Consider the following 576,716-nt stretch of genomic DNA (forward strand, 5'->3'; position numbering starts at 1 on the left):
CACTCAAACCGTAACAGAACCACAGTATCTGCTGGTAACATCAATTTTGCGGAATCATTTCACCACTTTTTTAGCCCATCCTTTGCAAGGCCACAGGAGACAAGAAGTCTGACACATAGTCAACGCCTAGAGACGATTGTACAGGAGTATCTCCAAGTAAACATTGAAGCCACGACTGTGTCACTGGACCCTTGCTTTTTTTGGGCTTCCAATCTGGATAAATGGCCGGAGCTAGCCACTTACGCCTTGGAGATCTTGTCATGCCCCGCAGCCAGCGTTCTGTCTGAACGTGTGTTCAGCGCTGCTGGTGGTGTGCTGACAGATAAGCGCACGCGGCTCTCCACTGATAATGTAGACAGACTCACGTTCATAAAGATGAACAAATCATGGATCCGAAACGACTTTTCTACCCCTGTGTCATCCTGGGGAGAGTAAAAGCTTGATGATTGGTTAAAATCACCCTACCAAACGTTTTAAGCTTTCAAATTACTAATCATGTTTATCTGTATCTTGACTGGAAAATAATTTGGGCTTTGTAGCAGTGTGCAGCACTGATCCTATTAGGCCATCTATAATAAGCTCCACCAGATTTAAAATTAAAAATAATTTTTAGCTGCATCTAGCCCGGAAAATAATTTTGGGGCTCCGAGATTCCCAAGACACATAAGTGCCTTCTTGCTGCACTACCTGCAGCATGACCCTCATATTGTCAGAATTCGAAGTAATCATGACTACTGGGTTGCCACACTCTTAGATCCCCCAAACTTTTCGATCAACCTTTTCATTTTAATAAAGACCAAAAAAATGGTCATTTTTGAAATTATAAGCATTAGCAGGTTGTTAGAAACTGAAATCAAACAGTTTTCAACTCAAAACTTTATTCTAGGTGATGTTACATTTTCACATAGGACCCCTTGTTCGAAAGGAGCTTCTGAACTCTCTCGTCCATTGAATTTGTCAGGTTTTGGATGGTTTCTGCTTCAATTGTTTTGCATGAGGACAGAATACCCTCCCAGAGCTGTTGCTTAGATGTGAACTGCCTCCCGCCATCATAGACACTCCTTTTAATGATACTCCAAAGGTTCTGAATGGGGTAGAGGTCAGGGGAGCATGGGGGTCACACCATAAGTTTGTCCCCTTTTATGCCCATATCAGCCAGAGATGCAGATGTTTTATGTGCAGCATGAGATGGTGCATTATCATGCAGAAAAATGATCTTGCTGTGAAATACACGGTTCTTCTTCTTGAACCATGGCAGGAAGTGCTGTTTGAGAAAATCCACATACATTATGGAGTTCATCTTTAGCGCCTTCAGGGATCCTAAAGGGGCCGACAATCTCTCTCCCCATGATTCCAGCCCAAAACATTACTCCACCTCCTCCTTGTTGGCGCTGTAGCCGTGTTTGCGTGGGGTGTCCATCAACCAGCCATACTCCACTCCATCCATCTGGACCATCGAGCGCTGCACGGCACTCATCCGTGAACAAAACAGTTTTGAAATCAGTCTTCATGAAATGTTTGGCCCACTGGAGCCGTTTCTGCTTGTGTGAAGTGGATAGAGGAGGTCGACAGGATGGCGTACGCACAGCTGCAAACCTCTGAAGGACCCTGCATCTTGTTGTTCGGGGGACGTTGGAGGCACAAGCAGCTTCAAAAACTTGTCTGCTGCTATGACAAGGCTTTTTTGCCGCTGCTCTTTCAACCTGACGTAATTGCCTGTAGGAAAGAGTCCTCAATTTGCCCTTATCAGCACGCACACGTGTGTACTGTGAATCAGCTACATACTTCTTGATTGCCAAGACACTTCATCCTGATCATCGCACAATGTTGATTGTAGTCATGCCTTGACCTAAACACTCCACAATTTGTTGCTTCTCAGCAGCCGACACATCCTTTTTCTTTCCCATTTTGGCAGAAAATGTAGGCTGCTTAATAATGTGAGAGAGCCTTCTTAAGTAGTCTTGCCTTTCATTGGACACACCTGCCAAACTAATTAGCACAGGTGTCTGCAATTGCTTACAGTGATATAAAGAGCCCTGACACACATCACCATCAATGAGTTTAACAGACAAACAAACAAATTCTTCCCTTATCACTCCTAAACACTTTTTGCATAATAATTTGGAACGCGGTGTACATGTGCTTTTCCACAAAACACCAGCGGTTCACGTAGTGAATCTTACAGTTCTAACTTGCCAACCATGGTCTGTATGGAATTGTTCAATAAAGGGCCCAAAATTAAGATAACATAGATGGGAGAGGTCTCTATGAATAGGAATTCCTAAGTATTTGATACCCTGTGAGGGCCAGGCAAAGGGAAAGTTGGACTGGATGGAATCCTATATGGATTTGGGGAGGGAGACATCCAGGGCCTCAGACTTCGCTGCATTGATTTTAAAATTTGACCATGTAACAAAGTGATCTATTTCAGCCATAACAGCATGGATGGATATATGTGATTGAGTGATATATACTAGGACATCATCAGCAAATAGAGAGCACTTGTACTCGGTGCCTCCCACCTCAATCCACCTAATATTGGGGTTATGGCGAATTGATGAGAGCAGGTGCTCCGTCACTAGGATGTATAAGAGAGGGGACAGAGGACATCCCTGACTTGTCCCATTGGTGATTGTGAAAGGTGATGAAAATGTTCTGACGCACCCCCTGGGCCTTGGGACACCCGGAGCCGGACCCTTTTTGGTGGATGCTGGTGGTTGTAGTCTTCGTGGCGGCGACCCGGTTCCGTGGCTCAGGGCGGTCAAACCAGTGGCGGAACTATTTATGTGGTTTTGATGTTTAAATGTCCGACTACGCCACCCGTGGATTGCGGTCAGAGTGAACCGCCGCTACAGGGCAGACCGCTGAGGCTGGTGTTGTGGGTGCAGCAGAGCGTAGCATAACTCCCCACGGGAGGAGTATAGCCTCAGGGCAGTGTATGCGGACGATGGGGGTGATGGTGCAGGGCAGCAGCAGTAATGACACGGAGTCAGTGATGCAGTCCAGGGCCTTTACTCACAGTTCTTATTATCCAGACCACGTCTGCAGGTAACGGCTGCCCACGTCGTACTGTGCTCACCAGGTGAGGGGCTCAGACAACTCCCAGATAACTTTGAAGCACTTCACAGGACCCCCTTTGTGTGTCCTTTGTCTGGCCTTTCTTACCAACACTTCTGTCCGGCTGCCTCGGGCCTCCTCTTGGTAAACTTGGCGCCAGTTTCCCTGACCCTATGTGGTGCCTTCCTAGCGGGTGTAGCGAGGGGCTGCGCCACATAAAATGTCAGAGCCTCCGGTTTCTAGCTGAGGGTCGTTTCCTGCCTCCACTAGTTCGGGGACCGGTCTCCCCATTTGGCCTGACCCCTCCACGCAGGTGGATTCGGGCGTGCGGTGGCGACTCGCCCGTCCGCACCCCTGGGATCCCTTCATTCCTCGTTCCTGGAGCCTTCTCCGCTCCTCTTCCTTCCTTCTCCCTCTTTCAGGCCTGGGCCTCTGTTACTAGGCCCGCCTCCGGAGCAGAGCTCATGCAGAGCCCCTGCTCCCTGCCACTTCTGCTCAGACTTCTCTGCACTGAACTAAGATGGTGCCCACCTTTTATACTCCCTTCTCAATGCACCCAGGAACTGCTTCCTCCCTGCTCCTGCACTACAGGGTTCCCCTTCCTCAGTGTTCCCTCCCCCCACTCCAGCCAGGGACAGGGACTGTCGTGCCCATCTCAGGGGCATATTGGTCGCCCTGCCCCACGGCAATGTGGTGTAATGCATGCAGGTGTCGGGTCCTGATCCACACTCCATCCTTACCTGAGAGTGAGATATCACACCTCTGGGTGAGGTGCAATACGTCTGTAGCAACCGAGCCCTCAGGGTGCTACAGTTCCATTTATCTTCAGCCTAGGTGACGTATTGCGATACAGGGCCGTGATTTTGGCTATAAAAGGGTCCCCTAGACCCCTACCCCAAGCTTTTTAAGAGAATCATATATGGCGTGCCAGGAGACTCTATGGAATGCTTTCTCAGCATCCAACGAGAGTATCTAATTACAAATTTTTAACTGCATCTAGCCCAGGAAATACTTTGTGCCTAGTAGCAGTGTCTGCTAGTCAGCGGATTATCCCGGCTGTTAAGCAAGCTACACCACCTGTAGTTTAGACACTTAATTTTTTCAAAGGAAATGCTTCGGGACCATGGGATACTCAGTGAAGAGCATCAGGAGGCACCCCAAGGCATAGGGGCTGGGACTGGCAGTAGGATGCCTTGCGGTGGACAGCCGAGCTCGATCCTTATAAAAGCTTTTTAACTGCAGCAGCTTTAGTGGATGCTACTGGAGCTGGAATTACACGGCTGCTGGCATGAGACTTGCCCTCCAATAGATCCTTGTAAATGGATTTAAAGTGTATTCATTCAAATTAGAGAGACAATTTAAATTAAAAAGCTTAGAGCTGCCTCCACCACAGGGGGGCTCGCTCGACCCACCAGCGGACAGGCACCAGTATTGGGAGAGGGGGGCTGGCCATCAGGGTTCACCGCGGCTCTGGCACAAACCCGGCGACACGGAGGTGGCACGGGCAGGAGCGGACTGGCCGTGTCGGCTTCTCACTTTTTGGATTTTAGAAGGGCATGACATGCCTATATCTGTGTCTCCCCCTCCTTTTACTCCTCCACCTCTTTTATTTTCACATGACTATATGTACTTGTCACTTTTCCATGTGTTAGTTGTGTCTTCTGAGCAGTTTGTCAGCTTTTGGACACCTTTGAAGGTGTTTTCTATGTGTTTCTATGTGTTTTTGTTTGCCTGCCATTGGTTTTAACGGTGTTCGAAGGTGTTCGACGAACAGTTCGACGAACAGTTCGGCGAACACACGGGTGTTCGACGAACCGAACCGAACTCGAACACTACGGGGGTGGCTCAACACTAATTAGTAGATGTCGGTTTACGAAAGACATTTGTCTGTATGTACCCTCCTTAATCAATTTCCAAATTAATGTCCAAAAAGGACATTTTGGATTGATGATAGGTATATGTAAGTCTAATACCCCATTCATTGTGATTCAGCCTGCCCATGAATGTCTCAAGCTCCTGCACTGAGCCCCGCCACAAAAGAAAAATGTCATCTATATATCTTAGCCATGTCACGACCAGGTCGCTATCCTGGACACCCCCATCGCCAAAAATGTCCCTCTCCCATGCCCCCAGGAAGAGATTGGCGTATGAGGGTGCACAGGCCGCTCCCATGGCCGTGCCACGTCGCTGAAGATAGATAGTGTCCTTAAATAAAAAATAGTTATGATGCAGGACAAAGTGCAGGAGCTCGAGCAAAAATTCCCCAGAGGGGCCGTCCAGGCCGGAACCCCGGAGGAAGAGGCGCACGGCCTCCAGGCCCAATTCATGTTGGATACATGTGTAGAGGCTTTCAACATCCGCCGTGACTAGGAGGGTCTGTTTATCCACAAGGACCCCGTCGACCCGTCTAAGGACCTCCGATGTGTCTTGAATGTAGGAAGGTAAAGTCTCCACTAGTGGGCGAAGATGGGTATCCAGGTAGGTGCAGATAGGGCCCACTAGGCCACCTATACCAGACACAATCGGACGTCCCGGTGGGCAGAGGGGGTCCTTGTGGATTTTGGGAAGTAAATAAAACGTAGCTGTACGAGGGAAGCGTACTGTTAACGCCTCCACCGTATTTTTGTCAATAATATTCTTTTCACAGGCCCTGGCTAGGATGCCCTGGAGGGCGGCGGAGAAGGAGGCGGTAGGATTGAATGATAATTTAGAGTACGTATTACAGTCCCGTAACTGTTTCAGCGCTTCTTTTTCATACTGTGAGCAGGGCCAGATTACAATGTTACCCCCCTTGTCAGCTGGTTTTATGACGACATCTGTTAGAGACTGGAATTGGCTAATTGCTTGTCGCTGTAAATGTGTCAAGTTGTCAAATCTTCTGCGAGTAGATAGACATCTTAGGTCTTCTGTAACAAGTCGCACAAAAATGTCGACTGCTGGACTTATTGACAGGGGGGGGAACCTTGCAGATCTGGATCTCAATTTTTCTAATGACCCACCTCTTTGTGAGTTCTCCTGCTCCAGTAGAAGTGCTTCCAAGGTCTGTACCGCCTCGTCCTCCGCCACCGTCATAGGGCCCCCGTCACCACCGGGCCTGGAATGGAATTTTTGCAAGATTAATTTACGGGCAAAAAGGTGGAGGTCCTTGAGTGCAGTAAAAAAGTCAAATGAGTTGGTGGGTGCAAATGACAAACCCAACTCAAGGACCTCCACCTGTGCTCTGGTTAGCACATGTGTGGACAAGTTGATGATGCGGGGCCCCCCCCACGCGTTACCAACCTGAAATGGCACATGTCGTCTCCTTCTATGACTAGGTCTCGTCTGGATGCCTGACGAGGTCTGGGGAGCAGAGAGGGACCCAGATATGATGTTACCACTGAGTTTCCTCTCATCCACAGTAGTAGAAGAGGCGGCTGATGAGGACCTAGAGTGTGAGGGGGTGCGCTTCGTATCCTGTCTACCCCTATTAGGTGGAAGTCTCCATTTGTATAAGTATCCCAGTTGTTTATCCTTGACATCACGTGCAAATTTCTTGGATTTGTTAGCACAGATCTCTTTCACCCATTTCTGTAACTCTAGGTCTATGTCCTCATTAAGCCGCCTAAGTTCCTCTATTGTCAGGTCCTTTTGTACTAAAGTCTGCAAATTTTCTAATTCGATTTCTGTTTCTTTGAGGGAGGTTTCACTGTGTTCCTTCAAGAGTTTAAGAAAACCCAAGGAGCAATTGTTAGCCAAAGTTTCCGAATTATTCTTAAATGTTTCCTCCTCAATATCAAAGGATGGGAATATCTGAACCCTGAGACCTCTGGGGATAAGTTCCCCCTCTATGTATTTACATAAAAAGGCATGATTCCACCACATTCTCGTTCTCCGCCTCAGAGTTGCCCTAAGTTTAATAATGTTCTCCTGTAATCCAGGGTCCTTGGCCTGTATATTAGTACCAGTGCTGTTAGAAATTTCATGAAGTTGTGCGAGCCACGAATTATCCCGGGCTCTAAAGTCCATCATAGGCCAAAAATAAACTGTAATAAAACAGAAACAGGTAAATATACACAAAAAGGCCTTCATATTTTATATAATCGTGGCAAAATGCCAATTGGAAAGTACATGGCTAATAGTTACCACAAGCCTACTCAACATTAGATATAATAATAGGAGAAGCCGAGTACATATAGGCATAAAAACAATATAACTTTATTAGATACCAGATATAAAAGTAGCCACTGGAAGTGGCAGCATAGAATAGATAATAGATTACAAAATACAGCACATAGTAATATGTATACAAAGTATATATACTAGACAAAATTCCCTCAAAGTGGAGGAAGGGGAGAAGGTAAGCACAAAAAATAGTAGAAATAGCAGACACCATACATATGCACAAGTCTGTACAGGTGCACAGGTAAGTATACAGTGTCAATATAAATACAGAGTGTCGCTTACCAAGCACAAGTGTAGATAAAAGTAATAGACAGGCCAAGGGCCAGGAGAACTAGAAGTACCAAGTGGCCCAAATAGAGCCTCGACGCGCGTTTCGCCCCTTAACAGAGGGCTTTCTCAAGAGGCATAGATATAGAGGAGACCAGGACCTTTTTAAAGTCTAATATATGGTCACATGACCGCATATTAGGTCATGTGACCGGAAATGAGGAAATGATTAGTGCCGAGCGGCGGATGCGCCGGACGTCGAGTGCCATCGGCGTGGGCAGCGTCCGTCACCCGGCAACGCGCATAGCGGAAGCTCATGATATGTGCCCCGGAAGCGCCCGGCTAGGAAGAAGACGGCCGTGCCCGGGCCGAAAACAGCGTACTTCCGGCGCATGCGCGCCACAAATCAATCCCCAAGACACAAAGTTGCCTTTAACAAAAGGCAAACAGCCCACGGAAAATAGAAAAGGATCAAAATACAGGGAACATCATGCATCTCAGATATGGTATGGCAAAGTGTTACATGGAATAATCATTGGAATACAAGAATTTGAAAGAAAACAAACAATGTTGTCAAACATATAGCAAATGTCCAAATGTCCATATATAGCGCCAATCCCATAGGGTCCAATTTAGTCATCACGTGGGTCAAAGTATGTTTTCCTTTTTGTATGTTGTATCTTGACAACCAAGGAAGAAAGGACCAAGAAAAGGAGGGAAAAAGAAAATAATGAAATAAATAAGGTGAAAAGAACACACAAAATAATGTTACACAGGTGGTGCAGCTTGCAACACAGATAGGCTACTCCACTGACTAACACACTCTGCAATAGGCCAAAAAGGATTAGCTTTGCTAGATTTAGCCAAATGCTGTGAAAAAAACTTGCACAGCACTGGCACAGACCTGCCTGGCAAAAACTGATAGGAACTGATGTAACTTAGTCCTGAAAAGGACTGCAATTACAATTAGTCTTTACTCCCAACCTATCTATTTAAGAGCACAGACCTGCCTGATAAAAGTCGTAGGAAATGCTGTAACCTAGTCCTTAAAAGAACTGCAATTACAACTCTTCCCTACTCCCAAGCTATCTGTAGATTTGTGCGAAAATTGGCTTGAAATTAACAAGGTATAGCGCACACAGCAACAGCGGTGCCGTCTAACACGCAGCTGCAGCAGTGAGAAAATGGTGGCGATGGGGAAAATGGCTGGGTCTTATAGGGCAAGGACATGTGACATACACTGCCAATGACACATGCCCTTGCTTGTGTGAAAAAAAGCACTTCGCTCCGTGTGTGCGCTGCTGATAGGCTGACAGATTGCACCTCCCCACTGTAAATGCGGGAAAGAGAAAAAAAAATGGAGATCTTCATTATTCCTGCAGAGATCCATCCCCTGCCCCTCCCCCCGCCCAGCTGTACACTCAAACTGCGTATTAACATTAATTTTCAGCATTACTGAGAAAAAATCCAGTTATGATTTTGGGGCACGAAGAGTTATCGAACATAACCTCGAACAGTCGAATTTTTTTCAAATCGTTCGTGTTCGCCGAACGGCTCGAACACCGCCCAAAACAGCTCGAATTTGAGATTGGCGAACAGTTCAAGTCGAACAATGCTCATCTCTACTAGAGAATAAAATTACGGGGAACCCCACGCCAATGTTTTTTTTAATAAATCCTTTATTTTAACACTACATGACAAGTACAGTAACCAACACTGTCACTGTACTTATTATATATGTGACTGACATGTTTCTATCTAATCTATGTGTGAAGCTCTATTCTTTCTGTTCTAAATTGTCGCATACCGGTATATGCCGCTGATGAATTGCTGGCTTTTCATGTTTCACTGTGAGCACTGTTCCCATCGATTTGGGCAACCACCTCCCCCGATGCATTCTACATTATTGTTAGTTGTTTTCCTTCATGTAGAATTAACCTACAAGGAAAGAAAGGGTTTATTTTCATTCCGATATTTGTGTCCCATTGACTTGCATTGGTTTCCGGTAACGGAATCGGCGATATCCGATACTTTTTGGGTATCGGCCCGATCCAATCCGATCCGATATTTCCTGATATCGGAAGGTATCGCTCAACACTACTCCTGACACGCACAAATGGTTTACTAATTAACGCTGTGGTGCATGAAATGAAAAGATTATGTACTGACAGATTCTAGTGTCAGGATGTAGTGTGTGGACGATGTCAACACTCTCAGGGCTCCAGTCTACCTGTTAGGAGGGCGGTTGCAAACAACTTTAATATAATGGAACGCAACCGATCCAGAGGTCCGCGATGCAGCCTGGTGGACTGCTGCCGAACACTTTCCGGGTGAGAAGGAAAGCAACTAACTTAAATGATAAACCCTTCCGTGTTACTGCACACAGGAATGGGTATAGCGGTTCGCTCAATCTCCATTGACAGCACGGGAGATGTGCGACCGGAAAACTATCGGTAGCCCTGTTACTGCACAGGGACTACTCTGGTTGCGCTATGATGTGTGTGTGACTATGCCGACGGGTACACGTCCCTCCAGCCGGTGTTCTACTGGACTGAAGGGTACTCCTCCACGTGGCTGACAGGCGATAGCCGTCGATAGGACGTCTGCAGGCTGCACGGGGTGTTAAGTGACCCCTTTGGCAGAGCCAGACTGCTAGACGAAACTACCTGTCTCTATGGAACTAGCCTGCCAGACAGAAACTACTCGTGGAACACAGTCGTCCACACAATCGCATCACTGCTCAATGATCAGAGCGCGCCGCCATGTTTGTGGGCGGGCCTTTTATAGACTAAGCCCTGCCCACCGATGCGCCATTGGTGATGCCACCTGTGAACCAATCAGGCGGTGCCAGGTCACCGAGTCAGGTGGGTGCCAAACCACGAAACCACAATCCGCCAGGTCACAGGCATGCTCAGTGCGGCGAATCCTTGACTTAGACTCCAAACGCCCTGTCTCCCTCTGCAACCCATGCTTAACATTGCTAGGTACCAATACACAGGAGACAATCTGTACGTCTCGTGGACCAGCTAGGCGTTGGGGCTGATGATGATGCTGAGCAACATCAGCCCTGGCTGGACTGAAATGGAAGACCACAGAAAGCCCTGGACCTATTTCAAATCCAGCCACAGACAAATGCCTAACACTATCAAGACAACAACAGCAGCACTGGCCCCTCCTGTGAAGTAAATGTGCCACAACCCCTCATGTGATGTATATATTCCCCCAGCCCCTCCCACGATGCTTATATGCTCATCAACCCCTCCTGTGATGTATATGCCCTGCCATCTCCTGTAATGCATGTGCTCCCTGCATCTCCTGTGATGTACATATCTCAACATCTCCAGTGATGTATACATGCACCAGCTTCTCCTGTGATGTATATGCCCCAGCCTCATTGTCTCCTGTGATGTACATACCCCAGTGTATCCTATGTGATGTATATACAGCAGTCTCAGTGTTGATTTTGTGAAGTATATGCTGCAGCCCCAGTGTCTCATATGTGATGTATATAAAGCAGTATATATGTATTATGAGTGTTTAGAACAATGATATGCAACAGGTATAATGGTTTTCTTATTGTTGAATGCAAGATGGTAGTTGTGTCCCAGTCACTGCTGCCTTCCCTATTCTTCAGCTGAGAGAAGTCCTCCATGGTCTGTTCCTTAAATAGTAAGTTAACCCCCAAAGATTTTTCAATTCCCCACTATCCTTACAAGAGGTGCACAGCTAAGGACACAGCAGCATCCAGATCCTTAGGATATGTCAGTCTATCCCAGCTGGCTGGGGAAAAGCCAGTGGAAACATCTCTTAGTCTACTGCAGTCACCTCTTCTCAGGCCACACTTTCAGAGATGTTCTCAGAAATGGCCCAATGCTTCAGAGCAAAACATGAATGCTTAGCATGCAAAAACTAGTCAGTGATTCATGCTTCACTTAGTTTCCACTCTACAAATTAGGTGACGCTTCCCTTTAACATGAACCTGCATAAAAATCTGCAAGAAATCTCCTTGGGAGACTTTTTTTGTAGCCTGGGACCAATGCACTACTGAAGGCACTAGGGTTTGGATGTGACTATTTCCTCTTAACCCTCTGAAAATATACCTCAAAGATTTGCATCTAAGAACATCTCATAAGGTCAATGCCAAGAACGTTTTGTATATGGTGGAACAATGGTAATCTTAAGAAATTCAAGAAATCCGAGGCACCAGAGGATAATCCTTATAAAAACTAGATTTTTATTTCATGGTATTAAAAGGAAGTCACAACAATGAGAAGACAAGGCAACGTTTTACCCATATCTTGCCTTTTTCAAGCTTAAAAATACAGCTATGATCAGGCTTGGAAAAGGCCAGATATGGCCAAAACCTTGCCTTGTCTTCTCATTGTTTGTACTTATTTTTAATAATATGGAATTAATATCAAGTTTTTATAAGGATTATCCTCTGGTGCCTCGGATTTCTACTGTATTGGACCTAGCGGCACAAAACCTTTCAATGGTGCATGTGATTTGGACACTGGATTGGTAATCCTGTGCTCAGGTCTCCTATCCTGATAAATTTTGATTCCTCCTAAGAAAATGATTATACATAATACCCTTTATAGGCAATCTCTCCATAAAGTCAAATAAAGGAAGACTAACCAGCCGGTCTATATTGAATCCTCTACTGATTTACTGTGACGATGCAATGGTCCCATAGAGAGACAATAGTGGGCTTTACGATAGACATATCCTCCGTTACTTTTAAATTAAAACATAACAACAATTACTGCTCTCATTTATAATTCAGCGAGCATCGAGGATCCACTTCTGATCAGCAGTAAGAGAAATAGAAATGCAGAGCAAATAAAACCTTTTATTTGTCTCAAAAATAAAACAGCTTTACTGGGGGATAGAGAAACGTCTGTGCTGATGATTTAAGTATTTTGGGGTATGTTAATCTTCACAGGAGGCATTAAGAATGAGACCCATGAGTATTCCAAGGCATATGGAATCCAAATGCATTTTCTAACAACCACTGAGCAGAATGAAGATTTTTTTTTTTCAATAAATTTAAAAAAAACAGCACTAGAATGAGAATTATTTTGTATCCTGCCTTTATTTTCTACAGCTCACAATACCGGGCACCCTGTGTACAATAATGGAAAAATAAATACTATACACAAAGAAAGTAGTCAGCAAAAACAAACTCCCATAAAAAGAAATGGAAGTACTTTAAGGACCACTTAGCTTAAAATATGATGCTTTCTGGAAAAAAAATGTAACTAAATAACATCAATAAATGGGATAAGAAGATGTTGTCTTTTCTGCTTGCTCTGTTAGATTTGTGTGGTTTTCTTTTTTGTATCCCCATGTACACAGAGAGAAAAGGCCAATGTGCAAGAACAATATATGGGCCCTTTGCCGTTCAACTGATCATCGTAATGCACAATTCCACCTACTTTGGAGGTACAAGTGAGCCCCCCTGCATCTTGTTGGGCCGCTGGGCAACTGTATAGATTGCATGTACATGAGAGTGCATGAGTTTATAAAGGGAGTTCTGTTGCTTTGCCAGATCCAGTATCAATAGTTACCAAAAATGGAATACATGAAAGTGTGGCTTTCACAGGTGATTTAAAGAATAAATAAAGAGACACGAAGCCTGGTTACTGACAAATCTGGTTTTCTAAGTAAAGATTGGTTAGTGTGAACCAAACCTTGTGATAAACAACTACCCAGTTAATTCTTCTCTTTTCTCTGCTCTAGGTAGAAAAAATAAGTCTCTTTCCCCTGCATTTACCATTCCCCTCTCCAACTTCTGATACAGCTGCTCCCTCCTCCCCCTTGACAGGAACTTTTGCAGAGATTCATGACTCATACAGGGAAAATTGACTTCCTGTTTCTATATAGAGCCTAGAAGGATTCAACTAGTCAGTTTTTAATCACATGATGTCATAGATCTACTGGAAAACTGAAAAATGAACTGGGTAGAAAGGAAAAAATAGCAATTGTGAGTACACAGTGCTATATATTATGATGACAGCAATATATTAAGAGGATAAAAACTTTCATGGGAGTTCTTCTTTAAATCGTCAAAAGGCAGCAATAAGTGCAATGTACCCTCAGTAAGATAACAACTACTGATGAGCAAGCGTGCTCGTCACTACTCATCACTCACCCGAGCATCACTGTGCTCAAGATGCTCGCTACTTGGCGAGTATTTTTTTAAAGCTCGGGCGGATACTCCAGTAACCGCCCCGCATGTTTGTCGCTTTATAGACCGGGGATTGCCTGCCAGTAACTGTTGTTAGTGGCATTACTGTGATTGGTTGGCTGCATAGCGTCGTCTTCAGGTCTATATAAGACCCGGGACCCTATGCTCGTCACAATCTACTTTGGAAACATGCATAATAGGGAGAGCTGCTGCTGTGCGAGGGAGAGAATTGTAGCTGTGTTTTGGCAAGGATTCCACACCACTTTTATTTCTGAAATCTGCAACAACTACCCATATTGGGGCTCATTTTAATGAATATTAATACTGCTGTTAGCAGTAGTTATGGAGAAATTTTGGAGGAATAGTGTAGGACAGGATAGGGTCCATTGCATGTCCTTTCTGCTGCTAGAACTTTTATCTAATAATAACCTTTCTGAGGGCTACTAATAATCTTTTTGCTCTTTTTTTTAATGATCTTTTTTGCTCTTAATCCTGCAAATTGTTGTGAAAAGACATATACGCCATTTACATTGCTGAAGTTGTGCGTTAAAAGCATACAGCCAGACTTGGCTGATTGGAATATCATCACTATATAGTGCAAGCAGTGGAAAAAAGTCCATCAGAGGTGTGCTAAATTTTTTGTGATATAAATACTGAAAACTTTTCTCAGCATCAAAAAATGTGACTATTTAAACTGCGCCAGTTGAGCATTAAAATATACATCTATGCATCCAGACTTGGCCGGTAAAAAGTAGCATTGCTATATTACTATTGCACTGTAACAAGTCCATCCGAGGTGGGAAAATTTAATTTTGCTAAAATTACTGCCCAGTTTTCTCAGCATCAAAAAAATTCCACGCTATTTAAACTGCGCCAGTTGTGCATTCAAAACATAAATCCAGACTTGGCGGGTAACCAGGAGCATTACTATATTGCTATTGCACTGAAACAAGTCCATCTGAGGTGGGCAAGTTTTACTGCTATAAAAGTACTGCAGAGCTTTCTCAGCAGGGTAATATCATACATACTTTAAAATGTGCAAGGTGCGTGGTAAGGGACAGGAAAGTGGACATGATGCTGATGGTGTGCGTCTAGGCCGTGGGCAAGGTAAAACTGTGCCTGCTGCGGGAGCACAACAAACACACACATCATGTCGACCTAGCTTCCTGTCGCACTTTTTAGGAGGGCAGAGAACACCACTCTTGAAGCCAGAGCAGCGTGAAAAGGTGGTTGGTTGGATAGCAGATAATGCTACCAGTCAGTTTGCCAGCACCACCCTGTTTTCCACCCAGCCCAGTCTCAGGAGCCTGAGTCTGGACCACATAATCCTCACCCTGAACCTCTTTCCTCCCACCAAGCCGAGCACCCAAAGACAAGTGATCCCATACTTGGACACTCCGAAGAGCTGTTCACATTTACATTTTTAGATTTTGGCCTCTCGCCCTGCCCGCTTCGAGCATGACATGAGGAGATCACATGTAACAATGCCCAAATATTTGAGCTGCCATGGTCACAAGAAGGCAATGGTGGGAAAGTGTAATTACTGTTGCAAGAGGTGGATGATGATGAAACACAATTGCCAGAAAGTCAGGAGGAGGACCAGGATGCAGAAATGAAAGACAATGTGGTGGACGATGAAGTCACTGACCCAACCTGGGAAGGTGACATGCATAGTGAGGACAGCAGCACAGAGGGAGAGTGATCAAGAGCACCACAACAGGTAGGAAGAGGCAGAAGAGGGCAAGAGACACAAGGCGGACAAGTGTTCCCCAGAACACCAACATGAGGGAAGTTGCCAGTCCAGGGTTTAGGTGTTCCCGAGTCTGGCAGTTTTTTAAAGACAGCCCAGTTAACTCAAAAAAGGCCATTTGCAACATATGCCATTCCAGCATCAGCAGGGGCTGCAAAAATACCAGCCTGACCACCACCATAATGCTCAGGCACATAACAGCAAAGCACCTGACTAGTTGGGCCGAACGCCAGGTTTCAGAAAAGTGTCAGCGGGTGACACCACTGCCTGTTCCCCTGTTGTACCTGCACAACAATCCCCTCTCGATTACGCAGGCCAAGATGCCTTTCACCCTGCTCCTATCACTGCACACTTGCAACCATCGTCAGCAACCACGTCCACATCCTTGTCCCAATGCAGTGTTCATTTGTCCCTACCCCAGTCCTTTGAACGCAAACGTAAATATGCAGCCTCCAACCCACAGGTCACAATAATAACCAGCCACAATTCCAGACTGCTTGCACTTGAAATGTTGCCGTTTAGGCTTGTAGAGAGGGAAGCGTTCCGCAACTTCATGGCAGCAAATGTCCCTCTGTGCTCAGTCCCCACGTGCTACCGATGCCGAGGATTGCGTGCCCTGGTTCAATCAGCATTTCACCCTTCTTTTACAGCAGTTCCTTCCCCTCCTCCTCCTAACCCTCTATCTCCGGAACATCAACCTCAGTCGGAAGCTAGGAGCAATTCAGCACTGCCTCAGCCAAGTGGCAACAGGCTCTGCTGAAGCTAATCTATGACAAACTGCACACTGCCGCAGAGTTGTTGAAAGGTCTAACAGACTAGACTGATCAGTGGCTCTAGCCCCTGAACCTACAGCCAGATATGGTCGTGTGTGACAATGGATGTAACCTGGTGGCGGCTCTGAAGCGTGGCAATCTTGCACACATACCATGCCTGGCCCACGTGCTCAACTTAGTCTTTCGGCGTTTTTTCAAAGCCTACAGTATCTGTCTGTGCTGCTTGTGAAATTGCGCTGCTTATGTGCCCATTTCCACAAATCAGCTACAGCTTCTACCGCCCTGGCAGTGCTTCAGCAGTGTTTGCAACTTCTAGATCACCGACTGATGTGCGATATCACCACACATTGGAATTCTATGTTAAATATGTTGGTAAGGCTTTAAGAGCAGCAGAGGGCAGTACTTAAATGCCAGCTTCAACAAGCCCGTTGGTATTCCGGTCAGCCTCCGCACATAACAGTTAATGAGTGGGCATGGATGTCTGACATCTGTACCGTTCTCCAAAACTTGGAGGACTCGACTAAGATGGTGAGCGGCGATAACTCCATAATCAGCGTAACCATCCAGCTTCTCTTTCTACTGAAATGCTTGCTGCTAACAATTAAAGAGGAGGTTTTAACCGCCCGCTTCGCTATCTACTGAAATGCTTGCTGCTCACAATTAAAGAGGAGGCTTTAACTGAACTGAACTGTAACCGAAAAGACTAAAAATTCTATTCTACTTCCTATTAATATCGCTGTTAGCTTCATTTACTATAGGGACCGGTGCTAGGTGTTATCTACTGGAAATGTGTCTTCATTCTAGTCACATACATCTCTTACACTGTCTATAATTTGATTGCTTTTTTCCAGAAAATCATTGACAGATTCATAATTTTTATGGTGATCTGTAGTGTTGCGCGAGTATGTTCTATTAACCCTTTCGCCGAGTATGCTCGGGCCGAGCTCCGAGTATTTACAGCTGCTGGGTGATAAGGTTAAATCGCTCCCGTGTGCATGATTTGCAACTGCTTGACAGCTTTATTACATGGGAGGAATGTCTATTTCTTACACATTCCTCACATGTAAAAAAGCTGTCAAACAGTTGCAAATCATGCACACGGGAGCGATTTAACCTTATCACCGAGCAGCTGTAAATATTCGGAGCTCGGCCCGAGCATACTCGGACAGAATATACTCGCTCAACTCTAGTGATCTGTACCCAGAAATACTTATGACCATGTGATATTTCAGTTTTTCTTTTATAATAAGTTTGCAAAAATTTATACATTTCTGTTTTTTTTCAGTCAAGATGGGGTGCAGAGTGTAAAAAAATAAACTTTTTAGAATTTACCAAATGGCTGCAATAAAACAAAGAGTGAAAAATTTAAAGGGGGCTGAATACTTTCCGTACCCACTGTAGGCCTCACTCCATTTATAGTAAACAGTTGAATGATGTGCTTTAACAAAAAGCTCTATCTTGGTCTCATCTGTCCACAAGACACCTGCTGGCCATCTAAAAATAGTGGAGGTCACCTGCTGGCACTCTATAAATTGTGACGGCTACCTGCTGGCACTCCAAGTTTCAAACCTTCTAGAATATATATGAAAAATAAAATTTGACCACCTCATATGGATACATTATATTGCAGTAGCAAAGCATAGCCGGCTGCTGGCTTGAATTATTAGTGAGGGCTGCCTGCTGACCCTGTAAAAATGTTGAAAGAGGGCCGGCTGCTGGACCTCTAAGTTTCAAACTTTACAGAATATGTACGAAAAAGAAAATTTGATCACCTTAGATGGATACATTATATTTCAGTAGCAATATACGGCTATGCAAAATTTCTTAGTGAGGGCCGGCTGCTGTCACTCTAAAATTTGAGTGAGATCTGCCGAATGGCCCTCTGACAATAGTGAGGGCCACCTGATGGCCCTCTAACAATAGTGAGGGCTGACTGCTGGCCCTCCAACGATAGTAAGGGCTGCCTAATGGCCCTCTACAAATAGTGAGGGCTGCCTGATGGTCCAGAAAAAAAAATTGGACTTTCAGAGTCCCTCCTTCATAAATGAAACAGGATGTGTCTGATCATGTCTCACAGACCACATGGCCAGATAAGATATTAAAATGTTAAAATTACACTTACTGGTGAATGTTTTTTTCACATATGAAAGCAATGCACAAGTACAAAAAACGCAGCAGAAACACTACGCGTCAACATAGTCCAAGGTGTGTAGTAGCATTTTTTTTCTCTTATTTATTTTACTTTATATACAACTCATTATATAGGAAAGAATGTTTCTTAACATTTCTGACAACATTGTTCCCAACAGCGACCTGAGATTCAGAGATTCTACCAGGGGTCTTCCCCGTGCTGTTCCTATGTCATTTTAATGCAGTTTCCATCGATTTGAGTAATTTTTAGACCCCTCCAGACCTCGGGGGCGTGGGGCGCTGGAAAATTGCTCAATTTTCCCATTGACCTCCTTTATACTTGTTACTCGGGTCGAGCACCCAAGCATTACAATTTGCTCCACCCGATTAATGAGCACCTGAGCATATTAGTGCTCGCTCATCACCAGTAGCAGCCTACTCCGCTGCTAAAAATGTATCACATAAAAGAGTACCCTTTAAAATGAAATAAAGTATTGACTCACAGGACCTGTAAGTGCCAGTTACAAACAATGCATAGACTATCAAGCAATAAACAAAAATCTGGTCCTGTAAGAATACCTCAATATAACAAATAATATACTCGGTCTAATAATTAGAATACAATATCAGAGATGAGAACAAGTGCATGAAACATATGAAGTACGTGGAATAGACTGACTGCAAAAACAGTCAGGTCTGGCTCTTGCTCTACTCCCATGTATTTTGAGGCAGACTGGCACATAGGGTTGTGGACTACAAAAGATAGTGTCCACCCTGATCGGGTACACCTTGTTGTGGTGGGATGACTTTCATGCTCTTTTGATGAAAATAGTATCAACTAAGTACTATATAGTATGTCATCTACATGTACTATTACTATCTATTTACTTACTTCAGGGCATTTGGTCCCTTTGTTTTTCATATACAAATACGGTACAGACCAAAAGTTTGGACACACCTTCTCATTTAAAGATTTTTCTGTATTTTCATGACTATGAAAATTGTACATTCACACTGAAGGCATCAAAACTATGAATTAACACATGTGGAATTATATACTTAACAAAAAAGTGTGAAACAACTGAAAATATGTTTTAAATTCTAGGTTCTTCAAAGTAGCCACCTTTTTCTTTGATGACTGCTTTGCACACTCTTGGCATTCTCTTGATGAGCTTCAAGAGGTAGTCACCAGAAATGGTTTTCACTTCACAGGTGTGCCCTGTCAGGTTTAATAAGTGGAATTTCTTGCCTTATAAATGGGGTTGGGACCATCAGTTGTGTTGTCCAGAAGTCTGGTGGATACATAGCTGATAGTCCTACTGAATAGACTGTTAGAATTTGTATAATGGCAAGAAAAAAGCAGCTAAGTAAAGAAAAACGAGTGGCCATCATTACTTTAAGAAATGAAGGTCAGTCAGTGCGAAAAATTGGGAAAACTTTGAATGTGTCCACAACTGCTGTTGCAAAAACCATCAAGTGCTACAAAGAAACTGGCTCACATGAGCACCACCCCAGGAAAGGAAGACCAAGAGTCACCTCTGCTTCTGAGGATAAGTTTATCCGAGTCACCAGCCTCAGAAATCGCAGGTAAACAGCAGCTCACATTAGAGACCAGGTCAATGCCACACAGAGTTCGAGCATCAGACACATCTCTACAACAACTGTTAAGAGGAGACTTTGTGCAGCAGGCCTTCATGGTAAAATAGCTGTTAGGAAATCACTCCATGGACAGGCAACAAGCAGAAGAGACTTGTTTGGGCTAAAAAACACAAGGAATAGACATTAGACCAGTAGAAATCTGTGCTTTGGTCTGATGAGTTCAAATTTGAGATCTTTGGTTCCAACCACCGTGTCTTTGTGCGACGCAGAAAAGGTGAACGGATGGACTCTACATGCCTGGTTCCCACAGTGAAGCATGGAGGAGGAGGTGTGATGGTGTGGGGGTGCTTTGCTGGTGACACTGTTGGGGATTTATTCAAAATTGATGGCATACTGAACCAGCATGGCTACCACAGCATCTTGCAGATGCATGCTATTCCATCCGGTTGGCATTTAGTTGGACCATCATTTATTTTTCAACAGGACAATGACCCCAGACACAGCTCCAGGCTGTGTAAGGGCTATTTGACCAAGAAGGAGAGTTATGGGGTGCTACGCCAGATGACCTGGCCTCCAAGGTCACCGACCTGAACCCAATCGAGATGGTTTGGGGTGAACTGGACAGCAGAGTGAAGACAAAAGGGCCAACAAGTGCTAAGCATCTCTGGGAACTCCTTCAAGATTGTTGGAAGACCATTTCTGGTGACTACTTCTTGAAGCTCATCAAGAGAATGCCAAGAGTGCGCAAAGCAGTCATCAAAGCAAAAGGTGGCTACTTTGAAGAACCTAGAATATAAGACATATTTTCAGTTGTTTCACACTTTTTTGTTAAGTATATAATTTCACATGTGTTAATTCATAGTTTTGATGCCTTCAGTGTGAATGTACAATTTTCATAGTCATGAAAATACAGAGAAATCTTTAAATGAGAAGGTGTGTCCAAACTTTTGGTCTGTACTGTATATGTGAAAAACAAAGGGAGCAAATACCCTATGTATAAATATTTATGTCTGTATCAATTGAATAAGGAATTTCTTTAAACATTTATACATAGAAATCACATTCTATGCTTAGTAAAAGAAAGTGCTATATTCTGATAGTGTTCAGAATAAAGTTACACTTTAAATAAACTTTAGCCCATTCAAAAGTCAAAGCATGTCTGAAGTTTTGTCAGATTGTTCCTGGTATATGCTTACAGAATCCAGCCAGCATCGTTTAGTAGATTGATTCTGCCAGCCTGCACTATTTCAACAAATTGTGTTGGCGATCAAGAATTTTTTCTTGATAAATATATACTTGAACTTGCATTTGCTTGAAATAAATGGGCAGGAGTCTTACCAAGAGCAAAACTCCTTAATATGAGATTCCTCGTTCTAAAAAAAAATAAGCCTAAGATAGTGTTGAATAACAGTGTTCATAGATTTAAAGTATTTTTGGTTGACTTGCTGAACCATCATTACTGTGTAAGTTGAAATGTTATATTGATCCTTAATAAGGAAAACTATTATAAAGGTTAATTACAGACTAGTGTTTTTCAACCTTTCCTCTTGGCTTGACATATCCAGATGTTACACACACGCCGCTAGGTTAAGATAGGGGTGAGACAGGTTACATGAATTCCTTGGAATCCAGGGGGAACCATTACTCAGGGCGACCATAGATCATGTGCTGCAGCTACTCTCAGGCACACAGGGGTATTGACCCTCAGGCATAGACATGTAGGTTGTTTCACTTGCTTACCAGACACACTTGACAAGAGTCCTCATAAACGGTAGAACAGTAGTATTTAATAAGAAGTCGCACAGCCAGTGCAAGTTAAAGTCTTACGAGCAACAGGCTCCAGTGACTAACAGTACAGTTTCCTTAGCAGCACAGCAGTTCACGGTCTTCCCAGTAGTACAGGACAGCACAGTTCTAATGCAAAGGCACATTAATGAACACAACATTCTTTACATCGCAATAAGATGGAGGAGGGGGGAGGGTTTGCTGAGGGAGATGATCCCTGTGATACCATTTCTTCCTGTCCTCATCTTTCTGCCTGACAATACTGTGCACTGTTAGTTCAGGAACTCTAACTGACCTGTGCTTATCTTCACTCCTGACTTGAATTCTTTTCACTTGCAGGGACGCTTCTGTGAGATTCGGAACACACACACCACCTTTCTCTTTGACTCCAGCCAGACAGTAAACAACTTCCCCACAATCCCCCTGGGGCTCTGCTAAAACACTCCCCTTATCCTATGACTGTGTTAACCACTCTAGATGCTGGATGCTTCTGGAGCACAACATTTCCTGTCTCCTGTGCTTGTTATACTTCTAATAGTTGCTGAATGCTTTTAAAGCACCAGCACTACTTCTGCATGTCACACTCTGCAACAGCACTACTTCTGAATGTCACACTCTTCTCTCTTTTTTGAAAGTTGTCCTCGACATTCGTCTTAATTGGTCAATCTGACCAATTCTGAGACAGTGGTGAAAGTTGGATAACTTTATATACAAATTGGCATTGTTAATTTGGTATAACGTTCATAAGCATTGATAACAACCTAATCTTACGACCTTTTTCTTGTAGGATGCCTGTAAGAAATAAACAATTAACACAATTAAAACAATCAGCATCTCGTCAGCTGGAGCTTTTACGTCTTCAACTAGCTCTCTCTCGTTTACTTGGAAACCGATTTTGGTCCACATAAAGTAGTATTCTACCAATTATCTGATCTTCCCGTTGTGCTCTATGGATTTTCCCTTTTGGCAGTTGTTGAATAGACCAGGGGTGATCTTGCACTCTCGCTTTTATGGTGGTTTCCATTGTCAATGGACACCACAATGGTGTGTCTTCCTCCTGATAAGCTTGTACTGCTTGGGTAGTGCTCTCAATTGCTTCCAGACTGACTTCCTCCGAGTATTCTTGCATGAACTCCTCAGGCTCTAGTGGCATTCTTGACAATCCATCAGCATCCGCATTACATTTTCCTGGCCTGTACTTGATGCTGAAATTGAAGTCAGCTAGTTCAGTGACCCATCTCTGACCCATTGCATTCAGTTTGGCTGTAGTAAGGACATAAGTCAGAGAGTTGTTGTCATTGTATACCTCAAACTCTTTGCTGTGGTAGAGATAATTTCTAAATCATTCACAGATAGCCCATGTGATGGTAATTCTTCTCAGCATTTGTCAACGTTCTAGAACTGTAACCGATGACTCTCATTTTTCCATCTTGATGCTGATACAGGGCAGCTCCCAGTCCAACTTGAGAAGCGTCACAATGAAGAACAAATGGTAAATTGAAATCAGGATATCCCAAGATGGGTGGTTTTACCAGGTAGTCTACTAGTTCTTCCAATACCTCCTGGTGGTCTGCTGTCCAGATAGCGGGCTGTTTGGATGAAACAACGTTGTTTTTTTAAAACCCGGTCCTACCCGCTTTCTTCTTTTTCTCCGTGGGTGTTGTTGTCTCTGTCATCGCCCCCCAAGAGGAGGTATAGTGGGGCCGCAATCCTGGAGAAGTTCCGAATGTAAGTACGATAGTAGGAGAGGAATCCTAATATCTGCCTCAACTCCCCGACAGTAGAGGGCCGTTTGTCTTTTAAGGCCAGTATCGAAGCAATTTCTGCTGGGTCCATGGTATATCCTTCTCCGGACACAATTTTCCCCAGAAATCGGACTTGTCTTTTGAACAGTTCACACTTCTTTGGGGTCAACTTAACTCCGTGTTTTAATATGGTCCTCACGTGTTCATTCTCCCGGAAGGTTTAGCTGTTTACCACATTGTCATACAAGCACGGATGGCAGATATCATCCCGCAGTCCATCTAAACATGTCTCCATGATCCTCTGGAATTCTGCTGGAGCTGAACTGAGCCCAAACGGTATGCGGATGCACTCATATAATCCTCACGATGTGATGAGTGCTGTAAAGGGTCTACTGGACTCTTCGACAAACCCTTGGTGGTATGCCTTACCTTGATCGAGGACACAGAACCAGGTGCTTCCTGATAGGCTATCCAGCATAGCTTGGATATTTGATATCGGGTGTCGATCAGGTAATGTCTTTCGGTTTAGTTCCCGGTAATCACAACAGAGTCTCAGCGTACAGTCCTTCTTCCTAACACAGACAATAGGAGAGGAATAAAACGACTTCGACTTTTGGACCCAACCTCTGTTGATGAGATCTTGTAAATATTCTTTCACTTTACGATGTAATAGTTTTGGCACAGAGATGTAACTTCTGGTTACTGGGGTCGTGTCTTTCAAATTGATTTTCAAATTCAATGATGGGAGACAACCTATATCAGAGTCATCTTTGGAGAACGCATGACACTTTTCTCTCACCATCTGTTTTGTTACCGCTAGATCTTCAGCACACAAGTGTTCCAGGGGTACTGGGGGCTCCCAGGACCCCGAGGTGGTTTTCGCAATTTCCTCCCCTGGGCAACTCCTGTTCCTTGGTGAGGAGACTGAATTCACTGTAGACCCATGGGCTGGTCTCACACTGGCTGGACATACCGTTTTAACGGTTTCGATGTGACCTAACACAGTCTTTGGATCCAGTCTAATTTTGTGTTTCGTAGTATTTATCATAGAATCATAGAATCATAGAATCATAGAATGGTAGAGTTGGAAGGGACCTCCTGGGTCATCTGGTCCAACCCCCTGCTCAAAGCAGGATTCACTAAATCATCTCAGACAGATGTCTGTCCAGCCTCTGTTTGAAGACGTCCATTGAAGGGGAACTCACCACCTCTCGTGGCAGCCTGTTCCACTCATTAATCACCCTAACTGTCAAAAAGTTTTTTCTAATATCTAATCTGTGTCTCCTCCCATTTAGTTTCATCCCATTGCTTCTAGTCTTTCCTTGTGCAAATGAGAATAAAGATGATCCTTCTACAATGTGACAGCCCTTGACATATTTGTAGACAGCTATTAATTCTCCTCTCAGTCTTCTTTTTTGCAAGCTAAACATTCCCAAATCCTGCAACCGTTCCTCATAGGACATGGTTTGCAGACCAGTCACCATTCTGGTCGCTCTTCTCTGAACTTGCTCCAGTTTGTCTATGTCTTTTTTAAAATGTGGTGCCCAAAACTGTACACAGTATTCCAGATGAGGTCTGACCAAAGAGGAGTAAAGACCGATAATGACTTCACGTGATCTAGACTGTATGCTTCTGTTAATACATCCCAGAATTGTATTTGCCTTTTTTGCTGCTGCATCACACTGTTGACTCATGTTCAGTCTATGATCTATTAGTATACCTAAGTCTTTTTCACATGTACTGTTGCTTAGCTCTATTCCTCCCATTCTGTATATGCTTTTTTCATTTTTATTGCCCAGATGTAGTACTTTGCATTTTTCCCTGTTAAAAACCATTCTGTTGGTTGCTGCCCACTGCTCCAGTTTATTTAGGTCTTTTTGAATCCTCTTTCTCTCTTCTCTAGTATTAGCTATCCCTCCTAGCTTTGTGTCATCAGCAAATTTAATCAGTTTACCCTCAATTCCTTCATCTAAATCATTGATAAAGATGTTGAACAATACAGGTCCCAGGACGGAGCCCTGTGGTACCCCACTTGAGACATTCATCCAGCTGGATGTGAAGCCATATCATCGGTACTGTCACTTAAGCAAACCCACCAGTAGGAATCATAAGCACAGTCTCACCTTGAACTAGGCCTTCCTGAAGTTCTGAGGTCTCTTTTGGCTCAAACAGTCTTTTCTGGACTTTTCTTCCCGGTTCTACCCGGACTCCATACCTCACCCCCACCATTTGGTTTGCAGGGATGATGGTTGGGCGCAAGCCTAACTTGACTTCTTTTAGGTCCATTGTATTCTGTGCTTTCTTTAGTCTATGAATCACATTTTCCGCCAGGGCATTGGGTAGCGAGCGATGTGGCAATTGCATCCACCACCAGCGCTCCTGCCTTGTGTTTCGTGATGACCTCACTGATTACATAATAACCCAGGATAGGATCCTTTGCAACGTTGTGATCACTGGTCACGAGAAAAGGTACCAAAAGCTTGATCGTGTTGCTGTTCTTTTGTTGTTGGTTTTGCCGTGGAGTTCCACTGGTCCCAAGAGTTCTTTTAGTGACCAAAGGAAAGTGTGTGGCAGATAGGGCCTTCTCCATTCTTCATTTAAAAGGCTCGCTTGGGCTCCTGTGTCCCACAGTGCTTTTACTAGGAGTCCATCTAGCTGGTACTGTATAAAGCACCTTTCACTGATTAGGCAGATGAGGCTATCTTTGCTGACCGAGGAATCCTCCTCCCAGGAGTATATTGTTTGACCTACGCTCTGGGCATTAAGTAACTGATGCCTCTGTCTCATTTGCATTTTACCTCATGCACCGTTCTGGGGTTTGGTGAGATTTGGATTTGCTTCTGTGGCTTCCTCCATGTCGCGGTTATCAGTCGCCCCGCACTGGTAACCTTCTGTCTTTTAACCCAAACGAACGTGACCATTGGCATTTCTTGGCATAATGTCATTCCTCATGACATCTTAGACAATGGACACACACTGTACTCTTATTTGATGAACTGCACACTTCACAAGCCAGGTATCTTCTGTTTTGGAACCCACTACTGGGTCTGAGGGATACCGGTTCTGGCCTGGAACGAATCAACTTTTTCACCTGAATCAACTCGGCTTGCAGTTCTCCTATTACTTCCTCCCAGTCAGTGCTGGCAGGCCTCTCTTTTGTTTGTGATTCAAGGTGCCCTCTCGTAGGTGGTATTGGAGGGTCTCTATGATGATCTTCAGACTGGTCACCGGGGGTCTCCAATAGTGTTGAGCCACCTCCGTAGTGTTCGGGTTCGGTTCGTCGAACGCCGGGATGTTCGAGGAACTGTTCGTCGAACTGTTCGTGGAACACCTTAGAACACCGTCGAACACCGTTAAAACCAATGGCAGGCAAACAAAAACACATAGAAACACATAGAAAACACCTTCAAAGGTGTCCAAAAGCTGACAAACTGCTCAGAAGACACTCTCTTTAAAAAAGCCGGCCGGCAAATTCAGCAGCGGCATACACCGGTACCCGACAATTTAGACAAGAAGGAATAGAGAATCACACATAGATTAGATAGATAGAAACATGTCAGTCACACATATAATAAGTACAGTGACAGTGTTGCTTACTGTACTTGTCATTTAGTGTAAAGGATTTATTTAAAAAAATAATAGTGTTTTCATGCACTGTCTCTTTAAAAAAGCCGGCCGGCAATTCAGCATCTGTACCCGACAATTTAGAACAGAAAGATAGAGCATCACACATAGATTAGATAGATAGAAACATGTCAGTCAGATATATAATAAGTACAGTGATAGTGTTGATTACTGTACTTGTCATTTAGTGTAAAGGATTTATTTAAAAAAATAATAGTGTTTTCATGCACCGTCTCTTTAAAAAAGCCGGCCGGCAATTCAGCATCTGTACCCGACAATTTAGAACAGAAAGATAGAGCATCACACATAGATTAGATAGATAGAAACATGTCAGTCAGATATATAATAAGTACAGTGATAGTGTTGATTACTGTACTTGTCATTTAGTGTTAAAATAAAGGATTTATTAAAAAAAAAATTAGCGTGGGGTTCCCCGTAATTTTAGTCTCAAGCAGAGGTTAAGCAGACGGCTGGGGCAGATGTTTGAAGCCTGGGAAGGGGGTAATACCCACGGAGCTACCCATATCAGCCCCCAGCTGAATACCTAGCCTTTACTAGCTATTAAAATGGGGGACCCCCCAAAAAAATGACGTGCGGTCCCCTCTATTTTAATAGCTAGCAAAGGCTAGGCAGACAGCTGGGGGCTGATATTAATAGCTCAGGAAGGGTGCCATGAATATTGGCCCCCTCCAAGGCTAGAAACACCAGCCGTCAGCCGCCCCAGAAATGGCACATCCATAGGATGCGCCAATTCTGGCACTTAGCCTCGCTCTTCCCACTGCCCTGTAGCGGTGGCAGTGGGGTAATAGGGCTGGGGTTGATGTCAGCTTATAATGCCAGCTGACATCAAGCCCAGGTTAGTAATGGAGAGGCGTCTATAAGACACCCCCATTACTAACCCCATAGTGAAAGTTAAAAAAAAACACAAACACCCAGAATAAAGTCCTTTAATTGAAATAAACACACAATTCTTTATTGTTCTAAATTAAACCAAACTTACCGTCACGCCCATTCCAGCTGAAGCCAACGATCTTCTGCAATAAAAATAAAATAATAAACCAACCTCATCCTTACCTTTCCATGGTTCCGAGGACAGCTCCAGCTCTGCTACATCGAGATGACAGGCTGGACAGCAGCAGAACGCTGCCATCCAGCCTGTCATCCTGCAGACACTGAGAAGCGCAGGCATGCTTGCGCTCCTCAGTGTCTCGCTGGGACGGCATCCAGATGAGCCGAGGTCATGTCCAATGAACTCGGCTCACCTCATGCACGTCACTGACAGCGTGGGAAAATTCTCATGCACTCAGCGCTTCAGCGTGAGAATTTTCCCACGCTGTCAGTGACGTGCATGAGGTGAGCTGAGATCATTGAACATGAACTCACCTCATGCACGTCACTTACAGCGTGGGAAAATTCTCACGCTGAAGCGCTGAGTGCAGGAGAATTCTCCCACGCTGTCAGTGACGTGCATGAGGTGAGCTCATGTCCAATGAACTCAGCTCACCTCATGCACGTCACTGACAGCGTGGGAAAATTCTCCTGCACTCAGCGCTTCAGCGTGAGAATTTTCCCACGCTGTCAGTGACGTGCATGAGGTGAGTTCATGTCCAATGATCTCAGCTCACCTCATGCACGTCACTGACAGCGTGGGAGAATTCTCACGCTGAAGCGCTGAGTGCAGGAGAATTTTCCCACGCTGTCAGTGACGTGCATGAGGTGAGCTGAGTTCATTGGACATGAACTCACCTCATGCACGTCACTGACAGCGTGGGAGAATTCTCCTGCACTCAGCGCTTCAGCGTGAGAATTTTCCCACGCTGTCAGTGACGTGCATGAGGTGAGCCGAGTTCATTGGACATGACCTCGGCTCATCTGGATGCCATCACAGAGAGACACTGAGGAGCGCAAGCATACCTGCTCTTCTCAGTGTCTGCGGGATGACAGGCTGGATGGCAGAGTTCTGCTCCGGTCCAGCCAGTCATCTCGATGTAGCAGAGCTGAAGCTGTCATGGGAACCATGGAAAGGTAAGGATGATGTTGGTTTATTATTTTACTTTTATTGCAGGAGATCGTTGGCTTCAGCTGGAATGGGCGTGATGGTAAGTATGGTTTAATTTAGAACAATAAAGAATTGTGTTTTATTTCAATTAAAGGACTTTATTCTGGGTGTTGTGTTTTTTTTAAATACTTTACTAGAAATTCATGGTGGTCATGTCTAATACTGGCGTGACCCCATGAATTTTGGGCTTAGGGCCAGCTGATAATACCAAGCTGGCCCTAACCCCTTTATTACCCAGTGAGCCACCGCACCAGGGCCCTGGATGAGTTGGGTACAGCGCCAGAAGATGGCGCTTCTAAGGAAATTCATGAAATAATTAAAAAAGAATTGACGTGGGGCTTCACACTATATTTGTGTCGAGCCAGGTACAGCAGGCAGGAACGGGCTGCCCCCAACCGCCAGCTGCCTATTTGTACCTGACCGGACACAACAATATAGGGAAGCCCTTTTTTTTTAAATTATTTCATGAAATAATTAAAAAAAAATTGACGTGGGGCTTCGCCCTGTTTTGTGTCCAGCCAGGTACAACTAGGCAGCTGGGGGCTGGAATCCGCAGCGCAGGGAGGCCCAAGCTTTCTGCCCCCTCCCCCGCTGCAAATTGCAGTCCGCAGCCACCCTGGAAAATGGCGCGTTCATTGAAGCGCCATCTTATGGCGCTGTACCCAACTCATCCAGGGCCCTGGTGCGGTGGCTCACTGGGTAATAAAGGGGTTAGGGCCAGCTTGGCATTATCAGCTGGCCCTAAGCCCGAAATTCATGGGGTCACGCCAATATTAGACATGACCACCATGAATTTCTAGTAAAGTATTTAAAAAAAACACAACACCCAGAAAAAAGTCCTTTAATTGAAATAAACACACAATTCTTTATTGTTCTAAATTAAACCATACTTACAGTCACGCCCATTCCAGCTGAAGCCAACGATCTCCTGAAATAAAAGAAAAATAATAAAGCAACATCATCCTTACCTTTCCATGGTTCCCATGACAGCTTCAGCTCTGCTACATCGAGATGACAGGCTGGACCGCAGCAGAACGCTGCCATCCAGCCTGTCATCCCGCAGACACTGAGAAGCGCAGGCTTGCTTGCGCTCCACAGTGTCTCTCTGTGAGGGCATCCAGATGAGCCGAGTTAATGTCCAATGAACTCGGCTCACCTCATGCACGTCACTGACAGCGTGGGAAAATTCTCCTGCACTCAGCGCTTCAGCGTGGGAGAATTCTCACGCTGAAGCGCTGAGTGCAGGAGAATTTTCCCACGCTGTCAGTGACGTGCATGAGGTGAGCTGAGTTCATTGGACATGAGCTCACCTCATGCACGTCACTGACAGCGTGGGAGAATTCTCCTGCACTCAGCGCTTCAGCGTGAGAATTTTCCCACGCTGTCAGTGACGTGCATGAGGTGAGCCGAGTTCATTGGACATGAACTCGGCTCATCTGGATGCCGTCACAGAGAGACGCTGAGGAGCGCAAGCAAGCCTGCGCTTCTCAGTGTCTGCGGGATGACAGGCTGGATGGCAGCTTTCTGCTGCGGTCCAGCCTGTCATCTCGATGTAGCAGAGCTGAAGCTGTCGTGGGAACCATGGAAAGGTAAGGATTATGTTGCTTTATTATTTTTCTTTTATTGCAGGAGATCGTTGGCTTCAGCTGGAATGGGCGTGATTGTAATTATGGTTTAATTTAGAACAATAAAGAATTGTGTTTTTATTTCAATTAAAGGACTTTATTCTGGGTGTTTGTGGGTTTTTTTTAACTTTGACTATGGGGTTAGTAATGGGGGTGTCTTATAGACGCCTCTCCATTACTAACCTGGGCTTGATGTCAGCTGGCATTATAAGCTGACATCAACCCCAGCCCTATTACCCCATTGCCACCGCTACAGGGCAGTGGGAAGAGCGAGGCTAAGTGCCAGAATTGGCGCATCCTATGGATGTGCCATTTCTGGGGCGGCTGACGGCTGGTGTTTCTAGCCTGGGAGGGGGCCAATATTCATGGCACCCTTCCTGGGCTATTAATATCAGCCCCCAGCTGTCTGCCTGGCCTTTGCTAGCTATTAAAATAGGGGGGACCCCACGTCAATTTTTTGGGGGGTACCCCACTTTAATAGCTAGTAAAGGCTAGGCATTCAGCTGGGGGCTGATATTAGTAGCCTGGGAAGCTCCGTGGGTATTACCCCTTCCCAGGCTTCAAACATCTGCCCCAGCCATCTGCTTAACCTCCGCTAGAGCCTAAAATTACGGGGAACCCCACGCCAATTTTTTTTAAAATAAATCCTTTATTTTAACACTAAATGACAAGTACAGTAATCAACACTGTCACTGTACTTCTTATATATGTGACTAACATGTTTCTATCTATCTAATCTATGTGTGATTCTCTATTCCTTCCATTCTAAATTGTCGGGTACCGCTGCTGAATTGCCGGCCAGCTTTTTTAAAGAGACGGTGCATGAAAACACTAATATATTTTTTTGATAAATCCTTTACACTAAATGACAAGTACAGTAAGCCACACTGTCACTGTACTTCTTATATATGTGACTGACATGTTTCTCTCTATCTAATCTATGTGTGAAGCTCTATTCTTTCGGTTCTAATTTGTCGGGTACCGGTGTACGCCGCTGCTGAATTGCCGGCTTTTCATGTTTCACTGTGAGCACAGTTCCCATCGATTTGCGCAATCACTGTAATGCCACAACCACCATGGCTGTGGCATTACAGTGAGTGGCAGACAATCCCTGCATGATTGGTGCTCTAAATAGCGCCAGACATGCAGGACACGCTTTTGGTGCACGAACAGTTATCGAGCATAACCTCGAACAGCCGAATTTTTTGCAAATCGTTCGGGTTTGTCGAACAACTCGAACACCGCCCAAAACAGCTCGAATTTGAGATTGGCGAACAGTTCTAGTCGAACACCGCTCATCTCTAGTCTCCAACTTCAGCTGACTCATTTTGGTGATTTTAGGAGCAGAGCCTTTATTTAACTTCAGTTCGCTCTCTGACTCCAAACTAGCGGCCGCATTCATTTTTTCAATTAGAGCTTCGTCCAAAATGCCAGGATCTTCTAGGTACTGTTTCAGCTGCAACTTGATATCTTTGCTGATTAATCCTGTTTCCAATGATCTCAAGAACTTCTTCTGGACTAGTCCAGCATCAAACTTCTCTTCCGCTTCTACATCTCTGGATGCAAACCACAGTCTATCCTTCAGATCAATTGCTCTGAACAAGAAATTTTGGGGTGATTCATTATTTTTTTGTGAGAGGTTAATGAGTTGGTGGAAAATTTTTGAAGTACTCTCTTCATTATAGTGCCCTTTTAAAATCATCTTCAGCTGTTGCAAGGTCAATTGACTTTTCATTTATAGCATACTACGGAGGTTCAGTCCTGGGCTGATCGCTTTCATGACCCCCTCAATGATCTCATCTGGCTGGTAGCCTTTCTGTAAGCCTGCATTGATCTGGTGCAACAAATTCCTATAAGACAGTCTCTCTTTCTGTTCACGCTCTCCAATCTGTCCCAGGAACTTGAATTCTTTCCTTATGTTGATTTGTGGTGTTAGAGAAGACTGTCTCCCGGATTTATCTAACCCGTTAAAGGTCCTGTCTGAGTCTATCACCCGTTCAGAGGTTTTGGTCGATTCCTGCAGGGCTGTTGTTAGGTCTTTGAATTGTTATTTCAATTCCTGTAGTTCAGTCTGTGGACGGAGATTCCCACTTTTGGTAATTGGTGCCGCCTCTCCATCCTCCAAATTCAACCTGGTTAGAAACTGTGTTAATTCCTGGAGAAATGTACCCATGACGTCTTCGGCTTCTTTCTCCCCTAGCTCATCCATTTTTGAATTAATGGCAGCTACCAGTTGCCTGCGGTTGTGTGCTTTGGAAATCTGTTCTACTGATATCTTTATATGTTCTGCTACTGTTCTCAATTCTTCACAGGTAAACTGAAGAAGCAGCTCACTAATTCTGTCCATTTGTATTTCTACATTCATTGCTGCTAGTGAGATTTTCTTTAGGGCTGGTCCCCTTTAACTTGTGCAGCAGAGTTGAGTAGAGGTGCTGTGCTGCTGTGTTTTTCCAGACACTTTTCCTCTTCTCCCTCTACACGCTAATTCCCACCCAGGATTCCCAGTACGGGCCACCAATGTTACACGCATCTGCTAGGTTCAGATACGGGAGAGACAGGTTACATGAATTTTTTGGAATCCTGGGGGAACCGTTACTCAGGGTGACCATAGACCATGTGCTGCAGTTTCTCTCAGGCACACAGGGGTAATGACCCTCAGGCACAGACACTTAGGTTGTTTCACTTGCTGACCAGACACACTTGACAGTAGAACAGTAGCATTTAATAAGAGCACGCACAACCCCTGTGACACCATTTCTTCCAACCCTTATCTTTCTGCCTGACAATACCCTGCACTGTTAGTTCAGGAACTCTACCTGACCTGTGCTAAGCTTCACTCCTGACTTGCATCCTGTTCACTTGCAGGGACGCATCTGTGAGATACAGAACACACACCACCTTTATCTTCGGCTCCAGCCAGACAGTAAACAACTTCCCCACAATCCCCCTGGGGCTCTGCTAAAACACTCCCCTTATCCTGTGACTGTGTTAACCCCTCTAGTTGCTGGATGCTTCTGGAGCACAACACTTCCTGTCTCCTGTGCATATGTTACTTCTAATAGTTGCTGAATATTTTTAAATCAACAGCACTACTTCTGCATGTCACACTCTGCAACAGCACTACTTCTGCATGTCACACAGAGATGCGTGACACCTGATGATATTGTTTCTAAAAAATATATTTTTTTAGAGCCCCATTGATTCCATGGTGCTGTACATTAGAAGGGGTTAAATACAAAATACAAATATAAATTACAGTGAGCAAATCCACAATGACAGACTGGTATAGAGCAGAGAGGATCCTGCCCTCGTGGGATATCAGTCTACAGGATAATGAGAAAGGAGTCAGTAGGGTAAGGGGTTGCTTAAGGTGGCAGATGGGTCATTGCAGGCTGTAAGCTTTCTAGAAGAGGTGAGTTTTCGTCTCAAGTTTCCAAGTGTGGTGGATAATCAAATATGTTGGGGTACAGAGTTCCAGATGGTGAGGGATATGAGAGTGGGGGAGAGTAGGATGACCTGAGAGTATGGGTGGGAAGGTATCAGGAGAATCGTTTAGAGATATATGGAGGGGACAGATTATGGGTGGCTTTATAGGTCAGTGTAAGCAGTTCCATCTGGATTCGTTGGGGAATTGGAAGCCAATGAATGAATTTGTAGAAAGAAGAAGTGCAAAGAAGAAAGGAGAGAAGTGGATTAATAGGGATCAGTGATAAATCAAATGCTCACATTTTTTCCAGTTCCACCTTGATGTCACAGTGAATAGTGACCATGTCATCTCCAGTATTCAACAAAAAAGGGGGTTGCCTCTGACAGGCATATTGGCCCCACAATACACAATTGGTTACTTTGAGAATCCAGAGCCTTTCTAAGCCATTGGTATCTGCATAATAGGTTAACTATTATTGCAACACTGACAGACATCATTACTTTCGAATGATAACTGTTAGAGATGAGCAAATATATTGAAATTTGAATTTGTCAGCTTCACCAATTTTAATAAAAACTTTGATGTGACACAAATAAAAATAGTACATTGGAGGCTGGACATGACAGCACACCAATAGAAAACTGGGACAGTTCTTGCCATTGATCCAATCTGTTGAGTCAGAAATCCATAGGATCAGGGTTCAGGGTATCTGTCTGAGAAAGGACACAGTTCAAATATGACTGCTTTTGGTTTTTCAAATAGTGCATGTCACAACACAACTTCTTTTTATTTTGATAGTTTGATTTTCTTGGCAGTGTATGATGCATCTTTAAATCACTGTACTAATTATGCTATCATAACGTATGATTATAACAATGATGCCTCAAGAAATATTTTAAATGTTGTCAATGGTCCAAAGATATCCATCAGTGGTCCTCAAATGTCTATCACTAGTCATAGACTGTCCATCAGTGGTAATCAGATGTCTATCAGTGGTCCTCCTATGTTCTTTACAGGTCCACATATATCCATCAATGGTCTTCAGATGTGAAAAACTTCCACAGATGACTATCACCAGTCCTTATAGGTCCAACACTAGCCCTGACCTCATATCATCGTTTATATCTACTCTATAAATTCCATGCATGAAATGGAGAATCTAGACAAGAAAGAAGCAAACACCAGAAAAGAAATGCAAGGCTGAGATCAATACTAGTGATGAGCGAGCATGCTCGCTACTGCTCGGTGCTCGCCCGAGCATCTCACTGCTTGAGATGCTCAGCGCTCGCCGAGTATTTCCGGGTTGCTCAGATGGGAACTCAGGTCCCCTCCCTGCATGGTTGGTGCTCTTTAGAGAGCCAATGAACATGCAGGGATTGCCTGCCATCCACTGTAATGCCGTAGCCATGTTGGTTGTGGGCATTACAGTGAATGGCTGGCCGTACAGCATCATCAGGTCTATATCAGACCTGGTGCCGCCATGCTCGTCACAGTCACTCCGGATCAGACAGTGTAGGGAGAGCTGCTGCTGTGTCAGGGAGAGATTTGATCATGTATTAGGTAGTGTAGGGAGAAAAACTGTACATTACACATATCCATCTTAAAAAACAGTCCTTCTGAGGACTAAGAGATATCAGGCAGGAAGGGTGTATAGGCAGGCAGGGTATATAGCAGACTGCAGTGCATATAGCACAAGAGGCTCCATTCCAATTCTGCCTTCTGCTGCTGTTAGATATTTCTGTACAAGGGCCCAGGTCTCAGGGTCCAGGAATACTTCTCTTTGGATCTTAATCCTCATTATTTGCTTAAAAAGCAATCCAGAGAACACCATTTTTTCTGCGCCATTTGCTTGTTGGCACTGCAGAATACAGCCAGGTCCTTTCCATATTACAGCGCTAGAAATCCAGCAATTTTAAACTGTGTATTCTCAGTCAAACGGATCACATAAATGTTGTCAGAAAATACTGCCATTTCTGGCCTCCATTAAAAATTTCCTTTAGTATGTCACTGAAGTAATTCACCGCAGTTTGCTGTTCAAGCTAATTACCTACAGGCCAGGTATTTAAAACTCTGTTTTCTCCATCAAACAGATCACATATATGTTGTCAGAAAATACTGCCATTTCTGGCCTCTATTAAAAATTTCCTTTAGTGTGTCATTGAAGCAATTCACCGCAGTTTGCTGTTCAAACTACTTACCTACAGGCCAGGTATTTAAAACACTGTTTTCTCTATCACACGGATCACATATAAGTTCGCTCCAAACTCAATCATTTTTAGTGAGCGTGGAACATACTGTCCACCATTTAAAATGGGCAAGTCAAGTGGCAAGGGACGGGGAACTGGATGTGATGGCAATGGTGCATGCAGAGGCCAAGGACAAGGCAGTGGGCAAGCCGAAATTGTGCCACAACAAACACCCACATCTTATCGCCTGACCTTCCTGTCCAAATTTCTAGGGGACCGCAGCACACCACTATTGAAGCCAGAGCAGTGTCAAAAGGTTGTTGGTTGGATAGCGGATAATGCGTCCAGTCACTTAGCCACCACCACCACCACCCTGTCTTCCACACGGTCAAGTCTCAGTAGCCGTGAGTCTGGACAGCATATTCCTCACCCTGATCCTCCTTCCTCCCACCATGCCGAGTACCCAGAGACAACTGATCCCACACTTGGACACTCTGAAGAGCTGTTCACTTTTCCATTTATAGATTCGGGCCTCTCGCCCGGTCCCCTTGAAGCGGGGCAAGAGGAGATTGCATGTAACGATGCCCAAATATTTGAGCAGCCATGGTCACATGAAGGCGACGGCTGGAAAGAGTCCTAAGAGGTGAACGAAGATGAGACACAATTGCCAGAAAGTCAGGAGGAGGACCAGGGTGCCGAAGTGGAAGACGAGGTGGTGGATGATATAGTAACTGACCCAACATGGCAGGAGGACATGCAGAGCGAGGACAGCAGCACACAGGGGAAGGGGGGCAGAGCACCCCAACAGGCAGGAAGAAGCAGTGTTGTGGTGGCAGAGAGAAGGCAGGCAACCATTCCCCATAACACCAGCACGAAGGAAGTTGCCAGTACAACTGTTAGGTCTTCCCGAGTCTGGTTGTTTTTTAAAGACTCTGCCGATAACCCCAAAAAAGCCATTTGTACCACCTGCCAGGCCAGCATCAGCAGGGGTGGCAAAATGACAACCTGACCACCACCAGAATCATCAGGCACATGGCAGCAAAGCACCCGACTTTGTGGGCCAAACCCCAGGGTCCAGGGACAATGTCTGCGGGTGGCACCATTGCTTCTTCCGCTGTTGTGCTTGCAAGCCAATCCCCTGTCCTTGGTGCATGCGAAGACGCCTCCTGCCCTGCACCAGTCATTGCACACTCTCAAGTAGCATCATCAGGAAGCACGTCCATGTCCTTTTCTCAGCGCAGTGTTCAGTTGTTCATACCCCAGTCCTTGGAACGCAAGCGCAAATATGCAGCCAGCGCCCCACAGGCCACAATACTAAATTCTCACATTTCACGACTGCGTTCGAAATGTTGCCTTTTAGGCCCGTGAAGCATTCCGCAACCTGATGGCGGCAGCCGTCCCTTCGTACTCCGTCCCCAGCCGCCACCATTTCTCCTGGTGTGCCTTCCCCATATTACACCAGCACGTGTCTCAAAACATTAGCCGTGCTCTCATCAACACAGTTACCGGTAAAGTCCACCTAATCACGGACACGTGGACAAGTGCTTGAGGGCAGGGATGGTATATCTCTCTGATGGCACACTGGGTTAACATAGTAGAAGCCGGGATCCAGTCGGACCTTGGGACAGAACACGTCCTCCCGACGCCAAGGATTGCGGGCCCTAGGTCAATCAGGGTTGCCCCCATGGTCTACTGCTCCTGCACCTCATCCTCCTCAGCTTCCTCCTCCTCTTCAGCCTCCGCATCAGTTTCAAGATGGAAACACTGCAGCACTGCCTCGGCCAAGAGGCAACAGGCTGTGCTGAAGCTAATATGCTAAGGTGAAAAACTGCACAATGCTGAAGAGTTGTGGACAGCTCTGAAAACACAGGCAGATCTGTGGCTCACACCACTGAACCTACAGCCAGGCACGGTCGTGTGTGACAATGGCCGGAACCTGGTGGCGGCTCTGAGGTGAGGCGAGCTCACACACGTACCATGTGTGGCCCATGTGCTTAACCCGTGGTTCAGCGGTCACTCAAATCCTACCCGGGGCTGCCGGATCTGCTTGTTAAAGTATGCCGTATGTGTGCCCATTTTAGAAAGTCAGCTACAGCTTCCGCCACCCTTACAGTGTTTCAGCAGCGTTTGCAGCTTCAGGCTCACAGACTGGTGTGTGATGTCCCCAAGCATTGTAACTCTACACAGCAAATGTTGGGAAGGATTTGTGAGAAGAAGAGGGCAGTTGTTGAGTACCAGCATCAACAAGGCTGTTGGTATTCAGTTCAGACTCCACACATAAGACCTCAGGAGTGGACATGAATGTGAGACATATGCACCATCCTCCAAAACTTTGAGGACTCCACCAAGATGTTGAGCTGCGATGACGCCATAATTAGCGTCACCATCCCGATTCTCTGTCTTCTGAAACGCTCTCTTCTCACAATCAAAGAGGATGCATTGCAGGCGGAGCATGATGAGATGGAGCAAGGAACCATACAGGGTGATTACACACAGCCAAGCCTCATCTCATCCCAACGTGGATTGGGTGACAATGAGGAAGAGGAGGAGGAGGAGGAAGGACAGGAGCTAGTTTCAAGCACTATAGACGGTACTACTTGCACAGCTGTCATACCTTCTGTTCTACGTTGATGGCCAGAGGACAGACAGGAGGAGGAGGAGAGCATGGTCAGTCATCCTCTTGGTGAGGACACAGAAGTCCTGTTAGTAGTCTGGCATGCATGGCTGAATTTATGTTACGCTGCCTTTCCCATGACCCTCGCATTCTCAAAATTTTGGGTGACAGTCATTACTGGTTGGTGACACTTCTAGACCCACGCTACAAGGAGAACTTTATATCTCTTATTCCTGAGGCGGACAGGTCTACAAAAATGGGGCAGAACCCAAAGGACCTTGTTGCGGAACTATTAAAAAAATTCCCATCTGAAAACGCTGGTGGCACACTTCGTTGGACAACCAAGGAGTACAGGCGAGAGAAACACAACTTCAATACAGCAGAGGTAGGGGAACACTGTCAAAGTTCTAAGAGAGTTTTCTCAGACCCTCCCATCTCACAGGCCCTGAGGCACGGGGTACTCTCACAAGGAGTGCAATGTTTGGGAAGATGCTGAAGGAGTACCTTGCCGACCGTACCAATGTTCTCCATGATTCCTCTGTGCCTTATAATTATTGGGTATCCAAGCTGGATACGTGGAATGAACTGGCTCTCTATGCCTTGGAGGTCCTGGCCTGCCCTGCCGCCAGCGTTTTATCAGAGCTGGTTTTTAGTGCCGCTGGTGGAATTATAACTGATAAGGGCATCCGCTTGTCAACTGAAAACGCTGACAGGCTGACTGTTATAAAAATGAACAAGGGCTGGATTGGGCCAGAATTCTCAACACCACCGAATGATAGCAGCGTAACATAAACTCAAATCCAGTTTCTTTTCTTGGGTTGTGTATTCCCATGCACCTTTTCACACCCACACATGGATATACGCTTCCTGATTTTGGATTTGATTTGCTCTTGTCCTCCTCCATTTCCCCATCCTCCACCACCATATCACCAGGGTGACCGTGGTCCGTGATGCAACACCCACATAATTTTTTTAAAGGGTGTTTATGATGCCAGTAAAAAAAATTTTTTATACAGTATGTTCATATATACCCCCCAGGGGTAAATGTTTGTCAGCCCATACAGTAAGTGCATGGGCATTACAAGTATAGGAGGCCCGCTCCTTTCTACTGGGAACATTTTTTTATGAGGCACTCCTCCACGTCTCTTCCAAGGGGCATTGAAGTGCCTCCAAATTTTTTGAAGCCCTTGCATTCACTGAATAGGCCAACACTATGGGAGACTCTCTTCTTTCTAATGGGAATTTGTCGCTACTGTGGCCCTGCTCTGTGTCTCTTTAAATTCTTAGAGGGGTTTTTCCTAAAATTGGTCAGCCGTTGGACTCACTGCATACCCTATAACTGTATAGCAGACCCTCTCCTTTCTAATGGGAACATGTCGTACCTTGTTACTGCGGCCCTGCTCTATTTGTCTTTAAATTCTTAGTGGTGTTTTTCCTAAAATTGGTCAGCCGTTGGACTCACTGCATACCCTATAACTGTATAGCAGACCCTCTCCTTTCTAATGGGAACATGTCGTACCTTGTAGCTGTGGCCCTGCACCATGTGTCTTCAAATTCTTAGTGGGGTTTTTCCTAAAATTGGTCAGCCGTTGGACTCACTGCATACTCTATAACTGTATAGCAGACGCTCTCCTTTCTAATGGGAACATGTCGTACCTTGTTACTGTGGCCCTGCTCCATGTGTCTTTAAATTTTTAGTGGGGTTCTTCCTAAAATTGGTCAGTCGCTGGACTCACTGCATACGCTATAAATGTATAGCAGACCCTCTCTTTTCTAATGGGAACATGTCATTCCTTGTTACTGTGGCCCTGCTCTATGTGTCTTTAAATTCTTATTGGGGTTTTTCCCAAATTTTGTCAGCCCTTGCAGTCACAGCATGGGCATTACCACTATAGGAGACCCGCTCCTTTATAATAGGAACATTTTTATTTACTGAGACCCTCCTCTATGTCTCTTCAAAGGGGTATTGGGTTGCGTCCAAATTTTTTGCACCACTTGCAGTCATTGGATAAGCAATAACAGTATATGAGACCCACTTGTTAATAATGTGAACAACAAAGCATAGCCGGCTGATGGATCTCTAACAATAGCTAGGGCCGACTGCTGGCCTTTTAAGAATAGTAAGGGACGTCTGATGTCCCTGTAAAAATATGCTTTATGATTTTCAGAGTCCCTCCATCATGAATAAAAAAGGATGTGTCTGATGATGTGTCAGACACCACATTGCCAGATAAGGTTGTAAAATCTTATAATGACATTTCCCGGTGAATGCATTTGTCTTAAAAAAATAACGTAAAAAAATCAAAACAATAGGATCTTTCTTTAGTATCAAAAACAGTGTCACCAATTTAACCTCAATGTAATTACATTGTTCAGCTCATGCACCTCCTCCTCCATCTCCGAAATGACCACATTAGTCACAAGCTGACAGCAATGCAGCACTGCCTTGGTCAAGCGGCAACAGGCTGTCCTGAAGATAACATACTTAATGCTTAATTGACAAACCGCCCAGCGCTGCAGAGTTGTTGAAAGCTGTAACACAACAGCCTGATCTGTGGCTCTCACGGCTGAACATACAGCCAGGTATGGTTGTGTGTGACAATGGGCGGAACCTGGTGATGGAGAAATGACAGCCGGGGTAGATACGGCTTCACCCTATGCCAGTCCTTTCACCGAGCTAAAGAATATGGCTGTGGTGAAATACAACTTCCACTGAGAAGCTGTTTCAGATTGAAAAAATTGTGCCCACTAGAGGATTTGATTCTAAGGGCTAACCTTTCTCAAGTACTCAAGAGCCCCATAGCAGCTGCAAAGTTAATGCTATAATGAACTCTCCTGAGGCAGAAGCCAAGGTACACCAGAGAATCCTCTGGTGGGACCGTCCAACCCTGCCGAGAAGCAGTCCTGGCTAAGAAAAGTGGGTTGGAAAGATACCGGACACTCTATGGCTGCTTTTTTAATGAGGAGGAGAAACACGCAAACACGGGGAGAACATACAAAGTCCTTGCAGATGTTGTCCTTACTGGGATTTGAACCCAGGATCCCAGCGCTGCAAGGCTTCAGTGCAAACCACTGATCCAATGTGCTGCCGTTCACCCTCTAATATCTAACAGGCTGGAGAAACTTGCACCTACTGCCACTCTATCTTCAGCTCCTTTGTGAGAAAATGTATTTGGGCAGCCACTCAGTCTACCAAATAAAATTCCTGAGAATGAAATTGGGGATGGCTTTGCTACTGGTACTGGGGGCAGTGCTAATACCAAATATTGGAAATATTCCAGGCTGGTAGGAGGCAAGCAAATTCCCACAGAAAAGTACCAGAAGTAATGTTCCGGCCAAATTTCAAGTGCAAGCAGCTTTAGAGGACTTCCTGGGAGAAATGACACGCAGGGTAGATACGGTTTTCCTCTATGCCAGTCCTTTCACCCAGCTAAATACAACTCTCAGCAAAAAAAGTTGTGGACTGGCTCCGTACCGTCCCTTGCCACATTCACCTGTCCACGTGTTTGTGGTTAGGCGGTCCTTCCCAGTAAGTGCACTGGGGAGGGCATGGGTAATGCTGTGGGACCCATGCTTGTGGAAGGCGGAGGCAATACCGGGAAATAAAGAGGCAGCTGGGGACCGAGTATGGACACCCCCCACCGACGGCATGAGGTTGTGAAAAGCTTCCGCCTCCACGAGCTTAAAAGGCCATATTTCCAGTGCAAAGAGCTGCCAAGAAATCTGGCAGTTTAGCGTTGTGGCCTGTGGGTGGGTGGGTGGCTGGCTGCATACTTGCACTTGCATTCCAAGTAACAGAAAACTAAGCTGATGGTGACCTCTATCATCATCATGGCCTCACCTCGGCACTATGAACTCTCCTGAAGGATAAGCCAGGGCCCGCCGGAGGAGTCTCCGGTTCTGTGGTGAGCCCGTCCAACCCTGCCGAAAAGCAGTCCTGGCTAAGAAAAGTGTGGGGGAAGGTTCCCGGACACTCTATGGCTGCTTTTTTAATGTGAATCGGCCATGTTTTTGCATGTTATTTCTCAAAACGCATTACAGATCAGGCCATTGTCCAAATCTCTTTTCAAGAAATGAAATGCGCAAAGAAAGATGTGTGTGTGTTAAAGCACCACCGACAAGTGCGAGTTGATGTTGAACGGACTGCCATTGCTTCTGCAACAAGCTCAATTACAGGACTTCCTGGGAGAAATGACACGCAGGGTAGATACGGTTTCCCTCTATGCCAGTCCTTTTACCGAGCTAAATACAAATCTTAGCAAAAAAAGTTGTGGACTGGCTCCGTACCGTCCCTGGCCACATTCACCTGTCCACATGTTTGTGGTTAGGCGGTCCTTCCCAGTAAGTGCACTGGGGAGGGCACGGGTGATGTTGTGGGACCCATGCTTGTGGAAGGTGGAGGCGTTACCGCGAAATATAGTGGCGGCTGGGGACCGAGTATGGACACCCGGCCGCCTCTTGCATTAGGTTGTGAAAAGCTTCCGCCTCCACAAGCTTAAAAGGCCATATTTCAAGTGCAAAGAGCTGCCAAGAAATCTGGCAGTTTAGTGTTGCGGCCTGTGGGTAGGTGGGTGGGTGGCTGGCTGCATACTTGCACTTGCATTCCAAGTAACAGAAAACTAAGCAGATGGTGGCCTCTATCATCATCATCCTGGCCTTACCTCGGCATTATGAACTCTCCTGAAGGAGAAGCCAGGGCGCGCCGGAGGAGTCTCCGGTTCCCTGGTGAGCCTGTCCAACCCTGCCGAAAAGCAGCCCTGGCTAAGAAAAGTGTGGGGGAAGGTTCCCGGACACTCTATGGCTGCATTTTTAATGTGGATCGGCCATGCTTATGCATGTTATTTCTCAAATAGCATTACAGATCAGGCCATTGTCCACCTCTGTATTCAATAAATTAAATGCGCAAAGAATGATGTGTGTGTGTCAAAGCACCACTGACAAGTGCGAGTTGATGTTCGACGGGCTGCCATTGCTTCTGCAAGAAGCTCAATTACAGGACTTCCTGGGAGAAATGAGGGTAGATACGGTTTCCCTCTATGCCAGTCCTTTCACCGTGCTAAATACAACTCATAGCAAAGAAAGTTGTGGACTGGCTCCGTACCATCCCTGGCCACATTCACCGGTCCACGTGTTTGTGATTAGGCAGTCATTCCCGGTAAGTGCACTGGGGAGGTCACGGGTAATGTTGTGGGACCCGTGCTTTTGGAAGGCGGATGTGATACCGGGAAATATAGTGGTGACTGGGGACCGAGTGTAGACACCTGACCGCCGCCGGCATGAGGTCGTGAAAAGCTTCCGCCTAGACGAGCATAAAAGGCCACATTTCAAGTGCAAGCTGCTGTCAAAAATTTGGCAGTGTAGTATTGCAACCTGTGTGTGGGTGGGTGGCTGCCTGCATACCTGCGCTTGCATTCCATGGAATGGGGTAGAGACAACTGAACGCTGCAGTGGGACAAGGACGTGGACGGTGATTGTTGCAAGTCTGCAATGACAGGTGCATGGCGGGAGGCATCTTCGCATGCACCAAGGATCACTTATGATGGGCACACTTTTAGGCAGTGACCTGGGAGTCAGAGATGCTTTCAGAGGTCTTCCTTATGCTGTTCCCATGTCTTTTCAACACTGTATGCATGTGTCTGAAGTTGTGTCACACACCACATGGCCAGATAAGGTTGTAAAATGTTAAAATGACATTTCCTGGTGAATACATTTGTCACGGTTGAAAGCAATTCAAAAGTGCAAAAACGCATCAAAAACGCTACGTGTGAACATAGCCCAAATTGTGGAGGAGTATTTTTGGTTTTGGTTATTTATTTTGCCTTATATACAAGTCATTACCCTGGAAAGGATGTTCCTTAATGTATTTCCCAGGAAAATCCATTTGGTTTTGTTTTTGTATGTTATATTGTGAGTCCGTAAAAGTGGCGTAATACTCTGACCACGTTGCTGACAGTAGTGACCTGGGAGTCAGACATGCTTCTACGGGTCTTCCCCATGCTGTTCCCATGTCATTTGAGCACTGTTCCCATCGATTTTGGCAATTTTTAGGCCCTCTGCCGGCCGCCGGGGGTAGCCGCCTGAAAAATGCTTGAGTTTCCCATAGACTTACATTGGGCTCGTTGCTCGGGTCGAGCACACGAGTATTCCAATTTGCTCGACCCGAGCATTTTAGTGCTTGCTCATCACTAATCAATATTAAAGTGGAAAGTTTTACAAGTCAATGTTCAAGACCAGGATCATCCCTGTGGGTCACACAGGCTTAGTTGATAAATGTCTTAAGGCCCTGTTTCCAGAACTATTGTTTAGTGGGAATAAACTATTTGACTGACTTCCCTTTAAATGTTACTAGGGTCATTTTCTCACTATCCCATCAAAGTTGTTATTGTCAACTCCTTAGTCATACCATTCTGAAGCAGGGTCAGTGTTATAACATAACTATGAGAGACTTATAAGCAGATTCTAGAAAAACAGGCAAGTATATTACATCTTATAACACAACATTACTATTTAATGTATTACTTATTGCGTCCTTTAAGGGTCATGAATAAATACATTGCCGAGGCTGTTTGACTTGGCTTCTCTATTAGTTGGAAACATTAAAGAAAAAACATATCAATTATTTATCTACACTTCAGCGCAATAGATAGTTCCTATATTTTTCCTATTGTTTTTCCCCACAGTAAAAATCTTATTTTATCATCCTCCAGAAATTGTTCTCTTGAAGCTCGGATAATAAAACACGTTTTATTAGATGCTGCTGTTGGGGAGATTATCTTTCCAATTTCTTATGCATATTTCTGCATGAAGGCTACTTCATATATTATTGCTACCACGTCCTCTCGTAGCAAGGAGTACTATGATTATCTGGCTGGAATCTCAGCTCTGGAGCACGGCTAATAAATACTTGTTATGTGGTTCTTATTTTGCGCTATTCTTATGTGAAAATGTTAGACAGATTGTTCAGGTTTCCTCCTAACTGAAGATTTAGACTCTTATCTTCCATGATGAGTAAGAGAGAAATGCCAGTTTTTTCACGTTAACATCCATTGCAGTCAACACAAGTTAACAAGAGAAAACTTGTCCTCTCAGTTTCCATCACAAAAATGAAATAAATATAAAACTAGGATCCTGTACCTGTCAGACTCCTGCTATAACATATAAAAAATACAGCAAACCGGTGATATTTTATAATAATAAATATAACATTAAAGACAAATACGCTATTTATTATACAGTATGTAACGTTTTTCATTTGAGCCCTTTACTTAGATGCTCAAAGTTGTGTAATTCATTATTGCCTGTAGAGTAGAGATGAGCGAATTTATTGAATTCTCTTTGAATTTTTGAAAAATTAGCATTTTTCAAAACATGGACTTTTTGCAATTTGTTCTGCCAGCTGAGCTGAGACTGCTATTTTACTAAACTGCAGAGAACTGGCAAAATGTTTCATAGTTTCATAGTTTTAAAGGTTGAAGGTAGACTTAAGTCCATCGAGTTCAACCTATAGCCTAACATGTTGATCCAGAGGAAACTAAAATCTCGTTTTCTAGGGGAAAAATTTCTTCCCGACTCCACATATGGTAATCTGACTATTTCCTTAGGTCAACATCTCATCACAATGCTAAAAAAATATATATATATATATATTCACCACTAACCTCTCCCTCTCCACCAGCAGACCCTCCCTGTCCTGTCCTACATGTCTGTGTTTTCCACCTTCCAAGGTCATACTGACCTTCTGCGGCTTTTTTACGCTGGGCCAGGACTTCCAACTGACCAACCATCTGATGTCAACTTTGCAGCGCATATTGTGAGGTCATGATGTTATGCTGTGCATCACCCAAGGCCTACTCAACGTCTTTGGAGTCACATGTCATCTGGTAGATAGCACTATGTACAGTGACATCAGAGGCCTGGTCAAGCTGGAAGTCTCAGCTCAGAGTAAAGAAGGCTGAAGAAGATGTGTACAACTGAGGAAGGCCAAACGAAAAAGCACAGAACGATGGGGGCAGTGGTAAAGATGAGTATTACTTTTTTTTTTTATATTCTATGTTTAATAAAGAACATTACGTTTGTCATTCATTACCTTTGGAAAGGCATGGTTCTCTTGCTGGAAGAAAATTTGTTATAAAAGTCAGTCTTGCAAATAAAAACCAAGAGTAACAGCCAAGTAGGTTCCCTATAAAAGGTTTAGTAGAGGTTCAAGCTTACTTATTCATGAGAATATTTATAGAAGGATTGGAACATGACTCGTATGGTGTGCCAAACAGCTCTTTTGAGTTCCATGAAATGGGCACCTTTATTAAGGTAAGCACCGTCCTAAAATCAATGATTGTTGACTTGAACCTTCAGAAACTTCCACCTTTTCACAGGCAAATTAATTATTGCAGATGAGAATTCTGAGAATCAAACAGTTGTACCTACAGGGCGCACAGGGGTAGCAATAGTTCCTAATGTCTGATTCCAGCAATGTGTCACCTACTGGGGTTCTTGCTATAATTTTGAAAAAATTATTGCTTATCAGCAGGAGGTGACTACTTATCCTGCTGTCATTATGTCTAACCCCACCCCACCACTGATTGGCAGTTTGCTGCCTATGCCCAGTGTAAACAGAAATCTGCTAATCAGTGGTGGCGTCGATGTTATACAGAGCTCAGTATTTAGAGAACTGCTAGATTTAAAGCAGATAAAACCTCAGATACTAGGAAAGTAAGTGGAATGTCATTGGCAAAAGCCTGGTCTCAACATTCGATGTAATAGCTAGTGTTGAGCCACCCCCGTAGTGTTCGAGTTCGGTTCGGTTCGTCGAACACCCGTATGTTCGACGAACTGTTCGTCGAACACCTTCGAACACCGTTAAAACCAATGGCAGGCAAACAAAAACACATAGCAACACATAGAAAACAGATAGAAAACACTTCAAAGGTGTCCAAAAGCTGACAAACTGCTCAGAAGACACAACTAACACATGGAAAAGTGACAAGTACATATAGTCATGCGAAAAGAAAAGAGGTGGAGGAGTTAAAGGAGGGGGAGACACAGATAAAGGCATGTCATGCCCTTCTAAAGCCAAAAAAGTGCGAAGCTGACACAGCCATTCCGTTCCTGCCCGTGCGACCTGCGTGTCGCCGGGTTTGTGCCAGAGCCACGGTGGACCCTGACGGCCAGCTCCCCTCTCCCAATACTGGTGCCTGTCCGCTGGTGGGTCAAGCCCCCCCGCTGTGGGGGGGGGGAGTAACATCTGCAGAAGAAAGACCATCTTCCAGCCAAACTAAGATGTCTACTTCTTTTCGTGGACAATGTGATACGATCCCTTTCTTACGGACACGCCCATCGCTACAAATTCCAGATGAGGCACAAAAACAGCAGGTGCTTCAACGGATATCAAGTTCTCCTTCAAGTGGGCTCTCCTCCACCTCAACTTCAACATCACAAATACTTCAGTCCTCAGAGGTGTCACCCCAATCGCACTTGCTTCCTCACAGCTCCCAAGTCTCCAGCTGCCCGTCTGAGTATGGGGTAACACAGATGGTTGAGTCTGCACAGCTGTTTACTCATACTATAGCCTGGGAAATGGAGGTCTGCTCCAGAGCTTCTGTTAATCCAGACGAGGAAATGATCTGCACTGATGCCCAGAATCTTTATGAGTCGGATCCAGGACCAGATGAATAATTTAGACCCTCGTTCCCAAACTGTAACTCCTGTTGGTGGAGACAATGATGAAGATGATGAAGAGACTCAAATACCTGCTTGGAGCGACAACTTGACTTTTCGGTCAGGGCAGGAAGAGGTTGGCTCTGAGTACGATGGGTGTGAGAACACACAGGGTGATGATGACAAAGTTGGAGATCCCACTTACTGTCAACCCACAGTCAGCCAGTCGATGAGGTCAGCAGAGGAGGTGGAGGAGGATGTGACTAGCCCAGGGGATGGGGATGACTCGGTACCTGGGCCTTTGCCTGGCCTTGAGGATGTTTCAGTGGTCGGCTTCCGGGCCCGTACCCTGGGGTCACTCTTTAAAAGGGTGGATAATTGTTAATTTTATAAGAGTTCGTGACGCCACCTGTGGTATCTGGTGAGAAGCACCAGCGCTGCAGCAGTCCACTGAGGATGGTGTTAAGGCAGCTCGATGGTATAGTTCCCCACAGGTGGAGCTAGGCCTCAGGGCAGCGTATGCAGGGAGAATGCAGGACAGGCGAGACCCAGCTGGGTCAGAGCAAGAACGGGAACGGACACGGTAGTCACTTCAGGACCTTTTACTGGTGGAAATTCAGGCACATCCCGGAGCACTGTAGGGTGAAGTGTGCATATCAGGATCCTTCCCAATGAGCGGGTGTAGGGCCTCCTGTTTCTTGCCTCTGCGTAGTAAGTTTCTGACCTGCCTGGAGCTAGGCCTAACTTTGTCTCTGTCCTGCGCTGGCTGACCTTGTGGTAGGGCCTTGTCTTGGAGTTCACGCTCCCAGTATGCGGGCCCTAAGCGTCTCCTGGCTCTGTTACGTATCAGCACCTTAGCGTTCCTGGGACTTGTAGTTCTCCAGGGATTCCGGTTATGCCTTACTGGGTCATAGAGATCCCGGTAAGCTCAGATCCAGTGTCCGTAAATGCTTCGGGGTGAGCTGGTTAAGCTCCTCTGCCCCTTATGTACTAACTCGCCACTCGCCTTCGGACTACTCGGGCCCTCACTAGGCTATAGACACTAACGGCAGCTTGCTGCGCTTCACCGATCTTATGGCGCTGGCACACCTTAAGCTCTAACTGGGCTCCCTGAATCTAGCTAGCAGGAGCCTCGTGCTCCACTACTGAACTATTAACTGAGTTCTCTAGACTAGACTGAGCCCCACTGCAAACTGACCTCTCTTAGTCTTCTCTACTGCAGGAACTCTTCAGAGGAACTGAACTGCCTAGCTCCACCTTCCTTATTTATATCCCTAATGGGCTCCCTCTGCTGGTCTGAGGTGGAAGGTGGAGATGTGTGAATGTTTATGGGGGCCTGTTGTGGAGGATTCCATCAATGCACTCTTCTAGGATCTGTGATACCAAGCGCAGCTGGGCATCACAGATGCTATTGACGACGAGGTTAGGTTGCGCCTTCCTGGACAGAGTCGGAGTACTGGAAGCACGTCAACAACTGCATCCTAAACCACAACTCTGCCTCTGACCACAAGTCGTAGTGGCTCTTCAGGTCACATGGGCTCTAAGCCTTGCATAGCATGGGCATTTTTTCAGATCGATAAGGATGACCCAACACGTGTTATCTGTAATATTTGTCACAAAAAGCAAATTAGAGGCCAAAAAATACATAGTTTGAGTACTTCATGCTTGAACCGTCTCATGGATATGAAGCATAAGCTGCAGTGGGAAGCTCACTGTGCTACAATGCGGCCTAGCGGGCCGGGCCAACCACCATCTGCCCCATCTAGTACATCCGCGGCCTCTTCATCCTCTGTGACTGGGGGGACAGCAGTCACACATGTTTTTGGACGCAGACCTGCCACCTCTTTACCCGCAACAGCCAGTGTGATTGGCAGGTCATCAGTTCATTTGTAAGTGGAAACACCTGCTGGTGTTGAGCGCTCTCCGACATCGAGAGCACCACCTTTGGATCAAGGCAACCTAACATGTCCGCCTGCATCCTCCTCACAGACCGGCAGTTTGCCAGGGACACCCTACTCAACCCCGTCTAAGCACAACAGCCAGCCCTCGGTCCCTCAGATGTGGACAAGTAAAAGACCATTTCCTCCTAGCCATGACAAAGCTAAGAGGTTGAATTTCACCATCTGCAAGCTGTTGGCTACAGAAATGCTGCCTTTCCGTCTGGTGGACACAGAGGATTTTCGAGACCTTATGTCCGTCGCAGTGCCCCAGTACCAGATGCCTAGTCGGCACTGCTTCTCAAAGAAAGGTGTGCCTGTGCTCCACCAGCATGTTGCACACAACATCACCGCTTCTTTGAGAAACTCTGTGTGTGATAGGGTGCATTTCACCACAGACAATTGGATGAATAGGCATGGACACGGGCGTTACATGTCGCTGACTGGGCACTGGGTAACTATGGTGACAGCAGGTCAAGGGGCTGCTGTCCAAGTCTTGCCATCCCCACGAGTTGTACGTCAATCCTCTTTATCTCGAAGTTCCTCCACTGCTTCTGCCTCCTCAACATCCTCTCGGTCCTCCACCTGCACCCAAAGCCTGTCTGGTAATGCCACCCGCTTTCTAACTGCGCAGAAGGAATCCTGCACACCTCCTTACTATGCTGGCAGCAGGGCTCAACGGCATCAGGCGGTGTTTACTTTGAAATGTCTGGGAAATGTGAGTCACACAGCTGAGGAGTTGTGGTCAGCTCTGGAGAGCCAGTTTCATGAATGGTTGTCTCCACTGGACCTGCAACCAGGGAAGGCTGTGTGTGACAATGCTGCAAACCTGGGTGCGGCGCTTTGCCGGGGCAATGTCACACACGTGCCTTGTATGGCTCATGTGTTGAACCTGGTTGTCCAGCAATTTTTAGCCCACTATCACGGACTAGATGGCCTTCTGCAGAGGGCACGGTCGCTGTGTGCTCACTTCCGCCGTTCGCATCCCGCAGCTTAATGACTTACATCTCTACAGAAGTCGTTGGGCCTACCAGTTCACCGGCTGAAATGCGATGTGCCAACACGGTGGAATTCAACTCTGCACATGTTGCAGCGACTGTGGCAACACCGACAAGCCCTGGTGCAATACGTTCTGACGTATAGCCTGGGCCAACGAGATCCCGAGGTGGGGCAAATCACGCTGCAGGAGTGGTCTCAGATCAGGGACCTATGAAGTTGAGGTGCCCCCTGGGCCGTGGGGTACCTGGAGCCGGGCCGGTAGACGCTGGGGGTTGTAGTCACTGTAGCGGTGACCAGTTCCGTGACCCAGGGCGGTCAATCCAAGGGTAATTTGTATATATGAGTTTTATAATGTCCGACTACGCCACCTGTGGAGTGCGGCCAAAGGGGCCGCCGCTGCGGAGCTGTCCTCTGAAGCTGGTGGTTTTGCAGCAATGGTATTATTACTTCCCACAGGAAGAGTGTAGCTTCAGGGCAGTGTGGGTGGATGATGGTGGTTGTAGTGCAGGGAGTCAGCAATGAACACAGAATCCGTGTGATGCAGTCCCAAGATCTTTACTCACAGTTGTTGCAGTCAAGATTACAGGTACCAGAGCAATCTCCCCTGTCATGCTGTGCGTACTCAGTGAGGGGCTTAGTCCACCCCCAGATAGCTCCAGAGTACTTAGCAGGACCCCCTTCTGTGTGTCCTTTCTCTGGCCTTCTCCCTGCACCTCACACCCAGTGACACTTCTTTCCGGTACCCTCGGGCCTTGGCGGGTGACCTGTGTTCCGTCCCCTGGGTTCTATGTGGCTACCTTCATAGTGAGACTGGTGTGGACTTTGGCCCTTTAGTACATGAAATGCTGCAGCCTTCAGTTTCTAGTTGAGCCTTTCTGTTTCTCCGCTAGTTGAGGGACCGGTTCCCCTTATCTAGCCTGATCCCTCTACCTCCTGGTAGCAGCGGGCATACGGGTGGCCTTCTGCACGGCCCGTACCCCTAGGGTCCTTTCGGTTCCTGGAGCCTTCCTGCTCCCACTCCTCTCTTCTCTCCTTCAGTCCTGGGCCTCCCAGGCTAGGCCCACCTCCAGAGCAGAGCTCATGCAGAGCCTCTGCTCCTGTCACTTCTCCTCCTCTGACTGGCTTGCTCTTTCTAAGATGGCTTCCTATTTATACTCTTCCTTTCATGTACTCCCCTAAGCTGCTCCGGTAAGCACCCACTACATAGGACCCTCCCGCCAGCTAGGGACCTGGGACTGTGCTTTCCCTTAGGAGCAATCTCGCCCTACCGCCACTGCGTGTATGTGTTGGATGCAGGTGTTAGGGTCCCGAGCCATACTCCTTCCTTACCTGAGGGTGAAATACCACACCTCTGGGTGAGATGCAGTAACTCTGTGGCGACTGAACCCTCAGGGGTGCCACACACCCTTCTGCACAGTTTTGAAATGACGACGAAGAGTGCTGACGACGATGCCATTATCAGCATGACTATTCCGGTGATTTACATGCTGGAGCAAACATTAAACAGAATTCAGAGTCAGGTGGTGGGACAAGAGGAGGTGGAGGAAGTAGAGGGGGAATCGTATGCGGAAGGGATAACATCTCCAAGGTCCAGACGGTCGGCAGCACGAAGGCGGCAGGCATGGGAGGGTGGGGGAGAGGGATTAACCAGGGCGCATGGTAGCAGCCAAACTGTTGAGGAAGGTGCAGGAGCTGAGGAAGAAGTGGAGGACAAACTGGCAATGGGCATGGAAGACTCATCAGATGAGGGAGACCTTGATCACATTTCTGTTGTGCGATGTTGGGGGCAGAGGGCAGAGGAAGGAAGCATGATTCTTACCTCGCTACCAACACAACAAGGACTTGGTCCTCCTGGATGCGAAAGACACAGGAGTAGAGATGAGCGTTGTTCTACTCGAACTGTTCGCCAATCTCAAATTCGAGCTGTTTTGGGCGGTGTTCGAGCCGTTCGGCGAACACGAACAATTTGAGAAAAATTCGGCTGTTCGAGGTTATGTTCGATAACTGTTCGTGCACCAAAATCATAACTGGATTTTTTCTCAGTAATGATGAAAATTAATGTTAATACGCAGTTTGAGTGTACAGCGGGGTGGGGGGAGGGGCAGGGGATGGATCTCTGCAGTAACAATGAAGATCTCCATTTTTTTTTCTCTTTCCCGCATTTGCAGTGGGGAGGTGCAATCTGTCAGCCTATCAGCAGCGCACACATGGAGCGAAGTGCTTTTTTTCACACAAGCAAGGGCATGTGTCATTGGCAGTGTATGTCACATGTCCTTGCCCTATAAGACCAAGCCATTTTCCCCGTCGCCACCATTTTCTCACTGCTGCAGCTGCGTGTTAGACGGCACCGCTGTTGCTGTGTGCGCTATACCTTGTTAATTTCAAGCCAATTTTCGCACAAATATACAGATAGCTTGGGAGTAGGGAATAGTTGTGATTGCAGTCCTTTTAAGGACTAGGTTTCAGCATTTCCTACGACTTTTATCAGGGAGGTCTGTGCTCTTAAATAGATAGGTTGTGGGAGTAAAGACTAATTGTAATTGGAGTCCTTTTCAGGACTAGGTTACATGAGTTCCTATCAGTTTTTGCCAGGCAGGTCTGTGCCAGTGCTGTGCAAGTTTTTTTCACAGCATTTGGCTGAATCTAGCAAAGTTAATCCTTTTTGGCCTATTGCAGAGTGTGTTAGTCAGTGGAGTAGCCTATCTGTGTTGCAAGATATAACACCTGTGTATAGAATACCAATTTTTTTACTGCACCTAGTGAAGTAAAATCTTTTGGGCATAGCATCATTCTATTAGTCCATCTATACTGACCTCCATCAGGTTGCAAACTGAATATAATTTTTTTCTGCATCTAGCTCTGAAAAAATATTTGGGCTTCTAGCAGTGTGTGGGACTTGGTCTATTAGTCCATCTATACTGACCTCCATCAGGTTGCAAATTAAAAATAATTTTTTTTCTTCATTTAGCTCTGAAAAAATATTTGGGCTTCTAGCAGTGTGTGGGACTTGTTCTATTAGTCCTTCTATACTGACCTCCAGCAGGTTGCAAATTGAATATAATTTTTTTCTGCATCTAGCTCTGAAAAAATAGTTGGGCTTCTAGCGGTGTGTGGGACTTGGTCTATTAGTCCATCTATACTGACCTCCATCAGGTTGCAAATTAAAAATAATTTTTTTCTGCATCTAGCTCTGAAAAAATATTTGGGCTTCTAGCAGTGTGTGGGACTTGGTCTATTAGTCCATCTATACTGACCTCCATCAGGTTGCAAATTAAAAATAATTTTTTTCTGCATCTAGCTCTGAAAAAATATTTGGGCTTCTAGCAGTGTGTGGGACTTGGTCTATTAGTCCATCTATACTGACCTCCATCAGGTTGCAAATTAAAAATAATTTTTTTCTGCATCTAGCTCTGAAAAAATATTTGGGCTTCTAGCAGTGTGTGGGACTTGGTCTATTAGTCCATCTATACTGACCTCCATCAGGTTGCAAATTAAAAATAATTTTTTTCTTCATTTAGCTCTGAAAAAATATTTGGGCTTCTAGCAGTGTGTGGGACTTGTTCTATTAGTCCTTCTATACTGACCTCCAGCAGGTTGCAAATTGAATATAATTTTTTTCTGCATCTAGCTCTGAAAAAATATTTGGGCTTCTAGCGGTGTGTGGGACTTGGTCTATTAGTCCATCTATACTGACATCCATCAGGTTGCAAATTAAAAATATTTTTTTTCTGCATCTAGCTCTGAAAGAATATTTGGGCTTCTAGCAGTGTGTGGGACTTGGTCTATTAGTCCATCTATACTGACCTCCATCAGGTTGCAAATTAAAAATAATTTTTTTCTGCATCTAGCTCTGAAAAAATATTTGGGCTTCTAGCGGTGTGTGGGACTTGGTCTATTAGTCCATCTATACTGACCTCCATCAGGTTGCAAATTAAAAATAATTTTTTTCTGCATCTAGCTCTGAAAAAATATTTGGGCTTCTAGCAGTGTGTGGGACTTGGTCTATTAGTACATCTATACTGACCTCCATCAGGTTGCAAATTTAAAATAATTTTTTTCTGCATCTAGCTCTGAAAAAATATTTGGGCTTCTAGCGGTGTGTGGGACTTGGTCTATTAGTCCATCTATACTGACCTCCATCAGGTTGCAAATTAAAAATAATTTTTTTCTGCATCTAGCTCTGAAAAAATATTTGGGCTTCTAGCAGTGTGTGGGACTTGGTCTATTAGTCCATCTATACTGACCTCCATCAGGTTGCAAATTAAAAATAATTTTTTTCTTCATTTAGCTCTGAAAAAATATTTGGGCTTCTAGCAGTGTGTGGGACTTGTTCTATTAGTCCTTCTATACTGACCTCCAGCAGGTTGCAAATTGAATATAATTTTTTTCTGCATCTAGCTCTGAAAAAATAGTTGGGCTTCTAGCGGTGTGTGGGACTTGGTCTATTAGTCCATCTATACTGACCTCCATCAGGTTGCAAATTTAAAATAATTTTTTTCTGCATCTAGCTCTGAAAAAATATTTGGGCTTCTAGCGGTGTGTGGGACTTGGTCTATTAGTCCATCTATACTGACCTCCATCAGGTTGCAAATTAAAAATAATTTTTTTCTGCATCTAGCTCTGAAAAAATATTTGGGCTTCTAGCAGTGTGTGGGACTTGGTCTATTAGTCCATCTATACTGACCTCCATCAGGTTGCAAATTAAAAATAATTTTTTTCTTCATTTAGCTCTGAAAAAATATTTGGGCTTCTAGCAGTGTGTGGGACTTGTTCTATTAGTCCTTCTATACTGACCTCCAGCAGGTTGCAAATTGAATATAATTTTTTTCTGCATCTAGCTCTGAAAAAATAGTTGGGCTTCTAGCGGTGTGTGGGACTTGGTCTATTAGTCCATCTATACTGACCTCCATCAGGTTGCAAATTAAAAATAATTTTTTTCTGCATCTAGCTCTGAAAAAATATTTGGGCTTCTAGCAGTGTGTGGGACTTGGTCTATTAGTCCATCTATACTGACCTCCATCAGGTTGCAAATTAAAAATAATTTTTATCTGCATCTACAGTACCTCTGAAAAAATATTTGGGCTTCTAGCAGTGTGTGGGACTATTTGTATTAGTCCATCTATACTGACCTCCATCAGGTTGCAAATTCAAAATAATTTTTTTCTGCATCTAACCCAGCCAATAGTTTTGGCCTAATACCACAGTTTGGCCACTCAGCTCTGCTCGGTTACCATCCATTGTTTTTTTGTGCAAACAACTCCAGAGTTGTGAATTAGTTAACCACCACAATGAGTGGAAAAAGGCCTGCTGCTGGTGGAAAGGGGAATAGGCGTGTTGGGAAGGGGAAAAAAGGTTGTGTCCGTGGGGTAGGTGTTAAAGCAACAGTAACATCTGCAGAAGAAAGACCATCTTCCAGCCAAACTAAAATGTCTACTTCTTTTAGCGGACAATGTGATAAGATCCCTTTCTTACGGCCACGCCAATCGCTACAAATTCCAGATGAGGCACAAAAACAGCAGGTGCTTCAACGGATATCAAGTGCTCCTTTAAGTGGGCTCTCCTCCACATCAACTTCAACATCACAAATACTCCAGTCCTCAAAGGTGTCACCCAAATCGCACTTGCTTCCTCACAGCTCCCAAATCTCCAGCTGCCCGTCTGAGTATGAGGTAGAACAGATGGTTGAGTCTGCAGAGCTGTTTACTCATACTATAGCCTGGGAATCAGAGGTCGACTCCAGCGCTTCTGTGAATCCAGACGAGGAAATGATCTGCACTGATGCCCAGAATCTTTATGAGTCGGATCCAGGACCAGACGCAGAAGGTTCTGACCATAATGTAGACCCTCATTCCCAAACTGTAACTCCTGTTGGTGGAGACAATGAGGAAGACGATGATAAGACTCAAATACCTGATTGGAGCGACAACTTTAGTTTTTTGTCTGGGCAGGAACAGGTTGGCTCTGAGGACGACGGGTGTGATAACGCACAGGGTGATGATGATGAGGACGGAGATCCCACTTACTGTCAACCCACAGTCAGCCAAGAGATGAGGTCAGCAGAGGAGGTGGAGGAAGATGCTAGTGACGACGAGGTCAGGTTGCGCCTTCCTGGACAGAGACGTAGTACTGGAAGCACGTCAACAACTGCATCCTCAAACACAACTCTGCCTCTCACCACAAGTCGTGGTGGCTCTTCAGGTTGCATGGGTGCTAAGCCTTGCATAGCCTGGGCATTTTTTCAGATCGATAAAGATGACCCAACTCGTGTTATCTGTAACATTTGTCAGCAAAAGCTAAGTAGAGGCCAAAAAATACATAGTTTGAGTACTTCATGCATGAACCGGCACATGGACATGAAGCATAAGTTGCAGTGGGAAGCTCAGTGTGCTACAATGCGGCCTAGCCGGCTGGGCCAATCACCGTCTGCCATATCTTGTGCATCCGCGGCCTCTTCATCCTCTGTGACTGGGGGGACAGCAGTCACACCTGTTTTGGGGCGCAGACCTGCCACCTCTTTACCTGCAACAGCCAGCGTGATTGGCAGGTCATCATTTTCTTTGGAGGTGGTAACACCAGCTGGTGTTGAGCGCTGTCCGACATCGATAGCACCACCTTTGGATCAAGGCAACCTAACATGTCCGCCTGCATCTTCCTCACAGACCGGCAGTTTGCCGGGGACACCCTTATCAACCCCGTCTAAGCACAATAGCCAGCCCTCGGTCCCTCAGATGTGGACAAGTAAAAGACCATTTCCTCCTAGCCATGAGAAAGCTAAGAGGTTGAATTTCACCATCTGCAAGCTCTTGGCTACAGAAATGCTGCCTTTCCGCCTGGTGGACACAGAGGATTTTCGAGACCTTATGTCCGTCGCAGTGCCCCAGTACCAGATGCCCAGTCGGCACTACTTCTCAAAGAAAGGTGTGCCTGCGCTCCACCAGCATGTCGCACACAACATCACCGCTTCTTTGAGAAACTCTGTGTGTGACAGGGTGCATTTCACCACAGACACTTGGACGAGTAGGCATGGACAGGGGCGTTACATGTCGCTGACTGGGCACTGGGTAACTATGGTGACAGCAGGACAAGGGGCTGCTGTCCAAGTCTTGCCGTCCCCACGAGTTGTGCGTCAATCCTCTTTATGTCAAAGTTCCTCCACTGCTTCTGCCTCCTCAACCTCCTCTCGGTCTTCCACCTGCACCCAAAGCCTGTCTGGTCAAGCCACAAGCTTTCTAACTGCGCAGAAGGGATCCTGCATACCTCCTTACTATGCTTGCAGTAGGGCTCAACGTCATCAGGCGGTTTTTACATTGAAATGTCTGGGAAATTTGAGTCACACAGCTGAGGAGTTGTGGTCAGCTCTGGAGAACCAATTTCATGAATGGTTGTCTCCACTGGACCTGAAACCAGGGAAGGCCGTGTGCGACAATGCTGCAAACCTGGGTGCGGCCCTTCGCCGGGGCAATGTCACACACGTGCCTTGTATGGCTCACGTGTTGAACCTGGTTGTCCAGCAATTTTTAGCCCACTATCCCAGACTAGATGGCCTTCTGCAGAGGGCACGGTCGCTGTGTGCTCACTACCGCCGTTCGCATCCCGCAGCTCAGCGACTTACATCTCTACAGAAGTCGTTGGGCCTGCCACTTCACCGGCTAAAATGCGATGTGACTACCCGGTGGAATTCAACTCTGCACATGTTGCAGCGACTGTGGCAGCACCGACAAGCCCTGGTGCAATACGTTCTGACGTATAGCCTGGGCCAACGAGATTCAGAGGTGGGGCAAATCACGCTGGAGGAGTGGTCTCAGATCAGGGATCTATGCACCCTTCTGCACAGTTTTGAAATGGCGACGAAGATGTTTAGTGCTGACGATGCCATTATCAGCATGACTATTCCGGTGATTTACATGCTGGAGCACATGTTAAACAGAATTCGGAGTCAGGTGGTGGCACAAGAGGAGGTGGAGGAAGTAGAGGAGGAGGAGTTGTATGCGGAAGGGCTAACATCTGCAAGGTCCAGACGGTCGGCAGCACCAAGGCGGCAGGCATGTGAGGGTGGGGGAGATGGTTTTACCAGGGCGCATGGTAGCAGCCAAACTAGTGAGGAAGGTGCAGGAGCCCAGGAAGAAGTGGAGGACGAACTGATGGAAGACTCATCAGATGAGGGAGACCTTGATCACATTTCTGTTGTGCGAGGTTGGGGGGAGAGGACAGAGGAAGGAAGCATGATTGTTACCTCGCCACCAACACAACAGGGACTTGGTGCTCCTGGATGCGCAACACACATGAGTGCCTTCTTGCTGCACTACCTGCAACATGACCCTCGAATTGTGAGAATTAGAAATAATCCTGACTACTGGGTTGCCACACTGTTAGATCCCCGGTACAAAAGTAAATTTGCAGAAATTATTCCTGCCATAGAAAGGGATGCACGCATGCAGGAGTATCAGCAGAGACTGTTGCAGAATCTTACATGTGCTTTTCCACAAAATACCAGTGGTGCACGTAGTGAATCTCACAGTTCCAACTTGCCAACCGTGGGACCGTCAAGTGTTCAGCACTCAAACCGTAACAGAACCACAGTATCTGCTGGTAACATCAATTTTGCGGAATCATTTCACCACTTTTTTAGCCCATCCTTTGCAAGGCCACAGGAGACAAGAAGTCTGACACATAGTCAACGCCTAGAGACGATGGTACAGGAGTATCTCCAAGTAAACATTGAAGCCACGACTGTGTCACTGGACCCTTGCACTTTTTGGGCTTCCAATCTGGATAAATGGCCGGAGCTAGCCACTTACGCCTTGGAGATCTTGTCATGCCCCGCAGCCAGCGTTCTGTCTGAACGTGTGTTCAGCGCTGCTGGTGGTGTGCTGACAGATAAGCGCACGCGGCTCTCCACTGATAATGTAGACAGACTCACGTTCATAAAGATGAACAAATCATGGATCCGAAACGACTTTTCTACCCCTGTGTCATCCTGGGGAGAGTAAAAGCTTGCTGATTGGTTAAAATCACCCTACCAACCGTTTTAAGCTTTCAAATTACTAATCATGTTTATCTGTATCTTGACTGGAAAATAATTTGGACTTTGTAGCAGTGTGCAGCACTGATCCTATTAGGCCATCTATACTAAAGCTTCACCAGATTTAAAATTAAAAATAATTTTTAGCTGCATCTAGCCCGGAAAATAATTTTGGGGCTCCGAGATGCGCAAGGCACATAAGTGCCTTCTTGCTGCACTACCTGCAGCATGACCCTCATATTGTCAGAATTCGAAGTAATCATGACTACTGGGTTGCCACACTCTTAGATCCCCCAAACTTTTCGATCAACCTTTTCATTTTAATAAAGACCAAAAAAATGGTCATTTTTGAAATTATAAGCATTAGCAGGTTGTTAGAAACTGAAATCAAACAGTTTTCAACTCAAAACTTTATTCTAGGTGATGTTACATTTTCACATAGGACCCCTTGTTCGAAAGGAGCTTCTGAACTCTCTCGTCCATTGAATTTGTCAGGTTTTGGATGGTTTCTGCTTCAATTGTTTTGCATGAGGACAGAATACCCTCCCAGAGCTGTTGCTTAGATGTGAACTGCCTCCCACCATCATAGACACTCCTTTTAATGATGCTCCAAAGGTTCTGAATGGGGTAGAGGTCAGGGGAGCATGGGGGTCACACCATAAGTTTGTCCCCTTTTATGCCCATATCAGCCAGAGATGCAGATGTTTTATGTGCAGCATGAGATGGTGCATTATCATGCAGAAAAATGATCTTGCTGTGAAATACACGGTTCTTCTTCTTGAACCATGGCAGGAAGTGCTGTTTGAGAAAATCAACATACATTATGGAGTTCATCTTCAGCGCCTTCAGGGATCCTAAAGGGGCCGACAATCTCTCTCCCCATGATTCCAGCCCAAAACATTACTCCACCTCCTCCTTGTTGGTGCTGTAGCCGTGTTTGCGTGGGGTGTCCATCAACCAGCCATCCTCCACTCCATCCATCTGGACCATCGAGCGCTGCACGGCACTCATCCGTGAACAAAACAGTTTTGAAATCAGTCTTCATGTAATGTTTGGCCCACTGGAGCCGTTTCTGCTTGTGTGAAGTGGATAGAGGAGGTCGACAGGATGGCGCATGCACAGCTGCAAACCTCTGAAGGACCCTGCATCTTGTTGTTCGGGGGACGTTGGAGGCACAAGCAGCTTCAAAAACTGCTGCTATGACAAGGCTTTTTTGCCGCTGCTCTTTCAACCTGACGTAATTGCCTGTAGGAAAGAGTCCTCAATTTGCCCTTATCAGCACGCACACGTGTGTACTGTGAATCAGCTACATACTTCTTGATTGCCAAGACACTTCATCCTGATCATCGCACAATGTTGATTGTAGTCATGCCTTGACCTAAACACTCCACAATTTGTTGCTTCTCAGCAGCCGACACATCCTTTTTCTTTCCCATTTTGGCAGAAAATGTAGGCTGCTTAATAATGTGAGAGAGCCTTCTTAAGTAGTTTTGCCTTTCATTGGACACACCTGCCAAACTAATTAGCACAGGTGTCTGCAATTGCTTACAGTGATATAAAGAGCCCTGACACACATCACCATCAATGAGTTTAACTGACAAACAAACAAATTCTTCCCTTATCACTCCTAAACACTTTTTGTATAATAATTTGGAACGCAGTGTACATGTGCTTTTCCACAAAACACCAGTGGTTCACGTAGTGAATCTTACAGTTCTAACTTGCCAACCGTGGTCTGTATGGAGTTGTTCAATAAAGGGCCCAAAATTAAGATAACATAGATGGGAGAGGTCTCTATGAATAGGAATTCCTAAGTATTTGATACCCTGTGAGGGCCAGGCAAAGGGAAAGTTGGACTGGATGGAATCCTATATGGATTTGGGGAGGGAGACATCGAGGGCCTCAGACTTCGCTGCATTGATTTTAAAATTTTACCATGTAACAAAGTGATCTATTTCAGCCATAACAGCATGGATGGATATATGTGATTGAGTGATATATACTAGGACATCATCAGCAAATAGAGAGCACTTGTACTCGGTGCCTCCCACCTCAATCCACCTAATATTGGGGTTATGGCGAATTGATGAGAGCAGGTGCTCCGTCACTAGGATGTATAAGAGAGGGGACAGAGGACATCACTGCCTTGTCCCATTGGTGATTGTGAAAGGTGATGAAAATGTTCTGACGCACCCCCTGGGCCTTGGGACACCCGGAGCCGGACCCTTTTTGGTGGATGCTGGTGGTTGTAGTCTTCGTGGCGGCGACCCAGTTCCGTGGCTCAGGGCGGTCAAACCAGTGGCGTAACTATTTATGTGGTTTTCATGTTTAAATGTCCGACTACGCCACCCGTGGATTGTGGTCAGAGTGAACCGCCGCTACAGGGCAGACCACTGAGGCTGGTGTTGTGGGTGCAGCAGAGCGTAGCATAACTCCCCACGGGAGGAGTATAGCCTCAGGGCAGTGTATGCGGAGGATGGGGGTGATGGTGCAGGGCAGCAGCAGTAACGACACGGAGTCAGTGATGCAGTTCAGGGCCTTTACTCACAGTTCTTATTATCCAGACCACGTCTGCAGGTAACGGCTGCCCAAGTCGTACTGTGCTCACCAGGTGAGGGGCTCAGACAACTCCCAGATAACTTTGGAGCACTTCACAGGACCCCCTTTGTGTGTCCTTTGTCTGGCCTTTCTTACCAACACTTCTGTCCGGCTGCCTCGGGCCTCCTCTTGGTAAACTTGGCGCCAGTTTCCCTGACCCTATGTGGTGCCTTCCTAGCGGGTGTAGCGAGGGGCTGCGCCACATAAAATGTCAGAGCCTCCGGTTTCTAGCTGAGGGTCGTTTCCTGCCTCCACTAGTTCGGGGACCGGTCTCCCCCTTTGGCCTGACCCCTCCACGCAGGTGGATTCGGGCGTGCGGTGGCGACTCGCCCGTCCGCACCCCTGGGATCCCTTCATTCCTCGTTCCTGGAGCCTTCTCCGCTCCTCTTCCTTCCTTCTCCCTCTTCCAGGCCTGGGCCTCTGTTACTAGGCCCGCCTCCGGAGCAGAGCTCATGCAGAGCCCCTGCTCCCTGCCACTTCTGCTCAGACTTCTCTGCACTGAACTAAGATGGTGCCCACCTTTTATACTCCCTTCTCAATGCACCCAGGAACTGCTTCCTCCCTGCTCCTGCACTACAGGGTTCCCCTTCCTCAGTGTTCCCTCTCCCCACTCCAGCCAGGGACAGGGACTGTCGTGCCCATCTCAGGGGCATATTGGTCGCCCTGCCCCACGGCAATGTGGTGTAATGCATGCAGGTGTCGGGTCCTGATCCACACTCCATCCTTACCTGAGAGTGAGATATCCCACCTCTGGGTGAGGTGCAATACGTCTGTAGCAACCGAGCCCTCAGGGTGCTACAGTTCCATTTATCTTCACGTATTGTGATACAGGGCCGTGATTTTGGCTATAAAAGGGTCCCCTAGACCCCTACCCCAAGCTTTTTAAGAGAATCATATATGGCGTGCCAGGAGACTCTATGGAATGCTTTCTCAGCATCCAACGAGAGTATCTAATTACAAATTTTTAATTGCATCTAGCCCAGGAAATACTTTGTGCCTAGTAGCAGTGTCTGCTAGTGAGCGGATTATCCCGGCTGTTAATCAAGCTGCACCACCTGTAGTTTAGACACTTAATTTTTTCAAAGGAAATGCTTCGGGACCATGGGATACTTAGTGAAGAGCATCAGGAGGCACCCCAAGGGATAGGGGCTGGGACTGGCAGTAGGATGCCTTGCGGTGGACAGCCGAGCTCGATCCTTATAAAAGCTTTTTAACTGCAGCAGCTTTAGTGGACGCTACTGGAGCTGGAATTACCGCGGCTGCTGACATGAGACTTGCCCTCCAATAGATCCTTGTAAATGGATTTAAAGTGTATTCATTCAAATTAGAGAGACAATTTAAATTAAAAACCTTAGAGCTGCCTCCACCACAGGGGGGCTTGCTCGACCCACCAGCGGACAGGCACCAGTATTGGGAGAGGGGGGCTGGCCGTCAGGGTTCACCGCGGCTCTGGCACAAACCCGGCGACACGGAGGTGGCACGGGCAGGAGCGGACTGGCCGTGTCGGCTTCTCACTTTTTGGATTTTAGAAGGGCATGACATGCCTATATCTGTGTCTCCCCCTCCTTTTACTCCTCCACCTCTTTTATTTTCGCATGACTATATGTACTTGTCACTTTTCCATGTGTTAGTTATGTCTTCTGAGCAGTTTGTCAGCTTTTGGACACCTTTGAAGGTGTTTTCTATGTGTTTCTATGTGTTTTTGTTTGCCTGCCATTGGTTTTAACGGTGTTCGAAGGTGTTCGACGAACAGTTCGACGAACAGTTCGGCGAACACACGGGTGTTCGACGAACCGAACCGAACTCGAACACTACGGGGGTGGCTCAACACTACACAGGAGTGCCTTCTTGCTGCACTACCTGCAACATGACCCTCAGATTGTTAGAATTCGAAGTAATCCCGACTACTGGGTTGCCACACTCTTAGATCCCCGGTACAAAAGTAAATTTGCCAAAATAATTCCTGCCATAGAAAGGGATTCAGGCATGCAGGAGTATCAGCAGACGCTGTTGCAGAATCTTACATGTGCTTTTCCACAAAACACCAGTGCTGCACTTAGTGAATCTCACAATTCTAACTTGCCAACAGTCGGACTGTCGAGTCTTCATCACTCAAACCGTAACAGTAACACAGTATCTGCTGGTAACAGCAATTTTGTGGAATCGTTTCACCACTTTTTTAGACCATCCTTTGCAAGGCCACAGGAGACAAGAAGTCTGACACATAGTCAACGCCTAGAGAGAATGGTACAGGAGTATCTCCAAGTGAACATCGAAGCCATGACTGTGTCACTGGACTCTTGCTCATTTTGGGAATCCAATCTGGAAAAATGGCCGGAGCTCGCCACTCACGCCTTGGAGATCTTTTCATGCCCTGCAGCCAGCATTCTCTCTGAACGTGTGTTCAGCGCTGCTGGTGGTGTGCTGACAGATAAGCGCACGCGGCTATCCACTGACAATGTAGACAGACTCACGTTCATAAAGATGAACAAATCAAGGATTCGCAAGGACTTTTCTACCCCTGTGTCATCCTGGGGAGACTAAAAGCTTGAAGATTTGGTGAAATCACCTCACCAACCGTTTTAAGCAACTGTGGGGCAATTGATGCCACTTAACCCTAGAACGCTTGACCATAAAAATCTACACTTTCACATACCTGGGGCCTTTTAGGCCCTGTGCAAATAACATGGAATAACTCAAACGCAAATGACAAACAACTATATACATGAGGAATACCTAGAGTTTCAAAATTCTAACTAAAGTAATCTTTCAGAAAATAGAAAACAATTAACAGGGCGGGCCTGCGAGGCCCCAGGTATGCGTTCTATGGTTAAGTGGTGTCTGTGCCACAATTTTTGGAATAAATGGAGACTCTTTTTGGAGTCCTCTTGCTGTGTTTTACGTGACGTTGGCATCGTCAATTCCAGGTGGGTTGGGTCGCTCCCCCCTCCCTTTTAACTGTAAGAAACTACATACATTATGGCTTGGGGTAACACAGATGGTTGAGTCTGAAGAGCTGTTTACTCAGAGGTCTGCTCCAAAGCTTCAGTGTTTGCTAGTCAGCATAGAATTTTTAACTGCATCTAGCCTAGGCAATACTTTGGGCATAGTAGCCCAGCTGCAAAGCAAGCTGCACCGCCTGTGTATCTAATAAGAATTTTTAAATGCATCTTGCCTAGGCAGACTATGGGGACCCCCAACCAAGCCCAGACGCTCAGCCCCCCTACCACCCCCCTTTCCTTGACAATACAATAATGTAACTCTTACAACTGGATGGGTGAGGATCGGTCACAGCTTTATTAACTCTTTATACTCATTCCATTAGAAAGGCATTTTATTTCTAAAATAATTCAGCTTGTTGCAGCATGCCCTGGGTCTCCACTCCGGCAAGTTGGCCAAGAAGTGTAACTCTCCAACATGTCCTTTCTATTTCCAGGCCACGGAGGATCCTGCGTACTCGTATGCAGGACTCTGACCCCCACCCATCACTCTTAACGCTTGTTCCACTCCGTCCTGGAGTCCTGACAGGAATATGTCCAGTCCAATATCCATTAAGTGAACACCGTCGGGCCGTATGAGGCCGGCTTTATCTCCTTCCAGTTGTCGGTGTCGTATCACTACACCGCCTCTGACTCATCTAAATTTTGCCAACCGAATATTTATTACCCGCCTTGTCCGTTCGATGGCCGTGATGTCTCGCGCACCTTGCCATACCGCTATCGGCACAATCTCTGACCATACTATAGTTAGTTTTGTGAAAAATTCTCTGAAGCGCTCAGTGTCTAGTTTCAATATTGCCATTAGTTATGCGCTCTTGTGATGACCTAGGTTGTCTCCCCCGGCCTGTATAACTAAGATGACCCGAACTCTTGCCTCTCTCCCTACCTTGATTACCTCCATTAGTACCTGTGGCCATAGCAGGCCTCTAATACCTCTCCAGTTGAAATATGTGTTATGAAACTCTAATTTCCTCCTGCCTGGGCGGACTTTCACCCTTTTTTCTGCCCAATATATATACGAGTGGCTTATCACCCACACTTTTGGCTTAGCGTCACCTGTAAAAGAAACAAACCACGTTAGGATAACAAGTCCAGTCTTATGTATCTCGCCAAACGCGTGGATCGCCATCTCCCCATCCTCTGAACTTCCGTTTCTGACAGTCCTGCTATTGCTGCTTCCGTGGCCGCGCCTATGCGGAATGAGTGTGTCCGGTAATCTTTGGGGTGGTTCCCTACCGATGTTATGCATTTATTAAATATAGCTTGGAACTGGTATCTTGATAATGGCGTTCCATCAATGTGTGATAGGAAGAAAATACTTTGTGATCTGATGGTTATATATGTTTTTACTATTGTTACCCGACTCAGTGTACCGTTTGTGGGTTGTAGAAGTACACAAGTGCCCCTGCCACCTGGAACCGTTTTCGATTGGCGTATACGTAGACGTATTGCATTATTGGCTATGACTACGTCCTGGTGTAATAAGCCTCCACTGCTGGTAATTTTGGATTGAGGTACTAATTCGCTTATGCATAGCGCCCCGAAGAAGGCGATCGAAAATGCAGTAGACAGTAGAGCTGCTTCAAATTGTGAGTGTCATGTTAATGGTGTTAGGGATATGATGTGAGAAATCAGTTTTAGTGACAGGGGATGGGACGTCTACACTCCTGACTTGGCTGACCCCATTTCCACCCTTTTATTGATTGTCTGATGATGAATCTCTTTGTCACATCTCCCCAATTCAGTAGTTGGAAGTGAAATGCTACTCCGGTGAGACATCGCTGCGCTGACGCCCCTGATATGCCCCTCATCATTAGCTGGTGGAGAAATTCTATTGTGACTTGTGATCTAGCTTGTTCACATTGGTCAACCCGTCTGCCTGCTACTAGTTGTGTCCACTCTTCCCATGCCTTACCATATGCTTGCCACGTCGACGGGGCAACTGACGCTCTGATTAATGGCATCAACTACTCGCCACTAGATCCCAAAGGGAGGGTGGGCAACTGTTGCCCGATGGGTGGGCGTTGGGGAGGAGCTCTGTGAAAATCTGCCAATTGAATTGTGATAAAACGTTAGCAGCAGCTTTAGACCCCTCAGCATCGTGGCTAGCGCGTACCCATACATTGTGTTTTAGGCAAAGGAATGCTAGCCGGCGTAGTAGGCCTAGCAATGGGAGAGACGATGATGCCATCTTATTAATGCAGTACGCTAAGCTGGTGTTTTTTGTTATGAAGCGTATATTTTTGTTTTCCAGGCACGCTCCCCATATTTCTATTGCTATTTTCAGGGCTAGATGCAGCTAAAAATTATTATTAAGTTCAAAGCTGGTGGAGCTTGGTATAGATAGCCTAATACAATGAGTACCACACACTGCTACAAGCCCAAATCTTTTTTCAGAGCTAGATGCAGATAAAAATTATTTTTAATTTGGAACCTGGTGGAGGTTAGTATAGATGGACTAATAGAACAATTCCCACACACTGCTACAAGCCCAAATCTTTTTTCAGAGCTAGATGCAGCAAAAAATTATATTGCATTTGCAACCTGGTGGAGGTTAGTATAGATGGACTAATAGAACAAGTCCAGCACTCTGCTACAAGCCGAAGCCCAAATATTTTTTCAGAACTAGATGCAGATAAAAATTATATTGAATTTGCAACCTGGTGGAGGTTAGTATAGATGGACTAATAGAACAAGTCCCACACACTGCTACAAACCGAAGCCCAAATATTCTTTCAGAGCTAGATGCAGATAAAAATTATATTGAATTTGCAACCTGGTGGAGGATAGTATAGATGGACTAATAGAGCAAGTCCCACACACAGCTACAAGCCGAAGCCCAAATATTCTTTCAGAGCTAGATGCAGATAAAAATTATATTGAATTTGCAACCTGGTGGAGGTTAGTATAGATGGACTAATAGACCAAGTCCCAGACAGTGCTACAAGCCGAAATATTTTTTCAGAGCTACATGCAGATAAAAATTATATTGAATTTGCAAACTGGTAGAGGTTAGCATAGATGGACTAATAGACCAAGTCCCACACACTGCTACAAGCCGAAATATTTTTTCAGAGCTAGATGCAGAAACAAATTATATTGCATTTGCAACCTGGTGGAGGTTAATATAGATGGACTAATAGAACAAGTCCCACACACTGCTACAAGCCGAAGCCCAAATATTTTTTCAGAGCTAGATGCAGATAAAAATTTTATTGAATTTGCAACCTGGTGGAGGTTAGTATAGATGGACTAATAGAACAAGTCCCACACACTGCTACAAGCTGAAGCCCAAATATTCTTTCAGAGCTAGAAGCAGATAAAAATTATATTGAATTTGCAACCTGGTGGAGGTTAGTATAGATGAACTAATAGAACAAGTCCCACACACTGCTACAAGCCGAAGCCCAAATATTCTTTCAGAGCTAGATGCAGATAAAAATGATATTGAATGTGCAACCTGGTGGAGGTTAGTGTAGATGGACTAATAGAACAAGTCCCACACACTGCTAGAAGCCCAAATATTCTTTCAGAGCTAGATGCAGAAAAAAATTATATTGAATTTGCAACGTGGTGGAGGTTAGCATAGATGGACTAATAGACAAAGTCGCACACACTGCTACAAGCCCAAATCTTTTTTCAAATCTAGATGCAGATATAAATTATTTTAAATTTGCAACCTGGTGGAGGTTAGTATAGATGGACTAATAGAACAAGTCCCACACACTGCTACAAGCCCAAATAATTTTTCAGTGCTAGATGCAGAAAATTTTTTTATTGAATTTGCAACGTGGTGGAGGTTAGCATAGATGGACTAATAGACAAAGTCGCACACACTGCTACAAGCCCAAATCTTTTTTCAAATCTAGATGCAGATATAAATTATTTTAAATTTGCAACCTGGTGGAGGTTAGTATAGATGGACTAATAGAACAAGTCCCACACACTGCTACAAGCCCAAATATTTTTTCAGAGCTAGATGCAGATATAAATTATTTTAAATTTGCAACCTGGTGGAGGTTAGTATAGATGGACTAATAGAACAAGTCCCACATACTGCTACAAGCCCAAATCTTTTTTCAGAGCTAGATGCAGGTATAAATTATTCTTAATTTGCAACCTGGTGGAGGTTAGTATAAATGGACTAATAGAATGATGCTATGCCCAAAAGGTTTTACTTCACTAGGTGCAGTAAAAAAATTGGTATTCTATACACAGGTGGTGTAGCTTGCAACACAGATAGGCTACTCCACTGATTAACACACACTGCAAGAGGCAAAAAGGATTTGCTTTGCTAGATTTAGCCAAATGCTGTGAAAAAAACTTGCACAGCACTGGCACAGACCTGCCTGGCAAAAAGTGATAGGAACTGATGTAACCTAGCGCTCAAAAGGACTGCAATTACAATTAGTCTTTACTCCCAACTAGAGATGAGCGTTGTTCGACTCGAACTGTTCGCCAATCTCAAATTCGAGCTGTTTTGGGCGGTGTTCGAGCCGTTCGGCGAACACGAACGATTTGAGAAAAATTCAGCTGTTCAAGGTTATGTTCGATAACTGTTCGTGCACCAAAATCATAACTGGATTTTTTCTCAGTAATGATGAAAATTAATGTTAATACGCAGTTTGAGTGTACAGCGGGGTGGGGGGAGGGGCAGGGGATGGATCTCTGCAGGAATAATGAAGATTTCCATTTTTTTTCTCTTTCCCGCATTTACAGTGGGGAGGTGCAATCTGTCAGCCTATCAGCAGCGCACACACGGAGCGAAGTGCTTTTTTTCACACAAGCAAGGGCATGTGTCATTGGCAGTGTATGTCACATGTCCTTGCCCTATAAGACCAAGCCATTTTCCCCGTCGCCACCATTTTCTCACTGCTGCAGCTGCGTGTTAGACGGCACCGCTGTTGCTGTGTGCGCTATACCTTGTTAATTTCAAGCCAATTTTCGCACAAATCTACAGATAGCTTGGGAGTAGGGAATAGTTGTGATTGCAGTCCTTTTAAGGACTAGGTTACAGCATTTCCTACGACTTTTATCAGGCAGGTCTGTGCTCTTAAATAGATAGATTGTGGGAGTAAAGACTAATTGTAATTGCAGTCCTTTTCAGGACTAGGTTACATCAGTTCCTATCAGTTTTTGCCAGGCAGGTCTGTGCCAGTGCTGTGCAAGTTTTTTTCACAGCCTTTGGCTGAATCTAGCAAAGCTGATCCTTTTTGGCCTATTGCAGAGTGTGTTAGTCAGTGGAGTAGCCTATCTGTGTTGCAAGATATACCACCTGTGTATAGAATACCAATTTTTTTACTGCACCTAGTGAAGTAAAATCTTTTGGGCATAGCATCATTCTATTAGTCCATCTATACTGACCTCCATCAGGTTGCAAATTGAATATAATTTTTTTCTGCATCTAGCTCTGAAAAAATATTTGGGCTTCTAACAGTGTGTGGGACTTGTTCTATTAGTCCATCTATACTGACCTCCATCAGGTTGCAAACTGAATATAATTTTTTTCTGCATCTAGCTCTGAAAAAATATTTGGCCTTCTAGCAGTGTGTGGGACTTGTTCTATTAGTCCATCTATACTGACCTCCATCACGCTGCAAATTCAAAATAATTTTTTGTCTGCATCTAGCTCTGAAAAAATATTTGGCCTTCTAGCAGTGTGTGGGACTTTCTCTATTAGTCCATCTATACTGACCTCCATCAGGTTGCAAATTAAAAATAATTTTTATCTGCATCTAGCTCTGAAAAAATATTTGGCCTTCTAGCAGTGTGTGGGACTTTCTCTATTAGTCCATCTATACTGACCTCCATCAGGTTGCAAATAGAGATGAGCGTTGTTCTACTCGAACTGTTCGCCAATCTCAAATTCGATCTGTTTTGGGCGGTGTTCGAGCCGTTCGGCGAACACGAACAATTTGAGAAAAATTCGGCTGTTCGAGGTTATGTTCGATAACTGTTCGTGCACCAAAATCATAACTGGATTTTTTCTCAGTAATGATGAAAATTAATGTTAATACACAGTTTGAGTGTACAGCGGGGTGGGGGGAGGGGCAGGGGATGGATCTCTGCAGGAACAATGAAGATCTCCATTTTTTTTTCTCTTTCCCGCATTTGCAGTGGGGAGGTGCAATCTGTCAGCCTATCAGCAGCGCACACACGGAGCGAAGTGCTTTTTTTCACACAAGCAAGGGCATGTGTCATTGGCAGTGTATGTCACATGTCCTTGCCCTATAAGACCAAGCCAATTTCCCCGTCGCCACCATTTTCTCACTGCTGCAGCTGCGTGTTAGACGGCACCGCTCTTGCTGTGTGCGCTATACCTTGTTAATTTCAAGCCAATTTTCGCACAAATCTACAGATAGCTTGGGAGTAGGGAATAGTTGTGATTGCAGTCCTTTTAAGGACTAGGTTACAGCATTTCCTACGACTTTTATCAGGCAGGTCTGTGCTCTTAAATAGATAGATTGTGGGAGTAAAGACTAATTGCAATTGGAGTCCTTTTCAGGACTAGGTTACATCAGTTCCTATCAGTTTTTGCGAGGCAGGTCTGTGCCAGTGCTGTGCAAGTTTTTTTCACAGCATTTGGCTGAATCTAGCATAGCTAATCCTTTTTGGCCTATTGCAGAGTGTGTTAGTCAGTGGAGTAGCCTATCTGTGTTGCAAGATATACCACCTGCGTATAGAATACCAATTTTTTTACTGCACCTAGTGAAGTAAATTCTTTTGGGCATAGCATCATTCTATTAGTCCATCTATACTGACCTCCATCAGGTTGCAAATTGAATATAATTTTTTTCTGCATCTAGCTCTGAAAAAATATTGGGTTTCTAGCTTTGTGTGGGACTTGTTCTATTAATCCATCTATACAGACCTCCATCAGGTTGCAAACTGAATATATTTTTTTCTGCATCTACCTCTGAAAAAATATTGGGCTGCTAGCTGTGTGTGGGACTTGTTCTATTAATCCATCTATACAGACCTCCATCAGGTTGCAAACTGAATATATTTTTTTCTGCATCTACCTCTGAAAAAATATTGCGCTTCCAGCTGTGTGTGGGACTTGTTCTATTAATCCATCTATACAGACCTCCATCAGGTTGCAAACTGAATATATTTTTTTCTGCATCTACCTCTGAAAAAATATTGGGCTTCTAGCTGTGTGTGGGACTTGTTCTATTAATCCATCTATACAGACCTCCATCAGGTTGCAAACTGAATATATTTTTTTCTGCATCTACCTCTGAAAAAATATTGGGCTTCTAGCTGTGTGTGGGACTTGTTCTATTAATCCATCTATACAGACCTCCATCAGGTTGCAAACTGAATATATTTTTTTCTGCATCTACCTCTGAAAAAATATTTGACTTCTAGCTGTGTGTGGGACTTGTTGCATTAGTCCATCTATACTGACCTCCATCAGGTTGCAAACTGAATATATTTTTTTCTGCATCTACCTCTGAAAAAATATTGGGCTTCTAGCTGTGTGTGGGACTTGTTGTATTAGTCCATCTATACTGACCTCCATCAGGTTGCAAACTGAATATATTTTTTTCTGCATCTACCTCTGAAAAAATATTGGGCTTCTATCTGTGTGTGGGACTTGTTCTATTAATCCATCTATACAGACCTCCATCAGGTTGCAAACTGAATATATTTTTTTCTGCATCTACCTCTGAAAAAATATTGGGCTTCTAGCTGTGTGTGGGACTTGTTCTATTAATCCATCTATACAGACCTCCATCAGGTTGCAAACTGAATATATTTTTTTCTGCATCTACCTCTGAAAAAATATTGGGCTTCTAGCTTTGTGTGGGACTTGTTCTATTAATCCATCTATACAGACCTCCATCAGGTTGCAAACTGAATATATTTTTTTCTGCATCTACCTCTTAAAAAATATTGGGCTTCTAGCTGTGTGTGGGACTTGTTGTATTAGTCCATCTATACTGACCTCCATCAGGTTGCAAACTGAATATTTTTTTTCTGCATCTACCTCTGAAAAAATATTGGGCTTCTAGCTGTGTGTGGGACTTGTTGTATTAGTCCATCTATACTGACCTCCATCAGGTTGCAAACTGAATATATTTTTTTCTGCATCTACCTCTGAATAAATATTGGGCTTCTAGCTGTGTGTGGGACTTGTTCTATTAAACCATCTATACAGACCTCCATCAGGTTGCAAACTGAATATATTTTTTTCTGCATCTAGCTCTGAAAAAATATTGGGCTTCTAGCTGTGTGTGGGACTTGTTCTATTAATCCATCTATACAGACCTCCATCAGGTTACAAACTGAATATATTTTTTTCTGCATCTACCTCTGAAAAAATATTGCGCTTCTAGCTGTGTTTGGGACTTGTTGTATTAGTCCATCTATACAGACCTCCATCAGGTTGCAAACTGAATATATTTTTTTCTGCATCTACCTCTGAAAAAATATTGGGCTTCTAGCTGTGTGTGGGACTTGTTGTATTAGTCCATCTATACTGACCTCCATCAGGTTGCAAACTGAATATATTTTTTTCTGCATCTACCTCTGAAAAAATATTGGGCTTCTAGCTGTGTGTGGGACTTGTTGTATTAGTCCATCTATACTGACCTCCATCAGGTTGCAAACTGAATATATTTTTTCTGCATCTACCTCTGAAAAAATATTGGGCTTCTAGCTGTGTGTGGGACTTGTTCTATTAATCCATCTATACAGACCTCCATCAGGTTGCAAACTGAATATATTTTTTTCTGCATCTACCTCTGAAAAAATATTGGGCTTCTAGCTGTGTGTGGGACTTGTTCTATTAATCCATCTATACAGACCTCCATCAGGTTGCAAACTGAATATATTTTTTTCTGCATCTACCTCTGAAAAAATATTGGGCTTCTAGCTGTGTGTGGGACTTGTTCTATTAATCCATCTATACAGACCTCCATCAGGTTGCAAACTGAATATATTTTTTTCTGCATCTACCTCTGAAAAAATATTGGGCTTCTAGCTGTGTGTGGGTCTTGTTGTATTAGTCCATCTATACTGACCTCCATCAGGTTGCAAACTGAATATATTTTTTTCTGCATCTACCTCTGAAAAAATATTGGGCTTCTAGCTGTGTGTGGGACTGGTTGTATTAGTCCATCTATACTGACCTCCATCAGGTTGCAAACTGAATATATTTTTTTCTACATCTACCTCTGAAAAAATATTGGGCTTCTAGCTGTGTGTGGGACTTGTTCTATTAATCCATCTATACAGACCTCCATCAGGTTGCAAACTGAATATATTTTTTTCTGCATCTACCTCTGAAAAAATATTGGGCTTCTAGCTGTGTGTGGGACTTGTTGTATTAGTCCATCTATACTGACCTCCATCAGGTTGCAAACTGAATATATTTTTTTCTGCATCTACCTCTGAAAATATATTGGGCTTCTAGCTGTGTGTGGGACTTGTTGTATTAGTCCATCTATACTGACCTCCATCAGGTTGCAAACTGAATATATTTTTTTCTGCATCTACCTCTGAAAAAATATTGGGCTTCTAGCTGTGTGTGGGACTTGTTCTATTAATCCATCTATACAGACCTCCATCAGGTTGCAAATTGAATATAATTTTTTTCTGCATCTAACCCAGCCAATAGTTTTGGCCTAATACCACAGTTTGGCCACTCAGCTCTGCTCGGTTCCCATCCATTGTTTTTTTGTGCAAACAACTCCAGAGTTGTGAATTAGTTAACCACCAAAATGAGTGGAAAAAGGCCTGCTGCTGGTGGAAAGGGGAATAGGCGTGTTGGGAAGGGGAAAAAAGGTTGTGTCCGTGGGGTAGGTGTTAAAGCAACAGTAACATCTGCAGAAGAAAGACCATCTTCCAGCCAAACTAAAATGTCTACTTCTTTTAGCGGACAATGTGATAAGATCCCTTTCTTACGGCCACGCCAATCGCTAGAAATTCCAGATGAGGCACAAAAACATCAGGTGCTTCAACGGATATCAAGTGCTCCTTTAAGTGGGCTCTCCTCCACATCAACTTCAACATCACAAATACTCCAGTCCTCAAAGGTGTCACCCCAATTGCACTTGCTTCCTCACAGCTCCCAAATCTCCAGCTGCCCGTCTGAGTATGAGGTAGAACAGATGGTTGAGTCTGCAGAGCTGTTTACTCATACTATAGCCTGGGAATCAGAGGCCAACTCCAGCGCTTCTGTGAATCCAGACGAGGAAATGATGTGCACTGATGCCCAGAATCTTTATGAGTCGGATCCAGGACCAGACGCAGAAGGTTCTGACCATAATGTAGACCCTCATTCCCAAACTTTAACTCCTGTTGGTGGAGACAATGAGGAAGACGATGATAAGACTCAAATACCTGATTGGAGCGACAACTTTAGTTTTTTGTCAGGGCAGGAACAGGTTGGCTCTGAGGACGACGGGTGTGATAACGCACAGGGTGATGATGATGATGAGGTTGGAGATCCCACTTACTGTCAACCCACAGTCAGCCAAGAGATGAGGTCAGCAGAGGAGGTGGAGGAAGATGCTAGTGACGACGAGGTCAGGTTGCGCCTTCCTGGACAGAGACGTAGTACTGGAAGCACGTCAACAACTGCATCCTCAAACACAACTCTGCCTCTCACCACAAGTCGTGGTGGCTCTTCAGGTCCCATGGGTGCTAAGCCTTGCATAGCCTGGGCATTTTTTCAGATCGATAAAGATGACCCAACTCGTGTTATCTGTAACATTTGTCAGCAAAAGCTAAGTAGAGGCCAAAAAATACATAGTTTGAGTACTTCATGCATGAACCGGCACATGGACATGAAGCATAAGTTGCAGTGGGAAGCTCAGTGTGCTACAATGCGGCCTAGCCGGCCGGGCCAACCACCGTCTGCCATATCTTGTGCATCCGCGGCCTCTTCATCCTCTGTGACTGGGGGGACAGCAGTCACACCTGTTTTGGGGCGCAGATCTGCCACCTCTTTACCCGCAACAGCCAGCGTGATTGGCAGGTCATCATTTTCTTTGGAGGTGGTAACACCAGCTGGTGTTGAGCGCTGTCCGACATCGATAGCACCACCTTTGGATCAAGGCAACCTAACATGTCCGCCTGCATCTTCCTCACAGACCGGCAGTTTGCCGGGGACACCCTTATCAACCCCGTCTAAGCACAATAGCCAGCCCTCGGTCCCTCAGATGTGGACAAGTAAAAGACCATTTCCTCCTAGCCATGAGAAAGCTAAGAGGTTGAATTTCACCATCTGCAAGCTCTTGGCTACAGAAATGCTGCCTTTCCGCCTGGTGGACACAGAGGATTTTCGAGACCTTATGTCCGTCGCAGTGCCCCAGTACCAGATGCCCAGTCGGCGCTACTTCTCAAAGAAAGGTGAGCCTGCGCTCCACCAGCATGTCGCACACAACATCACCGCTTCTTTGAGAAACTCTGTGTGTGACAGGGTGCATTTCACCACAGACACTTGGACGAGTAGGCATGGACAGGGGCGTTACATGTCGCTGACTGGGCACTGGGTAACTATGGTGACAGCAGGACAAGGGGCTGCTGTCCAAGTCTTGCCGTCCCCACGAGTTGTGCGTCAATCCTCTTTATGTCAAAGTTCCTCCACTGCTTCTGCCTCCTCAACCTCCTCTCGGTCTTCCACCTGCACCCAAAGCCTGTCTGGTCATGCCACAAGCTTTCTAACTGCGCAGAAGGGATCATGCACACCTCCTTACTATGCTGACAGTAGGGCTCAACGTCATCAGGCGGTTTTTACATTGAAATGTCTGGGAAATGTGAGTCACACAGCTGAGGAGTTGTGGTCAGCTCTGGAGAACCAATTTCATGAATGGTTGTCTCCACTGGACCTGAAACCAGGGAAGGCCGTGTGCGACAATGCTGCAAACCTGGGTGCGGCCCTTCGCCGGGGCAATGTCACACACGTGCCTTGTATGGCTCACTTGTTGAACCTGGTTGTCCAGCAATTTTTAGCCCAGTATCCCAGACTAGATGGCCTTCTGCAGAGGGCACGGTCGCTGTGTGCTCACTTCCGCCGTTCGCATCCCGCAGCTCAGCGACTTACATCTCTACGGAAGTCGTTGGGCCTGCCACTTCACCGGCTAAAATGCGATGTGCCTACCCGGTGGAATTCAACTCTGCACATGTTGCAGCGACTGTGGCAGCACCGACAATCCCTGGTGCAATACGTTCTGATGTATAGCCTGGGCCAACGAGATCCAGAGGTGGGGCAAATCACGCTGGAGGAGTGGTCTCAAATCAGGGACCTATGCACCCTTCTGCACAGTTTTGAAATGGCGACGAAGATGTTTAGTGCTGACAATGCCATTATCAGCATGACTATTCCGGTGATTTACATGCTGGAGCACATGTTAAACAGAATTCGGAGTCAGGTGGTGGCACAAGAGGAGGTGGAGGAAGTAGAGGAGGAGGAGTTGTATGCGGAAGGGCTAACATCTGCAAGGTCCAGACGGTCGGCAGCACCAAGGCGGCAGGCATGTGAGGGTGGGGGAGATGGTTTTACCAGGGCGCATGGTAGCAGCCAAACTAGTGAGGAAGGTGCAGGAGCCCAGGAAGAAGTGGAGGACGAACTGATGGAAGACTCTTCAGATGAGGGAGACCTTGATCACATTTCTGTTGTGCGAGGTTGGGGGGAGAGGACAGAGGAAGGAAGCATGATTGTTACCTCGCCAGCAACACAACAGGGACATGGTGCTCCTGGATGCGCAACACACGAGTGCCTTCTTGCTGCACTACCTGCAACATGACCCTCGAATTGTGAGAATTAGAAATAATCCTGACTACTGCGTTGCCACACTGTTAGATCCCCTGTACAAAAGTAAATTTGCAGAAATTATTCCTGCCATAGAAAGGGATGCACGCATACAGGAGTATCAGCAGAGACTGTTACAGAATCTTACATGTGCTTTTCCACAAAACACCAGTGGTGCACGTAGTGAATCTCACAGTTCCAACTTGCCAACCGTGGGACCGTCAAGTGTTCAGCACTCAAACCGTAACAGAACCACAGTATCTGCTGGTAACATTAATTTTGCGGAATCATTTCACCACTTTTTTAGCCCATCCTTTGCAAGGCCACAGGAGACAAGAAGTCTGACACATAGTCAACGCCTAGAGACGATGGTACAGGAGTATCTCCAAGTAAACATTGAAGCCATGACTGTGTCACTGGACCTTTGCTCTTTTTGGGCTTCCAATCTGGATAAATGGCCGGAGCTAGCCACTTACGCCTTGGTGATCTTGTCATGCCCCGCAGCCAGCATTCTGTCTGAACGTGTGTTCAGCGCTGCTGGTGGTGTGCTGACAGATAAGCGCACGCGGCTCTCCACTGATAATGTAGACAGACTCACATTCATAAAGATGAACAAATCATGGATCCGAAACGACTTTTCTACCCCTGTGTCATCCTGGGGAGAGTAAAAGCTTGATGATTGGTTAAAATCACCCTACCAACCGTTTTAAGCTTTCAAATTACTAATCATGTTTATCTGTATCTTGGCTGGAAAATAATTTGGGCTTTGTAGCAGTGTGCAGCACTGATTCTATTAGGCCATCTATAATAAGCTCCACCAGATTTAAAATTACTAATCATGTTTATCTGTATCTTGACTGGAAAATAATTTGGGCTTTGTAGCAGTGTGCAGCACTGATCCTATTAGGCCATCTATACTAAGCTCCACCAGATTTAAAATTAATAATAATTTTTAGCTGCATCTAGCCCGGAAAATAATTTTGGGGCTCCGAGATGTGCAAGACACATAAGTGCATTCTTGCTGCACTACCTGCAACATGATCCTCATATTGTCAGAATTCGAAGTAATCATGACTACTGGGTTGCCACACTCTTAGATCCCCCAAACTTTTCGATCAACCTTTTCATTTTAATAAAGACCAAAAAAATGGTCATTTTTGAAATTATAAGCATTAGCAGGTTATTAGAAAATGAAATCAAACAGTTTTAGACTCAAAACTTTATTCTAGGTGATGTTACATTTTCACATAGGACCCCTTGTTCGAAAGGAGCTTCTGAACTCTCTCGTCCATTGAATTTGTCAGGTTTTGGATGGTTTCTGCTTCAATTGTTTTGCATGAGGACAGAATACCCTCCCAGAGCTGTTGCTTAGATGTGAACTGCCTCCCGCCATCATAGACACTCCTTTTGATGATGCTCCAGAGGTTCTGAATGGGGTAAAGGTCGGGGGAGCATGGTGGTCACACCATAAGTTTGTCCCCTTTTATGCCCATATCAGCCAGAGATGCAGATGTTTTATGTGCAGCATGAGATGGTGCGTTATCATGCAAAAAAATGATCTTGCTGTGAAATACACGGTTCTTCTTCTTGAACCATGGCAGGAAGTGCTGTTTGAGAAAATCCACATACATTATGGAGTTCATCTTTAGCGCCTTCAGGGATCCTAAAGGGGCCGACAATCTCTCTCCCCATGATTCCAGCCCAAAACATTACTCCACCTCCTCCTTGTTGGCGCTGTAGCAGTGTTTGCGTGGGGTGTCCATCAACCAGCCATCCTCCACTCCATCCATCTGGACCATTGAGCGCTGCACGGCACTCATCCGTGAGCAAAACAGTTTTGAAATCAGTCTTCATGTAATGTTTGGCCCACTGGAGCCGTTTCTGCTTGTGTGAAGTGGATAGAGGAGGTCGACAGGATGGCGTATGCACAGCTGCAAACCTCTGAAGGACCCTGCTTCTTGTTGTTCGGGGGACGTTGGGGGCACCAGCAGCTTCAAAAACTTGTCTGCTGCTATGACAAGGCTTTTTTGCCGCTGCTCTTTTAACCTGATGTAATTGCCTGTAGGAAAGAGTCCTCAATTTGCCCTTATCAGCACGCACACGTGTGTACTGTGAATCAGCTACATACTTCTTGATTGCCAAGACACTTCATCCTGATCATCGCACAATGTTGATTGTAGTCATGCCTTGACCTAAACACTTCACAATTTGTTGCTTCTCAGCAGCCGACACATCCTTTTTCTTTCCCATTTTGGCAGAAAATGTAGGCTGCTTAATAATGTGAGACAGCCTTCTTAAGTAGTCATGCCTTTCATTGGACACACCTGCCAAACTAATTAGCACAGGTGTCTGCAATTGCTTAGAGTGATATAAAGAGCCCTGACACACATCACCATCAATGAGTTTAACTGACAAACAAACAAATTCTTCCTTTATCACTCCAAAACACTTTTTGCATAATAATTTGGAACACAGTGTACATGTGCTTTTCCACAAAACACCAGTGGTTCACGTAGTGAATCTTACAGTTCTAACTTGCCAACCGTGGTCTGTATGGAGTTGTTCAATAAAGGGCCCAAAATTAAGATAACATAGATGGGAGAGGTCTCTATGAATAGGAATTCCTAAGTATTTGATACCCTGTGAGGGCCAGGCAAAGGGAAAGTAGGACTGGATGGAATCCTATATGGATTTGGGGAGGGAGACATCGAGGGCCTCAGACTTCGCTGCATTGATTTTAAAATTTGACCATGTAACAAAGTGATCTATTTCAGCCATAACAGCATGGATGGATATATGTGATTGAGTGATATATACTAGGACATCATCAGCAAATAGAGAGCACTTGTACTCGGTGCCTCCCACCTCAATCCACCTAATATTGGGGTTATGGCGAATTGATGAGAGCAGGTGCTCCATCACTAGGATGTATAAGAGAGGGGACAGAGGACATCCCTGCCTTGTCCCATTCGTGATTGTGAAAGGTGATGAAAATGTTCTGATGCACCCCCTGGGCCTTGGGACACCCGGAGCCTGACCCTTTTTGGTGGATGCTGGTGGTTGTAGTCTTCGTGGCGGCGACCCGGTTCCATGGCTCAGGGTGGTCAAACCAGTGGCGGAACTATTTATGTGGTTTTGATGTTTAAATGTCTGACTACGTCACCCGTGGATTGCGGTCAGAGTGAACCGCCGCTGCAGGGCAGACCGCTGAGGCTGGTGTTGTGGGTGCAGCAGAGCGTAGCATAACTCCCCACGGGAGGAGTATAGCCTCAGGGCAGTGTATGCGGAGGATAGAGGTAATGGTGCAGGGCAGCAGCAGTAACGACACGGAGTCAGTGATGCAGTCCAGGGCCTTTACTCACAGTTCTTATTATCCAGACCACGTCTGCAGGTAACGGCTGCCCACGTCGTACTGTGCTCACCAGGTGAGGGGCTCAGACAACTCCCAGATAACTTTGGAGCTCTTCACAGGACCCCCTTTGTGTGTCCTTTGTCTGGCCTTTCTTACCAACCCTTCTGTCCGGCTGCCTCGGGCCTCCTCTTGGTAAACTTGGCGCCAGTTTCCCTGACCCTATGTGGTGCCTTCCTAGCGGGTGTAGCGAGGGGCTGCGCCACATAAAATGTCACAGCCTCCGGTTTCTAGCTGAGGGTCGTTTCCTGCCTCTACTAGTTTCGGGGACCGGTCTCCCCCTTTGGCCTGACCCCTCCACGCAGGTGGATTCGGGCGTGCGGTGGCGACTCACCCGTCCGCACCCCTGGGATCCCTTCATTCCTCATTCCTGGAGCCTTCTCCGCTCCTCTTCCTTCCTTCTCCCTCTTACAGGCCTGGGCCTCTGTTACTAGGCCCTCCTCCGGAGCAGTGCTCATGCAGAGCCCCTGCTCCCTGCCACTTCTGCTCAGACTTCTCTGCACTGAACTAAGATGGTGCCCACCTTTTATACTCCCTTCTCAATGCACCCAGGAACTGCTTCCTCCCTGCTCCTGCACTACAGGGTTCCCCTTCGTCAGTGTTCCCTCCCCCCACTCCAGCCAGGGACAGGGACTGTCGTGCCCATCTCAGAGGCATATTGGTCGCCCTGCCCCACGGCAATGTGGTGTAATGCATGCAGGTGTCGGGTCCTGATCCACACTCCATCCTTACCTGAGAGTGAGATATCACACCTCTGGGTGAGGTGCAATACCTCTGTAGCAACCGAGCCCTCAGGATGCTACAGTTCCATTTATCTTCAGCCTAGGTGACGTATTGTGATACAGGGCCGTGATTTTGGCTATAAAAAGGTCCCCTAGAGCCCTACCCCAAGCTTTTTAAGAGAGTCATATTTGGCGTGCCAGGAGACTCTATGGAATGCTTTCTCAGCATTCAACGAGAGTATCTAATTACAAATTTTTAACTGCATCTAGCCCAGGAAATACTTTGTGCCTAGTAGCAGTGTCTGCTAGTCAGCGGATTATCCCGGCTGTTAAGCAAGCTACACAACCTGTAGTTTGGACACTTAATTTTTTCAAAGGAAATGCTTCGGGACCACGGGATACTCAGTGAAGAGCATCAGGAGGCACCCAAAGGCATAGGGGCTGGGACTGGCAGTAGGATGCCTTGCGGTGGACAGCCGAGCTCGATCCTTATAAAAGCTTTTTAACTGCAGCAGCTTTAGTGGACGCTACTGGAGCTGGAATTACGCGGCTGCTGGCATGAGACTTGCCCTCCAATAGATCCTTGTAAATGGATTTAAAGTGTATTCATTCAAATTAGAGAGACAATTTAAATTAAAAAGCTTAGAGATGCCTCCACCACAGGGGGGCTCGCTCGACCCACCAGCGGACAGGCACCAGTATTGGGAGAGGGGGGCTGGCCGTCAGGGTTCACCGCGGCTCTGGCACAAACCCGGCGACACGGAGGTGGCACGGGCAGGAGCGGACTGAACGTGTCGGCTTCTCACTTTTTGGATTTTAGAAGGGCATGACATGCCTATATCTGTGTCTCCACCTCCTTTTACTCCTCCACCTCTTTTCTTTTCACATGACTATATGTACTTGTCACTTTTCCATGTGTTAGTTGTGTCTTCTGAGCAGTTTGTCAGCTTTTGGACACCTTTGAAGGTGTTTTCTATTTGTTTCTATGTGTTTTTGTTTGCCTGCCATTGGTTTTAACGGTGTTCGAAGGTGTTCGACGAACAGTTCGACGAACAGTTCGGCGAACACACGGGTGTTCGACGAACCGAACCGAACTCGAACACTACGGGGGTGGCTCAACACTACTCCCAACCTATCTATTTAAGAGCACAGACCTGCCTGATAAAAGTCGTAGGAAATTATGTAACCTAGTCTTTAAAAGGACTGCAATCACAACTATTCCCTACTCCCAAGCTATCTGTAGATTTGTGCGAAAATTAGCTTGAAATTAACAAAGTATAGTGCACACAGCAACAGCGGTGCCGTCTAACACGCAGCTGCAGCAGTGAGAAAATGGTGGCGACGGGGAAAATGGCTAGGTCTTATAGGGCAAGGACATGTGACATACACTGCCAATGACACATGTCCTTCCTTGTGTGAAAAAAAGCAGTTCGCTCCGTGTGTGCGCTGCTGATAGGCTGACAGATTGCACCTCCCCACTGTAAATGCGGGAAAGAGAAAAAAAAATGAAGATATTCATTATTCCTGCAGAGATCCATCCCCTGCCCCTCCCCCCGCCCCGCTGTACACTCAAGCTGCATATTAACATTAATTTTCAGCATTACTGAGAAAAAATCCAGTTATGATTTTGGTGCACGAACAGTTATCGAACATAACCTCGAACAGCCGAATTTTTTTCAAATCGTTCATGTTTGCTGAACGGCTTGAACACCGCCCAAAACAGCTCGAATTTGAGATTGGCGAACAGTTCGATTCGAACACCGCTCATCTGTAGTAATAGCATGTCCTATATCACATCCAGACATATGGAGCGAGCTCAGGAACTTGTTTTTTTTTTCAATTCTTTATTTAAATTTTCCAAAAACAAACAGAGAAAATATTCTTAATATATAGACCCAACCAATCCTTGAAATGCTTCGTTGTCAGTTTCATATATACAATAATACTAGTAACAACAATTGGAAGATAGTAAATAGCATAGATATCGATACAGATCAAATAAGGAGGGACAACGTCAAATAAGATGAAGTAAAGTAAAATAAAGTAAAATAAAGTAAAATAAAATAAAATAAAACAGGTGTCTTTCAATGATAAAGTAATGCTTTTGATAATATTAAGTCTGGTTGTTGTAACTGAATCTGTCTAGCATTTTGGCTACCAGTTTGTTTTTGTTTTTTTTAATTCTTGGGGATTGTCGTGGCCAGGCTCCCGTAGTGAGCATGTAGTGGAGTATCTCTTCCCATCCACCCGCCCTATATCAGAAACACAGCGTCTGAAGGAGGAGAAGGGGAGAGAACTCCATCACCACGGCATCTGACAAGGTTTCATACATTCACTTTATCCCATATTTCTCAGTCCATCGCTGCCATGTTTTGAGAAAACATTCATGGGAATGGGTCTCCCAACTGGAGAGTTCCTCCAATCTGTGTATATCTGTAATTTTTGCCAGCCAGTCCTCCAAGGTCGGGGGGTGTTGTTGTTTCCATTTTAGAGTGATCATGTGTTTTGCTGCTCCTATCATTAATGGTGCAAGCCCATGTCTTTTAGGTCTGTAATTGTTGGTTGGGAGTGATAGGAGTACTTCGACAGCCGTTAAGTCGAGGTCTATAAGTCCTAGAGCTTTCAAGGTGTCATTAACCCCTTTCCAAAAGCATTTTAAGTCTTGGCATGTCCAGAAAATATGGGTCAAAGTTCCTCTTGATCTCTCGCGTCTCCAACATAGCGGGAACTCAGTTAGTCCCAAGTGGAAGTGTTTTTCAGGGGTAAAATACCACCTCGAGAAAAGTTTGAAAAACATCTCTTGTAATAAGATGCATCTGGAGAATCCATGTGATCCTAGACATCCTTTTTCTTTCTCACGTTGGGAAAGCGAGATACCCAATTCTACTTCCCACGAATGTAAGGAGAGTGGGAAGGCATTCTGCTTAGTGTTGAGGTTGTTGTATATTTTAGAGGTGACTTTGGAGATTGGGGATGTCACCTTTGTTAATATTTCCAACCACAGCCATTGGGTAAGCAGCGTAGTTAATTGTCTAACTTTCTTCATGTAGTAGGATATGTGTTGCTCTTGGAGAAATGAGTGCGGATGTCGTTTTGCTTCTAAGGGCCATAGGTTTTTACATGGAAATTGGTTTGTTCGGTAGTGATTACCATAAGTTGTAAGGGTTTGTGAAGTCTATGTCAAACAGATATGGTATGAGACCTATCGGTGTTTTGTCTAGGAATTGACCTGTGGGAGGCTGATTTGGAATCAATGACCGTCTTATCTCCAGGGTTGTGAAGAGGATATCATCATATTCTTCCTTTTTAGGGAGACAATTTGTCCATAATAGTCTGTTTGCTTTGGTGCTTAGTAATTGCATTTCGATGTGTTTATCATTACCTTGAGTAGTTAATTGGGTTAGTTTCAGCCACCTGGCCAAATGAATGGCTCGGTAGTAAGAAATTAAGTCAGGGAGTCCTAAGCCTCCTGTTCTCTTTGGGATTAACAGTGTCTTAAACGGGACCCGGGCTCTTTTATGGTTCCATACAAACTTTGAAATAATTTGGTTTAGGGAGCTAAAAAGGGATTTTGGTAGGGAAATTGGGACCATGCTCATAACAAAGAATATTTTAGGTAGAATGTAAGACTTTATTACATTGACTCTTCCTAGCCAAGATAGGAAAGGGAGATCAAAAGTTTTAAAAATATTTTTGAGGTTGCCTATGAGAGGCGTAAAGTTGTGTTGGTAGAGAGTATGTGGGTCGTTTGTAATAAATATTCCCAAATATTTAATTTTATCTTTAGGCCATTTGAAAAGGGTGGAGGATTGTAGATTCCGAATGTCCGCTTCAGCGGCTGAGATATTAAGCGCCTCAGACTTGTCAAGGTTTATTTTAAAATTAGAGAGTTCCCCAAATGAGGCTAGGAGGTCCAGCAATTCTGGGATAGCTGTTTTCGGGTTAGAAACCATCAGCAATAGATTGTCCGCAAAAACTGCGGCTTTCATTTCCAGTGTCCCAATTTTGATCCCTTTGATGTCTTTATTTTGACGGATTGCCTGGATTAGTGTCTCCATTACTATTACAAACAAGGCTGGAGAGAGAGGGCAGCCCTGTCTGGTGCCATTACAGATCATAAACGGTTTTGACAATATTCCATTCGCCTTAACTCTGGCCGTAGGTAGTGCATATAAAGCTAATATGGCTTCGATGAGGGAAGGGGGGAAGGCAAACTTTTGCAAAGCACGTCATATATTGCCAAATTACTCGATCGAAAGCCTTCTCTGCATCTGTAGACAATATGACAAGAGGCTTGTTTGTACATTTGGTATATGAGATGGCTTGTAAGACTTTAGCCGAGTTGTCCTTTCCCTCCCTTCCCCTCACAAATCCAGCTTGGTCAGGGTGTATCAGGTCAGCCAGAACTAAGTTGATCCTATTGGCCAGTATTTTTTCCCACAGTTTCATGTCTGTATTAAGCAGAGATATTGGTCTGTAATTGTTACATAGGGTGCCATCTCTCCCCTCCTTGGGTATGACAGTGATAAAAGCTTCTAAAGTTTGTGGTGGTGGAATGGAACCTAGTAGAAAAGTGTTAAACAAGTCCACTAATTGTGGCATAAAAACATCTGCACATTTTTTATAATAAATAATTGGGAAACCATCAGGTCCTGGGGCCTTTCCGTTTGGTATTGTTGCTAACGTCTCTTTTATTTCTTGTTTCGTAACTTTTTTCATAAGAATTGTTTGACCTATGGGGGTGATCTCAGGTAGTGAAAGTCTGTCGAGGAAGGTCTGTATTCGGTTGTTAGCGGTAGTAGGATCTGTCATTGAGTCTGGGGGTTTTAAGTTGTACAAAGAGTCATAATAGCTTCTGAAGGCTTCAGCTATGTCTTCCGTCTCTACTAAGGCCCTACCCTTCTCCGATCTAACTCGCCTTATGAAGCAACTCTCCTTTTGTTTTTTAAGCATTCTTGAGGTAAATTTACTTCCTTTATTGCCATGCATGTAAATTTTATGTCTGCAGCGTGTGAATATTTTGGCAGAGTTTATATTAAGCAGATCTTTCAGTTTGCAGCGCAGCGTGGTCAGGTCTGAGTGCACCGAATCGCCCCTTTTGCCCTTCTGAATCTTTTCCAAAGTGCTGATCTGGTGTAGAATTGAAGAGAGTTCTTTGTCTCTCTGTCGTTTAACATGAGATTCTAAAGCTATCAACTCTCCTCTCAGCACTGCCTTGTGAGCTTCCCACACCATTGGTGTGATGTGTCCATTAGTAATGTTTTCACTGAAGTATCTTTTATGGGAAAGGTTTAATTGAGACAAATGATCAGGGTTACTTAACAGAGATTCATTTAGCCGCCAGGACGGGAGTGTGCGAGGAAGGGATGTTATTTTTAGTTCTAAAAAGATCGGCGCATGGTCCGAGATAGTTATAGATCCAATTGAGGTGTTTGAAACTAATTTAATAGTAGCATGTTGTATTAAAAAGTAGTCTATTCTGTGGTACGTATTATGTGGTGTTGAGTAAAACGTATAGTCTTTCATTGTGAGATGAGCAATTCTCCATGGGTCTATAAGATGTAGAGAATCTAATTTACGTAGTAAGCACAGCCTCATTTTTTGTGAGATCGAGGATTTGCTGTTAGATGCGTCCAAGATCGGGTTCAACGTTAAGTTCAAATCACCTCCCACAACCAACAATCCCTCTGTGAATAGGGTTAAAGTGTCTATGGTTGAAAACAACCATTGTACCTGGCCCTGGTTTGGGGCATAAAGGTTTTCAAACGTTACTAATGTGTTGGCTAAAAAGCCTTATACCAAAATGTATCTACCGTCTGTGTCTGTAAGTTGGTCTTTAAATGTGAAGGGAAGTCCCTTTTTAAAGGCAATGCTAACTCCTTTCGATGCTGAATTTGAGCAGCTGTGGAACCAATTTGGATAAGGTGAAAAGGAAGCGTTGGGTGTTCTTCCCTTTTTAAAATGTGTTTCTTGAAAAAATATAACTTGTGCATGGTGTTTGCGTAGTGAATAGAGGATCTGGCTGCGTTTGGCTGGTGTGTTCATGCCGTTAACATTATATGATGCCACGGTGATCAAGCCCCCTGTATCTTGTTTAGCAATAACCATGGGAACCATCTGCGAGTACCATTTTCATTATACACCTGTGGTAAAGAAATGTTAGAATAAACGTAGAACTATATACATAAAGGTAAACTTTCTCATCTTCCACAGGGGGGTGGGGGTATTAAGAACCCAATTTTGAAGGATGAGATATAGTATAAGAACACCCAAGTGGTGATGCTTCTAATATCCATTTAACAACAACAAATAGAGCACACCTTTTACGGAACAATTTAACCCAATTCAGCAGGGGGAGACAGTTTTAAGTTCACATTCTCTTTCAGTATAAACCCTATTACTTAAGAGGGTTGACAAAGAAGAAAGAGGGAAAAGAACCAACAAGAGAGAGGGGAATAGGGAGAGGTGGGGGAAGGAGAATTTGGAGGATCAGGACGGGGGAACAGAGTGAAATTACAATCCAGCATATAACAGAGTATTAATCAAAATACATCCAACAGATTCTTTCAGCTTCATCTCTAGTGGGTGACAAGTCTAGACCCTCCATGTCTTTTATTTACTTCTCATGTTAAATCTCTTTTGGTAAAGGCCTTCTTGGATTTTGGAGAGGTGAACTTCTTTTTGGTGGACCATTCCCCAGGTTTGATTAGATTCGGAAAGTCCAATCCCATGTCTAGGGGAAGCCATGAAGAAATTTGTATAGGATCTATCTGTAGGAGTTCCCAGGATTTCTCTAGATCGTCAGGGGTGCGAATGGTAATTTATCATCCCTCTTTAGTGATTCCCAAACCGAAAGGGAAGAGCCACCTGAATCTTAATCCTTTGGCCACTAGGCGTCTGTCAGTGGCTTTAGTTGTCTCTTTTTTGCTAATGTGGTCGGCGAAATGTCTTGAAAGATTTGAAAACTTGTGTCGTTATAGATTAGAGGGGATTTCTCTCTGGCTCCTTTTAAGATAGCTGCAGTGTCTAGATAATTTACCAGTCCACAGATAACATCTCTAGGTGGTTCCCCATTTTTGGGCTTTGGTTTGAGTGTTCTATGCACTCTTTCAATGATGATTAGAGATGAGCGTTGTTCTACTCGAACTGTTCGCCAATCTCAAATTCGAGCTGTTTTGGGCGGTGTTCGAGCCGTTCGGCGAACACGAACAATTTGAGAAAAATTCGGCTGTTCGAGGTTATGTTCGATAACTGTTCGTGCACCAAAATCATAACTGGATTTTTTCTCAGTAATGATGAAAATTAATGTTAATACGCAGTTTGAGTGTACAGCGGGGTGGGGGGAGCGGCAGGGGATGGATCTCTGCAGGAACAATGAAGATCTCCATTTTTTTTTTCTCTTTCCCGCATTTACAGTGGGGAGGTGCAATCTGTCAGCCTATCAGCAGCGCATACACGGAGCGAAGTGCTTTTTTTCACACAAGCAAGGGCATGTGTCATTGGCAGTGTATGTCACATGTCCTTGCCCTATAAGACCAAGCCATTTTCCCCGTCGCCACCATTTTCTCACTGCTGCAGCTGCGTGTTAGACGGCACCGCTGTTGCTGTGTGCGCTATACCTTGTTAATTTCAAGCCAATTTTCGCACAAATCTACAGATAGCTTGGGAGTAGGGAATAGCTGTGATTGCAGTCCTTTTAAGGACTAGGTTACAGCATTTCCTACGACTTTTATCAGGCAGGTCTGTGCTCTTAAATAGATAGATTGTGGGAGTAAAGACTAATTGTAATTGGAGTCCTTTTCAGGACTAGGTTACATCAGTTCCTATCAGTTTTTGCCAGGCAGGTCTGTGCCAGTGCTGTGCAAGTTTTTTTCACAGCATTTGGCTGAATCTAGCAAAGCTAATCCTTTTTGGCCTATTGCAGAGTGTGTTAGTCAGTGGAGTAGCCTATCTGTGTTGCAAGATATACCACCTGTGTATAGAATACCAATTTTTATACTGCACCTAGTGAAGTAAAATCTTTTTCGCATAGCATCATTCTATTAGTCCATCTATACTGACCTCCATCAGGTTGCAAATTGAATATAATTTTTTTCTGCATCTAGCTCTGAAAAAATATTGGGCTTCTAGCTGTGTGTGGGACTTGTTGTATTAATCCATCTATACTGACCTCCATCAGGTTGCAAACTGAATATATTTTTTTCTGCATCTACCTCTGAAAAAATATTGGGCTTCTAGCTGTGTGTGGGACTTGTTCTATTAATCCATCTATACAGACCTCCATCAGGTTGCAAACTGAATATATTTTTTTCTGCATCTACCTCTGAAAAAATATTGGGCTTCTAGCTGTGTGTGGGACTTGTTGTATTAGTCCATCTATACTGACCTCCATCAGGTTGCAAACTGAATATATTTTTTTCTGCATCTACCTCTGAAAAAATATTGGGCTTCTAGCTGTGTGTGGGACTTGTTCTATTAATCCATCTATACAGACCTCCATCAGGTTGCAAACTGAATATATTTTTTTCTGCATCTACCTCTGAAAAAATATTGGGCTTCTAGCTGTGTGTGGGACTTGTTGTATTAGTCCATCTATACTGACCTCCATCAGGTTGCAAACTGAATATATTTTTTTCTGCATCTACCTCTGAAAAAATATTGGGCTTCTAGCTGTGTGTGGGACTTGTTCTATTAATCCATCTATACAGACCTCCATCAGGTTGCAAACTGAATATATTTTTTTTCTACATCTACCTCTGAAAAAATATTGGGCTTCTAGCTGTGTGTGGGACTTGTTCTATTAATCCATCTATACAGACCTCCATCAGGTTGCAAACTGAATATATTTTTTTCTGCATCTACCTCTGAAAAAATATTTGGCCTTCTAGCAGTGTGTGGGACTTTCTCTATTAGTCCATCTATACTGACCTCCATCAGGTTGCAAACTGAATATAATTTTTTTCTGCATCTACAGTACCTCTGAAAAAATATTTGGGCTTCTAGCTGTGTGTGGGACTTGTTCTATTAGTCCATCTATACTGACCTCCATCAGGTTGCAAATTGAATATAATTTTTATCTGCATCTAGCTCTGAAAAAATATTTGGCCTTCTAGCAGTGTGTGGGACTTTCTCTATTAGTCCATCTATACTGACCTCCATCAGGTTGCAAATTGAATATAATTTTTATCTGCATCTAGCTCTGAAAAAATATTTGGCCTTCTAGCAGTGTGTGGGACTTTCTCTATTAGTCCATCTATACTGACCTCCATCAGGTTGCAAATTAAAAATAATTTTTATTTGCGTCTACCTCTGAAAAAATATTTGGGCTTCTAGCTGTGTGTGGGACTTGTTCTATTAGTCCATCTATACTGACCTCCATCAGGTTGCAAATTGAATATAATTTTTATCTGCATCTAGCTCTGAAAAAATTTTTGGCCTTCTAGCAGTGTGTGGGACTTTCTCTATTAGTCCATCTATACTGACCTCCATCAGGTTGCAAATTAAAAATAATTTTTATCTGCATCTACCTCTGAAAAAATATTTGGTCTTCTAGCTGTGTGTGGGACTTGTTCTATTAATCCATCTATACAGACCTCCATCAGGTTGCAAACTGAATATAATTTTTTTCTGCATCTAGCTCTGAAAAAATATTTGGCCTTCTAGCAGTGTGTGGGACTTGTTCTATTAGTCCACCTATACTGACCTCCATCAGGTTGCAAATTCAAAATAATTTTTTGTCTGCATCTAGCTCTGAAAAAATATTTGGCCTTCTAGCAGTGTGTGGGACTTTCTCTATTAGTCCATCTATACTGACCTCAATCAGGTTGCAAACTGAATATATATTTTTTCTGCATCTACCTCTGAAAAAATATTGGGCTTGTAGCTGTGTGTGGGACTCGTTCTATTAATCCATCTATACAGACCTCCATCAGGTTGCAAACTGAATAAAAAAATTTTCTGCATCTACCTCGGAAAAAATATTTGGGCTTCTAGCTGTGTGTGTGGGACTTGTTCTATTAGTCCATCTATACTGACCTCCATCAGGTTGCAAATTGAATATAATTTTTTTCTGCATCTAACCCAGCCAATAGTTTTGGCCTAATACCACAGTTTGGCCACTCAGCTCTGCTCGTTTCCCATCCATTGTTTTTTGTGCAAACAACTCCAGAGTTGTGAATTAGTTAACCACCAAAATGAGTGGAAAAAGGCCTGCTGCTGGTGGAAAGGGGAATAGGCGTGTTGGGAAGGGGAAAAAAGGTTGTGTCCGTGGGGTAGGTGTTAAAGCAACAGTAACATCTGCAGAAGAAAGACCATCTTCCAGCCAAACTAAAATGTCTACTTCTTTTAGCGGACAATGTGATAAGATCCCTTTCTTACGGCCACGCCAATCGCTACAAATTCCAGATGAGGCACAAAAACAGCAGGTGCTTCAACGGATATCAAGTGCTCCTTTAAGTGGGCTCTCCTCCACATCAACTTCAACATCACAAATACTCCAGTCCTCAAAGGTGTCACCCCAATCGCACTTGCTTCCTCACAGCTCCCAAATCTCCAGCTGCCCGTCTGAGTATGAGGTAGAACAGATGGTTGAGTCTGCCGAGCTGTTTACTCATACTATAGCCTGGGAATCAGAGGTCGACTCCAGCGCTTCTGTTAATCCAGACGAGGAAATGATCTGCACTGATGCCCAGAATCTTTATGAGTCGGATCCAGGACCAGACGCAGAAGGTTCTGACCATAATGTAGACCCTCATTCCCAAACTGTAACTCCTGTTGGTGGAGACAATGAGGAAGACGATGATAAGACTCAAATACCTGATTGGAGCGACAACTTTAGTTTTTTGTCAGGGCAGGAACAGGTTGGCTCTGAGGACGACGGGTGTGATAACGCACAGGGTGATGATGATGAGGTTGGAGATCCCACTTACTGTCAACCCACAGTCAGCCAAGAGATGAGGTCAGCAGAGGAGGTGGAGGAAGATTCTAGTGACGACGAGGTCAGGTTGCGCCTTCCTGGACAGAGACGTAGTACTGGAAGCACGTCAACAACTGTATCCTCAAACACAACTCTGCCTCTCACCACAAGTCGTGGTGGCTCTTCAGGTCGCATGGGTGCTAAGCCTTGCATAGCCTGGGCATTTTTTCAGATCGATAAAGATGACCCAACTCATGTTATCTGTAACATTTGTCAGCAAAAGCTAAGTAGAGGCCAAAAAATACATAGTTTGAGTACTTCATGCATGAACCGGCACATGGACATGAAGCATAAGTTGCAGTGGGAAGCTCAGTGTGCTACAATGCGGCCTAGCCGGCCGGGCCAACCACCGTCTGCCATATCTTGTGCATCCGCGGCCTCTTCATCCTCTGTGACTGGGGGGACAGCAGTCACACCTGTTTTGGGGCGCAGACCTGCCACCTCTTTACCCGCAACAGCCAGCGTGATTGGCAGGTCATCATTTTCTTTGGAGGTGGTAACACCAGCTGGTGTTGAGCGCTGTCCGACATCGATAGCACCACCTTTGGATCAAGGCAACCTAACATGTCCGCCTGCATCTTCCTCACAGACCGGCAGTTTGCCGGGGACACCCTTATCAACCCCGTCTAAGCACAATAGCCAGCCCTCGGTCCCTCAGATGTGGACAAGTAAAAGACCATTTCCTCCTAGCAATGAGAAAGCTAAGAGTTTGAATTTCACCATCTGCAAGCTCTTGGCTACAGAAATGCTGCCTTTCTGCCTGGTGGACACAGAGGATTTTCGAGACCTTATGTCCGTCGCAGTGCCCCAGTACCAGATGCCCAGTCGGCACTACTTCTCAAAGAAAGGTGTGCCTGCGCTCCACCAGCATGTCGCACACAACATCACCGCTTCTTTGAGAAACTCTGTGTGTGACAGGGTGCAATTCACCACAGACACTTGGACGAGTAGGCATGGACAGGGGAGTTACATGTCGCTGACTGGGCACTGGGTAACTATGGTGACAGCAGGACAAGGGGCTGCTGTCCAAGTCTTGCCGTCCCCACGAGTTGTGCATCAATCCTCTTTATGTCAAAGTTCCTCCACTGCTTCTGCCTCCTCAACCTCCTCTCCGTCTTCAACCTGCACCCAAAGCCTGTCTGGTCATGCCACAAGCTTTCTAACTGCGCAAAAGGGATCCTGCACACCTCCTTACTATGCTGGCAGTAGGGCTCAACGTCATCAGGCGGTTTTTACATTGAAATGTCTGGGAAATGTGAGTCACACAGCTGAGGAGTTGTGGTCAGCTCTGGAGAACCAATTTCATGAATGGTTGTCTCCACTGGACCTGAAACCAGGGAAGGCCGTGTGCGACAATGCTGCAAACCTGGGTGCGGCCCTTCGCCGGGGCAATGTCACACACGTGCCTTGTATGGCTCACGTGTTGAACCTGGTTGTCCAGCAATTTTTAACCCACTATCCCAGACTAGATGGCCTTCTGCAGAGGGCACGGTCGCTGTGTGCTCACTTCCGCCGTTCGCATCCCGCAGCTCAGCGACTTACATCTCTACAGAAGTCGTTGGGCCTGCCACTTCACCGGCTAAAATGCGATGTGCCTACCCGGTGGAATTTACTCTGCACATGTTGCAGCGACAGTGGCAGCACCGACAAGCCCTGGTGCAATACGTTCTGACGTATAGCCTGGGCCAACGAGATCCAGAGGTGGGGCAAATCACGCTGGAGGAGTGGTCTCAGATCAGGGACCTATGCACCCTTCTGCACAGTTTTGAAATGGCGACGAAGATGTTTAGTGCTGACGATGCCATTATCAGCATGACTATTCCGGTGATTTACATGCTGGAGCACATGTTAAACAGAATTCGGAGTCAGGTGGTGGCACAAGAGAGGTGGAGGAAGTAGAGGAGGAGGAGTTATATGCGGAAGGGCTAACATCTGCAAGGTCCAGACGGTCGGCAGCACCAAGGCGGCAGGCATGTGAGGGTGGGGGAGATGGTTTTACCAGGGCGCATGGTAGCAGCCAAACTAGTGAGGAAGGTGCAGGAGCCCAGGAAGAAGTGGAGGACGAACTGATGGAAGACTCATCAGATGAGGGAGACCTTGATCACATTTCTGTTGTGCGAGGTTGGGGGGAGAGGACAGAGGAAGGAAGCATGATAGTTACCTCGCCACCAACACAACAGGGACTTGGTGCTCCTGGATGCGCAACACACATGAGTGCCTTCTTGCTGCACTACCTGCAACATGACCCTCGAATTGTGAGAATTAGAAATAATCCTGACTACTGGGTTGCCACACTGTTAGATCCCCGGTACAAAAGTAAATTTGCAGAAATTATTCCTGCCATAGAAAGGGATGCACGCATGCAGGAGTATCAGCAGAGACTGTTGCAGAATCTTACATGTGCTTTTCCACAAAATACCAGTGGTGCATGTAGTGAATCTCACAGTTCCAACTTGCCAACCGTGGGACCGTCAAGTGTTCAGCACTCAAACCATAACAGAACCACAGTATCTGCTGGTAACATCAATTTTGTGGAATCATTTCACCACTTTTTTAGCCCATCCTTTGCAAGGCCACAGGAGACAAGAAGTCTGACACATAGTCAACGCCTAGAGACGATGGTACAGGAGTATCTCCAAGTAAACATTGAAGCCATGACTGTGTCACTGGACCCTTGCTCTTTTTGGGCTTCCAATCTGGATAAATGGCCGGAGCTATCCACTTACGCCTTGGAGATCTTGTCATGTCCCGCAGCCAGCGTTCTGTCTGAACGTGTGTTCAGCGCTGCTGGTGGTGTGCTGACAGATAAGCGCACGCGGCTCTCCACTGATAATGTAGACAGACTCACGTTCATAAAGATGAACAAATCATGGATCCGAAACGAATTTTCTACCCCTGTGTCATCCTGGGGAGAGTAAAAGCTTGATGATTGGTTAATATCACCCTACCAACCGTTTTAAGCTTTCAAATTACTAATCATGTTTATCTGTATCTTGGCTGGAAAATAATTTGGGCTTTGTAGCAGTGTGCAGCACTGATTCTATTAGGCCATCTATAATAAGCTCCACCAGATTTAAAATTACTAATCATGTTTATCTGTATCTTGACTGGAAAATAATTTGGGCTTTGTAGCAGTGTGCAGCACTGATCCTATTAGGCCATCTATACTAAAGCTTCACCAGATTTAAAATTAATAATAATTTTTAGCTGCATCTAGCCCGGAAAATAATTTTGGGGCTCCGAGATGCGCAAGACACATAAGTGCCTTCTTGCTGCACTACCTGCAGCATGACCCTCATATTGTCAGAATTCGAAGTAATCATGACTACTGGGTTGCCACACTCTTAGATCCCCCAAACTTTTCGATCAACCTTTTCATTTTAATAAAGACCAAAAAAATGGTCATTTTTGAAATTATAAGCATTAGCAGGTTGTTAGAAACTGAAATCAAACAGTTTTCAACTCAAAACTTTATTCTAGGTGATGTTACATTTTCACATAGGACCCCTTGTTCGAAAGGAGCTTCTGAACTCTCTCGTCCATTGAATTTGTCAGGTTTTGGATGGTTTCTGCTTCAATTGTTTTGCATGAGGACAGAATACCCTCCCAGAGCTGTTGCTTAGATGTGAACTGCCTCCCGCCATCATAGACACTCCTTTTAATGATGCTCCAAAGGTTCTGAATGGGGTAGAGGTCAGGGGAGCATGGGGGTCACACCATAAGTTTGTCCCCTTTTATGCCCATATCAGCCAGAGATGCAGATGTTTTATGTGCAGCATGAGATGGTGCATTATCATGCAAAAAAATGATCTTGCTGTGAAATACACGGTTCTTCTTCTTGAACCATGACAGGAAGTGCTGTTTGAGAAAATCCACATACATTATGGAGTTCATCTTTAGCGCCTTCAGGGATCCTAAAGGGGCCGACAATCTCTCTCCCCATGATTCCAGCCCAAAACATTACTCCACCTCCTCCTTTGTTGGCGCTGTAGCCGTGTTTGCGTGGGGTGTCCATCAACCAGCCATCCTCCACTCCATCCATCTGGACCATCGAGCGCTGCACGGCACTCATCCGTGAACAAAACAGTTTTGAAATCAGTCTTCATGTAATATTTGGCCCACTGGAGCCATTTCTGCTTGTGTGAAGTGGATAGAGGAGGTCGACAGGATGGCGCATGCACAGCTGCAAACCTCTGAAGGACCCTGCTTCTTGTTGTTCGGGGGACGTTGGGGGCACCAGCAGCTTCAAAAACTTGTCTGCTGCTATGACAAGGCTTTTTTGCCGCTGCTCTTTCAACCTGACGTAATTGCCTGTAGGAAAGAGTCCTCAATTTGCCCTTATCAGCACGCACACATGTGTACTGTGAATCAGCTACATACTTCTTGATTGCCAAGACACTTCATCCTGATCATCGCACAAAGTTGATTGTAGTCATGCCTTGACCTAAACACTCCACAATTTGTTGCTTCTCAGCAGCCGACACATCCTTTTTCTTTCCCATTTTGGCAGAAAATGTAGGCTGCTTAATAATGTGAGACAGCCTTCTTAAGTAGTCTTGCCTTTCATTGGACACACCTGCCAAACTAATTAGCACAGGTGTCTGCAATTGCTTACAATGATATAAAGAGCCCTGACACACATCACCATCAATGAGTTTAACTGACAAACAAACAAATTCTTCCCTTATCACTCCGCTCACTCCGGGTCTCTCCTCTGTGCCTCAGCGGTTCTCACTGGTCTAAAAGCGAGGCCGGGGCTTCAACCCTTCAGGTAAGCCCGAGTTATCCAGGCGGCGGTATAGCTCTAGGATTATCCTGGGAGGCAGCTGTGTGGCTAAGGGATGTTTCTCTGGTGTTTAGGTGCAGGATGGGGTGGGAGAGCCCCCTATAAATCAGAGTTTTTTAAGCTTAGTGCAGAGAGCTCCAAGAGATGCATCTCTCTTCTCCAGAGCTAGGACACGCCCCCCCTGAGAGGAACTTGGTTTTTCAGCTGCCATCTTCCTGTAACAATAGCAAGCAAAGCAGGTTCCAATCTCTGCTATTTAATAAATTAAATGTCACAGTTCTTCTCAAACAGTGTAGTTTACAATATTGGCAATTCAGTTTTTTTTTCACTATTTCAGCTCATTTGGAATCTATTTTCTATTTTCCACTATATTATATGGTAAATTTATTGGGTGTCATACAATACTAAAAGTAGTCCCACAAAAAATAAGCCTTTGTAAGGCTTTGTAAAATTGATGGAAAAATAGAAAAGTTATGATTAGTGTTGTGTGAGCACTAAAATGCTCAGGTGCTCGAAGCTCGGGCTGAGCTCACCGTGATACTCGGGTGCTCGACCCGAGCAACGAGCCCAATGTTAGTCTATGGGAGACCAGAGCATTTTTGCGGCGGCACCCCCGGCAGTCTGTAGAAAGCTTAAAAAGTGCCCAAAACGATAGTGACAGTGCTCAAATGACATCAGTACAGCATGGGGATCACCCCAGGAAGCATTTCTGACCCCCAGGTCATTGCTGTCAATAACGTGGTCAGAGGTATTAAGCCACTTTTACGGGCTCACAATAAAACGTTCAAAAACGAAACTGAAACTGCTTTCCTGTGAAATATGTTGAGGCTATGTGCCCACGATGCAGAAATGAAGCAGAAAATTTCTGCAGCATTTCTGCATCTCCCTGGCAGAAAAAACGCATGCAGATTGTGCATGCGTTTTTCCTGCAGAATACATGCGGATTCACATGCGTTTCTGCATGCAGATTGACAAGCGCTTTCCAGGCGATAGCATCACTTGGAAAGTGCTTGACAACTAGGTCACACTGTATAAATCCATGCAAACAGCATGGATTTATACAGTGTGAACCGTAAAAATGAAAACAAATAAAGCTATACTCACCCAGGAGGCCCCGGCGTGGCTGCAGCGCTCGTTACTGTCTGGTTCCTGGCTGCCGGCATCTCGCGAGACAGAGCGGTGAAGGGCCTGCGGTTACATGACTGTAACGTCACCGCAGGTCCTCAAGCGATGCCGGCATTCAGAGAGAAGCCGCCGGACAGGTGAATATAAACTTTATTTGTTATTTTATTCTTTTTTTACAGGTACAATGGTACCCAGGTCTGGATGAGAGTCTCCTCTCCTCCAGAACTGGGTACCATCCGCACATAGAGATGCATAGAAGCCGCTTGTAAAAATGTACAGTCGCGGTTGCTATGCGTCTCAATGCAAGTCAATGGCGGGAGTTCCGCTGCGCTTCCGCAAAATTAAATGACATGCTGCGGATTTTTGTACGCAGCATAAATGCTGCGGAAAAATCCGCAGCATGTGCATAGAACATGCGGAATCCCCTTGGGGACCATGGGGTGCGGATTACCTAGCGTTTCACAAGCGTTTATGCTGCGGAAATTCCGCAGCATAAACGTTTGAAAAACGCTACGTGGGCACACAGCCTGAGGAACATCCTTTCCAGGGTAAAGACTTGTGTATAAGGTAAAATAAAAAACCCAAAACAAAAATACTCCTCCACCCCTTGGCCTATGTTCACAAGCAGCATTTTTTATGCGTTTTTGCACTTTTGTATTGCTTTCAACCGTGACAAATGCATTCACCGGGAAACGTCATTTTAACATTTTACAACCTTATCTGGCCATGTGCTTTGTGACACATGCATACAGTGCTGAAAAGACATGGGAACAGCATGGGGAAGACCCCTGGAAGCATCACTGACACCCAAGGTCACTGCATAAAAGTGTGCCCTTCAGAAGTGATCCTTGCCGCATCAGAAGATGCAGACTTGCAACTATCCCCGTGCAAGTCCTTGTCCCAGGGCAGTGTTCAATTGTACCTCCCCCATTCCTTGCAATGCAAGCGCAAGTATGCAGCCTGCCACCCACCAACCCCCAGGCTGCAATACCATACTGCTTGCTTGCTTGCACTTGAAATTGGGCCTTTTAGGCATGTGGAGGCGGAATCTGGCCACCATGTCATGGCTGCATAAGCTGCCATACTCTGTCCTGAGCCGCCACTATTTGTCCTGGTGCGCCTTATACACAAGCGCGCATACAAAACATTACCTGTGCCCTCCCCAGTGCATTTAGTGGGAAGGACAGCCTAACCACAAACACGTGAACAAGTGAATGTGGCCAGGGATGGTCCATCTGACTGACGCCTTCACACTGGGTTAATATTGTGGAAGTCGGGACACAGTTGGACACTGGGATGCAACATTTCCTCCAGACATAGCGAATTGCGGGTCCTGGGTCAATCAGGCTTCAACACAAAGTTCAGAAGGTAGACAGCAGCAGTGGTCGGCCTCCTACACAACGAGTAAATTATTCATGATCATGAGGCCATCCATCTCCTTATCTTTCTAGTCCTTGGAATGCAAGCGCATGTATGTAGTAGCGGCTAGGCCTGAGGTAGTCAGCGTTCTGGCGCATATCCTACCTCCTCAGAGGATTGCTGGATGTTTTCTTGCTACTATCCCAGTTCTATGACTCCCGTTAAAACAAAGCTTCAGGTGATGAATGATGGATGAGGTGGTGGCAGAGGAGAAAGAGCAGGAGGAACAGGGACCATTCACATCAATATCAGGCCAGTCAACCACACATGTCTTGTAGGATATGTTTCTGTACCAAAAGGAGCGGATCGGCTACACAGTTATAGGGCATACAGTGAGTGCAATGCCTACCAAAAATTTCTATGCATTGAAAAGCAAAAGCTGACTAAAATTAGGAGGAAATGCAATGCACGTTGGAAGAGTCGTGGAGGTTAGAGTTTATTAAAAACAACATTTCAATGCCCCTTGGAAGAGACATGGAGGTCAGAGTGGTTTAACAAGACGGTTTTAATGCCCCTATGAAGAGACATGGAGGTCACAGTAGCTTAACAAGACGGTTTTAATGCCCCTTGGAAGAGACGTGGAGGTCACAGTCGCTTAACAAGATGATTTTAATGCCCCTTGGAAGAGACGTGGAGTTCAGAGTGGTTTAACAAGATGGTTTTAATGACCCATGGAAAAGACGTGGAGGTCACAGTAGCTTAACAAGACGGTTTTAATGTCCCTTGGGAGACACGTGGAGGTCAGAGTGGTTTAACAAGACGGTTATAATGCCCCTTGGAAGAGACGTGGAGGTCACAGTAGCTTAACAAGACAGTTTTATTGCCCCTTGGAAGAGACGTCGATGTCTGAGTGGTTTAACAAGACGGTTTTAATGCCCCTTAGAAGAGACGTGGAGGTCAGAGTGGTTCAACAAGACGGTTTTAATGCCCCTTGGAAGGGACCTGGAGGTTAGAGTGGTTTAACAAGATGGTTTTAATGCCCCTTGGAAGAGACGTGGAGGTCAGAGTGGTTTAACAAGATGTTTTTAATGCCCCATGGAAGTGACGTGGTTGTCACAGTAGCTTAAAAAGACAGTTTTAATGCTCCTTGGAAGAGACATGGAGGACAGAGTGGTTTAACAAGACGGTTTTAATGCCCTTTGGAAAAGGCATGGAGGTCACAGTAGCTTAACAAGACAGTTTTTATGCCCCTTGGAAGAGACGTGGAGGTCAGAGTGGTTTAACAAGACGGTTTTAATTCACCTTGGAAGAGACATGGAGGTCAGAGTGGTTTAATAAGATTGTTTTAATAACCCCTTGGAAGAGTCGAAGAGGTCAGAGTGGTTTAACAAGACGGTTTTAATGCCCCTTGGAAGAGACATGGAGGTCAGAGTGGTTTAACAATATGGTTTTAATGCCCCTTGGAAGAGACATGGAGTTCAGAGTGGTTTAACAAGACGGATTTAATGCCCCTTGGAAGAGACGTGGAGGTCACAGTAGCTTAGTGAGATGGTTTTAATGCCCCTTGGAAGAGACGTGGAAGTCACAGTAGCTTAACAAGATGGTTTTAATGCCCCTTAGAAGAGACGTGGAGGTCACAGTAGCTTAAAAAGACGGTTTTATTGCCCATTGGAAGAGACGTGGAGGTCAGAGTGGTTTAACATGACTGTTTTAAGGCCCCTTGGAAGAGACGTGGAGGTCAGAGTAGTTTAACAAGACGGTTTTAATGCCCCTTGGAAGTGACATGGAGGTCAGAGTGGTTTAAAAAGACTGTTTTAATGACCCCTTGGAAGAGACGTGGAGGTCAGAGTGGTTTAACAAGACGGTTTTAATGCCCCTTGGAAGAGACATGGAGTTCAGAGTGGTTTAACAAGACGGTTTTAATGCCCCTTGGAAGACACATGGAGGTCACAGTAGCTTAGTAAGATGGTTTTAATGCCTCTTGGAAGAGACGTGGAAGTCATAGTAGCTTAACAAGATGGTTTTAATGCCCATTGGAAGAGATGTGGAGGTCAGAGTGGTTTAACATGACGGTTTTAATGCCCCTTGGAAGAGACGTGGAGGTCAGAGTGGTTTAACAAGACAGTTTTAATGCCGCTTGGTATAGACGTGGAGGTCAGAGTGGTTTAACAAGACGGTTTTAATGCCTCTTGGAAGAGATGTGGAGGACAGAGTGGTTTAGCAAGATGGTTTTAATGCCCCTTGGAAGAGAAGTGGAGGCCACATGAGCTTAACAAGACGGTTTTAATGCCCCTTGGAAGAGACGAGGAGTTCAGAGTTGTTTAACAAGATGGTTTTAATGCCCCTTGGAAGAGACGTGGAGGTCAGAGTGGTTTAACAAGACTGTTTTAATGCCGCTTGGAAGAGACATGGAGGTCAGAGTGGTTTAAAAAGACTGTTTTAATGACCCCTTGGAAGAGAGAAAGAGGTCAGAGTGGTTTAACAAGACAGTTTTAATGCCCCTTGTAAGAGACGTGGAGGTCAGAGTGGTTTAACAAGATGGTTTTAATGCCCCTTGGAAGAGACGTGGAGTTCAGAGTGGTTTAACAAGACGGATTTAATGCCCCTTGGAACAGACGTGGAGGTCACAGTAGCTTAGTAAGATGGTTTTAATGCCCCTTGGAAGAGACGTGGAAGTCACAGTAGCTTAACAAGACAGTTTTTATGCCCGTAGAAGAGACGTGGAGGTCACAGTAGCTTAAAAAGAAGGTTTTATTGCCCATTGGAAGAGACGTGGAGGTCACAGTAGCTTAGAAAGATGGTTTTAGTGCCCCTTGGAAGAGACGTGGAAGTCACAGTAGCTTAACAAGGTGGTTTTAATGCCCCTTTGAAGAGACGTGGAGGTTACAGTAGCTTAAAAAGACGGTTTTATTGCCCATTGGAAGAGACGTGGAGGTCAGAGTGGTTTAACATGATGGTTTGAATGCCCCTTGGAAGAGACGTTGAGGTCAGAGTGGTTTAACAAGACTGTTTTAATGCCCCTTGGAAGAGACGTGGAGGTCAGAGTGGTTTAACAAGACTGTTTTAATGCCTCTTTGAAGAGATGTGGAGGTCAGAGTGGTTTAGCAAGATGGTTTTAATGCCCCTTGGAAGAGACGTGGAGGTCACAGTAGCTTAACAAGACGGTTTTAATGCCCCTTGGAAGAGACGTGGAGTTCAGAGTTATTTAACAAGATGGTTTTAATGCCCATTGGAAGAGACTTGGAGGTAAGAGTGGTTTAACAAGATGGTTTTAATGCCCCTTTGAAGAGACGTGGAGTTCATAGTGGTTTAACAAGACGGTTTTAATGCCCCTTGGAAGAGACGTGGAGGTCACAGTAGATTAACCAGGAGGTTTTAATGTACCTTGGAAGAGACGTGGAGGTCACAGTGGTTTGACAAGTTGGTTTTAATGAACCTTGGAAGAGACGTGGAGGTCAGAGTGGTTTAACAATATGCTTTTAATACCCCCTGGAAGAGACGTCGAGGTCAGAGAAGTTTAACAAGACGATTTTAATGCCCCTTGGAAGAGACGTGGAGGTCACAGTAGCTTAACAAGACGGTTTTAATGCCCCCTGGAAGAGACGTGGAGTTCGTAGTGGTTTAACAAGATGGTTTTTATGCCTATTGGAAGAGACTTGGAGGTCAGAGTGGTTTAACAAGATGGTTTTAATGCCCTTTGGAATAGACGTGGAAGTCACAGTAGCTTAACAAGATGGTTTTAATGCTCCTTAGAAGAGACGTGGAGGTCACAGTAGCTTAAAAAGAAGGATTTATTGCCCATTGGAAGAGACATGGAGGTCACAGTAGCTTAGAAAGATGGTTTTATTGCCCCTTGGAAGAGACGTGGAAGTCACAGTAGCTTAACAAGATGGTTTTAATGCCCCTTAGAAGAGACGTGGAGGTCACAGTAGCTTAAAAAGACGGTTTTATTGCCAATTTGAATAGACGTGGAGGTCAGAGTGGTTTAACAAGACGGTTTGAATGCACCTTGGAAGAGACGTTGAGGTCAGAGTGGTTTAACAAGACTGTTTTAATGCCCCTTGGAAGAGACGTGGAGGTCAGAGTGGTTTAACAAGACTGTTTTAATGCCTCTTGGAAGAGATGTGGAGGTCAGAGTGGTTTAGCAAGATGGTTTTAATGCCCCTTGGAAGAGACGTGTAGGTCACAGTAGCTTAACAAGACGGTTTTAATGCCCATTGGAAGAGACGTGGAGTTCAGAGTTATTTAACAAGATGGTTTTAAAGCCCATTGGAAGAGACTTGGAGGTCAGAGTAGTTTAACAAGATGGTTTAATGCCCCTTTGAAGAGACGTGGAGGTCAGAGTGGTTTAACAAGACGGTTTTAATGCCCCTTGGAAGAGACGTGAAGGTCAAAGTAGATTAACCAGGCGGTTTTAATGTCCCTTAGAAGAGACGTGAAGGTCAGAGTGGTTTGACAAGTTAGTTTCAATGAACCTTGGAAGAGATGTGGAGGTCAGAGTGGTTTAACAAGATGCTTTTAATACCCCTTGGAAGAGACGTCGAGGTCAGAAAAGTTTAACAAGACGATTTTAATGCCCCTTGGAAGAGACGTGGAGGTCACAGTAGCTTAACAAGACGGTTTTAATGCCCCCTGGAAGAGACGTGGAGTTCATAGTGGTTTAACAAGATGGTTTTTATGCCTATTGGAAGAGACTTGGAGGTCAGAGTGGTTTAACAAGATGGTTTTAATGCCCTTTGGAATAGACGTGGAAGTCACAGTAGCTTAACAAGATGGTTTTAATGCCCCTTAGAAGAGACGTGGAGGTCACAGTAGCTTAAAAAGACGGCTTTATTGCCAATTTGAATAGACGTGGAGGTCAGAGTGGTTTAACAAGACGGTTTGAATGCCCCTTGGAAGAGACGTTGAGGTCAGAGTGGTTTAACAAGACTGTTTTAATGCCCCTTGCAAGAGACGTGGAGGTCAGAGTGGTTTAACAAGACTGTTTTAATGCCTCTTGGAAGAGATGTGGAGGTCAGAGTGGTTTAGCAAGATGGTTTTAATGCCCCTTGGAAGAGACGTGTAGGTCACAGTAGCTTAACAAGACGGTTTTAATGCCCATTGGAAGAGACGTGGAGTTCAGAGTTATTTAACAAGATGGTTTTAAAGCCCATTGGAAGAGACTTGGAGGTCAGAGTAGTTTAACAAGATGGTTTAATGCCCCTTTGAAGAGACGTGGAGGTCAGAGTGGTTTAACAAGACGGTTTTAATGCCCCTTGGAAGAGACGTGGAGGTCAAAGTAGATTAACCAGGCGGTTTTAATGTCCCTTAGAAGAGACGTGAAGGTCAGAGTGGTTTGACAAGATGCTTTTAATACCCCTTGGAAGAGACGTCGAGGTCAGAAAAGTTTAACAAGACGATTTTAATGCCCCTTAGAAGAGACGTGGAGGTCACAGTAGATTAACAAGACGGTTTTAATGTCCCTTGGAAGAGACGTGGAGGTCAGAGTGGTTTGACAAGATGGTTTTAATGCCCCTTGGAAGAAACGTGGAGGGCAGAGTGGTTTAAGAAGACAGTTTTAATACTCCTTGGAAGAGACGTGGAGGTCAGAGAGTTTTAACAAAACGGTTTTAATGCCCCTTGGAAGAGACGTGGAGGTCAGAGTGGTTTAACAAGATGGTTTTAATGCCCATTGGAAGAGACGTGGAGGTCAGAGTGGTTTAACAAGACAATTTTAATGCCCCTTGGAAGAGACGTGAAGGTCACAGTAACTTAACAAGACGGTTTTAATGCCCATTGGAAGAGAAGTGGAGGTCAGAGCGGTTTAACAAGATGGTTTTAATGCCCCTTGGAAGAGGCGTGGATGTCAGAGCGGTTTAACAAGACGGTTTTAATGCCCCTTGGAAGAGACGTGGAGATCACAGTAGCTTAACAAGATGGTTTTAATGCCCCTTGGAAGAGACTTGGATGTCACAGTAGCTTAACAAGATGCTATTAATGCCCCTCGGAAGAGACGTGGCGGTCACAGTAGCTTAACAAGACGGTTTTAATTCCCCTTGGAAGAGACGTTGAGTTCAGAGTGGTTTAACAATACGGTTTTTAATGCCCTTTGGAAGAGACGTGGAGGTCACAGTAGCTTAACAAGACAGTTTTATTGCCCCTTGGAAGAGACGTGGAGGTCAGAGTGGTTTAACAAGACGGTTTCAATGCCCCTTGGAAGGGACCTGGAGGTCACAGTGGTTTAACAAGATGGTTTCAATGCCCCTTGGAAGTGACATGGAGGTCAGAGTGGTTTAACAAGATTTTTTTAATGCCCCTTGGAAGAGATGTGGTTGTAACAGTAGCTTAAAAAGAGAGTTTTAATGCCCTTTGGAAGAGACGTGGATGTGAGAGTGGTTTAACAAGACTGTTTTAATGCCCCTTGGAAGAGACATGGAGGTCAGAGTGGTTTAAGAAGACGGTTTTATTGCCCCTTGGAAGAGACGTGGAGGTCACACTAGCTTAACAAGACGGTTTCAATGCCCCTTGGAAGAGACGTGTAGGTCACAGTAGCTTAGCAAGACGGTATTAATGCCCCTTGGAAGAGACGTGGAGTTCAGAGTGGTTTATCAAGATGGTTTTAATGCCCCTTGGAAGAGACTTGGAGGTCAGAGTGTTTTAACAAGATGGTTTTAATGCCCCTTGGAAGAGACGTGGAGGTCAGAGTGGTTTAACAAGACTGTTTTAATGACCCTTAGAAGAGACGTGGAGGTCACAGTAGATTAACAAGACGGTTTTAATGTCCCTTGGAAGAGACGTGGAGGTCAGAGTGGTTTGACAAGTTGGTTTTAATGAACCTTGGAAGAGACGTGGAGTTCAGAGTGGTTTAACAAGATGGTTTTAATGCCTATTGGAAGAGACATGGAGGTCAGAGTGGTTTAACAAGATGCTTTTAATACCCCTTGGAAGAGACGTCGAGGTCACAGTAGCTTAACAAGACGGTTTTAATGCCCCCTGGAAGAGACGTGGAGTTCAGAGTGGTTTAACAAGATGGTTTTAATGCCTATTGGAAGAGACATGGAGGTCAGAGTGGTTTAACAAGATGGTTTTAATGCCCCTTGGAAGAGACGTGGAGGTCAGAGTGGTTTAACAAGACGCTTTTAATGCCCCTTGGAAGAGACGTGGAGGTCACTGTAGATTAACAAGACGGTTTTAATGTCCCTTGGAAGAGACGTGGAGGTCAGAGTGGTTTGACAAGATGGTTTTAATGCCCCTTGGAAGACACGTGGAGGGCAGAGTGGTTTAAGAAGACAGTTTTAATACGCCTTGGAAGAGACGTGGAGGTCAGAGTGTTTTAACAAAACGGTTTAATGCCCCTTGGAAGAGAGGTGGAGGTCAGAGTGGTTTAGCAAGATGGTTTTAATGCCCATTGGAAAAGACTTGGAGGTCAGAGTGGTTTAACAAGGCGGTTTTAATGCCCCTTAGAAGAGACGTGAAGGTCACAGTAACTTAACAAGACGGTTTTAATGCCCCTTCGAAGAGAAGTGGAGGTCAGAGTGGTTTAACAAGATGGTTTTAATGCCCCTTGGAAGAGGCGTGGAGGTCAGAGTGGTTTAACAAGACGGTTTTAATGCCCCTTGGAAGAGACGTGGAGATCACAGTAGCTTAACAAGACGGTCTTAATGCCCCTTGGAAGAGACTTGGATGTCACAGTAGCTGAACAAGATGCTTTTAATGCCCCTCGGAAGAGACGTGGCGGTCACAGTAGCTTAACAAGACGGTTTTAATGCCCCTTGGAAGAGACGTTGAGTTCAGAGTGGTTTAACTATACGATTTTTATTGCCCTTTGGAAGAGACGTGGAAGTCACAGTAGCTTAACAAGACAGTTTTATTGCCCCTTGGAAGAGACGAGGATGTCTGAGCGATTTAACAAGACGGTTTTAATGCCCCTTGGAAGAGACGTGGAGGTCAGAGTGGTTTAAAAAGACGGTTTCAATGCCCCTTGGAAGGGACCTGGAGGTCAGAGTGGTTTAACAAGACGGTTTCAATGCCCCTTGGAAGAGACGTGGAGGTCAGAGTGGTTTAACAAGATGTTTTTAATGCCCCTTGGAAGAGACGTGGTTGTCACAGTAGCTTAAAAAGACAGTTTTAATGCCCCTTGGAAGAGACGTGGAGGTCAGAGTGGTTTAACAAGACTGTTTTAATGCCCCTTTGAAGAGACATGGAGTTCAGAGTGGTTTAACAAGATGGTTTTAATGCCCCTTGGAAGAGACGTGGAGGTCACACTAGCTTAACAAGACGGTTTCAATGCCCCTTGGAAGAGACGTGGAGGTCACAGTAGCTTAACAAGACGGTTTTAATGCCCCTTGGAAGAGACGTGGAGTTCAGAGTGGTTTAACAAGATGGTTTTAATGCCCCTTGGAAGAGACTTGGAGGGCAGAGTGGTTTAACAAGACAGCTTTAATATTCCTTGGAAGAGACGTGGAGGTCAGAGTGTTTTAAAAAAACAGTTTTAATGCCCCTTGGAAGAGACGTGGAGGATAGAGTGGTCTAACAAAATGGTTTTAATGCCCATTGGAAGAGATGTGGAGGTCAGAGTGGTTTAACAAGACGGTTTTAATGCCCCTTGGAAGAGACGTGAAGGTCACAGTAACTTAACAAGACAGTTTTAATGCCCCTTGGAAGAGAAGTGGAGGTCAGAGAAGTTTAACAAGATGGTTTTAATGCCACTTGGAAGAGGCATGGAGGTCAGAGTGGTTTAACAAGACGGTTTTAATGCCCCTTGGAAGAGACGTGGAGATTAGAGATGAGCGTTGTTCTACTCGAACTGTTCGCCAATCTCAAATTCGAGCTGTTTTGGGCGGTGTTCGAGCCGTTCGGCGAACACGAACAATTTGAGAAAAATTCGGCTGTTCGAGGTTATGTTCGATAACTGTTCGTGCACCAAAATCATAACTGGATTTTTTCTCAGTAATGATGAAAATTAATGTTAATACGCAGTTTGAGTGTACAGCGGGGTGGGGGGAGGGGCAGGGGATGGATCTCTGCAGGAACAATGAAGATCTCCATTTTTTTTTCTCTTTCCCGCTTTTGCAGTGGGGAGGTGCAATCTGTCAGCCTATCAGCAGCGCACACACGGAGCGAAGTGCTTTTTTTCACACAAGCAAGGGCATGTGTCATTGCAGTGTTTGTCACATGTCCTTGCCCTATAAGACCAAGCCATTTTCCCCGTCGCCACCATTTTCTCACTGCTGCAGCTGCGTGTTAGACGGCACCGCTGTTGCTGTGTGTGCTATACCTTGTTAATTTCAAGCCAATTTTCGCACAAATATACAGATAGCTTGGGAGTAGGGAATAGTTGTGATTGCAGTCCTTTTAAGGACTAGGTTACAGCATTTCCTATGACTTTTATCAGGGAGGTCTGTGCTCTTAAATAGATAGGTTGTGGGAGTAAAGACTAATTGTAATTGGAGTCCTTTTCAGGACTAGGTTACATGAGTTCCTATCAGTTTTTGCCAGGCAGGTCTGTGCCAGTGCTGTGCAAGTTTTTTTCACAGCATTTGGCTGAATCTAGCAAAGCTAATCCTTTTTGGCCTATTGCAGAGTGTGTTAGTCAGTGGAGTAGCCTATCTGTGTTGCAAGATATAACACCTGTGTATAGAATACCAATTTTTTTACTGAACCTAGTGAAGTAAAATCTTTTGGGCATAGCATCATTCTATTAGTCCATCTATACTGACCTCCATCAGGTTGCAAACTGAATATAATTTTTTTCTGCATCTAGCTCTGAAAAAATATTGGGCTTCTAGCTGTGTGTGGGACTTGTTGTATTAATCCATCTATACTGACCTCCATCAGGTTGCAAATTAAAAATAATTTTTTTCTGCATCTAGCTCTGAAAAAATATTTGGGCTTCTAGCAGTGTGTGGGACTTGGTCTATTAGTCCATCTATACTGACCTCCATCAGGTTGCAAATTAAAAATAATTTTTTTCTGCATCTAGCGCTGAAAAAATATTTGGGCTTCTAGCAGTGTGTGGGACTTGGTCTATTAGTCCATCTATACTGACCTCCATCAGGTTGCAAATTAAAAATAATTTTTTTCTTCATTTAGCTCTGAAAAAATATTTGGGCTTCTAGCAGTGTGTGGGACTTGTTCTATTAGTCCTTCTATACTGACCTCCAGCAGGTTGCAAATTGAATATAATTTTTTTCTGCATCTAGCTCTGAAAAAATAGTTGGGCTTCTAGCGGTGTGTGGGACTTGGTCTATTAGTCCATCTATACTGACCTCCATCAGGTTGCAAATTAAAAATAATTTTTATCTGCATCTAGCTCTGAAAAAATATTTGGGCTTCTAGCAGTGTGTGGGACTTGGTCTATTAGTCCATCTATACTGACCTCCATCAGGTTGCAAATTAAAAATAATTTTTTTCTGCATCTAGCTCTGAAAAAATATTTGGGCTTCTAGCGGTGTGTGGGACTTGGTCTATTAGTCCATCTATACTGACCTCCATCAGGTTGCAAATTAAAAATAATTTTTTTCTGCATCTAGCTCTGAAAAAATATTTGGGCTTCTAGCAGTGTGTGGGACTTGGTCTATTAGTCCATCTATACTGACCTCCATCAGGTTGCAAATTAAAAATAATTTTTTTCTTCATTTAGCTCTGAAAAAATATTTGGGCTTCTAGCAGTGTGTGGGACTTGTTCTATTAGTCCTTCTATACTGACCTCCAGCAGGTTGCAAATTGAATATAATTTTTTTCTGCATCTAGCTCTGAAAAAATAGTTGGGTTTCTAGCGGTGTGTGGGACTTGGTCTATTAGTCCATCTATACTGACCTCCATCAGGTTGCAAATTAAAAATAATTTTTTTCTGCATCTAGCTCTGAAAAAATATTTGGGCTTCTAGCAGTGTGTGGGACTTGGTCTATTAGTCCATCTATACTGACCTCCATCAGGTTGCAAATTAAAAATAATTTTTATCTGCATCTACAGTACCTCTGAAAAAATATTTGGGCTTCTAGCAGTGTGTGGGACTATTTGTATTAGTCCATCTATACTGACCTCCATCAGGTTGCAAATTCAAAATAATTTTTTTCTGCATCTAACTCAGCCAATAGTTTTGGCCTAATACCACAGTTTGGCCACTCAGCTCTGCTCGGTTACCATCCATTGTTTTTTTGTGCAAACAACTCCAGAGTTGTGAATTAGTTAACCACCAAAATGAGTGGAAAAAGGCCTGCTGCTGGTGGAAAGGGGAATAGGCGTGTTGGGAAGGGGAAAAAAGGTTGTGTCCGTGGGGTAGGTGTTAAAGCAACAGTAACATCTGCAGAAGAAAGACCATCTTCCAGCCAAACTAAAATGTCTACTTCTTTTAGCGGACAATGTGATAAGATCCCTTTCTTACGGCCACGCCAATCGCTACAAATTCCAGATGAGGCACAAAAACAGCAGGTGCTTCAACGGATATCAAGTGCTCCTTTAAGAGGGCTCTCCTCCACATCAACTTCAACATCACAAATACTCCAGTCCTCAAAGGTGTCACCCAAATCGCACTTGCTTCCTCACAGCTCCCAAATCTCCAGCTGCCCGTCTGAGTATGAGGTAGAACAGATGGTTGAGTCTGCAGAGCTGTTTACTCATACTATAGCCTGGGAATCAGAGGTCGACTCCAGCGCTTCTGTGAATCCAGACGAGGAAATGATCTGCACTGATGCCCAGAATCTTTATGAGTCGGATCCAGGACCAGACGCAGAAGGTTCTGACCATAATGTAGACCCTCATTCCCAAACTGTAACTCCTGTTGGTGGAGACAATGAGGAAGACGATGATAAGACTCAAATACCTGATTGGAGCGACAACTTTAGTTTTTTGTCAGGGCAGGAACAGGTTGGCTCTGAGGACGACGGGTGTGATAACGCACAGGGTGATGATGATGAGGTCGGAGATCCCACTTACTGTCAACCCACAGTCAGCCAAGAGATGAGGTCAGCAGAGGAGGTGGAGGAAGATGCTAGTGACGACGAGGTCAGGTTGCGCCTTCCTGGACAGAGACGTAGTACTGGAAGCACGTCAACAACTGCATCCTCAAACACAACTCTGCCTCTCACCACAAGTCGTGGTGGCTCTTCAGGTCGCATGGGTGCTAAGCCTTGCATAGCCTGGGCATTTTTTCAGATCGATAAAGATGACCCAACTCGTGTTATCTGTAACATTTGTCAGCAAAAGCTAAGTAGAGGCCAAAAAATACATAGTTTGAGTACTTCATGCATGAACCGGCACATGGACATGAAGCATAAGTTGCAGTGGGAAGCTCAGTGTGCTACAATGCGGCCTAGCCGGCCGGGCCAATCACCGTCTGCCATATCTTGTGCATCCGCGGCCTCTTCATCCTCTGTGACTGGGGGGACAGCAGTCACACCTGTTTTGGGGCGCAGACCTGCCACCTTTTTACCCGCAACAGCCAGCGTGATTGGCAGGTCATCATTTTCTTTGGAGGTGGTAACACCAGCTGGTGTTGAGCGCTGTCCGACATCGATAGCACCACCTTTGGATCAAGGCAACCTAACATGTCCGCCTGCATCTTCCTCACAGACCGGCAGTTTGCCGGGGACACCCTTATCAACCCCGTCTAAGCACAATAGCCAGCCCTCGGTCCCTCAGATGTGGACAAGTAAAAGACCATTTCCTCCTAGCCATGAGAAAGCTAAGAGCTTGAATTTCACCATCTGCAAGCTCTTGGCTACAGAAATGCTGCCTTTCCGCCTGGTGGACACAGAGGATTTTCGAGACCTTATGTCCGTCGCAGTGCCCCAGTACCAGATGCCCAGTCGGCACTACTTCTCAAAGAAAGGTGTGCCTGCGCTCCACCAGCATGTCGCACACAACATCACCGCTTCTTTGAGAAACTCTGTGTGTGACAGGGTGCATTTCACCTCAGACACTTGGACGAGTAGGCATGGACAGGGGCGTTACATGTCGCTGACTGGGCACTGGGTAACTATGGTGACAGCAGGACAAGGGGCTGCTGTCCAAGTCTTGCCGTCCCCACGAGTTGTGCGTCAATCCTCTTTATGTCAAAGTTCCTCCACTGCTTCTGCCTCCTCAACCTCCTCTCGGTCTTCCACCTGCACCCAAAGCCTGTCTGGTCATGCCACAAGCTTTCTAACTGCGCAGAAGGGATCCTGCACACCTCCTTACTATGCTGGCAGTAGGGCTCAACGTCATCAGGCGGTTTTTACATTGAAATGTCTGGGAAATGTGAGTCACACAGCTGAGGAGTTGTGGTCAGCTCTGGAGAACCAATTTCATGAATGGTTGTCTCCACTGGACCTGAAACCAGGGAAGGCCGTGTGCGACAATGCTGCAAACCTGGGTGCGGCCCTTCGCCGGGGCAATGTCACACACGTGCCTTGCATGGCTCACGTGTTGAACCTGGTTGTCCAGCAATTTTTAACCCACTATCCCAGACTAGATGGCCTTCTGCAGAGGGCACAGTCGCTGTGTGCTCACTTCCGCCGTTCGCATCCCGCAGCTCAGCGACTTACATCTCTACAGAAGTCGTTGGGCCTGCCACTTCACCGGCTAAAATGCGATGTGCCTACCCGGTGGAATTCAACTCTGCACATGTTGCAGCGACTGTGGCAGCACCGACAAGCCCTGGTGCAATACGTTCTGACGTATAGCCTGCTCCAACGAGATTCAGAGGTGGGGCAAATCACGCTGGAGGAGTGGTCTCAGATCAGGGACCTATGCACCCTTCTGCACAGTTTTGAAATGGCGACGAAGATGTTTAGTGCTGACGATGCCATTATCAGCATGACTATTCTGGTGATTTACATGCTGGAGCACATGTTAAACAGAATTCGGAGTCAGGTGGTGGCACAAGAGGAGGTGGAGGAAGTTGAGGAGGAGGAGTTGTATGCGGAAGGGCTAACATCTGCAAGGTCCAGACGGTCGGCAGCACCAAGGCGGCAGGCATGTGAGGGTGGGGGAGATGGTTTTACCAGGGCGCATGGTAGCAGCCAAACTAGTGAGGAAGGTGCAGGAGCCCAGGAAGAAGTGGAGGACAAACTGATGGAAGACTCATCAGATGAGGGAGACCTTGATCACATTTCTGTTGTGCGAGGTTGGGGGGAGAGGACAGAGGAAGGAAGCATGATTGTTACCTCGCCACCAACACAACAGGGACTTGGTGCTCCTGGATGCGCAACACACATGAGTGCCTTCTTGCTGCACTACCTGCAACATGACCCTCGAATTGTGAGAATTAGAAATAATCCTGACTACTGGGTTGCCACACTGTTAGATCCCCGGTACAAAAGTAAATTTGCAGAAATTATTCCTGCCATGGAAAGGGATGCACGCATGCAGGAGTATCAGCAGAGACTGTTGCAGAATCTTACATGTGCTTTTCCACAAAATACCAGTGGTGCACGTAGTGAATCTCACAGTTCCAACTTGTCAACCGTGGGACCGTCAAGTGTTCAGCACTCAAACCGTAACAGAACCACAGTATCTGCTGGTAACATCAATTTTGCGGAATCATTTCACCACTTTTTTAGCCCATCCTTTGCAAGGCCACAGGAGACAAGAAGTCTGACACATAGTCAACGCCTAGAGACGATGGTACAGGAGTATCTCCAAGTAAACATTGAAGCCACGACTGTGTCACTGGACCCTTGCTCTTTTTGGGCTTCCAATCTTGATAAATGGCCGGAGCTAGCCACTTACGCCTTGGAGATCTTGTCATGCCCCGCAGCCAGCGTTCTGTCTGAACGTGTGTTCAGCGCTGCTGGTGGTGTGCTGACAGATATGCGCACGCGGCTCTCCACTGATAATGTAGGCAGACTCACGTTCATAAAGATGAACAAATCATGGATCCGAAACGACTTTTCTACCCCTGTGTCATCCTGTGGAGAGTAAAAGCTTGATGATTGGTTAAAATCACCCTACCAACCGTTTTAAGCTTTCAAATTACTAATCATGTTTATCTGTATCTTGACTGGAAAATAATTTGGGCTTTGTAGCAGTGTGCAGCACTGATCCTATTAGGCCATCTATACTAAAGCTTCACCAGATTTAAAATTAAAAATAATTTTTAGCTGCATCTAGCCCGGAAAATAATTTTGGGGCTCCGAGATGCGCAAGGCACATAAGTGCCTTCTTGCTGCACTACCTGCAGCATGACCCTCATATTGTCAGAATTCGAAGTAATCATGACTACTGGGTTGCCACACTCTTAGATCCCCCAAACTTTTCGATCAACCTTTTCATTTTAATAAAGACCAAAAAAATGGTCATTTTTGAAATTATAAGCATTAGCAGGTTGTTAGAAACTGAAATCAAACAGTTTTCAACTCAAAACTTTATTCTAGGTGATGTTACATTTTCACATAGGACCCCTTGTTCGAAAGGAGCTTCTGAACTCTCTCGTCCATTGAATTTGTCAGGTTTTGGATGGTTTCTGCTTCAATTGTTTTGCATGAGGACAGAATACCCTCCCAGAGCTGTTGCTTAGATGTGAACTGCCTCCCGCCATCATAGACACTCCTTTTAATGATGCTCCAAAGGTTCTGAATGGGGTAGAGGTCAGGGGAGCATGGGGGTCACACCATAAGTTTGTCCCCTTTTATGCCCATATCAGCCAGAGATGCAGATGTTTTATGTGCAGCATGAGATGGTGCATTATCATGCAGAAAAATGATCTTGCTGTGAAATACACGGTTCTTCTTCTTGAACCATGGCAGGAAGTGCTGTTTGAGAAAATCCACATACATTATGGAGTTCATCTTTAGCGCCTTCAGGGATCCTAAAGGGGCCGACAATCTCTCTCCCCATGATTCCAGCCCAAAACATTACTCCACCTCCTCCTTGTTGGCGCTGTAGCCGTGTTTGCGTGGGGTGTCCATCAACCAGCCATCCTCCACTCCATCCATCTGGACCATCGAGCGCTGCACGGCACTCATCCGTGAACAAAACAGTTTTGAAATCAGTCTTCATGTAATGTTTGGCCCACTGGAGCCGTTTCTGCTTGTGTGAAGTGGATAGAGGAGGTCGACAGGATGGCGCATGCACAGCTGCAAACCTCTGAAGGACCCTGCATCTTGTTGTTCGGGGGACGTTGGAGGCACAAGCAGCTTCAAAAACTTGTCTGCTGCTATGACAAGGCTTTTTTGCCGCTGCTCTTTCAACCTGACGTAATTGCCTGTAGGAAAGAGTCCTCAATTTGCCCTTATCAGCACGCACACGTGTGTACTGTGAATCAGCTACATACTTCTTGATTGCCAAGACACTTCATCCTGATCATCGCACAATGTTGATTGTAGTCATGCCTTGACCTAAACACTCCACAATTTGTTGCTTCTCAGCAGCCGACACATCCTTTTTCTTTCCCATTTTGGCAGAAAATGTAGGCTGCTTAATAATGTGAGAGAGCCTTCTTAAGTAGTCTTGCCTTTCATTGGACACACCTGCCAAACTAATTAGCACAGGTGTCTGCAATTGCTTACAGTGATATAAAGAGCCCTGACACACATCACCATCAATGAGTTTAACTGACAAACAAACAAATTCTTCCCTTATCACTCCTAAACACTTTTTGTATAATAATTTGGAACGCAGTGTACATGTGCTTTTCCACAAAACACCAGTGGTTCACGTAGTGAATCTTACAGTTCTAACTTGCCAACCGTGGTCTGTATGGAGTTGTTCAATAAAGGGCCCAAAATTAAGATAACATAGATGGGAGAGGTCTCTATGAATAGGAATTCCTAAGTATTTGATAGCCTGTGAGGGCCAGGCAAAGGGAAAGTTGGACTGGATGGAATCCTATATGGATTTGGGGAGGGAGACATCGAGGGCCTCAGACTTCGCTGCATTGATTTTAAAGTTTTACCATGTAACAAAGTGATCTATTTCAGCCATAACAGCATGGATGGATATATGTGATTGAGTGATATATACTAGGACATCATCAGCAAATAGAGAGCACTTGTACTCGGTGCCTCCCACCTCAATCCACCTAATATTGGGGTTATGGCGAATTGATGAGAGCAGGTGCTCCGTCACTAGGATGTATAAGAGAGGGGACAGAGGACATCACTGCCTTGTCCCATTGGTGATTGTGAAAGGTGATGAAAATGTTCTGACGCACCCCCTGGGCCTTGGGACACCCGGAGCCGGACCCTTTTTGGTGGATGCTGGTGGTTGTAGTCTTCGTGGCGGCGACCCAGTTCCGTGGCTCAGGGCGGTCAAACCAGTGGCGGAACTATTTATGTGGTTTTCATGTTTAAATGTCCGACTACGCCACCCGTGGATTGCGGTCAGAGTGAACCGCCGCTACAGGGCAGACCACTGAGGCTGGTGTTGTGGGTGCAGCAGAGCGTAGCATAACTCCCCACGGGAGGAGTATAGCCTCAGGGCAGTGTATGCAGAGGATGGGGGTGATGGTGCAGGGCAGCAGCAGTAACGACACGGAGTCAGTGATGCAGTTCAGGGCCTTTACTCACAGTTCTTATTATCCAGACCACGTCTGCAGGTAACGGCTGCCCACGTCGTACTGTGCTCACCAGGTGAGGGGCTCAGACAACTCCCAGATAACTTTGGAGCACTTCACAGGACCCCCTTTGTGTGTCCTTTGTCTGGCCTTTCTTACCAACACTTCTGTCCGGCTGCCTCGGGCCTCCTCTTGGTAAACTTGGCGCCAGTTTCCCTGACCCTATGTGGTGCCTTCCTAGCGGGTGTTGCGAGGGGCTGCGCCACATAAAATGTCAGAGCCTCCGGTTTCTAGCTGAGGGTCGTTTCCTGCCTCCACTAGTTCGGGGACCGGTCTCCCCCTTTGGCCTGACCCCTCCACGCAGGTGGATTCGGGCGTGCGGTGGCGACTCGCCCGTCCGCACCCCTGGGATCCCTTCATTCCTCGTTCCTGGAGCCTTCTCCGCTCCTCTTCCTTCCTTCTCCCTCTTCCAGGCCTGGGCCTCTGTTACTAGGCCTGCCTCCGGAGCAGAGCTCATGCAGAGCCCCTGCTCCCTGCCACTTCTGCTCAGACTTCTCTGCACTGAACTAAGATGGTGCCCACCTTTTATAGTCCCTTCTCAATGCACCCAGGAACTGCTTCCTCCCTGCTCCTGCACTACAGGGTTCCCCTTCCTCAGTGTTCCCTCCCCCCACTCCAGCCAGGGACAGGGACTGTCGTGCCCATCTCAGGGGCATATTGGTCGCCCTGCCCTACGGCAATGTGGTGTAATGCATGCAGGTGTCGGGTCCTGATCCACACTCCATCCTTACCTGAGAGTGAGATATCACACCTCTGAGTGAGGTGCAATACGTCTGTAGCAACCGAGCCCTCAGGGTGCTACAGTTCCATTTATCTTCAGCCTAGGTGACGTATTGCGATACAGGGCCGTGATTTTGGCTATAAAAGGGTCCCCTAGACCCCTACTCCAAGCTTTTTAAGAGAATCATATATGGCGTGCCAGGAGACTCTATGGAATGCTTTCTCAGCATCCAACGAGAGTATCTAATTACAAATTTTTAACTGCATCTAGCCCAGGAAATACTTTGTGCCTAGTAGCAGTGTCTGCTAGTGAGCGGATTATCCGGCTGTTAAGCAAGCTGCACCACCTGTAGTTTAGACACTTAATTTTTTCAAAGGAAATGCTTCGGGACCATGGGATACTTAGTGAAGAGCATCAAGAGGCACCCCAAGGCATAGGGGCTGGGACTGGCAGTAGGATGCCTTGCGGTGGACAGCCGAGCTCGATCCTTATAAAAGCTTTTTAACTGCAGCAGCTTTAGTGGACGCTACTGGAGCTGGAATTACCGCGGCTGCTGGCATGAGACTTGCCCTCCAATAGATCCTTGTAAATGGATTTAAAGTGTATTCATTCAAATTAGAGAGACAATTTAAATTAAAAATCTTAGAGCTGCCTCCACCACAGGGGGGCTCGCTCGACCCACCAGCGGACAGGCACCAGTATTGGGAGAGGGGGGCTGGCCGTCAGGGTTCACCGCGGCTCTGGCACAAACCCGGCGACACGGAGGTGGCACGGGCAGGAGCGGACTGGCCGTGTCGGCTTCTCACTTTTTGGATTTTAGAAGGGCATGACATGCCTATATCTGTGTCTCCCCCTCCTTTTACTCCTCCACCTCTTTTATTTTCGCATGACTATATGTACTTGTCACTTTTCCATGTGTTAGTTATGTCTTCTGAGCAGTTTGTCAGCTTTTGGACACCTTTGAAGGTGTTTTCTATGTGTTTCTATGTGTTTTTGTTTGCCTGCCATTGGTTTTAACGGTGTTCGAAGGTGTTCGACGAACAGTTCGACGAACAGTTCGGCGAACTCACGGGTGTTCGACGAACCGAACCGAACTCGAACACTACGGGGGTGGCTCAACACTAGTGGAGATCACTGTAGCTTAACAAGACGGTTTTAATGCCCCTTGGAAGAGACTTGGATGTCACAGTAGTTAACAAGATGCTTTTAATGCCCCTCGGAAGAGTAGTGGCGGTCACAGTAGCTTAACAAGATGGTTTTAATGCCCCTTGGAAGAGACGTTGAGTTCAGAGTGGTTTAACAATAAGTTTTTTAATGCCCCTTGGAAGAGACGTGGAGGACAGAGTGGTTTAACAAGACGGTTTTAATGCCCCTTGCAAGAGACGTGGAGGTCACAGTAGCTTAACAAGATGGTTTTAATGCTACTTGGAAGAGACGTGGAGGTCAAAGTAGCTTAACAAGACGATTTTAATGCCCCTGACAAGAGCCATGCAGTACAGCATATTAAAAACATTATTCCCATTATTGAGGAGTGGGTCTCCCATAGTCTTTGCCTATGCCTTCCAAGCAAAAGCAGCCAAAAATTAGGACGTAGGAACTTGCAATGCTGGCAACACAGACCACGATCACCCTGGTGCTATAGTGGGGATGGAGGCTGAGGATAATGAGATGAGCAAAAAACATCCGAAATGAGGAAGCGTATACCCATGTGTTGGTGTGAAGCGGTGCATGGGAATACACCTCCTGAAATAACACAGTGGATTTGACTTTATGTTACTCTGCTGTCATTTGGTGGGCAGGCAGGGCACGCAAGGACTTCCAAGGCATACAGAGCGAGTTTATTCCAAGTGTCCATCTTGGATACCCAATAATTAAAAGGCACAGAGGAATCACGGAGGATGCTGGTACAGTCGGCAAGGTACTCCCTCACCATCTTTTGAAACTTTCCACTCCTTGTGAGAGTACCCCGCGCCTCAGGGCTTGTAAGCTGGCTGGGTCTCAGAAAACTGTCCCAGAACGTTGACAGTGTTCCCTTGCCTCTGCTGGATTGGAGTTGCGTCTCTCTCGCCTGTACGCCTTGGTTGGGCCAAGACCTCTGCCGCTAGCGTGTTCAGATGGGAATTTTTTTAACAGTTCTGCTGCAAGGGCCGTCTGGTACTGCCCCATTTTTGTAGACCTCTCCACCTCAGGAATAGGAGAGTAATAGTTCTCCTTGTAGCGGGGGTCTAAAAGTGTCACCAACCAGTAATGACTGTCACCCAACATTTTGACAACGCGAGGGTCACGGTTAAGGCAGCGTAACATAAAGTCAGCCATGCGTGCCAGACTGGTAACGGGCAAGACTTCCGTGTCCTCACCAAGATGATGACAGTCCATGCTCTCCTCCTCCTCCTCCTCCTCCTCCTCCCCCTGTCCTCAGGCCAACCACGCTGAACCGACGGTATGACAGTTGTACAGGTACTACCGTCTATAGAGCATGATACCTGCTCCTGTTCTTCCTCCTCCTCCTCCTCTCCCTCATTGTCCCCCAATGCAGGTTGGGATGAGATGAGGCTGGGCTGTGTGTAATTGGCCGCTATGGCTTCTTGATCCATCTCATCTTACTCTGGCTGCAATATCTCCTCTTTAATTCTCTGCAGAGAGCATTGCAAAAGACATACAAGTGGGATACTGACACTAATGATGGCGTCATCGCCACTCACCATCTTGGTGGACTCCTCTAAGTTTGTCAGGATGGTACATATGTCAGACATCCACGTCCACTCCAGAGGTCTTATGTGTGGAGTCTGACCTGAATATCGACGGCCTTGTTGCAGCTGGTACTCCACAACTGCTCTCTTCTGCTCACAAATCCCTTGCAACATGTGGAGGGTAGGGTTCCTACGTGTGGGGACATCACACACCAGTCGGTGTGCCGGAAGCTGCAAATGCTGCTGCAACACAGCAAGGGCGGCTGAAGATGTAGTCTACTTCCGAAAATGAGCTGACAGGCGGCGTACTTTGACGAGCAGGTCTGGCAACTCGGGGTACGATTTAAGAAACCGCTGAACCACGAAGTTAAGCACATGAGCCAGGCATGGTAAGTGTGTGATCTCGCCTCACCTCAGAGCCGCCACCAGGTTACGGCCATTGTCACACATGACCATGCCTGGATGTAGGTTCAGCGGTCTCAGCCACAGATCTGCCTGCTCTTTCACAGCTGTCCACAACTAACAAGTAGTGTGAGGTTTATCACCTAAGCTTATGAGTTTCAGCACAGCCTGTTGCCGCTTGCCTGAGGCAGTACTGCATTGCTTCCAGCTTGTAACTGATGTGGTGATATCTAGATGGAGGCTGAACATGAAGAGGAGGACGAGGATGATGCGCAGGAGCTGTACACTGTGAGAGCAACTCTGACTGACGTAGGACCCGCAATCCTCTGTGTGGGGAGGATGTGTTCCGTCCCAAGGTCCAACTGGGTCCCGGCTTCCACTATGTTTACTCAGTGTGCTGTCAGGGAGATGTAACGTCCCTGGCCACAAGCACTTGTCCACGTGTCCGTTGTCAGGTGGACTCTCCCAGTAACTGCATTGTTGAGGGCACGGCAGATGTTTAAGGACACGTGCTTGTGTAGTGCGGGGATGGCACACCGGGCAAAATAGTGTCGGCTGGGGACCGAGTACCGAGGGACGGCCACCGCCATAAGGTTGCGGAAGGATTCCGCCTCCACCAGCCTAAAAGGCAGCATTTCCAATGCAAGCAGTCGTGAAATGTGCGAATTTAGAACTGTGGACTGTGGGGCGTTGGCTGCGAATTTGCGCTTTCGTTCAAAGGTCTGGGATATGGACAACTGAACGCTGCGGTGGGACATGGACGTTGATGCTGTTTCTTGAGAAACTGTCATAACAAGTGAAGACTGAGAGGAGGGGGCATCTTTGCAAACAGTATGGACAGTGGATTGCCTTGCTCACACAACAGGGGGTTCTCCTACACGCACAACAGCGGAAGAAGCAGTGGTGACACCCGCTGACACTGGTCGTGGACCCTGGGGTTCACCCCACAAAGTCGGGTGCTTTGCTGACATGTGCCTGATCATGCTGGTTGTGGTCAGGCTTTTAGTTTTGTCACCCCTGCTGATGCTGGCCTGGCAGGTGTTACAAATGGCTTTTTTGGGGTTATCAGTAGAGTCTTTAAAAAATTTCCAGACTTTGGAAGACCTACCGCATGTACTGGCAACGTCCCTCGTGTTGGTGTTACGGGGAACGGTTGCCCGCCTTCTATCTGCGGCCACCACACTGCTTCTTCCTGCCTGTTGGGGTACTCTGCCTCCCTCCCCCTGTGTGCTGCTGGCCTCACTCTGCGTGTCCTCCTGCCATGTTTAGTCAGTTACTTGATCATCCACCACCTCCGTCTCTTCCACTGACGCACCACGGTCCTCCTCCTCACTTCGTGGCAATTGTGTCTCGTCATCGTCCACCTCTTGTGACAAATTGCCAGCGTCGCCTTCCTGTGACCGTGGCTGTTCAAATATTTTGGCATCGCTACATGGGATCTCCTCTTCCACCACTTCAAGCGGAGCAGGCGAGGGGCCCACATATAGAAATGGACCAGTGAACAGCTCTTCAGAGTGTCCAAGTGTGGGATCAGTTGCTGTCTGACAACACTCGGCTTGGTGGGAGGAAGGAGCATTAGTGTGAGGAAGAGTATGCAGTCGAGACTCACGGCTACTAACACTTGACCGTGTGGAAGACAGACCGGAGGTGGTGGTGCCCAGGTGACTGGAAGTATTATCTGCTATCCAATTAATAACCTGTTCACACTGATCAGTTCGCAATAGTGGTGCTGTTGTGTGCTTCCCTAGTAATTCCGTCAAGAACTGGGAGCGAGAAGATGTGGCTGTTGGTTGTGGCACATTTTCACCTTGGCCACGGCCCCGTCCTCTGCACGCACCATCACCCGAACGTCCAGTTCCACGTCCCTTGCCATGCGCCTTGCCCATTGTAAATTAAGTAAAATAGCTTACACTCGCACTATCAATGGCAAAAGGGTAATAAAAAGGAGATTTGAACAGTGAAAGAGGAAATCCACAGTTTTAGTTCTCTGGCCTACACCAGAATCTTTTAAACAGATATATTTGTGTCTAAACAGTCAGCGAGACACTCAAAATGTTTTTTTTTTATGAAAAAAAGGCAAAAAAGTGGATAATACAGAGATTTGAACCGTGGAACTGCAAAACCACAGTTCTAGTTATCTGGCCTACACCAGACTCTTTTAAACAGATATATTTGCGTCTGAACAGTCAGAAAGACACCCAAAATGTTTATTTTATGCAAAAAGGTGGATTACACCCAGATTTGAACCGTGGAACTGCAAAACCACAGTTCTAGTTATCTGGCCTACAGCAGACTCTTTTGAACAGATATATTTGTATCTGAACAGTCAGCGAGACACTCAAAATGTTTTTTTTTATGCAAAAAGGTGGAATACATCCAGATTCGAACCATGGGAGAGGAAAACCACAGTTCTAGTATCTGGCCTACACCAGACTCTTTTAAACAGATATATTTGAGTCTGAACAGTCAGCGAGACACTCAAAATGTTTTTTTTTGTGCAAAAAAGGCAAAAAAGTGGATACTACAGAGATTTGAACCGTGGAAGAGGAAAGCCACAGTTCTAGTTATCTGGCCTACCCCAGACTCTTTTAAACAGATATATTTGTGTCTGAACAATCAGCGAGACACTCAAAATGTTTTTTTTTTATGAAAAAAAGGCAAAAAAGTGGATAATACAGAGATTTGAACCGTGGAACTGCAAAACCACAGTTCTAGTTATCTGGCCTACACCAGACTCTTTTAAACAGATATATTTGCGTCTGAACAGTCAGAAAGACACCCAAAATGTTTATTTTATGCAAAAAGGTGGATTACACCCAGATTTGAACCGTGGAACTGCAAAACCACAGTTCTAGTTATCTGGCCTACAGCAGACTCTTTTGAACAGATATACAGTACAGACCAAAAGTTTGGACACACCTTCTCATTTAAAGATTTTTCTGTATTTTCATGTCTTTGAAAATTATACATTCACACTGAAGGCATCAAAACTATGAATTAACACATGTGGAATTATATACTTAACAAAAAAGTGTGAAACAACTGAAAATATGTCTTATATTCTAGGTTCTTCAAAGTAGCCACCTTTTGCTTTGATGACTGCTTTGCACACTCTTGGCATTCTCTTGATGAGCTTCAAGAGGTAGTCACCGGAAATGGTTTTCACTTCACAGGTGTGCCCTGTCAGGTTTAATAAGTGGGATTTCTTGCCTTATAAATGGGGTTGGGACCATCAGTTGGGTTGTGCAGAAGTCTTGTGGATACACAGCTGATAGTCCTACTGAATAGACTGTTAGAATTTGTATTATGGCAAGAAAAAAGCAGCTAAGTAAAGAAAAATGAGTGGCCATCATTACTTTAAGAAGTGAAGGTCAATCAGTCCAAAAAATTGGGAAAACTTTGAAAGTGTCCCCAAGTGCAGTTGCAAAATCCATCAAGCGCTACAAAGAAACTAGCTCACATGAGGACCGCCCCAGGAAAGGAAGACCAAGAGTCACTTCTGCTTCTGAGGATAAGTTTATCCGAGTCACCAGCCTCAGAAATCGCAGGTTAACAGCAGCTCAGATTAGAGACCAGGTCAATGCCACACAGAGTTCTAGCAGCAGACACATCTCTTCAACAACTGTTAAGAGGAGACTTTGTGCAGCAGGCCTTCATGGTAAAATAGCTGCCAAGAAACCACTGATAAGGACAGGCAACAAGCAGAAGAGACTTGTTTGAGCTAAAGAACACAAGGAATGGACATTAGACCAGTGGAAATCTGTGCTTTGGTCTGATGAGTCCAAATTTGAGATCTTTGGTTCCAACCACCGTGTCTTTGTGCGACGCAGAAAAGGTGAACGGATGGACTCAACATGCCTGGTTCCCACCGTGAAGCATGGAGGAGGAGGTGTGATGGTGTGGGGGTGCTTTGCTGGTGACCCTGTTGGGGATTTATTCAAAATTGAAGGCATACTGAACCAGCATGGCTACCACAGCATCTTGCAGCGGCATGCTATTCCATCCGGTTGGCGTTTAGTTGGACCATCATTTATTTTTCAACAGGACAATGACCCCAAACACACCTCCAGGCTGTGTAAGGGCTATTTGACCAAGAGGGAGAGTGATGGGGTGCTATGCCAGATGACCTCGCCTCCACAGTCACCAGACCTGAACCCAATTGAGATGGTTTGGGGTGAGCTGGACCGCAGAGTGAAGGCAAAAGGGCCAATAAGTGCTTAGAATCTCTGGGAACTCCTTCAAGATTGTTGGAAGACCATTTCCGGTGACTACCTCTTGAAGCTCATCAAGAGAATGCCAAGAGTGTGCAAAGCAGTCATCAAAGCAAAAGGTGGCTACTTTGAAGAACCTAGAATATAAGACATATTTTCAGTTGTTTCACACTTTTTTGTTAAGTATATAATTCCACATGTGTTAATTCATAGTTTTGATGCCTTCAGTGTGAATGTACAATTTTCATAGTCAAGAAAATACAGAAAAATCTTTAAATGAGAAGGTGTGTCCAAACTTTTGGTCTGTACTGTATTTGTATCTGAACACTCAGCGAGACACTCAACATGTTTTTTTTTATGCAAAAAGGTGGAATATATCCAGATTCGAACCATGGGAGAGGAAAACCACAGTTCTAGTATCTGGCCTACACCAGACTCTTTTAAACAGATATATTTGAGTCTGAACAGTCAGCGAGACACTCAAAATGTTTTTTTTTGTGCAAAAAAGTGGATACTACAGAGATTTGAACCCTGGAAGAGGAAAGCCACAGTTCTAGTTATCTGGCCTACCCCAGACTCTTTTAAACAGATATATTGTGTCTGAACATTCAGCGAGACACTCAAAATGTTTTTTTTTTATCAAAAAAAGGCAAAAAAGTGGATAATACAGAGATTTGAACCATGGAACTGCAAAACCACAGTTCTAGTTATCTGGCCTACACCAGACTCTTTTAAACAGATATATTTGTGTCTGAACAGTCAGCGAGACACTCAAAATGTTTTTTTTATGCAAAAAGGTGGATTACACCAAGATTTGAACCGTGGAACTGCAAAACCACAGTTCTAGTTATCTGGCCTACACCAGACTCTTTTAAGCAGATATATTTGTGTCTAAACACTCACAGACACACTCAATTTTTTTTTGGGGGGGCGGGGGAATACCAAAAGGTTAATAAGACTTGTATTTGTGCAGTCTGATTGAGGAAAAAAAAAAAAAAAGAGGATTTAAATGAAAAAAAAAGGATTTTTCCTGGCCCCTGAGACCTGGGGCTAAGTCTAGCAATTTGATCAGCGGTAGCACACAGGACTGTAATGCAGTGTTTGTTGGTATAACCACTGCGTCTCCTATACAGCCTGCCTGCCTGCCTGATATCTGGGTGGATATTAGTCCAGAGAAGGACTGTTTGTTTGATTTGGCAGGCTTTAGAGACCCTACACTACCTATTTCGCACTATATATCTCTCCCTAACTCAGCAGCACTGACCCTACACTGTCTGATACCGGGCAACTGTGTCCAAGATGGCGGCGCCCGGTTTTAAATACTTGAGGTGACGCTGTGCGGCCAGCCAATCACTGTGATGCACACAACCAACATGGCTGCGGCATTACAGTGACTGGCTGGCAATCCCTGCATGTTCATTGGCTCTGTAAAGAGCGCCAAACGTGCAGGGCGGAGACATGAGCTCCCGCCCAAGTAACCGGAAATGCTCAGTGCTCGCCGAACATCCCGAGTAGTGAGATGCTCGGGCGAGTACCGAGCAGTGTTGAGCATGCTCGCTTAACACTAGTTATGATCCTTGAAAGAAGGAGAGGGAAAAATGAAAAACATTAAAGTTACTGTAATTTCATTTGTTTTACCCGAAGGTTAATTTCCCATGAGTATTTGGCAATTATTTGTTGTTGCAAATTTTTATGCAAATAAAATGCAGTATCTTTATTACAGTTCCAGTAAAGTGAATGGGATTTATAGAAATCTCATGTCTACTTTTTTTATACTGCTGTAGCTGATCTATGGTGCGATTTTGAAATCCGCAACATGTCAACCTCTCTTGCGGTACATGTGCATAAATATCTTACCCATAGACTTGAATGAGATGAGGAAAATCTGCAGATTAAAAAAAGCCCAAGTGTTTTCATTGCGTTTCCACAGAGGAAACAGTAAAAATGCATATCATTTATACAAGACTTTATCAATAAAGTTTTATAAATGTTAGGTAATGGGAAATATCCAGAACGAAACCGTTTTATTTAAATCATGACATACCAAAAGGAGACAAAAAGACGTGATAAAAACACATGTAAATAAACACAATGAAAAAAAAACAATTACCCTATTTGTGTTAAAATGCTGCAGAAAATCTGCAGCATCAAAAACATACTAGATTATCATCATAGAAACTTAGTCCAAAGCAAAAGGACACATTCATTCTGCTTGGGACTACCGGAGATAGTTGAGTTACTGACTCTGGTATCTTTATGGAATGAATAGAGTCCCAGTATTCATGTGTCTCCATTCTGGAAAACTTTGTAGTTCTCAGCAGTTAACCCCTTTAAAGCCCAAGACGTATTAATACATATCTGCGCCCTGAGTTTTAAGAGCCTGATACGTATTACTACGTCTTTGCGATCGCTGTGCGGGCGCAATCGCCGCCGGGTGTCAGCTGATTGTCACAGCTGACACCCGGTAATATGTGCAGGGAGCAGTCCCACACCTCTCCCGGCACATTAACCCCCGCAATGCTGCGATCGAAGTCGACCGCAGCATTGCGGAGGCAAGGGGAGGTGATCGCAATACTCACCTCCTCTACCGGCCTCCAGCGCTGTTTACCGCGGCTTCCCGGATGTTGCCATGATGACCCACTGTGACGTGTGCTTTCCTTCCTCACCTCCTGGCGCATGCACAAGCGCGGCTTTTTTAGATCGCACTTTGTTTCTTCCCGGCCGGATTTGGATGAGCACAGTGCCGCAGGTGCTGGGGAGTCACTGTGACTTCCGCTCCAGTGACTCCCGGCGCACAACAAGAAGGTTTTCTGCGGCACTGTGCTCATACAAACCCAGCCGGGTGGAAAAAAAGCACACGTCACAGTAACCTGTGACATGCGGTGGAGGGAGGGAAAATGGTAACTAGGCTGATAGGCGGCGATTTAGGGGAATAATAAGCAGATAGGCGGGCATTGCTTGGCATCCCCTGGACGCCAAGCCTGTTGAAAACCAAAAAGATAAAATGACTTTTCTCTGCATTCAGACCTCTACCATGGGCCATACAGGTATGTATAGATTTGCTTTTCTATACCCTGTATGCCCATAGTAGCAGTCTGATATCTCCCAGGGGATGACAGACTCCCTTTAATGTTCCATACACATTAGAAAAAATGTTGGCCAACCTGACAGTATCAGTGAGATCAGTCAACTGTCTTATGTGTATGGAGGCCCACAACTTTACCTTGAGAGATGATGGAGCAGAGAAGGTTCCATCCAAGCCAATTTCAGACTGCATATGCTATTGTTCTGTGGTAGATAAGCATTTATCGGAGGAGCCTGGCAGTAGCTCTCCTCCAGAGTACAGGAATGTGTGGCCAAGCTGAGAATTCCGATGTGGGGGGCATTTGAGAGAGAGAGCTGTTAGCCCAAACAAGCGGCAGATCAATCGTTCATCAGATAGCGTTTGTGGTTTAGATGCTAAGCAATCTATCCTGTGAATATGTGATATTTTGTTCTTACTGGAATATCTCTTTAACTACACAATCATGTCATAAATATTACAAGAATGGATACCCAGACATTCTTTAACTACTTTCAGACATCAAGGTGGTTTGCATTTTAATCTGCAGTAATGTTTTAAAATGTCATAGCCGGACTCCCCATTGTGTAGGCAGAGATGGTTTATTACCATGTCTGCGTTCCTGATTTCTATATACACAGCACTAAACAAGCACTGTGTATACATTAATATGAAGCACTGAAAGCTCTTCCTCCTATAAACCCAATGGTCATGTGATTGCTTGATGTAGGGAGGAGGCATCAGCTAGGAGAAGTGGTTAGCTCTGCTATGCAGCAGAAGGCTAAATTTCTCATTTTACTGGGGATATTATACCATCCTCAGTTACAGGGAAAATCAGGTGAAAAAATATATATTTTAATATTGAAATCCCCTCAAAGGTCTTTTGTGATTTTATGGGGGTACAATTTGTGCAATAAATGAAAATAAATACATTTCTTAATTAATTAACAGTAGGAAACTAAAAATAAAAAAGCTGCTGCCAATCCAAATCGGTGTTGCTAGCCTCTTTTCTTTGCGTTCCCCTTTTCCTTATTATGGAAAAGGGGAACACATTTTAAAATGTATTTCAATGGTCCTTTGTGGTTATAAAATAAAGGATTGGATATAATTTCCTCTAATTTCTCACCGACACTGCTTGAAGTCGGCCAAAAAAAAATAAAGGAAGAGAGAACAAAATTAGCATAACAAATTGCTCAACACGTGTCATGATAAAAAAAAATGCTAAAACTATTTGAACAAAGAGAGAAAATTTTACAGCTCTTGAAACCACATGCATGAAAAAACCCTAAAGTGTGCATGGTCAGAAACGCTTTCAACAAATTAGAACTTGACTGCCTTGACCTTGGGTAGATACTGTAGGTCAATGGATAGATAATAGATATATAGATCGATAGATGATAAATAGATAGATAGATATTTTACATGAGTTAAATAGATGATTTAGTTATCTGAACAATACTTTTTGTATCTCATGTAATAAGCAGCCTGCCCATAACAACTAATTTAACGGCAACACTTTGGCGTTGTTTTTGCATTCGAGTTATGCCAAATTGTCAAACCCAACAAATCCCACCCGGTGAGACTGACTCTGGTGGATGGCACCATTGTGCCTATCAGCAACATGAACACTTCATCATAACTAGGATGAATAGCGGGCTGATTGGAACTTAATGAACCATGGCATTCTATCCCTTCACAAAGTGCAAGAACAGGACCTGTGAAATCATCCCCATGGTAAGGCAATAAAAAGTTATTAGTAGTAAATACTTCAATTCAGCCAACAGACTGGAACATAAACTGGCAGCAAGACAAAATTCTAGTAAATTAGCTGACATTTTAAAAGGCTCCAAAGTTTTATATCCAGGCACTTAATACACTTAGACAAAGGATATTGTTTACTGTAATTAATGTTTGCTCCTATTAGTCCTACTATGAATTCATAAACCAAGTTATAGTCATTTTTATTGTCACTTAATGGCTTTTTGTTATATTTTGAGGAAAACAACTTGGGTGAAAAAAAAGCTTAAAAGAAATATCCTGCACTATAATTGTTTTTGCTTTTGTTGTTTTAATGCATCTACCATTAAAAATGAAGCAACTTTACGAATTGTCTTGATTAAAAAATCTCTACCATTTTATGTCTACAGCTCCAATGCAGACTTATGCATCACGATAGTAATAACAAAGCCTTAAAGACTGATCCTACAGTCATCTTTCCATCCATTTGTGCCATATTTACCAATAAGTACTAATAAGTAGGGGATGAATAAATAGCAACGCGACTATAGGATCAAACTACATGGTTTGTTTGTAGTCTGTTCCTATGGAGACACATAGATTTCAATTGAAGCTGTAGACCTAAATCTGCAAGAGATTTGGCATAGTTGCTTCCGTTTTCATTTGAAATTCACATAAACTATTGTAAATGTAGTTTCGATAGTTTAGTAATTTCATTATCCTATTAGTACTTGATTTGTACATATTGGCTCCCAAATCAGGATCTTCATTTATTAATCAAAAGTAAGAGCAACAACAAAGATTATCCATTGCTCTGAAAGACCCAGCACTTAGTGTTAAAGGAATCTGTCAGTAGGATGAACCTTCCTAAGCCATCTATTTGGGAACGCAGGTCATAGAAAGCTGAATAATATGATACCTTGATAAATGCAATCCGATGTCTTATTCCAGAGATCTATGGGCCGAACATAGATCTTCCTGAGAATCTGTGTCTAGAGGTGTCTCACAGATGTTACCAGGGTGAGACGTGTAAAGATTGAATGTCTGCTCTCCAGATCGACATGCCTCACACTGGTAATGACCCCTTTCATTTAAAATAATCTCTGCAGGCAGATTCTCGTGGAGATCTATGTCCGGCCCATAGATCCAAACAGCTAATTTATATATTAAGAAAAACATGTATTTCTCTCTAATAAGACATTGTATCACAGATATCAAGGTATTATTTTATTCAGCGTTCTATAACCTACATGCCCATATAAATGGATTAGGAGGGTTACTTTCAATGGAGTTGATTATTTTATATTTTTATATTTTTTTAATATTTTTAAAAACATTTTTTTCACTTTCTACTGTACTTGTTAGTCCCCTTAGGGGGCTTTAACTTGTGATCATCCGATTGGTTGTACTATGCACAACAATACCATAATATTGCTATGTATTGTCAAATTCATGGTTTCCTGGGAATGTCAGTTACAGGCTGACATTCACAAAAGTACTGTAACGAAAGGCATGGGGGTCTTCAGAACACCCCCGGCAGTCATGGCAACCTATCAACGCCTCACCATCAAAGTTAGGGAGCTAGTATATGACAGAACTGTACGTCATATGTCGGGAAGGAATTAATGTGTGTTTAATATTTTTCATTCATTACCATGAAAATGTATTGTACAGAGTGCTCTATTTTTTATCCTTTTTTTTAAATGACAAGAAGCAAAAAATGATATAATGACCATAGACATAAGACTATTTATTTGACAGGAATTGAATTCTCCTTGAATTTTACAATAATTTGTACTCTCCCAAATACAATTTTTTGCAATTTTTTTTGTGCAAATTCAACAAAATGTCTACTGGCTGTTTGTTCTTTTGCTGGCAAAAGGTAAAACAAATACAGGTGCATCTCAATAAATTAGAATATCATGAAAAAGTTAATTTATTTTAGTTCTTAAATACAAAAAGTGAAACTCATATATTATATGGAGTCATTACAAACAGACCGATCTATTTCAAGTGTTTCTGTCGATGTTGATAATTATGGCTTTCTGCCAAAAAAGATGCATGAAATGGAGGAAGGCGAAAAGAAGAGGTGCGGAGGACTGGGAGGTAGGGTTTGAGGTCAGAGGGGCTGATGAGTGGTCAGGTATGTACAGTATTTATTCATTTTTTACTTCCTAAGTTTATTATGATCTAGGGTCTATAGAGCCCCCTGAGCATAATAATGAACATTCAATCTACATTGAATAACTTTCCTTGTTAAATTTTCTTTATTCTAAAAATGTAACTCTCGACAGAACCGCTCATCTCTAATTGACCTATTATAAATTTTTCTTCTGCAGAGGAACAAAATGTATGTTCTGTTTTGAAACAGGGAGTTAACTTAATTAAAAGTCATAATTAGATTTAATTCACAAAAGCTATGAGTGATCAAGAGGCTAAACATAGTAAACCAGGTATCAAGAGATAATAAGCATCCTGTAGACAACTTGAAAACGTAATATCATTTTTAATTATATATTACTACTATTCATATGGTAACTATAGAGGAGCCAGGAAGACTCAATTCTGATTGCTGTGCAATCGTAAATTAATATAACCTAGTATTGTACCTTAAAGGAAACCTATCAGTTACAGTACCCCTCCACAAGCAGAGATAGAGAGGAATAGGGCAGTGCAAAAAATTATGAAAAATATAACTCATGTTCCCATCCGCTGTTTTGTTGTACCAAAATTCAGTTTTTATTCACATATAAATGCATGTGCTCTTTTGGCTGTCTTTGGCTACCTCTGTTTCTTGAATAACTCATTCACAATGTACATATTTGGTGCAAGTCGGAAGCCGGTGTATGGAGCTGGCTCTAAATCTGATGTCATGAAAATGTCTCAGAGGTTAGCGGAGGGAGGTCCTCCTTAGGAAAATGGACAGAACTTACCTCAAGCTGTACCTTCTAGGACTGACAAATGACTAGAGATGAGCTGTGTTCGACTCGAACTGTTCGCCAATCTCAAATTCGAGCTGTTTTGGGCGGTGTTCGAGCTGTTCGGCGAACACGAACAATTTGAAAAAAATTTGGCTGTTCGAGGTTATGTTCGATAACTGTTCGTGCACCAAAATCATAACTGGATTTTTTCTCAGTAATGCTGAAAATTAATGTTAATACGCAGTTTGAGTGTACAGCGGGGCGGGGGGGAGGGGCAGGTGATGGATCTCTGCAGAAATAATGAAGATCTCCATTTTTTTTTATCTTTCCCGCATTTACAGTGGGGAGGTGCAATCTGACAGCCTATCAGCAGCGCACACACAGAGCGAACTGCTTTTTTTCACACAAGCAAGGGCATGTGTCATTGGCAGTGTATGTCACACGTCCTTGCCATATAAGACCCAGCCATTTTCCCCGTCGCCACCATTCTCTCACTGCTGCAGCTGCGTGTTAGACGGCACCGCTGTTGCTGTGTGCGCTATACTTTGTTAATTTCAAGCCAATTTTCGCACAAATCTACAGATAGCTTGGGAGTAGGGGATAGTTGTGATTGCAGTCCTTTTAAGGACTAGGTTACATCATTTCCTACAAATTTTAACAGGCAGGTCTGTGCTCTTAAATAGATAGGTTGGGAGTAAAAACTAAATGTAATTGCAGTCCTTTTCAGGGCTAGATTACATCAGTTCCTATCACTTTTTGCCAGGCAGGTCTGTGCCAGTGCTGTGCAAGTTTTTTTCACAGCATTTGGCTAAATCTAGCAAAGCAAATCTTTTTTTCCTCTTGCAGTGTGTGTTAGTCAGTGGAGTAGCCTATCTGTGTTGCAAGCTACACCACCTGTGTATAGAATGCAAATTTTTTTACTGCACCTAGTGAAGTAAAACCTTTTGGGCATAGCATCATTCTATTAGTCCATCTATACTAACCTCCACCAGGTTGCAAATTCAATATAAATTTTTTCTGTATCTAGCTCTGAAAAAATATTTCGGCTTGTAGCATTGTGTGGGACTTGTTCTATTAGTCCATCTATACTAACCTCCACCAGGTTGCAAATTCAATATAATTTTTTTCTGCATTTAGCTCTGAAAAATTATTTCGGCTTGTAGCATTGTGTGGGACTTGTTCTATTAGTCCATCTATACTAACCTCCACCAGGTTGCAAATTCAATATAATTTTTTGCTGCATCTAGCTCTGAAAAAATATTTTGGCTTCGGCTTGTAGCAGTGTGTGGGACTTGTTCTATTAGTCCATCTATACTAACGTCCACCAGGTTGCAAATTCAATATAATTTTTATCTACATCTAGCTCTGAAAAAATATTTTGGCTTGTAGCATTGTGTGGGACTTGTTCTATTAGTCCATCTATACTAACCTCCACCAGGTTGCAAATTCAATATAATTTTTTTCTGCATCTAGCTCTGAAAAAATATTTCGGCTTGTAGCAGTGTGTGGGACTTGTTCTATTAGTCCATCTATACTAACCTCCACCAGGTTGCAAATTAAAAACAATTTTTATCTGCCTCTAGCTCTGAAAAAATATTTTGGCTTCGGCTTGTAGCAGTGTGTGGGACTTCTTCTATTAGTCCATCTATACTAACCTCCACCTGGTTGCAAATTCAATATAATTTTTTTCTGCATCTAGCTCTGAAAAAATATTTCGGCTTGTAGCAGTGTGTGGGACTTGTTCTATTAGTCCATCTATACTAACCTCCACCAGGTTGCAAATTAAAAACAATTTTTATCTGCCTCTAGCTCTGAAAAAATATTTTGGCTTCGGCTTGTAGCAGTGTGTGGGACTTCTTCTATTAGTCCATCTATACTAACCTTCACCAGGTTGCAAATTCAATATAATTTTTATCTGCATCTAGCTCTGAAAAAATATTTCGGCTAGTAGCAGTGTGTGGGACTTGTTCTATTAGTCCATCTATACTAACCTCCACCTGGTTGCAAATTCAATATAATTTTTTTCTGCATCTAGCTCTGAAAAAATATTTCGGCTTGTAGCAGTGTGTGGGACTTTTTCTATTAGTCCATCTATACTAAGCTCCACCAGCTTTCAAATTAATAATAATTTTTAGCTGCATCTTGCCAGGAAAATGATTTTGGGCATAGTAGCAGTGTATGGTACTCATTGTATTAGGCCATCTATACCAAGCTCCACCATCTTTGAAATTAATAATAAATTTTAGCTGCATCTAGCCAGGAAAAATTTTTTTCTTCCCAATAGTGATAGCAATAGAAATATGGGGCGCGCTTCTGGCTAACAAAAATATACGCTTCATAACAAAAAACACCAGCCTAGCGTACTGCATTAATAAGATGTCATCATCGTTTCTCCCTTCTACGCCGGCTATCATTCCTGTGCCTAAAACACAATGCATGGGTCCGCGCTAGCCACGATGCTGAGGGGTCTAAAGCTGCTGCTGACGCTTTATCACAATTCAATTGCCAGATTTTCAAAGAGCTCCTCACAAACGCCCACCCATCGGGCAACAGTTGTCCACCCTCCCTATGGGATCTAGTGGCGAATAGTTGATGCCATTAATCAGAGCGTCAGTTGCCCCGTCGACGTGGCAAGCATACGGTAAGGCATGGGAAGAATTGACACGACTAGTTGCAGGCAGACGGGTTGACCAATGTGAACAAACCAGATTACAAGTCACCATAGAATTTCTCCACCAGCTAATGATGAGGGGCATATCAGGGGCATCAGCGCAGCGGTGGCTGACCGGAGTAGCATTTCACTTCCAACTACTGAATTGGGGAGATGTGACAAAGAGATTCATCATCAGACAATCCATAAAAGGGTGGAAAAGGGGTCAACCAAGTCAGGAGTGTATACGTCCCATCCCGTGTCACTAAAACTGATTTCTCACATCATATCCCTAACACCATTAACATGACAGTCACAATATGAAGCAACACTACTGTCTACTGCATTTGCGATCGCCTTTTACAATAGTAAAAACATATATAACCGTCAGATCACAAAGTAATTTCTTCCTATCACACACTGATGGAACGCCATTATCAAGATACCAGTTCCAAGATATATTTAATAAATGCATAACATCGGCAGGGAACCACCCCAAAGATTACGTGACACACTTATTCCGCATAGGCGTGGCCACAGAAGCAGCAAGAGCAGGACTGTCAGAAACAGAAGTTCAGAGGATAGGGAGATGGAGATCCACATGTTTGGCGAGATACATAAGACTGGACTTGTTATCCTAACGTGGTTTGTTTCTTTTACAGGAATAGACAAATGTAAGGACTAAATGCAAATATACTAAAGCGCGAATGTGTCTATATTAAAGCAGACCTATGTATGTGACACATCAGCTATGTTTATAAAAAGTAACATTTATTAAAGAAATATAATAAAATACATACCAAGATAAAAAAAGGGGAAGGGGTAACACAGAAAGGGGGTTACTGGGTAGGACAATACTTGATATATGAGAAATACATAGTATGTTCAGTTTCTATACATCAGATGAGGCGGTGTGTAAACAATCAATATATTAAATGAGGTCCACAATAAAGTGCATTGTGCTATAGGTGGACCAAAATAGTAGAAAGGTGCTACATTATAAAAGAATCATCAATAAGGAGTATAGAAATAGAGACAAAAGGTGCATAGGTAATGAAGCATGTACTAACCCAGATAACCAGATCCGACGCGCGTTTCGCCAAGGGGGAGGCTTTGACGAGGATGTGATGTCAAACGAAGGGTGGTGGATATTTATAGGGGGATCTGACCAATGGAGAAAGTGTGAGTATGATTAAAAACCATGGCGCCATGTGTGTGATGCCGTGCACAGCTTCACCGCTCTGAGCTGCGACTCCTAGGAGCGCAGAGCAGGCGGGGGAGTGAGGTGCCGGCGTGCGTGTCAGCGTGAAACGCAGACCGAAAGTGATGTAGTGAATGTCATGTGACGGAAACCGGAAATGCGTGCCACAGTGGAACGCAAGCCGGACAAAGAAGAGAAACAGAGAGACGATAAAAGTGGAGGTGAGAGGAATGCAAGGGGAGACAGGTGAAAGGTATAAAAGCAAGAAAGAAAAAAAGAAGGGGAGAAATAGAAATGTGTAAAAGGTGTGATGTGAGTGCTGATGTGATAATAATGGGATGAAGGTGCACAAAATAAAAAACAATGAAATATGGCTAGGAGTGAGAATGAAAGATGGAAGTGTGAAAATAAAAGCTCAAAGAAATATAATATTGACACATGAGAAAAGTACACCATATGTAAAAACCATACCCATCCATGGCAGTGAGCAACTAATGCAACTAGAATATTAGCAGATACAGATATGAACATTGATTTATATAAAGATAAAAATAAAAAATAATAAATAAAAAATAAATAATAAAAAATAAATATGAGAACAAATACACATATAGCATACAAGAATAAGAAGGCGGACTATCATATAAATAAATATTGGTGTGATATCACATTGATATGATTCTGATGACATATAAGTCAATGTTCAAAAGATTTTTGGATATGATGATTGATTGAAGAGCTCATTTGATAGCCCCGGGAACACCACCAAATAACGGGATATCGTCAGGCGAAAGAACTAAAATAAATGAACAGGGTAAGTAAAAAAATAAATAAAAACACTGGTAAGAATTCATGTAAACGAATGACTGTGAATGAATCCTAACAAAAAAACACACTCTCCATTCAAAGGAAGGAAATAAAGCTATTGGTTTCATTGAGGCCGGAGGGAGCCAAGGTGTCTAGAATAGTAATCCACCTTGCCTCCCTCTGTGCCAATGTTTTCTTCCAATTGCCACCCCTGACACCAGGATAGATCCTATCTATTCCACTCACCTGAAGATCAGAGGAGTCGCAGTCATGGAATTGTTTGAAGTGGCGAGGTAGCGTTTTGAGATGATCCAGATTTTCAACCTCCCTGGCTGCTTTGATATCAAGGACGTGCTCCCTTGTGCGTCTACGGAGTTCCCTTGAGGTTAAGCCAATGTACTTTTTTCCACAGGGACATTTTGCACAATATATGACTCCGGTGGTTGTACAGGTGATGCTGTGGGTGATTTTGTATTCTTTTGTGTGGTCTGAATTAGAGAAGGTTTTTGTGGTTTCAATATTAGCACAGGCCACACATGAGCCGCAGGGGCGACACCCCCACGGTGGGCCTCTTGATCCAAAAAGACCCCTGTTGTCAGAGGGTTCCAGGTGGCTGTGGACCAGGAGGTCTTTCAAATTTTTGGAACGTCGATATGTGATTGTGGGATTGGGTGGCAAAAACCTATTGAGGGTCTGATCAATCTGTAATACTTTCCAATGTTTTTTCAAAGCTTGCCACATTTCCTTATTTCTGGCGTTGTAGGTAGTGTTGAGCCACCCCCGTAGTGTTCGAGTTCGGTTCGGTTCGTCGAACACCCGTGTGTTCGCCGAACTGTTCGTCGAACTGTTCGTCGAACACCTTCGAACACCGTTAAAACCAATGGCAGGCAAACAAAAACACATAGAAACACATAGAAAACACCTTCAAAGGTGTCCAAAAGCTGACAAACTGCTCAGAAGACACAACTAACACATGGAAAAGTGACAAGTACATATAGTTATGCGAAAAGAAAAGAGGTGGAGGAGTAAAAGGAGGGGGAGACACAGATATAGGCATGTCATGCCCTTCTAAAATCCAAAAAGTGAGAAGCCGAGAAGGCCAGTCCGCTCCTGCCCGTGCCACCTCCGTGTCGCCGGGTTTGTGCCAGAGCCGCGGTGAACCCTGACGGCCAGCCCCCCTCTCCCAATACTGGTGCCTGTCCGCTGGTGGGTCGAGAGAGCCCCCCTGTGGTGGAGGCAGCTCTAAGCTTTTTAATTTAAATTGTCCCTCTAATTTGAATGAATACACTTTAAATCCATTTACAAGGATCTATTGGAGGGCAAGTCTCATGCCAGCAGCTGCATAATTCCAGCTCCAGTAGCGTCCACTAAAGCTGCTGCAGTTAAAAAGCTTTTATAAGGATCGAGCTCGGCTGTCCACCGCAAGGCATCCTAGTGCCAGTCCCAGCCCCTATGCCTTGGGGTGCCTCCTGATGCTCTTCACTAAGTATCCCGTGGTCCCGAAGCATTTCCTTTGAAAAAATTAAGTGTCCAAACTACAGGTGGTGTAGCTTGCTTAACAGCCGGGATAATCCGCTGACTAGCAGACACTGCTACTAGGCACAAAGTATTTCCTGGGCTAGATGCAGTTAAAAATTTGTAAGTAGATACTCTCGTTGGATGCTGAGAAAGCATTCCATAGAGTCTCCTGGCACGCCATATATGATTCTCTTAAAAAGCTTGGGGTAGGGGTCTAGGGGACCCTTTTATAGCCAAAATCACGGCCCTGTATCACAATACGTCACCTAGGCTGAAGATAAATGGAACTGTAGCACCGAGGGCTCGGTTGCTACAGACGTATTGCACCTCACCCAGAGGTGTGATATCTCACTCTCAGATAAGGATGGAGTGTGGATCAGGACCCGACACCTGCATGCATTACACCACATTGCCGTGGGGCAGGGCGACCAATATGCCCCTGAGATGGGCACGACAGTCCCTGTCCCTGGCTGGAGTGGGGGGAGGGAACACTGAGGAAGGGGAACCCTGCAGTGCAGGAGCAGGGAGGAAGCAGTTCCTGGGTGCATTGAGAAGGGAGTATAAAAGGTGGGCACCATCTTAGTTCAGTGCAGAGAAGTCTGAGCAGAAGTGGCAGGGAGCAGGGGCTCTGCATGAGCTCTGCTCCGGAGGCGGGCCTAGTAACAGAGGCCCAGGCCTGCAAGAGGGAGAAGGAAGGAAGAGGAGCGGAGAAGGCTCCAGGAACGAGGAATGAAGGGATCCCAGGGGTGCGGACGGGTGAGTCGCCACCGCACGCCCGAATCCACCTGCGTGGAGGGGTCAGGCCAAAGGGGGAGACCGGTCCCCGAACTAGTGGAGGCAGGAAACGACCCTCAGCTAGAAACCGGAGGCTCTGACATTTTATGTGGCGCAGCCCCTTGCTCCACCCGCTAGGAAGGCACCACATAGGGTCAGGGAAACTGGCGCCAAGTTTACCAAGAGGAGGCCTGAGGCAGCCGGACAGAAGTGTTGGTAAGAAAGGCCAGACAAAGGACACACAAAGGGGGTCCTGTGAAGCGCTCCAAAGTTATCTGGGAGTTGTCTGAGCCCCTCACCTGGTGAGCACAGTACGACGTGGGCAGCCGTTACCTGCAGACGTGGTCTGGATAATAAGAACTGTGAGTAAAGGCCCTGAACTGCATCACTGACTCCGTGTCGTTACTGCTGCTGCCCTGCACCATCACCCCCATCCTCCGCATACACTGCCCTGAGGCTATACTCCTCCCGTGGGGAGTTATGCTACGCTCTGCTGCACCCACAACACCAGCCTTAGCGGTCTGCCCTGTAGCGGCGGTTCACTCTGACCGCAATCCACGGGTGGCATAGTCGGACATTTAAACATCAAAACCACATAAATAGTTCCGCCACTGGTTTGACCGCCCTGAGCCACGGAACCGGATCGCCGCCACGAAGACTACAACCACCAGCATCCACCAAAAAGGGTCCGGCTCCGGGTGTCCCAAGGCCCAGGGGGTGCGTCAGAACATTTTCATCACCTTTCACAATCACCAATGGGACAAGGCAGGGATGTCCTCTGTCCCCTCTCTTATACATCCTAGTGACGGAGCACCTGCTCTCATCAATTCGCCATAACCCCAATATTAGGTGGATTGAGGTGGGAGGCACCGAGTACAAGTGCTCTCTATTTGCTGATGATGTCCTAGTATATATCACTCAATCACATATATCCATCCCTGCTGTTATGGCTGAAATAGATCACTTTGTTACATGGTAAAATTTTAAAATCAATGCAGCGAAGTCTGAGGCCCTCGATGTCTCCCTCCCTAAATCCATATAGGATTCCATCCAGTCCAACTTTCCCTTTGCCTGGCCCTCACAGGGTATCAAATACTTAGGAATTCCTATTCATAGAGACCTCTCCCATCTATGTTATCTTAATTTTGGGCCCTTTATTGAACAATTCCATACAGACCACGGTTGGCAAGTTAGAACTGTAAGATTCACTACGTGAACCACTGGTGTTTTGTGGAAAAGCACATGTACACCGCGTTCCAAATTATTATGCAAAAAGTGTTTAGGAGTGATAAGGGAAGAATTTGTTTGTTTGTCAGTTAAACTCATTGATGGTGATGTGTGTCAGGGCTCTTTATATCACTGTAAGCAATTGCAGACACCTGTGCTAATTAGTTTGGCAGGTGTGTCCAATGAAAGGCAAGACTACTTAAGAAGGCTCTCTCACATTATTAAGCAGCCTACATTTTCTGCCAAAATGGGAAAGAAAAAGGATGTGTCGGCTGCTGAGAAGCAACAAATTGTGGAGTGTTTAGGTCAAGGCATGACTACAATCAACATTGTGCGATGATCAGGATGAAGTGTCTTGGCAATCAAGAAGTATGTAGCTGATTCACAGTACACACGTGTGCGTGCTGATAAGGGCAAATTGAGGACTCTTTCCTACAGGCAATTACGTCAGGTTGAAACAGCAGTGGCAAAAAAGCCTTGTCATAGCAGCAGACAAGTTTTTGAAGCTGCTTGTGCCTCCAACGTCCCCCGAACAACAAGATGCAGGGTCCTTCAGAGGTTTGCAGCTGTGCATATGCCATCCTGTCGACCTCCTCTATCCACTTCACACAAGCAGAAACGGCTCCAGTGGGCCAAACATTACATGAAGACTGATTTCAAAACTGTTTTGTTCACGGATGAGTGCCGTGCAGCGCTCGATGGTCCAGATGAATGGAGTGGAGGATGGCTGGTTGATGGACACCCCACGCAAACACGGCTACAGCGCCAACAAGGAGGAGGTGGAGTAATGTTTTGGGCTGGAATCATGGGGAGAGAGATTGTCGGCCCCTTTAGGATCCCTGAAGGCGCTAAAGATGAACTCCATAATGTATGTGGATTTTCTCAAACAGCACTTCCTGCCATGGTTCAAGAAGAAGAACCGTGTATTTCACAGCAAGATCATTTTTCTGCATGATAATGCACCATCTCATGCTGCACATAAAACATCTGCATCTCTGGCTGATATGGGCATAAAAGGGGACAAACTTATGGTGTGACCCCCATGCTCCCCTGACCTCTACCCCATTCAGAACCTTTGGAGCATCATTAAAAGGAGTGTCTATGATGGCGGGAGGCAGTTCACATCTAAGCAACAGCTCTGGGAGGGTATTCTGTCCTCATGCAAAACAATTGAAGCAGAAACCATCCAAAACCTGACAAATTCAATGGACGAGAGAGTTCAGAAGCTCCTTTCGAACAAGGGGTCCTATGTGAAAATGTAACATCACCTAGAATAAAGTTTTGAGTTGAAAACTGTTTGATTTCAGTTTCTAACAACCTGCTAATGCTTACAATTTCAAAAATGACCATTTTTTTGGTCTTTATTAAAATGAAAAGGTTGATCGAAAAGTTTGGGGGATCTAAGAGTGTGGCAACCCAGTAGTCATGATTACTTCGAATTCTGACAATATGAGGGTCATGCTGCAGGTAGTGCAGCAAGAAGGCACTTATGTGTCTTGCGCATCTCGGAGCCCCAAAATTATTTTCCGGGCTAGATGCAGCTAAAAATTATTTTTAATTTTAAATCTGGTGAAGCTTATTATAGATGGCCTAATAGGATCAGTGCTGCACACTGCTACAAAGCCCAAATTATTTTCCAGTCAAGATACAGATAAACATGATTAGTAATTTGAAAGCTTAAAACGGTTGGTAGGGTGATTTCAACCAATCATCAAGCTTTTACTCTCCCCAGGATGACACAGGGGTAGAAAAGTCGTTTCGGATCCATGATTTGTTCATCTTTATGAACGTGAGTCTGTCTACATTATCAGTGGAGAGCCGCGTGCGCTTATCTGTCAGCACACCACCAGCAGCGCTGAACACACGTTCAGACAGAACGCTGGCTGCGGGGCATGACAAGATCTCCAAGGCGTAAGTGGCTAGCTCCGGCCATTTATCCAGATTGGAAGCCCAAAAAGAGCAAGGGTCCAGTGACACAGTCGTGGCTTCAATGTTTACTTGGAGATACTCCTGTACCATCGTCTCTAGGCGTTGACTATGTGTCAGACTTCTTGTCTCCTGTGGCCTTGCAAAGGATGGGCTAAAAAAGTGGTGAAATGATTCCGCAAAATTGATGTTACCAGCAGATACTGTGGTTCTGTTACGGTTTGAGTGCTGAACACTTGACGGTCCCACGGTTGGCAAGTTGGAACTGTGAGATTCACTACGTGCACCACTGGTATTTTGTGGAAAAGCACATGTAAGATTCTGCAACAGTCTCTGCTGATACTCCTGCATGCGTGCATCCCTTTCTATGGCAGGAATAATTTCTGCAAATTTACTTTTGTACCGGGGATCTAACAGTGTGGCAACCCAGTAGTCAGGATTATTTCTAATTCTCACAATTCGAGGGTCATGTTGCAGGTAGTGCAGCAAGAAGGCACTCATGTGTGTTGCGCATCCAGGAGCACCAAGTCCCTGTTGTGTTGGTGGCGAGGTAGCAATCATGCTTCCTTCCTCTGTCCTCTCCCCCCAACCTCGCACAACAGAAATGTGATCAAGGTCTCCCTCATCTGATGAGTCTTCCATCAGTTCGTCCTCCACTTCTTCCTGGGCTCCTGCACCTTCCTCACTAGTTTGGCTGCTACCATGCGCCCTGGTAAAATCATCTCCCCCACCCTCACATGCCTGCCGCCTTGTTGCTGCCGACCGTCTGGACCTTGCAGATGTTAGCCCTTCCGCATACAACTCCTCCTCCTCTACTTCCTCCACCTCCTCTTGTGCCACCACCTGACTCCGAATTCTGTTTAACATGTGCTCCAGCATGTAAATCACCGGAATAGTCATGCTGATAATGGCATCGTCAGCACTAAACATCTTCGTCGCCATTTCAAAACTGTGCAGAAGGGTGCATAGGTCCCTGATCTGAGACCACTCCTCCAGCGTGATTTGCCCCACCTCTGAATCTCGTTGGCCCAGGCTATACGTCAGAACGTATTGCACCAGGGCTTGTCGGTGCTGCCACAGTCGCTGCAACATGTGCAGAGTTGAATTCCACCGGGTAGGCACATCGCATTTTAGCCGGTGAAGTGGCAGGCCCAACGACTTCTGTAGAGATGTAAGTCGCTGAGCTGCGGAATGCGAACGGCGGAAGTGAGCACACAGCGACCGTGCCCTCTGCAGAAGGCCATCTAGTCTGGGATAGTGTGCTAAAAATTGCTGGACAACCAGGTTCAACACGTGAGCCATACAAGGCACGTGTGTGACATTGCCCCGGCGAAGGGCCGCACCCAGGTTTGCAGCATTGTCGCACACGGCCTTCCCTGGTTTCAGGTCCAGTGGAGACAACCATTCATGAAATTGGTTCTCCAGAGCTGACCACAACTCCTCAGCTGTGTGACTCACATTTCCCAGACATTTCAATGTAAAAACCGCCTGATGACGTTGAGCCCTACTGCCAGCATAGTAAGGAGGTGTGCAGGATCCCTTCTGCGCAGTTAGAAAGCTTGTGGCATGACCAGACAGCCTTTGGGTGCAGGTGGAAGACCAAGAGGAGGTTGAGGAGGCAGAAGCAGTGGAGGAAAAATGACATAAAGAGGATTGACGCACAACTCGTGGGGACGGCAAGACTTGGACAGCAGCCCCTTGTCCTGCTGTCACCATAGTTACCCAGTGCCCAGTCAGCGACATGTAACGCCCCTGTCCATGCCTACTCGTCCAAGTGTCTGTGGTGAAATGCACCCTGTCACACACAGAGTTTCTCAAAGAAGCGGTGATGTTGTGTGCGACATTCTGGTGGAGCGCAGGCACACCTTTCTTTGAGAAGTAGTGCCGACTGGGCATCTGGTACTGGGGCACTGCGACGGACATAAGGTCTCGAAAATCCTCTGTGTCCACCAGGCGGAAAGACAGCATTTCTGTAGCCAAGAGCTTGCAGATGGTGAAATTCAACCTCTTAGCTTTATCATGGCTAGGAGGAAATGGTCTTTTACTTGTCCACATCTGAGGGACCGAGGGCTGGCTATTGTGCTTAGACGGGGTTGATAAGGGTGTCCCCGGCAAACTGCCGGTCTGTGAGGAAGATGCAGGCGGACATGTTAGGTTGCCTTGATCCAAAGGTGGTGCTATCGATGTCGGACAGCGCTCAAGACCAGCTGGTGTTACCACCTGAAAAGAAAATGATGACCTGCCAATCACGCTGGCTGTTGCGGGTAAAGAGGTGGCAGGTCTGGGCCCCAAAACAGGTGTGACTGCTGTCCCCCCAGTCACAGAGGATGAAGAGGCCACGGATGCACAAGATATGGCAGACGGTGGTTGGCCCGGCCGGCTAGACCGCATTGTAGCACACTGAGCTTCCCACTGCAACTTATGCTTCATGTCCATGTGACGGTTCATGCATGAAGTACTCAAACTATGTATTTTTTGGCCTCTACTTAGCTTTTGCTGACAAATGTTACAGATAACACGAGTTGGGTCATCTTTATCGATCTGAAAAAATGCCCAGGCTATGCAAGGCTTAGCACCCATGCGACCTGAAGAGCCACCACGACTTGTGGTGAGAGGCAGAGTTGTGTTTGAGGATGCAGTTGTTGACGTGCTTCCAGTACTACGTCTCTGTCCAGGAAGGCGCAACCAGACCTCGTCGTCACTAGCATCTTCCTCCACCTCCTCTGCTGACCTCATCTCTTGGCTGACTGTGGGTTGACAGTAAGTGGGATCTCCGACCTCATCATCATCACCCTGTGCGTTATCACACCCGTCGTCCTCAGAGCCAACCTGTTCCTGCCCTGACAAAAAACTAAAGTTGTCGCTCCAGTCAGGTATTTGAGTCTTATCATCGTCTTCCTCATTGTCTCCACCAACAGGAGTTACAGTTTGGGAATGAGGGTCTACATTATGGTCAGAACCTTCTGCGTCTGGTCCTGGATCCGACTCATAAAGATTCTGGGCATCAGTGCAGATCATTTCCTCGTCTGGATTCACAGAAGCGCTGGAGTCGACCTCTGATTCCCAGGCTATAGTATGAGTAAACAGCTCTGCAGACTCAACCATCTGTTCTACCTCATACTCAGACGGGCAGCTGGAGATTTGGGAGCTGTGAGGAAGCAAGTGCGATTTGGGTGACACCTTTGAGGACTGGAGTATTTGTGATGTTGAAGTTGATGTGGAGGAGAGCCCACTTAAAGGAGCACTTGATATCCGTTGAAGCACCTGCTGTTTTTTTGCCTCATCTGGAATTTGTAGCGATTGGCGTGGCCGTAAGAAAGGGATCTTATCACATTGTCCGCTAAAAGAAGTAGACATTTTAGTTTGGCTGGAAGATGGTCTTTCTTCTGCACCTACCCCACGGACACAACCTTTTTTCCCCTTCCCAACATGCCTATTCCCCTTTCCACCAGCAGCAGGCCTTTTTCCACTCATTTTGGTGGTTAACTAATTCACAACTCTGGAGTTGTTTGCACAAAAAAACAATGGATGGTAACCGAGCAGAGCTGAGTGGCCAAACTGTGGTATTAGGCCAAAACTATTGGCTGGGTTAGATGCAGAAAAAAATTATTTTTAATTTGCAACCTGATGGAGGTCAGTATAGATGGACTGATAGACCAAGTCCCACACACCGCTAGAAGCCCAAATATTTTTTCAGAGCTAGATGCAGAAATTTTTTTTATTCAATTTGCAACCTGATGGAGGTCAGTATAGATGGACTAATAGACCAAGTCCCACACACTGCTAGAAGCCCAAATATTTTTTCAGAGCTAGATGCAGAAAAAAATTATTTTTAATTTGCAACCTGATGGAGGTCAGTATAGATGGACTAATAGACCAAGTCCCACACACTGCTAGAAGCCCAAATATTTTTTCAGAGCTAGATGCAGAAAAAAATTATTTTTAATTTGCAACCTGATGGAGGTCAGTATAGATGGACTAATAGACCAAGTCCCACACACTGCTAGAAGCCCAAATATTTTTTCAGAGCTAGATGCAGAAAAAAATTATTTTTAATTTGCAACCTGATGGAGGTCAGTATAGATGGACTAATAGACCAAGTCCCACACACAGCTAGAAGCCCAAATATTTTTTCAGAGCTAGATGCAGAAAAAAATTATATTCAGTTTGCAACCTGATGGAGGTCAGTATAGATGGACTAATAGAATGATGCTATGCCCAAAAGATTTTACTTCACTAGGTGCAGTAAAAAAATTGGTATTCTATACACAGGTGGTATATCTTGCAACACAGATAGGCTACTCCACTGACTAACACACTCTGCAATAGGCCAAAAAGGATTAGCTTTGCTAGATTCAGCCAAATGCTGTGAAAAAAATTTGCACAGCACTGGCACAGACCTGCCTGGCAAAAACTGATAGGAACTGATGTAACCTAGTCCTGAAAAGGACTCCAATTACAATTAGTCTTTACTCCCACAATCTATCTATTTAAGAGCACAGACCTGCCTGATAAAAGTCGTAGGAAATGCTGTAACCTAGTCCTTAAAAGGACTGCAATCACAACTATTCCCTACTCCCAAGCTATCTGTATATTTGTGCGAAAATTGGCTTGAAATTAACAAGGTATAGCGCACACAGCAACAGCGGTGCCGTCTAACACGCAGCTGCAGCAGTGAGAAAATGGTGGCGACGGGGAAAATAGCTTGGTCTTATAGGGCAAGGACATGTGACATACACTGCCAATCACACATGCCCTTGCTTGTGTGAAAAAAAGCACTTCGCTCCGTGTGTGCGCTGCTGATAGGCTGACAGATTGCACCTCCCCACTGCAAATGCGGGAAAGAGAAAAAAAAATGGAGATCTTCATTGTTCCTGCAGAGATCCATCCCCTGCCCCTCCCCCCGCCCCGCTGTACACTCAAACTGCGTATTAACATTAATTTTCATCATTACTGAGAAAAAAATCCAGTTATGATTTTGGTGCACGAACAGTTATCGAACATAACCTCGAACAGCCAAATTTTTCTCAAATTGTTCGTGTTCGCCGACCGGCTCGAACACCGCCCAAAACAGCTCGAATTTGAGATTGGCGAACAGTTCGAGTAGAACAACGCTCATCTCTAGTTGTAGGTGGAAATAAATCGCACCATGTCTTCCTTCATTTTAATTTTCGTGTGATAAAGAAGATCCTTTCTTTTTGAGCATTTTCCTCTTCGGTAGCCATTTTGGATAATTCTATCAGAATAACCCCTGTTCTGAAATCTAATTTTGAGGTCTAAAGCTTGATGTTCAAATTTAGAGTCATTTGAACAGATGCGACGCATTCTAAGGAATTGTCCAACTGGAATGCTTTTAATGAGATTCTTTGGGTGGGATGAATTTGCATGGAGCAGTGTATTGGCAGCAGTAGATTTGCGGAAGACATCTGTTTGAATGATGCCCTTCGAGTCAATGTCCAGGATGACATCTAGATATTCAATTTTTTCTCTTCCAGTTTTGAAAGTGAGTTTTATGTTACGGTCATTTTCATTCAATGAGTTGATCAAAGATGTGGCATCTTGAATGGATCCCTGCCTGAGGAAAAAGATGTCATCTATGTATCTACCCCAATATAGAATGTTGTTAATTAGGGGTAGAGGGTTGGACATAAAAATCTCCCTCTCCCATAGGCCCAAAAAGAGGTTTGCATATGAGGGGGCACAGGCCGCCCCCATTGCAGTCCCTCAAAGCTGCAGGAAGAAGGAGTTTTGGAAGAGAAAAAAATTGTGATTCAATACAAAGCGTAACAGTTGTATAATTAATGTTTTCATATTGTCATCGTAATTGGACATAGTGAGAAAAATATCTACTGCTTTAAGGCCATCCTCGTGCTCAATTGACGTGTAGAGGGCTTCTACGTCACATGTGACCATAAGCACCTCCTTGTCTACCTGTATGCCATCTACTTTTTTTAGAAAATCTGTTGTGTCTTGGATAAAAGAGGGAAGTGTTTGGACTAGCGGGCGTAGCAGATGGTCTATGAATTTACATACTGGTTCACAGAAATTATCCACACCTGACACTATCGGCCTACCTGGAGGATTAGTCACATCCTTGTGAATTTTAGGGATCAAGTATAGTGTGGCGATACGGGGGTCTTTGTTGAATAAACAGTCACATTCTTTCTTTGTAAGTATTCCTCGGGTCTCTGCTTCATTCAAAATGGTTTTCAGTTCCACCTGGTATTTAGATAAGGGATTAAATGTAAATTTCTTGTATGTCTTTCCATCTCCCAGTTGTTTTTTGGCTTCCCTAATGTACATAGAGGTTGGCCATAGGACTACATTGCCACCCTTGTCTGAAGGTTTTATAACTATATCTTGTAGTTGTTTGAGCTCCTTAATAGCTTGTCTCTCTTCTCGAGTACAATTATTGTAGGGTGGAGATGCCATAATGTTTTTGAATTCATCATCCACCAAACGAACGAAAAGGTCGATGTTGGGATATATGGACAAGGGTGGAAAGCGCTGGGATTTGGGAATGATTGATGTAGGTAACTTACTTGTTGGATTCTGTTCCTGTTCATCCAAAAGACTTTGAAGGATGTTCACTGCCTCCTGTTCCTCTAGAGTGGGGAATAAATCTGTGTCAGCAGATCTATGAAACATTTTTTTGAAAGTGAGTTTAGGAGCAAATAAGTGAAGATCTTTTAATGCAGTAAAGTAATCAAAACCTGTTGTTGGTGAGAATGAGAGACCCTTGCAGAGAACATCATTCTGTGGTTGAGTGAGTATATGCTGAGACAAATTAATTACCTTCATTGAGGAGGAGGCAGTGTGTAGATCATCTTGGATAGGATCCCTCGATTTATTATTCTTGGGACCATAGTTTTTTTGTCCTAGCCTTGTATTGTAATTGATTGTGGAAGTGGATGGTCCTGCCAATTCACTATCTGTGGATACTGAAGATGATGTTGATGTTTTTCGGTCACCCCGGGATGACTGAGGGAATTTCCATTTGTAAATTTTATTGTTTTCTTTATCTTGGCAATCTCGTTGGTATTTTGATGTTTTAGTAGTCTTAATTTGTTTCTCCCATAGGGCAAAAGACTCCTCCATGTCACTATAGAATTTATCCCATTCATCTTTTAAGATGAGGGATTTAAGTTTCTCCTGTAGTTGATTGATCTCCTGGTCAGTTTCAATTATTGTGGCGCTATTTTTCTTAATAATAAGATCAAGGAAATTGTTTGAGCAAGTATTGCATATGTCTTCCCACTGGGAAGAAAAATTTGGATCGTCTTTATCATAAGAGGGAAAAACTTGCACCCTGAGGCCACGTGGAATAAGTTTCTCCTCCAAATACTGCTCCAATGTGAATTTATTCCACCATACCTTAAGACGGCGGTGATATAAAAGTTTTAGAGAGTGTTTTAAATTGTGTGAGGTTTTAGAATCATTCGATACATTCTGTGTGCCTTTCCCTTTAAAAACTGATAGTGCTTGGCTGTGCCAAGCTGCTTCCTTAGCAAGAAAGTCCATGATAGGACAGAAAAAGACCTCTGTAAAGATACAGGAATAGACAAATGTAAGGACTAAATGCAAATATACTAAAGTGCGAATGTGTCTATATTAAAGCAGACCTATGTATGTGACACATCAGCTATGTTTATAAAAAGTAACATTTATTAAAGAAATATAATAAAATACATACCAAGATAAAAAAAGGGGAAGGGGTAACACAGAAAGGGGGTTACTGGGTAGGACAATACTTGATATATGAGAAATACATAGTATGTTCAGTTTCTATACATCAGATGAGGCGGTGTGTAAACAATCAATATATTACATGAGGTCCACAATAAAGTGCATTGTGCTATAGGTGGACCAAAATAGTAGAAAGGTGCTACATTATAAAAGAATCATCAATAAGGAGTATAGAAATAGAGACAAAATGTGCATGGGTAATTAAGCATGTACTAACCCAGATAACCAGATCCGACGCGCGTTTCGCCAAGGGGGGGGCTTTGACGAGGATGTGATGTCAAACGAAGGGTGGTGGATATTTATAGGGGGATCTGACCAATGGAGAAAGTGTGAGTATGATTAAAAACCATGGCGCCATGTGTGTGATGCCGTGCACAGCTTCACCGCTCTGAGCTGCGACTCCTAGGAGCGCAGAGCAGGCGGGGGAGTGAGGTGCCGGCGTGCGTGTCAGCGTGAAACGCAGACCGGAAGTGATGTAGTGAATGTCATGTCATTCTTTTACAGGTGACGCTAAGCCAACAGTGTAGGTGATAGGTGACTCGTATATATATTGGGCAGAAAAAAGGGCGAAAGTCCGCCCAGGCGGGAGGAAATTAGAGTTTCATAACACATATTTCAACTGGAGAGGTATTAGAGGCCTGCTATGGCCACAGGTACTAATGGAGGTAATCAAGGTAGGGAGAGAGGCAAGAGGTCCGGTCATCTTAGTTATACATGCCCGGGGAAACGACCTAGGTCATCACAAGATCGCATAACTAATGGCATTAATGAAACTAGACACTGAGTGCTTCAGAGAATTTTTCACAAAACTAACTATAGTATGGTCAGAGATTGTGCCGATAGCGGTATGGCAAGGTGCGCGAGACATCAGGGCCATCGAACGGACAAGGCGGGTAATAAATATTCGGATGGCAAAATTTAGAAGAGACAGAGGTGGTGTAGTGATACAACACCGACAACTGGAAATAGATAAAGCAGGCCTCATACGGCCCGACCGTGTTCACTTAATGGATATTGGACTGGACATATTCCTGTCATGACTCCAGGACGAAGTGGAACAAGCGTTAAGAGTGACGGATGGGGGTCAGAGTCCTGCATACGAGTACGCAGGATCCTCCGTGGCCTGGAAATAGAAAGGACATGTTGGAGAGTTACACTTGTTGGCCAACTTGCCGGTGTGGAGACCCAGGGCATGCTGCAACAAGCTGAATTATTTTAGAAATAAAATGCCTTTCTAATGGAATGAGTATAAAGAGTTAATAAAGCTGTGACCGATCCTCACCCATCCAGTTGTAAGAGTTACATTATTGTATTGTCAAGGAGAGGGGGGCGGTAGGGGGGCTGAGCGTCTGGGTTTGGTTGGGGGTCCCAACAGTCTGCCTAGGCTAGATGCATTTTAAAATTCTTATTTGATACACAGGCGGTGCAGCTTGCTTCGCAGCTGGGCAACTATGCCCAAAGTATTGCCTAGGCAAGATGCAGTTAAAAATTCTACGCTGACTAGCAGACACTGAAGCTTTGGAGCAGACCTCTGAAAAAACAGCTCTTCAGACTCAACCATCTGTGTTACCCCAAACCATAGTGTAAGTAGTTTCATACAGTTAAAAGGGGGGAGGGGGCGACCCAACCCACCTGGAATTGACTATGTCAACGTCACGTAAAACACAGCAAGGGGACTCCAAAAGGAGTCTCCATTTTTTACAAAAATTGTGGCACAGACACCACTTAAGTGGCATCAATTGCCCCAGAGTTGCTTAAAACTGTTGGTGAGGTGATTTTACCAAATCCTCAAGCTTTTAGTCTCCCCAGGATGACACTGGAGTAGAAAAGGCCTTGCGGATCCATGATTTGTTCATCTTTATGAATATGAGTATGTCTACATTCTCAGTGGACAGCCGCGTGCGCTTATCTGTCAGCACACCACCAGCAGCGATGAACACACTTTCAGAGAGAATGCTGGCTGCAGGGCATGACAAGAACTCCATGGCGTGAGTGGCGAGCTCCGGCCATTTTTCCAGATTGGAAGCCAAAAATGAGCATGGGTCCAGTGACACAGTCATAGCTTCGATGTTCACTTGGAGATACTCCTGTACCATCCTCTCTAGGCGTTGACTATGTGTCAGACTTCTTGTCTCCTGTGGCCTTGCAAAGGATGGTCTAAAAAAGTGGTGAAACGATTCCACAAATTTGCTGTTACCAGGAGATACTGTGTTACTGTTAAGGTTTGAGTGATGAAGACTCGACAGTCCCATTGTTGGCAAGTTAGAACTGTGAGATTCACTACGTGCACCACTGGTGTTTTGTGGAAAAGCATATGTAAGATTCTGCAACAGCCTCTGCTGATACTCCTGCATGCATGAATCCCTTTTTATGGCAGGAATTATTTCGGCAAATTTACTTTTGTACCGGGAATCTAAGAGTGTGGAAACCTAGTAGTCGGGATTACTTCGAATTCTGACAATCCGAGGGTCATGTTGCAGGTAGTGCAGCAAGAAGGCACTCATGTGTCTTGCGCATCCAGGAGGACCAAGTCCTTCTTGTGTTGGTTGCGAGGAAAGAATCATGCTTCCTTCCTCTGCCCTCTCCCACCAACCTCGCACAACAGAAATGTGATCAAGATCTCCCTCATCTGATGAGTCTTACATGCCCATCGCCAGTTCGTCCTCCACTTCTTCCTCGGCTCCTGCACCTTCCTCAACAGTTTGGCTGCTACCATGCGCCCTGGTTAATCCCTCTCTTCCCCCCTCCCATGCCTGCCGCCTTGATGCTGCCGACCGTCTGGACCTTGGAGATGTTATCCCTTCCGCATACGACTCCTCCTTTACTACCTCCACCTCCTCTTGTCCCACCACCTGACTCTGAATTCTGTTTAACGTGTGCTCCAGCATGTAAATCACCAGAATAGTCATGCTGATAATGGCATCGTCGTCAGCACTAAACATCTTCATCGCCATTTCAAAACTGTGCAGAAGGGTGTGTGGCGCCCCTGAGGGTTCAGTCGCCACAGAGGTATTGCATCTCACCCAGAAGTGTGGTATCTCACCCTCAGGTAAGGAAGGAGAATGGCTCAGGACCCTAATACCTGCATCCAACACATACCCGCAGTGGGGGTAGGGCGAGATTGCTCCTAAGGGAGAGCACAGTCCCAGGTCCCTAGCTGGTGGGAGGGTCCTATGTAGTGGGTGTGGGTGGAGAAAGCAGCTTACGGGAGCACATGACAGGGAGAGGATAAATAGGAAGCCATCTTAGAAAGAGCAAGCCAGTCAGAGGAGGAGAAGTGACAGGAGCAGAGGCTCTACATGAGCTCTGCTCTGGAGGCGGGCCTAGCCTGGGAGGCCCAGGACTGAAGGAGAGAAGAGAGGAGTGGGAGCAGGAAGGCTCCAGGAACCGATGGGACCCTAGGGGTACGGGCCATCCAGAAGGCCACCCGTACGCCCGCTGCTACCAGGAGGTAGAGGGGTCAGGCCAGATAAGGGGAACCGGTCCCTCAACTAGCGAAGAAACAGCAAGGCTCAACTAGAAACCGGAGGCTGCAGAATTTCATGTACTGCAGGCCAAAGTCCACACCAGTCTCACTAAGAAGGTAGCCACATAGGACCCAGGGGACGGAACACACGTCGCCCGCCAAGGCCCGAGGATACCGGATAGAAGTGTCACTGGGTGTGAGGTGCAGGGAGAAGGCCAGAGAAAGGACACACAGAAGGGGGTCCTGCTAAGTACTCTGGAACTATCTGGGGGTGTACTGAGCCCCTCAATGAGTATGCACAGCAAGACGGGGGAGATTGCTCTGGTACCTGTAATCTGGACTGCAACAACTGTGAGTAAAGATCTTGGGACTGCATCACATGGACTCTGTGTTCATTACTGACTCCCTGCACTATAACCACCATCATCCACCCACACTGCCCTGAAGCTACACTTTTCCTGTGGGGAGTTATAATACCATTGCTGCAAAACCACCAGCTTCAGAGAACGGTTCCGCAGTGGTGGCCTTTTTGGCCGCACTCCACAGGTGGCATAGTCGGACATTATAAAACACATATATACAAATTACGCTTGGATTGACAGCCCTGGGTCACGGATCGGGTCGCCGCCACAGTGACTACAACCCCCAGCGTCTACCGGCCCGGCTCCGGGTACCCCACAGCCAAGGGGGAGCATCAACTTCATAGGTCCCTGATCTGAGACCACACCTGCAGCGTGATTTGCCCCACCTCTGGATCTCGTTGGCACAGGCTATACGTCAGAACGTATTGCACTAGGGCTTGTCGATGCTGCCACAGTCGCTGCAACATGTGCAGAGTTGAATTCCACCGTGTCGGCACATCGCATTTCAGCCGGTGAACTGGCAGGCCCAACGACTTCTGTAAAGATGTAAGTCGTTGAGCTGCGGGATGCGAATGGCGGAAGTGAGCACACAGCGACCGTGCCCTCTGCAGAAGGCCATCTAGTCCGGGATAGTGGGCTAAAAATTGCTGGACAACCGGGTTCAACACGTGAGGTATACAAGGCACGTGTGTGACATTGCCCTGGTGAAGGGCCGCACCCAGGTTTGCAGCATTGTCGCACACAGCCTTCCCTGGTTGCAGGTCCAGTGGAGACAACCATTCATGAAACTGGGTCTCCAGAGCTGACCACAACTTCTCAGCTGTGTGACTCACATTTCCCAGACATTTCAAAGTAAACACCGCCTGATGCCGTTGAGCCCTGCAGCCAGCATAGTAAGGAGGTGTGCAGGATTCCTTCTGTGCAGTAAGAAAGCGGGTGGCATTACCAGACAGGCTTTGGGTGCAGGTGGAGGACCGAGAGGAGGTTGAGGAGGCAGAAGCAGTGGAGGAACTTCTAGATAAAGAGGATTGACGCACAACTCGTGGGGACGGCAAGACTTGGACAGCAGCCCCTTGTACTTCTGTCACCATAGTTACCCAGTGCCCAGTCAGCAACATGTAACACCCCTGTCCATGCCTACTTGCCCAAGTGTCTGTGGTGAAATGCACCCTGTCACACACAGAGTTTCTCAAAGAAACGGTGATGTTGTGTGCGACATGCTGGTGGAGCGCAGGCACACCTTTCTTTGAGAAGTAGTGCCGAATGGGCATCTGGTACTGGGGCACTGCGACGGACATAAGGTCTCGGAAATCCTCTGTGTCCACCAGGCGGAAAGGCAGCATTTCTGTAGCCAACAGCTTGCAGATGGTGAAATTCAACCTCTTAGCTTTGTCATGGCTAGGAGGAAATGGTCTTTTACTTGTCCACATCTGAGGGACCGAGGGCTGGCTGTTGTGCTTAGACGGGGTTGAGTAGGGTGTCCCCGGCAAACTTGCCGGTCTGTGAGGAAGATGCAGGCAGAAATGTTAGGTTGCCTTGATCCAAAGGTGGTGCTCTCGATGTCGGAGAGCGCTCAACACCAGCTGGTGTTTCCACTTCCAAGTGAAATGATGACCTGCCAATCACACTGGCTGTTGTGGGTAAAGAGGTGGCAGTTCTGTGTCCAAAAACATGTGTGACTGCTGCCCCCCCAGTCACAGAGGATGAAGAGGCCGCGGATGCACAAGATGGAGCAGACGGTGGTTGGCACGGCCCGCTAGGCCTCATTGTAGCACAGTGAGCTTCCCACTGCAACTTATGCTTCATATCCATGTGACGGTTCATGCATGAAGTACTCAAACTATGGATTTTTTGGCCTCTACTTAGCTTTTGGTGACAAATATTACAGATAACACGAGTTGGGTCATCCTTATCGATCTGAAAAAATACCCAGGCTATGCAAGGCTTAGAGCCCATGTGACCTGAAGAGCCACTACGACTTGTGGTCAGAGGCAGAGTTGTGGTTGACGATGCAGTTGTTGACGTGCTTCCAGTACTCCGTCTCTGTCCAGGAATGTGCAACCTAACCTTATCGTCAATAGCATCTGTGACACCCAGCTGCGCTTGGTATCACAGATCCTAGAAGAGTTCATTGATGGAATCATCCACAAGAGGCCCCCATAAACATTCACACATCTCCACCTTCCACCTCAGACCAGCAGAGGGAGCCCATTATGGATATAAATAGGGAAGGTGGAGCTAGGCAGTTCAGTTCCTCTGAAGAGTTCCTGCAGTAGAGAAGCCTAAGAGAGGTCAGTCTGCAGTGGAGCTCAGTCTAGTCTAGAGAACTCAGTTAATAGTTCAGCAGTGGAGCACGAGGCTCCTGTTAGCTAGATTCAGGGAGCCCAGTTAGAGCTTAAGGTGTGCCGGCGCGATAAGATCGGTGAAGCGCGGCAAGTTGCCGTTAGTGAGTATAGCCTAGTGAGGGCCCGAGTTGGCCGAAGGTGAGAGGAGAGTTAGTACATAGGGGGCAGAGGAGCTTAACCAGCTCACCCCGAAGCATTTACCGGACACCGGATCCGAGCTTACCGGGATCTCTATGACCCAGTAAGGCATAACCGGAATCCCTGGAGAACTACAAGTCCCAGGATCGCTAAGGTGCTGATACGTAACAGAGCCAGGAGACGCTTAGGCCCCGCATACTGGGAGCATGAACTCCAAGACAAGGCCCTACCACAAGGTCAGCCAGCGCAGGACAGAGACAAAGTTAGGCCTAGCTCCTATCAGGTCAGAAACTTACTATGCAGAGGCAAGAAACAGGAGGCCCTACACCCGCTCATTGGGGAGGATCCTGATATGCACCCTTCACCCTACAGTGCTCCGGGATGTGCCTGAATTTCCACCAGTAAAAGGTACTAAAGTGACTACCGTGTCCGTTCCCGTTCTTACTCTAACCCAGCTGGCTCTCGCCTGTCCTGCATTCCCCCTGCATCCGCTTTTCTGAGGCCTAGCTCCACCTGTGGGGAGCTATACCATCGAGCTGCCTTATCACCGGCCTCAGTGGACTACTGCAGCGCTGGTGCTTCTCACCAGATACCACAGGTGGCGTCACAAACTCTTATAAAATTAACAATTATCCACCCTTTTAAAGACTGACCCCAGGGTACGGGCCCGGGAGCCGACCACCGCGACATCCCAAAGGCCAGGCAAAGGCCCGGGTACCGAGTCATCCCCATCCCCTGGGCTAGTCACATCCTCCTCCACATCTTCTGCTGACCTCATCAACTGGCTGACTGTGGGTTGACAGTAAGTGGGATCTCCAACCTCGTCATCATCACCCTGTGTGTTCTCACACCCGTCGTCCTCAGAGCCAACCTCTTCCTTCCCTGATCGAAAAGTCAAGTTGTCGCTCCAATCAGGTATTTGAGTCTCATCAACGTCTTCATTATTGTCTCCACCAACAGGAGTTACAGTTTGGGAACGAGGGTCTACATTATGCTCAGAACCTTCTTCATCTGGTCCTGGATCCGACTCATAAAGATTCTGGGCATCAGTGCAGATCATTTCCTCGTCTGGATTAACAGAAGCTCTGGAGCAGACCTCCGTTTCCCAGGCTATAGTATGAGTAAATGACGCGCCCCTGGGCCTGTGCTGAGTAGCGTTGCGCACGCGGGAGCCTACCCGGAGCCGGATCTGATAGGGGTAGTAGTCTCGTGGCGGTGACCCGGTCCGTGCCCAGGGAGTCAAGCTGAGTGGCAGTATATTAGCAGTAGATGTAGGACGACTGCGCCACCCGTTGAATGCAGCTATGGAGCTGCCTCTGCAGGGCAGACCGCTGAGGCCGGTGGAAGGATGGTGCAGCGTGGATGGTATAACCCCCAACGGGAGGGGTATGGCCTCAGGGCAGCCGACGTGGATGATGGGGGTAGTAGGAACCACTCAGAGACGATGCGGTGTAGTTCAGGTTCTTACTGGTGACAAAGATAGACCCTCCCGGAGTACTGGCTAGCGGTCGGGGCCTGGTCAGTCCTTGAGCAGATGGGATCCCCCTTGGCCAGGCGGAGTTGTAGGCCTCCCCAACTAATTGTACTCTTCTGGCTCCCTTGCTAGAGGCGGGTAAAGGTAGCCCACGTCCCTGAGTGTACCGTGTGGTGCTCACCCGTATGGCCGGTGACTCGGGGCCTTCTAGTGGCTTCCGCTCCACGATGGCGGTGCTGGTCCCACGCGTGTGACCGTGCCTTCGGGTTTCTTGGCCAGAGGACCTGAAATCCCCTGCCGGGCGGTTTCTGCTGCTGGGTCTGAGTTAATCCCCACAGCCTCGGACTCCGGGTCCGGTGGTAACTCTTCAATCAGGGCGAGCTCTTCAGCTGCCAGCCCCTGATTCCTTGTAGCACTGCTCCCACTGAGCTCCTGATCTTTCTTTCCTAAGCTGCTCCTCTTCTTCTCTCTACTCTTCTTCTCACTAACCCTGCCTCAGCCCCAGCTTTATATAGGGGAAGTTCTTCCCCTCCCAGGACTGGGCAGGAGGTGTGGCATGCATAGGATTCCTGACCAAGAGACCTCCCACCTGCTCTCAGACATAACATTGCTATTACTGTGGAGACCAGAACCCTGGGGTGCCACATTCCCCCCTAGTGAAAGTTAGTACTCCGGGACTAAACATACTTTTGTAAACATAACAAGGTGCAAACAATAACATTCTAATAGAGACAACACATAAGGTGGTTACGGCGTGTCCGCAACCGGGTGTAACTTTTGAGGAAAACAAGGGTGTCCATTTCACCAACACAGAGAGACGTAACCAGGTAGGGGTCTGTCCTGCCCCGAGTCCTTAACAGTCTTTCAGTCCGTCCTGGGTTACGCTCCAACTATATGCACAAAGGATTCCCGGTAAATCCACCAAAGACTCCTATAAATAACTAGAATCACATAATTATACACAAGCAACAATAAACAGGTAAACATTAATAAAATAGCTTGAACATTTAGATCCTCCACCGTATGGGCAGCTGGCCTCTAGTGACCCTAGTGGACCTACGGAGCTGGTTGATTGGTCCTGAGCTACAGGGTATAGGAGCTGTCAAGGGTAAACTGGGCAGCCGTCTACGGACTCTTTGGCTCACTAGGGGTATGGCAGGCTCACTATAAGCAGAGGGTTGATTTTCCTGGTCTGCTTGTGTGGGGCCTTCTGCCTCCTGGACCGGCTGTTCTTCCAGTTCTACCTGTGTCTCCGTAGGCACTTGGGATGCTGGTTGGAGGAACGTGAGGACGGGTACCACAACAGCACCATTGACTTGAGTCCAAGACCGAGGGAAGTCTCCGAGCACAGTACTAACCATATCTTCCCTTTCCTCTACGGGTCGAGGGTCCTCTTGTTCCTCTTCAGGGTTCCGTAGCTGTTCGGGACACTTCTTTAGGTGATCCCGGGATACAATGGCTGTGGTTTCCCCTCCGTCTTTACTGATTGTACAGATCTTTGGGTTGTCGTGGCATGAGGGCAGTACGGTGTACGGGTCCTTCACCCATTGGTCGTCCAACTTGTGGAGCCGTCTTTTCCTCTTCAAGACCTGCTCTCCGGGCACCAGGGGAACAGCGGGAGCATACTGGTTGTAAGTTTTCTCTTGTCGTTCCCTAGCTTGACAGAGACTACGCTCCACGCTCTCCTGTACTTTTCGGTATTGCTGCTGCCTCTCGGTGTCCCAGTTGGCTTCTGGTGAAGTGTCCTCGGGTGTCAGGACTCCCATCTCCAGATCAACAGGAAGCTTACCAGGTCTTGGCCTCATTAGGTAAGCCGGGGTACAGTTGGTGGAACCTACAGGGATGTGGTTGTATAGGTCCACCAGGTCGGGCAGCTTCTCAGGCCACAGACTGCGTTCCTCCAGGGGCAATGTTTTCAGGAGATCTATCACCACCTGGTTCATTTTCTCACAAAGTCCATTAGTTAGCGGGTGATAGGGTGTTGTTCTTATCTTCCGGCATCCATACAGGGTACAGAACTCCTGGAAGACCTCCGCTTCAAAGGCAGGCCCCTGGTCCGTCAGCACCTGCTCCGGGTATCCATGCGGACGGCAGAAGTGCTGCTGGAAGGCTCTAGCTGCTGTGTGAGCCGTTAAGTCCTTGAAGGGGACGACAACCAAGAATCGGGAGTAGTGATCCACGATGGTTAACGCGTAGACGTAGCCACTTCTGCTTGGGGTCAGTTTTACATGATCCAAGGCTACCAGTTCCAACGGCTGTCTGGTGATGATGGACCGCAGGGGAGTCTTCTGGCTGGCACGGTCCCTCCTTCTTAAGTTGCATGGGCCACAGTCTCTGCACCACCTCTCGATGGTTCCTCTCATGCCTACCCAATGGAACCGCCCGCGCAGCAGGAACTCCAGCTTCTTCCATCCGAAATGCCCAGCTCCGTCGTGGTATGCCTCCATCACCATAGCTGCGTCTCTTCTTGGCACCACTACTTGCCAGATTAGTTCATGCGTCCGGGAGTTAACCATTCTGCGGCACAACTTTCCCTTGTAAAGGAACAGTCGACTCTTCTCAGCCCACAGTTGCTTGGCTTCCTCCGGAGCTTCTGGGTCAAGGCGTGCATCTGGCCGGGTCAGCATCTCCTTTACCAGACGGACGGCAGGGTCACTGTCTTGCGTCTCCACCCAGTTGTAGTGAGGTAAGGGGTTCAACGTAGCGGTTTGCTTACTTCTTACACGGTGGGAATACTGGATAGTCCCATGACGGTGGAACGCGGGGAGCTCAACTTCTTCCAATCCCTCTGAATCTTCCCCTACGTCCGGTAGGTTTGGCATCCTGGACAGGGCGTCTGCGTTGGTATTGGAGCGTCCTGCCCGGTATTTGATTGTAAACTCATAGTTGGACAAGCGGGCCATCCATCTCTGCTCTAGGGCACCGAGTCTTGCAGTGTCCAGGTGTGTCAACGGGTTGTTATCCGTGTACACGGTGAACCGGGAAGAAGCGAGGTAGTGCTTAAAGCGTTCGGTGACTGCCCACACCACTGCCAGGAACTCTAGCTTAAATGAGCTGTAATTCTCAGGGTTTCTTTTGGTGGGTCGCAGTTTTCGGCTGGCGTAAGCAATTACCCGTTCTTTCCCCTGCTGGATCTGGGACAGTACGGCTCCTAGCCCGATGTTACTGGTGTCGGTGTAGAGGATAAAGGGTTGGCTATAATCAGGGTAAGCCAGGATTTCATCCCCCGTGAGGGCCATCTTCAGCTGGCGGAAGGACTCTTCTTCCAACTTCTCCCATCTGAAGGGCGGCTTCTGGTTCTTGGCCTTCCTGGACTGGACTATCAGGAGGTCCTGCATAGGAGCTGCCTTTTTGGTGAAACCGGGAATGAACCTTCGGTAGTAGCCTACCAACCCGAGGAACTGCCTCACTTCCTTTACGCTGGAGGGGCTTGGCCATTCCTTAATTGCGGTGATCTTATCAGGGTCGGGAGCCACTCCGTCAGCACTCACCACGTGTCCCAGGTACTGCACCTTTGGTTTCAGGAGGTGACACTTGGAAGGTTTCACCTTTAAGCCGTAACTTGCCAGAGCTTCAAACACTTCCGCCAGGTGCTTCAGGTGGTCCTCGTAGGTCTTGGAGTAGATGATGACATCGTCCAGGTATAACAGGACCGTCTCAAAGTTCCGGTGTCCCAGACAGCACTCCATCAATCGCTGGAAGGTTCCTGGTGCGTTGCAGAGTCCAAACGGCATGCAGGTAAACTCGCTAAGTCCCATCGGGGTGGTGAATGCGGTCGTCTCCCGATCCGCCTCTGCTACAGGAACCTGCCAGTACCCGCTAGTGAGATCCAAGGTGGAGAAGAAGTTAGCAGATTTTAAAGCAGCCAAAGACTCCTCTATTCTTGGTAAGGGGTACGCATCCTTGTGTGTGATACGGTTAATTTTCCGGTAATCTACACACATTCTCATGGTGTTGTCTTTCTTTTTGACCAAGACTAGTGGAGCTGCCCAGGGGCTACAGCTATCCCTGATTACCCCAGCCTCCTTCATGTCTCTAAGAATCCCCTTGGCGTGTTGGTAGTGTGCAGGGGGTACGGGCCGATACCTCTCTTTTATGGGAGGATGGTCTCCCGTGGGGATGTGGTGTTCTACCCCCTTGACTCGCCCGAAGTCTAACGGGTGTTTACTAAACACTCTCTCGTACTCTTGAACCACCCGGTAGACTCCCTGTTTCTGGTGGGAGGGAGTGGAGTCAGTACCCAAATGTAGTTGCTGACACCAATCCTCCTTTATTTTCTCAGAGCCGTCACTTTCCTCCGGATGAGATGGAGGCAAGGGTTCCACAGACTGTATAGAATTTTGGTTGATAGTATATAATTTGGCTAGCGTAGCATACCGGGGCAGGTATACTTCCCTTTTCCCAATATTTATTATGCGAACGGGTACCCTCCCATGGCGTACATCAACTACCCCCCGGGCTGTCAAAATGGTGGGCCTACTGTCTGAGTAGACTGGCTCTACCATGGCCTGGTAATCTCTACCTCTCAGACCAATAGCTGCCCGGCAACAAATCATCATTTCACTTTTCGGGGGTATGGCAATAGGGAAAGGGTCACACATTCTTACGCTACCAATCTCACCGCCGGAGAGTTCCACTTGTTGCCGTCGCATCAGTGCCCGGATCTCTTTCTGGAGCACTCGCTGCTGGCCGGAGCTGGCGTTCTTGGCAACCTGCTGTAAAATGAAAATCACCTCTGCAAGACAATTTTCAATCACATTAGTTCCTAGAGTTATCTTTGGGTGACTCTCGCGCTTGTCAATGTCCACAATGATCAGTCCCTGTGCTGCCAGTTCGACTCTACCGATTTTAATGGTCACTTCTTTAAATCCGATCTGCGGCACGGGTTGACCATTGCTGGCAATGATACTCAAGTCGTCGTCAGGGTAGCGGGTTATATCCGAGTCATTCCAGTACTGCTTGAAGAGCACGTACGGGATGGTGGTGACCTGTGACCCGGTGTCCAGTAGGGCACTCATAGGAATGCCATCCAGTACCACAGGCAAGACTGGACGTCCTCCCACATATTTGTCGCGCCAGCTCGATGGGCCTGGTGATCTTTTTCCTGGGGGTTGGCCCTCTACCCCAGGTTGTACCAGTTTAAAGGACAGTACCTTGCCATATGTCCGGGTCATTGTTCAAAGCCTGTGCATCAGCTCCCACAGGCCCTGCCGACAAGGGCGCCGCCTCCTGGTGGTAAGCGGTAGTAGGGCGCCTGTGGGTCACAACGCCACCCGGTGCCGGTTCTCGGAGCACCCGGATGGCTCTGTCCTTGAACTGTGCAAAGTCCAGATGAGGATCCTGTAAGGCCATTGCCCGCAACTGGGTTCGGTGGGCATTGCAATATAGCCCCTCTATAAATTGTTCGGTCAACAGCCTGTCCTCGTTTCCCACGCCGTCAGGGTCGGTCTGCTTAATGGCTCTCAGGGCCTCTTGTAGGTTTAAAGCATAGTCTCTTATACTCTCATGTGCTCGCTGTTTGCACCCGTAGAATCTGAGCTTAATCTCGGCTGAGGTGCGGGTATCAAAGGTGTCCTTCAGCCGGGTTAATATCCCTGCGACAGTCCTCCTCCCAGGTGGCCAGGACTTTACCTCCCTTTGGGCTGCCCCAGTTAGTTGGGCCACCAGGATGCTCACTTTTTGCTCTTCTGTGAGGGGGTACACCTGGAAGAGGCTATCCAGCTTTTCTCTAAAGTCATTCAGGGTATGTGACTCCCCTGAGTACTGGGGTAGCCAGGCTGCCCCCGGGATATAGGGCATCGTGAAAGGCATGACCGCAGCAGCGGTGGCGCTGGCGGTGGCTGTGGCAGTGAAGCTCTCCTCTGTATCCGACATCTTCCTCCCCCCTAGTGGACCGTGGCCTACCTTGCGATGATCCTCTTCCGTAGGCCGCGGCTCCGCAGTGGATCGTCAAGGTCGAGGACCTTCCGTCGCGCTCCTGTGACGTCGGCGTCTGTTGGGCTCCTTCCAGGACCTTACGCAACGTCCGGACGTGAGGCGGGGCTTCAGTTCTCGCGGGCTTTTCGGAGTCCACGCCCCTCTTCTTCCTGCGCGGCGTCTTCAAGATGGCGTCCAACGGCGGGAAAACTCCACGGATGGCGGGAAGAAGGCAGAAGATGGCGTCCAACGGCGGGAAAACTCCACGGATGGCGGGAAGAAGGTAGAAGATGGCGTCGGATGGCGGGAATCTTCACCACAGGTAAGTTTAAAAGTCTCTTTTTCAGGCACGCAGTACCCGGTGGTTGCGGGCACGTAATCCTGCCGACTACGCCAAAAGCTGACGCGCCCCTGGGCCTGTGCTGAGTAGCGTTGCGCACGCGGGAGCCTACCCGGAGCCGGATCTGATAGGGGTAGTAGTCTCGTGGCGGTGACCCGGTCCGTGCCCAGGGAGTCAAGCTGAGTGGCAGTATATTAGCAGTAGATGTAGGACGACTACGCCACCCGTTGAATGCAGCTATGGAGCTGCCGCTGCAGGGCAGACCGCTGAGGCCGGTGGAAGGATGGTGCAGCGTGGATGGTATAACCCCCAACGGGAGGGGTATGGCCTCAGGGCAGCCGACGTGGATGATGGGGGTAGTAGGAACCACTCAGAGACGATGCGGTGTAGTTCAGGGTCTTTACTGGTGACAAAGATAGACCCTCCCGGAGTACTGGCTAGCGGTCGGGGCCTGGTCAGTCCTTGAGCAGATGGGATCCCCCTTGGCCAGGCGGAGTTGTAGGCCTCCCCAACTAATTGTACACTTCTGGCTCCCTTGCTAGAGGCGGGTAAAGGTAGCCCACGTCCCTGAGTGTACCGTGTGGTGCTCACCCGTATGGCCGGTGACTCGGGGCCTTCTAGTGGCTTCCGCTCCACAATGGCGGTGCTGGTCCCACGCGTGTGACCGTGCCTTCGGGTTTCTTGGCCAGAGGACCTGAAATCCCCTGCCGGGCGGTTTCTGCTGCTGGGTCTGAGTTAATCCCCACAGCCTCGGACTCCGGGTCCGGTGGTAACTCTTCAATCAGGGCGAGCTCTTCAGCTGCCAGCCCCTGATTCCTTGTAGCACTGCTCCCACTGAGCTCCTGATCTTTCTTTCCTAAGCTGCTCCTCTTCTTCTCTCTACTCTTCTTCTCACTAACCCTGCCTCAGCCCCAGCTTTATATAGGGGAAGTTCTTCCCCTCCCAGGACTGGGCAGGAGGTGTGGCATGCATAGGATTCCTGACCAAGAGACCTCCCACCTGCTCTCAGACATAACATTGCTATTACTGTGGATTCCAGACCCCTGGGGTGCCACATAAACAGCTGTGCAGAGTCAACCATCTGTGTTACCCATACTCAGACAGGCAGCTGGAGACTTGGGAGCTGTGAGGAAGCAAGTGCGATTGGGGTGACACCTCTGAGGACTGGAGTATTTGTGATGTTGAAGTTGAGGTGGAGGAGAGCCCACTTGAAGGAGCACTTGATATCCGTTGAAGCACCTGCTGTTTTTGTGCCTCTCTGTGCCGAGTGTGCAGGAAAACTCAAATGTTTTCACATCACTGAGCTTAAGACTCTCAGTGACACATACCTCCCTTCTGACACACTACCTTTGTCACATATTCCCCCCTCTGACTAAAGCCAGGGGTTTTGGCACCTTCACTCACTAGACAGGGAAGTCTGGACAGGTCATCGGCATTAGCATGCAGTTTCCCGGGCCTGTGCTCTACCAAAAAAACTTAAGTCCTGGAGGGGCAGGAGCCATCTGGTTTCTCAGGCATTTTTCTCCATCTGTTCCCTCATCCATCTCAGAGGTCATGGTTTGAGACCAGTCTGAATTTGCGGCCCAACAGGTAGTACAAAAGGGCATCAACAGCCCACTTGATGGCCAACAACTTCTTTTCTACGATTGCATAATTCTTTTTGCAGGCCGAGAGTTTTCTGCTCAAGTTCAGAATGGGGTGTTCCTCCCCATTTACCTCCTGCGATAAGATGGCTCCTATGCCGACGTCTGAGGCATCCGTCTGGAGCACAAACTCTTTCCGGAAGTCAGGTGCTATCAAGACCGGCTGGTTGCAAAGGGTGCGTTTCAGCTCCAGAAATGCTATCTCTGTTTCAGAAGACCACTTCGCCATCACTGTCTTCATACCTCTAAGTAAGTCGGTTAGGGGTGCCGCTATTGTGGCGAAATTCTGGATAAACCGCCGATAATATCCCACGATACGCAGAAAGGCCTATACCTGTTTCTTGGAGACCGGTTGTGGGCAATTTTGTCTGGCCTCCACCTAGTTCATTTGCGGTTTTATTTCGCCTCTTCCAACCACGTAACCCAAGTATTTTGCCTCTTCCTTTCCTATGGTGCATTTTCTTGGGTTTATGGTAAACCCGGCATTTTTCATTGCATCCAGTACTGCCTGGACCTTCTGCAGGTGTGTTCCCCAATCTGGGCTGAAATCACGATGTCGTCCAAGTAAGCGGCAGCATATTTTTTATGTGAGCCCAGAATCGGGTCCATGGCACTCTGGAAGGTAACTGGGGCTCCCTGTAGCCCGAATGACATTCTAGTATACTGAAAACACCTGTCAGGTGTGGAGAAGGCTGTCTTCTCCTTGGCCCCTGGGGCCAGACGAATCTGCCAGTATCCTTTTGTTAGGTCAGGGTAGTGATGTCCCTGGCAGGCCCCAGCCTCTCAATAAGCTCGACCCTGTTAGAACCTTGCTGTTAGGTTTTTTTTCCTTTGCTGGTCACATGACCTTGTTGGCCTATTTAATCCTGCTCCGCCCTTCTGGCTTTGCTGGACTTCATTGTATATCTACTTTCTAGCTAGCCTGTGCTCTGTATCTAACTCTGTTAGTTTGCTTGGTCTACGGACCTCTAGGTTCTATCTATTTTGTTTGTTCGTCTGTCTGCTGCTATTTCTGTTAGGAGGTGTCCCATATTCCTCCCAGTCCTTAGTACTTGTAGGGATTCCCTCCCCAAATCTATAGGTCTCCGTACAGACTAGATTAGGACTTTAGCAGGTCTGATCGCAGGATCAGGTTCCCTGTTACATCGTAGGGATTCAGCTGAGTCTTATAGTAGGGACAGATCTCCTCTCTTTCCTTAGCTTTGGTAGCAGAACATAACAGTAAGTCCAGCCTGTAAATTCTCTAAGGAAAGATTTTTTTTTTGTTCCATCATGGTGTCGGTTCAGGATTTGGCTAAACACCTGCAGGGACTCTCTCTGGAAGTGGCCGAGCTCCGTCAGCACGTGAGTAACTGTCCTGGAGCATATTTCTTGGAGCCTAAGGTATGTTTGCCGGATTTATTTTTTGGTGAACATCGAGAATTTTTTTCATTTAAAAATGCTTGCTTATTGTATTTTCGTTTGAGACCCAAGTCCTCTGGGGATGAATCCCAGCGCGTAGGGTTCATAATGTCACTTTTGCGCAAAGAGCCTCAGGAGTGGGCCTTTTCTTTGCAACCTAGTGATACATGCTTCAGATCAGTGGATAGTTTTTTTTCTGCTTTAGGACTATTATATGATGATCCTGACCGTGTGGCATCAGCTGAGACTGAGTTGAGACGTTTAAAACAAGGATCAGGTAATATGGAAAAATATTGTACACATTTTCGTCGTTGGTCCACTCAAACAGGGTGGAACGATTCTGCTCTGAAAAGTCTATTTCTTGCTGGGCTCAGTGAAAAGGTTAAAGACCTGCTAATTGCTTATCCTACACCTGAGGATTTGCAACAGGCTATGCAATTAGCTATACGGGTGGACAGAAGACTGCGTGCTAGGGTTAATGAGAGCAAATCCTCTGCTATGTCAGTTTCTGGTTATGATAATGTGTGTACTAACAGTGGTGAACCGATGGAGATTGGATCGGTGGCACCTCGCTCTCAAGAAAAACACCGTCGTTTTTCAGAAGGCTTGTGTTTCTATTGTGGAAAATCTGGTCATTTGATTAAAGGCTGTGAGCTTCGTATGAAGAAAGAAAAAAAAATGGTCAGTCACGCCCGTATTGCCTGTTTAAATTCCAAGGGTATATTTTTAGCTGCTTCCACGATTGCTCAGGAAAAATTAATGGAATTTCGGGTGTTTGTTGATTGCGGGTCTACACTGAATGTTATTGATGGGGGATTCGTGGAAAAACTTAATTTAAAACCTGAACCTTTATCATCCCCCATTGCTGTGGTTTCTGTGGATGGCTCCCCTTTGAAGAATATTACTCTCAAGGTCAGTGAATTTCCTCTCACTATTAATGGTGTTCACCATGAGAAATTGGATTTGGTAGTGTTGAATAACTTGCCTTCTCCAGTAATATTGGGTTTGCCCTGGTTAAAATTTCACAATCCTGTACTGGATTGGTCTACCAGTGAAATTAAATCCTGGAGCCATAAATGTTATGACAAGTGTTGTAACGGGCGTATTGCAGCTTTGGATAGGGGAGAATTGCCTGTTCCTATTCAGGATTTTTGGAGAGTTTTTTCTGAGAAAGAATCGCAGGTTTTGCCTCCCCATAGAGACTATGATTGTTCTATTGAATTTGTCCCTGGAGCGACTCTTCCTAAAAGTCGTTTATTTAACCTTACTATTCCTGAGAGGAAGGCTTTGGAGGAATACATACAGACAAGTTTGGCCGCCGGTCACATTAGGCCCTCTAAGTCTCCTGTGGCGGTTGGATTTTTTTTTGTAAAAAAAAAGGACGGCGGTTTACGTCCTTGTCTGGATTTTCGTGAGATTAACAAAATTACGGTACGCAATCCTTACCCACTGCCATTGATTCCTGATCTGTTTAACCAGTTATTGGGGGCCAAGTGGTTCTCTAAAATTGACCTTAAGGGGGCATACAATCTGTTGCGCATGAAGGAGGGTGATGAATGGAAGACTGCTTTTAACACTCCTGTGGGTCATTTTGAGAATCTGGTTATGCCTTTTGGTCTTACTAATGCTCCTGCATTTTTTCAGAATCTGATTAATGACATCCTTAGACCTTTGATCGGTAAAAATGTGGTTGTGTATTTGGATGACATTTTGATTTATTCGCCAGATCTGGAGTCTCATTGGCGGAGCGTGCGTGAGGTATTACAGTTATTAATGGACAATTCGCTTTTTGCTAAGCTGGAGAAATGTGAGTTCGCTGTACAGAGAATTAGTTTTTTGGGCTACATTATCTCCAGCAAAGGTTTTGAGATGGATCCGGTTAAGGTTCAGGCTGTGCAGGAATGGCCTAGGCCTATTGGTTTGAAATCAATACAGAGGTTTTTGGGTTTCGCCAATTACTATAGAAAATTCATAAAAAATTTTTCTAGTATTGTCAAACCTCTGACTGATCTCACCAGGAAAGGTGCTGATGCGGTTCAGTGGTCTTCTGAGGCCATTGAAGCTTTTGTGTATCTCAAGGAGAGGTTCACCTCTGCTCCCATCCTTATGCAGCCTGATGTTACTAGGCCGTTTTTGGTTGAGGTTGATGCTTCCTCTGTGGGGGTTGGCGCAGTATTGTCTCAGGATAACGGGGATGGATTACATCCCTGTGCATTTTTTTCAAAAAAATTTTCGGAGACTGAATTGAATTACGATATTGGTAATCGGGAATTATTGGCTATTAAACTCGCATTTGAACACTGGCGCCACTTCTTGGAAGGTGCGGAATTTCCCGTTCAGGTTCTTACGGATCATAAAAATCTGATATATCTTGACGCTGCCAAGCGCCTGAATGCCCGTCAGGCTAGGTGGGCACTGTTTTTCTCGCGGTTTAATTTCTCCGTTACTTACATCCCTGGTACTAAGAATGTTAAGGCGGATGCCTTGTCTCGCAGTTTTTCTCCCATAGTCGGTGCTGAGAAAGAGGAAAACATTTTACAAGAAGGTGTTGTGATAGCTGCTTTAGACTCCGTTTTGGAAGATGAGATTCTTAAAGCTCAGGAGAATGCCCCATCTAACACTCCTCATGGGAGGTTGTTTGTGCCTGGGACCTTTAGGAGAGATTTGTTTGTTGAGTGTCACGAATCTCGGTTGGCAGGTCATCCCGGAATCTCTGAGACCAAGAGACTGGTGGGTCGCAGTTTTTGGTGGCCTGGATGGCAGAAGGAAGTCATTAAGTGGGTGCGCCAATGTACTATATGTGCTAGATCTAAGTCCTCACATACTCCTGCTGCGGGGTTGCTTTGTCCTTTGGAGGTCCCCAGTGCTCCTTGGACACATTTGGCTATGGACTTTATAACTGACCTTCCCCCCTCTGAGGGTTTTACTGTCATCTGGGTGGTCGTGGACCGTTTTAGCAAGATGTGTCACTTGGTTCCCTTCGTCAAACTGCCCTGCGCTAAAACTCTCGCTAAGGCCTTTGTCAAGGAAATTGTCAGACTTCATGGCGTTCCTACTGACATTGTTTCTGATAGGGGTCCTCAGTTCGTGGCTCGTTTTTGGCGTGCCTTTTGTGACAGGTTGGGAATTCATTTGTCGTTTTCGTCCGGATATCATCCTGAATCTAATGGCCAGACAGAAAGGAAAAACCAGGATGTTGAGCAGTTCTTGCGTTGTTTTGTGGCAGACAATCAAGAGGGGTGGTCTGAGTTTCTGCCACTTGCCGAATTTGCTCTGAACAATCATACATCTTCTTCTGCTGGTTGTTCGCCTTTTTTTTGTTGTTCTGGGAGACATCCGTCGTTTGGGTCGTTCTCCAAGTTGGGATCTGCCGTGCCTGAGGAGGAGAATTTTTCCGGTGATTTGGAAAGAGTTTGGACGGATGTGCGTGGTAATCTTCAGGAGGCCAACAGAAAATCTAAAGACTACTTTGATAGGAAACGACAGGAGGTTTTGTTCGCTGTTGGTGACATGGTTTGGTTGTCCTCTAGGAATCTGCGGTTGAGGATTCCTTCTAAGAAATTGGGTCCCAAGTTTGTAGGGCCCTTTAAGGTGCTTCAGGTTGTCAACCAATCTGCTGTTAGGTTGGAGGTTCCTACCTCCTGGAGAATTAATCCGGTCTTTCATGTCTCTCTGTTAAAAAAAGCTGTTGTGTCGGATGGTGACGCCTCTGCCTCTGTTCCTCCGGTGGTGGAGGACGGGGAATATGAAATTTCTCGCATCCTTGACTCTAGACGGTATAGAGGTAGTTTGCAGTATCTTGTGGCCTGGAAAGGTTTCGGACCCGAGGATAACTCTTGGGTGAGGTCAGATGATGTTTCCGGGTCCAGACTTATCAGAGCGTTTCACAGGAGATTTCCTGATAAGCCTGGTCCTAGGGGATCCGGAGGATCCTCTTAGAAGGGGGGGTACTGTTAGAACCTTGCTGTTAGGTTTTTTTTCCTTTGCTGGTCACATGACCTTGTTGGCCTATTTAATCCTGCTCCGCCCTTCTGGCTTTGCTGGACTTCATTGTATATCTACTTTCTAGCTAGCCTGTGCTCTGTATCTAACTCTGTTAGTTTGCTTGGTCTACGGACCTCTAGGTTCTATCTATTTTGTTTGTTCGTCTGTCTGCTGCTATTTCTGTTAGGAGGTGTCCCATATTCCTCCCAGTCCTTAGTACTTGTAGGGATTCCCTCCCCAAATCTATAGGTCTCCGTACAGACTAGATTTGGACTTTAGCAGGTCTGATCGCAGGATCAGGTTCCCTGTTACATCGTAGGGATTCAGCTGAGTCTTATAGTAGGGACAGATCTCCTCTCTTTCCTTAGCTTTGGTAGCAGAACATAACAGACCCGAGGTATCGGGTAGGCGTCAAACTTGAACACGTTTAGCTTCCTGTAATCATTACAGAACCGCCATTCTCCATCCGGCTTAGGCAAAAGACCAATTGGGCTGGACCAGCCACTCTTAGATTCCTCGATAACGCCTTGCTCAACATTCTCCTCACCATTTTGGAGATCACCTCACGGCAGGCTTCGGGAATTCGATACGGCCTTTGGTTCACCCGTACATGTGATTCCATCAGGATGTCATGCTCCACAACTTGCGTTCCTCGGGGCAACTTTGAGAACAGGTCTCGGTTTCTCTGCAAGAGTTCTCGGCACTGTTGTTTCTGGACCAGTGACAGTGTCTCTGCCACTGTAACGTCCTCGACCCTGTCTTTGGGATTTGCCCCCAGGGATGGAGCTTCCACCCGTTCCCCTTCTCACCACGGCTTCAGCAAGTTGATGTGGTAGATCTGGTATGGCTTCGTTCTACCTGGCTGCTGCACCTTGTAGTTGACTTCACTCAGCTTCTCAACTACTTCGTACAGTCCTTGCCACTTACCCAGGAACTTACTCCTAACTGTGGGCACCAACACCAACACCGGATCTCTAGAGCTGAATTGTCTCAGCCTTGCGGCCCGATTTTAGAACCTCACCTGGGCTTCCTGTGCCTGTAGAAGTCTCTCCTCATGATTGGCATAACCCTTTCGATCCGGTCCTGCATTTGGGCCACATGCTTGATGACACTCCGGTGGGGTGTAACCTCTGCTTCCCATGTCTCCTTTGCTATGTCCAGAAGTCCTCGAGGGTGTTGTCCGTATAGCTGTTCAAATGGCGAGAACCCTGTAGAGCTGTGAGGACCTTCACTAAGAGAGAACAGCAGGTACGGCAGCAGGCAATCCCAGTCTCACACATCCTTCTCTACAACTTTCCTTAACATTGACTTTAAGGTCTTGTTGAACCGTTCTACCAGTCCGTCCATCTGCGGGTGGTATACCAACGTTCGGAGTTGTGTAATTTGGAGGGCCTTACACAATTCTCTCATCACCTTTGACATGAACGGAGTTCCCTGGTCCATCAGGATCTCCTTTGGCAGACCTGTCCGGGAGAAAATATGAACCAGCTCTCTGGCGATACTTCTGGCGTAGGAATTTCTTAATGGTACTGTCTCCGGATATTGCGTAGCATAGTCCAATATAACCAGAATGTATTGGTGTCCCCGGGCAGAGTTCACCAGGGGCCCAGCAAGGTCCATGGCGATCCGGTCAAATGGGACCTCTATGAGAGGTAATGGCAATAAGGGGGTCTGGAAATGGGACATGGGAGCCATTAGATGACAGGTGGGACATCACCGGCAGTAGTTCACAATCTTCCGGTGACATCCAGGCCAGTAGAACCTTTGTAGGACCCGCTCCCGAGTCTTATCTACCCCTAGATGCCCATCCAAGATGTGAGAATGGGCTAGGCCTAACACTCTATTCCTATAGGTTCCCGGCACTACCAACTGCTCTATTTCCTCCCCTTTTGGGTTAGTGACCCTATAAAGAAGCTTTCTATTGAGTGCAAAATATGGGAACCTGGTGTCAGCCCCTGGTTCCTGAGCAACCCCATTGATCACAGACACATTGTCAAAGGCAAATTTCAAGGTGAGATCCTGCATCTGCGCAGTCCCAAAGTTCCCCCCAGACACCCCCAAGTCTGGGACCTCCTCTTCCGGGGTCACCACCTTTTCTTCGTCCCCCGCAATGACACACAGGGGAAAGCCATCTGCCTCTGACTGCGACGGTGATGCAACATGGGGTGACCGGCTCTTGGTTAAGACAATTGGCACCCCCACTTTCTGCCACAAGTCCCAGAACAGACTGAAGTCCCGCCCTATTATCACCGGGTGGAGCATATTCCTAACCATGCCCACCTCATGGGACTCAGCTCCACAGTCAGTATGTATTGTTACTCTTGCAATAGGGTAATCCTTTGCGTCTCCGTGGATGCACCGCACTCCCACGTTTTTCCTGGGGATCAACTGGTGTGGGAGCGTGGCCTTTATTAGAGTCATCAAGCTCCCTGAGTCCAGGAGTCCTGCCACCAATACCCCATTAACAGTCACCGGACATGACTGTGGCCCCTTACCAGGCTGATCGTCCACACTGCAGGCGGGGTAGGCAAAGCTACAGTCCATAATTTCAGAGGTCAGAGGGTAGCTACATGGCCTGGACCGTGGCACCGCCAATAAATAATTTTTCCCGAGGGGACCTTGGGCACCACCTCCCCCCCATTTGGATCTTGGACACGCCACCCCCTTTTGGGCCTCCGCCGCTGACTGGGATTGCCAATATGAAGTGGGCTGCCTTCCTATGGAACCCTCGACCCCCTGGTACCTCTCAACCAGACTAATCAGTTCATCAGCGTTCTGGGGATCGCCCTGGGCAACCCAAGTCTGTACCGGCCTCGGTAAGGAGTGTATGAACCAATCCATCACTACTCGCTCTATGATCTGCGCCAGGGTAAAAGATTCTGGTTGCAGCCATTTTTGCACCAGATGCAACAGGTCAAACATTTGGGAGCATGGTGGTTTCTAGTGGTGATACTCCCAGCGCTGGACGTGCTGTGCCCTGACAGTCATTGATACCTCCATGTGTGCCAAAATTTCAGTTTTTAATTTTGCACATTCTCTGGCGCCCTGCAAGGCCAAGTCATAATATGCATTCTGGGGTTCCCCCGTCAGGTATGGTGCCAACACCTCTGCCCATTGCTCTGGCTGCAGATTCTCCCTCTCAGCGACCCTCTCGAACACCGTCAGAAACGCTTCTACTTCATCACCTGGAGTCATTTTCTGCAGTACTCTCCTTACTGCCTTTCGAACAGAAACGTCGTCCACTGACCTTATCAATGGAGCTGTTGCCGAGCCATGGATTGCCTCTGTAAGCAAATCGATCTGCTGCTGCTGTTGTCCTGATTGACCTGCTGCTGGAGCTGCTGCATAAGCAGTTTGGGGGTCTCCTGTTGCACCATCTGCTGTTGCTGTACCATCTGCTGGTGCTGCGCTTGCTGCGCCTAGAACAAATGTTTAAGGAGGTCCTCCATCTTGTCTGGCGTCACTTGCTGGCTCACAGCCGACTTCACACAGGACATGTAAGTCTTCCTGTGACAGTCATACATGTTCGCTGGGGATGTTGCCCGCAATTTTAACACCACTTGTGGTATAGCGAAAAGCTCGGCTGTATGTGGAGGTAAAACATGGGATACTGTCTCTTTAAATGTTCAGGTTAGTTTATTCAGCAGTCATAAACTACCCTCGAGTCCACGAAAACACAGCCAATTCGGCTAAAGAAACGAAACAAAATACAAAACTCGCTGCACAGTCCGTATTTTTGGCCAAGGTCGGGTCACTCTGGATTAGGCACACATAGGTTTAGCACGGAATGTGCTAGTTCCTTCCTGGAGCAAAGTTTCCCCAGGTACTGAACACACCTGAGTGTTAGGGATGGCTATTTAAAGCTCAGACAGTCCCCTGATTGGGAGGTAGGGTGGATAACGACCCACCCTGCACTTTCGTTATCCACTAAAAACATTTCCTTGTAACTGTGGTTCTATTAACTCTCTCTGCGCCGAGTGAGCAGGAGAACTTGCATGTTTTAACATCACTGAGCTTAAGAGTCTCAGGGACTCATACCTCCCTTCTGACACATTACCAGTGACTTTGTCACATATTTCCCCCCTCTGAACAAAACCAGGGTTTTGGCACCTTCACTCACTAGACAGGGAAGTCTGGAAAGGGCATCAGCATTAGCATGCAGTTTCCTGGGCCTGTGCTCTACCACTATCTGGTCAGACACAGACAATTTTTTAAATAAACTTTTGTTTGTGGGAAAACCTCTTTAACTCATTATTTACTCAGAAAAACAGCAAGAAGTTGTCATCTTCATGGCAAGAAGTCACGACAGCTCTGTGATATTCTGATTACAGTTGCCTTTTAAAATCTATGAAGAATTAGTGAGGAAGAAGAAGGAGAAGCAAAATTCAATAACAGAAAGAGACACAGAAAGATCATGTTGCTTTGCAGTAAGCATTTTTAGCCATTGCAGGGGCTATAGTCACAGCCATAATTCTCATTACTGCTATATACCTTCATTTCCTCTATTCTGCTGCTACCTTTGAACAGGTGCTAAATATAGTCAGGAAAGCAGAAATCCCGCAAATTTGTGGATGTTTATGAGAGATATCATATTTGCTAATCTCCACCCACTAGCTCAGAGATAAATGAAAATTAGGTAAAGAGCATGAAGTCCAAAAATGCTTTATACAAGCAATATAATAGTCAGAAAAGGTGTCATTCCTAATGTTCTTTGCACACACATGACATATTATTCTGAAAGCCATCTGAAATTACAGGTACACTTTATATTCTAAAAGCTTCTTTATAGACAAATATATTCTGTAGCCAAAGAAATTGGGATTCCTCCAATCAAATTCACTTCATTATATTCTCTATGTTAGTAAGAATTGATTTTATATGTACTCAAACTAACTAAATGGAGATTAAACAAGTGCTTGACTTAAAGGGGTTGTCCGGTCCAAATCGATAAGTCTTTGGTTACTCTGTGTGACTGAGACTTATGAATCCCCCCATTGCACGCATTGTATGATGCAGGGATTCACTGGTTTGTGAGCCGGGACCGAAGGGTATATATGCGTTATGCATACTCCTGGCCAGGGCCCATCTAGTGGGCATGGCCTTTCTCCATACTCTTATATGGAGCAAAGTCGTGCCTCAACTAGTAATGCAGCTGTCCAGTGGGCATGGCTGACTGTAGGGCACGGCCTCACGCCATACAAGTGTATGGAAGCAAAGCCCCGCCTACTGGCCAGGAGTATATATAACGCATACATACTAGGTATGAGAAAACAGCTCGCTCATCAGTAGACATCTGCGATACATAAATGGATTGCCTATTTGTTAGGAAATCTCTGCAGGTGTCATAGCTGTCTAACAGCCTCAAGACATGCAGTCGCGGCGACTCAAACACAGTTTTTGAGAACGCCGAAGATACTCGGTTAGGACCCGAGCGTGCTTGGTTAAAGGGTTAAGCAAACATGTTCACTAATACATACTCCTGGCTCAGAAACAGAGTGACTGCACATTTATCAATTTGGACCGGAAAACCCCCTTAAAAGCGACTATATGCATCAGAAAACTCTACTCAAAGTGTTCATTATGCTTGTTCAATATGAGGAAATGAGAGCAAGCAGCTGTTCATCACCTCTGGTGGCAGCTTATATCCAAGAAGAACATTTGGACTGAGTGTCTAAATGCTAAATCTTTTCTTTCACATTTGGTTTCTTAGGGTGCATTCACATTGCGTTGTGTGTCCCCGTCGGAGCATACGTCCTAAAATTCCCCGCAAAACGGGGTCCGGACGTATGCTGTGACGGGGGCCATAGATCGCAATGGTGACAGCAGAGTGAACGTGAGCTCTGCTGTGCACTTTTTTCAGGAGTGTACGCCCACAGGAGGCGGGCACTCAGACATAGTCTATGACCCCCGTCACAGCATTCGTCCGGACCCCGTTTTGTGGGGAATTTTAGGACGTATGCCCCGACGGGGACACAAATCACAATGTGATAGAATCCTTACAAGGCACAATTCCAGGACTGAAACATGTTGATGTAATGAAAACCTTAATTTTATACTATCGAGAATTCTTCATTCCCACAAATACAGCCCAGATCCCTTGATCTCTCAGCTAAAGTGAATTGCTATCTGGAATAAATTTTCCTCCAGCCATGGGGCTACAACTGCAGATTCTTAGGCTCTCATAGGTGTTATGTCCTCACGCAACCCCCAAGGTGTGCACCACCATGACTCTCACATTCTTATTTCTCTTGCAATATTGTCCAATTGTGCACTTTTGTCGCAACCAAACCTCAGGAAAATCTTTTCTTTTATCACATAATCAGTCGAGATGATCACGTGAATCTGATGGACTGCAAGTTCGACCATATTATAATGTTTTTTGGGGCTGGGTATTTTCTCAAATAGCTGCTTCAATAAAATAGGATGATATCATAAAATGGAATCCATGACAATTTGATATAATCCACTGGATAGTATTACAGTCATAGTGGATGGAATCTCTCAGATTGGTAAAAGAACGGGAGAGAAAATGGAGCTTCCTCAGCCTTGAGAAGAGTAAAGGAGCAGAATGCTGAATTAAAGCATATTAGCTTGATTTGTTCATTTGGACATTAACCAAAGAAAGTGTTATATCTCAAGATGGCATAATGACTCCAATGGACACCATGTAATACTTTGTTTCTCCTATGGTGGTGCTGCAGGGAAATCGAACAGAGAGATTACAGCTGATTGCTGGGATGCAATATGATCAACCGATCATAGAGGACTCTTTTAACAAAAATCCATTGTCTAAAGCTGGCAGACTCTATCAGGAGTTAACTTTTTATTCCCGTTTGGTCATTAGTATTCCTGCCTTTATCGTCTTTAGTATTTGCTTGTGCATAATTACTACAGTCAGAAGTAGCATTTTCTCTCTTTTCTTTATATTTTGCTGCTAATTCACATTAGAATAAAACCCCATAAAGAATGTGATTACAAGACTTCCTTCTAAGCAAATTGACTTGCTTCTCAACACATCCATAGATTTAATATAATTACTCACCAGCTCCCAGTCTGCCTCGTTTCTTCGTATTTTTGTGCTTTTATCCTCAAATGATCTGGTATATATTATTAATACAGCTTGTTCGCTTAGTGTTTTCTCTTTTGTCTTCTAAATTAACATTTCTATTTGGTAAAACCTACGGAGAACTGAAACATCCTATTAGTCAATGTTTTTGTATCGGTGCTTAAAAATGTGTCTTTTGTTCTTCCCATCATTTGCTCCAATTTTTCCTTCATATACATGATATTAAAATTCCATTAGTATGGAATCCATGGATGAAGTAGGACATTATCTTGACTATTTACAAATTGAAATATTCTTATATTCTAATGGATTTAAATGGCTCTTTGACTCCTAAAGTCTTATATTTTCTAAAATACAAATGTATTAGATTTTGCCAAGCAAAACCCGTAAGTGGTTGTCCACTGCTGGACAACCACAACTTAATGACTTCAGGGCCATTTAAATGTCATGTGGGTCACGTGACACTCTTGTGTTGTGCGCCTGCTGTAGTCAATCTGTGGTTGCTGATTCTTTGCATCCTTTAGAATCTTATCAGAGCGGATGTCTGCCCTGAAAATTGATGAAGTAAAAGCTGATTAGAGGCCGTTAATTGGCTGAAACAGACCTGCATGACAACAATGTCACCCTTCTGAAATATTGGCGATGAAATCGTTAAAATGGCATCTCTGCGAGAGGTATCTACTGCTTTTATTTTATATATGTCCCAAAAGTGATTAGGCTGAGTATGACCAGTGGTGCAGGAGAAAGGGGTGTTAATCCGGCTGCTGGATGAGCACCCTTTTCTCCTCCATATTTGACCCAGGAATCAACCTAAAGCTATCCATGCACCATGTCCTATCCAGCATTCCTCCTTTATTGGTGAGCTGACAATTTTTCCTTTTTCCCCTTCTTAATATTATTTTGGTTGTCCAGGAGTGGCAACTAGACATGAGCGAATATATTCAAAAAACGATCGCCAATTTCAAATTTGGCACAAATATGACACATTCATATTTGTGATTGGGTTCCTGAGCTTTTTGGGCAAAAAACGGCAAAAGTTGACCCCGAACATGAACACATCTGGTTTCCCGTGCTGTCCTCTGCCTGACAGTGCGAGAAAGAAGGGCTATAATAGGCGGTAACATCTCTATTGCCGGTCACAGTGCTGCGGGATTATGCTGTCAGGTGTCAGCATGATCCCGCAGCTGTGTCAGTGACCCGCGGTAAAAAGCTAACCATGGGTCATAGGCGCCGACTTATGGGACTACTACCCCCATCATCTGGCGCCTTCTGTCACAGTACACAAGCAGTGCAAGCGCCGCTGATGTGAGAAGTAATCTCTCATCAGAGGCGCTTGTGCAGTGAAAGTGAAAGTTAAAAAAAAGTTAAAACAAATAAATAATATTAAAATAAAAATAATAAACACATTATACTCACCTACACCTTGTCCCCGATGATCTCATTCCCTGTAAAAAATAAAAAATATAAAAACACCATATACTCACCTTACACCTAATCCCCGAAGACCATGTCACCTGTAATAAAGATAAAATAATAAACCACCATAATCCTCACCTGTCCGCTGCAGAACATAAAGTGTGTGTCTCACGGCAATGTCACTGATAGCACTTCAACATCCGGAGATGTAATCATGTTATCCGGCAACCGGCAATACTCTGACAGTATATCGCGATGAGCTGCCGGAACTGAGGTCACTGAAGTTCATCAGCTGAAGATCAGCTGAGAGCTCCGGTGCCCTCACTTACAGCACCAGTGCAGCAAGAGAATTTTCCCAAGCAACCCCGATGCCGTAAGTGAGGTCACCGGTGAGCTCAGCTGATCTTCAGCTGTTTTAACTCAAGTGACCTCTCTCCTGCACAACAGCACTATACACTGACAGGAGTGATAACACTACTGTCGGTGTATACAGTGCTGTTTTCTACAGCAGTCACACCAGTGATTGCTGATGTGGCTGCTGTATAAGTGACCCGGATCACAATAAAAAACACTGTATGCTCACCTAACGATCAATCCCCAAAGCCTTCATCTCCAACCAAACCTCAAACCAAAAATAAAAAAACAACAATATCCCTCACCTGTCAGCCATCATGACGTAATCCCAGTGTCCCACGGTGATCCGGGTCACTTCTACAGCAGCCACATCAGCAGTCACTGGTGTGACTGCTGTAGAAGACAGCACTGTATACACTGACAGTGTTATCACTCCTGACAGTGTATAGCACTGTGCTGCAAGAGTGAGGTCACTTGAGTTAAAACAGCTGAAGATCGGAGCGCTCCGGTGACCTCACTTATGACATCAGTGTTGCATGAGAAAATTCTCACGCTGCACTGGTGCTGTAAGTGAGAGCATCGGAGCTCTCAGCTGATCTTCAGCTGATGAACTGCAGTGCCGGCAGCTCATTGCGATACACTGCGGGAGGAATCACGCTCCTGTCAGTGTATCGCCGGCTGCCGGATAGCATGGTTATATCTCCAGATGTGGCTGTGCTATCAATGGCAACGACGTGGAACACACGCAATTTGTACTGTGGTGGACAGGTGAGGATTATTGTGATTTATTATTTTATCTTTATTACAGGTGAAATGGTCTTCAGGGATTAGGTGTAAGGTGAGTATATGGTGTTTTTATAGTTTTTATTTTTTACAGGGGATGAGGGCATAGGGGACAAGGTGTAGGTGAGTATAATGTGTTTATTATTTTTATTTAAATAATTATTTAATTTAACTTTTCATTTACTTTCACTTTCACTGCGCAAGCGCCGCAGATGAGAGATTACTCCTCACATCAGCGGCGCTTTTGCTACTTGTGTACTGTGACAGGAGGCACCGAATGATGGGGGTAGTAGTCCCATCAGCCAGCGCCTATGACCCATGGAAAGCTTTATACCACGAGTCACTGTCACAGCTGTGGGATAATGCTGACACTTGACAGCATGATCCTGCAATGCTGTGACTGGCGTTTTTACCGTCGATCACAGCCCTTGTTTCCCAAGTACTGCTAGGACATATGTCGATCTGGTTAGTTCTCTTTTGTCATTCAGTAAACTTATTAGTCAAATGTAATTCGTAGTGATGGGCGAGCACTAAAATGCTTGGATGCTCGATGCTTGGGTCGAGCACATTGGAATACTTGGGTGCTCGACCCGAGCAACGAGCCCATTGTAAGTCTAGGGGAAACTCGAGCATTTTTCAAACGGTTCTCCCCAGCGGTCTGCAGAGGGCCTAAAAATTGCCCACATCGATGGGAACAGTGCTCAAATGACATGGGGACAGCATGAGGATGACCCCTGGAAGCATTTCTGACTCCCAGGTCACTTCTGTCAACAACATTGTCAGAGATATTACACCACTTTTACGGACTAACAATAAAACATACAAAAACAAAAACAAAATGGATTTTCCTGGGAAATATGTTAAGGGACATCCTTCCCAGAGTAATGACTTGTATATAAAGCAAAATAAATAACCAAAAATGCTCCTCCATACCTTGGGCTATGGTCACACGTAGCGTTTTTGATGAGTTTTTTCAATTTTTGCATTGCTTTCAACTGTGACAAATGCATTCACCAGGAAATATAATTTTAACATTTTACAACCTTATCTGGCCATATGGTGTGTGAAATATCATCAGACACATCGTGTTTCATTTATGAAGGAGGGACTCTGAAAGTCACAAAGCCTATTTTTATAGGGCCATCAGGCGGCGTTTACTATTCTTAAAGGGCCAGCAGTCGGCCCTCACACTTTTTAGAGAGCCATCAGCAGGCTATGTTTTATTGTTCCCATTACTAAAGAGTGGGTCTCCTATACTGTTAATGCGTATGCAGTGAGGGGCAGGGCTGCCCAAAATTTGGACGCACCCCAATACAACTTTGAAAATTTGGAGGCACTCCAATGCCCCTTGGAAGAGACGTGGAGGTCAGAGGGCCCCCTTAAAACAATGTTCCTATTATTAGGAAGTGGGTCTCCCATTGTGTTTGCCTATGCAGTGAATGCAAGGGTTGCCAAAAACTTGGAGGCACTCTAATGCCCCTTGGAAGAGATGTGGAGGTCAGAGGGCCTCCATAAAACAATGTTCCCATTATTAGGAAGTGGGTCTCCCATTGTGTTTGCCTATGCAGTGAATGCAAGCGTTGCCAAAAATTTGGAGGTACTCCAATGACACTTGGAAGAGACGTGGAGGTCAGCGAGAGTCCAGAAAACAATGTTTACATTATTAAGAAGTATGTCTCCCATTGTGTTTGCCTATGCAGTGAATGCAAGGGTCCCCAAAAATTTGGAGGTACTCCAATGCCCTTTGGAAGAGACGTGGAGGTCCAAGGGCCTCCTGAAAACAATGTTCCCATTATTAGGAAGTGGGTCTCCCGTTGTGTTTGCCTATGCAGTGAATGCAAGGGCTGCCAGAAATTGGATTCACTCCAATGCCCCTTGGAAGAGACGTGGAGGAGGGCCTCATAAAAAAATGTTCCCATTAGAAAGGAGCAGGTCTCCTATACTTGTATTGCCCAAACACTAAGTGTATGGGCTGACAAACATTTACCCCTGGGGGGTATAAATGAACATACTGTATAAAAAAAATTTTTACGGGCATCACAAGCAACCTTTAAAAAAATTATGTGGGTGTTGCATCACGGACCACGGTAACCTAGTTGATATGGTGGTGGAGGATAAGGAACAAGAGAAGGAGGAGGACAAGAGCAAATAGCCAAAATAAGGAAGCTTATTCCCATGTGTGGGTGTGAAAAGGTGTATGGGAATACACCTCCCAAAAAAAGACACTGGATTTGAGTTTATGTTACGCTGCTATCATTTGTGGTGTTGAGAAGTCTGGTCCAATCCAGCCCTTGTTCATTTTTATAGCAGTCAGCCTGTCAGCATTTTCAATTGACAGGCAGATGCACCTAAAAACCTGCTCTGATAAAACACTGGTGGCAGGGCAGGCCAGGACCTCCAAGGCATAGAGAGCCAGTTCATTCCACATACCCAGCTTGGAAACCCAATAATTATAAAGAACAGAGGAATCATGGAGGACGTTGGTACGGTCAGCAAGGTACTCGCTCAGCATCTTCCCAAACTTTGCACTCCTTGTGAGAGTACCCCGCGCCTCAGGGCTTGTGCGATGGGAGGGGCTGAGAAAATTCTCCCAGAACTTTGACAGTGTTCCCCTGCCTCTGCTGGATTGAAGTTGTGTCTCTCTTGCCTGTATTCCGTGGTTGTCCAACGAACTGTGCCCTCTACCGCCAGAGTTTTCAGATGGGAATTTTTTTGCTAGTTCCACAACAAGGGCCTTCTGGTAAAGCCCCATTTTTCTAAACCTGTCTGCCTCAGAAATAAGAGATAGTAAGTTCTCCTTGTAGCGTGGGTCTAGAAGTGTCACCAACCAGTAATGACTGTCAACCAAAATTTTGAGAACGCGAGAGTCATGGGAAAGGCAGCGAAACATAAACTCAGCCATGCGTGCCAGACTGCTAACGGGCAAGACTTCTGTGTCCTCACCAAGAGGATGACTGACCATGCTCTCCTCCCCCTCCTCCTCCTCTCTGTCCTCTGGCCATCCACGCTGAACAGACGGTATGACAGCTGTTTAGGTTGTACCGTTTATACCGCTTGAAACTAGCTCCTGTTCTTACTTCTGCTCCTCTTGCTGATTGTCACCCAATCCACACTGGGATGAGAAGAGGCTGGGCTGTGTGTAATCATGGTTGGTTCCTTGCTCCATTTCATTGTGCTCCGCCTGCAATGCATCCTCTTTGAGTGTGAGCAGAGAGCATTTCAGAAGACAGAGAAGTGGGATGGTGATGCTAATTATGGCGTCTTCGCCGCTCACCATCTTGGTGGAGTCCTCAAAGTTTTGGAAGATTGTACAAATGTCTGACGTCCATTTCCACTCTTCAGGTCTTAAGTGTGGAGTCTGAACTGAATACCGATGGCCTTGTTGATGCTGGTACTCAACAACTGCCCTCTTCTGCTCACAAATCCTTCCCAACATCTGCAGTGCAGAGTTCCAATGCGTGGGGACATCACACAGCAGTCTGTGAGCTGGAAGCTGCAAACGCTGCTGAAACACTGCAAGGGCGGCAGAAGCTTTAGGTGACTTTCTAAAATGGACAGACAGGTGGCATACTTTAACAAGCAGATCCGGCACCCCCGGTTAGGATTTGAGAAACCGCTGAACCACGTTGTTAAGCACATGGGCCAGGCATGGTACGTGTGTGAGCTCGCCTCACCTAAGAGCCGCCACCAGGTTCCGGCCATTGTCACACATGACTATGCTTGGCTGTAGGTTTAGCGGTGTGAGCAACAGATCTGTGTGCTCTTTCAGAGCTGTCCACAACTCTTCAGCTTTGTGCGGTTTGTCATCTAAGCATATTAGCTCCAGCACAACCTGTTGCCGCTTGGTCGAGGCAGTGCTGCAGTGCTTCCAGCTTGTGACTGATGTGGTCATTTTGGAGATGGAGGCTGAAGAGGAGGAGATGGCTGAGGAGGATGAGGTGCAGGAGCTGTAGACTGTGGGGCAACCCTGATTGACATAGGGACCGCAATCCTTGGCGTCGGGAGGACGTGTTCCATCTCAAGGTCCTACTGGGTCCCGGATTCCACTATGTTAACCCTGATGTACCATCACTGCCCAAAAGTGCTTGTCCACGTGTCCGTGGTTAAATGGACTTTTCCGTTAACTGCGTTGTTGAGGGCACAGCTGATGTTTTGGTACACGTGCTTGTGTAATGCGGGGATGGCACACCGGAAGAAATAGTGGCGGCTGGGGACCGAGTACCGAGAGACGGCCGCCACCATCAGATTGTGGAATGCTTCTGTCTCCACGAGCCTAATAGGCAACATTTCGAGTGCAAGCAGTCGTGAAATGTGAGAGTTTAGTAGTGTGGCCTGTGGGGCATTGGCTGCATATTTGCGTTTGCCTTCCAAGGACTGGGGTATGGACAACTGAATGCTGCATTGGGACGTGGACGTGTTTCCTGATGCTGCTACTTGAGAGTGTGCAACGACAGGTGCAGGGCAGGAGGCATCTTCGCATGCACCATAGACAGGGGATTGGCTTGCACGCACAACAGCGGAAGAAGCAATGGTGCCAAACGCAGACAATGTTCCTGGACCCTGGGGTTTGGCCCACAAAGTTGGGTGCTTTGCTGCCATGTGCCTGATCATGCTGGTGGTGGTCAAGCTGGTAGTTTTGCCACCCATGCTGATGCTGGCCTGGCAGGTGGTGCAAATGGCCTTTTGGGGTTATCAGCAGAGTCTTTAAAAAACAACCAGACTTGTAAAGACCTAACAGTTGTACTGGCAACTTCCTTCGTGTTGGTGTTACGGGGAATGGTTGCCTGCCTTCTGTCTGCAGCCACCACACTGCTTCTTCCTGCCTCTATCCAACTGTGTGCTGCTATCCTCGCTCTACATGTCCTCCTGCCAGGTTGGGTCAGTTACTATATCATCCAACACCTCGTCTTCCACTTCCGCACCCTGGTCCTTCTCCTGACTTTCTGGCAATTGCGTCTTATCATCGTCCATCTCTTGTGACACTTTCCCACTGTCATCTTCGTGTGACCGTGGCTGCTCAAATATTTGGGCATCGCTACATGCGACCTCTTCTTGCACCGCTTCAAGTGGTGCGGGCGAGAGGCCTGAATCTATAAATGGAAAAGTGAACAGCTCTTCAGAGTGTACAAGTGTGGGATCAGTTGTCTCCTGGCACTCGGCATGGTGGGTGGAAGGAGGATCAGGGTGAGGAATATGCGGTCCACACTCACGGCTACTGAGACTCAACCATGTGGAAGACAGGGTGGTGGTGGTGGCTAAGTGACTGGAAGCATTATCTGCTATCCAACCAACAACCTTTTGACACTGCTCTGGGTTCAATAGTGGTGTGCTGCAGTCCCCTAGGAATTGGGACAGGAAGGTCGGACGAGAAGATGTGGGTGTTTGTTGTGGCACAATTTCACCTTGCCCACGGCCCTGGCCTCGGTCTCTACATGCACCATCACCATCACATCCAGTTCCCCGTCCCTTGCAACCCGCCTGCCCAATTTAAATGGAGGACAATATCTTCCATGATCACTACAAATGGCTGAATTTTGAGCAAAGTTATATGTAATCCTTGTGATGGAGGCCAAAAATGGCAGTATTTTCAGTGCAATTATATGTGAATGTGATCCATGTGACGGAGAAACCTCAGTTTTAAAAACGTGGCCTGTAGGCAACTATTTTGAACTGCAAACCGGTGTCAAAAACTTTGCTGACAAACTGAAAAAAAAATTTGAATGGAGGCCAAAAATGGCAGTGTTTTCAGCGCAATTATATGAGATCTCTGTGATGGACAAACCACAATTTTAAATAGCTGGATTTTTAGCTCTGTAATATGGAAAGGACCTGGCTGTATTCTGCAGTGCCAACAAGCAAATGGCGCAGAAAAACTGTGTTCACTGGATTGCTTTTTAAGCAAATAATGAGGATTAAGATCCAAAAAAATTATTCCTGGCCCCTGAGACCTGGGCCTTTGTCTAGAAATATCTAACAGCAGCAGAAGGCAGAACTGGAATGGAGCCTCTTGTGCTATATGCACTGCAGTCTGCTATTTACACTGCCTGCCTATTTACACTGCCTGCCTGATATCTCTGCCGATGGATTAGTCCTCAGAAGGACTGTTTGTTGAGATGGATATGTGTAATGTACTTGTTTTCTCACTACACTACCTAATACACAAGCAAATCTCTCCCTAGCTCAGCAGCATCTCTCCCTACACTGCCTGATTGCGGAGTAGACTGACGAGCACAGCGGTGCCAGGTCTGATATAGACCTGATGACGCTGTGCGGCGAGCCAATCACTGTAATGCCACAACCAACATGGCTGCAGCATTACAGTGAGTGGCAGGCAATTCCTGCATGTTGATTGGCGCTCTAAATAGCGCCAAACATGCAGGGAGGGGACCCGAGCATCCGCCTGAGCATCTCGCAAGTAGTCGGCGAGCTCCGAGCATCTCGAGTACTGAGATGCTCGGGCGAGTACCGAGTACTTGCGAGTATGCTCACTCATCACTAGTAATTAGTTCTCTGCAGGAGCTGGGAGTTGGGTTGCTCCCCACTTTATCCTCCAGCAGTCAGTCCCTGGCTGCCAATTCTAGTTTTCCTTCATGTTGATACTGTGATTAGTGGAGCTGTATTTTGACTTTGCTTCTGCTTGATGATGTTCCTCCAGTTCGGGACCTCCTGGTTTTGACTTGGCTTTCCAACTACCTTTCTGCCAAGCAGCCCCTCCAGCCAAGCCTCCACACTCACTATTTTAATGACAATTCATCAACAGATTGTTCCAGCTACAACTTACTACGTCTATGGCAAAGACAAAGTAAGGAGTGAAAAAGTTATTAACTTTACATCTGCTTTCATAGATGTAACAGTATTTTAACTGTATATCAGGTTTAAAAATCCCATATTTAAGTTCCATTTTGGAAAATTGTTAGTGTTACAAAGGGATTCTATGAACCAGAGGATATAGAAGCTACAAGAACCATCTCCTGTAATGTATGACCCCACACATCCTTTTATAATGTGGAGAGACAACTGATTTCAGTAAGAACTATGTAATGATTTATTTCACCCAAATTTAACACTTGCTGTTAGTTTAACCAGAAGATTACAGATTTTCACAGGGGGTCCCAGCAGTGCAATTTCCAGTAATCTACTCCTCCTGCGAAGTTCCTTATAGCAAGAAGAAACTATGTGAAACAGACAATTGATAATATTTGACTTTATTACCTGACAATCACAAGCTACAATGTGCAGACAGCGAGTAATTATTTTGTTTAGGTTGACTTTATTTATTGAATTATTCATTACCTTTTTTATAAGCTTACTGATACACAGAAGACGTGCACCAGAAAATAAATTAAATGTGACACTGAGTTTAACAAAATAATAGATCTGATACAACAATATGTGACAAATACAACAACAATGGTATGATAAAGTAAATAAAAATGCTGCTACTGGTCTCATCTTGATATTTCTGACACCTCAGGGGTTTTAGACTTTCAGGAATATTGAAGTTTAAGTTGTAGATTTCTAGCATTCTGGCTCTTTAATTGATGTTATTTTCTAACTTTTATTAACGAGGTTGCCAGGACTTGACCCCAGCAGTTCTTGTACACCAGTCGGCAGCTTTTCCCTCTGAGCTATTCTGCTCGCTGGACAGTTTCTGGGTAAACTAGATACTAGTACCTGTGTTGTTCCTGAGCAGCTCAACCCTGTGTTTCTCCTGATTGGCTTAATCCTGTGAGTTCCTGATTGCACACCCTATTTAAGCCTGGCCTGGCATCTCCTTCCTTGCAAGATTATTGAGCTCCCAGCCTTTAGTCAAGCGCTTCCTTCACCTGCTGTCTCCTACAAGATCATGCTGCTTCTTCTGTGTATTGACTCCTGGTTTTCCCTGACTACTCAACCTGCTAAATCCTAAAAGACCATACTGCTTCTCCTATGTATCGGCTCCTGGTTTTCCCTGACTATGCAACCTGCTAAATCCTACAATATCATACCGCTCCTCCTGTTTATTGACTCTTGGCTTTCCCTAACTATGCTAGCTGCTGATGCTGCCCCTATTGGTTGTAATACCACTACTCTAACCCATGTCAGTTCCTTACAGAAGTATTCCAACTTTACATATTTAAGTGCTATTTAAGTCATACATTTCTGGCTAATAAGGGCCCATGTTTGGAGGGATTATGAAAGTCAAGATAGTTGCTGTAACGACACAGCATTTATTCTTAATTATGCCAAACATATATTTAGTAGGCCCAGTGACTTGGGTTATTGTTCATATGAGTCTGAATGTTGATTCTTGTAGATTTAATTGATGTTTGTGAATTGTTGAATGGCTGCTTACCTATTATATCAGCTTCAACAGTTTATTGCTGATAGCCTTGGGAGACAGGGACGCAGGGTAATTGAACAATCGATGTTTAAAAAATGTTTATTACCCATAGTATCAATCCATACAGTTTGTTGACCTGAAAACAGTGAATGACAAACTATGCAGATTGATTGACTACTCGAACAATGAGAGTTGACCACATCCCACTTTCCATGTACTACAATGGACTGTCAGCTTCCTAAACTTATCGTTACCTCCTCTCTGTGGGTGCCCACCAAAAGCGGGGTGCCACGGGTGGCGGTAATCGGCTCTGGAAGCCCCGAAGTCACAGCTGCTCTAAACCTGGTGTAATACTCTGTAATTTGCACCATCTTGTGTATTTTCTGGGAATGTTATTGTGTGTTGGTTGTTCAATAAAGTATTGACATACTGTTTTACCCTCACCCTCTGCTGTTTGAGTAGTATTATGCCCATGGGGAAGGAGTGTGGTCGTTCAGTGGAATCAGCCCTGGTCCATGCCGTCTTTCTAAAGACAGCCGGCCAGCAAAAGAGAGCACCGACTGACTCTTGTGTCCTCACAGTTGCCCTATATCTTCAGACACATGCTAAATGTAGCTGTGGCAGCTTGAAAAGCAAACACCATAAGATCCTTGTGTTCTATAGAAAACATACTATGATAGATATTATTTAATTAAAATGTTTTCAGAAAAACAATTCACAATTAATCATAGAATCATAGAATCATAGAATGGTAGAGTTGGAAGGGACCTCCTGGGTCATCTGGTCCAACCCCCTGCTCAAAGCAGGATTCACTAAATCATCTCAGACAGATGTCTGTCCAGCCTCTGTTTGAAGACGTCCATTGAAGGGGAACTCACCACCTCTCGTGGCAGCCTGTTCCACTCATTAATCACCCTAACTGTCAAAAAGTTTTTTCTAATATCTAATCTGTGTCTCCTCCCATTTAGTTTCATCCCATTGCTTCTAGTCTTTCCTTGTGCAAATGAGAATAAAGATGATCCTTCTACAATGTGACAGCCCTTGACATATTTGTAGACAGCTATTACATTGATTATATTCAAAAGAAACATCATGCTCTGATGGTCGCCCTAGTGCACTTTGCATATTATATCTGTAATACTATATTGTCTCTTTGTAATACTTTCTTTATGTCATTCACCAATCATGGCTCCAGTGCTGGCTTTTCCATTTTCTTCCCCTGTGAGCTGGTTCTCTCTGTTCCTGTATGCATCAAGTTACTATAGTAACCTGCCACACACCTCTAAGGTAATGTTTCTAGGCCCTATAGGCCAGTTAAGATAGCAATTCACTGCCTGAGTAATCACTTAGTTGGCATCCATTTATCTACTAAGTATCACCACCTCTTCATTCTGTTTCTGTGGTGTCACCTGACTCATCCAGCTCTGTTACATTGCTGAGCTCTGTTGCAGTATTAAAGTGTGTCTCTTGTCAGAAGAGAAACAATAGGTGGGTCGTCTGCGCTGCTGATGGAGAACAGAAAGGATGGCGCAGAATACAAAGTAGACTTGACGTGGTTTTATTATCGAATTTCGAAGTCTTTAGACTTCTTAATAAGGCTATAACCACATTGGTATCGCCTCTTGTTCAACCCCCTCCTCCACCACCTTGAGCAAGGTCTAATACCCGAAAGCCAGTGTGTCTTCTATGCCGAACATGGGACATCAGATATGGTCTTCACGGCGCGTCAACACCAGGAAAAGTGGCAAAAGAAACGTAGCAACCTTTTCGTGACCTTTGTTGACTTAACCAAGGCTTTCGAGACAGTAGGCAGAGATGGCCTGTGGAATATCATGGCAAAGTTTGGCTGCATGAGTAAGTTCATGACAATCGTCCATGATGGTAGGATGTTGAAGGTCTTTAATGATTGAGATGAATTGGAGGCCTTCCCAGTTACAGAGTAAAACAAGGCTGTGTACGCGCCCTGACCCTGTTCAGTATGCTATTTTCTGCCATGCTGAGAGATGCCTTTAGAAACTGAGAGATGCCTTTAGACCACAAGCTATTTAATTCGAGATGCCTGAAGACTGTTACAAAAGTGCATGAGACTGTTATCCATGACTTTTTGTTTGCTGATGACTGCTCATTCAACGTCAGCACAGAGCAGCAGATGCAGCGTGAAATGAACTGTTATTCAAAAACTTGCGACAACTTCGGTCTCTTTATCAATACTAGAAAGACTAAAGTTATGTACCTACTTTCTCCAGAAAAACATTCCAGCAGCAATGCATAATAGTGAAGGAGCACAGCCTCAAAGCAGTTGACAACTTTACCTACGTGGCACAACACTATCCCGCATAGTGACCATAGATGCTGAGGTTAACAACAGAATTGCAAAAGCCAGCACCGCCTTTGAGAGACTGCGTAAGAACATAAGGGAACAAAGGGGTCTTACTACTAAGCTGAAGGTCAACTGATCGGTGGTCCTTACCACACTTCTCTATGCCAGCGAGACCTGGACTGTCTGCAGCCGCCATGCCAAACCGCTCAATTACTTTCACCTGAGCTGTCTCCGCAGAATTTTTCATATCAGGTGGCAAGACAATGTCCCTAATATGGCATCAGTCACCTGCAGACCCACAGCCACAGGATCTTCCTTTAAACGTTGAAGTCATGGTCATCTTCAGCTACAAAGAACGAACAGCATTGTGCTTTTTTGCTTCTAAATTTTATATTGCATAATGTGTCTCCTGACATACCCAACTCAGTTACATCACTGGGCTTTTCTATATTGCTACAGAGTGTGTCCTAAAATACCAAAGTCTGCTACAATTCTGAATAGTCTCCTTGTATACATTGCTATACCACATTGCTGAGCCATCTTGATTTTGATGTTTGCTTCATTGGTCTCCCCACTATGGGTCTAGCCTCTATAGCTCCTGTAGTTCTAACTGCCATTTGGCCTCTAAAGCCTCTGTTGCCCCTACTGGTACACCTCTCTGCATCAACGTCATCTGTCCATGTTTTGTTTCAACTGATCTTCGGGACTAAAAGCTTCAAAGATCCACCTTATCAGGTGAGATATAATAATTTCTCATTATTATTTCGCATTTGGGCTTGAAAGTAGAGAAAACTATCTAAAAGGGAGTATAGAGAGCTCAATATTTGTTTTTCAGGTGGGCGGAGCAGGAAGTCAGTGTGGCGAAACTGTAGCCAATAGCCACAGATCAGGAAGTGATATCGGAGAGGGTGGAGTCATTTTGTAAACTTCAGTAACATTCAGAGGTAGATGTTATCTGTGGTTACTAAGAATTTAGTGTACATAATTATTTGGTAACTTGCATGTGTTGGACCAAAGAAAATAATTAAAGTGTTTTTTCAGTTTCATACAACCCCTCAAAACCAGTTGCAGCTTGTTTAAAAAAAAAACACCTAAAAATCTGTACTTACTCACCATCCCCAGGTCCAGTGCTGAGTCACTGCTGCTTCCTGGGTTTGTTATTATCTGCAGTCATATGACTTGTGGACAGCACGGCAGCCAATAATTGAACTCAGTGGCTCTTCCTTATTTGACAGCACAAACTGCTGAGCTCACTGATTGGCTGCAGCAGTGTTGACATTGCATAAGAGCTGCAGCCAAAAGGGCTTCATAGACTCTGCCCCAGTACTGAAGATGGTGAGTAAAGCACAGTTTTGTTTTGTTTTTTGGTGTTTTTTTTTAACAAACTGCAGCCGGGCGACAGTGGTTTTCTGAAACTAGAAAACACCTTTAGGTTCTTGTACACATGACCCTAGCAGCAATATATTATTGAGAAAGAAAATTTGTCTATTATTCACTCTATTAGCAGTACAAACAAGATAATTGGTGCTACATTCTGCAAGTAATAATCATTCTAAAGAAATAAAACTCTTTCACAGAAAAACCTTTAATTACTAGTGATGAGCGAACATGCTCGCTATTGCTCGGTGCTCGCCCGAGCATCTCACTGCTAGAGATGTTCGGCGCTCGCCGAGTATTTCCGGGTTGCTCGGGCGGGAACTCGGGTCCCCTTCCTGCATGTTTGGCGCTCTTAAGAGAGCCAATGAACATGCAGGGATTGCCTGCCATGGACTGTACTGTAATGCCGTAGCCATGTTGGTTGTGGGCATTACAGTGATTGGCTGGCCGCACAGCGTCATCAGGCCGATATCAGACCAGGCGCCGCCATGCTCGTCACAGTCACTCCGGATCAGACAGTGTAGGGAGAGCTGCTGCTGTGTCAGGTAGAGATTTGATCATGTATTAGGTAGTGTAGGGAGAAAAACCGTACATTAGACATATCCATCTTAACAAACAGTCCTTCTGAGGGCTAATCCATCTGCAGAGATATCAGGCAGGCAGGGTGTATAGGCAGGTAGTGTATATAGCAGACTGCAGTGCATATAGCACAAGAGGCTCCATTCCAATTCTGCCTTCTGCTACCGTTAGATATTTCTATATAAATGCCCGGGTCTAAGGGGCCAGGAATACTTTTCATTACATCGTAATCCTCATTATTTACTTAAAAAGCAAAGCAGACAACACCGTTTTTCTGTGCCATTTGCTTCTTTTGGGAGAGGTGCTTCTGTGTCAGGGACAGATTTGTTGTGTATTAGGTAGTGTAGGGAGAAAAACCGTACATTACACATATCCATCTTAACAAACAGTCCTTCTGAGGACTAATCCATCTGCAGAGATATCAGGCAGGCAGGGTATATAGGCAGGCAGTGTATATAGCAGACTGCAGTGCATATAGCACAAGAGGTTCCATTCCAATTCTGCCTTCTGCTGCTGTTAGATATTTCTACACAAAGGCCCAGGTCTCAGGGGCCAGGAATACTTTTCTTTGGATCTTAATCCTCATTATTTGCTTAAAAAGCAATCCAGAGACCACAATTTTTTCTGTGCCATTTGCTTGTTGGCACTGCAGAATACAGTCAGGTCCTTTCCATATTAGAGTGCTAGAAATCCAGCAATTGAAAACTGTGTTTTCTCCGTCAAACGGATCACATATATGTTGTAAGAAAATACTGCCAATTCTGGCCTCTATTAAAAATTTCCTTTAGTGTGTCAATGAAGCAATTCACACCAGTTTGCTGTTCAAGCTACTCACCTACAGGCCAGGTATTTAAAACTGTGCTTTCTCCGTCAAACGGATCACATATACATTTTCAGAAAATACGATCAAAGAAATGTTCAGACCATTCCGACACAACCAGCGATCTAACAGCAGGGGCCTGGTTGTTGCTAAGAGTCAAACGTAACGAGATCGCTACTGAGGTCGCTGTTGCGTCACAAAACTTGCGACTCAGCAGTGATCTCGCTAGCGATCTCACTTAGTGTGACGGGGCCTTTAGTGCATGGGCATTACTAGTATAGGAGGCCCGCTCCTTTCTAATGGGAATATTTTTTTATGAGGCCCTCCTCCACGTCTCTTCCAAGGGGAATTGAAGTGCCTCCAAATTTTTGGCAGACCTTGCATTCACTGCATGGGCCAACACTATGGGAGACTCTCTAATTTCTAATGGGAATTTGTCGTTACTGTGGACCTGCTCTGTGTGTCTTTAAATTCTTAGTGAGGTTTTTCCTAAAATTGGTCAGCCATTGGACTCACTGCATACACTATAACTGCATAGCAGAGCCTCTCCTTTCTAATGGGAACATGTCGTACCTTGTTACTGTGGCCCTGCTCTGCGGTTCTTTCAATTCTTAGAGGGGTTTTTCCTAAAATTGGTCAGCCGTTGGACTCACTGCAAACCCAATAACTGTATAGCAGACCCTCTCTTTTCTAACGTGAACATGTCATACCTTGTTACTGTGGCCCTGCTCTATGTGTCTTTAAATTCTTAGTGGGGTTTTTCCTAAAATTGGTCAGCCGTTGGACTCACTGCATACCCTATAACTGTATAGCAGACCCTCTCCTTTCTAATGGAAGCATGTCGTACCTTGTTACTGTGGCCCTGCTCTATGTGTCTTTAAATTCTTAGTGGGGCTTTTCCCAAATTTTGGCAGCCCTTGCAGTCACAACATGGGCATTACCACTATAGGAGACCCGCTCCTTTATAATGGGAACATTTTTTTTACTGAGACCCTCATCTATTTCTCTTCAAAGGGGTATTGGGTTGCGTCCAAATTTTTGGCAGCTCTTGTAGTCACTGGATACGCAGTAACAGTATAGGAGACCCACTTGTTAATAATGGGAACAACAAAGCATAGCCGGCTGATGGCTCTCTAACAATAGCTAGGGCCGACTGCAGGCCTTTTAAGAATAGTAAGTGCCATCTGATGTCCCTGTAAAAATAGGCTTTATGACTTTCAGAGTCCTCCATCATGAATAAAAAGGATGCGTCTGATGATGTGTCACACACCACATTGCCAGATAAGGTTGTAAAATGTTAAAATGTTAAAATAACGTAAAAAAAACCCAAAACAATAGGATCTTTCTTTAGTATAAAAAACAGCGTCACCAATTTAACCTCAATGTAATCACATTGTTCAGCTCATGCACCTCCTCCTCCATCTCCGAAATGACTACATCATTCACAAGCCGACAGCACTGCTGCACTGCCTTGGCCAAGCAGCAACAGGCTGTGCTGAAGATAACATGCTTAATGCTTAATTGACAAACCGCCCAGTGCTGCAGAGTTGTTGAAAGCTGTAACACAGCAGCCTGATCTGTGGCTATCATCGCTGAACATACAGCCAGGCATGGTCGTGTGTGACAATGGGCGGAACCTGGTGACGGAGAAATGACAGCCGGGGTAGATACGGTTTCCCTCTATGCCTCTCCTTTCACCGAGCTAAAGAATATGGCTGTAGTGAAATACAACTCCCACGGGGAAGCTGTGTCAGATTGAAAAATATTGTGCCCACTAGAGGATATGATTCTGAGGGCTAACCTTTTTCACCCACTCAAGAGCCCCAATGCAGCTGCAAAGTTAGCGCTATCATGAACTCTTCTGAGGTAGAAGCCAAAACATACAAACACGGGGAGAACATAAAAAGTCCTTGAAGATGTTGTCCTTGCTGGGATTTGAACCCAGGATCCCAGCGCTGCAAAGCTTCAGTGATAACCACTGATCCAATGTGCTGCCGTTCACCCTCTAATATTTAACAGGCTGGAGAAACTTGCACCTGCTGCCACTCTATCTTCAGCTCCTTTGTGAGAAAATGTATTTGGGCAGCCACTCAGTCTACCAAATAAAATTCCTAAGAAGGAAATTGGAGATGTCTTCGCTACTGGTACTGGGGGCAGTGCTAATACCATGGCATCGTACCATAGTTTGCTGGAAATATTCCAGGCTGGTAGGAGGCAAGCAAATTCCAACAGAAAAGTACCAGCAGTAATGTTCTGGTCACATTTCAAGTGCAAGCAGCTTTAGAGGACTTCCTGGGAGAAATGACACGCAGGGTATATACTGTTTTGCTCTATGCCAGTCTTCACCGAGCTAAATACGACTCTTAGCAAAAAAAGTTGTGGACTGGCTCCGTACCGTCCCTGGCAACATTCACCTGTCCACGTGTTTGTGGTTAGGCGGTCTATCCCAGTAAGTGCACTGGGGTGGCACAGGTAATGTTGTGGGACCCGTGCTTGTGGAAGGCGGAGGTGATACCGGGAAATATACTGGCAGCTGGGGACCGAGTATGGACAACTGGCCGCCGGCATGAGGTTGTGAAAAGCTTCCGACTTCACAAGCTTAAAAGGCCATATTTCAAGTGCAAAAGAGATGCCCAGAAATCTTGCAGTTAAGTTGTGCAGCCTGTGGGTGAGTGGGTGGCTGGCTGCATACTTGCACTTGCATTCCAAGTAACAGAAAACTAAGCAGATGGTGGCCTCTATTATCATCATGGCTTCACCTCAACACTCTGAACTCTACTGAAGGAGAAGCCAGGGCCTGCTGGAGGAGTCTCCGTTTCTCTGGTGGGCCCGTCCAACCCTGCCGAAAAGCAGCCCTGGCTAAGAAAAGTGTGGGGGAAGGTTCCCGGACACTCTATAGCTGCTTTTTTAATGTGGATCGGCCATGCTTATGCGTGTTATTTCTCAAAACGCATTACAGATCAGGCCATTGTCCAACTCTGTATTCAAGAAATTAAATGCGCAAAGAAAGATGTGTGTGTGTGTGTGTAAAAGCACCACCGAGAAGGGCGAGTTGATGTTGGATGGACTGCCATTGCTTCTGCAACAAGCTCAATTACAGGACTTCCTGGTAGAAATGACATGCAGGTTACATACGGTTTCCCTCTATGGCAGTCCTTTCACCAAGCTAAATACAACTCTTAGTAAAAAAAGTTGTTGACTGGCTCCGTACCGTCCCTGGCCACATTCAGCTGTCCACGTGTTTGTGGTTAGGTGGTCCTTCCCAGTAAGTGCACTGGGGAGGGCACGGGTAATGTTGTGGGACCCGTGTTTGTGGAAGGTGGAGGCGATCCCGGAAATATAGTGGTGGCTGAGGACCGTGTATGGACACCCGGCCGCCGCCGGCATGAGGTTGTGAAAAGCTTCCGTCTCCGTGAGCCTAAAAGGCCCCATTTCAAGTGCAAGCAGCTGTCAAAAATTTGCCAGTATAGTATTGCAGCCTGTGGGTGGGTGGCTGCCTGCATACTTGTGCTTGCATTTCAAGGAAAGGGGTAGGGACAACTGAACGCTGCAGTGGGACAAGGACGTGGACGGTGATTGTTGCATGTCTGCAATGACAGGTGCATGGTGGGAGGTATCTTCGCATGCGCCAAGGATCACTTATGATGGGCACACTTTTAGGCAGCGAACTGGAAGTCAGAAATGCTTCCAGAGGTCTTACCCATGCTGTTCCCTTGTCTTTTCAGCACTGTATGCATGAGTCTGATGATGTGTCACACACCACATGGCCAGATAAGGTTGTAAAATGTTAAAATGACATTTCCTGGTGAATGCATTTGTCTTGCTTGAAAGCAATTCAAAAGTGCAAAAACGCATCAAAAACGCTACATGTGAACATAGCCCAAGTTGTGGAGGAGTATTTTTGTTTTTGGTTATTTATTTTGCCTTATATACAAGTCATTACCCTGGAAAGGATGTTCCTTAACATATTTCCCAGGAAAATCCATTTTGGTTTTGTTTTTGTATGTTTTATTGTGAGTCAGTAAAAGTGGTGTAATACTCTGACCATGTTGCTGACAGCAGTGATGTGGGAGTCAGAGATGCTTCCAGGGGTCTTCCCCATGCTGTTCCCATGTCATTTGAGCACTGTTCCTATCGATTTGGGCAATTTTTAGGCCCTCTGCAGACCGCCGGGGGGAGCCGCCTGAAAAATGCTCGAGTTTCCCATAGACTTACATTGGGCTCGTTGCTCGGGTCGAGCACCCGAGTATTCCAATGTGCTCGACCCGAGCAACGAGTACCCGAGAATTTTAGTGCTCGCTCATCACTATTAATTATTTAAAGAAAGAATCTAAAAAAATGAAAGCACAAATTCCTCCAAGACCGAGGTAAATATTTTGTAATGTGTAACGAGATGAATCATTTATCTCTAAACCAGCATAAAATCTGGAATAACTAAGATGAAAATGTTCAGCTAAAAGCCAAAAGTAATGATATTTTATCCCAAGCAACATTTATAGCTAAACTTCTTAATGATCCAGTCTTCTGCCTTTTAAGCTTGTTTACAGAATTCTTAAGGAGATTATATTATTTGATATCCCTGAATATTCCAAAAAACTCCTACATGTACTACAGAATAAAAAGCTTATTGCAAACATAGTACTGATTTCAACATACAGTGGCTAGAAAACAACACAATGTAATAAATACCATTAAAAGGTATTAATATCTGTTATAGGGTAATCTGGGGTCAACCAATGCGGCGGCCATTCCAAATTTGTTGGTGTACACAACTGAGATGCCAAGAACCATCTCTTTCCTCCTTAAGTCCATTTCCAATTATTGAACACTGGTTTTCAATGTTTACTACTTTTCTAATTTTTAGCTAAATTTGTTCTTATACCTTGAATCTCTATTGGTCTTGGGTTTGCTATTGAGCATTTTCTTAAATTTGGTTGATGTACAATACAAAATTATATTGTGGTACCGTGTTAGCCAGAAAAATCTATGTAAATACTATTATGCCCCAAAATTACAAAAGAATTCTCGGAGTGATTCATTTATAATCCTGCCTGAAGAAAGAGCCCCTGTGCTCTGAAAGCTTGCAAATATATTTTTAGCTTGCAAATATATTTTTTTGGTTAGCCAATAAAGGTATCACTCCGTGAATACGTTTTTAATTTTTGGGCATAAAAGCATTTACTTAAATTTGGTTAAATCTTCAGGAGAACACTGCTTCCCTATCTTCCAAATTCCTGCTTTCCAAGGTATGGTGTGCTCTTGAAGTTTGTTGGTTGGGGCTGGCGTTATGGTTGTATTTGTTGTCCTGAAATGCATGCAATTTGCCTCTGCCACATCAGAGGAGCTCAGGGGCACTGAATCTAGCCGGATACCACCATCTTCAGAGCAGCGCCTGCAAGCCATGTCTTTAAAAACTTGCAAGCGCGGCGCCCCTGACCTAAGAGACTGCCACCTCTAGTAGACTTCCGAGGAGGCCAGTAAGCTTGATAACAAACAGTACACAACTGAATGAAAAAAGTCCTCCTTTTTGAGAACAGAGAAGATTTTTAACCAAAGGTAAAATGCAAAATTGCTTGCCCCAATATCATAGTGAAAGCCAAATCATCTTTTTTTTTCGAGAAAGGTAAGGAAGGACACATCTGTTTCTAGTATAGATACGAGGTTAAGGGTTTAACCTACATAGATTCCAATTTCCTATTTTTTTTTTAGAGGTCAACACTTTGATCTTTTTTATATACAAAACTATGTATTCACAGCGTCTTTTCTTGCTGCTATCCAGTTAAATGAAAAAATTATATCCACCCAGAGCAGCCATTTACAGTCACTTACAGCAAACAGATGGAGATGTGTGAATCTCGCAAATTTTGTTTTGGTCATACTGTATATACCCCATTTGGCACACAGATTCAAATCAGTCCAAATAAATTTAGCCCAATACGAAAGTGCCCCACAAAAGATGTTTGTACATGGTAATAATTGATTTGATGGACAATTCATTTGCTGGGACACTCAGTGAAATAGAGGGGCCTCAGAGCTAGATTTCAGTCCTTTCTCAACACATGCTCCACTCCTATGATTGTCTCCCTAGCCTCTGCCCACTCCTCGAAACTCAATCTGATATTTAGACTGAATTATCCTCTCTGTTGGACAATGGTGGCTTGAAGCTTTCTCTAGTGTAAAGCTGAGTTGTACCGGCCTGGTGAGAACCTTACTGTCTGTGTATTCTGTTCACTTGCACTTTTTGTATACAAATGGGCCATGCCTCTCTGCTGCTGTTCTACTTTGCTTCTGGATGTGTATCGAATTGTTCCAAAATGACGTTTGTTAAGTGCAAAGGGCTCTCCAGACCGCAAAGCATAACAAACAAATGAGAAGGAAGGGGTTAAAAATAATAAGCGGTTGTTCGAAGCCCTAAAAATCACCGCATCATGTCATGCTGAGCAAAACCACTGCAGCTACTCACTTAGCTCAGTGGTCTCTTGCCAACTTTTATTGTGCACCAGGTGTGACATAACCACTGCACCTCTATCAACAAATAAACAGGAGGGGCAGCAATTAGAGAAAAAACTCATTTTGGATTTTAAATAGGCAAGCCTATCCACTATTTAAATTTAGAAGTAGCTAACTTCTTTATACAGTGGATACGGAAAATATTCAGACCCCTTTAAATTTTTCACTCTTTGTTTCATTGCAGCTATTTGGTAAATTCTAAAAAGTTCATTTTTTTTCTCATTAAAGTATACTCTGCACCCCATCTTGACTGAAAAAAAACAGAAATGTAGAAATTTTTGCAAATTTATTAAAAAAAAAAACTGAAATATCACATGGTCATAAGTATTCAGACCCTTTGCTCAGTATTGAGTAGAAGCCCCCTTTTGAGCTAGTACGGCCATGAGTCTTCTTGGGAATGATACAAGTTTTTCACACTGGGATTTGGGGATCCTCGGACATTCTTCCTTGCAGATCCTCTCCAGTTCCGTCAGGTTGGATGGTGAACGTTGGTGGACAGACATTTTCAGGTCTCTCCAAAGATGCTCAATTGGGTTTAGGTGAGGGTTCTGGCTGGGCCAGTCAAGAATGGTCACAGAGCCACTCCTTTGTTATTTTAGCTGTGCTTAGTATCATTGTCTTGTAGGAAGGTGAACCTTGGGCCAAGTCTGAGGTCCAGAGCACTCTGGAAGAGGTTTTCATCCAGGATATCTCTGTACTTGGCCACATTCATGTTTCCTTTAATTGCAAACAGTCGTCCTGTCCCTGCAGCTGAAAAACACCCCCATAGCATGATGCTGCCACCACCATGTTGATTGTATTGGGCAGGTGATGAGCAGTTCCTAGTTTTCTCCACACATACTGCTTAGAATTATCACCAGAAGTTCTATCTTCGTCTCATCAGACCAGAGAAAGTTATTTCTCTTAGTCTGGGAGTCCTTCATGTGCTTTTCAGCAAACTCTATGCGGCCTTTATATGTCTTGCACTGAGGAGAGGTTTCCGTCGGGCCACTCTGCCATAAAGGCCCAACTGGTGGAGGGCTGCAGTGCACGTTGACTTTGTGGAGCTTTCTCCCATATCCCTACTGCATCTCTGGAGCTCAGCCACAGTGATATTGGGGTTTTTCTTTACCTCTCTCACCAAGGCTCTTCTTCCACGATTGCTAAGTTTGGCTGGAAGGCCAGGTCTAGGAAGAATTCTTGTGGTCCCAAACTACTTCCATTTAAGGATTATGGAGGCCACTGTGCTCTTAGGAACCTTGAGTAATGCAGAAATTCTTTTGTAACCTTGGCCAGATCTCTGCCTTGCCACAATTCTGTCTCTGAGCTCCTTGGGCAGTTCCTTTGAGCTCATGATTCTCATTTCGTCTGACATGCACTGTGAGCTGTCAGGTCTTATATAGACAGGTGTGCGCCTTTCCAAATCAAGTCCTATCAGTTTAATTAAATGCAGCTAGACTTCAATGAAGGAGTAGAACCATCTCAAGGAGGATCACAAGGAAATGTACAGCATGTGACTTAAATATGAGTGTCTGCGCAAAGGGTCTGAATACTTATGACCATGTGATATTTCCGTTTTTCTTTTTTAATAAATTTGCAAAAATTTCGACATTTCTGGGTTTTTTTCAGTCAAAATGGGGTGCAGAGTGTACTTTAATGAGGAAAAAAAATGAACTTTTTAGAATTTACCAAATGGCTGCAATGAAACAAAGAGTGAAAAATTTAAAGGGGTCTGAATACTTTCCGTACCCACTGTAAATAATTTCATTCCCTCATTTAATGTGAAATGAGAATGTTAAAAAAAATTACTAAAATAACTTTTTTTTCCACAAATAGTGTCAAAATAACTTTTTTTCCCACAAATAGTGTCAAAATTCAAAGGTGGAGAAGATGGCTAAACTCCCTCTCTGAAGACCCGTGTAACATACCTGGCGGCGTCCTTGCATAGTGGTCCATCTCCCACTGTGCAAGAGCGCGCACTTGATCTCCAGTCCAGTCTGCTAGCCTGGCTTCCCTCCATGCTGTCTGCTTACCTCTGTTTCTGCTGCTTAAGGGCGGCGCCCGATCACTTCCTGTTTTTTGCACCTGCTGCGGGCACACCCCTTGTGCGTCCTCAGCCTATTGCTGTCTGTCACCTGGTATTTAACCCAGCTGCTCCAATGAATCCCTGCCTGAGCATTGTGTTTCATTCAGTGTGCTCTTTCACTCTGAATGTGCCAGGTCCCTTTCTGTGTTTGCTTGCATGCCCTTCCTGGAGGCTGTATTTCCAGGCCTGTCTGAGCACGCTCCTAGCCTGTTCCTCCCGCCTTCTACCTAAACCCGCTCCTGTATCTTGCTACTGTGTCTGTTCTTGTCTGTATACTCTTCTAGCCTGTTTCCTGTATTTCTCTATGTCCGTACCTTTCCTTTTTCTGCAGAGTCTGAACTTGTACCTAACTCCTGCTCGTTGTCACTGTACTTCCGTTTTTGAGTTTGTGGTCCACTCGCTACTTCACTGCAAGTACCCTGTGGGTATCTGGTTCTGCCTTTCCCTTCCTGCCTGTTCCGTGTGTAAAGAGCCCTGTCCCCCCTGCTCTGCCTTGCTCACCGCTCTGGCGGCTCTAGCCCACTCTGCCTTGCTCACCGCTCCGGCGGTTCTAGCCTGCTCTGCCTTGCTCACCGCTCTGGCGGTTCTAGCCTGCTCTGCCTTTGCTCACCACTCCGGCGGTTCTGGTCCGCTCTGACCCTTTGCTCACTGCTCCGGCAGTCTCGCTCCACTCTGACCCTTTGCTCACTGCATCGGCAGTCTCGCTCCGCTCTGACCCGTTGCTCACTGCTCCGGCAGTCTTGCTCCGCTCTGACCCTTTGCTCACTGCTCCGGCAGTCTTGCTCCGCTCTGACCCTTTGCTCACTGCTCCGGCAGTCTTGCTCCGCTCTGACCCTTTACTCACTGCTCTGGCAGTCTTGCTCCGCTCTGACCCTTTGCTCACTGCTCTGGCACTCTTGCTCCACTCTGACCCTTTACTCACTGCTCCGGCAGTCTTGCTCCGCTCTGACGCTTTGCTCACTGCTCCGGCAGTCTTGCTCTGCTCTGGCCGTTTGCTCACTGCTCCGGCAGTCTCGCTCAGCTCTGACCTTTTGCTCACCGCTCAAGGCGGCCTCGTCCTGCTCTACTCTTGCTCACCGCTCCAGGCGGCCTCGTCCTGCTCTACTCTCGCTCACCGCTCCAGGCGGCCTCGTCCTGCTCTACTCTCGCTCACCGCTCTGGGCGGTCTCGTCTTGCCCTGCTCTCGCTCACCACTCTGGGCGGCCTTACTCTGCTGTGTTTGTCCGCCACATCTGTGGTTCTGTTCCTGAGTCCCAGTGTGTACTGGGCCCTATCCCACCTGTGTTCCTACCTGCTAGTGCCTCCCTGTCTGCACTCTAGCCGTGCTTGCCTGTACCCCCCTGCCTGCATACCCGCCTGCCTCCATACCAGTCGTGCCTGCCTATACCCACCAGTGTGTGTGCCAGCCTAACCTGTCTGTTCCTGTATTCCCCTGTGTGGGTCAACAGCCGTGTCCGGGGTCTGTCCTGGAGTAGCACCTGGTCCCTCTGCTCGGTTCCTCCTTGGTGCACTGGCGTCGTATGCCGTCGTGCGACCCTGGTCGGATCGGGTGAATACCTAGTTATGCCCCTCCAGGCATTCACTCTCCGGCACGGTCCAGTGGAATCACACGCACACGCCGCTCAGCCCGGGCGTGTGCATTACAGCATGCTCAGGCCATGGTTCCCGTTGAGCCCCATGGCCTTCGCTCTCTGAGACGTTTTCCAGCGAATACGTGCATTAAAAATAAATAAAAAAAATATATATATTTTTTTTTCTTTAGCTGAGTTCCAGGCGAATTTCGCACCCGTCCAGATGGATCTTTCTGCACTCGTTCCTGCGGATCCGCCACAGTACTATGGGGATCCAAGACAGAGTCGTGCATTTGTGGAGCAATGCATACTACACTTCAAGTTCTACCCTCTTTGTTATCCCACCGATCGGGCTAAGGTGGGATTCATGATGTCTTACCTAGCGGGTGATGCCTTGAAATGGATCACCCCCCTGTGGGACGCACAGGATCCTCTCGTCCTGGACATAATGGCCTTCCTGGTGGCCTTTCTAATCGTCTTCGATGATCCTAACCCGGAGGCTCCTGCTGAAGCTTCACTTCCCAATATCCCGGAGCAGCCCCGATGGGTAATGTGTGTGGGTAGCGCACTAGTCCTCTTGCCAGAAGAGACTACTGCCCATCCAGAATCCACACAGGATGACTACGCTCTCCGGAATACTTCTCCTAACCTCAAGAGGCAGTCCAGACGTGCTAGGCGTAGAGGCAAGCCGTCACGCCTGGGTCTGTCCTCCCAAAGACCTCCTGATCCCAACCTTGAAGGCCCTGCTGAAGCTTCATTTCCCTGTATCCCGGAGCAGCCCCTATGGGTAATATGCGTGGGTAGCGCATCGGTTCTCCTGCCCGAAGACACTTCTGCCCACCTAGAATCCTCCGGGATACCACCTGATGACAAATGGGGAGAGACTTCCCTACACCCGGTACCCGATATTTAGTCCGCTCTGTCCTGTGAGCCTGACAATGGGTACCTCAAAGTGGTAGTTAACCCCAAGTCTCTACACCCCTCCGACCAGGCGGAGGACCTCCAGTTGTCTCCAGAACACTTCGGGGTGCTACCTGGTAGCAAATGGACAGAGTCTTCCCTATACTCTGTACCTGATACCTCGCCCGCTTCGTCCAGTGAGTCTGACCTAGTGTACTCCGAAGCAGAGGTTATCCCCGAGTCTCTACACCCCTCCAACCAGGCGGAGGACCTCCAGTTGACTCCTGAACCCTTCGGGGTGCTACCTAATAGCGAATGGACAGAGACTCTCCTATACTCGGTACTTGATACCTCGCCCGCTTCTTCCAGTGAGTCTGACCTAGTGTACTCCAAAGCAGAGGTTACCCCCGAGTCTCTGCACTCTTCCGACCCAGCGGAGGACCCCCAGTTGTTTCCTGAATCCTCCGGGGTACCACCTGATGACAAAGAGACAGTGGCTTTTCTACACCTTGTACCTGATACCTCGCCCATTTCATCGTGTGAGCTTGACAAGATGTACCCCGAAGCAGAGGTTACCCGCGAGTCTCTGCACCCCTTCAACCCGGAGGAGGGCTTCCAGTTGACTCCTGAACCCTCTGGGGTGCTACCTGATAATAAGTGGAGAGAGACTTCCTTGTGTGCTGTTCCTGGTACTCCACCCGTTTCGTCTGTTGCTGAGGATGGCTGGATAGGAGGTAGCATCCTAGCTACCCAGAGGAGACCAGTTGTTCCGGTGGACAGTGGAAGTGATCTCCTTGAAGTGAAGGATTGGCCCTCGAATTCCCTGCCGAACATTCTGGCAGGCATGAAGAAGAGGGGGCGTAAGGGGGGGTACTGTAACATACCTGGCGGCGTCCTTGCATAGTGGTCCATCTCCCACTGTGCAAGAGCGCGCACTTGATCTCCAGTCCAGTCTACTAGCCTGGCTTCCCTCCATGCTGTCTGCTTACCTCTGATTCTGCTGCTTAAGGGTGGCGCCCGATCACTTCCTGTTTATTGTACCTGCTGCGGGCACACCCCTTGTGCGTCCTCAGCCTATTGCTGTCTGTCACCTGGTATTTAACCCAGCTGCTCCAATGAATCCCTGCCTGAGCATTGTGTTTCATTCAGTGTGCTCTTCCACTCTGAATGTGCCAGGTCCCTATCTGTGTTTGCTTGCCTGCCCTTCCTGGAGGCTGTATTTCCAGGCCTGTCTGAACACGCTCCTTGCCTGTTAGTACCGCCTTCTAAGGGTCGCATACCTAGACCTGCTCCTGTATCTTGTCTGTCCTGTCTGAACACTCTCCTAGCCTGTTGCTCCCGCCTTCTAGGGGCTGCATACCTAGACCCGCTCCTGTATCTTGCTACTGTGTCTGTTCTTGTCTGTATACTCTTCTAGCCTGTTTCCTGTGTTTCTCTATGTCCGTACCTTTCCTTTTTCTGCAGAGTCTGAACTCGTACCTAACTCCTGCACGTTGTCACTGTACTTCCGTTTGTGAGTTTGTGGTCCACTCGCTACTTCACTGCAAGCACCCTGTGGGTATCTGGTTCTGCCTTTCCCTTCCTGCCTGTTCCGTGTGTACAGAGCCCTGTCCCCCCTGCTCTGCCTTGCTCACTGCTCCGGCGGCTCTTGCCTGCTCTGCCTTGCTCACCGCTCCGGCGGTTCTAGCCTGCTCTGCCTTGCTCACCGCTCCGGCGGTTCTAGCCTGCTCTGCCTTGCTCACCGCTCTGGCAGTTCTAGCCTGCTCTGCCTTGCTCACCGCTCCGGCGGTTTTAGTCTGCTCTGCCTATGCTCACCGCTCCGGCGGTTCTGGTCCGCTCTGACCCTTTGCTCACTGCTCCGGCAGTCTTGCTCCGCTCTGACCGTTTGCTCACTGCTCCGGCAGTCTCGCTCTGCTCTGACCCTTTGCTCACTGCTCCGGCAGTCTTGCTCCGCTCTGAACCATTGCTCACTGCTCCGGCAGTCTTGCTCCGCTCTGACCCTTTGCTCACTGCACCCGCAGTCTTGCACTGCTCTGACCCTTTGCTCACTGCTCCGGCAGTCTTGCTCCGCTCTGACCCTTTGCTCACTGCTCTGGCAGTCTTGCTCCGCTCTGACCCTTTGCTCACTGCTCCAGCAGTCTTGCTCCGCTCTGACCCTTTGCTCACTGCTCCGGCGGTCTTGCTCCGCTCTGACCCTTTGCTCACTGCTCCAGCAGTCTTGCTCAGCTCTGACCCTTTGCTCACTGCTCCGGCAGTCTTGCTCCGCTCTGACCCTTTGCTCACTGCTCCGGCAGTCTTGCTCCGCTCTGACCCTTTGCTCACTGCTCTGGCAGTCTTGCTCCGCTCTGAACCTTTGCTCACTGCTCCAGCAGTCTTGCTCCGCTCTGACCCTTTGCTCACTGCTCCGGCGGTCTTGCTCCGCTCTGACCCTTTGCTCACTGCTCCAGCAGTCTTGCTCCGCTCTGACCCTTTGCTCACTGCTCCGGCGGTCTTGCTCCGCTCTGACCCTTTGCTCACTGCTCCAGCAGTCTTGCTCAGCTCTGACCCTTTGCTCACTGCTCCGGCAGTCTTGCTCCTCTCTGACCCTTTGCTCACTGCTCCGGCAGTCTTGCTCCGCTCTGACACCTTTGCTCGCTGCTCCAGCAGTCTTGCTCCGCTCTGACCCTTTGTTCACTGCTCCGGCAGTCTTGCTCCGCTCTGACCCTTTGCTCACCGCTCCAGGCGGCCTCGTCCTGCTCTACTCTTGCTCACCACTCCAGGCGGCCTCGTCCTGCTCTACTCTTGCTCACTGCTCCAGGCGGCCTCGTCCTGCTCTACTCTCGCTCACCGCTCCAGGCGGCCTCGTGCTGCTCTACTCTCGCTCACCGCTCTAGGCGGTCTCGTCTTGCCCTGCTCTCGCTCACCACGCTGGGCGGCATTACTTTGCTGTGTTTGTCCGCCACATCTGTGGTTCTTTTCCTGAGTCCAAGTGTGTACTGGGTCCTATCCCGCCTGTGTTCCTACCTGCTAGTGCCTCCCTGTCTGCACTCTAGCCATGCTTGCCTGTACCCCCCTGCCTGCATACCCGCCTGCCTGCATACCAGTCGTGCCTGCCTATACCCACCAGTCTGTGTGCCAGCCTAACCTGTCTGTTCCTGTATTCCCCTGTGTGGGTCAACAGCCGTGTCCGGGGTCTGTCCTGGATTAGCACCTGGTCCCTCTGCTCGGTTCCTCCTTGCTGCACTGGCGTCACATGCCGTCGTGCGACCCTGGTCGGATCGGGTGAATACCTAGTTACGCCCCTCCAGGCATTCACTCTCCGGCACGGTCCAGTGGAATCACACGCACACGCCGCTCAGCCCGGGCGTGTGCATTACAACCCGTATCATTATATCTAATGTTATCTGTTTATTATTGTGTTTTATACCATGAAGGCTATAGTTTCCTGTTAGTCAGGGGTGACAGGGTTAATTGTAGGACTAGCCCATAGTTGGGGAGGAGTAATGGGTAGTGGTAGCTACTTCCTGTTTTTACTGTTGCATAGAAATTCATGCTGTCACACTCGGGTTAAGAAAGCCACCAGCCAGACCAAGCATAGTACAGTGGTGCCATGACTAACAAGTGAATCTACTTACAAATTTTCTGAGATAGGAGCAGTCGCTTAGTTGATTTTTTGTTTTATTATGCGAGATCTGCATTACGAGCGACGTTGTTATCCCACTGTGCAAGCATCTCTTTCTCTGCTATTGCACTTTTGACCATTTTTAGCACTGCATGCATTTGACATGGGGCTGTACATAGTATAATCATTATTTTTTGCTTTATGCTTCTACTATTTTTTCTGTGGCAGTACTGTATGTTATTTCACATGTGCAGCAAGGTACAGTATACTGAACAATTATGTGCACTCTCTGACTGTTTGGAGTGTTGGATTTAGGGTTCAATATTTACCATATATATATATAAATATGTGTGAACTGAAGATGATTAAGTGAAGTTATTAAAAAATAAATAAATAAAAAAAGTACAGTACAATAGTTTATAACATGTTTAATAGTTCTTCATACTGTACATTACTGTTTTTGTTAACAAAGTAATTTTTGCTTATTTAATAACACATAAAAAATATTGGTGTGGTTTTGGGGGGCTGGAACGGATTAACAGCATTTCAACTCATTTTAATGGGGAAATTTAATTTGATATAAGAGCAAATTGAGTTAAGAGCTTGGTCACAGAACAAATTAAACTTGTAAGTCAAGGTATTACTGTATTGGGAACCCTGTCTGAGTTATATGGGAGTCTGACTCTTCCCTTAGAGTGCTGATTGATGGAGGTAGGAGTCATGTAAGCAGAATTTGTACCTATCAGACATTCATGATATATACTGCCGATATGCCTTAAATAACACAGAAGGTAATAACCCTTTAATCTTTAATGTGGTCCCCAGATTGGCTCATTATGACAGGGTAGACCAAAAAATGTTGTGCACCCCTGTTTGAAACAGTGAAGAAATATTGTTAGCATATAGACGAGATTTTACCAGATGCTTGTTCCTACTGTTTACTAAGAGGCAATCCAATTGCCAAATATTAGAATGAACTGGTCTGGTTGGTGAAGTTTTATATCCAAACAGCTGGATACTTTATTTTTCTTTGTCAGCATGAATGAGAGCCTGGATGCACAAATGATTGGCCGGCCTCTACCATGTGTGTTTCTCTATTCCACCTGTAGGTGCGTCTGGAAGTAGTGAGTGACAGTTCAGCCATCCAATCTAGGATACGGGCATGCTGAGCTGTCAGTATGTTGAGTGACAGTTCATCTGTCCAATCAAGGCTGGGACGTGTTGGGTCTTCCTCCATGTGTCTGCTATTTGAGTGATTACCTGGCTATTTAACTGGCTCTCTGCCTTCAATTAGTGGCAGTTGCACCTTTATCCAAATGGTGTGCACTTGCTCTGTTCTTTATGTTATTGTATTTGATCTTTGCTGCCCAACCTTGGACCTTACCTTGACCATCTGTTTGCCTTGCCCTATTGTCTTGAACAGCTACATTCCTGTAATTCTGATCTTAGACTGTTACCTGACTATGCCTTTGCCTTATCCATCTATTTATGATGAGCCCTCTTGGTATCTGACCCTGGACCTCTTGACTACCCATCCTCACGGCTTGTCCTTGAGTAGTGACTAGCGTCACAGTGTGCACAACGGGAGGAGCAGTGCTCTTCAAACTATGCCCTGGTTTGGGCAGCACGAATCAAGGTTCCCTTTAAGACACCTTTAGGGCTAAACGGGAAGATTTCACATAGTTTTGGCCATATATAGTATATAGTATTATTCCCCTTTGAGAACTGACAGTATAAATCGTCATTATAAGGGATCTAAAAACATGAAGCAATGAGCCGAATTCAGCTTCCACAGATCGTCGTGTATTACTTTGCTCAGATGGATGCAATAAAAATGTCACCATTGGGAGTCAGTAATATTTCCACTTGTGACATACTGTGTGTACCATATGTTAAAATGATAGTATTACACTTTAACTAAGTACCGTATAAAGATTGGTCCCAGAAGGGAGTGTTTTATACTATCAGCGCTGATGGTGTAAACAGATTGATGGGGAAAAATGATTGGTCAAAATGTGTCTATTTATACCGAAATGTCACAAAGATAATTGTGCTGCAGAGACACACGGGAAAGCAGAACATTCCGTACGCCGCAAATTGCATCTCTTACTAAAGAAATGCCTGGGCTGAAAAAGCAGGGGGAATTTCAAAATGTAGAAATATTTCTATAAATCTCCAATCTTTGGAGGAAAACATATTTACAGCATTTGTTTACTTGGAGATCTTTCTAACAAGGAATAAAACATTTCTTCTATGACTTCATATTGGCATAGCAAACTATGCTTGAAGCAGAGATGTCACCTTGAATTATATATTTTCAAAGTTAAATTATACTCAGAGAAAAAAAAGTTGTGTATCATGACTGGCTTTTAGATAGAAATGGCATTAAAGAATAACTCCTCTCCAAGTAGAAAAATCTAATCTAAAAAAATATATTTTAAAAAAAATCATGTTTTCCTGAAATATTGATATTATGATTTATGATTGATTTATTAATTGATTTTTGGACTTTCATTTTTTTCCTCCCCTATGTTCTAAGAGTCTTAACTTTTTTAGTCTTTCCATCGACGTGTGAGGTCTTGTTTATTGCAGAAAGAGTTGTAGTTTTGGATTACGCCATTCATTTTATTATATAATGAAAAAAATATTCCTAGTGGGTTGACGTGGCTAAAAACTCGTAGGTTTTTTTTGCATTTTATTTTTACAATGTTCATGATATCCTCAAAATCACCAGGTAATATGGTTCTCCAAGTCAGCACGATTACAATTATTAGAAGTACATAAAAGTTTATCTTTTACATTTCAGTAGTTACATTTTTTTTTCAGAATCTCATAAGAGTCCGATAACTTTTTGTCCATTGAGCTGTGTAAGGCTGTGTGCCCACGATACGTTTTTAATGCGTTTCTGCAGCGATTTTGCAGCTGTGGAAACACATTAAAAACGCATGGTAGAAGGGCAGCAATGTTCCCCAATGATAATCCGCATGTGCTGTGCACATGCTGCGGAAATTTCCGCTGCAGATTATCATTGCGGAAAAAAACGCAGCACTACCAATTATTTTGCGGAAGTGACTTGCATTAGAAGGCGCCAATTCCACAAGACTGCATCTGTACTTGCGTAATTGACGCGTTCTAATTTGCGGATGGTACCTGGGTGTAGAGGAGAGGAGACTCTCCTCCGGACCCAGGTACCATTAAAAAATCTGTAAAAAAAGAATAAAATATAAAATAAATGTATATTTACCATCCGGCTGCCCGCGCTGCGCTCCTCCTTTCTTCCCGGCACTTTGCGGTAGATTGAAGGACCTGCGCTGAAGTCAGAGTCATGTGACGGGTCACGCGATGCTGACGTCGGCAGGTCTTTCAATCCACCACTGCCGGCAAGGGAGAACGGAGTGAGCAGGACACCGGGGGCCATCGGAGGGTAAGTATACATTTATTTTTTTATTTTTAACCACTCTCTCGGGTCACACTACACTGTGTTCCAAATTATTATGCAAATAATATTTTCTCAGATTTTCCCAAATTACCTATATGAATTGCAGTCATTGTAATTTTCCAGTCAAATAACTATCAGAGTACAATTGAAATTTTTTTGTACAAACTGCCTATGATAACAGTATATTTTTAAAAAATAAAAAACTCAAACTGCACTCAAAATGCATGTTCCAAATTATTATGCACAGCAGAGATTTCAACCTTTTCATTTTAATAAAGAACAAAAAAATGGTCATTTTTGAAATTATAAGCACTAGCAGGTTATTACAAACTGAAATCAAACAGTTTTCAACTCAAAACTTTATTCTAGGTGATGTTACATTTGCACATAGGACCCCTTGTTTGAAAGGAGCTTCTGAACTCTCTCGTACATTGAATTTTTCAGGTTTTGGATGGTTTCTGCTTTAATTGTTTTGCATGAGGACAGAATACCCTCCCAGAGCTGTTGCTTAGATGTGAACTGTCTCCCGCCATCATAAACACTCCTTTTGATGATGCTCCAGAGGTACTCAATGGGGTTGAGGTCAGGGGAGCATGGGTGCCACACCATAAGTTTGTCCCCTTTTATGCCCATAGCAGCCAGAGATGCAGATGTGTTATGTGCAGCATGAGACGGGGCATTATCATGCATGAAATGATCTCGATGGTCCAGATGGATGGAGTGGAGGATGGCTGGTTGATGGACTCCCCATGCAAACACGGCTACGGAGCTAACAAGGAGGAGGTGGAGTAATGTTTTGGGCTGGAATCATGGGGAGAGAGATTGTCGGCCCTTTTAGGATCCCTGAAGGGGAAAAGATGAACTCCATAATGTATGTTGAGTTTCTCAAACAGCACTTCCTTCCATGGTTCAAGAAGAAGAACCGTGCATTCCGCAGCAAGATCATTTTCATGCATGATAATGCCCCGTGTCATGCTGCACATAACACATCTGCATCTCTGGCTGCTATGGGTATAAAAGGGGACAAACTTATGGTGTCGCACCCATGCTCCCCTGACCTCAACCCCATTGAGAACCTCTGGAGCATCATCAAAAGAAGTGTCTATGATGGCGAGAGGCAGTTCACATCTAAGCAACAGCTCTGGGAGGGTATTCTGTCCTCATGCAAAACAATTGGAAGCAGAAACCATCCAAAACCTGACAAATTCAATGGACGAGAGAGTTCAGAAGCTCCTTTCGAACAAGCGGTCCTATGTGCAAATGTAGCATCACCTAGAATAAAGTTTTGAGTTGAAAACTGTTTGATTTCAGTTTGTAATAACCTGCTAATGCTTATAATTTCAAAAATGACAATTTTTTTGTTCTTTATTAGAATGAAAAGGTTGAAATCTCTGCTGTGCATAATAATTTGGAACATGCATTTTGAGTGCAGTTTGAGTTTTTATTTTTTAAAAATATACTGTTATCATAGGCAGTTTGAACAAAAACCTTTCATTTGTACTCTAATAGTTATTTGACTGGAAAATTACAATGACTGCAATTCATATAGGTAATTTGGGAAAATCTGAGAAAATATTATTTGCATAATAATTTGGAACACAGTGTATATAAATCCATGCCGTTTGCATGGATTTATATAGTGTGACCTAGTTGTCACAAGCACTTTCCAAGTGATGCTAATCGCTTAGAAAGCGCTTGTCAATCCGCAAGCGGAAATGTCAGTGAATAAACGTTCCATTACCCCATGTCCCTGGCAGGAAAACGCATGTACAATCCGCATGTACAATCCGCATGTGTTTTTTTCTGCCAGGGAGATGCAGAAACGCTCAGGAAAAAATCCTGAGCATTTCTGCATCGTGGGCACAAAGCCTAAGTGCTTATTTTTTTGCTTGCTGAACTGACATTTTAAAATATATTATTTTCGTGTACATGTGATTATTTTATTTATCTTTGGAAAGTGTTTTTGACATTTTGCACTTGTGTTTTGTTTTGTTGTTTAACATACATTTTAAAGAATACCTTTCACAAAAATGTTTCATGTTAAGCAGGACACACAATTCAATGGTGGCTGCAGAATATAATAAAACTTTCTTGTATTATTTTATTTCACCTCTCTGTTGCAGAGATATTAGCAGACAAATTATTTGGCACCCAATGAGTCAATGTTTTGTTATAAGGAGTGTCTCAGTAGGATTAACCTTGCTAAACTGTGTGTATGTGCATGCAGATCATAGAAATCTGAATAAAATGATACATTGATAGTTTCAATCTTATTCCAGAGAAATCCACGTTTTTCTTCATATGTAAATGAGTTGTTAAGATCTGTGGGTTGGACATAGATCTCCTTGAGAATCTGTCTCCATAGCTTTTTTTTAATTAAATATATAAATTATATAATGTTGCAGTATTTTTTTTATATTTTGTGATATCCTGCTTAGGTTTTACGCTACATTTCCTGATGTACACCTGCAAACCCCTGAGGAAGCCTATGCGAAACGTGCGTCAGAGGTGCAGGTGCACATCTGTACATTTAGAGTAATAGGTAAGTGGTGTTTTACTTTTTTGGTCTATGATCAGTATTGATTCACATTGTCTATAACTATTTGATCCATCCTAGGCTACTAGTTTATGAAACATGGCATTTATATAGAAATTGTGACACAGTTTATTACTAATGTGGAACTAACAAATAAAGTTGCTTTCGGTAATGCTACTGTATAGAATGTAAACATGAAATATATGAAATTTGAATTGCATTACTGCTTTAAATAATAGGAAAAAAATATTTTTACCACCTTTGGTGGATTTTTCAGATTTATTTGGATGCATAATGAGTTTTGGAGTTTATTTAACCTCATTGTATAGGTACACTTTGATGTAAGTTTTGATATAACATAGCTGGATTTGGATGTTTTTCACTGGAAGAAAATACTTCCATCTTGCCACTCTACCCCTCAGGCCAGAAAAATGTAAAATACAGAAAATTGTTGAAACATGCAGTACACAGCCAGTAGTTGTCAGAAATTCCTGTAGCTTCTTGCTGTAGGTCTCTTGGCATCATCTTGAACCAATTTTAGTTTTGTATTTTCATAAATGTTTGAAGGATGTCTAGTTCTAGCTAATGTTACTGTTGCAAAAAAGTTTAAACCACTTTTTGATGACTGTCCTCACAGTGTTTCATGGCATATCTAATTCATTGCAATTGTTTTTTCACCCTTCTTTTGACTGATAACTTTGAGATCCCTTTGCTGTGTTATACGCTGTTTACAGACCATGGCTTTTGCTGTAATATGTAGTAGTGTACTAACTGCTATTAAACATGACTTTAAACGTGATTGACTAATTCTGAACACAACCACATCCCTAATGATAAGAGGGTGCTCACATTTACGCAACCACATTATTTCAGTTTTGGTATTTATTTTAATTTTTATTTTTATTTTCAGTTTGTTTCTAAATGGAATTGTACAGATTATGAGCAACATTAAAGGTGGAAAAAGTTCTGAAATGATTGCTACTGGTATGATTTTTTTTTACTTGACAAAAACTTGACATTTTAACTGAGTTGTGTAGACTTTTTATATCCACTGTACATAGCCAAGCAAACAGCACACAATGGCAGTAAATGATAAAATGACCAGGATTTATTGTACACATCCAAAAGAAAACAGCAACTGAAACATGCTCACTCCAGCAGCAAAACAAGATAAATGTTCTTAATGTCAAACTTTGTCACCTGTACATAAATCAATGTTTCTCACCAAAACTTTGCAGATTCAGTTCAAAAATGGTACTTCACTTTGTACAGTGCTATCTTCAGACTTTTTGAAGTTATACTTTCAGTACAGCGGACAAAGAGCACACTTCTCTCTGGTAGCTTGCTTTTAATCAATACCTACCTAATACATACCTGTCATATACCACTTTACCTCCTGATTTTTTATAAATCCTTCCCCCTTTCCAAAATCATGAAGTTTAGCACCTTCAGTCACCACACAATGGACTCTTGACAATGCATTTACACTAACATGTAATTTACATGGCTTGTTTATTACTACAAGATCAAAGTCCTGTAATTTCCAGCAACCAGCTTGTTACACTTGAATTGTTCTCTGTCTTTATGATCTATTGTACAACTGGAGATACCAAGGGTGCTATGTTAAGAAGAGGCTGCTCACACTGCTGTCCACTCTGTCTTTCTGATATAAAACAGAAAAAATCAGGAGTACAGAGGTAAGTAGAGGCTGCTTATACTGCTGTTCGCCATATCTATCTGATCTATTACTGGAGATATCAAGGGTTATAAAGCAAAAATAGGCCACTCCCACTGCTGTTCACCATGAGTATCCTTTCTAATACTGGAGATATCAGAGTTCTGAGTTAAGAAGAGGATGCTAACACTACTGTCAAGCCTGTCTTTATTCTAATGCTAGAGATTCAAGGAGTGCTGAGGTCAGAAGAGGTCACTAATGTCTAGCTGATTTAATACTGGAGATACCAGGATGCAGAGGTAAGAAGAGGCTGCTCACACTGCAGTTGCTCACGCTGCTGTTCACCCTGTTCATCTGATATAATACTGGAGATACCAGGGGTATTGATGAAAGATGAGGCTTCTCACACAACTGCTCACCATGTGTACCTGATATAATCTAATGAGATACCAGGGGTGCTTAAATAAGCATAGGCTGCTTACACTGCTGTTCATCCTGTCCTTCTAATATAATACTGGAGAATTATAAGGAGTTCTTGGTTAAGAAGAGGACAGGACATTAACACTACTGTCCACTCTAACTGATGCAATAAAGGAGATACTATGGTAAGAAGAAGCTGCTCACAGAACTGTCAACCCTGTTTTTCTGATCTAAGGCCATGTTTACACGTTCAATATTTGGTCAGTATTTTACATTTGTAATTGTAAGCCAAAACCAGGAGTGGGTGAACAATACAGAAGTGGTGCACGTGTTTCTATTATACTTTTCCTCTGATTGTTCCACTCCTGATTTTACAAATACTGATCAAATATTGCACTTGTGACCAATGCCTAATACTAAAGATACAAGGGGAGCTGAGGTAAGAAGATGGTGTTAAATGTCTATCTAATCAAATATTGTAGATACCAGAGTGCTGAGGTAAAAAAAAGGCTGCTCACATTGCTGTCCATCCTGCCTTTCTAATCTTATTCTGGAGATATTATGAGTGCCGAGTTAAGACGAGGCTCCCCATACTGCTGTCCAAACAATCTTTCTGATCTAAGGCTGAAGAAATCTGTAATGAAGAGGAAATTAGAGGTTGTTCCCACTGGAGTCCACCATGTTTATCTGATCTAAAACTGGAGATATCAGGATTGCTGAGGTAAGAAGAGGCTGCTTGCACTGCTGTTCACCATGTCTATGTATTCTAATACTTGAGATACCAGGGGTGCTGAGCTAAGAAAAGGAAACTAACACTACTGTCCACCCTATTTTTCTGATCTAATACTAGAGATACAAGGGATGCTGAGGTAGGAGGCTGCTCACACTGCTGTCCACCATATCACTCGTAATGACAATAGATGGTATAGGTCTCTCCAGGTCACATCAGTGAAAATATTCTTCTTAAATGTATTGGGATAGCTTTGATCAAATTTACATATTTTTAGTAATTTCATCTAATACATATATTGCATATGTTTCTATTGATTTTTATTCAAGCTACCAGGTGCTGAAACTGCATGGATTCTCATAGCATGAAAAGTGTAATTTTCATGCACAGACAAGAACAGCAGTTGATGGAAAGGTTATTGTAGCTTCTGACAAATCTGTTAATTTATATCGAACTATGTTTTTCCTCAGTAATCTCTTAGAAAAGTTGAACGGGGGGAAGGCAATTTCCAAAATCATAATCAAAGTCTTCTCAGTAAGACATTTCATCAATCCTGCCCAAAATATTTATTTTCTTCCATCTAGTGGTTTAGGAGACAGTGTTCTTGAATTTTAACAAGTGGTCATTTATTTCCACAGTGATAGGTATGCAGCTGAAGGTTTCCAGTAGTTTCTTTCTTTGTGTCCATCAAATTGTCCTCCGATATTTATTTGTGGAAGACGTAAGGACACATTGTATCCATGTAATAGCTAAGAAATATATTGCATGTATACTATTTACAGTATATATAGAAAATGTACTTTACTCATAATTCAAATTTATAGATTTATTGGAAAAATAGTACTATATTTGGATTAGTAAAAATAACTATTTTATTTCCAAAGATACCATTTTTTTTATGTTTTTGAATAAAAAGAAGGTGGCACATTTATGGATAGTAGTATTCTAAATTTACATTCTGTGTAATAAATTTTCTGCAACTTGAGAGACGTAATAAACATGTTTCCTTATGCCACATCTTAGTTTACTTAATTTAGATCAATAATTTGTAAATTTTTTTAAAAGGTTCCTTAGAAAGACACATTAGAGGCACTAAACACATTCAGTACATTCTGAGGGTGTTTGTGTCTGCGAAAACTGTAATGAATAAGAGTTAAATGGGAGATGCAGAGGCAAAAAAAACAAAAAACAAACTGAACTGGTACCCTCATAAGGTATAGCATTGTAAGGACATTGTCAGTGGTCACCTGGCAGCTCTAAAATGGCTACCATGGACAGGTTTAGCACAAGCCACTTTGCCTACAAGATCCAAGGGTTTAACTCCAGTAAAGGCATCTGGACCTAAAAGGGGGCAATTGGGCTGAGGCCATGGAATAAGCTGCTGGTTGTTGGTGCTGGCTGGCAGGGGTAGCAGGTAGCCGGGGCAGAACCATGCGGGCAGGGAAGGTACAAATTCAGAATCCATAAGAATAGTCAGAAATGCAACCCGAGGTCAAAACAAGGAAAACTGATAACAACAAGTAGCTAAATAGTCAGGACTGAGCCAGAGAAGCAGAAGACTATATTTGGCAGTTTCCAGCAGTAAGCTGGAAGCTTAAGTAGGGTGTGGTGCTCTCCAATTGGATGAAGTAAATAGAAGATAACATCAGCTGGAGAGCACAGACCAATACTATCAGACTTGACAGCACTGCAGGTCCCAACCACTCTAACCTGAGTGGCTGGACAGAGCATGCGCCATGCAGAGCTTTTGGAATAGACATCTCTTCTATCACCAGCGCCACTCACACAGTAATTACGGGGACTCCAGACGTCAGAGGCTGACGTAGCAGGAGCAGGTTATGGTGGAGATGGGATAAGCATTGCCTCCTACCCCTACTCTGGAAACCGATATTGGTTGCAGGGGTGACATCATGTTGACAGCTCTGCAGCCAATCACTGAGTTTAGTGGCCATGCTGTCTATATTAGCAGAGCCACTGAATTCAGTGATTAGCAGCAGCGCTGTGGACATTATGTCATCACTGTGGTCTATATACAGTCACCGAAACAGTGCTAAGTGGGAGTTTTGGACACTGGGGAAGGGGGGTAATTAGTAGCTTTTTTTGTCTCTGGAGTATAATAATCTTTGAAGTGGGAGAATCCCTTACATGGTCAGAAAATTAGGAATTGGCAAAATCAGTCTCTTACAATAGATGAAGTAGAGTCCCTACTAGAGATGAGCGTTGTTCTACTCGAACTGTTCGCCAATCTCAAATTCGAGCTGTTTTGGGCGGTGTTCGAGCCGTTCGGCGAACACGAACAATTTGAGAAAAATTCGGCTGTTCGAGGTTATGTTCGATAGCTGTTCGTGCACCAAAATCATAACTGGATTTTTTCTCAGTAATGATGAAAATTAATGTTAATACGCAGTTTGAGTGTACAGCGGGGTGGGGGGAGGGGCAGGGGATGGATCTCTGCAGGAACAATGAAGATCTCCATTTTTTTTTTCTCTTTCCCGTATTTACAGTGGGGAGGTGCAATCTGTCAGCCTATCAGCAGCGCACACATGGAGCGAAGTGCTTTTTTTCACACAAGCAAGGGCATGTGTCATTGGCAGTGTATGTCACATGTCCTTGCCTATAAGACCAAGCCATTTTCCCCGTCGCCACCATTTTCTCACTGCTGCAGCTGCGTGTTAGACGGCACCGCTGTTGCTGTGTGCGCTATACCTTGTTAATTTCAAGCCAATTTTCGCACAAATCTACAGATAGCTTGGGAGTAGGGAATAGTTGTGATTGCAGTCCTTTTAAGGACTAGGTTACAGCATTTCCTACGACTTTTATCAGGCAGGTCTGTGCTCTTAAATAGATAGATTGTGGGAGTAAAGACTAATTGTAATTGGAGTCCTTTTCAGGACTAGGTTACATCAGTTCCTATCAGTTTTTGCCAGGCAGGTCTGTGCCAGTGCTGTGCAAGTTTTTTTCACAGCATTTGGCTGAATCTAGCAAAGCTAATCCTTTTTGGCCTATTGCAGAGTGTGTTAGTCAGTGGAGTAGCCTATCTGTGTTGCAAGATATACCACCTGTGTATAGAATACGAATTTTTTTACTGCACCTAGTGAAGTAAAATCTTTTGGGCATAGCATCATTCTATTAGTCCATCTATACTGACCTCCATCAGGTTGCAAATTGAATATAATTTTTTTCTGCAACTAGCTCTGAAAAAATATTGGGCTTCTAGCTGTGTGTGGGACATGTTGTATTAGTCCATCTATACTGACCTCCATCAGGTTGCAAACTGAATATAATTTTTTTCTGCATCTACCTCTGAAAAAATATTGGGCTTCTAGCTGTGTGTGGGACTTGTTCTATTAATCCATCTATACAGACCTCCATCAGGCTGCAAACTGAATATATTTTTTTCTGCATCTACCTCTGAAAAAATATTGGACTTCTAGCTGTGTGTGGGACTTGTTGTATTAGTCCATCTATACTGACCTCCATCAGGTTGCAAACTGAATATATTTTTTTCTGCATCTACCTCTGAAAAAATATTGGGCTTCTAGCTGTGTGTGGGACTTGTTCTATTAATCCATCTATACAGACCTCCATCAGGTTGCAAACTGAATATATTTTTTTCTGCATCTACCTCTGAAAAAATATGTGGCCTTCTAGCAGTGTGTGGGACTTTCTCTATTAGTCCATCTATACTGACCTCCATCAGGTTGCAAACTGAATATATTTTTTTTCTGCATCTACCTCTGAAAAAATATTTGGCCTTCTAGCAGTGTGTGGGACATGTTCTATTAGACCACCTATACTGACCTCCATCAGGTTGCAAATTCAAAATAATTTTTTGTCTGCATCTAGCTCTGAAAAAATATTTGGCCTTCTAGCAGTGTGTGGGACTTTCTCTATTAGTCCATCTATACTGACCTCCATCAGGTTGCAAACTGAATATATTTTTTTTCTGCATCTACCTCTGAAAAAATATTGGGCTTCTAGCTGTGTGTGGGACTTGTTCTATTAATCCATCTATACAGACCTCCATCAGGTTGCAAACTGAATATAATTTTTTTCTGCATCTACCTCTGAAAAAATATTGGGCTTCTAGCTGTGTGTGGGACTTGTATTAGTCCATCTATACTGACCTCCATCAGGTTGCAAACTGAATATATTTTTTTCTGCATCTACCTCTGAAAAAATATTGGGCTTCTAGCTGTGTGTGGGACTTGTTCTATTAATCCATCTATACAGACCTCCATCAGGTTGCAAACTGAATATATTTTTTTTCTGCATCTACCTCTGAAAAAATATTTGGCATTCTAGCAGTGTGTGGGACTTGTTCTATTAGTCCACCTATACTGACCTCCATCAGGTTGCAAATTGAATATAATTTTTATCTGCATCTAGCTCTGAAAAAATATTTGGCCTTCTAGCAGTGTGTGGGACTCTCTCTATTAGTCCATCTATACTGACCTCCATCAGGTTGCAAATTGAATATAATTTTTATCTGCATCTAGCTCTGAAAAAATATTTGGCCTTCTAGCTGTGTGTGGGACTTTCTGTATTAGTCCATCTATACTGACCTCCATCAGGTTGCAAATTAAAAATAATTTTTATCTGCATCTACATCTGAAAAAATATTTGGGCTTCTAGCTGTGTGTGGGACTTGTTCTATTACTCCATCTATACTGACCTCCATCAGGTTGCAAACTGAATATATTTTTTTCTGCATCTACCTCTGAAAAATTATTGGGCTTCTAGCTGTGTGTGGGACTTGTTGTATTAGTCCATCTATACTGACCTCCATCAGGTTGCAAATTAAAAATAATTTTTATCTGCATCTACAGTACCTCTGAAAAAATATTTGGGCTTCTTGCTGTGTGTGGGACTTGTTCTATTAGTCCATCTATACTGACCTCCATCAGGTTGCAAATTGAATATAATTTTTATCTGCATCTAGCTCTGAAAAAATATTTGGCCTTCTAGCAGTGTGTGGGACTTTCTCTATTAGTCCATCTATACTGACCTCCATCAGGTTGCAAATTAAAAATAATTTTTATCTGCATCTAGCTCTGAAAAAATATTTGGCCTTCTAGCAGTGTGTGGGACTTTCTCTATTAGTCCATCTATACTGACCTCCATCAGGTTGCAAATTAAAAATAATTTTTATCTGCATCTAGCTCTGAAAAAATATTTGGCCTTCTAGCAGTGTGTGGGACTTGTTCTATTAGTCCATCTATACTGACCTCCATCAGGTTGCAAATTAAAAATAATTTTTATCTGCATCTACCTCTGAAAAAATATTTGGGCTTCTAGCTGTGTGTGGGACTTGTTCTATTAATCCATCTATACAGACCTCCATCAGGTTGCAAACTGAATATAATTTTTTTCTGCATCTAGCTCTGAAAAAATATTTGGCCTTCTAGCAGTGTGTGGGACTTTCTCTATTAGTCCATCTATACTGACCTCCATCAGGTTGCAAACTGAATATATTTTTTTTCTGCATCTACCTCTGAAAAAATATTGGGCTTGTAGCTGTGTGTGGGACTTGTTCTATTAATCCATCTATACAGACCTCCATCAGGTTGCAAACTGAATAAAACATTTTTCTGCATCTACCTCTGAAAAAATATTTGGGCTTCTAGCTGTGTGTGGGTCTTGTTCTATTAGTCCATCTATACTGACCTCCATCAGGTTGCAAATTGAATATAATTTTTTTCTGCATCTAACCCAGCCAATAGTTTTGGCCTAATACCACAGTTTGGCCACTCAGCTCTGCTCAGTTCCCATCCACTGTTTTTTTGTGCAAACAACTCCAGAGTTGTGAATTAGTTAACCACCAAAATGAGTGGAAAAAGGCCTGCTGCTGGTGGAAAGGGGAATAGGCGTGTTGGGAAGGGGAAAAAAGGTTGTGTCCGTGGGGTAGGTGTTAAAGCAACAGTAACATCTGCAGAAGAAAGACCATCTTCCAGCCAAACTAAAATGTCTACTTCTTTTAGCGGACAATGTGATAAGATCCCTTTCTTACGGCCACGCCAATCGCTACAAATTCCAGATGAGGCACAAAAACAGCAGGTGCTTCAACGGATATCAAGTGCTCCTTTAAGTGGGCTCTCCTCCACATCAACTTCAACATCACAAATACTCCAGTCCTCAAAGGTGTCACCCCAATCGCACTTGCTTCCTCACAGCTCCCAAATCTCCAGCTGCCTGTCTGAGTATGAGGTAGAACAGATGGTTGAGTCTGCAGAGCTGTTTACTCATACTATAGCCTGGGAATCAGAGGTCGACTCCAGCGCTTCTGTGAATCCAGACGAGGAAATGATCTGCACTGATGCCCAGAATCTTTATGAGTCGGATCCAGGACCAGACGCAGAAGGTTCTGACAATAATGTAGACCCTCATTCCCAAACTGTAACTCCTGTTGGTGGAGACAATGAGGAAGACGATGATAAGACTCAAATACCTGATTGGAGCGACAACTTTAGTTTTTTGTCAGGGCAGGAACAGGTTGGCTCTGAGGACGACGGGTGTGATAACGCACAGGGTGATGATGATGTGGTTGGAGATCCCACTTACTGTCAACCCACAGTCAGCCAAGAGATGAGGTCAGCAGAGGAGGTGGAGGAAGATGCTAGTGACGACAAGGTCAGGTTGCGCCTTCCTGTACAGAGACGTAGTACTGGAAGCACGTCAACAACTGCATCCTCAAACACAACTCTGCCTCTCACCACAAGTCGTGGTGGCTCTTCAGGTCGCATGGGTGCTAAGCCTTGCATAGCCTGGGCATTTTTTCAGATCGATAAAGATGACCCAACTCGTGTTATCTGTAACATTTGTCAGCAAAAGCTAAGTAGAGGCCAAAAAATACATAGTTTGAGTACTTCATGCATGAACCGGCACATGTACATGAAGCATAAGTTGCAGTGGGAAGCTCAGTGTGCTACAATGCGGCCAAGCTGGCCGGGCCAACCACCGTCTGCCATATCTTGTGCATCTGCGGCCTCTTCATCCTCTGTGACTGGGGGGACAGCAGTCACACCTGTTTTGGGGCGCAGACCTGCCACCTCTTTACCCGCAACAGCCAGCGTGATTGGCAGGTCATCATTTTCTTTGGAGGTGGTAACACCAGCTGGTGTTGAGCGCTGTCCGATATCGATAGCACCACCTTTGGATCAAGTCAACCTAACATGTCCGCCTGCATCTTCCTCACAGACCGGCAGTTTGCCGGGGACACCCTTATCAACCCCGTCTAAGCACAATAGCCAGCCCTCGGTCCCTCAGATGTGGACAAGTAAAAGACCCTTTCCTCCTAGCCATGAGAAAGCTAAGAGGTTGAATTTCACCATCTGCAAGCTCTTGGCTACAGAAATGCTGCCTTTCCGCCAGGTGGACACAGAGGATTTTCGAGACCTTATGTCTGTCGCAGTGCCCCAGTACCAGATGCCCAGTCGGCACTACTTCTCAAAGAAAGGTGTGCCTGCGCTCCACCAGCATGTCGCACACAACATCACCGCTTCTTTGAGAAACTCTGTGTGTGACAGGGTGCATTTCACCACAGACACTTGGACGAGTAGGCATGGACAGGGGCATTACATGTCGCTGACTGGGCACTGGGTAACTATGGTGACAGCAGGACAAGGGGCTGCTGTCCAAGTCTTGCCGTCCCCACGAGTTGTGCGTCAATCCTCTTTATGTCAAAGTTCCTCCACTGCTTCTGCCTCCTCAACCTCCTCTCGGTCTTCCACCTGCACCCAAAGCCTGTCTGGTCATGCCACAAGCTTTCTAACTGCGCAGAAGGGATCCTGCACACCTCCTTACTATGCTGGCAGTAGGGCTCAACGTCATCAGGTGGTTTTTACATTGAAATGTCTGGGAAATGTGAGTCACACAGCTGAGGAGTTGTGGTCAGCTCTGGAGAACCAATTTCATGAATGGTTGTCTCCACTGGACCTGAAATCAGGGAAGGCCGTGTGCGACAATGCTGTAAACCTGGGTGCGGCCCTTCGCCGGGGCAATGTCACACACGTGCCTTGTATGGCTCACGTGTTGAACCTGGTTGTCCAGCAATTTTTAGTCCACTATCCCAGACTAGATGGCCTTCTGCAGAGGGCACGGTCGCTGTGTGCTCACTTCCGCCGTTCGCATCCCGCAGCTCAGCGACTTACATCTCTACAGAAGTCGTTGGGCCTGCCACTTCACCGGCTAAAATGCGATGTCTCTACCCGGTGGAATTCAACTCTGCACATGTTGCAGCGACTGTGGCAGCACCGACAAGCCCTGGTGCTATACGTTCTGACGTATAGCCTGGGCCAACGAGATCCAGAGGTGGGGCAAATCACGCTGGAGGAGTGGTCTCAGATCAGGGACCTATGCACCCTTCTGCACAGTTTTGAAATGGCGACGAAGATGTTTAGTGCTGACGATGCCATTATCAGCATGACTATTCCGGTGATTTACATGCTGGAGCACATGTTAAACAGAATTCGGAGTCAGGTGGTGGCACAAGAGGAGGTGGAGGAAGTAGAGGAGGAGGAGTTGTATGCGGAAGGGCTAACATCTGCAAGGTCCAGACGGTCGGCAGCACCAAGGCGGCAGCCATGTGAGGGTGGGGGAGATGGTTTTACCAGGGCGCATGGTAGCAGCCGAACTAGTGAGGAAGGTGCAGGAGCCCAGGAAGAAATGGAGGACGAACTGATGGAAGACTCATCAGATGAGGGAGACCTTGAACACATTTCTGTTGTGCGAGGTTGGGGGGAGAGGACAGAGGAAGGAAGCATGATTGTTACCTCGCCACCAACACAACAGGGACTTGGTGCTCCTGGATGCGCAACACACATGAGTGCCTTCTTGCTGCACTACCTGCAACATGACCCTCGAATTGTGAGAATTAGAAATAATCCTGACTACTGGGTTGCCACACTGTTAGATCCCCAGTACAAAAGTAAATTTTCAGAAATTATTCCTGCCATAGAAAGGGATGCACGCATGCAGGAGTATCAGCAGAGACTGTTGCAGAATCTTACATGTGCTTTTCCACAAAATACCAGTGGTGCACATAGTGAATCTCACAGTTACAACTTGCCAACCGTGGGACCGTCAAGTGTTCAGCACTCAAACCGTAACAGAACCACAGTATCTGCTGGTAACATCAATTTTGCGGAATCATTTCACCACTTTTTTAGCCCATCCTTTGCAAGGCCACAGGAGACAAGAAGTCTGACACATAGTCAACGCCTAGAGACGATGGTACAGGAGTATCTCCAAGTAAACATTGAAGCCATGACTGTGTCACTGGACCCTTGCTCTTTTTGGGCTTCCAATCTGGATAAATGGCCGGAGCTAGCCACTTACGCCTTGGAGATCTTGTCATGCCCCGCAGCCAGCGTTCTGTCTGAACGTGTGTTCAGCGCTGCTGGTGGTGTGCTGACAGATAAGCGCACGCGGCTCTCCACTGATAATGTAGACAGACTCACGTTCATAAAGATGAACAAATCATGGATCCGAAACAACTTTTCTACCCCTGTGTCATCCTGGGGAGAGTAAAAGCTTGATGATTGGTTAAAATCACCCTACCAACCGTTTTAAGCTTTCAAATTACTAATCATGTTTATCTGTATCTTGGGAGGAAAATAATTTGGGCTTTGTAGCAGTGTGCAGCACTGATTCTATTAGGCCATCTATAATAAGCTCCACCAGATTTAAAATTACTAATCATGTTTATCTGTATCTTGACTGGAAAATAATTTGGGCTTTGTAGCAGTGTGCAGCACTGATCCTATTAGGCCATCTATACTAAAGCTTCACCAGATTTAAAATTAATAATAATTTTTAGCTGCATCTAGCCCGGAAAAAAATTTTGGGGCTCCGAGATGCGCAAGACACATAATTGCCTTCTTGCTGCACTACCTGCAGCATGACCCTCATATTGTCAGTATTCGAAGTAATCATGACTACTGGGTTGCCACACTCTTAGATCCCCCAAACTTTTCGATCAACCTTTTCATTTTAATAAAGACCAAAAAAATGGTCATTTTTGAAATTATAAGCATTAGCAGGTTGTTAGAAACTGAAATCAAACAGTTTTCAACTCAAAACTTTATTCTAGGTGATGTTACATTTTCACATAGGACCCCTTGTTCGAAAGGAGCTTCTGAACTCTCTCGTCCATTGAATTTGTCAGGTTTTGGATGGTTTCTGCTTCAATTGTTTTGCATGAGGACAGAATACCCTCCCAGAGCTGTTGCTTAGATGTGAACTGCCTCCCGCCATCATAGACACTCCTTTTAATGATGCTCCAAAGGTTCTGAATGGGGTAGAGGTCAGGGGAGCATGGGGGTCACACCATAAGTTTGTCCCCTTTTATGCCCATATCAGCCAGAGATGCAGATGTTTTATGTGCAGCATGAGATGGTGCATTATCATGCAAAAAAATGATCTTGCTGTGAAATACACGGTTCTTCTTCTTGAACCATGGCAGGAAGTGCTGTTTGAGAAAATCCACATACATTATGGAGTTCATCTTTAGCGCCTTCAGGGATCCTAAAGGGGCCGACAATCTCTCTCCCCATGATTCCAGCCCAAAACATTACTCCACCTCCTCCTTGTTGGCGCTGTAGCCGTGTTTGCGTGGGGTGTCCATCAACCAGCCATCCTCCACTCCATCCATCTGGACCATCGAGCGCTGCACGGCACTCATCCGTGAACAAAACAGTTTTGAAATCAGTCTTCATGTAATGTTTGGCCCACTGGTGCCGTTTCTGCTTGTGTGAAGTGGATAGAGGAGGTCGACAGGATGGCGTATGCACAGCTGCATACCTCTGAAGGACCCTGCATCTTGTTGTTCGGGGGACGTTGGAGGCACCAGCAGCTTCAAAAACTTGTCTGCTGCTATGACAAGGCTTTTTTGCCGCTGCTCTTTCAACCTGACGTAATTGCCTGTAGGAAAGAGTCCTCAATTTTCCCTTATCAGCACGCACACGTGTGTACTGTGAATCAGCTACATACTTCTTGATTGCCAAGACACTTCATCATGATCATCGCACAATGTTGATTGTAGTCATGCCTTGACCTAAACACTCCACAATATGTTGCTTCTCAGCAGCCGACACATCCTTTTTCTTTCCCATTTTGGCAGAAAATGTAGGCTGCTTAATAATGTGAGACAGCCTTCTTAAGTAGTCTTGCCTTTCATTGGACACACCTGCCAAACTAATTAGCACAGGTGTCTGCAATTGCTTACAGTGATATAAAGAGCCCTGACACACATCACCATCAATGAGTTTAACTGACAAACAAACAAATTCTTCCCTTATCACTCCTAAACACTTTTTGCATAATAATTTGGAACACAGTGTACATGTGCTTTTCCACAAAACACCAGTGGTTCACGTAGTGAATCTTACAGTTCTAACTTGCCAACCGTGGTCTGTATGGAGTTGTTCAATAAAGGGCCCAAAATTAAGATAACATAGATGGGAGAGGTCGCTATGAATAGGAATTCCTAAGTATTTGATACCCTGTGAGGGCCAGGCAAAGGGAAAGTTGGACTGGATGGAATCCTATATGGATTTGGGGAGGGAGACATCGAGGGCCTCAGACTTCGCTGCATTGATTTTAAAATTTGACCATGTAACAAAGTGATATATTTCAGCCATAACAGCATGGATGAATATATGTGATTGAGTGATATATACTAGGACATCATCAGCAAATAGAGAGCACTTGTACTCGGTGCCTCCCACCTCAATCCACCTAATATTGGGGTTATGTCAAATTGATGAGAGCAGGTGCTCCGTCACTAGGATGTATAAGAGAGGGGACAGAGAACATCCCTGCCTTGTCCCATTGGTGATTGTGAAAGGTGATGAAAATGTTCTGACGCGCCCCCTGGGCCTTGGGACACCCGGAGCCGGACCCTTTTTGGTGGATGCTGGTGGTTGTAGTCTCCGTGGCGGCGACCCGGTTCCGTGGCTCAGGGCGGTCAAACCAGTGGCGGAACTATTTATGTGGTTTTGATGTTTAAATGTCCGACTACGCCACCCGTGGATTGCGGTCAGAGTGAACCGCCGCTCCAGGGCAGACCGCTGAGGCTGGTGTTGTGGGTGCAGCAGAGCGTAGCATAACTCCCCACGGGAGGAGTATAGCCTCAGGGCAGTGTATGCGGAGGATGGGGGTGATGGTGCAGGGCAGCAGCAGTAACGACACGGAGTCAGTGATGCAGTCCAGGGCCTTTACTCACAGTTCTTATTATCCAGACCACGTCTGCAGGTAACGGCTGCCCACGTCGTACTGTGCTCACCAGGTGAGGGGCTCAGACAACTCCCAGATAACTTTGGAGCGCTTCACAGGACCCCCTTTGTGTTTCCTTTGTCTGGCCTTTCTTACCAACCCTTCTGTCCGGCTGCCTCGGGCCTCCTCTTGGTAAACTTGGCGCCAGTTTCCCTGACCCTATGTGGTGCCTTCCTAGCGGGTGTAGCGAGGGGCTGCGCCACATTAAATGTCACAGCCTCCTGCTTCTAGCTGAGGGTCGTTTCCTGCCTCCACTAGTTTCGGGGACCGGTCTCCCCCTTTGGCCTGACCCCTCCACGCAGGTGGATTCGGGCGTGCGGTGGCGACTCGCCCGTCCGCACCCATGGGATCCCTTCGTTCCTCTTCCAGGCCTGGGCCTCTGTTACTAGGCCCGCCTCCGGAGCAGAGCTCATGCAGAGCCCCTGCTCCCTGCCACTTCTGCTCAGACTTCTCTGCACTGAACTAAGATGGTGCCCACCTTTTATACTCCCTTCTCAATGCACCCAGGAACTGCTTCCTCCCTGCTCCTGCACTACAGGGTTCCCCTTCCTCAGTGTTCCCTCCCCCCACTCCAGCCAGGGACAGGGACTGTCGTGCCCATCTCAGGGGCATATTGGTCGCCCTGCCCCACGGCAATGTGGTGTAATGCATGCAGGTGTCGGGTCCTGATCCACACTACATCCTTACCTGAGAGTGAGATATCACACCTTTGGGTGAGGTGCAATACCTCTGTAGCAACCGAGCCCTCAGGGTGCTACAGTTCCATTTATCTTCAGCCTAGGTGACGTATTGCGATACAGGGCCGTGATTTTGGCTATAAAAGGGTCCCCTAGACCACTACCCCAAGCTTTTTAAGAGAATCATATATGGCGTGCCAGGAGACTCTATGGAATGCTTTCTCAGCATCCAACGAGAGTATCTAATTACAAATTTTTAACTGCATCTAGCCCAGGAAATTCTTTGTGCCTAGTAGCAGTGTCTGCTAGTCAGCGGATTATCCCGGCTGTTAAGCAAGCTACACCACCTGTAGTTTGGACACTTAATTTTTTCAAAGGAAATGCTTCGGGACCACGTTATACTCAGTGAAGAGCATCAGGAGGCACCCCAAGGCATAGGGGCTGGGACTGGCAGTAGGATGCCTTGCGGTGCACAGCCGAACTCGATCCTTATAAAAGCTTTTTAACTGCAGCAGCTTTAGTGGACGCTACTGGAGCTGGAATTACGCGGCTGCTGGCATGAGACTTGCCCTCCAATAGATCCTTGTAAATGAATTTAAAGTGTATTCATTCAAATTAGAGAGACAATTTAAATTAAAAAGCTTAGAGCTGCCTCCACCACAGGGGGGCTCGCTCGACCCACCAGCGGACAGGCACCAGTATTGGGAGAGGGGGGCTGGCCGTCAGGGTTCACCGCGGCTCTGGCACAAACCCGGCGACGCGGAGGTGGCACGGGCAGGAGCGGACTGAACGTGTCGGCTTCTCACTTTTTGGATTTTAGAAGGGCATGACATGCCTATATCTGTATCTCCCCCTCCTTTTACTCCTCCACCTCTTTCCTTTTCGCATGACTATATGTACTTGTCACTTTTCCATGTGTTAGTTGTGTCTTCTGAGCAGTTTGTCAGCTTTTGGACACCTTTGAAGGTGTTTTCTATGTGTTTCTATGTGTTTTTGTTTGCCTGCCATTGGTTTTAACGGTGTTCGAAGGTGTTCGACGAACAGTTCGACGAACAGTTCGGCGAACACACGGGTGTTCGACGAACCGAACTCGAACACTACGGGGGTGGCTCAACACTAGTCCCTACAGAACCTAATTTGTATGTAGAATGTTAAATGTTACTATCATGTACATGTTATGCTGACATGACCCTGCTGACTCAGTCCCAATCTAAACAGCGATACTAAAAATTAAGCTGCAGAAAACAGGAAATGTAAGCCCATAGGCTGTAGAATATTTTGAGATTTTTCTATGGATAATCACATAAAAAAACCTTACTTAAGTAACATGCCATTTTCTAAATAATATTCTCTTTTATTGGATGTCCCTATTATGAACATCTTTAGGATATATCCTGTACATTTTATTCAAAATTCCTTTTATATAGTGACTTTTCATAAAAATAAAAAGACAAACCAATGCATAAACTAACAAAAAGAAGTAATACTTTAACTTGGCTTGTTCCATTCTCACCACTCGATAAGCAGTACTTTGTTGTGAGGGAACAAAAATATCAAATGGATCTTGTGTAGTGATGAGCGAACGTGCTCGCCACTACTCGGTTCTCGCCCGAGCATCATGGTGCTCGACAAGCTCGGCAAGTATTTCCAGGTTGCTCGGGCGGGAAATCGGGTCCCCTCCCTGCATGTTTGGCGCTCTTTAGAGGGATTGTCTGCCATGCGCTGTAATGCCGTAGCCATGCTGGTTGTGGGCATTACAGTGATTGGCTGGCTGCACAGCGTCATCAGGTCTATTTCAGACCTGGCGCCGCCATGCTCGTCACAGTCACTCCGGATCAGACAGTGTAGGGAGAGCTGCTGCTGTGTCAGAGAGAGATTTGCTTGTGTATTAGGTAGCGTAGGGAGAAAAACCGTACATTACACATATCCATCTTAACAAACAGTCCTTCTGAGGACTAATCCATCTGCAGAGATATCAGGCAGGCAGGGTGTATAGGCAGGCGGTGTATATAGCAGACTGCAGTGCATATAGCACAAGAGGCTCCATTCCAGTACTTTCGGCTACAGCTGTTAGATATTTCTGGAAATAGGCCCAGGTCTCAGGGGCCAGGAATATTTTTTTTTGCATCTTAATCCTCATTATTTGCTTAAAAAGGAATCCAGAGAACACGGTTTTTCCGCGCCATTTGCTTGTTGGTACTGCGAATACAGCCAGGTCCTTTCCATATTACAGCGCTAAAAATCCAGCTACTTAAAACTGTGTTTTCTCCGTCACATAAATCACATATACATTTTCAGAAAATACTGCCATTTCTGGCCTCCATTAAAAACATATTTCAGTGTGTCAGTGAAGCAATTGACACCAGATTGCTGTTCAAAACAGTTACCTACAGGCCAGGTATTTAAAACCGTGTTTTCTCCTTCACACGGCTCACATATACGTTTTCAGAAAATACTGCCATTTCTGGCCTCCATTAAAAATTTTTTTCAATGTGTCAGCAAAGTTTCTGACACTGGTTTGCTGTTCAAAACAGTTACCTAAAGGCCAGGTATTTAAAACTGTGTTTTCTCCATCACATGGATAAAATATACGTTTTCAGAAAATACTGCCATTTCTGGCCTCCATTAAAAAAAATTTTCAGCGTGTCAGCAAAGTTTTTGACACTGGTTTGTTGTTCAAAACAGTTACCCACAGGCCAGGTATTTAAAACTGTGTTTTCTCCGCCACACAGATTACATATACGTTTTCAGAAAATACTGCCATTTCTGGCCTCCATTAAAAATTTGTTTCAGTGTGTCAGCAAAGTTTTTGACACTGGTTTGCTGTTCAAAACAGTTACCTACAGGCTAGGTAATTAAAACTGTGTTTTCTCCGTCACACGGCTCACATATACATTTTCAGAAAATACTGCCATTTCTGGCCTCCGTTAAAAAATTTCTTCAGTGTGTCAGCAAATTTTTTGACACTGGTTTGCTGTTTAAAAAAAAATGTCAGTGTGTCAGTGAAGCAATTGACACCAGATTGCTGTTCAAAATAGTTACCTACAGGCCAGGTATCCAAAACTGTGTTTTCTCCGTCACACGGCTCACATATACGTTGTCAGAAAATACTGCCATTTCTGGCCTCCATTAAAAATTTCTTTCAGTGTGTCAGTGAAGCAATTCACAGCAGTTTGCTGGTACTACTTACCTACAGGCCAGGTATTTAAAACTCTGTTTTCTCCGTCACACGGATCACATATAAATTGGCTCCAAACTCAGTCATTTGTAGTGAGTGTGGAAGATACTGTCCTGCATTTAAAATGGGCAAGACACGTGGCAAAGTACAGGGAACTGGACGTGATGGTAATGGTGCATGCAGAGGCCGAGGACAATGCAGTGGGCAAACTGAAATTGTGCCACAACAAACACCTACATCTTCTCGCCAGACCTTCCTGTCCTAATTTCTAGGGGACCGCAGCTCACCACTATTGAACCCAGAGCAGTGTCAAAAGGTTGTTGGTTGGATAGCGGATAATGTTTCCAGTCACTTAGCCACCACCACCACCCTGTCTTCCACACGGTCAAGTCTCAGTAGCCGTGAGTATGAACCGCATATTCCTCACCATGATCCTCCTTCCTCCCACCATGCCAAGTACCCAGAGAGAACTGATCCCACACATGGACTCTCTGAAGAGCTGTTCCCTTTTTCATTTATAGATTCGGGCCTCTCGCTCGGTCCACTTGAAGCGGGGCAAGAGAAGATCACGTGTAGCGATGCCGAAATATTTGAGCAGCCACGGTCACACGAAGGCGATGGTGGGAAAGCGACAAAAGAGGTGGATGATAATGAGACACAATTGCCAGAAAGTCAGGAGGAGGACCAGGGTGCGGAAGTGGAAGATGAGGTGGTGGATGATATAGTAACTGACCCAACCTGGCAGTAGGACATGCAGAGCGAGGACAGCAGCACACAGGGGGAGGGAGGCAGAGCACCCCAACCGGCAGGAAGAATCAGTGTGGTGGCCGCAAACAGAAGCCAGGCAACCGTTCCCCTTAACACCAACATGAAGGAAGTTGCCAGTACAACTGTTAGGTATTCCCGAGTCTGGTTGTTTTTTAAAGACTCTGCCGATAACCCCAAAAACGCCATTTGCACCACCTGCCAGGCCAGCATCAACAGGGGTGGCAAAACGACCAGCCTGACCACCACCAGCATGATCAGGCACATGGCAGCAAAGCACCCGACTTTGTGGGCCGAACCTCAGGGTCCAGGAACAGTGTCTGCGGGTGGCACCATTGCTTCTTCTGCTGTTGTGCATGCAAGCCAATCCCCTGTCCATGGTGCATGCCAAGATGCCTTCTGCCCTGCACCTGTCATTGCACACTCTCCAGTAGCAGCATCAGGAAGCACGTCCATGTCCTTGTCACAGTGCAGCAATCAGTTGTCCATACCCCAGTCCTTTGAACGCATGAGCAAATATGCAGCCAACGCCCCACAGGCCACACTACTAAATTCCAACATTTCACAACTGTTTGAGCTCGAAATGTTGCCTTTTTGGCTCGTGGAAACAGAAGCATTCCGCAACCTGACGGCGGCAGCCGTCCCTCGGTACTCGGTCCCCAGCCGCCACTATTTCTCCTGGTCTGTCGTTCCCGCATTACACAAGCACATGTCCCAAAACATTAGCCGTGCTCTCAACAAGTCAGTTACCGGTAAAGTCCACCTAACCAAGGACACGTGAACAAGTGCTTGTGGGCAGGGACGGTACATTTCGCTGACGGCACACTGGGTTAACATAGTGGAAGCTGAAACCCAGTCGGACCTTGGGACGGAACACGTCCTCCCGATGCCAAGGATTGCGGGCCCTAGGTCAATCAGGGTTGCCCCCACGGTCTACAGCTCCTGCACCTCATCCTCCTCAGCCTCCTCCTCCTTTTCAACCTCCATCTCCGAAAAGACCACATCAGTCATAAGCTGGAAGCACTGCAGCATTGTCTCGTCCAAGCGGCAACAGGCTGTGCTGAAGCTAGTATACTTAGCTGAAAAACCCCACAATGCTGAAAAGTTTTGGACAGCTCTGAAAGAGCAGGCAGATCTGTGGCTCACACCGCTGAATCTACAGCCAGGCATGGTCGTGTGTGACAACGGCCGGAACCTGGTGGCGGCTCTGAGGCGAGGCGAGCTCACACACGTACCATGCCAGGCCCATGTGTTTAACCTCGTAGTTCAGCAGTTTCTCAAATCCTACCCTGAGCTGCCGGATCTGCTTGTTAAAGTACGCCACCTGTGTGCCCATTTAAGAAAGTCAGCTACAGCTTCCGCCGCCCTTGCAGTGTTTCAGCAGCATTTGCAGCTTCCGGCTCACAGACTGGTGTGTGATGTCCCCACGCGTTGGAACTCTACACTGCAGATGTTGGGAAGCATTTGTGAGCAGAAGAGGGCAGTTGTTAAGTACCAGCATCAACAAGGCCGTCGGTATTCAGTTAAGAATCCACACATAAGATCTCAGGAGTGGACATGGATGTCAGACATATGTACCATCCTCCAAAACTTTGAGGAATCCACCAAGATGGTGAGCGGCGATGACACCATAATTAGCATCACCATCCTGCTTCTCTGTCTTCTGAAATGCTCTCTGCTCACAATCAAAAGAGGATACATTGCAGGCGGAGCACGATGAGATGGAGCAAGGAACCACACAGGGTGATTACACACAGCCAAGCCTCATCTCATCCCAGGATGGATTGGGTGACAATGAGGAAGAGGAGAAGGAGGAGGAAGGACAGGAGCTAGCTTCATGCACTATAGACGGTACTACCTGCACAGCTGTCATACCGTCTGTTCAGCGTGGATGGCCAGAGGACAGAGATGAGGAGTAGGAGGAGAGCATGGTCAGTCATCCTCTTGGTGAGGATATGGAATTCTTGCCTGTTAGTAGTCTGGCATGCATGGCCGAGTTTATGTTGCACTGCCTTTACCATGACCCTCGCGTTCTCAAAATTTTGGGTGACAGTAATTACTGGTTGGTGACACTTCTAGACCCACGCTACAAGGAGAACTTTACATCTCTTATTCCTGAGGCAGACAGGTCTACTAAAATGGGGCTGTACCAGAAGGCACTTGCAGCGGAACTATTAAAAAAATTCCCATCTGAAAACACTGGCGGCAGAGGGCACACTTCGTTGGACAACCAAGGAGTACAGGCAAGAGAGACACAACTTCAATCCAGCAGAGGCAGGGGAATACTGTCAAAGTTCTGGGAGAGTTTTCTTAGACCCTCCCATCGGACAGGTCCTGCGGCGCGGGGTACTCTCACAAGGAGTGCAAAGTTTGGGAAGATGCTGAGGGAGTACCTTGCCGACCGTACCAACGTCCTCCGTGATTCCGCTGTGCCTTATAATTATTGGGTATCCAAGCTGGATACGTGGAGTGAACTGGATCTCTATGCCTTTGACGTCCTGGCCTGCCCTGCTGCCAGCGTTTTATCAGAGCGGGTTTTTAGTGCCGCTGGTGGAATTATAACTGATAAGCGCATATGCCTGTCAACTGAAAATGCTGACTGGCTGACTCTTATAAAAATGAACTAGGGCTGGATTGGGCCAGACTTCTCAACTCCACCGAATGATAGCAGCATAACATAAACTCCAATCCAGTGTCTTTTCTTGGGATGTGTATTCCCATGCACCTTTTCACACCCACACATGGGTATACGCTTCCTGATTTTGGCTATTCGCTCTTGTCCTTATCCTTCTCCTCATCCTTCACCACCATATCACCAGAGTGACTGTGTTACGTGATGCAACACCCACCTAATTTTTTAAAGGGTGTTTATGATGCCCTTAAAAAATTTTTTATCTACAGTATGTTCATGTATACCCCCAGTGGTAAATGTTAGTTAGCCCATACACTTAGTGCATGGGCATTACAGGTATAGGAGGCCCACTCCTTTCTAATGGGAATATTTTTTTATGAGGCCCTCCTCCACGTCTCTTCCAAGGGGCATTGAAGTACCTCCAAATTTTGGGCAGCCCTTGAATTCACTGCATAGGCCAACAGTATGGCAGGACTCTCTCCTTTCTAATGGGAATTTGTCGTTACTGTGGCCCTGCTCCATGTGTCTTTAAATTCTTAGTGGGGTTTTTCCTAAAATTGGTCAGAGGTTGGTGGACTCTCTGCATACCCTATAACAGTATAGCAGACCCTCTTCTTTCTAATGGGAACATGTCGTACCTTGTTACTGTGGCCCTGCTCCATGTGTCTTTTAATTCTTAGTGGGGTTTTTCCTAAAATTGTCAGCCGTTGGAATCACTGCATACCCTATAACTGTATATCAGGCCCTCTCCTTTCTAATGGGAACATGTCGCACCTTGTTACTATGGCCCTGCTCCTTGTGTCTTTAATTTCTTAATGGGGTTTTTCTGAAAATTGTCAGACGTTGGACTAACTGCATACCCTATAACTGTAAAGCAGACCCTCTCCTTTCTAATGGGAGCATGTCGTACCTTGTTAGTGTGGCGCTGCTCCGTGTGTCTTTAAATTCTTAGTGGGGTTTTAACTAAAACTGGCCAGCCATTGGACTCACTGCATACCCTATAACTGTATAGCAGACCCTCTCCTTTCTAATGGGAACATGTCGTACCTTGTTACTGTGGCCCTTGTTACTGTGGCCCTGTTCCGTGTGTCTTTAAATTCTTAGTGGTGTTTTTACTAAAATTGGTCAGCCGTTGGACTCGCTGCATACCCTATAACCATATAGCAGACCCTCTCCATTCTAATGGGAACATATCGTACCTTGTTACTGTGGCCCTGCTCTGTGTGTCTTTAAATTCTTAGTGGAGTTTTTCCTAAAACTATCAGCCATTGGATTCACTGCATATCCTATAACTGTAAAGCAGACCCTCTCCTTTCTAATGGGAACATGTGATACCTTGCTGCTGTGGTCCTGCTCCGTGTGTCTTTAAATTCTTAGTGGGGTTTTTACTAAAATTGGTCAGCCGTTGGACTCACTTCATACCCTATAACCGTATATCAGACCCTCTCCTTTCTAATGGCAACATGTCGTATCTTGTTACTGTGGCCCTGCTCCGTGTGTCTTTAAAATCTTAGTGGGGTTTTTTCTAATATTGTCAGCCGTTGGACTCACTGCATACCCTATAACTGTATAGCAGACCCTCTCCTTTCTAATGGGAGTATGTCGTATCTTGTTACTGCGGCCCTGCTCCGTGTGTCTTTAAATTCTTAGTGGCATTTTTACTAAAATTGGTCAGCCGTTGGACTCACTGCATACCCTATAACTGTATAGCAGACCCTCTCCTTTCTAATGGGAATATGTTGTATCTTGTTACTGTGGCCCTGCTCCGTGTGTCTTTAAATTCTTAGTGGCATTTTTACTAAAATTGGTCAGCCGTTGGACTCACTGCATACACTATAACTGCATAGCAGACCCTCTCCTTTCTAACGGGAACATGTCGTACCTTGTTACTGTGGCCTTGCTCCGTGTGTCTTTCAATTCTTAGAGGCATTTTTACTAAAATTGGTAAGCCGTTGGACTCACTGCATACCCTATAACTGTATAGCAGACCCTCTCCTTTCTAATGGGAATATGTCGTATCTTGTTACTGTGGCCCTGCTCCGTGTGTCTTTAAATTCTTAGTGGCATTTTTACTAAAATTGGTCAGCCGTTGGACTCACTGCATACACTATAACTGCATAGCAGACCCTCTCCTTTCTAACAGGAACATGTCGTACCTTGTTTCTGTGGCCTTCCTCCGTGTGTCTTTAAATCCTTAGTGGCATTTTTACTAAAATTGGTAAGCCGTTGGACTCACTGCATACCCTATAACTATATAGCAGACCATCTCCTTTGTAGTGGGAACATGTCGTACCTTGTTACTGTGGCCCTGCTCCGTGTGTCTTTAAATTCTTAGTGGGGTTTTTCCTAAAATTGTCAGCCGTTGGACTCAATGCATACCCTATAACTGTATAGCAGACCCTCTCCTTTCTAATGGGAACATGTTGTACTTTGTTACTGTGGCCCTGCTCCGTGTGTCTTTAAATTCTTAGTGGTGTTTTTACTAAAATTGGTCAGCTGTTGGACTCACTGCATACTCAATAACTGTATAGCATACTCTCTCCTTTCTATTGCGAACATGTCGTACTTATTACTGTGGCCCTATTCCATGTGTCTTTAAATTCTTAGTGGAGTTTTTCCCAAATTTTGGCAGCCCTTGCAGTCACATCATGGGCATTACCACTATAGGAGACCCGCTCCTTTATAATGGGAACATTGTTTTTACTGAGACCCTCCTCTCCTTCTCTTCAAAGGGGTCTTGGGTTGCATCCAAATTTTTGGCAGCCCTTGCAGTCATTGGATACGCAATAACAGTATAGGAGATCCACTTGTTAATAGTGGTAACAACAAAGCATTGCCGGCTGATGGCTCTCTAACAATAGCTAGGGCCGACTGCTGGCCTTTTAAGAATAGTAAGGGCTGTCTGATGTCCCTATAAAAATAGGCTTTATGACTTTCAGAGTCCCTCCATCATAATAAAACAGGATGTGTCTGATGATGTGTCACACACCACATTCCCAGATAAGGTTGTAAAATGTTAAAATGACATTTCCCGCTGAATGCATTTATCTTAAAAAAAGCACTTAAAAAAAACAAAACAATAGGATCTTTCTTTAGTATAAAAAACAGCGTCACCAATTTAACAACAATGTAATCACATTGTTCAGCTCATGCACCTCCTCCTCCATCTCCGAAATTACCACATCAGTCACAAGCTGACAGCACTGCCTTGGCCAAGCGGCAACAGGCTGTGCTGAAGATTACATTCATAATGTTTAATTGACAAACCGCCCAGCGCTGCAGAGTTGTTGAAAGCTGTAACACAGCAGCCTGATCTGTGGCTCTTATGGCTGAACATACAGATTGGCATGGTCGTGTGTGACAATGGGCGGAACCTGGTGACGGAGAAATGACAGCCGGGGTAGATACGGCCACTCCTTTCACCAAGCTAAAGAATATGGCTGTGGTGAAATACAACTCCCACTGAGAAGCTGTTTCAGATTGAAAAACATTGTGCCCCCCTGAGGATTTGATTCAAAGGGCTAACCTTTCTCCCCCGCTCAAGAGCCCCATAGCAGCTGTAAAGTTAGCGCTATCATGGACTCTCCTGAGGTAGAAGCCAAAGCACACCAGAGGATTCTCTGGTGGGACTGTCCAACTCTGCCAAGAAGCAGTCCTGGCTAAGAAAAGTGTGTGGAAAGGTTCCCGGACACTCTATGGCTGCTTTTTTACTGAGGAGGAAACACACACAAACATGGGGAGAACATACAAAGTATTTGCAGATGTTGTCCTTGCTGGGATTTGAACCCAGGAACCCAGCGCTGCCAGTCTTCAGTGCTAACCACTGATCCAATGTGCTGCCGTTCACCATGTAATATCTAACAGGCTGTAGAAACTTGCACTTACTGCCACTCTATCTTCAGCTCCTTTGTGACAAAATATATTTGGGCAGCCACTCAGTCTACCAAATAAAATTCCTGAGAAGGAAATTGGGGATGGCTTTGCTACTGGTACTGGGGGCAATGCTAATTCCTTGGCGTCGTACCATAATTTGCTGGAAATATTGCAGGCTGGTAGAAGGCAAGCAAATTCCCACAGAATAGTACCAGCAGTAATGTTCAGCAGCTTGTAGAAAACGGAGACAACACCTGGAGAAATAGTGAAGGCTGGGGACCGAGTATTGACGCGAGGCATGAGGCATGTTGTTGTGAAAAGCTTCCACCTCCACGAGCCTAAAAGGCCACATTTCAAGTGAAAGCACCTTTACAGGACTTCCTGTGAGAAATGAAATGCAGGGTAGATAGGGTTTCCCTCTTTGCCAGTCCTTTCACCGAGCTAAATACAACTGTCAGCAAAAAATGTTGTGGACTGGCTCCATACTGTCCCTGGCCATGTACCTGTCCACGTGTTTGTGGTTAGGCGGTCCTTCCCAGTAAGTGCACTGGGGAGGACACGAGTAATGTTGTGGGACCCGTGTTTGTGGAAGGTGGAGGCGATACCGGGAAATATAGTGGCGGCTGGGGACCGAGTATGGACAACAGGCTGCCACCGGCATCAGGTTATGAAACATTTCTGCCTCCATGAGCCTAAAAGGCCACATTTCAAGTGCATGCAGCTGTCAAAAATTTGGCAGTTAGTATTGCAGCCTGTGGGTGGGTGGCTGGCTGGCTGCGTACTTGCGCTTGCATTCCAAGGAATGGGGTAGGGATAACTGAATGCTGCAGTGGGAGAAGGACGTGGACTGTGATTGTTGCAAGTCTGCAATGACAGGTTCATGGCGGGAAGCATCTTCGCATGCACCAAGGATCACTTATGATGGGTACACTTTTAGGCAGTGACCTGGAAGTCAGAGATGCTTCCAGAGGTCTTCCCCATGCTGTTCCAATGACTTTTCAGCACTGTATGCATGTGTCTGATAATGTGTCACACACCACATGGCCATATATGGTTGTAAAATTTTAAAATGAAATTTCCTGGTTAATGCATTTGTCTTGATTGAAAGTATTGCAAAAATGCAAAAACGCATCAAAAACGCTACGTGTGAACATAGCCCAAGGTGTCAAGGAGTATTTTTGTTTTTTATTATTTATTTTGCTTTATGTACATTGTACATGTCATGGAAAGGATGTTCCTTAACATATTTCCCAGGAAAATCCATTTTGGTTTCGTTTTTGCATGTTTTATTGTGAGTCCGTAAAAGTGGCGTAATACCTCTGACAACGTTGTTGACAGCAGTGACCTGGGAGTCAGAAATGCTTCCAGGGGTCTTCCCCATGCTGTCCCCATGTCATTTGAGCACTGTTCCCATCGATTTGGGCAATTTTAGGCCCTCTGCAGACCGCCGTGGGGAGCCGCCTGAAAAATGCTAGAGTTTCCCATAGACTTACCTTGGGCTCGTTGCTCGGGTTGAGCACCCGAATATTCCAATTTGCTCGACGCGAGCAACAAGTACCAGAGCATTTTAGTGCTCGCTCATCACTAATCTTGTGCTTCACATAATGTTCCCGCGATGGTAATCCATACTCATTTCATATCAATACTTTCATAAACTCTTTAATGACTCAGATATTAACACAATTTATAACCAGACACATTTTTCAGTTTGTGCTAAGTGATGACAGGTTTCTCTAATTTCTAGATTTCTATATTTTTTAAACATATTATTTTAATTAATTTTCTACTTTTATTATGTTTTTATTTATTTAATTTACACGCATTTTTGGTTATTTCAATTTTTTAGCAAAAATATATTTAAATGTATTTGTTTGTCACAATGTGTATGTATTTTGGTGTTAAGCAAAGAAAATGCATATCTACAAAAATAAATATACTTTCCATTGAGTTAATGGTTCTCCTAAACTATATGATTTAAAGCCATTTGCCAACTGTTAAGTAATGAACATTTTGTTCAGTTTTTCTCCTAAAAGACTAAGTAATCTGTAACAAAATATGAATTTTTATATATTTTTTTATGTCATGGAATATCAGATAAGAAATAAAACACAGACCACACACATGCAAATAGGCAGACATTTAACACATTTGCAATAGAATATATATGCATATTTGGGTGCCTATGTTTCCATAAAACAATAAACTGAGCAGTTTGGTAAATGAATGATGAGATGCCGCCCTTGTCTGTACATATTGCATTAAGTGTATTAAATGAACTGTGCGAACACTGCTTATGTATGAATTAGGTGCTGTCTCCTACATAGGGCCCACCGAGGAAGTCACCGGTTACCCTGATGGCCAGTCTGGTCTTGTGCATGCCTTAGACATAACTAAATGTAGATTCATATACATATACACACATGTACACACTCATACATATATACTAGAGTCCAGGGAAAGGATTCATTTCATGATGTCCTGCTCCAGCATCAAGTCTGGTGCTCCATGGCAGCTGGTTTAGAGCAGTCTTCACTTCTGTACCCATCTTGGGCACCTTTAGCTTTTATCAAACACCTTGATATCATAATATCATGACACATCTCACATAATTACATCACTTGAGATTTAGTGCCTCATGTGGCGTCAAGACATTGGGGGGGATATACTAAGCGCAGAAGGCTAACATGATACCAGGCAAGAAAGTGAAGATTGTCCTGTTCAGGAGTCCTGTCCTGTTCTACATGGCAGCACAAATCTTTTTTCTCATCACTAATATTTACTTATACATTCATATATAGACATTCTCATATACGAACAAACAAATTTGGATAGATACGTTTATATAGATTGTGACAGTGTCATTGGTTTTATATGTGAGTGGAGGTATGTGTCACTCAGGATGCTCTCCTATGTGAACTAAGACCTACTTTATTTTTCTGCCAGCGTGTTATATGCTGGTAGATTTACTCTGTTAAAGGGTGTTCGGTTTTATGGGAATGGCAAAGAGGGGGGACGCCATTCCCCCTACCTCTCCTCAGGGTGTGGCTGAGCAATGTGTAAAAGCTCAGTCCTTTTTTTTTTTCTCTGGAGTGTGGTCTGGAGAGGGAAGTCTCCAGACAGTATTGTGGAAGCTGCAGAGCTTGTTACCTATGCAGTTTATGCTACCGAGAGCGGGCGGAACCCACTCACCTATGGACTGAGCTATACTTTGTTTTGTTTTTCCGTGTAACCCAGGGGGTTCTTGTTTATTTTTCCTGCAGAACCCTGCATGAGTTTATGCCAGATGATAAACCAGCAGAAAGGTAACCTGAGAACGTGTGTCCTGAGTCTGCCTCCGGGAGAGTCGAGCGAGTCGTCTTGCCACAGTTGGTGTGAGAGTGCGTGCAGGATTCCAGGAACATGTGTACCTGCCACAAAGACCGGTGGATGTCCTGGGTGAAGGCTGCAAGACAGCCAGAGAAGTCCAGCAGCATGGAGGAGCTCATTAAGCACCTGGTCCAGAGCCAACAGAGCATGCAGCAGCAACACCTACATAGCCAGCAGAGTATGCAGCAGGCCCAGCAGAGCATGCAGCAGCAGCACCAGGAGACGACCAAACTCTTGCTTCAGCAAATACAGTTGCAGCAAAAGTCGCAGCAGCAGCACCAGTTGGAGGCGCAACAGCAGATACAGCTTTTGGCGGACGCCATCCAGAGCAGGGCGGCCGCCCCACCCCCAGGGACGACTGATGATTGTCACGTCAGGAAGGCGGTAAGGTGGGCCATGCAGAAGATGACCCCTGGGGATGATGTAGAAGCATTTCTGACTGTTTTTGAGAGTGTGGCTGATCGGGAGAGAATTCCACCAGCACAGTGGGCAGTGGTTCTGGCGCCATATTTATTGGGTGAACCCCAGAAGGCGTATTATGACTTGGCACTGCAAGATGCTAAGGAGTATCCCAAACTAAAGACAGAGATCTTAGCACATCTGGAAGTAAATATGGCGGTGAGACCCCAACGAGTTCATCACTGGGCGTATGCTAGCGACAAACCCCCTCGCTCGCAGATGTTTGACCTCCTGCATCTTGTTCAGAAGTGGCTACAACCGGAATCCTCCACTCTGGCCCAGATGGATGAGCGGGTGGTGATTGACAGATTCATGCATTCCCTTCCCAAGCCAGTGCAGACCTGGGTTGCCCAGGGAGATCCCCAGAACGCAGATGACTTTATCGGACTGGTAGAGAGGTACCAGGTAGTTGAGAGATCTCTTGTGAAACCGGACGCAGTCTCTTCTCCCTACTGGGATACCCAAAAGGAGGCAGGTTCAGCATGGAAGGGGTCTAGAGCCACCACTGGGGGACGTCCCACTCCCACTGAAGGTGCCATTAGAACGGTTGGTAAAGATATAGTTTGTTGGCGGTGTCACAACCCTGGACATGTAGCCGCTCTGTGTCAAATATCCCCTGAGCCCATGGACTGAAGCCTAGGCAGACAGGTTTCCTATTATGCCTATCCAGCCTGTAGCGTGGACTGTTGACCTGGCGAGGGGCCGCAGGCATGTGCAGTGTCTATTAATGGAGTAAAAGTGCTTGGGCTGTTGGACTCCGGGAGTCTGGTGAACTTGATCAGAGCAACCCTTCCCCACCAGTTGATCCCTTCCAAAACCCTGGGCGTTCGGTGCATCCATGGTGATGCCAAGGACTATCCCGTGGCCACAGTGACAGTGGGGACAGACTGTGTTGCCCAGTCACATGAAGTCGGGGTAGTAAAGGACCTGATACACCCGGTTATATTGGGCTGTGATTTTTCCTTATTCTGGGACTTGTGGGGGAAGGGAACCGGACTAAGCAGCATGGGGAAAAGCCAGGTCCTTGAAGAAGAACCCCCGATGAAGTCTCAGATGGAGGAGTTCCCACTGTGCATCCTTGTCGGTGACGAGGGCGAGACGGTGACCGAGGAGGCTGACCTCCCTGCGTTAGATATGTTCAGAGAGAACTTTGGGACTGCTCAAGTTCGAGACCTGACCTTAAAAGGGGCGTTCGACCAGGTTACTGTATGTAATGGGGTTGCCCAAGAGCCGGGGGCCGACACCAGATTCCCCCACTTTGCAGTGCATGTAGAGTTGCTATATCGGGTGGCCAAACTGAGGGGCGGTGAGATAGTGGAACAGCTGTTAGTGCCGGGGCCATACAGATGGCGGTTGCTAGGTATGGCCCATTCACATGTTCTGGGGGGACACCTAGGGGTCGAGAAAACTCAGGAGAGGATACTGAGAAGGTTTTATTGGCCAGGGTGTTATCGAGAAGTTCAAAACTATTGTAGGTCCTGCCCCACCTGCCAAATAACCACTCCCTCCTCCCACTTCCGTAGCCCCTTAGTCCCACTACCTGTTATAGAGGTTCCCTTTGAGAGGATTGCCATGGACCTCGTGGGCACCTTAGTTAAATCAGCGCGGGGCCACCAATATATCCTGGTCGTCATGGACTTTGCGACCCGGTACCCTGAAGCGGTTCCCCTAAGGAACTTGTCCAGTAAAAGTATAGCCCAAGAGCTGGTCTATATTTTTGCTCGGACAGGTTTGCCAAAAGAGATTCTGACAGACCAAGGAACCCCCTTCATGAGCAAGGTAATGAAGGAGCTTTGCAGAGTCCTTCAGATAACTCAGCTTCGGACCTTGGTTTATCATCCACGGACGGACGGCCTAGTGGAACGCTTCAACAAGACCTTAAAGGCGATGCTCAAGAAGGTCGTTGAAAAGGATGGGCGAGACTGGGTCTACCTGCTCCCATTTCTGCTTTTCTCGGTCAGAGAAGTTCCTCAAGCCTCCACTGGCTTCTCTCCACTTAAGCTCCTATATGAGCGGCATCCAAGAGGTCTCTTAGACATCGCCAAGGAAACTTGGGAGGCTGAAGTCACGCCACACCGGAGTATCATCGAACAAGTCGCCCAGTTACAGGAGAAAATGTCAAAGGTGATGCCCATCATGAAGGAACATCTCCTCCAGGTGCAGGAAGCCCAGGCGAGGGTCTACAACCGGTCGGCGAGACTAAGACAGTTCCAGCCTGGGGACCGTGTTTTGGTGCTGATCCCTACCATCGAGAGCAAGTTCCTCGCCAATTAGCAAGGTCCATACGAGGTGGTGGAGAAAGTCAGCGAGGTTAATTATATAGTCCACCAGCCTGGCCGAAGAAAGCCGCATCAAAAATAGCATGTAAATTTGCTCAAGCCGTGGCGGGACTGTGAACCTATGGAAACTCCTTGCCTGGGAGCCGCACCAGATGGCACAGTGGAGGAGGTCACTATTGCAGAGACTCTATCACCGGCCCAGAAGCTACAGTGTCAAGAATTACTACAGCGGAATCAGGAGCTGTTCTCAGAGTTGCCGGGGCATACTCAAGTGGTAGAGCATGACGTGCTGACAGATCCGCACGTACGAGTGAATCTGAAGCCGTACCGGATTCTGGAAGCACGCCGGGAGGTGATCTCGGCTGAGGTGAAGAGGATGTTAGACCTCGTGGTAATAGAGGAGTCAAAGACTGGGTGGTCGAGCCCAATTTTCCTCGTGCCAAAACCCAATGGAGAGTGGAGGTTTTGTAATGACTACCGCCGGCTGAATGAGGTATCCAAGTGTGACGCGTACCTGATGCCCTGCGTCGACGAACTCATCGAGAGGCTTGGACCGGCGAGGTGCATCACCACTCTTGACCTGACGAAGGGCTGCTGGCAGATCCCCATGTCCCAGATGGCTAAGGAGAAGACGGCTTTCTCAACACCTGATGGGTGTTTTCAATACACGCGGATGCCGTTCGGACTACAGGGGGCCCCAGCCACGTTCCCGAGGGCTATGGATCGGATCCTAGCCCCACATAAGAAGTATGCCGCAGCCTACCTCGACAACATTGTGGTCTTTAGCCCAGACTGGGCTAGTCACCTACCTAAACTACAGGCCGTTTTGGAGGCGCTAAGGAAGGCAGGATTTACCATAAATCCGAGAAAGTGTGCCATCGGAAAAGAGGAGGCCAAGTACCTGGGCTATGCTGTTGGGAGAGGCGAAATAAAGCCGCAAATCAAGAAAGTGCAGACAATTCAAACCTGGCCACAACCGCTCTCAAAGAAGCAGGTGATAGCATTCCTGGGAATGGTGGGATACTACTAGCGGTTTATCCCGAATTTCGCTATGATTGCCGCGCCACTAACGGATCTTCTAAAAGGCACCAAATCAACCATGGTGAAATGGACGGAAGAGACAGAGACCACGTTTCAACCGTTGAAGCTAATACTGTGCAAGCAGCAGGTCTTGGTCGCGCCAGACTTCAGGAAAGAATTTGTGGTCCAGACAGAAGCTTCAGAGGTTGGTCTAGGAGTCGTACTCTCCCAAGAGATAAATGGGGAAGAACATCCCATTCTCTATCTAAGCCGAAAGCTGTCCTCCTGCGAGAAGAACTACGCCATAGTAGAGAACGAGTGTTTAGCCATAAAATGGGCCGTAGATACACTGAAATATTACCTACTAGGCCGGAAGTTTAAATTAGTATCAGACCATGCCCTGTTGAGATGGTTGAGGGAGAAGAGGGGTAAAAATGCAGGGTAACTAGATGGTTCCTAGAGCTTCAAGATTTTAACTTTCACGTGGAGCATAGGCCTGGGAAGTTACTTGGGAATGCAGATGCCCTCTCTAGGATTCCCTGCCTGGTGTCAGAAGGTGCCCAAACACCTGGCTTTGGGCAGAGGGGGGGAATATGTGACAGTGTCACTGGTTTTATATGTGAGGGGAGGTATGTGTCACTCAGGATGCTCTCCTGTGTGAACTAAGACCTACTTTATTTTTCTGCCAGCGTGTTATATGCTGGTAGATTTACTCTGTTAAAGGGAGTGTGGTTTTATGGGAATGGCAAAGAGGGCGGGACGCCATTCCCCCTACCTCCCCTCAGGGTGTGGCTGAGCAATGTGTAAAAGCTCAGTCCTTTTTTTTTTTCTCTGGAGAGTGATCTGGAGAGGGAAGTCTCCAGACTGTATTGTGGAAGCTGCAAAGCTTGTTACCTGTGCTGTTTATGCTACCGAGAGTGGGCGGAACCCGCTCACCTATGGACTGAGCTATACTTTGTTTTTCCATTTAACCCAGGGGGGTCTTGTTTATTTTTCCTGCAGAACCCTGCATGAGTTTATGGCAGATAATAAACCAGCAGAAAGGTAACCTGAGAACGTGTGTCCTGAGTCTGCCTCCGGAAGAGCGGATCGAGTCGTCTTGCCACAAGATATACACAAATACACAAACAAATATGCATATACACGTTTGCATAAATTGCATACATACTGTACATATTAATTCGTCCATAGACATTAATAAATTTGCCACACATATTCATACAGTTGTAAGGTGGCTGCCGAACACATATTGGATGGGAGATTTGTACAGTAGTTTTCAAAATAATAGCAGTGCTATATGTCTAACCAGATTAACATGTCAAACAATTCACCAGTTGGTGCAGTAGATTCTAAGAATACCACCATACTGGACATTCCTGATATGCATGTTTTTGAGTCTGTGTATTTGAATAATTAATTTAAAGGGAGTGTGTTCAAAATAATAGTGTGGAGTTCAGTTAGTGAGGTCAATTATTCTGTGAAGAAACAGGTGTGAATCAGGTGGCCCTTATTTAAGGGTGAAGCCAGCACATGTTGTACATGCATTTCTCCTTGAAAGCTTGAGAAATATGAGTCGTTCAAGACATTGTTCAGAAGAACAATGTACTTTGATTAAAAAGTTGATTGGAGAGAGTAAAAGTTATAAAAAAAGGACAGAGAATGATAGGCTGCTCAGCTAAAATGATCTCCAATGCTTTAAAATGGAGAGCAAAAGAGCAAAACCAGAGAAACGTGGAAGAAAATGGAAGACTACCATTCAAATTGATTGAAGAATAGCCAGAATGGCAATGGCTCAGCCAATGATCAGCTCCAGGATGATCAAAGGCAGTCTTAAGTTACCTGTGAGTACTGTGACAGTTAGACGCCTGTGTGAAGCTAATCTCTTAGCACGAAGTCCCCACAAAATCCCACTGTTAAAAAAAAGACATGTACTGAAGTGGATGCAATCTGCCAAAGAACTCATCAACTGGCCTAAACAGAAATGGAGAAACATTTTGTCGACTGATGAAAGTAAAATTGTTCTTTTTGGGTCCATGGGCCACAGACAGTTCATCAGACGACCCCCAAACTCTGCATTCTAGCCACAGTTCACTCAGAAGACTTTGAAGTATGTTGGTGGAAGCATCATGATATGGGCAATTGGGCATGTTTCTCTCACTATGGTGCCGGACCTATATACAGCATACCAGGGATCATGGACCAGTTTCCATATATTAAAATACTTGAAGAGGCCATGTTGCCTTATGCTGAAGAGGATATGTCCTTGAAAGGGGTGTTTCAACAAGACAACGACTCTAAACACACCAGTAAATGAGCAAAATTTTGGTTCCAGTTCAACAAAATTGAGGTTATGGAGTGGCCAGCTAAATCCCCCAGACCTTATTCCAATACTACACTTGTGGGGTAACATCAAAAATGCAGCTTCTGAGGCAAAGCCAGCAAATGCCCCAAAAATGTGGGATGTAGTCAAAGCATTCTGGGCTGGAATAACAGTTGCCAGAAGTTGGTTGACTCTATGCAACATAGATGTGAAGCAGTTCTAAAAAACTGTGGGTATACAACTAAATACTTGGTTAGTGATTCACAGGATTGCTAAATCCTAAAAAAGAGTATTATTGTGAATTTGTAAAGACAAATGCAGACACTGCTATTTTTTGAACAGCCCAATGTTATTTTTTTGTTATTTTCTGTAAAGTAGTTAAAAATGATACACATTTCTCTATTTTGAACAAACTGCTATTATTTTGAACACTACTGTATCACAGAGGTGCATGTTCTTTGTTAAATAAACCTGGAGTAATACTCTAGTCCACATAGTACTAAGAGAGGTTAATCAGCCATGTTTGGTCCAGCTCTAATTGTGAGAAGCTGAAGAGTTGGGGAGGGTAGGCTGCTCACCATATCTCCACCCCTGGGTGTGGTTCACATGATAAAATGGAGTCTGTTTGTTTCACACATGGCCTGTCTCTGGAGGTAAGAAGACCTCCTGCGTGATCAAAACAAATAAAGTCCAGTGGAGGAACCCTTATTTTGGCATTTTTCTAAAAATTCTTTTATTCTTCAACAATCCTTAAAAGAACATCATTCATTTTTGGACCAGGTATGTACGCACGTGGTCAAATTTGTTGCTTCCCCTTGTTTAATGAAAGAAAAACCCACAATGGTCACAGAAATAACTGGAATCTGACAAAAGTAATAATAAATTTAAAAAAAATGAAAGTCAGACATTGCTTTTCAACCCTGTTTCCCCAGTATTTAAAAAAAATTTAAAATCATGAAATAGGCCTAGACAGAGATGATGGTACTCCTGAAAATAATGTGACAAAAGGGACATGTTATATCAAGTTGTGTCCACTAATTAGCATCACAGGTGTCTACAATCTTGTAATCAGTCAGTGGGCCTGTATATAGGGCTACAGATACTCACTCTGCTGTTTGGTGACATGGTGTGTACCACACTCAACATGGACAGAGGAAGCAAAGGAAAGAGTTGTCTCAGGAGATTAGAAAGAAAATTATAGACAAGCATGTTAAAAGTGAAGGTTATAAGATGATCTCCAAGCAGCTTGATGTTCCTGTGACTACAGTTCCACATATTATTCAGAAATTTAAGATCTATGAGACTGTAGCCAACCTCCCTGGACGTGGCCACAGGAGGAAAATTGATGACAAATCAAAGAGAGGGATAATACAAATGGTAACAAAAGAGCCCAGGAAAACTTCTAAAGAGATTAAAGGTGAACTTCAAGCTCAAGGAACATCAGTGTCAGATTGCACCATCCGTCGTTGTTTGATCCAAAGTGGACTTCATGGGCGACGACGAAGGAGAACACTATTGTTGAAAAAAATTATTAAAAAAGCAAGACTGGAATTTGCCAAACTACATGTTGACAAGCCACAAAGCTTCTGGGAGAATGTCCTATGGACAGATGAGACAAAAATGGAAGTTTTTGGCAAGTCACATCAGCTGTATGTTCACAGATGGAAAAATGAAGAACATCAAGAAAAGAACACTGTCTCTACTGTGTAACATGGAGGAGGCTCTGTTATGTTCTGGGGCTGCTTTGCTGCATCTGGTACAGGGTGTCTTGAATCTGTGCAGGGTACAATGAAATCTCAAGACTATCAAGGGATTCTAGAGAGAAATGTGCTGCCCAGTGTCAGAAAGCTTGGTCTCAGTCGCAGGTCATGGGTCTTGCAACAGGATAATGACCCAAAAAACACAGCTAAAAACACCCAAGAATGGCTAAGAGGAAAACATTGAACTATTCAGAAGTGGCCTTCTATGAGCCTTGACCTAAATCCTATTGTGCATCTTTGGAAAGAGCTGAAACATGCTGTCTGGAAAAGGCAACCTTCAAACACGAGACAACTGTAGCAGTTTGCTCATGAGGAGTGGGCCAAAATACCTGTCGAGAGGTGCAGAAGTCTCATTGACAGTTACAGGAATCGTTTGATTGCAGTGATTGCCTCAAAAGTAGAGATGAGCGTTGTTCTACTCGAACTGTTCGCCAATCTCAAATTCGAGCTGTTTTGGGCGGTGTTCGAGCCGTTCGGCGAACACGAACGATTTGAAAAAAATTCGGCTGTTCGAGGTTATGTTCGATAACTGTTCGTGCACCAAAATCATAACTGGATTTTTTCTCAGTAATGATGAAAATTAATGTTAATACGCAGTTTGAGTGTACAGCGGGGTGGGGGGAGGGGCAGGGGATGGATCTCTGCAGGAATAATGAAGATCTCCATTTTTTTTTCTCTTTCCCGCATTTGCAGTGGGGAGGTGCAGTCTGTCAGCCTATCAGCAGCGCACACACGGAGCGAACTGCTGTTTTTCACACAAGCAAGGGCATGTGTCATTGGCAGTGTATGTCACATGTCCTTGCCCTATAAGACCAAGGAATTTTTCCCGTCGCCACCATTTTCTCACTGCTGCAGCTGCGTGTTAGACGGCACCGCTGTTGCTGTGTGCACTATACCTTGTTAATTTCAAGCCAATTTTCGCACAAATCTACAGATAGCTTGGGAGTAGGGAATAGTTGTGATTGCAGTCCTTTTAAGGACTAGGTTACAGCATTTCCTACGACTTTTATCAGGCAGGTCTGTGCTCTTAAATAGATAGATTGTAGGAGTAAAGACTAATTGTAATTGCAGTCCTTTTCAGGACTAGGTTACATCAGTTCCTATCAGTTTTTGCCAGGCAGGTCTGTGCCAGTGCTGTGCAAGTTTTTTTCACAGCATTTGGCTGAATCTAGCAAAGCTAATCCTTTTTGGCCTATTGCAGAGTGTGTTAGTCAGTGGAGTAGCCTATCTGTGTTGCAAGATATACCACCTGTGTATAGAATACCAATTTTTTTACTGCACCTAGTGAAGTAAAATCTTTTGGGCATAGCATCATTCTATTAGTCCATCTATACAGACCTCCATCAGGTTGCAAATTGAATATAATTTTTTTCTGCATCTAGCTCTGAAAAAATATTTGGGCTTCTAGCAGTGTGTGGGACTTGTTCTATTAGTCCATCTATACTGACCTCCATCAGGTTGCAAACTGAATATAATTTTTTTCTGCATCTAGCTCTGAAAAAATATTTGGCCTTCTAGCAGTGTGTGGGACTTTCTCTATTAGTCCATCTATACTGACCTCCATCATGTTGCAAATTAAAAATAATTTTTATCTGCATCTAGCTCTGAAAAAATATTTGGCCTTCTAGCAGTGTGTGGGACTTTCTCTATTAGTCCATCTATACTGACCTCCATCAGGTTGCAAATTGAAAATTATTTTTATCTGCATCTACCTCTGAAAAAATATTTGGGCTTCTAGCTGTGTGTGGGACTTGTTCTATTAGTCCATCTATACTGACCTCTATCAGGTTGCAAACTGAATATAATTTTTTTCTGCATCTAGGTCTGAAAAAATATTTGGCCTTCTAGTAGTGTGTGGGACTTTCTCTATTAGTCCATCTATACTGACCTCCATCAGGTTGCAAATTAAAAATAATTTTTATCTGCATCTAGCTCTGAAAAATATAAAAACAAAAAACAAATTACAAAAAATGTGTTGACAAGTGAGTAATGAATAAATTAAATAGTGGAAGATGCAAATAATCAATACAAAGAATATAAAGAATTATATCATACAAATGTATAGGTGTATAATTGATAAAATTAAAAAAGTGGACTACATGATGCCAACAAATAGTATTACATTAGTACATTATTCAAAACCCATTACAAAAATATGATAATAATATGCAATGATAGTGAAAGAAGGAGGCAATGAAAACAGCCGTGAGTAGAGAACAAAGTAATAAAGAATCCTCCAGTATAGGTAGACTATGTAATAAAGTATAAAATAATAGGGAGAGAGTAACTTACAATGCAGTGAATACCTCCCGCATGCCAGACATACGTCCACCCCGACGCGAGTTTCGGCAGAGGGCCTTCGTCAGGGGGTGGAGATATCAAGGAAGCAGGAAGTTTAAAAAGGAGACCGGGACCAATGAAAATGAAGAAATGTGTCGAGGGTGTGTGTGGATGAGCCAATCGGCATGGAGGGGGCGTGGTGTGACGTGACATGAGCTCGAGCGTCCTCGCGTCTCCATGACAGCCGCGTCACATGACCCGGAGTCACGGTACACATGATGCTCGTGATCCAGAAACCTCAGGACATATAATAGACGCGGCCGGCATGGAGACTACGCAGGACGCCGGAGCAAAGCCGCGTGCATATGTCGCCTGTCTAATCCTTATCAAGGCATGTTGACACTTTTTCTATAAGATATCTCTGTATACATCAACTTTATATATGTATGTATTTATATATGTTTTAATATTCCTTGGATATGCATTTATATATATTTTTGTGGTGGTATATGAGACTTTATTAAGTATATGATTAATATATCTTACATCATGTGATATTCTATTTATTGTTACATTTATTTATTCACTCTTCAATTATGCACTGTCACTTTCACATGTTTATATGGTTATATATTTTGTCAATTTTATAATTTTTGTATATATTGTGTAATTTTCATGTAAGTTTCACTTACTTTATTTAAACAATTAAGTTGTTATTATTTATATATATATATATATATATATATATATATATATGCTTCTCATTCAGAGTTATTCTTATCAGTCTATTTTCACTTTTTTTTTGTCCTTAGCCAACATTTTTTCTTCCTTATATATTCTTTACCCTCTTTGTATCTACACACATGCACTGTCACTTTATTTTCCTATACATACATTTTTTTGTTATTAATTTCCTTTTTATATCACATTAGCATTTTACATTGGGGAGGTTAATATGCGATCGGACAGAGTACCTAATATTTTTGGAGTCCAGCCCAGAGTGACATCTCTGACACACCATTCATGTTTGTGCGATGAGTTGTACGCATGCCTTTGATGCATCCCGCGGTGTCCCTGTCGGCCTTGTCTCTATGTGTTTGGCGGCGCTCGGTCACGTGATTCCCTCGTGACTGGGGCATCATCGGTCACATGACGAGGTTGCTGTGGATGCGTCTGGTGGGTGTCGACTGACATGCGTCATCAGGAGCTCATCCCACACCCATTGGTATAGTGTCTTCACGCCCCCTCTTGCCATTGGATAGACGGACCTTTTTAAACCCTGCCTATTTTCATTAACGCCACCCCCTGACGAAGGCAGCTGTGCCGAAACGCGTGTCGGGGTGTGCGCCATTGAGGAGGGTGGTATCCACAGTGGATGTAAGTAATTGTTGGCTACTATAAACATGGAAATTTTTACTCCTTTATCCGGTCCCCTGTAGAGTCCGCAGGCAGAGGGAATTCCATATTAGTTTCTAAATCTAACCATGGTTTCTGTGCATTAGATATATTACATGCCTTTTATTGGTCTATATCTCAAAAGATTAATCTACTTAAAATTATGATTTGCCTTATAGGCATCAGCCACTTGGCATTATATATTATCATATAAAATCCACACTTTGTTATATTGTTAGGCACTTGCACTTTAATAAAGTTTGCACTTTACCCATATAAATTTTATTCAGCAGCTTATACTGATGGAGGTCTAATGTATTTATATATACTATATCTCATGTTATTTATTACACCCTCTCCACTCGTGCCCCTCCATCACATTGTATTTAATATTTCCTGTGTTCTGTGATTCATCACCTGTGCTTGTTAAAACTCAATAAATATATTTCTATGATATACTTGACCATATTTCGAAGTGTGTTTCTCTTGTTCCTCAGCAGTATGTTTGCTTCGATGGTCACATTTTTTCTAATAGGTCCATGATTGGGTTAAAATAGATTATTCTCTGATATATTACCTACCCATTGGTTTCTCTCCCTTATCCCCTTTTGGGATAAGCCATCTGCATTGCAATGTTCGCTGCCCTTTTTGTGGTGAATGATGAAGTAGTACTGCTGGAGCGCGAGGTTCCAATGCAGCAACCTCCCATTCGTTCTGGACACGGTGTGTAACCAGCTGAGAGGATTTTGGTCTGTTTCCACAGTGAATTGATGTCCGTACAAGTATGGCTGCAGACGTTGCAGGGTCCACACAATGGCCAGACATTCCATCGCCATGGAATAGGCTACCTCCCTCAGCAAGAGCTTAAGGCTCAGGTACAAAATGGGATGTTCATGTCCCGTAGTGTCGACCTGGCTGAGCACAGCACCGAGGCCAACGTCACTGGCGTCGGTCTGCACTACAAACGTCCACGTGAAGTCAGCTGCTTGTAGTACTGGGGAGCTAGAAAGGGCGGTCTTCAGTGCCTGGAAGGCAATCTCACAGTTGTTTGTCCAATCGAATTCAGTGGGCAGCTTATTCTTGGTGAGGTCCGTCAGGGGCTTCGCCAGGCTACTATAGGGAGGGATGAACCTCCTATAGTCCCCGGCGGTGCCCACGAAGCTCATCACCTGTTTCTTGGTCCTGGGGGTGGGCCAGGATGTGATGGCATCCATCTTCCCGGGCTCTGGCTTCAGAAATCCCCCACCTAACCGGTGCCCCAGGTAGTGGACCTCGCTCACACCCAGCTGGTACTTTTCTGGCTTAGTGGTCAAGCCTACCCGTTGGATCCGCCTGAGCACCTGCGCCAGATGCTCCAGGAGATCCTCCCAGGTGGGACTGAAGATGGCAATGTCATTCAGGTACGCGGCCGCGTACCCTTCAAGTCCCTTGAGCAGCGTGTTGACCATTCGCTGAAATAATTTTTTTCTGCATCTAGCTCTGAAAAAATATTTGGCCTTCTAGCAGTGTGTGGGACGTGTTCTATTAGTCCACCTATACTGACCTCCATCAGGTTGCAAATTCAAAATAATTTTTTGTCTGCATCTAGCTCTGAAAAAATATTTGGCCTTCTAGCAGTGTGTGGGACTTTCTCTATTAGTCCATCTATACTGACCTCCATCAGTTTGCAAACTGAATATATTTTTTTTCTGCATCTACCTCTGAAAAAATATTTGGGCTTCTAGCTGTGTGTGGGACTTGTTCTATTAGTCCATCTATACTGACCTCCATCAGGTTGCAAATCGAATATAATTTTTTTCTCCATCTAACCCAGCCAATAGTTTTGGCCTAATACCACAGTTTGGCCACTCAGCTCTGCTCGGTTCCCATCCATTGTTTTTTTGTGCAAACAACTCCAGAGTTGTGAATTAGTTAACCACCAAAATGAGTGGAAAAAGGCCTGCTGCTGGTGGAAAGGGGAATAGGCGTGTTGGGAAGGGGAAAAAAGGTTGTGTCCGTGGGGTAGGTGTTAAAGCAACAGTAACATCTGCAGAAGAAAGACCATCTTCCAGCCAAACTAAAATGTCTACTTCTTTTAGCGGACAATGTGATAAGATCCCTTTCTTATGGCCACGCCAATCGCTAAAAATTCCAGATGAGGCACAAAAACAGCAGGTGCTTCAACGGATATCAAGTGCTCCTTTAAGTGGGCTCTCCTCCACATCAACTTCAACATCACAAATACTCCAGTCCTCAAAGGTGTCACCCCAATCGCACTTGCTTCCTCACAGCTCCCAAATCTCCAGCTGCCCGTCTGAGTATGAGGTAGAACAGATGGTTGAGTCTGCAGAGCTGTTTACTCATACTATAGCCTGGGAATCAGAGGTCGACTCCAGCGCTTCTGTGAATCCAGACGAGGAAATGATCTGCACTGATGCCCAGAATCTTTATGAGTCGGATCCAGGACCAGACGCAGAAGGTTCTGACCATAATGTAGACCCTCATTCCCAAACTGTAACTCCTGTTGGTGGAGACAATGAGGAAGACGATGATGAGACTCAAATACCTGATTGGAGCAACAACTTTAGTTTTTTGTCAGGGCAGGAACAGGTTGGCTCTGAGGACGACGGGTGTGATAATGCACAGGGTGATGATGATGAGGTTGGAGATCCCACTTACTGTCAACCCACAGTCAACCAAGAGATGAGGTCAGCAGAGGAGGTGGAGGAAGATGCTAGTGACGACGAGGTCAGGTTGTGCCTTCCTGGACAGAGACGTAGTACTGGAAGCACGTCAACAACTGCATCCTCAAACACAACTCTGCCTCTCACCACAAGTCGTGGTGGCTCTTCAGGTCGCATGGGTGCTAAGCCTTGCATAGCATGGGCATTTTTTCAGATCGATAAAGATGACCCAACTCCTGTTATCTGTAACATTTGTCAGCAAAAGCTAAGTAGAGGCCAAAAAATACATAGTTTGAGTACTTCATGCATGAACCGGCACATGGACATGAAGCATAAGTTGCAGTGGGAAGCTCAGTGTGCTACAATGCGGCCTAGCCGGCCGGGCCAACCACCGTCTGCCATATCTTGTGCATCCGCGGCCTCTTCATCCTCTGTGACTGGGGGGACAGCAGTCACACCTGTTTTGGGGCGCAGACCTGCCACCTCTTTACCCGCAACAGCCAGCGTGATTGGCAGGTCATCATTTTCTTTGGAGGTGGTAACACCAGCTGGTGTTGAGCGCTGTCCGACATCGATAGCACCACCTTTGGATCAAGGCAACCTAACATGTCCGCCTACATCTTCCTCACAGACCGGCAGTTTGCCGGGGACGCCCTTATCAACCCCGTCTAAGCACAATAGCCAGCCCTCGGTCCCTCAGATGTGGACAAGTAAAAGACCATTTCCTCCTAGCCATGAGAAAGCTAAGAGGTTGAATTTCACCATCTGCAAGCTCTTGGCTACAGAAATGCTGCCTTTCCGCCTGGTGGACACAGAGGATTTTCGAGACCTTATGTCCGTCGCAGTGCCCCAGTACCAGATGCCCAGTCGGCACTACTTCTCAAAGAAAGGTGTGCCTGCGCTCCACCAGCATGTCGCACACAACATCACCGCTTCTTTGAGAAACTCTGTGTGTGACAGGGTGCATTTCACCACAGACACTTGGACGAGTAGGCATGGACAGGGGCGTTACATGTCGCTGACTGGGCACTGGGTAACTATGGTGACAGCAGGACAAGGGGCTGCTGTCCAAGTCTTGCCGTCCCCACGAGTTGTGCGTCAATCCTCTTTATGTCAAAGTTCCTCCACTGCTTCTGCCTCCTCAACCTCCTCTCGGTCTTCCACCTGCACCCAAAGCCTGTCTGGTCATGCCACAAGCTTTCTAACTGCGCAGAAGGGATCCTGCACACCTCCTTACTATGCTGGCAGTAGGGCTCAACGTCATCAGGCGGTTTTTACTTTGAAATGTCTGGGAAATGTGAGTCACACAGCTGAGGAGTTGTGGTCAGCTCTGGAGAACCAATTTCATTAATGGTTGTCTCCACTGGACCTGAAACCAGGGAAGGCCGTGTGCGACAATGCTGCAAACCTGGGTGCGGCCCTTCGCCGGGGCAATGTCACACACGTGCCTTGTATGGCTCACGTGTTGAACCTGGTTGTCCAGCAATTTTTAGCCCACTATCCCAGACTAGATGGCCTTCTGCAGAGGGCACGGTCGCTGTGTGCTCACTTCCGCCGTTCGCATCCCGCAGCTCAGCGACTTACATCTCTACAGAAGTCGTTGGGCCTGCCACTTCACCGGCTAAAATGCGATGTGCCTACCCGGTGGAATTCAACTCTGCACATGTTGCAGCGACTGTGGCAGCACCGACAAGCCCTGGTGCAATACGTTCTGACGTATAGCTTGGGCCAACGAGATCCAGAGGTGGGGCAAATCACGCTGGAAGAGTGGTCTCAGATCAGGGACCTATGCACCCTTCTGCACAGTTTTGAAATGGCGACGAAGATGTTTAGTGCTGACGATGCCATTATCAGCATGACTATTCCGGTGATTTACATGCTGGAGCACATGTTAAACAGAATTCGGAGTCAGGTGGTGGCACAAGAGGAGGTGGAGGAAGTAGAGGAGGAGGAGTTGTATGCGGAAGGGCTAACATCTGCAAGGTCCAGACGGTCGGCAGCACCAAGGCGGCAGGCATGTGAGGGTGGGGGAGATGGTTTTACCAGGGCGCATGGTAGCAGCCAAACTAGTGAGGAAGGTGCAGGAGCCCAGGAAGAAGTGGAGGACGAACAGATGGAAGACTCATCAGATGAGGGAGACCTTGATCACATTTCTGTTGTGCGAGGTTGGGGGGAGAGGACAGAGGAAGGAAGCATGATTGTTACCTTGCTACCAACACAACAGGGACTTGGTGCTCCTGGATGCGCAACACACATGAGTGCCTTCTTGCTGCACTACCTGCAACATGACCATCGAATTGTGAGAATTAGAAACAATCCTGACTACTGGGTTGCCACACTGTTAGATCCCCGGTACAAAAGTAAATTTGCCGAAATTATTCCTGCCATAGAAAGGGATGCACGCATGCAGGAGTATCAGCAGAGACTGTTGCAGAATCTTACATGTGCTTTTCCACAAAACACCAGTGGTGCACGTAGTGAATCTCACAGTTCCAACTTGCCAACCGTGGGACCGTCAAGTGTTCAGCACTCAAACCGTAACAGAACCACAGTATCTGCTGGTAACATCAATTTTGCGGAATCATTTCACCACTTTTTTAGCCCATCCTTTGCAAGGCCACAGGAGACAAGAAGTCTGACACATAGTCAACGCCTAGAGACGATGGTACAGGAGTATCTCCAAGTAAACATTGAAGCCATGACTGTGTCACTGGACCCTTGCTCTTTTTGGGCTTCCAATCTGGATAAATGGCCGGAGCTAGCCACTTACGCCTTGGAGATCTTGTCATGCCCCGCAGCCAGCGTTCTGTCTGAACGTGTGTTCAGCGCTGCTGGTGGTGTGCTGACAGATAAGCGCACGCGGCTCTCCACTGATAATGTAGACAGACTCGCGTTCATAAAGATGAACAAATCATGGATCCGAAACGACTTTTCTACCCCTGTGTCATCCTGGGGAGAGTAAAAGCTTGATGATTGGTTAAAATCACCCTACCAACCATTTTAAGCTTTCAAATTACTAATCATGTTTATCTGTATCTTGGCTGGAAAATAATTTGGGCTTTGTAGCAGTGTGCAGCACTGATTCTGCTAGGCCATCTATAATAAGCTCCACCAGATTTAAAATTACTAATCATGTTTATCTGTATCTTGGCTGGAAAATAATTTGGGCTTTGTAGCAGTGTGCAGCACTGATCCTATTAGGCCATCTATACTAAGCTCCACCAGATTTAAAATTAATAATAATTTTTAGCTGCATCTAGCCCGGAAAATAATTTTGGGGCTCCGAGATGCGCAAGACACATAAGTGCCTTCTTGCTGCACTACCTGCAACATGACCCTCATATTGTCAGAATTCGAAGTAATCATGACTACTGGGTTGCCACACTCTTAGATTCCCCAAACTTTTCGATCAACCTTTTCATTTTAATAAAGACCAAAAAAATGGTCATTTTTGAAATTATAAGCATTAGCAGGTTATTAGAAACTGAAATCAAACAGTTTTCAACTCAAAACTTTATTCTAGGTGATGTTACATTTTCACATAGGACCCCTTGTTCGAAAGGAGCTTCTGAACTCTCTCGTCCATTGAATTTGTCAGGTTTTGGATGGTTTCTGCTTCAATTGTTTTGCATGAGGACAGAATACCCTCCCAGAGGTGTTGCTTAGATGTGAACTGCCTCCCGCCATCATAGACACTCCTTTTGATGATGCTCCAGAGGTTCTGAATGGGGTAGAGGTCAGGGGAGCATGGGGGACACACCATAAGTTTGTCCCCTTTTATGCCCATATCAGCCAGAGATGCAGATGTTTTATGTGCAGCATGAGATGGTGCATTATCATGCAAAAAAATGATCTTGCTGTGAAATACACGGTTCTTCTTCTTGAACCATGGCAGGAAGTGCTGTTTGAGAAAATCCACATACATTATGGAGTTCATCTTTAGCGCCTTCAGGGATCCTAAAGGGGCCGACAATCTCTCTCCCCATGATTCCAGCCCAAAACATTATTCCACCTCCTCCTTGTTGGCGCTGTAGCCGTGTTTGCGTGGGGTGTCCATCAACCAGCCATCCTCCACTCCATCCATCTGGACCATCGAGCGCTGCACGGCACTCATCCGTGAACAAAACAATTTTGAAATCAGTCTTCATGTAATGTTTAGCGAACTGGAGCCGTTTCTGCTTGTGTGAAGTGGATAGAGGAGGTCGACAGGATGGCGTATGCACAGCTGCAAACCTCTGAAGGACCCTGCATCTTGTTGTTTGGGGGACGTTGGAGGCACCAGCAGCTTCAAAAACTTGTCTGCTGCTATGACAAGGCTTTTTTGCCGCTGCTCTTTTAACCTGACGTAATTGCCTGTAGGAAAGAGTCCTCAATTTGCCCTTATCAGCACGCACACGTGTGTACTGTGAATCAGCTACATACTTCTTGATTGCCAAGACACTTCATCCTGATCATCGCACAATGTTGATTGTAGTCATGCCTTGACCTAAACACTCCACAATTTGTTGCTTCTCAGCAGCCGACACATCCTTTTTCTTTCCCATTTTGGCAGAAAATGTAGGCTGCTTAATAATGTGAGACAGCCTTCTTAAGTAGTCTTGCCTTTCATTGGACACACCTGCCAAACTAATTAGCACAGGTGTCTGCAATTGCTTACAGTGATATAAAGAGCCCTGACACACATCACCATCAATGAGTTTAACTGACAAACAAACAAATTCTTCCCTTATCACTCCTAAACACTTTTTGCATAATAATTTGGAACACAGTGTACATGTGCTTTTCCACAAAACACCAGTGGTTCACGTAGTGAATCTTACAGTTCTAACTTGCCAACCGTGGTCTGTATGGAGTTGTTCAATAAAGGGCCCAAAATTAAGATAACATAGATGGGTGAGGTCTCTATGAATAGGAATTCCTAAGTATTTGATACCCTGTGAGGGCCAGGCAAAGGGAAAGTTGGACTGGATGGAATCCTATATGGATTTGGGGAGGGAGACATCGAGGGCCTCAGACTTCGCTGCATTGATTTTAAAATTTGACCATGTAACAAAGTGATCTATTTCAGCCATAACAGCATGGATGGATATATGTGATTGAGTGATATATACTAGGACATCATCAGCAAATAGAGAGCACTTGTACTCGGTGCCTCCCACCTCAATCCACCTAATATTGGGGTTATGGCGAATTGATGAGAGCAGGTGCTCCGTCACTAGGATGTATAAGAGAGGGGACAGAGGACATCCCTGCCTTGTCCCATTGGTGATTGTGAAATGTGATGAAAATGTTCTGATGCACCCCCTGGGCCTTGGGACACCCGGAGCCGGACCCTTTTTGGTGGATGCTGGTGGTTGTAGTCTTCGTGGCGGCGACCCTGTTCCGTGGCTCAGGGTGGTCAAACCAGTGGCGGAACTATTTATGTGGTTTTGATGTTTAAATGTCCGACTACGCCACCCGTGGATTGCGGTCAGAGTGAACCGCCGCTGCAGGGCAGACCGCTGAGGCTGGTGTTGTGGGTGCAGCAGAGCGTAGCATAACTTCCCACGGGAGGAGTATAGCCTCAGGGCAGTGTATGCGAAGGATGGGGGTGATGGTGCAGGGCAGCAGCAGTAACGACACGGAGTCAGTGATGAAGTCCAGGGCCTTTACTCACAGTTCTTATTATCCAGACCACGTCTGCAGGTAACAGCTGCCCACGTCGTACTGTGCTCACCAGGTGAGGGGCTCAGACAACTCCCAGATAACTTTGGAGCGCTTCACAGGACCCCCTTTGTGTGTCCTTTGTCTGGCCTTTCTTACCAACCCTTCTGTCCGGCTGCCTCGGGCCTCCTCTTGGTAAACTTGGCGCCAGTTTCCCTGACCCTATGTGGTGACTTCCTAGCGGGTGTAGCGAGGGGCTGCGCCACATAAAATGTCAGAGCCTCCGGTTTCTAGCTGAGGGTCATTTCCTGCCTCCACTAGTTTCGGGGACCGGTCTCCCCCTTTGGCCTGACCCCTCCACGCAGGTGGATTCGGGCGTGCGGTGGCGACTCGCCCGTCCGCACCCCTGGGATCCCTTCATTCCTCGTTCCTGGAGCCTTCTTCGCTCCTCTTCCTTCCTTCTCCCTCTTCCAGGCCTGGGCCTCTGTTACTAGGCCCGCCTCCGGAGCAGAGCTCTTGCAGAGCCCCTGCTCCCTGCCACTTCTGCTCAGACTTCTCTGCACTGAACTAAGATGGTGCCCACCTTTCATACTCCCTTCTCAATGCACCCAGGAACTGCTTCCTCCCTGCTCCTGCACTACAGGGTTCCCCTTCCTCAGTGTTCCCTCCCCCCACTCCAGCCTGGGACAGGGACTGTCGTGCCCATCTCAGAGGCATATTGGTCGCCCTGCCCCACGGCAATGTGGTGTAATGCATGCAGGTGTCGGGTCCTGATCCACACTCCATCCTTACCTGAGAGTGAGATATCACACCTCTGGGTGAGGTGCAATACCTCTGTAGCAACCGAGCCCTCAGGGTGCTACAGTTCCATTTATCTTCAGCCTAGGTGACGTATTGTGATACAGGGCCGTGATTTTGGCTATAAAAGGGTCCCCTAGAACCCTACCCCAAGCTTTTTAAGAGAATCATATATGGCGTGCCAGGAGACTCTATGGAATGCTTTCTCAGCATCCAACGAGAGTATCTAATTACAAATTTTTAACTGCATCTAGCCCAGGAAATACTTTGTGCCTATTAGCAGTGTCTGCTAGTCAGCGGATTATCCCGGCTGTTAAACAAGCTACACCACCTGTAGTTTGGACACTTAATTTTTTCAAAGGAAATGCTTCGGGACCACGGGATACTCAGTGAAGAGCATCAGGAGGCACCCCAAGGCATAGGGGCTGGGACTGGCAGTAGGATGCCTTGCGGTGGACAGCCGAGCTCGATCCTTATAAAAGCTTTTTAACTGTAGCAGCTTTAGTGGACGCTACTGTAGCTGGAATTACGCGGCTGCTGGCATGAGACTTGCCCTCCAATAGATCCTTGTAAATGGATTTAAAGTGTATTCATTCAAATTAGAGAGACAATTTAAATTAAAAAGCTTAGAGCTGCCTCCACCACAGGGGGGCTCGCTCGACCCACCAGTGGACAGGCACCAGTATTGGGAGAGGGGGGCTGGCCGTCAGGGTTCACCGCGGCTCTGGCACAAACCCGGCGACACGGAGGTGGCACGGGCAGGAGCGGACTGAATGTGTCGGCTTCTCACTTTTTGGATTTTAGAAGGGCATGACATGCATATATTTGTGTCTCCCCCTCCTTTTACTCCTCCACCTCTTTTCTTTTCGCATGATTATATGTACTTGTCACTTTTTCATGTGTTAGTTGTGTCTTCTGAGCAGTTTGTCTGCTTTTGGACACCTTTGAAGGTGTTTTCTATGTGTTTCTATGTGTTTTTGTTTGCCTGCCATTGGTTTTAACGGTGTTCGAAGGTGTTCGACGAACAGTTCGACGAACAGTTCGGCGAACACACGGGTGTTCGACGAACCGAACCGAACTCGAACACTACGGGGGTGGCTCAACACTACTCAAAAGGTTGTTCAACAAAATAATAAGTTAAGAGTACCATCATTTTTGTCCAGGCCTATTTCATGAGTTTAATTTTTTTTCAAATTCTGTGGAAGCAGGGTTGAAAAGCAATGTCTGACTTTCATTTGTTCTTTTTCATAGATTTTTAATTTATTATTACTTTTGTCAGATTCCAGTTATTTCTGTGACCATTGTGGGTTTTTCTTTCATTAAACGAGGGGTACCAACAATTTTGACCACGTGTGTACATAGAATGGGCACTTTATGGCAGTGTAGAGGACACCGCTGTCTAGGAACAGACTACGCGTTTCAACCATATACGGTAGGTCTTCTTCTAGGTCTTTATTTGTTTTAGCTCCAAGCGATGGCAGGAGGGGTGCCTCCCTCATCTCCATGCGGATCCCTGGCAGATGATCGTACCAAGGAGAAACTATGATCTGGGAAAGCTGGCAACTCTTGACTTTTTGCATGTAACTCCTGTGTGATCTCTCAAGACTGAGCTGGATGCTATCCAGCCTGTGTGCCCTGGACTGTTTCCCAAGTGACTTTGGTAGAAATGTTTACTTTGTTTTGCTTGCACTGAAAGGCCATTTATTTTCCTTAGCTTGTGGCATGGTTTATGAAGCACCTACAAACCATCTAAATGGAAACTGTTCCTGTGTTACCTCACCACGCACCCAAGTGAGTAGCAATTCCACACAGTATACACTATTGCATATATACATACCTACACATTCTTGCATAGACATATGGATACACACTTGCATATAGTATATAAATGCCTACACATACATACACAGACAAATAGATATGAACACAGATTCACATAGACACTCTTGCATATACAGTGGCTTGGCAAAGTATTCACCCCCTTGGCATTTTTCATGTTTGCTACCTCACAACCTGGAATTCCACTGATTTTTTTTAGGTTTAGCATCAGTTCATTTAAAGATCATTCCTACAACTGTGAACTTTTGGTTTTCTTTTTATTGTGAAACAAACACCAAATAGGACAAAATGACTGAAAACTTCAGTTTGCATAACTATTAGCCCCCTTAAAGTCAGTTCTTTGTAGAGCCTCCTTTTGCAGCAATTACAAGTCACATTGGATAAGTCTGTATGAGCTTTCCACATCTTGCCACTGGGATTTTTGCCCATCCCTCAATGCAAAACTGCCCCAGATACTTCAAGTTATATGGTTTCCTCCAGTGAAAGCAATCTTTAAGTCTGACAACATATTTTCAATTGGATTAAGGTCTGGGATTTGACTAGGCCACTCCAAAACATTTACACATTTCCTCTTAAACCCCTCGAGTGTTGCTTTAGCAGTATGCTTTGGATCATTGTCTTGTTGGAAGGAGAACCTCCTTCCCCTTCCTAGTCTCAAATCACTGACAGACTGAAAAAGGTTTTGCTCAAGAATATCCCCGTATTTCACAGCATCAATCTTCCCCTCGACTCGGAACATTTTCCCTGTCCCTGTTGCCGAAAAAGATCCCTACAGCATGTTACTGCCACCACAATGTTTCACTGTGGGGATTGTGTTCCTGGGGTGATGAGCTGTGTTGGTTTGGCACCAGACATAAGGTTTACCTTGGTAGACAAAAAGTTAAATTTTGGTCTCATCTGCCCACAGCACCGTCCTACATACACTTGAGGAGTCTCCCACATGTCTTTTGGCAAACTGAAAATGAGCCATACAATTTTTGTGTGTAAGTAAAGGCTTTTTTCCTGCCCACTCTTCCATAAAGGCCACCTCTAAGGAGTGTATGGCTTACTGTGGTCATATAGACAGGTACTCTAGTCTCTGCTTGGGAACTTGCAGCTCCTTCAAGGTTACCTTTTAGTCTCTGTGCTGCCTCTCTGATTAATGCCCTCCTTGACAGGGCTGAGAGTTTTAGTGGGCGGCCGTCTCTTGGCAGGTTTGTTGTGGTACCATGTTCTTTCCATTTGATGATAATGGATTTGATGGTGCTCCGGGGATCCTCAAAGATTGGAATATTTGTTTAAAACCCAACCCTGACTTGTACTTCCCAACAACTTGTCCCTGACTTGTTTGGAGATCTTTTTGGTCTTCATGGCGTTGTTTGGTTAGTGGTGCCTCTTGCTTAATAGTGTTGCAACCTCTGTGGCCTTTCAGAAAAGGTGTGTATATACTAACAGACATGAGACACCTAGATTGCACACAGGTGGATGTCCTTTCACTAAGTATGTAACTTATGAAGGTAATTGCACTAGAAATTGTTAGGGGCTTAACAGCAAAAGAGGTGAATACATATGAACATGCCATTTTTTTAATTATTTGATCCCATAATTTTAATTTATGCTCATATTTTTCTCACTTCACCAACTTTGACTATTTAGTGCTGATGCATCACACAGAAATCGAATTACAAAAATATTTAAACGCAGGTTGTAATTAGTGTTGAGCGAACATGCTAGACACTGCTCGGTACTCGCCCGAGCATCACACTACTCGGGATATTCGGCGAGCACCGAGCATTTCCGGGTTACTCAGGTGGGAGATCGGGTCTCCGCCCTGCATGTTTGGCGCTCTTTACAGAGCCAATGAACATGCAGGGATTGCCAGCCAGTCACTGTATTGCCGCAGCCATGTTGGTTGTGGACATTACATTGATTGGCTGGCCGCACTGCGTCACCTCGAGTATTTAAAACCGGGCGCCGCCATCTTGGACACAGATGGCTGGGATCAGACAGTGTAGGGACAGCGATGCTGATTTCGGGAGAGATATATTCTGCAAAATAGTTAGTGTAGGTTCTGCAAAGGCTGCCAGATCAAACAAAACAGTCCTTCTCAGGACTAATATCCATCCCAGATATCAGGCAGGCAGGCTGTATAGGAGACGCAGTGGTTTTACCAGCAAACGCTGCATTACAGTCCTGTGTGCTCCTGTTGCTGAAATTGCTGGACTAGCTCCAGATCTCAGGGGCCAGGAAAAATCCTTTTTTTTTCATATAAATCCTGTTTTTTTTCCTCCTTCACACTGTACAAATACCCGTCTTATTAACCTTTTGGTGTCCCCCACTCCCAAAAAAAAAAAAAAAGTGTGTCTGTGACAGTTCAGACACAAATATATCTGTTTAAAATAGTCTGGTGTAAGCCAGATAAACAGAAGTGTGGTTTTGAGTTTCCACGGTTCAAACCTCTGTATTATCCACTTTTGGGCCATTTGCATCTAAAAAAAAAACTGTTTGAGTGTGTCGCTCACTGTTCAGCCGCAAATATATATATTTACAAAAGTCTGGAATACACCAGTAAATTATAACTGTGGTTTTGCTGTTCCACGGTAAAAAATCTCTATTATCCTGCTTTTGGCATTTTTTGCCGTAAAAAAAAACCTGTAATAGTGTCTCCCTGATTGTTCAGACACAAATATATCTGTTTAAAATAGTCTGGTGTAGGCCAGAGAAACAGAAGTGTGGTTTTGCAGATCCACGGTTCAAACCTCTGTATTATCCACTTTTGGGCCATTTGTATCTAAAAAAAAACATTTTGAGGGTATCGCTCACTGTTCAGCCGCAAATATATATATTTCAAAAGTCTGGTATACACCAGTAAATTATAACTGTGGTTTTGCTGTTCCACGGTAAAAAATCTCTATTATCCTGCTTTTGGCATTTTTTGTCATAAAAAAAAACTGTAATAGTGTCTCCCTGATTGTTCAGACACAAATATATCTGTTTAAAATAGTCTGGTGTAGGCCAGAGGAATAGAACTGTGGTTTTGCAGTTCCACGGGTCAAATATCTGTATTATCCTGCTTTTGGCATTTTTTGCCCTAAAGAAAAACAGTAAGAGTGTCTCCTTATTGTTCAGACACAAATATATCTGTTGAAAATAGTCTGGTGAAGGCCCGAGAAATAGAACTGTGGTTTTGCAGTTCCATGTGTCAAATCTCTGTATTATCCTGCTTTTGGCATTTTTTGCCGTAAAGAAGAACAGTAATAGTGTCTCCTGATTGTTCCGACACCAATATATCTGTTTAAAAGAGTCTGGTAGACACCAGTAAATTATAACTGTGGTTTTGCCGTCCCACAGTAAAAAATCTCTATTATCTAGCTGTTGGTATTTTTTCTGTAAAGAAAAACAGAAATAGTTTCTCCCTGATTGTTCAGATTGTTTAAAAGAGTCGGGTGTAGGCCAGAGAAATAGAACTGTGGTTTTCCTCTTCCAGGGTTCTAATCTACTTTTCATTACCCTTTTTCCATTGACAGTGCGAGTGTAAGCTATTTTACTTTCTTTACAATGGGCAAGACGCGTGGCAAGGGACGTGGAACTGGACGTTCTGGTGATGGTGCTTGCAGACTACGGGGCAGTGGCCAAGGTTAAAATGTGCCACAACCAACAGCCACAACTTCTCGTTTCCACTTCTAGACCGAATTACTAGGAAAGCATAGAACAACACCAGTATTGCGAACTGATCAGTGTGAACAGGTTATTAATTGGATAGAAGATAATACTTCCAGTTACCTGGGCACCACCACCTCCAATCTGTCTTCCACACGGTCAAATCTTAGTAGCCGTGAGTCTCGACCGCATACTCCTCCTCACCCTGCTGCTCCTTCCTCCCACAATGCCGAGTGTCGTCAGACAGCAACTGATCCCACACTTGGACACTCTGAAGAGCTGTTCACTTGTCCATTTCCAGATTTGTGCCCCTCGCCTGCTCCGCTTGAAGTGGTGAAAGAGGAGATCCCATGTAGCAATGCCCAAATATTTGAACAGCCACGGCCACAGGAAGTTGACGCTGGCAATTTGTCACAAGAGGTGGACGATGATGAGACACAATTGCCAGGAAGTGAGGAGGAGGATCGTGGTGCGCAAGTGGAAGAGGAGAAGGTGGTGGATAATCTAGTAACTGATCCAACGTGGCAGGAGGACATGCAGAGCGAGGCCAGCAGCACACAGGGTGAGGGAGGCAGAGTACCCCAACAGGCAGGAAGAAGCATTGTGGTGGCCGCACACAGAAGGCAGGCAACAGTTCCCCGTAACACCAACACGAGGGACGTTGCCAGTACAAGCGGTAGGTCTTCCAGAGTCTGGAATTTTTTTAAAGACTCTGCTGATAACCCCAAAAAGTCCTTTTGCACCACCTGCCATGCCAGCATCAGCAGGGGTGACAAAACTACAAGCCTGACCACCACCAGCATGATCAGGCACATGGCAGCACAGCACCCAACTTTTTGGGGTGAACCCAAGGGTCCACGACCAGTGTCAGCGGGTGTCACCACTGCTTCTTCCACTGTTGTGCGTGCAATAGAACCCCCTGTTGTGTGTGCAAGGCAATCCCCTGTCCATACTACATGCAAAGATGCCCCCTCCTCTCAGTCTTCACTTGTTATGGCAGTTTCTCAAGAAACAGCATCAACGTCCAAGTCCACGTCCAACCGCTGCGTTCAATTGTCCATATCCCAGACCTTTGAACGAAAGCGCAAATTCGCAGCTAACGCCCCACAGGCCACAGTCCTAAATTCGCACATTTCACAACTGCTTGCATTGGAAATGCTGCCTTTTAGGCTGATGGAGACAAAATCCTTCCGCAACCTTATGGCGGTGGCCATCTCTCGGTACACGGTCCCCAGCCGACACTATTTTGCCCGGTGTGCCATCCCCTCACTACACAAGCACATGTCCCAAAAAATCTGCCGTGCCCTCAACAACGCAGTTACTGGGAGAGTCCACCTGACAACGGACACGTGGACAAGTGCTTGTTGCCAGGGACAGTACATCTCCCTGACAACACACTTGGTAAACATAGTGGAAGCAGGGACCCAGTCAGACTTTGGGACAGAACACATCCTCCCCACACCGAGGATTGCAGGCCCTGTGTCAGTCAGAGTTGCCCCCACAGTGTACAGCTCCTGCGCATCATCCTCCTCCTCCTCCTCATGTTCAGCCTCCATCTCAGATATCACCACATCAGTTACAAGCTGGAAGCACTGCAGTACTGCCTCAGCCAAGCGGCAACAGGCTGTGCTGAAAATCATAAGCTTAGGTGAGAAACCTCACACTGCTTGTGAGTTGTGGTCAGCTATGAAAGAGCAGGCAGATCTGTGGCTGAGACCGCTGAACCTTCATCCAGGCATGGTCGTGTGTGACAATGGCCGTAACCTGGTGGCGGCTCTGAGGCGATGCGAGATCACACACGTACCATGCCTGGCTCATGTGCTTAACCTCGTGGTTCAGCAGTTTCTTAAATCATACCCCGAGTTGCCAGATCTGCTCGTCAAAGTACGCTGCCTGTCAGCTCATTTTCGCAAGTCGGCTACAGCTTCCGCTGCCCTTGCTGTGTTGCAGCAGCGTTTTCAGTTTCCGTCACACCGACAGGTGTGTGATGTCCCCACATGTTGGAACTCTACCCTCCACATGTTGCAAAGGATTTGTGAGCAGAAGAGAGCAGTTGTGGAGTACTAGCTGCAACAAGGCCGTCGATATTCAGGTCAGACTCCACACATAAGACCTCAGGAGTAGAGATGAGCGGTGTTCGACTAGAACTGTTCGCCAATCTCAAATTCGAGCTGTTTTGGGTGGTGTTCGAGTTGTTCGACGAACCCGAACGATTTGCAAAAAATTCGGCTGTTCGAGGTTATGTTCGATAACTGTTCGTGCACCAAAAGCGTGTCCTGCATGTCTGGCGCTATTTAGAGCACCAATCATGCAGGGATTGTCTGCCACTCACTGTAATGCCACAGCCATGGTGGTTGTGGCATTACAGTGATTGCCCAAATCGATGGGAACAGTGCTCACAGTGAAACATGAAAAGCCGGCAATTCAGCAGCGGCATACACCGGTACCCGACAATTTAGAACAGAAAGAATAGAGCATCACACATAGATTAGATAGATATAAACATGTCAGTCACACATATAAGAAGCACAGTGACAGTGTTGCTTACTGTACTTGTCATTTAGTGTAAAGGATTTATCAAAAAAAATAATAGTGTTTTCATGCACCGTCTCTTTAAAAAAGCCGGCTGGCAATTCAGCATATGTACCCGACAATTTATAACAGACAGAATAGAGCTTCACACATAGATTAGATAGATAGAAACATGTCAGTCACATATATACGAAGTACAGTGACAGTGTTGCTTACTGTACTTGTCATTTAGTGTAAAGGATTTATCAAAAAAAATAATAGTGTTTTCATGCACCGTCTCTTTAAAAAAGCCGGCTGGCAATTCAGCATCTGTACCCGACAATTTAGAATAGAAGGAATAGAGAATCACACATAGATTAGATAGATAGAAACATGTCAGCCACATATATACGAAGTACAGTGACAGTGTTGCTTACTGTACTTGTCATTTAGTGTAAAGGATTTATTAAAAAATATAATAGTGTTTTCGTGCACCGTCTCTTTAAAAAAGCCGGCCGGCAATTCAGCAGCGGTACCCGACAATTTATAACAGACAGAATAGAGCTTCACACATAGATTAGATAGATAGAAACATGTCAGTCACATATATATGAAGTACTGTGACAGTGTTGCTTACTGTACTTGTCATTTACTGCAAAGGATTTATTAAAAAAAATAATAGTGTTTTCATGCACCGTCTCTTTAAAAAAGCCGGCCGGCAATTCAGCATCTGTACCCGACAATTTATAACAGAAAGAATAGAGAATCACACATAGATTAGGTAGATAGAAACATGTCAGTCACATATATATGAAGTACTGTGACAGTGTTGCTTACTGTACTTGTCATTTACTGCAAAGGATTTATTAAAAAAAATAATAGTGTTTTCATGCACTGTCTCTTTAAAAAAGCCGGCCGGCAATTCAGCATCTGTACCCGACAATTTATAACAGACAGAATAGAGCATCACACATAGATTAGATAGATAGAAACATGTCAGTCACATATATAATAAGTACAGTGACAGTGTTGGTTACTGTACTTGTCATTTAGTATTAAAATAAAGGATTTATTATTAAAAAAAATTGGCGTGGGGTTCCCCGTAATTTTAGTCTCTAGCGGAGGTTAAGCAGACAGCTGGGGCAGATGTTTGAAGACTGGGAAGGGGGTAATACCCACGGAGCTTCCCAGGCTACTAATATCAGCCCCCAGCTGAATACCTAGCCTTTACTAGCTATTAAAATGGAGGACCCCCCCCCAAAAAAATGACGTGGGGTCCCCCCTAATTTAATAGCTAGCAAAGGCTAGGCAGACAGCTGGGGGCTGATATTAATAGCCCAGGAAGGGAGCCATGAATATTGGCCCCCTCCCAGGCTAGAAACACCAGCCGTCAGCCGCCCCAGAAATGGCACATCCATAGGATGCGCCAATTCTGGCACTTAGCCTCGCTCTTCCACCCTGCCCTGGTGCGGTGGCAGGGGGTAATAGGGTTGGGGTTGATGTCAGCTTATAATGCCAGCTGACATCAAGTCCAGGTTAGTAATGGAGAGGCGTCTATAAGACACCCCCATTACTAACCCCATAGTCAAAGTTAAAAGAAAATACAAACACCCAGAATAAAGTCCTTTAATTGAAATAAAGACACATTCCTTTATTGTTCTAAATTAAACCATACTTACCGTCACGCCCATTCCAGCTGAATCCAACGATCTCCTGCAATAAAAGAAAAATAATAAAGCAACCTCATCCTTACCTTTCCATGGTTCCCACGACAGCTTCAGCTCTGCTACATCGAGATAACAGGCTGGACCGCAGCAGAACGCTGCCATCCAGCCTGTCATCCCGCAGACACTGAGAAGCGCAGGCATGCTTGCGCTCTGCAGTGTCTGGCTGTGACGGCATAAAGATGAGACGAGTTCATGTCCAATGAACTCGGCGCACCTCATGCACGTCACTGACAGCGTGGGAGAATTCTCCTACACTCAGCACTTCAGCGTGAGAATTCTCCCACGCTGTCAGTGACGTGCATGAGGTCAGCTGAGTTCATTGGACATGAATGAGCTCACCTCATGCACGTCACTGACAGCGTGGGAGAATTCTCACGCTGTAGCGCTGAGTGCAGGAGAATTTTCCCACGCTGTCAGTGACGTGCATGAGGTGAGCTGAGATCATTGGACATGAATGAGTTCACCTCATGCACGTCACTGACAGCGTGGGAAAATTCTCCTGCACTCAGCGCTTCAGCGTGAGAATTTTCCCACGCTGTCAGTGACGTGCATGAGGTGAGCTCATTCATGTCCAATGAACTCAGCTGACCTCATGTACGTCACTGACAGCGTGGGAGAATTTTCACGCTGAAGTGCTGAGTGCAGGAGAATTCTCCCACGCTGTCAGTGACGTGCATGAGGTGCGCCGAGTTCATTGGACATGAGCTTGTCTCATCTTTATGCCGCCACAGCGAGACACTGAGGAGCGCAAGCATGCCTGCGCTTCTGAGTGTCCGCGGGATGACAGGCTGAAAGGCAGCGTTCTGCTGCGGTCCAGCCTGTCATCTCGATGTAGCAGAGCTGAAGCTGTCGTGGGAACCATGGAAAGGTAAGGATGAGGTTGCTTAATTATTTTACTTTTATTGCAGGAGATCGTTGGCTTCAGCTGGAATGGGCGTGACGGTAAGTATGGTTTAATTTAGAACAATAAAGAATTGTGTGTTTATTTCAATTAAAGGACTTTATTCTGGGTGTTGTGTTTTTTTAAATACTTTACTAGAAATTCATGGTGGTCATGTCTAATATTGGCGTGACCCCATGAATTTCGGGCTTAGGGCCAGCTGATAATGCCAAGCTGGCCTTAACCCCTTTATTACCCAGTGAGCCACCGCACCAGGGCCCTGGATGAGTTGGGTACAGCACCAGAAGATGGCGCTTCTATGAACGCGCCACTTTCTGGGGCGGCTGCGGACTGCAATTTGCAGCGGGTGGGGCCCAGAAAGCTTGGGCCTCCCTGCGCTGCGGATTCCAGCTCCCAGCTGCCTAGTTGTACCTGGCTGGACACAAAAATAGGGCGAAGCCCCACGCATTTTTTTTTTAAATTATTTCATGAAATTCATGGAATAATTAAGAAAAAAAGGGCTTCCCTATATTGTTGTGTCCAACCAGGTACAAATAGGCAGCTGGTGGTTGGGGGCAGCCCGTCCCTGCCTGCTGTACCTGGCTGGACACAAATATAGTGCGAAGCCCCACGTCAATTTTTTTTTAATTATTTCATGAAATAATTTTTTTAAAAAAGGGCTTCCCTATATTGTTGTGTCTGGCCAGGTACAAATAGGCAGCTGGTGGTTGGGGGCAGCCCGTTCCTGCCTGCTGTACCTGACTGGACAAAAATATAGGGCGAAGCCCCACGTCAATTTTTTTTAAATTCTTTCAGGAAATTCAGGAAATAATGAAAAAAAAATTGATGTGGGGCTTCGCCCTATATTTGTGTCCAGTCAGGTACAGCAGGCAGGAACGGGCTGCTCCCAACCACCAGCTGCCTATTTGTACCTAGCCGGACACAACAATATAGGGAAGCCCTTTTTTTCTTAATTATTCCATGAATTTCATGAATTTAAAAAAAAAGTACGTGGAGCTTCGCCCTATTTTTGTGTCCAGCCAGGTACAACTAGGCAGCTGGGGGCTGGAATCTGCAGCGCAGGGAGGCCCAAGCTTTCTGGGCCCCACCCGCTGCAAATTGCAGTCCGCAGCCGCCCCGGAAAATGGCGCGTTCATAGAAGCGCCATCTTCTGGCGCTGTACCCAACTCATCCAGGGCCCTGGTGCGGTGGCTCACTGGGTAATAAAGGGGTTAAGGCCAGCTTTGCATTATCAGCTGGCCCTAAGCCCGAAATTCATGGGGTCACGCCAATATTAGACATGACCACCATGAATTTCTAGTAAAGTATTTAAAAAAAACACAAACACCCAGAAAAAAGTCCTTTAATTGAAATAAACACACAATTCTTTATTGTTCTAAATTAAACCATACTTACCATCACGCCCATTCCAGCTGAAGCCAACGATCTCCTGCAATAAAAGAAAAATAATAAAGCAACCTCATCCTTACCTTTCCATGGCTCCCACGACAGCTTCAGCTCTGCTACATCGAGATGACAGGCTGGACCGCAGCAGAACGCTGCCATCCAGCCTGTCATCCCGCAGACACTGAGAAGCGCAGGCATGCTTGCGCTACTCAGTGTCTGGCTGTGACGGCATCCAGATGAGCCGAGGTCATGTCCAATGAACTCGGCTCACCTCATGCATGTCACTGACAGCGTGGGAAAATTCTCACGCTGAAGCGCTGAGTGCAGGAGAATTTTCCCACGCTGTCAGTGACGTACATGAGGTGAGCCGAGTTCATTGTCGGCTCATCTGGATGCCGTCACAGTCAGACACTGAGGAGCGCAAGCATGCCTGCGCTTCTCAGTGTCTGCGGGATGACAGGCTGGATGGCAGCGTTCTGCTGCGGTCCAGCCTGTCATCTCAATGTAGCAGAGCTGAAGCTGTCCTGGGAACCATGGAAAGGTAAGGATGAGGTTGCTTTATTATTTTTCTTTTATTGCAGGAGATCGTTGGCTTCAGCTGGAATGGGCGTGATGGTAAGTATGGTTTAATTTAGAACAATAAAGAATTGTGTCTTTATTTCAATTAAAGGTATTTTCTCTGTGTTTTTGTGTTTTTTTTTTAACTTTGACTATGGGGTTAGTAATGGGGGTGTCTTATAGACGCCTCTCCATTACTAACCTGGGCTTGATGTCAGCTGGCATTATAAGCTGACATCAACCCCAACCCTATTACCCCCTGCCACCGCACCAGGGCAGCGTGGAAGAGCGAGGCTAAGTGCCAGAATTGGCGCATCCTATGGATGCGCCATTTCTGTGGCGGCTGACGGCTGGTGTTTCTAGCCTGGGAGGGGGCCAATATTCATGGCTCCCTTCCTGGGCTATTAATATCAGCCCCCAGCTGTCTGCCTAGCCTTTGCTAGCTATTAAATTAGGGGGGACCCCACGTCATTTTTTTGGGGGGGGGTCCTCCATTTAAATAGCTAGTAAAGGCTAGGTATTCAGCTGGGGGCTGATATTAGTAGCCTGGGAAGCTCCGTGGGTATTAACCCCTTCCCAGGCTTCAAACATCTGCCCCAGCTGTCTGCTTAACCTCCGCTAGAGACTAAAATTACGGGGAACCCCACGCCAATTTTTTTTAATAATAAATCCTTTATTTTAATACTAAATGACAAGTACAGTAACCAACACTGTCACTGTACTTATTATATATGTGACTGACATGTTTCTATCTATATAATCTATGTGTGAAGCTCTATTCTGTCTGTTATAAATTGTCGGGTACAGATGCTGAATTGCCGGCCGGCTTTTTTAAAGAGACGGTGCATGAAAACACTATTATTTTTTTTAATAAATCCTTTGCAGTAAATGACAAGTACAGTAAGCAACACTGTCACAGTACTTCATATATATGTGACTGACATGTTTCTATCTATCTAATCTATGTGTGAAGCTCTATTCTGTCTGTTATAAATTGTCAGGTACCGCTGCTGAATTGCCGGCCGGCTTTTTTAAAGAGACGGTGCACGAAAACACTATTATACTTTTTAATAAATCCTTTACACTAAATGACAAGTACAGTAAGCAACACTGTCACTGTACTTCGTATATATGTGGCTGACATGTTTCTATCTATCTAATCTATGTGTGATTCTCTATTCCTTCTATTCTAAATTGTCGGGTACAGATGCTGAATTGCCAGCTGGCTTTTTTAAAGAGACGGTGCATGAAAACACTATTATTTTTTTTAATAAATCCTTTGCAGTAAATGACAAGTACAGTAAGCAACACTGTCACAGTACTTCATATATATGTGACTGACATGTTTCTATCTATCTAATCTATGTGTGAAGCTCTATTCTGTCTGTTCTAAATTGTCGGGTACCGCTGCTGAATTGCCGGCCGGCTTTTTTAAAGAGACGGTGCACGAAAACACTATTATATTTTTTAATAAATCCTTTACACTAAATGACAAGTACAGTAAGCAACACTGTCACTGTACTTCATATATATGTGACTGACATGTTTATATCTATCTAATCTATGTGTGATGCTCTTTTCCTTCATGTCTAAATTGTCGGGTACCGGTGTATGCCGCTGCTGAATTGCCGGCCGGCTTTTTTAAAGAAAGCGTCTTCTGAGCAGTTTGTCAGCTTTTGGACACCTTGGAAGGTGTTTTCTATGTGTTCCTATGTGTTTTTGTTTGCCTGCCATTGGTTTTAACGGTGTTCTAAGGTGTTCCACGAACAGTTCGACGAACAGTTCCTCGAACATCCCGGTGTTCGACGAACCGAACCGAACCCGAACACTACGGGGGTGGCTCAACACTACTCAGGAGTGAACCTGGATGTCTGACATATGTACCATCTTGACAAACTTTGAGGAGTCCACCAAGATGGTGAGTGGCGATGGCGCCTTAATTAGCATCAGCATCCCACTTGTCTGTCTTTTGCAATGCTCTCTGCAGAGAATTAAAAAGGAGGCATTACATCCAGACTATGATGAGATGGATCAAGAACCCGTAGCGGTTCATTACACACAGCCCAGCCTCATCTCATCCCAACGTGCATTTGGGGACAATGAGGGAGAGGGAGAGGAGGAGGAGGAGGAAGAACAGGAGCTTGTATCATGCGCTGTAGACGGTAGTACCTGTACAACTGTCATACCGTCGGTTCAGTGTGGGTTGCCTGAGGACAGGGAGGAGGAGAGCATGGTCAGTCGTCATCTTGGTGAGGACACGGAAGTCTTGCCCATTACCAGTCTGGCACGCATGGCTGACTTTATGTTACGCTGCCTTAACCGTAACCCTCGCGTTGTCAAAATGTTGGGTGACAGTCATTACTGGTTGGTGACACTTTTAGACCCCCGCTACAAGGAGAACTTTCACTCTCTTATTCCTGAGTAGAGATGAGCGGTGTTCAACTCGAACTGTTCGTCAATCTCAAATTCGAGCTGTTTTGGGCGGTGTTCGAGCCGTTCGACGAACACGAACAATTTGAAAAAAAATCGGCTGTTTGAGGTTATGTTCGATAACTGTTCGTGCACCAAAATCATAACTGGATTTTTTCTCAGTAATGCTGAAAATTTATGTTAATACGCAGTTTGAGTGTACAGCGGGGCGGGGGGAGGGGCATGGGATGGATCTCTGCAGAAATAATGAAGATCTCCATTTTTTTTTCTCTTTTCCGCATTTACAGTGGGGAGGTGCAATCTGTCAGCCTATCAGCAGCGCACACACGGAGAGAACTGCATTTTTTCACACCAGCAAGGGCATGTGTCATTGGCAGTGTATGTTACATGTCCTTGCCCTATAAGACCCAGCCATTTTCCCCGTCGCCACCATTTTCTCACTGCTGCAGCTGCGTGCTAGACGGCACCGCTGTTGCTGAGTGCGCTATACTTTGTTAATTTCAAGCCAATTTTCGCAAAAATCTACAGATAGCTTGGGAGTAGGGAATAGTTGTGATTGCAGTCCTTTTAAGGATTAGGTTACTTCATTTCCTACGACTTTTATCAGGCAGGCCTGTGCTCTTAAATAGATAGGTTGGGAGTAAAGACTAATTATAATTGCAGTCCTTTTCAGGGCTAGGTTACATCAGTTCCTATTACTTTTATCAGGCAGGTCTGTGCTCTTAAATAGATTGGTTGGGAGTAAAGACTAATTGTAATTGCAGTCCTTTTGAGGGCTAGGTTACATCAGTTCCTATTACTTTTTGCCAGGCAGGTCTGTGCCAGTGCTGTGCAAGTTTTTTTCACAGCATTTGGCTAAATCTAGCAAAGCAAATCCTTTTTGGCCTCTTGCAGAGTGTGTTAGTCAGTGGAGTAGCCTATCTGTGTTGCAAGCTACACCACCTGTGTATAGAATACCAATATTTTAACTGCACCTAGTGAAGTAAAACCTTTTGGGCATAGCATCATTCTATTAGTCCATCTATACTAACCTCCACCAGGTTGCAAATTCAAAATAATTTTTTTCTGCATCTAGCTCTGAAAAAATATTTCGGCTTGTAGCAGTGTGTGGGACTTGTTCTATTAGTACATCTATACTAACTAGTGTTGAGCCACCCCCGTAGTGTTTGGGTTCGGTTCGGTTCGTCGAACACCAGGATGTTCGTGGAACTGTTCGTCGAACACCTTAGAACACCATCGAACACCGTTAAAACCAATGGCAGGCAAACAAAAACACATAGAAACACATAGAAAACACCTTCAAAGGTGTCCAAAAGCAGACAAACTGCTCAGAAGACACTCTCTTTCAAAAAGCCGGCCGGCAATTCAGCAGCAGCATACACCGGTACCCGACAATTTCAACAAGAAGGAATAGAGCATCACACATAGATTAGATAAATAGAAACATGTCAGTCACATATATAAGAAGTACAGTGACAGTGTTGGTTACTGTACTTGTCAATTAGTGTTAAAGGATTTATTAAAAAAAATATTAGTGATTTCATGCACCGTCTCTTTAAAAAAGCCGGCCGGCAATTCAGCATCGGTACCCGACAATTTATAACAGAAAGAATAGAGCATCACACATAGATTAGATAGAAAGAAACATGTCAGTCACATATATAAGAAGTACAGTGATAGTGTTGATTACTGTACTTGTCATTTAGTGTTAAAATAAAGGATTTCTTAAAAAAAATTTGGCGTGCGGTTCCCCGTAATTTTAGTTTCTAGCGGAGGTTAAGCAGACGGCTGGGGCAGATGTTTGAAGCCTGGGAAGGGGTTAATAACCACGGAGCTTCCCAGGCTACCAATATCAGCCCCTAGCTGAATACCTAGCCTTTACTAGCTATTAAAATGGGGGGCCCCAAAAAAAATGATGTGGGGTCCCCCCTATTTTAATAGCTAGCAAAGGCTAGGCAGACAGCTGGGGGCTGATATTAATAGCCCAGGAAGGGTGCCATGAATATTGGCCCCCTCCCAGGCTAGAAATACCAGCCGTCAGCCGCCCCAGAAATGGCGCATCCATACGATGCGCCAATTCTAGCACTTAGCCTCGCTCTTCCCACTGCCCTGTAGCGGTGGCAGTGGGGTAATAGGGTTGGGGTTGATGTCAGCTTATAATGCCAGCTGACATCAAGCCCAGGTTAGTAATGGAGAGGCGTCTATAAGACACCCCCATTACTAACCCCATAGTCAAAGTTACAAAAAAACACACACACCCAGAATAAAGTCTTTTAATTGAAATAAACACACATTTCTTTATTATTCTAAATTAAACCATACTTACAATCATGCCCATTCCAGCTGAAGCCAACGATCTCCTGCAATAAAAGTAAAATAATAAAGCAACATCATCCTTACCTTTCCATGGTTCCCACGACAGCTTCAGCTCTGCTACATTCACATGACAGGCTGGACCGCAGCAGAACGCTGCCATCCAGCTTGCCATGCCCCAGACACTGAGAAGCGCAGGCATGCTTGCGCTCCTCAGTGTCTGGCTGTGACGGCATCCAGATGAGCCGAGTTCATGTCCAATGAACTCAGCTCACCTCATGCACGTCACTGACAGCGTGGGAAACTTCTCCTGCGCATGCGGTGAGTGCAGGAGAATTTTCCCACGCTTTCAGTGACGTGCATGAGGTGAGCTCATGTCCAATGAATTCGGCTCACCTCATGCACGTCACTGACAGTGGGGGAAAATTCTCAGCGCTCAGCGCTTGAGCAGGAGAATTCTCCCGCTCTGGGATGGCATTGAGATGACAGGCTGGATCGCTGCTGAGCGCTGCCATCCAGCTTGTCATCCTTCAGAGACACTGCAGAGCGCAAGCATGCCTGCGCTTCTCAGTGTCTGCCGCTTGGCAAGCTGGATGGCAGCGTTATGCTGCGGTCCAGCCTGTCATGTGAATGTAGCAGAGCTGAACCTGTCGTGGGAACCATGGAAAGGTAAGGATGATGTTGGTTTATTACTTTACTTTTAATGCAGGAGATCGTTGGCTTCAGCTGGAATGGGCGTGACGGTAAGTATGGTTTAATTTAGAAAAATAAAGAATTGTGTGTTTATTTCAATTAAAGGACTTTATTCTGGGAGTTTGTGTTTTTTTTGTAACTTTTACTATGGGGTTAGTAATGGGGGTGTCTTATTGTCTTATAGACGCCTCTCCATTACTAACCTGGGCTTGATGTCAGCTGGCATTATAAGCTGACATCAACCCCAACCCTATTATCCCACTGCCACCGCTACAGGGCAGTGGGAAGAGCGAGGCTAAGTGCTAGAATTGGCGCATCCTATGGATGCGCCATTTCTGGGGTGCCTGACGGCTGGTGTTTCAAGCCTTGGAGGGGGCCAATATTCATGGCACCCTTCTTGGGCTATTAATATCAGCCCCCAGCTGTCTGCCTAGCCTTTGCTAGATATTAAAATAGGGGGATCCCAAGTTATTTTTTTGGGGGTCCCCCATTTTAATAGCTAGTAAAGGCTAGGTATTCAGCTGGGGGCTGATATTAGTAGCCTGGGAAGCTCCGTGGGTATTACCCCCCTCCCAGGTTTCAAACATCTGCCCCAGCCGTCGGCTTAACCTCCGCTAGAGAATAAAATTATGGGGAACCCCACGCCAATTTTTTTTCATAAATCCTTTATTTTAACACTAAATGACAAGTACAGTAATCAACACTATCACTGTACTTCTTATATATGTGACTAACATGTTTCTATTTATCTAATCTATGTGTGATGCTCTATTCTTTCTGTTATAAATTGTCGGGTACCGATGCTGAATTGCCGGCCGGCTTTTTTAAAGAGACGGTGCATGAAAACACTAATGTTTTTTTTAATAAATCCTTTAACACTAAATGACAAGTACAGTAACCAACACTGTCACTGTACTTCTTATATATGTGACTGACATGTTTCTAGCTATCTAATCTATGTGTGATACTCTAATCTTTCGGTTCTAAATTGTCGGGTATCGGTGTATGCCGCTGCTGAATTGCCGGCTTTTCATGTTTCACTGTGAGCACTGTTCCCATCGATTTGGGCAAATACTGTAATGCCACAATCACCATGGCTGTGGCATTACAGTGAGTGGCAGACAATCCCTGCATAATTGGTGCTCTAAATAGCGCCGGACATGCAGGACACGTTTGTGGTGCATGAACAGTTATCGAACATAACCTCGAACAGCCGAATTTTTTGCAAATCATTCGCGTTCGTCGAATGACTTGACCACCATCCAAAACAGCTCGAATTTGAGATTGGCGAACAGTTCTAGTCGAACACCGCTCATCCCTAATACTAACCTCCACCAGGTTGCAAATTCAATAGAATTTTTTTTGCATCTAGCTCTGAAAAAATATTTTGGCTTATAGCAGTGTGTGGGAATTGTTCTATTAGTCCATCTATACTAACCTCCACCAGGTTGAAAATTCAATATAATTTTTTTCTGCATCTAGCTCTGAAAAAATATTTTGGCTTGAAGCAGTGTGTGGGACTTGTTCTAATAGTCCATCTATACTAACCTCCACCAGGTTGCAAATTCAATATAATTTTTTTCTGCATCTAGCTCTGAAAAAATATTTTGGCTTGTAGCAGTGTGTGGGACTTGTTCTATTAGTCCATCTATACTAACCTCCACCAGGTTGCAAATTCAATATAATTTTTTTCTGCATCTAGCTCTGAAAAAATATTTTGGCTTGTAGCAGTGTGTGGGATTTGTTCTATTAGTCCATCTATACTAAACTCCACCAGGTTGCAAATTCAATATAATTTTTTCTGCATCTAGCTCTGAAAAAATATTTCAGCTTGTAGCAGTGTGTGGGACTTGTTCTATTAGTCCATCTATACTAACCTCCACCAGGTTGCAAATTCAATATAATTTTTATCTGCATCTAGCTCTGAAAAAATATTTGGGCTTCAGCTTGTAGCACTGTGGGGGCTTGTTCTATTAGTCCATCAATACTAACCTCCACCAGGCTGCAAATTCAATATGATTTTATTTTGCATCTAGCTTTGAAAAAAAAAATTCGGCTTGTTTCAGTTTGTGGGACTTGTTCTATTAGTCAATCTATACTAACCTCCACCAGGTTGCAAATTCAATATGTATTTTTTCGGCATCTAGCTCTGAAAAAATATTTCGGCTTGTAGCAGTGTGTGGGACTTTTTCTATTAGTCCATCTATACTAACCCCCACCAGGTTGCAAATTCAATATAATTTTTATCTGCTTATAGCTCTGAAAAAATATTTGGGCTTCGGCTTGAAGCAGTGTGTGGGACTTGCTCTATTAGTCCATCTATACTAACCTCCACCAGGTTGCAAATTCAGTATGATTTTTTTCTGCATCAAGCTCTGAAAAAATATTTTGGCTTGTAGCAGTGTGTGGGACTTGTTCTATTAGTCCAGCTATACTAACCTCCACCAAGTTGCAAATTCAATATAATTTTTTTCTGCATCTAGCTCTGAAAAAATATTTTGGCTAGTAGCAGTTTGTGGGACTTGTTCTATTAGTCCATCTATACTGACCTCCACCAGGTTGCAAATTCACTATAATTTTTATCTGCATCTAGCTCTGAAAAAATATTTGGGCTTCGGCTTGTAGCAGTGTGTGGGACTTGTTCTATTTGTCCATCTATACTAACCTCCACCAGGTTGCAAATTCAATATAATTTTTTTCTGCATCTAGCTCTAAAAAAATATTTCGGCTTGAAGCAGTGTGTGGGACTTGTTATATTAGTCCATCTACACTAAACTCCACCAGGTTGCAAATTCAATATATTTTTTTCTGCATCTAGCTCTGAAAAAATGTTTCGGCTTGAAGCAGTGTGTGGGACTTGTTCTATTAGTCCATCTATACTAACCTCCACCAGGTTGCAAATTCAATATAATTTTTATCTGCATCTAGCTCTGAAAAAATATTTGGGCTTCGGCTTGTAGCAGTGTGTGGGACTTGTTCTATTAGTCCATCTATACTAACCTCCACCAGGTTGCAAATTCAATATAATTTATATCTGCATCTAGCTCTGAAAAAATATTTGGGCTTCAGCTTGTAGCAGTGTGGGGGCTTGTTCTATTAGTCCATCTATACTAACCTCCACCAGGCTGCAAATTCAATATGATTTTATTTTGCATCTAGCTTTGAAAAAAAAAATTCGGCTTGTTTCAGTTTGTGGTACTTGTTCTATTAGTCAATCTATACTAACCTCCACCAGGTTGCAAATTAAATATGTATTTTTTCGGCATCGAGCTCTGAAAAAATATTTTGGCTTGTAGCAGTGTGTGGGACGTGTTCTATTAGTCCATCTATACTAACCTCCACCAGGTTGCAAATTCTATATAATTTTTATCTGCATCTAGCTCTGAAAAAATATTTCGGCTTGTAGCAGTGTGTGGGACTTTTTCTATTAGTCCATCTATACTAACCCCCACCAGGTTGCAAATTCAATATAATTTTTATCTGCATATAGCTCTGAAAAAATATTTGGGCTTCGGCTTGAAGCAGTGTGTGGGACTTGCTCTATTAGTCCATCTATACTAACCTCCACCAGGTTGCAAATTCAGTATGATTTTTTTCTGCATCAAGCTCTGAAAAAATATTTTGGCTTGTAGCAGTCTGTTGGACTTGTTCTATTAGTCCATCTACACTAACCTCCAACCAGGGAGCAAATTCAATATAATTTTTTTCTGCATCTAGCTCTGAAAAAATATTTCGGCTTGTAGCAGTGTGTGGGACATGTTCTATTAGTCCATCTATACTAACCTCCACCAGGTTGCAAATTCAATATAATTTTTTTCTGCAACTGGCTCTGAAAAAATATTTTGGCTTGTAGCAGTGTGTGGGACTTGTTCTATTAATCCATCTATACTAACCTCCACCAGGTTGCAAATTCAATATAATATTTATCTGCATCTAGGTATGAAAAAATATTTGGGCTTCGGCTCGTAGCAGTGTGGAGACTTGTTCTATTAGTCCATCTACACTAAACTCCACCAGGTTGCAAATTCAATATATTTTTTTCTGCATCTAGCTCTGAAAAAATGTTTCGGCTTGTAGCAGTGTGTGGGACTTGTTCTATTAGTCCATCTATACTAACCTCCACCAGGTTGCAAATTCAATTTAATTTTTATCTGCATCTAGCTCTGAAAAAATATTTCGGCTTCGGCTTGTAGCAGTGTGTGGGACTTGTTCTATTAGTCCATCTATACTAACCTCCACCAGGTTGCAAATTCAATATAATTTTTTTCTGCATCTAGCTCTGAAAAAATATTTCGGCTTGAAGCAGTGTGTGGGACTTGTTCTATTAGTCCATCTACACTAAACTCCAACAGGTTGCAAATTCAATATAATTTTTTTTGCATCTAGCTCTGAAAAAATGTTTCGGCTTGTAGCAGTGTGTGGGACTTGTTCTATTAGTCCATCTATACTAACCTCCACCAGGTTGCAAATTCAATATAATTTATATTTGCATCTAGCTCTGAAAAAATATTTGGGCTTCAGCTTGTAGCAGTGTGGGGGCTTGTTCTATTCGTCCATCTATACTAACCTCCACCAGGCTGCAAATTCAATATGATTTTATTTTGCATCTAGCTTTGAAAAAAAAAATTCGGCTTGTTTCAGTTTGTGGGACTTGTTCTATTAGTCAATCTATACTAACCTCCACCAGGTTGCAAATTCAATATGTATTTTTTCGGCATCTAGCTCTGAAAAAATATTTTGGCTTGTAGCAGTGTGTGGGACTTGTTCTATTAGTCCATCTATACTAACCTCCACCAGGTTGCAAATTCAATATAATTTTTATCTGCATCTAGCTCTGAAAAAATATTTCGGCTTGTAGCAGTGTGTGGGACTTTTTCTATTAGTCCATCTATACTAACCCCCACCAGGTTGCAAATTCAATATAATTTTTATCTGCATATAGCTCTGAAAAAATATTTGGGCTTCGGCTTGAAGCAGTGTGTGGGACTTGCTCTATTAGTCCATCTATACTAACCTCCACCAGGTTGCAAATTCAGTATGATTTTTTTCTGCATCAAGCTCTGAAAAAATATTTTGGCTTGTAGCAGTGTGTTGGATTTGTTCTATTAGTCCAGCTATACTAACCTCCACCAAGTTGCAAATTCAATATAATTTTTTTCTGCATCTAGCTCTGAAAAAATATTTTGGCTAGTAGCAGTTTGTGGGACTTGTTCTATTAGTCCATCTATACTGACCTCCACCAGGTTGCAAATTCACTATAATTTTTATCTGCATCTAGCTCTGAAAAAATATTTGGGCTTCGGCTTGTAGCAGTCTGTGGGACTTGTTCTATTTGTCCATCTATACTAACCTCCACCAGGTTGCAAATTCAATATAATTTTTTTCTGCATCAAGCTCTGAAAAAATATTTCGGCTTGAAGCAGTGTGTGGGACTTGTTCTATTAGTCCATCTACACTAAACTCCACCAGGTTGCAAATTCAATATATTTTTTTCTGCATCTAGCTCTGAAAAAATGTTTCGGCTTGTAGCAGTGTGTGGGACTTGTTCTATTAGTCCATCTATACTAACCTCCACCAGGTTGCAAATTCAAAATAATTTTTATCTGCATCTAGCTCTGAAAAAATATTTGGGCTTCGACTTCTAGCAGTGTGTGGGACTTGTTCTATTAGTCCATCTATACTAACCTCCACCAGGTTGCAAATTCAATATAATTTTTTCTCCATCTAGCTCTGAAAAAATATTTCGGCTTGAAGCAGTGTGTGGGAATTGTTCTATTAGTCCTTCTACACTAAACTCCACCAGGTTGCAAATTCAATATAATTTTTTCTGCATCTAGCTCTGAAAAAATGTTTCGGCTTGTAGCAGTGTGTGGGACTTGTTCTATTAGTCCATCTATACTAACCTCCACCAGGTTGCAAATTCAATATAATTTTTATCTGTATCTAGCTCTGAAAAAATATTTGGGCTTCGGCTTGTAGCAGTGTGGGGACTTGTTCTATTATTCCATTTTTACTAACCTCCACCAGGGAGCAAATTCAATATGATTTTTTTCTGCATCTAGCTCTGAAAAAATATTTCGGCTTGTAGCAGTGTGTGGGACTTGTTCTATTAGTCCATCTACACTAACCTCCACCAGGATGTAAATTCAATATAATTTTTTTCTGCATCTAGCTCTGAAAAAATATTTCGGCTTGTTGCAGTGTGTGGGACTTGTTCTATTAGTCCATCTATACTAACCTCCACCAGGTGGCAAATTCAATATAATTTTTATCTGCATCTAGCTCTGAAAAAATATTTTGGCTTGTAGCAGTGTGTGGGACTTGCTCTATTAGTCCATCTACACTAAACTCCACCAGGGAGCAAATTCAATATGATTTTTTTCTGCATCTAGCTCTGAAAAGATATTTCGGCTTTGGCTTGTAGCAGTGTGTGGAACGGGTTCTATTAGTCCATCTATACTAACCTCCACCAGTTTGCAAATTCAATATAATTTTTTTCTGCATCTAGCTCTGAAAAGATATTTCGGCTTCGGCTTGTAGCAGTGTGTGGGACTTGTTTAATTAGTCCATCTATACTAACCTCCACCATGTTGCAAATTCAATATAATTTTTTTCTGCATCTAGCTCTGAAAAAATATTTCGGCTTGTAGCAGTGTGTGGGACTTTTTCTATTAGTCCATCTATACTAACCCCCACCAGGTTGCAAATTCAATATAATTTTTATCTGCATATAGCTCTGAAAAAATATTTGGGCTTCGGCTTGAAGCAGTGTGTGGGACTTGCTCTATTAGTCCATCTATACTAACCTCCACCAGGTTGCAAATTCAGTATGATTTTTTTCTGCATCAAGCTCTGAAAAAATATTTTGGCTTGTAGCAGTGTGTTGGATTTGTTCTATTAGTCCAGCTATACTAACCTCCACCAAGTTGCAAATTCAATATAATTTTTATCTGCATCTAGCTCTGAAAAAATATTTGGGCTTCGTCTTGTAGCAGTGTGGGGACTTGTTCTATTAGTCCATCTATACTAACCTCCACCAGGGAGCAAATTCAATATGATTTTTTTCTGCATCTAGCTCTGAAAAAATATTTCGGCCTATAGCAGTGTGTGGGACTTGTTCTATTAGTCCATCTATACTAACCTCCACCAGGTTGCAAATTCAATATAATTTTTTTCTGCATCTAGTTCTGAAAAAATATTTTGGCTTGAAGCAGTGTGTGGGACTTTTTCTATTAATCCATCTATACTAACCTCCACCAGGTTGCAAATTCAATATAATTTTTATCTGCATCTAGCTCTGAAAATATATTTTGGCTTGTAGCAGTGTGTGGGACTTACTCTATTAGTCCATCTATACTAACCTCCACCATGATGTAAACTCAATATAATTTTTTTCTGCATCTAGCTCTAAAAAAATATTTCGGCTTGTAGCAATGTGTGGGACTTGTTCAATTAGTCCATCTATACTAACATCCTCAAGGTTGCAAATTCAATATAATTTTTATCTGCATCTAGCTCTGAAAAAATATTTCGGATTTAGCTTGTAGCAGTGTGTGGGACTTGTTTAATTAGTCCATCTATACTAACCTCCACCATGTTGCAAATTCAATATAATTTTTTTCTGCATCTAGCTGAAAAAATATTTTGGCTTGTAGCAGAGTGTGGGACTTGTTCTATTAGTCGATGTATAATAACCTCCACCAGGTTGCAAATTCAATAAAAAAAAATTCTGCATCTAGCTCTGAAAAAATATTTCGACTTGTAGCAGTGTGTGGGACTTGTTCTATTAGTCCATCTACACTAATCTCCACCAGGTTGCAAATTCAATATAATTTTTTCTGCATCTAGCTCTGAAAAAATGTTTCGGCTTGTAGCAGTGTGTGGGACTTGTTCTATTAGTCCATCTATACTAACCTCCACCAGGTTGCAAATTCAAAATAATTTTTATCTGCATCTAGCTCTGAAAAAATATTTGGGCTTCGACTTCTAGCAGTGTGTGGGACTTGTTCTATTAGTCCATCTATACTAACCTCCACCAGGTTGCAAATTCAATATAATTTTTTCTCCATCTAGCTCTGAAAAAATATTTCGGCTTGAAGCAGTGTGTGGGAATTGTTCTATTAGTCCTTCTACACTAAACTCCACCAGGTTGCAAATTCAATATAATTTTTTCTGCATCTAGCTCTGAAAAAATGTTTCGGCTTGTAGCAGTGTGTGGGACTTGTTCTATTAGTCCATCTATACTAACCTCCACCAGGTTGCAAATTCAATATAATTTTTATCTGTATCTAGCTCTGAAAAAATATTTGGGCTTCGGCTTGTAGCAGTGTGGGGACTTGTTCTATTATTCCATTTTTACTAACCTCCACCAGGGAGCAAATTCAATATGATTTTTTTCTGCATCTAGCTCTGAAAAAATATTTCGGCTTGTAGCAGTGTGTGGGACTTGTTCTATTAGTCCATCTACACTAACCTCCACCAGGATGTAAATTCAATATAATTTTTTTCTGCATCTAGCTCTGAAAAAATATTTCGGCTTGTTGCAGTGTGTGGGACTTGTTCTATTAGTCCATCTATACTAACCTCCACCAGGTGGCAAATTCAATATAATTTTTATCTGCATCTAGCTCTGAAAAAATATTTTGGCTTGTAGCAGTGTGTGGGACTTGCTCTATTAGTCCATCTACACTAAACTCCACCAGGGAGCAAATTCAATATGATTTTTTTCTGCATCTAGCTCTGAAAAGATATTTCGGCTTTGGCTTGTAGCAGTGTGTGGAACGGGTTCTATTAGTCCATCTATACTAACCTCCACCAGTTTGCAAATTCAATATAATTTTTTTCTGCATCTAGCTCTGAAAAGATATTTCGGCTTCGGCTTGTAGCAGTGTGTGGGACTTGTTTAATTAGTCCATCTATACTAACCTCCACCATGTTGCAAATTCAATATAATTTTTTTCTGCATCTAGCTCTGAAAAAATATTTCGGCTTGTAGCAGTGTGTGGGACTTTTTCTATTAGTCCATCTATACTAACCCCCACCAGGTTGCAAATTCAATATAATTTTTATCTGCATATAGCTCTGAAAAAATATTTGGGCTTCGGCTTGAAGCAGTGTGTGGGACTTGCTCTATTAGTCCATCTATACTAACCTCCACCAGGTTGCAAATTCAGTATGATTTTTTTCTGCATCAAGCTCTGAAAAAATATTTTGGCTTGTAGCAGTGTGTTGGATTTGTTCTATTAGTCCAGCTATACTAACCTCCACCAAGTTGCAAATTCAATATAATTTTTATCTGCATCTAGCTCTGAAAAAATATTTGGGCTTCGTCTTGTAGCAGTGTGGGGACTTGTTCTATTAGTCCATCTATACTAACCTCCACCAGGGAGCAAATTCAATATGATTTTTTTCTGCATCTAGCTCTGAAAAAATATTTCGGCCTATAGCAGTGTGTGGGACTTGTTCTATTAGTCCATCTATACTAACCTCCACCAGGTTGCAAATTCAATATAATTTTTTTCTGCATCTAGTTCTGAAAAAATATTTTGGCTTGAAGCAGTGTGTGGGACTTTTTCTATTAATCCATCTATACTAACCTCCACCAGGTTGCAAATTCAATATAATTTTTATCTGCATCTAGCTCTGAAAATATATTTTGGCTTGTAGCAGTGTGTGGGACTTACTCTATTAGTCCATCTATACTAACCTCCACCATGATGTAAACTCAATATAATTTTTTTCTGCATCTAGCTCTAAAAAAATATTTCGGCTTGTAGCAATGTGTGGGACTTGTTCAATTAGTCCATCTATACTAACATCCTCAAGGTTGCAAATTCAATATAATTTTTATCTGCATCTAGCTCTGAAAAAATATTTCGGATTTAGCTTGTAGCAGTGTGTGGGACTTGTTTAATTAGTCCATCTATACTAACCTCCACCATGTTGCAAATTCAATATAATTTTTTTCTGCATCTAGCTGAAAAAATATTTTGGCTTGTAGCAGAGTGTGGGACTTGTTCTATTAGTCGATGTATAATAACCTCCACCAGGTTGCAAATTCAATAAAAAAAAATTCTGCATCTAGCTCTGAAAAAATATTTCGACTTGTAGCAGTGTGTGGGACTTGTTCTATTAGTCCATCTACACTAATCTCCACCAGGTTGCAAATTCAATATAATTTTTTCTGCATCTAGCTCTGAAAAAATATTTAGGCTTGTAGCAGTGTGTGGGACTTGTTCTATTAGTCCATCTATACTAACCTCCACCAGGTTGCAAATTCAATATAATTTTTATCTGCATCTAGCTCTGAAAAAATATTTGGGCTTCGGCTCGTAGCAGTGTGGAGACTTGTTCTATTAGTCCATCTACACTAACCTCCACCAGGGAGCAAATTCAATATAATTTTTTTCTGCATCTAGCTCTGAAAAAATATTTCGGCTTGTAGCAGTGTGTGGGACTTGTTCTATTAGTCAATCTATACTAAACTCCACCAGGTTGCAAATTCAATATAATTTTTTTCTGCAACTGGCTCTGAAAAAATATTTTGGCTTGTAGCAGTGTGTGGGACTTGTTCTATTAATCCATCTATACTAACCTCCACCAGGTTGCAAATTCAATATAATATTTATCTGCATCTAGGTCTGAAAAAATATTTTGGCTTGTAGCAGTGTGTGGGACTTGTTTAATTAGTCCATCTATGCTAACCTCCACCAGGTTGCAAATTCAATATAATTTTTTTCTGCATCTAGCTCTGAAAAAATATTTCGGCTTGTAGCAGTGTGTGGGACGTGTTCTATTAGTACATGTATAATAACCTCCACCAGGTTGCAAATTCAATAAAAAAAAATTCTGCATCTAGCTCTGAAAAAATATTTCGACTTGTAGCAGTGTGTGGGACTTGTTCTATTAGTCCATCTATTCTAACCTCCACCAGGTTGCAATTTCAATATAATTTTTTTCTGCATCTAGCTCTGAAAAAATATTTTGGCTTGTAGCAGTGTGTGGGAATTGTTCTATTAGTCCATCTATACTAACCTCCACCAGGTTGCAAATTCAATATAATTTTTATCTGCATCTAGCTCTGAAAAAATATTTGGGTTTCAGCTTGTAGCAGTGTGTGGGACTTGTCCTATTAGTCCATCTATACTAACCTCCACCAGGTTGCAAATTCAATATAATTTTTTTCTGCATCTAGCTCTGAAAAAATATTTCGGCTTGTAGCAGTTTGTGGGACTTGTTCTATTAGTCTATCTATACTAACCTCCACCAGGTTGCAATTCAATATAATTTTTATATGCATCTAGCTCTGAAAAAATAATTGGGCTCCGGCTTGTAGCAGTGTGTGGGACTTTTTCTATTAGTCCATCTATACTACCCTCCACCAGGTTGCAAATTCAATAAAAAAAATTTCTGCATCTAGCTCTGAAAAAATATTTTGGCTTGTAGCAGTGTGTGGGACTTGTTCTATTAGTCCATCTATACTAACCTCCACCAGGTTGCAAACTCAATATAATTTTTTTCTGCATCTAGCTCTGAAAAAATATTTTGGCTTGTAGCAGTGTGTGGGACTTGTTCTATTAGTCCATCTATACTAACCTCCACCAGGTTGCAAATTCAATACACTTTTTAACTGCATCTAGCTCTGAAAAAATATTTTTGCTTCGGCTTGTAGCAGTGTGTGGGACTTGTTCTGTTAGTCCATCTATACTAACCTCCACCAGTTTGCAAATTCAATATAATTTTTTTCTGCATCTATCTCTGAAAAATATTTCGGCATTGGCTTGTAGCAGTGTGTGGGACTTGTTTAATTAGTCCATCTATACTAACTTCCACCAGGTTGCAAATTCAATATAATTTTTTTCTGCATCTAGCTCTGAAAAAATATTTTGGCTTGTAGCCGTGTTTGGGACTTGTTCTATTAGTCCATCTATACTAACCTCCACCAGGTTGCAAATTCAATATAATTCTTTTCTGCATCTAGCTCTGAAAAAATATTTCGGCTTGTAGCAGTGTGTGGGACTTGTTCTATTAGTCAATCTATACTAACCTCCACCAGGTTGCAAATTCAATATAATTTTTTTCTGCATCTAGCTCTGAAAAAATATTTCGGCTTGTAGCAGTGTGTGTGTTAGAACTATCCTGTTAGGTTTTTTCTATCTAGCTGGTCACATGACCTTTTTTGCCTATTTAATCCTGTACCGCCCTCCTGGCCTTGCTGGACTTCATTGTAATTTCTTCTCTTAAGCTAGCCTGGTGCTTAGTTACCTTTCTCAGTCAGTTTAGCTATGTCTTTGGACCTTTATGTTCTATGTTGTGTGTTTGTCTTTTACTGCTACAATCTCTGCTAGGAGGTGTCCAACTTTATCCCAGTCCCTAGTTCTTGTAGGGATTCCTCCCTTGCATCTATAGGTCTAGCCGACTAGCCGAGGTCTTTAGCGGGTCTGATCGCTCGATCAACTTCCCCGTTACATCGTAGAGATATAGCTTAGTTTTATTGTAGGGACAGATCTCCTTTCTTTCCTTAGTGCTTGTAGCAGATCATAACAGTAAGTCCAGCCCAAAAATATCTCTAAGGAAAGACTTCCAGTTTCCATCATGGTGTCGGTTCAGGATTTGGCTCAACGCCTGCAGGGACTCTCTCTGGAGGTGTCCGAGCTCCAACAACACTTGAGTAGCTGTTTTGGAGCACATTTTGTGGAGCCAAAGGTACGTTTGCCTGATTTATTTTTTGGTGATCAGCAAGAGTTTTTTTCCTTTAAAAATGCTTGTTTGTTGTATTCTCGTTTGAGACCCAGATCCTCTGGTGATGAATCACAGCGCATAGGGTTCATAACGTCACTTTTGCGCAAAGAACCTCAGGGATGGGCCTTTTCTCTCCAACCTAGTGATCCATGCTTTAGATCAGTGGATAGTTTTTTTTCTGCTTTGGGTTTGTTGTATGATGATCCTGATCATGTCTCATCAGCTGAGACTGAATTGAGACGTTTGAGGCAGGGATCAGGTAATGTGGAAAAATATTGTTCTCACTTCCGTCGGTGGTCTGCCCAGGTGGGGTGGAACGATTCAGCTTTGAAAAGTTTGTTTCTTGCGGGGCTAGTTGAAAGGGTTAAGGATTTGCTGATTGCTTATCCCACACCTGGAAACTTGCAAGAGGCAATGCAATTAGCTATACGGGTGGACAGGAGACTGCGTGCAAAGGTTAATGAGAGTAAATCCTCTGCCATGTCAGCTCCTAGTCTTGAGAGGGTCTGTAATGACATTGGAGACCCGATGGAGATTGGGGCGATGGCACCCCGCTCTCAGGAAAAAAAACGCAGATCTTCTGAAGGTTTGTGCTTTTATTGCGGGAAATCTGACCATTTTATTAAGAACTGTGTGCTTCTTATGAACAAAGAAAAAAAAAGGTCAGTTACGCCCGTATTGCCTGTTTAAATACTAAGGGGGTATTTCTTTATGCTTCTACTGCTGCTCAGGAAGAATTAATTGAATTTCGTATATTTGTGGATTGTGGTTCTACTCTGAATGTGATTGATGGGGGATTCTTGGAAAAACTTAAATTAAAACCCAAACCTTTGTCATCCCCTATTGCTGTGGTTTCTGTCGATGGCTCCCCCTTGAAGAGTGTTACTCACAAGGTCTGTGAATTTCCCCTCACTATTAATGGTATTCACAAGAAAATTTGGATTTGGTAGTATTAAATAATTTGCCATCTCCAGTAATTTTGGGGTTACCCTGGTTAAAATTGCACAATCCTGTACTGGATTGGTCTACCAATGAAATTAAGTCCTGGAGCCCTAAGTGTTATGACAAGTGTTGTAACGGACTTATTGCTGCGGTGGAAAAAGGGGAATTACCTGTACCTATTCATGTTTTTTGGAGAGTTTTTTCTGAGGAGGAGTCACAAATTTTGCCTCCCCATAGAGACTACGATTCTACCATTGAATTTGTCCCTGGAGCGACTCTTCCTAAAAGTCGTTTATTTAATCTTACTATTCCTGAGAGAAAGGCTTTGGAGGAATACATACAGACAAGCTTGGCCGCCGGTCACATTAGGCCTTCCAAATCTCCTGTGGCTGTTGTTTTTTTTTTTGTTAAAAAAAAGGACGGCGGTTTACGTCCTTGTCTGGATTTTCGTGAGATTAATAAAATTACTGTACGCAATCCTTACCCACTGCCATTGATTCCTGATTTGTTTAACCAGTTAGTGGGGGCCAAGTGGTTCTCTAAAATTGATCTCCGGGGAGCATACAATTTGTTGCGCATGAAGGAGGGTGATGAATGGAAAACTGCTTTTAACACTCCTGTGGGTCATTTTGAGAATCTGGTTATGCCTTTTGGTCTTACCAATGCTCCAGCATTTTTTCAGAATCTTATTAATGACATCCTTAGAACTTTGATCGGCAAAAATGTGGTTGTGTATTTGGATGACATTTTGATTTATTCACCGGATCTGGAGTCTCATTGGCGGAGCATACGTGAGGTATTACAGTTATTAATTGACAATTCGCTTTTTGCTAAGCTGGAGAAATGTGAGTTCGCTGTACAGAGAATTAGTTTTTTGGGCTACATTATCTCCAGCGAGGGCTTTGAGATGGACCCTGTGAAGGTTCAGGCGGTTCAGGAATGGCCTAGGCCTATTGGTTTGAAATCGATACAGAGGTTTTTGGGTTTCGCCAATTATTACAGAAAATTCATTAAAAATTATTCTATTATTGTCAAACCACTGACCGATCTCACCAGGAAAGGTGCTAATGCGGTTCAGTGGACTACTGAGGCCATTGAAGCTTTTGTGTTTCTAAAGGAGAGGTTCACCTCTGCTCCCATCCTTATGCAGCCTGATATGACTAAGCCGTTTTTGGTTGAGGTTGATGCTTCTTCGGTGGGGGTCGGTGAGGTGTTGTCTCAGAAAAACAAGGATGGAGTACATCCCTGTGCTTTTTTTTCAAAAAAATTTTCTGAGACTGAACTTAATTACGATATTGGTAATCGGGAATTGCTGGCTATTAAACTCGCATTTGAACACTGGCGTCATCTCTTGGAAGGTGCTGAATTTCCCATTCAGGTTTTCACTGATCATAAAAATCTGATTTATCTTGATGCTGCCAAGCGCTTGAATGCCCGTCAGGCTAGGTGGGCACTTTTTTTCTCGCAGTTTAATTTTTCCGTTACTTACATCTCGGGTACCAAGAATGTTAAAGCTGATGCTTTGTCTCGCAGCTTTTCTCCCATGGTCGGTGCTGAGGAGGAGGCCAGCATTTTACAAGAAGGTGTTGTGATTGCTGCATTGGACTCCGTTTTGGAAGATGAGATTCTTAAAGCACAGGAGAATGCCCCATCTAACACTCCCAATGGGAGGTTGTTTGTGCCTAGGACCTTTAGGAGAGATTTGTTTGTTGAGTGTCATGAGTCTCGGTTGGCAGGTCATCCAGGAATTTCTGAGACCAAGAGACTTGTGGGTCGCAGTTTTTGGTGGCCTGGATGGCAGAAGGAAGTCATTAAGTGGGTGCGTCAATGTACGGTGTGTGCTAGATCTAAGTCTTCACATACTCCTGCAGCGGGGTTGCTTTGCCCTCTTGAGGTTACTAGTGCACCTTGGACACATCTGGCTATGGACTTTATTACTGACCTTCCCCCCTCTGAGGGTTTCACAGTCATCTGGGTGGTCGTGGACCGTTTTAGCAAGATGTGTCACTTGGTTCCTTACATCAAACTGCCATGCGCTAAGACACTCGCTAAGGCCTTTGTCAAGGAAATTGTCAGACTACATGGCGTTCCTACTGACATTGTTTCGGATAGGGGACCTCAGTTCATGGCTTGTTTTTGGCGTGCGTTTTGTGACAGGTTGGGAGTTCATTTGTCGTTTTCATCCGGATATCATCCTGAGTCTAATGGACAGACAGAAAGGAAGAATCAGAATGTTGAGCAGTTCTTGCGTTGTTTTGTGGCAGACAATCAGGAGGGGTGGTCTGAGTTTCTGCCACTTGCTGAGTTTGCTCTTAACAACCATACATCCTCTTCTGCTGGTTGTTCGCCTTTTTCTTGTTGTTCTGGGAGACATCCGTCTTTTGGGTCATTCTCCAAATTGGTATCGGCTGTGCCTAAGGAGGAGAGTTTTTCCGGTGATTTGGAGAGAGTTTGGACGGATGTGCGTGGTAATCTTCAGGAGGCTAACAAAAAATCTAAGAGGTACTTTGATAGGAAACGGCAAGAGGTTTTGTTTGCTATTGGTGACATGGTTTGGTTGTCCTCTAAGAATCTGCGGTTGTGGATTCCTTCTAAAAAATTGGGTCCCAAGTTTGTAGGGCCCTTTAAGGTGCTTCAGGTAGTTAACCAATCTGCTGTTAGGTTGGAGGTTCCTACCTCTTGGAAGATTAATCCGGTGTTTCATGTTTCTCTGTTGAAAAGAGCTTATGTGTCGGATGGAGACGCCGCTGCCACTGTTCCTCCAGTGGTGGAGGACGGGGAATACGAAATTTCTCGCATCCTAAATTCTAGACGGTATAGAGGGAGTTTGCAGTATCTCGTCGCTTGGAAGGGTTTCGGACCCGAAGATAACTCATGGGTGAGGCCAGATGATGTTTCTGCTTCCAGACTTGTCAGAGCGTTTCACAAGAGGTTTCCTGATAAGCCTGGGCCTAGGGGATCCGGAGGATCCTCATAGAAGAGGGTGTACTGTTAGAACTCTCCTGTTAGGTTTTTTCTATCTTGCTGGTCACATGACCTTTTTTGCCTATTTAATCCTGCTCCGCCCTCCTGGCCTTGCTGGACTTCATTGTAATTTCTACTCTTAAGATAGCCTGGTGCTTAGTTACCATTCTCAGTCAGTTTAGCTAGGTCTTCGGACCTTTATGTTCTATGTTGTGTGTTTGTCTTTTACTGCTACAATCTCTGCTAGGAGGTGTCCAACTTTATCCCAGTCCCTAGTTCTTGTAGCGATCACCTCCCTTGCATCTATAGATCTTCGTACAGACTAGCCGAGGACTTTAGCGTGTCTGATCGCAGGATCAGGTTCCCCGTTACATCGCAGGGATCTAGCTTAGTTCTATTGTAGGGACAGATCTCCTTTCTTTCCTTAGTGCTTGTAGCAGATCATAACAGTGTGGGACTTGTTTTATTAGTCCATCTATACTAACCTCCACCAGGTTGCAAAATCAATATAATTTTTATCTGCATCTAGCTCTGAAAAATATTTGGGCTTCGGCTTGTAGCAGTGTGTGGGACTTGTTCTATTAGTCCATCTATACTAACCTCCACCAGGTTGCAAATTCAATATAATTTTTTTCTGCATCTAGCTCTGAAAAAATATTTCGGATTGTAGCAGTGTGTGGGACTTGTTCTATTAGTCCATCTATACTAACCTCCACCAGGTTGCAAATTCAAAATAATTTTTATCTGCATCTAACCCAGCCAATACTTTTGGGCTAATACCACAGTTTGGCCACTCAGCTCTGTTCGGTTCCCATCCATTGTTTTCTGTGTAAACAACTCCAGAGTTGTGAATTAGCTAACCACCAAAATGAGTGGAAAAAGGCCTGCTGCTGGTGGAAAGGGGAATAGGCATTTTGGGAAGGGAAAAAAAGGTTGTGTCCGTGGGGTAGGTGTTAAAGCAACAGTAACATCTGCAGAAGAGAGACCATCTTCCAGCCAAACTAAGATGTCTACTTCTTTTAGCGGACAATGTGAAAAGATCCCTTTCTTATGGCCATGCCAATCGCTAAAAATTCCAGATGAGGCACAAAAACAGCAGGTGCTTCAACGAATATCAAGTGCTCCTTTAAGTGGGCTCTCCTCCCCCTCAACTTCAACATCACAAATACTCTTGTCCTGAGAGGTGTCACCCCAATCGCACTTGCTTCCTCACAACTCCCAAGTCTCCAGCTGCCCGTCTGAGTATGGGGTAGAACAGATGGTTGAGTCTGCAGAGCTGTTTACTCATACTATAGCCTGGGAATCAGAGGTTTGCTCCAGAGCTTCTATGAATCCAGATGAGGAAATGATCTGCACTGATACCCAGAATCTTTATGAGTCGGATCCAGGACCAGACGCAAAAGGTTCTGACCATAATGTCGACCCTCGTTCCCAAACTGTAACTCCTGTTGGTGCAGACAATGAGGAAGACGATGATGAGACTCAAATACCGGATTGGAGCGACAACTTTAGTTTTTTGTCAGGGTAGGAAGAGGTTGGCTCTGAGAACGACGGGCGTGATAACACACAGGGTGATGATGACGAGGTTGGAGATCCCACTTACTGTCAACCAACAGTCAGCCAGTCGATGAGGTCAGCAGAGGAGGTGGAGGAGGATGCTAGAAACGATGAGGTCAGGTTGCGACTTCCTGGACAGAGACGTAGTACTGGAAGAACGTCAACAACTGCATCCTCAAACACAACTCTGCCTCTGACCACAAGTCGTGGTGGCTCTTCAGGTCGCAATGGGTGCTAAGCCTTGCATAGCCTGGGCATTTTTTCAGATCGATAAAGATGCATGAACCGACACATGGACATGAAGCATAAGTTGCAGTGGGAAGCTCACTGTGCTACAATGCGGCTTAGCCGGCCGGTCCAACCACCGACTGCCACATCTTGTGCATCCGCGGCCTCTTCATCCTCTGTGACTGGTGGGACAGCAGGCACACCTGTTTTGGGACGCAGACCTGCCACCTCTTTACCCGCAACAGCCAGCGTGATAGGCAGGTCATCATTTTCTTTGGAGGTGGCAATACCAGCTGGTGTTCAGCGCTGTCCGACATCCATAGCACCACCTTTGGATCAAGGCAACCTAACATGTCCACCTGCATTTTCCTCACAGACCGGCAGTTTGCCGGGGACACCCTTCTCAACCCCGTCTATGCACAACAGCCAGCCCTCGGTCCCTCAGATGTGAACAAGTAATAGACCATTTCCTCCTAGCCATGAGAAAGCTAAGAGGTTGAGTTTCACCATCTGCAAGCTTTTGGCTACAGAAATGATTCCTTTCCGCCTGGTGGACACAGAGGATTTTCGAGACCTTATGTCCGTCGCAGTGCCCCAGTACCAGATGCCCAGTCGGCACTACTTCTCAAAGAAAGGTGTGCCTTCGCTCCACCAGCATGTCGCACACAACATCACCGCTTCTTTGAGAAACTCTGTGTGTGACAGTCTGCATTTCACTATAGACTCTTGGACGAGTAGGCATGGACAGGGGCGTTACATGTCACTGACTGGGCACTGGGTAACTATGGTGACAGCAGGACAAGGGGCTGCTGTCCAAGTTTTGCCATCCCCACAAGTTGTGCGTCAATCCTCCTTATCTCGAAGTTCTTCCACTGCTTCTGCCTCCTCCACCTCCTCTCGGTCCTCCACCTGCACCCAAAAGCCTGTCTGGTCATGCCACAAGCTTTCTAATAGCGCAGAAGGGATCCTGCACACCTCCTTACTATGCTGGCAGCAGGGCTCAATGTCATCAGGCAGTTTTTACTTTGAAATGTCTGGGAAATGTGAGTCACACAGCTGAGGAGTTGTGGTCAGCTCTGGAGAACCAGTTTCATGAATGGTTGTCTCCACTGGACCTGAAACCAGGGAAGGCCGTGTGCGACAATGCTGCAAACCTGGGTGCGGCCCTTCGCCGGGGCAATGTCACACACGTGCCTTGTATGGCTCACGTGTTGAACCTGGTTGTCCAGCAATTTTTAGCCCACTATCCCGGACTAGATGGCCTTCTGCAGAGGGCACGGTCACTGTGTGCTCACTTCCACCGTTCGCATCCCGCAGCTCAGCGACTTACATCTCTGCAGAAGTCGTTGGGCCTGCCACTTCACCGTCTAAAATGCGCTGTGCCTACCCAGTGGAATTCAACTCTGCACATATTGCAGCGACTGTGGCAGCACCGACAAGCCCTGGTGCAATACGTTCTGACGTATAGCCTGGGCCAACGAGATCCAGAGGTGGGGCAAATCACGCTGGAGGAGTGGTCTCAGATCAGGGACCTATGCACCCTTCTGCACAGTTTTGAAATGGCGACGAAGATGTTTAGTGCTGACGATGCCATTATCAGCATGACTATTCCGGTGATTTACATGCTGGAGCACATGTTAAACAGAATTCAAAGTCAGGTGGTGGCACAAGAGGAGGTGGAGGAAGTAGAGGAGGAGGAGTTGTATGTGGAAGGGCTAACATCTGCAAGGTCCAGACGGTCGGCAGCACCAAGGCGGCAGGCATGTGAGGGTGGGGGAGAACGTTTTTCCAGGGCACATGGTAGCAGCCAAACTAGTGAGGAAGGTGCAGGAGCCCAGGAAGAAGTGGAGGATGAACTGATGGATGACTCATGAAATGAGGGAGACCTTGATCACATTTCTGTTGTGCGAGGTTGGGGGGAGAGGGCAGAGGAAGGAAGCATGATTGTTACCTCGCCACCAACACAACAGGGACTTGGTGCTCCTGGATGCGCAAGACACATGAGTGCCTTCTTGCTGCACTACCTGAAACATGACCCTCGAATTGGGAGAGTTAGAAATAATCCTGACTACTGGGTTGCCACACTGTTAGATCCCCGGTACAAAAGTAAATTTGCAGAAATTATTCCTGCCATAGAAAGAGATGCACGCATGCAGGAGTATCAGCAGTGACTGTTGCAGAATCTTACATGTGCTTTTCCACAAAACACTAGTGGTGCACGTAGTGAATCTCACAGTTCCAACTTGCCATCCGTGGGACCGTCAAGAGTTCAGCACTCAAAACGTAACAGAAACACAGTATATGCTAGTAACATCAATTTTGCGGAATTATTTCACCACTTTTTTAGCCCATCGTTTGCAAGGCCACAGGAGACAAGTAGTCTGACACATAGTCAATGCCTAGAGACGATGGTACAGGAGTATCTCCAAGTAAACATTGAAGCCATGACTGTGTCACTGGACCCTTGCTCTTTTTGGGCTTCCAATCTGGATAAATGGCCGGAGCTCGCCACTTACGCCTTGGAGATCTTGTCATGCCCCGCAGCCAGCGTTCTGTCTGAACGTGTGTTCAGCGCTGCTGGTGGTGTGCTGACAGATAAGTGCACGCAGCTCTCCACTGATAATGTAGACAGACTCACGTTCATAAAGATGAACAATTCATGGATCCAAAAGGACTTTTCTACCCCTGAGTAATCCTGGGGAGAGTAAAAGCTTGATGATTTGTTAAAATCACCTCACCAACCGTTTTAAGCTTTCAAATTACTAATCATGTTTATCTGTATCTAGGCTGTAAAATAATTTTGGGCCTTGTAGCAGTTTGCAGTACTGATTCTATTAGGCCATCTATACTAAACTCCACCAGATTTAAAATTACTAATCATGTTTATCTTTATCTTGGCTGTAAAATAATTTGGGCCTTGTAGCATTTTGCAGTACTGATTCTATTAGGCCATCTATACTAAGTACCACCAGCTTTCAAATTAATAATAATTTTTTGCTGCATCTAGCCCGGAAAATAATTTTGGGGCTCCTAGATGCGCAAGACACATGAGTGCCTTCTTGCTGCACTACCTGCATCATGACCCTCAGATTGTCAGAATTTGAAATAATCCTGACTACTGGGTTGCCACAATCTTAGATCCCCCACACTCTTCGATCAACCTTTTCATTTTAATAAAGAACAAAAAAATGGTCATTTTTGAAATTATAAGCATTAGCAGGTTGTTAGAAACTGAAATCAAACAGTTTTCAACTCAAAACTTTATTCTAGGTGATGTTACATTTGCACATAGGACCCCTTGTTCGAAAGGAGCTTCTGAACTCTCTCGTCCATTGAATTTATCAGGTTTTGGATGGCTTCTGCTTCAATTGTTTTGCATGAGGACAGAATAACCTCCCAGAGCTGTTGCTTAGATGTGAACTGCCTCCCGCCATCATAGACACTCCTTTTGATGATGCTCCAGAGGTTCTCAATGGGGTTGAGGTCAGAGGAGCATGGGGGTCACACCATAAGTTTGTCCCCTTTTATGCCCATATCAGCCAAAGATGCAGATGTGTTACGTGCAGCATGAGACGGTGCATTATCATGCATGACAATGATCTTGCTGCGGAATGCACGGTTCTTCTTCTTGAACCATGGCAGGAAGTGCTGTTTGAGAAACTCCACATACATTATAGAGTTCATCTTTACCCCTTCAGGGATCCTAAAGGGGCCACCAATCTCTCTTACCATGATTCCACCCCAAAACATTACTCCACCTCCTCCTTGTTGGCGCCGTAGCCGTGTTTGCATCAGGTGTCCATCAACCAGCCATCCTCCACTCCATCCATCTGGACCATCGAGCATTGCACGGCACTCTTCGGTGAACAAAACAGTTTTGAAGTCAGTCTTCATGTATTGTTTGGCCCACTGGAGCCGTTTCTGCTTGTGTACAGTGGATAGAGGAGGTCGACAGGATGGCTTACGCACAGCTGCAAACCTCTGAAGGACTCTGCATCTTGTTGTTCGGGTGACGTTGGAGGCAGCAGCAGCTTCAAAAACTTGTCTGATGCGATGACATGGCTTTTTGCCGCTGCTCTTTTAACCTGACGTAATTGCCTGTAGGAAAGAGTCCTCAATTTTCCCTTATCAGCACGCACACGTGTGTACTGTGAATCAGCTACATACTTCTTGATTGTGAGATGATCAGGATGAAGTGTCTTGGCAATGTTGATTGTAGTCATGCCTTGACCTAAACACTCCACAATTTGTTGCTTCTCAGCAGCTGACACATCCTTTTTCTTTCCCATTTTGGCAGAAAATGTAGGCTGCTTAATAATGAGGGACAGCCTTCTTAAGTAGTCTTGCCTTTCATTGTACACACCTGCCAAACTAATTAGCACAGGTGTCTGTAATTGCTTACAGTGATATAAAGAGCCCTGACACACATCACCATCAATGAGTTTAACTGACAAACAAAAAAATTCTTACCTTATCAGTCCTAAACACTTTTTGCATAATAATTAGGAACACAGTGTACATGTGCTTTTCCACAAAACACCTGTGGTTCACATAGTGAATCTTACAGTTCTAACTTGCCAACCGTGGTCTGTATGGAGTTGTTCAATAAAGGGCCCAAAATTAAGATAACATAGACGGGAGAGGTCTCTATGATTACGAATTCCTAAGTATTTGATACCCTGAGAGGGCCAGGCAAAGAGAAAATTGGACTGGATGGAATGCTGTATGGATTTGGGGAGGGAAACATCGAGGGCCTCAGACTTCGCTGCATTGATTTTAAAATTTGACCATGTAACAAAGTGATCTATTTCAGCCATAACAGCAGGGATGGAAATATGTGATTGAGTGATATATACTAGGACATCATAAGCAAATGCAGAGCACTTGAACTCGGTGCCTCCCACCTCAATCCACCTAAAATTGGGGTTATGGCGAATTGATGAGAGCAGGTGCTCCGTCACTAGGATGTATAAGAGAGGGGACAGAGGACATCCCTGCCTTGTCCCATTGGTGATTATGAAAGGTGATGAAAATGTTCTGACGCGCCCCCTGGGCCTTGGGACTCCCGGAGCCGGACCCTTTTTGGTGGATGCTGGGGGTTGTAGTCTCCGTGTCGGCTACCCGGTTCCGTGGCTCAGGGAGGTCAAACCAGTGGCGGAACTATTTATGTGGTTTTGATGTTTAAATGTCTGACTACGCCACCCGTGGATTGCGGTCAGAGTGAACCGCCGCTGCAGGGCAGACCGCTGACGCTGGTATTGTGGGTGCAGCAGAGCATAGTATAACTTCCCACGGGAGGAGTATAGCCTCAGGGCAGTGTATGCGTAGGATGGGGGTGATGGTTCAGGGCAGCAGCAGTAACGACACGGAGTCAGTGCTGCAGTCCAGGGACCTTACTCACAGTTCTTATTATCCAGACCACTTCTGCAGGTAACGGCTGCCCAGTTCGTACTGTGCTCACCAGGTGAGGGGCTCGGCCAACTCCCAGATAACTTTGGAGCGCTTCACAGGACCCCCTTTTTGTGTTCTTTCTCTGGCCTTTCATACCCCACCAGTGACCACGCTTCTGTCCGGCTGCCTCTGGCCTCCTCTTGGTAAACTTGGCGCCAGTTTCCCTGACCCTATGTGGTGCCATCCTAGCGGGTGTTGCGAGGGGCTGAGCCACATAAAATGTCACAGCCTCCGGTTTCTAGCTGAGGGTCGTTTCCCGCCTCCATTAGTTTCGGGGACCGGTCTCCCCCTTTGGCCTGACCCCTCCACGCAGGTGGATTCGGGCGTGTGGTGGTGACTCACCCGTCCGCACCCCTGGGATCCCTTCGTTCCTCGTTCCTGGAGCCTTCTCCGCTCCTCTTCCTTCTCCCTCTTCCAGGCCTGGGCCTCTGTTACTAGGCCTGGCTCCAGAGCAGAGCTCATGCAGAGCCCCTGCTCCCTGTCACATCTGCTCAGACTTCTCTGCACTGAACTAAGATGGTGCCCACATTTTATACTCCCTTCTCAATGCACCCAGGAACTGCTTCCTCCCTGCTCCTGCACTACATGGTACCCCTTCCTCGGTGTTCCCTCCCCCCACTCCAGCCATGGACAGGGACTGTCGTGTCCATCTCAGGGGCATATTGGTCGCCCTGCCACACGGCAATGTGATGTAATGCATGCAGGTGTCGGGGTCCTGATCCACACTCCATCCGACCTGAGAGTGAGATATCACACTTCTGGGTGAGGTGCAATACCTCTGAAGCAACCGAGCCCTCGGGGTGCTACAGTTCCATTTATCTTCAGCCTAAGTGACGTATTGCGATACAGGGCCGTGATTTTGGCTATAAAAGGGTCCCCTAGACCCCTACCCCAAGCTTTTTAAGAGAATAATATATGGCATGCCAGGAGAATCTATGGAATGCTTTCTCAGCATTCAACGAGAGTATCTAATTACAAATTTTTAACTGCATCTAGCCCAGTAAATACTTTGTGCCTTGTAGCAGTGTCTGCTAGTCAGCGGATTATCCCAGCTGTTAAGCAAGCTATACCACCTGTAGTTTGGACACTTAATTTTTTCAAAGGAAATGCTTCGGGCCCCCGGGATACTCAGTGAAGAGCATCGGGAGGCACCCCAAGGCACAGTGGCTGGGACTGGCGGTAGGACGCTGTTATGTTCTGCTACCAGAGCTAAGGAAAGAGAGGAGATCTGTCCCTATGATAGAACTCAGCTTGATCCCTACGATGTAACAGGGAACCTGATCCTGCGATCAGACCTGCTAAAGTCCTCAGCTAGTCTGTACGGAGACCTATAGATGTGGGGGAGGAATCCCTACAAGTACTAGGGACTGGGAGCAAAATGGACACCTCCTAACAGAAATAGTAGCAGACAGACGAACAAACAATATATATAGAACACAGAGGTCCGAAGACCAAGCAAACTAACAGAGTTAGATACTGAGCACAGGCTAGCTAAAGAGTAGTAATACAATGAAGTCCAGCAAAGCCAGAAGGGCGGAGCAAGACTAAATAGGCCAACAAGGTCATGTGACCAGCAATAGAAAAAACCTAAGAGCAAGGTTCTAACAGTACCCCCCCTTCTAAGAGGATCCTCCGGATCTCCTAGGACCAGGCTTATCAGGAAATCTCCTGTGAAACGCTCTGATAAGTCTGGACGCGGAAACATCCTCCGACCTCACCCATGAGTTATCCTCGGGTCCGAAACCTTTCCAGGCCACGAGATACTGCAAACTACCTCTATACCGTCTAGAATTAAGGATGCGAGAAATTTCATATTCCCCGTCCTCCACCACCGGAGGAACAGAGGCAGTGGCGTCACAATCCGACACAACAGCTTTTTTCAACAGAGAGACATGAAACACCGGATTAATTCTCCAGGAGGTAGGAACCTCCAACTTAACAGCAGATTGGTTGACAACCTGAAGCACCTTAAAGGGCCCTACAAACTTGGGACCCAATTTCTTAGAAGGAATCCTCAACCGCAGATTCCTAGAGGACAACCAAACCATGTCACCAACAGCGAACAAAACCTCCTGTCGTTTCCTATCAAAGTAGTCTTTAGATTTTCTGTTAGCCTCCTGAAGATTACCACGTACATCCGTCCAAACTCTCTCCAAATCGCCGGAAAAATTCTCCTCCTCAGGCACGGCAGATACCAACTTGGAGAACGACCCAAACGACGGATGTCTCCCAGAACAACAAAAAAAAGGCGAACAACCAGCAGAAGAAGATGTATGATTGTTCAGAGCAAATTCAGCAAGTGGCAGAAACTCAGACCACCCCTCTTGATTGTCTGCCACAAAACAATGCAAGAACTGCTCAACATCCTGGTTTTTCCTTTCTGTCTGGCCATTAGATTCAGGATGATATCCGGATGAGAACGACAAATGAACTCCCAACCTGTCACAAAAGGCGCGCCAAAAACGAGCCACGAACTGAGGTCCCCTATCAGAAACAATGTCAGTAGGAACGCCATGAAGTCTGACAATTTCCTTGACAAAGGCCTTAGCGAGAGTCTTAGCGCAGGGCAGTTTGACGAAGGGAACCAAGTGACACATCTTGCTAAAACGGTCCACGACCACCCAGATGACAGTAAAACCCTCAGAGGGGGGAAGGTCAGTTATAAAGTCCATAGCCAAATGTGTCCAAGGAGCACTGGGAACCTCCAGAGGGCAAAGTAACCCCGCAGCAGGAGTATGTGAGGACTTAGATCTAGCACATATAGTACATTGACGCACCCACTTAATGACTTCCTTCTGCCATCCAGGCCACCAAAAACTGCGACCCACCAGTCTCTTGGTCTCAGAGATTCCGGGATGACCTGCCAACCGAGATTCGTGACACTCAACAAACAAATCTCTCCTAAAGGTCCCAGGCACAAACAACCTCCCATGGGGAGTGTTAGATGGGGCATTCTCCTGTGCTTTAAGAATCTCATCTTCCAAAACGAAGTCCAGAGCAGCTATCACAACACCTTCTTGTAAAGTGTTCAAATGCGTGTTTAATAGCCAATAATTCCCGATTACCAATATCGTAATTCAGTTCAGTTTCCAAAAATTTTTTTGAAAAAAAGGCACAGGGATGTACTCCATCCCCGTTATCCTGAGACAATACTGCGCCAACCCCCACAGAGGAAGCATCAACCTCAACCAAAAACGGCTTAGTCACATCAGGCTGCATAAGGATGGGAGCAGAGGTGAACCTCTCCTTGAGATACACAAAAGCTTCAATGGCCTCAGAAGTCCACTGAACCGCATCAGCACCTTTCCTGGTGAGATCGGTCAGAGGTTTGACAATAATAGAAACATTTTTAATGAATTTTCTATAATAATTGGCGAAACCCAAAAACCTCTGTATCGATTTCAAACCAATAGGCCTAGGCCATTCCTGCACAGCTTGAACTTTCACCGGGTCCATCTCAAAACCTTCACTGGAGATAATGTAGCCCAAAAAACTAATTCTCTGTACAGCGAACTCACATTTCTCCAGCTTAGCAAAAAGCGAATTGTCAATTAATAACTGTAATACTTCACGTACGCTCCGCCAATGAGACTCCAGATCCGGCGAATAAATCAAAATGTCATCCAAATACACAACCACATTTTTGCCGATCAAAGGTCTAAGGATGTCATTAATAAGATTCTGAAAAAATGCAGGAGCATTAGTAAGACCAAAAGGCATTACCAAATTCTCAAAATGACCCACAGGAGTGTTAAAAGCAGTCTTCCATTCGTCACCCTCCTTCATGCGCAACAGATAGTATGCCCCCCGGAGATCAATTTTAGAGAACCACTTGGCCCCCACTAACTGGTTAAACAGATCAGGAATCAATGGCAGTGGGTAAGGATTGCGTACAGTAATTTTGTTAATCTCACGAAAATCCAGACAAGGACGTAAACCGCCGTCCTTTTTTTTACAAAAAAAAATCCAACCGCCACAGGAGACTTAGAGGGCCTAATGTGACGGGCGGCCAAACTTGTCTGTATGTATTCCTCCAAAGCCTTTCTCTCAGGAATAGTAAGGTTAAATAAACGACTTTTAGGAAGAGTCGCTCCAGGGACAAATTCAATAGTACAATCATAGTCTCTATGGGGAGGCAAAACCTGCGATTCCTTCTCAGAAAAAACTTTCCAAAAATCCTGAATAGGAACAGGTAATTCCCCCCTATCCACAGCTGCAATACGCCCGTTACAACACTTGTCATAACATTTATGGCTCCAGGATTTAATTTCATTGGTAGACCAATCCAGTACAGGATTGTGCAATTTTAACCAGGGCAATCCCAACACCACCGGAGAAGGCAAGTTATTCAAAACTACCAAATCCAATTTCTCATGGTGAACACCATTAATAGTGAAGGGAAACTCACAGACCCTGAGAGTAACATTCTTCAAAAGGGAGCCATCCACAGAAACCACAGCAATGGGGGATGACAAATGTTCGGGTTTTAAATTGAGTTTTTCCAAGAATCCCCCATCAATTACATTCAGAGTAGACCCACAATCGACAAACACCTGAAATTCCATTAATTTTTCCTGAGCAATAGTGGAAGCAGCTAAAAATACACCCTTGGAATTTAAACAGGCAATACGGGCATGACTGACCATTTTTTTTTCTTTCTTCATACGAAGCACACCGCTTTTAATGAAATGACCAGAATTTCCGCAATAGAAACACAAACCTTCAGAAAATCTGCGGTCCTTTTCTTGAGAGCGAGGTGCCATCGCTCCAATCTCCATCGGCTCTCCACTGTCAGTACACACATTCTCATGACCAGAAACTGACATAGCAGAGGATTTGCTCTCATTAACCCTTGCACGCAGTCTCCTATCCACCCGTATAGCTAATTGCATAGCCTGTTGCAAATCTTCAGGTGTGGGATAAGCAATTAGCAGGTCTTTAACTCTTTCACTAAGCCCAGCAAGAAACAGACTCTTCAGAGCAGAATCGTTCCACCCTATTTGAGTAGACCACCGACGGAAATGAGTACAATATTTTTCCACATTACCTGATCCCTGTCTCAAACGTCTCAACTCAGTCTCAGCAGATGAGACACGATCAGGATCATCATATAATAGCCCCAAAGCAGAAAAAAAACTATCCACTGATCTAAAGCATGTATCACTAGGTTGCAAAGAAAAGGCCCACTCCTGAGGTTCTTTGCGCAAAAGTGACATTATGAACCCTACGCACTGGGATTCATCCCCAGAGGACCTGGGTCTCAAACGAAAATACAATAAGCAAGCATTTTTAAATGAAAAAAATTCTTGGTGTTCACCAAAAAATAAATCAGGCAAACGTACCTTAGGCTCCAAGAAATGTGCTCCAGGACAGTTACTCACGTGCTGACGGAGCTCGGCCACCTCCAGAGAGAGTCCCTGCAGGCGTTGAGCCAAATCCTGAACCGACACCATGATGGAACAGAAAAATCTTTCCTTAGAGAATTTGCAGGCTGGACTTACTGTTATGTTCTGCTACCAGAGCTAAGGAAAGAGAGGAGATCTGTCCCTACGATAGAACTCAGCTTGATCCCTACGATGTAACAGGGAACCTGATCCTGCGATCAGACCTGCTAAAGTCCTCAGCTAGTCTGTACGGAGACCTATAGATGTGGGGGAGGAATCCCTACAAGTACTAGGGACTGGGAGCAAAATGGACACCTCCTAACAGAAATAGTAGCAGACAGACGAACAAACAATATATATAGAACACAGAGGTCCGAAGACCAAGCAAACTAACAGAGTTAGATACTGAGCACAGGCTAGCTAAAGAGTAGTAATACAATGAAGTCCAGCAAAGCCAGAAGGGCGGAACAAGACTAAATAGGCCAACAAGGTCATGTGACCAGCAATAGAAAAAACCTAAGAGCAAGGTTCTAACAGACGCCTTGCGGTCGACCGCCAAGCTCGATCCTTATAAAAGCTTTTTAACTGCAGCAGCTTTAGTGGACGCTATTGGAGCTGGAATTCCCGCAGCTGCTGGCATCAGACATGCCCTCCAATAGATCCTTGTAAAAGGATTTAAAGTGTACTCATTCAAATTAGAGAGGCAATTTAAATGAAAAAGCTTAGACCTGCCTCCACCGCAGGGGGGCTCGCTTGACCCACCAGCGGACAGGCATCAGTATTGGGAGAGGGGGGATGGCCGTCAGGGTCCACCGCAGCTCTGGTACAAACCCGGCGACATGGAGGTCGCACGGGCAGGAACGGACTGGCCATGTCGGCTTCGCACTTTTTGGGTTTTAGAAGGGCATAACATGCCTATATCTGTGTCTCCCCCTCCTTTTACTCCTCCACCTCTTTTCTTTTCGCATGACTATATGTACTTGTCACTTTTCCATGTGTTAGTTGTGTCTTCTGAGCAGTTTGTCAGCTTTTGGACACCTTTGAAGTGTTTTCTATGTGCTTTCTATGTGTTGCTATGTGTTTTTGTTTGCCTGCCATTGGTTTTAACAGTGTTCGAAGGTGTTCGATGAACAGTTAGACGAACAGTTCATCGAACATACGGTTGTTCGACGAAAAGAACCGAACTCGAACACTAAGGGGGTGGCTCAACACTATTCCTGAGGTGGAGAGGTCTACAAAAATGGGGCAGTACCAGAAGGCCCTTGCAGCAGAGCTGTTAAAAAAATTCCCATCTGAACACGCTAGCGGCAGAGGTCACAGTTCGTTGCCCAACCAAGGCGTACATGCGAGTAAGATGCAACTCCAGTCCAGCAGAGGCAGGGGAACACTGTCAACGATCTGGGACAGTTTTCTCAGACCCTGAGGCACGGGGTACTCTCACAAGGAGTGGAAAGTTTAAAAAAATGGTGAGGGAGTACCTTGCCGACCGTACCAGAGTCCTCCGTGATTTCTCTGTGCCTTTTAATTATTGGATATCCAAGCTGGACACTTGAAATGAACTCGCTCTGTACGCCTTGGAGGTCCTGGCCTGCCCTGCAATTAGCGTGTTATCGGAGCGTGTTTTTAGTGCCGCTGGGGGAATTATAACTGATAAGCGCACTCGTCTGTCAACTGACAATGCTGACAAGCTGACCCTTATCAAAATGAACAAGGGCTGGATTGGGCCAGACTTCTCATCATCACCAAATGACAGCAGAGTAACATAAAGTCAAATCCACTGTGTTATTTCGGGAGGTGTATTCACATGCACCGCTTCACACCCACACATGGGTATACGCTTCCTCATTTCGGCTGTTTTACGTTCTTCTCCTTATCCTCAGCCTCTACCACCACTATACCACCAGGGTGACCGTGGTCCGTGTTGCCATTATTGAAAGTTCCACTGTCCTTATTTTTGTCATCTTTTGCTTGGAAGGCATAGGCAAAAACTATGGGAGACCCACTCCCCAATAATGGGAATAACGTTTGTAATATGCTGTACTGCATGGCTCTTGTAAGAGGCATTGCAAGTTCCTCTGTCCTAATTTTTGGCAGCTTTTTCTTGGAAGGCATAGGCAAAGACTAAGGGTGACCCACTCCCCAATAATGGGAATAATGTTTGTAATATGTTGTTCTGTATGGCTCTTGTAAGGGGCATTAAAACCATCTTGTTAAGCTACTGGGACCTCCACTTCTCTTCCAAGGGGCATTAAAACCAACTTGTTAAGCTACTGGGACCTCCACGTCTCTTCCAAGGGGCATTAAAACCGTCTTGTTAAGCTACTGCGACCTCCACGCCCCTTCCAAGGGGCATTAAAACAGTCTTGTTAAGCTACTGCAACCTCCACGTCTCTTCCAAGGGGCATTAAAACCGTCTTGTTAAGCTACAGCGACCTCCACGTCTCTTCCAAGGGGCATTAAAACCGTCTTGTTAAGCTACTGTGACCTCCACCACTCTTCCAAGGGGCATTAAAACCGTCTTGATAAACCATTCTGAATTCCACAGCTCTTCCAAGGGGCATTGAAATGTTGTTTTTAATTAACTCTAACCTCCATGACTCTTCCAACGGGCATTGCATTTCCTCCTAATTTTAGTCAGCTTTTGCTTTTCAATGCATAGGCGAACACTAGGGGAGACCCACTCCCCAATAATGGGTAGAAGGTTTTTAGTATGCTGTAATCCACGTCTGTTTCAAGGGCCATTGCAGTTCCTCATAATTTTTGGAAAGCCTTCCATTCACTGCTTAGGCCAACAGTGCACAGGAGACACAGTTGCTATAGATGGAAAAAATGGTTTAGTTATGGCCCTCTGACCTCCATGTCACTTCCAAGGGGCATTGGAGTGCCTCGAAATTTTTGGTAGGCATTGCACTCACTGTATGCCCTATAACTGTGTAGAGCCGAACCGCTCCTTTTGGTACAGAAACATATCCTACAAGACATGTGTGGTTGACTGGCCTGATATTGATGTGAATGGTCCCTGTTCATCCTGCTCTTTCTCCTTTGCCACCACCTCATCCATCATTCATCACCTGAAGCTTTGTTTTAACAGGAGTCATAGAACTGGGATAGTAGCAGGAAAACATCTAGCAATCCTCGGAGGAGGTAGGATATGCACCAAAATGCTGACCACCTCAGGCCTAGACGCTACTACATGCATGCGCTTGCATTCCATGGAACAGAAAGCAAAGGAGATAGATGGCCTCATGATCATGAATAATTTACTCGTTGTGTAGGAGGCTGACCACTGCTGCTGTCTACCTTTTGAACTTTATGTTGAAGCCTGATTGACCCAGGACCCGAAATCCTCTATGTCTGGAGGACGTGTTGTATCCCAGTGTCCAACTGTGTCCCGGCTTCCACAATATTAACCCAGTGTGAAGGCGTGAGATGGACCATCCCTGGCCACATTCACTTGTCCTTGTGTTTGTGGTTAGGCTGTCCTTCAAATAGGGGCGGCTGGGGACTGTTTATGGACACCCGGCCGCCTCCAGGTGGCTGGGGACAGTGTGTGGACACCCGGCCGCTGGACGGCTGGGGACCGAGTATGGACATAGGGCCGCCCCCAGGCGGCTGGGGACCGAGCGTGGACACCCGGCCGCCGGGCTGCTGGGGACTGAGTATGGATACCAGGCTGCCGACGCAGCCATGACGTGCTGGCCAGATTCCGCCTCCACATGCCTAAAAGGCCCAATTGAAGTGCAAGGAAGCTAGCAGTATGGTATTGCAGCCTGGGGGTGGGTGGGTGGCTGGCTGCACACTTACGCTTGCATTCCAAGAAAACAAAGCAGATGCTATCTTCCATGATCATCATGCTCCTCACCTTGGCACTCTCAACTCCCCTAATGGAGAAGCCAGGGCCCACCAAAGGAGTCTGGTTCTCTGGTGGGCTCATCCAATTCTGCCCTAAAGCAGGCCGGGCTAAGAAAAGTGTGTGGGGGGAAGTTGACAGGAGAAAGAGGGGTGGCTGGGGACCGTTTATGGACACCCAGATGCACCCAGGTGGCTGGGGACCGTCTGTGGACACCCGGCCACGGGGCACCTGGGGACTGAGTATGGACACCCGGCCACCCCCTGGCGGCTGGGGACCGAGCGTGGACACCCGGCCGCCGGGCGGCTGGGGACTGAGTATGGATACAGGTCGCTGAGTCTGGTTCTCTGGTGGGCTTGTCCAATGCTGCCCTAAAGCAGGCCAGGCTAAGAAAAGTGTGGGGGAAGTTCAGCGGAGAAATAGGGGTGGCTGGGGACCATCTATGGACACCCGGCCGCCCCCAGGCGGCTGGGTACCGTGTGTGGACACCCTGCCACCGGGCGGCTGGGGACTGAGTATTGATGCCATGCCGCTGATGCAACAATGACTGGGGACTGAGTATGGATACAGGTCGCTGAGTCTGGTTCTCTGGTGGGCTTGTCCAATGCTGCCCTAAAGCAGGCCAAGCTAAGAAAAGTGTGGGGGAAGTTCAGCGGAGAAATAGGGGTGGCTGGGGACCATCTATGGACACCCGGCCGCCCCCAGGCGGCTGGGTACCGTGTGTGGACACCCTGCCACCGGGCGGCTGGGGACTGAGTATTGATGCCATGCTGCTGACGCAACAATGACATGGTGGCCGACGTCTGCCTCCACATGCCTAAGCAATCTAGCAGTATGGTATTGCAGCCTGGGGGTGGGTGGGTGGCAGTCTGCATACTTGCGCTTGCATTGCAAGGAATGGGGGAGGTACAATTGAACACTGCTCTGGGAGAAGGACTTGCACGGGGATAGTTGCAAGTCTGCATCTTCTGATGCGGCAAGGATCACTTCTGATGGGCACACTTTTAGGCAGTGACCTGGGTGTCAGAGATGCTTCTAGGGGTCTTGCCCATGCTGTTCCCATGTCTTTTCAGCACTGTATGCATGTGTCACACAGCACATGGCCAGATAAGGTTGTTAAATGTTAAAATTATATTTCCCGGTGAATGAATTTGTCACGGTTGAAAGCAATACAGAAGTGCAAAAACGCATAAAAAATGCTTCTTGTGAACATAAACAAACAAAATAACTCAAGCTGTATAGGCCAAGTTTAAAGGAAGATAAATAGACACATATAAAATCAATATAGTTTATTTCAATAGTTTTAAAATAGATTTATTATATAAAAAACAGGTGCCTTCAAATATTACAACAACCAAACCTCCAACATAGCTATATTAGTACATGAAAATTAGCCCATCCATTTACAATTTTGATTCATAGATCCAATATTGCACTAACCCTATTATAAAGTGCTGTTGCCAATTAATCCGTGAATGAAAAATGCATATAGAACTCCCCTGAAACAAGGTAAAGTGCAAGTGCAAAAAAAAAGGGGGGGTTGTTTTAAGTATGTGGAAAGATTAGCATCAAAGTAGCAGCACAACACAAGAATATTTGGTTCACTTCACCATCCCTCCTCTGATCAACTTATTGAATTACTATATGTGAGTACTCTCCTCTGGCTTTAATGTTTTGTCATAACACACCCTATATGTAGCTACACTATATGCACAGCCTTAGTAATTAATACATTTGATATGCATTGGCCTGATGCCTTTATACCTTGTACTTATCTGCTGACTTACTTATAGCATATAGGGGCCATATGCTCCAATATTTGAACTTCTGTTTGTAAAATATTCTTGTGTTGTGCTGCTACTTTGATGCTAATCTTTCCACATACTTAAAACACCCCCCCCCCCTTTTTTTTTGCACTTGCACTTTACCTTGTTTCAGGGGAGTTCTATATGCATTTTTCATTCACAGATTAATTGGCAACAGCACTTTATAATAGGGTTAGTGCAATATTTGATCTATGAATCAAAATTGCCATGGATGGGCTAATTTTCATGTACTAATATAGCTATGTTGGAGGTTTGGTTGTTGTAATATTTGAAGGCACCTGTTTTTTATATAAAAAATATATTTTAAAAATATTGAAATAAACTATATTGATTTTATATGTGTCTATTTATCTTCCTTTAAACTTGGCCTATACAGCTTGAGCTTTTTTGTTTGTTTAAAATTACTCTGGGAGTGATAACCTTGACCTTGTTGAGCTATACTTCTTGTGAACATAGCCCAAGGTGTGGAGGAGTATTTTTGTTTTTAGTTATTTATTTTACTTTATACACAAGTCTTTACCCTGGAAAGGAAGTGCCTTAACATATTTCACAGGAAAGCACTTTCAGTTTCGTTTTTGAATGTTTTCTTGTGACCTCGTAAAAGTGGCTTAATACCTCTGACCACATTGTTGACAGTAGTGACCTAGGGGTCAGAAATGCTTCCTGGGGCGATGCCCATGCTGTCCCCATGTCTTTTGAGCACTGTCACTATTGGTTTGGGCACTTGTTAGTCTTTCTACAGACTGCCGGGGGTGCCGCCGCAAAAATGCTCGAGTCTCCCATAGACTAACATTGGGCTCGTTGCTCGGGTCGAGCACCCGAGTATCACGGCGAGCTCGGCCCCAGCTTCAAGCACCCGAGCATTTTATTGCTCGCTCAACACTAGTTGTAATGTAACAAAACAAGTAAAAAGCCAAGGGGGTGAATACTTTCTGGTCCGGCGTGTGCGCACTGAGGCTGTGTGATCACCAGCTTCAGTGCACATGTGCTGTGATCTGTGGCTCTCGGCACATGCGCTGTGTATCGTGCGGTCACCGCATGCGCAGTGACACTGCAGTGGTGACTGCATGATACATTGACCACGCGCGCACCAGAAACCACTGGTCACAGCGCATTCGCACTGAAGGTGGTAATAACACAGCCTCAGTGCACATGCGCCGGACCAGCGGCCCGACGTGCAAATGTCATGGGCGGCGCCAGCACTAACTGAACGCGGCGACCGCCCATGACTGAATCTGAGAATCACACCCCTATGACTGAATACGAGCAGGTAAGACAAAGTATATAAAACGTTGTAACATCATTATACTACCCCTGATTTTCATGAAAACAGCTTGTTAGTGATGCACATTGCATCACTAACAAACCAATGGTGGCAGTTTACATAGCAACTAGGACGTGACAGGTTCCCTTTAACAGTTTTTTTTTATAACGTCTCCTTATCATGGAACCATCATCAGGAGTCTCTCTGTTCCCTCAGACACACACAAGGTCTCTCTGCTTCCTGGTTCTTCATCTTTTCAAGCACAGACCAAGAAACCTGAAGGGAGAGGCAAGTAGTCCAAAACCAGAAAACCTAGAGGGGAGCATGGTTTCTTAAAGTCACAGTGCATTCAATGTCCGGTAAGGGCTGATCCCCTATATGTGGATAAGGAGACATAATGCAGCACCACAAACCTCAGCCGCGAAACAATGATTATCCATAGTGAGGTTGGGTCAGCAATATGAAGCTCCTTTAAGACCCTCCATGCTACATCGAAACATGTAGAAGGTTAGAACATGATGTTAATGACGGACAGACAGATAGAAAGACAGACTGATGTATACTAAATGGCTTAGTTTGCACATTGTGCTATACAGATGCAAATCACTATTTCTGGACATAGAAATAAATAGTTGCGGTGAAATCCATGGAGGGCGGTTTGGTGAAACATGTGTCAGGCCTTTAGGCAACCAGGAAGCAGCAACTCAATCTGGAAAAGCTGCCAGGAAAAATTGCCCCGCTGCTTGGAAACAATTTGTTCCACAGTACAAGTTGTACGACATGGGATTCAGATTGCCAGAGGACAAGATGTTGGAAAGTAGTCAACACTCATCTGTTTCCATCAGGAGGGAAGACGCACTGTTCATGTTCTACAAACTTGTTTACTTATTAACGAGCCGGGAAAGTCTGCAGGAAATTATAAACATCCATAGCCGATAGTCCAACATAACAGTCTCTACATCTGTGTGTTATGAAGTTCTGCAGCAGCTAAGGTGTGAATTGATGTTCTGCAGCAGCTGAGATGTATTATGATGTTCTTCAGCAGCTTAGGTTTGTATTATGATGTTCAGCAGCTGAGGTTATGAGATTCTGCAGCATCTGAGGTATATTATTAGGTTCTGTTCTGCAGCAGCTGAGTTGTGTACTATGAGGTTCTGCAGCAGTTGATGTGTATTATAAGGTTCAGCAAAAGATGAGGTGTTTTATGGGGTTCTGCAGCAGCTGAGGTGTATTATGGGGTTCTGCAGCATCTGAGGTGTATTATGAGGTTCTGCAGCAGCTGAGGTGTATTATGAGGTTCTGCAGCAGCTGAGGTGTTTTATGGAGTTCTGCAGCAGCTAAGGTGTGTTATGGGGTTCTGCAAAAGCTGAGGTGTTTTATGGTGTTCTGCAGCAGCTGAGCTGTATTATGGGGTTCTGCAGCAGCTAAGGTGTATTATGAGGTTCTGCAGAAGCTGAGGTGTATTATGAGGTTCTGCAGCAGCTGAGGTTTATTATGGGGTTCTGGAGCAGCTGAGGTGTATTATGAGGTTCTGCAGCAGTTGATGTGTCTTATGAGGTTCTGCAGCAGCTGAGGTGTATTATGAGGTTCTGCAGCAGCTGAGGTGTATTATGAGGTTCTGCAGCAGCTGAGGTGTATTATGGGGTTCTGGAGCAGCTGAGGTGTATTATGAGGTTCTGCAGCAACTAAGGTGTATTATGAGGTTCTGCAAAAGCTGAGGTATTTTATGGGGTTCTGCAGCAGCTGAGGTGTATTATGGGGTTCTGCTGCAGCTGAGGTGTATTATGGGGTTCTGCAGCAGCTGAGGTGTATTATGGGGTTCTGCAGCAGCTAAGGTGTATTATGAGGTTCTGCAGCAGCTGAGGTGTATTATGCGGTTCTGCAGCACCTAAGGTGTAGTATGAGGTTCTGCAGCAGCTGGTTGTGTATTATGATGTTTTGCAGCAGCTGAGATGTATTATGAGGTTCTTCAGCAGCTGAGGTGTATGATGAGGTTCTGCAGCACCTGAGGTATATTATGAGTTTCTGCAGCAGCTGAGGTGTATTATTCAGCTTTGCAGCAGCCGAGGAGTATTATGAGGTTCCGCAGCAGCTGAGGTGTGTTTGGATGATGTACAGCAGCTGAGCTGTGTTTTCTGAGGTTATGCAGCAGATGAGCTTTGCACTATGAGGTTCTGCAGCAACTAACATGTTTTTGAATGTTCTGAAGTAGTTGAGGTTCTGCAGAAGCAGGAGTCAAAACTATTTAATACCCCATGCAGCAGCTTCAGAAAGTAGAGAATAACTTCAGACTAAAAAGAAAAAATAAAACTTTTTTTCCATACTGTACACCCCCCCCCCCAAAAAAAAAGCATTGTCGTAGCCCTCTGGGGAACTATATTTTAACCCCTTCACTACCGTAAACCTGGCTGCATCTTATATTTTGTAAACTGATGGGAAATAATTCAATTATAATACTATTATATTTCAGCTTTAATTCATTTTCCCGCATTCTCACACACGCTAAACGGATTTAATTATTACCCTCATTTATTGTGATCTAATTTAAGGAAGAAGCAGGGAGAGCTAAACACACCATAACATTTTTATCCTTCTGGCAAAGTTTGTCTTTTACTAAAACCGAATAGAAGTTTATCTCAATTTCATACTTATTTTAGCTTTACAAGCTTGAAAATTCAATTAGTGCCTCCGCTCATGGTACATTGCACTCCACTGTCATTGGTAGAACCTCAGAAAGATATTTTTAATTAAGCAGCAAATTAAGCCTACAATAACCTTTGTCTGTAAGGTTGGGATGGAAACGTTGCTTGTTTCTGTAATGTGTAATCAGTCCTGATGTCTGAAGCTCCAGGTTAACAATTAGGCCGTGGACGACGGTCGTGATTGAATTGCGGCATTATCAAATTAGGTGGGAAATGAAAATTAGTCTGGAGTTGGGAAAGTTACTCGCTTATGGATTTATAGGGCCGTTTTATTAGAGGCGCTGGCCATCCGTGATTGGATCTTCCCTGTATGGAAAATTTGTGTAGTGAATTTACATAGTTTATAAGGCCGAAAAAAGACAAGCGTTCATCCAGTTCAGCCTATATCTTGTGCACTGCAGCTATTCCGCAGCGTTGATCTAGGGGAAGGCAAAAAAAAACCATGCGGTGTAGGCCAATTTACATCATTGAGGAAAAATTCACTTCCCGACACCAATCTGGCAGTCAGATTAAATCCCTGGATTAATTAACTAAGCATAAGATGTAATTTTATTGTTCTCAAGAAAGGCGTCCAGGCCTCTCTTGAACTCATTAAGTGAGTTGGACATCACCACTTCCTCTCCCAGAGAGTTCCAGAGTCTCACGGCTCTGACCGTAAAGAATCCCCTTCTATGCTGGTGCAGGAACCTCCTTTCCTCCAGACGCATAGTGTGCCCCCTCGTCTTTGTCACCATCCTTGGTATAAACAGGTCATGGGAGAGATCTCTGTACTGCCCCTGATGTATTTATACATGTTTATGAGGTCTCCCCTAAGCCTTCTCTCTTCCAATGTAAATAGGCCTAATTTTGACAACCTCTCTGGGTATTCTAGTCCCTCCATTCCCTTTATTACCTTAGTCGCCCTCCTTTGTACCCTCTCTAGCTCCAATATGTCTTTCCTGAGCACCGGAGCCCAGAACTGTGCACAATATTCTAAGTGCGGCCTTACCAGCGCTTTATACAGAGGAAGAACAATGTTCTCATCATATGCCCCTATTCCTCTTCTGATGCATGCCATGACTCTATTTGCCTTCGCAGCTGCTGCCTGACACTGGGCACTCCAATTTAATTTGCTATTAACCAAGACGCCCAGGTCCTTCTCCATGTCAGATTTCCCCAACGGTTTCCCATTTAATATGTATGGGTGACTGCTGTTTTTCTTTCCCATGTGCATGACCTTACATTTATCGGCATTGAACCCCATTTGCCATTTTTTGGCCCAACTCCCCAATTTATCTAAATCCTCCTGTAGCTGTGCCCTATCCTCATCTGTATTAACTACTTTACAAAGTTTAGTATCATCTGCAAATATTGCTATTTTACTATGCAACCCTTCCACTAGAACATTAATAAATATATTAAATAATATAGGGCCCAAGACAGACCCTTGAGGCACCCCGCTAGTAACCCTGACACACCCTGAGCTTACTCCATTGATAACCACCCTCTGCTTTCTATCACTCAGCCAGCTATTTACCCACTTGCACACATTATCCCCCAGACCATGCATTCTAATTTTATATACCAACCTTTTGTGTGGCACGGTATCAAACGCTTTGGAGAAGTCAAGGTACACAACATCCACTGACTCTCCCCGGTCCAGCTGTGAGCTCACCTCCTCGTAGAAGGCGATCAGGTTTGTTTGGCAGGAGCGATCCCTCATGAATCCATGTTGATATGGAGCTAGACAGTTATTATCATTAAGATATTCTACATTAGCATCTCTAAGAAATCCTTCAAACAATTTACCCACAACAGACGTTAAGCTGACTGGTCTATAGTTCCCAGGGTCACTTTTAGACCCCTTTTTGAATATTGGTACCACATTTGCTTGGCGCCAGTCTAGTGGGACAGTCCCTGTCCATAAAGAGTGCTTTAATATAAGATACAGCGGTCTGTCTATCACATTACTTAATTCTTTTAGTACCCGGGGGTGTATGCCATCTGGGCCTGGTGACTTGTCTATTTTGATATTATTTAGGTGTTTCTGAACTTCCTCCTGAGTTAGGTGGGTGATATTTAGCGGAGGATTTACTTTATCACTCTGCATTTCCTCCGATAAATTGTTTTCTTTTGTGAAAACAGTGGAGAAGAAGCTATTGAGTAGCTTTGCTTTGCCCTCATCGCCCTCTATGATTTTACCCAGGTTATTTTTCAATGGGCCAACTCCATCAGTTTTAATCCTTTTACTGTTTACATAGTTAAAGAACAGTTTGGGATTCGTTTTACTTTCCTTGGCAATTAGTCTCTCTGTCTCCTCTTTTGCTATTCTTATTTGTTTCTTACAGATTTTGTTTTTTTCCCTATAAGATATTAGCGCTTCCTCACTGCCTTCTTGCTTAAGTTTACCGAAAGCCCTTTTTTTGTTTTTCATTGCCCTCTTGACTTCCTTATTTAGCCACATTGGCTTCCTCCTATTCCTAGCCCTTTTATTCCCATAAGGTATGTACCTTCTACAGTGACTATGTAGGACTGTTTTGAAAATTTCCCATTTTCTATCCGTGCTCCTATTACTAAAGATACTATCCCAGTCTATAAGGTGAAGGGCATCTCTTAGCTGATCAAACTTTGCCCTCCTGAAGTTCAGTGTTTTTGTGACTCCCTTGCTGGGCACCCTACTGAAGCACATGTGGAATTGTATAATGTTGTGGTCACTATTTCCCAGGTGCCCCCCGACCAGCCAGAAGAACAGAAAGTAAGCATACTGATAGGGCAGTTAACTGGTGCGGCCCAGCGGGAGGTAAAGTCTTGGACAGCTGAGGAGAAAAGGACTGTAAGGGGGGTTCTGACCCATCTACGGGACACCTTTGATACCCGTACCTCAGCAGAAATCAAAATGCGGTTCTATGGATGTAAGCAGCGAGCTCAAGATAGCATCAGAGATTATGCCCTAAATTTACAGGAAGCCCTGGGAGCAATCAAACAAGCTGACCCTGGCAGCGTGCAGGATACAGATAAACTGTTGACTGACCAGTTCATAGAAGGTCTGCTGTCCAGCACCGACAGAACCCAGCTGCGCCTCATGGCCCTACAGAACCCCGGTTTGACTAGGGCCATCCGGGTGCTCCGAGAACCCGCACCAGGTGGCGCTGTAGCTTCCCGGCGCCCTGCCATCACTTACCCCCAGGGGGCGGTGCCCTACCCCGCAGACCATGTGGGGGCTGATGCACAGGCCCAAAACCCATCCCCGCCTGCAAACCTGCACCATCAGGTCCAAGAGCTAACAAGGAGTGTTGCTGCATTGACCAGGACCGTACAGTCGTTACAGATGGACCCGTCAGGACCAATCAAGCTGGCTTCCAGTCCGGAGGATATCCTATGGCGTTGACAGAGGAGGATCCCGTCGTTCAGAGGGAGGCCCACCGACCGTTACACTGAGGATGGACAGCCGATTTGCCGCCGTTGCAGCCAGCCGGGACACGTAGCCAGGTACTGTACTTTAAATGGGTCCGACCAGGGGCAGAGGGCCAACCCTCAGGCATAAGGTCATCAGGCCCGTCTAATTGGCGTGATAAGTACGTGGGGGGACGCCCAGTTTTACCCGTAGTGCTGGACGGTATCCCCATGAGTGCACTGCAGGATACCGGGTCACAAGTAACTACCATCCCCTATGTACTTTTTAAGCAGTATTGGAGTGACACTGACATAACCCGCTATCCAGAAAATGACTTGCGCATCATCGCCAGCAATGGCCAGCCCGTGCCGCAGGTGGGGTTCAGAGAGATTACCATTAAGATTGGTAAAGTTGAACTGCTGGCACACGGAGTGATCATTGTGGACATTGACCGTCGAGAAAGTCACCCTAAAATAACGTTAGGTACTAACGTGATTGAAAATTGTCTTTCAGAAGTATTTGTAATTTTGCAGCAGGTGGCGATGAACGCGAGCTCGAGCCAACAGAGGGTCCTCCAGAAAGAGATAAGAGCCCTGATGAGACGGCAACAGGTAGAACTGTCTGGTGGTGAGATCGGTAGCGTGAGGATGAGCGACCCGTTCCCCATTGCCATGCCCCCCAAAAGTGAAATGATGATCTGGTGTCGGACTGCAATCGGGTTAAGAGGGAGAGACTACCAAGCCATGGTAGAACCCGTGTACTTCAGGCAGCAGGCCCACCATTTTGACAGCCCGGGGGGTGGTTGATGTCCGCCATGGAATGGTGCCCGTCCGGATCTTAAACATTGGGGAAAGGGAAGTACACTTGCCCCGGTATGCTACACTAGCCAAATTGTATACTGCTGAACACAATGCTGTCAGGGCCGTGGAACCCTTGCCTCCATCTCCCCAGGCAGAGGGTAATGGCTCCCAGAAACCCAAGGAGGACTGGTGCCAGAAACTCCACGTGGGTGCTGACTCCACTCCCTTGCACCAAAAACAAGGAGTCTACCTGGTGGTTCAGGAGTACGAGAGAATCTTTAGTAAGCACCCGCTAGACTTCGGCAGAGTGAAAGGGGTAGAACACCACATCCCCACGGGGAGCCACCCACAATAAAGGAGAGATACAGACCTGTACCCCCCGCACACTATCAGAACGCAAAGGGCATGCTGAGAGAAATGAAAGAAGCCGGGGTCATTAGAGACAGCTGTAGCCCCTGGGCAGCCCCCTTGGTTCTGGTAAAAAAGAAAGACGGTACCATGAGGATGTGCGTGGACTATAGACAAGTTAATCGTATCACCCATAAAGACGCATACCCGTTGCCTAGAATAGAGGAGTCTTTGGCCGCACTAAAATCAGCTAATTTCTTCTCTACTTTGGACCTTACTAGCGGGTATTGGCAGGTTCCTGTGGCAGAGGCTGACAAGGAGAAGACCGCCTTCACCTCCCCGATGGGATTAAGTGAATTTCAACTGTATGCCCTTCGGGCTCTGCAATGCACCCGGGACCTTCCATAGGCTGATGGAATGCTATCTAGGGCACCGAAACTTTGAGACGGTCCTACTTTACCTGGATGACGTGATTGTATATTCGAAGACTTACGAGGACCATCTAAAGCACCTGGCCGAGGTGTTCGAAGCCCTGGCAGGCTTTGGCCTGAAGGTGAAGCCCTCAAAGTGTCACCTGTTGAAACCGAAGGTACAGTACCTGGGGCACATGGTGAGTGCTGAGGGAGTAGCCCCCGACCCCGACAAGGTTACAGCCATCAAGAGCTGGCCAAGCCCCTCTAACATCAAAGAAGTGAGGCAATTCCTCGGGTTGGTAGGCTACTACTGATGGTTCACCCCAGGTTCACAAAGATGGCAGCTCCAATGCAGGACCTCCAGATAGGTCAGTCTAAATGCAGAAGTCACAAGCCACTCTTCAAGTGGGACAAGCCGGAAGAGGAGTCCTTCCGCCAGCTGAAGATGGCCCTCAAAGGGGATGAGATCCTGGCCTACCCCGATTAAGGCTAGCCTTTTATCCTCCACACAGACGCCAGTAGTGTGGGGCTGGGAGCAGTACTGTCACAGAACCAACAGGGCAGAGAAAGGGTGATCGCGTACGCCAGCCGGAAGCTGAGGCCCACCGAGAGAAACCCGGAGAATTACAGCTCCTTTAAGCTAGTATTCTTGGCAGTGGTGTGGGCCATCACAGAACGGTTTAAACATTACCTGGCCTCCGCAAAGTTCACCGTGTACACGGACAACAACTCGTTGACACACCTGGGCAATGCAAGACTATGTGCCCCAGAACAGCGGTGGATGGCCCGGCTATAAAATTATGACTTCACAATCAAATACCGGGCAGGCAGAACCAACGCCAATGCAGACGCCCTATCAAGAATGCCCCACCTACCCGAAGGAGAAGAAGACTCGGAAGAGCTGAAGGAAGTAGAGCTCCCTCTGTTCCACCGGTATGGGGCACTCAGTATTCTCACCGGGTAAGAGACAAAGACCTAACCACCGTCATGTTCAACCCCTTAACCCACCATGGCTGGGCTGAAATGCAACATAGTGACCCAGCAATTTGCCTGGTGAAAGACCTATTGACCCAGGCAGACGCTAGCCCTGGCCCGGACGCTCGAGAGGAAGCCGAGCAGTTATGGAAGGAGAAAAGCAGGCTATTCCTCTACGAAGGTACACTGTGCAGAAGGCTTGTCAACCACCGGACGCACAAGCTGACCTGGCAGGTAGTGGTCCCGAGACGAGATACAGCAATGGTCCTGGAAGCCTACCATGACAGAGCGGGACACTTCGGGTGGAAGAAACTGGAGTTCCTACTGAGAGAGCGGTTCTACTGGGTTGGTATGAGAGGGGCCATAGAGAAGTGGTGCAGAGACTGCGGCCCATGTAACCTCAGAAGGAAGGACGGTACCAGCCAGAACACACCCTTGAGGCCCATCGTCACCAGACAGCCTCTTGAGCTAGTAGCTCTGGACCATGTGAAATTGGCTCCAAGCCGGTTGGGCTACGTCTATGCCCTGACAATAGTGGACCACTATTCCCGATTCCTGATGGAGGTTCCCGTTAAAGACTTGACAGCCCAAACAGCAGCCAGAGCCTTCCAACAACACTTCTGCCGTCCACACGGGTATCCGGAACAGGTCTTGACAGATCAAGATCCAGCGTTTGAGGCTGAAATCTTCCAGGAGTTCTGCAACCTCTACGGCTCTAAGAAGATTCAGACAACGCCTTACCACCCGCAAACCAACGGGCTGTGTGAGAAAATGAATAATATCGTCATTGATTTCCTCAAAACGTTGCCCCTGGAGGAACGCAGCCTGTGGTCGGAAAAACTGCCGGACCTGATAGACTTATAAAACCATATCCCGGTGAATGCTACAAATTGCACCCCGGTTTACCTGATGCGAGCAAGACCAGGTAAGCTGCCGATAGACCTGGAGATGGGAGTCCTGACACCCGAGGACACCTCGCCAGACGTAGACTGGGATACGGAACGGCGGCTACAGTACAAGAAGGTACAGGAGAGTGTGGAGAGGAGTCTGGCTCAAGTGAGAGAAAAGCAAGAGAGGCTCTTCAACCAACACGCCCCTGCTGGTCCCCTGGAACCTGGTGAGCAGGTCCTGAAGCGGAAGAGAAAGCTTCACAAGCTGGATGACCAGTGGGAGAGAGACCCGTACACAGTACTGCCGTTCAACCACGACAACTCGAAGGTATGTGTAATTACGAAGGATGGGGGAGAAACCACTAGCACTGTCTCCAGAGACCACCTAAAACGGTGCCCCGAGCAAATACAGAGTGCAGGAGAAGATCAAGATGACCTTGAACCTGCAGAGGACAAGGAAGAAATGATCAGCACAGTTCTTGGAGAGTTCCCCCGGTCCTGGACTCAGATAAACGATACAATAGTGGTAGCCATCCTACACTTCCTTCAACGTACCCAGCAAGAGCCTACAGGATAGCGGGAAAAACAAGAGGAACAAGCAGCCCCGGAGGCAGAAGAACACATGCCTGCAGCCCAGGAGAGTCAACCCTCTGCTGACAGTGAGCCTGCATGCCTGCGGTAAATCAAAGGACCCGCAGACAGCTGCCTGCACTGCCTGTAGACCCAGCTAGTAGCTGTACCCTTAATGCCAGTGGGGAAAGCCAGGTTAGACCACCACCAGACAATGGGTTACGCAGCTCAACCCGGAGCACTAGGGGGCAGATACCCGCTCGCTGGAAAATATAGGGTGTATGAAGAACTGTGAATAACCCTTGTAAATAATTGTCTAATGTTTAAACAGTTAATTGCATGACCAGTAATTATGCTTTTTCAGTTTCTTTCAGGTGACTATATGGACTAACAGGTTATGAACTTTGAATAACCGGGACTTTCTTGTAAATAATTGCACAAAATGCCTCCTTTTGAAGCTTAACCAAAGGAATGAATAAAGACTGTCAAGGACTCGGGGCAAGGACTGACCCCCACCTGGTTAAGGCTCCCCTTGTGTTGGTGATATGGACACTCGGTCACAGACCACACTGTGACCTAAAGAACTCAATTGTGTTTTGTTTGTTGCCATGTATTAATGTTGTGTTTATGGTCATGTATAAATACCCTGTTTGTTTTTGGCCAAAAAGGCTTAGTCCCGGAGTACTAAACTTTACTAGGGGGAATGTGTCACCCCAGGCCTGGATGCCACAAATATTAATGGCTGTGTCTGAGAGGAGGAGGGAGGTTCCCTGGTTAGGGACAATTAGCATACAGCACCTCCTGTCCCAGGCCAGTAGGGGGAGCAGGTTGCCCCTATAAAAGCTGGAACTGGGGGCAGGGTTAGGGAGAACTGGACGACCTAGCTCAGGAGTGAGACTAGTCCCAGAGAAGGAGGGACAGTTCAGCTGTAGCTGAGGAGGTCGTGAGGCAGTGGAGGAACTGCAGGCCAGGGACAGAGGCGACGAGAGCCGGTCCAGGCAAAGAATTAATCTAACCGGACATTGGGGTCCGAGGCTGTAAAGACTCTAAGTCCCACAGCAGAGAACCAATCCGCGAGGGATTTCATGTCCTTTGGCCTAAGAAGCCCGGAGGCTCCGCCACAACAGAAGGGACCAGCAAGGCCAAGAGAGGCCAAAGGGAAAAGGAACCCAAGTTGCAAGCCATACGGGCGAGAAACACATGGCCAGCTCTGGGACGTGGGCTATTACACCACAAGGAGGGGGATAGTCAGAAAGAGCATAGAGAGAACAGTAGGCCAACACACTCACCCTGAGCAGTGGGGCTCGCCCGAATGCTCTCAGACACCCAGGTTCATTCCTTACCAGTACCACTGTTGGGTTATTAATAATACCTACAATAAAGACCCTGGACTGTTTGAAGTGTACTCTGAACTCTTACTATTGCGGCCTGCACTATCACCCCTAGCATCCACCTACACTGCCCTGAGGCTACACTCTTCCCGTGGGGAGTTATCCTACCCCTGTGCTGCACACAAACACCAGCCTCAGCGGTCTGCCCTGCAGCGGCGGTTATCCCTGACCGCAATCCACGGGTGGCGTAGTCAGACATTCAAAACACTGATAAATAGACTTCCACAATTTGCTCTGACCACCCTGAGCCACGGGATCGGGTTGCCACTACTACCCCCAGCATCGTACAGAAGCCCGGTTCCGGGTACCCCACGGCCCAGGGGGCGAGCTAGCTTTGGCGTAGTCGGCAGGATTGTGACCAACCCGCCACAAATGGGTATTGCGTGCCTGAAAAAGACTTTATACTTACCTGAGTGAAGTTTCCCTCCATTCGGGGCCATTTCCCGCCAATCGGAGCTGTTTCCCGCCATCGGGCGCCATCTTCGGGACACCGCGCAGGAAGAAGAAGGGACGTGGATGTCAAAAACGCGTGAGACCTGAAGCCCGGCCCTACCCTGAGATGCTGCGCAAGGTCCTGGAAAGAGATCCAGTGAACGCCGACGTCATCACCGAGCGACGCAAGGTCCTCACCAGAGCATCGCGAGCAGAGCTGCGGCCTACAGAAGAGGATCGCCGGAAAGTAGGCCACGGTTAACTAGGGGGGAGGAAGATGTCGGACGCGGAGGCACCCTCTACCACCAGCGTAGCCGCTGCAGCTGTGATACCATTTTCTATGCCCTATATCCCCGGTGCGGCCTGGCTGCCACAGTATGCCGGCGAGTCGCATACCGTGGGCGACTTTAAAGAAAGGCTGTATAGCCTGTTCAAAGTTTATCCCCTGACAGAAGAACAGAAAGTAAGCATACTGATAGGGCAGTTAACTGGTGCGGCCCAGTGGGAGGTAAAGTCTTGGACAGCTGAGGAGAAAAGGACTGCAAGGGGGGTTCTGACCCATCTATGGGACACCTTTGATACCCGTACCTCAGCAGAAATCAAAATGCGGTTCTATGGATGTAAGCAGCGAGCTCAAGATAGTATCAGATATTATGCCCTAAATTTACAGGAAGCCCTGGGAGCAATCAAACAAGCTGACCCTGGCAGCATGCAGGATACAGATAAACTGTTGACTGACCAGTTCATAGAAGGTCTGCTGTCCAGCACCCACAGAACCCAGCTGCGCCTCATGGCCCTACAGAACCCCGATTTGACTGTTCAAAGATAGGGCCATCCGGGTGCTCCGAGAACCCGCACCAGGTGGCGCTGCAGCTTCCCAGCGCCCTGCCATCACTTACCACCAGGGGGCGGTGCCCTACCCCGCAGGCCTTGTGGGGGCTGATGCACAGGCCCAAAACCCATCCCCACCTGCAAACCTGCTCCATCAGGTCCAAGAGCTAACAAAGAGTGTTGCTGCATTGACCAGGACCGTACAGTCGTTACAGATGGACCCGTCAGGACCAATCATGCTGGCTTCCAGTCCGGAGGATGTCCCATGGCGTTGACAGAGGAGGATCCCGTCGTTCAGAGGGAGGCCCACCGACTGTTACACTGAGGATGGACAGCCGATTTGCCGCCGTTGCAGCCAGCCGGGACACGTAGCCAGGTACTGTACTTTAAATGGGTCCGACCTGGGGCAGAGGGCCAACCCCCAGGCATAAGTTCATCAGGCCCGTCTAATTGGCGTGATAAGTACGTGGGGGGATGCCCAGTTTTACCCGTAGTGCTGGACGGTATCCCCATGAGTGCACTGCTGGATACCGGGTCACAAGTAACTACCATCCCTTATGTACTTTTTAAGCAGTATTGGAGTGACACTGACATAACCCGCTATCCAGACAATGACTCGAGCATCATCGCCAGCAAAGGGCCAGCCCATGCCGCAGGTGGGGTTCAGAGAGATGACCATTAAGATTGGTAAAGTTGGACTGCCGGCACAGGGAGTGATCTTTGTGGACATTGACCGTCGAGAAAGTCACCCTAAAATAACCTTGGGTACTAACGTGATTGAAAATTGTCTTTCAGAAGTATTTGTAATTTTGCAGCAGGTGGCGATGAATGCGAGCTCGAGCCAACAGAGGGTCCTCCAGAAAGAGATAAGAGCCCTGATGAGACGGCAACAGGTAGAACTGTCTGGTGGTGAGATCGGTAGCGTGAGGATGAGCGACCCATTCCCCATTGCCATGCCTCCCAAAAGTGAAATGATGATCTGGTGTCGGACTGCAATCGGGTTAAGAGGGAGAGACTACCAAGCCCTGGTGGAACCCGTGTACTTCAGACAGCAGGCCCACCATTTTGACAGCCCGGGGGGTGGTTGATGTCCGCCATGGAATGGTGCCCGTCCGGATCTTAAACATTGGGGAAAGGGAAGTACACTTGCCCCGGTACGCTACACTAGCCAAATTGTATACTGTTGAACACAATGCTGTCAGGGCCGTGGAACCCTTGCCTCCATCTCCCCAGGCGGTGGGTAATGGCTCCCAGAAACCCAAGGAGGACTGGTGCCAGAAACTCAACGTGGGTGCTGACTCCACTCCCTTGCACCAAAAACAAGGAGTCTACCTGGTGGTTCAGGAGTACGAGAGAATCTTTAGTAAGCACCCGCTAGACTTCGGCAGAGTGAAAGGGTTAGAACACCACATCCCCACGGGGAGCTACCCACCAATAAAGGAGAGATACAGACCTGTACCCCCCGCACACTATCAGAACGCAAACGGCATGCTGAGAGAAATGAAAGAAGCTGGGGTCATTAGAGACAGCTGCAGCCCCTGGGCTGCCCCCTTGGTTCTGGTTAAAAAGAAAGACGGTACCATGAGGACGTGCGTGGACTATAGACAAGTCAATCGTATCACCCATAAAGACGCATACCCGTTGCCTAGAATAGAGGAGTCTTTGGCCGCACTAAAATCAGCTAATTTCTTCTCTACTTTGGACCTTACTAGCGGGTACTGGCACGTTCCTGTGGCAGAGGCTGACAAGGAGAAGACCGCCTTCACCACCCCGATGGGATTAAGTGAATTTCAACTGTATGCCCTTCGGGCTCTGCAATGCACCCGGGACCTTCCATAGACTGATGGAATGCTGTCTAGGGCACCGAAACTTTGAGACGGTTCTACTTTACCTGAATGACGTGATAGTATATTCTAAGACTTACGAGGACCATCTAAAGCACCTGGCCGAGGTGTTCGAAGCCCTGGCAGGCTTTGGCCTGAAGGTGAAGCCCTCAAAGTGTCACCTGTTGAAACCGAAGGTACAGTACCTGGGGCACGTGGTGAGTGATGAGGGAGTAGCCCCCGACCCCGACAAGGTTACAGCCATCAAGAGCTGGCCAAGCCCCTCTGACATCAAAGAAGTGAGGCAATTCCTCGGGTTGGTAGGCTACTACTGATGGTTCACCCCGGGTTCACAAAGATGGCAGCTCCAATGCAGGACCTCCAGATAGGTCAGTCTAAATGCAGAAGTCACAAGCCACCCTTCAAGTGGGACAAGCCGGAAGAGGAGTCCTTCCGCCAGCTGAAGATGGCCCTCAATGGGGATGAGATCCTGGCCTACCCCGATTATGGCCAGCCTTTTATCCTCCACACAGACGCCAGTAGTGTGGGGCTGGGAGCCGTACTGTCACAGAACCAACAGGGCAGAGAAAGGGTGATCGCGTACGCCAGCCGGAAGCTGAGGCCCACCGAGAGAAACCCGGAGAATTACAGCTCCTTTAAGCTAGTATTCTTGGCAGTGGTGTGGGCCATCACAGAACGGTTTAAACATTACCTGGCCTCCGCAAAGTTCACCGTGTACACGGACAACAACTCGTTGTCACACCTGGACAATGCAAGACTAGGTGCCCTAGAACAGCGGTGGATGGCCCGGCTATAAAATTATGACTTCACAATCAAATACCGGGCAGGCAGAACCAAAGCCAATGCAGACGCCCTATCAAGAATGCTCCACCTACCCGAAGGAGAAGAAGACTCGGAAGAGCTGGAGGAAGTAGTGCTCCCTCCGTTCCACCGGTATGGGGCACTCAGTATTCTCACCGGGTAAGAGACAAAGACCTAACCACCGTCATGTTCAACCCCTTACCCCACCATGACTGGGCTGAAACACAAGATAGTGACCCTGCAATTTGCCTGGTGAAAGACCTATTGACCCAGGCAGACGCTAGCCCTGGCCCGGACGCTCTAGAGGAAGCCAAGCAGTTATGGAAGGAGAAAAGCAGGCTATTCCTCTATGAAGGTACGCTGTGCAGAAGGCTTGTCAACCACCGGATGCACAAGCTGACCTGGCAGGTAGTGGTCCCGAGACGAGATGCAGCAATGGTCCTGGAAGCCTACCATGACAGAGCGGGACACTTCGGGTGGAAGAAACTGGAGTTCCTACTGAGAGAGCGGTTCTACTGGGTCGGTATGAGAGGGGCCATAGAGAAGTGGTGCAGAGACTGCGGCCCATGTAACCTCAGAAGGAAGGACTGCACCAGCCAGAAGACACCCTTGAGGCCCATCATCACCAGTCAGCCTCTTGAGCTGGTAGCTCTGGACCATGTGAAATTGGCTCCAAGCCGGTTGGGCTACGTCTATGCCCTGACAATAGTGGATCACTATTCCCGGTTCCTGGTGGTGGTTCCCGTTAAAGACTTGACAGCCCAAACAGCAGGACACCTCCCCGGATGCAGACTGGGATACGGAACGGAGGCTACAGTACAAGAAGGTACAGGAGAGTGTGGAGAGGAGTCTGGCTCAAGTGAGAGAAAAGCAAGAGAGGCTCTTCAACCAACACGCCCCTGCTGGTCCCCTGGAACCTGGTGAGCAGGTCCTGAAGCAGAAGAGAAAGCTTCACAAGCTGGATGACCAGTGGGAGAGAGACCCGTACACAGTACTGCCGTTCAACCACGACAACTCGAAGGTATGTGTAATTACGAAGGATGGGGGAGAAACCACTAGCACTCTCTCCAGAGACCAACTAAAACGGTGCCCCGAGCAAATACAGAGTGCAAGAGAAGATCAAGATGACCTTGAACCTGCAGAGGACAAGGAAGAAATGATCAGCACAGTTCTTGGAGAGTTCCCCCGGTCCTGGACTCAGATAAACGATGCAATAGTGGTAGCCATCCTACACTTCCTTCAACCTACCCAGCAAGAATCTACAGGATAGCGGGAAGAACAAGATGAACAAGCAGCCCCGGAGGCAGAAGAACACATGCCAGCAGCCCAGGAGAGTCAACCCTCTGCTGACAGTGAGCCTGCATGCCTGCGGTAAACCAAAGGACCCGCAGACAGCTGCCTGCACTGCCTGTAGACCCAGCTAGTAGCTGTACCCTTAATGCCAGTGGGGAAAGCCAGGTTAGACCACCACCAGACAATGGGTTATGCAGCTCAACCCGGAGCACTAGGGGGCAGATACCCGCTCGCTGGAAAATATAGGGTGTATGAAGAACTGTGAATAACCCTTGTAAATAATTGTCTAATGTTTAAACAGTTAATTGCATGACCAGTAATTATGCTTTTTCAGTTTCTTTCAGTTGACTATATGGACTAACAGGTTATGAACTTTGAGTAACCAGGACTTTCTTGTAAATAATTGCACAAAATGCCTCCTTTTGAAGCTTAACCAAAGGAATGAATAAAAACTGTCAAGGACTCGGGGCAAGGACAGACCCCCACCTGGTTAAGGCTCCCCTTGTGTTGGTGATATGGACACCCGGTCACAGACCACACTGTGACCTAAGGAACTCAATTGTGTTTTGTTTGTTGCCATGTATTAATGTTGTGTTTATGGTCATGTATAAATGCCCTGTTTGTTTTTGGCCAAAAAGGCTTAGTCCCGGAGTACTAAACTTTACTAGGGGGGAATGTGTCACCCCAGGCCTGGATGCCACAAATATTAAAGGCTGTGTCTGAGAGGAGGAGGGAGGTTCCCTGGTTAGGGACAATTAGCATACAGCACCTCCTGTCCCAGGCCAGTAGGGGGAGCAGGTTGCCCCTATAAAAGCTGGAACTGGGGGAAGGGTTAGGGAGAACTGGACGACCTAGCTCAGGAGTGAGACTAGTCCCAGAGAAGGAGGGACAGTTCAGCTGTAGCTGAGGAGGTCGTGAGGCAGTGGAGGAACTGCAGGCCAGGGACAGAGGCGACGAGAGCCGGTCCAGGCAAAGAATTAATCTAACCGGACATTGGGGTCCGAGGCTGTAAAGACTCTAAGTCCCACAGCAGAGAACCAATCCGCGAGGTATTTCCTTTGGCCTAAGAAGCCCGGAGGCTCCGCCACAACAGAAGGGACCAGCAAGGCCAAGAGAGGCCAAAAGTTAAAGGAACCCAAGTTGCAAGCCATACGGGTGAGAAGTACACGGCCAGCTCTGGCACGTGAGCTATTACACCACAAAGAGGGGGATAGTCAGAAAGAGCATAGAGAGAACAGTAAGCCTACACACTCACCCTGAGCAGTGGGGCTCGCCCGAATGCTCTCAGACACCCAGGCTCATTCCTAACCGGTACCACTGTTGGGTCATTAATAATACCTACAATAAAGACCCTGGACTGTTTGAAGTGTACTCTGAACTCTTACTATTGCGGCCTGCACTATCACCCCCAGCATCCATCTACACTGCCTTGAGGCTACACTCTTCCCGTGGGGAGTTATCCTACCCCTGTGCTGCACACCATCACCAGCCTCAGCGGTCCGCCCTGCAGAGGCGGTTATCCCTGACCGCAATCCACGGGTGGCGCAGTCAGACAATCAAAACACTGATAAATAGACTTCCACAATTTGGTCTGACCACCCTGAGCCACGGGATCGTGTTGTCACTACTACCCCCAGCATCGTACTGAAGGGGGTGAGTCATAAGCTCTTATGGTCAGTGGGGTCCTCTCTCTCTCTCTTTCTCCTGTAACATTTAAGCTTTTATGGTCATCAGGGTCCTCTCTCTCTCTCTCTCCTGTACAGTGTAAACTCTTATGGTCAGTGGGATAGTACAGAGTGTACAGTGGCATATAAAAGTTTGGGCATCCTGGGTCCAAATTACTGTTAGGCTATGTGACCACGATGTAGAAATGCTCCTGATTTTTCCTGAGCGTTTCTGCATCTCCCTGGCAGAAAAAATGCATGCGGATTTTACATGCGTTTTTCCTGTCAGGGACAAGCATAAGTGAACTGTTTTTCACATGTGATTTCGCATGCGGGTTGTCAAGCGCTTTTCCAAGTGATTTTAGCATCACTTGGAAAAGTGCTTGACAACTTGGTCACACTATAGAAATCCATGCAACCGGCATGGATTTATATAGTGTGACCAATTTATAGTAAAAGAATGGTAAAAAATAAAAAATAAACATTATACTCACCTTCCGTTGGCCCCCGGTCTCCACCGGTGTGTCTGGTGTGTTGGGCCACTTGCGGTGGTCTAAAAGGACCTTCCATGACATCATTCAGTCATGTGACCGCTGACATCGGCGGCCGCTTAACTTTCTCACATGACTAAATGACATCATGGAAGGTCCTTTCAGACCATCGCGAGCTGCCGGGGAGCCAGAACGCATCGCTATGGAGACCGGGGGCCATCAGTAGGTGAGTATAATGTATTTTTTTATTTTAAATTCTTTTTTTTTACAGGTACTATGGTACCCGGGTCTGGAGGAGAGTCTCCTCTTCTCCAGACCCGGGTAACATCCGCACATTGTATCACAGAATATCCGCATGTGCACATGTAGTCATGCGGATATTAAGTGATTCAATGCAAGTCAATGGTGGCGAAAGTGCCGCAATTACGCAAATTAGTTGGTAGTGCTGTGGAATTTTCCGCAATGATAATCCACAGCGGAAATTTCTGCAGCATGTGCACAGCACATGCGGATTATCATTAGGGAACATAGCAGGCCTTCTACCAAGCATTTTTTAAGCGTTTCAGCGGCGGAATGGCTGCTGCGTAAACGCTTAAAAAACTCATAGTGGGCACATAGCCTTATTTTGAACAGTTAAGCAAGTTGAAGATGAAATGATCTCTAAAAGGGCTAAAGTAAGATGACACATTTCCTTTGTATTTTAGACAAAAAAAGTATTTTCAACTTTTACATTTTAAAAATTACAAAAAGGAAAATGGTATGCGTGGAGAAAATAGGACACAGAATTTCAGGAAAGGAACATCTTGCCAACCATTAAGCATGGGGGTGGATCAATCATGGCTTGGGGTTGTGTTACAGCCAAAAGTACGAGGAACATTTCACGGGTAGAGGCAGGAATGGATTTGATGGCATTTCAACAAATTCTTGATGCAAACTGTGAAAACACGGGATCTTCCGTGGGCATAATACTACTCAGAAAACAGAGGGTGATGGTAAAACAGTGTGGCAATACTTTATTAAACCTCCAAATAGACAATAAACATAAAGACCAGTCCCAGAAAATACCCAAGATGGTGCAAAATTACACAGTCTAACCCTTCCGCTGGCCAACTGGGAATAAAGCAGCTGCAACTTTGGGACTTCCAGGGCCAACTACCTCAACCAGTGAAACCCCACTTTGAGTGGACCCCCACAGAGAGTAGGTAGGGACAAGCTTAGGAAGTTGACAATTCATTGAGGTATATGGCCAGGAGACACGAGGGTCCCACCCTGGCTTCTCCGAATATATCCATGGAGCCAGGTGACAGGATGGTCCGAACCTGGCTTTCTCTGAACATATCCATGGGTTCCATGTGACCTGAGGGTCCCAACCTGGCTAACCCAAACATCTCCATGGGACCAAGTGACCGGAGGTGTGAAGACACGGGGCTTCTGTGCGTGTAACGCTATTCTAACAACACAAGGTGAGGGTAAAACAGCATGGCAATACTTTATTGAACGACAAAGTGGACAATAAACACATAGAACAGTCCCAGCAAATACCTAAGATGGTATAACATTACACAGTCTCACCCTTCATCTCCACCCGCCTGGGATAGAACAGCTGCAACTTTGGTTCTTCCAGGGCCAACTACCCCAAGCAGTGGCCCCCTGCTTCTGGTGGGCCCCCACAGAAAGAAGGTAGCGGCAAGCTTAGGAAGCTAGCAGTCCATCAAGGTACAAGGCCAGGAGACCCAAGGGTCCCACCCTGGCCCCTCCGAGAGTTTCCATGGGGCCAGATGACCGGTTGGTCCCAATCTGGCTTCTCCTAATGTCTCCATGGGTTCCAGGTGACCAGTGGGTCCCTCCTGGCATCCCAAACAACATATCCATGGGTCAGGTGACTTCATCGTTCTAACCTGGTCTCCTCAAAAGTATCCATGGTCTCTCTGATGGTCAATGGAGCAGATTCGTATCTTTCCAGTCAGGGCCGTACCCTTTGACCAGAATCATGTAGAATCCAAATCTGTACCTCTTTGGATGCCCCGCTATCCATCTACTTTCCTGAAAGATGCCCCTTATTCTTGTTGTAAAGTCTTCTGATTCTCCTTGATTCTGCTTGGAGCACTACAGACATCCCTGTTTATATTACATCTAGGTAAGATCATCAGTCACAGGTTGGGGAAAGGGCAGCGCTCAGATCTCGTTGTTTGAGCTAATCATTTTACATAGTTAGTATACAGTGGGTTCTTTAAATAAATATCTAGCTGGCTTTTAGTACAAATTGTCACTAATAATAATAATAATAATAATAATAATCTTTTTATTTATATATCACCAATATATTCCGCAGCGCCTTACAATTCAGACAATTTTACAGACATTATCAGCACTCTCCCCATTGGGGCTCACAATCTACATTCCCTATCAGCATGTCTTTGGAGTGTGGGAGGAAACCGGAGATCACGGAGGAAACCGACTCAAACACTGGGAGAACATACAAACTCCTTGCAGATGTTGTCCTTGGTGGGATGCATAGTTAACATGATTGTTTCCAAATGAATAGAATTCAACATTCAGGGTTATACAAATACTGGTCTGTGTTAATCAACTAAAGAAGAACACAGGTTAAAAGTCAACACAAAAAGAAAAGTGTATTTCTCTTTGATTAACAAATCTAATCGTCTGACTAATTAAGATTATAGGCTGTATCGTCACAGGAGGGTCCCAACCTTGTTTCCCCAAAATGTATCCATGGGTTCTGTGACTGTTAATGGATAAAATCTGAATCCCTTCAGCTGGGGCTGGGGTTCCCTAAGCTGACACACTGTAGAATCACATCTGTATCCCTCTTACTGGAGCCATGTGTCCTGGTTGCTGTCCTGAAGAGTTTCTCTGATTCTCTTGCAGCACAATAGAAATTCCTTTTTATATTTACATCTGTGACTCAGGTTATCATTCACAGGTCAGGGGGAAAGGTGGCAAGGGCTCCTGTCTCATTGTTTGAGCATCTAATCAATTTGCATAGTTGGTATTTCACTGCTCTACAGATCAACACACTGGCTGGACTAGTACAATATGTAATATATGTAATTAGCATATTAGCAAACATCATTGTTCCAAGACTCCAAGTTACCACTTTGCAAAACCAGCAGACAATACGTTGTAGGAGCTAATATAAGATGTAAATAACAGTCATTCATCAATTACCAAATATCAACTCAAGTGATTAACTTCCAGTCTGATTCAAAAAATAGTCTGCGTTGATCAACACAAATTCAAAAGTCAACATAAAGATAAAGGTGTACAGTCATATGAAAAAGTTTGGGTACCCCTATTAATCTTAAGCTTAATGTTCTATAAAAATTGGTGTTATTGCAACAGCTATTTCAGTTTGATATATGTAATAACTGTTGGATACAGTAATGTTTCTGCCTTGAAATGAGGTTCATTGTACTAACAGAAAATGTGCAATCTGCATTCAAACAAAATTTGACAGGTGCATAAGTATGGGCACCTCACCAGAAAAGTGACATTAATAGTTAGTAGATCCTCCTTTTGCAAAAATAACAGCCTCTAGTTGCTTCCTGTAGCTTTTAATGAGTTCCTGGATCCTGGATGAAGGTATTTTTGACCATTCCTCTTTACAAAACAATTCCAGTTCAGTTAAGTTTGATGGTCGCCGAGCATGGACAGCCCTCTTCAAATGATCCCACAGATGTTCAATGATATTCAGGTCTGGGGACTGGGATGGCCATTCCAGAACATTGTAGTTGTTCCTCTGCATGAATGCCTGAGTAGATTTGGAGCGGTGTTTTGGATCATTGTCTTGCTGAAAGATCCATCCACTTTGTAACTTCATATTTATCACTGATTCTTGAACACTATTGTCAAGAATATGCTGATACTGAGTGGAATCCATGCGTCCCTCAAATTTAACAAGATTCCCAGTGCCAGCATTGACCACACAGCCCCAAAGCATGATGGAACCTCCACCAAATTTTACTGTGGGTAGCAAGTGTTTTTCTTGGAATGCTGTGTTTTTTTGCCACCATGCATAACGCCTTTTTGTATGACCAAATAACTCAATCTTGATTTCATCAGTCCACAGGACCTTCTTCCAAAAAGAAATTGGCTTCTCCAAATGTGCTTTTGCATACCTCAGCCAACTCTGTTTGTGGCGTGCTTGCAGAAACGGCTTCTTTCGCATCACTCTCCCATACAGCTTCTCCTTGTGCAAAGTGCCTTGTATAGTTGACCGATGCACAGTGACACCATCTGCAGCAAGTTGATGCTGCAGCTCTCTGGAGGTGGTCTGAGGATTGTCTTTGACTGATCTCACCATTCTTCTTCTCTGCCTTTCTGATGTTTTACTTGGCCTGCCACTTCTGGCCTTAACAAGAACTGTCCCTGTGTTCTTCCATTTCCTTACTATGTTCCTCACAGTGGAAACTGACAGGTTAAATCTCTGAGACAGCTTTTTGTATGCTTCCCCTGAACAACTATGTTGAATAATCTTTGTTTTCAGATCATTTGACAGTTGTGTTGAGGAGCACATGATGCCACTCTTCAGAGGAGATTCAAACAGGAGAACAACTTGCAAGTGACCACTTTAAGTAGCTTTTCTCATGATTGCATACACCTGGCTATAAAGTTCAAAGCTCCATGAGGTTACAAAACCAAAAAAAGTGCTTTAGTAAGTCAGTAAAAAGTAGGTAGGAGTATTTAAAACAAGAAAATGATAAGGGTGCCCATACTTATGCACCTTTCAAATTTTGTTTGAATGCAGATTGCACATTTTCTGTTAGTACAATAAACCTCATTTCAAGGCAGAAACATTACTGTGTCCAACAGTTATTACATATATCAAACTGAAATAGCTGTTGCAAAAACACCATTTTTTATAAAACATTAAGCTTAAGATTAATAGGGGTGCCCAAACTTTTTCATATGACTGTATGACTCCTGGCCTACTGAATTTACATGTCTGGATAATTAAGATTAAAAGCTGTGTTGTCACACAAATATAACACCATCTGTAAAAAAGCTGTAGTTGAAAAGAAGATGGCTTCTACAAATGGATAATTATCCAAAACACACATCAAAATCCACAATAGTCAACCTCAAAGTGCAAGCTGAAGGTTTCACTATGGCCCTCACAGTCCCCAGATCTGAACATCATTGAAAATCTGTGGCTAGATCTCAAAATAGCAGTGAATGCAAAACGACCCAGGAATCTCACAGAAGTGGAAGAATTTTCCAAGGAAGAGAGATGAAAATCCCTCCACAAGAATTGAAAGACTCTGTCTAGGTACAAAAAGTGTTTACAAGCTGTGAGGCTCCGGCTTTCACAAAATGTCGGCTTTGCAGCCACACCACATATAGAGCGGAATGTGGCAGAAAGCAGGAGTCCTGCAGCCGACTTCTGTCTCTGAACACCTCGTCCCACCTCCGCAGCAGCTCCTGCCATGCCAGCATCTCCTGTCTCAGCCAGCAGCAACCCTGGGACCCCACTCTACCAATGCCCCCCCCAGATAAGCTGATTATAGCACACACTGGTTTGTTAACAAACATTTTTATCCTATTTTCCACCCCAAAATTTGGGGTTGTCTTATAAACCAGTGCGTCTTATAATCCGCAAAATACAATATATATTTTTTACCTGAAATACAAAGGAAATGTGTCATCTTTAACTTTAGGTCTTTTAGAGTTTTAGAGATCATTTAATTTTCAACTTGACTGTTCACAATAACAGTAATTCTGACCAGGGATGCCCAAACTTTCACATGGCACTGTAAGCTGTTATATTCAGTTTACAGTGTTATATTCAGCTTACTCTTCTCTCTCTCACATGTATTTTTCAAACAATTAAATGCTCACCAATAATGAGATTTGCCCAAATTTATGCACAGCAAATCTAATTTTGGGGGAAAATTCAGCAAATTCAAATTTCAAAAGATCCTCTCATCACTAATGACAAATGTTTAAAAATCTGTGAGCTTTTTGTGGGGTTTTCTCGCCCACTGGTGTTGAGAATGGTAATCGAGTTAAAACATTCAGCAAAAGCAGATCTTGTGGCCAATGGCTATCGTTCTGATGAACAGTTACACATACTAAGTGAAGGTTAGCCAAATCTAAATACAATGCTGGTGTCCAAGTAACAACATGGATGAGCTTCAATAGCAGAACAATAAAAGTGAATTCCTGAAATTTCCTGAAATTGATTTCGGCTGTGATTAGTCATTTCAGGTTTGATTGGTAAAGAAATTTGATTCAAACCAAATCAATTTGGCACAAATCAAAAGTGCTCCATCGCTTTCAATGGCCTTGAAAAAACGTGTATGACACTCTAAGGTCTTCTAGGACTGTATTCAACTCCTTTGAAGCTCTATAATGCTAAGAGAGTCTTAGTTATGTCAAAGTGACCTCAACATATATGATTATGTGTGTAAACGGATGGTAAATGATTTTTTTTCAATTAATTTTAAGATGCTGCAAGAAACATTAATATAATAATACAAAACATACAAATCAGACAGGTATTCTATGTATTGTATTGTTACAGCTTAAAAAACATGAATGTGGACCAAATAATGGATGGGACTCTGGCTGAATAAGACTTCTAAATTAAATAGCAGAATCTCAAAGCACAAGCAAAATGCCAGAGGGAGTATTGATGCTGCATTTCTTTATCAACAGGCTGTGATACAAGAAAGGAGAAAATGTACAGGAAAAGAAGAAAAAACACAGAACAAAAACATATCAGCAACCAAACTAAACTACTGTGATACTTCAACGTTAATAGTTAGTGGGCCCTCAACACAAGGATCCCAGACGTTGGGAAATGTAACTTTTCATCTTATATTATATATGACTTTCTTACATGATGCAATGGTATTAACCAATATTTTCTTCCTATCAGTTGAAGAAGTGCGCCAACAACACCAGCGTAGGTTCACACGGCATAGAAGTCCACAATAGGGAGGTCAGTAACCCAAAAAGATAAAGCCAAATGGAGGTTAGAGGAAGGCAAATCCTTATCAAATACAAAAAGTCAGAATTCGAATAGTGAAAACGATGGCTCTCTTCAAAGGGGGTCCTGCACATCTTCTGCAGGCAATTAAAGGGCATGTAGACTTGATATACCCCGCGTGCAGAATTATTAGGCAAATGCGTATTTTGATCACTTTGATACTTTTTATACATATTGTCCTACTCCAAGCTGCATAGGCTTGAGAGCCAACTACCAATTAAGTAAATCTGGTGATGTGCATCTCTGTAATGAGGAGGGGTGTTGACTAATGACATCAACACCCTTTATAAGGTGTGCTTAATTATTAGGCAACTTCCTTTCCTTTGGCAAAATGGGTCAGAAGTGAGACTTGACGGGCTCTGAAAAGTCCAAAATTGTGAGATGTCTTGCAGAGGGATGCAGCAGTCTTGAAATTTCTAAACTTTTGAAGCGTGATCACCAAACAATCAAGAATTTCATGGAAAATAGCCAACAGGGTTGCAAGAAGCGTGTTGGCTAAAAAAGGCGCAAAATAACTGCCCATGAATTGAGGAAAATCAAGCGTGAAGCTGCCAAGATGCCATTCGCCACCAGTTTTGCCATATTTCAGAGCTGCAACGTTACTGGAGTATCAAAAAGCACAAGGTGTGTGATACTCAGGGACATGGCCAAGGTAAGGAAGGCTGAAAAATGACCACTAGTGTTGAGCGATACCTTCCGATATCGGGAAATATCGGATCGGATTGGATCGGACCGATACCGAAAAAGTATCGGATATCGCCGATTCCGATACCGGAAACCAATGCAAGTCAATGGGACATAAATATCGGAATTAAAATAAACCCTTTCTTTCCTTGTAGGTTATTTCTACATGAAGGAAAACAACTAAGAATAATGTAGAATGTATTGGGGGAGGTGGGGGAGACAATAAAGGCATAGAGGTTTAGCCCAGTCAAATGGAATAGCAGGAATTAATATTTTTTTATTATGTTCTGAGTTACGGAAATATTAACTATGTTAAGTATTTTTATATTTTGTCAGATATTTATGTTTCACTACTTCCATGCTCTTCACCTTCTTTTTTACTTCTCCCACACTTTCTCCTTCATCATCCTCAGCATCTTTTTCATCCACTTCTTCTTCACCTTCTTCTTCTTCACCTTCTTCGTATTATTCTTTTTTTTACATTCTTCATATTCTACTTCTTCATCTTCTTCATATTCTTCTTCTTCATCATATTCTTATTTGTGACAGGCATTCCTGTAGTTGTTATCTATAAAAGGTTGGACATTACACCTTTCGTTCTGCCCGTCACAAAAGATTTACAACAGGATTTGTCCGCGTTCAGTTTGGCCTGCAGCAGCAGGTCTTTTCCAGGGGCACCACGAGGAGGAACGGACTCACCCCCATACACTGCTTAGTCATCTTCTGCTTATAATTTAGATATTATCTTTTGCTCTGATTTTTAGTCTTATGCTTAATGTTCTTCCGCTTTTTGTTCTGCAGCTTCTTGTATTTCTGCTTCTTGGTTTTCTGTCTCTTGTTTTTCTGTATCTTGGTGCTTGTCTTCTCTTCTTTGTCTTCTTGGTCAACTTCTTCAGGGTCATCTTCTTGGTCTTCTTCGGGGTGGTCTTCAGGGTCGTCGTCTTCGGGGGTCCTCGTCTTCGGGGTCCTCGTCTTCTTCGGGTTGGTCTTCTGGGTCCTCGTCTTCGGGGTCCTCGTCTTCTTCGGGGTGGTCTTCAGGGTCCTCGTCTTCTTCGGGGTGGTCTTCAGGGTCCTCGTCTTCTTCGGGGTGGTCTTCAGGGTCCTCGTCTTCAGGGTCATTGTCTTCGGGGTCCTCGTCTTCTTAGGGTTGGTCTTCAGGGTCCTCGTCTTCAGGGTCCTCGTCAGGGAGATCCAGAGTGATTACCAAGAACCATTTCAAAAAGCTTGAACTTGGAAATGTAGCAGAAGGTACAAGAAAGCTGAAGAACTACCGAGGACCAGCTGACGGTACTGGAACCCGGATGGATAGCAGAAGGTACAAGAGCCAATGGAACTACCGAGGACCAGCTGATGTTACTGGAACTCGGTTACTAAGCAGGAGGTACCTGTGCCAGAAAGCACTACCAAGGACCAGCAGACGTTGGTGGAACTTGGATACCGAGAAGGAGGCACCTAATCCAAAGGCACTGCCGAGAACCAGCTGACGGTACTGGAACCCGGATGGGTAGCAGAAGGTACAAGAGCCAATGGAACTACCGAGGACCAGCTGACGGTACTGGAACCCAGATGGGTAGCAGAAGGTACAAGAGCCAATGGAACTACCGAGGACCAGCTGATGTTACTGGAACTCGGTTACTAAGCAGGAGGTACCTGTGCCAGAAAGCACTACCAAGGACCAGCAGACGTTGGTGGAACTTGGATACCGAGAAGGAGGCACCTAATCCAAAGGCACTGCCGAGAACCAGCTGACGGTACTGGAACCCGGATGGGTAGCAGAAGGTACCCATGTAAAAAAAAAGTTCAAGGCCGCGAGCCGGTCGCAGTTACCAAAACCCACAGTCCTACAGAGGGTGCTTGTCCTATTGGCACTATGGAACCAGCCTTCATTGCCAGATCCCGCAGCCCACATAGGAGTCACCTAAACTGCAGGCACCATAGAGTCGGCTAACCCGACCGCAACACGACAGGACAACGCATTGGAGGCAAAGTGACGTTGACACTACCCGGAAACAGCTGGCGTGCTGGAACCAGGCTGGGCAGGAGGGAGTACCCGTGCCAAAGACACTGCCGAGAACCAGCTGACGGTACTGGAACCCGGATGGGTAGCAGAAGATACAAGAGCAAATGGAACTACCGAGGACCAGCTGACGGTACTGGAACCCGGATGGGTAGCAGAAGGTACAAGAGCCAATGGAACTACCGAGGACCAGCTGATGTTACTGGAACTCGGTTACTAAGCAGGAGGTACCTGTGCCAGAAAGCACTACCAAGGACCAGCAGACGTTGGTGGAACTTGGATACCGAGAAGGAGGCACCTAATCCAAAGGCACTGCCGAGAACCAGCTGACGGTACTGGAACCCGGATGGGTAGCAGAAGATACAAGAGCAAATGGAACTACCGAGGACCAGCTGACGGTACTGGAACCCGGATGGGTAGCAGAAGGTTCAAGAGCCAATGGAACTACCGAGGACCAGCTGATGTTACTGGAACTCGGTTACTAAGCAGGAGGTACCTGTGCCAGAAAGCACTACCAAGGACCAGCAGACGTTGGTGGAACTTGGATACCGAGAAGGAGGCACCTAATCCAAAGGCACTGCCGAGAACCAGCTGACGGTACTGGAACCCGGATGGGTAGCAGAAGATACAAGAGCAAATGGAACTACCGAGGACCAGCTGACGGTACTGGAACCCGGATGGGTAGCAGAAGATACAAGAGCAAATGGAACTACCGAGGACCAGCTGACGGTACTGGAACCCGGATGGGTAGCAGAAGGTACAAGAGCCAATGGAACTACCGAGGACCAGCTGATGTTACTGGAACTCGGTTACTAAGCAGGAGGTACCTGTGCCAGAAAGCACTACCAAGGACCAGCAGACGTTGGTGGAACTTGGATACCGAGAAGGAGGCACCTAATCCAAAGGCACTGCCGAGAACCAGCTGACGGTACTGGAACCCGGATGGGTAGCAGAAGGTACCCATGTAAAAAAAAAGTTCAAGGCCGCGAGCCGGCCGCAGTTACCAAAACCCACAGTCCTACAGAGGGTGCTTGTCCTATTGGCACTATGGAACCAGCCTTCATTGCCAGATCCCGCAGCCCACATAGGAGTCACCTAAACTGCAGGCACCATAGAGTCGGCTAACCCGACCGCAACACGACAGGACAACGCATTGGAGGCAAAGTGACGTTGACACTACCCGGAAACAGCTGGCGTGCTGGAACCAGGCTGGGCAGGAGGGAGTACCCGTGCCAAAGACACTGCCGAGAACCAGCTGACGGTACTGGAACCCGGATGGGTAGCAGAAGATACAAGAGCAAATGGAACTACCGAGGACCAGCTGACGGTACTGGAACCCGGATGGGTAGCAGAAGGTACAAGAGCCAATGGAACTACCGAGGACCAGCTGATGTTACTGGAACTCGGTTACTAAGCAGGAGGTACCTGTGCCAGAAAGCACTACCAAGGACCAGCAGACGTTGGTGGAACTTGGATACCGAGAAGGAGGCACCTAATCCAAAGGCACTGCCGAGAACCAGCTGACGGTACTGGAACCCGGATGGGTAGCAGAAGGTACCCATGTAAAAAAAAAGTTCAAGGCCGCGAGCCGGCCGCAGTTACCAAACCCACAGTCCTACAGAGGGTGCTTGTCCTATTGGCACTATGGAACCAGCCTTCATTGCCAGATCCCGCAGCCCACATAGGAGTCACCTAAACTGCAGGCACCATAGAGTCGGCTAACCCGACCGCAACACGACAGGACAACGCATTGGAGGCAAAGTGACGTTGACACTACCCGGAAACAGCTGGCGTGCTGGAACCAGGCTGGGCAGGAGGGAGTACCCGTGCCAAAGACACTGCCGAGAACCAGCTGACGGTACTGGAACCCGGATGGGTAGCAGAAGGTACAAGAGCCAATGGAACTGCCGAGAACCAGCTGGCGGTGCTGGAGCCCAGGGTAAATACTAAAAACAGAAGAGCCAGAGGTGTATTTGGAGGAGGTTTTAAATCCGTACTACAGTGGATGTGGACAAAGCAGGAGAATTTGCCGGACACACAGCTGGGGATCAGCTGACGTTACTGAATCCCAATAACACTGGAGCAAGCGTTGACTGTGCAGACGGCACTTCTGAGCAGCAACTAGCGGTATTGGAGCCCAGGGTAAATACTAAAAACGGAGGAGCCAGAGGTGTAATTGGAGCAAGTTTTAAATAAGTAGCACAGTGAATATGGACAGAGCAGGAGAAATTGCCGTGAACACAGCAGGGGAACAGCTGACGTTACCGAACCCCAATAACACCGCAGCAAGTGTTGACTGTGCAGACGGCACTTCCGAGCGCCAACTGGCGGTGCTGGAGCCCAGGGATAAGAATGAAAACAGAGGAGCCAGAGGTGTAATTCGAGCAACTTTAAAATGTGTAGTACAGTGGATGTGGACAAAGCAGGAGAAATTGCCGTCCGCACAGCAGGAGAACAGCTGACGTTACTGAACCCCAATAACACGGCAGCAAGTGTTGACTGTGCAGACAGCACTTCCGAGCGCCAACTGGCGGTGTTGGAGCCCAGGGTAAATACTAAAAACGGAGGAGCCAGAGGTGTAATTGGAGCAAGTTTTAAATAAGTAGCACAGTGAATATGGACAGAGCAGGAGAAATTGCCGTGAACACAGCAGGGGAACAGCTGACGTTACCGAACCCCAATAACACCGCAGCAAGTGTTGACTGTGCAGACGGCACTTCCGAGCGCCAACTGGCGGTGCTGGAGCCCAGGGATAATACTGAAAACAGAGGAGCCAGAGGTGTAATTGGAGCAACTTTAAAATCTGTAGTAGTGAGAATGTGGACAGAGCAGGAGAAATTGCCGTCCGCACAGCAGGGGAACAGCTGACGTTACTGAACCCCAATAACATGGTAGCAAGTGTTGACTGTGCAGACAGCACTTCCGAGCGCCAACTGGCGGTGCTGGAGCCCAGGGATAAGAATGAAAACAGAGGAGCCAGAGGAGTAATTGGAGCAACTTTAAAATGTGTAGTACAGTGGATGTGGACAAATCAGGAGAAATTGCCGTCCGCACAGCAGGAGAACAGCTGACGTTACTGAACCCCAATAACACGGCAGCAAGTGTTGACTGTGCAGACGGCACTTCCGAGCGCCAACTGGCGGTGCTGGAGCCCAGGGATAAGAATGAAAACAGAGGAGCCAGAGGTGTAATTGGAGCAACTTTAAAATCTGTAGTAGTGAGAATGTGGACAGAGCAGGAGAAATTGCCGTCCGCACAGCAGGGGAACAGCTGACGTTACTGAACCCCAATAACATGGTAGCAAGTGTTGACTGTGCAGACAGCACTTCCGAGCGCCAACTGGCGGTGCTGGAGCCCAGGGATAAGAATGAAAACAGAGGAGCCAGAGGTGTAATTCGAGCAACTTTAAAATCTGTAGTAGTGAGAATGTGGACAGAGCAGGAGAAATTGCCGTCCGCACAGCAGGGGAACAGCTGACGTTACTGAACCCCAATAACACGGCAGCAAGTGTTGACTGTGCAGACAGCACTTCCGAGCGCCAACTGGCGGTGTTGGAGCCCAGGGTAAATACTAAAAACGGAGGAGCCAGAGGTGTAATTGGAGCAAGTTTTAAATAAGTAGCACAGTGAATATGGACAGAGCAGGAGAAATTGCCGTGAACACAGCAGGGGAACAGCTGACGTTACTGAACCCCAATAACATGGTAGCAAGTGTTGACTGTGCAGACGGCACTTCCGAGCGCCAACTGGCGGTGCTGGAGCCCAGGGATAAGAATGAAAACAGAGGAGCCAGAGGTGTAATTCGAGCAACTTTAAAATGTGTAGTACAGTGGATGTGGACAAAGCAGGAGAAATTGCCGTCCGCACAGCAGGAGAACAGCTGACGTTACTGAACCCCAATAACACGGCAGCAAGTGTTGACTGTGCAGACGGCACTTCCGTGCGCCAACTGGCGGTGTTGGAGCTCAGGGATAATACTGAAAACAGAGGAGCCAGAGGTGTAATTGGAGCAACTTTAAAATCTGTAGTAGTGAGAATGTGGACAGAGCAGGAGAAATTGCCGTCCGCACAGCAGGGGAACAGCTGACGTTACTGAACCCCAATAACATGGTAGCAAGTGTTGACTGTGCAGACAGCACTTCCGAGCGCCAACTGGCGGTGTTGGAGCCCAGGGTAAATACTAAAAACGGAGGAGCCAGAGGTGTAATTGGAGCAAGTTTTAAATAAGTAGCACAGTGAATATGGACAGAGCAGGAGAAATTGCCGTGAACACAGCAGGGGAACAGCTGACGTTACTGAACCCCAATAACATGGTAGCAAGTGTTGACTGTGCAGACGGCACTTCCGAGCGCCAACTGGCGGTGCTGGAGCCCAGGGATAAGAATGAAAACAGAGGAGCCAGAGGTGTAATTCGAGCAACTTTAAAATGTGTAGTACAGTGGATGTGGACAAAGCAGGAGAAATTGCCGTCCGCACAGCAGGAAAACAGCTGACGTTACTGAACCCCAATAACACGGCAGCAAGTGTTGACTGTGCAGACGGCACTTCCGAGCGCCAACTGGCGGTGCTGGAGCCCAGGGATAAGAATGAAAACAGAGGAGCCAGAGGTGTAATTCGAGCAACTTTAAAATGTGTAGTACAGTGGATTTGGACAAAGCAGGAGAAATTGCCGTCCGCACAGCAGGAGAACAGCTGACGTTACTGAACCCCAATAACATGGTAGCAAGTGTTGACTGTGCAGACAGCACTTCCGAGCGCCAACTGGCGGTGCTGGAGCCCAGGGATAAGAATGAAAACAGAGGAGCCAGAGGAGTAATTGGAGCAACTTTAAAATGTGTAGTACAGTGGATGTGGACAAATCAGGAGAAATTGCCGTCCGCACAGCAGGAGAACAGCTGACGTTACTGAACCCCAATAACACGGCAGCAAGTGTTGACTGTGCAGACGGCACTTCCGAGTGCCAACTGGCGGTGTTGGAGCTCAGGGATTACAGTTCAGGTGGTAGAAACATGAACAGAACAGGAGACCTGGATACTGTTGCCAACCAATTATTTATTCTGGAAGAGGACTGGCAAATTCATGAGAGATCCAGGCCTTGTTCATTTTGAGAAAAGTAAGCCGGTCAACGTTATCGGAGGATAGTCGCATGCGACGGTCTGTTAGTACACCACCTGCGGCACTAAAGACGCGTTCCGATAATACACTAGCAGCAGGGCAAGCTAGCACCTCCAGTGCATACTGACTAAGCTCTGGCCATGTATCCAGCTTACAGACCCAAAACTTGAAGGGAGAAGAGCCGTCTGGGAGTACACTACGAGGGCAAGACATGTAGTCTGTCACCATCTGACGGAAACGTTGCCTTCTGCTGACTGGAGCTGTCTGTGATGGTGTAGACATTTGTGGCGGCGGGGACACAAAACTTTGCCACATTTCGGCCATACTGGTCTTGCCTTGTGCTGAGGCGCTGCTTCTGCTCCCTCTTTGTGCAGAGCTTCCTCCACTGCCTCGACGCACTGAGCTGCTTTGTAAAGCACTAGCAGCACTGCTCTCGGTTGGAATGGAGAACATGATGGAATGCACCAGTGCGTCTTGGTACTCCCGCATTTTACGCTCCCGGTTCAATGGTGTTATGAGGCTTTGTAAGTTGTCCCGGTAGCGAGGATCTAGGAGGGTGGACACCCAATAATCAGCCGTGTTGAGAATGTGGGCGATGCGGCGGTCGTTTCTGAGGCACTGCAGCATGAAATCAACCATGTGCTGCAGACTGCCAACTGGCCAAGAAACGCTGTCCCCTGCTTGAGGCGTGATCTCTGCCTGCTCTGCATCACCCCACCCTCGCTCTAGATACTGACTACTAGAGCATTGTGTACCTCCCTCCTCTGGACAGATGTCTTCCTCATCCATTGACTCCTCCTCATCCTCCTCACAAAGTGTCCCCTGCCTAGGCCTTTGTGAGGAACCACGTTGCGCAGACTGTAGAGAAGCAGATGGCATTTGTGACTCCTCATCCTCCACCTCTTCCAAAACCTCGTCCCTTAGTGCTTGCAGTGTTTTTTCAAGCAGGCAGATAAGGGGGATAGTCATGCTGACTAGTGCATCATCTGCACTCGCCATCCGCGTGGAATAATCGAAGGCACGCAAAACGTGGCAAATGTCCTTCATAGAGGCCCACTCAGTGGTGGTGAAGTGTGAACGGCGCGCACTGCGACTTGTTTGCGCCTGCTGCAGCTGGTACTCCATTACTGCTGCCTGCTGCTCACACAACCTCTCCAACATATGTAACGTTGAATTCCACCTGGTGGGTAGGTCACATATGATGCGATGTTCCGGAAGACATAATCGGCGCTGCAGAGCTGCAATGCGTGATCTTGCATTGCTGGAACGCCGCAAGTGAGCGCACTCTATGCGGACCTTGTGAAGCAGTGCATCAAGATCCGGATAGTCCCTCAAAAAACTCTGCATGACCAAGTTGAGCACATGTGCCAGACATGGGATGTGAGTGAGGTTGCCTAGGCCCAGAGCTGCCACCAGATTTCGGCCATTGTCACACACTACCATGCCTGGCTGGAGATTCGCTGGCACAAACCACACGTCACTCTGCTGCTTGATGGCATTCCAGAGCTCCTGCGCTGTGTGGCTTCGATTCCCCAAAGAAATTAATTTTAATACGGCCTGTTGACGTTTGGCCACGGCTGTGCTCATATCGGTCATCATAACAGGTAACCGTTCACGGGTCGATGTGGAGGTAGACCGTGACGGCTCCTGCAGCGCTGATTCAGAGGAACTGGAGTATGAGGAGGAGTCAATGTGTACAGACTGGATTCCTGCAATCCTTGGAGTTGGCAGAACACGTACAGCGCCACTCTCAAGATCTGTACCCGGCTCCACAACATTTACCCAATGGGCAGTGAGGGAAAGGTATCGTCCCTGTCCATGCTTACTGGTCCACGCATCAGTGGTCAGGTGGACCTTGCTACTGACGGCGTTTTGTAGCGCATGTTTAATTTTTCCCTCCACATGATGTTGCAGGGCAGGGACGGCTTGCCTGCTGAAATAAAAGCGGCTGGGCACGTTGTATTGTGGGACTGCCAATGCCATAAAGTTACGGAATGTGTCAGTCTCCACCAGCCTGAATGATAGCATTTCAAGGGCCAGTAGTTTAGCAATGCCAGCATTCAGAGCCTGTGCTCGGGGGTGGTTTGCCGAGTATGGGCGCCTTTTCTCCCATGCCTGTGCTAACGATGGCTGTAGACTGGCCTGGGAGTGTGAGGATGACTGGGAAAGTGGTGCTGTGGGTGGAATTACACTGTGTCTCTGTACAACAGTGCCAGAGATTCTTCCATGGCGATCCTGTGAGGAAGCCGAACCAGCTGTGTGTGAGCTGGAGGAAGAGGCTACAACACGAGCTGAAGAGGTGGTAGGTGGCGCTGTAGGTTGGCCTAGGTCTTCAGTGTGTTTGTGTAACTCCACCACGTGCTTGGTCCGCACATGTTTCCACATATTTGTGGTATTGAGGTTGCTGACACTTTTCCCTCTTTTCACCTTCTGATTACACAGCTTGCATTTGACAAAGCAAATGTCATCTGCAACTGTGTCAAAAAAGGACCAGGCACTGCAAGTCTTGGGAGCGCCCGCTTTGGATTTTGGAAGAGCCATGCTCCTAATGGGTGCCGAAGTGGAGGCTACAGGCAACCAAGTCTGCCCCCTCCCTCTCCCTCCTTTTTGGGCCGTTCGGGGAATCTCTTCCTCAGAGCTGCTCCCACCACCTTCCTGTCCCTCACGCCATGATGGGTCAAGGACCTCATCATCTACACCACCCTCTTCAAACAACTGCTTCTCCTGGGTAGTCTCGACAGCACAGTACGCACCAGAAAGTGGCACCTGAGTCTCATCATCAGATGCGTACTGAGGTGTGCTGCTGACCATAGGCACTGGCCCACCCGCCTCTTCAGATTCAGAGAGACAAAACGGTTGCGCATCACTGCATACTACCTCTTCTTCAAATTCTCGAATTCTGCTTGGCTGGCCCCCTCTTTCCAAGCCAAGAGATTCAGAGAACAGAAGTAGAGATGGCTCCTGTCCAGGGCTCTCTGACTGCCTGGGCAATTTGGCAGGTGGTGAAGAGACAGATGGGTGCTCTTCAGTGCTCAGGACCTGAGAGGATCTGGAACTAATTGAAGTCGATGCGTTAGCTGCCATCCATCCGACAACGGCTTCAATTTGGTCCTCGCGCAGCAGTGGGGTACGGCTAGCTCCTACAAAGCTGCGCATAAAGGACTGTTCCCTGGTAAAACTGGGGGATGCTGAGTCACTGGTGCCCGCAGCAGGCACAGAATCCCCACGTCCTCTCCCTGCAGGCACAGAATCCTCACGTCCTCTCCCTGCAGAAACTCCACGCCCACGCCCACGACCACGACCACATGCCTTACTCCCTGCCTTCTTCATCTTGGTAGACTGATAAAGATAGGCAGAAAAGTACTAAGGGCTTAGTGTGCTTATTCCTGAACAGCTGCTAACAGGTATAAGAAACACTAATTTTATAAAGTGTGGACTAGACTTTAATATGAGCTAATGTGGCCTACACAACTGTAAAGTGGAGTGTTTGGTGAACTTTATTTAGGTTTTTTTTGTCACAAAAAGACACTGGATGTGCCTAAAGATGTAATAACGATAGTATCACAAACTTTTTGTAGCTATTACAATGTAGGAAGGTAACCTACAATGCAATAGATGAGGCTGCAAAAAATAGGCTAATACTAATCTGGCTGGGGCTGCAGGGCCCAATGCTGCAGAAAGGCTCCTCTATCTACTCCTATATAGTGTGTTTGGAATCAATTTAGCTGAATATGGATGGAACCACCACACTAATAGGAGATATCAGGAAAAATTATGAATTGGCAATAAAGGACAATGTATGAGGCAGTGACACACACTGAGTGCACTACAACCAGACGGGGTTGAAGCACACACTACAGGGTGAGCTGCACTCACACACCAGACCTTGCAGACAGCGGTGAACAGTACAGATGCAGAGCACTGTGCACTAGTGCTGCAAGACGGAAAAAAAATTCTCTATCTACTCCTATATAGTGTGTTTGGAACCAATTTAGCTGAATACAGATGGAACCACCACACTAATAGGAGATATCAGGAAAAATTATGAATTGGCAATAAAGGACAATGTATGAGGCAGTGACACACACTGAGTGCACTACAACCAGACGGGGTTGAAGCACACACTACAGGGTGAGCTGCACTCACACACCAGACCTTGCAGACAGCGGTGAACAGTACAGATGCAGAGCACTGTGCACTAGTGCTGCAAGACGGAAAAAAATTTCTCTATCTACTCCTATATAGTGTGTTTGGAACCAATTTAGCTGAATACAGATGGAACCACCACACTAATAGGAGATATCAGGAAAAATTATGAATTGGCAATAAAGGACAATGTATGAGGCAGTGACACACACTGAGTGCACTACAACCAGACGGGGTTGAAGCACACACTACAGGGTGAGCTGCACTCACACACCAGACCTTGCAGACAGCGGTGAACAGTACAGATGCAGAGCACTGTGCACTAGTGCTGCAAGACGGAAAAAAATTTCTCTATCTACTCCTATATAGTGTGTTTGGAACCAATCTAGCTGAATACAGATGGAACCACCACACTAATAGGAGATATCAGGAAAAATTATGAATTGGCAAAAAAGGACAATGTATGAGGCAGTGACACACACTGAGTGCACTACAACCAGACTTGGCTGAAGCACACACTACAGGGTGAGCTGCACTCACACACACAGACCTTGCAGATAGCGGTGAACAGCACAGGGAACTGTGCACTAGCACTGCAAGGCACAGTGATTTAGAAAGTAGCTTGGGTAAAGCAGTATAGAGCAAATAGGTAGCTAAAACTGTCCCTCAGAACAACAGCGTCCTATCCCTAACTGAATTCACAGCAGAGTGAGCTCAAAATGGCGGCGGTGGCTTTTATAGTGCATCATGACATCATTTCAGCAGCCAATCACAGCCATGCCATTAGTTAAGATGCCTACATGCCTAACAGGATGTGCCCACACTTCTTAGGATCCTCATTGGCTGAATAAAATGAAAATGTCTCATTGCATTATGGGAACTTCCGATTCCGGTATACGATATTGCAAAAGTATCGGAATTAAGTATCGGAATTCCGATACCGCGAATATCGGCCGATACCCGATATTTCAGTATCGGAATGCTCAACACTAATGACCACCTTTGAACAAGAAACATAAGATAAAACGTCAAGAATGGGACAAGAAATATCTTAAGACTGATTTTTCAAAGGTTTTATGGACTAATGAAATGAGAGTGACTCTTGATGGGCCAGATGGATGGGCCAGAGGCTGGATCAGGAAAGGGCAGAGGGCTCCACTCTGACTCAGACGTCAGCAAGGTGTAGGTGGTGTACTGGTATGGGCTGGTATCATCAAAGATAAACTTGTGGGACCTTTTCGGGTTGAGGATGGAGTGAAGCTCAACTCCCAGACCTACTGCCAGTTTCTGGGAGACAACTTCTTCAAGCAGTGGTACAGGAAGAAGTTGGTATCGTTCAAGAAAAACATGATTTTCATGCAGGACAATGCTCCATCACATGCATCCAACTACTCCACAGCACGGCTGGCCAGTAAAGGTCTAAAAGAAAAAAAAATAATGACATGGCCCCCTTGTTCACCTGATCTGAACCCCAGAGAGAACCTCTGGTCCATCATAAAATGTGAGATCTACAGGGAGGGAAAACAGTACACCTCTTGGAACAGTGTCTGGGAGGCTGTGGTGGCTGCTGCACGCAATGTTGATTGAAAACACATCAAGAAACTGACAGAATCTATGGATGGAAGGCTGTTGAGTGTCATCATAAAGAAAGGTGGCTATATTCATGACTAATTTTTTTTGTTTTTGTTTTTGCATGTCAGAAATGTTTATTTCTAAATTTTGCGCACTGATATTGGTTTACCTGGTGAAAATAAACAAGTGAGATGGGATTATATTTGGTTTTTATTAAGTTGCCTAATAATTCTGCACAGTAATAGTTACCTGCACAAACAGATAGCCTCCTAAGATAGCCAAATAAAAAAAAAGCCCACTCCAACTTCCAAAAATATTAAGCTTGGATATTTATGAGTCTTTTGGGTTGATTGAGAACATAGTTGTTGATCAATAATAAAAATAATCCACTAAAATACAACTTGCCTAATAATTCTGCACACAGTGTATAATGTTAAACTAAGTCAGCATCTTATTAATTGCTAGGAAAATTGTAAGATGTAAACACATCACACCCTGCCGACATGTAGGAAATTACACCTTTCCACTTTATCTCAACTGGCATCGGGGAGGTTCTAACCCTGACCACAAAAGATATGTATATAGAACAGTAATTAGCCCTTTGGGGCACTGAGATGTAAGAATACCAATGAGAGGGTATGAGGAGACAGGGGCGGTAAGTGCAGTGAACTGTGCATTTTACGCATTTTTTAATTCAAATTACCTGAATATGAATGAAAAACATTTATATAAAACACATTGCCTAGGCATCTAATTCCTTGGGCAATCCATAAGTGTTCATCTGGAAAAGTTAACAGATAGGGTAGGGTTGGACTGTGGAAAATTGGAAGGTAAGGAATATGAAAAGTAAAATGAAGTGACGTTTTAGAATCCCGCCAAATATTAACACACTGTTTAATAACACACTGAATTGTTGCAGTTTTTATGCTTTCTTAAACCAAAAACCTGTCTAAAAAGTATCTGTTATGTGCTTCAAAGAGGGACCCAAAAAGACCAGCACCAAACCAGCAATGGAGCAGCCACAGACGCTCTTGGCACAAGCTGCCCAGCTAGATGAGCCCTTGAGGGCCGGGAATATGCTTCACCCAGCTCCCATTAAATGGAAGGGGGGCTTTGGCAGAGCCCTTCCCAGACCCACTGTTGCCAGACAGCTGGGGTCTGGTGACATGGCTGGCGCCCAGTCTAGGACCAGGTGAATGCCTCTGCAGGAACCCCAGAAAGAATAACCCAAGGAGAAAATGAGAAAACCCTGCTGTATTAGTAAAACTTAAAGTTAACACCACAAACCACCAAGCACATGGGAAACTGCAATAAACAGAAAAAGACTGAGCAGGGAGCAGGATTATATAGCCTGCCTAAAGATCAAGTAATGAATACCTCCCAATCATCCCCAGACAGCCACTCCCAGCTATCTTCAACAGCAGGCTGGACAAAATCCCACCATTGCTTATTGCAAAACAAAACAGCGTCCTTCGTGGCTTGGCAACCTGGGAAGACAGCGTCCCATCTTCCCTGGGCAAAGAAATCAGTGAGAGACACGGCGTCGTGGTTCCTCACACATCCCACAACACTAGAACTCGACGCTCCACAAGATTGGGACGATTTCCCTGCACGCATGGTAACTCTGACTCTCGGATCAGGACATTGGCGGCTCTTGTGACTGGAGTAGCGCAATGTCAGACCAGCTCTAACACCTGGTTGGAGCACAGAACCACGATTCATAACAGTATTCTATTTTTTGGATATAGAGGTAGACATTCCGTTATTTATGCAATGTATAGGGAAAAAGCCTTTTTATCGAGTAGTGGCCCAAATATTATCCCCTTTTGGGGCAGATACAAGCCGTGCAGGTGTTTATTTTTATATAGAGTCAGTGTACACGGAAGAAGCCATGACATTTTAACAATTGATTGTTTAAAATTATCTTTTTTTCACAAGAATCTACTGGTTTGACACTTGGAAAGTGAAAATGCAATGTCTTTTTTGCCTATTAAGAAATTATCCCTTTTTAGGATCAGTAACAGATTTGGTGTTTGGAAAGTAAAGAAACAGTGGTTGCTTTTAGTCATCGAAAAAAATATATTTTTTGGGGGCAGAAGTATAAGTTTTGTTATATTTATCCTGTGTAGGCTAGGGTTCCCAGCAGCACAGTATGGAACATTATTGGTAGGTAGGCAGTAAAGGTGGCATCATTGGGCCAGTAATAAATAGCTTGTCAGTATTGTGAGCAATAGACAATCTATTTATTAGCTTCAAGAAGAGTGTGTGAAAATACTCACTAATCTATGTCGGATTCATTTTCAGAATGTAATGTTTTCCACTAGAGGCTAGACAAGACAAAGTCAATTAATGTCAGGGTTGGCAAGTTCTTGTCACTGGTTGAATATGCTGATACAGAAATCCAAGGGATCAGAACCTGAGTCTGTCTGGCTAATAAAGGGCACAGCCCAGGTATGTCTGCAACTGATTTTTTTGAGGTGTATCTCTTTTTGCAGATGTCCATCAGATAGGTGCAGCAGATAAAAAAAAGCAACTGTTCCATCATGTTCAGAAAACTGTACTGGCTGCTGCTGTTTTGACTACTTGTTCCAGCAGAGGCAGAAATGTGGAAAGTAGCAGAGGCAGAAAAGAGGGGGCTAGCAGATACCTGCTGTTTGAAAGATGCAACAAGTTGGACACAGAGATTATCCTCTTCATATGTTAGTTTGGTCTTCCTTTCAAAAGCAGGTAAAATTCCCCATTTTGCTTTTATAGGGTCTAAAAGCAAAGCATTCCATTAGTAAATCATTTCCTTCATGCTGAGCTATGCCTTTCAGTGCATAAGCAATCATAGATGCAGTTTGCCATTGTGACTAAGGATCCAGTTGTTTCAGTCTCCTTTCCACACTGTGATGGCCAGTCATAACCAGAATCCACATATAACTCCTCCTCAAGTACTCCTAGTTATTCATCCTCTTTCACTTCCTTCTGCACATGAAACTGCTCATGTGTGTCTAAAAGACTCAGAGTGACCAGAAAGAAGGGGAACTTATCCTTTCTTCATCCCTTGTTGAATGATTGTGAGTGTTTGCTGAAATATAAATATCAAGGTGATGGCATCTCTGTTGCTAGAGTTGCCCCTACTGACAAATCTGGTGTCCTCTTCGAAGAACCTGAGTAGGTGACTTGCATTCATCTTGACATGCATGCCACTCTCGCACCCATCCAATTTATCCTAAACACTGCTGCCCTACTGATCCACCTATCGCCCCGCTATTCCCCAGCCTCTCCACTCTGTCAATCCCTTCACTGGCTCCATATTGTCTAGATACTCAAGTTCAAAACCCTAACTATGGCATAAAAAGCCATCCACAAACTGTTGCCTTCTTACATCTGTGACCTAGTCTCCCGGGACTTACCTGCACGCAACCGCCGATCCTCACAAGATCTCCTTCCCTACTCCCCTCTTATCTCCTCTTTCCACATTTGCATGCTAGATTTTTCCCGTACATCCACCCTACTCAGCAACTTTCTTCCCCAACATATCAGGCTCTCACCTACCATGGAAACCTTCAAAATAAACTTGAAAATATACCTCTTCCGACAAGCCTACCACCTACAGTAACCATCGCTTCACTATACCGCTGCACAAACAGCTCTACCCAGACCTACTGTATCCTCACTCATGCCTTGTAGAACCTTCTCAGGCAGGGTCCTCTTTCCCCTGCACCAGTCCATGACTTGTTTTGTTTGAGATTATTGTACTTGTTTTTATTATGCATTCCCCTTTTCACATGTAAAGCGCCATGGAAAAAATGGTGCTATAATAATACTAAATAATATTAATAATGAGCTTCAAATTCCTGATTTTAAAAAAAAAAACACATCCTACCTGTGGTCAAGTGCATGATGTAATCATTGACTGCCTTCGGCTGCTCTTACAGATGGTTAGTAGTGATGAGCGTACATGATCATTACTCGAGATTTACAAGCATTCTCGGGTGTTTTCCGAGTATCTTCAGGGTGCTCGAGTGTTATGTTGGAGTCACTCAGTGCGCATGATTTGCAACTGTTTGACAGCTTTAATACATGTGTACATGTGAGGAATGCCTGTTTCTTAGGCATTCCTCACATGTATTAAAACTGTCAAACAGTCGCAAATCATGCGCAAAAACATAACACCCAAGCACGCTGAAGATACTCGGCAAGCACCCGAGCATGCTCGCTGAAAGAGTTAACAGAACATACTCGCTCATTACTAATGGTTAGGCATATAGAAAGTGAAATTCCAGAAACTTGACACTTGATTAATCAAGTGGTGCAAAGGCAGACCGTTCTGCCCCTGCAAAGCTAGAAGGGTGATCAGAGCTACATAATTATGGCTGAGGTGTTCAGACACTCTCCTGGACATGGGAACTACTTTCAGCAATATGCTAGATATTTAGAAAAAATGGTGCACCAACAAACTTAGGATGGTCCCCATCCAGGGAGAATGTGTTTGATTGCCCAAGTGTATTGTAGCCACATTGTTCCTGCCATAATTATTGACTAAGTTGCAATGTAGAAATGAGTGACTCTACCAAGATTCGAAATCAGCAGATATTCACTAGCGATCACAGCATTTAGCCAGCAGGCAGAGGGAGAGAGCCCCTTCTGCTCTTGGATCAAAGCCCCCGCGTGAAGTCAATGTCATCATGATGACATCCAGGTCACCAGGCACTAGTAAGTTAATTAAGTCATGCGCAGTGCATGAGCTAACTAACTTGTGTCAGTGCAGAATTGACATTTACAATGCATAGCAATGATCATGCATTACATTGCTATATAACTGCAATCAAACTGCTAAAAGTGAAAGTTCCATATTGGGACAAAGTGAAAACATACAAAAAAGTACAAAAAAAAGTGTAAAAATATAAAAAAAAAAACTGAAAATAATAATAAAAAATGAATTTATTGTACTGCAAAAATGGTAATTTTATGTAAAAAAAGTACACATATTTGGTATTGTCGTGTCCAGAATGACCTTCCCCTTAAAACTGTCACACTAGTGAACATCATAAAAAAATAAAGTAAAAAATGGAGCAAGAAACAATGCTTTATCATCACACTGCCAAACAAAAAGTGGAATAAAACAAGGTGTAAAATACAAATATAAATAAAAATGGTATCTCTGAAAACTTCATCTTGTCCTGCAAAAAACAAACTGACACTCAGTGGAAAAATAAAAAAAGTTATAGCCTTCAGAATAAAGTGATGCAAAAATATTTATTTTTTCTATAAAATAGTTTTTATTGTGTAAAAGCGCCAAAACATAAAAAAGATATAAATGTGGTATCGCTGTAATCATACTGACACAAACAATAAAACTGCCTTATCAATATTACCACATGCAGAATGGCATAAACACCAAAAAACAGTTCCTGAATTGCTAGGTTTTCTTCACTTTGCCTCCTAAAAATCGGAATAGAAAGCAATCAAAGAATGTCATTTGCCCAAATATGACACCAATAAAAACGTCAAGTCATCCTTCAAAAGACAACCCCTCACATGACTCTGTCAGCTGGAATATGGAAAAATTATAGCTCTCAAAATATGATGATGCAAATACTCATTTTTGCAGAAAAAAGCATCTTTTAGTGTGTGACAGCAGTCAAACATAAAAACCTAATATAAATCTATAATCAAACTAACCCGAAGAATAAAGTTGTCTAATCACTTATACCGCATGAGGAATGGATTAAAAAATAAATAAAAACAATTCTTCACCTACTGTTGATTTGTTCATTCTGCCTCCCAAAGATCGCAGTATGGCTAGACTCTCATTTATCCTGCTCTCTACGTTGAGTGCAGGGATTTCCATGTAAATCTCTGAAATACGTGATTCAGATAGAACCCACGGCTGAAGATTCCCTATAATGAGGAAGATGGAGGCACTGTGGACGCTGTCTGGCCTTTGATCCAGCAGTGTCCGTTATTTTAGGCGTACATAAAAATGCAGTCGGCCACAGTTTTGCGCACTTCTGAAAAGGACACCACTGAATAGAGACCAGACAGAGTGCAGAGTAACTCTGCTGCCTCATTATAGTGAATGGATCCCTCAGGGATTTCATCTGAATCACATCATTTGGAGATTTAGATGGAGACCCTGATGTAAGTGCTCAGCAAAGAGCGCAGGATAAATGTGATCCAAAATGTTATGTAAAATGTTCCCAACAAAAGTTTCAACTCAATCTACAAAAAAGCCCCACCCAAGTCCATCTTCTGTTAATGGAAATATAGGGATCTTGCACATTACTGGTAGTACAAAGACTCTGGAAAAGTCCTATGGCTCCTCGCCCCCCAAAAGAAACTCAGAGAATTCTGTGCTCCCAAACCCAAATACCCCCTCCCTTCTGAGTCCCAGTGTGCCTAAACCACATTTAATGTCCAAATGTTTGGCATTTCTGTAGCGATGAGAGCTCACCTAATTTACGGGTGCTTGTCTCCAGAAGCATGAGCTGAGCACAACATACTGGTCACTACAACATACTGGTCACTACAACATACTGGTCACTGCAACAGACTGGTCAATGCAACGTACTGGTCAATACAACATACTGGTCACTACAACATACTGGTTAGTTTGCAATTTTCACTCAGCTACATCCTTTGTTGCTTGTGCCTGGAAAACACCGATGGAGTCAAAATCAGCACTATTATTACTACTAGATAAATTCCCAAAGGGGTATAATGTTCAAAATGGGGTCACTTGAGGTGGGATTCTGCTCTTCTAGCATTTAGGAGCTTTGCATATGGAGTCTGCAAACTTTTCAAGGAAAATCTGCGCTCCAGCAGACAAATAGCGCTCCATCATTCCTGAGTCTCGCCGTATGGCTAAGCAGTAATGTACAGCCACATATGGGGCATGTTCACCAGAAATTGTGGGACAAATTTTGGTGCCATTTTTACCCCCTTCCCTATGTGAAAATGTAAAATCTGGGGCTAAAAAAAATTTTAGTGGTAAAAATGTAATTATTTTTTCTTCACTGCCCAATGGTATAAAATTCTGTGACACACTTGTGGTGTCAAAATGATCACTGCATCATCAGATGAATTCATTGAGAGGTGTAGTTTGTAAAATGGGAACTCTGCTGTTCTGGCACCTCAGGGGCTCTCCCAATGGGTCATTGCACCCGCAAACTATAACAGTATCTGCACTATAATATGGCGCTCCTTCCCTTCTGAGATTTGCACTGTGCCTGAAAAGTATTTCTTGATTACATGTAAGGTATTGGCATACTCAGGAAAAAATGGACCTCAGTTTGTGGTAAAAATGCCTTATATTAGCCCTTAGAAAAATTAAAAGCTTTTGGGCTAAAACATTTTAGTGTTAAAAATTTAATGTATTCTTTCTTCACCGCCCAATGTATAAAATTATATCAGGTACATATGATGTCAATACGATCACTGCACCGCTAGAGGAATTCATTTGGGGTTGTAGTTTGTAAAATTAGGTCACATATGGGGTTTCTGTTGTTCTGGCACCTCAGGGGCTATGTCAATTTGACATGACACCCTCAAACCATTCCAGCAAAATTCTGAACTCCAATAAGGCACCTTCTGAAATTCGCATTGTGCCTCAAAAGTAGTTTCTGACCACATATGGTGTGTCTGTGTTCTCAGGAGAAATTGCACAACAAATTTTGGGGGCCATTTTCTCCTGCTATCTTTGTGAAAATGAAAAAAATTGGGTCTAAAACTAAATTTTTGTGAGAAAAATATATTTTTTTCTTTTTAACAGATCAAAGTTGTGAAATTCTGTAAATCACCTGGGGGTTCAGAGTGCTCACCACATGTCTAGATAAATTCCTTGAGGGATCTAGTTTCCAAAATGGGGTCACTTGTTAGGGAATTCCACTGTTTAGGCACATCAGGGGCTCTCCAAATGTGACATGACACCCACAGACCATTCCATCAAAGTCTGCGATCCAAAATGTCACTCCTTCCTTTCTGAGCCCTGCTGTGCGCCCAAACAGTAGGTTTCACCCATATACAGGATATCGCCGTACTCAGGAGAAATTGCACAAAAAATAGTATGGTGCAATTTCTCTTGTTAACCTTGTAAAAATAAGAAAATTTGAGCCAAAAAAAATTTTTGTGGGAAAAATTCACAGCTCAACGTTATAAATTTATATGAAGCACCTGGGCTTCAAGGTACTTACCACACATCTAGATGCATTCCTTGAGGGGTCTAGTTTCTAAAATGGCGGCACTTGTGGTGAGCTTCCACTGTTTAGGTATATCAGGGGCTTTCCCAATGGAACATGGCGTTCGCTAATGATTACAGCCAATTTTGAGTTCAAAAAGTCAATTGGCGCTCCTTTTCTTCTGAACCCTGCCATGTGTCCAAGCAGTAGTTTTCCTCCACATATTGGGTATCAGCGAACTCAGGAGAAATTGCATGGCAAATTGTATGGTGAAATTTTTCCTGTTACCATTATGAAATGCAAAATTTGGGGCTAAAACTACATTTTTGTAGGAAAAAAGTGATTTGTTTATTTTCACGTCTCAATGTTGTAAATTTCTGTGGTATACCTGAGGTTCAAGATGCTCTCCACACATCTAGATTAGTTCCCTGAGGGGTATAGTTTCTAAAATGGTGTCACTTGTGGGCGGTCAAATGGCGTATCTTCCCTTCTGAGTACTGCCTTGCGCCCAAACAGTAGTTTCCACCCTCATATTGGGTATCAGGAGAAATTGTACAACAAATTGTATGGTGCAGTTTTTGATCTTAACTTTCTGAAAATGAAAAATTTGAGGCTAAAAAACATTTTTATGGGGAAATGTGATTTTTTTATTTTCACGTCCCAATGTTATGAACTTCTGTGAAGCACCTCGGGGTTTAAAGTGCTCACCACAAATGTAGATGAGATCCCCGAGGGGTCTAGTTTTTAAATGGTATCACTTGTAGATGTTTAGGCACATCAGGGGTTTTCCAAATGCGACATGGTGTCAGCTAATTATTCCAGTAAAGTTTACATTCAAAAAGTCAATTGGAGCTCCTTTACTTCCGAGCTCTGCCATGCGCCCAAACAGTGTTTTCCCCCACATATGTGGTATCGGCATGTTCGGGACAAATTATATACAGTTATATGAAAAAGTTTGGGCACCCCTATTAATCTTAAGCTTAATGTTTTATAAAAATTGGTGTTTTTGCAACAGCTATTTCAGTTTGATCTATGTAATAACTGTTGGACACAGTAATGTTTCTGCCTTGAAATGAGGTTTATTGTACTAACAGAAAATGTGCAATCTGCATTCAAACAAAATTTGACAGGTGCATAAGTATGGGCACCCTTATCATTTTCTTGTTTTAAATACTCCTACCTACTTTTTACTGACTTACTAAAGCACTTTTTTTGGTTTTGTAACCTCATTGAGCTTTGAACTTCATAGCCAGGTGTATGCAATCATGAGAAAAGCTACTTAAAGTGGCCACTTGCAAGTTGTTCTCCTGTTTGAATCTCCTCTGAAGAGTGGCATCATGGGCTCCTCAAAACAACTGTCAAATGATCTGAAAGCAAAGATTATTCAACATAGTTGTTCAGGGGAAGGATACAAAAAGCTGTCTCAGAGATTTAACCTGTCAGTTTCCACTGTGAGGAACATAGTAAGGAAATGGAAGAATACAGGGACAGTTCTTGTTAAGGCCAGAAGTGGCAGGTGAAGAAAAACATCAGAAAGGCAAGGAAGAAGAATGGTGAGATCAGTCAAGGACAATCCTCAGACCACCTCCAGAGAGCTGCAGCATCAACTTGCTGCAGATGGTGTCACTGTGCATCGGTCAACTATACAACGCACTTTGCACAAGGAGAAGCTGTATGGGAGAGTGATGCGAAAGAAGTCGTTTCTGCAAGCACACCACAAACAGAGTCGGCTGAGGTATGCAAAAGCACATTTGGAGAAGCCAATTTCTTTTTGGAAGAAGGTCCTGTGGACTGATGAAACCAAGATTGAGTTGTTTGGTCATACAAAAAGGCGTTATGCATGGCGGCAAAAATACACAGCATTCCAAGAAAAACACTTGCTACCCACAGTAAAATTTGGTGGAAGTTCCATCATGCTTTAGGGCTGTGTGGCCAATGCCGGCACCAGGAATCTTGTTAAAGTTGAGGGACGCATGGATTCCACTCAGTATCACCAGATTCTTGACAATAATGTTCAAGAATCAGTGATAAAGTTGAAGCTACGCAGGTGATGGATCTTTCAGCAAGACAATGATCCAAAACACCACTCCAAATCTACTCAGGCATTCATGCAGAGGAACAATTACAATGTTCTGGAATGGCCATCCCAGTCCCTAGACCTGAATATCACTGAACATCTGTGGGATCATTTGAAGAGGGCTGTCCATGCTCGGCGACCATCAAACTTAACTGAACTGGAATTGTTTTGTAAAGAGGAATGGTCAAAAATACCTTCATCCAGGATCCAGGAACTCATTAAAAGCTACAGGAAGCGACTAGAGGCTGTTATTTTGGCAAAAGGAGGATCTACTAAATATTAATGTCACTTTTCTGGTGAGGTGCCCATACTTATGCACCTGTCAAATTTTGTTTGAATGCAGATTGCACATTTTCTGTTAGTACAATAAACCTCATTTCAAGGCAGAAACATTACTGTGTCCAACAGTTATTACATATATCAAACTGAAATAGCTGCTGCAAAAACACCAATTTTTATAAAACATTAAGCTTAAGATTAATAGGGGTGCCCAAACTTTTTCATATAACTGTATATATAGAATAGTGATGTGCGAGTTTGTTTTGTTAACCCTTTCGCCGAGTATGCTCGGGCGAGCACTGAATAGTTACAGCTGCTCGGTGTTATGTTTGAATCACTCCCGTATGCATGATTTGCGACTGTTTGACAGCTTTAATACATGTGAGGAATGTATATTTCTTACACATTCCTCACATGTATTAAAGCTGTCAAACAGTTGCAAATCATGCACATGGGAGTGATTCAAACATAACACTGAGTAGCTGTAAATACTCGATGCTCGCCCAAGCATACTCAGCAAAAGGGTTAACAAAACATACTCGCTCATCATAATATAGAATCAACCTTCTGCCCTACTGCTTTTGGGGACAGCAAGATGCCCATTAATTAGGACATGAAGGAGGTAGATTAGCACTGCCCGATGTTGAAATCAGACTTGCCCAACCATGGAGGTACTAGCCATGTGGTGGTGTTGCACTACCGCCACTGCCTTGCAAAATATTAACCAGGTGGTCCATGAAAGGCATGTACTTTGCAAGGCTTTAATTTCTGCTCCAGGAGATGATGGTTGATTGCACCATGCTGCACAATGATTCCAAGTAGTTGTCCAAATTCTCTGCGGTGCGAGAGTGTAAACCAGGGGCTGCTTTCTTAGAGATGTAATGGTGGTTCCGTGTCCTCCAGGCCAAAAACACATCATCAGTTTATTTCTATCACTAAATGGTATGACAGTGACTGCACTGGCACCAACTTGGCCAGGTGAGAATTTCTTTAGCACACAAGTGGATGACTGTGTGCATATTGTTGTTTCTCTGGGCACCCAATCTGGTATAGATATCTGATGATGCAATGGGGAAAGAAGAAAATGAGTAAGTATACTACGAAAAATTGGAGATGATCATGATATTGACATGTATTGCTTATGGCCTGACTGCTAGAATGACTGGGAGATGAACAGTTTTGTTCATACTGCTGGCCAGTTTGATTTTCCAAAATTAACATCTGGATAATCATGACTTTATCTCTTCTTGGAGAGCCTTCATACTGCAATAGTATTGTTTGTCATGGCCACCAATTTAAAGAAAAATTCCCACATAGAAAATGCCCACACAGTTACCAGCAATGATTGCAGCATTTCTGCCACCACCACCACAACACCTTTCCCCAGGTCTGCCATATTTTGATTCGACAGCTGCGGTGTTGCCTGCTCCTGAACTGACCACAGTAGAAGCAGATTTGCACTTTCAAGATTTGATCTTTTGGCCATATATCATCTCTGCTCTTTATCCTCAGTGCTGCCACCCTCCTTCTCTGATAACGTCTTCACTTTCTTGTCCCCAGAACTTATTCCAGGTTCGTATCCAGCACACAATCATTATTGTTGTTATCTTTATCAACATTATCATCATCAACCCTGTTAATTGCTACTTGGCATCCTCATTGATTCCCACCTCTAGATTTGCCCTGAGTGCCCCAACCACCATCATGGATACAAGTGCCACTACTACCACCATCAACACAACTTTTAAATTAAGTCATGTCCTTAACTTCCACCAGATCCTTCACATTATCCCAAGTCAAACACCGCTGTTATTCAACAGGAGCATAATCTTGAAAGTGTTGTCTCTTAGCAAAAAAGATGGCACCTCACTAAAGGTCAGTGAAGACAAAGAAATGAAAAAGTTGCTACTAAAACTTTTAGTAATGGCAGTAAGAAATGGACCAAACTTTGGCATCACTTTCAGAACACCATCATGTATTCCATTCCTTTTACAATAATATTGCTGCTAGAGGCAAAGCTCAATTGTGGCCTGGACCCCTGAGTAATGGCAGATTGCTAAAAGGCAGACAGTGCTGCAGTTGCTTCTACTTGCACTACAGCTCCCACATTCTTACTGATAAATTTTGTGTCAATGGTGTTTCCTTTTACATTACCTCATCCTTCACCAGACATTTATAAATGGGGCACCAATGAGCCTGTGTGTTATTAAATGCCATGCTTCACTAAATTGACACAGACTAAACTAAAATGAGCAGTGGTGTGAGGTTTAAATGTTGGGTGCGGGAAACATTTGGTGCGGCAAAAAATGCCAAGCTTCAAAAAATGAATTCTGTGCATCAGCAAACTGATTGAGTGAATTGCAGCACTGATAGGAGCAGCTTCTAACCTAACACAGTATCACAGTAACATCTATCTCTCTCCTACTATCAATTCCTTCTAAATTAATGGAATGTGTAATAAGAAAATTAGCTACTGTTAAAATCAGGCTTTTGTGATACGTGTGTTTTTTGGGGAACAATATTTTTTCATATCACAATTTTTATGAAAAATCTAAAAAAAATAGAAATATTGCCACTGGAGCTTTTTTATACACATACTCCTGTTCTTTTAAGAGTTTTCAGCAGGTTTCTTACCATCAGAGACAGGATTACAATGACCGCCAACACCTCTATTCACAGCTGATAGCATAGGATTGACCAATTGCAAAAGGCAATATCTCCACTCTGACCCTGCTCCTCCTTTCTTCAGAATGACATTTGCACATAATCTCATTATTAAGTAAAACTATGATAAAAATAAAGTGAGTAACTCTCTGTCTAAGGTAGAATGTAAACTCTTATTGTTAGCAGGGTCCTCTCTCCCTTCCTGTAGAGTGTAAGCTCTTATGGTCAGCAGGGGCATCTCTCTCTCCTGTAGAGTGTAAGCTCTTATGGTCAGCAGGGTTCTCTCTCTCTGCTGTAGAGTGTAAGCTCGTATGGTCAGTGGGGTCCTCTCTCTCTCCTGTAGAGTGTAAGCTCTTATGGTCAGTGGGGTCCTCTCTTTCCTGTACCGTATAAGCTCTTAAGATCAATGCATTCCCCTCTCTCTCTTTTAAAGAGTGTAAGCTCTTATGGTCAGCGGGGTCCTCTTTCTCTCCTTTAGAGTGTAAGCTCTTATGGTCAGCGAGGTCCTCTCTCTCCTGTATAGTGTTAGCTCTTGTGGTCAGCGGAGTTCTCTCTCTTTTCTTTAGAGTGCAATATCTTATTATCTTATAGTCAGTGAAGATCTCTCTCGCTCCTATAGAGTCTAAGTTCTTATGGTCAGCTGGGTTCTCTCACTCTCCTATAGAGTCTAAGTTTTTATGGTCAGCTGGGTTCTTTCTCTCTCCCCCATGTGTATTTTCTGACCTAGAGATTAGTGTAGTGGATTGAGCACCGACCAACGACTCTCATTATCCTAACACTATCATCCTCACTCATTTAATTTAATGTAGTTATGTACAGTGACGAAAGTAGAGTCCGATGGGCTCCAGTGCAATATTTGGTCCCTCTCGTGTAACAATGACCACAAGCCTGTAATAATGTCTCTGATCCTGGCCCCTTATTGTAATAATGTCCCCCATCCTGGGCCCCTTCCAGGTATAATGTCCTCCATCCGGGGCCTTTTCCTGGTATACTGTCTCTATCCTGTTCTCCTTCCTAGTATAATGTCTCACTTTCCTGGTATAATGTGCCCCATCCTGGGCTTCTTCCAGTAATGTCCCTGCTCTGCGGCTCTTCTTCAGCAAATGTAAAAAAAACAAAACTTGATGCCTCCACTCCACAATGGGGTTTTTCTTCTGTAGCCATGTGCCCGCAATGACTTGCACACCGATGTCAGCCGCCAACTTCTGATAGGCCAGCAAGCATGTTTTGCAGTGCAGGGAGCTGGAGAGTCTCTGCAACACAATACATTTCAGATGAATGTGCTTCCTGGAATGGACATCCAGCTGAAACAGATGCTGGCATTGGCGAGTCCCCCTCCCGCACAGTCCCTGTCACTGCGATCGTTACATCCTTGGTTATATATTAATACTAATGCCAAACAGGTTATGACTCGAGACCACGATGAGTTAAAAAGTTATTCAAACTGTGTAACTTAACAGAGGATAGGTAATAACTTGCAGATCGCTGGGGGTCTGAACCCATCTGAGCACAAGAATTCAGCTCTGAAATGTCCTATTATAGTGGAGAAGTGGAGTACAGTGTTATGCAATCTATGGAGGTCTATGGGGGTAGTTCCTCAGCAATTAACAGGTTATTTCCTATCATGTGATAATAGTTTAAGTGCAAATAGAAAACTCAGTACTGTTGTATCCAAAAAGAATAGTTCTACAACTATCTTTGACAATTCAATGATGTTATATTTAATTTCTCATATATTTTTCTCACTTTTACCAAATCCCTACAAGGCAGGAGGATGTGATTAGTGATAATTTTCCAATTATTTGTCTCACAAATATGTAGTAACCACAGGCATTCCGCAATAATCTCCCTTTCATTACCACTTAGCATCAATTATCATTTGTTTTCAAAAATTTCTGGATTTTCTAATAGATGTTTTCGCACCAATGCTGTCTTTTCTCGCCCCCCCGGGATATGCAGATGCCGAAGAGCACAAAACATAACAGTAAACAACCTTTACGAGAGAATAAAATGTGCATTAAGCAAATTTGACGGGGAACGTAGATGAATATTTTTGTGCCGTCTTGGAATCACTATCTAACTCTGAAGTATATTTAAGAGCAACTTCCTAACAGCAAGAACTTTACGAAGACCGTAACAGCCCCCGATGCTCGCAATTTATTACATCACACGTCTTGATTTTGATAGTCTGGCCAACCGGTTTGTAAATTAAATTCATGGGCTAACACTTGGGATGACTTGCAACCAATGAAATGACTTGAAGCTCGTAAATCTTACACATATTTATTGATTCACAACTTTTCAGGAATATAAACGACGAACAGAAAAGTTTAACAATATTGGGTGACAAGATCTATGGGAACCTGTGCACAAATATAGAGATAAAAAGAGATAAAAAGTGTCAGGAGGACCGAGCTGGGACAATATATGTTTCTGGGCTACGTCTTGCTTTGCTGCTTATTCGTTCTCTCATGAAAATATTTGTATCTTGGTTAAAACTTGATGAAATGTAGATGAAACCCATCAGTAAATATAATTAAAGTGAATAATTTTTTTATTATATACAGTAAAATTCTAACAGGTTTGATAGATACCAGATTTTCAAATATTTGGTATTACATTGCTTCCTTATGCATATATAACATGTATAACATATATAGTAGTATGAAGCCACCACTTACAGATGCTTCTATCAATTGTAGCTGCATACATATATACTCAGAATCCCCTACTTTTGGCAGGCAGCCAGAGTTTTATCAATATCTGTGTAAAGACATCATGAGCATAAAGTAGCTCTGACCCCTATTAAAGGGAACCTGTCAGTGATGAGCAAACGTGATCCCAACTGCTCAGTACTCGCCCGAGCATCACTGTGCTCGACAAGCTTGGTGCGTATTCCTGGGTTTACTCTGGTGGGAACTCGGGTACCCTCCCTGCATGTTTGGCACTCTTTAGAGAGCCAATGATCAAGCAGGGTTTGCTTGCCATGCATTGTAATGAAGTAGCCATGTTGGTTGTGGCATTACAGTGATTGGCTGGCCGCACAGCGTCATCAGGTCTATTTAAGACCTGGCGCCGCCATGCTCGTCACAGTCTACCCCGGAAACAGGCAGTGTAGGGAGAGCTGCTGCTGCGTCAAGGAGAGATTTCAATCTTTATAGTTAGTATAGGTATTCCACAACATACAGTATAGACCAAAAGTTTGGACACACCTTCTCATTTAAAGATTTTTCTGTATTTTCATGACTTTTAAAATTGTACATTCACACTGAAGGCATCAAAACTATGAATTAACACATGTGGAATTATATACTTAACAAAAAAGTGTGAAACAACTGAAAATATGTCTTATATTCTAGGTTCTTCCAAGTAGCCACCTTTTGCTTTGATGACTGCTTTGCACACTCTTGGCATTCTCTTGATGAGCTTCTAGAGGTAGTCACCAGAAATGGTTTTCACTTCACAGGTGTGCACTGTCAGGTTTAATAAGTGGGATTTCTTGTCTTATAAATGGGGTTGGGACCATCAGTTCTGTTGTGCAGAAGTCAGGTGGATGCACAGCTGATAGTCTTACTGAATAGACTGTTCGAATTTGAATTATGGCAAGAAAAAAGCAGCTAAGTAAAGAAAAACGAGTGGCCATCATTACTTTAAGAAATGAAGGTCAGTCAGTCCGAAAAATTGGGCAAACTTTGAAAGTGTCCCCAAGTGCAGTTGCAAAAACCATCAAACGCTACAAACAAATTGGCTTACATGAGGACCGCCCCAGGAAAGGAAGACCAAGAGTCACCTCTGCTTCTGAGGATAAGTTTATCTAAGTCACCAGCCTCAGAAATCGCAGGTTAACAGCAGCTCAGATTAGAAACCAGGTTAATGCCACACAGAGTTCTAGCAGCAGACACATCTCTACGACAACTGTTAAGAACAGACTTTGTGCAGCAGGCTTTCATGGTAAAATAGCTGCTAGGAAACCACTGCGAAGGACAGGCAACAAGCAGAAGAGACTTGTTTGGGCTAAAGAACACAAGGAATGGACATTATACCAGTGGAAATCTGTGCTTTTGTCTGAATGAGTACAAATTTGAGCTCTTTGGTTGCAACCACCGTGTCTTTGTGCGACGCAGAAAAGGTGAACGGATGGACTCTACATTCCTGGTTCCCACCGTGAAGCATGGAGGAGGAGGTGTGATGGTGTGGGGATGCTTGGCTGGTGACGCTGTTGGGGATTTATTCAAAATTGAAGGCATACTGAACCAGCATGGCTACCACAGCATCTTGCAGCGGCATGCTATTCAATCCGGTTTGCGTTTAGTTGGACCATCATTTATTTTTCAACAGGACAATGACCCCAAACACACCTCCAGGCTGTGTAAGGGCTATTTGACCAAGAAGGAGAGTGATGGGGTGCTACGCCAGATGACCTGGCCCCCACAGTCACCAGACCTGAACCCAATCGAGATGGTTTGGGGTGAGCTGGACCGCAGAGTGAAGGCAAAAGGGCCAACAAGTGCTAAGCATCTCTGGGAACTCCTTCGAGATTGTGGGAAGACCATTTCCGGTGACTACCTGTTGAAGCTCATCAAGAGAATGCCAAGAGTGTGCAAAGCAGTCATCAAAGCAAAAGGCTACTTTGAAGAACCTAGAATATAAGACATATTTTCAGTTGTTTCACACTTTTTTGTTAAGTATATAATTCCACATGTGTTAATTCATAGTTTTGATGCCTTCAGTGTGAATGTACAATTTTCATAGTCATGAAAATACAGAAAAATCTTTAAATGAGAAGGTGTGTCCAAACTTTTGGTCTGTACTGTATATCTGAACTAACAGTACTTCTGAGGACTAATCCAGCTGCATATAATCAGTGCTAGGCAGGCAGGCAGTGTATGTGGCCAATTGCAGTGTATGATAGAGCACAAGAGGTCCATTGAACGTTCCTGCTGCTGCTGTAATAATTGCAGATATTTGTAGACATAGCCCCAGATATCAGGAAAATATTGACCTCATTTACCATTCTGGAAAATATTGGCCTCATTTACCGTTCTGTTGCAGTGTGTCGGTCAAGCTATTCACACTAGGTGTCTGTGAATAATAGTATTAGTAAATTACAGGCCTGCTATTTAAAACCGTGGTTCTCTGTCAGACATATCACCTATAAAACTGTTCCAAAATCAGATATTTCTTTCATTTTTATTTCGTTGCAGTGTGTCGGTCAAGCTATTCACAATAGGTCTCTGTGTAGAATATATTAGTAAATTACAGGCCTGCTATTTAAAACCGTAGTTCTCTATCAGACATATCACCTATAAGACTTTTCCAAATTCAGACATTTCTTCCATTTTCATTTCATTGCAGTGTGTCAGTCAAGCTAATACACTTGGTCTCTGTGTAGAATAGTATTAGTAAATTACAGGTCTGCTATTTAAAATCGTGGTTCACTGTCAGAAATAGCACCTATAAGATTATTCCAAAATCAGACATTTTTTCCATTTCCATTCGGTTGCAGTGTGTCGGTCAAGCTATTCACACTAGGTCTCTGTGGGGAATACTATAAGTAAATTACAGGCATGCTATTTAAAATTGTGGTTCTCTGTCAGACATGTCACATATAGCTGCGTTCCAAAATCAGCCATTTCCCGTGAACGTTGAAAATATTGCCCTCCATTAAAATGGGCAAGTTGAATGGCAAGGGACAGGGAATTGGACGTGATGGTGCATGCAGAGGCCGAGGCCAAGGATGTGGCCGCGGGCAAGCTAAAATTGTGCCACATCAAACATCCACATCTTACGGGCGACCTTCCTGTCGCAATTACTAGGGGATCGTAGTACACCATTATTGAATCCAGAGCAGTGTCAAAAGGTTGTTGGTTGGATAGCAGATAATGCTTTCAGTCACTTTGCCACCAGCACCACCACCCTGTCTTCCACACGGTCAAGTCTCAGTAGCCGAGAGTCTGGACCGCAAATTCCTCATGCTGATCCTTCTTCCTCTGACCATACCGAGTGCCCGGAGACAACTGATCCCACACTTGGACACTCAGAAGAGCTGTTCACTTTTCCATTTGTAGATTCGGGCCTCTCGCCCGGCTAGCTTTAAGCGAGTCAAGAGGAGAACGCATGTAGCGATGCCCAAATATTTGAGCAGCCACACCACATGAAGGCGACAGTGGGAAAGTGTCAGAAGAGGTGGACGATGATGAGACACAATTGTCAGAAAGTCAGGAGGAGGACCAGGGTATGGAAGTGGAAGATGAGGTGGTGGATGATAAAGTAACTGACCCAACCTGGCAGGAGGACATGCACAGCGAGGACAACAGCACACAGGGGGAGGGAAGCAGAGCACCCCAACAGGCAGGAAGAAGCAGTGTGGTGACCACAGACAGAAGGCAGTCAACCGTTCCCCGTGACACCAGCACGAAGGAAGTTGCCAGTACAACTGTTAGGTCTTCCCAAGTCTGGTTGTTTTTAAAAGACTCTGACGATAACCCCAAAAATGCCATTTGCACCACCTGCAAGGCCAGCATTAACAGGGGTGGTAAAACTAGCAACCTGACCACCACCAGCATGATCAGGCACATGGCAGCAAAGCACCCTACTTTGTCGGCCGAACCCCAGGGTCCAGGAACAGTGTCTGAGGGTGGCACCATTGCTTCTTCCACTGTTGTGCATGCAAGCCAATCCCCTGTCCATGGTGCATGCGAAGATGCCTCCTGCCCTGCACCTGTCATTGCACATTCTCAAGTAGCCACATCAGGAAGCATGTCCACATCCTAGTCCCAGTGCAGCTTTCAGTTGTCCATACCCCAGTCATTTTAACGTAAGCGCAAATGCGCAGCAAACGCCCCACAGGCCACAATACTAAATTCTCACATTTCTCGACTGCTTGCGCTTCAAATTTTGCCTTTTAGGCTCATGGAGATGGAAGCATTCCGCAACCTGATGGCGGCGGTCATCCCTCGGTACTTGGTCCCCAGCCGCCACTATTTCTCCCGGTGTGACATCCCTGCATTACACAAGCACGTGTTCCAAAACATTAGCCGTGCCCTCAACAACTCAGTTACCGGGAAAGTCCACCTAACCACGGAAACGTGGACAAGTGCTTGTGGGCAGGGATGGTACATCTTGCTGATGGCACACTGGGTTAACATAGTGGAAGCCGAGACCCAGTCAGACCTTGGGACGGAACACGTCCTCCCGATGCCAAGGATTGCCGGCCCTAAGTCAATCAGGGTTGCCACCATGGTCTACAGCTCCTGCACCTCATCCTCCTCAGCATTCTCCTCCTCTTCAGCCTCCATCTCCGAAATGACCACATCAGTCACAAGTAGTGTTGAGCCACCCCCGTAGTGTTCGAGTTCGGTTTGGTTCATCGAATACCCTTGTGTTCGCCGAACTGTTCGTCGAACTGTTCATCGAACACCTTCGAACACCATTAAACCCAATGGCAGGCAAACAAAAACACATAGAAACACATAGAAAACACCTTCAAATGTGTCCAAAAGCTGACAAACTGCTCAGAAGACATAACTAACACATGAACAAGTGACAAGTACATATAGTCATGCGAAAAGAAAAGAGGTGGAGGAGTAAAAGGAGGGGGAGACACAGATATAGGCATGTCATGCCCTTCTAAAATCCAAAAAGTGAGAAGCCTACACGGCCAGTCCGTTCCTGCCCGTGCCACCTCCGTTTGTGCCAGAGCCGCGGTGGACCTTGACGGCCAGCCCCCCTCTCCCAATACTGGTGCCTGTCCGCTGGTGGGTCGAGCGAGCCCCCCTGTGGAGGAGGCAGCTCTAAGCTTTTTAATTTAAATTGTCTCTCTAATTTGAATGAATACACTTTAAATCCTTTTACAAGGATCTATCGAAGGGCAAGTCTCATGCCAGCAGCCATGTAATTCCAGCTTCAGTAGCGTCCACTAAAGCTGCTGCAGTTAAAAAGCTTTTATAAGGATCGAGCTCGGCGGTCCACCGCAAGGCGTCCTACCGCCAGTCCCAGCCCCTATGCCTTGGGGTGCCTCCTGAAGCTCTTCACTGAGTATCCCGTGGTCCTGAAGCATTACCTTTGAAAAAATTAAGTGTCCAAACTACAGGTGGTGTAGCTTGCTTAACAGCCGGGATAATCCACTGACTAGCAGACACTGCTACTAGGCACAAAGTATTTCCTGGGCTAGAAATTTGTAATTAGATACTCTCGTTGGATGCTGATTATGCCAAGCTGGCCCTAACCCCTTTATTACCCAGTGAGCCACCGCACCAGGGCCCTGGATGAGTTGGGTACTGCGCCAGAAGATGGCGCTTCATAGAATCATAGAATCATAGAATCATAGAATGGTAGAGTTGGAAGGGACCTCCTGGGTCATCTGGTCCAACCCCCTGCTCAAAGCAGGATTCACTAGATCATCTCAGACAGATGTCTGTCCAGCCTCTGTTTGAAGACGTCCATTGAAGGGGAACTCACCACCTCTCGTGGCAGCCTGTTCCACTCATTAATCACCCTAACTGTCAAAAAGTTTTTTCTAATATCTAATCTGTGTCTCCTCCCATTTAGTTTCATCCCATTGCTTCTAGTCTTTCCTTGTGCAAATGAGAATAAAGATGATCCTTCTACAATGTGACAGCCCTTGACATATTTGTAGACAGCTATTAAGTCTCCTCTCAGTCTTCTTTTTTGCAAGCTAAACATTCCCAAATCCTGCAACCGTTCCTCATAGGACATGGTTTGCAGACCAGTCACCATTCTGGTCGCTCTTCTCTGAACTTGCTCCAGTTTGTCTATGTCTTTTTTAAAATGTGGTGCCCAAAACTGTACACAGTATTCCAGATGAGGTCTGACCAAAGAGGAGTAAAGACCGATAATGACTTCACGTGATCTAGACTGTATGCTTCTGTTAATACATCCCAGAATTGTATTTGCCTTTTTTGCTGCTGCATCACACTGTTGACTCATGTTCAGTCTATGATCTATTAGTATACCTAAGTCTTTTTCACATGTACTGTTGCTTAGCTCTATTCCTCCCATTCTGTTTATGCTTTTTTCATTTTTATTGCCCAGATGTAGTACTTTGCATTTTTCCCTGTTAAAAACCATTCTGTTGGTTGCTGCCCACTGCTCCAGTTTATTTAGGTCTTTTTGAATCCTCTCTCTCTCTTCTCTAGTATTAGCTATCCCTCCTAGCTTTGTGTCATCAGCAAATTTAATCAGTTTACCCTCAATTCCTTCATCTAAATCATTGATAAAGATGTTGAACAATACAGGTCCCAGGACGGAGCCCTGTGGTACCCCACTTGAGACATTCATCCAGCTGGATGTGAAGCCATTTACAACCACCCTTTGAGTCCGATCACTAAGCCAGTTATGAATCCACCTAACAGTTGCCTGGTCCATTGCATACTTCGTCATTTTTTCAATAAGGATGGTGTGAGATACTTTGTCAAATGCTTTGCTGAAGTCAAGATATACTATATCTACAGCATTTCCCTGATCCACCCAGTCAGTGATTCTGTCATAGAAGGAAATTAAGTTAGTCTGACATGACTTGTTAGTTACAAACCCATGCTGACTCTGGTTAATAACTTCATTCTTATCCATGTACTTACATACATGTTGTTTAATAATTTGTTCAAAGATCTTTCCTGGTATAGAAGTCAGACTCACCAGCCTATAGTTCCCTGGGTCCACCTTCTTCCCCTTTTGAAGATAGGAACAACATTTGCTCTTCTCCAGTCTTCTGGGACTTCTCCTGTTCTCCAAGAATTTTCAAAGATTATGGAGAGTGGTTCTAAAATTTCTTCTACGATCTCCTTCAGTACTCTGGGGTGTAACTCATCTGAACCTGGAGACTTGAACTCATTTATGTTAGCTAAATATTCCCTCACAATCTTTCTGTTTACAGATAACTTGGATTCCTCTATTCCTTTAAAAGGACAGTGAAGATCAGTTGATGTTACATTTTCTTTCTGAGAGAAAACAGATGCAAAATAGGAATTAAAAAGTTCGGCCTTCTCAACATCCTCTCTTACCATTTCTCCATTTTCATCCTGTAAAAATCCTATAGCATCTTTGACTTTTCTTTTACTTTTGACATACCCCCAAAATCCTTTTTTATTGCTTTTGACATCTCTTGCAAGCCTTAATTCATTGTCAGCTTTAGCTAACCTGATACGTGCCCTGCATGATCTGCAGATTGCATTATAATCTTCTTTAGATATGCCTCCCTCTTTCCATTTAATAAACATTTCTTTCTTTCTTTTTAGCATGTGTTTAAGTTCTGTGTTCATCCATCCTGGATTCCTTAAATGCTTCCCATTCTTCCTACTTTTCGGGATTGTTAACGATTGTGCTTTGAGAATCTCATTTTTAAAAATTTCCCATCCTTCCTGAACATTTTTGTCCTTAAGGACATCCAGCCATTGGATCCCTCCTATTCTCTTTCTGAGTCTCTTAAAATCTGCCTTTCTAAAATCTAACCTTGAAGTTTGAGTCTTCACATGTCTTCCTCCTCTAGTTATCCAAAATTCTATAATAACATGATCGCTGCCTCCTAGGGTCCCAGCCACCTTTACCTCCTCAACCATTTCCTCCCTGTTTATAAGGATTAGATCCAAAGTAGCAGATCCCCTTGTTTTCTCCCCTACCTTTTGGAAGATAAAGTTGTCAGCAAGAGAGGATAAGAATTTGCTTGACCTGTTAGTTTTACTTGAGAGAGATTCCCAACAAATGTCTGGATAGTTGAAATCTCCCATGACCACTACGTCATATTTTTTGGAGAACTTGGTCATTTGATACATAAAGAGTTCATCCATATCTTCAGCTTGCCCAGGTGGCCTGTAGTAAACGCCTACAATGGTGTCCTTTCCGTTGTTCTCTCCTTGTATTCTTACCCAAACAGTTTCCACAGAACTCCCAGTCTCTGAAGCTTCAATCTCTGTGCAGATATACGCTTTTCTAACATACAATGCAACACCTCCTCCTCGTTTATCAAGTCTGTTTCTTGCAAATAAGTTGTATCCTTTTAGCCTTTTATTCCAATCATGTGTATCGTCCCACCAAGTTTCAGTGATTCCAATAACATCATATTCCTTTTCCTGCATTAGTAGTTCCAATTCTCCTTGTTTGTTGCCCATGCTTTGTGCATTTGTATAAAAACATTTTAGTTTGTGATTGGTTTCTCTTCCTCCCATATTTTTATTATTTAAATTGTTTTGACTTTGTTCTTCCTTTCCACTTCCAGTAACAGAGATCTCAATAGTATTTGTCAGCTGCATGGCTTTTTCTGGCCTTTTGCTTCCCTTCCCACATTGTTCTAGTTTAAAGCTCTTCTGATGAGTGTAGCAAGGCGACTTCCAAATACATGTTTTCCAGTCTTCGTTAGGTGCACCCCATCTCTAGCAAGTAGTCCATCGTATAGGTAATTCATTCCGTGATCCAGAAATCCAAATCCTTGTTGACGGCACCATCGACGTAGCCAGTTGTTCACCTGTAGAATCTTATTCCACCTCATTGTTCCATGGCCATCAACTGGGAGGATGGATGAGAAGACCACCTGCGCTCCCAATTCTTTCACTTTCTTGCCTAAGTCTTCAAAGTCACTGCAGATGGTTTCCAGGTCCTTTCTTGCGGTGTCATTTGTCCCCACATGTATTAGCAGGAATGGGTAGTGATATGTAGGTCTGAAGAGTCTTGATATCCTGTCAGACACATCTTTAATTTTTGCTCCTGGAAGACAGCACATTTCTCTTGAGGTTATGTCTGGTCTGCAGATAGCGGCCTCTGTTCCTCTTAACAGGGAATCCCCCATGACCACCACTCTCCGTTTTTTCTTCACAACATTCTTCTTTCTCCATCCAGGAGGATTCTGAGGGCTTACAAAGTTATTCATTGCTGGCAAAGTCTTATTTTGCTGTATTTCTTCATGGTTCTCCTGCGTGAGAGCCTGGTACTGGTTCCTGAGCAGTATGGGTGCTGACTAGAGATGAGCGTTGTTCTACTCGAACTGTTCGCCAATCTCAAATTCGAGCTGTTTTGGGCGGTGTTCGAGCCGTTCGGCGAACACGAACAATTTGAGAAAAATTCGGCTGTTCGAGGTTATGTTCGATAACTGTTCGTGCACCAAAATCATAACTGGATTTTTTCTCAGTAATGATGAAAATTAATGTTAATACGCAGTTTGAATGTACAGCGGGGTGGGGGGAGGGGCAGGGGATGGATCTCTGCAGGAACAATGAAGATCTCCATTTTTTTTTCTCTTTCCCGCATTTGCTGTGGGGAGGTGCAATCTGTCAGCCTATCAGCAGCGCACACACGGAGCGAAGTTCTTTTTTTCACACAAGCAAGGGCATGTGTCATTGGCAGTGTATGTCACATGTCCTTGCCCTATAAGACCAAGCCATTTTCCCCGTCGCCACCATTTTCTCACTGCTGCAGCTGCGTGTTAGACGGCACCGCTGTTGCTGTGTGCGCTATACCTTGTTAATTTCAAGCCAATTTTCGCACAAATATACAGATAGCTTGGGAGTAGGGAATAGTTGTGATTGCAGTCCTTTTAAGGACTAGGTTACAGCATTTCCTACGACTTTTATCAGGCAGGTCTGTGCTCTTAAATAGATAGATTGTGGGAGTAAAGACTAATTGTAATTGGAGTCCTTTTCAGGACTAGGTTACATCAGTTCCTATCAGTTTTTGCCAGGCAGGTCTGTGCCAGTGCTGTGCACGTTTTTTTCACAGCATTTGGCTGAATCTAGCAAAGCTAATCCTTTTTGGCCTATTGCAGAGTGTGTTAGTCAGTGGAGTAGCCTATCTGTGTTGCAAGATATACCACCTGTGTATAGAATACCAATTTTTTTACTGCACCTAGTGAAGTAAAATCTTTTGGGCATAGCATCATTCTATTAGTCCATCTATACTGACCTCCATCAGGTTGCAAACTGAATATAATTTTTTTCTGCATCTAGCTCCAGAAAAAATATTTGGCCTTCTAGCAGTGTGTCGGACTATCTCTATTAGTCCATCTATACTGACCTCCATCAGGTTGCAAATTAAAAATAATTTTTATCTGCATCTACAGTACCTCAGAAAAAATATTTGGGCTTCTAGCTGTGTGTGGGACTTGTTGTATTAGTCCATCTATACTGACCTACATCAGGTTGCAAACTGAATATATTTTTTTCTACATCTACCTCTGAAAAAATATTGGGCTTCTAGCTGTGTGTGGGACTTGTTGTATTAGTCCATCTATACTGACCTCCATCAGGTTGCAAACTGAATATATTTTTTTCTGCATCTACCTCTGAAAAAATATTGGGCTTCTAGCTGTGTGTGGGTCTTGTTCTATTAATCCATCTATGCAGACCTCCATCAGGTTGCAAACTGAATATAATTTTTTTCTGCATCTAGCTCTGAAAAAATATTTGGCCTTCTAGCAGTGTGTCAGACTTTCTCTATTAGTCCATCTATACTGACCTCCATCAGGTTGCAAATTAAAAATAATTTTTATCTGCATCTACAGTACCTCTGAAAAAATATTTGGGCTTCTAGCTGTGTGTGGGACTTGTTGTATTAGTCCATCTATACTGACCTCCATCAGGTTGCAAACTGAATATATTTTTTTCTGCATCTACCTCTGCAAAAATATTGGGCTTCTAGCTGTGTGTGCGACTTGTTGTATTAGTCCATCTATACTGACCTCCATCAGGTTGCAAACTGAATATATTTTTTTCTGCATCTACCTCTGAAAAAATATTGGGCTTCTAGCTGTGTGTGGGACTTGTTGTATTAGTCCATCTATACTGACCTCCATCAGGTTGCAAACTGAATATATTTTTTTCTGCATCTATCTCTGAAAAAATATTGGGCTTCTAGCTGTGTGTGGGACTTGTTGTATTAGTCCATCTATACTGACCTCCATCAGGTTGCAAACTGAATATATTTTTTTCTGCATCTACCTCTGAAAAAATATTGGGATTCTAGCTGTGTGTGGGACTTATTGTATTAGTCCATCTATACTGACCTCCATCAGGTTGCAAACTGAATATATTTTTTTCTGCATCTACCTCTGAAAAAATATTGGGCTTCTAGCTGTGTGTGGGACTTGTTGTATTAGTCTATCTATACTGACCTCCATTAGGTTGCAAACTGAATATATTTTTTTCTGCATCTACCTCTGAAAAAATATTGGGCTTCTAGCTGTGTGTGGGTCTTGTTCTATTAATCCATCTATGCAGACCTCCATCAGGTTGCAAACTGAATATAATTTTTTTCTGCATCTAGCTCTGAAAAAATATTTGGCCTTCTAGCAGTGTGTCAGACTTTCTCTATTAGTCCATCTATACTGACCTCCATCAGGTTGCAAATTAAAAATAATTTTTATCTGCATCTACAGTACCTCTGAAAAAATATTTGGGCTTCTAGCTGTGTGTGGGACTTGTTGTATTAGTCCATCTATACTGACCTCCATCAGGTTGCAAACTGAATATATTTTTTTCTGCATCTACCTCTGCAAAAATATTGGGCTTCTAGCTGTGTGTGCGACTCTTTGTATTAGTCCATCTATACTGACCTCCATCAGGTTGCAAACTGAATATATTTTTTTCTGCATCTACCTCTGAAAAAATATTGGGCTTCTAGCTGTGTGTGGGACTTGTTGTATTAGTCCATCTATACTGACCTCCATCAGGTTGCAAACTGAATATATTTTTTTCTGCATCTATCTCTGAAAAAATATTGGGCTTCTAGCTGTGTGTGGGACTTGTTGTATTAGTCCATCTATACTGACCTCCATCAGGTTGCAAACTGAATATATTTTTTTCTGCATCTACCTCTGAAAAAATATTGGGCTTCTAGCTGTGTGTGGGACTTATTGTATTAGTCCATCTATACTGACCTCCATCAGGTTGCAAACTGAATATATTTTTTTCTGCATCTACCTCTGAAAAAATATTGGGCTTCTAGCTGTGTGTGGGACTTGTTGTATTAGTCCATCTATACTGACCTCCATCAGGTTGCAAACTGAATATATTTTTTTCTGCATCTACCTCTGAAAAAATATTGGGCTTCTAGCTGTGTGTGGGACTTTCTCTGTTAGTCCATCTATACTGACCTCCATCAGGTTGCAAACTGAATATAATTTTTTTCTGCATCTAGCTCTGAAAAAATATTTGGCCTTCTAGCAGTGTGTGGGACTTTCCCTGTTAGTCCATCTATACTGACCTCCATCAGGTTGCAAACTGAATATAATTTTTTTCTGCATCTAGCTCTGAAAAAATATTTGGACTTCTAGCAGTGTGTCGGACTTTCTCTGTTAGTCCATCTATACTGACCTCCATCAGGTTGCAAATTAAAAATAATTTTTATCTGCATCTACAGTACCTCTGAAAAAATATTTGGGCTTCTAGCTGTGTGTGGGACTTGTTGTCTTAGTCCATCTATACTGACCTCCATCAGGTTGCAAACTGAATATATTTTTTTCTGCATCTACCTCTGAAAAAATATTGGGCTTCTAGCTGTGTGTGGGACTTGTTGGATTAGTCCATCTATACTGACCTCCATCAGGTTGCAAACTGAATATATTTTTTTCTGCATCTACCTCTGAAAAAATATTGGGCTTCTAGCTGTGTGTGGGTCTTGTTCTATTAATCCATCTATACAGACCTCCATCAGGTTGCAAACTGAATATAATTTTTTTCTGCATCTAGCTCTGAAAAAATATTTGGCCTTCTAGCAGTGTTTGGGACTTTCTCTGTTAGTCCATCTATACTGACATCCATCAGGTTGCAAACTGAATATAATTTTTTTCTGCATCTAGCTCTGAAAAAATATTTGGCCTTCTAGCAGTGTGTCGGACTTTCTCTATTAGTCCATCTATACTGACCTCCATCAGGTTGCAAATTAAAAATAATTTTTATCTGCATCTACAGTACCTCTGAAAAAATATTTGGGCTTCTAGCTGTGTGTGGGACTTTTTGTATTAGTCCATCTATGCTAACCTCCATCAGGTTGCAAACTGAATATATTTTTTTCTGCATCTACCTCTGAAAAAATATTGGGCTTCTAGCTGTGTGTGGGTCTTGTTCTATTAATCCATCTATACAGACCTCCATCAGGTTGCAAACTGAATATAATTTTTTTCTGCATCTACCTCTGGAAAAATATTGGGCTTCTAGCTGTGTGTGGGACTTGTTGTATTAGTCCATCTATACTGACCTCCATCAGGTTGCAAATTGAATATAATTTTTTTCTGCATCTAACCCAGCCAATAGTTTTGGCCTAATACCACAGTTTGGCCACTCAGCTCTGCTCGGTTACCATCCATTGTTTTTTTGTGCAAACAACTCCAGAGTTGTGAATTAGTTAACCACCAAAATGAGTGGAAAAAGGCCTGCTGCTGGTGGAAAGGGGAATAGGCGTGTTGGGAAGGGGAAAAAAGGTTGTGTCCGTGGGGTAGGTGTTAAAGCAACAGTAACATCTGCAGAAGAAAGACCATCTTCCAGCCAAACTAAAATGTCTACTTCTTTTAGCGGACAATGTGATAAGATCCCTTTCTTACGGCCACGCCAATCGCTACAAATTCCAGATGAGGCACAAAAACAGCAGGTGCTTCAACGGATATCAAGTGCTCCTTTAAGTGGGCTCTCCTCCACATCAACTTCAACATCACAAATACTCCAGTCCTCAAAGGTGTCACCCCAATCGCACTTGCTTCCTCACAGCTCCCAAATCTCCAGCTGCCCGTCTGAGTATGAGGTAGAACAGATGGTTGAGTCTGCAGAGCTGTTTACTCATACTATAGCCTGGGAATCAGAGGTCGACTCCAGCGCTTCTGTGAATCCAGACGAGGAAATGATCTGCACTGATGCCCAGAATCTTTATGAGTCGGATCTAGGTCCAGATGCAGAAGGTTCTGACCATAATGTAGACCCTCATTCCCAAACTGTAACTCCTGTTGGTGGAGACAATGAGGAAGACGATGATAAGACTCAAATACCTGATTGGAGCGACAACTTTAGTTTTTTGTCAGGGCAGGAACAGGTTGGCTCTGAGGACGACGGGTGTGATAACGCACAGGGTGATGATGATGAGGTTGGAGATCCCACTTACTGTCAACCCACAGTCAGCCAAGAGATGAGGTCAGCAGAGGAGGTGGAGGAAGATGCTAGTGAGGACGAGGTCAGGTTGCGCCTTCCTGGAGAGAGACGTAGTACTGGAAGCACGTCAACAACTGCATCCTCAAACACAACTCTGCCTCTCACCACAAGTCGTGGTGGCTCTTCAGGTCGCATGGGTGCTAAGACTTGCATAGCCTGGGCATTTTTTCAGATCGATAAAGATGACCCAACTCGTGTTATCTGTAACATTTGTCAGCAAAAGCTAAGTAGAGGCCAAAAAATACATAGTTTGAGTACGTCATGCATGAACCGGCACATGGACATGAAGCATAAGTTGCAGTGGGAAGCTCAGTGTGCTACAATGCGGCATAGCCGGCCGGGCCAACCACCGTCTGCCATATCTTGTGCATCCGCGGCCTCTTCATCCTCTGTGACTGGGGGGACAGCAGTCACACCTGTTTTGGGGCGCAGACCTGCCACCTCTTTACCCGCAACAGCCAGCGTGATTGGCAGGTCATCATTTTCTTTGGAGGTAGGAACACCAGCTGGTGTTGAGCGCTGTCCGACATCGATAGCACCACCTTTGGATCAAGGCAACCTAACATGTCCGCCTGCATCTTCCTCACAGACCGGCAGTTTGCCGGGGACACCCTTATCAACCCCGTCTAAGCACAATAGCCAGCCCTCGGTCCCTCAGATGTGGACAAGTAAAAGACCATTTCCTCCTAGCCATGAGAAAGCTAAGAGGTTGAATTTCACCTTCTGCAAGCTCTTGGCTACAGAAATGCTGCCTTTCCGCCTGGTGGACACAGAGGATTTTCGAGACCTTATGTCCGTCGCAGTGCCCCAGTACCAGATGCCCAGTCGGCACTACTTCTCAAAGAAAGGTGTGCCTGCGCTCCACCAGCATGTCGCACACAACATCACCGCTTCTTTGAGAAACTCTGTGTGTGACAGGGTGCATTTCACCACAGACACTTGGACGAGTAGGCATGGACAGGGGCGTTACATGTCGCTGACTGGGCACTGGGTAACTATGGTGACAGCAGGACAAGGGGCTGCTGTCCAAGTCTTGCCGTCCCCACGAGTTGTGCGTCAATCCTCTTTATGTCAAAGTTCCTCCACTGCTTCTGCCTCCTCAACCTCCTCTCGGTCTTCCACCTGCACCCAAAGCCTGTCTGGTCATGCCACAAGCTTTCTAACTGCGCAGAAGGGATCCTGCACACCTCCTTACTATGCTGGCAGTAGGGCTCAACGTCATCAGGCGGTTTTTACATTGAAATGTCTGGGAAATGTGAGTCACACAGCTGAGGAGTTGTGGTCAGCTCTGGAGAACCAATTTCATGAATGGTTGTCTCCACTGGACCTGAAACCAGGGAAGGCCGTGTGCAACAATGCTGCAAACCTGGGTGCGGTCCTTCGCCGGGGCAATGTCACACACGTGCCTTGTATGGCTCACGTGTTGAACCTGGTTGTCCAGCAATTTTTAGCCCACTATCCCAGACTAAATGGCCTTCTGCAGAGGACACGGTCGCTGTGTGCTCACTTCCGCCATTCGCATCCCGCAGTTCAGCGACTTACATCTCTACAGAAGTCGTTGGGCCTGCCACTTCACCGGCTAAAATGCGATGTGCCTACCCGGTGGAATTCAACTCTGCACATGTTGCAGCGACTGTGGCAGCACCGACAAGCCCTGGTGCAATACGTTCTGACGTATAGCCTGGGCCAACGAGATTCAGAGGTGGGGCAAATCACGCTGGAGGAGTGGTCTCAGATCAGCGACGTATGCACCCTTCTGCACAGTTTTGAAATGGCGACGAAGATGTTTAGTGCTGACGATGCCATTATCAGCATGACTATTCCGGTGATTTACATGCTGGAGCACATGTTAAACAGAATTCGGAGTCAGGTGGTGGCACAAGAGGAGGTGGAGGAAGTAGAGTAGGAGGAGTTGTATGCGGAAGGGCTAACATCTGCAAGGTCCAGACGGTCGGCAGCACCAAGGCGGCAGGCATGTGAGGGTGGGGGAGATGGTTTTACCAGGGTGCATGGTAGCAGCCAAACTAGTGAGGAAGGTGCAGGAGCCCAGGAAGAAGTGGAGGACGAACTGATGGAAGACTCATCAGATGAGGGAGACCTTGATCACATTTCTGTTGTGCGAGGTTGGGGGGAGAGGACAGAGGAAGGAAGCATGATTGTTACCTCGCCACCAACACAACAGGGACTTGGTGCTCCTGGATGCGCAACACACATGAGTGCCTTCTTGCTGCACTACCTGCAACATGACCCTCGAATTGTGAGAATTAGAAATAATCCTGACTACTGGGTTGCCACACTGTTAGATCCCCGGTACAAAAGTAAATTTGCAGAAATTATTCCTGCCATAGAAAGGGATGCACGCATGCAGGAGTATCAGCAGAGACTGTTGCAGAATCTTACATGTGCTTTTCCACAAAATACCAGTGGTGCACGTAGTGAATCTCACAGTTCCAACTTGCCAACCGTGGGACCGTCAAGTGTTCAGCACTCAAACCGTAACAGAACCACAGTATCTGCTGGTAACATCAATTTTGCGGAATCATTTCACCACTTTTTTAGCTCATCCTTTGCAAGGCCACAGGAGACAAGAAGTCTGACACATAGTCAACGCCTAGAGACGATGGTACAGGAGTATCTCCAAGTAAACATTGAAGCCACGACTGTGTCACTGGACCCTTGCTCTTTTTGGGCTTCCAATCTGGATAAATGGCCGGAGCTAGCCACTTACGCCTTGGAGATCTTGTCATGCCCCGCAGCCAGCGTTCTGTCTGAACGTGTGTTCAGCGCTGCTGGTGGTGTGCTGACAGATAAGCGCACGCGGCTCTCCACTGATAATGTAGACAGACTCACGTTCATAAAGATGAACAAATCATGGATCCGAAACGACTTTTCTACCCCTGTGTCATCCTGGGGAGAGTAAAAGCTTGATGATTGGTTAAAATCACCCTACCAACCGTTTTAAGCTTTCAAATTACTAATCATGTTTATCTGTATCTTGGCTGGAAAATAATTTGGGCTTTGTAGCAGTGTGCAGCACTGATCCTATTAGGCCATCTATACTAAAGCTTCACCAGATTTAAAATTAAAAATAATTTTTAGCTGCATCTAGCCCGGAAAATAATTTTGGGGCTCCGAGATGCGCAAGACACATAAGTGCCTTCTTGCTGCACTACCTGCAGCATGACCCTCATATTGTCAGAATTCGAAGTAATCATGACTACTGGGTTGCCACACTCTTAGATCCCCCAAACTTTTCGATCAACCTTTTCATTTTAATAAAGACCAAAAAAATGGTCATTTTTGAAATTATAAGCATTAGCAGGTTGTTAGAAACTGAAATCAAACAGTTTTCAACTCAAAACTTTATTCTAGGTGATGTTACATTTTCACATAGGACCCCTTGTTCGAAAAGAGCTTCTGAACTCTCTCGTCCATTGAATTTGTCAGGTTTTGGATGGTTTCTGCTTCAATTGTTTTGCATGAGGACAGAATACCCTCCCAGAGCTGTTGCTTAGATGTGAACTGCCTCCCGCCATCATAGACACTCCTTTTAATGATGCTCCAAAGGTTCTGAATGGGGTAGAGGTCAGGGGAGCATGGGGGTCACACCATAAGTTTGTCCCCTTTTATGCCCATATCAGCCAGAGATGCAGATGTTTTATGTGCAGCATGAGATGGTGCATTATCATGCAGAAAAATGATCTTGCTGGGAAATACACGGTTCTTCTTCTTGAACCATGGCAGGAAGTGCTGTTTGAGAAAATCCACATACATTATGGAGTTCATCTTTAGCGCATTCAGGGATCCTAAAGGGGCCGACAATCTCTCTCCCCATGATTCCAGCCCAAAACATTACTCCACCTCCTCCTTGTTGGCGCTGTAGCCGTGTTTGCGTGGGGTGTCCATCAACCAGCGATCCTCCACTCCATCCATCTGGACCATCGAGCGCTGCACGGCACTCATCCGTGAACAAAACAGTTTTGAAATCAGTCTTCATGTAATGTTTGGCCCACTGGAGCCGTTTCTGCTTGTGTGAAGTGGATAGAGGAGGTCGACAGGATGGCATATGCACAGCTGCAAACCTCTGAAGGACCCTGCATCTTGTTGTTCGGGGGACGTTGGAGGCACAAGCAGCTTCAAAAACTTGTCTGCTGCTATGACAAGGCTTTTTTGCCGCTGCTGTTTCAACCTGACGTAATTGCCTGTAGGAAAGAGTCCTCAATTTGCCCTTATCAGCACACACACGTGTGTACTGTGAATCAGCTACATACTTCTTGATTGCCAAGACACTTCATCCTGATCATCGCACAATGTTGATTGTAGTCATGCCTTGACCTAAACACTCCACAATTTGTTGCTTCTCAGCAGCCGACACATCCTTTTTCTTTCCCATTTTGGCAGAAAATGTAGGCTGCTTAATAATGTGAGAGAGCCTTCTTAAGTAGTCTTGCCTTTCATTGGACACACCTGCCAAACTAATTAGCACAGGTGTCTGCAATTGCTTACAGTGATATAAAGAGCCCTGACACACATCACCATCAATGAGTTTAACTGACAAACAAACAAATTCTTCCCTTATCACTCCTAAACACTTTTTGCATAATAATTTGGAACGCAGTGTACATGTGCTTTTCCACAAAACACCAGCGGTTCACGTAGTGAATCTTACAGTTCTAACTTGCCAACCGTGGTCTGTATGGAGTTGTTCAATAAAGGGCCCAAAATTAAGATAACATAGATGGGAGAGGTCTCTATGAATAGGAATTCCTAAGTATTTGATACCCTGTGAGGGCCAGGCAAAGGGAAAGTTGGACTGGATGGAATCCTATATGGATTTGGGGAGGGAGACATCGAGGGCCTCAGACTTCGCTGCATTGATTTTAAAATTTGACCATGTAACAAAGTGATCTATTTCAGCCATAACAGCATGGATGGATATATGTGATTGAGTGATATATACTAGGACATCATCAGCAAATAGAGAGCACTTGTACTCGGTGCCTCCCACCTCAATCCACCTAATATTGGGGTTATGGCGAATTGATGAGAGCAGGTGCTCCGTCACTAGGATGTATAAGAGAGGGGACAAAGGACATCCCTGCCTTGTCCCATTGGTGATTGTGAAAGGTGATGAAAATGTTCTGACGCACCCCCTGGGCCTTGGGACATCCGGAGCCGGACCCTTTTTGGTGGATGCTGGTGGTTGTAGTCTTCGTGGCGGCGACCCGGTTCCGTGGCTCAGGGCGGTCAAACCAGTGGCGGAACTATTTATGTGGTTTTGATGTTTAAATGTCCGACTACGCCACCCGTGGATTGCGGTCAGAGTGAACCGCCGCTACAGGGCAGACCGCTAAGGCTGGTGTTGTGGGTGCAGCAGAGCGTAGCATAACTCCCCACGGGAGGAGTATAGCCTCAGGGCAGTGTATGCGGAGGATGGGGGTGATGGTGCAGGGCAGCAGCAGTAACGACACGGAGTCAGTGATGCAGTTCAGGGCCTTTACTCACAGTTCTTATTATCCAGACCACGTCTGCAGGTAACGGCTGCCCACGTCGTACTGTGCTCACCAGGTGAGGGGCTCAGACAACTCCCAGATAACTTTGGAGCGCTTCACAGGACCCCCTTTGTGTGTCCTTTGTCTGGCCTTTCTTACCAACACTTCTGTCCGGCTGCCTCGGGACTCCTCTTGGTAAACTTGGCGCCAGTTTCCCTGACCCTATGTGGTGCCTTCCTAGCGGGTGGAGCAAGGGGCTGCGCCACATAAAATGTCAGAGCCTCCGGTTTCTAGCTGAGGGTCGTTTCCTGCCTCCACTAGTTCGGGGACCGGTCTCCCCCTTTGGCCTGACCCCTCCACGCAGGTGGATTCGGGCGTGCGGTGGCGACTCGCCCGTCCGCACCCCTGGGATCCCTTCATTCCTCGTTCCTGGAGCCTTCTCCGCTCCTCTTCCTTCCTTCTCCCTCTTGCAGGCCTGGGCCTCTGTTACTAGGCCCGCCTCCGGAGCAGAGCTCATGCAGAGCCCCTGCTCCCTGCCACTTCTGCTCAGACTTCTCTGCACTGAACTAAGATGGTGCCCACCTTTTATACTCCCTTCTCAATGCACCCAGGAACTGCTTCCTCCCTGCTCCTGCACTGCAGGGTTCCCCTTCCTCAGTGTTCCCTCCCCCCACTCCAGCCAGGGACAGGGACTGTCGTGCCCATCTCAGGGGCATATTGGTCGCCCTGCCCCACGGCAATGTGGTGTAATGCATGCAGGTGTCGGGTCCTGATCCACACTCCATCCTTATCTGAGAGTGAGATATCACACCTCTGGGTGAGGTGCAATACGTCTGTAGCAACCGAACCCTCGGTGCTACAGTTCCATTTATCTTCAGCCTAGGTGACGTATTGTGATACAGGGCCGTGATTTTGGCTATAAAAGGGTCCCCTAGACCCCTACCCCAAGCTTTTTAAGAGAATCATATATGGCGTGCCAGGAGACTCTATGGAATGCTTTCTCAGCATCCAACTAGAGTATCTAATTACAAATTTTTAACTGCATCTAGCCCAGGAAATACTTTGTGCCTAGTAGCAGTGTCTGCTAGTCAGCAGATTATCCCAGCTGTTAAGCAAGCTACACCACCTGAAGTTTGGACACTTAATTTTTTCAAAGGAAATGCTTTGGGACCCCGGGATACTCACTGAAGAGCATCAGGAGGCACCCCAAGTCATAGGGGCTGGGACTGGCGGTAGGACGCCTTGCGGTGGACCGCCGAGCTCGATCCTTATAAAAGCTTTTTAACTGCAGCAGCTTTAGTGGACGCTACTGGAGCTGGAATTACGCGGCTGCTGGCATGAGACTTGCCCTCCAATAGATCCATGTAAAAGGATTTAAAGTGTATTCATTCAAATTAGAGAGACAATTTAAATTAAAAAGCTTAGACCTGCCTCCACCACAGGGGGGGCTCGCTCGACCCACCAGCGGACAGGCACCAGTATTGGGAGAGGGGGGCTGGCCGTCAGGGTCCACCGCGGCTCTGGCACAAACCCGGCGACACGGAGGTCGCACGGCAGGAACGGACTGGCCGTGTCGGCTTCTCACTTTTTGGGTTTTAGAAGGGCATGACATGCCTATATCTGTGTCTCCCCCTCCTTTTACTCATCCACCTCTTTTCTTTTCGCATGACTATATGTACTTGTCACTTTTCCATGTGTTAGTTATGCCTTCTGAGCAGTTTGTCAGCTTTTGGACACCTTTGAAGGTGTTTTCTATTTGTTTCTATGTGTTTTTGTTTGCCTGCCATTGGTTTTAACGGTGTTCGAAGGTGTTTGACGAACAGTTCGGCGAACACACGGGTGTTCGACGAACCGAACAGAACTCAAACACTACGGGGGTGGCTCAACACTAGATATGATAGTGGGAAGGCATTATCTTAGGCCCATGCAATTGTGCCTGAAGTCATGCCAGCCTCCTGTGACTGTTGCACTGTGTAAAAAGACAATTAGTATTTTTTGGAAGCGATGCAAAATGCAAAATTGCTTAAACTTGCCTGGGCTTGCAAATTTCATAAAATAATAATTTAATTCAGCTTTCATCTATTTTGTTTTGTCATCTCTACTGTTCGATAATAGAAGCAAGAAATATTATGCACAGTAGATTGCTGTGAACCCTGGGAATATCCTGGATAATTATGACAGGTACATGATACTTGCCACTCTTGCATTTGAGCGTGAAGATATTTAAAGACTTGATATCACCAGCCCCAACCTTCCTCTACATCTGGAAATGAACCTAATAAAATTTCCCCTTTAAAAATGTGTTAATGATAGACTTTCAAAAGGATGACATTTATGCCATATAGCAGTATTTACCATCATATGAGTGGTAAGATGTGTAAATTGTGCAGCTGTACAGGTAATATTAAAGTTTTCCCAAATGTTTTAATACTGTATCATGTGTGACAGATAAAATAAAACAGAATCTTATGAAATATTTAATACTTAATGTACATTTTCCTTAACATAAAACATATGCATTACGTCTTAACTCTTTGCACATCCGAGAAAAAACAAGTCTCCTTCTAAGTGAGTATTAGCGTCGACATGACATTAATTAGAATCATCTAAATCAAAGATTCTGTGTTGTTAGTGCTCTGTAATTAATTCCATCACAGTCTTGGGCTTTGTAAAGTTACAATATGGGAGAAGACTCCAGTTGACTGGAACCTCCCAATTCACTAAATAAGCCATGTTCTACAATTCATCCCAGGGCTTTGGTTCACTGCTGATTAATTTTTTAACATCTGTGTAAGTATTTGATTAAAACGCACAGCAAGACCATCTGTTTCTGGATGATAATTTTGTGAAAGGGGAATTTTTAAAACATTCCACAGCTCATTTAGCAGTGTAGATGGAAAATTAGACCCGAGTCAACCACAAGGTCCACAAAGGTCAGCTACAATCCACACTACTCCAAACACCTGTATAGTTTATAAACATCCAATAGCATTGCAAAAAGTCTTTGGGTCAATTCATGTTTTTATTTTTTTCTATCAGTTTTCTTTTTCTTGTTATCTTTGTTAACTTTTTTACACCAAATTTTTTAAAATTTCATATGGTTCATGAATTTTGAACAAAATCAAAGATGGTCTTTATTTTTATCTGTAACCTTTTTTATGCAACTTGTGAATGCCAATAGTTGCATGTCCTGCTAAAATGTTACAAAATATAAGCTAAAATTTAAAAAAAATCACTCCAGGATGGGTTCAAAGAAGCATTACCTTTCAGATACCCCTATAGAAGCATAGAAGATAGAAGCATGAGGGCACCGTGAGGAAACTTATAGAATACCTAAAGTCAAAGACAGAGTACTCAGAGATTGAAGGAGCCATGTGTTAAAACTTACAATGCCCCACAATTAGCTCTCCAACAGCAGTACTATTTTTTTTATTTCTTTAGGGTAAAATTTCTCCTTGTGGAGATTGACAAGCCAGGCCTGGCATGTCAGAGTGAGGAGACTTATATACACCATGTAGGTCGTAAGTCTCCTCACTCTGCTATGCTAGACTTGTCTTGTCACTCTCCACAAGGAGAAATGTTACCCATTAGATTCCAATCTTAAGCCTCTCACCTAGTCAAATCAGATCTCATACTTTGCACTGATGAGGGCAATACCCCAAAACACCGTGTCTGAAAACTGAGATTCCGGTTTGGCTTTTATCCTATGTCATATGAGATGGCTCATTAAAGGGTTGATATTGACTTTTAGGATTTGCTTTCAATAGAGGTCTAGTCCTCTCCCTCTCTGAAGAGGCAATTTGCATATTTTATTTCTTAAAAAAAAAGGCAGATTCTTAAAATCTCTTTTTGTTTTTATTGAGTCATAATAAAACTTAGGCTGTGTTCAGCCACCTCTAGAAGGAGCTAGCTGTATATAGAGGTAGCTGTAGCTGAAGCAGTTCATTGCTCTTACTACTACAGTCACATGGTAAAGCACTATTGACATTGCCTATAGGTCTGTCTGTGCTATTGCACTCTCCACTCATATATGCTGCGTATTCTTATGACACGCTTAGGGCCTGATTCATTAAGATTGCAATTCTGCACGCCGGTATTAATGAAGGGAACCCTTGAGTAGGATATGTGAAATTTATTAAGAGGCTTGAACCTTTTTAATTAATTTGGCACATCTTTTAACTGCTTTGCACCACTGTCAAAAATGAACTCCAGCCAAAAGAGTAATTTACGCCACTTCATGGCATGAATAATAATGAATTTGTCGGTCATACTGCCCACAGCTCACCCCGCCCAAGCTCCACCTATTTTTCTAAAAGTTGACAGAGCTGGGACTGGTGAAAAATATCAAAAATATTAAAAAAAATGTAGCAAAAAATTGCAAAATTTCAAGGAATTTTTTCTCTAGAACTCTGGTGAAAACCTCTTTATGAATCAATCCTGGAGACTTTTGTTTTTTTAATGTCACTTCTATCAGAGTAATAAAAACTATTTAGTAACGAAAAAAACCTTTATTTTGTAATTGTCAGTTCAAAAATATGTCATGAATACAGATTTTTTTTAATAGCATTAATCAATTCAACTATTGTATCATCTCACCAAAAAGGATTTTCATCTATATACTTTATACCATACTGAGAGTCATCAAGCAGAAAATTAAATTGTAATGTGATTGAAGATATCCTTGAAGAATTCCTTGAAGACTTACATCTGTTTTACTTGTTTTAGCTTTGATAGTTTTTCAAAAAATTCTTTAAAATGAAAATCATTGTATCCAAGGACAATTAGTTCTTGGCTCTTCCCCCTTTCTACCGTTTCAGTAACTAATTGATAAATTGTCAAGGTCAATCACTGACCAATAACTGATTAAACATTACGATGAACCCTTAATTCCCACTAAGGAATTTTTTGAAATGTCTAATTCATAATGCAGAGTTTTGAGGCATTTCTTATTAACAGTAAATTCAATTATCTGGTCCCAGAGATAAGGTAAATTACATTCAAAATAAACATGAGCGTATCATTTTCCCCCGGTTCTCCTATTTATTTGTAACTAAACACTTCCTCAGCTATCATCAATGATCTCCCAATCGTGAAATTACTTTTTCTATATTTCTTTACTACCTGCAAGATAGTTTTACCTGTTCTATCATACAGGAACATGCTGTTGAGCATGCTAATTGTTCAATTTTGTTTTTGCGTATGAGATTTAGGATGACTAATAACATTTCAATGATAGTTAAACCAAAAGACCATAGACCAATCTTATATCTTATTTAGTTTTAAGATTTATTTCTTCATTTAATTTCTAGAACTGGGCCTTCCTTCCCTTTTCTCTTGTCTTCATGTGTCCAAAGTTGAGTGGTAGGAAAGGACTTGTCTAAATTACCCTAAATTTTATTATACTCTGTTAGGTGATGTTTATGTTATATGTGTTTCTATATGACCATCCAAATGTTGTGATATTTTCTTGACTTGTTGTGTTGCAAGAAATTGTGCAGAAAATTAGGAATGGATACATTTGTACTTACTGTGGCATGTTCCAGCACTGTATCGTCATTTTGCCTGGCATTGCCCAATTGAGTTGTATGGCTGGGATATTAAAGAACTCAAACTTAAGCTGCCAAAAAGAGTCTAAGGTGATGAATTTAAAGAGGCAACATACTGATATCCTTAGTTAGACTTTACACCTTTTAGCTTATGATATTGAAGTAAATTTTTACCTCTACTCTGATTTACTTCATATTGTACTACAAGCCCAATTCTGCTAATCCAAAGCTAATGAATCTTGACTCGTCTGATAGCCTTTTTGTACTACTCCAAAACTTAGTCAACCCTCAAAGGATCTTTGTCAGAAGTTAAGGAAGATTCACACAATCTTCACTTGTCAATCCGAGGTGATACTGCTTTGAAAGTAAATAATATCAGACCCCTAATGGGACTACACCCCTTATAGTCTCACCTTTGACTATATCCAACCAAGACGTCCGGAGATACTGCAAACAACCACACACCACGTGGAAACCACGCCAAACAGTCAGTAACACTAGTAAAGAACTTGTGCACTTACTGTGGCTTTTTGTGGGGGATGATCAGTCCCAATTCCAGTGGGGAAGGCTGAAGGCAAGTCTCTCTTTGTGGACGTCCAGAGGTGGTGGGGCGTCCCTGGTTAGGGATCCGAGTCACGGCACCAGCTGTTGAGGGAGGGCAATGGCCCTTCACGGTTGACCAAGTGAGTGTCAAATTATTATGCTGATTGCGCAATTCACAGAAAACCAAATGGAGGCAATGCTCTGTATGGGGGTATTCAAAGAATCTCTGATTCCATTTATTTTGCTTAGCATTTTATATTGTTTTGAGTTTATTAATGTCCAATCATCTACAGCCGTACTACAGTAATACAGGCTTGAGCCAATGATAGTGCAATTATTATAGAAACACATATATGGTCATATTATCGTTAGTTCGAAGCACACTGGAAATTTACAAGGTCGCACATCCCGGCTCAGACTAGTCAGATAACGGGAGCAGGGTGTCTCGCACAATGTTTTTGTGATAAAAGGTCAGTGAGGGAAAGTTGCATGAGAAAAGAAGGAAAGAATGTATGTTATGCAAGGAGTGATAATAACATGATTTTAAAGCAAGCAGACAAAATGGAGTTGCTCTAGCATGAGTATCAATATGTCCTTTACACTTGGATAGCATGAATATTAATATGTCCTTTACAAGTTGGTATAGAAAGACATAAACCCATGCGACACATTCATTCCTGCAATGAATATGTCAACGGTTGTCATAAGTTTATACTCCCAAATTTTTTCTCTGAGATTTGATGGTAACTTCATATCTCAGAGAGACAGAAAAAATTGAAAGGTATCAAATAGTGATAAGTGAGCATGCTCGATACTGCTCGGTGCTCACCCGAGTATCTCACTGCTCGATATGCTCGGCCATTGCCGAGTATTTCCGGGGTTGCTCGGCGGGAACTCGGGTCCCCTCCCTGCATGTTTGGTGATCTTTAGCATGCCAATCAACATGCAGGGATTGTCTGCCATACATTGTAATGCCGCAGACATGTTGGTTGTGGCATTACAGTGATTGGCTGGCTGCACAGCGTCATCAGGTCTATATCAGACTTGGCGCCGCCATGCTCATCACAGTCACTCTGGAATCAGGCAGTACAGGGAGAGGTGTACAGTGATTGGCTGGCTGCACAGCGTCATCAGGTCTATATCAGACTTGGCGCCGCCATGCTCATCACAGTCACTCTGGAATCAGGCAGTGCAGAGAGAGGTGCTGCGGAGCTAGGGACAAATTTGATTGTTTCTAGTTAGTGTAGGTATACCAGACTATATAAGAGACACATATCCATCTCAACAAACAGTCCTTCTGAGGACTGATCCAGCTGCAGAGATATCAGTGCTAGGAAGGCAGTGTACATAGCAGACTGCAGTGCACATAGCAAGAGGGTCCATTCCAGTTCTGTCTGCTGGTGCTTTTACAGATATTTGTAGAAATAGCCCCAGGTATCAGGGGCCAGGAATATTTTTTTTTATCTTAATCCTAATTATTTGCTTTAAAAGCAATCCAGAGTACCCTGTTTTTCTGTACCATTTTCTTGTTGGCTTTGCAGAATACAGCCAGGTACTTTCCATATTACAGCGCTAAAAATCCAGCTATTTAAAACTGTGGTTTGTAGGTCAGACGGATCACATATAATTGCGCTGAAAATATTGCCATTTCTGGCCTCCATTGAAATTTTGTTGCAGTGTGTCAGCGAACTTATTGACACGAGGTCGGCGCTGTTAAAAATAGTTTCATACAGGCCAGCTATTTAAAACTGTGGTTTGTCCATCACACGGATCACATATAAGTTCGCTCCAAATTCAGCCATTTGTAGTGAGCATGGAAGATATTGTCCTCCATTTAAAATGGGCAAGGTGAGTGGCAAGGGATGGGGAACTGGACGTAATGGTGATTGTGATGGTGCATGCAGAGGCTGAGACTGTGGGCAAGCTGAAATTGTGCCACAACAAACACCCACATCTTCTCTCTCGACCATCCTGTCCCAATTAATAGGGGACCGCAGAACGCCACTATTGAACACAGAGCAGTGTGAAAAGGTTATTGGTTGGATAGCAGATAATGCTTCCAGTCACTTAGCCACCACCAACACCACCAACCTTTATTCTACACAGTCAAGTCTCAGTAGCTGTGAGTCTGGACTGCATATTCCTCACCCTGATCCTCCTTCCTCCAACCATGCTGAGTGCCCGGAGACAACTGATCCCACACTTGGACACTCTGAAGAGCTGTTCACTTTTGCAATTATAGATTCGGGCCTCTGGCCCGGTTCACTTGAAGCGAGGCAAGAGGAGATCGCATGTAGTAATGCCCAAATATTTTATCAGCCACAGTCACACGAAGGCGATGGTGGGAAAGTGTCACAAGAGGTGGACGATGATGAGACACAACTGCCAGAAAGTCAGGGGGTAGACCAGGGTGCGGAAGTGGAAGATGAGGTGGTGGATGATAAAGTAACTGACCCAACCTGGCAGGAGAGCATGCAGAGAGAGGACATCAGCACACAGGGGGAGGGAGGCAGAGCACCCCAACAGGCAGGAAGAAGCAGTGTGGTGGCCACAGACAGAAGGCAGGCAACCGTTCCCCATAACACCAACACGCAGGAAGTTGCCAGTACAACTGTTAGGTCTTCCCGAGTCTGGTTGTTTTTTAAAGACTCTGCCGACAACCCCAAAAAGACCATTTGCACCACTTGGCAGGCCAGCATCAGCATGGGTAGCAAAATGACCAGCTTGACCACCACGAGCATGATCAGGCACATGGCAGCAAAGCACCCGACTTTTTGGGCCGAACCCCAGGGTCCAGGAACAGTGTCTGCGGGTAGCACCATTGCTCCTTCCACTGTTGTGCATGCAAGCCAATTCCATGTCCATGGTGTATGTGAAGATGCCTCCTGCCTGCACCTGTCGTTGCACACTCTCAAGTAGCAGCATCAGGAAGCACGTCCACGTCATTATCTCAGCGCAGCGTTCAGTTGTCCATACCCCAGTCCTTGGAACGTAAGTGCAAATACGCAGCCAATGCCCCATAGGCCACACTACTAAATTCTCACATTTCACGACTGCTTGCGCTCGAAATGTTGCCTTTTAGGCTCATGGAGAAGGAAGCATTCTGCAACCAGATGACGGCGGCCATCCCTCGGTACTCGGTCCCCAGCTGCCACTATTTCTCTCGGTGTGCCATCCCCACATCACACAAGCACTTGCCTCAAAACATTAGCCGTGCCCTCAACAACGCAGTTACCGGGAAAGTGCACCTAACCACGGACATGTGGACAAGTGCTTGTGGGCAGGGATGGTACATCTCGCTGATGGCACACTGGGTTAACATAGTGGAAGCCGGGACCCAGTCGGACCTTGGGATGGAACATGTTCTCCCGACGCCAAGGATTGCGGGCACTAGGTCAATCAGGGTTGCCCCCACGGTCTACAGCTCCTGCACTTTATCCTCCTCAGCCTCCTCCTCCTCTTCAGCCTCCATATCTGAAATAGCCACATCAGTCACAAGCTTGAAGCACTGCAGCACTGCCTCGGCCAAGCGACAACAGTCTATGCTGAAGCTAATATTCTTAGGTGACAAACTACGCAATGCTGAAGAGTTGTGGACTGCTCTGAAAGAGCAGGCTGATCTGTGGCTCACACCGCTGAACCTACAGCCAGGCATGGTCGTGTGTGACAATGGCCGGAACCTGGTGGCGGCTCTGAGGTGAGGCAAGCTCACACACGTACCATGCCTGGCCCATGTGTTTAACCTCGTGATTCAGCGGTTTCTCAAATCCTAACCGGAGCTGCCAGATCAGATTGTACGCCGCCTGTGTGCCCATATTAGAAAGTCACCTACAGCTTCCGCCGCCCTTGCCGTGTTTCAGCAGCGTTTGCAGCTTCCGGCTCACAGACTGGTGTGTGATGTCCCCACGTGTTGGAACTCTACACTGCAGGTGTTGGGACCGATTTGTGAGCAGAAGAGGGCAGTTGTTGAGTACAAGCATCAACAAGGCCGTTGGTATTCTGTTTAGACTCCACACATAAGACCTCAGGAGTGGACATGGATGTCAGACATATGTACCATCCTCCAAAACTTTGAGGACTCCACCAAGATGGTGAGCGGCGATGACTCCATAATTAGCGTCACCATCCTGCTTCTCTTTCTACTGAAACACTCTCTGCTCACAATCAAAGAGTATGCATTGCAGTCGGAGCACGATGAGATGGAGCAAGGAATCATACAGGGTGATTACACATAAACCAGCCTCATCTCATCCCAACGTGGATTGGGGGACAATGAGGAAGAGGAGGATGAACAGGAGCTAGTTTCATGCATTATAGACGGTACTACCTACACAGCTGTCATACCATCTGTTCAGCATGGATGGCCAGAGGACAGAGAGGAGGAGGAGGAGGAGGAGAGCATGGTCACTTGTCCTCTTGGGGAGGACACGGAAGTCTTGCCTGTTAGTAGTCTGGCACGCATGACTGAGTTTATGTTATGCTGCCTTTCCCATGACCCTCGCGTTCTCCAAATTTTGGGTGACAGTCATTACTGGTCGGTGACACTACTAGACTTACGCTACAAGGAGAACTTTATATCTCTTATTCCTGAGGCGGACAGGTCTACAAAAATGGGGCTGTACCAGAAGGCCCTTGTTGCGGAACTATTAAAAAAATTCCCATCTGAAAACGCTGGCGGCAGAAGTCACACTTCGGTGGACTAACAAGGAGTACAGGAATGAGAGACACAACTTCAATCCAGCAGAGGCAGGGGAACTCTGTCAAAGTTCTGGGAGAATTTTCTCAGCCCATCCCATCGCACAAGCCCTGAGGCATGGGGTACCCTCACAAGGTGTGTGAAGTTTGGGAAGATGGTGAGGGAGTACCTTGCAGACCGTAACAATGTCCTCCGTGATTCTGCTGTGCCTTATAATTATTGGGTATCCAAGCTGAATATGTGGAATGATCTGGCTCTCTATGTCTTGGAGGTCTTGACCTGCCCTGCCGCCAGGGTTTTATCAGAGGGGGTTTTTAGTGCCGCTGGTGGAATTATAACTGATAAGCGCATCTGCCTGTCAACTGGAAATGCTGACAGGTTGACTCTTATAAAAATTAACAAGGGCTGGATTGGGCCCAACTTCTCAACACCACCGAATGAAAGCTGCGTAACATAAACTCAAATCCAGTGTCTTTTCTTGGGAGGTGTATTCCCATGCAACTTTGCACACCCTGACAGGGGTATACGCTTCCTGATCTTTGCTATTTGCTCTTGTCCTCCTCCTTCTTCTCATCCTCCACCACCATATCACCAGGGTGACCGTGGTCCGAGATGCAACACCCACATAATTTTTTTAAAAGGTGTTTATGATGAATGTAAACAAAAAAAATGTATACAGAATGTTCATGTATACCCCCCAGGGGTTAATGCTTGTCAACCCATACACTTAGTGCATGGGCATTACGAGTATAGGTGGCCCTCTCCTTTCTAATGGGAACATTTTTTTATGAGGCCCTCCACCACGTCTCTTCCAAGGGGCATAGGACTGCCTCCCAATTTTTGGCAACCCTTGCATTCACTGCATAGGCAAACTCAATGGGAGACCCACTTCCTAATAATGGGAACATTGTTTTCAGGAGGCCCTCTGACCTCCAAGTCTCTTCCAAGGGGCATTGGAGTGCCTCCTAATTTTTGGCAACCCTTCCATTCACTGCATAGTCAAGCACAATGGGAGATCCACTTCCTAATAATGAGAACAATGTTTTCAAGAGGCCCTCTGACCTCCACGTCTCTTCCAAGGGGCATTGGGTTGCCTCCAAATTTTTGGCAACCCTTGTTTTCACTGCATAGGCAAACACAATGGGAGACCCACTTCCTAATAATGGGAACTTTGTTTTCAGGAGGCCCTCTGACCTCCACGTCTCTTACAAGGGGCATTGGAGTGCCTCCAAATTTTTGGCAACCCTTGCATTCACTGCATAGGCCAACACTATGGGAGACCCACATCCTACAGTGGTGGGCAAAAGTATTGGCACCCCTGCAGTTTTGCCAGATAATACTCAGTTTCTTCCTGAAAATTATTGCAGTCACAAATTCTTTGGTATTATTATCTTCATTTAATTTGTCTTCAATGAAAAAAACCCAAAAAGAATTATCCTAAAGCCAAATTGGATACAATTCCACACCAAACCTAAAAAAGGGGTGGACAAAAGTATTGGCACTGTTTGAAAAATCATGTGATGCTTCTCTAATTCGTGTAATTAACAGCACCTGTAACTTACCTGTGGCACCTAACAGATGTTGGCAATAACTAAATCACACTTGCAGCCAGGTAACATGGATTAAAGTTGACTCAACCTCTGTCCTGTGTCCTTGTGTGTACCACATTGAGCATGGAGAAAAGAAAGAAGACCAAAGAACTGTCTGAGGACTTGAGAAACAAAATTGTGAGGAAGCATGAGCAATCTCAAGGCTACAAGTCCATCTCAAACGACCTGAATGTTCCTGTGTCTTCCATGCGCAGTGTCATCAAGAAGTTTAAAGCCTATGGCACTGTGGCTAACCTTCCTAGATGTGGACGGAAAATAAAAATTGATGAGAGATTTCAACGCAAGATTGTGCGGATGGTGGATAAGGAACCTCGACTAACATCCAAACAAGTTCAAGCTGCCCTGCAGTCCGAGGGTACAAAAGTGTCAACCCGTACTATCCGTCGGCGTCTGAATGAAAAGAGACTGTATAGTAGGATACCCAGGAAGACCCAACTTCTTGCCCCGGGACAAAAAAAAGCCAGGCTGGAGTTTGCCAAAACTTACCTGAGAAAGCCTAAAACGTTTTGGAAGAATGTTCTCTGGTCAGATGAGACAAAAGTAGAGCTGTTTGGGAAAAAGCATCAACATAGAGTGTACAGGAAAAAAAAGAGGCATTCAAAGAAAAGAACACAGTCCCTACAGTTAAACATGGCGGAGGTTCCCTGATGTTTTGGGGCTGCTTTGCTGCCTCTGGCACTGGACTGCTTGATCGTGTGCATGGCATTATGAAGTCTGAAGACTACCAACAAATTTTGCAGCATAATGTAGGGCCCAGTGTGAGAAAGCTGGGTCTCCCTCAGAGGTCATGGGTCTTCCAGCAGGACAATGACCCAAAGCACACTTCCAAAAGCACTATAAAATAGTTTGAGAGAAAGCACTGGAGACTTCTAAGGTGGCCAGCAATGAGTCCAGACCTGAATCCCATAGAACACCTGTGGAGACATCTCAAAATGGCAGTTTGGAGAAGGCACCATTCAAATATCAGGGACCTGGAGCAGTTTGCCAAAGAAGAATGGTCTACAATTCCAGCAGAGCATTGTAAGAAACTCATTGATGATCACCGGAAATGATTTTTCGCAGTTATTTTGGCTAAAGGTTGTGCAACCAAGTATTAGGCTGAGGGTGCCAATACTTTTGTCCGGCCCTTTTTTGGAGTTTTGTGTGAAATGATCAATGATTTGATTTTTGCTTCATTCTCTTTTGTGTTTTTTCCTTGCAAGCAAATTAAATGAAGATAATAATGACAAAGAATTTGTGATTAGAGATGAGCGCTGTTCGAATCGAACTGTTCGCCAATCACAAATTCGAGCTGTTTTGGGCGGTGTTCGAGCCGTTCGGCGAACATGATCGATTTGAAAAAAATTCGGCTGTTCGAGGTTATGTTCGATAACTGTACGTGCACCAAAATCATAACTGGATTTTTTCTCAGTAATGCTGAAAATTAAAGTTAATACGCAGTTTGAGTGTACAGCGCGGCGGGGGGAGGGGCAGGGCATTGGTCTCTGCAGAAATAATGAAGATCTCCATTTTTTTTTCTCTATCCCGCACTTACAGTGGGGAGGTGCAATCTGTTAGCCTATCAACAGCGCACACACGGAGCGAACTGCTTTTTTTCACACAAGCAAGGGCATGTGTCATTGGCAGTGTATGTCACATGTCCTTGCCCTATAAGACCCAGCCATTTTCCCCGTCGCCACCATTTTCTCACTGCTGCAGCTGCGTGTTAGACGGCACCGTTGTTGCTGTGTGCGCTATACTTTGTTAATTTGAAGCCAATTTTCTCACAAATCTACAGATAGCTTGGGAGTAGGGAATAGTTGTGATTGCAGTCCTTTTAAGGACTAGGTTACATCATTTTGTATGACTTTTATCAGGCAGGTCTGTGCTCTTAAATAGATAGGTTGGGAGTAAAGACTAATTGTCATTGCAGTCCTTTTCAGGGCTAGATATCATCAGATCCTATGACTTTTTGCCAGGCAGGTCTTTGACAGTGCTGTGCAAGTTTTTTTCACAGCATTTGGCTAAATCTAACAAAGCAAATCCTTTTTGGCCTATTGCAGAGTGTGTTAGTCAGTGGAGTACCCTATCTGTGTTGCAAGCTACACCACCTGTGTATACAATACAAATTTCTTTACTGCACCTAGTGAAGTAAAACCGTTTGGGCATAGCATCATTATATTAGTCCATCTACACTGACCTCCATCAGGTTGCAAATTCAATATAATTTTTTTCTGCATCTAGCTTTGAAAAAATATTTAGGCTTCTAGCAGTGTGTGGGACTTGTTCTATTAGTCCATCTATACTAACCTCCATCAGTTTGCAAATTCAATATAATTTTTTTCAGCATCTAGCTCTGAAAAAATATTTAGGCTTCTAGCAGTGTGTGGGACTTGTTCTATTAGTCCATCTATACTGACCTCCATCAGGTTGCAAATTCAATATAATTTTTTTCTGCATCTAGCTCTGAAAAAATATTTAGGATTCTAGCAGTGTGTGGGACTTGTTCTATTAGTCCATCTATACTAACCTCCATCAGTTTGAAAATTCAATATAATTTTTTTCTGCATCTAGCTCTGAAAAAATATTTAGGCTTCTAGCAGTGAGAGGGACTTGTTCTATTAGTCCATCTATACTGACCTCCATCAGGTTGCAAATTCAATATAATTTTTTTCAGCATCTAGCTGTGAAAAAATATTTAGGCTTCTAGCAGTGTGTGGGACTTGTTCTATTAGTCCATCTATACTGACCTCCATCAGGTTGCAAATTCAATATAATTTTTTTCTGCATCTAGCTCTGAAAAAATATTTAGGCTTCTAGCAGTGTGTGGGACTTGTTCTATTGGTCCATCTATACTAACCTCCATCAGGTTGCAAATTCAATATAATTTTTTTCTGCATCTAGCTCTGAAAAAATATTTAGGCTTCTAGCAGTGTGTGGGACTTGTTCTATTAGTCCATCTATACTGACCTCCATCAGGTTGCAAATTCAATATAATTTTTTTCTGCATCTAGCTCTGAAAAAAATATTTATTCTTCTAACAGTGTGTGGGACTTGTTATATTAGTCCATCTATACTAACCTCCATCAGGTTGCAAATTCAATATAATTTTTTTCTGCATCTAGCTCTGAAAAATATTTTAGATTCTAGCAGTGTGTGGGACTTGTTCTATTAGTCCATCTATACTGTCCTCCAGCAGGTTGCAAATTCAATATAATTTTTTTCTGCATCTAGCTCTGAAAAAATATTTAGGCTTCTAGCAGTGTGTTGGACTTGTTCTATTAGTCCATCTGTACTAACCTCCATCAGGTTGCAAATTCAATATAATTTTTTCTGCATCTAGCTCTGAAAAAATATTTAGGCTTCTAGCAGTGTGTGGGACTTTTTCAATTAGTCCATCAATACTAACCTCCAGCAGGTTGCAAATTCAATCTAATTTTTTTCTGCATCTAGCTCTGAAAAAATATTTAGGCTTCTAGCAGTGTGTGGGACTTGTTCAATTAGTCCATCTATACTAACCCCCAGCAGGTTGCAAATTCAATATATTTTTTTTCTGCATCTAGCTCTGAAAAATTATTTAGGCTTCTAGCAGTGTGTTGGACATGTTCTATTAGTCCATCTATACTAACCTCCATCAGGATGCAAATTCAATATAATTTTTTTCTGCATCTAGCTCTGAAAAAATATTTCAGCTTCTAGCAGTATGTGGGACTTGGTCTATTAGTCCATCTATACTAACCTCCATAAGGTTGCAAATTCAATATATTTTTTTTCTGCACCTAGCTCTGAAAAAATATTTCAGCTTCTAGCAGTCTGTGGGACTTGTTCTATTAGTCCATCTATACTAACCTCCATCAGGTTGCAAATTCAATCTAATTTTTTTCTGCATCTAGCTCTGAAAAAATATTTCAGCTTGTAGCAGTGTGTGGGACTTTTTCTATTAGTCCATCTATACTGACCTCCATCAGGTTGCAAATTCAATATAATTTTTTTCTGCATCTAGCTCTGAAAAAATATTTAGGCTTCTAGCAGTGTGTGGGACTTGTTCTATTAGTCCATCTATACTAACCTCCATCAGGTTGCAAATTCAATATAATTTTTTTTTGCATCTAGCTCTGAAAAAATATTTAGGCTTGTAGCAGTGTGTGGTACTCATTGTATTAGGCCATCTATACCAAGCTCCACCAGCTTTGAAATTAATAATAATTTTTAGCTGCATCTAGCCCTGAAAATAATTTTTCTTCCCAATAGTGGTAGCAATAGAAATATTTGGTGCGCGCCTGGCTACCAAAAATATACGCTTCATAACAAAAAACAACAGCCTAGCGCACCGCATTAATAAGATGGCATCATCGTCTCTCCCCGTGCTAGTCCTACTACGCCGGCTAGCATTCCTGTGCTTAAAACACAATGTATGGGTCCGCGCTAGCCACGATGCTGAGGGGGCTAAAGCTGCTGCTAACGCTTTATCACAATTCAATTGGCAGATTTTCACAGAGCTCTTCCCCAATGCCCACCCATCGGGCAACAGTTGTCCACCCTCCCTATGGGATCTAGTGGCGAATAGTTGATGCCATTAATCAGAGCGTCAGTTGCCCCGTCGATGTGGCAAGCATACGGTATGGCATGGGAAGAGTGGACTCGACTAGTAGCAGGCAGACGGGTTGACCAATGTGAACAAGCCAGATCACAAGTCACCATAGAATTTCTCCACCAGCTAATGATGAGGGGCATATCAGGGGCATCAGGGCAGCGGTGTCTGACTGGAGTTGCATTTCACTTCCAACTACTGAATTGGGGAGATGTGACAAAGATTCATCATCAGACAATCCTTAAAAGGGTGGAAAAGGGGTCAGCCAAGTCAGGAGTGTAGACGTCCCGTCCCGTGTCACTAAAACTGATTTCTCACATCATATCCCTAACACCATTAACATGACACTCACAATTTAAAGCAACACTACTGTCTACTGCATTTGAGATCGCCTTCTTCGGGGCGCTATGCATAAGCGAATTAGTCCCTCAATCCAAAATTTCCACCAGTGGAGGCTTATTACACCAGGACGCAGTCATAGCCAATAATGCAATACGTCTACGCATACGCCAATCGAAAACGGTTCCAGCGGGCAGGGGCACTTGGGTACTTCTACAACCCACAAACGGTACACTGAGTCGGGTAACATTAGTAAAAACATATATAACCATCAGATCACAAATTAATTTCTTCCTATCACACATTGATGGAACACCATTATCAAGATACCAGTTCCAAGCTATATTTAATAAATGCATAACATCGGCAGGGAACCACTCCAAAGATTACGGGACACACTCATTCCGCATAGGTGCGGAAACGGAAGCAGCAAGAGCAGGACTGTCAGAAACGGAAGTTCAGAGGATAGGGAGATGGCGATCCACGTGTTCGGCGAGATACATAAGACCGGACTTGTTATCCTAACGTGGTTTGTTTCTTTGACAGGTGACGCTAAGCCAACAGTGCGGGTGATAGGCCACTCGTATATATATTGGGCAGAAAAAAGGGCAAAAGTCTGCCCAGGCGGGAGGAAATTAGAGTTTCATAACACAAATTTCAACTGTGTGGAGAGGTATTTGAGGCCTGCTATGGCCACAGGTACTAATGGAGGTAATCAAGGTAGGGAGAGAGGCAAGAGGTTTGGTCATCTTAGTTATACAGGCCGGGGGAAACAACCTAGGTAATCACAAGAGCGCATAGCTAATGGCAATAATGAAACTAGACACGAGCGCTTCAGAGAATTTTATACAAAACTAACTATAGTATGGTCAGAGATTGTGCCGATAGCGGTATGGCAAGGTGCGCGAGACATCACGGGCATCGAACGAGGCGGGTAATAAATATTCAGATGGCAAAATTTAGAAGTGACAGAGGCGGTGTAGTGATACGACACCGACAACTGGAAGGAGATAAAGCAGGCCTCATACGGCCCGACGGTGTTCACTTAATGGATATTGGACTGGACATATTCCTGTCAGGACTCCAGGACGGAGTGGAACAAGCGTTAAGAGTGATGGGTGGCGGTCAGAGTCCTGCATACGAGTACGCAGGATCCTCCGTGGCCTGGAAATAGAAAGGACATGTTGGAGAGTTACACTTGTTGGCCAACTTGCCGGAGTGGAGACCCAGGGCATGCTGCAACAAGCTGAATTATATTAGAAATAAAATGGCTTTCTAATGGAATGAGTATAAAGAGTTAATAAAGCTGTGACCGATCCTCACCCATCCAGTTGTAAGAGTGACATTATTGTATTGTCAAGGAAAGGGGGGCGGTAGGGGGGCTGAGCGTCTGGGTTTGGTTGGGTGTCCCCACAGTCTGCCTAGGCTAGATGCATTTAAAAATTCTTATTAGATACACAGGCGGTGCAGCTTGCTTTGCAGCTGGGCTACTACGCCCAAAGTATTGCCTAAGCTAGATGCAGTTAAAAATTCTACGCTGACTAGCAGACACTGAAGCTTTGGAGAAGACCTCTGAGTAAACAGCTCTTCAGAGTCAACCATCTGTGTTACCCAAAGCCATAGTGTATGTAGTTTCTTACAGTTAAAAGGGGGGGGGGAGCGACCCAACCCACCTGAAATTGACTATGCCACTGTCACGTAAGACACAGCAAGGGGACTCCAAAAAGAGTCTCCATTTTTTCCCAAAATTGTGGCACAGACACCACTAAACTCTAGAACGCATATCTGGGGCCTCGCAGGCCCACCCTGTTAATTGTTTTCTATTTCCTGCAAGATTACTTTAGATAGAATTTTGAAACTCTAGGTATTCTTCATGTATATAGTTATTTGTCATTTGACTTTGAGTTATTCCATGTTATTTGCACATGGGCCTAAAAGGCCCCAGGTATGTGAAAGTGTAGATTTTTATGGTCATGCGTTCTAGGGTTAAGTGGCATCAATTTCCCCACAGTTGCTTAAAACGCTTGGTGAGAGGATTTTACCAAATCCTCAAGCTTTTAGTCTCCCCAGGATGACACAGGGGTAGAAAAGTCCTTGCGGATCCATGATTTGTTCATCTTTATGAACGTGAGTCTGTCTACATTCTCAGTGGACAGTCGCGTGCGCTTATCAGTCAGCACACCACCAGCAGCGCAGAACACACGTTCAGAGAGAACGCTGGCTGCAGGGCATGACAAGATCTCCAAGGCGTGAGTGGCGAGCTCCGGCCATTTTTCCAGATTGGAAGCCCAAAATGAGCAAGGGTCCAGTGACACAGTCATGGCTTCGATGTTCACTTGGAGAAACTCCTGTACCATCCTCTCTAGGCATTGACTATGTGTCAGACTTCTTGTCTCCTGTGGCCTTGCAAAGGATGGTCTAAAAAAAGTGGTGAAACGATTCCACAAAATTGCTGTTACCAGCAGATACTGTGTTACTGTTACGGTTTGAGTGATGAAGAATCGACAGTCACACGGTTTGCAAGTTAGAACTGTGAGATTCACTACGTGCACCACTGGTGTTTTGTGGAAAAGCACATGTAAGATTCTGCAACAGAGTCTGCAGATACTCCTGCATGCATGAATCCCTTTCTATGGCAGGAATTATTTCGGCAAATTTACTTTTGTACCGGGTATCTAAGAGTGTGGCAACCCAGTAGTCGGGATTACTTCGAAATCTGACAATCCGAGGGTCATGTTGCAGGTAGTGCAGCAAGAAGGCACTCATGTGTCTTGCGCATCCAGGAGGACCAAGTCCTTGTTGTGTTGGTAGAGAGGTAAGAATCATGCTTCCTTCCTCTGCCCTCTCCCGCCAACCTCGCACAACATAAATGTGATCAAGGTCTCCCTCATCTGATGAGTCTTACATGCCCATCGCCATTTTGTCCTCCACTTCTTCCTCGGCCCCTGCACCTTCCTCAACAGTTTGGCTGCTACCATGCGCCCTGGTTAATCCCTCTCCCCCACCCTCCCATGCCTGCCGCCTTGGTGCTGCCAACCGTCTGGACCTTGGAGATGTTATCCCTTCCGCATACGACTCCTCCTCTACTTCCTCCACCTCCTCTTGTCCCACCACCTGACTCTGAATTCTGTTTAACGTGTGCTCCAGCATGTTAATCACCAGAATAGTCATGCCGATAATGGCATCTTCGTCAGCATTAAACATCTTCGTCGCCATTTCTAAACCGTGCAGAAGGGTGTGTAGCGCCCCTGAGGGTTCAGTCACCACAGACTTACTGCATCTCAGCCAGACGTGTGGTATCTCACCCTCACGTAAGGAAGGAGTATGGCTCGGGACCCTAACACCTGCATCCAACACATACCCGCAGTGGGGATAGGGTGAGATTGTTCCTAAGGGAGAACACAGTCCCAGGTCCTTAGCTGGCGGGAGGGTCCTATGTAGTGGGTGCTTAGGGGAGCAGCTTAGGGGAGCACATTACAGGGAGAGTATAAATAGGAAGCCATCTTATAAAGAGCAAGCCAGTCAGAGGAGGAGAAGTGACAGGAGCAGAGGCTCTGCATGAGCTCTGTTCCGGAGGTGGGCCTAGCCTGGGAAGCCCAGGACTGAAGGAGAGAAGAGAGGAGTGGGAGCAGGAAGGCTCCAGGAACCGAAGGGACCCTAGGGGTACGGGCCATGCAGAAGGCCACCCGTACGCCCGCTGCTACCAGGAGGTAGAGGGGTCAGGCCAGATAAGGGGAACCGGTCCCTCAACTAGCGGAGAAACAGCAAGGCTCAACTAGAAACCGGAGGATGCAGCATTTCATGTACTGCAGGCCAAAGTCCACACCAGTCTCACTAAGAAGGTAGCCACATAGGACCCAGGGGACGGAACACACGTCGCCCGCCAAGGCCCAAGGATACCGGTTAGAAGTGTCACTGGGTGGGAGGTGCAGGGAGAAGGCCAGAGAAGGGACACAAAGAAGGGGGTCCTGCTAAGTACTCCGGAGCTATCTGGGGGTGGACTGAGCCCCTCACTGAGTATGCACAGCACGACGGGGGAGATAGCTCTGGTACCTGTTATCTGGACTGCAACAACTGTGAGTAAAGATCTTGGGACTGCATCACACGGACTCTGTGTTCATTACTGACTCCCTGCACTACAACCACCATCATCCACCCAAACTGCCCTGAAGCTACACTCTTCCTGTGGGGAGTAATAATACCATTGCTGCAAAACCACCAGCTTCAGAGGACTGTTCCGCAGCGGTGGCCCCTTTGGCCGCACTCCACAGGAGGCATAGTCGGACATTATAAAACCCATATATACAAATTACCCTTGGATTGACTGCCCTGGGTCACGGACCGGGTCACCGTCATAGTCACTACCACCCCCAGCGTCTACCGGCCCGGCTCCGGGTACCCCACGGCCCAGGGGGTGCGTCAACTTCATAGGTCCCTGATCTGAGACCACTCCTGCAGCGTGATTTGCCCCACTTCTGGATCTCGTTGGCCCAGGCTATACGTCAGAACGTATTGCACCAGGGCTTGTCGGTGCTGCCACAGTCGCTGCAACATATGCAGAGTTTAATTCCACCGTGTCGGCACAACGCATTTCAGCCGGTGAACTGGCAGGCCCAACGACTTCTGTAGAGATGTAAGTCGTTGAGCTGCAGGATGCGAACGGCGGAAGTGAGCACACAGCGACCGTGCCCTCTACAGAAGGCCATCTAGTCCGGGATAGTGGGCTAAAAATTGCTGGACAACCAGGTTCAACATGTGAGCCATACAAGGCACGTGTGTGACATTGGCCCGGTGAAGGGCCGCACCCAGGTTTGCAGCATTGTCGCACACGTCCTTCCCTGGTTGCAGGTCCAGTGGAGACAACCATTCATGAAACTGGGTCTCCAGAGCTGACCACAACTCCTCAGCTGTGTGACTCACATTTCCCAGACATTTCAAAGTAAACACTGATGCCGTTGAGCCCTGCTGCCAGCATTGTAAGGAGGTGTGCAGGATTCCTTCTGTGCAGTTAGAAAGCAGATGAAATTACCAGACAGGCTTTGGGTGCAGGTGGAGGACCGAGAGGAGGTTGAGGAGGCAGAAGCAGTGGAGGAACTTCGAGATAAAGAGGATTGATGCACAACTCGTGGGGACGGTAAGACTTGGACAGCAGCCCCTTGTCCTGCTGTCACCATAGTTACCCAGTGCCCAGTCAGCGACATGTAACGCCCCTGTCCATGCCTACTCGTCCAAGTGTCTGTGGTGAAATGCACCCTGTCACACACAGAGTTTCTCAAAGAAGCGGTAATGTTGTGTGCGACATGCTGGTGGAGCGCAGGCACTCCTTTCTTTGAGAAGTAGTGCTGAATGGGCATCTGGTACTGGGGCACTGCGACAGACATAAGGTCTCGAAAATCCTCTGTGTCCACCAGGCGGAAAGGAAGCATTTCTGTTGCAAAGAGCTTGCAGATGGTGAAATTCAACCTCTTAGCTTTGTCATGGCTAGGAGGAAATGGTCTTTTACTTGTCCACATCTGAGGGACCAAGGGCTGGCTGTTGTGCTTAGACGGGGTTAAGTAGGGTGTCCCAGGCAAACTGCCGGTCTGTGAGGAAGATGCAGGCGGACATGTTAGGTTGCCGTGATCCAAAGTTGATGCTCTCGATGTCAGAGAGCGCTCAACACCAGCAGATGTTTCCACTTCCAAATGAACTGACGACCTTCCAATCAAACTGGCTGTTGCGGGTAAAGAGGTGGCAGGTCTGCGTCCAAAAACATGTGTGACTGCTGTCCCCCCAGTCACAGAGGATGAAGAGTCCGCGGATGCACAAGATGGGGCAGACGGTGGTTGGCCCGGCCCCCTAGGCCGCATTGTATCAAGGGTGAGCGTCCCACTGCAACTTATGCTTCATATCCATGTGACGGTTCATGCATGAAGTACTCAAACTATGCATTTTTTGGCCTATACTTAGCTTTTGGTGACAAATATTACAGATAACAAGAGTTGGGTCATCCTTATCGATCTGAAAAAATGCCCAGGCTGTGCAAGGCTTAGATCCCATGCGACCTGAAGAGCCACTGCGACTTGTGGTCAGAGGCAGAGTTGTGGTTGAGGATGCAGTTTTTGACGTGTTTCCAGTACTCCGTCTCTGTCCAGGAAGGCGCAACCTAACCTCGTCGTCAATAGCATCTGTGACACCCCACTGCGCTTGGTATCACAGATCCTAGAAGAGTGCATTGATGGAATCCTCCACAAGAGGCCCCCATAAACATTCACACATCTCCACCTTCCACCTCAGACCAGCAAAGGGAGCCCGTTAGGGATATAAATAGGGAAGGTGGAGCTAGGCAGTTCAGTACCTCTGAAGAGTTCCTGCAGTAGAGAAGCCTAAGAGAGGTCAGTCTGCAGTGGAGCTCAGTCTATTGTAGAGAACTCAGTTAATAGTTCAGCAGTGGAGCACGAGGCTCCTGCTAGCTAGATTCAGGGAGCCCAGTTACGGCTTAAGGTGTGCCGGCACCATAAGATCGGTGAAGCACGGCAAGCTGCCATTAGTGTGTATAGCCTAGTGAGGGCCCGAGTAGGCTGAAGGCGAGTGGCGAGTTAGCACATAAGGGGCAGATGAGCTTAACCAGCTCACCCCGAAGCATTTACCGGACACCGGATCCATGCTTACCGGGATCTCTATGACGCAGTAAGGCATAACCGGAATCCCTGGAGAATTACAAGTCCCAGGATTGCTAAGGTGCTGATAAGTAACAGAGCCAGGAGACGCTTAGGAACCGCATACTGGGTGCGTGAACTCCAAGACAAGGCCCTACCATAAGGTCAGCCAATGCAGGATGGAGACAAAGTTAGGCCTAGCTCCAGGCAGGTCAGAAACTTACTGCGCAGAGGCAAGAAACGGGAGGCCCTACACCCGCTCATTGGGGAGGATCCTGATATGCACCCTTCACCCTACAGTGCTCCGGGATGTGCCTAAATTTCCACCAGTAAAAGTTACTGAAGTGACTACCGTGTCTGTTCCCGTTCTTGCTCTGACCCAGCTGGGTCTCGCCTGTCCTGCATTCCCCCTGCATACGCTTTTCTAAGGCCTAGTTCCACCTGTGGGGAGCTATACCATCGAGCTGCCTTATCACCGGCCTCAGTGAACTGCTGCAGTGCTGGTGCTTCTCACCAGATACCACAGGTGGCGTCACGAACTTTTATAAAATTAACAATTATCCACCCTTTTAAAGAGTGACCCCAGGGTATGGGCCCGGGAGCCGACCACCGCGACATCCCCAAGGCCAGGCAAACGCCCGGGTACCGAGACATCCCCATCCCCTGGGCTAGTCACATCCTCCTCCACCTCCTCTGCTGACCTCATCGACTGGCTGACTGTGGGTTGACAGTAAGTAGGATCTCCAACCTCGTCATCATTACCCTGTGTGTTCTCACACCCGTCGTCCTCAGAGCCAACCTCTTCCTGCCCTGACCGAAAAGTCAAGTTGTCTCTCCAATCAGGTATTTGAGTCTCATCATCGTCTTCATCATTGTCTCCACCAACAGGAGTTACAGTTTGGGAACGAGGGTCTACATTATGCTCAGAACCTTCTTCATCTGGTCCTGGATCCAACTTATAAAGATTCTGGGCATCAGTGCAGATCATTTCCTCGTCTAGATTAACAGAAGCTCTGGAGCAGACCTCCGTTTCCCAGGCTATAGTATGAGTAAACAGCTGTGCAGACTCAACCATCTGTGTTACCCCATACTCAGACGGGCAGCTGGAGACTTGGGAGCTGTGAGGAAGCAAGTGCGATTGGGGTGACACCTCTGAGGACTGGAGTATTTGTGATGTTGAAGTTGAGGTGGAGGAGAGCCCACTTGAAGGAGCACTTGATATCCGTTGAAGCACCTGCTGTTATTGTGCCTCATCTGGAATTTGTAGCGATGGGAGTGTCCGTAAGAAAGGGATCGTATTACATTGCCCACGAAAAGAAGTAGACATCTTAGTTTGGCTGAAAGATGGTCTTTCCTCTGCAGATGTTTCTCCCCCCCCACCGCGGGGGGGCTCGACTCACCAGCGGACAGGCACCAGTATTGGGAGAGGGGGGCTGGCCGTCATGGTCCACCACGGCTCTGGCACAAACCCGGCGACACGGAGGTTGCACGGGCAGGAACTGACTTGCCGTGTCGGCTTCGCAACTTTTTTGGTTTTAGAAGGGCATGACATGCCTATATCTGTGTCTCCCCCTCCTTTTACTCCTCCACCTCTTTTCTTTTCGCATGACTATATGTACTTGTCACTTTTCCATGTGTTAGTTGTGTCTTCTGAGCAGTTTGTCAGCTTTTGGACACCTTTGAAGGTGTTTTCTATGTGTTTCTATGTGTTTTTGTTTGCCTGCCATTGGTTTTAGCGGTGTTCGACGAACAGTTCGACGAACAGTTCGGCGAACATACGGGTGTTTGACGAACCGAACCGAACTCGAACACTACGGGGGTGGCTCAACACTATTTGTGATTGCAATAATTTTCAGGAAGAAACTGTGTATTATCTGACAGAATAGTAGGGGTGTCAATACTTTTGGCCACCCCTGTAATGATGGGAACATTTTTTCTTGAAGCCCTCTACGTCTCTTCCTAGGGGCATTGGAGTGCCTCACAATTTTTGGCAGCCCTTGCATTCACTGCATAGGCCAACACTATGGGAGACCCACTTCCTAATAATGGGAAAAAAATTTTATGAGGCCCTCTACGTCTCTTCCAAGGGGCATTGGAGTGGCTCCAAATTTTTGGCAACCCTTGCATTCACTGCATAGGCAAACACAATGGGAGACCTACTTCCTATTAATGGGAACATTGTTTTCAGGAGGCCCTCCTCAAAGTCTCTTCAAAGTGGTATTGGGGAGCATCCAAATTTTGGGCAGCCCTGGCACACACTGCATACACAATAACAGTATAGGAGACCCACTCTTTAGTAATGGGAACAATAAAACATAGCCAGCTGATGGCTCTCTAAGAATAGTAAAGGCCGCCTGATGGCCCTATGAAAATAGGCTTTGTGACTTTCAGAGTCCTTCTTTCATAAATGAAACACCATATGTCTGATGATATCTCACACACCACATGGCCAGAAAATGTTGTAAAATATTAAAATGACATTTCCTGGTGAATGCATTTGTCACGGTTGAAAGCAATGCAAAAGTGAAAAAACGCATCAAAAACGCTAAGTGTGAACATAGCCCAAGGTGTGGAGGAGCATTTTTGTTTTTGGTTATTTATTTTGCTTTATATACAAGTCATTACCCTGGAAAGGATGTTCCTTAACATATTTCCCAAGAAAATCCAATTTGGTTTCCTTTTGGTATGTTTTATTGTGAGTCCGTAAAAGTGGCGCAATATCTTTGACAACGTTGTTGACAGAAGTGACCTGGGAGTCAGAAATGCTTCCAGGGGTCTTCCCCATGCTGTTCCCATGTCATTTAAGCACTGTTCCCATCGATTTTGGCAATTCTTAGGCCCTCTGCAGACCACCAGGGGGGAGCCGCCTGAAAAATGCTTGAGTTTCCCATAGACTTACATTGGGCTCGTTGCTCGGGTCGAGCACCCAAGTATTCCATTGTGCTCAACCCGAGCATCGAGCACTCGAGCATTTTAGTGCTCGCTCATCACTAGTGTTAACCCTTTAAATATTGTAAATGTAAGGTTTTACTATGGATAATCAATTTGTTTTTTAGCTAATGAAAACAAAAGTCTTAACAAAAACCTAAACCTAGAGAAGATCACATATCGGCAGTAGTTGTCCTAAAGACTGTTCTTGTCCACAAAGCAAAGGTCACAACAACTTCAGTAATTTCCTAGTGAGTGAAAATACTGTAAGGGAAGTCAATCACATCTCTTCCACATTGAGCTGAAAAGAATTCCGACAGTAAAAATGACAGCAGCCCTAAATTAAATATGACAGCTCTTCCATTTATTTAGAGAGAAAGCAGATGGTTGGAAATGTCGCTAATTTAATAACTGTAAAAAGCAATGTTTTCTATCATTCGGCAGATGTGTTTTCATTCCTCTTGTGGATCTAAAACGATTCATATTTTTGTACTAGAAAGGTTATGACATTACCAAAGCTAATTATCAGGAAACAAGCAGATCAAATAATCCAATGTATATATGATATATTTACTAGTATCAGAAGTGATTTATTTTATAACATTAAATATCACATAAGCATTGTGTCCAATGATGAAAAGTCTCATCGGATTGTCCCATGAAATGGGATGAAAGTGGAAGAGGTTTATAGAACATTTGCTTGAAAATGCGCAATCAGGCAATCTTAGGCACATCAGCACCACACTATATACTATTATACAGGTGCATCTCACTAAATTAGAATATCATCAAAAAGTTAATTTATTTCAGTTCTTCAATACAAAAAGTGAAACTCACATATTATATAGAGTCATTACAAATAGAGTGATCTATGTCAAGTGTTAATTTCTGTTAATGTTGATGATTATTGCTTACAGCCAATGAAAACACAGAAGTCATTATCTTAGTATAATAGAATAATTAACAAAAAACACCTGTAAAGGCTTCCCACATGTTTAAAAAGGTCCCTTAGTCTGTTTCAGCAGGCTTCACAATCATGGGGAAGACTCCTGACTTGACAGATGTCCTGAAGGCAGTCATTAACACAATAAGTAAATGTAATGTAAATTTTGCATTTCATTTGGAAATCAAGGTCCCAGAGTCTGGAGGAAGAGTGGAGAGGCCACAATCCAAGCTGCTTGAGGTCTAGTGTGAAGTTTCCACAATCAGTGATGGTTTGGGGAGCAATGTCATCTGCTGGTGTAGGTCCACTGTGTTTTATCAAGACTAGAGATGAGCGTTGTTCAACTCGAACTGTTCGCCAATCTCAAATTCGAGCTGTTTTGGGCGGTGTTCGAGCCGTTCGGCGAACACGAACGATTTGAGAAAAATTAGGCTGTTCGAGGTTATGTTCGATAACTGTTCGTGCACCAAAATCATAACTGGATTTTTTCTCAGTAATGATGAAAATTAATGTTAATACGCAGTTTGAGAGTACAGCGGGGTGGGGGGAGGGGCAGGGGATGGATCTCTGCAGGAATAATGAAGATCTCCATTTTTTTTTCTCTCTCCCGCATTTACAGTGGGGAGGTGCAATCTGTCAGCCTATCAGCAGCGCACACACGGAGCGAAGTGCTTTTTTTCACACAAGCAAGGGCATGTGTCATTGGCAGTGTATGTCACATGTCCTTGCCCTATAAGACCAAGCCATTTTCCCCGTCGCCACCATTTTCTCACTGCTGCAGCTGCGTGTTAGACGGCACCGCTGTTGCTGTGTGCGCTATACCTTGTTAATTTGAAGCCAATTTTCGCACAAATCTACAGATAGCTTGGGAGTAGGGAATAGTTGTGATTGCAGTCCTTTTAAGGACTAGGTTACAGCATTTCCTACGACTTTTATCTGGCAGGTCTGTGCTCTTAAATAGATAGATTGTGGGAGTAAAGACTAATTGTAATTGCAGTCCTTTTCAGGACTAGGTTACATCAGTTCCTATCAGTTTTTGCCAGGCAGGTCTGTGCCAGTGCTGTGCAAGTTTTTTTTTCACAGCATTTGGCTGAATCTAGCAAAGCTAATCCTTTTTGGCCTATTGCAGAGTGTGTTAGTCAGGGGAGTAGCTTATCTGTGTTGCAAGATATACCACCTGTGTATAGAATACCAATTTTTTTACTGCACGTAGTGAAGTAAAATCTTTTGGGCATAGCATCATTCTATTAGTCCATCTATACTGACCTCCAACAGGTTGCAAACTGAATATAATTTTTTTCTGCATCTAGCTCTGAAAAAATATTTGGCCTTCTAGCAGTGTGTGGGACTTGTTCTATTAGTCCATCTATACTGACCTCCATCACGCTGCAAATTCAAAATAATTTTTTGTCTGCATCTAGCTCTGAAAAAATATTTGGCCTTCTAGCAGTGTGTGGGACTTTCTCTATTAGTACATCTATACTGACCTCCATCAGGTTGCAAATTAAAAATTATTTTTATCTGCATCTAGCTCTGAAAAAATATTTGGGCTTCTAGCTGTGTGTGGGACTTGTTCTATTAGTCCATCTATACTGACCTCCATCAGGCTGCAAATTAAAAATAATTTTTATCTGCATCTACCTCTGTAAAAATATTGGGCTTCTAGCTTTGTGTGGGACTTGTTCTATTAATCCATCTATACAGACCTCCATCAGGTTGCAAACTGAATATAATTTTTTTCTGCATCTACCTCTGAAAAAATATTTGGGCTTCCAGCTGTGTGTGGGACTTGTTCTATTAGTCCATCTATACTGACCTCCATCAGGCTGCAAACTGAATATAATTTTTTTCTGCATCTAGCTCTGAAAAAATATTTGGCCTTCTAGAAGTGTGTGGGACTTTCTCTATTAGTCCATCTATACTGACCTCCATCAGGTTGCAAATTAAAAATAATTTATATCTGCATCTAGCTCTGAAAAAATATTTGGCCTTCTAGCAGTGTGTGGGACTTTATCTATTAGTCCATCTATACTGACCTCCATCAGATTGCAAATTAAAAATAATTTTTTGTCTGCATCTAGCTCTGAAAAACTATTTGGCCTTCTAGCAGTGTGTGGGACATTCTCAATTAGTCCATCTATACTGACCTCCATCAGGTTGCAAACTGAATATATTTTTTTTCTGCATCTACCTCTGAAAAAATATTTGGGCTTCTAGCTGTGTGTAGGACTTGTTCTATTAGTCCATCTATACTGACCTCCATCAGGTTTCAAACTGAATACAATTTTTTTCTGCATCTACCTCTGAAAAAATATTTGGGCTTCTAGCTGTGTGTGGGACTTGTTCTATTAGTCCATCTATACTGACCTCCATCAGGTTGCAAATTGAATATAATTTTTTTCTGCATCTAACCCAGCCAATAGTTTTGGCCTAATACCACAGTTTGGCCACACAGCTCTGCTCGGTTCCCATCCATTGTATTTTTGTGCAAAAAACTCCTGAGTTGTGAATTAGTTAACCACCAAAATGAGTGGAAAAAGGCCTGCTGCTGGTGGAAAGGGGAATAGGCGTGTTGGGAAGGGGAAAAAAGGTTGTGTCCGTGGGGTAGGTGTTAAAGCAACAGTAACATCTGCAGAAGAAAGACCATTTTCCAGCCAAACTAAAATGTCTACTTCTTTTAGCGGACAATGTGATAAGATCCCTTTCTAACGGCCACGCCAATCACTACAAATTCCAGATGAGGCACAAAAACAGCAGGTGCTTCAACGGATATCAAGTGCTCCTTTAAGTGGGCTCTCCTCCACATCAACTTCAACATCAAAAATACTCCAGTCCTCAAAGGTGTCACCCCAATCGCACTTGCTTCCTCACAGCTCCCAAATCTCCAGCTGCCCGTCTGAGTATGAGGTAGAACAGATGGTTGAGTCTGCAGAGCTGTTTACTCATACTATAGCCTGGGAATCAGAGGTCGACTCCAGCGCTTCTGTGAATCCAGACGAGGAAATGATCTGCACTGATGCCCAGAATCTTTATGAGTCGGATCCAGGACCAGACGCAGAAGGTTCTGACCATAATGTAGACCCTCATTCCCAAACTTTAACTCCTGTTGGTGGAGACAATGAGGAAGACGATGATGAGACTCAAATACCTGATTGGAGCGACAACTTTAGTTTTTAATCAGGGCAGAAACAGGTTGGCTCTGAGGACGACGGGTGTGATAACGCACAGGGTGATGATGATGAGGTTGGAGATCCCACTTACTGTCAACCCACAGTCAGCCAAGAGATGAGGTCAGCAGAGGAGGTGGAGGAAGATGCTAGTGACGACGAGGTCAGGTTGCGCCTTCCTGGACAGAGACGTAGTACTGGAAGCACGTCAACAACTGCATCCTCAAACACAACTCTGCCTCTCACCACAAGTCGTGGTGGATCTTCAGGTCGCATGGGTGCTAAGCCTTGCATAGCCTGGGCATTTTTTCAGATCGATAAAGATCTCCCAACTCGTGTTATCTGTAACATTTGTCAGCAAAAGCTAAGTAGAGGCCAAAAAATAAATAGTTTGAGTACTTCATGCATGAACCGGCACATGGACATGAAGCATAAGTTGCAGTGGGAAGCTCAGTGTGCTACAATGCGGCCTAGCCGGCCGGGCCAACCACCGTCTGCCATATCTTGTGCATCCGCGGCCTCTTCATCCTCTGTGACTGGGGGGACAGCAGTCACACCTGTTTTGGGGCGCAGACCTGCCACCTCTTTACCCGCAACAGCCAGCGTGATTGGCAGGTCATCATTTTATTTGGAGGTGGTAACGCCAGCTGGTGTTGAGCGCTGTCCGACATCGATAGCACCACCTTTGGATCAAGGCAACGTAACATGTCCGCCTACATCTTCCTCACAGACCGGCAGTTTGCCGGGGACACTCTTATCAACCCCGTCTAAGCACAATAGCCAGCCCTCGGTCCCTCAGATGTGGACAAGTAAAAGACCATTTCCTCCTAGCCATGAGAAAGCTAAGAGGTTGAATTTCACCATCTGCAAGCTCTTGGCTACAGAAATGCTGCCTTTCCGCCTGGTGGACACAGAGGATTTTCGAGACCTTATGTCCGTCGCAGTGCCCCAGTACCAGATGCCAAGTCGGCACTACTTCTCAAAGAAAGGTGTGCCTGCGCTCCACCAGCATGTCGCACACAACATCACTGCTTCTTTGAGAAACTCTGTGTGTGACAGGGTGCATTTCACCACAGACACTTGGATGAGTAGGCATGGACAGGGGCGTTACATGTCGCTGACTGGGCACTGGGTAACTATGGTGACAGCAGGACAAGGGGCTGCTGTCCAAGTCTTGCCGTCCCCACGAGTTGTGCGTCAATCCTCTTTATGTCAATGTTCCTCCACTGCTTCTGCCTCCTCAACCTCCTCTCGGTCTTCCACCTTCACCCAAAGCCTGTCTGGTCATGCCACAAGCTTTCTAACTGCGCAGAAGGGATCCTGCACACCTCCTTACTATGCTGGCAGTAGGGCTCAACGTCATCAGGCGGTTTTTACTTTGAAATGTCTGGGAAATGTGAGTCACACAGCTGAGGAGTTGTGTTCAGCTCTGGAGAACCAATTTCATGAATGGTTGTCTCCACTGGACCTGAAACCAGGGAAGGCCGTGTGCGACAATGCTGCAAACCTGGGTGCGGCCCTTCGCCGGGGCAATGTCACACACGTGCCTTGTATGGCTCACGTGTTGAACCTGGTTGTCCAGCAATTTTTAGCCCACTATCCCAGACTAGATGGCCTTCTGCAGAGGGCACGGTCGCTGTGTGCTCACTTCAGCCATTCGCATCCCGCAGCTCAGCGACTTACATCTCTACAGAAGTCGTTGGGCCTGCCACTTCACTGGCTAAAATGCGATGTGCCTACCCGGTGGAATTCATCTCTGCACATGTTGCAGCGACTGTGGCAGCACCGACAAGCCCTGGTGCAATACGTTCTGACGTATAGCCTGGGCCAACGAGATCCAGAGGTGGGGCAAATCAAGCTGGAGGAGTGGTCTCAGATCAGGGACCTATGCACCCTTCTGCACAGTTTTGAAATGGCGACGAAGATGATTAGTGCTGACGATGCCATTATCAGCATGACTATTCCAGTGATTTACATGCTGGAGTACATGTTAAACAGAATTCGAAGTCAGGTGGTGGCACAAGAGGAGGTGGAGGAAGTAGAGGAGGAGGAATTGTATGCGGAAGGGCTAACATCTGCAAGGTCCAGACGGTCGGCAGCACCAAGGCGACAGGCATGTGAGGGTGGGGGAGATGGTTTTACCAGGGCGCATGGTAGCAGCCAAACTAGTGAGGAAGGTGCAGGAGCCCAGGAAGAAGTGGAGGACGAACTGATGGAATACTCATCAGATGAGAGAGACCTTGATCACATTTCTGTTGTGCGAGGTTGGGGGGAGAGGACAGAGGAAGGAAGCATGATTGTTACCTCGCCACCGACACAACGGGGACTTGGTGCTCCTGGATGCGCAACACACATGAGTGCCTTCTTGCTGCACTACCTGCAACATGACCCTCGAATTGTGAGAATTAGAAATAATCCTGACTACTGGGTTGCCACACTGTGAGATCCCCGGTACAAAAGTAAATTTGCAGAAATTATTCCTGCCATAGAAAGGGATGCACGCATGCAGAAGTATCAGCAGAGACTGTTGCAGAATCTTACATGTGCTTTTCCACAAAACACCAGTGGTGCAAGTAGTGAATCTCACAGTTCCAACTTGCCAACCGTGGGACCGTCAAGTGTTCAGCACTCAAACCGTAACAGAACCACAGTATCTGCTGGTAACATCAATTTTGCGGAATCATTTCACCACTTTTTTAGCCCATCCTTTGCAAGAAGTCTGACACATAGTCAACGCCTAGAGACGATGGTACAGGAGTATCTCCAAGTAAACATTGAAGCCATGACTGTGTCACTGGACCCTTGCTCTTTTTGGGCTTCCAATCTGGATAAATGGCCGGAGCTAGCCACTTACGCCTTGGAGATCTTGTCATGCCCCGCAGCCAGCGTTCTGTCTGAACATGTGTTCAGCACTGCTGGTGGTGTGCTGACAGATAAGCGCACGCGGCTCTCCACTGATAATGTAGACAGACTCACGTTCATAAAGATGAACAAATCATGGATCCGAAACGACTTTTCTACCCCTGTGTCATCCTGGGGAGAGTAAAAGCTTGATGATTGGTTAAAATCACCCTACCAACCATTTTAAGCTTTCAAATTACTAATCTGTATCTTGGCTGGAAAATAATTTGGGCTTTGTAGCAGTGTGCAGCACCGATTCTATTAGGCCATCTATAATAAGCTCCACCAGATTTAAAATTACTAATCATGTTTATCTGTATCTTGACTGGAAAATAATTTGGGCTTTGTAGCAGTGTGCAGCACTGATCCTATTAGGCCATCTATACTAAGCTCCACCAGATTTAAAATTAATAATAATTTTTAGCTGCATCTAGCCCGGAAAATAATTTTGGGGCTCCGAGATGCGCAAGACACATAAGTGCCTTCTTGCTGCACTACCTGCAACATAACCCTCACATTGTCAGAATTCGAAGTAATCATGACTACTGGATTGCCACACTCTTAGATCCCCCAAACTTTTCGATCAACCTTTTCATTTTAATAAAGACCAAAAAAATGGTCATTTTTGAAATTATAAGCATTAGCAGGTCATTAGAAACTGAAATCAAACAGTTTTCAACTCAAAACTTTATTCTAGGTGATGTTACATTTTCACATAGGACCCCTTGTTCGAAAGGAGCTTCTGAACTCTCTCGTCCATTGAATTTGTCAGGTTTTGGATGGTTTCTGCTTCAATTGTTTTGCATGAGGACAGAATACCCTCCCAAAGCTGTTGCTTAGATGTGAACTGCCTCCCGCCATCATAGACACTCCTTTTGATGATGTTCCAGAGGTTCTGAATGGGGTAGAGGTCAGGGGAGCATGGGGTCACACCATAAGTTTGTCCCCTTTTATGCCCATATCAGCCAGAGATGCAGATGTTTTATGTGCAGCATGAGATGGTGCATTATCATGCAAAAAAAATGATCTTGCTGTGAAATACACGGTTCTTCTTCTTGAACCATGGCAGGCAGGTGTCTGCAATTGCTTACAGTGATATAAAGAGCCCTGACACACATCACCATCAATGAGTTTAACTGACCAACAAACAAATTCTTCCCTTATCACTCCTAAACACTTTTTGCATAATAATTTGGAACACAGTGTACATGTGCTTTTCCACAAAACACCAGTGGTTCACGTAGTGAATCTTACAGTTCTAACTTGCCAACCGTGGTCTGTATGGAGTTGTTCAATAAAGGGCCCAAAATTAAGATAACATAGATGGGAGAGGTCTCTATGAATAGGAATTCCTAAGTATTTGATACCCTGTGAGGGCCAGGCAAAGGGAAAGTTGAACTGTATGGAATCCTATATGGATTTGGGGAGGGAGACATCGAGGGCCTCAGACTTCGCTGCATTGATTTTAAAATTTGACCATGTAACAAAGTGATCTATTTCAGCCATAACAGCATGGATGGATATATGTGATTGAGTGATATATACTAGGACATCATCAGCAAATAGAGAGCACTTGTACTCGGTGCCTCCCACCTCAATCCACCTAATATTGGGGTTATGGCGAATTGATGAGAGCAGGTGCTCCGTCACTAGGATGTATAAGAGAGGGGACAGAGGACATCCCTGCTTTGTCCTATTGGTGATAGTGAAAGGTGATGAAAATGTTCTGATGCACCCCCTGGGCCTTGGGACACCCGGAGCCGGACCCTTTTTGGTGGATGCTGGTGGTTGTAGTCTTCGTGGCGGCGACCCGGTTCCGTGGCTCAGTGTGGTCAAACCAGTGGCGGAACTATTTATGTGGTTTTGATGTTTAAATGTCCGACTACGCCACCCGTGGATTGCGGTCAGAGTGAACCGCCGCTGCAGGGCAGACCGCTGAGGCTGGTGTTGTGGGTGCAGCAGAGCGTAGCATAACTCCCCACGGGAGGAGTATAGCCTCAGGGCAGTGTATGCGGAGGATGGGGGTGATGGTGCAGGGCAGCAGCAGTAACGACACGGAGTCAGTGATGCAGTCCAGGGCCTTTACTCACAGTTCTTATTATCCAGACCACGTCTGCAGGTAACGGCTGCCCACGTCGTACTGTGCTCACCAGGTGAGGGGTTCAGACAACTCCCAGATAACTTTGGAGTGCTTCACAGGACCCCCTTTGTGTGTCCTTTGTCTGGCCTTTCTTACCAACCCTTCAGTCCGGCTGCCTCGGGCCTCCTCTTGGTAAACTTGGCGCCAGTTTCCCTGACCCTATGTGGTGCCTTCCTAGCGGGTGTAGCGAGGGGCTGCGCCACATAAAATGTCACAGCCTCCGGTTTCTAGCTGAGGGTCGTTTCCTGCCTCCACTAGTTTCGGGGACCGGTCTCCCCCTTAGCCTGACCCCTCCACGCAGGTGGATTCGGGCGTGCGGTGGCGACTCGCCCCTCCGCACCCCTGGGATCCCTTCATTCCTCATTCCTGGAGCCTTCTCCGCTCCTCTTCCTTCCTTCTCCCTCTTCCAGGCCTAGGCCTCTGTTACTAGGCCCGCCTCCGGAGCCGAGCTCATGCAGAGCCCCTGCTCCCTGCCACTTTTGCTCAGACTTCTCTGCACTGAACAAATATGGTGCCCACCTTTTATACTCCCTTCTCAATGCACCCAGGAACTGCTTCCTCCCTGCTCCTGCACTACAGGGTTCCCCTTCCTCAGTGTTCCCTCCCCCCACTCCAGTCATGGACAGGGACTGTGATGCCCATCTCAGAGGCATATTGGTCGCCCTGCCCCACGGCAATGTGGTGTAATGCATGCAGGTGTCGGGTCCTGATCCACACTCCATCCTTACCTGAGAGTGAGATATCACACCTCTGGGTGAGGTGCAATACCTCTGTAGCAACCGAACCCTCAGGGTGCTACAGTTCCATTTATCTTCAGCCTAGGTGACGTATTGTGATACAGGGCCGTGATTTTGGCTATAAAAGGGTCCCCTAGACCCCTACCCCAAGCTTTTTAAGAGAATCATATATGGCGTGCCAGGAGACTCTATGGAATGCTTTCTCAGCATCCAACGAGAGTATCTAATTACAAATTTTTAACTGCATCTAGCCCAGGAAATACTTTGTGCCTAGTAGCAGTGTCTGCTAGTCAGCGGATTATCCCGGCTGTTAAGCAAGCTACACCACCTGTAGTTTGGACACTTAATTTTTTCAAAGGAAATGCTTCAGGACCACGGGATACTCAGTGAAGAGCATCAGGAGGCACCTCAAGGCATAGGGGCTGGGACTGGCAGTAGGATGCCTTGCGGTGGACAGCCGAGTTCGATCCTTATAAAAGCTTTTTAACTGCAGCAGCTTTAGTGGACGATACTGGAGCTGGAATTACGCGGCTGCTGGCATGAGACTTGCCCTCCAATAGATCCTTGTAAATGGATTTAAAGTGTATTCATTCAAATTAGAGAGACAATTTAAATTAAAAAGCTTAGAGCTGCCTCCACCACAGGGGGGCTCGCTCGACCCACCAGCGGACAGGCACCAGTATTGGGAGAGGGGGGCTGGCCGTCAGGGTTCACCGCGGCTCTGGCACAATTCCGGCGACACGGAGGTGGCACGGGCAGGAGCGGACTGAACGTGTCAGCTTCTCACTTTTTGGATTTTAGAAGGGCATGACATGCCTATATCTGTGTCTCCCCCTCCTTTTACTCCTCCACCTCTTTTCTTTCCGCATTACTATATGTACTTGTCACTTTTCCATGTGTTAGTTGTGTCTTCTGAGCAGTTTGTCAGCTTTTGGACACCTTTGAAGGTGTTTTCTATGTGTTTCTATGTGTTTTTGTTTGCCTGCCATTGGTTTTAACGGTGTTCGAAGGTGTTCGACAAACAGTTCGACGAACAGTTCGGCGAACACACGGGTGTTCGACGAACCGAACCGAACTCGAACACTACGGGGTGGCTCAACACTAATCAAGACCAAAGTCAGCGCAGCCGTCTACCAGGACATTTTAGAGCTCTTCACGCTTCCCTCTGCCGACAAGCTTTTTGGAGATGGAAATTTCATTCTCCAGCAGGACTTGGCACCTGTCCACACTGCCAAAAATACCAATACCTGGTTTAAAAACAACTGTATCACTGTGCTTTATTGGCAGCAAACTGACCTTAAATGGGTTTTCCCAAGAACAAAAGTTCATTTTAATCAATTGATATTGAAATAATAATAAGTTCCACAATTGGATGTGTTTAAAATAAAATGTTCCTGTGCTGAGATAATCTTATAAATGTGCCCCTGCTGTGCACTGTGTAATAGTTGTGTCTGACCGTGCAGGGACATGGTCTGATCATACAACATCTCCTGGACAGGGGAGGAGAAAAAAAGTATACAGACATTACAGCATGGGATTGCAAATAATTCTTTCTTTGAAGTAAAATATTGCTTAAAAATAGGCAGGGAAATGTTTTGCCTCACAGAAAGAATCAGCTGTGATCTCATGCTGTCCTGTCTGTATACTGATTTGCTTCCCCCCCTGCCCAGGAGATGTGGTATGATCAGACCATGTTCCTGTATGGTCAGACAGACCCATTACACAGTACACAGAAGGGGCACATTTATAAGATTATCTCAGCACAGGGACATTTTATTTAGACACATCCAATTGTGGAAGTTATTATTATTCCAAGATCTATTGATTAAAATGAACTTTTGTTCGCGGGAAAACCCCTTTAAGCCTATAGAGAATCTATGGGGTATTGTCAAGAGGAAGATGAGAGACACCAGACCCAACAATGCAGACGAGCTGAAGGCACCTGGGCTTCCATAACACCTCAGCAGTGCCAGAGGCTGATCGCCTCCATGCCACATTGATGCAGTAATTGATACAAAGGAGCCCGGACCAAGTATTGAGGGCATTTACTGAACATACATTTCAGTAGGACAACATTTCAGATATTAAAAACATTTTTCAAGCTGTTGTTATAAAGTATTCTAATTTACTGAGATAATGACTATTGTGTTTTCATTGGCTGTAATCCATAATCATCAACATTAACAGAAATAAACACAGACATGAAATAGATCGCTCTGTAATGACTCTATATAATATATGAGTTTCACTTTTTGTATTAAAGAACTGAAATAATTGACCTTTTTGATGATATTCTAATTTTGTGAGATGCACCTGTATATGCAGTTTCACCATATATAGTATAGTATAGTTTATACTATTTGTAAGCATGGAGTGGAACCAGTCACCGGAATTCTCACAGAAGTATTGTAGTGCAGCTGTTGGTGGAGACACAATGAGCTGCAGCGGCTTCCAGACAAATTGGGATTTTTTCAGAAAAAGAGTCCATGCTTAACACTGATTGGCCGATACAATACCAACTGCTCATCCTAATTCACTGTCGGAGGCTGACCGTGGCTCTATAATGTGTTTCCACTGCAGTATTATAGTAGTTATATTCTTGTACATAGGGAGCTGTATTATAGTAGTTATATTCTTGTACATAGGAGCAGTATTATAGTAGTTATATTCTTGTACATAGGGAGCTGTATTATAGTAGTTATATTCTTGTACATAGGGAACAGTATTATAGTAGTTATATTCATGTAGATAGTAGCAGTATTATAGTAATTATATTCTTGTACATAGGGGACAGTATTATAGTAGTTATATTCTTGTACATAGGGAGCTGTATTATAGTAGTTATATTCTTGTACATAGGAGCAGTATTATAGTAGTTATATTCTTGTACATAGGAGCAATATTATAGTAGTTATATTCTTGTACATAGGGAACAGTATTATAGTAGTTATATTCATGTAGATAGTAGCAGTATTATAGTAATTATATTCTTGTACATAGGGGGCAGTATTATAGTAATTATATTTCTGTACATAGGGGGCGGTATTATAGTAGTAATATTCTTGTATATAGGGGCAGTGTTATAGTAGTTATATTCTTGTACATAGGGAGCAGTATTATAGTAGTTATATTCATGTACATAGGAGCAGTATTAAAGTAATTATATTCTTGTACATAGGGGGCAGTATTATAGTTATTATATTTCTGTACCTAGGGGGCAGTATTATAGTAGTTATATTCTTGTATATAGGTAGCAGTATTTTAGTAGTTGTATTCTTGTACATAGAAGGCAGTATTATAGTAGTTATATTTTTGTACATAGGCACAATATTATAGTAGTTATATTCTTATACAGTTAGGTCCATATATATTTGGACAGAGACAACATTTTTCTAATTTTGGTTCTTGACATTACCACAATGACTTTTAAACAAAACAATTCAGATGCAGTTGAAGCTCGGACTTTCAGCTTTCTTTTGAGGGTATCCACATTAAAATTGGATGAAGGGTTTAAGAGTTTCAGCTCCTTAACATGTGCCACCCTTTTTTTAAAGGGACCAAAAGTAATTGGACAATTGCCTCCAAGGCTATTTCATGGACAGGTGTGGGCAATCCCTTCATTATGTCATTCTCAATTAAGCAGATAAAAGGCCTGGAGGTGATTTGAGGTGTGATGCTTGCATATGGAAGGTTTTGCTGTGAAGTAAACATGCGGTCAAAGGAGCTCTTCATGCAGGTGAAACAAGCCACCCTTAAGCTGCAAAAATAGAAAAAAACCTATCCGAGAAATTGCTACAATATTAGGAGAGGCAAAATCTACAGTTTGGTACATTCTGAGAAAGAAAGAAAGCACTGGTGAACTCATCAATGCAAAAAGACCTGGGCACCCATGAAAGACAACAGTGGTGGATGATCGTAGAATAATCTCCATGGTGAAGAGAAACCCCTTCACAACAGCCAACCAAGTGAAAAACACTCTCCAGGAGGTAGGCGTATCAATATCCAAATCTACCATAAAGAGAAGACTACATGAAAGTAAATACAGAGGGTTCACTCCACCACGGTGCAAGCCACTCATAAGCATCAAGAATAAAAAGGCTAGACTGGACTTTGCTAAAAAAACATCTAAAAAAGCAAGCACATTTCTGGAAGAACATTCTTTGGACAGATGAAACCAAGATCAACCTCTACCAGAATGATGGAAAGAGAAAAGTATGGCGAAGGCGTGGCACAGCAAATGATCCAAAGCATACCACATCATCTGTAAAACACGGCGGAGGCAGTGTGATGGCTTGGGCATGCATGGCTGCCAGTGGCACTGGGTCACTAGTGTATATTGATATGTGACAGGACAGAAGCAGCCGAATGAATTCTGATGTATTCAGAGCCATACTGTGTGCTCAGATCCAGCCAAATGCAGCCAAACTGATTGGTCGTCGTTTCATGCTACAGATGGACAATGACCCAAAACATAAAGCCAAAGCAACCCAGGAGTTTATTAAAGCAAAGAAGTGAAATATACTTGAATGGCCAAGTCAGTCACCTGATCTCAACCCAATTGAGAATGCATTTCACTTGTTAAAGACTAAACTTCAGACAGAAAGGCCCACAAACAAACAGCAACTGAAAACCACCGCAGTGAAGGCCTGGCAGAGCATCAAAAAGGAGGAAACCCAGCGTCTGGTGATGTCCATGAGTTCAAGACTAGAGATGAGCGGTGTTCGACTAGAACTGTTCGCCAATCTCAAATTCGAGCTGTTTTGGGCGGTGTTCGAGTTTTTCGACGAACCCGAACGATTTGCAAAAAATTCGGCTGTTCGATAACTGTTCGTGCACCAAAAGCGTGTCCTGCATGTCTGGCGCTATTTAGAGCACCAATCATGCAGGGATTGTCTGCCACTCACTGTAATGCCACAGCCATGGTGGTTGTGGCATTACAGTGATTGCCCAAATCGATGGGAACAGTGCCAACAGTGAAACATGAAAAGCCGGCAATTCAGCAGCGGCATACACCGGTACCCGACAATTTAGAACCGAAAGAATAGAGCTTCACACATAGATTAGATAGATATAAACATGTCAGCCACATATTTACGAAGTACAGTGAAAGTGCTGCTTACTGTACTTGTCATTTAGCGTAAAGGATTTATCAAAAAAAATAATAGTGTTTTCATGCACCGTCTCTTTAAAAAAGCCGGCCGGCAATTCAGCATCTGTACCCGACAATTTAGAATAGAAGGAATAGAGAATCACACATAGATTAGATAGATAGAAACATGTCAGTCACATATATAAGAAGTGCAGTGACAGTGTTGATTACTGTACTTGTCATTTAGTGTAAAGGATTTATTTAAAAAAATAATAGTGTTTTCATGCACTGTCTCTTTAAAAAAGCCGGCCGGCAATTCAGCAGCGGTACCCGACAATTTATAACAGACAGAATAGAGCTTCACACATAGATTAGATAGATAGAAACATGTCAGTCACATATATATGAAGTACAGTGATAGTGTTGGTTACTGTACTTGTCATTTAGTATTAAAATAAAGGATTTATTATTAAAAAAATTGGCGTGGGGTTCCCCTTAATTTTAGGCTCTAGCGGAGGTTAAGCAGACGGCTGGGGCAGATGTTTGAAGCCTGGGAAGGGGGTAATACCCACGGAGCTTCCCAGGCTACTAATATCAGCCCCCAGCTGAATACATAGCCTTTACTAGCTATTAAAATGGGGGACCCCCCAAAAAAAATGACGTGGGGTCCCCCCTAATTTAATAGCTAGCAAAGGCTAGGCAGACAGCTGGGGGCTGATATTAATAGCCCAGGAAGGGAGCCATGAATATTGGCCCCCTCCCAGGCTAGAAACACCAGCCGTCAGCCGCCCCAGAAATGGCGCATTCATAGGATGCGCCAATTCTGGCACTTAGCCTCGCTCTTCCACGCTGCCCTGGTGCGGTGGCAGGGGGTAATAGGGTTGGGGTTGATGTCAGCTTATAATGCCAGCTGACATCAAGCCCAGGTTAGTAATGGAGAGGCGTCTATAAGACACCCCCATTACTAACCCCATAGTCAAAGTTAAAAAAAACACAAACACCCAGAATAAAGTCCTTTAATTGAAATAAAGACACAATCCTTTATTGTTCAAAATTAAACCATACTTACCGTCACGCCCATTCCAGCTGAAGCCAACGATCTCCTGCAATAAAAGAAAAATAATAAAGCAACCTCATCCTTACCTTTCCATGGTTCCCACGACAGCTTCAGCTCTGCTACATCGAGATGACAGGCTGGACCGCAGCAGAACGCTGCCATCCAGCCTCTCATCCCGCAGACACTGAGAAGCGCAGGCTTGCTTGCGCTGCTCAGCGTCTCTCTGTGACGACATCCAGATGAGCCGAGTTCATGTCCAATGAACTCGGCTCACCTCATGCACGTCACTGACAGCGTGGGAAAATTCTCAAGCTGAAGCGGTGAGTGCAGGAGAATTCTCCCACGCTGTCAGTGACGTGCATAAGGTGAGCTCATGTCCAATGAACTCAGCTCACCTCCTGCACGTCACTGACAGCGTGGGAGAATTCTCCTGCACTCAGCGCTTCAGCGTGAGAATTCTCCCGCTGAAGCGCTGAGTGCAGGAGAATTTTCCCACGCTGTCAGTGACGTGCATAAGGTGAGCTCATGTTCAATGAACTCAGCTCACCTCCTGCACGTCACTGACAGCGTGGGAGAATTCTCCTGCACTCAGCGCTTCAGTGTGAGAATTCTCCCACGCTGAAGCGCTGAGTGCAGGAGAATTTTCCCACTCTGTCAGTGACGTGCATGAGGTGAGCCGAGTTCATTGGACATTAACTCGGCTCATCTGGATGCCCTCACAGAGAGACACTGTGGAGCGCAAGCAAGCCTGCGCTTCTCAGTGTCTGCGGGATGACAGGCTGGATGGCAGCGTTCTGCTGCGGTCCAGCCTGTCATCTCGATGTAGCAGAGCTGAAGCTGTCATGGGAACCATGGAAAGGTAAGGATGATGTTGCTTTATTATTTTACTTTTATTTCAGGAGATCGTTGGCTTCAGCTGGAATGGGCGTGATGGTAAGTATGGTTTAATTTAGAACAATAAAGAATTGTGTGTTTATTTCAATTAAAGGACTTTTTTCTGGGTGTTGTGTTTTTTTTAAATACTTTACTAGAAATTCATGGTGGTCATGTCTAATATTGGCGTGACCCCATGAATTTCGGGCTTAGGGCCAGCTGATAATGCCAAGCTGGCCCTAACCCCTTTATTACCCAGTGAGCCACCGCATCAGGGCCCTGGATGAGTTGGGTACAGCGCCAGAAGATGGCGCTTCTATGAACGCGCCATTTTCCGGGGTGGCTGCGGACTGCAATTTGCAGCGGGGGTGGCCCAGAAAGCTTGGGCCTCCCTGCGCTGCGGATTCCAGCCCCCAGCTGCCTAGTTGTACCTGGCTGGACACAAAAACAGGGCGAAGCCCCACGTCAATTTTCTTTAAATTATTTCATGAAATAATTAAGAAAAAAAGGGCTTCCCTATATTGTTGTGTCCGGCCAGGTACAAATAGGCAGCTGGTGGTTGGGGGCAGCCCGTTCCTGCCTGCTGTACCTGGCTGGACACAAATATAGTGCGAAGCCCCACGTCAATTTTTTTTAAATTATTTCATGAATTTCCTGAAATAATTTAAAAAAATTGAAGTGGGGCTTCGCACTATATTTGTGTCCAGCCAGGTACAGCAGGCAGGAACGGGCTGCCCCCATCCACCAGCTGCCTATTTGTACCTGGCCGGACACAACAATATAGGGAAGCCCTTTTTTTCTTAATTATTTCATGAATTTCATGAAATAATTAAAAAAATTGAAGTGGGGCTTCGCACTATATTTGTGTCCAGCCAGGTACAGCAGGCAGGAACGGGCTGCCCCCATCCACCAGCTGCCTATTTGTACCTGGCCGGACACAACAATATAGGGAAGCCCTTTTTTTCTTAATTATTTCATGAATTTCAAGAAATAATTAAAAAAAATTGAAGTGGGGCTTCGCACTATATTTGTGTCCAGCCAGGTACAGCAGGCAGGAACGGGCTGCCTCCAACCACCAGCTGCCTATTTGTACCTGGCCGGACACAACAATATAGGGAAGGCCTTTTTTCTTAATTATTTCATGAATTTCATGAAATAATTAAAAAAAAAGTACGTGGGGCTTCGCCCTATTTTTGTGTCCAGCCAGGTACAACTAGGCAGCTGGGGGCTGGAATCTGCAGCGCAGGGAGGCCCAAGCTTTCTGGGCCCCCCCCCGCTACAAATTGCAGTCCGCAGCCACCCCGGAAAATGGCGCGTTCATAGAAGCGCCATCTTCTGGCGCTGTACCCAACTCATCCAGGGCCCTGGTGCGGTGGCTCACTGGGTAATAAAGGGGTTAGGGCCAGCTTGGTATTATCAGCTGGCCCCAAGCCCAAAATTCATGGGGTCACGCCAGTATTAGACATGACCGCCATGAATTTCTAGTAAAGTATTTAAAAAAAACACAACACCCAGAATAAAGTCCTTTAATTGAAATAAAGACACAATTCTTTATTGTTCTAAATTAAACCATACTTACCATCACACCCATTCCAGCTGAAGCCAACGATCTCCTGCAATAAAAGAAAAATAATAAACCAACCTCATCCTTACCTTTCCATGGTTCCCACGACAGCTTCAGCTCTGCTACATCGAGATGACTGGCTGGACCGCAGCAGAACGCTGCCATCCAGTCTGTCATCCCGCAGACACTGAGAAGCGCAGGCATGCTTGCGCTCCTCACTGTCTCGCTGTGACGGCATCCAGATGAGCCGAGGTCATGTCCAATGAACTCGGCTCACCTCATGCACGTCACTGACAGCGTGGGAAAATTCTCACGCTGAAGTGCTGAGTGCAGGAGAATTCTCCCACGCTGTCAGTGATGTGCATGAGGTGAGCTCATGTCCAATGAACTCAGCTCACCTCCTGCACGTCACTGACAGCGTGGGAAAATTCTCCTGCAATCAGCGCTTCAGCGTGAGAATTTTCCCACGCTGTCAGTGACGTGCATGAGGTGAGCCGAGTTCATTGGACATGAACTCGGCTCATCTGGATGTCGTCACAGAGAGACGCTGAGCAGCGCAAGCAAGCCTGCGCTTCTCAGTGTCTGCGGGATGACAGGCTGGATGGCAGCGTTCTGCTGCGGTCCAGCCTGTCATCTCGATGTAGCAGAGCTGAAGCTGTCGTGGGAACCATGGAAAGGTAAGGATGAGGTTGCTTTATTATTTTTCTTTTATTGCAGGAGATCGTTGGCTTCAGCTGGAATGGGCGTGATGGTAAGTATGGTTTAATTTAGAACAATAAAGGATTGTGTCTTTATTTCAATTAAAGGACTTTATTCTGGGTGTTTGTGTTTTTTTTAACTTTGACTATGGGGTTAGTAATGGGGGTGTCTTATAGACGCCTCTACATTACTAACCTGGGCTTGATGTCAGCTGGCATTATAAGCTGACATCAACCCCAACCCTATTACCCCCTGCCACCGCACCAGGGCAGCGTGGAAGAGCGAGGCTAAGTGCCAGAATTGGCGCATCCTATGAATGCGCCATTTCTGGGGTGGCTGACGGCTGGTGTTTCTAGCCTGGGAGGGGGCCAATATTCATGGCTCCCTTCCTGGGCTATTAATATCAGCCCCCAGCTGTCTGCCTAGCCTTTGCTAGCTATTAAATTAGGGGGGACCCCACGTCATTTTTTTTGGGGGTCCCCCATTTTAATAGCTAGTAAAGGCTATGTATTCAGCTGGGGGCTGATATTAGTAGCCTGGGAAGCTCCGTGGGTATTACCCCCTTCCCAGGCTTCAAACATCTGCCCCAGCCGTCTGCTTAACCTCCGCTAGAGCCTAAAATTAAGGGGAACCCCACGCCAATTTTTTTAATAATAAATCCTTTATTTTAATACTAAATGACAAGTACAGTAACCAACACTATCACTGTACTTCATATATATGTGACTGACATGTTTCTATCTATCTAATCTATGTGTGATGCTCTATCTTTCTGTTCTAAATTGTCGGGTACCGCTGCTGAATTGCCGGCCGGCTTTTTTAAAGAGACAGTGCATGAAAACACTATTATTTTTTTAAATAAATCCTTTACACTAAATGACAAGTACAGTAAGCAACACTATCACTGTACTTATTATATATGTGACTGACATGTTTCTATCTATCTAATCTATGTGTGAAGCTCTATTCTTTCTGTTCTAAATTGTCGGGTACAGATGCTGAATTGCCGGCCGGCTTTTTTAAAGAGACGGTGCATGAAAACACTAATATTTTTTTTAATAAATCCTTTACACTAAATGACAAGTGCAGTAACCAACACTGTCACTGTGCTTCTTATATGTGTGACTGACATGTTTCTACCTATCTAATCTATGTGTGATGCTCTATTCCTTCTTGTCTAAATTGTCGGGTACCGGTGTATGCCGCTGCTGAATTTGCCGGCCGGCTTTTTTAAAGAGAGTGTCTTCTGAGCAGTTTGTCAGCTTTTGGACACCTTTGCAGGTGTTTTCTATGTGTTTCTATGTGTTTTTGTTTGCCTGCCATTGGTTTTAACGGTGTTCGACGGTGTTCTAAGGTGTTCGACGAACAGTTCGACGAACAGTTCCTCGAACATCCCGGTGTTCGACGAACCGAACTGAACCCGAACACTACGGGGGTGGCTCAACACTATTCAAGACTTCAGGCAGTCATTGCCAACAAAGGGTTTTCAACCAATTACTAGAAATGAACATTTTATTTGCAATTATTTAATCTGTCCAATTATTTTTGGTCCCTTTAAAAACAGGGTGGCACATGTTAAGGAGTTGAAACTCCTAAACCCTTCATCCAATTTTAATGTGGATACCTTCAAATGAAAGCTGAAAGTCAGAACTTCAACTGCATCTGAATTGTTTTGTTTAAAATTCATTGTGGTGATGTCTAGAACCAAATTTAGAAAAATGTTGTCTCTGTCCAAATATATATGGACCTAACTGTATATAGGTAGCAGTATTATAGTAGTTTTATTCTTGTACATAGGAGTATTATAGTAGTTATATTTTTTCACATATGCGCAATAGTATAGCAGTAATATTCTTGTACATATGGAGCAATATCATAGTACTGTAGGGGCAGTATTATAGTAGTTATATTCTTCCAGATAGAGAGCAGTATTACGGTAGTTATATTCTTGCACATAGGAGCAGTATTATAGTAGTTATATTCTTGTACATAAGAGTAGTATTATAGTAGTTATATTCTTGTACATAGGAGCAATATTACAGTAGTTATATTCTTGTACATAGGAGGCAGTATTATAGTAGTTATATTCTTGTACATAGTGACTGAGCAGTATTATAGTAGTTATATTCTTGTACATAGGGAGCAGTATTACAGTAGTTATATTCTTGTACATAAGGGCAGTATTAAAGTAGTTCATTTCTTAATTATAGTGAGAAGTATTATAGTAGTATTATAGTAGTTATATTCTTGTACACAGGGGCAGTATTATAGTAGTTATATTCTTGTATATAGGGGCAGTAATATAGTAGTTATATTCTTGTGCATACTGTAGGGGCAGCATTATATTAGTTAAATTCTTGTGCATAGGGGGCAGAATTTAATACTTATATTCTTGTACATAGCAGTAGTATTATAATAGTTATATTATTGCATTTAGGGGACAGTGTTATAGTAAATATATACTTGTAATATTGTAACATGGTAACGTAGGTTGAATAAAAACCTAGGCCCATCAAGTTTAACCTTCCTCCCCCAATTGTACATTTTGTCTAATTGAACTGTAACCCACAACGTTATGTGTATCAAGGAAATCATCCAGCCCTTTACATAGTAGGTAGAATTATTGTAGTTGTATTCTTGTATGTAGGGGGCAATATTATAGTGGTTATATTTCTGTACATAGGGAGCAATATTATAATTATTATATACTTGTACACAGGGGAAGTATTGTAGAAATTGCATTCTTGTACATAGTGAGCAGTATTATAGAACTTCTATTCTTGAGCATAGGGGGCAGAATTACGGTAATATTAAAATTTGTAATATAAGAATATACTCCTTAATACAGATGACATAATCTTTAAATAGTCAATATTAAACCACATTATGTAATGTCATACTTACCAACGTACAGTTGTCAGTGCATCAATGTTTATATTGCTCCCCTAATCCCACTTTGAAATTTGGAAAAGTCTCAGCACTGCCTAAGACCACAACACCGAATGGAGCAGATATGCCCAATTCTGTGTTGGGACTGCATAAATCCCACATTTTTTAAGCCGTGAGCGACCCCAAATATGTCACTAATGAATAAAACAAGTTGCTACAGTCCCACCAAATTCCTTGCTGTTACTACCTATGCAGCCAAATTGTTTACCAATGTTCTTTAGGATATTGTTGTTCAAAATATATATCTGGTGAAGATCCAGTTATTTATATCATTGCTTTTTTATGCTAAAAGCATGTGTTTTAATGGTCTACATTACCATTGTTGTATCTACAATAATGAAATTGCCAATTAATACCATACTTTATATATTTTTTTAAAATGCTGCTGTTGGAAAATTAGGAGTCAATGTCCACAAGTGATGAGAGAACGTGCTTGGTGATATTTGGATATCACTCGAGTATTTGGGTGCACTCGCCGAGCAATGGCTGGTGCTAAAATTTCAAGTTTGAATCCCTGCCCTGAATGTTTGACACCTGTTACAAAGCCAATAAACATGTGGGAATTGCCTGCCAACCACTGCAATGCCATAGACATCATGGTAGTGGAATTACTGTGATTGGCTGGCTGCATTATCTCATCAGAGGTTATAAAAAGACTAGCGCTGCCATGCTTTTCACAATGACGCCAATGCAAAGCTCAGGGACAGTTCTGATTAGAGAGAGAAAGTAGTTGTCCAGGCTTGTGTGTGCACAGTTTCACAAATCAGAGTCCTCGAGTGGTGATACTGGTACTGAAGCTAAACCATCATTTGGTTCACTAGGCCTTCTAAGGGCTAATCCTTTGCCTTGCTGTTTGTATGAGATACATTCTATATTTAGCCAAGGGACTGTGGCTGAATACAGCCTCTAGGCAGGGCTTAGGGCTTTGCAGTCTGTTGCTAAATATATAGCTGCTGCAGGTGACCACTTTCTTTTTTTTTTTGGGGGGGGGGTGAAAAATTTACTATATTGTCATCCATACAGTTTAACGTGCTTAGTGTAAAATTATGCTGCTATGTTAAACTCCAAAAAACATTAAAAAAAAATTTCTGGATTGAATAAGTCATCCATACTGTTTAACGTGCTGAGTGTTACATTATGGTGGTATATACAGCTCCAAAAAGAAGTAAAAAAAAATTCTGGATTGAATTAGTCATCCATATAGTTTAACGTGAGAAAAGCTCCCCGAGGAAGCCCGCGCGAAATGCATGTTGGGGCTAGTGACGTGCTACTTCACATGGGTAACATGGGTAAGAGTTAATTTAACTTGGATATGCTGTCTCTCTCTATGATATGCATCTGTTAACTAGGGTTATCATCTTATATTTACCATGTGATGGCAGTATGAATTTTCTATGCACACTATGCACATGGGCACTTTATCTTTACTTTGGCTCCTCTGGTTGATGAGCTAGGATGCAGCAGAGGTATATTACTAAGGAACTGGCACTTTATATGGAATTCAACTCCCAGTTTTTTCTCTTCCCACCCATGACTTTTTAGTGGGTATGCACATCCCTATGTACCTGATTCTTGCTAGTCACTTTGTCTTTATTTCTGTCTATTTATGTGTATGCCATATTTTATTATTCAATACATTTTGTTATATTTGACAGTGGACTATTGTACTCCATTTTTCTTCTGTGTTCTTAGTTTAACGTGTTTAGCGTTAAAATATATACATATTGTACAATATATATATATATATATATATATATATATATATATATATATATACAATGCATATATGTATATACAATATAAACCCCCCCCAATTTTTTTTTGCTTTTCTCGATTGAATTTGTCACCCATACAGTTTTACCTGCCTTGTGTTACATTACGGTGTTATTAAACGCCAAAAAAATGCTTCGCCTGCTGCAGGTGACCAATTTTTTTTTATTAAAAATAAACTTGGTTTCCAGAGACGTAGCAATTAGAAAATGCGTAAGGCGTGTGGTAAGTGACGAGGAAGTGGAAATGATGATGATGGTGCACGCAGATGCCAAGGTCGTGGAGCAGATGCGACTAAGCATGTTGCTGGAGCACAAGATGTCCATGCACGACACATAGCTTCCTGTCCTATGTTGTATGGAGGCACGAGACACCAATTCTGAAGTCACACCAGTGGAAAAAGGTGGTCAGTTGGATAGCAGATAATGCTTCCAGCTTACTTGTCAGCACCACCCAGTCTTCCACATGGTCCAGTCTCACCAGCCAAGAGTCTGGATCACTTAATCCTCACCCTGATCCTCCTTCCTCCCACCATGTTGAGTCCCTGGAGACCAGTAATCCCACACTAGGACACTCCGAGGAGATCTTTACATCATCATGTCTTGATTGTGGTCTCACCCTGCATGTTCCAAGAGGAACCAGAGGGATTGCTGTTTGGTGATGCACAAAACTTAGAGCAGCTATGGAAGATGACAGTGGGAAATGGCAAATTTTGTCTAAGGAGGTAGATGATGACAATACACAGGTGCCAATAAGTCAGGTTGTTTTTTATGTCACCAGGTCAGGTGGACTATGGTGCGGCGGTGGAAGATGAGGTGCAGGATGACAAAGTTATTTACCCAACCTGAGAAGCTGGCATGCAGAGCGAGGCCAGCAGCGCTGAGGGGAAGGGATAGGCAGCACCAAAACAGGCAGGAAGAGGCAGTTGGGTGACCAGAGGGAGAAGGCAGGAAACTTTTCCGCAGAGCACCGACATTGTGAATTTATCTCTCAAAGAGTTAGGTGTTCCCAAGTCTGGAACTTTTTTAAATAAAGTACTGAGACAAAACAAATGGTCATTTTCAACCTGTGCCATGCCAAGATCAGCAGGGACCTGACCACTAAGAGTCTAACCACCACGAGCATGATTAGGCGCATGTAGTCTAAGCACTCGATTCAGTGGGCAGAATGCCTGGGTTCACGATTGGTGAAAGCGTGTGACACCACTGCCTCTTCCCCTGTGCTAGGTGCTTGCGAATCCCCTGTCAATGACACTGGCACAGATACCTCCTGCCCTGCACCTCTCCTTACACATTTTGAGTCATCATCATCAGGCACTTTGTTGTTGCCGTTTAAGCTTGTTGATACAAAAGATTTCTGCCGACTCATGGCGGCAGCCGTCCCTCGGTATTCTGTCTCCAGCTGCCACTATTTCTCCCGATGTGGCATCCCCGCCTTATACCAGCACATGTGCAGGAACATCACCCTTGCCCTTACTAACACACTTACTGGGATTGTCCACTTAACAACTGGACAAGTGTTTGTGGCCAGGGATGCTACATTTCCCTGATGGCACACTGGGTGAACATTGTGAAGGCTGGGGCTGAGTCCTACCCTGGCACAGCACATGTGCTACCGACACCGAGGATTGTTGGCCCCTCATGACTGGTACCACAGTGGAGTGCCGTTGCCCCCATAATCCATGTAAGGAAATAAATAACCTCTCAAGGTAGGAGGTGCCAAGCCAGATATAGGGTGTTCAATCAGAAAATCACAGAATAAAGGCAATCAGGAACAACACAGGTACTGCTATCTGGATTAGCAATGAACTGTTCAGAGAGCTGAATAGCTAAAGTGGAAGAGCTTCTGTCTGTTGCTCAGGAGATGCTGGGTTCGAGTTCTGACAACAATAGGCAGCAGCAGATCCAGGGGAAGGAAGCGAAGACCGGGATGTCAAGGACAATTATGCAACATTGATGGCTAAATGCAGACCAAATTTCATACGCTCAGAATTTTGAATCTAAAAATGATATTGTAGACATTAAAGGGGTCATCCAATACCTAAAACCCTGTCAAATGTCCTATATATTAAAAATAAGCTTTTTTCTTTCTTATTGTTATTTAAAATTCCCTACCGTTTTCTAGATAAACAAATAGTGTTTTTTCTCTTTTTTTTCAACATCTGATGGTGTTAGAATGTCCTAGAATCCATAGTGGGAGAGTCTCTGGCGGAATGTCAACAATATCACCCACTCCTGAGCAAATCCTTCACCACCCTTTCTTCCTTCAAATGGAATGTCATCATCAGTAACATCTGCTCCAGGGTCCGATGTTGCTGTTTCTTCAAATGAGCATGCACCAGTGATCAGTTCCAACACATGGACAATTTTCTCTGCCTCTGGCTACTTCTCAATTTAATTCCCCTCGCTATAGCTCATATTGCAGGCTCTGGTGCAGTGAAGGCCCATGTCCACAAGGTGTGTTTCTTTACTTTGCATAAGGTAATGATAATTATACCCTCATTTCCAGTAATGTACAGGAGAAAAGCTCAGATGCCAGTGCTTCACATTGTTACACTAATGCTTGGGAGGTGAGGTGGTGGTATGCTGATTAGTGAGTGTCACCGCCCAGATTATCTAGTGCTCGATGCGAAGCGAGTGATTTGCACTGTTGAATTTGTACTATTGTGAGCAGTCAGAAGCCACAAATTCCAAAAATTTAACATAAAACCAATTGGGTTTGCAGTTATGACATCAAGAAGAGAGATTACATGTTTATATAGGTTGAATAAAAGACACACGGTTGTCAAGTTCAACCTTTCTCCACCAGTTTTACATTATCTATCGCCTGATCATACATAATCCACAATGCCATTTCTTGTAGAAAAAGTATCCAGACCTTTATATATGCTGATATAGTATTTACCATTTCTCCCTCTTGCAGTTAGGAATTCTACAGTCTCACTGCTCTAACTGTAAAGAACCCTTTCCTATTTAGATTTTCCTTCCCAAGTAATTAATGTCCTCTTGGCCAAAAGTAACTAAAAAAACAAATAAGAAGTATCTGCTGTACAATATAGCTTTATTTTAATTAATTATTGCATCTTTTTGAAAAATTACTTTTGGTTTTGGAGAACCCCATTGATTTTGATAATGGTGTTGTACTCTTGGTGGCCGTCTAGTAGGGATTGGGGCTGCAATAGAACCAAAGTTTATTAAAAATTGAGCTCTCCTTTCAATACTGCTGTTGCATATTTCTGTGCAGCTATATTGTAGATTATTTCCATTTTTACTATTCAATTTCACAAGCTACAATAGCGGATCTTACTGAAAGTTAATGTTACGTTCTGAAAACTGCACAGATTCCAATAATGATGTCTAAATATTCTGCTTAGGAGTGTTTTTTTTCTGCTTCTTAAACTTTGCAAATTATAATTTTTGCTGCTTTTTGGTAAAAGTTTTAGAAGTCAAACCAGGGCAGCTTTATATAGATAGAATTCTTCTTGGCAGCGAGATTCGGCTAAATAGGAAATCAATTAATCCTGATTAGTAAACTTTCCGTACACTGTATGCTAAAAACTATCCATGGAAAGGATCCCTAACAATCAGAACATTTTCCTGTATGTTTTTACAGCTCGTGCAGATTTTGGTAATTATCTTTATTTATGCGGAGCAGGTGCAGGGCGCTTTGATTTATGCAGTCAGAAAGTGAGTTAAACACAAAGTACTGAGCAGAAACTGTCAGAAAGAACTTCAGATCTTACAGCATTTTGTCTCGCAGGAGGGAGTGAACTTTAAACAACATCCCAGAAGTCGTTTCATAATATGTTAATGCTATATTGGAATGTGCTAGAAAAAAATGATAATGAATTCTTGATTAAATCTATGTCAAAAGCTAATGTGGAGTTTTAATCATATTTGTTGTCCTAGCGCTAAGTAGTAAATAGTTCTAAAATAGAAAAGAGCTGATTAAGGAGGAAACTAAGGGGATACTTTTATTTTCCTTAATGCTTAGCTCTGTACATGTAAAATAATGGCAGGATGAAATTCCTGCACAATACTAAACAGGTACATCACGGTGATCCTGCAAAGAAGACAGAAGTATATAAAATCTGGCCATATAGGGTGGCAGGAGATGCAGCTCGAATAGAAGTGTTTTATAGGTAGAGGTTGGCATATGATGGCACACAATATGATATAGAGAGAAGGATAAAGGAGGGCGTAGGCAGGAACTGGCTGAGAGAAAAGGCATCAATGGAACAAAGGGAGAGGTAGAATGATTGAGCAGAGTAAAAAATAAAGGGTCAAGGGTGCTGAGGTGCCCATATATTTTAGAATACATAGTTCATACAGTTGAAATAAGACAAAATATCCATCAAGTTCAACCTAGAGATAAGAAATGATAAAAGAAATGGGGTATATGTGTAATGTACGCACTATAATGCCACAGGTCATGAACCATATGGTGTGCGGATGTTACCACCTCACTAGGGCTGGGACAAAAATAAAAGAAAATAAAGTTTGTGATGCCAGGGTGCACTTAATTAACCTCTGTTTCCTGGTAGTGTGATGTAATGTGGTCCACTACAAATAGTCCAGAGAACAGGGAGGCCAGAAGGGCTGTTGATAACTTTTACTTGTTGTACAAAAACACCGATACATCCAGATAAATGATGATTTAACAGAGATTCAATTCCAATGCAGCAAGCACAGTTACGTTCCAGTGTAATAATGCAGATATATAAATGGTGCAGTGATTCCTGAGCTCCAACTTCGGCTTATATGCACAGTCCTGATCAGACAACTGGCTGAAGCTGAGGCTGCGCTTCTTCATATACAGGATGGCTGTGGCTGCTCCCTTACCTGCTCCTTCAGATTCTCTAAGCCGACTACACTCATGCACAAAATCTCTTTGTTAGGAGGACGGTTGCAAACAACTTTATTTTAATGGAACGCAACCGACCCCGGGGTCGGCAATGCAGCCTGGTGGACTGCTGCCGAACACTTTTCGGGTGAGAAGGAAAGCACCCAACTTAAATGATAAACCCTTCCGTGTTACTGCACACAGGAACGGGTATAGCGGTTCGCTCAATCTCCGTTGACACCATGGGAGATGTGCGACCGGAAAACTATCGGTAGCCCTGTTACTGCACAGGGACTACACTGGCGGTGCTAGGATGCGTGTGTGACTACGCCGACGGGTACACGTGCCTCCAGCCGGCGTGCTACCAGACTGAAGGGTACTACTCCACGTGGCTGACAGGCGATAGCCATGGATAGGACGTCTGCAGGCTGCTCGGGGTGTTAGGCGACCCCTTTGGCTGAGCCAGACTGCTAGACGAAACTACTTGCCTCTATGGAACTAGCCAGCCTGACAGAAACTACTCGTGGAACACAGTCATCCAAACAACCGCATCACTGCTCAATGATCAGAGCGTGCCACCATGTTTGTGAGCGGGCCTTTTAAAGACTAAGCCCTGCCCACAGATGCGCCATTGGTGACACCACCCGTGGACCAATCAGGCGGTGGCAGGTCAACAGGTCAGGTGGGTGCCAAACCACCAATCACGATCCGCCAGGTCACGGGCATGCTCAGTGCGGCAAATCCTGGACTTAGACTCCAAACGCCCTGTCTCCCTCTGCAACCTATGCTTAACATTGCTAGGTACAAATACACAGGAGACAATCTGTATGTTTTATGGACCAGCTAGGCGTTGGGGCTGACGATGATGCTGAGAAGCATTAGCCCTGGCTGGACTGAAATGGGAGACCACAGAATGTTCTGGACCCATTTCGAGTCCAGCCATAGACCGACATGTAACATTATCCCCCTCCACTTGACACTCATTTTCCTCCATGAGCAGGGTGGCAAAAATGTGGTCCACCGGGTCACTGAGGGGATTCACAGAACCGTGACCCCTCCGGTGTACAGGGTACCTTTTTTAAAGCGGGGGGCAAACTTCGCAGATTCCCCGCGTACTTTAGCATTACGGGCCGTGAGCTACACTCTGTCGCCCGGATAGAATATGGGGGCAGGACGACGAGAAGTGACAACCGACTCTCTATGTGTGGAGTCCGTCACGGGTGACAGATGGGGGAGACCCGCCGGACTATGGCGGAAAGATTTATCTCTCGTACAGACGGGACATGCGAGGACAAAGTCCTTAACATCTTGGTGCAACCGGGGCCACCAATAGGACCGTTGAAGGGACTTAGTGGTACGTTTGACCCCCAGATAAGCTCCGATCTTAGGGGCATGAGCCCAGGAGAGCACCATATTCTGTAGACTACGGGGAAAAAACGTCCTCCCCGATGGAACCTGGTTAGAGGACACAGCAGCCACCCTCTCTACCTAAGAGTTCCTTTTGACATAGTCTGACAAGACCCGGGTCCTGGGGACAGACAAAGAATCTGTATAGGAAGCCATAACGGTAGAGGGATCAGAAACTACCCTCCGGGTGACTGCGACCATACACTGAGATGCACAATTCTCACTCCAGGAAGAAATCTCCCCCGTATTCCAGTCAATGTGTGGATTATGACAATGTAACCAGGGGAGACCCAATAACACCTCGTCTAATACACCGGGAATAATAAGAAATGAAATGATCACTCGGTGGCCCTGAGGAAATGACATGGTGAGGGGAATCAACTGGTGGTTGATTTGCGCGTCCAGGAGTGAACCATTGACAACATTAATGTTCATGGGTCTTGACAGTTACTCTATAGGGATGGCATGCCTCTGGGCATACGTAGATGATAAAAAATTGCCATCAGCACCAGAGTCCACCCACGCCTTTGCAGTAACTGCAGATGTACCAAAGGACAATGTCACATTATATAATAATTTGGAGGAAGAAGTCCCAGAATTTAATACACCTCCTCCAACGGTGGTAAGACCAACTCGTTTACCCGACTGCTTGGAACCCTTATTAACGGGGGACTCCAAGTGATGAGCAGGTTGGGAACGAGAAGAGTTAGACTCAGATCGAGATATATCCAAAGCCTCAGGCTCCGGGTCGGGAGTCTCGGGTTTGGAATTGGGTCTAGAGAAGGATGGTGCCAACTGATACTGAGGTCTGGCGACCTCCAGCTCTAACTTGTGTTCCGCATGACACAAGTCTATACGGTTAGTGAGAGATATTAACTCCTCCAGGGAGGTTGGGATCTCTTTGGTAGATAGAGCATTTTTAACATGACCAGCCAGACCCTTCCAGAACACCGGGATAAGCGACCGCTCAGACCAATCCAGTTCAGCCGCTAGGGTTCTAAACTGGATGGCATAGTGGCTGGCGGTGTCCGAACCCCGAATCAACGCAAGAAGCTTAAGAGCTGTATCATGCGTGACCTGAGGATCAAGGAATATACTTTTTAGGGTCTTAAGGAAAAGACCCGCATTTGCTACAACCGGATCATTCTGCTCTCACAGAGGAGTAGCCCACTCCAGAGCCCTGTGGGAAAGTAATGAGATGACATAACCTACTTTGGCTCTTTCAGAGGGGAACTGTGCTTCCATCATCTCGAAGTGAATGGAGCATAAATAAATAAAACCCCTGAAAAATTTACTGTCCCCAGAAAATTTTTCCGGGAGAGCAAAACGGGGTAATGGCACACTTTGAGTGGTTGCAGTATTCACCGCAGCCGAGTTATTATTATTGGCTGCTAAAGAAGCCGCCTGGGTAGCAACTGCAGTGATATTAGCAACCGGCAGAGCCTGTTCCAGAGATTTAAGTCTGACCTCAATTCTTTGTATATACTGCAGCAATTGCTGGTTGTCAGCCATGTTCGGCAAGACCCTGGCGCTCTGATACTGTTAAGAGGACGGTTGCAAACAACTTTATTTTTATGGAACGCAACCGACCCCGGGGTCCGCAATGCAGCCTGGTGGACTGCTGCCAAACACTTTCTGGGTGAGAAGGAAAGCACCCAACTTAAATGATAACCCCTTCCGTGTTACTGCACACAGGAACGGGTATAGCGGTTCGCTCAATCTCCGTTGACAGCACGGGAGATGTGCGACCGGAAAACTATCGGTAGCCCTGTTACTGCACAGGGACTACTCTGGCGGCGCTAGAATGCGTGTGTGACTACGCCGACGGGTACACGTGCCTCCAGCCGGCGTGCTACCGGACTGAAGGGTACTACTCCACGTGGCTGACAGGCGATAGCCGTGAATAGGACATCTGCAGGCTGCTCGGGGTGTTAGGCGACCCCTTTGGCTGAGCCAGACTGCTAGACGAAACTACCTGCCTCTATGGAACTAGCCTCCCTCTATGGAACTAGCCTGCCTGACAGAAACTACTCGTGGAACACAGTCGTCCACACAACCGCATCACTGCTCAATGATCAGAGCGCGCCGTCTTGTTTGTGGGCGGGCCTTCTAAAGACTAAGCCCTGCCCACCAACGCGCCTTTGGTGACGCCACCCATGGACCAATCAGGCGGTACCAGGTCACCGGGTCAGGTGGGTGCCAAACCACCAATCACAATCCTCCAGGAGACGGGCATGCTCAGTGCAGCGAATCCTGGACTTAGACTCCAAACGCCTTGTCTCCCTCTGCAACCTATGCTTAACATTGCTAGGTACAAATACACAGGAGACAATCTGTACGTCTCGTGGACCAGCTAGGCGTTGGGGCTGACGACGATGCTGAGCATTATCCCTGGCTGGACTGAAATGGGAGACCACAGAAGGTTTTGGACTCATTTTGAATCTAGGCACAGACCGACGCCTAACACTCTTCTTCTCTACCAAGCATAGGACCTGGTCATGTGGTTTAACCATATGACTTTATTGCCATATATGGAAAGCAGGGCTGCTTTGTTAACTCTTTACAGCCTCCTAATAGCAGAACATAGCAAGTACATCACTTTATGCATATATAAACTACTTTTATGTGCTGAATTCTCATGTACATTATCTGCAAAGGGAAATGTGAAAATTGTGCAAACATAATGAGGTAGTTGCCAGTTCTGCTGCATCTTAAAGGCACATACACTACAACTTTGGGGCATTACATATGTACAACCACAATGCATGATCCTTTCCACCCCAGAAGAAATAGTCTTTCCCTCCCGATTCCCTTTAATTGAGTGCATAGTTTCACATTTATAATCCACCATAGGGCTGTGTTGACAGCTAATATTAGTACGGTAATGACAGGTTGCTATTTCTTTCTAGATTTAACATGAGGGATGTAGAGGCGACGCCTTCGTTCAGCCCTTTTGGCTTTAGTCTACTCATTATATGCACCCCGCTTATTTTTATAAAAGCCTTTTATACAAATTGCCACATTTTGGTGCCAATTTTATTTTGCATATTCTCTTAAATTACAGAGTGTTGTCATCTCCATTATTTACTGTAGACAAAGGAATTTTTTGAATTGCCATCTTACATAGATTAATTGAATGCCTATTTTTGCTGAAAATTGCCTAACCATTGCTCACTCAGTTTGGCCAGGTGTGCACGCAATTTCAATAGAGAGAGCGGTGTAAGCTCGAGTGGTGGCTAATTTTTCAGAGATAAGAGATAGAGCATCGTAATTCTCTATGTTTTATCTCTCTTTCCCCAAACTTCATCAATCTTCAGGCTCCGATACACTTTGGAAAACCTGTTTGTCCCACCAAAATGGAAAGATTCGGTTGACTTTAATCTAATGGTCATGGGGGTTTCAGAGTAGAGCCTACAATGAAGAAAGCTGTAGAAGTTCAAGTGGAATAATGATGAGCCCATGTACAGGACATAAGGTTAAAGGGAATCTGTCAGTGGGATCAACCCTCCTAAGCCATTTATTTGGGCATATAGTTCATAGGAAGCTGAATAAAATGAAAAAATACATTGATATCTGGGATCCGATGTTTTATTACAGAGAAATCCATGTTTTTCTTAATATGTAGATGAGGTGATAATATCTATGGTCTGGACATAGATCTCACTAAGATCTCTGTAAGAATCTGCCTCCAGAGCTTTTTTGAATGAAAGTGTGAGACATGTAGATCCAGAGAGCAGACTGTCAGTTATTACATGTCTCACACTGGTAACGCCCCCCATTCATTTATGATAAGCTCTAGAGGCAGATTCTCTGGGAGATCTATGTCCTCTCCGTAGATCTTAACATTTATATATTTAAAAAATGTTGATTTCTCTGAAATAAGACATTGGATCCCAGATATCAATACATCATTTTAATCAGCTTCCTATGATCTATTTAGCCATATAGTCGACTTACGAGGGTTGATCCTAGTGACAGATTAAAAAAATATTTTTGGGTTGGAGGCAGCAAGAGGAGAAAAGATCTTGGACGTGCTGTCTGAAGGACAGATTTTTTTAAAAATAATAATTTTAAATGACAACGATATATTTTGTTCATATGAAATGTTTTCTGTACGGGATATGACTCTATTCACTGAAGGTAATGGATAATTATATAGAGAAAAAGAAAATAGAATAAAAACATAAGAGAAAAGCAACATCACCGCTGAATAAAAGGTACGATGGGTATTAGTGTAAGAAAACAATGGGCATGGAGCCTACCAAAGATTAACTCTTCCCCAGGACATAAAAAAAGGGAATCAAGGAAATCAATAGAGTTACTAAGAACAGATGCGAGAGGATTTACTCAGGATCCACAAGGAATAACTCGGAATAAATGTTTATGTGAAATTGTCAGCACAGTGAATAACACATTTTGGAGACACTTTGATGGCAAAGAAGAAATTGAAGATTTAGTTGAACATAAAATATTTGGATTTTTTTATATAGTTATCCGAAATCCTTTATCCTGTGACACAACACAGGTTTCACTGTTATGATACATTGAACTTATGACACAATTTTCACTTGTCCATATCCAAAATAAAGTGCCTGGGGCTCTTTTACTGATGGAAAAATGTAAAATGAAAAAGATTATTTGCCCTTTTCATCTTGCCAATTTGTTATGGCTAGTCACGGAGCTGAACCCCACTTGAATCAACAGAAAAGTTGCCAATTTAACTTTTTTTTTCTTATAAAAAATCATGGACAGACAATATTTTTTGCACATTGGAAAACCATCATTAACCCTTATGATCATAAGTGATCCATGTCTACAACCCATAATTCTGATAAGAAACATCAGCTGCATTCATTGGAAACTGTAAAATTATGATAATTACAGTCAAAATAATCTGTATTCAGTTTCTCCAACTTCAAAAAAATCACGGACGCCTTAATTTTTTTTACGGACAGGGCAAAAATGTGCCCTTTTTTTATGGACTGTCCTGGAATTTTTGGATGGCTGGCACCCTGATGAGTAGGTCTAAGCAGTCCTGCATCCGATGTGGGCTGTACATGTATGTCCGATGTTAGGAGGGGGTTTAATATACAGAGGAAAAATGAGTTAAGCTTTAGACACATAATTACTATCTATCAATTCCTAGTAAACTAAATATTTAAGGTAAATTTTCTCAAAACTGGGACCAATATTTGGCCTTCCCATTGTCCATTGTTAGAGTCGGTCTTTGATTTATTATCCCCACCAGGAGAAATTGGCAAGGAGTTTTACCACCCGGTATTGCAGATTGACTATGGAAACTCTAGGAAACTATTTTTATTATAGCAAAATTATCACAGCATGCTAGGAGGTTGTAATTCACATTAAAACCACTGGGTGAACAGATATAGACACATGAAGCATTGATATCTCCTGACAAAGTAACAATATATACCTATATTTATTTTTGTGGAAACATATATAGGCATATATATAGATATATGCATATATATAAATATATCTATATATCTATATATAGATATATAGTAGCGGTTCAGCAGTAGGCACTCACTTAGCACAGACGCAGGTGTTGGTGAAAAACAAGGTAAGGTTCACTGTGTTTCTTCGCACTCTAAATGAAAATGCTTTGTCCACCATAGGAAAATCGAAGCATAACAGCTTTCTTTAGCCCAAAACATATAATAAACCACACAGTCCTTTTGTCAGGAAAGGCAAGGTACATTAACATGGTTCACCTCACACCACAACACGGGCATTAGTTGCAGTAGCCACAGTCTGTAAATCAACACTGGCTTCTCTTCTACTCCACTATCACAGAGAAGTGTTCACCTCCCAGACAGCTCACATTTACTGGTCACTCACCATCTCCAACACACAGACTGCTCAGCTTCCCCAACTGACTGACCAACCATTAAAAACAAGGCCTGGCACTAGACATAGCTAGCCAGGTGCACGTAATCAGGACCTCCAGTGCTAGGTTTTAACTCTTTCCCACCTGTCTTTCCTTTAATAAATATATGTATATAACTTATTTTTTGAAAGCAGTTGTTGTGCTACAATTATCTCAGTATGTGTTGTGCCTAGAAGAAAGGCAAGGAAAGCTTCGTCTGTAGGCATCTCTCACATCTTCAATACCTAAAGTAAGAATATGCTTACATTTAAAAAGAAAGAAATCTGCAGTGCTATAGTTAAGAATACATGCCATGTCTGTCGCTTAGAAAAAAGTCTTGATCGGTATTGGGGATTTAATATAGTAGAGTATGGGCACTGGAAGCATGGTGACACTGGTGCTAATTTTACTTGGATGTTGTCTGGCTGACAATGAGACCTAATTGACATTTAGGGAAGATTTTTTTCTTGCATAGAGGGACACTTTGTAACTAGGACTGGGGTGACTAATACAGTAAAAGTAGCATAGGCTTAGCTCCATACTCTAATTTTGAAGAGAAGGTTAAATCAATGATTAAATGAGTTATAGAGGCTTATGGTATTGATGGCCTACAGCCTATTCTTAGTATAGGTCATTAACATTAGATTAGTGAGGATCTGACACTTTGCATCCAACAGATCAGCTGTTTTCAGCTCTGGCACTGGCCAAAGAGCACAGCTCCGTTCACTATGTAGTAGAAGCCCCTGGGTACTGCTGGTCAATTTCTATTCTACAGTGCTGGCCAAAAGTATTGGCACCCCTGCAATTCTATCAGATAATTCTCAGTTTCTTCCTGAAAATGATTGCAATCACAAATTCTTTGGTATTATTATCTTCATTTAATTTGATTGCAAGGAAAAAACACAAAAGAGAATGAAGCAAAAATCAAATCATTGATCATTTCACACAAAACTCCAAAAGTATTGGCACCCTCAGCCTAATACTTGGTTGCACAACCTTTAGCCAAAATAACTGCGAACAACCACTTCCGGTAACCATCAATGAGTTTCTTACAATGCTCTGCTGGAATTGTAGACCATTCTTCTTTGGCAAACTGCTCCAGGTCCCTGATATTTGAAGGGTGCCTTCTCCAAACTGCCATTTTGAGATGTCTCCACAGGTGTTCTATGGGATTCAGGTCTGGACTCATTGCGTTCCACCTTGGAAGTCTCCAGTGCTTTCTCTAAAACCATTTTATAGTGCTTTTGGAAGTGTGTTTTGGGTCATTGTCCTGCTGGAAGACCCATGACCTCTGAGGGAGACCCAGCTTTCTCACACTGGGCCCTACATTATGCTGCAAAATTTGTTGGTAGTCTTCAGACTTCATAATGCCATGCACACGGTCAAGCAGTCCAGTGCCAGAGGCAGCAAAGCAACCCCAAAACATCAGGGAACCTCCGCCATGTTTGACTGTAGGGACCGTGTTCTTTTCTTTGAATGCCTCTTTTTTTTCCTGTACACTCTATGTTGATGCTTTTTCCCAAACAGCTTTACTTTTGTCTCATCTGACCAGAGAACATTCTTCCAAAACGTTTTAGGCTTTCTCAGGTAAGTTTTGGCAAACTCCAGCCTTGCTTTTTTATGTCTCGGGGTAAGAAGTGGGGTCTTCCTGGGTATCTTACCATACAGTCCCTTTTCATTCAGACGCGGAAGGATAGTACGGGGTGACACTGTTGTACCCTTGGACTGCAGGGCAGCTTGAACATGTTTGGATGTTAGTCGAGGTTCTTTATCCACCATCCGCACAATCTTGCGTTGAAATCTCTCGTCAATTTTTCTTTTCCGTCCACATCTAGGGAGGTTAGCCACAGTGCCATGGGCTTTAAACTTCTTGATGACACTGCGCAAGGAAGACACAGGAACTTTCAAATCTTTGGAGATGGACTTGTAGCCTTGAGATTGCTCATGCTTCCTCACAATTTGGTTTCTCAAGTCCTCAGACAGTTCTTTGGTCTTCTTTCTTTTCTCCATGCTCAATGTGGTACACACAAGGACACAGGACAGAGGTTGAGTCAACTTTAATCCATGTTAACTGGCTGCAAGTGTGATTAAGTTATTGCCAACACCTGTTAGGTGCCACAGGTAAGTTACAGGTGCTGTTAATTACACGAATTAGAGAAGCATCACATGATTTTCAAAGGGTGTCAATACTTTTGTCCACCCCCTTTTTTAGGTTTGGTGTGGAATTATATCCAATTTGGCTTTAGGACAATTCTTTTTGTGTTTTTTTCAGTGAAGACAAATTAAATGAAGAGAATAATACCAAAGAATTTGTGATTGCAATAATTTTCAGGAAGAAACTGAGTATCATCTGACAGAATTGCATAGGTGCCAATACTTTTGGCCAGCACTGTTTAATTAACTACAAAATCAGATTTTTGATGTCCTTTCCTAAGATTAGGTTGTGAATATAATAAGTCTAAACAATCCTTCTAAATATGAAGATTGCATGTCCTCTTCCAAAGAACTTTTTTGTCTACGAGTTCTTTAACCTTCTATTCAAATACTTATACTCCGCATGTCTCCTTATTGACTCCATTGTAATTATTCCTAGTAAAACAATGCCCTTTTCCAAGATACAAGGAATCGTTTTAAACTGTCATTGTGTTCATTGTAAATCCAGTTGTACATTGTAAATCTTGTTGTGCCTTTGAGCATTCTCGGAACCGAGCTTAAAGCAGCAAGGATAAAGCACCCTCATTAAAGAGGCTGCATCTGACAAATGATGATACTTGTATTGACAGTCCCTGGCTTATCGCAAATAATACATATCTGTACAGGATCATTTAAGAATAGAGACGCTAAGATAGGATTCTATAAAATCTCATCAGTTTTACGATATCCTGTATACGTGCGGTAATATATTATAATCTACCGCTTTGGTAATAAATATTTCTGCTCTAGAATTGATGTAGAATACATTAACAATTCGTGGGTCATTGAATGTATAGACTGATACGCATCCAGAAATAAAAAGTTAACAAACTGTATTAAACACCTACATTACTAAGGACTATATTGAGCATGATACATTTCTGAAGACATGCAATGGCAAAATCAATGATCAATCTTGTTTGTTCATAGAACGCCGACAGGGTCATAAAAACTGATTTTATTCTCTTGAAAGAAAACAATTGCATAAAAGTAAGAAGAAGGTAAAAAATAAATAGAAATTTGTACAGCAAGACCAAAGACATGAGCCGGAACATGTACTGGTATAAGTGCAATGTGTAGGTGTACGTTCATACTGTGGTCATATAACAGGTCAAAACCTAAGATAAGAACATGGCCTCTCTTTTTGAGCTGGGCATTTTGTCTATATAGCTTCCCATGGGCAGGTGTCTGAACAGTCGAGCCTCTGTCCTGCTCTGCCCCCATCTATTTTGAGGTCTGATGACACATAAAGAGGTTTAATACTAGAGATAGGACAGTGCCGATTGGGTACACCTTGTCGTGGTGAGATGGCTTTATGCTTTTTTGATCAAAATAGTGCTAACTAAGTTCCCTATGTTGTTTAAATGTACTATTAGTATTTATAATTTACTTACTATAGGGTGCTTGCTCAATTTCTCTTTATCTTAGGTGGTTACAAATATATACATACCAAGACAAGAATTATCTATGTGAAATATTGAAAAAAAGGGGGTATTTCAGTCTACAAAGGGTGATAATTTGTCCCACTGCAGGGACCACTACCAAAGATTAGAATGGTCTCCCCACATTTTTCCTTGGTCTATAGATTACACCAAAGATTGTTTTTTTTATTGGTTTCATCCCTTTTAAACAAATATCAAAAGACTGACCGTCACTTCCAAACCGAAAATAGGTATGTACAAGTGCTTACTAAGAGTAACCATCTTCATATATAACTAACAAATAAAGTAACGCTCTGTAGCGCTATAGTATGCAAATAAGAAATATGAAATTTGAATTTCATTACTTTTCTAGAATAGGAATAATTGAGAATACTTAGTGCATAAATTGGCCACTTCATGTGTACCCGGTAGCCACGATAAGGCGATTCTCTCTGCTAGGACCTAACCTAATGTGATTCCACTCATGGGCTGATTGCCTACATTTATATGCTACGGTAGAATCCTGCTGTGGCTTACACCACCATGGGCTGAAGAATAGAGTGCTCAGTCAGAGAGCCTATGTATAAATATCAAATGACTGACTGTCGCTTCCAAACAGAAAACAGGTGAGCATAGGTGCTTACTAAGAGTAGCCATTTCCATATATAACTAACAAAAAAAATGCACTCTTTAGCACTACAATATGCAAACATGAAATATTTAATTTGAATTTCATTACTGCTCTAGAAAATAGGAAAAAATTAGATAATATGCTTTACATTATTGCTCTTCTATATCTCTGCCTACCTGCACACGCAACAGATGTCCTTATCAAAGACCGCTCCCGGTTGAAACGTTGGACCAAATCTGTTTTGACTCCTTGCTGGATCAAAATAAATTTACACTGCAGCAAGACCCAAAGTCTCATTTTCTTTTGTAGTGCTGAGGTTCCAACTTCTAGGAATAACATTAGGATTGGTCCCAGCAGAGAGAATCGCCTTATCGTGGCTGCTGGGTATACATAGTGCTTCTCAGTAAATTAGAATATCATCAAAAGTTAATTTATTTCAGTTCTTCAATACAAAAAGTGGAACTCATACAGTATATTATATAGAGTCATTAGAAATAGAGTGATCTATTTCAAGCGTTTATTTCCGTTAATGTTGATAATTATGGCTTACAGCCAATGAAAACACAAAAGTCATTATTTCAGTAAATTAGAATAATTAACTAAAACACCTCCAAAGGCTTCTTAAGCATTTAAAAAGGTCCCTTACTCTGTTTCAGTAGGCTCCACAATCATGAGGAAAACTGCAGACTTGACAGATGTTCAGAAGACAGTCATTGACACACTCCACAAGGAGGGTAAGCCACAAAAGGTCATTGCTAAAGAAGCTGGCTGTTCACAGAGTGCTGTATCCTAGCATATTAATGGAAAGTTGAGTGGAAGGAAAAAGTGAGGTAGAAAAAGGTGTACAAGCAACTGGGATAACCGCAGCCTTGAAGGGATAGTTAAGAAAAGGCCATTCAAAAATATGGGTGAGATACACAAGGAGTGGACTGCTGCTGGAGTCATTGCTTCAAGAGCCACCACACACAGATGCATCCAGGACATGGGCTACAAGTGTTGCTTTCCTTGTGTCAAGCCCCTCATGACCAGTAGACAATGCCAGATGCGTCTTACTTGGGCCATGGAGAAAAAGACCTGGACTGATGCTCAGTGGTCCAAGGGGTTGTTTTCAGATCAAAGTAAATTTTGAATTTCATTTGGAAATCAAGGTCCCAGAGTCTGGAGAAAGAGTGAAGAGGCCACAATCCAAGCTGCCTGAGGTCTAGTGTGAAGTTTCCATAATCAGTGATGGTTTGAGGAGCCATGTAATCTGCTGGTGTAGGTCCAATGTGCTTTATCAAGACCCAAGTCAGCGCAGCCGTCTACCAGGAAATTTTAGAGCACTTCATGCTTCCTTCTGCCGACAAGCTTTTTGGAGATGGAAATTTCATTCTCCAGCAGGACTTGGCACCTGTCCACACGGCCAAAAGTACCAATACCTGGTTTAAAAACAACAGTATCACTGTGCTTGATTGGCCAGTAAACTCGCCTGACCTTAACCCCATAGAGAATCTATGGGGTATTGTCAAGAGGAAGATGAGAGACACCAGACCAAACAATGCAGACGAGCTGAAGGCTGCTATCAAAGCAACCTGAGCTTCCATAACACCTCAGCTGTACCACAGGCTGATCACCTCCATGCCATGCTGCATTGATGCAGTAATAGATGCAAAAGGAGCCCAACCAAGCATTGAGTGCATTTACTGAACATACATTTCATTAGGCCAACATTTCAAATTTTAAATTTTTTTTCAAGCTGTTGTTATAAAGTATTCTAATTTTCTGAGATAATGACTTTTCTGTTTTCATTGACTGTAAGCCATAATCATCAACATTAACAGAAATAAACACTTGAAATAGATCACTCTATTTGTAATGACTTTATATGATATATGAGTTTCACTTTTTGTATTGAAGAACTGAAATAAATTAACTTTTTGATAATATTCTAATTTACTGAGAAGCACTTGTAAATTGGATAATTTATGCCCTAAGTATTCTCATTTGTTCCTATTTTCTAGAGCAGTAATGCAATTAAAATTTTATATATTTCTTGTTTGCATGCTATAACGCTACAGATTGCTACTTTATTTATCCCTTTCATAACTTCACTTGCGAGGTTTAAAAATGTTCGTCACCGATTGCACATAAACTCTGCTGCTCTATTCTATGTCTTTGGTCGGTATAAAATCAGGATTAAGCATTGCTTTACTGTTCTCAGGTATTTTCATATCTTCATATCTTAGGCATTGGTAGGTACTTGGGCAAAGCCTACCCATGCCTAAGATATGAAGATATGAAAATAAAAGAGTCAAAGCTTAAGGAAAGTTGCACAATTTTAATATAACTTTAGGCGCATAAATTAGTAATTTTTATACAACACTTTTCTTTTGTAAACTTATTGACAAATTTTCCCCATATTCTTAGGTGACAGTCATTTTTAAATTTAGTTTGGGTACAGAAATGATCTAAAGTTTATTTGTATAGGTAACAAAGGACTAAAGGATTAATATGAAAATCATTGTTATGTCTTTAACCAACTTTGCATAAATCAACCAGTAAAGCAAACAAAAGATACGAAAAATAGGCCACTAAATTTATGCAAAAGAGTCAAAGTTAATTAAGGGGTAATAACAAGCACAAGAGGAGGGTAAATTGCAAAGTGCAGATGGTAAAAACCATAAAGATAGGACCATGCGGCAGCTGCCATAAATAATATATATATAATTATACCCAATTTGCAAGCATGCTCTATGGGTGGTACAAATAGCAGATTTATAATCAAAGAGTGTGTATCAATTAATACATATTGTCCAACTCGATGTACCAGATAGTATTATCTATGAAGCTCTTGTACGAGTGCCTAAATAGTTGAAGACATGATATATTGTAAAACTAGCCCTAAATACTTAATTTTATATACAGTTATATGAAAAAGTTTGGGCACCCCTATTACTCTTAAGCTTAATGTTTTATAAAAATTGGTGTTTTTGCAACAGCTATTTCAGTTTGATATATGTAATAACTGTTGGACACAGTAATGTTTCTGCCTTGAAATGAGGTTTATTGTACTAACAGAAAATGTGCAATCTGCATTCAAACAAAATTTGACAGGTGCATAAGTATGGGCACCCTTATCATTTTCTTGTTTTAAATACTCCTACCTACTTTTTACTGACTTACAAAAGCACTTTTTTTGGTTTTGTAACCTCATTGAACTTTGAACTTCATAGCCAGGTGTATGCAATCATGAGAAAAGCTACTTAAAGTGGCCACTTGCAAGTTTTTCTCCAGTTTGAATCTCCTCTGAAGAGGACAACTGTCAAATGATCTGAAAACAAAGATTATTCAACATAGTTGTTCAGGGAAAGGATACAAAAAGCTGTCTCAGAGATTTAACCTGTCAGTTTCCACTGTGAGGAACATAGTAAGGAAATGGAAGAACACAGGGACAGTTCTTGTTAAGGCCAGAAGTGGCAGGCCAAGAAAAACATCAGAAAGGCAGAGAAGAAGAATGGTGAGATCAGTCAAGGACAATCCTCAGACCACCTCCAGAGAGTTGCAGCATCAACTTGCTGCAGATGGTGTCACTGTGCATCGGTCAACTATGCTACGCACTTTGCACAAGGAGAAGCTGTATGGGAGAGTGATGTGAAAGAAGCCATTTCTGCAAGCACGCCACAAACAGAGTCGGCTGAGGTATGCAAAAGCACATTTGGAGAAGCCAATTTCTTTTTGGAAGAAGGTCCTGAGGACTGATGAAACCAAGATTGAGTTGTTTAGTCATACAAAAAGGCGTTATGCATGGCGGCAAAAAAACACAGCATTCCAAGAAAAACACTTGCTACCCACAGTAAAATTTGGTGGAGGTTCCATCATCCTTTGGGGCTGTGTGGCCAATGCCGGCACCAGGAAACTTGTTAAAGTTGAGGGACGCATGGATTCCACTCAGTATCAGCAGATTCTTGACAATAATGTTCTAGAATCAGTGACAAAGTTGAAGTTACGCAGGGGATGGATCTTTCAGCAAGACAATGATCCAAAACATCGCTCCAAATCTACTCAGGCATTCATGCAGAGGAACAATTACAATGTTCTGGAATGGCCATCCCAGTCCCCAGACCTGAATATCATTGAACATCTGTGGGATCATTTGAAGAGGGCTGTCCATGCTCGGCGACCATCAAACTTAACTGAACTGGAATTGTTTTGTAAAGAGGAATGGTCAAAAATACCTTCATCCAGGATCCAGGAAATCATTAAAAGCTACAGGAAGCGACTAGAGGCTGTTATTTTTGCAAAAGGAGGATCTACTAAATATTAATGTCACTTTTCTGGTGAGGTGCCCATACTTATGCACCTGTCAAATTTTGTTTGAATGCAGATTGCACATTTTCTGTTAGTACAATAAACCTCATTTCAAGGCAGAAACATTACTGTGTCCAACAGTTATTACATATATCAAACTGAAAGAGCTGTTGCAAAAACACCAATTTTTATAAAACATTAAGCTTAAGATTAATAGGGGTGCCCAAACTTTTTCATATAACTGTAATAAATAATACCTTCCACACACCTGAATTAAATAGTAGAGGGGTCATCATAGCCCTGTATATACATACCAGGGGATAAACCGTGGAAAGGCAAGGCAGGTACAAGGACATATGATGTAAGCTGCACATGTGGAGCTATCGCCCCGACGCGGGTTTCGGTTTCCCTTCATCAGGAGGCATGGGGAAGTGAAAGGTGCAGGAGTATATAAAGGCGCCAGAGGATGCCACGGCCTGGAAGTGACGCATAGCATAGCCATAGAGATCGGGACGCCAGCCGGCGTTCGCGTCACGTTACAGCCAACGGCAGGGCACACAAACATGTGACCTGACGTCAGACGCCACCTTAGATACGGAGAGCCAGCGGGGGCCCCGGAGCACATGGCACGCATGCGTACAAGGTCACAATCACATTGTGTAGCGGTATACATGCTAGACCCGTGCGTTCATTATAGATCAGCAAAATGAATTAGAATGCATATATCTGGACCAGAATGCAGAAATAAAGGAGAACACAATCCCTCAACCATATATACATATTGTTATATTTTATTCCAAAACAATCACATGTAGACCCCATGTTAATTACTATCAAAAGATGAAAAAACATGATGAGTAACAATCATGTTATAAATTTGCATACAGATAGCAGCAAGTAATGAAAACCATATTCAGAAAAGTGCCATAGGGTAAACATCAAACCTGTAGTACATCACATGATTATGTAATATAAACTAAGGAACAATATATAATGCATAGCGTTTCCACGGGCCCATATAGTGACAGCAATGTCCATACATTATAATATGAAGTTGTTTCAGATTGTTCAAAATAATGTTGAGAAAGTTCATTGCATCCAAATCAAATGAAGTGACCAGGAAAAAGGTCCTAAGTAGCATAGAAAAAATGATAATAGTGAGTAAATAAATTAAAACAATAAAAACATGGTTAAACCATCATAACCCGCACAGACGGAAAAGAATAAAATAGATCGGAGAAGGATGGATGATCAAAGGAAGGGTACATAACTAATATTTTTGTTTAATTCATTCGGATGGAGTGTATCTAGAGTCCATATACAACGTGATTCTAGTTGGGCCAATCTCTGTCCAACCTTACCTCCATGTTTATTAGGCATGATAGAATCAATGCCCCTAATCCTGAGGAGAGAGGCATTGCAATTGAGTGTCGTGGTATTGTCTTCAATGTGGATGTACCCGTGTGGTCTCATGCACCAATAATCCCAAGGACACGTTCGCGGATCCGTATCTTAAATTGACGAGTCGTCAAACCTACATAGATAAGTCCAAAAGGACATGTAGCGAAATATATCACATTTTTGGTAGTACAAGTTATGAATCTGTTGATTTTGTAAGTTTTGGATCTATCCGACTTAAAGAACGTATCGCTACGCTCCACTTTGGGACATGCTACACATCGACCACACGGAACACATCCTCATCTCCTGGTCTGCCCGTCAAGGAAGGTAGTACCCACAGAACCCTCGCAGTGACGCCGCACCAAATAATCACATAGATTTTTGGAACGCCTGATGGTGATAGAGGGTCTATTAGGGATATACCTGGAGATAACAGGATCGGCCTTCAGAATATGCCATGATCGGGCCAATATACCTCTCAACTGGGGAACTTGTGAATGGAAATTGGTATTAAATTTCACCTGTTCATTGTCACTCCTTGTATCTCTACTACCATTCAATAGGCTATGCCTAGAGGTAAATCTGGCCCTATTATATGCCCTTTTCACCATGCGGCGGCTATAGCCACAGGCATAGAACCTCTCCTTGAGTTCTTGGGCCTGCTTCTCAAAGTCAACATCAGTGGAGCAGATCCTCCGTAAACAGAGGAACTGCCCCACCAGTATCGATTGAATCATGTGCTTTGGGTGTGCCGACGAGGCATGCAGCAGCATATTCATAGAGGTTGACTTCCGGAAAATATCCATCGGTATGCAACCAGTGAATATAAGAAATTTTGTAGAAATCTTATCAGACAAATCTGCCTATTTCTCCACTTATGAGGCAATTCTTCACCTCCACTCTTCCTCTTGAACTCATAATCCACTCTGAAAATAGTTCAAATCTGTCCTGGTCAAAGCAAGATGGAATGCCATTGCGTGAAGTCAGATTACACCTCTTACAATAACCTGTGGAGAAGAGAATTGTGAGGAGTACTGAGCACAGTGAAAAACAAGGAGGCACAGGCAGATGTAAGTGCAGTTTCAAGCCACTTTTTTTAAGCTGGATTCACAGCCACACAGCTCAGTACTACAGTGTAATGTCCTCCGTATCGCTGCTGTTGCTTCTGCATATGTGCTACATAGAGAAACGAATCCCTCATGTCTGTGTGATGTGCATGGAAGAAAATTTAGAGACAAAACCTTAAGGGGTCAAAACTTGTGAAAAATGGAAGATACCAGTACTATAATGGCCAGAAAAAAAAATCCTGATGGACACACATGATAAAGTTTATTTTGAACAGATACCTGAATTGACATGCACCCTTTGAAACCCACATGGCTTTCACCTACATGTAAAACTATAGAAGGCAACAAAAAATGGTGCACATATCTGGGATTCAGCTAACTCCATTATTTCAGGATTTACCAGAAGTAAAAGGCATGAATCACGAACCTGCTGCGTGCATCTTATTAATGCTATTGTCTTCAGAGAACATAGAGATGAGTTGCCCATTAGGGTCCTTCTAGTCATTTTTAATATTCAAGAAGATGAAAAAAAATATAACTTTCTCTCATTCTAAAGTTTTTTAGAACTTTTTATTTTTTCATGAAAAGTACTATATAACAAAACGAGAGTTGTAATTTTACCAATTGCTGAACTTATATTATTGTAAAAACCACAGATGCTTCTTGTCTTATCTTAAAAGACGTCTTCGTAAGAAAAGTCAAAGAAAATATCAATTTAAAAAGAGGTTACTTTCATGTGGCACCCTTTGTTTTGACTGAGATAGGAGCAGTGATTAAATCCATTACTCAAGGGCAGAGACTATTAAGATAACTTCATCAATTAGAACTTTGTTTTGTCTTGTAAGTTCAGATCCAGAAATTGGGGTATGACCGTCTCGGTTACCATAGAAACCTAAAGTTATCTAAAGATCTGATCATTTCAAAAGATAAAGAATGTATCCATTTCATAAAAATAGTAAAGATTTTTTTTTTTCAGAATGAATGATGCATTAGCCATTTTCAATTCAAAAATGTATCAAGGGGCTGTTATTCTTTTACAGGAAAATCAATAGCAATTGAAAAAAAGTAAAAAGCTGAATTAGGTATGGAGACTTTTTACTGTGTTATTATTACAAAGACTGATCCATGGTAATGCTTGATCTTGTGGATAAAACAAATCTTAACATATGTTTTCAGCTATATCTTCTGAGGATTTCTGCTTTATAATTTTAATTATATGCTCATTTGATAATACAGTACAATTCTGATCATCTGGGATGCAAGAGACCATAATCGCATACAGTCTTCTGTACTTAAAGGGGTTGTTCATTTTTATATAAAAAATGGGTTCAGCGCTAGTAATGTTTTAAAATAACAAAATAAGCATTACTTTCATTCTGAAGTCTCAGCAGTAGTGATGAGCGAGCATGCTCCTTACTTGAGATTTACGAGCATGCTCGGGTGTTTTCCGAGTATCTTCAGCATGCTCGGGTGTTATGCTTGAGTCACTCCGTGCTCATGATTTGCGACTGTTTGACAGCTTTAATACATGTGCGGAATGTCTGTTTCTTAGGCATTCCTCACATGTATTATGACTCAAACATAACACCCGAGCACACTGAAGATACTCAACGAGCATCCAAGCATGCTCGTTGAAAGGGTTAACAGAACATACTCACTCATCACTACTCAGCAGCATCAGTACCACTTTTCTGAAGCTGCACACTAAGGTTGGTGTTAAGGCCTATAATGGTGACATCCTCAGTACAAAACAGTAGACAGTAGAAGACTATTGGGTACAGAGTTACATCACTGTAAATGAAAACTGTTAGAGAGCAACAGAAAGGCAGACCTTGAGTGGCATGAGATACTGCAGGTAAGTTAAGCTTGTTTGGTTGTTCTAACCATTACCACTTTAAATCCTATTTCTCACAAGGAGCACTGTTTAATTCTCATAATATAGACTGGCACATTAAGAATTAAGCTGTAGGCTATTGCTACCTCTGTAACTAGCACAGCAAAAATCTGTTTACTTTCACCTACAATGAAATTAAAAAAATTATGCTTGACCCTTTCTTTTACTCAAGAGGGATAAGCCACTATCAATTGTGCCATGGCTTATTCTTCTGTCTGCATTGAAAACACTCATACTCACATGAACCAAAGGTGAGTTTTTATTAGTCAAATGCAATGTGTGACCTGTTTTCAGAACTTTTTCTTTTCTTCAGATACCTACTGATAGGGCAGGTTCTTCCAAGCATTACGAATAGGGTGGAGTGAGCATCTTCTGTCCGAGTATGCTCGGGCCGAGCTCCGAGTATTTACAGCTGCTCGGTGATAAGGTTAAATCGCTCCCATGTGCATGATTTGCAACTGTTTAACAGATTTATTACATGTGAGGAATGTGTAAGAAATAGACATTCCTCACATGTAGTAAAACTGTCAAACAGTTGCAAATCATGCACATGGGAGCGATTCAACCTTATCACTGAGCAGCTGTAAATACTCGGAGCTCGGCCCGAGCATACTCGGCGAAATGGTTAATAGAACATACTCGCTCAACACTAATTACGAACTCTGATCCATTACTGAATTTCCTTTCTTCCACTCTCATATCATGAAGTTTAGATAACGTCTGAAACTACATCTTCAACCTCAGTTGCCATCCATCCAAAAATTTGTGGACAGTCCTTAAAAATTGGTCACTTTTTTGCCCGGTCCGTAAAAAAATGTTGTCATCTGTGATTTTTTTGAAGCTGGAAAAACTTATACCGAATATTTTGACCATAATTATCAGTAATTTACAGTTTATGCATCTGATGTCTTCTTGGCAGAATTATGGGCTGTAGACATGAATTACTTATAATCATAATGATTTATTATGGTTTTTCAATGTGTCCGTAAAAAATATTGTCTGTCCAAGACTTTTTGGTAAAAAATAAAAAGTAAAGTTGGCAACCCTAGCTATAACATCTTTTTGTCTTCCATTTAAAATAGGTAGGCAGAGGCTTAGGGAGATATATTGTCCACAGCAGCCAAAGTCATGGTACTTGCTGGAAGTTGACACCTAATGTTTTTGGATATTACCAATCTTTTTTAAATTTCTAATATTTAAACATTTGGTGTCCAAAAAAAAATTAAGGTAACCCCAATATTTTTTTTACAACTGATAGAAATCTATTACATTTTCTGCCTATCACATATTTTTTTACAGAGCAAGTTATCGGCAAGGTGCAAATGAGTAGAAGGAACCCTCGAAGGCAACATGTGGTGTCTCGCTGTGGATAGACAACGTCCAACATAGAAAAGGTCTTCAAGGTGAGAAAAAACATCAAAACAGACAGTATTTCACTTTTTCTAATCTGCACACAAATACCACGGAGAAAGACAGAGATTAGAGAACTTCTCAATCAATACCAACACCAGTAAGGGCCAGGATACAAGAAGCCAACAAGTAAAATGATAAAAATGACTGTTCCAATATTACTCTTCTAATATTATTAAACCCATATGTATTGGACTTAATTCAAGATATGTATAAAGAAAAATAAGGGCTACAGTGGCTGCCAAGTGCTGTTTTTGATTTGTTGGACTCTTGCATGTTGACTTGGTCCTTAACAGTGTGAACTTAATTAGAACTCCTGTGTATCGAGTTAGTTACTAGGCTGGATCTTTGCCCAGATTTACAAGGGAAAGGCTATGGCAGTATTCACAGTGGCTTTTTGTGTTATTAATATAAAAAGACAAGTTGAGGTGCGATAAAGATTTTTGAAAAGATAAAAAAATATATACAATATATATATATAAAAAAGTGTTAAAAAAAATCAACATCTACAGAAGTTACAAGTAGTCACAAATTGTTCTTCCTTGCCTTCTGGACAGAGGTTACGCTCGCTTTATGCTTTTAACTTATCACAATTGTAAAATAATTTTATGTGACAGGTGTCGGGATAAATGATTCAGCAAAAACCTTTGCCTGTGTTAAACTGAAGAATAAATCATATTTGAGAAAGCTAATGGTGAACGGAATACTAAGAGAAAGAGTTATAATGGATGGTTTCATAAAATATTTTCATTGTGTTTAAGCCTTTCTATGTGTTTTATCTACTCTGGCCGTAGTTTATGACCCGATTTGTCTTTTTTTTCGTTTCTACTTTTACTAATTTAGTCTAACTTTGGTAGTCAACCTGACATAATGAGGGCCACAAATGGAGCTCTTAACTAAATCAAAGGCTGCACATAAAATAAAGCCAAGCATAAGTCAAGAGTAAAGTACATGTCACTTTTTAGAGTTCTGTTTTTGCGGCCGTCGTATATTTTATCCAGCAAAAATCAGAAAAACTAAAGTTTTACAAAACATTTTTAAATGAAATTTAATGCAGTCAATTAGTATTTAGACACCTTTCACTTTTTATACATATTGTTATGTTAGACATATGCTTCACATTTTCTTTGAATCCCCTACAATGTCAAAGAAAAATCACATGTGAATTTGAAGAAATTAAAATATCAAGTATCCATAAAAACTAAGACCTTTCTGTCTTTACTTTGTTGAGGTAACTTGTAACAATTGCAGCCTTATGTCTGCTTGACACTGTAAGGCTATGTTCACTCAAGTTGTGTTTTTCAGCGTTTTTTGCTGCAGATTTTTATGCAAATTTTCAGCTGCATTTTCCAGTACCAGCAAAGTCTTTGAGAAACCAGAATTCTCTGTTCACACATCTTGTTTTTTTTTTGTTGCTTATTTTGTGCCTTGGTTGGGTTTTTGTAAAATAGAGCGTGTCACTTCTTTCAGCGTTTTTTCAACGTTTTTTTTACCCATAAGTATTAATGGATAGTGAAAAAAACATTGAAAAAGTTCGGAAAAAAACGCGCCAAAATGTTTTCATAGTTTTTTCAGCGTTTTTGATGGCAAAATAGAAGGCAGTTCTTTTTTTTCACAGAACTTTATGTACATGCATAAATAGAGACAGAAGAACACTGAAAAAAACGCAAAAAAAACCGCAGCGAAAACTGCATTTTTAATGCAGCTGATTTTCTTCCAGAGATGAGTTTAACTGCAGATTTGTGATGTAAAAAGAAACACAACATGTGGGAACATAGACTAAGCCTGATTATTTTATTTGGGGATAATCTCACATAATGATCTTGGGATCTTCTGGAACTTTGTCAGGTCAAAGAGAGAACATTGTAGAACAGTGAATTTTTAGGTCTCTTCAGAGTTTTATAATCACATTTATTTAGTGTCTCTGCTTCGGTCACTGAAAGAAATTTACAAACTCATCCAAAAGCCACTCCTGTATTGTCTTGTCTGTGTACTTAGGATTTTTTTCCTGCCACAAAGTGAATACTTTACTTTAGCTTCAGATTCGTAGAAATGAATTGCAGGTTTTTGTCTGGAATATGACTTTGCATTACTCTGTGAATCTGGCATTATCCTCCAGTTCCTTCATCTGAAAAATATCTCTATGGCATGGTACAGCTGTCACCATGCTTTACCATAGACCTGTACTCCTTGTTCATGGTTCCAATCCACATACCAAGTCACTCACTGAAGAGACCATAAGCTCTCAGATGAGGTAACAAAAGCCTGGTGACAAATCTCCTTTAATGAAAATGAAATTGATGAAAAAGAAATGGTATTGTAATTATTTAGCTGTGTCCAGCTTACTTTAGACATTATTCTTTGTATTCATGATTCAAAGAGTTAAATCTTAATTGCAGAAAATCTTGTTGCTCATGTTATTGGAGACCTTTAAATGATTTTCAGCAAACTCTACAATGACATGTGCTTTTATAACTTAATAGCAGCTTCTTTTTGTCACTTCACAGTACCGAGGCCATCACAGAACAGTGATTCCCAGTGGAAGACAGTTTGTACAGCAGAGTCATTTTCCATCTCTAGAGTCACGGGGTAAGTCTCTCTCTCTCCCGTAGAGTGTAAGCTCTTAAGGTCAGGGTGGTCCTCTCTCTCCTTTGTAATGTTTTAATCTCTTGTGGTCAGTGGGGTCCTCTCTCTCTCTCTCCTGTAGAGTGTAACATTGGATTATTGTGTAACAATTACTCCTGTTGGTGTGTCTGGATGCAGTGAGTGATACTTCAGCCATCAAATCTGGGGCATGGGCATGTTGAGCTGTCAGTATGGTGATAGACAGCTCAGCCGACTAATCGGAAGCTGTGGCATGCTGAGCTGTCAGGCTGTCATTGTGTTGAGTGACAATCCAGTTGCCCAATAAGGGCCAGGGTGTAGGCGGCTTCCTTCATGTTTCACCTATTCAGGGTGATTACTTGGCTATTTTGCTGTCTCTCTGCCTATATTTAATGCAGTTGTAACTTATGCTTTGTAGTGTTTGCGTGGCTTGTGTTCCTGTGCTCAGTCTCATATCTATTTGTCACCTGACCTTTGACTTTGCTTCTGACCATCCATTTGCCTTGTCCCTCTATCTTGATATGCTCCTTTTCTGGAATCCTGACCTCGGACGGGGACTTAACTATACCTTTGTCTTACATCTTTGTTTATGACTAGCTCTCCTTGTATCTGGCCCCGGACCTCTCGGCTACTCAGCCTCACGGCTTACCATGAGTACTGACTAATGCCACATCTTGGCTATTTTCATGACTAAATTCCTTTTTCCCAATCTTTCCATTTTAGCTTGGAAACTGTCAGGAATATTATAAAATATTAATATTAGGAAAATGTCCCTCCATCTGCGTGACACACATGTTCACCCCCTCCCTTATTTTCCTTCTGCCAGCACAAATCCCCAATTAATGCACTACTGATAAATAGTTATTCACACACGGCCAGGGAAGAAGTGTTAAAACTTCGTTAGGGAACCAAGCCTCTTGTCCCTGAGAGAGCAGGGGGTAATTACTATGCGGGCTTGCGCTAATTTACTTGTAACTGTTGAAGACCAGTTCCCCAGCTTCAAAGGGGAATTTGCAGACATGATGACTCCGATATTAGATATGAAATAATATGAGTTCTATAGGTCCGACAATAACGGGACCCATATGTGGAGTAACCAAATCAGCCCCGGAATATGCAGGTATTTTTCCACGGCCGTAACCAACATCGGGGGACCGTAGTGCAAAAACACCCGAATAGTAGACTGCAGCTGTGGGATGCGTGATATCAAAAGAAAGATAAAATCATGAGGGAAAATATGGCGTAGTTTGCGAGCTTCTGCGATTAACGGGTGATGAGTTATCGCAAATGTCAGCATTTCTAATAAAAATCTACAGGCTGAAGACCGGCCCACATGATGTCACCGCAAGGGGCGTGTGGCCAGGTCTCTCCTTAGGTATAAAGTAATCTAGGGGAAAGACAGAAGCACTCATTGCTGGGGGGAATACGAATTATACGCAAAGGGTCCTGTTCAATAACAGCAATCTGGAGAACCCCCCCTCCCACTATATTGAATCGTCTCCGTGATCGTGTAGTGTAAGTAATTTTCACTCTTTCCTCCTGTTTATTTTATGTATCTGTTTATGTATTTTAAAGCCCCGTTTGTAACATCCTTATGTATATATTTTTCCTAAGCACTGCCTCCCTTTTGGATTAAATATAAAATTTAATAGTTCTGCTTCTTTTGTTCTGCAATCGTTCTCCTCCCCGAAGCCATAAACGCTACCGGGTTGGTTCCTGACCCGATACAAGTCCATTAATACCGGGCTGTATCAAACCAGAACTGGTGGCAGCATACCATCTGGGTGACTTGAGGAAGGCTGGCAGTGACGGTCGGAGGTGTGGATATATATTACTGGCGCAGCCAGGGAAATATATATATACCGCCCTCACTGCAGAGGGCCTCAAATACCCAGTGGGCTACAGGACAGCCTCTCCGGCGACCACTCGCTCTAGGTGCAGTACCTTGACTGACCTGAGAGGCGAGGGGGCGTCAGAGAGTTGTGCCTGTATTGTGGCGTCACGGATTGGTGACGTGTAAGGGACAACACACCACCGTGTTTTCCCCTGTTGGTAGCAGCTTCCTGGCACTACTTACTCTAGGTGCAGTACCTTGACTGACCTGAGTGGCAAGGGGGCGCCAGAGAGCTGCACCCACCGGCCAGCAAGTTTTCCTGACAGAAACTATTCAAAAAGTTTAATTCATTATCTGCAATCAAGTCATCTTATTCAAGACAAGAACTCAGTATATGATAATATATTTATCATTTAAGGTTTTGCTATTAGTATACATGAATTGAAAGAAAAAACTGATTTTAAAATGAACCTCAAAGCTGAGTTTAGCTGAATGCTGAGTCCATAGAACTTCCTTAAGATATTTCTATGTCGGTTTTATTTTTCATGAGCATTTTATCTACATATGTAGTCTAAAAATGTCGGCTTATTAAGCATCATCTCTCTTATTTAACCGAGTTTTACCCTTATTTGACCTTCACTAACACATGCAAAAAAAAATTAACAAAAGCTGGATTCTGAATTCTCTTACTAATTATTCTTTACCTGTGCTTCATTAAACCTCAATGTAATGTGCATTTTCCTTTTGTAATTAACTCAGAATCCAATTAAAATACTTATTATTCAGGAAGCGGACAAGGGGCATTTCAATGAGTTTGCCTTTTATAAAATAAGCAAATTCAAACAATAGCCTCATCGCCATAGATCTTATAAATTAGAGATTGTAAAGGTGAAACATAGTACACACAACCAACCACAAACTTAATATCCAAAGAAAATAAGGAGACTCAACTTCTAAAATTCGATGTGAACCCCCAATACCATGAAGCCTGTATCGATTTTCATGTACCCTTAAGCAATATTAATCAAGGGACAAAGAAAGATTGGATGAGGACTGATAATGGCTGACATACCATGTGTTCAAGCTGGTTTCCTGGGGCTACTAAATTTTCTACCATATTGGTTCTACTAGAAAAGCCACATAATCACCTATAGGATGACCACTGTTCCTTTGCCCTGTTTCTCCTGTCCTAACCCCTCAATTTTACATCTGGTGGATTGTTAAAGAGGCATTATGTGGATCTCTCGGAACAATTTTTGGAAAACAAGGGGACCTTTTCTGCACTCTATTTTTTTTTTTAACCCTATTTCACATATTGGCTTCAGAATTTCATGTATAGGAAGGCAAACTTCACATGCTAAAATTCCTGTTCATATACCAAACAATAATATAATGATCTTTTATTTAAAGATTTTTTCCCATTTTAGTAGTTGATTGTGAAATTTTTCTGTACACTTTCTATATCAATACCTCACTTTTTTTTTTCAACCAATTTCAATAACCTGATTAGATCCTTTGTCATGTCTGTCAGTTTTTACATGTTAAAGCTAATGACTTGGTCACATGATCATCCTGAGATCTACAAACATGGGCTATTATATGCGGACAATTCATAGGACCTGTTACTAATATTGATTATTGGTATAGCATTAACTTTAGATTGGTTCTCCAGGTCAATATGTCATCTTGGGTTTTTTATGGCTTGAGAATTTCATACAGGTCACTAATCAATAAGCAATTCCCAGTTAATTAACTACATAAATGACAGAGTAAAGTAATACTGTATGCAGCAAAAATATCAAATCTAAGGCATGATTTACATATTACTGCACTTATGCTACTACTTACAGTACAGACCAAAAGTTTGGACACACCTTCTCATTTAAAGATTTTTCTGTATTTTCATGACTTTAAAAATTGTACATTCACACTGAAGGCATCAAAACTATGAATTAACACATGAGGAATTATATACTTAACAAAAAAGTGTGAAACAACTGAAAATATGTCTTATATTCTAGGTTCTTCAAAGTAGCCACTTTTTGCTTTGATGACTGCTATGCACACTCTTGGCATTCTCTTGATGAGCTTCAAGAGGTAGTCACCGGAAATGGTTTTCACTTCACAGGTGTGCCCTGTCAGGTTTAATAAGTGGGATTTCTTGCCTCATAAATGGGGTTGGGACCATCAGTTGTGTTGTGCAGAAGTCAGGTGGATACACAGCTGATATTCCTACTTAATAGACTGTTAGAATTTGTATAATGGCAAGAAAAAAGCAGCTAAGTAAAGAAAAACGAGTGGCCATCATTACTTTAAGAAATCAAGGTCAGTCATTCCGAAAAATTGGGCAAACTTTGAAATTGTCCCAAAGCGCAGCTGCAAAAACCATCAAGCGCTACAAAGAAACTGGCTCACATGAGGACCGCCCCAGGAAAGGAAGACCAAGAGTCACCTCTGCTTCTGAGAATAAGTTTATCCGAGTCACCAGCCTCAGAAATCGCAGTTTAACCGCAGCTCAGATTAGAGACCAGGTCAATGCCACACAGAGTTCTAGCAGCAGGCACATCTCTTCAACAACTGTTAAGAGGAGACTTTATGTAGCAGTTCTTCATGGTAGAATAGCTGCTAGGAAACCACTGCTAAGGACAGGCAACAAGCACTTGTTTGGGCTAAAGAACACAAGGAATGGACATTAGACCAGTGGAAATCTGTGCTTTGGTCTGATGAGTCCAAATTTGAGATCTTTGGTTCCAACCACCGTGTCTTTGTGCGACGCATAAAAGGTGAACGGATGGACTCTACATGCCTGGTTCCCACCGTGAAGCATGGAGGAGGAGGTGTGATGGTGTGGGGGTGCTTTGCTGGTGACACTGTTGGGGATTTATTCAAAATTGAAGGCATACTGAACCAGCATGGCTACCACAGCATCTTGCAGCGGCATGCTATTCCATCCGGTTTGCGTTTAGTTGGACCATCATTTATTTTTCAACAGGACAATGACCCTAAACACACCTCCAGGCTTTGTAAGGGCTATTTGACCAAGCAGCAGAGTGATGGGGTGCTATGCCAGATGACCTGGCCTCCACAGTCACCTGACCTGAACCCAATCGAGATGGTTTGGGGTGAGCTGGACCGCAGAGTGAAGGCAAAAGGGCCAACAAGTGCTAAGCATCTCTGGGAACTCCTTCAAGATTGTTGGAAGACCATTTCCGGTGACTACCACTTGAAGCTCATCAAGAGAATGCCAAGAGTGTGCATAGCAGTCATCAAAGCAAAAGGTGGCTACTTTGAAGAACCTAGAATATGAGACATATTTTCAGTTTTTTCACACTTTTTTGTTAAGTATTTAATTCCACATGTGTTAATTCATAGTTTTAATGCCTTCAGTGTGAATGTACAATTTTCAAAGTCATGAAAATACAGAAAAATCTTTAAATGAGAAGGTGTGTCCAAACTTTTGCTCTGTACTGTTTATTTTGGCACTGATTTCCTTGAAGTAAGTCCCCTAGAAGACAAATTACTAAGGACGAGCAAATCGATTGTAAACTATTTGAATTTCCCAAAACTTGCAAATTCTTGCTGATCCACATATTTGGGAATTCAATTTGCGCAATCAATGAAAATGGTGACTAGGCAGCTGCCATATTGGTGGATTCATATGGTCTAGGAAGGGGTTAAAGGCAATCTGTCAGCTAATTTTTGCTATGTATTGTGATGGCAGCATGAGATAGGGGCTGAGACCCTGATTTCAGTGATATCTCATTTATTAAGCTATGTGATGTTGCTTACTTATAATTAAGTTTTTATCAAAAAATTGTTAAACCACGCCCACTCCTTTGATAAGCAGCTCACTTTCAATATACAATGTACATAGAAAACTGTGATGTGGTCTGGGTTATCTTTCTTCATTCTGCTACATGCTACATCTAAGAACTCTGATTGTGTCAGAACTGCTGCACCCAGTAAACTAAGTGATACATTGTAGGATTCAGGGTCTCAGCCTACATCAAGCTGCTCTCAGATGATGTTGTAAAAATATGGTGACATATTCCCTTTAAAAAACAAGAAAAATATCATATTCACCTAGCCCCTTGCCTGTTCCTGTTGGCACACCACTCTTCCAATTCCCAACTGGCTTACTAGGTGTCAGCTCTGATCTGTCACCATTCACCTCTTTACTCTTCGTTTTGACTCATGTTTTGACATCATGACGTGTGTCGCACTACGTATGGGACTACAAACGTTTTCATATCATGATGTCAGAACTTGCATTGAAGAATTACCAGCACCAGCAAAAAGTGAAGAGGAGCAAAGTGGGAGCCTAGAAAGCAGAAAATAATCAGGGAGCTGTAATGTCAGGTGAATGGCTAGGTGAGTTTTTTTTTACCCCTTCCCATTCCATCCATTCATTATGCTTTCAGGTCAGATGACTTTATAGCATCATAATGTTTTTTTATGGCAACCATGCACATGTAATTCACATCAAATAAATTCAATGTAAATTGAATTTTTAATCTGATTTTGAGCAAATTTGCCAAATTCTAATTTTATTAAATTCACTCTTCTCTACATATTATTACTGTGTATTACAGTTGCCTTCCTAGAATAAAGATCAGACATGTCAGTGCACCTCCTTACACTAAGTCCTTTGTCGAACACAAAGAAGAGTTGAGCTCCTCAGTTTTGTCACTTGTTGTAGGAGCACTGAAATATGTATGCCATCTCCAAAACATGTTTTGTGTATATGTTCAAAGTATAAATATGCATCTGTTCTGACATGCCCACTGATGAAGCAAGGGTGAACGTGCGTCGGGGTTTATCTGACCATAATACACTTATCTTGTCTGTAGCATCACATGATGTAGGTACAATTCTATTAATGAATATAAACAGTCCTCATAGAGTAGGAAGTCTAGGGATATACCTTTTGGATGTGTTGGCATATCTGAATTATGTTCCTATTTTTTTACCTCTATGCACTGTGTAATGTAGTGGTTTATTTAGGACTTTCTACTTTTCTGTACATATTAGACTATTTGTTAAATTATATATTTAAATAAAGATATGCCTTTTATGATACTTTATGGCACTAGTTTATTGTTGGTATTGTATATTATAGTGTTGAGCCACCCCCGTACTGTTCGAGTTCGGTTCGGTTCGTCGAACACCCGTGTGTTCGCCGAACTGTTCGTCGAACTGTTCGTCGAACACCTTCGAACACCGTTAAAACCAATGGCAGGCAAACAAAAACACATAGAAACACATAGAAAACACCTTCAAAGGTGTCCAAAAGCTGACAAACTGCTCAGAAGACAAAACTAACACATGGAAAAGTACATATAGTCATGCGAAAATAAAAGAGGTGGAGGAGTAAAAGGAGGGGGAGACACAGATATAGGCATGTCATGCCCTTCTAAAATCCAAAAAGTGAGAAGCCGACACGGCCAGTCCGCTCCTGCCCGTGCCACCTCCGTGTCGCCGGGTTTGTGCCAGAGCCGCGGTGAACCCTGATGGCCTGCCCCCCTCTCCCAATACTGGTGCCTGTCCGCTGGTGGGTCGAGCGAGCCCCCCTGTGGTGGAGGCAGCTCTAAGCTTTTTAATTTAAATTGTCTCTCTAATTTTAATGAATACACTTTAAATCCATTTACAAGGATCTATTGGAGGGCAAGTCTCATGCCAGCAGCCGCGTAATTCCAGCTCCAGTAGCGTCCACTAAAGCTGCTGCAGTTAAAAAGCTTTTATAAGGATCGAGCTCGGCTGTCCACCGCAAGGCATCCTACTGCCAGTCCCAGCCCCTATGCCTTGGGGTGCCTCCTGATGCTCTTCACTGAGTATCCCATGGTCCCGAAGCATTTCCTTTGAAAAAATTAAGCGTCTAAACTACAGGTGGTGTAGCTTGCTTAACAGCCGGGATAATCCGCTGACTAGCAGACACTGCTACTAGGCACAAAGTATTTCCTGGGCTAGATGCAGTTAAAAATTTGTAATTAGATACTCTCGTTGGATGCTGAGAAAGCATTCCATAGAGTCTCCTGGCACGCCATATATGATTCTCTTAAAAAGCTTGGGGTAGGGGTCTAGGGGACCCTTTTATAGCCAAAATCACGGCCCTGTATCGCAATACGTCACCTAGGCTGAAGATAAATGGAACTGTAGCACCCTGAGGGCTCGGTTGCTACAGACGTATTGCACCTCACCCAGAGGTGTGATATCTCACTCTCAGGTAAGGATGGAGTGTGGATCAGGACCCGACACCTGCATGCATTACACCACATTGCCGTGGGGCAGGGCGACCAATATGCCCCTGAGATGGGCACGACAGTCCCTGTCCCTGGCTGGAGTGGGGGGAGGGAACACTGAGGAAGGGGAACCCTGTAGTGCAGGAGCAGGGAGGAAGCAGTTCCTGGGTGCATTGAGAAAGGAGTATAAAAGGTGGGCACCATCTTAGTTCAGTGCAGAGAAGTCTGAGCAGAAGTGGCAGGGAGCAGGGGCTCTGCATGAGCTCTGCTCCGGAGGCGGGACTAGTAACAGAGGCCCAGGCCTGGAAGAGGGAGAAGGAAGGAAGAGGAGCGGAGAAGGCTCCAGGAACGAGGAATGAAGGGATCCCAGGGGTGCGGACAGGCGAGTCACTACCGCACGCCCGAATCCACCTGCGTGGAGGGGTCAGGCCAAAGGGGGAGACCGGTCCCCGAACTAGTGGAGGCAGGAAACGACCCTCAGCTAGAAACCGGAGGCTCTGACATTTTATGTGGCGCAGCCCCTCGCTACACCCGCAAGGAAGGCACCACATAGGGTCAGGGAAACTGGCGCCAAGTTTACCAAGAGGAGGCCCGAGGCAGCCGGACAGAAGTGTTGGTAAGAAAGGCCAGACAAAGGACACACAAAGGGGGTCCTGTGAAGTTCTCCAAAGTTATCTGGGAGTTGTCTGAGCCCCTCACCTGGTGAGCACAGTACGACGTGGGCAGCCGTTACCTGCAGACGTGGTCTGGATAATAAGAACTGTGAGTAAAGGCCCTGGACTGCATCACTGACTCCGTGTCGTTACTGCTGCTGCCCTGCACCATCACCCCCATCCTCCGCATACACTGCCCTGAGGCTATACTCCTCCCGTGGGGAGTTATGCTACGCTCTGCTGCACCCACAACACCAGCCTCAGCGGTCTGCCCTGTAGCGGCGGTTCACTCTGACCGCAATCCACGGGTGGCGTAGTCGGACATTTAAACATCAAAACCACATAAATAGTTCCGCCACTGGTTTGACCGCCCTGAGCCACGGAACCGGGTCGCCGCCACGAAGACTACAACCACCAGCATCCACCAAAAAGGGTCCGGCTCCGGGTGTCCCAAGGCCCAGGGGGTGCGTCAGAACATTTTCATCACCTTTCACAATCACCAATGGGACAAGGCAGGGATGTCCTCTGTCCCCTCTCTTATACATCCTAGTGACGGAGCACCTGCTCTCATCAATTCGCCATAACCCCAATATTAGGTGGATTGAGGTGGGAGGCACCGAGTACAAGTGCTCTCTATTTGCTGATGATGTCCTAGTATATATCACTCAATCTCATATATCCATCCATGCTGTTATGGCTGAAATAGATCACTTTATTACATGGTAAAATTTTAAAATCAATGCAGCGAAGTCTGAGGCCCTCGATGTCTCCTTCCCCAAATCCATATAGGATTCCATCCAGTCCAACTTTCCCTTTGCCTGGCCCTCACAGGGTATCAAATACTTAGGAATTCCTATTCATAGAGACCTCTCCCATCTATGTTATCTTAATTTTGGGCCCTTTATTGAACAATTCCATAAAGACCACGGTTGGCAAGTTAGAACTGTAAGATTCACTACGTGAACCGCTGGTGTTTTGTGGAAAAGCACATGTACACCGCGTTCCAAATTATTATGCAAAAAGTGTTTAGGAGTGATAAGGGAAGAATTTGTTTGTTTGTCAGTTAAACTCATTGATGGTGATGTGTGTCAGGGCTCTTTATATCACTGTAAGCAATTGCAGACACCTGTGCTAATTAGTTTGGCAGGTGTGTCCAATGAAAGGCAAGACTACTTAAGAAGGCTCTCTCACATTATTAAGCAGCCTACATTTTCTGCCAAAATGGGAAAGAAAAAGGATGTGTCGGCTGCTGAGAAGCAACAAATTGTGGAGTGTTTAGGTCAAGGCATGACTACAATCAACATTGTGCGATGATCAGGATGAAGTGTCTTGGCAATCAAGAAGTATGTAGCTGATTCACAGTACACACGTGTGCGTGCTGATAAGGGCAAATTGAGGACTCTTTCCTACAGGCAATTACGTCAGGTTGAAAGAGCAGCGGCAAAAAAGCCTTGTCATAGCAGTAGACAAGTTTTTGAAGCTGCTTGTGCCTCCAACGTCCCCCGAACAACAAGATGCAGGGTCCTTCAGAGGTTTGCAGCTGTGCATACGCCATCCTGTCGACCTCCTCTATCCACTTCACACAAGCAGAAACGGCTCCAGTGGGCCAAACATTACATGAAGACTGATTTCAAAACTGTTTTGTTCACGGATGAGTGCCGTGCAGCGCTCGATGGTCCAGATGGATGGAGTGGAGGATGGCTGGTTGATGGACACCCCACGCAAACACGGCTACAGCGCCAACAAGGAGGAGGTGGAGTAATGTTTTGGGCTTGAATCATGGGGAGAGAGATTGTCGGCCCCTTTAGGATCCCTGAAGGCGCTTAAGATGAACTCCATAATGTATGTGGATTTTCTCAAACAGCACTTCCTGCCATGGTTCAAGAAGAAGAACCGTGTATTTCACAGCAAGATCATTTTTCTGCATGATAATGCACCATCTCATGCTGCACATAAAACATCTGCATCTCTGGCTGATATGGGCATAAAAGGGGACAAACTTATGGTGTGACCCCCATGCTCCCCTGACCTCTACCCCATTCAGAACCTTTGGAGCATCATTAAAAGGAGTGTCTATGATGGCGAGAGGCAGTTCACATCTAAGCAGTAGCTCTGGGAGGGTATTCTGTCCTCATGCAAAACAATTGAAGCAGGAACCATCCAAAACCTGACAAATTCAATGGACGAGAGAGTTCAGAAGCTCCTTTCGAACAAGGGGTCCTATGTGAAAATGTAACATCACCTAGAATAAAGTTTTGAGTTGAAAACTGTTTGATTTCAGTTTCTAACAACCTGCTAATGCTTATAATTTCAAAAATGACAATTTTTTTGGTCTTTATTAAAATGAAAAGGTTGATCGAAAAGTTTGGGGGATCTAAGAGTGTGGCAACCCAGTAGTCATGATTACTTCGAATTCTGACAATATGAGGGTCATGCTGCAGGTAGTGCAGCAAGAAGGCACTTATGTGTCTTGCGCATCTCGGAGCCCCAAAATTATTTTCCGGGCTAGATGCAGCTAAAAATTATTTTTAATTTTAAATCTGGTGGAGCTTATTATAGATGGCCTAATAGGATCAGTGCTGCACACTGCTACAAAGACCAAATTATTTTCCAGTGAAGATACAGATAAACATGATTAGTAATTTGAAAGCTTAAAACGTTTGGTAGGGTGATTTTAACCAATCATCAAGCTTTTACTCTCCCCAGGATGACACAGGGGTAGAAAAGTCGTTTCGGATCCATGATTTGTTCATCTTTATGAACGTGAGTCTGTCTACATTATCAGTGGAGAGCCGCGTGCGCTTATCTGTCAGCACACCACCAGCAGCGCTGAACACACGTTCAGACAGAACGCTGGCTGCGGGGCATGACAAGATCTCCAAGGCGTAAGTGGCTAGCTCCGGCCATTTATCCAGATTGGAAGCCCAAAAAGAGCAAGGGTCCAGTGACACAGTCGTGGCTTCAATGTTTACTTGGAGATACTCCTGTACCATCGTCTCTAGGCGTTGACTATGTGTCAGACTTCTTGTCTCCTGTGGCCTTGCAAAGGATGGGCTAAAAAAGTGGTGAAATGATTCCGCAAAATTGATGTTACCAGCAGATACTGTGGTTCTGTTACGGTTTGAGTGCTGAACACTTGACGGTCCCACGGTTTGCAAGTTGGTACTGTGAGATTCACTACGTGCACCACTGGTATTTTGTGGAAAAGCACATGTAAGATTCTGCAACAGTCTCTGCTGATACTCCTGCATGCGTGCATCCCTTTCTATGGCAGGAATAATTTCTGCAAATTTACTTTTGTACCGGGGATCTAACAGTGTGGCAACCCAGTAGTCAGGATTATTTCTAATTCTCACAATTCGAGGGTCATGTTGCAGGTAGTGCAGCAAGAAGGCACTCATGTGTGTTGCGCATCCAGGAGCACCAAGTCCCTGTTGTGTTGGTGGCGAGGTAACAATCATGCTTCCTTCCTCTGTCCTCTACCCCCAACCTCGCACAACAGAAATGTGATCAAGGTCTCCCTCATCTGATGAGTCTTCCATCAGTTCGTCCTCCACTTCTTCCTGGGCTCCTGCACCTTCCTCACTAGTTTGGCTGCTACCATGTGCCCTGGTAAAACCATCTCCCCCACCCTCACATGCCTGCCGCCTTGGTGCTGCCGACCTTCTGGAACTTGCAGATGTTAGCCCTTCTGCATACAACTCCTCCTCCTCTACTTCCTCCACCTCCTCTTGTGCCACCACCTGACTCCGAATTCTGTTTAACATGTGCTCCAGCATGTAAATCACCGGAATAGTCATGCTGATAATGGCATCGTCAGCACTAAACATCTTCGTCGCCATTTCAAAACTGTGCAGAAGGGTGCATAGGTCCCTGATCTGAGACCACTCCTCCAGCGTGATTTGCCCCACCTCTGAATCTCGTTGGCCCACGCTATACGTCAGAACGTATTGCACCGGGGCTTGTCGGTGCTGCCACAGTCGCTGCAACATGTGCAGAGTTGAATTCCACGGGTAGGCACATCGCATTTTAGCCGGTGAAGTGGCAGGCCCAACGACTTCTGTAGAGATGTAAGTCGCTGAGCTGCGGGATGTGAACGGCGGAAGTGAGCACACAGCGACCGTGCCCTCTGCAGAAGGCCATCTAGTCTGGGATAGTGGGCTAAAAATTGCTGGACAACCAGGTTCAACACGTGAGCCATACAAGGCACGTGTGTGACATTGCCCCGGCGAAGGGCCGCACCCAGGTTTGCAGTATTGTCGCACACGGCCTTCCCTGGTTTCAGGTCCAGTGGAGACAACCATTCATGAAATTGGTTCTCCAGAGCTGACCACAACTCCTCAGCTGTGTGACTCAAATTTCCCAGACATTTCAATGTAAAAACCGCCTGATGACGTTGAGCCCTACTGCCAGCATAGTAAGGAGGTGTGCAGGATCCCTTCTGCGCAGTTAGAAAGCTTGTGGCATGACCAGACAGGCTTTGGGTGCAGGTGGAAGACCGAGAGGAGGTTGAGGAGGCAGAAGCAGTGGAGGAACTTTGACATAAAGAGGATTGACGCACAACTCGTGGGGACGGCAAGACTTGGACAGCAGCCCCTTGTCCTGCTGTCACCATAGTTACCCAGTGCCCAGTCAGCGACATGTAACGCCCCTGTCCATGCCTACTCGTCCAAGTGTCTGTGGTGAAATGCACCCTGTCACACACAGAGTTTCTCAAAGAAACGGTGATGTTGTGTGCGACATGCTGGTAGAGCGCAGGCACACCTTTCTTTGAGAAGTAGTGCCGACTGGGCATCTGGTACTGGGGCACTGCGACGGACATAAGGTCTCGAAAATCCTCTGTGTCCACCAGGCGGAAAGGCAGCATTTCTGTAGCCAAGAGCTTGCAGATGGTGAAATTCAACCTCTTAGCTTTCTCATGGCTAGGAGGAAATGGTCTTTTACTTGTCCACATCTGAGGGACCGAGGGCTGGCTATTGTGCTTAGACGGGGTTGATAAGGGTGTCCCCGGCAAACTGCCGGTCTGTGAGGAAGATGCAGGCGGACATGTTAGGTTGCCTTGATCCAAAGGTGGTGCTATCGATGTCGGACAGCGCTCAACACCAGCTGGTGTTACCACCTCCAAAGAAAATGATGACCTGCCAATCACGCTGGTTGTTGCGGGTAAAGAGGTGGCAGGTCTGCACACCAAAACATGTGTGACTGCTGTCCCCCCAGTCACAGAGGATGAAGAGGCCGCGGATGCACAAGATATGGCAGACGGTGGTTGGCCCGGCCGGCTAGGCCGCATTGTAGCACACTGAGCTTCCCACTGCAACTTATGCTTCATGTCCATGTGCCGGTTCATGCATGAAGTACTCAAACTATGTATTTTTTGGCCTCTACTTAGCTTTTGCTGACAAATGTTACAGATAACACGAGTTGGGTCATCTTTATCGATCTGAAAAAATGCCCAGGCTATGCAAGGCTTAGCACCCATGCGACCTGAAGAGCCACCACGACTTGTGGTGAGAGGCAGAGTTGTGTTTGAGGATGCAGTTGTTGACGTGCTTCCAGTACTACGTCTCTGTCCAGGAAGGCGCAACCTGACCTCGTCGTCACTAGCATCTTCCTCCACCTCCTCTGCTGACCTCATCTCTTGGCTGACTGTGGGTTGACAGTAAGTGGGATCTCCGACCTCATCATCATCACCCTGTGCGTTATCACACCCGTCGTCCTCAGAGTCAACCTGTTCCTGCCCTGACAAAAAACTAAAGTTGTCGCTCCAATCAGGTATTTGAGTCTTATCATCGTCTTCCTCATTGTCTCCACCAACAGGAGTTACAGTTTGGGAATGAGGGTCTACATTATGGTCAGAACCTTCTGCGTCTGGTCCTGGATCCGACTCATAAAGATTCTGGGCATCAGTGCAGATCATTTCCTCGTCTGGATTCACAGAAGCGCTGGAGTCGACCTCTGATTCCCAGGCTATAGTATGAGTAAACAGCTCTGCAGACTCAACCATCTGTTCTACCTCATACTCAGACGGGCAGCTGGAGATTTGGGAGCTGTGAGGAAGCAAGTGCGATTTGGGTGACACCTTTGAGGATTGGAGTATTTGTGATGTTGAAGTTGATGTGGAGGAGAGCCCACTTAAAGGAGCACTTGAAATCCGTTGAAGCACCTGCTGTTTTTGTGCCTCATCTGGAATTTGTAGCGATTGGCGTGGCCGTAAGAAAGGGATCTTATCACATTGTCCGCTAAAAGAAGTAGACATTTTAGTTTGGCTGGAAGATGGTCTTTCTTCTGCAGATGTTACTGTTGCTTTAACACCTACCCCACGGACACAACCTTTTTTCCCCTTCCCAACACGCCTATTCCCCTTTCCACCAGCAGCAGGTCTTTTTCCACTCATTTTGGTGGTTAACTAATTCACAACTCTGGAGTTGTTTGCACAAAAAAACAATGGATGGTAACCGAGCAGAGCTGAGTGGCCAAACTGTAGTATTAGGCCAAAACTATTGACTGGGTTAGATGCAGAAAAAAATTATTTTGAATTTGCAACCTGATGGAGGTCAGTATAGATGGATTAATAGAGAAAGTCCGACACTTTACTAGAAGGCCAAATATTTTTTCAGAGGTAGATGCAGAAAAAAATATATTCAGTTTGCAACCTGATGGAGGTCAGTATAGATGGATTAATAGAACAAGACCCACACACAGCTAGAAGCCCAATATTTTTTCAGAGGTAGATGCAGAAAAAAATATATTCAGTTTGCAACCTGATGGAGGTCAGTATAGATGGACTAATAGAACAAGTCACACACACTGCTTGAAGCCCAAATATTTTTTCAGAGGTACTGTAGATGCAGATAAAAATTAGTTTTAATTTGCAACCTGATGGAGGCCAGTATAGATGGACTAATAGAGAAAGTCCGACACACTACTAGAAGGCCAAATATTTTTTCAGAGGTAGATGCAGAAAAAAATATATTCAGTTTGCAACCTGATGGAGGTCAGTATAGATGGATTAATAGAACAAGACCCACACACAGCTAGAAGCCCAATATTTTTTCAGAGGTCGATGCAGAAAAAAATATATTCAGTTTGCAACCTGATGGAGGTCAGTATAGATGGACTAATAGAACAAGTCCCACACACTGCTAGAAGCCCAAATATTTTTTCAGAGGTACTGTAGATGCAGATAAAAATTCGTTTTAATTTGCAACCTGATGGAGGTCAGTATAGATGGACTAATAGAACAAGTCCCACACACTGCTAGAAGCCCAAATATTTTTTCAGAGGTACTGTAGATGCAGATAAAAATTAGTTTTAATTTGCAACCTGATGGAGGTCAGTATAGATGGACTAATAGAGAAAGTCCGACACACTACTAGAAGGCCAAATATTTTTTCAGAGGTAGATGCAGAAAAAAATATATTCAGTTTGCAACCTGATGGAGGTCAGTATAGATGGCTTAATAGAACAAGACCCACACACAGCTAGAAGCCCAATATTTTTTCAGAGGTAGATGCAGAAAAAACTATATTCAGTTTGCAACCTGATGGAGGTCAGTATAGATGGACTAATAGAACAAGTCCCACACACTGCTAGAAGCCCAAATATTTTTTCAGAGGTACTGTAGATGCAGATAAAAATTAGTTTTAATTTGCAACCTGGTGGAGGTCAGTATAGATGGACTAATAGAGAAAGTCCGACACACTACTAGAAGGCCAAATATTTTTTCAGAGGTAGATGCAGAAAAAAATATATTCAGTTTGCAACCTGATGGAGGTCAGTATAGATGGATTAATAGAACAAGACCCACACACAGCTAGAAGCCCAATATTTTTTCAGAGGTAGATGCAGAAAAAAATATATTCAGTATGCAACCTGATGGAGGTCAGTATAGATGGACTAATAGAACAAGTCCCACACACTGCTAGAAGCCCAAATATTTTTTCAGAGGTACTGTAGATGCAGATAAAAATTAGTTTTAATTTGCAACCTGATGGAGGTCAGTATAGATGGACTAATAGAGAAAGTCCGACACACTACTAGAAGGCCAAATATTTTTTCAGAGGTAGATGCAGAAAAAAATATATTCAGTTTGCAACCTGATGGAGGTCAGTATAGATGGACTAATACAACAAGTCCCGCACACAGCTAGAAGCCCAAATATTTTTTCAGAGGTACTGTAGATGCAGATAAAAATTAGTTTTAATTTGCAACCTGATGGAGGTCAGTATAGATGGACTAATAGAGAAAGTCCGACACACTACTAGAAGGCCACATATTTTTTCAGAGCTAGATGCAGAAAAAAATTATATTCAGTTTGCAACCTGATGGAGGTCAGTATAGGTGGATTAATAGAACAAGACCCACACACAGCTAGAAGCCCAATATTTTTTCAGAGGTAGATGCAGAAAAAAATATATTCAGTTTGCAACCTGATGGAGGTCAGTATAGATGGACTAATAGAACAAGTCCCACACACTGCTAGAAGCCCAAATATTTTTTCAGAGGTACTGTAGATGCAGATAAAAATTAGTTTTAATTTGCAACCTGATGGAGGTCAGTATAGATGGACTAATAGAGAAAGTCCGACACACTACTAGAAGGCCAAATATTTTTTCAGAGCTAGATGCAGAAAAAAATTATATTCAGTTTGCAACCTGATGGAGGTCAGTATAGATGGATTAATAGAACAAGACCCACACACAGCTAGAAGCCCAATATTTTTTCAGAGGTAGATGCAGAAAAAAATATATTCAGTTTGCAACCTGATGTAGGTCAGTATAGATGGACTAATAGAACAAGTCCCACACACTGCTAGAAGCCCAAATATTTTTTCAGAGGTACTGTAGATGCAGATAAAAATTAGTTTTAATTTGCAACCTGATGGAGGTCAGTATAGATGGACTAATAGAGAAAGTCCGACACACTACTAGAAGGCCAAATATTTTTTCAGAGCTAGATGCAGAAAAAAATTATATTCAGTTTGCAACCTGATGGAGGTCAGTATAGATGGACTAATAGAGAAAGTCCGACACACAGCTAGAAGCCCAATATTTTTTCAGAGGTAGATGCAGAAAAAAATATATTCAGTTTGCAACCTGATGGAGGTCAGTATAGATGGACTAATAGAACAAGTCCCACACACTGCTAGAAGCCCAAATATTTTTTCAGAGGTACTGTAGATGCAGATAAAAATTAGTTTTAATTTGCAACCTGATGGAGGTCAGTATAGATGGACTAATAGAGAAAGTCCGACACACTACTAGAAGGCCAAATATTTTTTCAGAGGTAGATGCAGAAAAAAATATATTCAGTTTGCAACCTGATGGAGGTCAGTATAGATGGATTAATAGAACAAGACCCACACACAGCTAGAAGCCCAATATTTTTTCAGAGGTAGATGCAGAAAAAAATATATTCAGTTTGCAACCTGATGGAGGTCAGTATATATGGACTAATAGAACAAGTCCCACACACTGCTAGAAGCCCAAATATTTTTTCAGAGGTACTGTAGATGCAGATAAAAATTAGTTTTAATTTGCAACCTGATGGAGGTCAGTATTAGTGTTGAGCCACCCCCGTAGTGTTCGAGTTTGGTTCGGTTCGTCGAACACCCGTGTGTTCGCCGAACTATTCGTCGAACTGTTCGTCGAACACCTTCGAACACCGTTAAAACCAATGGCAGGCAAACAAAAACACATAGAAACACATAGAAAACACCTTCAAAGGTGTCCAAAAGCTGACAAACTGCTCAGAAGACACAACTAACACATGGAAAAGTGACAAGTACATATAGTCATGCGAAAAGAAAAGAGGTGGAGGAGTAAAAGGAGGGGGAGACACAGATATAGGCATGTCATGCCCTTCTAAAATCCAAAAAGTGAGAAGCCGAGACGGCCAGTCCGCTCCTGCCCGTGCCACCTCCGTGTCGCCGGGTTTGTGCCAGAGCCGCGGTGAACCCTGACGGCCAGCCCCCCTCTCCCAATACTGGTGCCTGTCCGCTGGTGGGTCGAGAGAGCCCCCCTGTGGTGGAGGCAGCTCTAAGCTTTTTAATTTAAATTGTCCCTCTAATTTGAATGAATACACTTTAAATCCATTTACAAGGATCTATTGGAGGGCAAGTCTCATGCCAGCAGCCGCGTAATTCCAGCTCCAGTAGCGTCCACTAAAGCTGCTGCAGTTAAAAAGCTTTTATAAGGATCGAGCTCGGCTGTCCACCGCAAGGCATCCTAGTGCCAGTCCCAGACCCTATGCCTTGGGGTGCCTCCTGATGCTCTTCACTGAGTATCCCGTGGTCCCGAAGCATTTCCTTTGAAAAAATTAAGTGTCCAAACTACAGGTGGTGTAGCTTGCTTAACAGCCGGGATAATCCGCTGACTAGCAGACACTGCTACTAGGCACAAAGTATTTCCTGGGCTAGATGCAGTTAAAAATTTGTAAGTAGATACTCTCGTTGGATGCTGAGAAAGCATTCGATAGAGTCTCCTGGCACGCCATATATGATTCTCTTAAAAAGCTTGGGGTAGGGGTCTAGGGGACTCTTTTATAGCCAAAATCACGGCCCTGTATCACAATACGTCACCTAGGCTGAAGATAAATGGAACTGTAGCACCGAGGGCTCGGTTGCTACATACGTATTGCACCTCACCCAGAGGTGTGATATCTCACTCTCAGATAAGGATGGAGTGTGGATCAGGACCCGACACCTGCATGCATTACACCACATTGCCGTGGGGCAGGGCGACCAATATGCCCCTGAGATGGGCACGACAGTCCCTGTCCCTGGCTGGAGTGGGGGGAGGGAACACTGAGGAAGGGGAACCCTGCAGTGCAGGAGCAGGGAGGAAGCAGTTCCTGGGTGCATTGAGAAGGGAGTATAAAAGGTGGGCACCATCTTAGTTCAGTGCAGAGAAGTCTGAGCAGAAGTGGCAGGGAGCAGGGGCTCTGCATGAGCTCTGCTCCGGAGGCGGGCCTAGTAACAGAGGCCCAGGCCTGCAAGAGGGAGAAGGAAGGAAGAGGAGCGGAGAAGGCTCCAGGAACGAGGAATGAAGGGATCCCAGGGGTGCGGACGGGCGAGTCGCCACCGCACGCCCGAATCCACCTGCGTGGAGGGGTCAGGCCAAAGGGGGAGACCGGTCCCCGAACTAGTGGAGGCAGGAAACGACCCTCAGCTAGAAACCGGAGGCTCTGACATTTTATGTGGCGCAGCCGCTTGCTCCACCCGCTAGGAAGGCACCACATAGGGTCAGGGAAACTGGCGCCAAGTTTACCAAGAGGAGGCCCGAGGCAGCCGGACAGAAGTGTTGGTAAGAAAGGCCAGACAAAGGACACACAAAGGGGGTCCTGTGAAGCGCTCCAAAGTTATCTGGGAGTTGTCTGAGCCCCTCACCTGGTGAGCACAGTACGACGTGGGCAGCCGTTACCTGCAGACGTGGTCTGGATAATAAGAACTGTGAGTAAAGGCCCTGAACTGCATCACTGACTCCGTGTCGTTACTGCTGCTGCCCTGCACCATCACCCCCATCCTCCGCATACACTGCCCTGAGGCTATACTCCTCCCGTGGGGAGTTATGCTACGCTCTGCTGCACCCACAACACCAGCCTTAGCGGTCTGCCCTGTAGCGGCGGTTCACTCTGACCGCAATCCACGGGTGGCGTAGTCGGACATTTAAACATCAAAACCACATAAATAGTTCCGCCACTGGTTTGACCGCCCTGAGCCACGGAACCGGAACGCCGCCACGAAGACTACAACCACCAGCATCCACCAAAAAGGGTCCGGCTCCGGGTGTCCCAAGGCCCAGGGGGTGCGTCAGAACATTTTCATCACCTTTCACAATCACCAATGGGACAAGGCAGGGATGTCCTCTGTCCCCTCTCTTATACATCCTAGTGACGGAGCACCTGCTCTCATCAATTCGCCATAACCCCAATATTAGGTGGATTGAGGTGGGAGGCACCGAGTACAAGTGCTCTCTATTTGCTGATGATGTCCTAGTATATATCACTCAATCACATATATCCATCCCTGCTGTTATGGCTGAAATAGATCACTTTGTTACATGGTAAAATTTTAAAATCAATGCAGCGAAGTCTGAGGCCCTCGATGTCTCCCTCCCCAAATCCATATAGGATTCCATCCAGTCCAACTTTCCCTTTGCCTGGCCCTCACAGGGTATCAAATACTTAGGAATTCCTATTCATAGAGACCTCTCCCATCTATGTTATCTTAATTTTGGGCCCTTTATTGAACAATTCCATACAGACCACGGTTGGCAAGTTAGAACTGTAAGATTCACTACGTGAACCACTGGTGTTTTGTGGAAAAGCACATGTACACCGCGTTCCAAATTATTATGCAAAAAGTGTTTAGGAGTGATAAGGGAAGAATTTTTTTGTTTGTCAGTTAAACTCATTGATGGTGATGTGTGTCAGGGCTCTTTATATCACTGTAAGCAATTGCAGACACCTGTGCTAATTAGTTTGGCAGGTGTGTCCAATGAAAGGCAAGACTACTTAAGAAGGCTCTCTCACATTATTAAGCAGCCTACATTTTCTGCCAAAATGGGAAAGAAAAAGGATGTGTCGGCTGCTGAGAAGCAACAAATTGTGGAGTGTTTAGGTCAAGGCATGACTACAATCAACATTGTGCGATGATCAGGATGAAGTGTCTTGGCAATCAAGAAGTATGTAGCTGATTCACAGTACACACGTGTGCGTGCTGATAAGGGCAAATTGAGGACTCTTTCCTACAGGCAATTACGTCAGGTTGAAAGAGCAGCGGCAAAAAAGCCTTGTCATAGCAGCAGACAAGTTTTTGAAGCTGCTTGTGCCTCCAACGTCCCCCGAACAACAAGATGCAGGGTCCTTCAGAGGTTTGCAGCTGTGCATACGCCATCCTGTCGACCTCCTCTATCCACTTCACACAAGCAGAAACGGCTCCAGTGGGCCAAACATTACATGAAGACTGATTTCAAAACTGTTTTGTTCACGGATGAGTGCCGTGCAGCGCTCGATGGTCCAGATGAATGGAGTGGAGGATGGCTGGTTGATGGACACCCCACGCAAACACGGCTACAGCGCCAACAAGGAGGAGGTGGAGTAATGTTTTGGGCTGGAATCATGGGGAGAGAGATTGTCGGCCCCTTTAGGATCCCTGAAGGCGCTAAAGATGAACTCCATAATGTATGTGGATTTTCTCAAACAGCACTTCCTGCCATGGTTCAAGAAGAAGAACCGTGTATTTCACAGCAAGATCATTTTTCTGCATGATAATGCACCATCTCATGCTGCACATAAAACATCTGCATCTCTGGCTGATATGGGCATAAAAGGGGACAAACTTATGGTGTGACCCCCATGCTCCCCTGACCTCTACCCCATTCAGAACCTTTGGAGCATCATTAAAAGGAGTGTCTATGATGGCGGGAGGCAGTTCACATCTAAGCAACAGCTCTGGGAGGGTATTCTGTCCTCATGCAAAACAATTGAAGCAGAAACCATCCAAAACCTGACAAATTCAATGGACGAGAGAGTTCAGAAGCTCCTTTCGAATAAGGGGTCCTATGTGAAAATGTAACATCACCTAGAATAAAGTTTTGAGTTGAAAACTGTTTGATTTCAGTTTCTAACAACCTGCTAATGCTTATAATTTCAAAAATGACCATTTTTTTGGTCTTTATTAAAATGAAAAGGTTGATCGAAAAGTTTGGGGGATCTAAGAGTGTAGCAACCCAGTAGTCATGATTACTTCGAATTCTGACAATATGAGGGTCATGCTGCAGGTAGTGCAGCAAGAAGGCACTTATGTGTCTTGCGCATCTCGGAGCCCCAAAATTATTTTCCGGGCTAGATGCAGCTAAAAATTATTTTTAATTTTAAATCTGGTGAAGCTTATTATAGATGGCCTAATAGGATCAGTGCTGCACACTGCTACAAAGCCCAAATTATTTTCCAGTCAAGATACAGATAAACATGATTAGTAATTTGAAAGCTTAAAACGTTTGGTAGGGTGATTTTAACCAATCATCAAGCTTTTACTCTCCCCAGGATGACACAGGGGTAGAAAAGTCGTTTCGGATCCATGATTTGTTCATCTTTATGAACGTGAGTCTGTCTACATTATCAGTGGAGAGCCGCGTGCGCTTATCTGTCAGCACACCACCAGCAGCGCTGAACACACGTTCAGAAAGAACGCTGGCTGCGGGGCATGACAAGATCTCCAAGGCGTAAGTGGCTAGCTCCGGCCATTTATCCAGATTGGAAGCCCAAAAAGAGCAAGGGTCCAGTGACACAGTCGTGGCTTCAATGTTTACTTGGAGATACTCCTGTACCATCGTCTCTAGGCGTTGACTATGTGTCAGACTTCTTGTCTCCTGTGGCCTTGCAAAGGATGGGCTAAAAAAGTAGTGAAATGATTCCGCAAAATTGATGTTACCAGCAGATACTGTGGTTCTGTTACGGTTTGAGTGCTGAACACTTGACGGTCCCACGGTTGGCAAGTTGGAACTGTGAGATTCACTACGTGCACCACTGGTATTTTGTGGAAAAGCACATGTAAGATTCTGCAACAGTCTCTGCTGATACTCCTGCATGTGTGCATCCCTTTCTATGGCAGGAATAATTTCTGCAAATTTACTTTTGTACCGGGGATCTAACAGTGTGGCAACCCAGTAGTCAGGATTATTTCTAATTCTCACAATTCGAGGGTCATGTTGCAGGTAGTGCAGCAAGAAGGCACTCATGTGTGTTGCGCATCCAGGAGCACCAAGTCCCTGTTGTGTTGGTGGCGAGGTAACAATCATGCTTCCTTCCTCTGTCCTCTCCCCCCAACCTCGCACAACAGAAATGTGATCAAGGTCTCCCTCATCTGATGAGTCTTCCATCAGTTCGTCCTCCACTTCTTCCTGGGCTCCTGCACCTTCCTCACTAGTTTGGCTGCTACCATGCGCCCTGGTAAAATCATCTCCCCCACCCTCACATGCCTGCCGCCTTGGTGCTGCCGACCGTCTGGACCTTGCAGATGTTAGCCCTTCCGCATACAACTCCTCCTCCTCTACTTCCTCCACCTCCTCTTGTGCCACCACCTGACTCCGAATTCTGTTTAACATGTGCTCCAGCATGTAAATCACCGGAATAGTCATGCTGATAATGGCATCGTCAGCACTAAACATCTTCGTCGCCATTTCAAAACTGTGCAGAAGGGTGCATAGGTCCCTGATCTGAGACCACTCCTCCAGCGTGATTTGCCCCACCTCTGAATCTCATTGGCCCAGGCTATACGTCAGAACGTATTGCACCAGGGCTTGTCGGTGCTGCCACAGTCGCTGCAACATGTGCAGAGTTGAATTCCACCGGGTAGGCACATCGCATTTTAGCCGGTGAAGTGGCAGGCCCAACGACTTCTGTAGAGATGTAAGTCGCAGAGCTGCGGGATGCGAATGGCGGAAGTGAGCACACAGCGACCGTGCCCTCTGCAGAATTCCATCTAGTCTGGGATAGTGGGCTAAAAATTGCTGGACAACCAGGTTCAACACGTGAGCCATACAAGGCACGTGTGTGACATTGCCCCGGCGAAGGGCCGCACCCAGGTTTGCAGCATTGTCGCACACGGCCTTCCCTGGTTTCAGGTCCAGTGGAGACAACCATTCATGAAATTGGTTCTCCAGAGCTGACCACAACTCCTCAGCTGTGTGACTCACATTTCCCAGACATTTCAATGTAAAAACCGCCTGATGACGTTGAGCCCTACTGCCAGCATAGTAAGGAGGTGTGCAGGATCCCTTCTGCGCAGTTAGAAAGCTTGTGGCATGACCAGACAGGCTTTGGGTGCAGGTGGAAGACCGAGAGGAGGTTGAGGAGGCAGAAGCAGTGGAGGAACTTTGACATAAAGAGGCTTGACGCACAACTCGTGGGGACGGCAAGACTTGGACAGCAGCCCCTTGTCCTGCTGTCACCATAGTTACCCAGTGCCCAGTCAGCGACATGTAACGCCCCTGTCCATGCCTACTCGTCCAAGTGTCTGTGGTGAAATGCACCCTGTCACACACAGAGTTTCTCAAAGAAGCGGTGATGTTGTGTGCGACATGCTGGTGGAGCGCAGGCACACCTTTCTTTGAGAAGTAGTGCCGACTGGGCATCTGGTACTGGGGCACTGCGACGGACATAAGGTCTCGAAAATCCTCTGTGTCCACCAGGCGGAAAGGCAGCATTTCTGTAGCCAAGAGCTTGCAGATGGTGAAATTCAACCTCTTAGCTTTCTCATGGCTAGGAGGAAATGGTCTTTTACTTGTCCACATCTGAGGGACCGAGGGCTGGCTATTGTGCTTAGACGGGGTTGATAAGGGTGTCCCCGGCAAACTGCCGGTCTGTGAGGAAGATGCAGGCGGACATGTTAGGTTGCCTTGATCCAAAGGTGGTGCTATCGATGTCGGACAGCGCTCAAGACCAGCTGGTGTTACCACCTCCAAAGAAAATGATGACCTGCCAATCACGCTGGCTGTTGCGGGTAAAGAGGTGGCAGGTCTGCGCCCCAAAACAGGTGTGACTGCTGTCCCCCCAGTCACAGAGGATGAAGAGGCCGCGGATGCACAAGATATGGCAGACGGTGGTTGGCCCGGCCGGCTAGGCCGCATTGTAGCACACTGAGCTTCCCACTGCAACTTATGCTTCATGTCCATGTGCCGGTTCATGCATGAAGTACTCAAACTATGTATTTTTTGGCCTCTACTTAGCTTTTGCTGACAAATGTTACAGATAACACGAGTTGGGTCATCTTTATCGATCTGAAAAAATGCCCAGGCTATGCAACGCTTAGCACCCATGCGACCTGAAGAGCCACCACGACTTGTGGTGAGAGGCAGAGTTGTGTTTGAGGATGCAGTTGTTGACGTGCTTCCAGTACTACGTCTCTGTCCAGGAAGGCGCAACCTGACCTCGTCGTCACTAGCATCTTCCTCCACCTCCTCTGCTGACCTCATCTCTTGGCTGACTGTGGGTTGACAGTAAGTGGGATCTCCGACCTCATCATCATCACCCTGTGCGTTATCACACCCGTCGTCCTCAGAGCCAACCTGTTCCTGCCCTGACAAAAAACTAAAGTTGTCGCTCCAATCAGGTATTTGAGTCTTATCATCGTCTTCCTCATTGTCTCCACCAACAGGAGTTACAGTTTGGGAATGAGGGTCTACATTATGGTCAGAACCTTCTGCGTCTGGTCCTGGATCCGACTCATAAAGATTCTGGGCATCAGTGCAGATCATTTCCTCGTCTGGATTCACAGAAGCGCTGGAGTCGACCTCTGATTCCCAGGCTATAGTATGAGTAAACAGCTCTGCAGACTCAACCATCTGTTCTACCTCATACTCAGACGGGCAGCTGGAGATTTGGGAGCTGTGAGGAAGCAAGTGCGATTTGGGTGACACCTTTGAGGACTGGAGTATTTGTGATGTTGAAGTTGATGTGGAGGAGAGCCCACTTAAAGGAGCACTTGATATCCGTTGAAGCACCTGCTGTTTTTGTGCCTCATCTGGAATTTGTAGCGATTGGCGTGGCCGTAAGAAAGGGATCTTATCACATTGTCCGCTAAAAGAAGTAGACATTTTAGTTTGGCTGGAAGATGGTCTTTCTTCTGCAGATGTTACTGTTGCTTTAACACCTACCACACGGACACAACCTTTTTTCCCCTTCCCAACACGCCTATTCCCCTTTCCACCAGCAGCAGGCCTTTTTCCACTCATTTTGGTGGTTAACTAATTCACAACTCTGGAGTTGTTTGCACAAAAAAACAATGGATGGTAACCGAGCAGAGCTGAGTGGCCAAACTGTGGTATTAGGCCAAAACTATTGGCTGGGTTAGATGCAGAAAAAAATTATTTTTAATTTGCAACCTGATGGAGGTCAGTATAGATGAACTAATAGACCAAGTCCCACACACCGCTAGAAGCCCAAATATTTTTTCAGAGCTAGATGCAGAAAAAAATTATATTCAATTTGCAACCTGCTGGAGGTCAGTATAGAAGGACTAATAGAACAAGTCCCACACACTGCTAGAAGCCCAAATATTTTTTCAGAGCTAAATGAAGAAAAAAATTATTTTTAATTTGCAACCTGATGGAGGTCAGTATAGATGGACTAATAGACCAAGTCCCACACACTGCTAGAAGCCCAAATATTTTTTCAGAGCTAGATGCAGAAAAAAATTATTTTTAATTTGCAACCTGATGGAGGTCAGTATAGATGGACTAATAGACCAAGTCCCACACACCGCTAGAAGCCCAAATATTTTTTCAGAGCTAGATGCAGAAAATTTTTTTATTCAATTTGCAACCTGATGGAGGTCAGTATAGATGGACTAATAGACCAAGTCCCACACACTGCTAGAAGCCCAAATATTTTTTCAGAGCTAGATGCAGAAAAAAATCATTTTTAATTTGCAACCTGATGGAGGTCAGTATAGATGGACTAATAGACCAAGTCCCACACACTGCTAGAAGCCCAAATATTTTTTCAGAGCTAGATGCAGAAAAAAATTATTTTTAATTTGCAACCTGATGGAGGTCAGTATAGATGGACTAATAGAACAAGTCCCACACGCTGCTAGAAGCCCAAATATTTTTTCAGAGATAAATGAAGAAAAAAATTATTTTTAATTTGCAACCTGATGGACGTCAGTATAGATGGACTAATAGACCAAGTCCCACACACTGCTAGAAGCCCAAATATTTTTTCAGAGCTAGATGCAGAAAAAAATTATTTTTAATTTGCAACCTGATGGAGGTCAGTATAGATGGACTAATAGAATGATGCTATGCCCAGAAGATTTTACTTCACTAGGTGCAGTAAAAAAATTGGTATTCTATACACAGGTGGTATATCTTGCAACACAGATAGGCTACTCCACTGACTAACACACTCTGCAATAGGCCAAAAAGGATTAGCTTTGCTAGATTCAGCCAAATGCTGTGAAAAAAACTTGCACAGCACTGGCACAGACCTGCCTGGCAAAAACTGATAGGAACTGATGTAACCTAGTCCTGAAAAGGACTCCAATTACAATTAGTCTTTACTCCCACAATCTATCTATTTAAGAGCACAGACCTGCTTGATAAAAGTCGTAGGAAATGCTGTAACCTAGTCCTTAAAAGGACTGCAATCACAACTATTCCCTACTCCCAAGCTATCTGTATATTTGTGCGAAAATTGGCTTGAAATTAACAAGGTATAGCGCACACAGCAACAGCGGTGCCGTCTAACACGCAGCTGCAGCAGTGAGAAAATGGTGGCGACGGGGAAAATGGCTTGGTCTTATAGGGCAAGGACATGTGACATACACTGCCAATCACACATGCCCTTGCTTGTGTGAAAAAAAGCACTTCGCTCCGTGTGTGCGCTGCTGATAGGCTGACAGATTGCACCTCCCCACTGCAAATGCGGGAAAGAGAAAAAAAAATGGAGATCTTCATTGTTCCTGCAGAGATCCATCCCCTGCCCCTCCCCCCGCCCCGCTGTACACTCAAACTGCGTATTAACATTAATTTTCATCATTACTGAGAAAAAATCCAGTTATGATTTTGGTGCACGAACAGTTATCGAACATAACCTCGAACAGCCGAATTTTTCTCAAATTGTTCGTGTTCGCCGACCGGCTCGAACACCGCCCAAAACAGCTCGAATTTGAGATTGGCGAACAGTTCGAGTAGAACAACGCTCATCTCTAGTATATTACAGTTGCCATCCCAGCATAAAGATCAGACACGTCTGTGCGCCTCCTTAAGCTGAGTCCTCTGCCGAACACAACGAAAAGTTGAGCCTCTCAGTTTTGTCACTTGTTGTAGGGGCAGGGAAATATGTTTCCCATCTCCAAAACATGTGCTGTGTATATGTTCACAGTATAAATATGCATCTGCTCATGAGTTTCATATCACATATGTCATTATTTGGTGTATGGATACACCTGCCACATAGTGATATATGGAAGAGATATGTGTTTAACAAATTTATCTGGGGTGACCTAATTATATTACGCTGTTTGTGCCAATTTCATATATTAACTCTTAATCTCTTTCCTCCGTCATTGATTTTAATTTTTTTGTGTATTTATTTTATCCTTTCCTTCCTACAGCGTTTTTATAATCAGTTGACAGCTTATTTTCTGTGGGACAATCTGTAGTTTTTAACTTCTTTATGTTAACATATACTGTAATGTACCATCCTTTTTTGCCATATAATGTACTGGGAAATGTGAAAAAAATACCATTTGCAATAAAAAAAAATACAATTCCGATTTTCTGTGCAGATTTCATGAGAAAACTTTTTTGGTTTAAACATTGGAATATTAGCTGATTATTCACCACCATTGGAACCAATTAACATGTTGAAGCATCATACGAGTTTTGCACTTGCATCCTTGTGCTTGGATTCTCAGACTATCTGTACCCCAGATAGATTGCCTAATAAGTTCAAAGCTTCTCTTTCACTATGAAGTAAGCTATGTTTATATTCCTTATTCAGATTGGGGCTTTTTTTAAAATTCTTTTCCATGCCTTACATAAGTGCTGTAATATTATAGGAGATAGCTTGCATTGATTTGTTTTTTTAAATTTAATTGAGTGTATTGGAGATTATCAAAGTTCTAATCACCATACAGATTAGGTGAGTCATTCAGTTAATCAAGGATGTCTATGGCACTTAATTCAGCTTCCCACCAATCCATTGTTGGTTTCTTTGAATTGGTGAATATCCCCAAATCACACTTTTTGCCATTTTTTCTTAAGTGAAGGAACTTAAGTAAAATTTGTCCACAAAGACATTTCGATTTTTGAATGCCTCAAATTCATTACCTCCGTTAATGGCAGAAGATTTCAAACCCCCAAGTATTGAAATTTGATCATTGGATCAACATTTGGGGTATAGGATTAAAGAAAGATACATATATATTGTAGAGATTCACAGTCTTAGGAAGGCATTTGGTAGCGCTCAAACAGGCAATGTGGTTTGGTCCAAACATGTGCAGTTTTATTAATTTCATAGAACTCCCAAGGGATTCAGAACGAAAAACAGCCTCTTCTGGGCACAAAAATATTACAGCAAATAAACAGGTGATTTAGAAGGGCATATATATATCAATGCGGGCTCACCGAACAGGTCACATTCCCACCAGTTTTGGTATCCCCTTCAGCCCGATCCCCAGAATCCTCCAGCACCAAGAAGAAGTTTTCATTTCCAGGCAAAGTTCACACAGAACAGATTTCAGCTTCCACACGTTTCTCTCCTACACACAGACTGCTCTGCTTTCCTAGCTGACACATGCAGCCTCCATTCAAAGAGAAACCTTTTTGGCTGGTCAATCACCAGCAGCACATTCAACTCTGCTCCATCCAGCAGAATCACACATACCTAGTGATCTCAGAATGGAGAGTTCTGTAATTTTTATCTCACAGGTAATTTTTACCCGTGAGAGACAGAATCTTAAAAAAATCCAGAAAATCTCATTGTATGATTTTTACAAAATTCATTTGCATGAAATAAGTATTTGATACAATATAATTACCGAACTTAATAATTGATACAGAAAGCTTTGTTTGCAATTACAGAGTCAAATGTTTCCTGTAGCTCTTGACCAAGTTTACACACACTGCAGCGGGTATTTTGGCCCACACCTCCATACAGATATTCTCCAGATCTTTCAGTTTTCGGGGCTGTGTCTGGGCAACATTGATTTTCATCTCCCTCCAAAGAATTTCTATTGGGTTCAGGTCTGGAGACTGGCTAGGCCACTCCAGGATCTTGGAATGCTTCTTACGGAGCCACTGTATACTTGCACTGGCTATGTGTTTTGGGTCATTGTCATGCTGGAAGACCAAGCTACGACCCATCTTCAATGCTCTTACTGAGGAAAAGATGTTAATGGCCAAAATCTCGTGATTCAAGACCCCATCCATCCTCATTTCAATACGGTGCAGTCATCCTATCCCCTTTGCAGAAAGGCACCCCCAAAATATGATGTTTCCCCCACCTTGCTTCACGGTTGGGACAGTGTTCTTGAGGTTGTACTTATCCTTATTTTTCTCCAAACACAAAGAGTGAAGTGGATACCAAAAAGTTCTATTTTGGTCTCACCTGGCCACTTGACTTTCTCCCATGCCTTCTCTGGATCATCCATATGGTCATTGGTGAACTTCAAATGGGCCTGAACATTTGTTGACGTGAGCAGGGGGACCTTGTGTAACCTGCAGGATTTTAATCCATGATGGTGTAGTGTGTTACTAATGGTAAAGTTTGAGACTGTGGTGCCAGCTCTCTTCAGGCCACTGACCAGGTCCTCTCTTGTAGTTCTGGGCTGATTCATGACTTTTCTCAGAATCATCCTTACCCCACGAGGTGAGATCTTGCATGGAGCTCCAGTCGGAGGAAGATTGACAGTCATCTTGTATTTCTTCCATTTTCTAATAATTATGCCAACAGTTGTTGCCTTCTCACCAAGCTTGTTGCCTATTGTCCTGTAGCCCATCCCAGCCTTGTGCAGGTCTACAATTTTGTCCCTGGTGTCTTTAGACAGCTCTTTGGTCTTGGCCATAGAGTTTGTTATTCAATTCCTGCATGTGTTGTGGCTGGCTACTGCCGCAAAACATGCAGCCGCAGTGACACAAACATATTATCAGAGCATGCCAAAGATACTCAGATAACTACGAGCATGATCGGATAGAACGTTATCTGAGCACTTTCACTCAACTCTCTCTGGGTTCTCTAGATTCACAAGCATAAGAAACATTATATAAACCAAAAAAAATAATTATACTCACCCTCCATTCATTTCTCTGGTCCTTCTGCTTCTCAATTCAACTCATCCTGTCCTTGTTACATCTTCTGATATCCCACTGCTTGCATTGGAATCTTTGGTCCTCATGCGCTGTGCCAAACTTCATGTTGTAATGGCCCCAAGATGGTTGTGCACAGGAACATGGAAGGTCAATGGCATGCTATCATCACCACATGGGCCATGAAAATCTTTGTGCATGCTCAGATGTCACCCAGGAGCCATTATCCAAGGAAATCCAGCATAGTGCGAGAGGACCCAAGATTCCAATGCAAGCAGTGGGGATCAGAAGATGCAGCAATGACTGGACGGAATGCGGAGGGGCCAAAGATATGATCGGTGAAGCAAGTGTAATGATTTTTTTTTTTATTTATTACTAATACAATCTTTTCAATAAATAAAACAAAGCAAACAAGTTAAGATAAGGTTTTGTAGAAATGTTATAAAAATGCAAACATATGACTGCTTTGTGGAAGAATTTCTCTTATTCTCCAAAATATTAGAAGGTTACTGTTGCAGCTGCCAGATACATCCCAGCTAATGAATGGTATGATCAAAGGTCTTAGAGAGGGGAAAAAAAGTCAACTTTAAGATATGTGAAAATCTACAATGATAATATAAATTGAAAACCCGGCAATGTAATAAATGCAACATTGCCAAACATATATTATGAAGATGCGTGATTAGATTTGATATGAACCGTAATGTTGTTGAATTTTTAAGAATTTGGTAAACCAAGCAAGTTCTAACAAACTTGTGAGTCTGTCCAGGTGAATCACCAAAAATGAAAACCGCCATTTTACACTTTACAGAAGATTGCATCAGCCACAGAAGGATCGCATGACCTCAGGCCCAGTTGGATGAGATTTCCCATAAAATCTTGCAGCTATCACATCACATAGTATAGCACATCCAGTCAAGGGGGACTATGATAGCCTGTTTAAAAGCAGAAGAAGGGAACGCAACAGACATTTTGTTGAGAATCTGGATATTAAGAGGACATCACAGATGACGACTTAGCTTTAAAACACTGAGGAAACTATACCGAAAGTGTGTGACAGCTCAGTAGTGAAGATCCATATAATCATTGTCATATGTGTTGAGGTCACTTTGACATTACTAGGGCTGTGTTTGCGTTCGAGCTTGAGGAGTATTCTATACAGTGTTACACACATCCTTTCAGGGCAATTGAAACCAGTGCAATACTTGTTTCATAGCAAATTGAATATTTTTGAAAAATTTGCCAAAGATGGCATATTTGAATTTTTAAAAATTAACTTATATCTAATATACTATGAAATATAGTAGTTGCAGAGAAAGTCAACTTGTATACTAGAGTTACTTTTAGTTATCTATATAGTGCAGGCAAGGATCATCTCCTGAAGAGGTTTGCATTAATATATTCTATTCTCTGCATGATTAATACCCTCATGTTTGCATAAAATTAGAACAAATCAAAGACAAAGAACATGAGCCCCAAATGGCTAATTTAAATATAATTTCTACTAGAAAAATTACCATAAATCATTATAATGATTCCAATTTGAAGTCAATGACAAAGCTATTAAGATTTTAAGGTTATTATCATCTTTTTATAACCTTCTATCTACCTAGTGTTGGACAGGTGATAGATATTTTTTTTTTGCTTTCTACTACAAAACGGGATGATAAAGAGGAGATTCCAGATAATGCAATGCAGCATAAATTAAAACACCATATTAGATTTAGAAACACGGTCTGATAATGAAACACCCATTCATTTACCAAAAGACAAAATTTCATCCACAGGAGAACTATAATAATGTCTACACCCATTCTGATAAATATCTCGGCATGCAAAGTAAATCACTGTGTCCTAATATATGGGATTGGAATAATTCAATAAATCTTTAACATGCACAACAGTCTTACATATTAAATGCATCTTAAGTTTGAAAAAAAATGAATAAATAAACATGTCAATCAAATTCAGCAAAGAGTTGTGAGAGAATGTAGATAATAGAAATAGGAAATAGTAGGTTACAACAGCCTAATATTCATAATATTGTCATGAATCTCTGGGTGACACTATTGATGGAAGAGGCAGCTATAAAGGCATCACTGGATACTGCAGACACAATCACAGAAAGTTGTTATAATATCCAAAGATGTGTATAAGTGTTTCTGGATTTTGTGGAGCCACCAAATCAAGTATTGTGTTATTCTCTTGACCATCCTATTTTTGGGTTCGTCTATTGGTATAATTATTTTCTCACCATGTGGCTAATAGGACAACATTATGAACATTTTAAACTCCAAGCTCAGAGTTGCCATATTTTGCATTTAGTTTATAACCATGACTTTTGTGATCCCCCTTGAACTTAACTTTGGCACATTTGACTTCAGTTTGACTGACTTCCCTGTTTCTAACTCAACAAGTCTAACCACTCTTGTATCAAGTTAAAGTGGCAGTTTTGTATTTTTTCTTATGGGACTAAGAACTTACAGACATGTAATTGCTAATTAGTAATTACCTGACAGTTCTGCCTGGCGCCAATCTCTATTGTTGTCATCTGGTGACAGCGTGGCAAATCAGGGATGTTCGTGGGCGGAGCCGATTTATTGGCACGAACAAGTCGGAACCCCGAACACGAACACAAATTTGAAATGGTGAACAAATTTGCTCAACACTACTTATAAACAAATGGGGGGTGCGTCACCAGATTGAGATTTCTCAGAAAAAGTAACATAGTAACATAGTTTTTAAGGTTGAAGGAAGACTAAGTCCATCTAGTCCAACCCATAGCCTAACTTGTTGATCCAGAGGAAGGCAAAAAAAAACCATGTGGCAAACACTAAACTCCACATTGGGGAAAAAAATTCCTTCCCGACTCCATACGACAATCAGACTAGTTCCCTGGATCAACGCCCTATCAAGGAATCTAGTATTTATAACCTGTAATATTATACTTTTCAAGAAAGGCATCCATGCCCTTCTTAAATTTTAACAGTGAATCACTCATTACAGCATCATGAGGCAGGGAGTTCCATAGTCTCACTGTTCATACAGTAAAGAATCCCCGTCTGTGATTATGCTTAAACTTTCTTTCCTCCAGACGTAGAAGATGCCCCCTTGTCCCAGTCTCAGGCCTCAGAGTAAAAAGATCAGTAGAAAGGTCTTTGTACTGTCCCCTCATATACTTGTACATAGTAATAAGATCACCCCTAAGCCTTCTTTTTTTCCACAGTAAATAACCCCAAGTGTAATAACCTGTCTTGGTATTGCAGACCCCCTAGTCCTCTAATAACCTTGGTCGCTCTTCTCTGCACCCGCTCTAGTTCAGCTATGTCTTTCTTATACACCGGAGACCAGAACTGTACACAGTATTCTAAGTGTGGTCGCACTAATGACTTGTATAGAGGTAAAATTATGTTCTCCTCATGAGCATCTATGCCTCTTTTAATGCATCCCATTATTTTATTTGCCTTTGCAGCAGCAGCCTGACACTGGCCACTAAACATGAGCTTGTCGTCCACCAATACACCCAGGTCTTTTTCAGTTACAGTTTTGCCCAGTGTTTTACAATTAAGCATATAATTATACATTTTATTTCCTCTGCCCAAGTGCATTACCTTACATTTATCCCCATTAAAGCTCATTTGCCATTTATCAGCCCAAGCTTCTAGTTTACATAGATCCTCCTGTAATATAAAATTGTCCTCATCTGATTACCCTGCAGAGTTTAGTGTCATCTGCAAATATTGAAATATTACTCTGTATGCCCCCTACAAGGTCATTAATAAATATGTTAAAAAGAAGGGGGCCCAATACTTACCCCTGTGGTACCCCACTGTTAACTGAGACCCAGTCTGAGTGTTTTCCATTAATAACCACCCTATGTTTCCTATCACTGAGCCAATTCTTAACCCACATACATATATTTTCCCCTATCCCCATTGCTTTCATTTTATGTATCAACCTTTTGTGTGGTACCGTATCAAAAGCTTTTGAAAAGTCCATATACACAACATCCACTGCATTTCCTTCGTCCAGTCCAGAACTTGCCTCCTCATAAAAACTGATCAGATTAGTTTGACAGGAACGGTCCCTCGTAAACCCATGTTGATATTGGGTCATGAGGTTATTTTTCTTCAGATACTCTAGTATAGCATCTCTTAGGAAACCCTCCAGGATTTTACCCACAGTAGAGGTTAAGCTTACCAGCCTATAATTTCCAAGTTCAGTTTTTGTCCCCTTTTTGAATATTGGCACCACATTTGCTATACGCCAGTCCTGTGGTACAGACCCTGTTATTATGGAATCTTTAAAGATTAAAAATAATGGTCTATCTATGACGTTACTTAATTCCTGTAGTACTCGCGGGTGTATCCCATCCAGGCCCGGGGATTTGTCAACTTTAGTGATTTTTAGACGCCGCCGTACTTCCTGCTGGGTTAAGCAAGTGAAATAATTGCACCGTTGCTGGCAGATCTTTGTAAAATGTTTTTAAAGACATAAAAACTCCTTAAAGCAGCAGAAAAAGATGGAAAATATTAGATATTTGATGAAATTTTTATACACCATCCTTTTCTTAATGCCAAGTTTTATAGTGATCCATTATCGTTCTTTATTTTTAGCTTAATATTTGATTTTGAATTATGAAAAACGTAGTTAAAAAGTGAAATGTTAATTACTTAAGCACAGCTAGGATGAGCTATCTGAGCACTGCTGTTGGCTTATCAGTATGTTTACCTTGAAATGGAATATATTTTCAAGAAAATGTTTTATTTAAATCAGATTTTATTATAGCACAGACTTTTTAAAAGTTTGCATTTGGATGTGGGTTCATATAAAAACATTGTTAGAAGAACTCAAAAGGTAGATCACGCAGATCTCCTGGCTGGTACCAATTTGTCAAGAACCAACCCTCCGCTGCCTCCAATCGCCAAGACAATTATGCAATTGACTGAAAAGTGATGGAGCTGTTTTCACTACTAGGCCAGTTATTGGGGAACTTCCATTGAACATATAGTATATACACAACAGATCCCATCACATGGGATGTATGTATATACCTCAGTATGGTCACTGCCAAACTCCACAACAACAAAAGGAACTAGCTGCCACCCCCAATCATTTATACAGGCTGATTGGACACTCGTTACAGGTAGCGCATTGCTTTAGTAGTGCGGTTTTTAGAGCAAGAGGAACAAAGCTATTACATTTTATAAATTTAATCCAAAAAGTAGGCAGTGTTTATAAAAATATACAAAGATGTTACAAAATGGGAACAAAACAATGCAGTATATAAAATCAAATAAAATAAAAAGCATAAACAAAAGAAATGTACTAAACCTGTGTAAAGGAAATGGCACGGATTGAAGTGAAGGTGAATACTCCTTTAAGGGAAACAGTACTCAACCAAAGTGCACTGTGTCTTCCATGACTGACAATGAAAAAAACTCAAACCTCTGATTTTTTTAGAGCTCATATGGGGCTGGTCATGGGATGTGCCTAGGGATGCACAAAAATTAAGAGATCTCAAACTTTCAGGATATCTTCGACCCCCGTGATCCAAGGAGGAGGATATTAATGTCATTTTTAATATTATGATTTTAGTTTTCAATAGATAGGAAACATGGTATATATATTATCATCCATCTGTCAGATTTTAATTTTGGATTTGATGTGGCGACCGCCCAGTGATGTAAGTCAAAGTGTTAAGTTCGCCACTTCATCACGACGCCGGAAATATACATACCATAATTGTAGGATCTATGCCATTCTTAAAAATCCAAATATTAATAACTGGAATGGGAACAAAGCAGTCTGTTTGCAATTCTCTGTAAATAGGGAGGCTTGGGCATCTCCACACACCATAAATATGTCACCTTCCGCATTCTTTTGCAAACTGTTCCTGGTTTGTGACTGTGATCCTTCAGATAACCAACTTTAATTACCTGTTTTCAGCAGGGGATTGGTCTCAGTTGAATAAGTGTCATGTGGAGTGTGAGAGTGCTAGCCTTGCTTCAATGTTCACTTATGAGATCTATGAGATGGCTTTAAAAATTTTACAAGTACATCTATCTCAAACATATTTTAAAAGATTTAACTCAGCTCAATAGAGGATATTTAATAGGTTGGCATCTCCTGTCTTCTGCAATGCACCTGTCAGAACTGCTATGGAGATTGGGGCAAAATCAGCAGAGAGTGGTAGGAATCAAATGAGAGATGGCAACACTATAACAATGTTGTACGCCTACATAAGACAAGGTATGTATAATATACACATAGATGCAATTCAGTATACAGCTTTTGACATTGATGGAGAGAAATCCAGGATCCGGATGCATTTCAACCACTCATGGGCTTTATCACGCCATAAAAAAAGAGAATTATGGCTTGGTAAAGGCCCTGCACAGCCGAAACGTTGTGATTTTTCTGTACTAACAAAGTCACCAAAAGGAGGATGTCTGGTGCCCTGGTTTCTGTATTTCTCTGTATTTCTCTAAACTTGTAGAGGGTCGCACCAATTGTGCATGGACAACAGAGTGGTGTACAGGACTCATCTACTGAGGAAAAGGGCTGTACATCATCACTTCCTAGAGAATTAATCTACGGCATTTCTTTTAGCATTAAAGAGGTTTTACAATTCTAGATTTCTGCTGTCTATGGGCCCACAGTGCCCATCACTTCTGCAGCCAATCGTGGAGAATAGCAGTTTGTGACATCTACATTAGTAGAGCTGCTGAGCTCATTGATTGGGTGCAGAAGAGATGTGCTATGTGGTCACAACGTAATTCTTGCAGCTAACACACAGACAGGGGAAGCAGCACAGAGTCAGAGCTGCACCCAGCGAGGGTTAGGTCCATCTGATTGTAATTATTTTTTCTCAGGACAATAGTGGGGAGAAACCTGAAAATGGAAAGTCCCTTTAACTTACATTTATTATAGCTGCCTTTCTGTAAATGTCACCCCCTTTCTGCAAAATCTATACTAAAGGTGTCTGGTCCAAATCAATAAGTCTGCAGTCACTCTGTGTTACTATGGACTTATGAATCCCATCAGCGCACGCAACGTGCACTACGGGGATTCACCGGTTTCCGACCCGGGACTGGAGGGTATGTATGAGTTATACATACTCCCGGCCAGTGGAGGGCGCAGCCTCACTCTACACAAGTGGTGGAGTTTTTTGCACTGCGTATTTTCGAAAAAAATCCAAGTAACCGACTTTACTTAATGGGTGCAGAAACAGTGCAGAAAATCTGCCACATAAAAAACTCACCAAAAGCTTAGATTGTTAAGCTCCGTCCAGCTGAAAATGAAACAGATCAGATATTGAAAGGTTGCTTGTTTTAGGCCTCATTCAGATGTCCGCGTTGCATGTACGTGTTGTATCCATTTTTTTCACGGACACAACGCGTACACAATATAATCTATGGTGCCGTTCACAAGTCCGTGTTTTTCACGAACCGAGTGTCCATGCAAACGACATGCAGATATGTCTGTTCTTTCCGGCAGCAAGGATGAGATGGGCCAATGAAAGTCTATGGGACTGTAAAAACACGTACAGCACCCGGATGGCATCACTGTATAACCCATATGCTGTAAGTGTTTTATATTGCAAAGTATAGGAGAAGCTTTGTAATTCATTTATTTATTTTTCTGTCTGTGAAAAACACTTTTTGTAAAAGCAGACACATGGATGACAAACTGCAATATGGACACACTGATGCACAACAAGGATGACACTGGTACCATTTATTCATATAGGTATTTAGACATGGACGTGTGAATGAGGCTTTAATCTGTAGTAAATTCTGCAGACTGACAAACAGTGTGGACACCTCATCATCTCCTGTTTATTTTTTAATCATTATTAAATTTTGTGCTCTGTTATTTTTCACATTGGTTAAATTGAAGGCTTGTGTTAAGTAAAGAAGATGCAACTTTTTTTCTTCATTGCAATTTTTTGGTCATATTTCATTAATATGTCTAAATCCTGGCCAGAAAGTCAGCAACATCTAATCCTCATTTTACCCTTACAAACATTGATTATTGGTGCAAATCTTGTATATCCTAATGCAAATGGTTCATAAAGAGGTTAACAGGACATATTTTGGTGTGAAATTCCCCAAAAATTTCTATTGTACGCAAACGTTTGTCCTGTTACATTACTCCATGCAATTTATGAAACTAAAATAAAATAAACAAGAGATAATAAAAAGATAAGGAAAAGTAGGGCAGTCAGAAATGTTGCATGCTATACAGTATGCCTAATTTGCATCTGGATGATTTTTGTAGATGTACATATTATTATTATTATTATTATTATTATTATTATTATTATTATTATCTCCATAATTGAGTTGAGTCTTCCTGGCAACATACATGTTAAATATGTTCGCCTTCCCTCCCCAGCTTAAGGTGTCAGTCGAAAAAACACTGTATGGAAATCTGCAGCTGCATCTCCCTCTTCTCCCTTCCTCACTGCTAATTATGTTTTAGCAGTAGGCAGATTTTATTTTCCAGTTTTTCTGTTTATCTGAGGAATTTACCTGCCTGGAAAATGGAAGTTATATAACCAGATTTACTGCACATATACAGGTGCATCTAACTAAATTAGAATATCAACAAAAAAATAATTTATTTCAGTTCTTCAATATAAAAAGTGAAGTTCATATATTATACAGAGTCATTACACACAGAGGGATCTATTTGAAGTGTTTATTTCTCTTAATGTTGATAAGTATGACTTACGGCCAATGAAAACACAAAAGTCATTATCACAGTAAATTTGAATACTTTATAACAACAGCTTGAAAAATGTTTTTAAAATCCGAAATGTTCCCCTACTGAAATGTATGTTCAGTAAATGCACTCAATACTTGGTCGGGCTCCTTTTGCATCAATTACTGCATCAATGCGTTGTGGCATGGAGACGATCAGCCTGTGGCACTGCTGAGGTGTTATGGAAGCCCAGATTGCTTTGATAGCAGCTTTCAGCTCATCTGCATTGGTTGGTCTCGTGTCTCTCATCTTCCTCTTGACAATACCCCATAGATTCTCTATAATGGATTCTCTATGGGGTTAAGGTCAGGCGAGTTTGCTGGCCAATCAAGCACAGTGATACTGTTGTTTTTAAACCAAGTATTGGTACTTTTGGCAGTGTGAACAGGAGCCAAGTCCTGTTGGAGAATGAAATTTCCATCTCCAAAAAGCTTGTTGGCAGAGGGAAGCATGAACTGCTCTAAAATGTCTTGGTAGACGGCTGCGCTGACTTTGGTCTTGATAAAACACAGTGGACCTACACCAGTAGATGACATGGCTCCCCAAACCATCACTGATTGTGGAAACTTCACTCTAGACCTCAAGCAGCTTGGATTGTGGCCTCTCCACTCTTCCTCCAAACTCTGGGACCGTGATTTCATAATGAAAATTGGAACTCTGTGACCTTGTGGAGTGTGTCAATGACTGCCTTCTGGACATGTGTCAAGTCAACAGTCTTCCCCATGATTGTGGAGCCTACTGAAACAGACTAAGGGACCTTTTTAAATGCTTCGGAAGCCTTTGCAGGTGTTTTTTGTTAATTATTCTAATTTACTGAGTTAATGACTTTTGTGTTTTCATTGGCTGTAAGCCATAATCATCAACAATAACAGAAATAAACACTTGAAATAGATCACTGTTTTTAATGACTCTATATAATGTGAGTTTAACTTTTTGTATTGAAGAACTGAAATAAATTAACTTTTTGATGATATTCTAATTTAGTGAGATGCACCTGTGCGTAGAAATAATATTAGTTTAGATTTGCTTTGATTTAGATATCTGATTTAGAGATCTTTAAAATGACAGTAAATATTGGAATATCGGTGAAGTTTTTTTCTGTGTCAATAATTGGCAGCTAAAGTACAATAAATACTAATAAGAGCTCGGCGGGGACTTATTTTGCTTCAGCGTCTTTTCAAATAAATATTTAAATTAGCACAGAACAATCAAAACATAATACCGATAAAAATGAATCTCATTCATATTCATTTGATTCTGAATATTCCATTAAGCAAAACAGCCACTTTTACCAATTTGTCTAATGCTTCATTTCATGTCAGCAATGCTCTATTGCCCCCTTGGCATTGCGGGGATTAATAATTATGCTAAATTTAATTTTCTTATCATCTTTCTTTCCACATTGCAGATTTAAAAATTAAGTCAACTAAAGTAAATCAATTGTGGCAAAAAGACAAAATAAAGACCAAAAATAAGATTTTGAATACATTTCACATTCATTAAGTAATTGAAATGCCATGTACAAACGTGAAGCTCCAGTATACGCAAAATGTCGCATTCAGTGTCAATCTGGTTTATTCAGCTCTAAGAATTGAACTGCCAACTTTTATAAACTTCAACATGTACACAAGCCTAAAATATTCTGCATGAAGATAATAATCCAAATTAGAAATGTTAATAGTTTATTAATGAAGGGAGTGACCAAAAGAAAAATCTAAATCAAATCAATATTTGGTCTTATCGCACTTTGCCCTCAAGACTGTAAAAATTCTTCTAGCGACACTTGTACTTACACACAGTTTTTGAAGGAAATCAGCAGGAAAGTTGTTCCAAACATCTTGGAGAACTGACCTGAGATCTTCTGTGGATGCCGCTTGCACAAATCCTTCTGTCTCTTCATTAGAGATGAGCGTTGTTCGACTCGAACTGTTCGCCAATCTCAAATTTGACCTGTTTTGGGCGGTGTTCGAGCCGTTCGGCGAACACGAACAATTTGAGAAAAATTCGGCTGTTCGAGGTTATGTTCGATAACTGTTCGTGCACCAAAATCATAACTGGATTTTTTCTCAGTAATGATGAAAATTAATGTTAATACGCAGTTTGAGTGTACAGCGGGGTGGGGGGAGGGGCAGGGGATGGATCTCTGCAGGAATAATGAAGATCTCCATTTGTTTTTCTCTTTCCCACATTTACAGAGGGGAGGTGCAATCTGTCAGCCTATCAGCAGCACACACACGGAGCGAAGTGCTTTTTTTCAAACAAGCAAGGGCAAGTGTCATTGGCAGTGTATGTCACATGTCCTTGCCCTATAAGACCAAGCCATTTTCCCCGTCGCCACCATTTTCTCACTGCTGCAGCTGCGTGTTAGACGGCACCGCTGTTGCTGTGTGTGCTATACCTTGTTAATTTCAAGCCAATTTTCACACAAATCTACAGATAGCTTGGGAGTAGGGAATAGTTGTGATTGCAGTCCTTTTAAGGACTAGGTTACAGCATTTCCTACGACTTTTATCAGGCAGGTCTGTGCTCTTAAATAGATAGACTGTGGGAGTAAAGACTAATTGTAATTGCAGTCCTTTTCAGGACTAGGTTACATCAGTTCCTATCAGTTTTTGCCAGGCAGGTCTGTGCCAGTGCTGTGCAAGTTTTTTTCACAGCATTTGGCTGAATCTAGCAAAGCTAATCCTTTTTGGCCTATTGCAGAGTGTGATAGTCAGTGGAGTAGCCTATCTGTGTTGTAAGATATACCACCTGTGTATAGAATACCAATTTTTTTACTGCACCTAGTGAAGTAAAATCTTTTGGGCATAGCATCATTCTATTAGTCCATCTATACTGACCTCCATCAGGTTGCAAATTGAATATAATTTTTTTCTGCATCTAGCTCTGAAAAAATATTTGGGCTTCTAGCAGTGTGTGGGACTTGTTCTATTAGTCCATCTATACTGACCTCCATCAGGTTGCAAACTGAATATAATTTTTTTCTGCATCTAGCTCTGAAAAAATATTTGGACTTCTAGCAGTGTGTGGGACTTGTTCTATTAGTCCATCTATACTGACCTCCATCACGCTGCAAATTCAAAATAATTTTTTGTCTGCATCTAGCTCTGAAAAAATATTTGGCCTTCTAGCAGTGTGTGGGACTTTCTCTATTAGTTCATCTATACTGACCTCCATCAGGTTGCAAATTAAAAATAATTTTTATCTGCATCTACCTCTGAAAAAATATTTGGACTTCAAGCTGTGTGTGGTACTTGTTCTATTAGTCCATCTATACTGACCTCCATCAGGTTGCAAACTGAATATAATTTTTTTCTGCATCTAGCTCTGAAAAAATATTTGGCCTTCTAGCAGTGTGTGGGACTTTCTCTATTAGTCCATCTATACTGACCTCCATCAGGTTGCAAATTAAAAATAATTTTTATCTGCATCTAGCTCTGAAAAAATATTTGGCCTCCTAGCAGTGTGTGGGACTTTCACTATTAGTCCATCTATACTGACCTCCATCAGGTTGCAAATTAAAAATAATTTTTTGTCTGCATCTAGCTCTGAAAAAATATTTGGCCTTCTAGCAGTGTGTGGGACTTTCTCTATTAGTCCATCTATACTGACCTCCATCAGGCTGCAAATTAAAAATAATTTTTATCTGCATCTACCTCTGAAAAAATATTTGGCCTTCTAGCAGTATGTGGGACTTGTTCTATTAGTCCATCTATACTGACCTCCATCAGGTTGCAAACTGAATATAATTTTTTTCTGCATCAAGATCTGAAAAAATATTTGGCCTTCTAGCAGTGTGTGGGACTTTCTCTATTAGTCCATCTATACTGACCTCCATCAGGTTGCAAATTAAAAATAATTTATATCTGCATCTTGCTCTGAAAAAATATTTGGCCTTCTAGCAGTGTGTGGGACTTTTTCTATTAATCCATCTATACTGACCTCCATCAGGTTGCAAATTAAAAATAATTTTTTGTCTGCATCTAGCTCTGAAAAAATATTTGGCCTTCTAGCAGTGTGTGGGACTTTCTCTATTAGTCCATCTATACTGACCTCCATCAGGTTGCAAACTGAATATATTTTTTTTCTGCATCTACCTCTGAAAAAATATTGGGCTTCTAGCTGTGTGTGGGACTTGTTCTATTAATCCATCTATACAGACCTCCATCAGGTTGCAAACTGAATATATTTTTTTTCTGCATCTACCTCTGAAAAAATATTGGGCTTCTAGCTGTGTGTGGGACTTGTTCTATTAATCCATCTATACAGACCTCCATCAGGTTGCAAACTGAATATAATTTTTTTCTGCATCTAACTCTGAAAAAATATTTGGGCTTCTAGCTGTGTGTGGGACTAGTTCTATTAATCCATCTATACAGACCTCCATCAGGTTGCAAACTGAATATAATTTTTTTCTGCATCTACCTCTGAAAAAATATTTGGGCTTCTAGCTGTGTGTGGGACTTGTTCTATTAGTCCACCTATACTGACCTCCATCAGGTTGCAAACTGAATATAATTTTTTTCTGCATCTAGCTCTGAAAAAATATTTGGCCTTCTAGCAGTGTGTGGGACTTTCTCTATTAGTCCATCTATACTGACCTCCATCAGGTTGCAAACTGAATATAATTTTTTTCTGCATCTAGCTCTGAAAAAATATTTGGCCTTCTAGCAGTGTGTAGGACTTTCTCTATTAGTCCATCTATACTGACCTCCATCAGGTTGCAAATTAAAAATAATTTTTTGTCTGCATCTAGCTCTGAAAAAATATTTGGCCTTCTAGCAGTGTGTGGGACTTTCTCTATTAGTCCATCTATACTGACCTCCATCAGGTTGCCATCTGAATATATTTTTTTTCTGCATCTACCTCTGAAAAAATATTTGGGCTTCTAGCTGTGTGTGGGACTAGTTCTATTAATCCATCTATACAGACCTCCATCAGTTTGCAAACTGAATATAATTTTTTTCTTCATCTACCTCTGAAAAAATATTTGGGCTTCTAGCTGTGTGTGGGACTTGTTCTATTAGTCCATCTATACTGACCTCCATCAGGTTGCAAACTGAATATAATTTTTTTCTGCATCTACCTCTGAAAAAATATTTGGCCTTCTAGCTGTGTGTGGGACTTTCTCTAATAGTCCATCTATACTGACCTCCATCAGGTTGCAAACTGAATATATTTTTTTTCTGCATCTACCTCTGAAAAAATATTTGGGCTTCTAGCTGTGTGTGGGACTTGTTCTATTAGTCCATCTATACTGATCTCCATCAGGTTGCAAATTGAATATAATTTTTTTCTGCATCTAACCCAGCCAATAGTTTTGGCCTAATACCACAGTTTGGCCACTCAGCTCTGCTCGGTTCCTCTCCATTGTTTTTTTGTGCAAACAACTCCAGAGTTGTGAATTAGTTAACCACCAAAATGAGTGGAAAAAGGCCTGCTGCTGGTGGAAAGGGGAATAGGCGTGTTGGGAAGGGGAAAAAAGGTTGTGTCCGTGTGGTAGGTGTTAAAGCAACAGTAACATCTGCAGAAGAAAGACCATCTTCCAGCCAAACTAAAATGTCTACTTCTTTTAGCGGACAATGTGATAAGATCCCTTTCTTACGGCCACGCCAATCGCTACAAATTCCAGATGAGGCACAAAAACAGCAGGTGCTTCAACGGATATCAAGTGCTCCTTTAAGTGGGCTCTCCTCCACATCAACTTCAACATCACAAATACTCCAGTCCTCAAAGGTGTCACCCCAATCGCACTTGCTTCCTCACAGCTCCCAAATCTCCAGCTGCCCTTCTGAGTATGAGGTAGAACATCTGGTTGAGTCTGCAGAGCTGTTTACTCATACTATAGCCTGGGAATCAGAGGTCGACTCCAGCGCTTCTGTGAATCCAGACGAGGAAATGATCTGCACTGATGCTCAGAATCTTTATGAGTCGTATCCAGGACCAGACGCAGAAGGTTCTGACCATAATGTAGACCCTCATTCCCAAACTGTAACTCCTGTTGGTGGAGACAATGAGGAAGACGATGATGAGACTCAAATACCTGATTGGAGCGACAACCTTAGTTTTTTGTCAGGGCAGGAACAGGTTGGCTGTGAGGACGACGGGTGTGATAACGCACAGGGTGATGATGATGAGGTTGGAGATCCCACTTACTGTCAACCCACAGTCAGCCAAGAGATGAGGTCAGCAGAGGAGGTGGAGGAAGATGCTAGTGATGACGAGGTCAGGTTGCGCGTTCCTGGATAGAGACGTAGTACTGGAAGCACGTCAACAACTGCATCCTCAAACACAACTCTGCCTCTCACCACAAGTCGTGGTGGCTCTTCAGGTCACATGGGTGCTAAACCTTGCATAGCCTGGGCCTTTTTTCAGATCGATAAAGATGACCCAACTCGTGTTATCTGTAACATTTGTCAGCAAAAGCTAAGTAGAGGCCAAAAAATACATAGTTTGAGTACTTCATGCATGAACCGGCACATGGACATGAAGCATAAGTTGCAGTGGCAAGCTCAGTGTGCTACAATGCGGCCTAGCCGGCCGGGCCAACCACCGTCTGCCTTATCTTGTGCATCTGCGGCCTCTTCATCCTCTGTGACTGGGGGGACAGCAGTCACACCTGTTTTGGGGCGCAGACCTGCCACCTCTTTACCCGCAACAGCCAGCGTGATTGGCAGGTCATCATTTTCTTTGGAGGTGGTAACACCAGCTGGTGTTGAGCGCTGTCCGACATCGATAGCACCACCTTTGGATCAAGGCAACCTAACATGTCCGCCTGCATCTTCCTCACAGACCGGCAGTTTGCCGGGGACACCCTTATCAACCCCGTCTAAGCACAATAGCCAGCCCTCGGTCCCTCAGATGTGGACAAGTAAAAGACCATTTCCTCCTAGCCATGAGAAAGCTAAGAGGTTGAATTTCACCATCTACAAGCTCTTGGCTACAGAAATGCTGCCTTTCCGCCTGGTGGACAAAGAGGATTTTTGAGACTTTATGTCCGTCGCAGTGCCCCAGTACCAAATGCCCAGTTGGCACTACTTCTCAAAGAAAGGTGTGCCTGCGCTCCACCAGCATGTCGCACACAACATCACCGCTTCTTTGAGAAACTCTGTGTGTGACAGGGTGCATTTCACCACAGACACTTGGACGAGTAGGCATGGACAGGGGCGTTACATGTCGCTGACTGGGCACTGGGTAACTATGGTGACAGCAGGACAAGGGGCTGCTGTCCAAGTCTTGCCGTCCCCACGAGTTGTGCGTCAATCCTTTTTATGTCAAAGTTCCTCCACTGCTTCTGCCTCCTCAACCTCCTCTTGGTCTTCCACCTGCACCCAAAGCCTGTCTGGTCATGACACAAGCTTTCTAACTGCGCAGAAGGGATCCTGCACACCTCCTTACTATGCTGGCAGTAGGGCTCAACGTCATCAGGCGGTTTTTACTTTGAAATGTCTGGGAAATGTGAGTCACACAGCTGAGGAGTTGTGGTCAGCTCTGGAGAACCAATTTCATGAATGGTTGTCTCCACTGGACCTGAAACCAGGCAAGGCCATGTGCGACAATGCTGCAAACCTGGGTGCGGCCCTTCGCCGGGGCAATGTCACACACGTGCCTTGTATGGCTCACGTGTTGAACCTGGTTGTCCAGCAATTTTTAGCCCACTATCCCAGACTAGATGGCCTTCTGCAGAGGGCACGGTCGCTGTGTGCTCACTTTCGCCGTTCGCATCCCACAGCTCAGTGACTTACATCTCTACAGAAGTCGTTGGGCCTGCCACTTCACCGGCTAAAATGCAATGCGCCTACCCGGTGGAATTCAACTCTGCACATATTGCAGCGACTGTGGCAGCACCGACAAGCCCTGGTGCAATACGTTCTGACGTATAGCCTGGGCCAATGAGATCCAGAGGTGGGGCAAATCACGCTAGAGGAGTGGTCTCAGATCAGGGACCTATGCACCCTTCTGCACAGTTTTGAAATGGCGACGAAGATGTTTAGTGCTGACGATGCCATTATCAGCATGACTATTCCGGTGATTTACATGCTGGAGCACATGAAAAACAGAATTCGGAGTCAGGTGGTGGCACAAGAGGAGGTGGAGGAAGTAGAGGAGGAGGAGTTGTATGCGGAATGGCTAACATCTGCAAGGTCCAGACGGTCGGCAGCACCAAGGCGGCAGGCATGTGAGGGTGGGGGAGATGGTTTTACCAAGGCGCATGGTAGCAGCCAAACTAGTGAGGAAGGTGCAGGAGCCCAGGAAGAAATGGAGGACGAACTGATGGAAGACTCATCAGATGAGGGAGACCTTGATCACATTTCTGTTGTACGAGGTTGGGGGGAGAGGACAGAGGAGGGAAGCATGATTGTTACCTCGCCACCAACACAACAGGGACTTGGTGCTCCTGGATGCGCAACACACATGAGTGCCTTCTTGCTGCACTACCTGCAACATGACCCTCGAATTGTGAGAATTAGAAATAATCCTGACTACTGGGTTGCCACACTGTTAGATCCCCGGTACAAAAGTAAATTTGCAGAAATTATTCCTGCCATAGAAAGGGATGCACGCATGCAGGAGTATCAGCAGAGACTGTTGCAGAATCTTACATGTGCTTTTCCACAAAACACCAGTGGTGCACGTAGTGAATCTCATAGTTCCAACTTGCCAACCGTGGGACCGCCAAGTGTTCAGCACTCAAACCGTAACAGAACCACAGTATCTGCTGGTAACATCAATTTTGCGGAATCATTTCACCACTTTTTTAGCCCATCCTTTGCAAGGCCACAGGAGACAAGAAGTCTGACACATAGTCAACGCCTAGAGACGATGGTACAGGAGTATCTCCAAGTAAACATTGAAGCCATGACTGTGTCACTGGACCCTTGCTCTTTTTGGGCTTCCAATCTGGATAAATGGCCGGAGCTAGCCACTTACGCCTTGGAGATCTTGTCATGCCACACAGCCAGCGTTCTGTCTGAACGTGTCTTCAGCGCTGCTGGTGGTGTACTGACAGATAAGCGCACGCGGCTCTCCACTGATAATGTAGACAGACTCACGTTCATAAAGATGAACAAATCATGGATCCGAAATTACTTTTCGACCCCTGTGTCATCCTGGGAAGAGTAAAAGCTTGATTGGTTAAAATCACCCTACCAACCGTTTTAAGCTTTCAAATTACTAATCATGTTTATCTGTATCTTGGCTGGAAAATAATTTGGGCTTTGTAGCAGTGTGCAGCACTGATTCTATTAGGCCATCTATAATAAGCTCCACCAGATTTAAAATTACTAATAATGTTTATCTGTATCTTGACTGGAAAATAATTTGGGCTTTGTAGCAGTGTGCAGCACTGATCCTATTAGGCCATCTATACTAAGCTCCACCAGATTTAAAATTAATAATAATTTTTAGCTGCATCTAGCCCGAAAAATAATTTTGGGGCTCCGAGATGCGCAAGACACATAAGTGCCTTCTTGCTGCACTACCTGCAACATGACCCTCATATTGTCAGAATTCGAAGTAATCATGACTACTGGGTTGCCACACTCTTAGATCCCAGAAACTTTTCGATCAACCTTTTCATTTTAATAAAGACCAAAAAAATGGTCATTTTTGAAATTATAAGCATTAGCAGGTTATTAGAAACTGAAATCAAACAGTTTTCAACTCAAAACTTTATTCTAGGTGATGTTACATTTTCACATAGCACCCCTTGTTCGAAAGGAGCTTCTGAACTCTCTCGTCCATTGAATTTGTCAGGTTTTGGATGGTTTCTGCTTCAATTGTTTTGCATGAGGACAGAATACCCTCCCAGAGCTCCAGCCATCATAGACAATCCTTTTGATAATGCTCCAGAGGTTCTGAACGGGGTAGAGGTCAGGGGAGCATGGGGTTCACACCATAAGTTTGCCCCCTTTTATGCTTATATCAGCCAGAGATGCAGATGTTTTATGTGCAGCATGAGATGGTGCATTATCATCCAAAAAAATGATCTTGCTGTGAAATACACGGTTCTTCTTCTTGAACCATGGCAGGAAGTGCTGTTTGAGAAAATCCACATACATTATGGAGTTCATCTTTAGCGCCTTCAGGGATCCTAAAGGGGCCGACAATCTCTCTCCCCATGATTCCAGCCCAAAACATTACTCCACCTCCTCCTTGTGGTGCTGTAGCCGTGTTTGCGTGGGGTGTCCATCAACCAGCCATCCTCCACTCCATCCATCTGGACCATCGAGCGCTGCACGGCACTCATCCGTGAACAAAACAGTTTTGAAATCAGTCTTCATGTAATGTTTGGCCCACTGGAGCCGTTTCTGCTTGTGTGAAGTGGATAGAGGAGGTCGACAGGATGGCGTATGCACAGCTGCAAACCTCTGAAGGACCCTGCTTCTTGTTGTTCGGGGGACGTTGGAGGCACCAGCAGCTTCAAAAACTTGTTTGCTGCTATGACAAAGCTTTTTTGCCGCTGCTCTTTTAACCTGACGTAATTGCCTGTAGGAAAGAGTCCTCAATTTGCCCTTATCAGCACGCACACGTGTGTACTGTGAATCAGCTACATACTTCTTGATTGCCAAGACACTTCATCCTGATCATCGCACAATGTTGATTGTAGTCATGCCTTGACCTAAACACTCCACAATTTGTTGCTTCTCAGCAGCACATCCTTTTTCTTTCCCATTTTGACAGAAAATGTAGACTGCTTAATAATGTGAGACAGCCTTCTTAAGTAGTCTTGCCTTTCATTGGACACACCTGCCAAACTAATTAGCACAGGTGTCTGCAATTGCTTACAGTGATATAAAGAGCCCTGACACACATCACCATCAATGAGTTTAACTGACAAACAAACAAATTCTTCCCTTATCACTCCTAAACACTTTTTGCATAATAATTTGGAACAAAGTGTACATGTGCTTTTCCACAAAACACCAGTGGTTCACGTAGTGAATCTTACAGTTCTAACTTGCCAACCGTGGTCTGTATGGAGTTGTTCAATAAAGGGCCCAAAATTAAGATAACATAGATGGGAGAGGTCTCTATGAATAGGAATTCCTAAGTATTTGATACCCTGTGAGGGTCAGGCAAAGGGAAAGTTGGACTGGATGGAATCCTATATGGATTTGGGGAGGGAGACATCGAGGGCCTCAGACTTCGCTGCATTGATTTTAAAATTTGACCATGTAACAAAGTGATCTATTTCAGCCATAACAGCATGGATGGATATATGTGATTGAGTGATATATACTAGGACATCATCAGCAAATAGAGAGCACTTGTACTCGGTGCCTCCCACCTCAATCCACCTAATATTGGGGTTATGGCGAATTGATGAGAGCAGGTGCTCCGTCACTAGGATGTATAAGAGAGGGGACAGAGGACATCCCTGCCTCTGTCCCATTGGTGATTGTGAAAGGTGATGAAAATGTTCTGATGCACCCCCTGGGCCTTGGGAGACCCGGAGCCGGACCCTTTTTGGTGGATGCTGGTGGTTGTAGTCTTCGTGGCGGCGACCCGGTTCCGTGGCTCAGGGTGGTCAAACCAGTGGCGGAACTATTTATGTGGCTTTGATGTTTAAATGTCCGACTACGCCACCCGTGGATTGCGGTCAGAGTGAACCGCCGCTGCAGGGCAGACCGCTGAGACTGGTGTTGTGGGTGCGGCAGAGCGTAGCATAACTCCCCACGGGAGGAGTATAGCCTCAGGGCAGTGTATGCGGAGGATGGGGGTGATGGTGCAGGGCAGCAGCAGTAACGACACGGAGTCAGTGATGCAGTCCAGGGCCTATACTCACAGTTCTTATTATCCAGACCACGTCTGCAGGTAACGGCTGCCCACATCGTACTGTGCTCACCAGGTGAGGGGCTCAGACAACTCCCAGATAACTTTGGAGCACTTCACAGGACCCCCTTTGTGGGTCCTTTGTCTGGCCTTTCTTACCAACCCATCTGTCCGGCTGCCTCGGGCCTCCTCTTGGTAAACTTGGCGCCAGTTTCCCTGACCCTATGTGGTGCCTTCCTAGCGGGTGTATCGAGGGGCTGCGCCACATAAAATGTCACAGCCTCCGGTTTCTAGCTGAGGGTCGTTTCCTGCCTCCACTAGTTTCGGGGACCGGTCTCCCCCTTTGGCCTGACCCCTATACGCAGGTGGATTCGGGCGTGCGGTGGCGATTCTCTCGTCCGCACCCCTGGGATCCCTTCATTCCTCGTTCCTGGAGCCTTCTCAGCTCCTCTTCCTTCCTTCTCCCTCTTCCAGGCCTGGGCCTCTGTTACTAGGCCCGCCTCCGGAGCAGCGCTCATGCAGAGCCCCTGCTCCCTGCCACTTCTGCTCAGACTTCTCTGCACTGAACTAAGATGGTGCCCACCTTTTATACTCCCTTCTCAATGCACCCAGGAACTGCTTCCTCCCTGCTCCTGCACTACAGGGTTCCCCTTCCTCAGTGTTCCCTCCCCCCACTCCAGCCAGGGACAGGGACTGTCGTGCTCATCTCAGAGGCATATTGGTCGCCCTGCCCCACAGCAATGTGGTGTAATGCATGCAGGTGTCGGGTCCTGATCCACACTCCATCCTTACATGAGAGTGAGATATCACACCTCTGGGTGAGGTGCAATACTTCTGTAGCAACCGAGCCCTCAGGTTGCTAAAGTTCCATTTATCTTCAGCCTAGGTGACGTATTGTGATACAGGGCCGTGATTTTGGCTATAAAAGGGTCCCCTAGACCCCTACCCCAAGCTTTTTAAGAGAATCATATATGGCGTGCCAGGAGACTCTATGGAATGCTTTCTCAGCATCCAATAAGAGTATCTAATTACAAATTTTTAACTGCATCTAGCCCAGGAAATACTTTGTGCCTAGTAGCAGTGTCTGCTAGTCAGCGGATTATCCCAGCTGTTAAGCAAGCTACACCACCTGTAGTTTGGACACTTAATTTTTTCAAAGGAAATGCTTCGGGACCACGGGATACTCAGTGAAGAGCATCAGGAGGCACCCCAAGGCATAGGGGCTGGGACTGGCAGTAGGATGCCTTGCGGTGGACAGCCGAGCTCGATCCTTATAAAAGCTTTTTAAGTGCAGCAGCTTTAGTGGACGCTACTGGAGCTGGAATTACGCGGCTGCTGGCATGAGACTTGCCCTCCAATAGATCCTTGTAAATGGATTTAAAGTGTATTCATTCAAATTAGAGAGACAATTTAAATTAAAAAGCTTAGAGCTGCCTCCACCACAGTGGGGCTCGCTCGACGCACCAGCGGACAGGCACCAGTATTGGGAGAGGGGGGCTGGCCATCAGGGTTCACCGTGGCTCTGGCACAAACCCGGCAACACGGAGGTGGCACGGGCAGGAGCGGACTGAACGTGTCGGCTTCTCACTTTTTGGATTTTAGAAGAGCATGACATGCCTATATCTGTGTCTCCCCCTCCTTTTACTCCTCCACCTCTTTTCTTTTCGCATGACTATATGTACTTGTCACTTTTCCATGTGTTAGTTGTGTCTTCTGAGCAGTTTGTCAGCTTTTGGACACCTTTGAAGGTGTTTTCTATGTGTTTCTATGTGTTTTTGTTTGCCTGCCATTGGTTTTAACGGTGTTCGAAGGTGTTCGACGAACAGTTCGGCGAACAGTTCGGCGAACACACGGGTGTTCGACGAACCGAACCGAACTCGAACACTACGGGGGTGGCTCAACACTACTCTTCATGTAATTTTAGACAGACTGGATGATGTTGAGATCAGGGCTCTGTGGAGGCTATATTATCACTTCCAGGACTCCTTTTTTTCTTTATACTGAAGACAGGTCTTAAAGGGAATCTGTCAACAGTTTTTTTCTATATAATCTGGGGACAGCATGATTTAGGGGTTAAACACTGAATTCAACAATATGTCACGTATCAGGCTGTGTGCTGATGGTTACTTATAATAAAGGTTTTATCACTAGGACATTATCACTGCTGTGACTAGCTGCCTCATGGAAACTTGTCCGACTCTGCCCCTCCATTGATAAGTAGCTCATTTTTAACAGACTATGTATATATTGAGCCTGGTGTTGTCAAGGTAAAATATATATATTATGGAAAATCAACTAGTTTCTTTTAATAGATTACCTAATCAGTGTGAATCAATATAGAGATGATGGAATAATCTATGTGTATGTATGTATGCAAATGTGTACATGCACATGGATTATGTTAATAGTTAATGAATATATAACTAACAGCTTCTGTTCTAATTTGTAGACACGAACAACTAAATGATTTCCTGGGAATGACGTATGCATGTGCACGGCCGATAACAGAGAGATTCATGTCGAGTTGGCAAAGATGGCGCAGAGGGGCGAACTCACCCCCTCCATCGGAATTCCTAAAGCGTTACTGAGTGCAAGAGATACATTGATGAACAAATTACAGTGTGCCGAGTAGTGTTGAGCCACCCCCGTAGTGTTCGAGTTCGGTTCGGTTCGTCGAACACCCGTGTGTTCGCCGAACTGTTCGTCGAACTGTTCGTCGAACACCTTCGAACACCGTTAAAACCAATGGCAGGCAAACAAAAACACATAGAAACACATAGAAAACACCTTCAAAGGTGTCCAAAAGCTGACAAACTGCTCAGAAGACACAACTAACACATGGAAAAGTGACAAGTACATATAGTCATGCGAAAAGAAAAGAGGCGGAGGAGTAAAAGGAGGGGGAGACACAGATATAGGCATGTCATGCCCTTCTAAAATCCAAAAAGTGAGAAGCCGACACGTTCAGTCCGCTCCTGCCCGTGCCACCTCCGTGTCGCAGGGTTTGTGCCAGAGCCGCGGTGAACCCTGACGGCCAGCCCCCCTCTCCAAATACTGGTGCCTGTCCGCTGGTGGGTCGAGCGAGCCCCCCTGTGGTGGAGGCAGCTCTAAGCTTTTTAATTTAAATTGTCTCTCTAATTTGAATGAATACACTTTAAATCCATTTACAAGGATCTATTGGAGGGCAAGTCTCATGCCAGCAGCCGCGTAATTCCAGCTCCAGTATCGTCCACTAAAGCTGCTGCAGTTAAAAAGCATTTATAAGGATCGAGCTCGGCTGTCCACCGCAAGGCATCCTACTGCCAGTCCCAGCCTTTATGCCTTGGGGTGCCTCCTGATGCTCTTCACTGAGTATCCCATGGTCCCGAAGCATTTCCTTTGAAAAAATTAAGTGTCCAAACTACAGGTGGTGTAGCTTGCTTAACAGCCGGGATAATCCGCTGACTAGCAGACCCTGCTACTAGGCACAAAGTATTTCCTGGGCTAGATGCAGTTAAAAATTTGTAATTAGATACTCTCGTTGGATGCTGAGAAAGCATTCCATAGAGTCTCCTGGCACGCCATATATGATTCTCTTAAAAAGCTTGGGGTAGGGGTCTAGGGGACCCTTTTATAGCCAAAATCACGGCCCTGTATCGCAATACGTCACCTAGGCTGAAGATAAATGGAACTGTAGCACCCTGAGGGCTCGGTTGCTACAGAGGTATTGCACCTCACCCAGAGGTGTGATATCTCACTCTCAGGTAAGGATGTAGTGTGGATCAGGACCCGACACCTGCATGCATTACACCACATTGCCGTGGGGCAGGGCGACCAATATGCCCCTGAGATGGGCACGACAGTCCCTGTCCGTGGCTGGAGTGGGGGGAGGGAACACTGAGGAAGGGGAACCCTGTAGTGCAGGAGCAGGGAGGAAGCAGTTCCTGGGTGCATTGAGAAGGGAGTATAAAAGGTGGGCACCATCTTAGTTCAGTGCAGAGAAGTCTGAGCAGAAGTGGCAGGGAGCAGGGGCTCTGCAAGAGCTCTGCTCCGGAGGCGGGCCTAGTAACAGAGGCCCAGGCCTGGAAGAGGGAGAAGGAAGGAAGAGGAGCGGAGAAGGCTCCAGGAATGAGGAACGAAGGGATCCCAGGGGTGCGGACGTGCGAGTCGCCACCGCACGCCCGAATCCACCTGCGTGGAGGGGTCAGGCTAAAGGGGGAGACCAGTCCCCGAAACTAGTGGAGGCAGGAAACGACCCTCAGCTAGAAACAGGAGGCTGTGACATTTTATGTGGCGCAGCCCCTCGAACACCCGCTAGGAAGGCACCACATAGGTTCAGGGAAACTGGCGCCAAGTTTACCATGAGGAGGCCCGAGGCAGCCGGACAGAAGGGTTAGTAAGAAAGGCCAGACAAAGGACACACAAAGGGGGTCCTGTGAAGCGCTCCAAAGTTAGCTGGGAGTTGTCTGAGCCCCTCACATGGTGAGCACAGTACGACGTGGGCAGCCGTTACCTGCAGACGTGGTCTGGATAATAAGAACTGTGCGTAAAGGCTCTGGACTGCATCACTGACTCCGTGTTGTTACTGCTGCTGCCCTGCACCATCACTCCCATCCTCCGCATACACTGCCCTGAGGCTATACTCCTCCCGTGGGGAGTTATGCTATGCTCTGCTGCAACCACAACACCAGCCTCAGCGGTCTGCCCTGCAGTGGCGGTTCACTCTGACCGCAATCCACGGGTGGCGTAGTCGGACATTTAAACATCAAAACCACATAAATAGTTCCGCCACTGGTTCTCCGCCCTGAGCCACGGAACCGGGTCGCCGCCACGGAGACTACAACCACCAGCATCCACCAAAAAGGGTCCGGCTCCGGGTGTCCCAAGGCCCAGGGGGCGCGTCAGAACATTTTCATCACCTTTCACAATCACCAATGGGACAAGGCAGGGATGTTCTCTGTCCCCTCTCTTATACATCCTAGTGACGGAGCACCTGCTCTCATCAATTCGCCATAACCCCAATATTAGGTGGATTGAGGTGGGAGGCACCGAGTACAAGTGCTCTCTATTTGCTGATGATGTCCTAGTATATATCACTCTATCACATATATCCATCCATGCTGTTATGGCTGAAATAGATCACTTTGTTACATGGTCAAATTTTAAAATCAATGCAGCGAAGTCTGAGGCCCTCGATGTCTCCCTCCCCAAATCCATATAGGATTCCATCCAGTCCAACTTTCCCTTTGCCTGGCCCTCACAGGGTATCAAATACTTAGGAATTCCTATTCATAGAGACCTCTCCCATCTATGTTATCTTAATTTTGGGCCCTTTATTGAACAACTCCATACAGACCACGGTTGGCAAGTTAGAACTGTAAGATTCACTACGTGAACCACTGGTGTTTTGTGGAAAAGCACATGTACACTGTGTTCCAAATTATTATGCAAAAAGTGTTTAGGAGTGATAAGGGAAGAATTTGTTTGTTTGTCAGTTAAACTCATTGATGGTGATGTGTGTCAGGGCTCTTTATATCACTGTAAGCAATTGCAGACACCTGTGCTAATTAGTTTGGCAGGTGTGTCCAATGAAAGGCAAGACTACCTAAGCAGGCTGTCTCACATTATTAAGCAGCCTACATTTTCTGCCAAAATGGGAAAGAAAAAGAATGTGTCGGCTGCTGAGAAGCAACAAATTGTGGAGTGTTTAGGTCAAGGCATGACTACAATCAACATTGTGCGATGATCAGGATGAAGTGTCTTGGCAATCAAGAAGTATGTAGCTGATTCACAGTACACACGTGTGCGTGCTGATAAGGGCAAATTGAGGACTCTTTCCTACAGGCAATTACGTCAGGTTGAAAGAGCAGCGGCAAAAAAGCCTTGTCATAGCAGCAGACAAGTTTTTGAAGCTGCTGGTGCCTCCAACGTCCCCCGAACAACAAGATGCAGGGTCCTTCAGAGGTTTGCAGCTGTGCATACGCCATCCTGTCGACCTCCTCTATCCACTTCACACAAGCAGAAACGGCTCCAGTGGGCCAAACATTACATGAAGACTGATTTCAAAACTGTTTTGTTCACGGATGAGTGCCGTGCAGCGCTCGATGGTCCAGATGGATGGAGTGGAGGATGGCTGGTTGATGGACACCCCACGCAAACACGGCTACAGCGCCAACAAGGAGGAGGTGGAGTAATGTTTTGGGCTGGAATCATGGGGAGAGAGATTGTCGGCCCCTTTAGGATCCCTGAAGGCGCTAAAGATGAACTCCATAATGTATGTGGATTTTCTCAAACAGCACTTCCTGCCATGGTTCAAGAAGAAGAACCGTGTATTTCACAGCAAGATCATATTTTTGCATGATAATGCACCATCTCATGCTGCACATAAAACATCTGCATCTCTGGCTGATATGGGCATAAAAGGGGACAAACTTATGGTGTGACCCCCATGCTCCCCTGACCTCTACCCCATTCAGAACCTTTGGAGCATCATTAAAAGGAGTGTCTATGATGGCGGGAGGCAGTTCACATCTAAGCAACAGCTCTGGGAGGGTATTCTGTCCTCATGCAAAACAATTGAAGCAGAAACCATCCAAAACCTGACAAATTCAATGGACGAGAGAGTTCAGAAGCTCCTTTCGAACAAGGGGTCCTATGTGAAAATGTAACATCACCTAGAATAAAGTTTTGAGTTGAAAACTGTTTGATTTCAGTTTCTAACAACCTGCTAATGCTTATAATTTCAAAAATGACCATTTTTTTGGTCTTTATTAAAATGAAAAGGTTGATCGAAAAGTTTGGGGGATCTAAGAGTGTGGCAACCCAGTAGTCATGATTACTTCGAATTCTGACAATATGAGGGTCATGCTGCAGGTAGTGAAGCAAGAAGGCACTTATGTGTCTTGCGCATCTCGGAGCCCCAAAATTATTTTCCGGGCTAGATGCAGCTAAAAATTATTATTAATTTTAAATCTGGTGAAGCTTTAGTATAGATGGCCTAATAGGATCAGTGCTGCACACTGCTACAAAGCCCAAATTATTTTCCAGTCAAGATACAGATAAACATGATTAGTAATTTGAAAGCTTAAAACGGTTGGTAGGGTGATTTTAACCAATCATCAAGCTTTTACTCTCCCCAGGATGACACAGGGGTAGAAAAGTCGTTTCGGATCCATGATTTGTTCATCTTTATGAACGTGAGTCTGTCTACATTATCAGTGGTGAGCCGCGTGCGCTTATCTGTCAGCACACCACCAGCAGCGCTGAACACACGTTCAGACAGAATGCTGGCTGCGGGGCATGACAAGATCTCCAAGGCGTAAGTGGCTAGCTCCAGCCATTTATCCAGATTGGAAGCCCAAAAAGAGCAAGGGTCCAGTGACACAGTCATGGCTTCAATGTTTACTTGGAGATACTCCTGTACCATCGTCTCTAGGCGTTGACTATGTGTCAGACTTCTTGTCTCCTGTGGCCTTGCAAAGGATGGGCTAAAAAAGTGGTGAAATGATTCCACAATATTGATGTTACCAGCAGATACTGTGGTTCTGTTACGGTTTGAGTGCTGAACACTTGACGGTCCCACGGTTGGCAAGTTGGAACTATGAGATTCACTACGTGCACCACTGGTATTTTGTGGAAAAGCACATATAAGATTCTGCAACAGTCTCTGCTGATACTCCTGCATGCGTGCATCCCTTTCTATGGCAGGAATAATTTCTGCAAATTTACTTTTGTACCGGGGATCTAACAGTGTGGCAACCCAGTAGTCAGGATTATTTCTAATTCTCACAATTCGAGGGTCATGTTGCAGGTAGTGCAGCAAAAAGGCACTCATGTGTGTTGCGCATCCAGGAGCACCAAGTCCCTGTTGTGTTGGTGGCGAGGTTACAATCATGCTTCCTTCCTCTGTCCTCTCCCACCAACCTCGCACAACAGAAATGTGATCAAGGTCTCCCTCATCTGATGAGTCTTCCATCAGTACGTCCTCCACTTCTTCCTGGGCTCCTGCACCTTCCTCACTAGTTTGGCTGCTACCATGCGCCCTGGTAAAACCATCTCCCCCACCCTCACATGCCTGCCGCCTTGGTGCTGCCGACCGTCTGGACTTTGCAGATGTTAGCCCTTCCGCATACAACTCCTCCTCCTCTACTTCCTCCACCTCCTCTTGTGCCACCACCTGACTCTGAATTCTGTTTAACATGTGCTCCAGCATGTAAATCACCGGAATAGTCATGCTGATAATGGCATCGTCAGCACTAAACATCTTCGTTGCCATTTCAAAACTGTGCAGAAGGGTGCATAGGTCCCTGATCTGAGACCACTCCTCCAGCGTGATTTGCCCCACCTCTGGATCTCGTTGGCCCAGGCTATACGTCAGAACGTATTGCACCAGGGCTTGTCGGTGCTGCCACAGTCGCTGCAACATGTGCAGAGTTGAAATCCACCGGGTAGGCACATCGCATTTTAGCCGGTGAAGTGGCAGGCCCAACAACTTCTGTAGAGATGTAAGTCGCTGAGCTGCGGGATGCGAACGGCGGAAGTGAGCACACAGCGACCGTGCCCTCTGCAGAAGGCCATCTAGTCTGGGATAGTGGGCTAAAAATTGCTGGACAACCAGGTTCAACACGTGAGCCATACAAGACACGTGTGTGACATTGCCCTGGCGAAGGGCCGCACCCAGGTTTGCAGCATTGTCGCACACGGCCTTCCCTGGTTTCAGGTCCAGTGGAGACAACCATTCATGAAATTGGTTCTCCAGAGCTGACCACAACTCCTCAGCTGTGTGACTCACATTTCCCAGACATTTCAATGTAAAAACCGCCTGATGACGTTGAGCCCTACTGCCAGCATAGTAAGGAGGTGTGCAGGATCCCTTCTGCGCAGTTAGAAAGCTTGTGGCATGACCAGACAGGCTTTGGGTGCAGGTGGAAGACCGAGAGGAGGTTGAGGAGGCAGAAGCAGTGGAGGAACTTTGACATAAAGAGGATTGACGCACAACTCGTGGGGACGGCAAGACTTGGACAGCAGCCCCTTGTCCTGCTGTCACCATAGTTACCCAGTGCCCAGTCAGCGACATGTAACGCCCCTGTCCATGCCTACTCGTCCAAGTGTCTGTGGTGAAATGCACCCTGTCACACACAGAGTTTCTCAAAGAAGCGGTGATGTTGTGTGCGACATGCTGGTGGAGCGCAGGCACACCTTTCTTTGAGAAGTAGTGCCGACTGGGCATCTGGTACTGGGGCACTGCGACGGACATAAGGTCTCGAAAATCCTCTGTGTCCACCAGGCGGAAAGGCAGCATTTCTGTAGCCAAGAGCTTGCAGATGATGAAATTCAACCTCTTAGCATTCTCATGGCTAGGAGGAAATGGTCTTTTACTTGTCCACATCTGAGGGACCGAGGGCTGGCTATTGTGCTTAGACGGGGTTGATAAGGGTGTCCCCGGCAAACTGCCGGTCTGTGAGGAAGATGCAGGCGGACATGTTAGGTTGCCTTGATCCAAAGGTGGTGCTATCGATGTCGGACAGCGCTCAAGACCAGCTGGTGTTACCACCTCCAAAGAAAATGATGACCTGCCAATCACGCTGGCTGTTGCGGGTAAAGAGGTGGCAGGTCTGTGCCCCAAAACAGGTGTGACTGCTGTCCCCCCAGTCACAGAGGATGAAGAGGCCGCGGATGCACAAGATATGGCAGACGGTGGTTGGCCCGGCCGGCTAGGCCGCATTGTAGCACACTGAGCTTCCCACTGCAACTTATGCTTCATGTCCATGTGCCGGTTCATGCATGAAGTACTCAACCTATGTATTTTTTGGCCTCTACTTAGCTTTTGCTGACAAATGTTACAGATAACACGAGTTGGGTCATCTTTATCGATCTGAAAAAATGCCCAGGCTATGCAAGGCTTAGCACCCATGCGACCTGAAGAGCCACCATGACTTGTGGTGAGAGGCAGAGTTGTGTTTGAGGATGCAGTTGTTGACGTGCTTCCAGTACTACGTCTCTGTCCAGGAAGGCGCAACCTGACATCGTCGTAACTAGCATCTTCCTCCACCTCCTCTGCTGACCTCATCTCTTGGCTGACTGTGGGATGACAGTAAGTGGGATCTCCAACCTCATCATCATCACCCTGTGCGTTATCACACCCGTCGTCCTCAGAGCCAACCTGTTCCTGCCCTGACAAAAAACTAAAGTTGTCGCTCCAATCAGGTATTTGAGTCTTATCACCGTCTTCCTCATTGTCTCCACCAACAGGAGTTACAGTTTGGGAATGAGGGTCTACATTATGGTCAGAACCTTCTGCGTCTGGTCCTGGATCCGACTCATAAAGATTCTGGGCATCAGTGCAGATCATTTCCTCGTCTGGATTCACAGAAGCGCTGTAGTCGACCTCTGATTCCCAGGCTATAGTATGAGTAAACAGCTCTGCAGACTCAACCATCTGTTCTACCTCATACTCAGACAGGCAGCTGGAGATTTGGGAGCTGTGAGGAAGCAAGTGCGATTGGGGTGACACCTTTGAGGACTGGAGTATTTGTGATGTTGAAGTTGATGTGGAGGAGAGCCCACTTAATGGAGCACTTGATATCCGTTGAAGCACCTGCTGTTTTTGTGCCTCATCTGGAAATTGTAGCGATTGGCGTGGCCGTAAGAAAGGGATCTTATCACATTGTCCGCTAAAAGAAGTAGACATTTTAGTTTGGCTGGAAAATGGTCTTTCTTCTGCAGATGTTACTGTTGCTTTAACACCTACCCCACGGACACAACCTTTTTTCCCCTTCCCAACACGCCTATTCCCCTTTCCACCAGCAGCAGGTCTTTTTCCACTCATTTTGGTGGTTAAGTAATTCACAACTCTGGAGTTGTTTGCACAAAAAAACAATGGATGGGAACCGAGCAGAGCTGAGTGGCCAAACTGTGGTATTAGGCCAAAACTATTGGCTGGGTTAGATGCAGAAAAAAATTATATTCAATTTGCAACCTGATGGAGGTCAGTATAGATGGACTAATAGAACAAGTCCCACACACAGCTAGAAGCCCAAATATTTTTTCAGAGGTAGATGCAGAAACATTTTTTATTCAGTTTGCAACCTGATGGAGGTCTGTATAGATGGATTAATAGAACAAGTCCCACACACAGCTACAAGCCCAATATTTTTTCAGAGGTAGATGTAGAAAAAAAATATATTCAGTTTGATGGAGGTCAGTATAGATGGACTAATAGAGAAAGTCCCACACACTGCTAGAAGGCCAAATATTTTTCAGAGCTAGATGCAGACAAAAAATTATTTTGAATTTGCAACCTGATGGAGGTCAGTATAGGTGGACTAATAGAACAAGTCCCACACACTGCTAGAAGGCCAAATATTTTTTCAGAGCTAGATGCAGAAAAAAATTATATTCAGTTTGCAACCTGATGGAGGTCTGTATAGATGGATTAATAGAACAAGTCCCACACACAGCTAGAAGCCCAAATATTTTTTCAGAGGTAGATGCAGATAAAAATTATTTTTAATTTGCAACCTGATGGAGGTCAGTATAGATGGACTAATAGAGAAAGTCCCACACACTGCTAGAAGGCCAAATATTTTTTCGAGCTAGATGCAGATAAAAATTATATTCAATTTGCAACCTGATGGAGGTCAGTATAGATGGACTAATAGAGAAAGTCCCACACACAGCTAGAAGCCCAAATATTTTTTCAGAGGCACTGTAGATGCAGATAAAAATTATTTTTAATTTGCAACCTGATGGAGGTCAGTATAGACGGACTTATAGAGAAAGTCCCACACACTGCTAGAAGGCCAAATATTTTTTCAGAGCTAGATGCAGATAAAAATTATATTCAATTTGCAACCTGATGGAGGTCAGTATAGATGGACTAATAGAACAAGTCCCACACACAGTTAGAAGCCCAAATATTTTTTCAGAGGTACTGTAGATGCAGATAAAAATTATTTTTAATTTGCAACCTGATGGAGGTCAGTATAGATGGACTAATAGAGAAAGTCCCACACACTGCTAGAAGGCCAAATATTTTTTCAGAGCTAGATGCAGAAAAAAATTATATTCAGTTTGCAACCTGATGGAGGTCAGTATATATGGACTAATAGTGAAAGTCCCACACACTGCTAGAAGGCCACATATTTTTTCAGAGGTAGATGCAGAAAAAAATATATTCAGTTTGCAACCTGATGGAGGTCTGTATAGATGGATTAATAGAACAAGTCCCACACACAGCTAGAAGCCCAATATTTTTTCAGAGGTAGATGCAGAAAAAAATATATTCAGTTTGCAACCTGATGGAGGTCAGTATAGATGGACTAATACAACAAGTCCCACACACAGCTAGAAGCCCAATATTTTTTCAGAGGTAGATGCACAAAAAAATATATTCAGTTTGCAACCTGATGGAGGTCTGTATAGATGGATTAATAGAACAAGTCCCACACACAGCTAGAAGCCCAATATTTTTTCAGAGGTAGATGCAGAAAAAAATATATTCAGTTTGCAACCTGATGGAGGTCAGTATAGATGGACTAATACAACAAGTCCCACACACAGCTAGAAGCCCAATATTTTTTCAGAGGTAGATGCAGAAAAAAATTATATTCAGTTTGCAACCTGATGGAGGTCAGTATAGATGAACTAATAGAATGATGCTATGCCCAAAAGATTTTACTTCACTAGGTGCAGTAAAAAAATTGGTATTCTATACACAGGTGGTATATCTTGCAACACAGATAGGCTACTCCACTGACTAACACACTCTGCAATAGGCCAAAAAGGATTAGCTTTGCTAGATTCAGCCAAATGCTGTGAAAAAAACTTGCACAGCACTGGCACAGACCTGCCTGGCAAAAACTGATAGGAACTGTTGTAACCTAGTCCTGAAAAGGACTCCAATTACAATTAGTCTTTACTCCCACAATCTATCTATTTAAGAGCACACACCTGCCTGATAAAAGTCATAGGAAATGCTGTAACCTAGTCCTTAAAAGGACTGCAATCACAACTATTCCCTACTCCCAAGCTATCTGTAGATTTCTGCGAAAATTGGCTTGAAATTAACAAGGTATAGCGCACACAGCAACAGCGGTGCCGTCTAACACGCAGCTACAGCAGTGAGAAAATGGTGGCGACGGGGAAAATGGCTTGGTCTTATAGGGCAAGGACATGTGACATACACTGCCAATGACACATGCACTTGCTTGTGTGAAAAAAAGCACTTCGCTCCGTGTGTGCGCTGCTGATAGGCTGACAGATTGCACCTCCCCACTGTAAATGCGGGAAAGAGAAAAAAAAAATGGAGATCTTCATTGTTCCTGCAGAGATCCATCCCCTGCCCCTCCCCCCACCCCGCTGTGCACTCAAACTGCGTATTAACATTAATTTTTATCATTACTGAGAAAAAATCCAGTTATGATTTTGGTGCACGAACAGTTATCGAACATAACCTCGAACAGCCGAATTTTTCTCAAATTGTTCGTGTTCGCCGAACGGCTCGAACACCGCCCAAAACAGCTCGAATTTGAGATTGGCGAACAGTTCGAGTAGAACAACGCTCATCTCTAGTGCCGAGTTATCAGAAAAGAGCAATAAATTTTACTAATCCCACCTAGAAGGAGAATGCTATTTAACCCCATGTCTACGTAATAAAGTATGCCATTTACGTGGTTCAGTCTCTGAGTGAAGTTTATCAACCAGATTAGCGGATTTGGTTAATTAGCTTCTCTGCATGCACTCTGACATCTTTAATTTGGAAGAGAGCAGTTACCTAGTGTATCTTAAATTGGTGAAACCTTCACAGTGTTGGCGGGGGAAGCTTAACCTGTCAGATTGATAATGCATGTAGGTCTGTGGAAAAAGATACAGAATACAGTGTGTTTTAATCCTTAAAATCCGTTCCGATTTTGGATATAGCAGTCAAGTGGGCGGTCCGAATCACTGACGGTTATTTCTGTATGTTTACCTTTTCAGGAAATGTGTCACTGGCAGATAAGACTCCAGGCTCAATGCAATATGCTCCCTTTAATTTACTAAATAAACTACACGGAACTATCAGAAATGTTTCACAAGAATTTCCTCAAATTCAAGCTTCAGACTTCCTACTCTCCTGGTAATGTCAGCCTGTTCTGTAGCTCTAGCCTTGTGATTTTCATTATTCTTCACAAATAACATATCTTCATAGGAGACACTTCGACCTGATCTCCTATTCTGCTATTTTACTCTAGAGAAAAAATATTATGTCACACGTGATAAGGAAGGTAAAAGATGTTCTCAACGTTTTCAGCAGCTCGGAGCTTCCATTGTCACATGTGCCAGACGTGACAAGAACCAAATTAACACAGTAATAAACAAATATACTGGTTTATACACTGTGTGCAGAATTATCAAGCCGTGAGTATTTTAATCATATAATTTTTATGTAGACTTTTCACCTCCGAGCTGTATAAACTAGATGCTTATTGGATGAAGTGGATCAGGTGATGCGTATTTGTGTAATGAGGGGGGTGAGGCCTAAGGATGGAAAGCCCTTTATCCGGGGGTGCAGGATTATTAGGCAATTGGTTTTCCTCTAGAAAATGGGCCAAAAAAAAGATTTAACTGTCTGTGAAAAGTAAAAAATTGTTACCAGTCTTACGGAGGATGCAGCTCCTGAAATTGCTCAGATATTGGGGCGATCACGGAACCAGCAAATATTTTATTACAAGTAGTCACCAGAGTTGCAAAAGTGTGTTGAGAAGAATGACGCACAATAACAGCCAAAGATTTAAGAAGTATCAAATGTGAAGCTGCCAGGAAGCCATAATCCTCTAACCTAAGCTTAGCATGTGATACAGCCCGCAGTGTTGCATATCTAATCCCATCATGTGATACCGCAACAGAGGCACGTATCTAATTCCAGCACATGATGCAGCACTCAGTGCCACGTATCTAATGCCCATCATGTGTGAGACATCCCGCAGTGCTGCATATCTAATCTCATCACATGGTACAGCCCGCAGAAATGCATATCTAATCAATGAATTTGATACAGTCCACAGAGATGTGCATCTAATCTCAGTGTGTGGTACACTCTACATCCAATCCCAGAACATGATACACCCTATGCATCCAATCCCAGCCCATGATACACTCTGTGCATCCAATCTCAACACGTGATACACCCCACGCATCCAATCTCAGCGCATGATAGAGTCTGCGTATCTAATCCCAGCATGTAACATAGTGACATAATTTTTAAGGTTGAAGGAAGACTGAGTCCATCTAGTTCAACCCATAGCCTAACATGTTGTTCCAGAGGAAGGCAAAAAAAACCCATGTGGCAAACACTAAGCTACAGATTGGGGAAAAAAATTCCTTCCCGACTCCATACGACAATCAGACTAGTTCCCTGATCAACACCCAATCAAGGAATCTAGTATATATAACCTGAAATATTATACTTTTCAAGAAAGGCATCCATGCCCTTCTTAAATGTTAGTAGTGAATCACTCATTACAACATCATGCGGCAGAGAGTTCCATAGTCTCACTGCTCTTACAGTAAAGAATCCGCGTCTCTGATTATGATTAAACTTTCTTTCCTCCAGACGTAGAAGATGCCCCCTTGTCCCCGTCTCTGGCCTCCGAGTAAAAAGATCAGTAGAAAGGTCTTTGTACTGTCCCCTCATGTACTTGTACATAGTAATAAGATCACCCCTAAGCCTTCGTTTTTCCACAGTAAATAACCCCAAGTGTAATAACCTGTCTTGGTATTGCAGACCCCCCCAGTCCTCTAATAACCTTGGTCGCTCTTCTCTGCACCCGCTCTAGTTCAGCTATGTCTTTCTTATACACCGGAGACCAGAACTGTACACAGTATTCTAAGTGTGGTCGCACTAGTGACTTGTATAGAGGTAATATTATCTTCTCCTCATGAGCATCTATGCCTCTTTTAATGCATCCCATTATTTTATGTGCCTTTGCAGGAGCTGCCTGACACTGGCCACTAAACGTGAGCTTGTCGTCCACCAATACACCCAGCTCTTTTTCAGTGACAGTTTTGCCCACTGTTTTACAATTAAGCATATAATTATACATTTTATTTCCTCTGCCCAAGTGCATTACCTTACATTTATCCCCATTAAAGCTCATTTGCCATTTATCAGCCCAAGCTTCTAGTTTATATAGATCCTCCTGTAATATAAAAGTGTCCTCCTCTGTATTGATTACCCTGCAGAGTTTAGTGTCATCTGCAAATATTGAAATATTACTCTGTATGCCCCCTACAAGGTCATTAATAAATATGTTAAAAAGAAGGGGGCCCAATACTGACCCCTGTGGTACCCCACTGTTAACTGAGACCCAGTCTGAGTGTGTTCCATCAATAACCACCCTATGTGAAACACTCGGCATATCCAATCCCAGTGGGTGATAGAGTCTGTAGATTACACATTACACTACTGATCCTTTAAATGTGAATGGAGTGGGCCACACTTGTCTATTCCCATCCTATGTGATACACTGCTGAGCCATTTATCTAATCCCATTATGTGAAACACTACACATATCTAACAACAGCGTGTGATCCAGTCCGTGTATCTAATCTCATTCTGTGTGATGCACTCTTCTGAGCCTTGTATCTAATCCCATCATGTGATGCAATTTGTGTATCTAATCCCAGCACGTGATACAGTCCATATATCTAACTCATCCTGTGCAATACAGTCAACTGAGCGCTGTATCTAATCCCTGCATGTGATACAGTCCATGTATCTAATCCCAGTGTGTGATACAGTTTCTGTATGTCTAATCCTGGTGAGTGATGCAGTCTACGTATCAAATCTCAATTTTGTGATACAGTTTGCATAGTTAATCCCTATCTCTGTGATACACTCCACTGAGCAGTACACATAATCCCATCATGTGTGATATACAACAAGGAGCCAAGTATCTAATCCCATCATGTGTGATATATAACAATGAGCCCTGTATCTAATCCCATCATATGTGATACAGTTTGTGTATGTAATCCTAGCGCATCATACAGTCTGAGTATTTAACCCCAGTTTATGATATGTCGAGCAGCACCAACTAACAGTATCGTAGCTGCCACCTGTCATTAGTGACACTCTCAACATCTCTGTATCACTTTTCAGTGACAAACAAGATGACTCTCCATTGTGGTCCTAAACTTCATACCTTCTTATCCCTTTGCAAACACCCAGAAGCGGAAGAGAAGAGTGAAATCACAAACCTATGAGAAGATCCCACCCACATTTACTGCAGTCGTAATGTGAGCTAGTTGTTCTGTAGGTTTTCATGACAAATTTGAGCAGCTATTCCCCCTAGTGTTGAAAAGTGGAACATTTCTAAACTTTTGAAATTAATTTTCATATTTTATAACATTAAAAAAGCTAATATTTATTTATTAAAAACTTAGAACATTAATACTTTACATTTTTTCAATTGTTGAAAAAAATGTTTTGGAATGGCACAGCCATAGACCTCCACTTTTACTTAGATGCCTGCAAGATGGAGGTGGGGCACTGCTATCAGTTAGTATTATTAAAGATGAACTCCTTATTATTATATTATTATAGATGAACTGAAAATGAACTCCCAAACCTCCTGCCAGTTTTTAGAAGACATTTTTTCCTGCAGTGGTACAGGAAAAAGTCTGTATCTGTCAAGAAAACAGTGAATGTTCTGCAGACAAGGCTCCATCGCAGCATTGAAGTCTCCACTGCTCAGCAGCCAATTAGGACCTTAAAGATGGAGGAAGAATAATGACACAGACCCTTCCTCACCTGATCTGCCCTATAGAGAACTGTCTTTGTAAATCTGTGTTTTACCGATCAGGTTAAGTATTTTTAATATTTTGATAGATCTTTTTATTTTGGAGTTTGCAATACTACGTATCTGTGCTTTAAAAAAACATATTATTTTTTTTTATATTTTTATGTGTTTTCAATTGTATTCATATGTACCTTATTATTTTTTCAATTTACACCATTTTTTAAGGTCTATTTTATTTGTTTGCCTGGCTATGTTGCTTTATTTTCTTTTGTTTGTCATTGTGGACAGGGTTTGATGTTTCCAGCTGACCCATTAATTGTGAGTTTTTAAAAAGTCGCAACATTTTTGAATGAATGTACTGAAGTTTCCCCTTGGAGTGATTTCATGTATGCAAATCTATAATTAAAGAGGTGGTCCACTACAATAAAGAATTCGTCCATTGATTAAAACATTGTCAAGAAGTATTTTTGTAAATATAGCTTGTTACTATTTTTGCCTGTAAGCAGCACTATTGCTACCCTCTCGGACCACATCATGTGACCATGACTGCAGCTACCGCTGACATTTGCTGATGTCACGTCAAGCTGCGGATTCACCCAGGAGTGACCCTGTGGCACACTCCCCCGATTGACTGGGCTGTGGGCAGTGTTTCACTGCACGTCTATGCCCAGTATCCAGTGCGCTCTTGTGGCCAATGAAAGCAGAGGAGAGAGGGAAAGCGTGCGCCCAGTCAATCAAGGGGTTGCGTGCCACTGGGTCACACCTGGGTGAATCCGGAATTGGCAAGGTATTAGCGGATGTCTGTGGCGGCTGCAGCCGGCGTTATCTGGTGCAGTCTGAATATTCAGCGATTGCGCCGCTCACAGGGAAAAATTGAAAACGAGGTATTTACAAAAATACTTCCTTACAATGTTTTAACTAGTGTTGAGCCACCCCCGTAGTGTTCGAGTTCGGTTCGGTTCGTCGAACACCCGTGTGTTCGCCGAACTGTTCGTCGAACTGTTCGTCGAACACCTTCGAACACCGTTAAAATCAATGGCAGGCAAACAAAAACACATAGAAACACATAGAAAACACCTTCAAAGGTGTCCAAAAGCTGACAAACTGCTCAGAAGACACAACTAACACATGGAAAAGTGACAAGTACATATAGTCATGCGAAAAGAAAAGAGGTGGAGGAGTAAAAGGAGGGGGAGACACAGATATAGGCATGTCATGCCCTTCTAAAATCCAAAAAGTGAGAAGCCGAGACGGCCAGTCCGCTCCTGCCCGTGCCACCTCCGTGTCGCCGGGTTTGTGCCAGAGCCGCGGTGAACCCTGACGGCCAGCCCCCCTCTCCCAATACTGGTGCCTGTCCGCTGGTGGGTCGAGAGAGCCCCCCTGTGGTGGAGGCAGCTCTAAGCTTTTTAATTTAAATTGTCCCTCTAATTTGAATGAATACACTTTAAATCCATTTACAAGGATCTATTGGAGGGCAAGTCTCATGCCAGCAGCCGCATAATTCCAGCTCCAGTAGCGTCCACTAAAGCTGCTGCAGTTAAAAAGCTTTTATAAGGATCGAGCTCGGCTGTCCACCGCAAGGCATCCTAGTGCCAGTCCCAGCCCCTATGCCTTGGGGTGCCTCCTGATGCTCTTCACTAAGTATCCCGTGGTCCCGAAGCATTTCCTTTGAAAAAATTAAGTGTCCAAACTACAGGTGGTGTAGCTTGCTTAACAGCCGGGATAATCCGCTGACTAGCAGACACTGCTACTAGGCACAAAGTATTTCCTGGGCTAGATGCAGTTAAAAATTTGTAAGTAGATACTCTCGTTGGATGCTGAGAAAGCATTCCATAGAGTCTCCTGGCACGCCATATATGATTCTCTTAAAAAGATTGGGGTAGGGGTCTAGGGGACCCTTTTATAGCCAAAATCACGGCCCTGTATCACAATACGTCACCTAGGCTGAAGATAAATGGAACTGTAGCACCACATAGGGTCAGGGAAACTGGCGCCAAGTTTACCAAGAGGAGGCCCGAGGCAGCCGGACAGAAGTGTTGGTAAGAAAGGCCAGACAAAGGACACACAAAGGGGGTCCTGTGAAGCGCTCCAAAGTTATCTGGGAGTTGTCTGAGCCCCTCACCTGGTGAGCACAGTACGACGTGGGCAGCCGTTACCTGCAGACGTGGTCTGGATAATAAGAACTGTGAGTAAAGGCCCTGAACTGCATCACTGACTCCGTGTCGTTACTGCTGCTGCCCTGCACCATCACCCCCATCCTCCGCATACACTGCCCTGAGGCTATACTCCTCCCGTGGGGAGTTATGCTACGCTCTGCTGCACCCACAACACCAGCCTTAGCGGTCTGCCCTGTAGCGGCGGTTCACTCTGACCGCAATCCACGGGTGGCGTAGTCGGACATTTAAACATCAAAACCACATAAATAGTTCCGCCACTGGTTTGACCACCCTGAGCCACGGAACCGGATCGCCGCCACGAAGACTACAACCACCAGCATCCACCAAAAAGGGTCCGGCTCCGGGTGTCCCAAGGCCCAGGGGGTGCGTCAGAACATTTTCATCACCTTTCACAATCACCAATGGGACAAGGCAGGGATGTCCTCTGTCCCCTCTCTTATACATCCTAGTGACGGAGCACCTGCTCTCATCAATTCGCCATAACCCCAATATTAGGTGGATTGAGGTGGGAGGCACCGAGTACAAGTGCTCTCTATTTGCTGATGATGTCCTAGTATATATCACTCAATCACATATATCCATCCCTGCTGTTATGGCTGAAATAGATCACTTTGTTACATGGTAAAATTTTAAAATCAATGCAGCGAAGTCTGAGGCCCTCGATGTCTCCCTCCCTAAATCCATATAGGATTCCATCCAGTCCAACTTTCCCTTTGCCTGGCCCTCACAGGGTATCAAATACTTAGGAATTCCTATTCATAGAGACCTCTCCCATCTATGTTATCTTAATTTTGGGCCCTTTATTGAACAATTCCATACAGACCACGGTTGGCAAGTTAGAACTGTAAGATTCACTACGTGAACCACTGGTATTTTGTGGAAAAGCACATGTAAGATTCTGCAACAGTCTCTGCTGATACTCCTGCATGCGTGCATCCCTTTCTATGGCAGGAATAATTTCTGCAAATTTACTTTTGTACCGGGGATCTAACAGTGTGGCAACCCAGTAGTCAGGATTATTTCTAATTCTCACAATTCGAGGGTCATGTTGCAGGTAGTGTAGCAAGAAGGCACTCATGTGTGTTGCGCATCCAGGAGCACCAAGTCCCTGTTGTATTGGTGGCGAGGTAGCAATCATGCTTCCTTCCTCTGTCCTCTCCCCCCAACCTCGCACAACAGAAATGTGATCAAGGTCTCCCTCATCTGATGAGTCTTCCATCAGTTCGTCCTCCACTTCTTCCTGGGCTCCTGCGCCTTCCTCACTAGTTTGGCTGCTACCATGCGCCCTGGTAAAATCATCTCCCCCACCCTCACATGCCTGCCGCCTTGGTGCTGCCGACCGTCTGGACCTTGCAGATGTTAGCCCTTCCGCATACAACTCCTCCTCCTCTACTTCCTCCACCTCCTCTTGTGCCACCACCTGACTCCGAATTCTGTTTAACATGTGCTCCAGCATGTAAATCACCGGAATAGTCATGCTGATAATGGCATCGTCAGCACTAAACATCTTCGTCGCCATTTCAAAACTGTGCAGAAGGGTGCATAGGTCCCTGATCTGAGACCACTCCTCCAGCGTGATTTGCCCCACCTCTGAATCTCGTTGGCCCAGGCTATACGTCAGAACGTATTGCACCAGGGCTTGTCGGTGCTGCCACAGTCGCTGCAACATGTGCAGAGTTGAATTCCACCGGGTAGGCACATCGCATTTTAGCCGGTGAAGTGGCAGGCCCAACGACTTCTGTAGAGATGTAAGTCGCTGAGCTGCGGGATGCGAACGGCGGAAGTGAGCACACAGCGACCGTGCCCTCTGCAGAAGGCCATCTAGTCTGGGATAGTGGGCTAAAAATTGCTGGACAACCAGGTTCAACACGTGAGCCATACAAGGCACGTGTGTGACATTGCCCCGGCGAAGGGCCGCACCCAGGTTTGCAGCATTGTCGCACACGGCCTTCCCTGGTTTCAGGTCCAGTGGAGACAACCATTCATGAAATTGGTTCTCCAGAGCTGACCACAACTCCTCAGCTGTGTGACTCACATTTCCCAGACATTTCATTGTAAAAACCGCCTGATGACGTTGAGCCCTACTGCCAGCATACTAAGGAGGTGTGCAGGATCCCTTCTGCGCAGTTAGAAAGCTTGTGGCATGACCAGACAGGCTTTGGGTGCAGGTGGAAGACCGAGAGGAGGTTGAGGAGGCAGAAGCAGTGGAGGAAAAATGACATAAAGAGGATTGACGCACAACTCGTGGGGACGGCAAGACTTGGACAGCAGCCCCTTGTCCTGCTGTCACCATAGTTACCCAGTGCCCAGTCAGCGACATGTAACGCCCCTGTCCATGCCTACTCGTCCAAGTGTCTGTGGTGAAATGCACCCTGTCACACACAGAGTTTCTCAAAGAAGCGGTGATGTTGTGTGCGACATGCTGGTGGAGCGCAGGCACACCTTTCTTTGAGAAGTAGTGCCGACTGGGCATCTGGTACTGGGGCACTACGACGGACATAAGGTCTCGAAAATCCTCTGTGTCCACCAGGCGGAAAGGCAGCATTTCTGTAGCCAAGAGCTTGCAGATGGTGAAATTCAACCTCTTAGCTTTCTCATGGCTAGGAGGAAATGGTCTTTTACTTGTCCACATCTGAGGGACCGAGGGCTGGCTATTGTGCTTAGACGGGGTTGATAAGGGTGTCCCCGGCAAACTGCCGGTCTGTGAGGAAGATGCAGGCGGACATGTTAGGTTGCCTTGATCCAAAGGTGGTGCTATCGATGTCGGACAGCGCTCAAGACCAGCTGGTGTTACCACCTCCAAAGAAAATGATGACCTGCCAATCACGCTGGCTGTTGCGGGTAAAGAGGTGGCAGGTCTGCGCCCCAAAACAGGTGTGACTGCTGTTCCCCCAGTCACAGAGGATGAAGAGGCCGCGGATGCACAAGATATGGCAGACGGTGGTTGGCCCGGCCGGCTAGACCGCATTGTAGCACACTGAGCTTCCCACTGCAACTTATGCTTCATGTCCATGTGCCGGTTCATGCATGAAGTACTCAAACTATGTATTTTTTGGCCTCTACTTAGCTTTTGCTGACAAATGTTACAGATAACACGAGTTGGGTCATCTTTATCGATCTGAAAAAATGCCCAGGCTATGCAAGGCTTAGCATCCATGCGACCTGAAGAGCCACCACGACTTGTGGTGAGAGGCAGAGTTGTGTTTGAGGATGCAGTTGTTGACGTGCTTCCAGTACTACGTCTCTGTCCAGGAAGGCGCAACCTGACCTCGTCGTCACTAGCTTCTTCCTCCACCTCCTCTGCTGACCTCATCTCTTGGCTGACTGTGGGTTGACAGTAAGTGGGATCTCCGACCTCATCATCATCACCCTGTGCGTTATCACACCCGTCATCCTCAGAGCCAACCTGTTCCTGCCCTGACAAAAAACTAAAGTTGTCGCTCCAATCAGGTATTTGAGTCTTATCATCGTCTTCCTCATTGTCTCCACCAACAGAAGTTACAGTTTAGGAATGAGGGTCTACATTATGGTCAGGACCTTCTGCGTCTGGTCCTGGATCCGACTCATAAAGATTCTGGGCATCAGTGCAGATCATTTCCTCGTCTGGATTCACAGAAGCGCTGGAGTCGACCTCTGATTCCCAGGCTATAGTATGAGTAAACAGCTCTGCAGACTCAACCATCTGTTCTACCTCATACTCAGACGGGCAGCTGGAGATTTGGGAGCTGTGAGGAAGCAAGTGCGATTTGGGTGACACCTTTGAGGACTGGAGTATTTGTGATGTTGAAGTTGATGTGGAGGAGAGCCCACTTAAAGGAGCACTTGATATCCGTTGAAGCACCTGCTGTTTTTGTGCCTCATCTGGAATTTGTAGCGATTGGCGTGGCCGTAAGAAAGGGATCTTATCACATTGTCCGCTAAAAGAAGTAGACATTTTAGTTTGGCTGGAAGATGGTCTTTCTTCTGCACCTACCCCACGGACACAACCTTTTTTCCCCTTCCCAACACGCCTATTCCCCTTTCCACCAGCAGCAGGCCTTTTTCCACTCATTTTGGTGGTTAACTAATTCACAACTCTGGAGTTGTTTGCACAAAAAAACAATGGATGGTAACCGAGCAGAGCTGAGTGGCCAAACTGTGGTATTAGGCCAAAACTATTGGCTGGGTTAGATGCAGAAAAAAATTATTTTTAATTTGCAACCTGATGGAGGTCAGTATAGATGGACTAATAGACCAAGTCCCACACACCGCTAGAAGCCCAAATATTTTTTCAGAGCTAGATGCAGAAAAAAATTATATTCAATTTGCAACCTGCTGGACGTCAGTATAGAAGGACTAATAGAACAAGTCTCACACACTGCTAGAAGCCCAAATATTTTTTCAGAGCTAAATGAAGAAAAAAATTATTTTTAATTTGCAACCTGATGGAGGTCAGTATAGATGGACTAATAGACCAAGTCCCACACACTGCTAGAAGCCCAAATATTTTTTCAGAGCTAGATGCAGAAAAAAATTATTTTTAATTTGCAACCTGATGGAGGTCAGTATAGATGGACTAATAGACCAAGTCCCACACACCGCTAGAAGCCCAAATATTTTTTCAGAGCTAGATGCAGAAAATTTTTTTATTCAATTTGCAACCTGATGGAGGTCAGTATAGATGGACTAATAGACCAAGTCCCACACACTGCTAGAAGCCCAAATATTTTTTCAGAGCTAGATGCAGAAAAAAATTATTTTTAATTTGCAACCTGATGGAGGTCAGTATAGATGGACTAATAGACCAAGTCCCACACACTGCTAGAAGCCCAAATATTTTTTCAGAGGTAGATGCAGAAAAAAATTATATTCAGTTTGCAACCTGATGGAGGTCAGTATAGATGGACTAATAGAATGATGCTATGCCCAAAAGATTTTACTTCACTAGGTGCAGTAAAAAAATTGGTATTCTATATACAGGTGGTATATCTTGCAACACAGATAGGCTACTCCACTGACTAACACACTCTGCAATAGGCCAAAAAGGATTAGCTTTGCTAGATTCAGCGAAATGCTGTGAAAAAAACTTGCACAGCACTGGCACAGACCTGCCTGGCAAAAACTGATAGGAACTGATGTAACCTAGTCCTGAAAAGGACTCCAATTACAATTAGTCTTTACTCCCACAATCTATCTATTTAAGAGCACAGACCTGCCTGATAAAAGTCGTAGGAAATGCTGTAACCTAGTCCTTAAAAGGACTGCAATCACAACTAATCCCTACTCCCAAGCTATCTGTATATTTGTGCGAAAATTGGCTTGAAATTAACAAGGTATAGCGCACACAGCAACAGCGGTGCCGTCTAACACGCAGCTGCAGCAGTGAGAAAATGGTGGCGACGGGGAAAATGGCTTGGTCTTATAGGGCAAGGACATGTGACATACACTGCCAATCACACATGCCCTTGCTTGTGTGAAAAAAAGCACTTCGCTCCGTGTGTGCGCTGCTGATAGGCTGACAGATTGCACCTCCCCACTGCAAATGCGGGAAAGAGAAAAAAAAATGGAGATCTTCATTGTTCCTGCAGAGATCCATCCCCTGCCCCTCCCCCCGCCCCGTTGTACACTCAAACTGCGTATTAACATTAATTTTCATCATTACTGAGAAAAAATCCAGTTATGATTTTGGTGCACGAACAGTTATCGAACATATCCTCGAACAGCCGAATTTTTCTCAAATTGTTCGTGTTCGCCGACCGGCTCGAACACCGCCCAAAACAGCTCGAATTTGAGATTGGCGAACAGTTCGAGTAGAACAACGCTCATCTCTAGTTTTAACCGATCGGCGACTTATTTATAGTAGTAGATTACCTCTTTAACCAGCACAGTTTAAGTTGTAAATGACAAGCAAATAGAGAAAAATACCAATAAATAAGCCCTGCCCCAAAAAAAATATATATATACAGCATATTTACCCAGAGCATAAAACACTGTTTACATTGTCCACTCACACGTTCGATTTTTTTCTCGGACAGAGAAGTCGACAGCAAATATCAGAGACATGTCTGCTTATGATCCAAGTGACAGATCAAAATTGGCGATACATGCCAATGGGTGTGTAAAACGTACCCATTCTGACGGACTGTCAGAAGGGAGAACATAGAGAATTTATTTTCTTAAATTTTTCCACGTACGAGAGAAGCAGATGACGCTCGCACCATACTCTGGTCAGACTGAGATCAGAATAATCTGTATGATTTTCTCATAGCTGAAAAAATTAGACGTCTGAATGAGGCCTAAGTGTGTTTCCATTATTCGTCTGATATTGCCATGGGATGTGTTCTTATATATGGCCATTATGCGTTTTTATTGAGCATATCATTACGAATTCAATCTATATTTTTTATACTTTATATTTTATGTTTTATTTATTTTATTTATATCTTGCTTATTTATTTCATATTACATATTCTTTTCCAGTGTTTTCTGTATTAGGTTTATGTATATATGTTTCTTATATGATTCATATGCAGCATATTTGACCATTACATATGGGGATGGAGGGCTTTTTCTTGCCTCTTACCTCAGTGATTTTGGGTCCAATCATGGATCATTATTACCATCTATATTTCTGATTTTCTATTTTTTACTTGGACTTCTCCCTACTACTATGTATTTATTGTAAATATTCATTAATAAACTTTATCTATTTTATTGTTATCTATTTTTTGCCCCTATTTTCCTCTTTTTTTTCCCTTGATTGGATACATCACTTGTATTACTGTTATTGCCCAACTTGGAAAATTCTTTTGATTTTATATTTTGGTCACATTTTATCCACATTTTATTGATAAATATTAAAAATCATAATAATTTGGAATTTTATATATATCTAAAACACATACAAATGGAGAGATCAAAACAGGACAATACAAAAAATCCCTAAAAACAGCGCCTAAAGGCAACAATGGAAAATCTTATCCTAAATCCTAGCCATATAGATGTCCTACAATGAAACCAATACAGATGACAATAGGGTCAAAGTGTGATGGGAAACTGTAAGCCGTGTATACGGTATCAACAGTAACAATGGCTTTCTATACTCACATATCGTCAGTTAGCTATAGATATAATAGGACAAGGCCCGGGCTAATTGCACAAGTACCTCGATGAGTGTTTCGCTTCTTTGTCACGTGCTCACTTCTGTGGGTTGTTTTTTTTAATTTTGCCATTGTGGATGGGGGTGTGAGGTTTCCAGATGTTTTCAACTGATTCATCAGTTGTGACATTTTTGAAAAAGTTTTGCACACATGCACTCGACTTTCTCCTGGAGTAATTTTAGTTATGCTCAAATTTTGTTGGATTTTAGCAGAAGATAATGTTTTGCTCTAAAATGTCACATGACAGTTAAAAGCAAAAAATAAAGAACAATTTTTAATTTGCTCAAAATTCATGAACCACCTGCATCATTTTGATGAATTTTGCACAAAAAGGTTAACAAATGGCACAAGACAAGTAAATAAAGGTAACTTAAAAAAAAAAAAATGCAATTGATGAATCGAGTTCCAAGTGTAGTCTGACCATAGTCAGTAAAGTGGTTGGTGACCAGTGGTTCTGGTTATCTTTTGGAAACAATGCATTTTTCTTCATTCAACATATCCGAGATGAGTAAAGCAAGATGACCACCTTTTAATATACACAATTTCAAGATACACAATAGGGAGATGATTATTCTACACGAGTCTATTTTTTGTCACTCAGTGGTTGTGATGTATCTTGTGGCCTGTGAAGCATGTTCCTACCACGTTACAACATTGTATTGAATTTGTTTCATTCGAATTTGAAGTCCTTAAAATTGAAGATCAGATAGTGCACTTGTCTACATTCTTCTTGTATTGCATGAACTCTTTCTTGACCTTACACTTGTACTTCTACTTTTCTAGCAGGTCTATTTTATTGAGATACATTTCTGCTACCTATCTTGGACAACTTTGGTTCAATTATTGTAAGTCTGTAAACCTATACAAGTCATTCTACGTGTCAGAACGAAAATTATCTTACACCCCATATCTAAGTTTAGCCACAAGCCAAATATGATAGCAACAAGGTTTGTCCACTATCTGTCCACGATGGTCAATGGCCAAAGAGTAAGTATCCCATTAATAATGATGAGCTTCCATTTTTTATCAAGTAGGGTACATGACAGTGATCGATGCCCTGTTGGCGCACATTTGCATCTTGTTTAAAAATGGCCTACTATTGGCATAGAACTTGTTCCTTGCAAAGAGACAGAAGTCTTGTAGCCAGTGCTGTCTCACTACGTTTGTCAAAACATGATCTTCTGCTTTAGCAATCGTCCTGAAATACCCAAATTCATCGTCATTGCCAATGTGCCTCTCTGAAAGAATTAAAATGAGGTGACTGTTCTTTAGTGTTGAGCCACCCCCGAAGTGTTCGAGTTCGGTTCGGTTCGTCGAACACCCGTGTGTTCGCCGAACTGTTCGTCGAACTGTTCGTCGAACACCTTCGAACACCGTTAAAACCAATGGCAGGCAAACAAAAACACATAGAAACACATAGAAAACACCTTCAAAGGTGTCCAAAAGCTGACAAACTGCTCAGAAGACACAACTAACACATGGAAAAGTGACAAGTACATATAGTCATGCGAAAAGAAAAGAGGTGGAGGAGTAAAAGGAGGGGGAGACACAGATATAGGCATGTCATGCCCTTCTAAAATCCAAAAACTGAGAAGCCGACACGTTCAGTCCGCTCCTGCCCGTGCCACCTTCGTGTCGCCGGGTTTGTGCCAGAGCCTCGGTGAACCCTGACGGCCAGCCCCCCTCTCCCAATACTGGTGCCTGTCCGCTGGTGGGTCGAGCGAGCCCCCCTGTGGTGGAGGCAGCTCTAAGCTTTTTAATTTAAATTGTCTCTCTAATTTGAATGAATACACTTTAAATCCATTTACAAGGATCTATTGGAGGGCAAGTCTCATGCCAGCAGCCGCGTAATTCCAGCTCCAGTAGCGTCCACTAAAGCTGCTGCAGTTAAAAAGCTTTTATAAGGATCGAGCTCGGCTGTCCACCGCAAGGCATCCTACTGCCAGTCCCAGCCCCTATGCCTTGGGGTGCCTCCTGATGCTCTTCACTGAGTATCCCGTGGTCCCGAAGCATTTCCTTTGAAAAAATTAAGTGTCCAAACTACAGGTGGTGTAGCTTGCTTAACAGCCGGGATAATCCGCTGACTAGCAGACACTGCTACTAGGCACAAAGTATTTCCTGGGCTAGATGCAGTTAAAAATTTGTAATTAGATACTCTCGTTGGATGCTGAGAAAGCATTCCATAGAGTCTTCTGGCACGCCATATTTGATTCTCTTAAAAAGCTTGGGGTAGGGGTCTAGGGGACCCTTTTATAGCCAAAATCACAGCCCTGTATCACAATATGTCACCTAGGCTGAAGATAAATGGAACTGTAGCACCCTGAGGGCTCGGCTGCTACAGAGGTATTGCACCTCACCCAGAGGTGTGATATCTCACTCTCAGGTAAGGATGGAGTGTGGATCAGGACCCGACACCTGCATGCATTACTCCACATTGCCGTGGGGCAGGGCGACCAATATGCCTCTGAGATGGGCATGACAGTCCCTGTCCCTGGCTGGAGTGGGGGGAGGGAACACTGAGGAAGGGGAACCCTGTAGTGCAGGAGCAGGGAGAAAGCAGTTCCTGGGTGCATTGAGAAGGGAGTATAAAAGGTGGACACCATCTTAGTTCAGTGCAGAGAAGTCTGAGCAGAAGTGGCAGGGAGCAGGGGCTCTGCATGAGCTCTGCTCCGGAGGCGGGACTAGTAACAGAGGCTCAGGCCTGGAAGAGGGAGAAGGAAGGAAAAGGAGCGGAGAAGGCTCCAGGAATGAGGAATGAAGGGATCCCAGGGGTGCGGACGGGCGAGTCGCCACCGCACGCCAGAATCCACCTGCGTGGAGGGGTCAGGCCAAAGGGGGAGACCAGTCCCCGAAACTAGTGGAGGCAGGAAACGACCCTCAGCTAGAAACCGGAGGCTGTGACATTTTATGTGGCACAGCCCCTCGCTACACCCACTAGGAAGGCACCACATAGGGTCAGGGAAACTGGCGCCAAGTTTACCAAGAGGAGGCCCGAGGCAGCCGGACAGAAGGGTTGGTAAGAAAGGCCAGACAAAGGACACACAAAGGGGGTCCTGTGAAGCGCTCCAAAGTTATCTGTGAGTTGTCTGAGCCCCTCACCTGGTGAGCACAGTACGACGTGGGCAGCCATTACCTGCAGACATGGTCTGGATAATAAGAACTGTGAGTAAAGGCCCTGAACTGCATCACTGACTCCGTGTCGATACTGCTGCTGCCCTGCACCATCACCCTCATCCTCCGCATACACTGCCCTGAGGCTATACACCTCCCGTGGGGAGTTATGCTACGCTCTGCTGCACCCACAACACCAGCCTCAGCGGTCTGCCCTGCAGCGGCGTTTCACTCTGACCGCAATCCACGGGTGGCGTAGTCGGACATTTAAACATCAAAACCAAATAAATAGTTCCGCCACTGGTTTGACCACCGTGAGCCACGGAACCGGGTCGCCGCCACGAAGACTACAACCACCAGCATCCACCAAAAAGGGTCCGGCTCCGGGTGTCCCAAGGCCCAGGGGGTGCATCAGAACATTTTCATCACCTTTCACAATCACCAATGGGACACGGCAGGGATATCCTCTGTCCCCTCTCTTATACATCCTAGTGACGGAGCACCTGCTCTCATCAATTCGCCATAACCCCAATATTAGGTGGATTGAGGTGGGAGGCACCGAGTACAAGTGCTCTCTATTTGCTGATGATGTCCTAGTATATATCACTCAATCACATATATCCATTCATGCTGTTATGGCTGAAATAGATCACTTTGTTACATGGTCAAATTTTAAAATCAATGCAGCGTAGTCTGAGGCCCTCGATGTCTCCCTCCCTAAATCCATATAGGATTCCATCCAGTCCAACTTTCCCTTTGCCTGGCCCTCACAGGGTATCAAATACTTAGGAATTCCTATTCATAGAGACCTCTCCCATCTATGTTATCTTAATTTTGGGCCCTTTATTGAACAACTCCATACAGACCACGGTTGGCAAGTTAGAACTGTAAGATTCACTACGTGAACCACTGGTGTTTTGTGGAAAAGCACATGTACACTGTGTTCCAAATTATTATGCAAAAAGTGTTTAGGAGTGATAAGGGAAGAATTTTTTTGTTTGTCAGTTAAACTCATTGATGGTGATGTGTGCGATTGGGGTGACACCTTTGAGGACTGGAGTATTTGTGATGTTGAAGTTGATGTGGAGGAGAGCCCACTTAAAGGAGCACTTAATATCCGTTGAAGCACCTGCTGTTTTTGTGCCTCATCTGGAATTTGTAGCGATTGGCGTGTCCGTAAGAAAGGGATCTTATCACATTGTCCGCTAAAAGAAATAGACATTTTAATTTGGCTGGAAGATGGTCTTTCTTCTGCAGATGTTACTGTTGCTTTAACACCTACCCCACGGACACAACCTTTTTTCCCCTTCCCAACACGCCTATTCCCCTTTCCACCAGCTGCAGGCCTTTTTCCACTCATTTTGCTGGTTAACTAATTCACAACTCTGGAGTTGTTTGCACAAAAAAACAATGGATGGGAACCGAGCAGAGCTGAGTGGCCAAACTGTGGTATTAGGCCAAAACTATTGGCTGGGTTAGATGCAGAAAAAAATTATATTCAATTTGCAACCTGATGGAGGTCAGTATAGATGGACTAATAGAACAAGTCCTACACACAGCTAGAAGCCCAAATATTTTTTCAGAGTTAGATGCAGACAAAAAATTATTTTTAATTTGCAAACTGATGGAGGTCAGTATAGATGGACTAATAGAGAAAGTCCCACACACTGCTAGAAGGCCAAATATTTTTTCAGAGCTAGATGCAGACAAAAAATTATTTTTAATTTGCAAACTGATGGAGGTCAGTATAGATGGACTAATAGAACAAGTCCCACACACTGCTAGAAGGCCAAATATTTTTTCAGAGCTAGATGCAGATATAAATTATTTTTAATTTGCAACCTGATGGAGGTCAGTATAGATGGACTAATAGAGAAAGTCCCACACACTGCTAGAAGGCCAAATATTTTTTCAGAGCTAGATGCAGAAAAAAATTATATTCAGTTTGCAACCTGATGGAGGTCAGTATAGATGGACTAATAGAACAAGTCCCAAACACAGCTAGAAGCCCAAATATTTTTTCAGAGGTAGATGCAGATAAAAATTATTTTTAATTTGCAGCCTGATGGAGGTCAGTATAGATGGACTAAAAGAGAAAGTCCCACACACTGCTAGAAGGCCAAATATTTTTTCAGAGCTAGATGCAGACAAAAAATTATTTTGAATTTGCAACCTGACGGAGGTCAGTATAGATGGACTAATAGAGAAAGTCCCACACACTGCTAGAAGGCCAAATATTTTTTCAGAGCTAAATGCAGACAAAAAAATATTTCTAATTTGCAACCTGATGGAGGTCAGTATAGATGGACTAATAGAGAAAGTCCCACACACTGCTAGAAGGCCAAATATTTTTTCAGAGCTAGATGCAGATAAAAATTATTTTTAATTTGCAACCTGATGGAGGTCAGTATAGATGGACTAATAGAACAAGTCCCACACACTGCTAGAAGGCCAAATATTTTTTCAGAGCTAGATGCAGAAAAAAATTATATTCAGTTTGCAACCTGATGGAGGTCAGTATAGATGGACTAATAGAACAAGTCCCACACACAGCTAGAAGCCCAAATATTTTTTCAGAGGTAGATGCAGAAAAAAATTATATTCAGTTTGCAATCTGATGGAGGTCTGTATAGATGGATTAATAGAACAAGTCCCACACACAGCTAGAAGCCCAAATATTTTTTCAGAGGTAGATGCAGAAAAAAATTATATTCAGTTTGCAACCTGATGGAGGTCAGTATAGATGAAGTAATAGAACAAGTCCCACACACAGCTAGAAGCCCAAATATTTTTTCAGAGCTAGATGCAGACAAAAAATTATTTTTAATTTGCAACCTGATGGAGGTCAGTATAGATGGACTAATAGAGAACGTCCCACACACTGCTAGAAGGCCAAATATTTTTTCAGAGCTAGATGCAGATAAAAAATATTTTTAATTTGCAACCTGATGGAGGTCAGTATAGATGGACTAATAGAGAAAGTCCCACACACTGCTAGAAGGCCAAATATTATTTCAGAGCTAGATGCAGAAAAAAATTATATTCAGTTTGCAGCCTGATGGAGGTCAGTATAGATGGACTAATAGAACAAGTCCCACACACAGCTAGAAGGCCAAATATTTTTTCAGAGATAGATGCAGATAAAAAATATTTTTCATTTGCAGCCTGATGGAGGTCAGTATAGATGGACTAATAGAGAAAGTCCCACACACTGCTAGAAGGCCAAATATTTTTTCAGAGCTAGATGCAGATAAAAATTATTTTTAATTTGCAACCTGATGGAGGTCAGTATAGATGGACTAATAGAACAAGTCCCACACACTGCTAGAAGGCCAAATATTTTTTCAGAGCTAGATGCAGAAAAAAATTATATTCAGTTTGCAACCTGATGGAGGTCAGTATAGATGGACTAATAGAACAAGTCCCACACACAGCTAGAAGCCAGAATATTTTTTCAGAGGTAGATGCAGAAAAAAATTATATTCAGTTTGCAATCTGATGGAGGTCTGTATAGATGGATTAATAGAACAAGTCCCACACACAGCTAGAAGCCCAAATATTTTTTCAGAGGTAGATGCAGAAAAAAATTATATTCAGTTTGCAACCTGATGGAGGTCAGTATAGATGAAGTAATAGAACAAGTCCCACACACAGCTAGAAGCCCAAATATTTTTTCAGAGCTAGATGCAGACAAAAAATTATTTTTAATTTGCAACCTGATGGAGGTCAGTATAGATGGACTAATAGAGAACGTCCCACACACTGCTAGAAGGCCAAATATTTTTTCAGAGCTAGATGCAGATAAAAAATATTTTTAATTTGCAACCTGATGGAGGTCAGTATAGATGGACTAATAGAGAAAGTCCCACACACTGCTAGAAGGCCAAATATTTTTTCAGAGCTAGATGCAGAAAAAAATTATATTCAGTTTGCAGCCTGATGGAGGTCAGTATAGATGGACTAATAGAACAAGTCCCACACACAGCTAGAAGGCCAAATATTTTTTCAGAGATAGATGCAGATAAAAAATATTTTTCATTTGCAGCCTGATGGAGGTCAGTATAGATGGACTAATAGAGAAAGTCCCACACACTGCTAGAAGGCCAAATATTTTTTCAGAGCTAGATGCAGACAAAAAATTATTTTGAATTTGCAGCGTGATTAAGGTCAGTATAGATGGACTAATAGAACAAGTCCCACACACTGCTAGAAGGCCAAATATTTTTTCAGAGCTAGATGCAGAAAAAAATTATATTCAGTTTGCAACCTGATGGAGGTCAGTATAGATGGACTAATAGAACAAGTCCCACACACTGCTAGAAGCCCAAATATTTTTTCAGAGCTAGATGCAGAAAAAAATTATATTCAATTTGCAACCTGATGGAGGTCAGTATAGATGGACTAATAGAATGATGCTATGCCCAAAAGATTTTACTTCACTAGGTAAAAAAATTGGTATTCTATACACAGGTGGTATATCTTGCAACACAGATAGGCTACTCCACTGACTAACACACTCTGCAATAGGCCAAAAAGGATTAGCTTTGCTAGATTCAGCCAAATGCTGTGAAAAAAACTTGCACAGCACTGGCACAGACCTGCCTGGCAAAAACTGATAGGAACTGATGTAACCTAGTCCTGAAAAGGACTGCAATTACGATTAGTCTTTACTCCCACAATCTATCTATTTAAGAGCACAGACCTGCCTGATAAAAGTCGTAGGAAATGCTGTAACCTAGTCCTTAAAAGGACTGAAATCACAACTATTCCCTACTCCCAAGCTATCTGTAGATTTGTGCGAAAATTGGCTTGAAATTAACAAGTATACAAAACAGAAATAAAAAAAGACGAAACCAGAGCCTCAATATATATAAAGATATTAAATTCATAAGTTTATTATAAATATGCATACAACAAAAGAAGGGGGTTATGTGTGCAAAATATGCGAAGTATAAAATACCCCACCCCACATGGCACAACTTAACGACAGATCCTTAATTGCGCAATTGTAAAAAACGCAACATATCAATATTAATTAGTAATTGGCTAAATGAATGCACCTAATGGTGCCTACTACCCTCTACTGCCTCCAATTCAAATCTCCAGTCATTCATAGTACGTAATAATGTACATACCAAAGAGCTTCCATGGGGTCACAGGGCAGTCAAGGGGAAAAAAAAGGAGAAGGGTCCGTCCAAGGAGTGCACACGTGGGGCAGGAAAAGCCCCGACGTGCGTTTCGGTCTTCCCTTCGTCAGGGGGCGTATAGCTGAAACAGTGTGATAGAATTTATAGGTGCCGAACGGCACCGAAGACCGGAAGTGACGCATGCGTCACCATGGGAATCAAGACGCCGGCCGGCGTCCGCGTCACCTGACATTCGGAGGCGGGGCAGGGATGGCCCCGGCGCTGAACGCCAATACAGACACGGAGAGCCGGAAAGCGCCGAGACCCACATAGTGCGCATGCGTGCCTGGTCTAAATAATAAAAATACCATTAGGACTACGTGCATAGTGACAGAACAAGGAATACAACTACAGGGTCCATCGCAAACAAGATTAATGATCTCGGCGTATCACATCAATGTATATAGGGTCACCTATAGGTCAACCTACATCAAGACCAGAGAGAACCCCTATTTAGGTGTGAATACGAAAATATACATATCTAGACAGTCACCAGTATTCACATGGGCAATAAAACCACATTCCTTTACATAGATGTAGATATATATACTTATTTAATTACATACCATCTATGTCATTAACTCAATATTATACAATGGAATAAATATACAAAAAGGTTATGGGTATATACGCCACATAAAACATTGGTGTATGTGTTCCTCTCTTGTCCGTATTCATCCATAGTATATGTTCTCTCATAGTCACATCAGGACATAAAGACTTTATGAGAAGAAGGCGACGATCCCAACAAAGAACAACAATACTAACAAAAGAAGGAAAAGGTCCTGCATGATATAGAAAAAAACAAGTAAGTAATAATAAAACACGATTAAAAATTAAAAACAACACCTCAAGCATATTGGGCCAGTTATCAGAGTAAAGCTACAAAAGCATACACGTCAATACATGCACATGTGAGTATATCATGTATCCACGAGTATATAGGCTGACTAAAGGAAGGAGGAATAACTAATACTTTCATTTAATCCATTGGGATGTAAAGTATCAAGAGTCCAGATCCAACGGGATTCCATTTGGGCAAGTCTAAGTCCCATTCTACCACCTCGTATATTGGGCATAATACAGTCGATACCCCTAACTTTAAATACAGAGGCATCACAATTATGATGGGTCCTGAAGTGACGAGGTATAGTCTTTAAAGTGGACGTGTCAGTTTGGTCGGCCGCAGCAATAATTCCCAAAACATGTTCACGAACGCGAACCTTAAACTGACGGGTGGTCATGCCCACATATACCAGTCCACAAGGGCAGGTAGCAAAATATATCACATACTTTGTGGTGCAGGTAATTGATCTGTTGATATTATAGATTTTAGACCCGTCAGATTTAAAGAAAGTGTCACATTTATCAATATTTGGGCATGCTACGCACCGACCACAAGGGGCACATCCACTTTTTTTCGTCTGCGCATCCAAAAAGGTCAAAACCTTTGGACCCTCATAATGTGACTGTACCAGGTGATCTCGTAGATTCCTAGAACGCCTAATGGAAATAGATGGTCTATCTGGAATAAATCTTGATAAAATATTATCAGCTTTAAGAATATGCCATGAACGGGCCAAGATCTTCCTCATACGTGAAAATTGGGAGTGGAAATTGGTTACGAACCTCACCTTCTCATTGCCATCCCTTATATTTTTACTGCCATATATTAAATCATGTCGAGAGGCAAATTTAGCTCTATTATACGCCTTCTTAACCATACGGTGGCTATAGCCTCTGGCATAAAATCTCTCCTTGAGTTCTATGGCTTGTCTCTCAAAATCGGCATCAGTAGAGCAGATCCTCCGAATACGGAGGAACTGCCCCACTGGAACAGATTGCGTGATATGTTTCGGGTGTGCAGATTTAGAATGCAGAAGCATGTTGGTAGAGGTAGGTTTACGAAACAAAGTAGTTTGCAAACAATTAGTATCATCCCGTCTCAATGATACATCCAAAAATTCAACCTGCCGTATGTTGGATTGGTAAGTAAGGTGTATATTGCAATCATTAAGATTCAATTGGTCCATAAATTTTTGTAAGGATGCTTCAGAGCCCTGCCAGATCATGAGGATATCATCAATGTAGCGCGTCCAAAAGAGGACGCGGCACATTGACACCTCACGATCCGACAGGCAGAGGTCCCTTTCCCACAGCCCCAGGAACAGATTAGCATAGGCGGGCGCATAGGCCGCGCCCATTGCTGTCCCCTGGAGCTGCAGGAAAAAGGACCCCTTAAACGTAAAAAAATTATGACTCAAAGCAAATGTAAGTATCTCAAGAATAAAAGACTGTAATGACGTAAGTAAGGAAGAGGTGCCCAAAAAGAATTTCACAGCTGCGAGACCATCAACATGTCTGATGTTTGTGTAGAGTGACTCAACATCCGCAGCCACCAGGATCGTATCATCTTCAATATATAGCCCATCCACCTTCCTCAATAGTTCACTAGTGTCCTTAAGAAAGGAGGGTAGGCATTCAACCAGTGGCTGCAGATGCGAGTCAATCCACTTATTGACATGCTCAAGGAAATTTCCCCTACCCGAAATAATTGGACGACCAGGAGGCATAGACGCCTCTTTATGGATCTTAGGGAGGAGGTAAAATGTAGAAATGGTCGGTTCAGTTACAAAAAGGGCAGAAGCCAATTCCTGATTGATAATTTGATCAACTACAGCCCGGTTAATAATCGATTCAAGGTCAGTCGTATATGAGATAAGGGGGTTATATGTCAATTTTTTATAACAGATCTTATTATTTAGTTGTCTATATGCCTCTCTCTCATACATCTGCCTAGGCCATATAACAATATTTCCCCCTTTATCTGCAGGTTTAATCACAATGTCAGGCAGCTTCTGTAAAACCTCCAATCTCTCACGTTCCTCCCTAGATAAATTGTCGCGGGGAATATAACGAGGCAATGTCAGAAATTCCCCTGCGACAATTTTGACAAAAAGTTCCACATTAGGGCATGCCGTCAGGGGGGGAAATTTCCTTGAGCGAGGGCGTATCGAATCTGGGATCTTACCTCCAATTGGAGTGTTGTGTTCACTGGCTAGATCCTCAAGTGTTCTCACCGCAGCCTGTTCCTCCTCTGTAGGGAAGAGATCATGGAGACCACCATCAAAAAAGTGCCTCTTAAAAATTAAAGCCCTTGCAATGATGTGCAAGTCTTTAATAGCCGTAAAGGCATCGAAACGGGCAGTTGGCGCAAATGATAATCCTTTATTTAAAAGGGATACATCAGATTGTGTCAAAATATGGGTACTAAGATTAATTACCTTAAAGTCATTCCTCTTGTGGTCTGGTGATTTATATTCCTGGCGTTTATATGGATGGAAGTTATTCTCCCGCATTCTTTTGCTGGAAGAACCAGACCTTGTCATCATAGACGAAGAGGAAGCTTCAGATACATCACTTAAAGATGTTATAGAAGAATTAGACACTTTCCGAGAGGGATTAGGTACCTGTATTCCAGGTTTGCGCCATAGATATACTTTTTTCAGATGGTAGTCTCTCATGTCTCTATTAAATTTGGACACCTGAACTTCATGAATCTTTTTAACAGTAGAGTCAAGTGTTTTTTCGATTTGTGTTTCAAAATTAGACAGTTTCTCCTTTGGACAGTTAGATCTAAAGTCAGACTGTGCGGTATCAATCTGAGCATCCAACTCCAAAATAGATTGAGAATTCAAATCCACCAACAATTGCATCAGAGATAATGAACAATTAGTACATATTTCCTCCCATTAAGTAATGAAAGCTTCATCTTCTACCATAAATGTAGGGGTAACACGTATTCGTAAACCACGCGGGATCATTTGGCGGGTAATATATTTTCCCAAAAACGCCTTGTTCCACCAAAGTTTTGTTCTGACGACATGCCCTAATGTGGAACTTTTTGTCAAAATTGTCGCAGGGGAATTTCTGACATTGCCTCGTTATATTCCCCGCGACAATTTATCTAGGGAGGAACGTGAGAGATTGGAGGTTTTACAGAAGCTGCCTGACATTGTGATTAAACCTGCAGATAAAGGGGAAATATTGTCATATGGCCTAGGCAGATGTATGAGAGAGAGGCATATAGACAACTAAATAATAAGATCTGTTATAAAAAATTGACATATAACCCCCTTATCTCATATACGACTGACCTTGAATCGATTATTAACCGGGCTGTAGTTGATCAAACTATCACTCAGGAATTGGCTTCTGCCCTTTTTGTAACTGAACCGACCATTTCTACATTTTACCTCCTCCCTAAGATCCATAAAGAGGCGTCTATGCCTCCTGGTCGTCCAATTATTTCGGGTAGGGGAAATTTCCTTGAGCATGTCAATAAGTGGATTGACTCGCATCTGCAGCCACTGGTTGAATGCCTACCCTCCTTTCTTAAGGACACTAGTGAACTATTGAGGAAGGTGGATGGGCTATATATTGAATATGATACGATCCTGGTGGCTGCGGATGTTGAGTCACTCTACACAAACATCAGACATGTGGATGGTCTCGCAGCTGTGAAATTCTTTTTGGGCACCTCTTCCTTACCTACGTCATTACAGTCTTTTATTCTTGAGATACTTACATTTGCTTTGAGTCATAATTTTTTTACGCTTAAGGGGTCCTTTTTCCTGCAGCTCCAGGGGACAGCAATGGGCGCGGCCTATGCGCCCGCCTATGCTAATCTGTTCCTGGGGCTGTGGGAAAGGGACCTCTGCCTGTCGGATCATGAGGTGTCAATGTGCCGCGTCCTCTTTTGGACGCGCTACATTGATGATATCCTCATGATCTGGCAGGGCTCTGAAGCATCCTTACAAAAATTTATGGACCAATTGAATCTTAATGATTGCAATATACACCTTACTTACCAATCCAACATACGGCAGGTTGAATTTTTGGATGTATCATTGAGACGGGATGATACTAATTGTTTGCAAACTACTTTGTTTCGTAAACCTACCTCTACCAACATGCTTCTGCATTCTAAATCTGCACACCCGAAACATATGACGCAATCTGTTCCAGTGGGGCAGTTCCTCCGTATTCGGAGGATCTGCTCCACTGATGCCGATTTTGAGAGACCAGCCATAGAACTCAAGGAGAGATTTTATGCCAGAGGCTATAGCCACCGTATGGTTAAGAAGGCGTATAATAGAGCTAAATTTGCCTCTCGACATGATTTAATATATGGCAGTAAAAATATAAGGGATGGCAATGAGAAGGTGAGGTTCGTAACCAATTTCCCCTCCCAATTTTCACGTATGAGGAAGATCTTGGCCCGTTCATGGCATATTCTTAAAGCTGATAATATTTTATCAAGATTTATTCCAGATAGACCATCTATTTCCATTAGGCGTTCTAGGAATCTACGAGATCACCTGGTACAGTCACATTATGAGGGTCCAAAGGTTTTGACCTTTTTGGATGGGCAGACGAAAAAAAGTGGATGTGCCCCTTGTGGTCGGTGCGTAGCATGCCCAAATATTGATAAATGTGACACTTTCTTTAAATCTGACGGGTCTAAAATCTATAATATCAACAGATCAATTACCTGCACCACAAAGTATGTGATATATTTTGCTACCTGCCCTTGTGGACTGGTATATGTGGGCATGACCACCCGTCAGTTTAAGGTTCGCGTTCGTGAACATGTTTTGGGAATTATTGCTGCGGCCGACCAAACTGACACGTCCACTTTAAAGACTATACCTCGTCACTTCAGGACCCATCATAATTGTGATGCCTCTGGATTTAAAGTTAGGGGTATCGACTGTATTATGCCCAATATACGAGGTGGTAGAATGGGACTTAGACTTGCCCAAATGGAATCCCGTTGGATCTGGACTCTTGATACTTTACATCCCAATGGATTAAATGAAAGTATTAGTTATTCCTCCTTCCTTTAGTCAGCCTATATACTCGTGGATACATGATATACTCACATGTGCATGTATTGACGTGTATGCTTTTGTAGCTTTACTCTGATAACTGGCCCAATATGCTTGAGGTGTTGTTTTTAATTTTTAATCGTGTTTTATTATTACTTACTTGTTTTTTTCTATATCATGCAGGACCTTTTCCTTCTTTTGTTAGTATTGTTGTTCTTTGTTGGGATCGTCGCCTTCTTCTCATCAAGTCTTTATGTCCTGATGTGACTATGAGAGAACATATACTATGGATGAATACGGACAAGAGAAGAACACATACACCAATGTTTTATGTGGCGTATATACCCATAACCATTTTGTATATTTATTCCATTGTATAATATTGAGTTAATGACATAGATGGTATGTAATTAAATAAGTATATATATCTACATCTATGTAAAGGAATGTGGTTTTATTACCCATGTGAATACTGGTGACTGTCTAGATATGTATATTTTCGTATTCACACCTAAATAGGGGTTCTCTCTGGTCTTGATGTAGGTTGACCTATAGGTGACCCTATATACATTGATGTGATACGCCGAGATCATTAATCTTGTTTGCGATGGACCCTGTAGTTGTATTCCTTGTTCTGTCACTATGCACGTAGTCCTAATGGTATTTTTATTATTTAGACCAGGCACGCATGCGCACTATGTGGGTCTCGGCGCTTTCCAGCTCTCCGTGTCTGTATTGGCGTTCGGCGCCGGGGCCATCCCTGCCCCGCCTCCGGATGTCAGGTGACGCGGACGCCGGCCGGCGTCTTGATTCCCATGGTGACGCATGCATCACTTCCGGTCTTCGGTGCCGTTCGGCACCTATAAATTCTATCACACTGTTTCAGCTATACGCCCCCTGACGAACGGAAGACCGAAACGCGCGTCGGGGCTTTTCCTGCCCCACGTGTGCACTCCTTGGACGGACCCTTCTCCTTTTTTTTCCCCTTGACTGCCCTGTGACCCCTTGGAAGCTCTTTGGTATGTACATTATTACGTACTATGAATGACTGGAGATTGGAATTGGAGGCAGTAGAGGGTAGTAGGCACCATTAGGTGCATTCATTTAGCCAATTACTAATTAATATTGATATGTTGCATTTTTTACAATTGCGCAATTAAGGATCTGTCGTTAAGTTGTGCCATGTGGGGTGGGGTATTTTATACTTCGCATATTTTGCACACATAACCCCCTTCTTTTGTTGTATGCATATTTATAATAAACTTATGAATTTAATATCTTTATATATTTTGAGGCTCTGGTTTCGTCTTTTTTTCTTTCTGTTTTGTATACTTTTTCTGACGATGGAGCTTATTCAGTCCACTATTTGGTAGTATTTACAGAGCTTATAATAGTTCATATATATATATATACTCACATGGTGATCTATATACTACCCTGCCTATGAATTGTGTTTATTTTTTTGAAATTAACAAGGTATAGCGCACACAGCAACAGCGGTGCCGTCTAACACGCAGCTGCAGCAGTGAGAAAATGGTGGCGACGGGGAAAATGGCTTGGTCTTATAGGGCAAGGACATGTGACATACACTGCCAATGACACATGCCCTTGCTTGTGTGAAAAAAAGCACTTCGCTCCGTGTGTGCGCTGCTGATAGGCTGACAGATTGCACCTCCCCACTGTAAATGCGGGAAAGAGAAAAAAAAATGGAGATCTTCATTATTCCTGCAGAGATCCATCCCCTGCCCCTCCCCCCACCCCGCTGTACACTCAAACTGCATATTAACATTAATTTTCATCATTACTGAGAAAAAATCCAGTTATGATTTTGGTGCACGAACAGTTATCGAACATAACCTCGAACAGCCGAATTTTTCCCAAATCGTTCGTGTTCGCCGAACGGCTCGAACACCGCCCAAAACAGCTCGAATTTGACATTGGCGAACAGTTCGAGTCGAACAACGCTCATCTCTACTGTTCTTGTCAGTCAAGATGAGTGCACAATCTCTCAGCAATTAGAGAACCCGTTGTTATGCTAGCAGATGAAATATGTAAATGCCCTGAAACAATTCTTGGTACTTGGTAAAATTCTTCAATGCTTCACAGTAATTATTCGAATTCATCAATTCTTTGAGGAGATGCTCACAACACAGTCCCTTTGAACTTCAACATAACCAAGGCCATTAATGAAATTGGGTGATTCACTAATGTCCCTGAACCCTCCAGATTTCTCTCGTCTCCTCGTAAGTAGAGTAGTATCCGTCAGCGTTAATTGTTGTGGTTCTCCGCAGCTCCACATCACCTCGTTTTAGGGAAATTGGCAAGCGGACTGCTAATTTGTTTCAATAACCATTCCAAGTTTCTGTTATCATTAAAATTAAAATATCAAGGCAACCTTCCAAATATTTCTAAAAAAGTGAGAGATGAGCATATGAGTAAGTTGCTTCATTGTTTGTGCACTGTTAATGCAGTGCATTTTTTTGTTACTTGACCATTACACACACTCTATCAAAAATGTAGCACTTGACAATATGCCAAAATAGAGTGTATAGACTCTATAGTGTGTGTTTGAATACATCTTGCTCTAAATCCATCATCCATGACTTGGGTAGAAAGATGCTAAACAGGGACTTTTTCAATGGTACATGCGACCCACCTATGTCCTTGTTGGAGCTTACAACAGCTGCAGGCTTATATCAGGGCAGCATGGTGGCTCAATGGTTAGCACTGCAGCCTTGCCATGCTGGAGTCATGGGTTCAAATCCCACCAAGGACAACATCTGCAAGGAGTTTGTATTTTCTACCTGTGTTTGTGTGGGTTTCCTCTGAGTTCTCCGGTTTCCTCCCACACCCCAAAGACATACTGATAGGGAATTTAGATTGTGAGCCCCAATGGGGCAGTGCCGATAATGTCTGTAAAGCGCTGTGGAATTAATGGCGCTATATAAGTGAGTAAAATAAATGCATAAATATTGCAGCACTGTCTTGAGCAGATACCAGATTGCACTCTGTTAATATATAGCTAAAATGTTTTAAAACTGTACTGTTTGACCTCTCTGTGTCAGTTCTTCCTGTTATTTTCTATGTTGTGATGATGAAGATAATGCTTTTTGTATATCCCAAGTACTTCTCCTACAATGTCTGTGCACTAATGATTTTGCTGAAAGCTTGGATCTGCAACAATGTATATGCATAATTGACTTCCAGGTAAGACAAGGCCTGGCTGTCTGCAGCTTTCCATGGCAAAATCCACCCTACCCCGGTATCACTCTAAAAACATTTGTGGATATTGCAACAGCTGACAATTTCACCTCATCACCAGTGGTTGTGTCACTTACAACCATTTCAAGCGAGCTTAAGCCTTGTTATCATCACGAATGTACATGGATAAGATCCTATTGAGCTTTTCCTTTTTTTATTTCACAAAAAATGGCATAGTATAATATATCACATATGAATGGGTAAAGTACGTAAATGAGAAATATAGCAGATAGACAATATCAAGTATGCCACACAGAGAACACTTTAACCTCGAAAAAAGTAAGTAATTACACTTTTTATATCAAAATCAGGCATATGAGATTATCCAATATATAAAATAGTTACTCAGGTAAGTAAAGCATTCATTGGTCATAGAAAAATACAGGCAGGACATGTTACCTTTTAAGCATATGTCCAGGGACCAATCACACCCAATGCTCGTTTTGCGTTGAAATACTTTGCCCAAGGGTTCTATTCTGTCTCGCTTTATATATAATCCCCTCAGCTCGAGCCATTTTCCCTGCCCCTGCTGCCGAAAAACATTCCCTACAGCATGCTGCTGCCACCCCCGTGATTCACTGTGGGGATGGTGTTCTTGGGGTGATGAGCTGTGCAGGTTTGCACATTTCCCAGAAGAGCATTGCAGCTTTAAAAGTCTCCTCACCTGACGTGCTTACCACGTCACTCTCCGCAAGGAGAAATATTACCCCTAGATACCGGTCTGACTCCTCTCATACAGCCAAACCAGAATTTACATTTTTCACTGACGAGGGGTCATATGATAAGTCTTGTTAAAGAGTCACTATTGACTTCTAGGATGGCTATTTCCTTTAGGTGGCACTAGAGTTCTAGTCCTCTTCATCTCTGAAGAGACAATTTGCATGGTTTGGAGCCAGACATAGCATTTACCTTGGTGGCCAAAAAGTTCAATTTTAACATCATCTGACCACAGCACCTGCTCCATACATTTGGGGAGTCTCCCATATGTCTTTTGGCAAACTCAATATGAGCTTACAATTTGTGTGTGCAAGTAAGGCTTTTTTTCTGCCCACTCTTCCATGAAAGCCACCTCTATTGAGTGTATGGCTTTTTATGGTTGTATGTGCAGATACTCCAGTCTCTGATTGGGAACTCTGTAGCTCCTTCAGGGTTATCTTTGGTCTCTATGCTGCCTTTATGATTAACGCTCTCCTTGCCTGGGCTGATATTTTTGATGGGCAGCCCTCTCTTGGCATGTTTGTTGTGGTACCATGTTCTTTTCATTTGATGATAATTGATTTGATGGTGCTTCGTGGTATCATCAGAGATTGGGATGTCTTTGTAGAAACCAACCCTGACTTGTACTTCTCAACAACTTTGTCTCTGACTTGTTTGGAGATCTCCTCGGTCTTTATGGTGTTGTTTGGTTAGTGGTGCAGTAAAGAATATTGGAGATATAATTCCATGTCAATCATTTGTGTCCTATTTGGTATGGGATTATAAGAACCCCTCAGTGTGCTGTTCTAACAGAACAGCTAGCAGCAGCAGGGGGGTCAAGAGTCAAAGAACAGTGAGTGATAGATATCACACCTTGAGCCAGCTCAGCTCAGATCAAAGGGCTTGCTTGCCATGTGGATACCATGTGTTCTGAGTCAGCTGTGATTTCATTAGGAGAATATGGGCTTATCATATGTCCTAGCTGTACATCATATACATGTCAGAGATCCCCAAACTGGACCTCACATCATCCAGTGTCCCTATCTGCTCTTGCCTCACAGGGTGGGGAGATACATAGAATATCTGGTAAGAACAAAAGACAGAGAAACCCACTGGAAGCTCAGGACCCCATGAGGCCCAGCACACACATGGGCAGACGTCACTGGTAATTGACATGATTGATCTGCTTATACCTTTTGTCTTACCACTATTGTATTTGCATCTCTGACCATTATATACTTATAACCCTTGTGTATATAGTGTATTGTCTAGTGTGCCCTTAAGGCAATTAAATATATAATTTAACCTTGGGCTGCTTTTTTATCTCGTTAATTTCCCATGCTAAAGGGGCTGGTTTCTGGCCCCACATAATTCCCGTTAATGGACTGGGCTTATATCGAATTGGAACTGATGGCAGCTATACGAGGCTAATAAGGTTCTGTTTCGCTGGGGCTAGTGAAAGGGGCCTCTCAGCCTGTCAGGGGTGTGAGCGAGTGTGTGGGGCCATGTCAGTGACTGAGTGGGCAACCTCTTTTCTCTCCTTGTACTTTCCTGATCCCATTAGGACAGGGAGTGTGTGTAAAACTGCAAAAATCTGGCCTTATGTGTCCTCGAGGGGAGTGGAACCTCACGTTCGTGCAAAGTGTTGATCCATATCACGTGATCCATCTGACATAATAGTGACTTCAGTTTGGTAGGCGAAGTGTGGATCCTTTACAGGTGTCTCTTGCTTAATGGTGTTTCAGCCTCTGTGGCCTTTCAGAAAAGGTGTGTATATACTGACAGACTATGTGACACTTAGATTGCACAGAGGTGGATGACCTTTCACTAAGCATGTGACTTATGAAGGTAATTGCTTGCACCAAAAATGTTTAGGGGCTTCATAGCAAAAGGGGCAAATACATATTCACAGGCCAATTTTTAGTTATTCGATCCCATAAATTAAATTTATTTCTATATTTTTCTCACTTCACCAAACTTAGACTATTTAGTGCTGATGCATAACACACAAATGGGATTACAAAAATATGTAAACACAGGTTGTAAAGTAAAAAATAGGTGAAAAGCTAAGGGGGTTGAGTACTTTTGCAAGTCCCTGTATATATTATTATCACCACTTCTAAAAATGTTATATTTTATTCATTATTTTATCACTAGTTTTACTTTACCTAACATTTTGGCATGTATTTGTGAGCCAGTTGATTTGCTAAACATTATATTTTTGTACTTATGGATTTTTGCTGGATTCTCAAGGAATTGTCATTTGTTTTGTTTGTTTTCATTCCTTATGTGTTATCAGTGTTGATTGCTGCTATTTTCTCTAGAGTAACAGTAAACTGCTTTGGGGCATATGTTTATTGCCTATCTCATTTGCATGTCATTCTTGAGAGAATGCAAGATGTCAGCAAGTCCAAGGCTTTTATCAAGGGCTTTGCTAATATGTTTTGCCTTGCTCTGATTTACTTCTTCAATGTACACATTTCGCAGATGATGTTAATTTTTTATGAAGAGTCTAAACTCCTGCTTTTCTCGAAGACTAAAGGTGTAGACAGTGATTGATGTTCTATAATCCAATACTAATAGGAGACAACCCTTATAAAGTCCAGGAAAACAAATATTTGTGTCTCTTAAAATAAATTAGATTTTTGTCCCTACTGAATACCTTTTTTATAGTATTTTATAGACTACCGCATAAAGGAACATGCATAAAAGAGAATTATTTATAAGACTTTGTTCTCTGTATGTTAAAGTCTTTCGTCTTAGGTTTATTTAAGGAATATGTCCCAATCTATATAGCACATGTCTCGTATAGACATATACTGTAGGTGTATATGTCGCC

Source organism: Phyllobates terribilis, unplaced genomic scaffold (assembly GCF_046119375.1).
Source record: "Phyllobates terribilis strain yellow unplaced genomic scaffold, ASM4611937v1 Scaffold_1__5_contigs__length_1240528914, whole genome shotgun sequence".
NCBI lineage: Eukaryota > Metazoa > Chordata > Amphibia > Anura > Dendrobatidae > Phyllobates > Phyllobates terribilis.